Source organism: Trichomycterus rosablanca, chromosome 13 (assembly GCF_030014385.1).
Source record: "Trichomycterus rosablanca isolate fTriRos1 chromosome 13, fTriRos1.hap1, whole genome shotgun sequence".
NCBI classification, from domain to species: Eukaryota; Metazoa; Chordata; class Actinopteri; order Siluriformes; family Trichomycteridae; genus Trichomycterus; species Trichomycterus rosablanca.
Window position 1 is genome coordinate 21,918,109 of NC_086000.1, and position 540,278 is coordinate 22,458,386.

At 37.9% G+C, this 540,278-nt stretch overlaps 23 protein-coding genes and 1 long non-coding RNA gene across 57 annotated transcripts; 12 read left to right on the forward strand and 12 right to left on the reverse strand.

Annotated features, from left to right (window-relative positions):
- Positions 1–496: 496 nt before the first annotated feature.
- tulp4b (TUB like protein 4b) lies at positions 497–10,361 on the reverse strand. Of its 2 annotated transcripts, none has more exons than XM_063007357.1 (15): positions 10,229–10,361; positions 9,853–10,122; positions 9,128–9,256; positions 8,832–8,993; positions 8,561–8,741; positions 8,320–8,427; positions 7,703–7,863; positions 7,379–7,603; positions 7,051–7,285; positions 6,813–6,957; positions 6,087–6,228; positions 5,896–5,989; positions 5,623–5,766; positions 2,095–5,525; positions 497–1,991 (listed from the first exon to the last, which is right to left on the reverse strand). In XM_063007357.1, the coding sequence occupies exons 1-15, from the start codon at positions 10,247–10,249 to the stop codon at positions 1,875–1,877; spliced, it is 5,565 nt and encodes a 1,854-aa protein (XP_062863427.1). In that variant the 5' UTR covers positions 10,250–10,361; the 3' UTR covers positions 497–1,874. The 2 variants fall into 2 exon arrangements, with proteins under 2 accessions (XP_062863427.1, XP_062863428.1); XM_063007358.1 differs by lacking the exon at positions 497–1,991 and having other exon boundaries at positions 2,341–2,494; positions 2,571–5,525.
- Positions 10,362–15,460: 5,099 nt separating this feature from the next.
- On the reverse strand, positions 15,461–16,703 carry myct1b (myc target 1b). The gene is made up of 2 exons (XM_063007842.1): positions 16,624–16,703; positions 15,461–16,518 (listed from the first exon to the last, which is right to left on the reverse strand). Exons 1-2 carry the CDS (start codon positions 16,700–16,702, stop codon positions 16,016–16,018), a joined length of 582 nt encoding a protein of 193 aa, XP_062863912.1. The 5' UTR covers position 16,703; the 3' UTR covers positions 15,461–16,015.
- Positions 16,704–18,683: 1,980 nt separating this feature from the next.
- syne1b (spectrin repeat containing, nuclear envelope 1b) lies at positions 18,684–119,351 on the forward strand. 18 transcript variants are annotated; one of them, XM_063006904.1, is made up of 147 exons: positions 18,684–18,754; positions 22,870–23,178; positions 36,524–36,585; positions 41,499–41,594; positions 41,756–41,839; positions 43,341–43,433; positions 43,519–43,697; positions 43,786–43,982; positions 46,566–46,675; positions 47,122–47,154; positions 47,337–47,444; positions 48,680–48,817; positions 49,159–49,323; positions 50,298–50,410; positions 50,514–50,682; positions 50,772–50,868; positions 51,114–51,131; positions 52,308–52,510; positions 52,735–52,899; positions 53,032–53,184; positions 53,267–53,410; positions 53,497–53,664; positions 54,906–55,064; positions 55,216–55,380; positions 55,510–55,644; positions 55,769–55,927; positions 56,042–56,250; positions 57,746–57,854; positions 57,949–58,113; positions 58,233–58,400; positions 58,501–58,677; positions 59,498–59,638; positions 60,388–60,548; positions 61,714–61,864; positions 62,023–62,250; positions 62,361–62,459; positions 62,575–62,762; positions 63,254–63,377; positions 63,463–63,629; positions 64,203–64,356; positions 64,443–65,068; positions 66,258–66,437; positions 66,537–66,687; positions 66,798–66,956; positions 67,063–67,245; positions 67,656–67,757; positions 67,844–68,047; positions 68,626–68,833; positions 68,962–69,074; positions 69,245–69,450; positions 69,831–69,980; positions 70,108–70,399; positions 71,162–71,334; positions 71,498–71,807; positions 71,948–72,112; positions 73,642–73,998; positions 74,541–74,677; positions 74,860–75,037; positions 75,241–75,423; positions 75,562–75,705; positions 76,557–76,712; positions 77,098–77,262; positions 77,358–77,530; positions 77,675–77,828; positions 78,281–78,424; positions 78,506–78,670; positions 78,761–79,078; positions 79,650–79,805; positions 79,887–80,057; positions 80,164–80,490; positions 81,279–81,431; positions 81,536–81,703; positions 82,014–82,190; positions 82,905–83,051; positions 83,189–83,314; positions 83,425–83,601; positions 83,982–84,247; positions 84,332–86,492; positions 86,582–86,919; positions 87,590–87,734; positions 87,812–88,030; positions 88,701–88,969; positions 89,053–89,218; positions 89,323–89,478; positions 89,558–89,710; positions 89,804–89,986; positions 90,294–90,431; positions 90,730–90,945; positions 91,066–91,188; positions 91,291–91,473; positions 91,654–91,797; positions 91,883–92,074; positions 92,181–92,312; positions 92,537–92,656; positions 92,757–92,918; positions 93,852–94,046; positions 94,124–94,285; positions 94,901–95,092; positions 95,561–95,692; positions 96,178–96,278; positions 96,618–96,774; positions 96,859–96,987; positions 97,081–97,239; positions 97,341–97,550; positions 97,660–97,761; positions 97,849–97,968; positions 98,091–98,291; positions 98,380–98,553; positions 99,097–99,228; positions 100,159–100,355; positions 100,473–100,605; positions 100,706–100,888; positions 101,226–101,375; positions 101,690–101,866; positions 101,955–102,110; positions 102,265–102,420; positions 102,520–102,690; positions 102,837–102,970; positions 103,241–103,445; positions 103,647–103,829; positions 103,926–104,072; positions 104,183–104,337; positions 104,582–104,729; positions 104,861–104,955; positions 105,622–105,856; positions 106,387–106,581; positions 106,708–106,833; positions 107,469–107,624; positions 108,564–108,722; positions 108,847–109,013; positions 109,829–109,991; positions 110,117–110,304; positions 110,447–110,597; positions 110,702–110,884; positions 111,792–111,929; positions 112,029–112,220; positions 112,638–112,956; positions 113,202–113,270; positions 113,851–113,993; positions 114,187–114,313; positions 114,532–114,740; positions 115,110–115,310; positions 115,403–115,531; positions 115,675–115,887; positions 116,205–116,297; positions 116,970–117,028; positions 118,418–119,351. In XM_063006904.1, exons 2-147 carry the CDS (start codon positions 23,112–23,114, stop codon positions 118,665–118,667), a joined length of 26,406 nt encoding a protein of 8,801 aa, XP_062862974.1. In that variant the 5' UTR covers positions 18,684–18,754; positions 22,870–23,111; the 3' UTR covers positions 118,668–119,351. The 18 variants fall into 18 exon arrangements, with proteins under 18 accessions (XP_062862974.1, XP_062862975.1, XP_062862972.1 ...); XM_063006905.1 differs by lacking the exon at positions 18,684–18,754 and adding an exon at positions 22,542–22,565; XM_063006902.1 differs by lacking the exons at positions 18,684–18,754; positions 22,870–23,178 and adding an exon at positions 34,357–34,622.
- Positions 119,352–120,126: 775 nt separating this feature from the next.
- ccdc170 (coiled-coil domain containing 170) lies at positions 120,127–126,463 on the reverse strand. The gene is made up of 11 exons (XM_063006920.1): positions 126,386–126,463; positions 125,062–125,194; positions 124,705–124,961; positions 124,138–124,282; positions 123,874–124,059; positions 123,342–123,659; positions 122,228–122,407; positions 121,898–122,071; positions 121,250–121,492; positions 120,743–120,958; positions 120,127–120,459 (listed from the first exon to the last, which is right to left on the reverse strand). Exons 2-11 carry the CDS (start codon positions 125,170–125,172, stop codon positions 120,199–120,201), a joined length of 2,091 nt encoding a protein of 696 aa, XP_062862990.1. The 5' UTR covers positions 125,173–125,194; positions 126,386–126,463; the 3' UTR covers positions 120,127–120,198.
- LOC134324959 (uncharacterized) lies at positions 120,769–125,046 on the forward strand. The gene is made up of 3 exons (XR_010014245.1): positions 120,769–120,863; positions 124,054–124,090; positions 124,920–125,046. It is a non-coding gene; the product is annotated as an uncharacterized LOC134324959 (long non-coding RNA).
- Positions 126,464–127,668: 1,205 nt separating the features above from the next.
- rmnd1 (required for meiotic nuclear division 1 homolog) lies at positions 127,669–136,108 on the forward strand. The gene is made up of 12 exons (XM_063007594.1): positions 127,669–127,744; positions 130,976–131,398; positions 132,099–132,207; positions 132,851–132,926; positions 133,017–133,056; positions 133,415–133,515; positions 133,632–133,738; positions 133,835–133,899; positions 134,838–134,914; positions 135,017–135,137; positions 135,348–135,464; positions 135,830–136,108. The coding sequence occupies exons 2-12, from the start codon at positions 130,982–130,984 to the stop codon at positions 135,860–135,862; spliced, it is 1,263 nt and encodes a 420-aa protein (XP_062863664.1). The 5' UTR covers positions 127,669–127,744; positions 130,976–130,981; the 3' UTR covers positions 135,863–136,108.
- Positions 136,109–138,771: 2,663 nt separating this feature from the next.
- Positions 138,772–145,775, reverse strand: akap12a (A kinase (PRKA) anchor protein 12a). Its single transcript, XM_063007947.1, has 4 exons — positions 145,665–145,775; positions 143,954–144,050; positions 141,445–143,825; positions 138,772–141,259 (listed from the first exon to the last, which is right to left on the reverse strand). The coding sequence occupies exons 1-4, from the start codon at positions 145,773–145,775 to the stop codon at positions 138,851–138,853; spliced, it is 4,998 nt and encodes a 1,665-aa protein (XP_062864017.1). The 3' UTR covers positions 138,772–138,850.
- Positions 145,776–150,971: 5,196 nt separating this feature from the next.
- stx11a (syntaxin 11a) lies at positions 150,972–151,853 on the forward strand. The gene has a single exon (XM_063007968.1). The coding sequence runs from the start codon at positions 150,972–150,974 to the stop codon at positions 151,851–151,853; it is 882 nt and encodes a 293-aa protein (XP_062864038.1).
- Positions 151,854–159,736: 7,883 nt separating this feature from the next.
- Positions 159,737–165,748, reverse strand: fbxo30a (F-box protein 30a). 2 transcript variants are annotated; one of them, XM_063007134.1, is made up of 3 exons: positions 165,641–165,748; positions 161,386–163,446; positions 159,737–161,283 (listed from the first exon to the last, which is right to left on the reverse strand). In XM_063007134.1, exons 2-3 carry the CDS (start codon positions 163,387–163,389, stop codon positions 161,080–161,082), a joined length of 2,208 nt encoding a protein of 735 aa, XP_062863204.1. In that variant the 5' UTR covers positions 163,390–163,446; positions 165,641–165,748; the 3' UTR covers positions 159,737–161,079. The 2 variants fall into 2 exon arrangements, with proteins under 2 accessions (XP_062863204.1, XP_062863205.1); XM_063007135.1 differs by lacking the exon at positions 165,641–165,748 and having other exon boundaries at positions 161,386–163,645.
- Positions 165,749–167,419: 1,671 nt separating this feature from the next.
- Positions 167,420–174,928, reverse strand: si:dkeyp-110a12.4 (pancreatic secretory granule membrane major glycoprotein GP2). Its single transcript, XM_063007948.1, has 11 exons — positions 174,847–174,928; positions 174,280–174,368; positions 174,092–174,196; positions 172,866–172,924; positions 172,364–172,415; positions 172,139–172,299; positions 171,550–171,685; positions 170,886–170,980; positions 168,734–168,902; positions 167,716–167,836; positions 167,420–167,592 (listed from the first exon to the last, which is right to left on the reverse strand). The coding sequence occupies exons 1-11, from the start codon at positions 174,926–174,928 to the stop codon at positions 167,420–167,422; spliced, it is 1,242 nt and encodes a 413-aa protein (XP_062864018.1).
- A 1,155-nt stretch (positions 174,929–176,083) lies between these two features.
- shprh (SNF2 histone linker PHD RING helicase) lies at positions 176,084–192,917 on the reverse strand. The gene is made up of 30 exons (XM_063006899.1): positions 192,752–192,917; positions 192,245–192,640; positions 191,497–191,626; positions 191,174–191,389; positions 190,791–190,869; positions 189,604–189,754; positions 189,323–189,419; positions 188,972–189,222; positions 187,891–188,577; positions 186,984–187,235; positions 186,375–186,453; positions 186,115–186,278; positions 185,751–186,007; positions 185,260–185,381; positions 185,087–185,175; positions 184,870–184,962; positions 184,209–184,316; positions 183,987–184,129; positions 183,726–183,899; positions 183,261–183,323; positions 182,952–183,177; positions 182,488–182,625; positions 182,289–182,390; positions 181,937–182,008; positions 181,618–181,806; positions 181,435–181,527; positions 181,258–181,344; positions 180,917–181,095; positions 178,465–178,545; positions 176,084–177,129 (listed from the first exon to the last, which is right to left on the reverse strand). The coding sequence occupies exons 1-30, from the start codon at positions 192,884–192,886 to the stop codon at positions 177,036–177,038; spliced, it is 4,947 nt and encodes a 1,648-aa protein (XP_062862969.1). The 5' UTR covers positions 192,887–192,917; the 3' UTR covers positions 176,084–177,035.
- A 4,832-nt stretch (positions 192,918–197,749) lies between these two features.
- On the forward strand, positions 197,750–214,221 carry grm1b (glutamate receptor, metabotropic 1b). The gene is made up of 8 exons (XM_063007949.1): positions 197,750–198,512; positions 199,971–200,220; positions 203,302–203,537; positions 206,172–206,418; positions 206,567–206,735; positions 207,180–207,306; positions 209,283–210,213; positions 213,369–214,221. Exons 1-8 carry the CDS (start codon positions 197,750–197,752, stop codon positions 214,198–214,200), a joined length of 3,555 nt encoding a protein of 1,184 aa, XP_062864019.1. The 3' UTR covers positions 214,201–214,221.
- Positions 214,222–227,999: 13,778 nt separating this feature from the next.
- stxbp5b (syntaxin binding protein 5b (tomosyn)) lies at positions 228,000–277,455 on the forward strand. 7 transcript variants are annotated; one of them, XM_063008093.1, is made up of 29 exons: positions 228,000–228,243; positions 232,726–232,823; positions 245,508–245,589; positions 245,747–245,847; positions 249,613–249,747; positions 252,663–252,726; positions 252,828–252,911; positions 254,724–254,847; positions 255,050–255,128; positions 255,244–255,398; positions 256,984–257,056; positions 257,139–257,286; positions 257,363–257,430; positions 257,585–257,625; positions 257,732–257,952; positions 258,915–259,102; positions 259,224–259,349; positions 260,213–260,364; positions 261,101–261,184; positions 261,613–261,675; positions 261,870–261,932; positions 262,457–262,504; positions 263,338–263,385; positions 268,098–268,337; positions 270,230–270,587; positions 270,811–270,976; positions 272,026–272,137; positions 273,984–274,204; positions 274,486–277,455. In XM_063008093.1, exons 1-29 carry the CDS (start codon positions 228,097–228,099, stop codon positions 274,525–274,527), a joined length of 3,531 nt encoding a protein of 1,176 aa, XP_062864163.1. In that variant the 5' UTR covers positions 228,000–228,096; the 3' UTR covers positions 274,528–277,455. The 7 variants fall into 7 exon arrangements, with proteins under 7 accessions (XP_062864163.1, XP_062864161.1, XP_062864162.1 ...); XM_063008091.1 differs by lacking the exon at positions 261,101–261,184 and adding an exon at positions 263,594–263,710 and having other exon boundaries at positions 261,613–261,681; XM_063008092.1 differs by lacking the exon at positions 261,101–261,184 and having other exon boundaries at positions 261,613–261,697; positions 261,898–261,932.
- Positions 277,456–279,500: 2,045 nt separating this feature from the next.
- On the forward strand, positions 279,501–358,128 carry sash1b (SAM and SH3 domain containing 1b). 3 transcript variants are annotated; one of them, XM_063007566.1, is made up of 20 exons: positions 279,501–279,726; positions 337,445–337,573; positions 338,992–339,042; positions 339,137–339,186; positions 340,660–340,697; positions 341,147–341,233; positions 341,324–341,433; positions 342,170–342,268; positions 345,235–345,352; positions 346,248–346,642; positions 347,578–347,652; positions 347,810–347,953; positions 348,663–348,795; positions 348,878–349,047; positions 349,505–349,714; positions 350,449–350,599; positions 350,975–351,106; positions 355,431–356,200; positions 357,546–357,677; positions 357,815–358,128. In XM_063007566.1, the coding sequence occupies exons 1-20, from the start codon at positions 279,697–279,699 to the stop codon at positions 357,854–357,856; spliced, it is 3,066 nt and encodes a 1,021-aa protein (XP_062863636.1). In that variant the 5' UTR covers positions 279,501–279,696; the 3' UTR covers positions 357,857–358,128. The 3 variants fall into 3 exon arrangements, with proteins under 3 accessions (XP_062863636.1, XP_062863635.1, XP_062863637.1); XM_063007565.1 differs by lacking the exon at positions 279,501–279,726 and adding an exon at positions 280,062–280,508; XM_063007567.1 differs by lacking the exon at positions 279,501–279,726 and adding an exon at positions 329,176–329,304.
- Positions 358,129–363,256: 5,128 nt separating this feature from the next.
- LOC134325708 (uronyl 2-sulfotransferase) lies at positions 363,257–391,113 on the forward strand. Its single transcript, XM_063007950.1, has 8 exons — positions 363,257–363,458; positions 364,543–364,586; positions 385,057–385,212; positions 385,314–385,393; positions 385,484–385,637; positions 390,257–390,354; positions 390,552–390,709; positions 390,821–391,113. The coding sequence occupies exons 1-8, from the start codon at positions 363,257–363,259 to the stop codon at positions 390,982–390,984; spliced, it is 1,056 nt and encodes a 351-aa protein (XP_062864020.1). The 3' UTR covers positions 390,985–391,113.
- An 811-nt stretch (positions 391,114–391,924) lies between these two features.
- ddo (D-aspartate oxidase) lies at positions 391,925–421,397 on the reverse strand. 5 transcript variants are annotated; one of them, XM_063007831.1, is made up of 6 exons: positions 396,795–396,853; positions 396,319–396,481; positions 394,335–394,515; positions 394,109–394,217; positions 393,846–394,022; positions 391,925–393,002 (listed from the first exon to the last, which is right to left on the reverse strand). In XM_063007831.1, exons 3-6 carry the CDS (start codon positions 394,504–394,506, stop codon positions 392,444–392,446), a joined length of 1,017 nt encoding a protein of 338 aa, XP_062863901.1. In that variant the 5' UTR covers positions 394,507–394,515; positions 396,319–396,481; positions 396,795–396,853; the 3' UTR covers positions 391,925–392,443. The 5 variants fall into 5 exon arrangements, with proteins under 5 accessions (XP_062863901.1, XP_062863899.1, XP_062863903.1 ...); XM_063007829.1 differs by lacking the exon at positions 396,795–396,853 and adding an exon at positions 395,524–395,590 and having other exon boundaries at positions 396,220–396,329; XM_063007833.1 differs by lacking the exons at positions 396,319–396,481; positions 396,795–396,853 and adding an exon at positions 421,349–421,397.
- Positions 398,752–404,699, forward strand: zbtb24 (zinc finger and BTB domain containing 24). Its single transcript, XM_063007970.1, has 6 exons — positions 398,752–399,318; positions 399,382–399,634; positions 399,719–399,886; positions 399,974–400,141; positions 401,897–401,978; positions 403,788–404,699. The coding sequence occupies exons 1-6, from the start codon at positions 398,752–398,754 to the stop codon at positions 404,674–404,676; spliced, it is 2,127 nt and encodes a 708-aa protein (XP_062864040.1). The 3' UTR covers positions 404,677–404,699.
- On the reverse strand, positions 412,605–420,871 carry foxo3a (forkhead box O3A). Its single transcript, XM_063007224.1, has 2 exons — positions 420,153–420,871; positions 412,605–414,031 (listed from the first exon to the last, which is right to left on the reverse strand). The coding sequence occupies exons 1-2, from the start codon at positions 420,726–420,728 to the stop codon at positions 412,715–412,717; spliced, it is 1,893 nt and encodes a 630-aa protein (XP_062863294.1). The 5' UTR covers positions 420,729–420,871; the 3' UTR covers positions 412,605–412,714.
- Positions 421,398–422,942: 1,545 nt separating the features above from the next.
- afg1la (AFG1 like ATPase a) lies at positions 422,943–436,429 on the reverse strand. Its single transcript, XM_063007327.1, has 13 exons — positions 436,318–436,429; positions 434,047–434,264; positions 433,820–433,871; positions 433,625–433,726; positions 432,884–433,014; positions 432,646–432,745; positions 432,432–432,490; positions 429,808–429,890; positions 427,835–427,905; positions 427,441–427,541; positions 427,229–427,369; positions 427,030–427,137; positions 422,943–424,290 (listed from the first exon to the last, which is right to left on the reverse strand). Exons 1-13 carry the CDS (start codon positions 436,427–436,429, stop codon positions 424,162–424,164), a joined length of 1,407 nt encoding a protein of 468 aa, XP_062863397.1. The 3' UTR covers positions 422,943–424,161.
- A 6,601-nt stretch (positions 436,430–443,030) lies between these two features.
- vsnl1b (visinin-like 1b) lies at positions 443,031–451,830 on the forward strand. The gene is made up of 4 exons (XM_063008078.1): positions 443,031–443,273; positions 447,608–447,772; positions 450,466–450,681; positions 451,504–451,830. Exons 2-4 carry the CDS (start codon positions 447,611–447,613, stop codon positions 451,699–451,701), a joined length of 576 nt encoding a protein of 191 aa, XP_062864148.1. The 5' UTR covers positions 443,031–443,273; positions 447,608–447,610; the 3' UTR covers positions 451,702–451,830.
- Positions 451,831–453,964: 2,134 nt separating this feature from the next.
- On the reverse strand, positions 453,965–481,694 carry smc6 (structural maintenance of chromosomes 6). Its single transcript, XM_063008077.1, has 27 exons — positions 481,635–481,694; positions 478,259–478,417; positions 478,054–478,171; positions 475,918–476,023; positions 475,671–475,807; positions 475,529–475,590; positions 475,365–475,445; positions 474,679–474,780; positions 474,466–474,585; positions 474,288–474,383; positions 473,317–473,463; positions 473,104–473,192; positions 472,777–472,944; positions 470,905–471,083; positions 470,048–470,249; positions 469,255–469,369; positions 468,914–469,077; positions 467,499–467,634; positions 466,151–466,231; positions 465,887–466,057; positions 465,662–465,799; positions 457,067–457,212; positions 456,846–456,971; positions 455,847–455,952; positions 454,937–455,089; positions 454,667–454,764; positions 453,965–454,585 (listed from the first exon to the last, which is right to left on the reverse strand). The coding sequence occupies exons 2-27, from the start codon at positions 478,397–478,399 to the stop codon at positions 454,507–454,509; spliced, it is 3,261 nt and encodes a 1,086-aa protein (XP_062864147.1). The 5' UTR covers positions 478,400–478,417; positions 481,635–481,694; the 3' UTR covers positions 453,965–454,506.
- A 12,856-nt stretch (positions 481,695–494,550) lies between these two features.
- On the forward strand, positions 494,551–502,882 carry LOC134325450 (tudor domain-containing 6). The gene is given in 8 exon segments (XM_063007646.1): positions 494,551–494,756; positions 494,758–494,787; positions 494,789–494,965; positions 495,685–499,484; positions 499,740–501,191; positions 501,258–501,386; positions 501,561–501,637; positions 502,577–502,882. Coding segments are annotated over 8 exon segments (5,958 nt in total). The 3' UTR covers positions 502,664–502,882.
- A 17,377-nt stretch (positions 502,883–520,259) lies between these two features.
- On the reverse strand, positions 520,260–533,161 carry slc5a6b (solute carrier family 5 member 6). 2 transcript variants are annotated; one of them, XM_063007427.1, is made up of 17 exons: positions 533,058–533,161; positions 532,830–532,944; positions 530,479–530,915; positions 529,426–529,491; positions 529,237–529,288; positions 527,964–528,031; positions 527,728–527,882; positions 527,025–527,165; positions 526,796–526,925; positions 524,554–524,642; positions 522,374–522,486; positions 522,216–522,286; positions 521,975–522,061; positions 521,714–521,889; positions 521,095–521,201; positions 520,833–520,954; positions 520,260–520,729 (listed from the first exon to the last, which is right to left on the reverse strand). In XM_063007427.1, the coding sequence occupies exons 3-17, from the start codon at positions 530,824–530,826 to the stop codon at positions 520,598–520,600; spliced, it is 1,857 nt and encodes a 618-aa protein (XP_062863497.1). In that variant the 5' UTR covers positions 530,827–530,915; positions 532,830–532,944; positions 533,058–533,161; the 3' UTR covers positions 520,260–520,597. The 2 variants fall into 2 exon arrangements, with proteins under 2 accessions (XP_062863497.1, XP_062863496.1); XM_063007426.1 differs by having other exon boundaries at positions 532,830–533,155.
- A 633-nt stretch (positions 533,162–533,794) lies between these two features.
- cenpo (centromere protein O) lies at positions 533,795–538,414 on the forward strand. Of its 2 annotated transcripts, none has more exons than XM_063007785.1 (6): positions 533,795–533,872; positions 535,202–535,353; positions 536,167–536,302; positions 536,409–536,677; positions 537,430–537,592; positions 538,279–538,414. In XM_063007785.1, the coding sequence occupies exons 1-6, from the start codon at positions 533,851–533,853 to the stop codon at positions 538,386–538,388; spliced, it is 852 nt and encodes a 283-aa protein (XP_062863855.1). In that variant the 5' UTR covers positions 533,795–533,850; the 3' UTR covers positions 538,389–538,414. The 2 variants fall into 2 exon arrangements, with proteins under 2 accessions (XP_062863855.1, XP_062863856.1); XM_063007786.1 differs by having other exon boundaries at positions 536,412–536,677.
- Positions 538,415–540,278: the final 1,864 nt, after the last annotated feature.

A 540,278-nucleotide genomic window follows, 5' to 3' on the forward strand; every position in this document is an offset into this window, starting at 1 on the left:
AAGGAGGCAATACAGGGTATTAAGAACTAGGGTATGTAAACTTTTGAACAGGGTCATTTGGGTAGTTTCTGTTGTCATTAAGATTTAAAAAGGGCAAACACAATTGTTTGATAATAAATGTCTTCACCCAACCACTAACCATGAATAAAATAATTTCATTTGTATTATCATTCATATTCTCAGAGATATGGCCAAAAAAATCACAAATTCTGCCACGGTATGTAAATTTTTTGAGCACAACTGTGTGTGTGTGTGTATGTATGTATGTATGTATGTATATATATATATATATATATATATATATATATATATATATATATATATATATATATATATATAATGTAATGTATAAAGCAAGATGTGTCAGTTAAACGGTTGAATTTTACATTAAAATGTGTTCATTTAAACTACAGTAGTGTGACTTGTTAATTCACATGCTGCTGAACCATATATTACTGCACATACATTCTACAGTAAATCATTAGCAATGATGTCCTTAAGTTAATATGACAAGCTCATCATAGTTTATTTTTCATTACAATAGTAAAGCAATAGCACAGTTTAAACCTCACATTCCACACAATCCAAACTGGGACTGGATACTCCAGCATGACAGTATTTTTTTAAAATTGCAAATTATTAAAGCATACACACCAGGAACAGGAGAATGCGTATATCACCCATAATCCGTCAGCACAAATACATTCAGTTTATGCCAAAATATATTAAAAAAAACATTGGATGAGAAAACTTGTATTTCTACATATTGGCTTATAAGATTAATAAAAAGAGTTTACTTGTATTAATTAACATAACTATGTCCAATTGTCCAGACAATCATTTAACAAAATAACAGAAAAGCACATTAAAAGGATTTTATCCCTCATTAAACTTGATGTACTTTGACGCAGTCAGTGTAGCACTGGGGCCTTGCCATTTATATCCATGGGACAGAACCACTATCAAAACTATGCCGGATCTACTCCATTAAATAAATCACAAAGCCAAATGAATCTTACATTTTGAATGTAGTGCGAGAAGTCTTACAGTTTCACTGTGAACTTAAAAAACACATGTAGGTGAAAATTCATATATTCTTCATCTAATGCTGTGAAATATTCAATGACAGTGGGATTATATTAAAAATCTACAATCTACAGTGATTCAATTCATATACTTTTACATCATCTTCTTCATGACCTTTAACATCCATTTAGTGACAAACATTCTGCCATTACAATAATAATACAATGAGAACACTAAGTTATCTTGTGTGAAAAACACAAATCAATTAACAATGAATGCGGTAGCACTTAATGAAATGTCCTAATGTTATTAGTAATGCATGATTAATGCAATAAATAAAACAGTCAAAATAAGTTTTAAAGTATTTTCGCCCTCTTCATTCCTGCTTTATGCAATGGTACATCATTTTAAATTATTACAGTTTACACTTAAAAAACAAGGAAAACCTGCAGCCAAAATCCTCAACAGGGGAACCTCATCATCACACAGTAATTAATTGGCAGTCTTGCATGCAAATTGTTTAGCCTTTCAGATATCAATGTTATGAACCACATACATATACACTAAAGAAAAATAACTAGGAATAGATATGTACTAGCTCTTGTTTCACCAATCACCTTTTGCACTAATCCTGCATTCCTTCAACTTGATATTATTGTCTTATTCTCTTTGATTTAAACCATTTTATATTTTGTCTACTTTGTAACTAACTATCCAATTTAAATGATCTGGTATTTATTGGCACAACACAAGCAGTACCTTATTACAACAACACAGAGCATTGCCTGGTTTTAACCCCAATCCATATACACCAATCTCTGCTGTCTTGAAAATGGCCAGACGGTCTTTTATTTAAGCCTCTGAGTCACATTGGCTAAGGCGACAGCAAATGCTTGCACAGCTGTGAATGGATACTGAAAATCCAGGATGTACGCATTACCATCAATTCTGCCAAACTGCATTACCTGTAACAGGAGATCAAGGTTAGTGATAGCAAACACTGTTTTAATTAATTAATTAATGCATTGTATAAACCAAACAAAAAACAGTAAAACGGAAAAAAGCTACCTGTCGTCCATCCAACTCAATCTGAAAATTTTTGGCTGACTCTTGAGTTACTCTTCCACCAAAGTCAAGCTGGTACACTTGTGTGGCTTCATTCCACAAAGGCTGTTTGTTGGCCATAACATAAACAAAGCCCTGACTGCCAAGGCTCCGGTCCTCTCTCTCGTTCGCCTTGCGGCACTTAATCTCTTCCAGTTCATTTGCTGTCCGGAGGCTGTGTTTGCTTTTCCAGCCTTTCTTACTGCTCTGGCTTTGATTCATTAGCTCATCACCACTAATGAAAAGTTCAGGCTCACTTTCTGAGCTGTCTTGGAATTCATTTGTCCTGCTCAACTTTTTAGCCTTGTTTAGTTGCTCCTTCTGTCCTTTGGGTTTCTTTTTCTCTCTGCCACCAAGCCTTGGGCTAGCGATAAGAGAATTAAAGTCAGACAGCGCTCGTCCTTCCTTTTTCGATTTACTCTCAGAAACAGTGGACATACCTGCCTCCTCTGCCCTGCTGTCAAGTCTTTTGCGACTTTTTTTACTGAACCTGTCTGCCCCCTGTGGTACTGGACTTTCATTAAGTGAGGACTGTTCCTGAAAACTCTCACCAGAGTCAGCTAATACCTCTGAGGTGCTTTGGTGATTCATATGTTCAGCTGGAGGGGGTGGAGGGGGAAGCGGGGGAGGAGGGGGAGGGGGTGGAGGAGGTGGTGGTGGCGGTGTTGAAAGAATGGGTTTCTCCAGACTTTTATGCATTTTATTTGGTAATGTTGCTGAGTGATCCTGCATAGGTGGGCAAGTACTGTAAGTGTTCCAGGGATTTAGTGCCATGGGATGAAGCTGGAGATTAGCGCACGAGCTGGCCCCAGGGTACATGGGTGGAAGTGGGCAACAGGGCAGACTGGCCAGATTATTTGCATAACCAGGAGGTAGAACTAGAGATGGATCCTGCTGGCTAAATTGAATTGATGTAACCATGTCACTAGGACCACATGACTGTGCAGCACTTTGCAATGACTGGAACTGAGGTCCACTGTGGCCCACACCAGAAGGAAAGGGTGAAAGAGAAACCTGATAAGTTGATGGTAAGGTCAGAGCACCAGGACTAGATGGAGGTTTTGTTGAGATAACATAAGGTAGTCTGGTTATATCTAAATGCTGTGCTTGGCTAAGTAAAAGATGAGGTGGTTTCTGAGGTCCTGGTGGGCTAGTCACTATATTTTGATCCTGGGGCATCCATATTTGGTCTGAAGAAGGAGAGTCCCACTGGTAAGGTGGTGGCCGTTTGACTGTTAAACTGACACCCCCAAGTGTTAAATGACGCATGGATTTTTCCAAATGGCATTGCTGGTTTAGAATCTCATCCTCAGTAAAGGCAGCGTTGATATACACAGTCCTGTCTCTGCTATCATCAACTGGACTTAACAGGTTGTAAGATGACTGAGAGGCTAGTGTTGAATTACTTTTAGAGTGCACAATTATGGTACTATGTTGGGCCCCTTTGCCAGGTGGAAAATCCTGCCTCACTACAGTTCCACCTGCGATGCCACTGCTGTTGCTTCCACCACCACTGACACTTACACTTGTACTGCTGCTGTTACTACTGCACTGAGTGCAAGTGTACAAAGCTGTGGGGTTCCTGGGCTGGTAAGAAAGTGCAAGGGCGCTGTTAACTTTAGATTTGGTTGGTAAAGTTCTTGCTGTATCCACCATTTGAGAAATCTTTAGCGCAGCTTCTCTGCGATCTCGTCGCATAGTGGCATGAATAAGGCTGCTGTCAATCCTCTGAGTCTGACTTCTAATGACATTGATCTGATTAGCCGGGTCTGGATACGGTGGTGGATCTCCACTCGGTATTGAGTATCGAGGCACTGAAAGGCGACTGAGAGTCGCTGAGCTATAGGGAAGCTGGACCTTCTTGTTTTCAGATGAGGTGACTTTCAGTGTAGCTGAACTGCCCATTCCTTGTATGCCATAGGCATTTTGGTTCCTTATGAGTCGTCTTCGTGGGCGACACACCTCCTCCACATTTCCACTGCTGTCAAAAGTTGTGATTCTTTCATAACCCAAAGGAGTCGGATACTGTAGGGCCACAGGGTGGAGGGATAACTCGTCTTTAGTTAGGCACAGGTCTGTTGACAAAGTGTTAGAATTTTCACTGGTAACAAGTAGGCTTGGCTGTGCTGAAGGGGGTGTGACAACAGCTACTGCAGACACCACTGTGCCTGGGTATGGCGGAGGTGGGTTCATTTTACGCATCTGAATCTCAAGAGAAGTATCATTATCAATAAATGACTGTGACCTAGAAGGAACTTTTAAAGTGTGTGTTTGCTCTCTTCTCTCAGGTGGCTGGTCTGGATGATGAATCGATGGCATCATTTGGAGTTGATGCATAGAAATAGTAGCATACCCTGAAGGAGGAAGTGGTAAGGATATGTGCATCTTAAGCTGCTGCTGCATTTGTTGATGCTGTCTTTGCATCTGTTGATGTTGTTGCTGCATCTGCTGATGCTGTTGCTGAAGCTGTTGCTGCTGTTGTCTCATCTCCTGAATCTGTTGGCGAATTTGTTGTTGCTGCTGCTGCATTTGCTCATGCTGAATCTGCATCTGATGATGATGATGCTGCATCTGTTGATGATGATGTTGCACCTGTTGTTGGTGGTGTTGTACTTGTTGTTGCAGTTGCTGCTGCTGTATTTGCTGATGATGTTGCTGCAGCTGCTGCATTTGATGATGATGCTGTTGCATTTGCTGTTGGTGCTGCTGTTGTATTTGCTGCTGAATTTGTTGATGTTGCGTTTGTATTTGTGGTGGGTGTTGCATATGTTGTTGATGCTGCTGCAGTGTTTGTTGGTGCTGCTGCAGTGTTTGTTGATGCTGCTGCATTGGTTGGTGCTGCTGCAGTGTTTGTTGATGCTGCTGCAGTGTTTGTTGGTGCTGCTGCATTGGTTGTTGGTGCTGCTGCTGTGCTTGCTGATGCTGTTGCAACTTTAGATGTTGCTGTTGTGTTTGAACTTGTAGTTGATGTTTTGATGATTGATGATGATCTTCCTGTTGCTGCTGTTGCTGTCGTTGTTGCTGATGCGGCTGTGGTGGCAAATGATGTGGCGGTGGTGGAAGTGTTCCATTTAAACCGAGGTTGCCCATTTCTAGACCACTAAAGATGACCTGCCCAGGACTAGAGTATCTTGGCACAGTGTACTGTGCTGTCACATTGTCTGGACTATGATTGGGAACTGAAGCATTAGTGGCCGCTGCAGCAGCAGCTGCAGCTGCTGTGGCTGTAGGGTTGGTCAGGACATCAAGTTGAATGTTTTGATTGGCCAAGAGAGACTGCACAAGTCCTATGCTCTGTGTGGGTGACATGGCTTGAGCAGGGCTATGTATAGGAGCAATAGGAATATTGACAGTGCAGGGAGGATTATCACCTGACACGCCGGACGAGCCCATTACTGAATAAAAGAACATGGTGCCATAGAATTAGTACATCATACTATATCATTGTTAATACTTTTATCATTTTCGAAAGTTTGCTCTTTTAAAAAATACCTGGTAAATCATCTTCATCCTCACTGAACACGTTGGTGTTGAAGACTGGTAGACTCATATAATCTAGGGAAATTTTGCGGACCTCAGGGAGATAGATTGTCATCTGACGTGGTTGCAAGTGCAACAAACTGGTCTTGTAGATAACTAATTGGAAACATAATAACCAGAACAATACGTTATACCCTGGCAAAAATACACTGTACACTGAACTTTATACATCACAATTTACTATCAAAAGCTAAAAAGATTTCCATTGAAATAAAGCTTTAATACCTGCACCCAAATTTGCAGGCAAAAAGGAGGCAAGTCCTACGATCTTAAATTTTGTACCCCAAATGTTAGAAGTAACTTGAGCAAGATAACTATGCTGCAAAACAAACACAATAATAAAATTAGAAACAAAATAGATAAAAAGGACACAAATTCTTTTTTTTTATATATAAAAAATGGGGGCGGGGTACTACCTCATTTATTGCATCCACTGGAAACTCCCTGCGAGTAAGACTTGGAGAGCGAATTGTTGGTTTCTTTGGTAATCTTGGGGATCTGGACAGTTCTTGAGTTGTTTGCACAAGCTTGGGAGATTTTCTTGATTCCAAGTTGAGTCTAGAATACAAAATGAAATAAGAAAAGACAAGAAAAACAAAAAATAAGACAAGTTTCTAAAATCAGCAGAACACCTACAAAACAAAAACATATTGGAAAATAATAACATTAAAAGGAAAGCATATTAATATTATCTGCAATGTTCTTTTTTCAACTAGATGGCATTGTAACCTGAAACAGCTAGACAATATATTCATTCATTCACATTTTTAATAACCACTTCATCCTGACCAGTCACTGTAGGATCAAATCCTAACTTAAAAACACAACGCACAGCAGCAATACACTATGGATAATTTGCCATTGCCAATACATATGGCTAATGAAATAATGAAATGTACGCAACAGTGTAATATTACATGTGAAACCTCTGCATTCACTTAAAGTTACCAGTTTATACTGAACAGTGCCATAACACAGTACATAAAACAGCTATGCATCACCCACCAGCGCCCCTGAAGTAACCAGTCTATGTTCTTATGCAAATAACGATGCTCTAAATCATTCATCTTTGTATATTATGTAAAATTAGCATTGTTATTTAAAATATTCTGACCATCCCAGTGGGAACAGTAACACTTTACCTGGGAAGTTTGGGGGACCTGTTTCCTCTGGTAAGTTTTGGTGACTTTCTTTCAACCCACTCATCACTCAACTCAATGTCACTAGAGTCAGAGCAGTTGCAGCTGTCTGTCATAAAGGATATCATACCATTCACGCAGACCTCATCTGAAATTCAATACCAAAATTAACATCAGCTATGAAAACTCTAAAAACTATAATACAAACCGTTTACAAAATATTGTCTGATGTAAAATCAACCTGTTTTACTGTCCATTTTGGGGTCCATGATAACAAACTCTGGCCGCAGTTTGCTAATGCGACGGCCTTTAAGAATAGGCACCAGCCCTCCAAGGTGCTCCAAGTAGAGTGTGTAGCAAGGCCCACCAGCCTCTGGGTTGTCTTCTGCACGCTTCATTGTACAGTGCAACCTCTCATTTCCCGCTGTGGGGTAGCTAACAAAGTCACGAATGTTGTTTGGATCAGGAATAGGTGGCTGTAGATGACAGTACAGTAATGCATTAACTGTAACCTGCTGCTTCTTTAAATAGTTCATTTATTGTGGCATGCAGTAAACATTTTCATTTACCTTGATGGTTGGGATGAATGCACTGGTAACATAGGAACAGAGAAGTGAAGGCATGTTTAATTTGCTTACATCTCTCTCTTCTCTCAGGGCACTGGCTATGCCTTGCTGACACAGCAGCTGAAGGCTAGCCACCCTGTGCTCCACACGCACAACATACAGAGCTGGCCCACAGGCCAGAAACAACCTTGAGTCCCTATGGCCCCAGCAGATAGTGGTTATAGGCCTCTGAAATTAAAACAGTCCCACAGCATTTATTGTAGTCTACATCATTACATGCATATTCTAGGTTTTATGCATTTTAGTGATGAATTACTTTAAACTGACCTGAGCAGGTGTTTCCAAAGTATATATATGTTCTCCTTGGACATTATAGAACTTGACTAGGGCATTCCTCATAATGGAGGCACAGGCAGAATCAGAAGGATGTCTCTCCATTCCAGCTACAGCTAACAAGTCTCCCTGAGAGCACCACTGCACCTCCACATCTGTATAAAATCAGAATAAAAAAGATTTGTATATATTTGTATGCTGAAGTGTTATGGCAGTGGCTAAGTTTCACATTTGTTTATATTTTAAAGAAACTCATACACACAACTGTGGACCACAAACAAAAGAACAAAACAAAAGACTTTTTAACTGCAAAATATAAGTGTGTTGAAAGAAAAGAAAACTGCCAATCTGCAGTTTGGCAGAGTCCATAGTGTGAACTAAATGGGATGCCAAAATACTAACCTTATTATTATTATTATTATTATTGATTTTTAAATGAAAACAAAGACAGTGTAAAGGAAAACAGAATTTGAATGAGTTTAGGGTAACATAAAATTTCAGAAAAAATACAAGTGAAGTGACCCGATAGCTGATACATTAGCAGTCAGTAACCTAAAGTCAAGTCCAGAAATACATCATACATTCTATACCCAATGCCATTGTTCTTTTACCTTTTAATCCTGAGCGGATGATGTGGGGTGAAAGGTCATCATAGTTGTTCATTAGACTTATGTCTCCAGATATGAAGCTAACGGTGAGAAGTGGCTTCACATTACGAGCTTTAACAAAAACACAGTTTTACAGTGAGATAAAAAAACAAATTAAATCAGCCAGACATTCCTATTTTTTATAACTTGTGGTTAGAAATGGCACGCAATCCAGAGGACTTAGACATGCAAATGTGACTTGTACCTTGATTTGAAGCATTTTCATCAGAATCTGTATCACTCTCAGTGCTGTCTTCCACCAGAAAGTCAGGGCAGTTCCAGGACATGCTGACAATGCCATCTGACTCATGAAGCAGAACATGAGCAAGCATGCGACCATGGCAGTCCATCACAATCACCTGACCATCTGCTGTTCCAAACAACACCTATGTGCGTACAGAAAAGTTTTCTCGTCATTTTCATACACCAAGCAGATGCCAAACTGAGGTAAACATGTCGGCAATGATAATACTTACTTGTTGGTCATCAGGAGTCCAGATCCCACATGTAATTTGGCTCTCTAGGTTGATCTCAGATGACCAGTGTCTCTGGCCACTGACTGAGCCTACCAAGACAAAGCCATCTCTATAGGCAATTAGGGCCTGAGTGCCATCATGGGACCAGGTAAAATCACTGACCTACAAATGTCATAAATAAAATTTTAACATTTTTTAAATGTATGTCATTTTATTGTATTTTATACCTGTCATTATCATATGAGTGTGGTATTTTAAAATTCCGGATGAGCAACTGCATTCATGTGATACATTACCTGAGCTCCCCTATCATTAACCAGCTCCACAGACCATCGCCCCTCATACTGTATCCACACAAATATCCCCCCCTCCATGTCACAAGTAGCAAGCTTTTGAAACGGCTCATTCCACCTAACAAGGACAACCTGTAAAGAGAAAAAAGCTTGCATTATAATGACTAAGAAATATAATTAAACAGTAGTGTGCTGTTGCATATGTAGGAGTTTAACAAGTCTGTAGACCATGTCTGCACTTTGATATGGACCAAAATAATCAGTATGAGAAAACTTACAACAAAATGTTTTGGTTTTAAACTAACCCTGGTGTGATTTAGTAAAAAATCTATTTATCTCTGATTTGAGCTAAATGCACGAAGTGATTCAGCTATGTCCTGATTCACTTAATTTTTCATTGTATTTTTCTTTTAGTTGCTCCTGTATTTAAGGGTCACCAAAGCAAATCATCTGGTTGATGCTCCCCCCATAACCAATCATGTCTGTTTGTCATCTTAGTGGTAGAGGTCTAGCTTTTTATATCGCTGCACCTCCAGAAAGCCCTTATGATTCACTTTGTGCAATAACAAACAAAAACAATGATTAATTGTACTGTTTTAGAATAGACAATAGAAATATTTTAACAAAAATGTTGTAACATATGCATATGCAAGTCTACAGTACACTACACACAGCCAAAAATGACAGTTTAACAACATAAAAGAACATCTTAAATGGGAGATTCAAACCTCGCTGTTGTGCCCTCTTAAATTAAAATTAATCCTCTGTGGGGTATTTCTGTCCCTTCTGCAGTGACTGGAGGTGAAAGTCACACCAACAACGCCCCTCGCATTTCCAGTGGCCAGCCATCCTTCCTCGTAATAGCGCTTCCTGCACACTGGCTTTTCCTTCTCACTTTTGGGAACTCTTCCTTTCCATGAGAGGCAAAGGATGTTGGAGTCACTGCAGAGGACAGGACCATGTTCCACTGCTGCCAACATCCCTACTGAGTTACCAGGCTATATAGCAAAATAGAGAGAAAAAATGGCTTATTATAGATTATTTAATGTTTACACCCATTTACCATTGTCAGTAAGCTAAAAACACTGTGCAGAATACACTCACCTCTTCATAGTCCCTGGACATTATTAGTCCGAATTCCGTGTCCGAAAGTGTGTTCCATTTTGTTGCTCATGTAAGAAATGTGTAGCAATACCTGAGGAGTCTTTACTGTGTGTATCTACTGTGACGTATCTTTGATTAATATTATGGGATATCAGGCCATCATACTCTTCATCATAGACGGTGCAGTTTATTTTATTGAATTAAACATAAAACAGACAGTATTTAAAACCCAAAGGAAATCTTTTAAAATGCTGTTAAAAAGGTGTCAACAGTCCAGGTATTCTGCAAAAAAAAGAAAAAGAAAAAAAAGAAAAGTTAGAATAGAGACTTGCATGTAAGATACAGTGACAGTCTTCAGCATCACATGTCTTATTAGCATATTGGATGGAATTATTTTATAAACATTTATGAATGCTTTAGAAGGCTTCATTGTTCACTTGTTAAACAGGAACATAATTTTTGTGTTATGCCCACCCATTTGTTAACTGAATTGTGCCAAGACCAATTACTTAAAACAAAATCAATTCAAAAAATTCTTCTATTACTAATGTATTTCTTATAGAACATGTTCCAGGTAACTTTACACACTGACCCAGTTTCTTCAGTGTTGCTTTACACAGTAGTCAAAACTACATAACACAGCTTATATAAAACTACACAACAAAACGTTCCACCACATTTTGCTAGGCAAAATGACAACTATGTTGTTATTTTAAAAAAGTATTTCTATCAATAAGTAGTGTTCTATTGGCAAGATTGGGAAAATAATTCCAATAATGTACCAAACTTATGTTCTTTAAAAATAAACCTCTCTGCATTATGTATTTAAATTGATAAAATGTGATAATAGAATCAACCAAAAAAGGAATGTGTAGTAGAGCCATAATCCTTTATCACTGTATATGTAATTTTACATTATGCTTAAATTATTTTTTTTTGTATAGTGTTAAATACTTAAAATTTAACAAGACACTATTGTTTGTTTGTTAGATTTTTTTAAAAACCAACTCACACAACAGATTTATTGATTAATAAAATCTAAATATTTTCTTTTACATGAAATGTAAATGTAATACAGTAGTGTATTAAAGATCAGTGTAACTGTGTTGTAACAATTACATCTCTAGTTACCTATTCATACCATAAATGCTATTAAAAGATCATTAAGGTTAGACACTTCTATAAGACAGTGTATATTCTCACATTACCCAAGCCCTAGTTCAAGAGGTAGATTTTTGTTGTTTTTATACATATACTAATGTCTGATTGGCATTAACATTTACAATTGTTTAGAAAACGTCACATTTGCAAATAAATAAATAAATATAATTACAATTACAAATATTAAATCCAGTAATATAATCCAGTCTTTAGTGGTATACTGTAATTCATATTGCTTATTAAAGTCAGTATACAAAAACAGCCTGATCGAACAAGTATAGTCTGTATAGCCAAATCTCTGATATCTATTGTTAACAAATAACACACCTGTAGAGTTCTACTCGTATTAAAGATATCTTTACAACCCGGAAATATAGACCTGTGTTCTGTCCGTACCCTCTGTGAATAAACAGCTATGAAATAACAACTGTTTTAATCGATATAACGGTATTTTAGCGCTGATGTGGAGAAGGCCACAATGGTCGCTGTGAGCGCGTGTCTATATAAGAGCAGATGAAGGATGAGGGCAGTCTAGTTCAGCCGTCATGGCAACAGGGATGAGATGATCACTGAATTTTAATGACATCCCAGTGTGTCTATTCATTTTTAAATAAATCCTTACCCAACTGTTCGAGCTTGTATACAAAGCAGGCCTTTATAAGACGCTATTCGGGTGGCATTTGGTGTATTTATTTATAACAAGTCACGACAGAGCTACTTGTGGCCTAAATGTAATCTGTAGGATTTGAATGCAACGTTAGGCTATCGTAATGGTGCTATAGCATAGCCACCGTATTCATTGTGCTGGATAACGGTTATTAACGGACAACAGCAATTGCTTTTACATTTATTTACGGCCGACTACAGTTGCTTGGGGGCGGCTCAATCGAGACTCATTGCAAACATTGACTATTCATTGCTTTAATAACCTAGTAAAAGCATGCTTTTGAATAATGTGAGCAAAACGACCGTTTCGAATATGTACAACAGCATGTCATATTATTATTATCACCGATAATTTTACAAACTCACCTTTTCCAAATCGCTCTCAATGCGCCTAAATAGGTTGCCATGTACTCGTGTTCACATTAAAGATTAAGCACGGAAAGGACGCAAATAGTCGCTACGAGAAAAAGCAGGAGGGCTTAGAAAAACAACGCCTTAGAAATAGAGGTTTTTTCTTAGCAAAGGCAACCCACACGATGACGAACTGGGTCTAAGACCACGTGACGGGTAACCCCATCTAGAGGGAGCATTTAGGAATGGGCACTGCAGAGCAAAAGGAAACTCTACAGGCACAAACTGACCTTTTCCTGTTTTTATTACCACACTAATCAGAAATTCCAGTCAAGGAGAAGTAAAAATACATCAAACATGATGTCTATTTTATTTACATAGAAGCAGCTGCTAATGTTGATACAATTAAGTACTGCTGCTTGAAATTACTAGGACATAAGACAGTGAAAACAGTGGCAACCAACCTCAGTTATACCAACCTATCACTATTCCCTAAACCAACTGTCAGTTCTTTGTAAATCACCACCAAATAATTAAACAGTTGTATCAGGTGTAGCTCCAACCTGGTGGGTATGAAAACCTGCAGCCACGCTGGTCTCATGTCAATAAGGTTTTGACCTTGCCTTGGGTGTAGTGGCTTCCGTCTTGTACAGTCATGACTTGAAATGTTCATCTCTTCACCACTGCAAAAATGATTTCTACCATTTTGTTAATTCACTAGCATGAGTAATGAAAAGCTTGGCCTCATCCTCTGTATGTAGGACTGCCTGTCCTATAAAGAAGGACTTTGTGGCTCTATCTGTGTTGCAGTGGGTGGTGCAGGCGGCAAAGGAATTGCAATAGGAAGTGACAAATTTGGGGGAATTGCAATTGGACATGACAAATTTGGGGGAAGGCAATATGTAAAAATGTTATTTATAATATTTAACAAACACATTTCAAGGCAATGAAGCAGTAGTTAAATGACATCATAAAGCTTTCTACACTACCAAATTAATCAAGTTGTTCTATTTTTAATCTGGCATGTTTTAGAGTACTAAAAATGTATGAAAAAACGTGTTGTAATAATTTAGTCATGGAAAAAAGAATAGCTGCAAAAATATTAAAATCTCATTACATACTCCCCTACAAGTGCATGCAAATTACAGGTAAGGGTGGCATGGTGGTGCAGTGGGTAGCATTGTTGCCTCACAGCAAAAAGGGCCAGGTGGCCAGAGTCCATTCTGTGTGAAGTTTGCATGTTCTCCCTGTGACTGTCAAAATAAAAACTAAATGAGTAATTTCATGTCGGCAAGCTAGGGACAGAGATATTTTAGTGTTGGAGTTTAGGGACATTCAAAAGTGGCAAGTACTAAAGTGCTGTTCATTTAGTTTGAATCATTTTGTAGGAAAACTAACTGATTGGATTAACACCTGCCTGACAGTGGGAGCATTTTAATCATTTATTTATGCATAATCTCAGACATATAAAAGTTGTGTCACAGCTGACCTGTTCAGGAACTTGATGAGGTACAGTTGAATTGATTGTTATTTACCTTTTTTGTTACAATTTCTTTCATTTGGTGACCTCTCATTTTAAAGTGCTTATTAAAATGGTATGTCATGGTATGGGGTTGCATCAGTGTCCAGGGCATGGGTGAGTTGCATATTTGTGAAATTACCATCGACACAGATGGTATATAGTGATAGCTATGGGCCAGTGATAGCTCAGTGGTTAAGGTACTGGACTAGTAAACAGAAGGTTGCCGGTTCAAGCCCCACCACCACCAAGTTGCCACTGTTGGGTCCCTGAGCAAGGCCCTTAACCCTCAATTGCTCATCGTGTTCTGCTCACTGTGTAAGTCGCTTTGGATAAAAGCATCTGCTAAATGCTGAAAATGTAAAATATTGAAATTTTATAGAAAAATATGCTGCCATCAAGGCAACATTGTTTCTATTTCAGCAAGACAATGCCAGGCCTTATTCTGTATGCTCTACAACAGTGTGGCTTCATGAACCCAGAGTGTGTGTGCCTGACTGGCCTGCCTGCAGTCCAGATCTGTCTCCTACTGAAAATGCATGGTGCATCATAAGGTTTAGAATCAGACAACGGCAATCACAGACTGTTACCAAACCATTAAAAAGTCTCTCTAATAGGAAACAACCATGGACTTACTGGGAAAAGACATCGTCTAGCACAGTTCTCTCTAAAATTTAAATATACACCTTTGCATTAATGGAATCTTCACACATATGCAAGTCACTCATGCCATGCCACTGATGCACCTCCTATACAATGAAAGATGTTGGCTTTTGCAGCTGTCACTGATAACAGTCTAGATGGTCCTTTTCCTCTTTTTCACTGAGAACTCAATGTCCTTTTTTCAGAAAACAAGCTGAAAAATAGACTAATCTGACCAACAAATATGTTTCCACTGTCTTTTAGACTTTCTGAGATGAGGTTGGGGCCTGAGAACTTTGTGTAATAGAGTTTCGGGTTGCATTTCCTAATGCAGTTGTAGACTGTGTTAAGTGACAACAGTTTTCGAAAGTACTCTCGAGACCAAGTGGCTATATTTATCACAGTAGCATGATGGTTTCTCGCGCATTGTTGTCTGAGGGCTCAAAGGTCATGCATATTCAGTGGTTTCTGTCTTACCCTACAGGGACTGAATTTTCTCCAGATTCACTGAATCCTCTCACAATGTTATGTAAAGTAAATGGTGAAATACCTACACAATTAAATAAATAAAATGTTTTATTAACTAAGTGTTAATTCTTACATGAAGTTTGAAACACATTGTACATGATTCCCTCACCTGTTACTTTCATTACTTTCACCTACTTACAGTGAAATTTCTGAAAACACTGTACCTTCAACAGTATATTAAATTTTCACACTTATTTTGCCCAGTACCAATTTTTTTGTAACGTATTGCAGAAATCAAATTCTAAATTTGTTTATATTTACAAAATACAATTAAGTTGAGCAGTGAAACATTGGAAATCTTTTTTTCTACTTTTGTCAGTTCAATAACGATTCAAGAAAATTAATAAATCACAGATTATTGTTTTTATTGCTTTTTACTAACTGTACCAACTTTTTTAGAAATGGGATTTATACATGTTTACAATTGTATTTGCAACAGGTATGTACAACTTGGATCAGTCCTGCATTTGTCTCACTGGTTAGAACATCAAGAGCCACAACACAAACAAGAACGAACAAAAGAAAAAAAAACCTCATGCACAGTACACCCTCCTGCAAAATATGATACAGAGGGCTGGTTAAGATATGTATCATGTTTATACTTTTCTAGGTATGGTGGGTATAATCAGGTGTCAGTGTTTTTATAAACCCATTTTTAATCAATGAGCTAAAATCTATACCAGTATTTATTGCCTCTTTTCTTTTAATTGCATTCTTATAATTTTGGTTAATGTGCAAAGGAAAAATTTCAGTTTTTACAGTTTGTTCACATTTGTTCACAACATCTTAGCAGAAATAAATATAATGATACTTAATGTATTGCAGTATGGTATTAGAAAGTCTGTATTTCATAATATATTACATTCAACCATGATACACTAAATATATTAAATGTCTTTTTATTCCTTAGCTCCTTACAATTAGTTGTGAGCTTCTTGAAAAATATGAATAACACTGTTATATGCAGGTGGAGGATTCTGTTTAGGAAGAAATCCTCTTAAACTACCCTTTCCTAACCAGAAGGACTCAGATTGGCCCAAAGTATAAGGATCTGTCAAAGTGGAGTCAAGCAATGTCCTTTGTTTCTTGTCTTCAGCTTCATCCCTGCCCTTCTTTCGCAGTGGCCGAAATGTAGATACTTGAAAACTGAAGCTGTGTCCCAGCAGTTCGTTGGGGTCAAGTGATGTTTGTCTTTTAACCTTTAATGTAGCTCTGTCTGTGCTTTCACTGCTTAGGTTGAAGCCATCTCCCTTATCGAGAACTTGCTGACTATGTGATTCAACAGCGCTTGAGGATTGATCAGAATGGGTGCTAATCCTTACGGAGGCTCTGCGTCTGGAAATCCATGTCATGAAGATGAAAATCAAGATTCCAATTAGAAGACCAACCAGCATCGATAAGCAGAAAGCCAGGATCACTTCATCTAAATAAACAAAAATTATTGAAAATACTGCCGACAGCACTATATCCTATTTTATATTCACCATGTAAAATAAATAAAGATGTTACTTAAAGCTAACACACTTACCAACATCAAATGTGTTCTCCAAAATGCCATTGTTTTTATTTGCAGACATAGTGCAAATAAATAGAAAAGCCAAACGCATATGTCGATATTCCAGAGTAAGAGAGCACTCAGAGGTGCACTTTCTCATGGAGGACGGTCCATTTGTTGTCAGTAAAACGGAAACTTTGCCGTCATGTTTCCCGCCTCTCTACTTATAAAATTAGCAAACTCCTGGCTTATCTGTGTGGGACAGAAGTCCAAAGGAACAGAGCCTCTTCCTCTTGCATCATTTCCCTTGTTTCACTTAGTACAATACAATACATTACAATACAATGGCTCTATGCCTGCTTCATGCTATGGCTGAGATTTCATCTTTTCTACAGATGGTCATTTACTTAAAAACTATGGTACTAGTACCTCTGGTGTGTGATTTAAAAATAATTTAAAATCTTTTAAAAATATTTCATCTGTAATTTACAAATTCTTTTGAGGGTAGACTAAGATAGAGGTTCCTATCGTAGACAGAGGATTTTGTGTTTTGCTAATCTGGTTGAGTCTTCTACGGGTAATAAAAAGTATGGGTGGAATTTAAGGCTTTTGGTTTGATCAGGTTTAAGTCTCAAAGTCAGGTTCAAGTATTTAGAGCAGGGCTGCCCAATTTTGGGCCCGCGGGCCGTTTTTTTTTTTTGGCCCGCCTCACTAGATCAAAGTACCCAGCTAACACAGAACGTTCCCGTAACGTTAGATTTTGGTTCCCCTATGGTTATTTTTAGGGAACCATCCCATAACGTTATGGTAACGTTCTCTTTTCGTTAAAAAAATCAGCGCTGTTCCCGGAGCGTTCCGGGAACTATGAAACCTAACGTTCTCTCATGTTTTTATGAAAACTAATAGAGAACGTTATCTAAAAGTTGCCTTAAGGTTTTCTTTCTTATGTGTTTAAAGTAACGTTCCAGTAACGTTCCCGGAAGGTTTTCTTATTATCTTTAAAGTTTTTTAGTAGGAACTTACCAAAAAAGCAGCCTTTTGCTTGAGACGGTCCATGTGGATCAACCTTTACTTACAAGTACTAACTATAAAACTATGAAACCTAACATTCTCTCATGGTTTTATGAGAGCTAACAGAGAACGTTAGGTAAAGCTTGTATAAGGTTTTATTTCTTATGTGTATAAAGTATCGTTCCAGTAACGTTCCCGGAAGGTTTTCTCATGATCCAGTGAGAGAAATTAGCTCTATACGTATATAGCAAGCAGAACTCTCCATTAGCACAACTAGAAAGTGAGGTTTTCTTGTCTAAAGTTTCAATAATTTTAAGGTTACGGGAACGTTAGGGGAACGTTCCCAGAACTATAATGCACAACCAAACGGGAACGTTCTATTTCCGTAAAGAAAACTTTCCTGGGGAACCAAAGGGCAACCAAAATGATCCGTTCCCAGAACGTTCTGGGAACCAAAAACTAACGTTCCCAGAATGTTCTGGGAACCAAAAATTGTTAGCTGGGTAGGGCCTATTTTTGTCAGTAGCTGGGTATTTATTTCAACAGGTGTTTAACTGCCTATAACGCTAGCTGCAATCCATTAGCTGACCACAATTTTACATGAAACAGTGGAGAGGAGAGGGGGCGCTGTGGAGCTCCAGTCAGCGGAGATCAAGTAACCTATGATGACACGAGTGAGGTTGTTAATCATGGAGCGTATGAGGCCGTGGCATACGGATAAATGAACATTTTAAAACAGTTGGCAGCATGAATATGTTTTCACCATATTTAACAAAGTGGACCATCGAAGTGTTTTCACTTTTTAAAAAATTTAATACAATATTAAAATAACATAACCTTTTAGTTTTGGCCGTTGGCCCTTCTCTGAGATTAACTTTTGGGCCCTTACAAGGAATTATTTGGGCACCCCTGATTTAGAGTATTCATGCAGCTACTGCTCCCCTGTTTTACTGCTTTGTTCCGCCAGATGGCGATAACACGCCCTCAAACGCCATGGATGAGCCAACCGTTTCCATTGGCAACCGGACTAACAAGAGTTTCTCCACCTGCGCTATAGAGGAACCGAAAGAGACGCTCAGTTTCAACTAATTACTACCTAAACACTGTCCGCGGAAACCCAAACCCTCTATTACTGTTGCAAGTTGAGGAGAAGGTGACTATGTTACTTTTTACGTTTTAATGTATTCACAATATTTATGGTTAGGGTTATCTCAGAATAGTTCGCTGTACTGAGTGCTAGCTGTTCAGAGGCTAGTTTTCTGGTTGGTTGTTTACCTAAAGCCTCTGTACTGCCTGTTAAAGGTTTCATTTCAGTTTTTGCAGCATTAATTGTTATTTTTAATTCCACAACGATTAATATTTGCAATAATATAAAACAGACGGAATGCCATGGAAACTCAAATAATTTCGTGCAGTTTTAATGTTACAGTGGTATAACTAGCATGGTGAGGAGAATACGATTTTATAATGCACCACTCTAGCAATGCTGTGAGAGTTCGTTGTTGAAAGGCACAGCAGCTGTGACACGAAACTAAACTTTTTAAAAAATATGGGTATTACTAACGAATCATAATCAACCTATTTTCCCTAGAAGTAAATAAAATAACCGTGACCTGAAATTACTCATTAATAGTGTTGTCTATATTTCCTACTGCTGTTGCAAACGGTCCATCATTCTGTTTGTATAATTGAAATGGGTAATACAGTTTGCTTGTGTAATTTGAGTAATGACCGAGGAAACAGTAAAATATCAAACTTTGGTAAAGTGTGTTTTCAATCAAATATATTTTAAAAAGTTCAGCTTTATTATTCATACACGAGCTTCAAAGATGTTGAAAAACTAAGGGAGCGTCTAAAAAGTGCATGAAAGTACAACTGTTTAAAATGCATTAACGGTTGCAGTAGTTACCCCTTGACATTTATCACTTACTACACATATATGTACAGTATATGTGCAGTAATAAATCATATTATGTAAAAAATGACTAAAAATGGACATTAATTTAAATATAATACATTTTCATGACCTCACTATAATCAAATATATTACAAAATGTCCCTCTGTTAATGCTTAGCTAAGGATAAATGTGAGCTTCATCTGCACTGAGAAACTAAGGGAGCTTCTAAAAAGTGCATAAAGAAGACAGGTGTTTGAAAAGTATTAAAGGTTGTAGTGGCTATTTAGTGGCCATTTACTACACTTGTATTACAGGATAAAAGTCCTACAGTGCCGCTCAGGTGGCGCAGCGGTAAAGTACGCTAGCTCACCAGAGTTGGGGTTTCGAATACATCATATCGAACCTCAGCTCTGCCTTTCCGACTAGGCTGGGCGGCAGTATGGACAAAGATTGGCTGTTGTTCTTAGGGGTAAGAAAGTCGGATCATAGGTCCTCATAACTGGTGCGACTGTGGCCCCTGCTGGCTGACTGATGGCACCTGCACAGGGCCGAGGAATAATGCAGATGGGGGTATGGCCCTCCGTGCACAGTGCCTGTCAAATATATGAACTCGACTCGTGCAGGTGAAAAATGCACTATCTGTACTGACTGTGCGTACCGGAGGGGGCGCATGTCAGTTGAGAGGCGTCCTCAGTCAGCGGTGAAGGGTCGAATCAGTATAGAGCAGTGGTGGCCACATGCGGCCCGTTAGGCTGTTTAATCCGGCCGAGTATTTACAAAACTGTCCTAAAACCGCATTAATTTAAATCTTTTTCCTGCACTAAACTTGCGTTTTAATTGATTCCACTAGATGGCGCACACCAGGCGGTTATGTTATGAAATATATAACGTGTCTCACACCGTCATAGGAACATGGATTCTGCTGTTTACCATTTATTATTTTTATTCTTTATAATAATAAACCAGAACCATGTTTTAGGCAAACCAACATCCATAAAGAACATCATGTAATCATGTAACCATAGTGCAACAACATTTTTACATAATTCGAACCTAGGGCGGAAAAACATGAGCCACGCGCTCTGCCCACTGCGCTACTCAAACAGCGGTGTAATGAACAGGCTGTTATGCTGATATCCCTGCGCACACATGGCGTTACTGAGACTAAACGTGTACACTAAGAATAATAACCAAACGCTTTCTAATTCCCACGGTAGCAGCAGTTTCCTTCTGTTTCATACAGATCGCCCCGTCTCTGTCTCATCTGCTGAATTTCTCTACCATTGATAAAAAATACGGAATAAAGTGCGTCCCGTATCAGTTCAATACGGAACGCAGCCTTTAGTTTCCAAATAAGGAAGGATTCCGTATTTTATGGGACGGTTGGCAACCCTACTATCACCCCAGCATGATCAAACCACTTGACTGGTTTAAAATGTTACACATAAACCATTAACTTATGTTGAAAGTGCTGCTTTAAAGGCTGAATTGGTTTTGTTTAGACGGCGATACACCAAGTGGAAACAAAGATACAAATAATTTTAAAAAATGCATTAAAAAAAATCACATTCACGCATGTGTAAATGTGCACATAAAAGGATGAGTCTGGTGTTTCATTTATATTCAAAAATTTATGCTTTAATCACGAAAATAAAGGTTTAAACGTGAACTTATATTAGTTCCAAACCCCCGCACCCACCCGGCCCGTCTGTCAATTTTTAAAACCCAGTGTGGCCCTTGAGCCGAAAAGTTTGCCCACCCCTGGTATAGAGGATGCATTCAGGGTAATTGAACACGACTACACTGGGGGATAAAAATTGGGGGGGAAAAAAGAGGGGGGAAAAAAGTCCTACAGTAACAGTTATAAATCATAAAAAAAAAAAAACACTTACATTATCTATTCTTGGTCATTTTTACATGATAAAGTTTATTACAGTACATATACTGTAGAACTTTTATTTTGGAATGTGGGTGAAGTAAGTGGTGCATGTCACTACTACAACCTATATTTAATCAAAATGTACCTGTATTTTGGGGATTTTTTTTACATGATATAGTTTATTATTTTATTTATTATAATTTATTATTGTATTTGTATATGTATACAACACAATGCAGTAATAAATTGTTTTGCAAATAATTTATTATTTATCATGGATTACTGCTTGCAGAGATAAGTCCTTAGATACTCTGATCAATTTAAAAGAACTGAAACATAAATGAAAAAAGTTACATTTTGTGTCTTTGAATATTTAGGGGTGCCTGAACAATATTTTTTTCAGAATAATTTTACTTTTAAATAAACTTACAATTAAATGTTGTGCTTTTCTTTTACGAGATTAACAGAATTACCTGCCTGAACTGCTGACAAAAGGGAAAATTGAGTCCACATGTGGGCACATGTGGTTTATGCTAAATTCTGACCCAACGATTTGCATGTCACAGCAAAAATAACATTTTACCAAGAGGTCAGCAGTTTCTGAAATGCTTTAACAGGCAGTGGTATGTAAGTGTGTCATCTACTTTAAAGATAAATAAGAGAATTAGACATAGAAACCTGATATGTTTTATATAAATTATACAGTATTAGAAATATTTAGTACAGGCAGCAGATACATTTTATAGCTGCAACGTCAAATGTTGATAAGTAATAATGTAACTAATTGTAAAGTTTTACACAAATATGCATGTACAAATTATACTGAGATTTCACCAAGCTTAGTGTACAATTCATTTCATTTTCATGTGTTAGAATTGCTTTATCCTGGTCAGGATTGCGGTGGGTCTGGTTTGTGTGGAATCACTGGGTGCAATGCAGTTACACACCCTGGACAGCACACCAGTCCATCGTTGGGCATCAACAATTCCTACTCCTCAGACATAGCCAATCATGTCTGTATGTAGACGCTCGACTGGCTGATAACACCGCTGGGGATTTGAACCCTGAATCCCAGGGGTAATGGGCTAGCATAATTTACCACTGCACAACTATACAGTTGAAGCTAAAAGTTTACCAACATTTGCAGAGGGCATGTACAGCCCCCTCCACAGTCACTGACATCCCTGGTAAGGATGAGTAAAAAGTGTTAGAAGAAATTTACCAATTGGTTAATTAGCTTAGTCTTAAACACTACATCAAACACTGTATCAGAAAGATCAGTCTAATTATGTTAAATTATGTTAATTATAATTATGTCAAAAAGCTATGAAAGAAGTATAAACAAATTGTTTTCTGTGCATTTTCACGATGCATGCCAATGCAATTTTATTACAATTATTTAAAGATTTTATGAAACCATTTTCACACTCCTGAAACTCATATTCATCACCCATTTGTCTCACTGCCTTGCATTTTGAATGTCTTATGCAGATGAACAGTTAAAGGAAGAAGGCTTGTGATTGGTCAATAAGGAAGACACACAGCCAGAGCTCTAACAGAAACCTGCTCTCTCATTGGATGCTCTATGGCAGCAAACCAAGTTCCTGTGCTGTGCAAGAGAGAGAGGTAGAAAGCGCTGTGGAAATCTTCAGCAGGGATGTCCCCCTAAGAAAGTAGTGCAGTAGTTGCTCTGCGTACCAGACTGGGGCAAGGCACTACTGCAGACAGGTGCCATGGCCTCTCTCAGCCCTTTTGGACGGTCCGCAGCAAACATACAGAATGTGATGCAAAAACTGCAAGGTAGGAGATGCTTCCTTTCTGTTGTGTGTGTGTGTGTGTGTGTGTGTGTGTGTGTGTGTGTGTGTGTGTGTGTATGCTTAAATATATAATAGCACAGATATTTTGGGACCCATTTAGGGCATCCAGAATGCTAATCTGATTAATGATCTGTTTATACATTATTTGCCTAATGCACTGTCCATCCACTACCATACTGGCACAACCCATTTTAAAATCATTGAATAGTTATAATAAATCTTAACACAGTTAGTTTGCAGTCATTCTAGTTGTGTGTGTTTTTCTGTTTATTTGGTAGGCTGATTCAGTTTAGGATGACTTGACTATATATGATATGGATGCTCCTGATTTTATTCCAAATTCTTAACGTTTTATAAAATTAGATCACTATTACCATTGTCAGCTGAAATGAATCCTTCAAACTGGACTTTTATTTTACCCTTTTGCCAAAGCAGAAATGTGTCTAGACTAAGTGTTGCTGGTTAGCATTGCTGCAGTGATTAGAGGTAATGCCAGGCTTTTACTTAAAGAGTAAGATCACAACAGGCTGTGATACACATGTACTTGTTTGAAAGTACAGTTGTCTTATACTTGTCCTAATACAGTGCTTCTCAATTTCAGCTGGGCCACAACAGTGGGCATATGCTGTATTGACGCATTAGTCAGCTATTAATGTGAGGTATTAAAAGCGATATTTCATAGTTGGGTGGGCTGCAAGTACTCCACAGGCCACAGTTTTTTGAACAATTTTGCTGCTAGAACAGTAAATAATTTCATTATAGATGAGTAACACAAACACACAAATGACAGTTTTGTCAGTAAAGCAGTTTTATTAAAAAAAGTGATGTTTCATTACTAGACATGATTTTATTTGCCTAAATTTGTTTAAGTTTTGGTTTACTTATGCTTAGCGAGAAGTCTTATTTTTTGCTTTTAGAAGTACTGTGAGGAAGTGACAAAGTTTTCATGTGACACTGGTTACATAGAATAGAAAAACTTTATTCAACCTACATTGTGCAAGCTTCCTTTGATGACTGGCATTTAGATTCTCGGTGACAAACGTCTGAGTTAATAACATGACTCTGTTTGAAAGGGTCAAAACAAAGGACTGATTAAGGATTGGTATCAAATCATGATATGTCTAATATGGGTTTTGTACTGAAAATGTTTAAATGAAACTGACACACTTCTAATGTGTGTATGTAACATGATAATTAAGGTGATTTGTGCTGGGGTGGCTCTGTAGTTAAGATACGGTCTAGTAATCTGATATTGTTTGTCTCTTAAGCAAGGCATCCTTTTTGTCTCCTCTGAGCGCCTAGTCCTGGTACAGACTAGGCGTTCCTGAACAGAATGCCTCCCCATGGCAGGGCAGTACAGAAACACATTCACTTGTATGTAAATAAAATTGGATGAGTCAGATTTAGCAATAAATTGACAAAGTGCATGGAAACAGATATAACCTGATACGATTCCTGTCCTTGAGGAAGAAAAAAATCAATATTTGATGTCCGTTTTTATGCTTATGTTCTATTCGGCATGTTTGGGATGAAGGGAGAACAAAGACTAGCAGTGTTAGCCTTTACTGTAAAGGATTTTATTACTGCTCATTGTGTAGTGCTATAAATACACAATTTCTTTACATGCAGAATCAACAACTTTGGTAGTATCTTACAGACAAAAGTTTAGATAATTTTAAAAGTGCATGTTTTGTCAAACAAATTTTATGTGTTGCAGGAGTCGTTTACCTGCACAGTTCAATGTGTTTATTCTTGTTCAGCAGCAGTTTTCTGGCCCCTAAAAGGGTTGATAGGCATTTGAAAAGTTGCCTAAGACAGGCTTCCGGTGTAGTGTCAGAGTGAAGTGCGGTGGCTTGTGTTGTGTTGAAAATTGATGTGTGGCTGTAATCACCATGGAGATGCCCAAGTGCGTAGAATATTTACAGCAAAAATAGAACTGAGAGTAACCGGTACTTGGCATTTATACTATGAGGAAGGAAGTCATGCTTTTAAATATAATTTATTTGATATTTCACCTCCAAAAAAAATTATTTTAAAATTTTATCGGATGTTGCTTTCCATTACATTATGTTACTGTATTTTAAAAAAAGTATATTCTCTGAAACAGGAAATTGTTTCCCTGTAATGCAAGACTCTCTACTGTTGCCATGGTAGAGGGGTATTAAATAAGAAGATGTGTTGTTAGGGAGGGGCCATGGTCGGTGCAGCAGTTCTAGGTTTCAGAACGTGTGTAAACGTGTGGTTTCCTCATGGTAAGTGGTAACTGACATGCTTCACTTAAGAGTGTGGTAAAATAGCGTGCCATGCACATTGATCACTACCACACATCTGATGCCAGCTCACTGTTTCCTTGATTAAAAATGACTGTACTGTATGAATGTAATGTACTTCTGTACTTCAGAATTTCATTAATTTGCTTCTACAAGATTTCTTTATTTATGAAAGGTTTATAAAATACTTCAATAAAGGTATGAGGACCACAGGTATTTATTTGAATATTACTTTTAATATTAACTGTTATTTGTTATTTAACTGGCTATATGAACAACGATTGGCTTGTTGTTTATACAGGGCGGGAGGCCGTGTAAGGACCTAATAACAGATGTAATTACGACCTCTGCTGGCTGGTTGATGGCACCTGCACAGAGTCGAGGGATAATGTGGACAGGGTGTGGCTCTCCATACACAAAGCTGATCCGCATATGAACTCGCTTCGTGCAGGTGAAAAGATGCAGTCGGCTACTGCACACATATCGGGGGGCGTGTGACAGTCTCGTTCACCTCAATCAGAAGTAGGGATCAGCATCATTAGAGAGGAAGCGTAATGCAATCGGGTAATTGGATACGACTAGATTTGGAGGATAACTAGGAAAAATAAAATAAAAAAGTGCACTGGTGAGGTTAGGCACTGTTGTTGGGTGGGAAGTTGAATATGAAACTCCCATTTGTTCCCAATCTAGTCGTCTTCAGGTTGAATATTTCTCATTGCAACAGTAGCAAATGTACAGTAGTTACACTGTAGAGAGAAAAGGTGGCCCAGGGCAAGAGTGTCCAGCAGCTTTCTCTTACTGACAGGAGCAGCTGCCAATGAGGACAGATCTGACATGTTATCACATAATAAAGAGACCATCACACTGCCAACAACAAAACTGTTATGTTTACTCATTATCACAGAGATAATCTTAATATTTATAATCTTAATATTTAATAGTGATCAGTTTTTGTTGTGATTTTTCTCGTTTATAATTTCTGGACCCAGCGCACTATCCATTTTCGGTTGCTCGCACAATTGATATTATTGTTAGGAGCTTGAGCAAGTATTGGATTTATGGTTTCCAGAAAAAGTGCCAAGTTAATGTAATTAAAATAAGTAGTTTAACCATATGCAGCATTAAAACATATGAAATTGAAATTGCACACATACATTTTAAGGAATTTTTTTTTTTACACTGCTCTTATTTTACATTCTGAATATCATGTTATTGTGGGAGATAAGAGGTCAAACCTATGGTCTTAACTTTTTTATATAAGTTTGGGAATTATTCATTTCAGTTTGTAGGGGAATGTATTCCATGACACTTCTGGAATTTTTTTTCTGTCTGAATAATTAGAGCACATACAACAAATCTGAGTGATTTCATGACTAGTCAAATACAGCAAGTTCTGCTGGGTGCTTGGGTAGTGCGGCAGCCTTATGAACCTCATTGCAGGCCCGGTTTTGAGGCTCAGTGATGCCACCTGCCTGAGCGGGCACTCTATAGACATAATCGTATATGTGTATATGTATGTATATGTGTATATACAGTGCCTTGCAAAAGTATTCAGCCCCCTTGAACTTTTCAACCTTTTGCCACATTTCAGGCTTCAAACATAACGATATGAAATTGTAATTTTTTGTGAAGAATCAACAACAAGTGGGACACAATCGTGAAGTGGAACGAAATTTATTGGATATTTTAAACTTTTTTTAGAAATAAAAAACTAAAAAGTGGGGCGTGCAATATTATTCAGCCCCTTTACTTTCAGTGCAGCAAACTCACTCCAGAAGTTCAGTGAGGATCTCTGAAAGATCCAATGTTGACCTAAATGACTGATGGTGATAAATAGAATCCACCTGTGTGTAATCAAGTCTCCGTATAAATGCACCTGCTCTGTGACAGTCTCAGAGTTCTGTTTAAAGCGCAGAGAGCATCATGAAGACCAAGGAACACACCAGGCAGGTCCGAGATACTGTTGTGGAGAAGTTTAAAGCCGGATTTGGATACAAAAAGATTTCCCAAGCTTTAAACATCTCAAGGAGCACTGTGCAAGCGATCATATTGAAATGGAAGGAGTATCAGACCACTGCAAATCTACCAAGACCCGGCCGTCCCTCTAAACTTTCAGCTCAAACAAGGAGAAGACTGATCAGAGATGCAGCCAAGAGGCCCATGATCACTCTGAATGAACTGCAGAGATCTACAGCTGAGGTGGGAGACTCTGTCCATAGGACACAATCAGTCGTACACTGCACAAATCTGGCCTTTATGGAAGAGTGGCAAGAAGAAAGCCATTTCTCAAAGATATCCATAAAAAGTCACCTGGGAGACACACCAAACATGTGGAAGAAGGTGCTCTGGTCAGATGAAACCAAAATCGAACTTTTTGGCCACAATGCAAAACGTTATGTTTGGCGTAAAAGCAACACAGCTCATCACCCTGAACACACCATCCCCACTGTCAAACATGGTGGTGGCAGCATCATGGTTTGGGCCTGCTTTTCTTCAGCAGGGACAGGGAAGATGGTTAAAATTGATGGGAAGATGGATGGAGCCAAATACAGGACCATTCTGTAAGAAAACCTGTTGCAGTCTGCAAAAGACCTGAGACTGGAACGGAGATTTATCTTCCAACAAGACAATGATCCAAAACATAAAGCAAAATCTACAGTGGAATGGTTCACAAATAAACGTATCCAGGTGTTAGAATGGCCAAGTCAAAGTCCAGACCTGAATCCCATCGAGAATCTGTGGAAAGAGCTGAAAACTGCTGTTCACAAACGCTCTCCATCCAACCTCACTGAGCTCGAGCTGTTTTGCAAGGAAGAATGGGCAAAAATTTCTGTCTCTCGATGTGCAAAACTGATAGAGACATACCCCAAGCGACTTGCAGCTGTAATCGCAGCAAAAGGTGGCGCTACAAAGTATTAACGCAAGGGGGCTGAATAATATTGCACGCCCCACTTTTCAGTTTTTTATTTCTAAAAAAAGTTTAAAATATCCAATAAATTTCGTTCCACTTCACGATTGTGTCCCGCTTGTTGTTGATTCTTCACAAAAAATTACAATTTCATATCGTTATGTTTGAAGCCTGAAATGTGGCAAAAGGTTGAAAAGTTCAAGGGGGCTGAATACTTTTGCAAGGCACTGTATATATATGTGTATGTACAGTGTATCACAAAAGTGAGTACACCCCATACATTTCTGCAGATATTTAAGTATATCTTTTCATGGGACAACACTGACAAAATGACACTTTGACACAATGAAAAGTAGTCTGTGTGCAGCTTATATAACAGTGTTATTCTTCCCTCAAAATAACTCAATATACAGCCATTAATGTCTAAACCACCGGCAACAAAAGTGAGTACACCCCTTAGTGAAAGTTCCTGAAGTGTCAATATTTTGGGTGGCCACCATTATTTCCCAGAACTGCCTTAACTCTCCTGGGCATGGAGTTTACCAGAGCTTCACAGGTTGCCACTGGAATGCTTTTCCACTCCTCCATGACGACATCACGGAGCTGGCGGATATTCGAGACTTTGCGCTCCTCCACCTTCCGCTTGATGATGCCCCAAAGATGTTCTATTGGGTTTAGGTCTGGAGACATGCTTGGCCAGTCCATCACCTTTACCCTCAGCCTCTTCAATAAAGCAGTGGTCGTCTTAGAGGTGTGTTTGGGGTCATTATCATGCTGGAACACTGCCCTGCGACCCAGTTTACGGAGGGAGGGGATCATGCTCTGCTTCAGTATTTCACAGTACATATTGGAGTTCATGTGTCCCTCAATGAAATGTAACTCCCCAACACCTGCTGCACTCATGCAGCCCCAGACCATGGCATTCCCACCACCATGCTTGACTGTAGGCATGACACACTTATCTTTGTACTCCTCACCTGATTGCCGCCACACATGCTTGAGACCATCTGAACCAAACAAATTAATCTTGGTCTCATCAGACCATAGGACATGGTTCCAGTAATCCATGTCCTTTGTTGACATGTCTTCAGCAAACTGTTTGCGGGCTTTCTTGTGTAGAGACTTCAGAAGAGGCTTCCTTCTGGGGTGACAGCCATGCAGACCAATTTGATGTAGTGTGCGGCGTATGGTCTGAGCACTGACAGGCTGACCCCCCACCTTTTCAATCTCTGCAGCAATGCTGACAGCACTCCTGCGCCTATCTTTCAAAGACAGCAGTTGGATGTGACGCTGAGCACGTGCACTCAGTTTCTTTGGACGACCAACGCGAGGTCTGTTCTGAGTGGACCCTGCTCTTTTAAAACGCTGGATGATCTTGGCCACTGTGCTGCAGCTCAGTTTCAGGGTGTTGGCAATCTTCTTGTAGCCTTGGCCATCTTCATGTAGCACAACAATTCATCGTTTAAGATCCTCAGAGAGTTCTTTGCCATGAGGTGCCATGTTGGAACTTTCAGTGACCAGTATGAGAGAGTGTGAGAGCTGTACTACTAAATTGAACACACCTGCTCCCTATGCACACCTGAGACCTAGTAACACTAACGAGTCACATGACATTTTGGAGGGAAAATGACAAGCAGTGCTCAATTTGGACATTTAGGGGTGTAGTCTCTTAGGGGTGTACTCACTTTTGTTGCCGGTGGTTTAGACATTAATGGCTGTATATTGAGTTATTTTGAGGGAAGAATAAATTTACACTGTTATATAAGCTGCACACAGACTACTTTTCATTGTGTCAAAGTGTCATTTTGTCAGTGTTGTCCCATGAAAAGATATACTTAAATATCTGCAGAAATGTGAGGGGTGTACTCACTTTTGTGACACACTGTATATATATGTATATATCTAATTAGCTGTGTCTGAAGCATGAAAGGCCAGATTGGAAGTTCAGTACAGTCCACATACATATACATTTCACATTTACATTTGTGGCATTTAGCAGATGGTATTATCTGAAACACTAACAGTTGTATATCATTATAACACAATAGAGGGTTAGGAGCTTTGTTTAGGGGGCCAACAATGGCTTTGATGTGGTGGGGCCTAAACCAGTAACTTTCCAATTGCTAGTCCAGTACCTTAACCAGTGAGCTACCACAGCTCTGCCAGATAGTCTTGATTGGGGTGTGGTTAGGACTTTGGAAAGTGTTTCTTCACTATCACATTAATAATGTAGGTTAGATCTTTGGAAAGGTTTTATACACCATCACATTAATAATGTAAGTTGCTGTATGTATATTTCTAACCCAGCAAAATTTGTCATGTTTTCAGAAAACCCACAATACACTTATTCCAAAACAGCTTCATTTGTTCCTTTGTTATTATTTTGTTATTTTTGAACAGTAATGGTAGGAATTCAATTTACTACTTTTTGTAACATGACTGCATGGCTTGGCTTTGTTACAACATTAGATTGTACACATCCAGTAAACTAATTAATAAATGTACACAAATTCACCACAATCTTTACAATTTTTTTTTTTACTTGCAATGTACTTCCATTTTTTAAATTAATAATAAAAGTGTAAGTCAGTGGGAAATGCTTTTAATGTTATTGTATTACACTGCCAGTAAATATTTCAAAGTAGTTCCCCAACATTTTACCCACAAGTACAGTAAATTTGTCTGTGGAAAGATGCAAATTGTCTTATTCTCAGTGTGTTAATGTCCAGTGTTGTGACTGACTGTAGAGTCAGGAATCACAGTTCTTTACCCAGTATGCGCGGCCAACTATGCTGTTTTGGACTCTTGGCCACTGATGGCCATGACATTGGGTTTATTTATAATCACAACACATTAATTAAAAAAAAAAAACATTAATTCATTTAATCTTGGTAACCATTTTAGTCTGATTGGAAAGCTGTAAGGATTGGGTGCAAGGCATAGAATCAGGCCACCAATCCATGTTTACACTCATTTAGTATTTCACAGACAATTTATAGCAGCCAGTAGAACGTCTGCATATTTTGGGAGGTTTTCCTGGCAATTTTACAAAGTGATAAATATAATAAGAGATCCCAGCTTCTAAAGTAAGAGAAAATTACTTAGGAGGAGTAATGTAAGGTGGTTGGGTGGCACAGCAGTGCTCTAGCCCACCACAGCTGAGAACAGGGTTTAAGTCTCCTTGGGCAATGTAAATTGCCCTACAGACAAATTCAGCCATGCCTAAGGTATAGAAGGCCGGATGGGAAATCACCTCATTGCCTCTAAAATAACTCCTACTGTGTGCTCGAGGCAGTGGTACGAGTGACTGAGTAATACACAATGCATATGATCCATGTTAGTGCTATCTGTGAGACTCCTGAAAATACCTGGTTAGTGGCTGTTTTTTTTTTTTTTTTCCTTTTTCTCCCACTTTAGCACATCTAATATCTGCCTGTCAATCATCCTCTCACTAATGCTGGTCCCTGCTCCTGATTGGGGAGGACGAGGCTGCTCCACACCCCCTCCGACATGTGCACAGCAATCTAACATCTTATCACCTACACTTGACGAGTGCAGTGCAGTACAGCGCTGTGTACGGAGAGCCACACCCTCTACCGCACTCCTTTCCCATCTCCGTGCAGGCGCCACCAACCAGCCAGCAGAGGTCGTAATCGCACTAGTCTGAGAGAGAGTCCCCATACGGCTTAATCCCGCCCCTTATCTGAACAACAGGCCAATCGTTGTTCATGTGGCCACTAAGCCTCAGTCGACAAGGCAAAGCCGAGAGTCGATACAATGTATTTGAGATCTCAGCTCAGGTTAACAGCGTGTGTTTTACCGCTTCGCCACCTGAGTGGCATATTGTGCTGGTTTAATTTTAAACGTGCTATTAGCAAGCCATAAATAAAAGTATTGTGTATAATTACACACAATGTTAAATTACAATATTTTGTAAAAATGCAAACAATATAAAATTACAAAAGGTCTTGATAGTTATAAAATGTCATTAGTTTCCTTTGTTTGATTTTTGCCTGGTGGTTAAAAAGTATAAAATGGACATGGACACGTCTCATTGACCTTAATGCTTTAAATGTGCTAAATGCATAAGTAGACATTCCGGTTTTACAGTGGTCCCTGGTGGACAAAATAAACCACTAATCCTTATTGTGGGCAGCCCCTGTAAGCAAGCTATAGCTACCTAATGTGCATCTGACCTGTTGCCAAATGTATACTCTGTTTCTAATTTATGTTAAGTACAAACTTTCAAAGGATTTGGAGAGTATAATTTAATTTAGAGCTTGGTCCTCTGTAACACAGATGCGCACTCTGTTTTCTGCCTATTACAGTCACATTTAATGGACGTGTAATTGAGCCAGACACACATCTTGCTCTAAACACTTAAATTCTTCATACTTCAGCAAGGATGATAATGCCTTTCTAGACTGCCTCACTTACGAAAAATAAGCTTACCTGTGGATCAAAAGCAGGGGTGTCCCAATTTTAGATTGAGTATTGTTTTTTTCTGCATTACATATGAAAATGCAGCGCAAGAGTTATTTTGGCCAAATATGGTTTAGTTTTGTTAAAATTTAAGATGAAATTGGATTTATTTGCTAATACAAGATCAGCTCCTGCTGCCAATGTACCGAATGTACATTTAGCCCATGTGAACTTGCCCTTTATCTCTGGTGTTTTTCTGTACCTTATCATTGCACAAAAGACTGAAATATGTTATCTAAAATATGCATGTTGTCACAAGCGAAATACATTTTCTTGTGATCATGTGATTATTTGATCTGATTAAGTGTAATTGAATAGACTAGGGGAAAATGCAAAAAGCCCAGTGAAAATGAAATACTGACTTTAACTGTTGCAGATATAAAAAAAAGCATAGAAATACAGCACTTTTCTACTCTCTATAAAGCTCTATATGCTTACACACATAGTATAGGACATAAAATAACAGGGATTACCACAGCAACAGAAAATAAACTGATTTACAGACCATTAAGTACAGTGTCTGAATATGTAGTTAAAAAAAGGCTTTTGCATTTGTCTTATGGTTGCTGTAAGGTTGCTGATGACGTACTGTACATGAATTATAAAATGTCCACTTGGCTTGTCTGTATTTACAGGAGGCTTGATTTGTCAATATATGGATGGGAAAAAGCACAAAAGTCTGTAAATGGTAAAAAAAAATGCCACACTTCACCTTGGCTGTGGTGATATTCTATGTAGTTACTGTTATCTAAAGGAAAGTGTGACAGCACCAGTATTACCTGGACAGAGACTGTGGACTGCTCAAAGCTCACAGTGGACGTAACAGGCCAGTAGTGCTAAGAAGCAGGTGGTAGATGCTTAACACCATTTTGCACATAAATTATTTAGTACCCAGACATTTATTGGACATTTATGATACCCAGCTTTCCTTTGATTCTTCTGCTCCATTTTGCTCAGTTTTGTGCATCAGCTCCCTCATGTTGTTGTTGCACCCAGTACCTTATTGCCTTCTCAAAAATGCAGAACAAAAAGTATTTTAAGACATTCAACAGGAAGTTCTCATTACCTTGTAAGTCCTCATTTTATCAGCAACCCTTTATTATGATCTTGATGGTAACTCAGAAAAAAATTGCTGAGTCATTTTTGCATTCTGGTCCTGAATGGCTTGTTTTGGTGGCACATTAGAGGGAAAGCTGCATAAGAATGAACCCCACATCCTGCATACACCAGATTAAAACTGGCAACCCTGTGACATCATGGCTTTGTGCACACTGATTGGAGGTGCACTGCTAGAGATGATGAGATGCTGGGGATGGTGCGGGAGGCTGAGCAGATCGGCGGGGGTTGCACACATCCACAGTAGCTTGGCTTCTCTGCATTGCCGACAAGAGCAAGCTGCCTGACTAAAAAAACTGCCCTCCATTAGGGGCCTTTCACAGCTCAGGGGTGTGTGTGTGCATGAAAAAGAGAGTGAGAGGGGGAGAGAGAGGGAAAGAGAGAGAGGGAGGAGAAAACGGGATGTGTGCGCTGGGAAAACAGTGCGGCCGGCTCTGTTTTGTTTCCTGAGCGAATAAAGGATAGATAGAATTTGCCAGCCTTTCCTCTTTGGATGACATCTTCACACACACATACACACACACACACTGTGACTAACACTGAGAAAGAGTGGGAGTACAGAACATGGCAGAATGGCTCAGTTTAAGGACGTTGCTGTAAAAAAGACCACATCTCTGAACCTGGTGACTGGATTCTTTCAGTATCTTCGTGGTAAGTGCTCCTGTCATCCTCCAAAAGGCTGTATGAGTGAGACCAACAGCACAGTCTTGCACAGATTTATATGTAGTGTGTACTGTGCTGTATGTAGGTGAATCAGATGCATGAACAAGAAATGCAGTAACAGCAGAGGGCCTCACTAAACATGCTGATCAGCTGAGGTCCTCCTACACAGAGAGGTAATTACCGATCAGTTTCAAGGCTCTTCACTGCTGGTCCATTAGTGAGTTCGCACAGGTGTCTGCTGCATGTGTGAACTTATTTTAACTGCATATCAAGTGCGCATGTGAGATTTAGAGATGGCCATAGTCTTCTAAAGCTGCACTGGCATAAATGTTTACATGGAAATGGTGTCCTAGTTATTGCGCCTAATAAGAGCATGCAAGAAGAGAACAGAGTCTCTTGTGAATGCATTTAATGTGCACTCGCTGATCCCATCTCACATAAACGTGAATGATACTGGGGTGACCTATCATGACATGTCATCACAAGTGCCTAAAGCTTTGGCATGTTCTGTGCAAATTGTCTTTTTGGTTAACTTCTTAATGTATTGTAAAGGTCAGCAATTTACAGCCTGTCTTCAGTGTTAATAAATGTATCAACAAGTCATCTGTGCTCCTCATAATATATTTGTACAACATGTGAGTATTTATTTGTGCAAAGATAGTTTTTAGTTATTGGTGTGCTTGATCATGATTGTGCCAGTTGTGTTGTTCATACTTCATTTTAACTTTTTATTGTATATATTTTTATTATAACATTTTAAATTATATTGTTTACTTCTTAACAAGTAATGTACAAAACTTTTTTAGTCAGTTAAATCAGGGCTCAAATCAAATAACTAATTTGTCTGTCTTGATAAAAAATAAAGCACAGTCTTATCTACGATTGCTGCTAGCTTTGATTAAAGCTGAAGGTTACTTAAAGGTCAGTTTAAAATGGCTTGTAGTAATGTTCAGTCATCAGACATCAACAGACATCAGAATTGGGGGTAACTTAATCAGTACTCTGCTTGAGAATGATCACAGTGTCTTGTATGAAAAAGCTAATTTAAATGAATCTCTTTTTAACTCTATTTAAGCTATTTATCGATCTGTTATCAGTGGTTCTATAAGTGGGGTTAATAAGTTTTAATAAAATAAATCTATAAGTGTCCATGAAATGCATTTTGCACACAAAAAGGACTTTAGCTGATCTGCATTGCCTAATAAATAATCCTCTTATTGTGGCTGTACAACTGCTGTTACAACAATCTTTGAATCATTGCTAAGCAGTACCTCACCATTATTCTAAATTTTGTTCTGTTCTGGTGGCTAGTCTGTTCCCTGTTATGGGCAGTTTGCCAGTCAGTTCTATTTTTACCTAATGCTCACTCATATTTAACACTGATGGACAATACAGAGGTTACTAAAAGGGCAGAAAAGCAAAAACTACAAACACAAACTACATTTTCATCCTCACAGGTTTAAAAGTAAAAATTTCTTAAGTCATAACTATCTTTAAAAGTGCACTTTATTTAAAACATGAGATAAAGGTAAACATGGAGTGTAACTGCTCTATCCTGATGTGAGAAATGAAGCCTAGTAATATGTGGTGAGACTGTTGATTTCTCATTGTTCGCAAATACCTAGTAATTGCAATAATTGTAATAAACATATGTAATTTTCATTTTATTTACCTTCTGTTTGTTCTTTTGTTGATTGCTTTAAATATACAACTAACATATAACAACATTAGACGTACAATCACTGATTTAAACTAAATATGCAAAGGCCTTTTACATTTCCTGAAGAAGATTACACATGACAAACTTTTATTTTAATGTCTGGGGCATGTTTTTATCAATTGATTTCTCAATGAATTATGCTTATGTATTTTTCACTTGTTTTTTACAGATGAACAGGAGGCAGTCCAGAAAAGAACATTTACAAAGTGGATTAATTCACATTTGGCCAAGGTGAGATTTTTTATGTCTTGATTTTGTATGTCTTAATCTGCTGGTTAAGATTGACTCTTTTCTGACATCAATGAGTTATGTGGTGACTTGTTTGTAATTCTATTACTTATTTATGAACACAAAATAGCCCATGTGATTAGATCTGTGCCTGCCATCTTGAGCAAAGTCGAGCGAGTGTATAATCACTGTCACGATTATGACCATGACCATGATTGTTATTAAAGGTCATGCTTAGCACAGCTCAGTAAACAACAATAGCTCAGGGATCATGGCTACTGGTTGAATGCCATACTGTACAAAACTGTTCCGCTGTAAATAATATGAAGTGTGCTTGTTTATGTCCTGTGTGCACTGAATAAATGGTTCTTTGTAGTGGACTCCCACTTCTTTGATCAGATTGTGCTTGCTCTCTGATGTTGTGTCTGTTTCTCTGGAGAGCAGTTGGTTATGAAAGAGACAGAACACACGATTCAAACAATGGAACCTCAAGAGAGGCTGTTATTATTGTTAGATTCTTCATTTAGGGTTATTTTAGAAATATTGTGGAGATTTATTGAAGAATATTGTTTACAGAGCTGTGTCACATTGCCTGTTAAGATACACAATAATCTACATAAAATGTGCAACCTTGTTCACAAATGATACACATTGTAATATTGTAAGCTGTGATATGAGGAGTGTGACTGGGTTGAAAATGTCACTTTAAAATGACTGCATTATGTTTTTTTCTGTCATCAGATTAAAGCAGGAAATAATGATTATTATATTAATAGAATTGTGTTGTCTATTTCACATGAAAAAGTAAGAATAAGAAAACAAATAATTAAAATGTTAAATAGTAACTAATATAACTGCTTTAGGACTAAGCAAGTCTAATAGCTTAAGTGCTGTCACTTCCACCCACTCAGCATTTGTAGTGTGGTGAGTCACATGTCGCACTTTAATAATTGGCTTTAATTTATTTATTTATAACTCTGTTAAAATGAATAGCTAAATGGAAAGCAATGCTTAAAGAAAGGCTGGCTGTTGCTATTACAGTCCAAGGTGTGTGTGTGTTTGTGTGAAAAATTGAAAAAGAGAGAGAGAGTTTGGAAACTTTATATGTGCAGATGGTGCACAATAAGGCTTGGAACAATTCTCAGCAGGATAAAGTCTGCTCCTAAAGCCTTTGGCATTTTGCTTAGTGGTTTTGTACTCAGGTGAAAGGACGACATTGTGTTTATATATGTATAATATTAGGATGTAGCTGTATCATTCAAAAAGAAAACTTTTAAAAGTTCTGGGAGGGATTTACATGGTAAAAATCTGCCTGGCAGAAAGTTTTGCTGCAGCTTGATTTACTTTGCATTAATAAAAAATTTAGTAAATATAAGGACGAAGTGTGTTTGTGTTTTGCAATGCCAAGTTTCATATCACGTCAAAGCTTCAGTACTGCATTACTTTTGCACATACTATCAGTGCCGAGGTTAAGAACTGAGCAGTGTAGCTCTGTAGTGCATCACTGTCATGTCTATATTGTGCAGTGGGATCTCCAGTCCCGAAGTCAACCTAAGAAAAATAACTGTTAGTGTATGTTTTAACTGTGATTTAGTCACCTAAGTCAAACTCCTTTTTTATGCACAAACCCTATTTCAGAAAAAGTTTGGCATTTTGTAAATTGCAGTACAAACAAGAATTTTTGATTTGATGATTCTCTTAAAAAAGTACTGACTGACTGAAAAAAACTGACGAATTTAATTGTATTTTATAACTATAAACAAATGTAAGGCAAGCCGTAGCCTAGTGGTTAAGGTACTGGACTGGTAATCAGAGGGATGCTGGTTCAAGCCCCACCATTGCCAGGTTGCTGCTGTTGGGCCCTTGAGCAAGGCCCTTAACCCTCAATCGCTCAGACTGTATACTGTAACTGTACTGTAAGTCGCTTTGGATAAAAGCGTCTGCTAAATGCCAAAAATGTAAATGTAAATTATGTGTGCAAAATGAGGCCAGGCATCGTCTCGCTGAAATGACCAAGTACTTCTCGGGAAAAGACTTTGTCTGAATGGCAGTATGTGTCTAAAATCCCAGTATACACCTCTACATTAGTAGTACAAACAAGCAAGTCTTTGATGCATGCCCATACTATGACAGATGCTGGCTTTTGCAAATTATGTTGCTAATAGTCTGGATAGTCCTTTCTGTCTTAAGCACATAGTACTTAACGTTTGTTCTTTTCCAAAAATAATCTGAAACATGGACTCATCTGACCACAGCACCCATTTCCACTGTCTATTGCTCCTTACAAGTTTAGCTTGTGCCCTGAGAACTTGGTGGTGTTTCTACAGAGAATTGACTTATGGATTTTTCCTACCATAATAGAGTTTCAGGTTGCATTTCTTGATGCTGTGGTGGACTGTGTTAAGTGACAATGGATTTCTGAGGTATTCCTGGGCCAATTTGCTAAATTATCACAGTAGCAAACAGTTTCTCATGCAGTTCTGTCTGATGGCTTGAAGGGCCCGCACATTTAACAGTGGTCACAGACTAAGATTTTTCCATCTTTCCTAAATCTTTTCACAATATTACATACAACAAATGGATGCGACTAAAATGATTTGCAACCTTGTTCTCTTTAAACTGATTGACAGGTTACACACAAATCTCTATGCTGCGACCCATCTTTGCTTGCAAAAACTAAGCCTTCAGTGGATCTTCTTTTTATATCATGCTACCCTCACCTGTTACCAAATTCACCTGCTTATTGTGTAAATGTTTTAAAACAGTGGAAAAACTTTTTACTCTTTTTTATACATCCCAATCTTTATAAGTGTGTTGCAGGCTTCAGATTCGAAACCAGTTGGTCAGCCAAAACATTAAAAGTCAATTATTCGTACTTTTATAAGTTAAACAAATGAACGAGTAACATGTTATTGTTTTTATTGCATTTTACAAACTGTCCCTACTTTTCTGGGGCTTGTAGTATTTCAGGTATTTTGTCTATCACCTTTATACAGTATTAGTGGCATTTTTAGTCCATTTGTTGCAGAGTGGTTGCTTTATTTTACATGATTAGTTGTTTTGGTGACAAATCACTTTGGTGCCTTACAAAAAGGAATGTTTTGGCACAAATAGAGTGTTTTAAGTATTCAGTTCAATATCTGATTGGGTTTAGAGGCTTTGCACTCAACAGTTTAGAAACTACAATAAAAGGTATAATAGAATTCATAGCCAGCTACAGCTCTCTCAGATACTACTGTCAGACGTTACAGCTTAACTTGCCCAATATGTTTCTTGCCTTTTTTACTCCAATAGCATTTTTATTCTTGCATCCCTTGCTTATTCTGTAGAAACTGAATTTATATGCTCACTTCTTTTCTGGAACATGGAAAATGCTTGGTAAGCTCTGACTCAGCAGTTACCTTTTCTCATTGTTTCTATTTCCTCTGGCAAAAACTTTGTTTTGCAATATGGTGTAGCCAAAAATAATGTTTTTCAGTATCTACTAAAGTGAAGTTAATTTACGTGCTATGTTGCATCTAGTGGTGAGCACAGTATCAAGCAAACTACTCTGGAAAGAAAGAAAGAAAGAAAGAAAGAAAGAAAGAAAGAAAGAAAGAAAGAAAGAAAGAAAGAAAGAAAGAAAGAAAGAAAGAAAGAAAGAAAGAAAGAAAGAAAGAAAGAAAGAAAGAAAGAAAGAAAGAAAGAAAGAAAGAAAGAAAGAAAGAAAGAAAGAAAGAAAGAAAGAAAGAAAGAAAGAATATCTATATCAACAACAAGCAATGGTCCATTTTCTGCCTCTTTTATTGCATATTTGTTATGATTTCACGGTAAGCTAAGTGGCTAAGCTACTGTTATTGCTGCTAAAAGATGGTTGCTGGCTCAAGCCCAATCACTGCCAGATTGCCACTGTTGGGCCCTTAACCTTCAATAGTTTGGATAATATTTGGTCACAATTGTAAGTCGCTTTGTATAAAAGCATCCGCTAAATGCAGTAAATGTAATGAGCAGCTGCAGTTCTACTTATGCATGTTTATTCAAGCAAGGTTTTAGCAGATTTGTTTTCTAAATGGTTGCCTACTTGATGTTGTACTATAGTAGGTACATGTTTACTGAAGAATCTGCTAAATGCTTCAAATGTAAATGTAAAAAAAGTATTCATGTTACCAAATGAAATGCTCATCCACTTAAAAACCGGCTTTTTTGTCAAACTGTTTTAAATCAGACACTCAGATCAGATTTTTTGGGCATGAAGTGCTCGTTTCAGGATATTTCAGTGTCTCTACTAGGTTCAAATACAGACCCGACTGAGAAACGAGCAACTCAGATCGGAATGACTTGAAAACCAAATTTGAGATTAATAATGTAGAATAATTGCTGTTACAGGTTTCCTTAATTTGGAGAGAATCACTCTAGAGCTTCATTACTCTTTTCTGACTGATATACTTGAGGAGTTTCCAAATATTATTGCATAGTGTTTCTGTGGAAACATTAAGGTAACTGCCTAACTTTGTTGGTAAGGTTTGCAGTGCTAAATGGTTTTATTTCAAAGCTCTGGTTCTTTTTATTATGTTATAACCAATTAAATTTTCCCAACTGCATAATTCAGTAATGAGGTGGGCAGTTACTTTTTTTATACAAGTGATTTGCATGTGGAATCATTTTATTTGGAAAGGGAAAAGGACTTCTTTCTTGCAGGCATTGATGTAAAGGCTGCAGGCTAACATGCCATACGTTGCACACTTTGGCCAGTTCATTCTGTCACAGCATGAACAGCGGGGCTCTTGTAATTACTGGGTAGAACAAAAAAGCTGTTCGGCTTTTTCCTTCCCAACATAGGTGCAGAGATATTTTGATCTACAAGCTATGCTAATTAACAACAGTGACAAAGGTTTTATCATTTATAACTTCTTATTCTATTTGTGTCTTTACTGCAGCATAAACCTCCTTTCGAGATCAATGATCTTTTTGAGGACATCAAGGATGGGGTGAAACTGCTGGGTCTGCTGGAGGTGCTGTCTGGGCAGAGATTAGTAAGTGTTAATACCTCATGATAGTTAATCTCTGTCGTCTCTACAGTTCTACCGGTTATCTGTCTGGATCATTTTATTTAATGCTTTTTGAAAGCTGCTGGATTTAGTGAGGAATCAAATTTCCTTCTATGAATAGAAAACCTCAATCCTTCTCTCCACAGCCATGCGAACAGGGTCGGCAGCTAAAAAGAATCCATTGGGTGTCCAATATCGGCACTGCACTTAAGTTCTTGGAAGGCAGGAGGGTAAGAAAATGTTCACACTAAACCTTGTGTCTGTCCAAATATATTAACCCAATAGAATACATTTGTTCGTGTTGCAGTTCTTTTGCTATACATTGCTTTACATTCAGTTTAGTACCAAAATATCTTCATCCACAGATGTTATATTATATGTAGGGCACTACTAAATTCACGGGAAAATGTGCTTAATTTCACGAACCTTGTTTTTCAAAAATCACAGATTTCACGGATTTTAAAAGAAAAGTGCTACATTTCACGGCAGTCATAAATTGAACGATAGAATAAATGGAAGCTACAATACACAGTCCTGCCCACCTTAATAGTTGAATGTAAACCTAAACCTAAAACAGCTCGTCTCAAACACGAACTCAAACTCAGTTACCTGAGTAGTGTTGTTAGCTGCTTTAGACTTCGACATCTTGGACATTTTGACTAACCGATTGCTTAATTGCTATATGTGTTTACATATTGAGTGCATTTTGTCCCTTTGGGGATTCCATAATCAATGAAAAATTTTTAAATTGCTAAACACAAACCTTACATTTTGAATTTCACTGCATAATACATGTAAAAAAAGGCTCCTTTGAATTAGGTAGGTCCTTAATTATATGCTATTAACTTTTGCTGTTTTAGGTAAATATGGAAAAAATAATACACATATCTTTAATGAAAAAGTAAACCAGTTTAAATCATCAGTATAAAGACTAAAATAGTCCATTTCAAATGTTAGTCAGTTACAATGATTACTAAACAGTGGTTAATGAATAACAAGCAACTGTTTAAACAGGATAATGTTCTATTTTAAGTAACATATTTAAAAATAATAATAAATCAATTTATTCATTTATTCATTCATTCATTCATTTATTCATTCATCTTCATGTTTTACCACTTCTTTATTCTGGTCAGGGTTGCTGCAGGTCAGACAATGCAGTGCAATGACGTGCAAAAACAAACAAAATAACACTTAGTCAATATCCACATTGTCCAGTGTCCAGTAGTGTCTTAATTTGCCATTTCTCCTGCCATGCCTTCTCTCAGTCTGTGTACAGAGGATCTCCGGTCAGTACACCCTGGAGCTGCATCCTACTGTCTGCTTATGGTTGTTTGCTCATGCTTATCTGTTTTTTAGGAAATTTCGGTTGTCAAATGTACCTACACTGCACTTAAGTTTCATTGGTTTGCTGTTTAATTTTACTTTACAGAAATCAGACAGGCATAAAAATAAGAACATTATGAGGGAATTAGTTATTTTTTAATTTTGGAATTTGGTTAAAAAACAATGATGGTGCTTGTTTGGATGAGCAATGTTTGAATTTTGGATCTGGCTTAGTGATCTGGCTTAGTAAAGTAGAACGAATGGGCTATTTTTTTTTTTTCTGCCTGGCTTGCTTTTGCTGACAAAAATGACAGGGATTTTGACGGTTTGTACCTTAAGTTCCTTTATAAAAAGGGGTTTATGTTAAGTTTATATAACTAAAAAATTCTATATTTTTTTTCACAGATCAAACTAGTAAATATTAATGCAACTGACATTGCTGATGGAAGACCATCTATAGTGTTGGGCTTAATATGGACCATTATTCTCTATTTCCAGGTGATCTATAAGATACATGATAATTTTAAATAGTCAATTGTCTTTTCACTGGAAATGTGTTGATAATTTCTTGTACCTTTTGCAGATTGAAGAGTTGACCAGTAACCTTCCAGCCTTGCAGGCCCTGTCCAACAGCGCATCCTCTGTAGACAGCATGGCTAATTCTAAAACAGACAGTCCACCAATGAAACGAAAAGTCACAACTAAGTTCCAGGGTGGTGCCAAGAAAGCCCTACTACGATGGGTGCAGTCCACAGCCACCAGGTATGTCATGCTTTCTCCAGATTACATTGGCTTTGACTGTAAAAATGTACAGTAATAACATATTTTTTTTGTGTGTGTGTGTAAAAAGTCGCCTTGGGATTGAGGTGAAAGACTTTGGTCCTAGCTGGCGCAGTGGTGTGGCCTTCAACTCTGTCATATATGCAATTCGCCCAGACCTGGTGGATATGGAGCTTGTGAGGAGAAGAAGCAACCATGAGAATCTGGAGGAAGCCTTTACTTTGGCAGAACATGAGCTGGGAATCCCACGCCTTCTAGACCCTGAAGGTGCCATAGCTTTCTTTGTGCTCATTCCATTCCAAGATTTATAAGATTCATATATTTATATTTATATACATGTTGCCTCATTACAAGCAAATAACAATATTCAATATTTTATATAAGGTAATGGTACTTTAGGAGCAAAGACTAGTGCTAGTCTGATAAAATTACTGAATCTGTGAAAGGCTAAATATACTGTATGGCCAAATGTGGATGCCTGACCATTAGCTTGTTGGGCAACCCATCAGAAAACTATGGACATTAATATGGAACCTCAATGCATTTGGGAGAAATTTGAAAAATGTATGTTGGAATTTGTGGTCATGCCATCAAAAGAGCATTCGTGAGGTCAGGTACTGAAGGCCTGGAGCCTGAAGGCCTGAGTTGGTACTTTATGTCAAACTTATCACATCATGCCTTTGTGCTGGAACAGGTAAGGTCATTTATTAAACTGTTGTCACAATGTTGGAAGAATATGATTTTTTAAATAAGAAATATGTTTTATTTTTTATACTGGACATATATTATGTGTGTTAGCAATGGGTGTGGCTGAAACATCTAAACTCAGTAATTAGGAGATGTGTACATATAGGTACTGAAACATCTAAACTCAGTAATTAGGAGAGGTGTACATATAGGTACTGAAACACCTAAACTCAGTAATTAGGAGATGTGTACATATAGGTACTGAAACATCTAAACTCAGTAATTAGGAGATGTGTACATATAGGTACTGAAACATCTAAACTCAGTAATTAGGAGAGGTGTACATATAGGTACTGAAACACCTAAACTCAGTAATTAGGAGAGGTGTACATATAGGTACTGAAACATCTAAACTCAGTAATTAGGAGAGGTGTACATATAGGTACTGAAACATCTAAACTCAGTAATTAGGAGATGTGTACATATAGGTACTGAAACACCTAAACTCAGTAATTAGGAGAGGTGTACATATAGGTACTGAAACACCTAAACTCAGTAATTAGGAGATGTGTACATATAGGTACTGAAACATCTAAACTCAGTAATTAGGAGAGGTGTACATATAGGTACTGAAACACCTAAACTCAGTAATTAGGAGAGGTGTACATATAGGTACTGAAACATCTAAACTCAGTAATTAGGAGAGGTGTACATATAGGTACTGAAACATCTAAACTCAGTAATTAGGAGAGGTGTACATATAGGTACTGAAACATCTAAACTCAGTAATTAGGAGAGGTGTACATATAGGTACTGAAACATCTAAACTCAGTAATTAGGAGAGGTGTACATATAGGTACTGAAACATCTAAACTCAGTAATTAGGAGAGGTGTACATATAGGTACTGAAACATCTAAACTCAGTAATTAGGAGAGGTGTACATATAGGTACTGAAACATCTAAACTCAGTAATTAGGAGATGTGTACATATAGGTACTGAAACATCTAAACTCAGTAATTAGGAGATGTGTACATATAGGTACTGAAACATCTAAACTCAGTAATTAGGAGATGTGTACATATAGGTACTGAAACATCTAAACTCAGTAATTAGGAGATGTGTACATATAGGTACTGAAACATCTAAACTCAGTAATTAGGAGATGTGTACATATAGGTACTGAAACATCTAAACTCAGTAATTAGGAGATGTGTACATATAGGTACTGAAACATCTAAACTCAGTAATTAGGAGATGTGTACATATAGGTACTGAAACATCTAAACTCAGTAATTAGGAGATGTGTACATATAGGTACTGAAACATCTAAACTCAGTAATTAGGAGATGTGTACATATAGGTACTGAAACACCTAAACTCAGTAATTAGGAGAGGTGTACATATAGGTACTGAAACATCTAAACTCAGTAATTAGGAGATGTGTACATATAGGTACTGAAACATCTAAACTCAGTAATTAGGAGATGTGTACATATAGGTACTGAAACATCTAAACTCAGTAATTAGGAGATGTGTACATATAGGTACTGAAACACCTAAACTCAGTAATTAGGAGAGGTGTACATATAGGTACTGAAACATCTAAACTCAGTAATTAGGAGATGTGTACATATAGGTACTGAAACATCTAAACTCAGTAATTAGGAGAGGTGTACATATAGGTACTGAAACATCTAAACTCAGTAATTAGGAGATGTGTACATATAGGTACTGAAACATCTAAACTCAGTAATTAGGAGATGTGTACATATAGGTACTGAAACACCTAAACTCAGTAATTAGGAGATGTGTACATATAGGTACTGAAACATCTAAACTCAGTAATTAGGAGATGTGTACATATAGGTACTGAAACATCTAAACTCAGTAATTAGGAGATGTGTACATATAGGTACTGAAACACCTAAACTCAGTAATTAGGAGAGGTGTTCATATACCTATTTATTTTAATAACTCTTGCCTTTAAAACTGTTACATTTCCTGTTTTTATTTATTACATTGTTTGGCTTTATTTACATGACAGTATAATATTGATAGGTTTGGTATAGGAAATCTAATACGATTGGATTTAAGCCATTTTTGGGTAGTGTATTAGGTAAATATTATTAATATAATATGTCTTTAATTTCTGTTTTTGCAGATGTTGATGTGGATAAGCCTGATGAGAAGTCCATTATGACCTATGTGGCTCAGTTCCTTAAGCACTATCCTGACACCCACCAATCAGAGACGGATGGACAGCAGGACGAGGTTTGCTTTATTGCACCAAATGTCAACTACTTGCTTGCTCACTAGCTGAAATAATGCTACTGCTTGCTGTTATTTATTCGTCTCACTCTTATGCTTGTCCACTATATAGTCTAGCCAGTCACAGTGAACATTGCAGGCCTGATCCCACTCTTTATAATGCCATGCTTCATATGCTCACTCAGTTTCTTTGTCATGTGTCATGTGCATTTGTAGCGCCTTCCTCGTTCCATTCCAACTTTTGCCCTGTCTATGCCCACACTGCAGGTAAGTGCTGAGGTCACCCCATGTCTGCATGCACCTTACTTTTTTGTGTAGGCAGTGTTTGTAGTGGGCTCTATCTGCATTTTCTTTCTTCTCCCTTGCACTTACCCTCTCTCTCTCTCTTCCTGCTAACATCTTGATGTCTTGTGTTTGCATCTCTTTGTGTGTCTTGCCTCCCTGGACAGTATGAGCCTCATGATATTGAGCTAATTCTTGAGGTATGTGTGGGTTCCTGTTTCGGGCGCCTTTTTGGTTAGTGCTTTAGTAACTTTTCTCCAAGCAATTTTTCAACTAATCAGGGTAGTACACCATTGGTTAGTGTGATGTTGGTTGAGGTTGTCTTGTGGCTAATACAAAGACAATAAAGAAGATAAGTATATATGCTTGTGTGTATGTCCAGAGGGAGGAAAGAAAGATTCTGCGGGAGTGGAAGGCCTGGCTGGATCAGCTGGAGCGAGATATACTTCGTGCACAGGGAGCGGAAGGCAGCCTTCCCGAGAAATATCAGGTACCATAGCTAGGAGTACTTTTTTTTGTTTTGTTAGCGCGTCCAATTGCCCGATTGCGTCATGCTTCCTTTTCACTAATGCCGGCCCCACTCCGATTGAGGAAAACGAAGCTAACCCACACCCCCTCCAGCACGTGGGCTGCAGCCATATGCATTTGGTCACCTACCCCAGACGGGATCAGCTGCAGACCAGCTCTGTGTACGGAGAGACACACCCTGATCTCCCCATCAGTTAGCCAGCAGAGGTCGTAGTTGCATCAGTCATGAGAGAGTCCCTATCCGGCTCAATACCCTACCCCTATTTGAACAATGGGCCAATTGTTGTTCATGTGGTTGCTCAGCCCAGCTGGCAGGCAGAACTGAGACTCGATATGATGTATTCGAGATCCAAGCTCTGGTGTGCTAGCGTGTGTTTTTACCGCTGCGCCACCTGAGCGGCTGCTGGCTGGTATTTAATATATAATTTTTGCTCTCTGTTAAAAAAATGCTTCCAGCATGAAAAAAAATTACTGTAAAATCATGCTTGAAGAGAACATCAGCTAAGCTAACAGTTTTTAAACTGGAAAGTCTTAAAATTATTAATGTTATAGTAGTCATAATAACATAATATTAATAATAACTATTACTTTTAACTATAAAACTAAAATATTTGAGCGCCCAGGTGGCGCAGGGGGATATTTCGCTTGCACACCAGCGCCGAGAATCTGAACTCCTCGGATCGAAACTTGGCGTTGCCACCGGTCAGCAAGGCGTGAGCAGCAATGTACCCACCTCGACTGCAACCAGGGATCCCCCAACAGCGGAAGACAAATTGACTATGCTAAATTAGGAGAAAATGGGAGGAAATGCATAAATAAAATAGGAAAACCTAAAATATTTAAAAGAATATACGAAATAAAAAAAAACTTTGCTAGCCTATTTTACTAATCACTTAGCCATCTGTTAAATGTCCTGTCACTCAGTCAACAGCATGCATCTCACAACCTAACCTTTATTATCAGCGTGTAATAGTTGTACTTTTGAATCTGAATGGTTTGTGTATGAATGTGTATTTATAAATTAAGGAACAGAATTTCACAATTAGAACTTTAAGTGAATATTTAATGTTAAAATCTTTTTTCCTGCACATATGGTACAGATAAAGATTATGTTAAAAATGCTTTAAGTCTTTAGATTTAAACTCACATAAATTACAGAAAACATAATCTACTTAATAACTCTGTTTTGTTTCCTAGGCCTTTAAGAACTTCCGTGTGCAGTATGAGATGAGAAAGAAGCAAATCGAGACTTTGCTGCAGCCTGTGCATAAGGATGGTAAACTGTCTGTAGACCAGGCAGTGGTGAAGCAGTCCTGGGAGCAAGTATCAGTTCGGGTACACACTTCACATTATCTTATCACTGTTAATTTGTTTTAAGGATGCACAAGCACTACTTGATGCTGTACTGTTGCTTGAGGCTGAATGTGCGAGCTGTCAGTGGCTGTTGGAGTGTGAAGTGGAGCAAAGGCTTTTTTTATTTAGATGTGGTAAATGGTGAGGGAGCAGATACACAATGAGGGTTTTATTCAGATGAACACAGAGCCTTCCTGAATGCACCCTGCCCATCTGCCAGCAGAACAGACTCAGTTGAAGAACACTTGTAATCTGGCAGGGGTTATAGGATGCTGTAATAAAACCGTACTTGTCATTTTATGCTGTCACTCTTGTTTTTGTAGCTTCTCGACTGGCATATCCATCTGGATAAATCCTTGCCAGGTTCCTTGGGAGTGATTGGAGCCTGGCTGCATCGGGCTGAGATGGCTCTTAGAGAAGAGATTCCCATTCAGCAAGCCCATGAAGAAACGGCCAACATTATCCACAGGAAGTTGGAGCAGCAGAAGGTATGTTTGCTGAAAATGTTTAACCCCGTAGTTATCTATATATATCTGGGAATGCTTTCCAAGCTTTTTCTTTTACTGCTTTTAACTCAAGAACATTATACGATTAAGAAATGATTCACTCGACAATATATGTATAAAGAAGAAAAATGATATTGTTACTGTGCTTGCATACTACATAGTTCAATATTCTATGATTTAGAATGCAGCATCAATCTAGCAGTTTGAAGCAGGAGGATGTCGCACACTATAGTACCCACTATACCACTATAGTACCCACTATAAAGATCCCAAAGATTGGCAAGTTGGTTCATTATACCTGCTGACATCTTGCTGATATCTCAAAGATGCTGTTGACTGCCGGGTGTCTACACAGGCAAAGTTGGCTATGTTTGGAGGGGTCTGGGGTAGCCTAAGCCCTGCAAAGGATTGCCACTCTGTCCAGGGTATTCCACCCTTACGTCCAGTGTTTCCAAGTGAAACTGTACATTCCATAGCTATGAGGGGTGTTTGGGTGGTTCAGTGACCTGTTTTGCTAGCCCACCACTGCTGAGATCTGGGTTCAAATTTCAGAGGTGCTATTAGCCAGCCAGGCATCTACACAGACATGCATGGCTATGTTTGAAGCCCCACGATGGATTGGCATTCTGAAGGAACTTTCCATAACCCAGACCAGGATAAAGCGGGCAATAAAAATGTAATGAAAATAAATTGTACTTTTAACCAAAGATCAAGAAACAAATACCATGGGGGATTTTAGAATATATAACAATTATTATTTGTTAGTGGAGTTCTGTTAATGTTATAAAAACTGTTTAATTAATTATTACTTTTTAATTATAATACCACCTCGTTATTGAACAATTTCACTATACACAGAGACAACACTGAAAGATAACCTTGTGAATCATGCAGGTTTTCTGACATTACATTCCAATTACAATACAGAATACATGTTAGAATTTGTATTTTTTTAGGAGGTGCTGATGAATTTGGAAAGCCACAGACAGACATTTCAGCAGATTCACAGGGACAGATCAGTAAAAGGTGTCCCTGTTCCATCCGAACAGCTTCAAGACATGGCAGAAAGGTCAGATCTACTTTTCTGCAGCATACTTCAACTCTAAGCTCTATAAAACTGACAATGCAAGCTGTAGTTCAGTAGAAATGTATTAAACTTCTATTTCCCACAGATTTAATTACGTGTCCACCTCATCTCATGTCCACCTGATTAAAATGGAATTCTGGGAAATAAAGTATCGTCTTATGGCATTTCTCATCCTGGCTGAGTCCAAGCTTAAGTCTTGGATTATTAAATATGGTCGAAGAGACTCTGTGGAGCTACTTCTGCAGAACTACATTGTGAGTCCAACATTTTGCTGTTTCTGAATAGAAATAAGGGACCACTGATCAGTTGTGATGGATCATCACTAAACCTCTTCTCTCCACAGGCATTTATCGAGGGTCACAAGTTCTTCGAGCAGTATGAAACTACTTTTCAGACTCTTAAACACACTGCAGATATCTACATTAAATCTGATAGCTCAGGTAAAATACATTTCTTTGCTTCCAGATAAGTCTGTAGTCATTTGTTCATTTGTAGTAGTTTTTGTCATCCTCTAATCTTGGTTTCAGACACAGCAAGTGTTAAACAGTGAATTGACCACTCACAATTTCTAATAATTATGTTTATCATAGTACAGGTTTATTTAATTGTTTAGATACTTAATTAAATAGGAAGATCCCATTTAGGGTTTATGTATTAGAGGCTAATTGTCCATCTCACATTCTAGGAAGGATCTACGGGAGAGGTATGTTTAGAAACATTTAGACATTTGCTGCTAGATTTCTCTAGATTTCTAGACATTACAGTTACCTGTCTATGGTTGTACACTGTTATTTAATGGAAAAGTCCACCCTAAAACACACTTAAATTATGGGCATTTCTAGTTAATCTGTATTTACATAATTCATGTGAGAAGTTGAATGTTGTGTGTTCATGTTACATCACAGAAGGACATGGCCCATTTACAGATTTTTAATAAGAGAAAAATTCAAGCATAAATGATTAATGTCACATTTACTGTTACCTCTTAAAACAAAACGATCTTATTTTTTTTTACCATTTTCAGTGTGGGTAACATAGTGGCAAGCGAATGTTAGAGATTGCAATGCAGCTGTGCAATACAGCTGAGGTTAAATATTGGGGTGATTAATTTAGCTGGTTATTAAGCTAGAGTGTTGTTAATAGGTGGCATAGTAGTAAATTGCGTTAGCCCACTAGCACTGCGATCCAGGGTTTGAATCCCCAGCGCTGTAATCGGCTGGTGATTGGCTATATCTGGGGGGGGTTGGCCGAGGCCCTGCGATTGATCAGCATTGACCACAATAAAACAGTGGTAAAATATGAAAATAAAAGTAAATTAAAATATACATCTTCAGCAGACGCCTTTATCCAAAGCGACTTACAGTACAGTTATAGTCTGAGCAATTGAGGGTTAAGGGCCTTGCTCAAGGGCCCAACAGCAGCAACCTGGCAGTGGTGGGGCTTGAACCAGCGACCCTCCGATCACTGCTCCAGTACCTTAACCACTAGGCTACAGCTGACCATATACAAACATGTGAAAAAACATTTACACCAAAAATGAAATTATGTGTTTTATATTGAAATAAATCCTGAGTGCAATCAAATGTCACACATCACACAATCATTATTAAATAAAAATAGATCCAGGTGGATTTTTCCTTTCACACCTAAAACCCAATGCTACTAATACAGCTTCACTATATATATGAATTGTTTTCATGCTAACTACTACTGCCAACTCACCATGATGTAGCTCTAATTTCCCATTATTTTCTAATACATATTTTGCATGATGTCTTCTGAGATTTGTTTGTTGTTTTCACTCTTTCTTTATTTTTAGTGTTTATTTTGGAATTTTTTTATTGTGTAAAAATACTCATTAGGTGTTGTGTGGTTTCAGCGGAGGAATGTGAGGGAATGAATAAGTTTCTGAGTGACACAACGGCTCAGTGGAGGAACCTGTCAGTGGAGGTGCGCAGTGTACGGAGCATGCTAGAGGAGGTCATCTCCAACTGGGAGAAATACAGCAGCACAGTGGCCAGCCTGCAGGCCTGGCTGGAGGACGCAGAACAAATGCTCAGCCGATCAGAGAATGACAAGCGTGTAAGTGGAAAATGTGGGCTACATGTGGCTACACTTACTAAATAAACAGATTTGGCATTTTGCAAGTAAATAAGTTTAAATGGCAATTTAGAATTTCAGAAAAATTTTAAGCTTTATTTTAAGCTTTACTGTATACAGTTTTTTTTTTTTAAATAATAAGTGTTTTAGTAAAAATTTCACTGTATGAAACCTTTGATGAGTTTGGGTTGTCATGTGTTTTGCAGGAATTTTTTCGGAACCTTCCACACTGGATACAGCAGCACCTGGAAATGAACGATGCAGGGAACTTCTTAATTGAGACTTGTGATGAAACTGTGTCTAGAGACCTGAAACAGCAGGTGCTCCTTCTCAATGGCAGGTGGAGGGAGCTGTTTGTTCAAGTCAAACATGTATGTGCAATGTAACCTTTTATTTACCATTTAATTTGTGTAATTTAATGAGAAAATTCACTTTGGATCACAGTGCAGTTTGGATATCATTTTGCAAATGAGATTAAACCCAAAATTTGACTCCTTATGCAGTATGCAAGAGCAGATGAAGTCGACAAACTGAGAAAAGAATATGAAGACGGTCTCCTAGCTTTAAAGATTTTTGTTGATTCATCTAATGAGAGGATGAATATTCCAGTCCAAGTTTCCTTCTTGAATATGAGGACATTTCTTCAAGATGTTGAGGTAAGAGCAATTAAATATCAGTGCGTTCAGTAAAAGCTTCTTACAAACATTTAACTTGTCTTGTATTAAATCATGACCACAGGATATCAAAAACAAAATGCCTGTGATGGAGGCAGTTTTTAAGACAGCCACACGCAATGCCCAGCAGCTAACCAAAGACACTTCTCAGGAAGAGGTCACACACATGCTGGCCTCGATGGCAACCATCAAAGAGGAGCTTAGCAAGGTGCTTTTTTCTTCAGCCTTTAATGGTGTCACTTTAACATTTTTAATTCTCATTATTATGACTTAAATTGTCTTTCTGGTTTTTAGGTAAGGGAGCAGGTATTACCTTTGCTAAGGGATTCCCAGGTCTTGCTGCCTCCTTTAGAAGAGATGGAAAAGAACATCACTGGGTTCTACCAGTCTCTGGAAAAGGCCAGCCGCATCACCAGCGCTCGCGACTCTGAAACACCAGGAGATTTAAAACAGAAGTATCAGGTGAGTGAGGTCATAGGTCAGATCTGTTAAGAAAATTAATGACAAATTACTTGCAAAAGCTACTAAAGCAGTGCATGTGTAACAATGTAAAATGACTTGTGAATTTTGCAAGCTGATTGACTAACAGGGTCTTTGGAGGCTTGTGTCTTTCAAATAGGAAAAAGAACACATCTAGTCTTTTTTGCAAATACAATTTGGGGTGCACATAGGAGTGCACAATACAGCCTTGGGTTACTGCAAATTCATTTTATGCAACACATTCAGTATGATTTGCCATGTGTTGAAGTTATTAAATTAATATTTCTAAAGGGCAAGTACTAACCTGATGCGCAGATTTTACAATGCAGTTAGCGGCAAAAAGTTCAGGTGTTTCAGCCACACTATTGGGAAGGCCCTATCATGTTCTGGGATCATAGTGATGAAATGTCCAAGGACATGGTTTAATAACTTTGGTGTGAAGAAACTTGGTCATTCCAAACACCTTTGGAATGACTTGGAGCGTTGATCGCAAGACAGGCCTTCATCCTCCAACATAAGCGCCTGATCTCCCAAATGCTCTTTTTACTCTATAGGCTCAAATTCACACAGACTCATTCCATAATGACCTTTTTAGTGACGAGCTCAAAGACAGATTTAAACATACTTTTGGCCATATAGTGTATTTCAGATTTTGGATTAAGACATCAAGTATGGGTATTTCTTATTGTCAAAGTTTGTAATAGAATTTTGCATATCCCACATCCCTCTTGGATTTAATATGTTTTATCTTTAATCCAGTTTTTTTTTTTTAAGTATTTAGTATTTATTAAAAGCATATAACACAAGCACTGTTTGGTCTATTCTGTTCCCAGTATCGAAATAATATAATCATTTAATATATACTATACTATACTATACTATACTACACTACACTACACTACACTACACTACACTACACTACACTACACTACACTACACTACACTACACTACACTACACTACACTACACTACACTACACTACACTACAATATAATATAATATAATATAATATAATTTAAATAATTGTCCAATGTTTTTGCAGTGTTTTTGCTGGATTCTTATGGTTCTTGTTTCCTTTGATATCTAGCTCACCAGGCTTGTCAAAATTATTATTACTTGGAATTTAATTATTAAATAATTCAATACACCAGAGCCTGAGTTTTATGTTTTATTTGTACTGTTTCTCATTTTCTTTCTTTTGCTTTTTCTGGCTTTTTGTACAGGAGCTAACAACATACCAGCAAAGCTGTAGGAAATGTCTAACTGTAATAGATAAGAACTATCAGATCATAATAAACACCTTGGAAAGCAGTAAGACTTTAAAACATTTGGACAAATCTCTACTACAAAAGAGAATAGCAGAACTGCAGGCTTCCTTACAGGTGAGCACTGTCTTTTTTAAAATAAAGATTCAAAAATACAGAGTCAGTTTGAAAGTTATAATTTCTGAACTTTTAATATATAGATAAAATTTTCCCCTTACACATTATTTTTGTAACTCTGTATGCTTATAATGCATTTGTGTATCCATAGTCTATGATAAAGGAGACCACTGAGTGGAAGAAGCATGTGGAGGCTAACAGCAGCTTGATGAAACGGTTTGAGGAGTCTCAAGTGGAGCTAGAGAAGGTGCTTAAAATAGCCAGAGGTTGTATGACAGAGAGAGGAGACCCAGAGGACCTGCTTAAGAAACACACAGTAAGAAAAAAACACATCATTAGATAAACTAGGCCAAATACGGAAATAGTATCCCTTCACTTTTAATAGGAAAGTGGAAAAGTCTCTGAGTATTCACTGGAGGTCTTTTTTTTCTTTACATCCCTGCAGGAATTTTTTGGGCAGCTTGATGAGCGAGTCCTTAATTCATTTCTGAAGGCCTGCGATGAGCTCACTGACATTTTGCCTGAGCAAGAGCAGCAAAATCTACAGGAAACAGTCAGGAAACTCCACAAACAGTGGAAGGTTTGAGGATTCCCATTTGTTATTAATTTCTATGCAAATAGGCTGGTTTTTTGCTGTTAGATACCTTTGTGGGTGTCAGAAACAATAAGGTGTCTTAACTGTAGGCCTTTATTTCTATGCTTAGGATGTTCAGACAGAGATTCCTTACCACCTGCTCCACCTGAAATTAGAGGTTGAGCGCAGTCGCCTGACAGTGTCTGTGCAGGAGTGTCAAGCTGAGCTGGCCAGAGAGAATCGTAGCCTGCCAGGCATGGGCAGTGAGAGACTGGTGAAAGAGCACAGGGTAGGAATATTTCTGACTTAAAACTATTTAATATTATTCCAAGTAGGTTAATTTGATACAAAATATTATGATTACATTATGAATGAGAATATGATGCCAGGTATCTTTGTGTAGGCCTTTTTCAGGGAGAAAGGTCCTCAGATGCTGTGTGAGAAGAGGCTGCAGCACATGGAGGAGCTGTGTTTGAAGCAGCCGGACAGCGAACAGGCTCGTCATACACTACAAAATGCCAGAGCTGCCTTTTCTGATGTCAAAGATGAGATAGAGAGCACTCATCAGAAATTAATGCAGCACCCTGACAAATGGAAAGAATTTAACACCAGGCAAGTATTTTTCTTGTTTAGTGTTATTACATGTACACTGAAATTCACAATTTGATGTAAAAGCACAGTTTGTCATGCAGTGTCTTTGGGATTTGCTTTGATAAATACACTATATGGTTGAAAGTATTTTGGCACCTGACCAGGAGCTTGGACATCCTATTTAAAAAACAAATGGTATTAAAATAGAGTGACCCCTGTGTCATTTTTCCAGCTTTAACAACAGCTACTACTCTGAAAAGGCTTCTCACAAAACTTTAAAGTATGTCTGTGGGTACTTGTGCTTATTCAGTCAAAATAGCATTTGTATGGCTGGCCACTGATGTTGGTCCAGAAAATTTCAATTGATGTTCCAGTTTATTCCAAAGCTGTTCAGTGGGTCTGAGGTCAGGGCTCTGTGCAGGCCACTTGAGTTTCTTTTAACCAAGCTTTTATTCATGTCTTTATAGATGTTAGGGGGACTAAGTGTATGAAATACTGTGAGCTGTCAATGTTTAGCACCAACTGTGCAATTTGCCAAATCTGAGAGTTGCCAGGTGTTTTTTATGATGGAAATGTACCTGCTGATCACATATGCAATCTCTTATGCCTAGTTCACACTACACGATTTTTGCCCTGATTTTCGCTCGACGACTGGTCGGCGCTTGATTTTCCGGGTCGGGAGCAACTCAGCGTTCACTCGGTGATCAAAACTCGGCTCTCAGTCGCTAAGTGTGAACTATCCAACAACTCGACCCGACCGGCTCGCCGAGCGCTCGGCGACTGGATTGAGTTTTCTAGCAGGTCAGATATCTGATCTCAGATGTGCGACTGGAAATGAGTGACATGTCGAACAGCCAATGAGAACACAGGATACGGTGTGAGGGGAAACGCAGGAGGGAAGGGGCTTAATTAATATAGTTTATATCAGAATACACCGGCGCACACAAGTTTTACAGTATTTCTGATTTGATCGTCCTCTACAAAACATAACACCCACGCTGCATTACAAAATTATTAATTAACCTCAAACTTACTACAGAACAAGCCATATACTGTTCGTGTTGCCAAATCCACTCAGATTCATTTATTTTTCCTCTTTGATTTTACGCTGCACATCAGACCACAAACACTTTGATCTCTCGCTACTTGCTGACGTGCATTTTTGGACGTGGTATCATTAAACTTCTCGTCACTTCTCACGTGTGTTTTTGTAAAGAAAAAAAAAAGCGAGACCAGAGAAGCTCGCCAGTAATTCCAGTTGGTGATGGATCGTGTAGTGTGAAACCCCCTATCGCCGATCAGTCGTGTAGTGTGAAATATACATTGACTGAAAGACTCCCGAGTGCAAGAGATTCAGTCGTATAGTGTGAACTGTACAGCGACCTGACGACTTGGAAAGTCGTGTAGTGTGAACTTGGCATAAATAAGGCTTAAGCATAGCAGTTTTTTTGGATCTTATAGTCAGAGGCTATGTGTACACAATTTTTGTTACAATGTTTTGTCATTACGTCCACAGATTTTCAGAACTGTCTTCATGGGTAACTTCAAAAGAAAGCCAGCTCAGGGTTTTGCGAAATCAAGCTGGGGATCCCAGTAAATTTAGCCAGATCAAATCCACCATAGAGGTAAAATGAAAGAGAGCCAGATGTGAGAATATGGATGTACAGTACATTATATTAATACAGAAAAGTTTGCTAATCTTATTATATTGGTTTTCAGAGTTTAAGGAATGATGCAGAGCTACAGGAAGGAAATATGACCTGGTTAAAATCTCGCCTCTCTGTGCTCATTGAGATCAGCACAGTGAGCGATGCCCAAAGGCAAGCAGATGCCCTCAGCAAACTTTCCACTGACTTCAAGAGTCTTCTAACCTCCCTTTCTGAGGTAGGAACCAGTGTTAAAAAAGTAATTTAGGTTTTTAAATGATATATGATAGATTTGTTCTGTGAACTTCCATTTTTGACTCTGTTGTTATTAACATGCATGTGTGTGTGTTTCTGCAGTCTGAAAAGGTGGTATTAGCAGTTGGGGACTGTGTGCAGTTCCAGGAGGAGGTAAGAATTACTCTGGATGAACTATTGCAAGGCCAACAGGAGCTGCAAGCAGAGGTAATGAAGATTCTTAACTCTGAGTCTGCTAAAGATGCCCAGCAAATGTTGCTCATTTACCAGGTACCACATTTTATGTTTTATATGCTGATTTGCAGTCATAAGTGGTATAGCCCCATAAAGACATTTATTTTGTGTATGTTTACTTTCTGATGCCTATTAGCAACAATTAAAGCGTATGCGACTTAAAAGGAAGGACATGCAGCAGCAGATCAGTCGAGGTCAACAGCTCCAAATTGAAGAGGGCTTGGGGGAAAGCTATCAGGATGACCTGCACAGATTAGAGACCACCTTGAATGAGATGGAACAAAGCATGGATGCACAGGAGCAGAGTCTGGAGGTGAATTAACATGCCATGGCTTTATGTCATATTATTCCAATGCATCCAGCATAATTTAGATATTTAAGTGTTCCTTAATCAAGGAACAGAAAATGTATTTTTTTATTTCAGTCTTTTCCCTCTTTTACAACACCAAAGTACCCAGAGAGAACCCAAATGAATATTAGATGAACATAGGTAAACATTAAATTAAAATGTTAAATGCCACCAAAAATAAAGTATACAAAGCTAGTGATTAGTTGCAGCATATAGACACTTTCATTGGTAACTAAATGACTTAACAAAGTCTGGAAGAATTTTTACAAATATGGGATTACATGTGTGGGGCCAATAATCAATTAACTCCTTGTGTTAATAAGCTAATGGGCTGATTTAGGTGTGCTGAGGGTGAACCTATATCATTTTTTCTTGGAAATGTTCTCTTTTTGGAAACTAAAAATGTGACCTATTGGAAGTTTTAAACTGCCAAATTGTCTAGGATTTGGGATTTGCTTTTATTGACATCTACTTCTTACAGTTGAGTTGCATTGTGTTGATCTTTCCCTGAAGGTGTTGCCTTTCACATGCCACAATTGTTCAATCACAAACACAAATGTACATTCACAGTTGAATTGCAGAAATTGTAAAAACCATTACATTTTATTCAGACATGCTGAAAATCGCAAATGTGTTTGTTCATGTCTCTCATGATGTGAATTTATGGAGAGATTTCTTACTAATGGGCACAACAGAAAGGGCCTTGGTTCGATTTCTGTGTGGAGTTTGTTGGTAGAAATAAATAGAGGTTTATTATAGTGGCTTTGTCTTGTTGTGTTTACAGGCAACACTGGCTGCATGGCAGGACTTTGACAGCCATCAGGCCACAGTGGCAGAGTTTGTAAGCCGTGCACAATCAATCACAGAAAGAAAGATGACTTTCAGTAACCCTGAGAGCCTGTCTGCAGAGCTGGGGCAGGCAAAGGTACAGTCCCTTTAAAAACAAAATCCAAGTTATGTGACAATACTTTTGTTATTTTTTTAAGTGAAAAGAAGTAAACACAACTTCAGCAGCAAACTATTTAAAAACATTTTTTACCGTTATTTATTATTTAATGATCATAAAATAATACAAAAATAATTATGACATGCACCAAATGTTTGAACCCCACATGATCAGTACTTAGTAAAACCCTGGCTTTTTATAGTTAGGTAGGAGTTTTTTCTTATGCTTTAAAGAATTTCACCCACACATCCTTAAAGAATGCATTTAGATCTTTTAGGGCAGTTTTGCCTATACAGAAGGTTACAGCTCTGCTCACAGATTTGTCTATGTTCATAGTGGATTTTAAGGTATGTTCTGGATCATTGTTCTGTTGTAGTAGCCTGTCTTTTTTAGATTTACTTTCTAACTGATCATTTTCTGATCTTCTTGTTAAATGTGCTTATTTTTTGTGGAATTTATTCATCTACATATGCAATTTTAGCTGACAGTTTCTAATAAAACTTTCTGTTTTGGCCCAAAGAATCATTTAAGGCCAAATCAGTTAATTAGGTCAAGATTTTACATCCATACTGTGCACATGCCACAATTACTATTTTTGAAGTTTAATCAAATCTAAAATAGCTATGCAATAATCTTTGCAAAACAGTAAATGTAAGAATGTAAACTGGCCAGATATATTCAACCATTTGTGAGCAGCTTTATGTATATATTGTTAATAACTGTTTTAGGAGCTACTGACACAAAGTGAGGCCGAGGCAAAGTTGGTGGACACACTCATCAAGAAGGCGACAGAGATCCAACTTGGCCCCAAAAACAAGACTCTGCTACACAATCAAGCCTGCTTTCTCAGTGACCAGCTGCACAGAGCTGTGGCACGACTTAAGAAAGAGTAATTATACCCTTCTTTAAACCTACATTGGTGTTATGTGGAATTCCCAATACATGAGCCACACTTAACGTGAACACAGTAACTGTATGTCAGGTTCACACTGCTTCTGACTTACAGTGGATTCAGGAATTATTGTGACCCCTTGACTTTTTGCACACTTACTACTTTATTGTGTTAGGGATTTAATTTTGAATGGATAGAATTGCAATTAACATTTAATCACTCACATTGTGATTGTTACGATCTAAAACTGCAGTTTCTTATTTACAACAGTACTTAGACCCTTTGCTTTGGCATTCAAAGGTGTTGTCAGATGCATTGTGTTTGCTTTAATGATCCTTCAGATGTGTCTACAACACAATTGGAGTCCACCTGTTGTGATTTGAATTGATTAAACATAGTTTGAAATTGCACAGACGTGACACTTTAAGAGCCCACAATTTTGTCAGAATTAAAACAGGCCATAAAGTTTAATAAGCTGTCTGTGGATCTCCCTGATCAAATTGTAGCAGGGCAAAATCAGGGCAAGGATATAAAACAATATTTACGGCTTAAGTGTTCAGAGGACTACAGTAGCCTTAATAATTTTAATAAAATGGAAAAAGCTTGGCACAACCTTGTACCTTCCTAGAGTTGGCTTCGGCCACTGGGTCACTTTAAAAAAGCTTCAAAACTCCTGGTGAAACATGATGGTTGCAGTATAGGGGTTCCTTATCAGCATCAGGGACGGGGAGACTGGTAAAATGTAAATACAATAAAATTTCCTCCAGAGCTCATACAAACTCAGACTGGGGCAGGTCAACAGATCATCTTTTAAAACTGCAATGTTGCAAAGCAACCAAATCAACACTGTAGTGACTTTGGGGCAAGTCTCCTGTCCTTGAGTGCAGGGAATATGTGTATATTTAAGGAACATGACATTGTAGGGAACACTAAAAAAAAAATGGGCTTGTACATGAATGAAGTGTTGAAAATCATTTTGAAATCAGTATTGATTTTTTTACCATAAGGATGACAAACAGGTGTAATCTTAATACTACACTGATATTTCCATCAGATTTTTGTATGGAGAATTCATGGACATCAATATTTAGTTTATTACTCTGTTATATGTCTGTAAATAAGAAAGTATTTAACAAGATTTTGTATCACATTTCAATCTCAGTGTGGAGACTCTGGAGGGCATAAAGGTACAGTGGGACTCTTTTTGGTGTAAATTTGAGTCCCTCTCCACATGGATCTCTGAGAAGGAGAAAGATCTGGACACAGTGAAAATCTCAAATGCACCACTGGAGCAGCAGATTAGCACTGTGAAGGTATGTTTTATGGCTTTCAATATGTAGGAGTAAAAGTAATAAGTATTTGCAAGCAATAAGTATTTGCATTTTGTGTTGCATGTTTTTAGTAAATAAATTTACATTCAACTTATTTTTTCAGTATAACTTTAATATGATCTTTTCTCTTTGGATGCAAGGCTGTGAAAGCAGAGCTGAAGGAGCGAGCAGAGATCCTGTCCAATCTTGAAGAGCAGTCTCAGGGATTAGGCCAGTATGTGTCATCAGGGGAGTCTGCGCGGATCAAAGCTCGTCTGACACAGATCGGCAGGTACTGGGAAGAGCTCAGGGACAGCGCAGAGCATTTGAACGGACGGTTGGAGGAGAGCTCCTCTCACCAGCAAAAGTTTGATACAAACCTTCAACAGGTAAATACATATTTTGTTGTCGTTGTATATTACTTTATATTAAAAACGGCAGAAGTCTGAATACGGGTGCTGTGTTTGCTTCATCTCTGACTGGTGTTGGCTTTTCTAAGGTGCAATCAGAGATTGATGCTGTTCAGGAGAAACTGGACATGCCTCTGACATCCTGTGTATCCTCATCTGACGTCTACAAAGCTCTGCAAGACCACACGGTATTTCGCGCATAATTTAAACATCTTAGCCTGTTTGCATGTAATATTTTTTTAAATTAGCAGATATATTTATAAGCATTTGAGGTGTTTGGTGATATCTATGTTTTGTACTCAGGATGTGTTCCAGTCCCTGGAAAAGCTGAAGGCCACTCTGTTGACACTATGTGCCGGGGCACGCAGGTTGAGTGAGAGAGAGAAATCAGAGAAAGCAGTATCAGATCTACAGCACAGCTATGAACAGAGCCTAAAGCAAGCCAAAGACAAGCAGGGTCAATTGGAGAGCCTCCTGTCCCTGTGGCGAAAGTGTGTACATTTTTATTTGGGCTTAATTACTTACACCATTAATTACACCATTACTTTTAATCTATTTAAATAAGATTAGACATCTACCATATTGATTAAAGTAAATAAAGCGAGAGAACCCTTGTGAGAACCCTTCTCCCAAGAAAAAACATCTTTCGGACTGCAGACAGGCCAGTCCGGCACCTACACTCTCTATGCTACCATGATGTTGTTACATGTAGAATGTGAATTGATAATATTGTATTACTGTAAGTGTCAATGTCCTCTCAAGCATATGGGATCAACTGTGCATAGTATTCCAGAGCTAATGTGGTGACAGACAGAATTCTGTCAGTTTTTAATGCATTGCACACCCTATATTCATTTTGGTGTTTATAATAAGATTAATGTTTTATTTTTTCTTTGCAATTGCAAAAGCTTATTTTCTGTTAAGCTTATTTGATTCAGGTTTACTTTCAGTGATCTCAGATTTTGTTCATGTTTTCTTTCAGGTTTGAAAAAGACTGCTGTTCTTTGCAGTTATGCCTTGAGAGATGTGAGTCTGTGTCTTCCTCTACAACACAGTACCTCACAATTGACAAGACAAAGCTGGATGGAGAGCTGATGGAACTTCAAGTAAGTAAAAAAAACCTCATGTTTAACTAAAAAAAACCTGGACCATTAGCCAATATGTTAGAATAAATTCATGTATTATTTTTAGCATCTTCAGTCTGAGCTGGATTCTCTGGTCACTGTGTATGAGGGACTGCCGGCCCATGTCGATGCACTTTTTCCCACTGCATCAGATGAGCAAGTAAGGGTTCTTCAGGGGGACCATGAACAGCTGAAGAATAGATGGGACTCCCAAAGCAAAGCAATACCCCACAGGTTAGACATGTATAAATCATGTTGAATGTTTCGAAAAGCTGTAAATGTGTTGAAATGAGGCAAAATACCATTAGTACCATTTAGGTACTTAGAAACTTATTTTCACAAAACATGCTTCATGTAAGGGCACATTGTTGTAGCATATAGTGTTGGTGTTTTACGTTCTGCTAAGCCCTAGATTTTGTCTGTATGGGGCTTAGCATGTTCTCTTTGTGTATGCGTAACTTTCCTCATGGTAATAAATTTTTTCTATTTACCTTACTTGAACAGTTTGTTTTGGGTCCTAAAACATTAGGTTGTTGCTGTTAGGTGAAATGGCTAGTCTTTATTGCACTCTGTATAACTACAATATGGCTTGTGATGGACTTTGTTTAGTGTATGGCCTTGGCAAGATAATAAAGCATCAAATAAATACTAATGTGATTAGTGTATTAATGTAAAACTTGTGATTCTTCCAAAAAAATCATATCCCACATAATGTATTGTGATATTTATACTGAAAGTTCATATCGCCATTGTACTATAATATCTTACCGGGATGGGTATTTAGGTTTGGTTTCTTTGTTGTCATAGGATCCAAGAGCTTCGTGACCACATGTCCAAGGTGGCAGAGTATGACCAGTCTCTACAAAAGTTCTTCAAATGGGGAGAATCCTTTCTTTCATCTCTTCACTCATTCTCCCAAGTTAATATTACAGATTTACAGCCAATTACCATTGAAATAAAGGTGAGTCCCATTATTTTCATCCATGCAATGACATGGCAGGAAAAGTGTTAGCATTAATTAATCATTATTAATTTTGTCATTGGCAGAAGAATGCAGAGGCACTCAAGAGCAAAAACAGTGAGAGACAGTGTCTCCAGCAGCAGACGGAATCCTTCTGTGCCTCTTGTGAGCCTGTGGAGCAGCAGCTCTTACAGAGCCGACTGGAGAGCAGCCTGCAACCTTACTTGGAGTCCCAGCAGCTGGTGATGCAGCGTGATGAGAGTGTAGAAAAGTTGGAAGCCTTCCTGCAGACCCACAATGTGGCTGCAGGTGTCCTGCGGGGCCTCAGACACACAGTGGAAAGTGCCGGGAGCTGGGACAAGAGTCGAGTAGATGAACTGCAAAGAGACTTGGAGGCAATCATTCCTGACATTAGTCGGCTAGAGTCACTGGCTATCTGCCTGGATAGCAGTCTTTGCAAGGCCCATCTTCACCTGGTTGACGATAAGGAGGCTCGCACATTGTGCCGCTCATTGGCTGACTCTCTGAGCATGGAACTGGATGGGGTAAAGACCCTGCTGGGTTCTAAACAGAGTGAAGCCGAGGCATTGGGTGCACTGTGGAGCTCCTTTAGACAACGTAAGGAACAGCTTCTCAAAAGCGTGGAGGACATTGAAGAGAAGGCTGACCAGCAAAAACTTAAAGAGCCCAATCTGCTCACATTACAACAGAGGTACAGTGCAAATCAGTTTTCTTAGAAATAATTGTGTAAGTATTTTAGAAACTGAGCCAATAAAAACACCTTTGCATTAAGAACTCACAGTGTTGCTCATGAGTATATGATATAAGTACAACAATTACAAACCTTATTTCCAGAAAAGTTGGGAGATCTTGAGAAGAATCTGTGCCTTGATAATTCTCTTGAACTTTATTTAACTGACAACAGTACAAAAAAATTTCCAATGTTTTCACTGACCAGCTAAATTGTAATCTGTAGACACATAAAGAAATTCAAAATCTAATGCTTGAAACACCAAAAAATTAGTTATATACCACCAATTTGTTTAGGAACTGAGGGTACAGTGGGTAGCTTAGTGGTTAAAGCACTAGACTAGTGATCAGATGGTTACTGGTTCAAGCCCCACTGCCAACAAGTTGCCCTGGTGAGCCCCTGAAAAAGGCCCTTAACCATCACTTGCTTGCATTTTATTCACAATTGTATTTAGTCACAATTGTAAGTTGCAAAATGCCATAGATGTAAATGCAGTTTTGCTTCAGCTGCTCAACAGTCCATAGTTTGATGTTGCCTAAGTCTCTTCTTCATGATGCACTCTCCATTTTCATTAGGAGACAGATCTGGACTGCAGGCAGGCCAATCAAGCACATACACTATTTTTCTATTAAGCCACAATGCTTGCAGAATGCGTGCAGAAGGAGGCCTAGTATTGTTTTGCTGACATTACGCTGATGGCAGCATGCCTCATATTTTGCTTCGTCCAAACTTTTTTGTTGTGTGTTACAGACATCAAATTAAACATGTTTGTATAAAAAAAAAAAAAATTAAAAAAAAAGAAGTTTGTTCTGTCATAATGTTTTTCTTTTTTTAAATAAAGAGAGAAATTAAATCAAGAAAATTAACAAATCACAGATTTTTATTTTATTTTATTGCATTTCACAAATTTTTCTACCTTTTCTGAAAATGGGCTTTGTAGTTGGAGTTTGTTTTAATCTTCAGAAATCTAAGAACAACTGAAACAGACCCTATTTTAGGAAGATTTTCTCCAGTAACAAGGATAATAGTGGCCCAACTGTTTTGTATTATAGGGCATTTACAGTGTGGCAGTAAGGGACTTAAATTAGACACTTTGAGTGTTGATAAAAAACAGATTTTTTGAACTTTAAATCTATTTTTTTTCAAATAGGTTGAGGTTTTTTAATCAGTTGGAAGATGAACTGCAGTCACACCAGCATGAGGAGCAGTGGCTGAGGGATAAAGGCCAGCAGCTAGCACAGCGAGATGCAGAGCTAGCCGGAGAGGTTCTAAGAGAGATAAGTCTTCTTGATACCACCTGGGAGGACACAAAAAAACTTCTCACAGAAAGGTGGCATTTCAATTATTTTAATTATAATGTGTCATTTTTGTTTGTTTAGAAGAATGTTGGAAATGCTCAACAATGTATTTATAATTTGTTACATTCTAGGCAGGAGCAATGCACTGCTTTGATTGAGCTAATGAGGGACTATCAAGGTCTGAAATCCTCTATTATTACAAAAGTGGAGAATGCTGCAAATTTAGCTGACATTAAACTTGTTCTAAAGGACCAGGAGGACACCAAGAGGTCCCTGTCAAAGGTAAGTGTTGACCTAGTAAGATGATCTGTCCATTATATTGATATCAAGCAACATATCTTCTGAACCTGAATGAATCTAAACTAATACTGTATGGTTTCCTTATCACTTAGCATGAAACAGTTAAAATAGAGCTGGCAAATAATCAGGAGGAACTGGATCGCTTTTCCATTAAAGCAAAGCAACTGCTTAGTGAATTAAACAGAATACCAGACTGTCAAGCCCAGGTGATTAAGACAGAGATGGAAGCCATTGTTGACCAGTGGCTGGATGTAAGTGTGACCACATGAATTAAAGCTGTTTTATGATTCTTATTTAAAATGTGTTTTGGTTGGGTTCCAATTTAATTGAAGTCCATGTTTTGCTTCCTTCTTTTAGGTATCTGAAAGAATTGAGGATAACATTGAGAATCTTAGGAAAGGTTCCTTAATGTGGGAAGATGTTTACTATATCAATGAAGAAATTGAAAGCTGGTCTAATGGCTGTGTAATGGAACTCACAGGCAGCCTTAACAACTTCAATGACAGCCAGAAAACTGAAAATCGATTCAATGAAATAAAGGCATGCGATTATTTTTTATTTTTATTTGTTAATTTATTATTAACCAAAAAACATCTAATAAATATACACAGACTCTCCCATGGGTAGTTCTGTTATGAGGCAAAAAAACGCTGCAGCCCCGGGTGACTTTGCAAAAAAACAGAAGCACCAGAGGAGCAGCTCGGTATTACGCTTTCAGAGAAAAGCAGGTTTGCCAACATAGGAGCTGGCAAGTCTGGAAAGGAGAAACTGTGATATATGAAAATACTTCCACCTGGATCAAATTAACTCACTTTGTTTTTCTGTTGTCCTCATAATAAAACACTGCACAAAACACTCAGTCAAGCACGTTTAATATCACCTACATAAAAACATACAATGTGCTTATTTTCCTGCTGTGATTTAATTAGCATGTGGATGTCTCTTTACAGGCTGAAGTAGAACAGAAAGAGAAGAGGTTAGACACTCTACAAGGCAAAGTTTCAGACCTAAAACAGCTTTGTGATACCAAAGATATACCCACCTCACTACAAGTATGAATTTGTACTACAATTTCAGAAACAGTCAGATAATGTGTCTATGGTTATATGCTCACGTTTAACTTCAACATTTTTGTCAGGTCATGGAGGCTGACCTACAGAAGAAGATAAACAATGTTCAGGAGCTGTGGGCTCAAGCCAAGACCAACCTGAGTGATTTCCGCACTCAGAAAAAGCAACTGGAGGATTTCCTCTCCCAAATGACTGAATGGTTAAATAAAGTGGAGGGATCCTTGCTGGACACAACATGTGGCTCACACCCAGAGGAGATCTGCAGAGTAAAGGTACAAATAGAGCAAATGTTTGCGATAATGCTGTAGTGTGGCAGATTTTGTGATGACGATAATATAATTTATGACAAATGTGTTTTAAGAGGCTTGCATGTGCAAAACATAGGAACCAGCCAAAAAAGTTAATAGACTAACAAACTACTAAAGACTGTGTTCTTTTAAATGTGCAAAAAGCACTGTTAGTTTGCATTAGTTTGTCATTTTTATATTTTACCACGTCTTTATCCTGGTCAGAGTTGCAGTGGGTCCAGTTTTTCTGGAATCACTGGGCACACTGCAGTAACACACCCCCAGACAGAACCCAAGCCATCTCAGGGCCTCGGCCACCCACCCCAGTCCAACCAGTCAAATCTGATTTGAACTCTAGATCTCATCAGTAGTGGGCTAGCATAATCTACTGCTGCAGCACCCAATTGCATATGCACTAATAATTTGGAACAATTGTATCAAAGAGTGCAGGCATTTAATGTTTTCATTTGCACAACACACCAAACAACACTGTAAAGTTTGTTTACAAAAGCTAGTTCTCTTTATTTGGGATCTTTGTCAATCAGGGACTATGTGTCTTGTAGGAAATTCAAAAAGAGCTGCAAAACCAACAGACAAGCATAGACTCAGCACGAGAGAACCTGAACACGCTTTGCAGGAAGTACCCCTCAGAAGAGCTGACTGGCCTTGGGTCTGCTTTAACTGAGCTCATCAAGAAATATGAAACTGTCAATCAGCTCTGTGTTAAAAGGCTAGGGTCGATGCAACAAGAGCTACAGCAGCTTTTTAGTGGTAAGAGTTACTCTTTCTGTGGTAGAAATGAATGACTAGTTTCACTTTAATTAATCTACTGTATAACCATCTGTAAGTCCATTTTAGACACATTTAATTTACCCTCTCTTTCTCTCATGCCTCTTCAGATCTTGTAAAGCAGTTTCACACATGGCTTTCTGGACAGAAGGACATTGTGAGAGAATGTTCTGATTACTCTGGTGACACCAGTGTTATAGAGCGCAAACTGCAGAAGCTAAAGGTATAGCTGAATTATTGACCACTGTTCAGTTGACAAAAAACTGTTTAATAAAGTCTGCTGTGCTTCTGTGACTAGAAATGAACTTACTTTTTATTAAGAACCTTGATTAAAAGCTAGTCATTAATAAGTAATCAATGCAAGTTTGAGATTTCACTCATATTTTCTTTTAGGGGGCTCTGGAGAGAGTAGAGGATGGTGAAAGTCGTTTAATGCAGGTATGTCAAGAGGGAGAAAAGCTCCTACTCCATCTCCCCAAAGCCAGTGCTGGTCAGGTGCAGCAAAGCCTCTCATGCATTCAGCAGGACTGGGACAGTTACGTAGGACAGTGCAAGTTAAACCAGCAGAGTCTCGAAGAAAGTGCTAGTCTGCTCAGTGGGTGAGTACATGATTCTGATTATATCAGCCTGAATATTTCATGGCTCATTTCTCTGTATGCTGGATAAGTTGTACTTTTTAAAAGGTCATACTGTTATACTTGAAGACATCAAGACAATATTCATGATATTATATTATTTTGCTCAGGTTTTAATAACAAAGCAATGAAGCCATGTTAGAAAACTATGATTTAAGTAATTGGAAAACTTTAATAATGGTACAAATCATATGTCAATTATAACCATGCACTTATAAAAGCAAAAATATATTGTAATGTTAAAGTTTTATTATTAATATTACATTGTCAAAGCACCCAGCCCCAATGCTGTTTATGAAGGGACAATAAAGAGGTTTAGTTTCTAAGTCTAACTTTCTGTGCAGCTTTGAGAACAATCTACAGAGGCAGAGCCGCTGGCTGGAGCGTATGGAAGTAAGGCTGAGCACAGAGCTTCCTGAGGGCAAACACATCGAGCAAGAGAAAACAACACTGGAGCGTGTAGAGGCATTTTATGAAGAGGCTCTGAAAGAAAGGTCAGCCACTATGACAATCAATGCATTTCTGGTGTCTGTGTAGACTCTTAAAACACTTGTTGGATAGACAGATGATGCAGGAAAATCAAGACAAGCAGCTGTTAAAGACATTGATTTTCTCTTACAGGGATTCCTTTGAGAGTTTGTGCCAAGAGGCTCAGGCGTTAAGTGAGGGAGGTCATGGCAGTGGTGCTGAGCTGCGGGTAGCAACACAGCTACAGATGCAACAGCAGTCTCTGCTGAAAGCGGTGCGAGAGCGGCTGCGCACCTGCCAACAGAGCCTGCAGGAGCAACAGAGCTTTGAGGAGACGCTGCAGGGCACATGGGCCTGGCTCAGCAACATACAGGAGCGACTCACAGTGCTCAACAGCACCACTGGCAACAAAGAGACTCTGGAAAAGAGGCTGGTGCTTGTTCAGGTTAGTAATCCACATAATGTTCTTACATTTTAGCTGTAATTGTTGTTTATTAGAGGTTTTTTTTATAAATGCATTATTAACTACTGAGCTGATATTGACCTGTCTGTAATGGATCAGATTTGACATTTGATGTCTGACCACAGTGGTGTAAACATTGTAACAATAAATATGTTTATTGTAACAATAAATATATATGTTAATGGATCGCAGTTCAGCGAGAGAGCACACACCTACTGTGTCCATTAACATATTTATTGTTACAATGTTTGCATCACTGTGGTCAGACATGTCATTCTAAGTTCTAAGTGCAGTTACTATCAAACCTAACAACTAAAGCTTTTTATTTTTCTATTTTTGTTTTTTTTACTTTGTTGTGTCCCAAAATCATGTATTTCCACCCTCTTTCTGAAATGTTTTATCACATGCTAGTGAACTATTTAGGGTGGCCAAGTACTTGCTTTCTTTAATGTCTAAATATGTAGCCATGTCACTGTAATGTGACATGTAATGTCACTGAGCTTTGTGCTTTCCTTTCCACTCCTTTCCACATGAACTTACAAACTCCTGAGAGTGGCTGCCTTTATATATTTGCTAAAGAAGACAGGTATGCTGTACTGGCCATAGCTTGTGGCATAACTGAGACTAAATACTGAGTGGTTCTTGCTGTGCCATTCAGAGCCAAACTACTAAACTACTTGATTACTTGAGATCTGCTTGAAAACTTGGAAAAAATGTCAAAGTCTTTGTTTTGTGTTTCTGCAGGATATCCTATTACTGAAAGGTGAAGGAGAAGTCAAGCTAAATATGACAGTGGGGAAGGGGGAGCAGGTTGTGAAGAATTGCAGTAAGGACAAGCAGAAGGCCATTCGCTCTCAGCTTCAGAGTCTTAAAGATTCCTGGGCTAATATGCTCATGACTGCAATGAGCTGTCACAGGTACAATTATATTGGTTCACCCAGTGCAATAACCATTCGCTTGCAGTTCAGCAAGAGAGCACACACCTACTGTTGTATACTAAGTGTTTACATCTGATATGTAGTTACTGATAGTAAGTGATGATGTCTGTTTCTACTTCGCATCTTTGTGGACTTGACACAGCCGTCTGGAATGGACTGTGACCCAGTGGAACAGTTATCAGGAAGGCAAAGCACAGCTGCAGCAGTGGATGGAGACAGTAGAGCAAGAGATTGGGGTTTCTCTCCCTCAGCAGCCTGGTTTAAAAGAGAAAACCTCTCTGTTGGAGCGCCTACGTGCCATAGAGGCTGATGTGGAGGGCCACTCTGCAGCACTCAGCCGCTTAAATGAGAAAGCCACTGAACTGTTTGAGAAGACCAGAGACCAAGCCTTTGCAGAACAGCCTAGAGCAGATCTTAATGCCCAGTTCTCTAACATCACAACAGTCATAAAAGTAAGGGAGATGCTTTTAGCTTTAAATAATTAATGGCTTTAAATCCATATTTTTAGTATACATATATAAATACAGACAAGAACACAAGACTGCTTAGTAAAGCTGTGTTGATGGAACCCAATGTTATGTTATTACTGTAGAGTAAAGTACAGCAGATGGAAGAGACGGTGAAAGAGCACAAGCTGTATCTGAAATCTGTGCGGGAACTAAATGACTGGCTGACCTCTGCTAAAGAGGAGCTCCAGCGCTGGTCTGACATGTCTGGAGATGCTACGTCTGTTCAGAAGAAGCTCTCCAGGGTACAGGTAAGGATATCCAATGACCTTTTATTTATTTTTTTATGATTTTTTGTCAGTATTATGTACATTTTCTTGATCCAAAAACGTTTCTTACCGGTTCATGCCTAGAATTTAGTTGTCCAGTAAAGGTTTATTTCTTCTGTTTTACACAGTAGCCACAAGGCTTATTTAGATAATAAAGCAATAAGCCACGAGAGACCGTGCGTTACTGCGATTTTATCTTGGGGAAGGTTGTTTTGGCACAACGCGAAGCGGAGTGCCTAAAACGTCTTTCCCCGTGATAAAATCATAGCAGTAACGCACGGTCTTCAGTGGTTTATTGCTTTTATAAAACGGCGGTCAACATAAAATATAATAAAATACAACAATGTCAAATTTATAAATGTTTTTATTTACAAAAACACTTACAAAAAGCATTCTTCCGCGACCCCAGGTAGTTCGTTAACAGTGTTGCTAGGCAACATGAGGGCGAACATAACATTCACTTTTTCTTTTCAGTGGCGTATTAATATGGAATGATGTGAGGTGGTCATAGGTGTGCGAACGCGGCTCAGCCAATCAGATTTTAGGACCGGAACTATCCGTTTTATAACAAGCGTTTTAGCATTGAGTAAGCTTTCTGCCTAAATCATGGCAAAGTCTTATTTCAAAATGTGATTTTACTGAGTAATACCATTTCAACAATATTTTTTACTAAATGCTTCATTTCAATTAAGTCACAATTTAACCAGTTGGTACAGGGCAGGAACCTACTTTGCAGACCAGGCAATCGCAAACAAATCGAAATTCAAACATTATTCATACCAAGAGTTGTCAGTCTTCCTTTTGCAGATTTTTGGGAGATAGGGGAAAAATCTGATGACCTGGGTAAAAGTTTTACTAGTAAAGATTAAGGTACACAGTGTGCATAAACTGGTAGATATAAACCTTCTTGCTTGTTGCTATATTAATTCCGGTGAAGAATAAAAAATGAAAATATGTCTTGATTGACTACATTTGAAGTAAAGGTAATTTTTATTTTTATTTTATTTTTTTTCGTCGTGTCCAATTACCCTGAATGCATCCTCTATACTGATTCAACCCTTCACCGCTGACTGAGGACGCCTCTCAACTGACATACGCCCCCTCCGGGCACATACAATCAGTGCAGACTGCATTTTTCACCTGCACGAGTCGAGTTCATACACCGACAGGCACTGTGTACGGAGGGCCACTGTGTACGGAGGGCCATCAGCATTATTCCTCAGCCCTGTGCAGGCGCCATCAGTCAGCCAGCAGGGGCCGCAGTTGCACCAGTTATGAGGACCTATGATCTGACTTTTTACCCCTAACCCTGAACAACAGCCAATCGTTGTTCATGCAACCGCCCAGCCCAGTCGGAAGGCATGGCTGAGATTCGATACAATGTATTCGAAACCCCAACTCTGGTGCGCTAGCATACTTTACCGCTGCGCCACCTGAGCGGCAGAAGTAAAGGTAATTTTGTGTAGTAATTAATTGTATTTATTAATTCTGTTATTGTTATATCGTGGCAGGAGCTGCTTGACTCAAGGAAGCAGGGCAGGGAGCGACTGGAGCGAGTGCAGCAGTGTGGTGCTGCAGTTCGGGATCACACCTCCACCATGGGGTGTGAGGCTTTGGAGAGGGAGGAAGCAGGACTGCTCTCTGCTTGGGAGCAATGGGAGCGTGGGGCTAATCATGTACGCTCTAGCTTGGAGGCCATGCTGACACAAATGGCTAGCTCAGAGCAGGAATACAGTGGTCTGGCTGCACAGCTAGAGCAGGACCTGCAAGACTTTAGCAGCCGGCTTCAGGAGTGGCGCAACACACTGCAGCAGGTCGAGGCCATGAACACTAGTGAGGAAGCTGTACATGGCTGGCAGATTGCCAAGGTAATGTGTGGTTTACAATGTCTAAAAAGATTGTGTGAACATGTTGATTACATTTGATGCATGTATTGTCCTTCGTATTTTATTTATCAATTTCTTTTAAAAAATAACAAGTACTTGTGACAGTGAAAAGATTCCTATATGTAATCAGAAAGAAACCTCAGGTGGGCCTTGAATTAAATTGGACCCATTTTTGGACAGCTAATATTTTAATGATTTTAATTAATCTTGTCTGTGTAGACACCTGCCAGGAAGTAAACAAAAAAAGGCTAGTTTGGAGTTTCTAAAAAAATACATTCAGTGTGGACAGCACACACATTTAATCAATCACTTACATCTAGAAGCAAGGTAGGGTAGTCAGTTGACTGTATGTTCTAGTGGGTAGAAGGAAACCAGAGTAACCGTAAGTAAACTCACCCAGACAGATGGAAAAAACTCAAAAAGTCTTACAAAAAATGACCAGAGGCAAGACTAAATCTAGGTTCTAAGGTCCCCAGGTACCAGGTTTAAAAGCTAACTAAAACCATGTTGTTACTGTGAACTAGGACACAAAGGAAGCATTGCTCAATGCAGAACCCATGTCAGACAATCTAAAGTCACAGCTGAATGACCTTTGTCGTTTCTCTCGTGACCTGGGAACACAGTCTGCAAGAGTGTCTGCTCTCATCAAAGACTATAACAGGTAAATATTACAGCATCATTAAAGGTTTATTAACATTTTGGACAAATTATGAATGAAAGGAAGATGAAAATAAACATCGGACACATTGTATATTGTACAATTCTATACAATTTAATGTTTTTTTTGTAACTTTAACAAAACTGACCTTATATTGGCACTACATTTTTTTTCTTCTCCTGTAGCCTTAGTCTGCAGGTCTCTAAAGAATGTCAGGGAAAAGAGAAGCTGCTAGAGCAGAAGTTCCGTGCAGCTTTCAGAGACTTTCAACAGTGGCTTATCAACGCTAAAATTAACACAGCCAAGTGTTTTGATGCTCCTCAAAATCTCAGTGAGGCTTCGGCTAGTCTTCTAAAGATCCAGGTACTGTATATATCAGCAAAATGTATTTATGCTTGCATGCCTTTTTCTGACAGTTTGCTATATTCAATACCACGTAATAATATTGGAGGCTAACTGCTCTCAAAACAGCTTTAAACATTTGTGTCAATACATTTTCTTTTTACAAGTTTTAAGTTTTAAGTGATTCATGAATGTTAGGTTAACTGTGTTATTGTGATCGGCAGGAGTTCCTAAGCGATAGAGAGCAAGGACACAGCAAACTAAATGTGTTGGGTGCTAGTGGAGACCTGCTGATCAGCATAGCTGCTAAAGACAGAGCAGAAGCCGTTCGAGCAAAAGTGAGCAGCGCCAGGGAGGACTGGAAGACACTAATGACAAACCTGCACCAAAGAGAGACTGCCTTACAAGTAACTATTTCCTCCAAACTAATAATCTTTGTTTTAAAATGTAATGATGCATTTGTGGAAAGAATTTCAGTTTTTTACTTCATCAGTAATTAAGGTTTGAAACCCAAACAATAAAGCGCTGTGTGTATTTCATTATAGAATCTGCAAGCTCAAATGAGGGACTTTGAAGCCAATGTGGAGCCACTGCAGGACTGGCTAAATGAGAAAGAGGCAGCAGTGCAGATGAGCAGCAGTCGTCTACATGACTTTCCAGCCAAGAAACATGAGCTCCATAGACTCCAGGTACAACATACCATACCAGCTAATACAAGGTGGCTATGCTTGTTTACAAATACAAACACATCAGAACACCTTTTGTTGCAGAGCAAAATCATAGTCCTAGTCAATCATAGTCAGTTTTATTCATGTTTTTTTTTATTTTATTATTTATTTGTATTTTAACATTTACCAGACATTTTCCATCTTTACTACACGACATCAATCAAACCATTTTTGTTAATCTGTGGTTTCCTTTTTATTTAGCCTACATTTGCCTAGTTTTCAGGACTAGTTGTGCTTACTCTTATTTAATGAGCATAGCATAGCAAACAGTCATTCAAAACTTCAGTCAACACAGCCAAAATGCTGTGGCATCATTATCTTGTCCACACACACCCCAAGACATAGCCAATCTTGGGTGTATGTAGATGCCTGACCAGTTGACTGCACTGCTTGGGATTTGAAACCTTCATCCCAGTGGTAGTGGGCTAGTGCTACATAATATATAAAATGATGTAACCAAAATGTAATTTTTTAATTGCAGTTATTTATATGACAGTTGATCTCTGAGATTTCCTAGGTGTAACAGGTCTAATATGAAATAAATTCCCTTCATTTTTTCCTCTATAGTCACTTTTTCTCATGACATATTTTATCTCATCATAAAAAAATCATGCTTAGCTCCAGCTGCATTTGTGTCACGCTTTAAATCTATTGCAAGCTGCTTGTCATTTCGCTGCATTCTGTCACTAACAATAACCATTTAAAAACATCTTTTTGAGTCTGCTTTTACATAAACCCACATTAACACTAAAGTCTAGTGTGTGTTGTGTCCTAAGCTGCTTGCTTCTGCTTATGTGCCTGTGCATTCACAGTCAGTGCTTGAGGAGTTGGCCTCTCAGGAGTCTCAGCTGAGCAGGTTAAGAGAAAAGGCCCAGCTCCTGTGGGATGGACACATGGCCGGAAAGGGCTTTGTGCATCGTGTCTCTCAGCTCTCTGCTCAATATCTAGCTTTAAGCAACCTGACCAAGGTAACCTCTGCGTGCATGCTTTGGGGAGGGATAGACTATTATTGTGACCAAACCAAGATTTCAAGTTGACATGTTGTTGTAGATACTAACATATACAGAAAGATGCATATATGTTATATGCATTACATATTTTGTAAACAGTTGAATACATTTTTTTATTATATTTTTAACAGTCTCACCTGTCTTTTGTGCATGTCTGTGCCCAAACCTTGATTTGTTTAGTAGCTTAATGCTTAATTATGCAGACCGATACTTCAAGAAATTAACAAACCTTGTTCTTTAAACACATTTAACATAATAAGCAATCTTCACTGAATTCATTGTTTTAAGCAAAGCAAAAACCTACACTTGGTTTATTTTGCATTATTCTGTACCCATTCACTAGGAAAAAGCCTCTAGAATTGAGCGGATTGTATCCGAGCACCAGCTTTTCTCTCAGGGTCTGAAGGAGCTGCAGAACTGGGTCGCAGACACGAGTCATATGTTGCAGACATACTGCACTCCAACAGCAGATAAGAATGTTCTGGACAGCAGGATGATCAAACTTGAGGTACATTAGAAAAGGTTTCATATTTTATAGTTTCACAATTAAATGATTATGCTTGATTACTTGTGTAGTGACAAAGAGCTTGGGTGTTGTTTCAGGCCCTGCTTACAGCTCGCCAAGAAAAGGAGATACAGCTAAAAATGCTGGTCACTAGAGGAGAGTCTGTGCAAAGGAACACATCTGCCGAGGGGGTCCCTCTGGTCTGCAAACAGATACAAGACTTAAAGGATTCCTTTGATGGTCTACTCTCTTCATCCATTCAATGCAAAAGGTTATTTTACTCTTACTACATTCTCTTTTATTATTAAAGGCTCACGAGTAATATCAGACACGTCTGCACATAATGGCTTAATTGCATCAGTTTCACTTTAGGTCTTAACAAAGAAAGGTGAAATTGTGTGTTTTGACCTTACAGCCAGCTGGAGGCTGCTCTCTCACAATGGACCAGTTATCAGGAGGATGTGCGGCAGTTTGTAGGTTGGGTTGAGCATGTGGAAGAAAGCCTAAACTCCACAGACAAACAATGCTCAGAGATGAGAGATAAAACTGCCAATCTGGGCAAGGCAAAGGTATGTCATTATCTAAATGCTTTATCAGAAATAATTCAAACATTGAAACATATACTATATAAAGCTGGAATTACCATAGTTTACTGTACACTTTGCCAACAAATTATCAGCAAGAAACTTGTTGCCAGATTTTGCTATTGCTATTTGCTATTGCTATTCAGTTGTGTAGGTGCCCAAACATGAATAACTTTGTTGACCAAAATGATAACTAAAATATGATATTTTGAGTCTAAAGCTCACATTTGCACATTTTCCGCCTCATTATTTTAATTTCTGTGTGATGTTAATCATCAACACTAAATGAAGAAAGAAGTAACTAAGTAATATTTACATTGACTGCGTGTCAAACTGCCTGCTTGCCTTCTACATAGTATAGTAATAATGCATCTGGTGGTGTTTCTATTTAAAATTGCGTAAATGTTTTTAATCCATAATAAATGGACTTGTTTTAGTTGCTGTATGAGGATGTCATGAGCCATAACACTGTCCTGGACACCATTAACGTGAAGGGCTCCAACATGGCTGAGCACTATGTCACCCAGCTGGAGATTCAAGATTTGCAAGAGCGGTACAACACTGTTAAAGAGAGGGCCAAGGTACATTCCTAAATCTTAAAGTAAAACATATCAATGCATCTACGGTACTAATGAAACAGGTGCGATATCTATTTTTTTCAGTTGGTAGTGGCAAAAGCAGAGCAGTTGGTGCTAGCTCATCAGGAGTACCAGCGCAGTCTGCATGAGTTTAAGAACTGGCTGGAGCAGCAGCAGGAAATGCTTAATTGCTATACCCAGCTGGAGGAGGATGTTAACACCCTGGAAGAAACTCTACAAAAGCTGCAGGTCAAAACATAAAATATATAAAAACTACACAATTTTTTTTATTGTTTAATTCCTGTCTGTAAAATTGCTTTAATGTTTATCCATCTGAAGGAGCTGCAGGTGCACTGCACCCAGGGACAGGCTTTACTCAACACTGTGCTGGTAAACCGAGAGCAGGTTATCGCATGGGGAATGCCCCAACTGGAGGACCGCAAACTGGAAACACTGCAGCAGGAATGGGGCTCTTATCAGGCCCGGTTAGCTGAGACCAGATCTCAGTTAAACAGCGCCCTTGCCAAACTCCGTCAGATTGAGCAGAAGTTCCAGCGCCTTGATACCTGGTTAAAGGGGATGGAGAGTAAAGGCCAGCTGCGGAGCTGTAGGCGTTCTGACAGAGGTACCAAGGAGGCCCAGCTACAGCTGCTAAAGGTTTGTGAGAACTCAAGCTCTACTTTCATAAGCATTTGGCCAATGTAAAAATAAGAAAGATAAACACGCTTACATGTTTGAACATGGCAGACTAGTCTTGGTGGGCTAAAAAGGGATTGCATTAAAATGACTACATCATCAAGGGGTTTGGTATGCGGCTTTAACATTTAATGAAATCAGCTTCTTTATTCGTTGTAAAATCAAGTTGGTAGCTCAGGGTTCTAATCTAATCCCAAACATCTTTTAGATATTACTTTCACAGATAGCTTTGAAAAAAATGCTTATTTACATGGGCACACTAGAATTAGCTAGAAACCCCAGAGCATAAAAAATGCAAAAGAGGGGATATGTTTGCCTTTTTATTTAGATAAATCATGTTTTGCAGAGCTGGTGTTTATGAAGCTTTTGTTGGCACGAAGCATATCTGTTCCATTAGAATACTACAATATGCACAAAAAAGGATTTTGTGGGAATTGGGCATAATGAAGAAAATGGTACCGATTTTGCATAAAGCAGGTCCATCCCTGGTATTACATCTTGGCTATAAAGTTGCATTTATTGTGTTGTGCAGGGGTGGCATGAGGAGGTGCTAGTCTACCAGGAGGAAATTGAAGGTTTAAGTACTTTGGCCCAGCAGGTTCTGGAAGAAACTCACATAAGCAGTAGAGTCAGTACAAGGGCTACACAGCTTACCTCACGCTACCATGCCTTGCTACTGCACTTACTGGTAAATCAGCACACCACCCAGTTACGCATACAGTTTACCCAACACAGTACATCTAACCTTTTCTTTTTGACTGTGGTATAGGAGACTATAAAACATCTTAAGGAGGAGCTATCTGCCATTGATGAAGCCCAGAGCGTTTTCAGCACATTTTCTGACTGGCTAAGCACTGCAGAGAATAACTTTAGCAGTGTGGCCACCAGCATTAATGTTGTTGATTGTGTTGCAATGGAGAGAAAAATGAAAAAACTAGAGGTACAGAATACAAATATTGTTTTACTCCTTTTGCTTTTTGCTGTACACAACTCTTTAAAAATATGTGGATTTTAACTTATTTAACACATTCTATCTTGCGACTTAGGCTTTACAGCGGGACATGGAGCTGGGTCACTCTTTCCTAAAAACCATGCGAGAGAAGACAGAGCGAGTTATGGCCTTCCTGGAGGAGGCAGAGGCTGAGAAACTAAAAAAGGAAATCAGTGACCGTCTTTCCCAAATGGATGATCTAACGGGTGCACTGCGGACTGAGCTCAGCAGTCAGGAGAAATGTATTCAGCTCTCTAAAGACTTTTTGGACAAGTATAAGTCCCAGAACCAGTGGCTTACGGAAACCAAGTCATTTTTGTCTCTCCCTGTGGAACTTAAAGCTGAACTCTATCAAAAAAAGGCACAGCTAGCCAAGTACAAGGTTAGTCATATAAAATAAAGCTTTCTCTGGTATATACTGGTATGGGATATACACAGTACAAGTAATACTGTATATACATCATCCAGTCACTTCAAAGAAAGTGGTCCGCAAAGTAAAATGTCACAAAACATCCAAATTTATTGTTAATGTAGGTTACTGTTTAGAATCCACAATAAACATATGAAAGAACTGAAATTCATGCAAGTTATTTTTGGACAATGAAGTATGTGTTTCATTTACTCTCAAAAATCGAGAGGTCAGGTGTCAGGTGCTCAGGTGGTGCTAGAGTGACATAGGGAGGTTGAGAAGGTTGCTTGAGGTGCCTGCACAATTGGTGGATGATTCACAGAGTTCATGACTTGTATAATTGTATCTCCATACTCGATATGGATGGTTTCCTTGTTTTGAACAGGACTGCAGGACTGGTACAAGTGGTACAAAAATAGCAATCAGGAACTGGCTAAATTGGGAGAAAAGGGGAAATGAAAAAAGTAAAAGTTAATTGTTACAGAAAAAATTACTTTTTAGTTATAAGATTGTTTTGCAGAATCAAATGGCTTGAAACAAGTGTGAAAATGATCCGTGTCATAGTTTACAGTACTAGTGGAGGTAAAGAGGGTGTTCACTCTCCTGTTGCTCCTGTTCACTGTTATGTTGCAGCAGTAACATTACTGGTTGGTGGGTTTTGTTTTGGGATTGTGGTTAATATAGTACCTCAATAAAACTTAACTGTAGGCCCAAGATTGTTAAACACAGGCTACATAAACGTGTATATTGTTTTTCTACAGACAGTTCAACAAACTGTGCAGTCACATGAGCCAGCTGTGAATTCAACCATTGAGAAAGGAGAAGCTCTGCTTGAAATAGTTCACGATCCAAGTGTCAATGAAAATATGGCCAAGCTGAAAAATGGTTACCAAGAACTATGCAAAACAGCCAAGGTATTTAATCTGAGAAAGAAGTATTTTTATCAAAGCTGTATGTAACTCTCACACAACACATTTGGATTCCATGGTAAAAAAAAAAAAAATGTGTGTGTATTCAGGCTCACTTGCAGAAGCTGACGGAGGGGGTGAAAGAGCACGAAGATTATAACAGTGAACTCCAGGAGGTAGAGAAATGGCTGCTACAAATGTCTAGCAGACTGGTCACTTCTGATTCTATGCAATGTGGTAATCTAGAGCTGGCTACACAACAGCTTGCCCGACACAAGGTATGTGATACCATTTAGGGTGATTGATCACATGCTACTGTACAAAAAAATATTCCATATATGAACATTTTGAGCTGTAAGTAAACATTATATCACTGAGGGCAGACATTTTTGGATGTCATATGCTACACGATAAAGGGCCATGCACTGTTATTATACAGCAGCATTATCCTTGATAATAGATAGACAATAAATAGAAACGTATTCGAATTTTTATTTATTCTTTTTAAAAGAAACATTTTCTAGCAGAAATGTATGTTTATTTTTGACATGTTTACTCTCTAATTTAGTCCTTTACTCCTTTTTCCAGGCAATAAGGGAGGAGATAGGTAGCTTTAAAGAGCGCTTGACAAGTCTGAAAGAGAAAGGAGATAGTTTGGTTAGTCATTGTTCAGAGCAGGTTCAGTCCAAAATCAGCCAGCAAATTCAGGCTCACCAGCAAGGAACCAAAGACAGCTATACAGCTATTTGCAATACATCTCAAAGGGTGAGTATCTTAATTCATTCACATACCATATTAGCTTACCAATCACATTTTTTATTCAATACCATAGTAATTGTTCTAATATTGATCCTTTTCAATGTAATACTTGATGCCATGCCTGATGTACTTTCCATGGCTTTTTTGTTTGGATACCCTGAATTTACATGACCCTACTTTTGATAAACATGGATATAAAGTGCTAAATATTTTTGCAGCCTAAATTTTGTTAAACCCAGTTTTGAATCTTTGAACTTAATTTCTTTGGTCTGGCGCTTGGGTGGCGCAGCAGTAAATTACGTTACTCCACTACCAAAGGGATCCAGGGTTTGAATCCTCAGCGGTGCCATCAGCTGGTCAGACGTCTACATTCAGACATGACTGGCTCTGTCTGAGGAGGGTGTGTGTGGCTGAGACCCTGCAATGGATTGGCGTTCTGTCCAGGATGTTTTGCTGCACTGTGCACTGTGATTCTGGGAAAATCTGACCCACCTTGACCATGACAAGCATAAAGCAGTGGTAAAACATGAAAATGAAATACATTTCTGGTGATCAGTCAATTTTGATGTATTACAGTGAGAAAAACACAATGTTCTCTATTTCTTTAATATGTTCTTTGTATAGGACATGAAAATATGTAAAACCATATACATTACCTTATGTATTGAAATATGTCACTACAAGATTCTTTAGCTAAATACTAAACTTGTGTCTCAACAGGTCTATCAGAGTCTTGACCGGGAGCTACAGAAGCATGTTAGTCACCAGGACACTCTGCAGCAGTGTGAGACCTGGCTTTCCACTGTACAAGATGAAATACATTTACATTCACAGACCCCCTTTGGTCTGCAGGAAGCACTAAAACAGGTTAGTAAAATCAATCAAGTAACATTGTTGCTCTAGTCCCTTCATTTCCCCCTACCATGTGACATTAGTATACTACAATATGAAAAATACTAATATAACATAAAGTATCTCAAAGTAACATGTATTTTTTATTGCAGGTGAAACACTTTAGGGCATTGCAGGAGCAGGCCAGCACCTATCTTGATTTGGTTTGCTCAGGGTGTGATTTATCAGATGAAACTGTTAGAGCCACAGCTGCTAAGATCCAGGAGATCAAAACCATGGTGGGTTTGGTCATTTATATTTCATGTTATGTATCCTATTTTATTATTATTGTCCTGCCTCTAATGTGAGTGCTGCTGTCCTGACCATGTCACTTAATGCAATGCCACAGATTGAAGAAAGAATGACCAGAGCTCAACAGCTGTCAGAGAGCTGGAGGGAGATTAAGGATCAAAAGCAGGAGCTAGCTATACTCTTTCAGGATTTGGAACAGCAACTACAAAGCCTCTCTAGGAGACCGGCAGAACTGGATCCCAAGATTGCTTTGAACATGCTAGATCAGACCAAAGTAAGAATTACCATAAGTGCTTTGCATATATTTTTGTTCTTCTGGCTGTTCTGTTCATCTGCTCAGTATATCACCAGTAAATCATACTCAAGCAAGTGCATGCAAGTGGGAACCCACTGTCTATTAATATTATTCCAATGAAATGTGCAAATATATGCAAATTATTTTACAAATTACTGCCAGTATGTTTATCTGCAGTGGTTAGTGTTTGTGGTATTGCTTTGCTGTTATGATTTATTTTCATCGTTTCATGCCAAAACTGGCATTGTTCAGATGAGCCAGTTTTAAAAACTAAAGTGTTTAACAAATACAAGTGTTTTATGTAACAATATATAAACTGATCTTAAATCTTATATTTTTAAACTTTATTTTCCAATTAGGAATTTAGTGAGCAGTTGCAAAGCAGTCAAAGTACTTTAACAAAAATGACGGAGTATGTAAGTAAGCTTACAGAAGGCAAAGCTCCCCCAGAACATGCAGAGCTTGACCGCCTGAGTCATGCATGGCTTGAGCTGTGCCATCATGCCAACAAGCTTCAGGCCAAAAGGGAAGAGGACCTGCTGAGGACAAGGGAGTACCATGACTGTATAAGTGCATTGGAGGCTCTGTTTGAACAGGTTTCCAAAGAATGGGACAATCTAGCCAGGTATGGCTGTTTACAATCTATGTTGGCTAGTGATTCTTGGTAAAACTTTACGTTTCCTAACTGTGTCCAAATTTTATGATTTAGAACTGATGCTGAGAGTTCAACTAAGCATTTAGAGGCTCTTCGGAAACTTTCAGTTGTCCTAAAAGAGAAGAAGAGCACTCTTGAGGACCTTAGAGACCAGAAACAGAAAGTGATGCATCATTTAAATCTGGATGACAAAGAGCTAGTGAAAGAACAGACCAGCCACTTTGAGCAGCGATGGGCACATTTAGAGAGTCTGATAGAGAGAAAAATCCAGGACTCTATCCAGACCCTTAAGGACATGGCCCAAGTTGAAGCTCGTCTGAAAGAGGCAAGAGAGTGGGCTGAGGAACAACAGCCTGCTCTGTCTGAGGCTATGAAAATAAGCCCACCACCAGAGGTGGCCCAGAGCTTTCTGTTTGACCATCTCAGCATCTGCAGTGAGCTTGAAACAAAGCAGCTTCTCTTGGCACAAGCCATAAGTGATGCTGACAGGGTTTTAGCACATTTAGGCCTTAATGAAAGACAGCGATTGCAGAAACTTATCTCAGAGACCCAGGCTGAGGTAGAGTCATTAAGTATCAAAGTTGCTCAACGAAAGAAAAACCTCAGTAAGGCTTTCACAGAGAGGACACAGTTCCTACAAGCTGTCAGTCAGGCCATTACTTGGGTTCAACAAAATGAGAAAAAAGCCCATGCTGACGACTACATAGCTCTCCTGCCAGATGACCTAATAAAGCAAGTAAGGGCCTGCAGGAACATTCAAAGCAGCTTGAGGGCTTACCAGACTGAGCTAACTTCTTTATGGGCACAAGGCAGAGATCTTATGAAAGACGCCACAGAAGATGAGAAGGCTGAGATGCTTGCCAAGCTACAAGAGTTACAAAATACTTTTGAGGTAGCTTTGCAGAAGTGTATTCAAAGACTACAGAGTCTAGAAAAGGTATTGGTAACAAGAAAATACTTCAAAGCAGATTTAGACAAGACATGCCAGTGGTTAAAACAAGCAGATATTGTCACATTTCCTGAAATAAACCTAATGAATGGAGATGCAGAACTAATGGGACAACTTACAAAATACCAGCAAACACTGGAACAAGCAGCAGAATATGAAAATCTCCTGCTCACTGTCCAAAGAGCGGGTCAAGATATACTGCCAACTCTCAATGAGGTGGACCACTGCTACTTAGATGAGAAGCTTAATAGTCTTCCACAACAGTACAACAACGTCTTGGCACTAGCAAAAGAAAAACAGGAGAAGATTCAACAAGCAATTCTTGCACGCCAGGAGTATTCCTCCTTTATTGATGTGACATACAAGGCATTAAAAGAGCTTGAGGAACAATTCCATAATCTTGGAACTCACCCGGTTGGTCTACAGACAGAGCAAGTCATCAGTTTGCAGGATGATTATAAAGCACTGCTTGAGGAGTTGACAAATCTTGGCCATGCTGTTAGTGAGCTCAACCAGAAAAAAGAGGGCTTTCGCAGCACTGGTCAGCCCTGGCAGCCTGGAGAGATGACCCAATTAGTCAGCCTGTATAATGGTTTAAAGAGGTTAATAGAACAAAAAGTAGAACATCTCGATGACACATTGGAATCATTTGAAGACCACCAAGCCATGGCCATGCAGGTTGACTCTGAATTAAAAGCAACTAAAGAACAGCTAGTCAAAGTGAATGCGGAGACACAGTCGGCTGAAGAAAGGCTGAAGAATTATCACGCCCTGGCTGCAAGTCTTCAAGGAGCCAGCTGTCACCTCACCAGACTCATGGAGCAGATGGGCAACCTTGCCTCTCACATGGATCCGGCTGCCCATGAAGCCTCAAAGCAGAGGGTGTTGTGCTGGCAGGAAGAACTCCAGTCTTTACAGTCTGCAGTTGGGGAGTTGATAGTGGAATGTGAGAACAGATTTGTGCAGAGTAAGGACTTTGAGACTGAAGTAAAACGTACATTGACTTGGCTGCAGCAGATCAAAGATGAGCTGGGTTGTGCTGTCGTTGTTGATGTAAAGGTGGAGAAGGTTCAAGAAGAGATCAGGAAGCAGCAAATCATGCAGGAAGAGGTACAGTCTCGGCTTAGAATCGTGGCTGCTCTGAGCACTAGGGAAAAACAGAAGTACACCAGTGCTAACGAACTTGTCCCAGCTCATGTGGATTCTAGTCTACAAGAAATGGCAATGCTAGAGGCAGACGTTCAACAAGCTCTCAGTTCTAAGCAGGCAAGTGTTATATCTTTCTAGCTGCTGTGTTATAAGGATTGCAAATTTTGTTTTGCACTAGTTTTACAACCTCACCTTTTGATTTTTAGATCACACTAGAGCAAGCACTGGCTTTTTGTCAAAAATATCACTCTCGAATGCAAGCAGCATGCGAGTGGCTTGAAGATGCTGTAGGCTTTCTGCAGCAGGCCAGTCTCGGAGTGGATGTAGAGAACTATGAAGAGTGCCTTCGCCAGCAAGAGGATATAATGGCAACTGAACAGGACTTTCTGGGTGTGTTGCAAGAGCTTGAGGCGCTCCCACCCCAGTTGGAAAATATGGTAAATCCCACAGCCAAAGAACAACTACGATTAAGTGTGGAGTCTGCTCAGCAAAGAGGGGTAGAAGTCAGAGACAAGCTTCAGTGTCATCAGGATGTTTTAAACAGGTAAAATTTTTAAGATCTGAGTTCTAACTCACTGTCTGTCTTCTTATGATCACACATCAGTACCATTAACTTTCTTGCACCATAAAGTTACACAACTGCATGCTAATATATGGTTTACTGACTCTACAAACTTTTTAATTATAATTTATTAGACTCAATGCACCTCATAGCAAACTTTTTGTGGATTTTGCCCATTTATCTTCCAATCTAGTAATTTCCAATTTCTGATTTTAAATCCGCTGCTGCTTGTACAACCCCCAATCTGATAGGAAAGCTGAATCATCACACACCAGTATGTGGCCGCTTCTTATCATCTGCCAGTATTGGGTTCCCACACAGAGCGATATTGTTTACAGAGAACCACGCTAGGCTCCATGTGACTTCCCTGACAGGTCACAATTAATTTATGAAGCAGCTAATAATAATTAACAATATTACTAATATAGGGTTTAGTAGTATTGTTACTATGGGAGAGGGTTTTTTTTCTTGCCACTATAGCCCTTGGCTTGCTAAACATTTTTTTTTAAAGAAAATGTCTATTGTAAAAAGTATTATACAAATAAATTTGACTTAACTATTAATAAAAAGGTTACAGTACTCTTGGCCTACATCTTTCTGTGTAAGACAAGGTACGTTATTATTAAGTGCTAACTGGATGTGGTTTTGCCAGCTGTATAGCACAATGGATATCCTACCAAGATGACAGGCAGACAGTCATTGAGTTAATGAATGAGGCAGAAAAGAAACTGACAGAGTTCTCCACAGCCAAGGCTGCAACTATTCAGGAGGCAGAGGAAAAACTAAGGAGTCATAAGGTATGAAAACTTGTTGGACTAAATTAGTATTTTCAGTTGATATGTTATTTAAAAATTTCTTCTTTTCTGTCCTGCAGTCACTGGTGTGCATGGTGAATGGATTTCAGGACAAGCTGACAGGTCTGGAGGAACAAGCGTCTAAGCTAGAGCAGATTGGTAGTGATACCAGCAAAGCTACCATTAGCCGATCTATGACTACAGTATGGCAGCGATGGACAAGGCTGCGAAGTATAGCTAGAGGCCAGGAGAGAGTGCTGGAGGACACAGCTCATGAGTGGAGGACTTTCAGAGAGAAGGTAATCTGATATGAAAGAAAGGCTGTGAGTTAATACTTGGTAAGGCAGAGATTACAAGTACTTTATTGTCATTGTCAGAAAATATACTGATGTGCGTTGCTGGTTTGGTGCCAGTGTGTTTGTTGGTTGAGATAGATTTTCCTATGTCACTGGAAAGCTTGCATCTTAAACTGCATTTTTCATACCTAGTAGAACAATACCAACTCCAGAGATGGCACTACTTTATCATACACATATTATGTTTGTGATGGATATATGTATCTGGGCTTTGTTGATAAAAAAATTAAATACACTTATATTTCTAAGACTCCAGTGGATGGATGTTTATGTTATTTAGAACTAGATTTTTAGTACTAGTGCTTTTTATAGTGTGTACTAAATTTTGAGGTGACACAAAAATGTTTAGATATGTCTGAAGATACCTGTACACACAAAACAGATAACCATAGCAATTTGACTTCCCAGTACATTTTGTGTAAATTAAAAATGAGGGTAAAATGAGAGAGAGTACACTGTGTTTCATTTCAAAATGTAAACATCAAGAATTGATTTCCACTACTTACACACACAATCCCCTTGCATATCATGGCCCATCTATTTACTTCATTTTTAATAATTTGCATCATTTATTGAGCTTCAACCTTACTTTTGAATACTTTTACTGTTTCAGATGATGAAATTAAGGTCTGTGGCAGAGGAGCTAAAAAGCCGTGTTCCTGAATGTGCTGTAGAAAAAGCCTCTAAAGCCACACTTCAGTCTCTTTTGGAGCAGTATGAGCTGGTCACTCAGGACCTAGAGAGGGAACTGTCCTCGCACACACTTCTACGACAGTATGCCCTCAATCTGTTGCATGATGTTGAGGTGTCAGTGCCAACCACTGATCTTGACCAACTACCTAGTCTAAGGGAGATTAAAGCTGTGCAAGATCAGTTTGAAAGGTAAAGTCATGAAAAAAAATAGGTCTTTTCATCTTGGGTAGTTTTTTTTACCAGACCTTTCTAATCCTTTCTTTCTTTTGTAGTCTCTTGCAGAAGTCCAGGACAGGTAAAATATGTGTCCAGAAAGAACTAAAAGATAGAGAAGAGGTGGAAAGAGAGCTAAGCTTGGTGAAAAGTTGGATTCAGGATTCAAGAGAACTCCTACTCAACCCCACTGCTGATTTGGACATTCTTACACAAGAGCTGGAGGTGATAATCTGAGTTGTAGTTATAGTCATAATCTAACCCAAACATGAGCTGTTTTACTTTTCCTTTACAAAGTATGTGGATTAAATACTTCTGCCTTTGCTTAGGTAATGCATGGAGAACTGATCACCCACCGTCAAAATGTGGATAAGATTGCAGAACAACAGCAGACCAAGTATTTGGACTTGTACACTATTCTGCCATCAGAAATCTCCATGCAGTTGGCTGAGGTTGCTTTGGCTTTGGGTTCAATTGAAGATCAGGTATTTCTCCAACAACTTTTTACTAGTTTTACATAATTTACTATAATTTTATGTCTAAATTGTATATTTTGTGCTTAAGATCCAAGCCAAGGAAAGAGACATTCAAAAGACTACAGTTATCAAGCAGGAATTTAACTCCAGGATCCATGACATTTCAGAGAAATTAAAAACTATATCTACAACACTCAAAGAAAAAGCCACAGACACTGATCAAGCCAAAGAAGAAACTCAGGTAGGATACAAGTGGTTTTAACAATTTGTGCTCTGTGCCTGTGATACCCTTCTTGGTGAACACTGTTGAGCTTTTTATCATATCCATGCATAGGGTTTCTGTGATGAGCTGGAGAGCTGTGGCAGAACACTTGCTGAGCTGATTGCAGCGGTGCAGGACCTTGGTCGGCGTAATCCACTTTTGGCCAAGCAACTTAGTGATGCCATTTCAAAGTTAGGAGAGATCCACCACCGCACCATCCACCTGGCAGAATACAGAATGGTTTGGCTGAAAAAAGTAGGGATCACTGTGATATATAGTATAAATATTTATATTTAATTTTACATTTTCAGTCATCATTCATTCATTCATTCACATTTTATCTTCAGTTAATGCCTTTTCTTGATCAGGGGCATGGGGAGTCTAAAGCCTTGCTGGAAACACTGGGTGCTGGCACTTATTTGTTCACTCACTTACTTGAATCTAGAAGCACTTTAGAGCAAACAATGCACATTTTTCATGTACCTGAAAGCCCAAACAAAGGGGGAATTGAATTAATGAAATCATATGATGTTATAAATGTTTGTCCTGTCTTTCATTTCAGGCTGACACACATCTAGAAGAGTACAACGAGATGCTGGAGTTTATAGTAAAGTGGACAGAGCGAGCCAGAAGCTTGGTTAAGGCCAATGTCATTTGGAACTCCTCCTCTCACTTGCAGGAGCAGATCGTATTGTACCAGGTGGGCCACCTAACTCAAATATTGTGTAATTATACACAGGAAAACAGTCCTAGGCGTTTTTGTGACTATTTGATTGACTTAGAGCAGTGGTAGCTTAGTAGTTAAGGTACTGTATTGGTAATCAGATGTCTGCCAATTCAGTACCCTCTACCGTCAAGTTTCCACTGTTGGGCCCTTGAGCAAGGCTCTTAACTCTTAATTGCTAGAATTGTATTCTGTTGTAACTGTATGTCACTAATAAAAGCATCTCCCAAATACCGTAAATGTAAATGACTACATTATTTTAATAAAAAGACAGTTAATTTTTGTTTACTTCTTGTCTGTGCAGTCTGTGTTGCATGAATCATCCGAGCTTCATGGGGATCTGGAGGCCATGCAGGAGAAGGTGGACCTGTTGTCTGAGTCTCTGCACATGGAGGCCATGGGACAGCAGGTGGCTGAGCTGAGCCGCCACACAGAGGAGCTTGAACAGTCCATCAGATCTCGCCTGCAGAGTCTACAGGATGCCACTGAGGTAAATTTGTTGCTGGAATTTCAATTCACAATTACACATAAATGCTTTATATTTCACTATGAGTGCAATAATGATTATGAGAACAGCCCAATCATGTAACTGTTAAATTCCATTGATCAGGACCTGAAAAAGTTTGAGAATGAAGTAAAAGCTCTGCAAACAGCTCTGGAGCAGGTCCAGGCCACCCTCACATCTCCCGAACTGGCGCGCCTGAGTCTCAAAGAACAGCTTACTCAGAGACAGGTAATATTTTTCACCAACTTTAAAAAAGAACTGACACTGAACTGTATGGAGTAACATTGTGCATTATTCTTGTTCACTAATGGGTTTGGTGTTCTTTTGTAGCGTCTGTTGTCAGACATGGAGAATTTTAAGCAGCAGGTGCATGCAGTACAGACGAGTCAAAGTGCTCTTCGGGTTCCAGAGGAGGTGGTGATGAACCTGTCTATTTGCCGCACTGCTCTTAACTTACAACACGAGGCCAGCCAGCTGCAGCACACTGCCATCCAACAATGCAACATTCTTCAGGTAGAGAGCTATTTAGAGACATTGTTTAATACTTTAGGTTTGAGTTTAGGTTTAGGTTAAAAGTTTAGGTTTGAACACATTTAGTATGCATGTGTATTCAAATGCACTAGACTGCCTAGCATTGTATCATGTTATTTTAAAAGCATAATATGTCTTACTTGTCCGTGTATCCTGTGTCAGGAGGCAGTGGTACAACATGAGCAATATGAGCAGGAGGTACAACATTTGCAGGGACTTATTGAGGACGCTCATCGGGTCATCCAGGACCGTCCTATTCCCAGCAGCAATATCCAGCAGCTACAAACCCAGATACGTCACCATGAGGTGAGTATGCAGTATATATATAAGTTATACTTCTTAAAGTAGCTAATACTTCCATTACCTAATGTCATTGTAATTTGCCAAACAGGAGTTGGCCCATAAAATCAAAGGCTACCAGGATCAAATTGCATCTTTGAACTCAAAGTGTAAGATGCTAACTGTAAAAGCAAAGCATGCCACCATGCTTCTGACTATAAGAGATGCAGAGGGCCTGACTGAAGAAGCACAGGAATTAGACAGAGCTGCAGAAGTCAAGCAAACCCAAACAAAACCTACTACGGTAAGTAAGAGTCATTTTGTGTTGTTTGACTTCTCTGAGTAAATAAATGTAAAAAAATGAATATTTGCCTTTTTGTTTCATTCTTTTTGCGCCTTCATGGTGTCAGATGACACCACACACCTTTTTGTCTCCTGTTACTGAGGAGTCTGGGGAAGAAAGCACCAACAGCGAGATCTCCTCAGCTTCTTTCTATCGCCCCTCCTCTCCTTTGACTAACACTGAGGCTTCGCTTAGCATGGTACCATGTTGAAAGGAATTTTACTATTTACACTTGTTAAATGTTGACATGTTTAGTTTTCTTTTAAAAAATATGTCTTATCTATTTAATTTATCTAATTTGCCTCTGACCTTTACTGAAAACTAACTTTCAGCCTTAGCTTTATTGTATCTTTATTGTATCTTTTTTGCTATTTTGCAGTCATTAGTCCTGCATTGTATCTAATAAATATCTCATGTATTTAGTTGTCCATGGGCCAAGCTAATCTGGTCAGAGCTCCCATACAAGAGCTGTATGATCCAACCTTGGAGTCTGTATCTAAACTAGATGACCTTCAGCGTTCATGGGAGACCTTGAAAAATGTGGTATGTCATATGCATGCCGAAACAAAGAATTAGATTTAGATCCTCTGGTGCTTTTTAATATTTCATATGTAATTTATGTTTCACTTCCCCAATGTTACAGATTAGTGAAAAGCAAAAGACTCTGTATGAGGCTCTGGAGAAACAGCAGCGATACCAGGGCTCTTTGCAGTCCATTTCCATGAGGATGGAATCTGTTGAAGCTAGCCTAAATAAACCTCCTTTGCATGACCAAAGTCCAGACAGTCAAATGATTTTGCATCAGGTGAGTGAGTGTATTTTTTTTGTTATTATGCACCATGTCTAATTATTTTGAATGGAATTGATTTTCATACTTTATGATGTGTTTGGATGAAGCTGTTGTTCATTAATACTACTGTGTTAAAAATATGTGGTTATTAATAAGTTACTATGTTGTCATGGTTAGTAATGTAACTACATTATTATTATTATTATTATATTTAATTGTAGGGTACTACATTGAGTTTGCTGTGTTATAATAAATGTTGCTAATATATGTTAAACCATAACACTGCATTGCTCTAACTATGATGCTTTATGGTAAGTATTTTGTAATATATGAGGGATCTTCAAAAACTTTTGCACTTTTATATTTTTGTTGGAAGTGGTGAGGGCGGAAGGAGTAGTAGTTGGTGTTATAGTGTCTAAAAGACTGAGAGAGAACTTATAGTCCAGATTTAGCGGCATCTGAGTTCCACCTTTTTGGATGCTCAAAGAAGCTTTAAGGGGAAGAAGATTTTTATGTGATGATGATATGAAAGCAGTGGTGCATCAGTGGCTACATGCAACCAAAAACATTATTTGTTGATGGCATGGTTGGTACGACGCTGGGAAAAATGCACTGGAAGGTGACTATGTAGAAAAGTGATGTCATTTGTTTTTGAAATTCTTAAAAAAATAGAGTGCAGAAGTTTTTGAAGAACCCACGTATTGAACGATGAACTTATCATAGTGCCTTTTTACTATAATATGTTTACTATAATACATGTTGATATTTATGGCAATTATATTATTCACAATGATAGTAACATATTAATGCATTTATGTTAACCTATATGTACTGTTTGGGGTTTTGCAGCATAATTGGTTGTTGGCTTTGCAACATTTAGCTATAAATAAAATGATTACAGAAAAATGACTGGAAAGCAGTTTCCTAATCACTAATTATGATTTACAGAGTCTAATGAAAGACATTTTCAAGCTGCAGAATGACATAGATGAAATGCAGTCAACCTTTGCAGATGACCTGTTTTCCGACTCTTTGGATTCTGACACTGCTGACCACCTTGCTATGCAGTCCACCCTCACAGTGCTGTCTGATCGTATGGCCACCATTAATATGAAAGCCTCTGGCAAACGACAGCTTCTGGAGGTACACTCTCATGGCCATTATTCTATATTGGATTATATTTTTGAAGCTCAGTGTAAAGTAGGTGTTTTATGCCTCAGGAGCGTTTAAGCGATCGCCTGGAGGCACAGCAACAGGAACAGACCTTACAACGCTATCTTAGTCAGGTGGATGACTTAGAGCAGTGGCTGCTAAGTGCACAAAGCATGCTCAACTCCACCCTTCAGGATTCACAGATGAATGAGCAGCCCTCAGACTGTGAGGTTAGAGCACTTTTTTACTAGCCATGTGTATTTATGTAGTTATGTTTATATGTGAGTGAGAAATGTGCAATTAGCACTAAAATTTAGACATTTTTATTTACAAATTTTACAGCCATGTTGTAAATGATTGTGGTTCACTGTGTGATTAGATGAACTTTTTTTTTCAAATGTAATTAAAAAAAGAGTAATCAAACAAGTAAACACAAGTAATAGCAGACCTCAGTGCATTCAGATTTTTAGGTTGCTAAGCTTTAAGCAGATTATGCATATGTCTCAGTATTTTAGTCACTGGTGGCTGGAGTGGCTTTCAGGTGATTAGTGGATTCCAGTGCCTTGATTGGCACTGGCAGTCAAGTTGGCCCGCCCCTGCTTTATAATACACTACCAAACTGCCACTCATTGGTATAGTGAGAGATAAAAGAAACTCTACCTTGAGAGACGCGGATAAACAATTATCACCATTTAAAATGTGCATTGGAAGCTTATCATGTGAGGGATTAAAAATAATGTCCTGTTCTTAAGTATTGGCTAGAGCAGCAGGTCTCAGCTCTTGTGCTTGGAAGATTATAGGAAAGAAGCATGTTCGAGCTGGCCTCTCTCTTGTTATTGCTGCAGAACATGCTGCTGGAGATTGAGGAGAAGGTGCTAGCTCTGTCCGAGCTCTCCCTGCACAGTGAGGCCCTGCTACTAGAGGGACAACCAGAGACCAGGAACGAAGCTGAGCACCTAGCCAGGAAACTACGCACCTTAAAGAGCAGCCTTGTGGAGCTGCAGCGAATGCTACAGGACAAACAGCTGAGCATCCAGGTGAGGTCCCAGCATTGCAAGGCCTTGTTTATACATGGATGATTTATGTGTTGTATTTTTTAAGGATCTTAAAAGGGATCATGCTGTTTAGTGCTGTACGAATGTCTGTTAACATAAATGCTCTGACTAAATAGGTTAATCCACAAAACCTAAACTTTGTGCACATTTTGAAGCAGCAAAACATTTGAGCTAAAATTTTGCATAATCTGACTTTTGGAGAATTTAATAGTCAACAGAATTATGTAGTTTTGCTATCCTGGTCTGTAAATGAAAAATAAATGTATGTTTATTTAAAATGAGTTAAGCAAGATGTGTGAATGACTTAAATAAAGAAAAGACCACATGTTATGAGTTATTAATGCAGAAATCCAGGGAATTCACAAAAGCAGATAGGAGACCTGTGTGACTGCTAACTAAAAGTAATGTAATTACTGATTGGCTGCTATTTCTTCATTGCTATGTTTCCAGGGATTACTTCAGGAGCCGTCTGATAGTGAATCTGATTCCAGCCTTTCTCAGAGTCCTAATATGCAGGATTGGCTGGCCCAAGCCCGCAGTACACGAAGCCTGCAACACCAGGACACACTGCAGAGAAAAAAAGTACACACACATTAGCAAATGTTGCCAGTCAAACATTAAAATATTTCAAAACATCACTGAATTATGCAGAATTATCAACACTACAAAACAACGCTTTGGTGACCTAGTAGATTTAACAAAAAATAAGGGTAGTATAAATATATTGAAACAAAGCTTCGATGGCATAGATAATATACTGTATATAAAAGCCAGTTATGTTTTTTTCACAGCACAGTGGGACCACACACCTGGTCCTGTTACCTGTATTAGTTTCACAACAAACTCACACACAGACTGAAAAACTTAATTGTTAACATACATATTATTACACAGCATATAGGTAATGAATGATATGTTTTTTTAATCTAATAATAAGAAATCAGTGTTTAGCTTTACTGTGACTGTCTTCAAGCATAATGTCCATACAGATGCACATAGCTTTATTATTGTCAGTAGGTTAATTTGAGAATGTTTAATCACAGTACTTCATTCTCTTTGGAAAAAAGGAACTTGAGGAGCAGTTGGCTGAGCAGAAGATGCTGCTTAAATCTGTAGCTAGCCGAGGAGAAGAGATCCTCCACCAGCAGGCTTCACCCAGCAGTCCCAGGTGTTTATGTCTCCTAAGTTGTTTTTTTTCCCTCACAACAAGTCTTATTTCATGGAAAGTTAAAGCAGAATGTTTAACTTCAATCCTCAAATAATTATTAGGTGTATAGAAAGATGATGAGTCGTAAATAGCTTCTGTCCCAGTGTTTTGTGCAATGTAATGATGACATCAAAATTGTTTTTAATTCAATAAAAATCCATTTTAATTCAGCTTAGTAATTCTTTTTATTTTACCATTTATATATGTAGATGCAATTATATGTTTTAATTTGTTCCAAGCATCAACAAAATTAACTTAACATTTTACCACATTATGAACATAACCCTCTGTGTCTTTAAGGCTCTGCAGTGTGAGTGAGGTATTCACTCCAGAACTAGAGCAGGTGAGCCAGGTTGCTCAGGGACAGAGGAGACAGATATGGGAAAGCCTGAAAAAAGACCAGACCACCAAACTTAAGCTTCTTCAGCGCACCCTGGTGCAGGATATCAAACAGCCAGTATGTGATTCAATTATTAAAAGCAGAAGTGTTTTGCTACAATAGAGAACAGCTTATAGAAATTATAATTTTTTTTTTTTTCAGGTTTATTCTAGGACTGCTCGTGTGAACACTTCGGCTCCTGTCTATAAAGGAGAGGCTCAGGTCAACAAGTCCACATTGCAGTCATTATACAGTGAAGTTAGCCAGGCTGCAGAGGACGTCTCTGCACAGGTAACACGGCTTGTCACTGTAACCATGTTTACATACATATCCCTTAAATATTTTATGCAAAGTGTGACATTTCTTGCCCTGTTGTGTGAGCAGGGTGCAGGTTCAGTAGAAGAGCAAGGCATCCAAATGCAGCAACAGCTGTATACAGCAGTTACATCCACCTCATCTTGGCTGGATGATGTTGAGAACACTCTGTTCTCTAGGTCAGTGCTTTTGACGGAGAATGCAGAGACTCAGCTCTCCAACCATGAGGTCAGTGACTTTTCTTATGCCAAACTAACATTTTAATAAATTAGAACAGAAGTAGTCATCATGTTATAGTTAATACCTTACTTTATTTCCATGTCTTCTAGGCTTTATGGAAAGATGTGGCTGAGGTAACAGAAGAGGTGAAGCACAGTCGCATACTGTTAGAGAGTGTTGTGGGGTTGCCTAGAGAAGAGCAGGCTCTGATGGTGGATACTCTTGACTGCCTGTCTCAGCGACTTGGGGCCCTAGACTCGGCAGTGGAGCGTCGATGTGATAGAATGAGGAGCAGAATGCAGGATCTCACTGCCTTTCAGGTTAAAGTCGCACAAGTTTAAGCTGGTGGTGAACCTTAATATTTTCCTTCAGTAAAAGCATTACCTGGGTATCATCTCTTATGGTATTCTTTTTTTGTATTTTTTACAGGCTGAGCTGGAGCTACTTTCCTCTGCTCTTAGTGAGAGAAAGTTTCAAATTCTACAGAGGCTGGCAGGGATTCTCGATCAACCAGCAGAAAAACAACTGGAGGTACAAGAAAAAAACAGTTCTGATTATTTATTTACATTAATACACAAATGGTTGTTACAAGTTCGTTTCTGATCTTTGCCCTCACAGACTATTGCAGAGGCAGAAGAGTCCCTGAAAAAATTAGAGCAGAAAATTACAGACCTAAAATCCAGAGGAGCAGATCTCCAGCTAGATCAAATTTCCACTAATGAACTGCTGAAACTTCAGGTACACATTCAGTCTATACCTATGTGTATGAAAGCAATACTTAATTTTAGAAAAAAATTCCATATTGTTTAGAATGGTATTTTTGTGCGCTTAAAAATAATGATGTGTCTTTTTATGTTTAGGATGCCTATGAGGAGTTGGCGATAATGGTGGGCTCACGCCGGAGTGGCCTGAATCAAAACATGGCTTTAAAAAGCCAGTATGAGCGAGCACTACAAGACTTGGTGGATCTGGTAGATACTGCTCAGGATAAGATGGCTGCTGGACAGAAAATAATTGCTTGCTCAGTGGAAGAAATCCAGAGTCTGTTAGACAAACATAAGGTAAACTGTTTGTTAAAGCACATTCTTTGATCCTACATGTTTTATATAAACCATCATAAAGGGCTTGTATTAAATGTTGCTTTTCTAGGAATTCTTTCAAGGGTTGGAGTGGCACATGGTCCTGACTGAGACGTTTTATAAAAAAATCAGTGCCTTTGTTCTTCCTCAAGAGAGCCAAGCTCTAGAAGACACTCTGGCCCAGGCACAGGATGTTCTAAAGCAGGCTCACAAGAGAGGAGTTGAACTTGAACATATTCTGGAGGTTAGTTACATGGAGATAAGCTCAGTCATTAATGGTTAATAATGACTGTTATTCGTAATTAATCTTTACAAGTACTTTAGCATCCAATGGATTGTCATTTATTGCTCAGTTAGCTGGCTACGCTTAACTATAACTGTAGTTAGGAAGTTCACTAGAGTACAATACAGTAACATTTAGACCTAGCTGTCTGTGTATGTGTTCTTAAAAGAGACAGTTGCATTTATTACTAAGAATCTGTAAATAAATGCAAGTAATTAAGAGCAACCACAAAGCTAACACTTTAGTGTAGTGACAAAAGTCACTTGGCATTAAGACAGATAGCATTGATCTTATATGCTGAAAATTTAGAGTTTAATTGGTCTAAAACCTTACATATAAAATCTAAAGTGGTAAAATTATAAAGGTCAGATTGCATTGCTTATGATGTTGTAATTGTCATTGAAGGTAAATAGTTGTACATTTTTAAAACACAGCTATCGTTGCATGCATATTTTTACAGAATGTTTGTGTGATTATGTATATTTGTATGTGTTTACTTATTAGACATGGAGCTGCCTGGTACAAGACTATCAGTGTCTAAACAGACATTTGGAGACAGTTGAGAGCCGCATGCCTGCTGTTCCTCTCCTAGAAGAGACAGAGGAGAGGCTGACAGAAAGAATAGCGCTATATCAGGTATATTATTAAGCAATAGAACACGAGAGGGAGTGTGTTATCGCGAATAATCACGAACCGAAGGTGAGTGCCGTAGATCGTCACAGCCGTGATGTTATTCGCGATAACACACGACCTCAAGTGTTCTATTGCTTTCATACAACAGTTTTTACAAAATAAAGAAAGAAAATAAATCAAAGAAGCCCTGAATTTCATATTAAATATGCTTTAATATTGACAATACCTTCCGCCAAAAAGTAGTTCCACAACGAATATAAAGTTTAACACTACAAAGCAGACATCCCAAGTTGCAAAAACTCATTTCAGGGAGGTAAGAACAAGAAGAAGAAGAAAGCAAGAACCTCCGAAGGGAAAAAAAGAAATAAAAAAACCTCTCGCACACACCAAAGGCTATGGATGAAAACAGAACTACTAGGAGCTGCTAAAATGGCTTAACTAACTGTTCGCGTTACAAACACATTAATGTTCCCTACATAGTGCACTAGATTGTGTATCAGATCATGGATATATGTTCCCTACATAGTGCACTAGATAGTGAATTAGACAATTGGTTATGTTCCGTACACAGTGCGCTAGATTGTGTATCAGATAACGGAATTAAAACGCGACCGGGAAAAAAAGTCTGTGTCGCCTGCATGTGCGTTAGTGTGCATGAAGCTTGTCGTTAATGGCAACGCGTCAGCGGAGTAATACCATTGTGGTGTGAAAAGACCGTGCTGTTATCACGAATATCAGCACAGTTAGAACGCTTCTCAACCAATCAGATTGTAAGGTCGGAACTACCTGTTGTATAAATACTAAATATTGTTTACATCCCACCCTGTTTTGAGATCTTTTCTATGCTTATTTTTTGAGTGATGTAAGTAATGTAATGTCAGTAGGCTAATACTGTTTTATATTATTAAGGGGAATTTGATCTTATTTATTCAGGGCTTGAAGTCTATTTTAGCTGAGCACCAGCACAAGCTACATCAGGTGCTGGAGGAGGGAAAGGGCTTGCTGCAGTCTGTGGCCTGCCACAGTCTGGAGAATCAACTTGCTCTGCTGGGAGAACACTGGCTTAACCACACCAACATTGTCAACAAGGAGCTGCAGCATCTGGAATCTATTCTTACACACTGGACAAGGTCTGGGCCCAGCATGTGCATACTACCACTTAAATGTATAAGTTAGGAATCACTGATTCGTTTTTAAAATGCTGAGTACTTTTTAGTGGAAATTGATGTGATGGTTGTTTTGCTTAGGTATCAGAATGAATCTACTGAACTTAATCAGTGGCTACAAGAAGCTCTGGAACGTCTGGAGTTCTGGAGCACTCAGTCAGGAACTGTACCTGAAGAGATAGAGACTGTTAAAGACCACCTCTCAGCTTTCCTGGTTAGTGTCAATGAATGCTATCAAAAACTTTAAAAAGCTAGCCAGTATATGGATGAGCTTTCTAGGTGCAAAGTAAGGAACCTTCTTCTTCTCTGTGTAGGAATTCAGTAAGGAAGTCGAAGCTCGCTCCAGTTTGAAGGTGTCAGTATTGAATGAGGGAAACCAGCTGTTGAGGCAAAAGAAAGCAGATACAGGTGTTCTTCGGGCTGAGTTGGCTCGTGTTGAAGCCCAGTGGACAGAGCTGCTCACTCGTATCCCGGTAGTACAAGAGAAACTCCATCAGGTAATGTATTGTATGGCACTTTACTACAATTACCTAGGTTTTCTTAGCTGGCCAGGATTTATTCGAGGTTCAATGACATGTATGATTAAAAGGAAACATTTTGAAAGAAAAAACAGATGTGGACTACTAATCAGAACAAAGGCACCTCTTTAGCCTAAGCAGTGCACTTGTACATATTCTGGGGATACAGGCTTGCGATAAATTTGTTTGGATGTTGGGTTTAAAACAGAACACTGTCACTTCTTCAGAATCACTTATTCAACCTTGATTGTGACCCTTTTGTTGAATTTGAACCTGCTGTGTGGTAAAGTTGGACTTATGCTTCCTTTTTATCCAGTCCCAAATGGACAAGTTAGCTTCCTGCCATGCCATCACTGAACTTGTGAACTGGATCTCACTGATGCAAAATGTGATTGAGGAGGATGAAGAAAATCTTAAAGGAGCTGTTGGCTCTAAAGTCATTCAGGAGTTCCTACAGCGATACAAGGTAGGTCCAGCTTATGAGACTGTGTTTTAATTATTTTATTTAGTTCTATTGCCTGTCTTAGCCGTTATGTCTGAGTTGTTACTATATTTATATATATACTTAAATTCATAGGATTTGTTTTTAAATTATACTATGTTAAAAAACTAGTAGTGACTATAATGATCTAACAAGTGTTACATCGGGCTGTTTTCTTTTTCAGTGCTGACACAACCACCAAAACATACATCTTGCATACAATCACCTGACAGTAAATGCATGTCAACCCACACATGACAGTAGTAAAGTATATAACTTCTTTTTTAACTTCTTTGTAGGGATACCGTGTGGATGTAAACTGTAAACAGCTGACCGTGGACTTTGTGAACCAGTCAGTGCTGCAGATCAGTGGGCACGATATAGAGAGCAAGCGCAGTGACAAGACAGACTTTGCTGAAAAGCTAGGAGCCATGAATCGCTGCTGGCAAATACTGCAGGCTCGCGTTACAGAGAGGGTAAGACTTTCCAAAACTTTCCACCTTTTGCTGTGCTGTAAATTAGTAAATTAGTTCATTACCTTACTGTAAAGTGTGTTTTGTTTAGGTTCAGTACTTGGAGAGCTTGCTTCAGTCTTGGCTGGAATATGAGAGCAATGTGCAGACCCTTAAGACCTGGTTCTGCGCTCAGGAGGAGCGACTTAAAAGAAAACGGAGGATTGAGGATCTCTCCTCAGTGCAGAATGCTCTCAAAGACTGTCAGGTACAACTGGAATAAGTGCTTATTAACTGAAAATAGGTACCATGTTGGTCCCTTGACTACACATCTAAACTCTCAAAGGGCTTGTTTGTTAGTTTAAAACTGATTTTACCTTACACATCTCTCTCTTTTTCATACACATATTTCATGCACACAGGAAATGGAGGAGATGGTTAAAGAGAAGGAAAAGGAGGTGGAGAAAGTAGAGGAGCAGGCCTGTGCTCTTGTTCAGAACAAGACAGATGAAGCCTGTGCTGTTGTCATGGAAACACTCCAGGCACTGAATCACACTTGGGCCAATCTTGATCATTTAGTATGTTCACTTTTCCCATTTTTAACCGTCAGCTTAGTCTAAACCTGTTTATAGATTATTTGATTTTAGCTTTAGTAAACAATGCACTGTGCTTTACAGATTGGACAGTTGAAGATCAGTCTGAGGTCAGTGTCAGATCAGTGGAGTCAGTACAAGTGGGCAGCAGAGGAAATCAACAGCTATTTGACAGAAGGAAGATACTCTGTGTCTCGCTTCCGCCTGCTGACTGGTTCTCTGGAGGCTGTGCAACTTCAGGTGGACAGTCTGCAGGTAGGTCGGTTCTCAACTCCTAGCAGATGTCATCTTTGCTGTACAGAATGAACAATGTTAAATGTGCCGTGTTTATGAAAAGATCTAAATGCAAATAATTACCACTGGTAATAATTTCTACGTGGTCCCTTGTGTGCATGGGCCAGAATCTGCAAGAAGAGCTGGGAAAGCAGGAGACCAGTTTGAGAAAGTTTGGAGCAATCATACATCAGCTACTAAAGGAGTGTCATCCATCAGTGTCTGACTCTCTAAACAACACACTTAAAGATGTCAATGCCAGGTAGGTACAAAACCCTTTACATGGATACTATATATACAGATCACATTCACATGAGACAATCGAAATGTTGAGGGTTCTGCCATGCAGCCTCTGGCCCTTAACCCTTTCCACTCCAGGGGCGCCAAACAATAGGTGACTTTGTGCTCTTAGCGGAAAGAGCATTTCATTGTACTGTACATACTGTATGTACAGTATATGTACGTACATATGACAAAGGCGTACCATCCGCCCCTTAAATATTATTTCCATGTGTAAATGTTTGTAATTCAGGTGGAACAGCTTGTTAGAAGAGATTGTGGAGCGCCTAAAGAGCAGCAAAGCTTTGTTGCAACTGTGGCAGAGCTATAGGGACCTGTATGAGCAGAGTAAGCACAGCATTCAGAACCTGGAGGAGAAAGCAGAGCAGCTCCTAAAAACTGCTAGCAGAAAGGACATTTCTGAGGAAGAGGTGTCCATTTGGATTCCAGACTGCACTGTAAGTCAGAGACTATTTCTCTGCTTCTTTTTATCTCTACAGTATTTTTTATCAAGAACCGGATGTGATGTTAGTTTTTTTAAAAATACAAATTAGGTGGAAGATACAAGTTAATTCATGTTTGTTTGTGTTATGTATATATATTTTAGAAATATGACAAAGCTCATAATACACTTAAATAATGACTCATGCTTTCATTAGGAGTTGCTGCGTTCCCAGGCCCCAGTTCAGGCATCTTTGCAAGTCCTTTTGGAACTAGGCGAGCAGCTCAAACAGCAAGTCGACACCTCAGCTGCAGCCTCCATCCAGTCAGACCACCTTTCCCTTTTACAGCGTCTTAACTCCATGGATCAAGCCCTCCACCGACAGCAGGCTGCTCTGCAGGTATAATTTCTAATTATGGATATATGAAACATTACAAGCCATGTAGATGTGTACTGTTATGATAAACATGCCCTGTGTGTGTATCTTTACTTACAGGCTGGAATGCAGGACTATGAGACCTTCAGTGAGCAGCTAAACTCTCTGGGCCGGTGGTTAGTCGAGGCCGAGGAGACCCTTAAGGGTCAGGACCCCAATGGTTCCACTGATATGTCAGCCACTGAGGAACGCATGAAGGAGTTAAAGGTGAGACTAAGCGCTGACGTATAGCATATTATCTTAAGCTTTGTTTAGTCTACTGTGTAATGATAGCACAGCATTATAATAAATGTAAATTTTACCTTGTGCGTATACAGAAACAGATGCTAAAGTTCAGCAGCATGTCGCCAGACCTGGAGCGACTAAATGAGCTGGCCTACAGACTGCCTCTTAGTGACTCTGAGGTTAAACGCATGCAGAACTTGAACAGGAGCTGGGCTACCACATCAGCCCAAACTACTGAGAGATTCAGGTATGACTGGTATTCAGGTGTACCCTGGTATTAAAGTACACAGCATTACAGTTATTATTAAATAATGTAATATAACAAAGAAAAAACTAAAAAAAGCAGTAATTAATTAATTAGTTCCAAAATAAATTAAAGTAAAATGGAAATGTTTTTGTTTTACTGTGAAAATGTTGGCTGTTAAAAAGAGCATTACATTTTTTATGCTGTAAGCACATTTTCACACAACATCAATGTAATTTGTCCACAGTAAGCTGCAGGCCACCCTGCTGCAGCAGCAAACATTTCTGGAGAAGTGTGAGACTTGGATGGAGTTCCTGGAGCAGACAGAGGAAAAGCTGGCTGTGGAGATCTCTGGAAACTTCCAGAGCTTGATGGAGCAGCAGAGAGCTCATGAGGTTTACCATACATAGTATTAAAAAAATACATTTATCCAACTAAGCCTGTCATTTTACTGTTATCAAACAGATTACTAACTTTGCATCACACCCTGATTTGTATATTTTGTTTGTATATATTTGCAATGTAGCTGTTCCAGGCAGAGATGTTCAGTCGACAGCAGGTTCTTCACTCCATTATTAGCGATGGACAGCACATGCTTGAGCAAGGACAAGTGGATGACAGGTGAGGGAATTTAATCATATGAATTTTTAAAAACTTGGGTGGCGCGACAGTAAAACATGCTAGCCAACCACTGTTGAGATCTTGAGCTATTCAGGCCTAATGTCAGCTCTGCTATTGGCTGGCTGGTTGCTTACACAGACATGATTGGCTGTGTCTGGGGGGTGGGGGTGGGGTGCTGTTTGAAAGTGCCTTCATGGACAACATTTACATTTTCGGCATTTAGCAGACGCCTTTATCCAAAGCGACTTATATTACAATTACAGTATACAGTCTGGGCAATTGAGGGTTAAGGGCCTTGCTCAAGGGCCCAACTGCAGCAACCCGGCAGTGGTTTGAACCAGCAACTTTCTGATTACTAGTCCAGTACCTTAACCACTATGCTACAGCTTGCCTCTTCAAAGTGAAAAGAAGCGGTTGACAAGCTGCACATGTCGGAGGAGGCGTGTGTTACAAACTTCCTTTGTTAGGGTAGTCCTCTTCAGCACTAGAAGTGATACAACAGGTCAACTACATATGACTAGATTGTAAGAAAGAGAAAAGTGCATAAATATAATTTTTAAAAATCGCTTATTAAGAGCTGAATCACTTTTTAAGCACTGAATTACTCGTTCAGCTTTTGAATCAGTACCCATTGATTATGGTATCTGCTGCGTTCTTCTTCTGCAGAGATGAGTTTAAGCTGAAGTTGGCCCTGCTGAGTAACCAGTGGCAGGGTGTGGTGAGACGGGCACAGCAGCGCAGGGGTATCATAGACAGTTTGCTTCGCCAGTGGCAGCGCTACAGAGAGATGGCAGAGAAGCTGCGCAAATGGCTGGTTGAGGTCTCACAACATACTGATGCTCTACAGTCTGGAGCTCCAGTACCTTTACAACAAGCTCGAGCCATGCTGGGTGCGGTGCAGGTAACCAGAGCTGCTCGTATGATTTATGGTATTACAGCAGGTATTGGGCTTCATTCACTGTACATCATTATGGAATTCAATTGGGGAAAAACATTTTAAAAACCTTTTAACAATCCATTCAGTTTGAATTCACTAATGCTTAACAGGTAGTAATATCTGCAGTGAGGCCTTTAGAAGATTGTTTTTAGTTCTGATAAAATGGTGAAAGTAAGTAAAAAGGAAATAAACTGTTAGTTTGGGAATTTTTTGCTGTTGCCTCAGTTTCTGACAAACAAAAAATATGAGTTTGTGTTGTAAAATAGAACATTTCTAAAGCAATTCTAGGGTGCATTTAAAAATACAGTTTTTTGACTGTTAAACATGTTATTTTTAAAACTGATGCATTGATCTACTTTTATCATAATAATGTGAATGATATATAAGAATCGTTTTTGGGTGGAAGCTAAATAAACAAACAAAAATAATGAACTTTTTTCTAAATGTAGTAACCTAGCATAACACCTCCTGTTGACCCTGTGTTGTCTTTGTAGCTGAAGGAGAAGGTGCTGCAAAGACAGCAGGGCAGTTACATCCTGGCTGTGGAGGCTGGCAGGCAGCTGTTGCTATCTGCCGACAGCCGGGCTGAGGCATCACTGCAAGAGGAACTACTCAGCATCCAAGAGCGCTGGAGAAATGCCAGCATTTGCCTGGAAGAACAGAAGAGACAGTTGGCTGTACTACTCAGGGTACAGCCTTGTACATTATAATGAATTATGGCTACTTTGTTATGCTACTGCAGTGTATGAAAATAGTATGCAATTTTTTGAAAGACATTAGCAATAAAGGATATGGAAACTGTTATCTGTTTGCAGGATTGGGAGAGATGTGAGGAGGGCATTGGTGGGTCTCTGGAGAAACTGCGGGCTTTCAAGCGCCAGCTTTCTCAACCTCTACCAGATCACCATGAGGAGTTGCAGGCTGAGCAGATGCGATGCATGGTACTATACACTACTATACAACATGCTGCTATTCTGTATGACATAGTTGGGTTACAACATGATTAAACCATTTTAAACTCAATAATGACTGAATCCCCCTCCCCCTGACGACTGGGACAAATGTCTCAGTGGCTAACATTAAAATATTACTGCGCAACCAAGGACTTTATGGCTGGAATGCAGAAACTTCATTGGCCTGCACAGAGCTAAGTTGCAAAGAGAACAAATAAAAGCTAAAATAAATAAACAAAATATATAATACACATGACAACATAAACAAAAGTAAAATTACAAGGATTCTTCAACATTAGTCCAAGAATACCTACAAAATAATGTCTGTAGTGAGTTATGATAAAAAAAGATAAAATGGTCATTTGCAAGCCATCCAAATCCAAAATTAGTGACACACAATTAGGGCACAAATTTAGACATACATGCTCCAAAATCACGTGGAAAGCTTTCCCAGAAGAGTGGAGCCTGGTATAGCTTTGTGGTATTGGGGTATATTATACAGTATAATGCAGTGAAAGATACAATATTACAATGTTATGATCTATTTGTACAACACTGTTAATGCTGTTCTAATATAGACATTTGGAAACTGAAATAAGTATTTACCAATATGTTAAATGCAGGACTTGGAGACCATGTTTGATGGCTGGACAGAGGATTTAGCTCATCTGACTGTGCTGAGAGAGTCTCTCTCAAGCTACATCAGCAGTGAAGATCTTTGTGTGCTGCAGGAGCGCATAGAACTGCTTCAGCGCCAGTGGGAGGAGATTTGCCATCAGGTACATTAAATATGTGGATTTTATCAGTGAAGTGGGATGTTAGAGACAGCAAAATATTTTACCTTTCTTTGTTTGCCAAACAACAACGTTACCATTTATTGTCAAGTGGGGGCGCTGCTGCACTATATTTGAGCTCAGTTCATTTATTCATTTATTCAGCGTCTGTTTCATCACCACTTTATCCTGGTCATGAGTTGCAGTTCATTTCCCGAAAGACAGGAAACACCCAGACAGGTCCTCAGTCCATCAAAGGGCAGACACACACACACACACACACACACACACACACACACACTTAGGGCAATTCAGTAGCTCCAGTTGGAAACCAGAGCTCCTGGAAGAAACCCACACTGACAAATGGAGATCATGCAAAAAATTCCCTGGCCACCCAGTCAGGGAATCGAATCCAGGCCTCTCTTGCTGTGAGGTGACAGCACTACCCACTGCACCACTGTGGCACACCTTGATCTCAGTTTATAACTGAAATTTTGCTTGTTTCTCATACTAAAAGACAAATTAAAGCCAAGTGCCGATAATCTTTCTTCGAGTCATAGGATGTTTAAAAATGTAACTTTGGCTCTAAACATGTTTTTCAAACCTATCACTATAACTTTCAATATTTTTGCAATGTCAAGACTTTTTCAGGTTTGAAACTGAAACTTACATGTAAAACAGAGATAGTTTCCTGTCAGTTTGCTTACATCCGCTGCATAAGCATGTCGACCACAGGATGTGTGCAGGCTTGTCACATTATATTATCAGCTTTAGAAGCTGGTATTGATTTAATGACATGCAACCATATGTTTTTATTCTGTTCTACAGCTGTATAGGTGTGTATGTCGTACAGTAACAACTACTGAATAGGATTGTAGTTTCTTTTTTTAACTTGGGATTAATCAGAACCGTAAAGTATTTGACTTGACTGTTGTCTGTGTGCAGTTGTCTCTGCGCAGGCAGCAGGTGAGTGAAAAGCTGAACGAGTGGGCCATCTTTAATGAAAAGTACAAAGAACTATGTGAGTGGCTCACGCGTATGGAGAACAAGGTCTCCCAGAATGGTGACATCAGTATCGAGGAGATGATTGAGAAACTCAGAAAGGTAAACCTTTAAAACACTACCGGTACTTGTACTCACTTAAAGTAAACAAGCTACTGTTGTTAAATACTTACATCCTTTGCTGTAAGAACACAGTTATGTTATTAATGTCTGTGTGTGGTATCAGGACTATCAGGAGGAGCTGACATTGGCCCAAGAGAATAAGCAGCAGCTTCAGCAGATGGGAGAGCGTTTGATTAGAGCTAGCCATGAGACCAAAGCCTCAGAGATTGAACACAAGCTGGTCAAGGTCAACGAGCAATGGCAGCACCTACTCAATCTCATCAGTGCAAGGTAGGAGTTTAAACGGTACAGAAAGAATGTGAAAAGTTCTAACATCCATTCCATTTATATACATTTATTAGACAGGCTTTCGATTGCTAGGGTGGTTTAGCGGTAAAGTACGATAGCCCACTACCACTGAGAACCCAGGATTCAGGGTTCAAATCTTGGAAGTGCTATGGTTGGTTGAACGTCTGCACGGACATCAGTGCACTCGGAGTGTCAGACCTGTGCCTGGATAAAAATAGGAGGGTTGCCTCAGGAAGGGCATTCAGCATAAAAACTGTGACAGGTCTGTTATGTGGACCATGCTGGATAACATATGTCACAGCTGTTCTTTTATTCTTTTTTAAATGTCTGTTTGGTGAGGACCGGCTAGTAATATAAACTCTTGCAAAACTCTTACAAAAGATATTTTAACTGCTGTTATTATGTGCATAAAATCAATAAAAATATAAACAAACCTACCAGACTACCTGCTACACAAATATATTGCAAATAAAATACATCTAAAATCTAATCGGGCATGTTCAAACACATTTTCATTATGAACTTAAATGCTTGTTTGGCATGTCACATTCTGAACTGTATTATGGGTAACCTGCCTGATATGCTTATACAGTTTGGTCTTAGCCTTATGAGGTTTGTAGTATGGGTACATTAGAATTTAGCTTTAGCTTTACCATACTAAAACCTTATTATTTTAGTTGCGTAGCTTTAATCTATTTCATGTGTTTTTAAGTATTTGTACTAAGCAATGTGTATCTATGAATTAAAAGTGGTGTTGAGTGGTACATGTGTCTGACAATGGTGCTTTTATGTATCAGGACGAAAAAGTTGCGAGAGACTCTGGTGGCTGTGCAGCAGCTGGACAAAAACATGAGCAGTTTGCGTTCCTGGCTGGCCCACATTGAGACTGAGCTTTCCCGGCCTATGGTCTATGACACCTGTGACTTTCAGGAGATTCAGAGAAAACTGGACCTGCAGCAGGTACACTTACATACATGCTTACACTTTAGACATAGTTTCATACACACATTATCTCACTATCCTACAGCATAGAAACTCTATGACAACCTACAACAAACTCGTGTTCCTAATATGCACTTTTTTAGGAGCTGCAGAGGGACATCGAGAAGCACAGCACAGGTGTGGCCTCTGTGCTAAATCTGTGTGAGGTGCTTCTGCACGACTGTGATGCTTGTGCTACAGACGTAGAATGCGATTCTATACAGCAGGCCACACGTAGCCTGGATCGTCGCTGGAGAAGCATCTGTGCCATGTCGATGGAGAGGAGGCTTAAGTAAGGCTCCCTGATCTGAGAGCTTTTATTTTTTTTTTTTCTGTTTATATTTTTTTACAGATACTATTAAATTAAAAGTTGCACTTTGAGTAGTTGTTTTTTATTAATAGTGGGTTTTAACAAAATAGCATTTTTATTGTAGGATTGAGGAGACATGGCGGCTTTGGCAAAGGTTTCTGGAAGACTTCTCCAACTTTGAGGAATGGTTGTCAATGTCTGAGAAGACAGCAGCCTCAGCAAATTCATCAGGTGTGCTGTACACCACAGCAAAGGAAGAACTGAAAAAGTTTGAGGTAGGGTTCAGGGCTCAGACCATGAGCTTTTTAAAATGTTTCTGTATGGTGTATGGAACATGTGTAGAATTAAGTCTTACAATAACCCATTTGTTTATTTAAAGGCATTCCAACGGCAGGTGCAAGAGAGCCTGACCCAGCTTGAGCTGATCAACAAACAGTACAGACGTCTGGCAAGAGAGAACCGCACTGATGCAGCCTGCCGTCTGCGGGAGATGGCCCACGACGGAAACCAACGCTGGGATAACATACAGAGAAGAGTAGCCTCTATCCTGCGCCGCCTCAAGGTATACAAACATCTTTTTAGACAGGAGGTCAGGATCGGGATGCATCTGATTTTAATGGAAAACACTGGGTGCAAAGAAGGAATACCCCAGATAAAGCACCGATTCATTGCAGGGCTTCAGCTATCCCCTCCCCCGTTGACATAGCCAATCATGTCTCCGTAGATGCCAGGTTGGACGATAGCACCGCTGAGATCCCAGTGGTGGGCTGGCATAATGTCCCGCTACGCCACCCAAGCACCTACAAATATAAATTTTTAAGTTAAACATTTAAATTCTCCCTAGACTTTATTAATTATTTATTAAATGTTATGGCAAGTTGAATTAGGTGTGCATATTAATGCTGGACAAAGAATTAAAACTACCATGGATGCACTTTTGGTGCATTCTTACAGGAACCAGAAGGGTATATAATTTTTTAGAATTTTTTTCCTTATTCCCACTCACTAGCTGACATTTCCATACCTCAGAACAGCCAAGGACTAGCATGTGACTCCTCCAAGACATGTGAAGCCATACACTTCTTTTTTCTCATTTCTTTCTAACTATAGCTCATGCATCAGAACAAAGACAGGCTCTCCTGATGAATATACACTTACAAATGCCCAAAATGCATTAATCAGGCTGGTGTTACTGTGACTGGTAGGGGAAACAGGAATGTGATCCCTACCACCAAAACAGAGGAGTCATTTGTTCTGTATTAGATTACTGTGGTTCATTAGATTACAGTGATTAAACAAAGATTTCACTGTTGTGCAACACAGTAGCGATAGACTTAAATAACAGTTATAATATAACTGTAGGCATTTCTGTGTTTAATTGTTAATTCATTTTGATTAAACAAATCAAATGGCAATTTAAATATAACTCTACACAATGACAACTTGTTTGTATAAAACCTGCTTTGCAGCACTTCATTACTCAAAGGGAGGAATTCGAGACCACCAGAGACAGCGTATTGGTGTGGCTGACTGAGATGGACCTCCAACTTACTAACATAGAGCATTTCTCTGAGTGTGATGTCCAGGCCAAAATTAAACAACTTAGGGTAAGCATCTGTTAAGCTATTAGCATCATTTACTTAGCATGTTACTCTTTTGGGGGGAAAATAATTTTCTGATTTTGTGATGTCATTTTACCAATGCAGGCATTCCAACTGGAGATCTCAGTGAACTCCAACAAGATTGAGCACATTCTGCAGCAAGGGGAGACTCTGATAGAGAAGAGTGAGCCACTGGATGCTGCTGTCATTGAGGAGGAGCTCGAGGAATTGCAGCGCTACTGCCAGGAGGTGTTTGGTCGAGTGGAACGCTTCTACAAGAAACTCATTCATCTACCGGTATAGCTGCTTTGCTCGTCTTTATGAAATAATAACATAGACATCCATTTAAGGATTAGTTGAGTTTAAATTCAATTTGTGTATTAAAAGAACAGTCAAATTTGTACTTTTCAAATAGTTAAATGCTATACATACATTGCAAAAAATCACTTTATTTATCTTCAAAACCATTCCTGAGGAAAGAAATGGAGAAAACCAAACCAGCAATGCCATTGTGTCTACATTAAACAGGGAGAGAACAACTCTCAGGAATCAATCAAGACATAAACAAAGCAAAATAAATCCAAAATGCTGAAAGTAATAAATTGTATTTACATCTGTACAGCCTGGTCTATGTACAGCTACATACTCTCTTTTTTAGATAATTTAGATGATGGGCTTCATATACATTTTTAAAAAAATGTTTGTATTCAATAGGTCGCAGATGATGAGGCTGATACTTCCTACTCAGATCGGGAGTTTGATTTAGATGAGACGGCTGATCTCTCTAGCCTTCCATGGAGTGAGCGTCTGGGTGACGGTCTGCCCTCTCCGGTGCCTTCCTCCAGTCGATCGGCCCCTCTGCGAACTGAACGCTCAGGCAGAGACACTCCAGCCAGTGTTGAGTCCATCCCTCTGGAGTGGGACCATGACTATGACCTGTCCCGTGTACTGGAGAGTGCCACCAGGGCCACGGAGCAAGGAGAAGAGGGCAAAGATGGCTCATACCTACAAGGCCAAGAATCTGTCCTCTCAGGTCAGTCTGTAATTGTAATTAGTCTGTGACCAGGGGTTATAACAATAAACCAGGACTATAAACTGGCTCCTAAGCATCCAGAGCTAACATGTAACAAGGTGATGTGCAAGGTTATGTTTAATTTCAACTGTATGTTTGATGAATGAAAAACGAATAATTCCATGGTTTAGGGGAATATCTGAAATTAATCGTTTAAGATTTACTTCCAAAACTGTGCTGTATACATTGTATATGTTTCTTTTCAGATGTAGTGATCCCAGAGAGCCCAGAGGCATATGTAAAACTAACAGAGAAAACACTGAGGTCCATCTCTGGTAGGCAACCTCAGACATAAGCCACAGCATGATGAAGTGCTGGGGCACATAACTACCTTCTAGTGAAAGATTTACTTTCACAGCCTGCTGCTTGGAATTTTGATTTTTTTTGTGTTTCTACTCACAAAACAAATCACAGTACAAATTGCTGCAGCAGTTTCCTAACCCAATTTTTCCTTCTTTTCAAGGTTTAACCTTTCGCATGTAAAACTGCAGTTTGTTCTCAGGACAGATTGGTGCTTTTTGAGTTTGCTAAGGGTGTTTTACTTTTCTTCTGTGTAGTTGAGAACCACATGGGTATTATTCACAATGTCTTAGATATGCATTTTGATTTATGAATTGATAGCAATCGAGTTTGGCAAGACCCGAATTTGGGACATAACAGTGGAACAATTTTCAGTAAACTGAGTAAAAGCTACTGAGTAAAAGTCCTGTTTTGAATAATACCCATACACTTACTTTGCTTAAAGCACCAATATCTTTTGTATAATTTTGGTTTCAATTAGCTGTCTTACTATTGTCCGGGTACAGACTCAGATAATTTATCAATTGAATTGTTAACCTCTTATTAAATTTGCAGGAGAGGCAACCTCTGAGGAAACTAATTTCCGGCAGCTTGCAAAGGCACTAGACACCAGCTGCTTTCACCTGCAGCAGACTGAGAACATCATCCGTAGCCGGACACCTACTGGCCCTGAGCTGGATGCCTCTTACATGGGCTATGTAAGTTCCTCAGAGACCTGAATAATGCATTGTTTCTCTAGAAACTGTCTTAGAAATCAAATAGGTGTAGTTATTAATAATTCTGCACCATATTACTACCGTTAGCACTTAAGTAATCCAGATTGGTGTTGCTTGCTACTAATATAAAGTTGTTGCAGTTTTGTGGGATTACGTTTTGTGTCTTGCCTTGCAGATGCGTTTACTTGGGGAATGTCGTAACAGTATTGACACAGTCAAAAGGGTAGGATTTGAGCTAAAGGAGGAAGATGACAAGTTTGCAGGCTTTGTAAACCCTAACAGCTCAGAGGCACAGACCTCAGGTAATTATAATTCCTATACATTTGGTCACATTGCTGAAGTTCAAGAACCAAGTACCAAGAACTGTATTTCCCTTTAAAACTGATGAAAGAAGAAAATTTGGTCCCGGAGGCTGCCAGAAGACCTGAAGCAACAAAAAATTAGCTAAAAGATTTTATGGGGGGAAAGCATTTTTACTGCAATAGGCTATAAACCTTTTCTTTCTGCTTGTGGCCTGCAGGTGTAATTGAGCGCTGGGAACTACTACAGGCCCAGGCTCTTAGTAAAGAGCTGCGCATGAAGCAGAACATGCAGCAATGGCAACAATTTAACTCCGACCTTTCCAGCTTATGTACCTGGCTGGATCAGGCTGAAGAAGAGCTGGAGCAGCGGAGGCTGGACGTTCTTACTGATATCGACACCATTGAGCTACGCATCAAGAAGCTGAAGGTCAGCCACTTCAGACTGCATTAATTTGTAGCCTAGGCACCTGGGACAAGCTGTTTATGTGTATTCTATCACTGCCCACAAGGCCTGGCATGTATCTGAACTACCTTAAATAAAATTACACTTTTGTGGAGTGTTTTGAGCTCTTTTTAGTTTTTAGTGCAGAAAGTAAAAAGGCAATCAAATGCATTGGCTAAATGGTTGAATAATATCACAAATAATAAGCACATATCTTAGACATTTAACACTATTGTTGACTAATAAAATGTCTTGGTAAGCAAAATGTAGTCATAACTTACTAGCAAATTAATCCATGATTTTCAGGTCATAGCCAATATACCGTCAGTAATAGTGTTTCTCTTTACACTCCAGGAGCTGCAAAAGGGTGTGGATAAACGGAAAGCCATAGTGCTGTCCATAAATCTATGCAGTTCTGAGTTTGTGCATTCGGATAGTGAGGAATCTCAGAAGCTGCAGGGCCGGCTAAAGGAAATGAATAACCGATGGGAGCGACTAACCAGCTCTCTGGATGAATGGAGAAACTCTCTTCAAGATGCACTAATGCAGTGCCAGGCAAGTCTTTTATCTATTATAGGAAACATACAGACCAACTTAATATTGTAAAGTTAAAATGTTAACTGTACACCTTACGCTTTGTCCTGTAGGACTTCCATGAAATGAGTCATGGTCTGCTGCTGTGGCTAGAGAATATTGACCGCAGAAGAAATGAGATTGTCCCCATTGATCATAGTCAGGACAGTGACATTCTGCATGAACATCACAGAAACCTCTTGGTACAGAACTTCATATAGTACCTCTGATATTTTATGTTTATTAATATTTAAGTCTCTAATATGAAAATGTAAACTGAAACTATATGAAACTGTTTTGTTAATGAAACTGAAACTCTACTGTTTCTTGCCTGTTTTCTTCCCAGCAAATCCGTCGGGAGCTGTTGGACTCTCAGCTGAAGGTGGCTTCCCTGCAGGACATGTCCCTGCAGCTCCTGGTCCATTCAGAGGGTGGTAAATGCCTAGAGGCCAAAGAGAAGGTGCATATTATTGGCAATCGACTTAAGACTCTGCTGAAAGAGGTGACACGAGACATCAGGGAACTAGAGAAAACTCTGGACATCACCAGCAGTCAGCAGGTACTTCGATTTAAACTAGGGAGTTCAGTTATGGAATTATCACTAAATCATTTTTCAGAACCATCCTATAGAGCTGAACTGTAAATGCTCACCATTTTGGCTGGCTTGGTTCCAGAAATAATTTCCTGTTTAAAATCAAGCCAATCAGCTAAGCTAATTTACAAACATTATTAGATTTAATATAATTATTTATCTGCTTTTGTGTAGTGTTTTCACTGACACTGGACTGCATTGTGGCCCTGATTCAAGTTTAATGCTGGAGACAGTTACTAAAAAACTAAATTACTTTTGCTTCCGTTATTTTAAACTTTTGTCAGGATTTGACATCTTGGTCATCTGCTGATGAACTGGACACATCTGGTTCATTAAGTCCCGTATCTGGACGAAGCACTCCCAGTCGTCAGCGATCGGTAACGTATTGTAAAATTTTGTGGGGTTATGAAAAGATGGTTGCATTAAAGTGATTTTATTTGTGCCCTGATGTCCCTGGAACATGGTTTACAGAGACAAAAGAAAACTTATTATTGTGTAGTCAGGATTAATACTAGTTCATGTGTCCTCCTATTTTTAAATTCCAAACAATTCTGTACCTAGATTTGTTTTTTTACCAGGTGTTCTTTATCTTTGCATTCCTTTGATTTATTAAACTCCAATTAGACACCTCTCTTAAAATGGATCTGAGTACACCCCTATGTTCTGTCTTTAGTTCTTTTCACATGTTTTTCTTGGACTCATCATCCTTCTATATCCTCATTTAGTTTTGTCAAAAGAATACTGTTCAAAAGCTGTCCAAATGTAGTCATGTAGGATATATACAAACAAAAATTTTAAGAATGTAAAACTATAAATGAAAATATATTTATTTATTAAGTAAATAAATGTATTTTTTTGTATGTGCAGGTATTTAATATACCTCTTGCAGGATGCTTTAATGGAACAGTTTCTTTACCTTCATAGAATTCCTGTCATCTACTCATTTGATTTGTTTTTCTTTTGAGTTACTTTTCATTATTAGTTTTTTTTTTATTTGCCTGAACTGAAACATTCTTTCTTTCTTTTACCTCCCTGTTCATTGCAAACAGCATCGAAGCAAAAGTAGTCTGTCACAGCTTGGACCCTGTATAAGAAGTCCACAATACAGGTATTTTTCTCCTGGATTCTAGAACACCTAGAAGATAATGGAACTCAACTCATGGCCTGATTGCAGACATTGGTGTCTGCTGTGTTGATCCAAACTTTTACAAAATCCGGTGCCAGTACATAGGTCTAAAGGCTCATGTGAATGAATTCCATCATCTTCAGTGCTTCTAGATACTCCTCAGGCTAGGGATTTTAAACAGAATATATAAAAAAGAGGACATGCACCAGATAACTATAAGTTTATGCTTATATAAATGTAAAAGCTTTTTAAACCAGGATCAACCTGACTGTTTTTCTGCTTAAAATCTGTGGCTGAAAATATTAACTGGCTACTTGCTTTTGAGCGTTACCTATACCATCGCTTTAGCCATCAAGCGTCTGCAATGAACAAAGTCTTCGCCGCAATCTTGTTCTCTTTCCCTTTTCTCGTTTGTCTCATCGTTTTAATGACTAATCCACCATCTTCTTTTATGTGCTTTCTGTGGATCCTCAGGTATCCAGTTGTAAAGTGTAGGATGTCATATTTGGGGCATTATAAGTCATTACAATGCTAAAATGAGGCTCAAGGGTTTAAATGTATAAGAACACAATTTGAGTCAACCAATGCAATTTGAATTGATTGGACATTGTTTGGAAAGGCACAAACTTGAGTCTATATAGACCCACAATTTAAACTGCATTGTCATAATAAACCTCAAGCTATGATGAAGCGTGGCCATCCAGCCAAATTGAGTATCCGGGCAAGAAGAGCCTTGGGCATAAAGGTAAGAAAAAGTCCAACAGTTGCTCCAGAGATAGGAGAACCTGTTTGATAATCTCTGGCATGTTTACAGCCCCCAACGGCTTCTTCTTTTACCTGCTAGAGGAAGACTTCCATCCATCATTTCACCACTTTGACCAGCTAGCTAAGGGCCGTTATTGGGAGTCCAAGAGAGCTAGCACATTATGCACTGATCTCTGGGTGGAAGGGGTGCAATTTTTTAGTCTTCTATTAATTAAAGGGACACTAGCCAATCATAGGCATTTATCAGCTCTGGTTTTATGTGTCTTGTAGGAAGCATGTGCGGTGAGCTATTCAAAGATAAATTACATTACAACTTGCTTTAAGGAACAACTGCTGGCAGCAATCTCTTTTTGGCATGCTTGTAACAGCTTTTTAACAATATGGCAATACATTAAAAACACTCTGAAAGGGCTCTAACTCAATATAAGTAAAGGTTTGTATTTTGATCAGCTAAAAAGACTATAGTGAGATAGAAAGGGACCAAAGGGATTAGAAGGTATTGGCTATACATTTAAACAACAGTCCATACAAATATTTGTAAAAACAAGATGCTAATGTGCTAATTGTTAATTGTGTCTATGTGATCTAATGTGTCCCTTGTGTAAGCAGGCCTCTCAGCGTCGCTGGATCCGATTCCTCCCATTCTGAAGAGAAAGCACGGCGCTCCTGGTGTAGAACCTTTCTTCGGCGAGTGCTTTTGGTGTCAATGCCTGTGCAGCTACTCTTGCTGTTCCTAGTGGCCTTGGCCTGCTTGGTGCCTCTGGCTGAGGAGGACTACAGTTGCTCCCAGTCCAACAACTTTGCCAACTCTTTCAACCCTATGCTTAGTTACACCAATGGGCCTCCACCTATATAAGTTCAGTTTTAATAAGATCAAAGATTTTACTGTGACTGGTAAACTAACGTTGACCACTAGACTAGCAGCTGAGGCTAATCACTTTGTGTCAGTATAACTAAATACAGCTGCTAAGTCCCTTAGTGTAGATGTTAGGAAGAAGCTCATTGCACTGAAACTAAATACACTGTACAGGTGGGTGTTAGTGGTACAAATAGTTCTTCCAATTAAAAAAATCTATTTACAAGAAGTATTTTTAACTAAATAGTATAGTATTACATGTTTATTGAAGATAGTGTTGAAGATATTGTTGATATTGATCAGCTGTCATTTATTTCACGAGCTTGTATTTTTGGTTTTGTATTTTATCATTACAAAGTATTTGATTTATTGCAACAAATACATATAATTGCTTATATAACAAATGAGCTGTAAAATAAATTTTAAAGAACTATATACGGCATTACAACTATTTTTATATGTGTTTTTGGCATGTGTTAAACTTTTGCTTTTAAAATAGTTTATGAATTAATAAATTTAACCATGTCCAAAATTATTTTAATCCTAACTGACTGTAATAACCACATTATATATAATAAAGATACTGTGTTCTATAACAAAGAAATACTGATAATATCATAATTATCCCTGTACAGTTTGCTCAAGCTTAAGACACATTTGCATTAAAAATACAGACTGTATGAACATGATGTTGTTTTGGGTAGTTTTGTTTTTTAGCAATAGACAACCAAAGATAATCTTACATTGAAATGTTGAATTGCTGCCCGCACCATCCACACCATCCAGTGATGTATTCTCACAGAAAGTCTGTTGTATGTGTATCCTCCACTACTCACCCTGACTACATGACCAGACAGCAAAGGTTACTATTGAGGTAAAATTAAGAAGAAACCCTTTCTGACCCTCCCATAATAGTGTTATTTGAGTGCCTGCCAGGAGAGTAGAACTTTGACCAGACCTGGATTTAATGGTAAACTGAACAAAAAGTTTTTTTTAGCAGCAAACACTCAAAATGTTTTTGAAATACAATAAAAGAAAAAACAAAGAAACACTTTTTTACACGGGGCAATACATGGAGCCCTGGACTGTATTAAGTACCAGGCCATGTAAAAAATAAGGTAAAATTGGGTCTCAGTTGTTACATTTATACTAAACATTTGCAAATCCAAACAAAAGGTTAAAAGAACACAAAATCAAGCTTTTGCCATGGCCATTTCAGTCTCCTGACCTGACCCTTGTTCAAAAATCTGTGGGGTGAAAAGAAGAGTCCACAAAACGACTTTTAGCAAGGGTGCCATTAGTCCTGGAGCTAAATGTATTTGTATAGTGCTTTCTTATCAATAATACCTAAAGAAGCAGCCCTACAGAGAACCAGGTTCAATCCACTAAAATAAAGTAAAATAAAAACTCAAAAATGTATGATAAACAAACATAAGAAAAGACCAGGACTTAAAAGTAATCCCTTCCTATTGGGCAAATAATCATAAGCCATTAATTTAATCTGACATTGACATTCAGGGACCTTTGCTGCTCAGGGTGTAGTTGTAGTGGGTGGCTGAGAGAAGGTACATGCTTCTGTCCCTAGAGAGCCTCCTGTAAATGTGGAACAGTCACAGACATCTGAGATTAGATCCATGTGGTGCTGATGTGGCACTATACAGTGGCTGACCAGGGGGAGGTGATGGCCTGAGTGAAGAAGAACCTCCAGCCTTTTAATAACCTCACTACTGGGCATAGAGGCAGGCATGTGCACCCCCAGCATCTGAGATACAACAGTGAAGAAGTCCAGCAGCTGTAACACAAACAAGGTGAGAGGATGATGATAGAATTAGGTATTTTAAGATTATAAAGTGTATGAAAAAGTATTTATCCCTCTACCATTTTTCAATCAAGACATTTGTTTCCCTGGCCTTATTCTTTTGATGTCAGATGAATTTTTTTTAAGTACTATATTTAAAATGTGCAATCTGAGCCTAATGAATTCAAAGAAAGTGTGTGTGTGTGGGGGGGATGGGATGGGGCTGTATAAACAACATTCTCTTTGACGTGTGGGTGTGTAAGTAATTATTAATTACCTTTTTCTCCCTGTGGGTGAGCTCTGTTATGGCACTAGCCTGGCTGTGGAGCAGCCCCTGTGCTTGCTGTAGCTCATCCTTGGCTCTGAGTTCCTGATTATGGAGTTCTGTCTTTACTGTGGTGAGTCTGTTCTCCGCTTTCACCTTATTCTTCTTTAGTTTGTCCAGATTCTTACTCTGCTCTTCAATGGTTGTGTCTTGTTCCATCACCCTGATCTTATTGCACCAAACAAAGCAATGTCCATGCCATTATGAAATTTGAACCTTTATAGCAATTTTATTGTATATTGTGTCACAGTACTTGTGGTCCTTGTAACTTCATTAGCACACATCCCATTATATTTTATCTAGCAGTATCTGTACACGTAAGTATTGTAGCTACATAATTGTAAAACATAAATACATAATCAAGTGGTTTTATTAATAGTAAATGAGCACCATTTACTACAGTGTTTAAAACACTCTGCCATTTGTTGGTCTATGAGCTAAAGCTGTCTTCCCCTCTACCTTGAGCTCATTGGTGTGGGAGAGCTGTGCTTTAAGCTCAGTGGTTGAGAGCCGCATGACACTGAGCTCCGCCTGAAGCCGCTCCACTTTCTTCTGCAGCTTCTTGCTGGCCAGTGTGGCGTCATCCCGCTCCACAGCCAGAGCTGAGCGACTCCTTTTTTCTTCATCCAGCTGAGTCACCTTCCTCCTCAGCAGCTCTATGTGCAACTCCTTACTATCCAAACGCTGCTTCTGCTCCTTCAGCTGCACCAAACCAACAGAGATATGAGCATTTTTTTAGTCATTAGACACACACTCTTCAAAAAAGATACATAAATTATAAAATGGTACATTTAAGGGAATATTGTCTATGCTCTTAAAATCTAATTATACAGAAGCATCATTAAGTTACAGAGGACCTTTTTAGTGTAAATTTCCACTGTACCTTATTTATCCTTTAGCTGTATAAATATAAGATGATAATATTGTACATACATTTTTCTTCAGTATCCACATTATTCTAGCTTACAACAGAATGGGAATAAACAGTCATGCCCACACGCAGTATATTATTCTACACTTAATTTGAGGGTTCTTTGTTACTACTCTGCTAGGCAAAACAGAAACATCTAGTACAAAAACTCATGCTCAGAACAAACATTTCCAAACCTTTTTCTGAAGACTGTAGACCAAAGTTTTATTTTCAACTAAAGCAGTCCCCTCTTGTTGAGTCAGCTGTTCTGCACGTGCCAGTATTGCCTCAAGTCGCATGTCAAAGCCCAAATCAGTAGTTAAGTTTTCAATTTTCAGTTTCTCCGAAAGCTGCTCCAAAAACTTCAGATACTATATAAGAAATAAAACAGCCCAATTATATAAAATGCAGTGAAATTCAGAATCTGCACTAACATAACTCAATGTAGGTAATTGATTGTTTTAAACAGTGAGAAAACATCCAGCATAAAGAAATAATGTGACTAAATCACATTTAAGGGAACTCACTTGTTGTTTTTCATGATTCTGTCCATCTTGATTCACTCTTGCAGTGAGGAGCTCAGACTCCATGTCCTGCAGTTTGTATTGTAGTTGTTTCTCTTTTTGCTCTGCTACACTCTGAAGTTCTGACTGCTTTCCTTGCTCCTGCAATACCTCAGCCAGTCTGGCCTTCATCTCTGTCACAGACTGTTGCACATGGACAGTACATACAGTGATAACATAGTGAATTACACTTTGAAACGCACTATGCATAGCAAACACAGTGTTAATAATGTGAAGCACATTGCTTTTCTCTACTTACAGATTGTGTCAATGACATGTTTACATGTAAACAATACATTAAAGTCTCTATATAAATAGCTGTATTGACAGATGTCTAGTATTTTGGCCAGTAAGTGTTCAGAAATTAAAAACTTAGCAATCTGGTTTGTGGCTTTGTGGCTGTCCTTTAGTACTGTTGGATGGGTGGAGGAAGGGTAACCAACTGTCCAACCTTAGTCCATAGCAACAAATAAACTACACTCATTAATTCAATAAATGCATAGAGCATCTTTATAAATGTGGACATGCCAAAATAGCCAGTATGTGAAAGTTATAATATTCCACTAACAGCCAGCTTTTACTTAACCATAAGAAATAATAAACCATAAGTGTGCTTAGGTGGCGCAGTGGTAAAACACGCTAGCACACCAGAGCTGATATCTCGAACTTGTGAGTTCAAATCTCAGCTCTGCTACCAGCAGGCTGGGTGCCTACATGGACATTGATTGGCTTGTCCCTCATAACTGATGCAATTAAGACCTGCTGGCTGATTGATGGCACCTCCAGAGAGGGAGGGGATAATGAAAATCAGTGTGTGAGTCTCTGTATGCAGAACTGAGTCCCGTATGAACTCGCCGCATGCAGGTGAAAAGATCCAATCGGCTATTGCACATGTCGGAGGGGGCATGTGTTAGTCATGGCTCTCCTAGGTCAGAAGTGGAAGTTAGCAGAAGTAGAGGATATTGGATGTGACTAAATAGTGATAAAGAAATTGGATATAAAGTAATTGGATATAACTAGATAGTGATAAACTGGGACAAAAATTAACTGCTGTTTTTGTATGATGGTGAAGTACTACCATAACACTGGTCTTCTCTTTCCTGCAGACTTCTTTTATTCTTTCCAAAATGTGTTCATCTTCAGGCAGATCACTAGCAGGATCATACCCTAGCAGAACAACCGACTGTCTGAAAAAGGCTTCACTGTGACTCTTTAATTCCTGGGCATCTGTTTGGCTCCTGAGTAGCTTTTGCTCCAGATCTTGAAAGCGCTTCTCATAGCCGCCAGACTCCTCCCTAGCTGCATCCAGGGCAAGCTCACTTTCCTCAAGCTTTCTCCTAAGCCTTTTATTCTCTCCATCCAAACTCTGTTTCTTTTGCATAACACATTCAAGTTCCTAGAAGAAATAATGTACAGTGCAGATAAGGTTCTTTGTTTAATCCCAATAAACCTTTCCACATTTTAAAGAGAGGTCTGGTCTGCCAATTGAATCATGAAAGTAATTACTTTTGACAATTTGAATCCCAATTTTGACTTTTTATGATTAACTTTACTTTTTATGATTATATCAGCTAGATGTGTTCATGTCAGAGAGAGGAACATGATCATACCTGTCTGACTGAGTTTAGGTCACTAGCTCGAAGAGCTGAGACTTTTTGTTCATGGTCCACATCAGCAACTAGTCTCTTCACTGTTTCTCTGCTGGCCTTACACTCCACCTCATGAGATTTAACATTCTCCTCTAGAGCATTTATCTGAGTCCTCTGTCTCTCTCTCTCCCTGCTCCATAGTTCCACCTACAGATGTGAAAAAGTTGTGGTAATTTGGGTAAGTTTAAAAGTTTGTGTTAAAAACTTGCCTTATTATACACTTACCAAAGAGATGATTGTCTCCATGGGTTTTTCAATCTCAGTTAAATCAACAGAGAACTTGCTGGCTAGTCTGGACAAGAAATTCTCACACTTCCCCTTTATAGCTGTTGCCTCTTGCTTTGTCTTCTTCCAATCTTCAAAATACTCCCTTTTAAAAACAAACCATATTACCACTGTCTGTGTACTGTCTGAACTAAAGATACTGTACAATTTCATTACCCAAGGTGCAAAGAGGGTACAGTTTAAGTCAAACCTTTTGCCATTTAAAATTGCAAAACCAACTGGAGTTCATAATCATCATTAACAAGGAATGAGTAGATAATGCCACAAAGTTAAATGACATTTAGAGTACTTTCTACACCACCAAAGTAATCATCTAAAGATTTTCAGATAAAAACAGTAAATTAAAAAAAACTAAAAATTTATAACAATTGCTTTGGACAAATTAAGTATTTAAAATTATTTAGTCAAAGAAAAAAAAAAATCACTGAAATCCTAAAAAGTCTACTTAAAAAAATACTATATACAAATATAAAAATGGTATATAGAGGGTAAATTATCAAAGCTTACTTTGACTTAATTTCCATTTCCAATGTTTTCTCTTTTAACTCCATATTCTCCTTGGTTAGGGCCTGTAATTTCATATCTAAAATGTTTTTGAAGGACGTTATGGAGCTCATTTCTTGTTCTGTGTTGTTTGTACGCTCCCTAAGGGAACTAATAAGAGATGACTGTCTGGCCTCTGTTTCCTTGTGCCTCTCAATTGCATCTCTCATCCCTTGCAGCGTTGCCTCCTGAGAGGAAAGCTTGGACCGACAATCCAGGAGCTGTTGAAGTGACACACAAAAATAGTCTGAAAATACATTTATAATGAAAATACATTTATAATGTACCATCCTTTAATATCAGTATTAAAGAACTCATAACCTGTGTATGGAGACTTTGATTTTTGGCCTGTAGGGCTGCTAGCTCCTCACGTGCAGACTCAGTGGTCTGTTTGTAGTGAAGCAGGTGCTGCTGCATCACAGAATCATCCATTGCAATGGTAAATGGTGCTTACCTGTGTAAGTTAACACATGTATTAGTTACTCATATGACTTTATCATTTCAAAGTTATATATTATTATAATAATATCAGGATGGGTCACTGCCATCCTTATCGCAATAAAGCTGTTAGTAAAAATAAAGTAAAATGTAACCAATAAAAATGTGTTTTATATTTATGAAAAACATGGTCACAATGAGTTTATAGCCACCTGAAAATACTGGGCACATGGCATGAATACAGTGAGGGATAACAAGTATTTAACCACAAGTATTTAACTTTAATATACTCTAAATGCATATTCACTTTAAATATATACACACATAAATACACAAAGTTAATACAAATTTACAAATAATGTCTTTTGTCTTTGAACCTATAGTTTTGAACTCAAAAATATGTATTTATGAGCAAAAACAAAGATTTTACTTTATAAGACAAAGCAAGACTGATTATTGAAAATGTTGAATAAAAGCCAACAATTACTTTAAACTAGTGACAGGACCACTTAAAAGCAGCAGAAACAATTAATACACAAGGAACAATAAGCAATGCACTGCACAGAACAAAACTCATCTGATGCATGTCTACAATTTGCATACAATCATTTAGACAAATCAGAACACTTTGGAACAAAGTAATCTGGTGAGGCAAAACAAAAATAGGACTTTTCGGCAGTATTTCAGCTGTTCACATCTGGGGAAGGAAGGATTACTCTTATGACCACAAGAACACTATACCGACTATACACTATGGGGTTGATATTGATATGATGCTGTTTTTATATGGAAAGATAAAGGGAGCAATACTTCATCTCACAAATTTACAGTAAAATATGCATGTTATTAAGTTCTGTTGTCAAATACTAGGAAATATTTTTGCTATCATTTTATTTTTTGTGCAGGACACCACACACTTTTACTCATTTACTTACACCTTACTAATTTATGACCTTCACATTCAGTTTTTGAAAGATGGGAGGAAACTGGAGTACCTGGTTAAAACCCACACTAGTGAGAACACACAAAACTCTTCACATACAGTGAGGAGAGCTTCAAACTCATGTCCCAGAAGCCTCTAACTGCCAAAAGTTAATCTACAAACCATTTTAAGAGTTAAATCAAGTGTTAGTTTTGTTAGGTATGAACAGCAAAATACACAGTAATTATGTTTTACGTATTATAAACAGGGTTTGTCATTTCTTACCTCATGAACGTAGTTTTTTGTCTAAATAAGTTAAATGTTCTATAGTAAATGCCCAGGAGACGTGTTGCAATGTTTCTCTGTAGTTTGATGTTTCTAAGCAACATACCAACATTCAGGATATCACCGATAGGGGCGCTGCTGAGTGTCTTTCATTACTGAGTGCTCTTATTATAGCAAGCTGCTGTATTGCTTACGAATAAAGGATACAAAATAACGACACACTTAACAGTCATAAAATACAACAAGTGATTTAAAAGAGAAACAAAGTACCTAGATGATTTGTTAAATTTAACGCGACCCACTGTCATTACAATACTACAATGCAATAAATAAACACTGGTGAAAACACTGGTAAAACAATGAACCTTTGAACAGGTTTGAACCATGTTATGAAGGATAGCTGAGAATAACCTACTGATCTTGTAATACTGTGCTTATCTCTATTAAGCATCTATATGTCATTTATATATAAGCATTTAACACTTTTACTAGAATTTAGTATGTAGCATGTTTTACATACAACTAGTGTGTAAAAATGATTACACTGATAAACAGATTGTAACCTACTATTTTAATAAAATCGTACTGGTGTTCTTGAAAAATTTGGGAACAACAAATTTAAGTGATTTAAGACAGATTTACAGAACGTTTACATTATTGCAATTTATAGAGTGTTAAGTATATTGTTGCAAGACATGGTATATCTGACAAGTTTTTAATTGCATGTGCACTAAGAGGCGACCGAAAAACTCAAGAAACATTGATTACATTAAACCGGGCACCCCACAAGAATCCCTTAGACTTGTCTGGGAGTGATTTGTCTTAAAGTCTTTTATGATTAATTTTTTTTTATAAAAAAAACGAGACGTTTTTAATGTTGACTTTATTACATGAAAGTATAGATTCACTCCAAACTAGGGTACAATGCACTACTTGGTTTGACCACGGGAGGCCGCCACTGTGCAGCATTTTGAAAAGCTTCGGGTATTGAACCATTTTCATTGTTTCAGAACGCTTCGTTTTGCCATTACTACTAAAGACTTTAAGGCTGAAGCGTATAAAATGAACAGAAGTAACAAAACTTTTAAAAAGTTTAATGGCTTTAAATGAGCAAACAACCAAATCGAACGTGTTCTCTCCTCATTACTGTACTGTGCGGTTTAGGACGAAGCCTCGGAATGGGCGTGGCTTCAGGCTTGCCATGTGACTTAGACGTAATACGTCAAGAAAGGCGTTCTCCTTTCATCGCTTGAATATGGGATTAATGTAAAAAACCTGTGCATTAAATATCTTCACATAATTAAGGTGTAAGCTTAGCTATGACAATAGCGCATTGTGTGTTCTGCAAGAAAGCACTTGGTAAGTACTGAACTTAAACTCACTGGCGTGTGTGTTTTCATAATGTTGCATTAACGTTAGTGTTATACGCAGGTGTTGGTTTCGTCTCAAACTTGATATAACAGCACTACATAGTGGCTTTAAAACAATGACAACACCACAATCAAAGTACAAATTTGACTCACTAGCTAGTTGATATTAATACGGTTTGGGACACAGCCTTATCAGCTAGCTAGCCGCTCACTTGACCACGCTGAATTCGTATGTAGTGACTGACTAGGTACATCTTCACTACAACCCGACATTAAAACATGATAACTGACTGATCATGCAGCTCATACAGCTACCTGTTAAAACAATTAGATATATCGTTTAAACTTTAAACAGCGGTAAAGTTGAAGGTTAACCAGTTGTTGGCTAACTGTTTCTTTAGTCAAGGTCAATGGACTGAAATATTAAAGTATTTAAATAACAAATACTGCTACTGCTTAAATCCCTGTTAGTCTTAATGCACACTGTGGCGTAAATATCGCAATAAAATGATTAAGGTAATAATTATATAATGTAATTTATTTATTAGGTTTTCGAACAAGGTGGCAGAAAATAAAAATACAATGGTGACAAATTAAAAGTCTAAATTAAAAAGAAAAATGATGTAAAACAAATGAGCCAATGACGTTTTTTTTTTGTTTTGTTTTTTAATTAGGATTTTCACGTCATGTTTTACACTTTGGTTACATTCATGACAGGAACGGTAGTTACTCATTACACAAGATTCATCAGTTCACAAGGTTATATCAAACACAGTCATGGACAATTTTGTATTTCCAATTTACCTCACTTGCATGTCTTCGGACTGTGGGAGGAAACCGGAGCACCCGGAGGAAACCCACGCAGACACGGGGAGAACATGCAAATTCCACACAGAAAGGAGGATCGAACCCAGGACCTTCTTGCTGTGAGGCGACAGTGCTACCCACTTAGCCAATGACATGTAAGGGATATACAATGGAGAAAATAAGTATTTGATCCCCTGCTGATTTTGTAAGTTTACCCCCTTACAAAGACTTGAACAGTCTATAATTTTTATGGAAGGTTTATTTTAACAGAGAGAGACAGAATATCAACAAAAATTCCAGAAAAAAAACATTAAATAAAAGTTATAAATTAATTTGTATTTAATTAAGGGAAATAAGTATTTGATCCCCTACCAACCAGCAAGAATTCTGACCCCCACAGACAGGTTACGTGCCCATGAGGCACACAAATTAGTCCTGTCCCTGTATAAAAGACTCCTGTCACAGAATCAGTTTCTTCCGTTCAAATCTCTCGACCACCATGTGCAAGACCAAAGAGCTATCAAAGGACGTCAGGGACAAGATTGTAGACCTGCACAAGGCTGGAATGGGCTACAAGACCATCAGCAAGAAGCTTGGTGAGAAAGAGACCACTGTTGGTGCGATAATTCGAAAATGGAAGAAATACAAGATCACAGTCAATCACCCTCACTCTGGAGCTCCATGCAAGATCTCACCTGGTGGGGTAAGAATGATTCTGAGAAAGGTGAGGTCAGTCCAGAATTACACGGGAGGAGCTTGTCAATGATCTCAAGGGAGCTGGGAGCACAGTCATCAAGAAAACCATTAGTAACACACTTCGCCGTAACGGATTGAGATCCTTCAGTGCCCGCAAAGTCCCTTTGCTCAAGAAGGCTCATGTACAGGCTCGTCTGAAGTTTGCCAATGAACACCTGAATGATTCAGAGAAAGCTTGGGAGAATGTGATATGGTCAGATGAGACCAAAATTGAGCTCTTTGGCATCAACTCCACTCGCCGTGTTTGGAGGCAGAGAAATGCCCAGTGGGGATGGTGTTCTTGGGGTCATATCCAGCATTTCTCTGCTCCCAGCTCCCTTGAGATCATTGACAAGCTCCTCCCGTGTAATTCTGGACTGACCTCACCTTTCTCAGAATCATTCTTACTCCACCAGGTGAGATCTTGCATGGAGCTCCAGAGTGAGGGTGATTGACTGTGATCTTGTATTTCTTCCATTTTCGAATGATCGCACCAACAGTGGTCTCTTTCTCACCAAGCTTCTTGCTGATGGTCTTGTAGCCCATTCCAGCCTTGTGCAGGTCTACAATCTTGTCCCTGACATCCTTTGATAGCTCTTTGGTCTTGCACATGGTGGTCGAGAGATTTCAACGGAAGAAACTGATTCTGTGACAGGAGTCTTTTATACAGGGACAGGACTAATTTGTGTGCCTCATGGGCACATAACCGGTCTGTGGGGGTCAGAATTCTTGCTGGTTGGTAGGGGATCAAATACTTATTTCCCTTAATTAAATACAAATTAATTTATAACTTTTATTTAATGTTTTTTTTCTGCAATTTTTGTTGATATTCTGTCTCTCTCTGTTAAAATAAACCTTCCATAAAAATTATAGACTGTTCAAGTCTTTGTAAGGGGGTAAACTTACAAAATCAGCCGGGGATCAAATACTTATTTTCCCCACTGTAAGTTCTTAAGTGGCGCACAGCAACATGGTTTACCTGGGATCAGTGCTTGGTTAGCAGCTCTAACCATCCAAAAAGCGGATTGTCTTGTTCTTAATATCTTCTGTATTAAATGTGTTGCCCTTCATCTGGTGTTTCAGTGCAGTGGACCCATCACGACCCTGATCAGGAAAAATAAGTTAGAGAAGAGGTTTTAAAGTGGTAATCTAACCAAATATTTTCAATAAAAAGATACAAAATACATTTGTATAATAGAATTCCACTATGTGTTGGTAGCTGTTTATCTCTCCTTCTAGGCAGGCTAATTACTGCTCTGATACTTATTATTACAATACCAAGGGGAGTTAATTTTAAGACTGCAACTATTTATTATAATCACTGGTTTATAAAGATCAAAACACTTATGTCATGTGTGTATTTTAAAACGAATGTAACATACATTTAACCCCCCATTAAAACAGTTGTGAATGTAAATATTAACAAATATTTAATATAGTAAATACATTCATTTCTTTTTAGACAGTTGTGGGTCTAAGAGAACTACAGCAGAGACACATTTATTTACCTTTGTAAATTATCTTCACAAAGTGGCAGTGATTATTGAGCTTACCATATGTAACAATAAATATTCTGTAAAGAAGTCATTTATGTAAAGTTATATTTTGCTTTATGTACTTTTATGTACTCATATTTCTCTGAACATGTATTCCTAATGTTTCTTATTTACTTGTGCAGCTAGTTATGCTAGCTAGGTGGTTTACAGCTCTGGGGCGACTGCATCAGCCATTAAAAAGGAAAACCTACTGCAGAATTCTTTCTGGGACTGTAGAACAGTGGAAGAATGGCCTTGAATCTGGGATCAAGAGTTCATTATCACACAGCCTTTACACAGATTGCAAAAGCAGCCGAACCATCACACTTTGTAATACTTGGATGTATGGACTGCAGAGAGGAACCATGCAAGGACCGTTTACTTTTAATGTTGAAGTACCTTTTTTAAATACAATACCTAACTATAAAAATCTACAAAGGAGAATGAAGTCAACCACAATATCCACAAAATCTGTGTTGAAACAAGGGAACATGCCTGGTAAAAAAACGTTGAAGGGACCAAGAACAAAACAGCCTTCCAGAGCCAATCTGCCAGCACCAGAAGAGGTACGTTATTTTAAGCTGGTCATGAAAATCTGAGGTTAAAACTAAATATTTTAAGAGCTGTTCTCTCCAAATTACCCAAAGATTATGAAATTACCACACTTGGAGAATGTTTGCCTAACTTTTTTTTACTGTGTGGGAAATGAAGAAATCAGACATTAATAGCTGAACATGTTGGCTTTGTTAACCATATCTTTTTAAAATAATCATGTCGTTTTCCAGGTTAAGTAGAAAAATCTAATCACTTAGTGCTGAGGAGAAATTATACAGTTATTAACAAAAGCTAGCACAATTAATACTTCATAGTTCCTTCATAGGCTTTTATGACGGCTTGATTTTTTTTATTGAAAAACATTAAGCTGATTATTTTCACCAACACCTGACTAGGAACAACCAACATATTTTGCCACAATACATGTAGGTCTCCTTCTTAAAGAAGTTTTCATTGTTTCAATTGACGACTGTCTTGTCTGAGCCATGTTTTCTTTCAATTAGCCATTATTTAAAATCTAACAGCTCATTAAGGTCTGTAAACACATTCTAAATAATGGAAATAACATTAAAAAGATTGTATTTAATTTGTTTGATGTATGTTTCATTTTACTACAAAGTAGAATAGCTGGGTGAACTTCCATTGTATGGTGATAATTTTTTATGTTTGTAATATCTCAGATTGTCAAATTTTGCTGTGCCTTTTTTACAGAACATGATGCAATGTATTGCCTATGCAACTGCAGAACAGTACCACCTACCCACTCTCTGTCATGATCTAATGGCCAATGGGTTTTTTGAAATAAAAGATTTACCCAGGGGTAAGTTGTGTATTAACATGTGCTTATTTTATTAATATGTTTCCACTGCATTTTGTATTGCTATAGCTCAGTTTCTGTTCTGGTCATCTTGTAAACTTGCTTAGTGGTAATTATCTTTTTCTATAAGATACTAAGCTAAGTTTTCTGATGCACTTGCATAAATGCATACTTTACTTCCCAAATCCAGTCTTCTACCTTCCACCACAATCTCCAGTACTTCAGTTCTTCAGTTTTTGCTGCATTAATCAGTATAATATAACATATACTTTCACTGCCTTCTGAATATGATACACCAGCTCCTGTAGTTCTTCCGGTGATGTAACCAATTATACAAAGTTATCAACATACCTGAGATGGTCTTTCCACAAATACTAAATCCTCTGGCAAATCCTAGTAGCGCCTTTCTCGTCACTTGTTCTTCGAGAATGTTAAACAGACGTGGTGAGACGTTACATTCTTGTTGCAAAAAAAATGAGTTATATAAAAACACTGGTTGGCCAGCTTTGGCCTGCACAGAGCCCTGACCCTAACAGTTACTGTGAGCCCATCCTTATCATCCAACATCAAGGCAATTATTAAAATGATAAGAATAAAACAGGTTTTACAATTATATAATTGTAATATTTTATGTAATTTTTTTCAGATGCTTCTAATGTCTTGGTGATTGGAACAGAGATTACATCAAAACCAGATGATACTGCTATGATGTTTTTCTTTCGGTAAAATGAAACACTCATTATTTGATTAACATTATATAACAATTACCTGCTTATAATGAAATGTAAAAATGTTGTTTTTGTTCTTACTAGTGAAGGCTCTGTGGTTTTCTGGAATGTTGATGACAGCATGGTAAGTCAGAGTGTTTTGTGTTTCTTGCCTTAGTTTTTAAGTATCTGGTTAAGAATTAACTTTTCTAGCTTTTAGCTAAAATGTAAGGGGCTCACAAAAAGTATTTTACTCACAAAATATTGGAGATCTAAAGTGCAGTACAACCACGCAGCACAAGAGTTTGGGGACTTAGGTTCAATCTTCACCAGTCACTGTATGTTAGGGGCTTTAGTATGTTCTCCCTGTTGTTTCTGGGTGTTGGTTGGCCGAAATAAAAAAAATTGTTTAAAAAAAAATATTTGTTTAAAGACAGGAAAATGTTTGAAAGGTTTTTATAGGCCAACATACTTTTTCTGTAGTCTTACAATTGTATTTACAGATAAAAAAAGTGATGAGAATATTGGAGCAACATGAGATTCAGCCCTATGAAGTGGCCTTGGTCCACTGGGAAAATGAAGAGATTAATTACACAATAAATGAGTATGTAATAACTTGTGATTTTACGTACATAAATCTGAGTAATGTTGCATTTCATATCAGTTTTATTGTTTTGCAATTGTCTAATCAGAAATGTGTTGTATTTTCTTTTTGTTTAGAGGAAGTACAAAACTTTATCGTGGAGATTTTATATTTAATAGTGAGATGGACTATGAGCAAGAACTTCTGGAGAAATTTGCTTTTTCTAATGCTCTGTCTTTATCAGGTTGGTTGAAAATCTACTCTTTTGTAGACAAAGTAAATCAACATACTACTAACATTAGTTATTAATTCAGATATTTTAAATCTATTTTTGGTGCAGTTAAGCTGGCTATATGGGAGGTTTCATTGGACAACTTTGTTGAATCAATTCAGGCAATTCCAGAGGTAGCCCCACTTATTCCATATTTACATACTCGCACCTTTAACTCCACATGCAATTACACTGCTCACAAAATTAAAGGAACACTTAATCATCACAGTAAACCAGTTAAATATTAGGGATCAATCTGTCCAGTTAGGACGCATAAGCAATTGTGAATTAATTTAATCTGCTTTGGTGCATGTTGTGCTGCCTGCAATATCATCCAGGATGACCGGTTTAGCGGTGATGGTCTGAGGAGGCATGTCCTTGAAGGGTCACACAAAGCTCCATGTGACAGCCAATGGTAACTGCTGTTAGACATGGAGTTGAAATCCTCAGGGCCATTGTTGGACCTTGTGTTGGTGCAGTGGGCCCAGGGTTCCACCTGGTGCAGAACAACGCCCAGCATCATGTGAAGTGTGTAGGCAGTTCCTGGATAGCAAAGGCATTAATGCCATTGATGGTGCCCAGTAGCACCACAGACTGTCCAGAAGCTCACTGATGCCCTGATGCCCAGGTTAGTGAGGAGATCCCCCTGGACACCATTCACTGTCTCATCAGGAGCATGCCCAGACGTTTTTGGAAGTGCATACAGGCATGTGTTGGCCATCCATACACACTATACTGAGTCACATTATGAGTTGCCGTGATGAAATTCATGCAAATTGGATCAACCTGTGTAATTTTAATCTAGTCCTCAATTGGTTGATGATTTTGGTTTTCATTGATCATTGTTGCATAATTTTACGTCAAATTACACATTTTATATAAGTAAAGATTTTAACCCTTCAATTTTGTGAGCAGTATACATAATGTCCTTCACCTCTTGTGAAAGAATCGTACAGGAGTCTGTTGGAGTGTAATTTATTACCCACTTAATGTTGGTAGCTTGCTCTAAATAATCAGTTTAGTATAATTTATTTTATTATATTCTAAATGCAGTCATACTCTCGTTCAACAGACTTTGAAATCTGGAAAGTCAGTTAAACTGTCCAGGGCTGAGGTCTTACAGAAAATAGGAGAACTGTTTGCTCTGAGGTGAGAAAAAACATGTATATTAACAGAGCCCTAGTGTTGCTATAATAAAGTTACAGTATCACTCATGCTTAGCTTAGTTCATGTCTTAACTTAATTTTTCAGGCACTGTATAAATCTCAGTTCAGATCTTCTTATCACACCTGATTTCTACTGGGACAGAGAGGACCTGGAGCAGCTGTATGACAAAACCTGTCAGTTCCTCAGTATCAATCGTCGGGTCAAGGTAACATTAGTTTTCTAAAGCCTTTGGTTTGTGCCATAGTAAATTAAGAAGATTCTAGTCAGTCGTTCTAGTATTGTTACAGGACATTTATATTGCAGTGGAGTGAGAAAATGAAGTCCTGCTAGCTGGTTTTATTGTGCTGGGTTGTATATTAATAGTGACATTTTTGAAAATGTTGGTGTTTCTGTTGCACGTGCTGATATTGTGTAGGTTGTGAATGAAAAGCTACAGCACTGTACTGAACTGACAGACCTTATGAGGAATCATCTTAGTGAAAAGCACAGTCTTCGACTGGAGTGGATGATTGTGATCCTAATCACTATTGAGGTCAGTTAATGTCTTGCTTATGAATCCACTCAATTCTGCATATTTGATATCAGACTTAATTACTGATTGCATTTTTAACAGACAGAATTTAGTAGCTGTTTATTAAACTTATGTGCAAACTGTTTAAAATCAGACATTCGGATGTGAATTTTCTCTGTATTTTAAATAAGCAAATGTTATTTAATACCATTTTAATTAATTAAAGTTAGACTTTATTAATAAAATGCTGCTCTGATACATGACTTTCCAAAAAGACTAGTGTAATTTTTATTTAGTGCTTAATTGTTTTATTATGTTGCAAAAACATGAAGACTTGATGTAAAAATTCTTGTGAATGTACCCTGCTTCTCCTGTGTGATTTAAAGGTGATGTTTGAACTTGCCCGTGTGATCTTTTGAAAAGACGGGTGAAGATACAGAAGTCTTGATGAAGAAACTACCAGTGTGGAAACCGGTACAACAGGCTACAACAAAAAAAATTATTTGGGTGTCAAAACAGCTCGACATAATTTTTTATATTCCTGACAAGTCTTGTTTATTATTTATGTTTAATTCTCAGATTCCGTTTTTAAATTAGTTTGCAGTAGTTTAATAGATCTCGCTTTGAGTCTTCATTAGACAAATAAACTGCATCCTTTAAAAAGACCTGTTTCCTGCATTCTACAATTACAATGCATGTGGTATCCACAACTCTGTAATTCACATTTAATAAAACAAAAACTTTAATATTTTAACAGAAAGTCAAATAAAATGAAAAGTTTCCATATTATTGTTTTTTAACTGCAATAAAGAGCTCTCTGCAGCTCTGTATAAATTACTGCTAATTTTAACTTGATCGAACTCTGGAACAAACTTGAACAAACTCTTTATTCAGATTTTGTAAAATAAACTTTGTGTTAAATGTATTTTGAACAAAATTCATTTAAAAAAATTTATGGATGGCATTGTGGTACAGTAATTGGTGTCCAGGGTCCAAGAGATATGGTTTGATCCTTAAATCTGGTAGCAATGTTTGAGGTAGGTTTTCCATGTATATTTCTGTCCACACCCCTAAAACCTGCAGAAGAACGATCTACTCTTTTAGATTGATCCTAAGTGTCAGTATATGGTGTGCTTCTGCTTTGCATACAGTTTTCATTATATTTTAATAAAATCTTAAGTGAAATATGCAGTCATGTGATTTAAACTTTTGACAAACTGCAAACCAACCTTCAAACTAAATATGTTATTAAGATTACAAAAATGGCACATAGCTAAAGTAAAGCTATTCTTCAGAGAAATGTACCTGAAACTTTTCAGCAACAGTTTAGGAAAGGCCTCTGTGCATGAAGCAAGATCTATAAAGACATAAAGAAAAGTTTAAAGGTTTAAGGTTTAAAGAAGCTCCAGTGGCCTACACAGAGCCTTGACCTCAGCCCTACTGAACAGCTTTGGAATGAACTGGAACATCAAGTCAGGCTTTTTTGACCAACATCACTGCCCAGTTATACAAATGCTCTTGACTGAATAGGCAAAAATTCCCACACACAACTCAGTTTTCTAAGAACCTCTCTGAAGAAGCTGCTGTTGCTAAAATTCTATAGAGGTCACTATTTAATACCATTTGCTTTTGAAATGGGAACAACTAACTTATGGTCAGGTGTCCAAATATTTTTGGCCATATGGTGCCAGTGGGAAGATATTTCATAAGGCTGCTGACATGTCCGCTGTATTCATAGTGCAGAGTCATACATGATTGTAAACAAGAATAGAATGATGCTATGCGATAGAAAAGACATCAACAGCCCTTCTAGGTACTCAAACATCACTGTTCATTTCAGGTCTCAGCCATGCAAGCTCATAAAGCTGGAGAACATACATTTTTCAATTACTGTACCTTAGTAATCTGTCCTTAAATACTGCACCAATTAAGAAGAACTGGTTGATGGATTGTAATAGAATGTGTTTATGGTGATCAAACAATTTTGTTAACATATCATTTATTTATCATTAAAATAATGTAACTTTTAATAAAAAATATGCTGATGTACAAATATACAGAAGTTTGTTCAAGTATACCAGCCTAAATATTCAGATTTTTATTGTGATTTGATTAGATAACCAGATTCCATTGTTTGCTTTGTACTGAGCACGTTATCTTGTGAAAAACACTTGTTTTAATATACTGCTATTGCAATGACCATCTATAAACATACAGACTCTTGCTTCTTTAATGTTGTTTTTTAATTTAAATGAAATATACAGTTGTATATGAGTAATAATTCATACTTATTATCATTTATGACAGCAGATATGTATTTTATATTTAGTTTTTTGTTAATACTTTTTCTTATAAGAAAATATGCATTTTAACCTCTTGATTAAAATATTTAAAATATTTAGAAATAATGCACCACGGCTATTACCTCGAGGTTTTAAAAATTGCTCCAAAGCATGGTATCATGTATAATACAAAAACAATATTGGCAAAACTCTTTTACATAATAGAAAAATTTTAAACTTAAAAGAAAAGAATTACAGTTGTGTATAAATGAAAAGAGACATTTTATAATTTTATCACTTAGTAAATTAATGTGATAATTTAATGCACTGTCTATATTTTATACAGTTTATTGCTTAGTAAACCTTTGGTATTATGTAGGTTACATACGGTATTTACAGTAGTGAGTTATTTATAAGAGTATTTCAGGCAATGGTGCTTCAGACAACCATTCCCCCAAAGCCAGTAGCAAACCGTGACTCTTAAACTTCAGCCCTCAGTTCTCTTTTGTCTGTAAAAACCCAGCCTAGTTTACTGTGTCCACTCTTAAGTAGTACAAACATTAAGAAATAGAAATTAGGGTGACAGTTCAGCCTTAGAAATGCAACAAGCAAACAGCACAAAGAGTGTTAAGTTCTTAAGCAAAATGCAAATCACATCATCACACAAACTTCATGTGCAGTACACTTTGTCGTGTCCCCACAGTGGGTGGAACTTGTCATAAAGTTAGTGATAAAGTCCACCCATTTAGAGGGGAGATATGTAGGTTATTTTACTGTCATTTGATTGGTCTTTTATTAAGTTACTTTTGCTTGGCTGATAGGAAGACAAAGGGGCTTTTAATTCACCCCCTCACAAACTGAATAGGCAGAATTTTTGCATTATTTGTATTTGCTTAAATATTGATTGTCAAATTATACGTAGATAAAATTACATACATTCTATATATAGAATTACCTACTTTTACTATCTGATTCAAAAGTTTAGGAAGGTATTGCTGATTTATTAAAACATCCAACAGTTTAGAATTTCAATTAAGTATCACAATTAAATGTTTTCTGTGTAGCATAACCTCTTACATGCTTTTTTGTGGCCATGACACATGGCAGTATCTTGGAAGCCAGCTATTATTTTTTGGCTGAACACTCATTAATATTATCTATAGCATCCTCCCATACATCATCGTCTACTAATAGGGATTCTGATGCCTTTACCATGGAGATAAAATGCTGTTTAAATGCTTCACTTGTTGATTGAAAGTCATTAGTGTCCCCTTTGTAATTTGCAGTACTTTCTATCGTCTGAATTAGATCTTCAGTTGCTTCAGTTAATTTTACTTGTTGCTCCATCAGATATGTTTGTTTAATCTCAATGTTCTCTTTATCGGCTTCCTCCAAGGGCTTTTTCTTTACTTCTGGTTCTGCAAATGCTTTTTCTGCTTCATTTACAGCAACATTGACTGCCAGTGTTTGTACAGTGGGAACCACTGTTTGCTTTTGCACCTCTAAAGGCATTTCATCTGCTAGAATCATTATTGGTGTTTGCATCGTTGGGGTCACTGTTGGTGTTGATAGTTGTGTGAAAAAAGCTACTGTTGGTTTCTCACTTTTTCTGTTTGATGCATTAAGTATATCTGCATCTGGTATCTTATGTTTCATTTCCTTTATTTGTTGAACTTCAGCTGTCATTTGTGTTGCTGAGACCACTGTTGTTTGCTTAACTTGTGGTGTTTGTACCACTGTATTTATTGTGGTGGTAAAAACAGAGGATTTCAGTTCTATGTCTTCTTTAACCGAGATTCCAGCAGGGGTCTGTTCATCATTGCTCTCTTCCACACATATTTCCATTACATTGTTGGTTTTAAGTTCTGAAGTTTCTTGTAGTTCAGTAACACTGGCTGTTTGTGATGTTACCTCTCCTGGTTTTGGGATATCTAAACTTGATTCTGTTACCTCAGCCCCAACTGTTGTCACATTTGTGCCTTTCTCTTCTGATGCCTCAGTCAACACCATGGCTTCCTTGCAACTTGATTCACTAGCTTTACTCTCCACAATTTGTGAGGATATTATCTTCATCTGTAGTTGTTTTGTGTCATTTTGAGGTTCAGTCTGTAATGTCTGTAAACTTTCTTGTGTTTCTTTAGCAATTTCAGACTCAGACTTTGCTTCCTTTGTGTGTTCCATCATGTCCTCTAAAGGTGTGTCCAACGTCATGAATTTATCATCTACATACGGTCCTCCTACATCCTCTGTCTCTGCTGAGTCAGTTTTCATAGACTTGGTAGACTGTGTAACTGCATTTGATGCCTTAATATTGAGTTCTATCACCTTGACTGCTTCAGGTTGAGTGATTTGACCATCATCTATCATTTCTGATGTTTCTGACATGCTGTCCAACATTGCTTCTTCATCACTGTGTATTGCTGCCTCAGTATATTCCAGTTGGGGTACTTGAACTACATCCATGTTAACATCTCCACCTAAAGTGACTTGTACATCATCTGCCATATCTGGATCATTATTTAAAATGTTGCCTGGTACAGATACTACATCACTACAAACATCTTCAGTTTGAGGAACTTGAACAAAACCCTCTATAATATCTAATCCTTCATTTAAAGTACTATCAGTCACTGACAACACAACACTGTGTGCTAGTAAGTTAGCAGGTTCAGTTAGAGTGCCTTGAACATCTATAGTGTCTGATGCTTCATGTAACATTCTTTCAGGCACTGCTTTTCCATCATTGTGTATTACTGACCCAGTATATTCCACCTGAGGGATTTGAACTATATCCTCTGCAATATCTAATGCTTCTTTTAAAGTACTAATATCCACTAATTCTACAGCACTGTGTGCTAGCAACTCATCATGTTCAGCTAGAGTGACTTGAACATTATCTGTCATTTCTGAAGTACTGTCAGGATCTGTTACTACAACATTGTGTCCTTGCAACTCTACAGGTTTGGTAAGACTGACTTCATTTAAAGTGTCATCTGACACAGATGTTAGGGTATTGTGTGCTAGCAAATCAGTGTGTTCAGCTAAAATTAATTGTACAACATTATCTTTGATTTCTGATGCCTCATTTAAAGTACTTTTAGGCACTGCTGCTACATTATTATGTGCTACTGACTCAACATCCACAGCCTGAGTTTCTTGAACAGCATCCTTTGTGTTTTTGGATGCTTCATTTAAAGTATCAGGTACTGATGCTACAACATCTTGTTTCACCAATTCAACATCTTCGGAAAAAGCAACTTGAACATCACCTGTGATTTCTGATTCTTGATTTAAAGTAGTTTCAGGCACTAGAGCTACAATATTATTGGCTACCAGCTTGACATTCTCAGCTAAAGTGAGTTTAACAACATCCTCAGTCATTTTTGATGATTCATTTAAAGTACTATTAGGCAGTGGTGCTACAACATTATGTGCTACCAACTTAATATCCTCATCTATAGCAACTTCAGCAACATCCTCTGTGATTTCTAATGCTTTATTTAATGAACTATCAGGTGTTAATGCTTCAACATCCTGTGTCATAGCACCAGATCCAACATCCAGAAATATGTGCCTTTCTTTACCTTCATAAGTGTTGTGTGCTGGCTTTTCAGGCTTTTCATGTACAGTTCCTAGCAAAACTATCTCGTTACAACCTTGATTCTCAGACCTATTCATATCCTCTGTAACAACTTTTTGTTTTTTTGCTCTGACGTTACTGTTGTGTTTTGCTTCACTGAAAATGCTTCATAATATTTTATTTCAAGTTCTTTACTTTCAGCTTCATAGACTTCATCTGTTGCCATTTCTGGTGCCTTCGATTTTTTAGGAAAGTGCTCAGAGACCAAATCTGTTGGTACAGCTTCACTGATTTCCAATAATCCTTCCAGTGAGATCATAGGGATAACTTTTTGAACAACGCCAATTTCCTTAGAAGCAAGTCCTGTGCAGATGGATGTAGCTTCCTTTTTTTCATGGATAACAAAAACTTTGGTTTCAGTTCTTGTAATTAAGTCTGTAATACATGGTGAAACTGACATTGCCAGAGCTTCTGGGACTTTTTCATTTATAGCAATAGACTGAGAACTTGGAGTCGTGCAGATGGTTTCAAAGGTTTCCTGAAGAATTAAATCTGCTTCACTGACATAGTATTCACGTGATACTGGGGTTACATTTCCAGATGTTTTGGGGGACTCTGTTAGCTGGGAGACTGCTGATACCATTTCAGAAGTTTCATCCCCATTAAAATCTTCACTCGCATGTTCACGGGCAGTGACTGCATCGGCTGTCATATCTACTAATTCTTCAGCTAATGTGTCATCTTGAGTCATCCACTCAGTAAAGGATGCTGGTGTTACTAAACTTTCCTCAATAATCCCTTCCTCTGGAATATCACTAAGCTGCTGATGTTTGCTAATGAACTCGGTCAGGTCATCAGTAATATCTGAGAAAATGGGTACAATTGATGGCCCAGAAGAATATAAGGGTTTCACAAAAACCTTTGTTTGTCTTGTTTTTTCTTCTTCAGTCATGAAATGTATCTCTTTCTCTGTTACTACTGGAATTTTAAGTGTCTTCGTAACCATCACTTGCAAGCTTTCAGGTTCAACTATTTCATATTCAGAAAGCGGCACAATTACTGGTGTTTCATCTTCCTTATTGTCTGTTTCAGTGCCTTTACTCAGACCTTCAGATGATGTGATATCTTTTTGCACATCATACTTTAACTTTTTATGCCCTAAGATAAGTTTTTTTAAAGAACATGAAGATTCATCCATGAAAATCTCTGTGTCTGAGGGTATCTGCTCAGATGAACCACTTTCTTCCAACCTGCTCTTTCGTTTTGGGGTAACTAGCTTTTTAAGATTTTTCCATGTGGAACCTTCATCCTCTGCTGAACTTCCAGTTTGTTCATTCAATGATGTATGATAATTGTAATCACCTTCAGTAGAACTTTCAAGTGGTGATTCAGTTGTAGTTCTTGGCTTATCTTCTTTATCTTGTGATTCGTCTTCAGAGTCTGATGTTTTTCTGCTTCGTTTTTTAAAAGATCCACCACATTTTAGGGATTCCCAGGAAATAATTGAGTCTGACCTTTTTTTTTCTTCATGGCTTGTGATTAGCTCCTCGTCACTATGCTTTTGTTCTCTTCCATTTGTTTTTTCATTTGTGTCTTGAAGCTTGATTCCATCTGTCTGTGACTGAAGATTTTCATTAACATTCTCTCCTGACTCTCCTGTCAGGTCCGTTTCCACAGGTTTTGTTTCTTTATTTCTTCTTGTGGAAATTTTTCTTAAAAGCCTCTTGAATGGACTTGTTTGTACCACATCTTGTTCTAGATGATTAAATAGCTCTTTCTCAGCTAAAGGCTTAATGTCGTCTCTTTTAGTTATTTGTAAATCTTTACCTTCTTCAGATGTAATATGAGAGATGTCAAGACATACACAGGTATTGTCTTCCTGTACAGACCCACTCTGTGCCTCATTAGTCTCTTTATCAAATCTTTTAAGTTCATCTTCATTACTTTCTTTCAGTGCTGCCGCCTCCTCTTTTCTTCTTTTTCTTAAATTAGACCAAATTCCCTGAGTGAAAAATCGCTTAACTGGAGACAAGGCTACCTCAGGATCAGGATCTTGTGAGACATCCTCCATCAGTCCTTTAACAGAAGTGATTTCCTCAGTGTGTTCTGAAATCAAAAATTTACCAACCTTTACTTCATCATTTGCATCACCTCTTATTGAATCCTTTTGCATCTCTTCTGACTTCTGTTTATTTGTGTTAAGAGGACTTGCTTCTATGGAGATCGTGGAATCCTCAGTGGCACTTGGAACTTCTTTAATCTGCTCATTTGTGGTTGACTCCTCTGCATCAGTTCTGTCATTGTTATCTTTCATCAAAGTGAATTTAAACTCACCAAATTTAAAGATTTTTTTAAAACCAAATTCAGTGTCAATTACTATATTGTTGACCTCATTTTCCTCTTTTACTGTTGCATCGTCGTTGTTCAAGTCTTCATTGCTTTCTTGAAAAACATCTTGTTCTTGAGGACACTTATTTGTATCAGGAGCATCTTCTTTCCGTGTTACACACGCAGGTTCAACTGAAATGCAGGTGCAACTAAAATTAATTCAACTGTTAACTGTAGCAAAATAGAAAGACAAACTCAAAAAACACTTATATAAACAGTATATACATTATCAAGAAAAGCTCTGGTAATAAAATACTCACCATCTTTAGGAACCCTCTCCTCACATTGGTCATTTAACTTAACAGCCTGGTTATTAGGTTTTTGACATAGGCTTGAGATTTGTCCATTATTCTGTGGCTAAAAAGGGTAAATAAAAGTGAGGCAGATTTCCAAAATATGAATATAAGTATATTTTATAGAACAGAGTTGCTCTCTAATTTAAATAATATAATGTTAGATATAATCCAAAACCTCTTAGTCCTCTAAATAAACCTGATGATACATAATTTATACAGTAAGACTAAAACATTATGTTTACTGTTCCATCAAAAGTATTTATACAACAACTACCATAAAAAAATTTAAGATTAGAGAAACTACTGTAGAGATCTCTGTGTTTCGAATTTCCTTCTGCACTTGACACACTCACCAAAACAAGACACACAGCCATTTGCTGACTAAAGACAATGCAACACCCCTATGTGTATGTGCACTGCAGTTCATATGGGGCAAATTATGAATAAATAGTATATCTATCTATGCACAGAGCTACAGTAAAGGTGTACATACACTTTTATAGACTGCTGTAGGTCACGGCAGTCTTGAGATTTTATTGATTTTTGCACTAAATATTTGACTTCTAACAGAAGAAAGTATAAAGAAAACTTCTAGTTTTTTAAACTGAACTTTATTTCATGTTGACTATTTCAATTCTTGACAAAAACTGTTTTATCACTTTATCAATAATGTATTGTAACTGCTACCTTAACTATATACATAGATATTTTTTTGATGAGGTTATCCTGTTTTGCTGCCATTAAATTTAAGATGAATAATGTGGAAAATTATTGTGAATGGCATTTTAGCTTCAGCTGGAGGTAATTATTTTATCTCGTAAAGGGATAAGTGTAGAAACAGGGATAAGTTGGGTCACTTTCTAATAATGCAATAAAAACTAAAAACTATCATTTGTTAAATCGCTTGAACATTTAACAAGAAAAGTACAGAGTACTTAAGTGATTTAACAAATTACAGATTTCAGATTTTATTGCATTTTTGTGTCTCTCTGGAAACTGTTTGTGTTTCTTCATTAATCTGTACAATAGGAGTACATTATTAATACCTAGCTGTTTATTTTTAAAAAGGTTATATTATAAGGTATTACTTTAAATAGTCTGCTTGTAAGATAGTTTATTTTTTAAAAGACTACATTTAAAAAATAAACTATCCACAATGGTGTGACAAAGTACTGAATTCTGCAAGACTGTAAATTGTAGGAGTATTTTGTCATTAAATTTGAATTGTAATAAAATTAAATGCCAAATGATGTGTAAATGTGTAAAAAACCTTCCAGAACACATTTTAATCCTTTGATTCCCTAGACATTGTTTTAAGACAAGCAAAACGTTTTGTTATTCTCTGATTTATCCAATCATTTATTTAATGTAACGACAGCACACAGTACAGTGGTTTCAGCAATAATATAAATTGCATCTTTATATAATGTGAGCATTTGTATCAGATTTATTAGGTAGCTTGGCGCTTTTACAGCTCTGGCATAAATACAAGCTACATCAGGCGCTCGGCATATCGCTGTCCACTGCAGTGCAGCAAAACAAAGTTCTCCGCAGTTTTAAACACCAGCTATACTCCACTCCTCACATGTATAACATAAGGATTCCATCTAGTTTAAATCGCACTTTATGTTTGTAATCAAACCAATATTATGATTATAACTGGCCTATCATTTACCTCTTCTTGAGCGGTGTCCTGTTCTGTCTCTCTGTTCTGTCCTGCGTGCTGTTCTTCATCTCCTTCACTGGCGCTGTCCAGCTGAGCTGATGATGACGATGATGTTCCCATGTTCTTGTGCTACCTCTCTGACCTTACTGTTTCACGCAGGTGCAGTGGGTGTTCAGGGGTAAAAACGGTCCGTGGTCGATTGATGGTCTTGGTCTTGGCTGCTCCAGCTCAGTCGGACACAACTGATGCGGCAGAGTCACAGCAAGCGCTTTTTAAAAGCACAGCCTCCCCTCAGCATCACATGCACTGGCTGAACCATGAATAGTCTATATTTTTATATCCCATTTCCGGAAACGTATTTTGTATGCAGTAAAAAATGCAGTAAAAAGAACCTGTAATTTGTTTATTTCATTTACCCTTAAATCAACTGAAAAGCATTGAATAGATTTCCAATGTTTTTACTAACCAATTTAATTATATTGTTGCTGGGAAAAAGCTGGGACAGAGGCATGTTTACCACTGTGTTCCATCACCTTTCTCATTATTACACTTTTTAATTCTTTGGAAACTGAGAACAAAATCTTTCTCTTGATACAAGAGATCTGATCAACCGTACCTAGTTACCATTGTCTGATTCACTCCTTTCTAATGCACCATATACTTTCAACAAAAGACAGATCCAGAACTCGGACAGGCCTGACAAGCAAATGCACTCTGTGTCCATATGGCCACACTTTTGTAAGACATGCAAAATGAGGCCTGGTATTGTCTTGCTAAAATAAATGGACTTTCTAAAAATAAGATGTTTCAGGTTGCATTTCTTGATGCAGTGGTGGACTGTGATAAATCACAATGATTTTCCTTACTAGCCCATATTGCTTTGTTTATAATGTGATGGTTTTATGTCATACTACACTACTTTCCAAACTGTTGCCGCAAAGTTAGAAGAGAAGCATATAATATTTTTGACATATTAGATTTTTTTTTTTTTATATCTAATGGGTGCAATGGGTGAGGCTGAAACACATGAGTTAGGAGAGGTGTTCACATACACTATATGACTAAAAGTATTTGGACACCTAATCATTAGCTTGTTGGACATCCCATTTCAAAAACAAATTGTATTAAAACAAAATGACCACTATGTAACCTTTTCAAATATAACAGCAGCCACTTCTTACAAGATTCTAAAGTACGTCTGTGGGAATTTGTGCCATTTCAGTCAAAAGAACATTTGTATGGCTAGGCATCGATGTTTGTTAAGAATGCCTCAAAAATAATGTTTCAATTCATGCCAAAGCTGTTCAGTAGGGCTGAGATCAGAGCTCTGTGCAGGTCACTGAGGTTTCTTCAAAGCTTTTTGTTAATTTCTTTATAGACCTTGCTTTCTGTGCAGGGACACAGTCATACTGAAACAGGAAGGGGCCTTACTAAATTGTTTGACCTTGGTAAAAATTTTACTGGATATTTGCACTGTGTGCATAGTAACAAAAATGTTGTTTGCTTATAGGAGCAGAAGTATCTAGATGCAAATATTTTCAACTAGCTGTAAAGGTTTTTTATAAAAGATTTTTATTTCCAACACAGCTTTTAATACTGCTGTGGTGGAAAACAACTTTACAGCTTAATGTTCAGGAAAGAAAACAACTCTTGTAAACTAATAATGAAACAGGTTTGGGAGTAAACCCTGCTGATTTGCTTGAAAGCAGGATGACCATTAAATAAAAAAAATGAAATGGATCAAATGAATTAAGATCACCTGACTGGTCAAATTGCTGTTTTGGACAGAAACCATAATGATCATAATGAAATTTGGAGATTAAACAAGGCCATGTGAATCAAGGACCACATGTATAATAAACAACTTTCTTTTTGCCTTCATGTTTGTCATTCTTTATTTGTTGTTGTTTTTTTCCTAAAATGCCAATGTTTGTTTTTTTTCTTTGCATTTGCTTAATTGGTTAATTCAATAGGTCTTGAAACACTGGTGTTTCTGTGCATGTTCTCATGGTAAGCTAATAAAATCAGTTAATAGAATTACTCAAAGCTTGGCTAATCAAAAACAGCTGGTGTTTTGTACATACCCTATATTATATAATTGTGCTGTTCACAATACAGTATGGTTCACATGAAACCTTTATATATACATTGCAAAAAACTAAATGACAGATTTTAATGGCAGTCACTATGTTACTATGGTGTGTTTTGTTCACATCAAACTTGCTTACTATTGGTCCAGAATTGTAAAATGTGGCCAAAGTTCCTTCAAAGAAGTGTTTTCCAAATCCCAATAGTTTGAGTTATTCATCTTAAGTAATGCCGTGTTTTATTTTTATTGATTCATAGTGGGTCAAGTAAAGGAATACACCAGTCATCTGAAGCAAGACATGAACACATGTTTTTGGAGATCTTCTGAAAGTTTAAGAAACAGTCTATGGATTAAATCATGCCAAGGTAAAAATAACAATATCAGTATCTAAGGCTTTGAGTTTTCCCAGGACCACAACCTTGAACCAATCTAACCAAACTAAGCCTTCAGTCACGTTTGGCTATTTCCTAAAACATCTGACAACTCTGTGGAATGCCAGAATCATTAAAGAATTGCAATACTATGCAATAAAGATAAAAATGTTTGTAAGGGAAAGACTGACTGGGATATATAGTTAAGTCCATTGCTTGCATGCTACACATACAATAGCAGTTACTGGTAAATTTTGTCTTTTTAAGAGCTTAAAAGCTGACATTACAAAGCATTTTATGGTGTTAAAAATAGGTAAACGTGGCTATTTTCCTTTAATTTGAATAATGATAATTAAAGCAGTTTAAGCTGTTGCAAATAGTGGAGTTTGTTTAAAAGATATGGCAACCCAGTAGAACAGAAGCATGAAGTATTATAAAAGCAGTAAGTATTTCAAGCTTATTTACCTGCTCAGTGCATTTAACAAGCTAATCACTTTCTGCGTTTGTTGTTAATTTATATTAATCGCTTTTTATTATTTAAATGAGGGTGCAAAAAAGTGACACTTTAAGTACGGGCAGATCTGGCAACCCAGTAAAACAAGAATGAAGAAGCAGTAAGGATTTCAAGTTGATTTACCTGCTCAATGCATTTGCTAAGCTAATCACTGTCTGCATTTGTTGTTAATTTATTTGAATCGCTTTTTATTATTTTAATGAGGATGCAAAAGAGGGGTTTAATATAAGTAAGTAATTAATCATCAACTTGAATATTTCCTGTTTAAATGTGTTGCAATGCTGAGTAAACGCTACTCATGCAGATGAAGTGAACTGAATCGACCACTGCTACTTTCGGAAACTCCCACCACCACCCAGTCAGTCGCTTTCTGCAATTTCCTGCAACGATGCGAAAGTTAGCAAAGACGAGCAACAACAGAAAAAGCTGCCATTAACTATATATTTAAAACTATTTTGAACAAGTTTACAAAGGATGAAGTAAGGTAGGACATCCATATCTTTTTATCTCAGCATACAGATTGTTGAGTCTTGCTTTCACTGGAAGTGTTATTAGTTTAGATACGTTTATTTGATGTTTGAGTCGCTGGAATGTGAATTAAATTTGATATATGATTTCTGAGATTTTTTAAATTACAAACACTGCTCTTAGATTGGAATTTGGACTGATGTGCCTGCTTGGTTTGACTGATAGGACCTGTCTGATTGAGCACAAGTATAATCTTAAATGGTGTCAAGACTTATTAAACAATGAAGTGTACACCACCTACTCAAATTCTATACAAGTATATCTACACAAGTATTGCTTATCATGTCACCATAAACCCCCATTTTCAGTGTGCTTACACATATATCAGAATTATATTAAATATTTTGTTTAATTATTGTTAAATACCTAAATGTACATGTGCAAAATGGATCCATATGCAAATGGATTTGGAATATTTAGTTGTTAATAACTTAACTTATTGAAATTGTTTTTAAAAACTATGTGTACAAAATCCTTGATTTCAGAGTAAAGGGAAGTCCCAACCAGTTCTCTGTTTGGTTATATTTGTTCTTAAAGGAAGTAAGAATCATGGTTGAGTAATTTCCAAAATTCGGAAAGGGTGATGGCTACAAGACAATTTTTCCCCTACGCAGTACTTTCCAGAGAAGCTTGTATTCTGACCTAAAGACATTACAGTGACCGTTTTAGGTACACTTACCATATACCTGTATCAATCGGCAGTTTAGATGCTTTTTGTGGGTATGTGGTTATTGATAATTTCCTTTTATCTTGTACACACACAATATTAATTGGGTACTGGACCAGTTCTCAGCACTCCAGAGACATGAACTGGAAGTGACAATTGTGCATGTTGTGCTGACAGTACAACATTCTCGTGTATTGAATGGACCAGAATTATTACTTCTGGCTTAGGAATAATCGGAAACCACAATATATAGGTAACAGTTTCATGTGGTCAGAAAGTGACCACAGATAAAAGGCTAGATGAAGACAAGAACAAACTGCTAAAGTAAAACATAATTACTAGTTATAGTCTCTTTACTGTAAACCTGTTTGTGCCAACTGTGGATTTAAATAAGTGCCAAGTAGGAGTACATTGTATTTATGGACCCTTTTTCCTAGCAGTATACATGTTGCCAATTTCTAACCGCTGATTAAATCTTCTTCTAAGAGGGTGCAGCCTATGTGAAATCTTAGGGCATATAGACCTGGAGAAGAACGATATCTCATTCATTGCTCATCCATACACAAATACTTGATATTGGTTATCAGCTTTCATCTTCTATCCACAGCTGGTGCTGCAGCTTTGCTGCTTTTTCTTCTAAACTTGTAACTGTGATACACACCACCTTTTAAGTAATGTCCCTGTTGTGTGACAACAGACCACCACCCTGATACTGTCTGATAAGCGATGCTTCTGTGGTAGCAACTTTCAATGATGGCTAAAATGATTAACTTTTAACTCTTAAACTTGCTGTGTACATTTTAGCAGACTACCAAATTGTGCCACACAATGAGCCACAGTCAAACGTTGTACATAAATGATACATTTATATACCGGGTTAACTAATAAAATGAAAGATTTATGTATGTAAATTGTATGTGTAGCTAGGAAACTGGCAACCGTGTGTGTGCAATGTTTTTTTACAGCAGTGATTGTTTCTAGAGATCTACCATTTCACTTCAGTCCCAGTAGCTTCAGTCCTAATCCAAAAAGTCTAAGTTCGTAGACTAACTGAGTACACTTGTAGAACACTAAGAACACTTACGGGAATGGTTCTATTAGAACCTATTAATTGTGTTCTATTTCTTTTTCAGTTTTTTAAGGTAAAATGAAGGACAGATTGTGTAACCTGAATGATTTGGCATCTAAAATTCCTCAAGAGGAGTGTAGTTTTGAGAATGGAAATGCCGTAGACAATGGTGATTTGGAGCAGCATGCAGTGGTGTTTGAGGGTGAGGACATCATGGACAATGTCTTTAAAGAGGCCCAGGCAATGCACAAAAAGATAGCTCACCTCAGAATGGAGGTGAAGAGGCTGGGCAAGCAGAACACACGTTTTCTTGTCTCAGTCCGACGCTTTAGCAGCATCAAGCGTGACTCTAATGCCATAGCACGCAATATTAAAGCCGAGGGCGAGAAGCTCTATGCAAGGCTACAGCAGATGGAAGCTCAGTGCAAAGAACTGGAGGAGAAACAAGGGTCCCACTCTGCGTTGGTCCGCATGGTGCACTCCCAGTACACCTCTTTAACTCATACCTTCCATGAGGCTATGTCCGAGTACAATGAGGCAGAAATGGAACAGAGGGAAAACTGCAAGATACGCATTCAGCGACAGGCAGAGATCATGGGCAAGGATGTGACTAGTGATCAGATTGAACAAATGATTGAGACTGGTAAGTGGAACGTCTTCTCAGATGACCTGGTCACAGACGAGCGAGCTTACCGCTCAGCACTTCATGAGATCGAGGATCGCCACAAAGAGCTTCTGGAGCTGGAGAGTCGCATTCGGGACATTCATGATCTTTTTTTTCAACTGGCTCTGCTGGTGGAGCAGCAAGGGACTATGATAGACAACATTGAAGCCAACGTGTCTGCAACACAAGAATTTGTGGGCAGAGCTACAGTCGAGATTAAGAAGGCTGTGAAATATAAGAAGAAGAATCCATGCAGACAGCTCTTCTGTTGCTGCTTTCCATGTTGCAATAAGTGATTAGTAATGTGCTTTAATGTCTTAATATAATCACTCTCATTTCATAATAATAATTATATTACAGAAGTCAAAGTAGCGTTACAGCACAATAAACTAAATTGTGTAGTTGTTTTTTTCTTGGGTGGAGCAACATGTGGTTGTTGCACAAGGCTCAGGAGATTAACATGCTTAAACATTTTAGCAGCCTTTTTCTTTTTACAGTGGTTACTTCATGCTTGGTCTAAAGAATTTGGCTTAATTGTTGTGACAAAACCCAAGTGTCTGGTTCACCGCTAAACATGCACAAAAACAGCATTGCATGGTGTCTTAAAATTCTTGTTGTTGTTTTTTCTGTGTAAATTATCAGTGACTTAAAAAAACAGTTTTAAAAAACGATCTTCACAATTGTTCATTTTTGTTTAAAGGTACTTAATAAAAACTTACTTTTTAGTTTTCTCTCTGTCTACAGCATCAGTTATGTGCATACACTATATGGTCAAAAGTATTTGGAGACCTGACCATGAGCTTGTTTACAGCACATTTAAAAAATAAATGATATTAAAATAGTGACTTTAAATAAAGTGATCTTTTCAGCTATAAGAGCATCCACTCGTCTGACAAGCTTTCTCACAAGACTTTGAAGTATGTCTGTGGGAATTTGTGCTCATTCACTCAAAAGATCATTTGGTTGGGTTCTGAAGTTGGTCAAGTTTCAGTTCATTCCAGAGCAGTTCAGTGGGGCCTAGGTCAGGGCTCTGTGCAGGTCACTGGAGTTTCTTTAAACCTTTAAAGCTTTTCTTCATGTCTGTAGACCTTGCACACCTTTGTACACCTGTTAGTAATTATTGTGGCTGAAACACATGAATTAAAAAAATTAGAAGGGTGGTCCCAATACTTTTATCCATATATTGTATTTGTGATTTCCATGAGCAACAACTTTAACACTTTTTACTGTACTAAAAATTAACAGAAAAAATATTTACTCTAAAACATAGTCAATATTCAAACTGCAAGCAGGAGCTGCTGTTGAAGCATTTGGTAATGTTTAACAGATTTTTCTGTCTAAGGTATTTCTTAAAATATATGGTATTTGTTTATTCATTTGTCAGGCAAAGGGAAATTGTGCTGCCTGGTCACACAAAAACAGTGTAATAACCCAAACTACTTTTTATTTTGCTGCAATTATGAAAAAATTAATTCAAAAACTAAATAAGAACAGCTTTGAAGAGACATTTTCTAATGTCTTACCTATCCTAAACCACCAAGTGTAACAATTTAAATGCATTTTTAATGCTTATTAATGAAGTATAGCAATAAATATTAAATTTTGTCTGTGGTTAGTCTACACAAACTAAAGATGCTGTGAATTTATATTTGGTTGATTATCACCTGGGATTACTGTCAAAAAACCCTGAAAAACTTCAAATATTTTACCTGTAAACATTATGAACAATATTTTTTGTTTTAAGTGGAAATTATTAAAAAAATAGTTTTAATTTGGCATAATGTGTCATTACTTTGCACAGACATCTTTAAACTTTTGGATAGGTTGTCTATCACATTCCAATACTATAGATAAATGGACAGTGTGGACAGTTGATTTCAACACACATAACTGCACTTCTTTGATGGACTGTTTTCCTTATTACATAGTGTTGTGAGGTGTCTTCCTTAACGATTAGGTATAGACGAGGAATGAAGAAATGACTCCGTCGACACTGTTCTGGGTTTACAAGCAAATTATTTATTTCAAACCAAAACAGTATCGATCCGAACACTCAAGCTGATCGGGAGAGGAGTAAGCCAATTTGTGCTCTCTCAGCCGAAACTCCTCTCCTTATATACTCAGGATTTACATACAGGAGAACATCTGTTTTCAATAGCTTTCAAACACAAAGAATGGAAGCTGGACACGTGGTCTATAGAGGCCTTGGCTCCCAACTTCCAACTTCACCAGGAGATCCCTACAGCTCTTGAAAAGCTTTCCCCAAACAGAGCCTCACATAGATGCATTCCAGATGTGGGGACATACCTATATGGGCCTCTCATAAGACAGACTTTGTTCATAGTAGGGTCTCTCCTTTACATAAACCTACATAGACCCATCCGAGCCTAGTGACCCCAACACCATGAGACCCTTAAACACCAGACGAAGGCCATGATGAATGGCGCCTTCTACAGATTTGTGTTCTCTAACAATGGGGCCACAACACATGAATAAAATACACATATGAATAAATATCTTGTATATAAAATACACCTCAGTTGCTTAAACACAAATGGCTGAAATACAACTGTGGGTGTTGACGCAACAGCTTAAGAAAGGTAATACTCTCAGTCTCACCCCAAGGCACTAAATACAATGTGGTAAAATGTTATATTATGGCTGTCTTATTCTAGGGCCTGTAAGTTTGTTTTCATAATAAAGTTTTTAATGTGTTTTTACAGAGTGAGAACAGGGAGATGTGTCAGCATTGCACATTTGCAAAAACATGTAGAGGATAGCAATTATGTATTTCTTCAAAATGCACCATGTAAAAAAAAATATTGGCATAATCTGTAAATGAGTTTTAGTGAATAATGTATTTCTTTTTTGTGGTGCTTTATTGAGTACTTTGAAAAAAAAAAAGTTCTTTATATCAGTGTCCAAAGTAGTATATGCAGTCAATGCGAATTGTATTCTAACACACCTGGAGTCTAGTTATTTAGTCTGCTACTAATTTGTAGTGCAAACATACACTTAGTTACACCAGCTATTTATGGATAATGTTGGAGGCTACTGTTTTAAATAACTGCTGGTATAAGGCAGTGCAATACAGTTACAGGGTTGCAACACCACAGATAGCTGAAAAATAGTTGCAAGTGTTGATGAGAGCTTTTTTTCTGTTATTTGTGCTAAATGCAAAAGTTGCATAGAGTGTAAACAATCATATAAAGCAATTCATAAGGAATCCCAGAGCATTTTAGGAATCAAATCTTTGTTTCTTAAATCAGTACTTTTAGAAGATAAATTCCCTCTATAGCTGGCTGTGTCATGGTATTTGTATAAAATTCATTTTTCATTTATTTTTATCAGCTGCTTTATCTACATTTTTGTTTCTGTATTACATTTAATTGAAAATTTCCTTTAGCTTTATCAGTCAGCTTTAACCTCCAGCAAAAAGCATGGGCTAACAACATGTTTTTGGAACTTACATGCTGTACAAAGTAAGTTAACAGGTGGCTTTACTGTTTATAGGATTAAAAACATGAGGAACATAAGAAAACACATCAGCAGAAGGGCAAGCTATGGTGAAATTGTAAAATGGTCACTTTCAAATAGGAGCTTTCCAAAAAAGTATATACAGGGAATCACATTGTAGGATTTTTAAAGAATTTATTTGTAAATTATGGTGGAAAATAAGTATTTGGTCAATAACAAAAGTTCAACTCAATACTTTGTAACATAACCTTTGTTGGCAATGACAGAGGTCAAACGTTTCCTGTAAGTCTTCACCAGGTTTGCACACACTGTAGCTGGTATTTTGGCCCATTCCTCCATGCAGATCTCCTCTAGAGCAGTGATGTTTTGGGGCGGTCACTGGGCAACACGGACTTTCAACTCCCTCCACAAATTTTCTATGGGGTTGAGGTCTGGAGACTGGCTAGGCCACTCCAGGACCTTGAAATGCTTTTTACAGAGCCACTCCTTCGTTGCCCGAGCGGTGAGTTTGGGATCATTGTCATGCTGGAAGACCCAGCCACGCTCCATCTTCAATGCTCTCACTGATAGAAGGAGGTTTTGGCTTAAAATCTCACGATACATGGCCCCGTTCATTCTTCCCTTAACACGGATCAGTCGTCCTGTCCCCTTTGCAGAAAAACAGCCCCAAAGCATGATGTTTCCACCCCCATGCTTCACAATAGGTATGGTGTTCTTGGGTTCTTCTTCTTCCTCCAAACACGACGAGTTGAGTTTTTACCAAAAAGTTCCATTTTGGTTTCATCTGACAACACATGATATTCTCCCAATCCTCTTCTGGATCATCCATATGCTCTCTGGCAAACTTCAGACGGGCCTGGACATGTACTGGCTTAAGCAGGGGGACACGCCTGGATTTGAGGATTTGAGTCCCTCTCGGCGTAGTGTGTTACTGATGGTAGCCTTTGTTACTTTGGTCCCAGCTCTCTGCAGGTCATTCATCAGGTCCCTCCGTGTAGTTCTGGGATTTTTGCTCACCGTTCTCATGATCATTTTGACCCCACGGGATGAGATCTTGACCCCAAGGGAGATTATCAATGGTCTTGTATGTCTTCCATTTTCTTACAATTGCTCCCACAGTTGATTTATTCACACCAACCTGCTTGCCTATTGTAGATTCACTCTTCCCAGCCTGGTGCAGGTCTACGATTTTCTTCCTGGTGTCCTTCGACAGCTCTTTGGTCTTGGCCATGGTTGAGTTTGGAGTCTGACTGTTTGAGGCTGTGGACAGGTGTCTTTTATACAGATAACGAGGTCAAACAGGTGCCATTAATACAGGTAACGAGTGGAGGACAGAAGAGCTTCTTAAAGAAGAAGTTACAGGTCTGTGAGAGCCAGAAATCTTGCTTGTTTGTGGGTGACCAAATACTTATTTTCCACCATAATTTACAAATAAATTCTTTAAAAATCCTACAATGTGATTTCCTGGATTTTTTTTTTCTCATTTTGTCTCTCATAGTTGAAGTGTACCTATGATGAAAATTACAGACCTCTCTCATCTTTCTAAGTAGGAGAACTTGCACAATCAGTCGCTGACTAAATAAACCAAAAAGGCCCCACTGTATATATATATATATATATATATATATATTTATATATTTTCTACTAAATATATATGTATAAAGATTTACTACTAAAACAATGTGTGAGCAATACATAAATGCATACGTCTAAGCAAGCAACCAACCTGAAAAAATATGGTTCTGTTCTGTTCTCAGTAGGGTTGGTTTCTGGCTTGCCTTTGAAAAATATTCTTTTAAAATAGTATATAATATAAATACTTATATAAAATATTTTATTAACAATTTAACTGCAAAGCTCTCAATTTTTTTATTACAATCTGCTGTACAGGAAAGGAGAATGTGGCCAACCCAAGCTGTGATAAGTCAGGTTAAAAAAGCGTTAGGAGCACCTCCACTCTAGTGTAAAAGATCTCAGTGAATGTTAATTCCACCCCCAGACTTACAGCTGGCTTAGAACTCATGTTGGAAATTTGTTGGAAAAGTTACAGACCTGAATGAGCAAACTGAAATGTCTGAGTTCCATACCAGATATTGAATTGATTTACTATAATCATACAGTAATAAGACTGTGTGACACCTTGCATTGTTTGCAGTTAGTGTTTTCCTAATAATTGTCTTGCCTGATGATCTGTCTGGTGAATTTGGAGCCTTGACACTGACCTTCACTGTTAATCTGGCCTGCTAGGGGGCAGCAAACGTTTGTCTCCAAGTGTTCTCTCACACAGCAGTCTAAGGAAAATAAAGTTTTCGTTTGTATGTTAAGAAAAAAAAAATGTAACCACACTTGGATGTCCACATATTTCGTAATGGTGCTACAAAAAATCCTTAATAAACCTAGGGTAATACAAGCAAACTTCATAACCAATAACAATGTTTAATTTAAAATATAATGCCTAGTTTTAATATCTACTTGAAATCAAACTGCCAGGTGATGTGGCACACTCATTTTATGCCTACAAAGCATTGGTACAGAATGAGGCCCGGTATTGTCTTGCTTAAGCAACCATGTCCTTTCTCATAAAAGACATTACCTTCATGAGAGCATGTGCCTTTCTAAAATCCCACTGAATGCCCGTGCGTCAATGAGACCTGTACATATATGCAAGTCACCCATGCCAAGTCAACCATGGCCACTGATGCACCCTCATAACATGACATGTTGGCATTTACACCTTTTTCATTTTTTAAAGCTTTTGGCATGGAGAACATTCTGTTGCCTTGCTATGTATAACTTTTATGTGGCTTTCTTTTTAAATAACAGTAAGAATTTCTGCGTTTCATAAGGCAGTGGTTTCTTTTGCGGCCTATGTTTGTGATTAGATGACAGGACAAATATTATGTTTCCTTGGAGCTTGTGTCCCTGGACTTGGTGACCCCAAAATGTTTTTTTCTCCAACTGTCCAACAGTGATATTCTCTACACTGTTCATGGGCCAAAATAAACTAGGGTCCTCATCTATTCAAGGTGGTCACAGTTCCAGTTGATTAGAACTTTTATAGATGACTTTTGGCATTTTAGGCAGCTGCCTTTTATAACCATTCTTTTTTATATCCATGATTTTATATTCAGCCTTATAATTTTACATAAAGGGCTGTGCAGACAATTGTTATAAAATGCATGGCCAAAAATTTACTTCCAGGATACATTTGAATTGAGCACTGAATGTGTGCATGTAACAGTACTTTACGGTAGCAGATGCTAGTAGAATATGAGCCATTAAGCAAAGTTGGTCACAGAGCTGTCTTACAAACATGCAGAGGGCGGCACGGTGGCTTAGTGGGTAGCACTGTCGCCTCACAGCAAGAAGGTCCTGGGTTCGATCCCCAGGTGGGGCGGTCCGGGTCCTTTCTTTGTGGAGTTTGCATGTTCTCCCCGTGTCTGCGTGGGTTTCCTCTGGGTGCTCCGGTTTCCTCCCACAGTCCAAAGACAAGTGAGGTGAATTGGAGATACTAAATTGTCCAAGACTGTGTTTGATATAACCTTGAGAACTGATGAACCTTGTGTTATGAGTAACTACTGTTTCTGTCATGAATGTAACCAAAAGTGTGAAACATGATGTTAAAATCCTAACAATCAAACAAGCAGAATTTAGATTTGCTTTTCATAATTGCCCCCATTGACAGTTTCCAGGGTGTGTCCAGATGACATCATACCCACCGCGACTTTGAACAGGATGAAACAAATCCCAGTATTAAATGAATAAATTAATTTTATGCCATAAACGGAATTAATTAAAATTAATTAAATGTTTTTTCTCAAGCTAGCTATAAAGAGAGCCGCCTGTAATTTCAATTAAGGTTCCAACCAATCAGATTCACCGCTTGCTAGCCGGACGCTAAACCTGCAGCAGCTGTTGTTTCTGTAATCTCTACTTATGTCTCAGAAGCTGTTGTGGCGGGTCGTGTTTGCTTGTAGATAATGTGAGTAAAATGTTTTTAAAATGTCATTAGTAAAAAATGTAAAATGTTATTTATAGAGCTCGCCTCTTCGGTATATGTAAACAACAAAAATGCCCGGGTTATGTGCAATCTAAAAAAAAAAAAACCCTGTAACTTCCAAAACAGTCTAGAGTAGGTTAAGTTTAACTGCTAATTAACCTGTCATGAATATTGTGATAATATGTTTGTTTCAGGCGTATTTTGGTCCGTGCTTAAACATTCACTGTCTGTCTTAATTAAATATAGTTCAAATACAAGTATAACTGTAGACAAAACAGGTGGAACAAGCCGTGGCAATCATTCTGGAGGCTTCATTGTTGGGGCACTCATTGTAATTATTCTATTTGACATTTTAAAGGTAAAAAACAACACGCATATCGACCATAAATACGTTTCTTTCACAAACTGTCTTTGTATGAAGTAAAATATTTTTCTTTGTGATTTATCTTTATTATTTTATAAAGTATCTTCTGATTTAATAATCTTTATTTATTACTGCCACCTTGTGGTAAAAATAATTCCAGGCCTAGTGGTTTGCTTGTAATTTTATCACCTTAGCGAGGCTCTTCATATTTATAAACTAGTAATGTAGCTCACAGGAAGCGTTTAAAATGTTTCCATTCATTCATTGTCTGTTTTACCACCGCTTTATCTAAGTCAGGGTCGCCGTGGTGGGTACAATTCACGGGGCGAAAGTACATGTAGGCTTCACTTTCATTTATTGTATAAATGTAATCAAAACATGATACACACAGGACAAAACTTTTAAAGGTTAACCAAAATGAACATACTGAATCACATTTTCAGCTCTAAGCATCCCATGCAAAAAATCATTTTAAACAAGCATCTACCCACTGCAGTACAACCAGTCGGACATATATATAATATCACATTGATGGCATATTAAATAAAATATATAAAACACAAGTTGTTTTGTGCTTATCAAACTAATATAAGAACCTGTTGAATGACCAAGATAAACCATGCAAATTTATTCGCAAATACAGTAAACTTTTAAATCAAGTGCTAACAGAAAGTTGTTTGAACTCGCTGAATCAATAATTTTACATTTGTGCATATGTGAACCGTTATGAACAAGTCAGGACAGTTTTTTTTATATTAATGCAAACTACTATTCTGCAACAAATAACTGACCTTCACCACCATAGTATCAGCTCACAGAATTCCTTATAACCAAACACATTTTAGTCTCAGATGTTGGACAGGTTAATTCATCAAGTAGAATTTCAGGTCAACATACTTATGTGCATGTGTGTGTTTTTTTTTCTGCACGCAGATAAAATATTTTATTTTTAAAACCCTGAGAAGAAAACGTTTGGTAATATGTTGTACACAGCTGAAAAAAATGTTCTTTGCTGCCTAAATAGCAGGAGTTTTAGACCTGTCCAGCAGGTTTTCCTTTGTGGCTTACATTGTCCATACAAAACAGCTGAAAGAGTAAAGTTGTTATGCAGGGACCAAATGTATTTACATATGCAAATATGCTACTAATCTAGTTTAAAGTTACAATGAAAAATGTCACAGTGCTTGTTCAGCGCTAATACATTTTAGATTGAACTAAACCATCAAATTATTAAAAGTGAACTTTAATGGATGCTAATTAAGTGCTACACATAGAAAATCCAAAAACCTTATATTGATTCCTAAACTGTTTGCATTCACAAAATTCAAAAACAACTGTAGACAAATAGTACTTAACAGTTGCTCATAAAAAGGTCATCATGTGACTATGCAGTGTGTGTTTCTTTTAGGGTACACAAAAGTGATACTTTAAAGTAGCTCTCAGTACATATATGCTGTTTGTGCATGTAAATAAAACATTCTGGAAAACGAAATACAGCATGTTCTATTGTAAAAAAAACAAATGTCATTTAATTAAGGCTCCAGTTTACTTCTACAAAACACTTCTGCACAGTATTTTTGATAATGATGCACCCAAAATTTTTAAAAGTATTTAACACATCTGATGTACTGGTAAACACTTGTATACCCATGCCAGCACAGTCTTAGCTTTTTAAACACAGCTATAACAGGGGTCTGAGCACAGAGCACATTGAGCAGCCCTCTTTAGTCAGTTCTCTTGTGTGACTCATGCATGGAAGAGGCACAGCATCCTCTCGTCGAGCCACTGTATTGTACTTGCATGTCTTTAGGTGGTCAGCCATGCTGGAGATGTTGGCAAATTTCCACTCATTTACCGTTCCAAAAGCTGTGCTAAATCTCCATACCTGAAAAAATATAACCAGAATTTACTTAAGGTGTATGAACATGCAGGTATTTCTTTAAATAAATTAATATTTATTTGATTGCAAGAACTTAAGATTGCTTGCCTTGTCATAAATCTGCCAAGATGAGGATCCATCTGCATGTCTAATCTTTGCCCAGAGCAAGACCACCATACCACGAGATTTTAGCAGACTGGCACAAACATCCCTCATCCTACGAGACACCCGGGACAGCTGACACAGAGTAAAGCCATCCAAAAAGCTTGCAACATGCTGCAGTAGCTCAAAGGGCAAGCTACTAAGGTGGTCACAGTGGGATCCGTATTGGCAGAGTTTCTCACCTGGTCGTGTGGCTAAGCCAGACTGAACACCAAATGAGCCCAGGTAGCGGTCATGAATGATTCTTGAGCCTTGCACACTTGGACAAAATCTTCTCTGGGAGAAAGTACAGCCATAGAATGCCAAAGGGCACCTGTGTTCCATCCATCCATTCAGGCCAGCATGAATGTCACCATGAACATTTTTAAAATGAGACGAGAACTCATCCCGGCGAAACAGCTGCCCACAAACAAATGTGAACATGGAGCGCTGCTTGGTCTGGTAGCGAGCCACACACTCTAGCACAAGGTCCAGTCTGAGTGTGTGGAAAGGGCTGGGGTTGGACAGCTGTGGGCTGGCATGGTCACAGGCAGACGCAGAGGCAATGTCACCCACCATGGTGTTAGTGGCCAGTATAGCAGAGGGAAAGGAAAAAGTCTGTGTGCCAAAGTCAATTCGATATCCATCCACAAAGCGGCTGTCAGAAATGCCTCTGCCTCCCGGAGAGTCACCAAGACAGAAAAGTAATGCAGCAGTAATTAAGTCAATACCATGTAGGCCTATTGGATCGTCCAAAACCTCTAAGTCTGAAGTGTCCACTGCTTTATCCTCCATTTTAGCCCGAAGCAAATAGGGATTGGACAGAAGAGTTTTCCTTCCATTATATGTAAACATACTCATACCTCGAAGCACTTGTAGGTTCTGAAGTTTACGCTCCAGCCACCGGTCTTCAATTTCAACAGGCAGCTGCTGTAAAACATTGTTTTGTACTAAATCAGGCAGAGGCATGGGATGAGGAAGTGGTAGAGGTGGCGATGGGGGTATCTCTTGTTCCCGTGCCATGGAATGATGAGGCAACATTGGCCGAATGTCTGAAGAACCAATATTTATCTCTCTCTGCATTTCAAGTCTGACATGACCATGACCCCCTACATTAATAAATCCATTACACAGAGCTTGTTCACTGCCATTAATATTGACATTCATTTCCTCCTCCTCATCAGTGGACAGATCTGCCTTCCACTCCGTCCCATCATCTTCAAGATTTTCTACCCCACCTACAGCACCCAGCTCACACTCTGAGTCTGTGTCACTTTCTTTTATTTGCTCATTCATACAGAAATCCCCATTCCTCTGACAAGCTGCATTTGAATCAACATTTGCACCACTGAGGTTTTCCATAATCAAGTCAATACCTTTGTTTGCACTGCTGAGAATATCCAAAGCTGCTGCTAAATTTCTGCTTTTCTCTACTGAAGCCTTGTAAAGTTCATTAAATGCCTCCCCATGAATTTCAAGAAGTCCATTTCTTAATTCCACATCCTGGATGCTTGGGTTTATCCCTTCATTTTCCTCATCTACAGTTTTAGCCACTGTGGTTGTCACTTTAAGAGACTCAAGCAACATGCGTTGATCTTGTAATGCCAATGCCATATCTAATTGTTCCACATCATAGACCTCCTTACTCAAGTTCTCATAAGACTTGCGATCTGCGTAGCTCACAGGCCACCGGTTCCATTCCATTGTGCAGCACACAACACTTGCCGGACATATTTTCAGGTGCTGTGCCATTTTAATTCTTTTAATTGTAAAGGGGCATCCAAATCCACTATTAAGGCAAGGCACTCTTTCATAAGGGCACAGTAGGCGATGTTCCTCTACTTTACATAAGTGGAAAACTGCTCCACATACAAGAGAACAACCCACAAGGTCACATGAAACACCAGTTTCTGGTCTCGCCATACATCGTCTGTTTACACAATTCTGGCAATGAGCATGTAGTTCATCCATTATAAATTCAAAATAGAGGCAGGAGTTATTTCAGCAAAGCTTGGCCACAGGATCTACCTGCAAAGATAAGGAAACAACATTTACTACTAGTAACAAATTATGCAATTGGTTTATGTTCTTTGTCCATCCATGTAATGGATCAATCAGATTGTTTGCCCTGGAAAAAAGGTGAGCAGGAGGATGATATGAAAGTTCCCATTTTTTCCATTCCTTTAACAAAAAAACCCTGCTCTTTGATATTCTGACACCCTGTCTACATGAGGACCATGAAATCATGCTGTCCCAATTATTTAACCCCTGTTCTTAAACCGACTTTTGGTCTGTATGACAAAGTTGATTTACAACATTATTAAACCATTGAAAACTTAATAATGACCCATAATTTGCATCAGCTATGATATATAAATACCAACCATAGAGGTTGTGTTCAAGCAAACCTGCCTGGCTGTGGGAGAAAGCCCAAGATTTCATCCAGAGGCTTCAGCAATGTGGATGTGAATAAAAAAAAAAAAAAAAAAAAAAAAGAACCCTGCAAAAGACTTACAGGAGGACCTGTAACACATTTATTCCAGTATTTAAGATGATCACTTAACAACCAAGAACTTCATAGCTAGATTCTTAATGCATGCCACTCTTAACCAAGAACCACACAAATAGTCGGCTGGAATACGACAGATAGAATTTAGATAGGCCTACAGAGTTCTGGGACACAGTTCTATAGAGTGATTAATCAAAACTGGAACTATGCAATTTGTCTGGTGCAAGAGATTAAAAGACTTGAGTGACAGAGGGACTAAGCATGAAGAGAGAGTGATGTGAGAGTTAGGCAAAGATTTTACAAGAAAGGTGTCTGAAGCTTGTTAGCTCTTACTGAAATTCTTATTAGAGGTTATCAAGGCAAAATAATGTTCCACTGAGTACTTTGGGTTGAATAATAGTGCACATAGACATTTGTCTAGAGAACTTGCTTTTTTATTTAAACGTATTTATGTTAACATATGTCATCATAATTGCTTTATTGTATTAATAAATATTCTTTCTCTGTTTACTGAGACTTACTGTTGTGATTTTTCTTCTTTAATTCTATTAATAATAATAATAATAAATCTATTAACCATAATATCTCTAAGACGGTATCACTGAATTTTAATTTCCAACTGTGTATGTGCTGTGTGGTATAAAGATTGTGGCATGTTACACCGTGTGCCCATTACCTATGTCGTTGCTTCTGTTTTTTTAACAGTGCAAAAAATGCACATTGCCCTGGATTGTCTATACGTTACATCCCTATCACCAATGTAATTTGTGTGTCCACTCCTGCCCTAGAATTACATGAAGTAACATGAAAATACCATGGAAGTGTGTTTACTGGATGTCTGCGCATGTCATTTCACAACCACAAGACCTCTTGAGTTGCATGATCATGGTGCTTTTCATTATGTAGGGCAGCCAAGTTATTTAATTTCTGAACAGTGTTATAGAAAGGCAGTTTTTAGGCTTTAGTGACAGATTTTATAATAAAACTGGGTACACTTGAGCAGTAGCTATAGCGATAGCTATTTATTAGTGTTAATAATTCCACAGTAATCAACACAGTACAAGTCACTGTAGGAGTGCATCAGTAAACATTGCGAAAGTGAACCTGAGCCAAGAACATGTTGAAACACATGACTTGATTTCAAAAGCACAATAAAATTTCATAACCGTTGTGAAAAAGACACTTAATAAAAATAGAAGCGGTTCAGCTTAAAGTGCATTGGAAATATTAAGCAATAACTGTTTGACATTAATGTTACATGGTAAACAAAAAACGAAGCATGCGCGATAAATCACTGGCTGACTAAGCAGTTTAGCTACCTAGCTAAAAGTCTGTTTACATTTTAAAATTGTATTTATTAATTATTAGTCGAGTGTTAGTTCAGTTCCTTGCGTTACAATATTCACTTATCTGGCATACCAGAAATGTTTCCGATACTATTTTATCTTGTAGAAGAAAGTTGTAAGCCAACAAAAACAGTAAAGCTAACTATGCTAACGTTGGAGACAAGTCTTTATCTAGTAGCTAAGGCTGCGTCTCAAACCTGTCACTGAGGTTCTGATATAGTACGTCCAATTAGTAGCGACACCATATAGGTGTCGCTTTTAATTTGACGAACTATTTAGTACAGTAGTGTGCGATTTGAGAGGCAGCCCAGTCCTAAGTAGCATGCTAGCTAACAAGTTAGTTCACAAAAACAATAAATGTACTTGCCGTGGCAGTTTGTCAGGCACCACTTTAAATGTGCTGCTGCTGTTCATACACTTTTAATTGCTATACAAATCTAAAACATATAGTTTTTTAGACGTTTTTAATGTTCTAGCGTTTATCTGGCTATCTGTTATTGATTTATCCGGCCGGCTGATATTGACGCGCTGTTGCGGCAGAAATTAATATTCATGAGGCGAAAGACATTCTCCTCTGTAAGTGGCGCGTTTTGACTCCGCCCAGCCCCAAACCCCGCCCAGTACAAACTACGTGTCTAATAAAAGAAAACACCTGTCGCAGAACATCAAGACTCACTCGAGCGCCAGAAAAAACACGAAACTTTACTGATTTGGAGTTTTAATAAAGATGCGGCACGGTGTTGCAGCAACACTAGTTCTGAAGACTTGCAAGTTGGTCTCCTTGAACATTTTAAAACATTCGGAAAGTGGATTTGCACTTGTCCTTGTCTAAATTATTTATTAGACAATTAGTGCCTTGTCTAAATTATTTATTTTTACATATCTCCTCTTTGCCCTAACAATGTGTCTGACAGCAAACAATAATAAAATCACAGATTACAAAATTATCAAAAAAAAAAAAAAAAAAAACTGCACACAAAGACAAGCTTATTTTAACTTCTAAAAAAATTATTGTGTCTGGGAAGGGTGTTCATATGTACATTGGCATTAAAAAAATAATTGCCCCTTTCTGTTCTTTTTTTTTTTTTATACTTGTCACACCTAATAATTTCAGATCTTTAAACAAAATATAATTAACCACAAAAAAATTAAACAATCATTTTAGTAATTTAAGGCAACAAGCTATCCAACACCAACTGGACCATAGTTGGACCCCTAGTTACTTTTTCAATTAATTATTAAAATGTAAATAATTAATGTAATTATTGGGCTCAGGTTGTCTTGAAACACCCAGGCTTAATAACCGCTAGCCCTGCTGAATCAAAATCACTTAAATAAAACCTTTCCATCAATGTAAAGAATGCTAAAATTGTCTAAAAAAGCAGCACACTGTAAAACATATGAAAGAAATTTCAAAAGTAATTGAAACATAAAAAGTGTTATGGAAAGTGTTACAATGCCAAATCTGAGGCTCTGTAACTTCTGCGCAACACAGTAAGAGCCATTATTAACCCAGCACAATTACTATATGGGCGTATTGATGACTGATTCAGGAGGACACAAAGGTCCTGTTACTTCAGTCGTAAAGTTTACACAGCATACCACAATAAGAATATAATGCCAAAAGTCAAACATATTGGTGGTAGTTTGCTAGTGTAGGAGTGGTTTGCTGCTTTAGGGCCTGGGTTACTAAACATAATTGCTGTAACCACTCTGACAAATAATTTCAGTATATCAGATTGTGATCAAAAGGCTCAAGTGGGTTATGCAACAAGACAAAATCCTAAATGGAAAAAAAAGTGTTTTGACTAAAACCCTATTAAGATGATGTGGCAGGAATAAATGGGTAGTTCATACAAGAAAGCTATCTAATGTGTATAAACTAAAGTCAAGAATTTGAAAAATTCCAAAAATTCCAAAGCAATGTGAAAGACCAAACTCAAGTTATTGGAGCAGATTGTTGGCAGTATCAGCTATTGAGTTTAGTTTAAGTTTTTACTTTTTCACACAGGGCTAGTCAGTCTTTAATTAAAAAGAAAAGTGTTTCTTTTGACTTTTTGAATACTTTATGTAAATAAGTGTGACATAAAAAAGAAGAAATCAGGAAGTGGGCAAAAACTTTATGGCCTAGAATGTTCTTGTGGTCTTAGGTGGCCACATCTGAAATGTGGTGGATATTGGACAGGGTAAGCTGGGCCTCTTGGGGTGGATAGGATCGTCTGCTTAGTAGCCACAATCTCCCAAACACACCAGTAATAAGCAGCAGAACCACCAACATTCCTCCAAGTACAAAGGTTTCCACTGAGGGCACACTAACATCTAAAAAAGAAATGTGCACAGAACTATCAGTTGTTTGTCACTAGGTAAAAAAATGAACATACGGACAAAGATTTAATCAGGTGTAAAACATTCATTAGTTAAAAAGCATACAGAAAAACGTACCTGTAGGACTTTGGTCAGGGGTAACTTGAAGTTTTTTTATTGGTCCATAGGAAACAGTGTGAGACATAGTAACATCCCTGCGTGAACGTGATGATGAATTCTCAACAGAACAGTTCTGCAACTTGAAAGTAACGCAAAATTAGAAACAATTAGGAACATGAAATATTAAGTTAGATATACGTAGAAACATAAATACAGCTGAGAGAGTTTTTGCCTCATCAGATTTCTTCTATTTTTGATAATTTGTCACTTTTGTTACATTTCTATACATTTTTATATTTTCCAGCAAATTTTTATATAAGATGAAGACAATGCAAGTGAAAACAAAATGCAGCTTTTAAACGATTGTTCCATTTATTGAAGATAAAGATTTATTGAAAACCTGTATCACCCTGTGAAAAAGCCAGTTCTAACCCCGCAAAACTTATTAACTGGTTGTGCTATCCTTGGCAGTAAAAACTTTAGCTTTATGCTGGATGTAATGGCCCCCATTTCTTCCAAAAAGTTCCACCTTTGACTCATCAGTCCACAAAATATTATTCCAAGAGTCTTGGGGGTCATCATCTAGATGTTTTTGACTTGTAACTCTCCCATCGATACCAGTTTTGTTTCTTGGTTTTTGCCCAGTGTTGTAGCATCATGTACATTGACCTCAGTTGAGGCCTGCAGATGTTCATCTGGGTTCTTTTTTGTGACATCCTGGTTGAGCTGCCATTTTTGTTGAGTTGTGAAAACCTCCTGGAAAGGTTCACACTTAAGTTTTCTCCCTGTTTTCTCACTGTGCTTTGCTAGTGTCCCAGAGCTTAAGCAATGAGTTTGTAATATTTCCAAATTTCAATTATTTAGTTTCGCATCTGTAAATGAATCTGTTTAGAATGTACCATTATTTGCTGCTTTTTGAGAATGCCTAGCTTACTTTTTATTGCCAGATTTAACAGGTCTGGCTGTAATCATGTCTTGGAAGCACTGAAGCACTGAATGTTTTACTTAGAGAGTGGTACAGAGAGTGGAATCTTACAGCCTGACATGCTCTTGCACTGCTGTGGCAGATCTGGACGTTGCAGTGGAGGAAAATGTCAGTATACGAACTGCCCACAAACTTGAACATCTGGATCCTAAACAGAGCCTCTGGGCCTTGTCCATTCTTTATCACTTCTAATGTCTGGTCAGTTTCCAGCAATGGGCAACTAGTTAGAGAAAATATGTGCATGTTATTTGCTTTATATACAGTGTATCACAAAAGTGAGTACACCCCTCACATTTCTGCAGATATTTAAGTATATCTTTTCATGGGACAACACTGACAAAATGACACTTTGACACAATGAAAAGTAGTCTGTGTGCAGCTTATATAACAGTGTAAATTTATTCTTCCCTCAAAATAACTCAATATACAGCCATTAATGTCTAAACCACCGGCAACAAAAGTGAGTACACCCCTAAGAGACTACACCCCTAAATGTCCAAATTGAGCACTGCTTGTCATTTTCCCTCCAAAATGTCATGTGATTTGTTAGTGTTACTAGGTCTCAGGTGTGCATAGGGAGCAGGTGTGTTCAATGTAGTAGTACAGCTCTCACACTCTCTCATACTGGTCACTGAAAGTTCCAACATGGCACCTCATGGCAAAGAACTCTCTGAGGATCTTAAAAGACGAATTGTTGCGCTACATGAAGATGGCCAAGGCTACAAGAAGATTGCCAACACCCTGAAACTGAGCTGCAGCACAGTGGCCAAGATCATCCAGCGTTTTAAAAGAGCAGAGTCCACTCCTAACAGACCTCGCGTTGGTCGTCCAAAGAAGCTGAGTGCACGTGCTCAGCGTCATATCCAACTGCTGTCTTTGAAAGATAGGCGCAGGAGTGCTGTCAGCATTGCTGCAGAGATTGAAAAGGTGGGGGGTCAGCCTGTCAGTGCTCAGACCATACGCCGCACACTACATCAAATTGGTCTGCATGGCTGTCACCCCAGAAGGAAGCCTCTTCTGAAGTCTCTACACAAGAAAGCCCGCAAACAGTTTGCTGAAGACATGTCAACAAAGGACATGGAGTACTGGAACCATGTCCTATGGTCTGATGAGACCAAGATTAATTTGTTTGGTTCAGATGGTCTCAAGCATGTGTGGCGGCAATCAGGTGAGGAGTACAAAGATAAGTGTGTCATGCCTAAAGTCAAGCATGGTGGTGGGAATGCCATGGTCTGGGGCTGCATGAGTGCAGCAGGTGTTGGGGAGTTACATTTCATTGAGGGACACATGAACTCCAATATGTACTGTGAAATACTGAAGCAGATCATGATCCCCTCCCTCCGGAAACTGGGTCGCAGGGCAGTGTTCCAGCATGATAATGACCCCAAACACACCTCTAAGACGACCACTGCTTTATTGAAGAGGCTGAGGGTAAAGGTGATGGACTGGCCAAGCATGTCTCCAGACCTAAACCCAATAGAACATCTTTGGGGCATCCTCAAGCGGAAGGTGGACGAGCGCAAAGTCTCGAATATCCGCCAGCTCCGTGATGTCGTCATGGAGGAGTGGAAAAGCATTCCAGTGGCAACCTGTGAAGCTCTGGTAAACTCCATGCCCAGGAGAGTTAAGGCAGTTCTGGGAAATAATGGTGGCCACACAAAATATTGACACTTCAGGAACTTTCACTAAGGGGTGTACTCACTTTTGTTGCCGGTGGTTTAGACATTAATGGCTGTATATTGAGTTATTTTGAGGGAAGAATAAATTTACACTGTTATATAAGCTGCACACAGACTACTTTTCATTGTGTCAAAGTGTCATTTTGTCAGTGTTGTCCCATGAAAAGATATACTTAAATATCTGCAGAAATGTGAGGGGTGTACTCACTTTTGTGATACACTGTATATATATATATATATATATATATATATATATATGTATATAAACAAGCAAAAAGTACAATATAAGGCTTCTATATTAAATAATTAAATAGAATTAAATAACTGAAGATCTGCTGTGTGTTGCTGCCACTTCTGAAATACTTTAAACAATGTACGAACAATGTAAAAATACTCAGTGCCTTACTTACTTTTTCCAACTGCTATGCCATCTCTGTTTGTTCCAGTTTGGGGCTTTAATTAATTACATTAATAAATAACACATTTAAGATTTTTTCGAGAGAGATGGAAGCACATGCACAAACCTGTCTTTGATGAACGTATACTGGATATTGCTGTATGGATCATTGTTCGGTGTGGCCCAGCATCTCTCTGCTCTGAGAATCAAATTACCTGGTATCTGCATGACAGGAGTCCAAACAATATAGTCAGTAACTCATTAAGTAAACACTGTCAGCAGATGCTCAACAAAGCTGAGTTTGGAACTTCCAGACAGTATTCAGAGTGGTGTTTCTAGGAATGTTTTGAGTCTTGGAAATGTTCTTATACCCATTGCCTCTCTTAGCTTTTGTGACACTCACCTGGAACACTCACTGGGTCGTGTTTATATATACATTACAGCTAAAGCAAATGTAATTATTGAGTTCCCAATGTTTTAATCATGTTGTAACCCAACTTTAGGTCATACAGACTAGCAATAGGTTTTATGAGCAGCAGTATTATTATATATTATAATTGTGACATGGCATTATAAACAAAATGTTCTGCTACTCTAAAATACGACATTCATTTTCTTTGTTCAATTTCTGCATAATTTAACTGATAAAGATTCAAAGTCTAGCCCTGTAAGTTATAAATCTTTATTTTGTTTAGGGGTTGGATATTTCTGATTGGAACTGTGATTACAGGTCTACAGTAACCCAATTTTTGACACGTTTACCCTTTCAGCAATTTATAACATATACAAACCATGTAAATTTTCACATAGATGCTGTCTTCAAGCATCAAAGAGGGAACAGTGGTCCATTTATCTTCAAAGTCCTCATCTTTATAGAGCAGCATGGACACAGAGAAATTTCCATCTTCTGTGTTCAGTGTGATGGTCCTGCAGAGCACAGGTTGTTAAAAGGCGTTCTGAAGGATGCAAAAGGACACTTAATGAATAATGGAACACACCCTTCAAGTGTGTTCCTGAAAGTATACTTTAATTACCATTGGTTACCTCTTTTGTCTAACATGAAAAAAAACATAATTAGTTTGAGGTTTAGTGCCATTTTAGACAAGACATTTTAGTCACTGGATCAAGCCCCACCGCAGCCAGGTTGCTGCTGTTGGGTCCTTGAGCAAGGCCCTTAACCCTCAATTGCTCTGAATATACAGTATACTGTAACTGTAATGTAAGTCGCTTTGAATAAAGCCGTCTGCTAAATGCTGAAAATGTAAATGTATATATGAAGGTTCAGGTTTAAATACAATAAGCTTTATACTGAAAAGACAGCTTTATTTGCATAATTATATCCTTGATGAACTGATCATACAATGCACACCAGACTCTTACCTGACATTAACTTGGATCATGTTCTCCCCATTAGGTTGCTGGACCATATAGTTTAGAGGGTATCGACATCCAAATGTAATGTTGACATAGCTCCTTGTGATGATCTCTGTTTCATTATTGTGAATTGTATTGGTAAACATTATGTAATCATTGTCAGATGCCTAGGAGTACAAGAAGGAAAAAATTTACAAATCATATGTTGGGAACCCTTTTTTTAATGAATACTGATAGCTGGTAGGTAATTTGTATGACCATTTGATGGGCATTTAAAGGGTATCTGTAACACAATATACATTCATACAGATTACTTAAAGAATAAAAACTATTTATTTAAAGAAAAAATGTTAAAATATCATTTAGTCTCTTAGATACCCCTTTTCTGATTCCTATGTTACCAGTTTTTATGTAAAACCTTTATGCAAAAGTAGGCTTTAGGACAAAAGGGGGTGGGGGAGGTACCAAAATGTTCATTTGCAAACAAAATCAGTGACAAAAAGTGCTTGAATAAGATCATTTGTATGCGTGTGTTTTTGTCTAATCCAACAATATCTAATCCAGTGTAGGTCTACTTTTAACAAAAGAGCAAAGAAAAGCCTACAAGAGGGGAGCAGGAATATTTTTTATTCTGACAAAGCAGCATTAAACTTTTGCTGGCTTTACGAGAAATGCCTTTGCATTCTAAGTGAGCCTCTTAATGACACTTATGGTCTTAAGTACAGATTTATACCCTGCCAAAGTGAAACTCATCTTCTCTGCAATGGTACGGCTGCGAGATACTCTGCAGGGCTGAATAAAAGAGGGAGTACAAAGTGTGACACTGAATTATGGTTAGCCTATTCACTACTGTTGAAAAACTGTAATCATTTGCATATATATCTCAGTAATTTAAAGCTGTCTGACTACAGGCCCTCCCATGCAGATCCTAAAACCTCTCCAGCCGTCTAAACCTGAGAGAAAGAGGCAACACATGCTCATTTTCTTTCAGCCTTGCCCTCTATGCATTTTCTAAAATAATAATCCCATGGCAGGTCAAAATCCATTCAGTGGATTTGAGAAGACCCCTTTACTTTTTTGCATGATTTACTGTGCTGTGGATTTGATTTTAAAATGACCATAATTCTCATTTTCCCCAACAGTCTACATTTAATCACCCATAATGACAAAATGAAAAGTTTTTAGATCTTTGAGTTACCAGTTTTTTGCCAAATAACGCTTGCTGATCTGCCCAAAGACCGGATTTTTCATCTTATTAGACCAGAAAATCTTTTTCCTGTCCTGTACGTGCCATTTCGCAAAACACCATGTGGGCTGTCATATACCTTTTTCACAAGTGGCTTCCATCAAGGCTTAAATTATTGAGTGCTGCAGAGATGGTTGTCGGTCCGTCAGGTTATTCTATTCTACACAGGCCCAGTTTGCCAGATGGTCAACTATAGTAAGTTTCAAGGTTGTGCAATGCTTCTTACAATTAAAAAAGGGCAATGTTGTCCTGGAAACATTTAGTCTTAGATATTGTTTTATGTCCTTGCCCTGCTCTGTCTTGACACAACTGATCCACAGACAGTTCCATGGACTTCAAGGTTTGCTTTTTGTCCCAACAATGCAGTGTAAATTATAAACCCTTATTGACCCAGATGTGTGCCTTTTCAAACAATTTCCTACCAATTTAATTCTGGCTCCAGCACAGCATCAATTGGCTATGCCTTTAAGGGAGAAAAAAAGGTAAAAAATGCATTGCCTCAGTACAGAGCGACCTTCAATGTCTGGTCGAGACATCTGCACTAGCAATGGATGATTTGGAGAACCTGCAGTTCACCTCACACAATGCAGCTTTTAGTGAGTCCATTGTAGGCTGGTGAAAAGATGTGACTGGCGACAACACATGTGCCAAAGGGGGCATGTTATATACTAGAGACGACTACATTTGGAGCAAATGTGGGGGAAAAGACTTACTGTATTGGTGCCACAATCTGTAAAATTAGTCTTAATAGTGAAGACATAGTCCTCCTTAATCTGAGCTCCTCGACACTCTGGGTCATTTAGGTGCAAATCCCAAATCTGAGTTGGAAAAAATGAAGAAGAAAAAAATATGTCCACACATATGTGTAATATACAAAAACCTAACGAAATGACAAACATACATAAACTGGAGGATCCTTGCTGAGAAAGAAGGCACTTGGAATCAATACTTGTATGTGCTCATTGGTACAAATGACAGTTTCATTCAGTTCTGTTAGAAAAATGTAAAAATAAAGAAAACAAGGTTAGCTATGTAAGTCAGAACATAAACGACAAATATCGATGCAGTATAGCTGTAAATAATAAAACAACAACCTAACTATTGGTTGGAGTATAAGCATATGTTTATTATAAATTCAGTATACAGTATTTCATGTTTGATGATATTTTACCTGTTATACTTAGGATTGAAACCGCTCATTTTTAAATATGTATTTTATGATTGGTTAAATAACTGTTGGCCAAAGTGACCAAAAAACTTTTTTAGGACAGTTACAGATGCAATCACAAATTATCATTATTGTGGAAAAACCCATGGGATCAGTAGACATTGCTATATATTTTAAGACCACTTTTTTGTAAACAGTAGTTTTTCATTTGCCTGTCTGCAACAGTATCACTAGATAATGTCAACGTTCATGAATAAACATTTATGAATTCAGATTTATCTAGTTAAAAAGCAGACTTACCCTCTTCGTCAAGATATACAGCTGGTATAAGTGTCCAAAAAGTGAACAAACACCAAAATAGTGCCAATGAAGCAGGTGACATCTTTAAATACTTTAGCTGCTCTGCTTATTCACAACTTAGATGTCTTGATTCTGTTTGGCTGGTTCACTAAAATTTGTGTATGGTCTCACCTATTCACCCCAACTGCTAGCCAAAACAAGACGTTGTGTTTGTAGCCCTTGAAATACGTCTCTAATGAAGTAGGAGCCTCCCTCCGGCCTTAAAACCACCAGCTTGAATTGATGTCTGGACCAACAATGAGATTCCACACATGAGTAGAGCATGCTGAAGGGAGTCCAAGGTAACAAAGAGCAAAACAGATTTGGGGTCGTTAGAATGAAAATACTACTGCCAGTAGACACCTTACAACCATGTCTTAAACCACCGACCAATAAGGAGTCTGTTCATCATATAAAGGAAACAGAGAGCTGCAGGGTGGTATACTGTTTAGTCTGAATCTTTTGTCTGTAAGGGTTTTAAGAAGCAGGGATAAAGTTTTACTGTTTCAGGAATCCCAATCACTTGTGTGAAAAGAAGTCTGGCCATAAAGTCAAGGGCAGTTCACTGCTACAATGGTGAAGTAGCTGGTATCTGATTGTAAAATGATGTGAAAAGAGAAAAGGTTGAGCTGGTATTAATAGCATCAAAGTTAAAACAAACATGAACTATTAACAAAACTAAAAAGGCAGATGTGTTCTTTATCTTTTAATATCAAAGCAATGCTAACAGATAAGTAAGATTTTGCTGGTAGTGATCAAAAGGTCTGAATAAATGTTTTAGTAATTTGACATCCTTATTTATAAGACATTTAAACTAGTATTGTTTTTATTTATTTAACCATATATAAAAACTGAAGAACTGACTGAGATAATAATACTGTATACTATTTTTTAATGATGTCTTTTTCAGACCAAAAATATACACATATATACAAATATACAATAAGTTAAATGTTTTTCTTTCAATACAATCCCAAATATGGTTACTCTGATTAAAAAATTCCTAGGCAACCAGAAAGAATGAAAACACATTTAAGCATTACCCAGCATTTTATAGGACATTTAATAGACACAATAATGCTTCCTTTGTCTTGCAAATAGCTAAACTTGCATGAACTGTTTACAACTTGTATTCAAATAATGCACTAAAAGCAGTATAGAAAACAAACAAAAAAATCAGCAAGTGCCAATGCTATAACAGTGGTTTTAATATTTTACTTATTTTTAAAATAAAAAAAAATTACCAATTTAATAAATTGATACTTTTGTTCTAAACAGGAATTCATTGGTACTGCCCAATAACAGTAATAATAATAATAAAAAAACACCAGGTCATGCATCTTTGCTTAAAGTTTGTGAAAATCTTTTAGGAAGTCAGTGGGTCTATCCTAAAATAGAGTAATTATTTGCTGTTATGATTATAATGGGCAGATCTGACCAGATCTAATTAACTTATTTTCAGGCCAAACACTGTTCCAAAATTCATAACCTTTCCATAGAGGCAATTACTTATCTTACATGTGCCTACCATTGTGGTATATGCTCATTTATTTTTCCTTACATTATTATTTAAACTCTAGAAATGTTAAAAGCCTGGAGCCTCCAAGTGGGAAACAATTGCCACATTGCAGTGCAATCCCCAGGCAAGATTTAGCCATTCAAAGCCTAAAGTACAGTAAAGCATAACTGGTCCTGCACTCTGTTAGGGAGTATGGCAGTTTTGGAACAGATTATGTTACATTTCTGCCACAAACAACCTTGATTCTGTTTTGTCATAACAGAGAAATCTTGCAAGCTGTACTGGTATTTTCAAAGCTGAAAGCACATTGCTTATAACCCATGAAATATGTGCAATTTTTAACAAATTTAATGTTAAAAGCTGTGTCTTATTTATGTCAGGTTAAAAGATAGCAAGGTGTAAAACTGTTACAATATACATGATCAGTATAATACAGCTATCACATTACGCTAACATAAATTAACGTCATTACTGGATCTGTTATCAAATACACAAAGTGCAGAGTACAATAGCTCAGTAAGGGGAACTTTTGTACTGGTTGGTGTTGTACTGGTGCCTTTTCCTCTGTTGCTTTTGCTGGTTGTGGTGTTCACAGGGAACACTGTACATCTGAAGTCAGTTGGACGATTTTCTAGAGTGTGTCAGTGTCCTCAGTGAAGAGCTCAGCCAGGTCTGCTACTGTAAACACAGAGGCCTCAGCATGCTTCATGGCTGTGGCACTGTGACTGAAAAAAAAATAGGAAAACATCAATGGAATCATTAAACAAAATTATGCAGAACAAAATTATTATTTTATGCAGACTAGAATAAAATACATTAAGACTATGCCAGTTCCTAAGTTGATGTAACACATTACAAAAATTTTTTGCCAAATACTTATAAAGTTGTGAAGTAATAAACACTTCTTTTAAAACTTTCTATTGTCTATGCTACATTGTGTATAAAATGAACATTAACAAAAGGCTAAGTTGTTTACAAGGTAAAGGTTCGACACCACATACAATCTTATCAAACTGTCCAACAGTTTATAAATGTGTCTCAATCAATAAATAAAAATAACTTAGGAATTTTACAGGAATCTACAGTCCATAAAATGATTAAAATTGAAAAGATCTTAGATCTTTAGAAGAAATCTCTGTATGTAAATTGCAAGGGAAAACATTTATTTAATTGCCCGTGACCTTTGGCATTGCATTAAAAATGAAAACATCTTGATTAACACTGGTTATTAAATTTTAGTGACAATCATGGTATGGGGGATGTTTTTGTGCCAGTGGCATGGGTGACATCTGTGAAGGCAGTGTTAATGCTGAGTGGTACACACATTTTAAATGCTAGAAAACGTCTCATTTCTTTATTGCCCCTCCCTTTCCCCCACCCAATTCAGTAATGGCCAATTGGAGCTTATCTCTTTCTCTTTGCTGCTGCCACCTCCAGTTAAGGAGGGCTGAGGCGGTCACACATCCCCTCCAAAATGCGCACAGCTGCTGATCGTCTCTTTTTACGGAGTATTGCATGCTTAGAGCCACACACTATTCATGATCAGCTGCCCACCCCTTCCCGTGCAGGCACATCAACCAGTCAGCAGAGGCCGCAGTAGCCCCAGCGATAAGGAACTCTGTTTTAGCCATTGTCCAAAATCTCAGCACTAGTGGGCTAGCATGTTTTATCACTGTGCCACCTGGGTGCCCCTATGTCGTAAAATTGTGTGGCACGCCACTTTGGGAAAGATTTGTTTTTCCATAACAATTCAACTTGCAAATTATTAAACCAGTTGTACTGAAAGGGGTATTTGCAGCATTATTTATTCATCTGTATAAATAGTGTTTAAGAGTTTTGTCCCTTGGAACTTTACCTTCACCATGATTGCTACTTGTTAAATAAAATCTTCCAGACTATTTAGACACGTTTTTCATATGGTGTCAGTTTAAAATGCATACTTTTTGTATTTATTTTTAGGTAGATATGCACTGGAAGTATAAAAAGTGACAATAAAAAGTGTTTTTCTCTTTGTAACTGTACATGACAAATAATGAACACACAATCAGGCATTAACTTACCTTTTCTCTGCTGTTTTCAGCATGGCCTGCATGCGCTCCTCAATTGTAGACTTAATGAGAAACCGGTGCACAAATGTGGGTCTAGAGTACATAAAGAAAATAAGGAATTCATTGATTTTCATAAATTATTATTTAAGTCATCTTACAAATTGTACCATGGGTGGGATCTACAGCTGTGTCTCTGTACTCTGTACCAACTTTCAACTTGTGTCCGATTTACTTGTTGGGTTCTTTATAATATATATATACAGTATATACTGTGTATATATATATATATATATATATATATATATATATATATATATATATATATATATATATATATATATATATATATATATATATATACACAGTGTATCACAAAAGTGAGTACACCCCTCACATTTCTGCAAATATTTCATTATATATTTTCATGGGACAACACTAGAGACATGAAACTTGAATATACCTTAGAGTAGTCAGTGTACAGCTTGTATAGCAGTGTAGATTTACTGTCTTCTGAAAATAACTCAACACACAGCCATTAATGTCTAAATAGCTGGCAACATAAGTGAGTACACCCCACAGTGAACATGTCCAAATTGTGCCCAAATGTGTCGTTGTCCCTCCCTGGTGTCATGTGTCAAGGTTCCAGGTGTAAATGGGGAGCAGGGCTGTTAAATTTGGTGTTTTGGGTACAATTCTCTCATACTGGCCACTGGATATTCAACATGGCACCTCATGGCAAAGAACTCTCTGAGGATGTGAGAAATAGAATTGTTGCTCTCCACAAAGATGGCCTGGGCTATAAGAAGATTGCTAACACCCTGAAACTGAGCTACAGCATGGTGGCCAAGGTCATACAGCGGTTTTCCAGGACAGGTTCCACTCGGAACAGGCTTCGCCAGGGTCGACCAAAGAAGTTGAGTCCACGTGTTCGGCGTCATATCCAGAGGTTGGCTTTAAAAAATAGACACATGAGTGCTGCCAGCATTGCTGCAGAGGTTGAAGACGTGGGAGGTCAGCCTGTCAGTGCTCAGACCATACGCCGCACACTGCATCAACTCGGTCTGCATGGTCGTCATCCCAGAAGGAAGCTGACGCACAAGAAAGCCCGCAAACAGTTTGCTGAAGACAAGCAGTCCAAGAACATGGATTACTGGAATGCCCTGTGGTCTGATGAGACCAAGATAAACTTGTTTGGCTCAGATGGTGTCCAGCATGTGTGGCGGCGCCCTGGTGAGAAGTATCAAGACAACTGTATCTTGCCTACAGTCAAGCATGGTGGTGGTAGCATCATGGTCTTGGGCTGCATGAGTGTTGCTGGCACTGGGGAGCTGCAGTTCATTGAGGGAAACATGAATTCCAACATGTACTGTGACATTCTGAAACAGAGCATGATCCCCTCCCTTCGAAAACTGGGCCTCATGGCAGTTTTCCAACAGGATAACGACCCCAAACACAACCTCCAAGATGACAACTGCCTTGCTGAGGAAGCTGAAGGTAAAGGTGATGGACTAAACCCAATTGAGCACCTGTGGCACATCCTCAAGTGGAAGGTGGAGGAGTTCAAGGTGTCTAACATCCACCAGCTCCGTGATGTCATCATGGAGGAGTGGAAGAGGATTCCAGTAGCAACCTGTGCAGCTCTGGTGAATTCCATGCCCAGGAGGGTTAAGGCAGTGCTGGATAATAATGGTGGTCACACAAAATATTGACACTTTGGGCACAATTTGGACATGTTCACTGTGGGGTGTACTCACTTATGTTGCCAGCTATTTAGACATTAATGGCTGTGTGTTGAGTTATTTTCAGAAGACAGTAAATCTACACTGCTATACAAGTTGTACACTGACTACTCTAAGTTATATCCAAGTTTTATTTCTATAGTGTTGTCCCATGAAAAGATATAATAAAATATTTGCAGAAATGTGAGGGGTGTACTCACTTTTGTGATACACTGTATATATATATATATATGTATATATATATATATATATATATATATATATATATATATATATATATATATATATATATATATATATATATATATATAAATGACAACTTAAATCACACATAGAATCTTAGAACGGAAGTAAATAAAATAATTGTATTAATAGGTAGATTTTTTTTTTGTAATTATGTGCAAATTTAATATAAATAGGGACAATAAACTGACTATCATTTCTAAATTGTTTTATACTGGAGTTATAGTCTATCCTATGCAGTAAGAGATGAAGTCATTTGGACATTTGAGAAAATTATTTAATTTTAGTGCTTTTGATTCCATTCAGTTACCTATCTAAAATTTGCCGAGCTGCAGTTTAGTGTCTATTCTGTCCATGCACATAACAAAACTTGTATTAGATGCATTTTTATCATACAATATAGTAACTGTTTGTTTACTGCATGTATTGCATAGATTCTGACTCTTCATTCCAAAATCACAAGTTTTTATATTATGACTCACTTTGTCTGGCCAATGCGGTGCACTCTACCAATGGCCTGCAGTTCATGTGCTGGGTTAAGAATGGGCTCCACAAGCAGCACATGGGTAGCTTCTATGATATTCAGTCCATTTGAGCCTGTGTGCAATGGCAACAGCAGGATGTTGATCTTCTCCTCATATTTGAAAGAACTAAGGTTTTCCTAAAAATATATCATAAATAATAAAATCATAAACAAATTGAAAACAGAAGAATAGCAATAATAGACAAAGCTTTAGTCAATGCCCATATACAATCCTAAAACTGAATGTTCTAGTCTGAATGGTAATATTAGCATGATAGTCTGGTGGTGTAGTTTACAAACCTGAAACTTGTGAATGCCATTGATTTGTGAGAACTCCAGGTTGTTATCTAAGAGTGCTTTTGCAATGATGTCCAGCACTCCCTGCCACTGGAGGGGTATACAGGAAAGAATCAGTGTAAACAACATGTTAAAAATACAGTGTAAATGAGATATGAACTGCCTACAAACAAATGTCACCGTGGAAAACACGAGGGATTTAGCTCCTGGGTCAGTCATCTGGATTTTCTTGAGGGCTCTGACCACAGCCTCTACTTTAGTGGAGTGGCTTCCCTACAGTAAGAGAAAATTCCAGATAAATAACCATGCATTCTGAAAGTGGAGAATTTGCTTTACACATTTATTTAAAAAATTGGCACTGACTTTGACAGGAATCTCTTGTCCCTGATCTGCAGCTTGAGTGGTGAAGACGTAGGAAATTTCAGTGTGGGAAGTGGTTTGTCTGCAGATGGCACACTTGATAGCTTTCTTACGATTTCCAACACTGTATTGCTCCACAATGATGGAAATGCACTCATTGCAGAAACAGTGTCCACAGGTGAGCACGGCCCACTGCCAAACACAAGCACACAGACAGTGTTACTGCTTTCTTAATGCACCCATATTACAAAGTGTCAATGAATGTCCACAATTTAAAAATATGTTCAGTAATGTGTGTTATTGTTGAGGTGTTATCTCTCACTTCTTGACCCAGGGAGCGGGCACAGATGGGACATGGTTCCGGATTCAGACCTCCTGTGGATTTATCCTGGGACTGAAACAATGGTTATGGGTAAATATAAGTCAGCAGCACAATAAAAAGAGATAAAGTAGACAGAAAATGCTCTGGTCCATGTCTTAACACACTGCAAAAATGGCAATCTGACTAATAAGGAATGCAGAGCTGTAGTAGCAGCAGCACCCTCACATTTGCCTCATACAAGCTTAGCCATAGAAGAGTTAAAAACAGACAGGTCTCTGTGTCCTAACTGTTTCCTATGTGCTGTATATAGTTGATGCTTCAGCGATGTGTTTGCTGTGAATTGGCATATTACCTTCTCTAGATTGGTGAGATACAGAAACTGTCCAAGCTTTTTCTGTAGCTGAGATTTAGCCACAGCTCTGTCATTCAACAGCTTTACTCTGTTCTGCTCTACCTAAAGCTCGATAAAAATAAACAAAATAACATGTAATATGCACAAAGCTACAGTTTACAGTATGAGTGAAGTTATGGATGGGTAAAGTTCTACCCACCTCATGTGGTTCTATGATGTGCAGAACTTTAGGTTTGGGCTCATCAGGAAGACGCACACGCAGCCTTTCTGTAGCCATACCCAGCTCATCTATAGCTGATACACGATCTCTTAATGTCATCCAGTACTCGTGCAGCACCTGAAGAGCCACAAAGCATTTCTGTTATTGCAATTATTGCTGTTAATCAGTTATTAATGAGCAATCATGCTTAAAGTATTTATGGATCCAGAGTACCATTAGACTTACAATTAGTGCAATGCCGTTTTAGCAAAACCAAGTAGCAAACAAAATGGATTAAATTACAAATCACAAAAAAGAAAATAAAACCTGTCTTTTGCTTTAAACAGTACCTTAGTCTTGGAAAGACTTTTTACATGCCTGTCAGATTTCTAAGCTCTAAAAGTGGTTACTATATAAATCTTAACTCAGTAATCATTATAACTTGTAAGTGCATAAATACACACCTTGTACTCCTTTTTCCAGAACTCAAAGAGCTCCATAAATGTGTTACCCTCCTCTATAAGTTCAGAATCCAGGCGGCGGATTTTGGCAAAGGACAAAATGGCTTTCAGGGTCCGTTCTGTCTCACTGGCTGCCCTCAGGCCACGACTAGTGGTGGGAAGTCTGTCATCCATTAGCCCTTCCTCATCCTCAATCATGTCCTCGAAAATGGCTGTCTGGCCTTTAACTCTGCCATAAAAAAAATCTGTTTAACTGTCAGTTCTCTTGTGAGAATTGTTTTAACTCATAAAAAGTATTTTTGATTTGCTTACGTGTGAGAGAATAGCTTTGACTCATAATCCGTGAACAGTTCATCAGCTTTGCAAAACACACAGCTACAAAATGAAACAGAGTAAGCCAATTTAAAATACTTATACAATTCTATCAAAATATTTACTGTACTAGACCTACCAACTTAAAAAAAGTCAAGTGTAAATCATCACATACTTGCAACTGACTTAGGTCCCTAACTGTTGCTCATGCCCAGTTGTGTATTTAATTAAAACTTTAATAAATTGAATTTTAAATATATATAACATTAATGAAGACTGTTTACCTAAAACATGCAAAATGCATATACCCAAGTCTTGAAGTCAAATCTTTAATCAAAAAATATAAAAATTGTGACTTAAGTCAGAATTAAGTCTAGGTGTACTACAGTACAACAGCACTTACTTAGTCAAAATACCAACTGATAACACTATATAAACTCTAAAGTAAAACTAAAAGGACCTTACTTGTTAAGTGGGAGGCGGACAGGCCTTAAGTGACAAGCAGTTGACTCCTCAATGACTTCCTGTGAAGGCTGAGCTTCCAGCTTTTTCACAGCATCCTCAACAGTTTTCTGGGACTTCATCAGTTCATCCATCTGAGTGCTAAGTAAAAACTGAAGACCTCGAGCATCCCGAAATCTGAGAAGTAAAAGGTGCTCATGATAAATAATGCATAATAAAACACTAATCAGAATGTACAGAATGAGATGACATTAGTGGCATTACTTGTCTGCCATTGAGAGTTTATTGGCTTGCTGTTTGTAGCTGCAGGTAAGCTCGTTGTGGATCCGGGTGACCAGGTCATCATCCATAGAGTACTGAATGGACTGCTGGACGACGTCCAACCACCAGGGGGCGCGCAGGTTAACCTAAAACAGCTGTGTGAGTGGTGTGGTTTTTTTTGTTAAGCTTAAATTATATTTTAAGTTATGATCTCGTGTGGCATACTTTGCGCTTAAGCTCTTTGATGTTTTGAAGGACAGGCAGGAGATTCTGCTGCGCCTCAGACACTTCAGAGCTGACCTTCGTCATGTAGTGCTGTTTTAACTGCTCTGCCTAGTTAAAACACAGGGAAATGCAGTAGGTCATACTATTTCTTTACTCAAACTTAAATAGTAAATACCCCCTCTGCAAACAACAATCCACATTTTATTCACTTGTATCACAGAGTTTTTACCATAAAGACAAAGTAAGGAGTGCAGTAGAGTATTAATCAGTTTAATACCTGCTTCCTCCCACAAGATCCCATTGCTGGAGCTGCTTTTAGCTAGATATACTTTATCATTGTCTGTATGTTTTTTGCAGATGTCTTTCAGAATCATTTTTTACATTATGTAGAGTAAATTGAATAAAATGTGTAACACATACAATATTAATTACAAAACAATGCTAATAATGCTTTTACATAATATTTTACAATTAGGCTATTTTTTCCTGACCCTTTCTGTGATCCGTTGAATTTTTACTGTGTTACAGGCTTCAGCATTTGGATCGTTGACTTCAATAAGTCTCACTTGGTCCAGCGGTTTGGAAGGTAATTTTGTTGTATAAATAAATATCAGCGATTATTTTACAACCGTGAATATAAAGAATGATCTGCTGAACAAACCTCCTCTTTCAGCCGGTCATCTCGGAGAGTAGGGGGTATACCAGGATGCTTTGCATTAAGCAGCTCCATTAAGTTGTGGGTAGCATGAAGTCTCTATATTTAATAAAAACAAAATATATGCAATATTGTACAGATAAACAACAGTTAGCAGGAATACTTAAATTAATATTTTGTTCTCACTCGCTCTGAAGCACAGGGATAGTGTGTAGTGTTCTACCTGCAGAGAGTCTGTTTTAAGCTGATTTTTGTGTTCTTCTGATGATCGAAGCACTTCTCTGTACATCTCTGCTGCCTCAACAAACTCACCTATCAAAAACACATTGACTTGAAACAGACTCAAATGAATGGAGAAATCAGTGTTGGGAAGGTGTTTTAGCACTAGGTACGTACCTCTAATGATGTGGATTCCTGCCAAACCATTAAGAGCACACACCAGCTGCCTGTGAGCCTCCTCACACTCAACACGACATTTTTTCTGCAGTGACTTGAGAAGCTCTTCCATCGTCATTGTACTGCACCATAAAAATGAAAACATTTTAATGATATTCTTAACTACCTACAAATAGACTTGAGTTTATTTACTTAATTAAGTAATGATGGACACAAGAAGTCATGTAACTAATTAATTACTGAACTACCTCACTTATTCATAAAATACTACACAATGCAACAAAATACAAGCAGATCTCGTTTCTGTAGCAGTCAGTTGGACATGTAGTGCACTATGTAGGTGTTACATCATTAGGTAAAAATGTTTTAGTATGTTTTTCTATTTAAGATGAAACCTTTGGGGATTTGGCTTCAAAACTTAAAAATGGCAGGTGAATAGTAAGTACATTATTCTGTTGCCAGTATTAAGAGCTAGTTAGAACCTTTCTTACCTCTTCTGAAAAGGCAAAAACTCTCCCCTGACAGCCTGAGGGTGGCAACAGGCCTGTCGCAGACGCAGCAGTGGGTACAAAATGGTGTTCACTGTGCGTCTGTCCAGGCTGCCTAACTTCAGTGACCAGTCTGAAATCTTTCTCAGCTTGTGCAATGCATCCTGGGAGCAGACCTCATGCTGGCGGTGGTAAAAGTGACCCTCTACTGGAGAGAAGTTCAGCCAGTGAATCTCATCTGTCTGGGGAGGAATCTGGATCTGATAAAAGTACAAATAAAAGATTTTGTAAGTCTGATTAAATTTATACTTGTACACTATCTTGTCTGAATGACTGGGAAGAAAAAAAAACATGCACTATAACAAACCTGGTCAATAACATCTTTTTTGGCAGATCTCCAGATCTGCTGGCCAATGAGATTGTAGAGTGGGCCTGTGTTTCCACGACGATAAGGTCTATAGAGCAGCTGATCCCACCAGTACTTTACCCAGTATGGGTCAACTCCCAGAAAAAGGACAAGACCATACAAGTCTGCAGAGCCATAAATGTTACTGGTATGTTAAAAATATAAGATATAAGAATAAGAATGTTTGATTTCTTTATTTATTAATTTTTCAGCTAGCTCACCTTCAAGACCTCTTTGCACAGGAGTTCCACTTACACACCAGCGATTAATGGATGTGATTCGCAAAGCCATCTCTGCAGCCTACAAACAAACAGAAAGCATGCTTTAACTCTAGATCAAACTTTATTATGTTAAACAAGACTGCTGTTACATAAATCTTTAAAAGAAAAAAATCTGTTTTGTGGTGTTAGGCTACAAACCCCACTTACAAAAAACTTCTGTACCACAAATCTGTAATTTTAATGTAACTAACTTAATTGTATTTCGTAAATATAAAAAAACAGTATTCATTCATAACAATTGGAAAGGTGACCGTGGTAAACATGCCTCTCTTCCAACTTTTCTTTAAGTGAATTGCAAGCATGAAATGTTACATTTATTTATATTTACAAAAAAACCCTTATTTTCAGAAAAGTTGGGACATTTTGTAAAACGACTTGACAATGGTGACTGAAGACAAGCAGGCATGTGTGTTGCAGGCATCAAATTCAAAATGTGTCGGTCAGTCAAAATATTAAAAGTAATTTATTTGTACTTTAATCCGTTTAATAACGGTTGAAGAGAATTAAGAAATCACACTTAACTTATATATACATGTACAGTTAGGTTACCTTGGCTGTGGTGCACTCCACCATCTGAGCCTCATCCAGACAGACGCGCCACCACTCCACAGCTACAAGTGGGCTTGGAACAGCCATGTAGCGTTTCTGGTTGCGGAAGCGTCGTCCATCTTTGCTGTTACTGTGAGGAAGGTCTACATAGTTCAGCTCAGTACGTAGTACATCATAAGTAGTGATGACTACATCCTGTTCAGCCAGGACATGAGGCTGAATGAATCCATGCCTTTTCACACCCTGGTACACCTAACAGACAAAGATTGTTTTATTAAATTCACAATAAAAGTCATAACTGTTTAAAACTGTACATCTACAAAGTACAAGGTTAGCATACCATGAATATGAAAAGCTTAAGTAAAAGACACTGATATAGATGGGCTGTCTTGGGCTTTAACCATTCACATCATTGGTGGACAAGTTGCTAAATAAACTAATAGATGTCAGCTCTCATCCAAAAATGCACAATCCAGTTTAAAATCAAGTTTACCTATACAACCTATTCATTTAGAAACAAAATGATGTAAAAACTATTGGATAAAACAACATTTAATATATATTTTGAATATAAACACTAATGATCTATAACTTTAATTATTACTTAAAATTATTACACTCAAAGAATAGGTGGAAACATTACCAAGACAGGTTATATTCGGGGCCTTCCTGACTGCACAAAAATATATATAAATTAATAAACTTTACATAACGTGGCTGATTTTTATCAGAGTGAAACCAATGGTAGGGTTTAAACAAAATCTGTCGGGCTATAATATGGATGAGCATTAAAACCTGTTACTGTGGTTCAGTTTAAGTTGGGCATAGATAGAATGATCTCAGGCTATTAAAATTCAAAATTAGTAAATATAAGAACATATAATATATGTGTATAAATGTTACCCACCAGAACTCGAAGTGAGGCAGAGCGAATATGGTGGTTAATCTCCTCAACCCACTGATGGCAGATGGAACTAGGTGAAATGATGAGAGTGGCACCAGTAGGAACAGGTGTCATGGCCACCAGGCAATGTGGGCAGTAGAATGGCGTGGTCGACAAGTTCTCTTCCTTATAGTTTACACACTCCGCGTGCTGCCACAACAGGCAATTCATGCACTGCACCCGAGCTTTATAGTCTACTAGGCCCAGTTCTCCACATATACATTCAAAGCGGTAATCAGGGGTATTAAAGGGAACCACGGATGCTCGAGTTGGAGGTGAAGGCTCTATCTGAAGATCTTGGGTAATATCGGCTTGACTTTCTAACTGGATACTATCATCACACTGCGGTGGCTGTAGTTTAGCGTTGATCTCATTACATTCTGATGGCTCTTTCTTAGCTTCATCTGTTGGAATCTGAGGCTGGTAGTTGTCTGGATTAATGTCTATGCTTGGTTTGTTATTAAGCTCTTTCGGCTCTGCTAGCAGTTCATGGTCATGCTTTGATTCCACTGTGAGTACAGGAGGATCCATGGTGCTTAGTGTGTCTTCAGAGTCAGAGGATATGTTGGATGGGTTCATTATGGAGTCTCGCTCCTGGCCTGCACATCTGCGGGATGTTCTCCTGGGAGCAGCCTCTCCAGGTGACTTGTGCTTTAATAAATAAAAAAATAAAAAAAGACTTGTTATACTTAAATACATTTACGTATAACAATTTGTGGCTTGTTCCTCCTCTACTGTTGGTGAGTACTTAACACAGCTGCAGGTGAGAACCCCTTACTGTTTCTGAGATACTTCAATTCTAATTATTTGGCACTAATGATTCAGCTCTTATAAAAGTCACTCATTTACTTTATGCCTGATCACATCAGCTGCATTTAAAAAGTGTACCAGAAATAAATACAGTCAGCCCAACATTTAATGTATTCCTGACCATAACCTGCACAGTTGTTACAATATAGACACTGTCCTGTACATTTGTGGGTGACGGTCATAACGTATATGGCTCATCAGTGTATATTCAGTACAACAATATGTAAGTACATACAGGGCTAGGAGGTTTCTTCTTCTTTTCTTTGTAGTTCCGTCCCAGCTTGAATGATCCAGCTAAGCCACGGCCTTTAACTTGTTCCACCAAACCTTCGCCTATGAGCTTTGTTAGCATTTTCTTTATGTGGTTGCGGTTCTTCAGAGGGTCGTACTTATACATAGTCCGCAGGTATGTGAACATGGCATTGATTGACGCTCCTTTCCCAACCTTCATTTCACTAATGGCAGTCAGAAGCATCACACGGACAGCTATTCAAGATAAAGAAGACAAAGTTACACATGACATAGATTAGTAAACATCTGCAATAAATGCATGCCAACACTAGTAATAACAAACTTGGCTTCTGACCAGGATAGGAAATTTTCTCTCTTGGCTTTGGGTCACATTGCTTGGTCCTTTGCCTCTCTAATGGAGGAGGAGGAATGTAATAGTTTACTGATTGTCCCTGGGGGATACAAAAAGAAATATAGACACTTTTTCACCAATAAGCAACTGCACACAATGCAAATAAAATTATAGAAATAAGAAAACCTTTTCATTTATACAATTAAATAGAAAGCTTTGGAGTATATAATAAATTGTAAATATTTGATTTTTGTTACTTTTGCTGTTCATCATAGCTCACTTACCACAGGTAAAGTAAGAGCACTCTGCTTCAGGCCTTGGCGGGTATGGCATAAAATAAGGGCCAGCACCTCCACAGTTTTACCCAACCCCATTTCATCTGCAAGAATTCCTCCAGGCCAGTCAACTCCAGCCAGAGGAAACTCCCGAATTATACTACAAAGTCAAAAAGAATCAAACCCCATTTGTAATCAGTTCTTGCATTTCTGTACTTGATAGAAATACATACAAACTACATGGCCAAAAGTATGTGGATACCACTTCTAATTAGTGGATTAGTGTATGTTAGTTGAACCCTTGCTAACAGACTTAAGTATACAGCCATGTCATCTCTACAGACAAAAACCTAAAAGGATATTAAAATTCTACTGAAGGGCCTGAGGCACTTTTATAAGATGACACCTATCCAACAAGTTTGTTGTTAATGTCCCCCTCTGAAGCTGCCCTAATTGGCTGGATATGTTGTTATGGTAAAGCAGAAATGTCAATGAGCAACAATGGCAGACTAAGTGTGAAGACTTAAAGTTGAGGCATTCGCTAGAGTTTCACAGTTCCCCTGGAAGAAATATTAGCACTAGAAGTGTTAATCAACTATGCGAGAAAAATGGATAAAGCCAACTGTTTCATGGAGTGATGTCAAGACTGCAACTGGAGTTCGGCCAATGGTTGGTCTGCTGAGAGATGGTATGATATGTCAGAAAACCCTACCCTACCTGCCTAAATGGACAGTTGGAAGGTCTGATGGCCTGTGACTGTTGGCCTGTGACTGTTCAGCAGGTTTTTTTCCCCCTCAGTTTTAGTTTAAGCAAATAGTTCTGGTCAAATCTTTTTTTCAGTTCCAAAAATAAAATACGTTTAGTAAGAAAGAACTTGAATGGTCTGCGAAGAGCCCTGACCTCAACCCCTAATTAACAGTTTTAAGATGAACTGGAATGCAGAGTACCTGCAGGACTTTTCACTTAATATCATTGCTAAATGTTAATAATGCTACCCTTTGCCAAATTAAATCAAATCCCAAAAGTCATGTTCCAAAATCTAGTGGAAAGCCTTTGGCTGGAGAGTGAAGACTGAAATAAAGGGAGCACACTCATTATTATTGGTCTTGTTCTGAGATGATGGCGTGATGTCTGACAGTTCACATTTTTGGCTATGTACTTTGTTATGATAAAAAATGCTATTTTAAGTATCTTACCAGCCTGTGTAGGGGTTATAAAACAACTTCTTTCCACACATTGAAATCACCTCCCTCCAAAGAAAATGTAGTCTTTGATCTGCTTAAAAATATAATTAAAAATTTTAATTATTTAATTATAAACTTCAAAAAAACACACATCAGAGATGTAATACTAAACCGATAACTGACAAAGAAGTTGTGGTTCGATTAATGCTTTCAGATAAAAATATGATTTAAATTCATTTCCAACAGCTGATGTTTAATTTAAATTGAAAGCAATTTCACCAAATTTTAGACTCTGTGTGCATGTGGTACTTTTAGGCATGACCGTATTTGTGTGTGTAAATATGTGTGTAAGTGTGTATATATACAAAACAGACTGGCGGGCATGGCAACTGTACCTTGGGGAGCTTCATTCCTGTACCTCTCTTTCCTCAACATCCAGTTAACAGCTTGACTCTGGTAGAGTCGAAGCACTGGGATGAGGGCTGGATGCTGTACATCAAACATCTGTTCCTGTTCTTTTCTCTGATGGTGTCTGACGTAGTCATAGAGCTCCTCCACGTTTTGCCGTTCTAGATCAGTGTCACACTCTTCCTCTTCATTTTCCATGATCTCTACCATCAGAAAAAAACTGATTTGTCATACTTATAAACATTAATGTGCAGCATAAAGAATATATAGCATAAATCAGTTAGTTAATCAGTATGGGAAGAACAGATACCAGGAATTATGAAATCATAGAACAATTCCATCAATTTCTGCATCAGCTGATTAGTTCTTCTTATGCGTCCATTTCCTTCACTGAGAAATTCTGGTCGTCCCAACCCAGATTCTAAAAGAAAAAATTTCAACTGCACAAAAAAACAAAAATATATGAATATTTGAGTAAATTATATTTTAACATTAAAAGTCTATTGTAAAGGGAAATTATTGTATTTTTGCATGACAAAAAGCCATTATATGTGTCCGTAAGCCCAAAAAAGTCATTAATATAGATAGGTTGGGTCTCAAAAAACCCTGACTATTTGGTTTGCCATCCTCCTTTTAGTGTATCCTCCTTTTCACTATACATGTGAACTTTGTATTAGGGTAGGACAGCAATAAAATGAGCCGATTATCTTGATTCCCTAGATATTTTAACAAATATATACTACTGGAGTAAAACGTTGACTTGTAAGGTCATGTCAGTTTTAGAAGTTTAATGATTTCTGCTACTGTTTTTTTTCATGACCAAATGATTGGAACACACCTTTCTAAATGGCAGAATCTGAAATTTGACCAAATGTGTTGGTTTTTCAGTACAGCTAAGTAGAATCTATATATTCCAGTAGACCACGCAGGCACAATGGGAACCCAGGTTTACTCAGGAAAATGATTCATAAATGTATTCTGAATACAAAACTTTCCAAGATACATACACACATATATATATATATATGAGTTTATCTTTGGACAGTTTTTACTTTTACCTTTACTGCACCATCTCCTGACAAGTGACAGAGCTGTATGATCTTCCTCTTTTGCAGCCAGTCCAAGTCCTCCAGTGATAATCCACCTAACGAGCACTCAGTAGGATACTTTGTAGGTTGATCTGATGTTGTGGTGGCTGGAATTATTAACAGTGCATTCTGAGTCTGCTGCAGGCAAAAATTTACGTCTGTAAGCTCCATGGGGACCTTTGGATGGAGGTTAAACTCTCCAATCAGTGCCTTCCAGCTAAGCACCAAAGCACACACTGGCATCACAGTAAGCTCAATAATTTCTGGTGAGTCCAGCATAGAGCTTCCTGGCTCCTCAAAGGAATGGCCAGCCACAGTTCCACTTGTGACGTCCAGAACAGGGTCAGGTTGGCAGCTGATAGAAAGCTGGGGAAATGTCTCAGTGACCTCAAAGTTGGCTGTAATTTTGTTGTGCTCATGTAAGCAGGAATGGCCGGCACTGCTTATGCCAAAACCAGGGTCAGGCTGATTGCTCGCTGATGTCTCTAAGAAACTTTCATCAGCTTCAAACTCACCCTCAGTCCTTCGGTGATCATGCATGTTCCAGTCCAATTTCTTTTTGTCCTCGTCGTCCATGCGGACAGGTGCCACACGTTTCCTTCTGCTGCTCATGTTTTAGGATGTGCAGACAAAAAAGGAGAGGAATCCAACTGGTCCAGATAGGATCCAAGAATGATGAATTAGAGAAGAGCTACATGCTGTTGCATTTCAAATCGATGTCAAATCTGTAAACATAAAGTGTTCATAAATCGTCATTGAATTCTGCTCCTGAAATGTTAGAATCTCACTAAATAAAAAAGAAAATTCTGACTAACAACTGCTTCACTTTCTGAACAGTTAGGTGTGTGAATTAATTATTCAGACAGTAGTTGGTAAGTTGTGGACACATGGTGGTCCTTTTCTACTAATGAATTTGCTAACGGGTGAATGAGAAGTTATGCAAAGCAAGAGATAGACAACAGTCAGTAACTGTACACTTACAAAGTACACTTAATTGGTAGTAAACTGACAGCTTATTAAGGAACTATTGGTTTAAATTTCCATGATGTTAGAATAAACCTTACGATCCAAACATATTTCACATTTTCTAAAAATCCTAAAATAGGATTAGAAGCCAGGAACCTAACAAATACTGTAGTTCAGATATCTGACATGAGTTAATCTTCACATCCCAAGTAATAACAGAATTACAAAATGAAACATGCAACGAACAATAATTACCCAATCGACAGCCAAATGTCCTCCATGCACAAACCCAACAACTCTTAAAAGAGCTTCGTTTTAGCTGCAGCTTTACTAACGTGATGGAATTATCCCCAGCATTCCGCCATGTTTAAAATACCGGATGTGAGGTAGGTTTGGACCAAAACAAAGACAGCGTGAATTCACATGTTGACCGTTAGATGGCGCTGTAGTAATTCACGACTCAATAGTCTAATGCTAGTTGGCACGTTTAAATTGGTCAGGCTTTACATTCTGATAATTTAGTATTGTTATTATTTAGGATTGAATTTCGTATTCATTATATCCTGGTCACTAAAATATTTCCACTGCAAATAGTCTTTCTTTTTAATTGGTCTGAAAGACTCCGTTAATCCACACATTCGTTTTTGTAATGTAAACACAGATAAAACGTCTGGTAGCAGTAAAACCTGCAGATGTGTAGTATTTCAAACAGCAAGTCATGTTGATATTGGTTTTGTATTTTTTTATTTACTTGTCGAAATAATACAAATAAGGACTTGGTATTCAGGTAGAAATGTAGTATTTTTCTATTTATTATTTCAGTTTTATTTCAGTAACAAGAGTTTGTTCGTTGCAATAGACTTCAGTAACAAATGTACGGAATACTGTGACCTTATGCTAATAGCTACATCTAGCGGCCAAACAAGGTTTAATTTAATTCTGCACAAAAAACCTGTCGAGACAGTTTTTCCACCAGTTAAAAACAATCTTTTCCGTGCCTTCAGTGTTAATATTTTTCGTGATAGTTTTAAGCATAAAAATTAGACGATGATTTCCCTCAGGTAATTAGTTTTTAAGCTTACCGAGGCATCTGCGAAAATACAAATATAGGACTTTTATTGTTTTGGTTAACAAGCGAGTGAATTACTAATAGGTGAGGTTATCATGATGGGGTATAAATGGAGATTTACCAAAAGCTCAGTCTCGAATAAGAGTCTTGGCTTATCACTTTTGTGCCAAACTATGAGAGAAAATTATTAACATGTTATGTGCAAGACAAAGGGCAAGCCGTAGCCTAGTGGTTAAGGCACAGGACTAGTAATCCAAAGGTTGCTGGTTCAAGCCCCACCACTGCTAGGTTGCTGCTGTTGGGCCCTTGAGCAAGGCCCTTAACCCTCAGTTGCTCAGACTGTAATGTAAGTCGCTTTGGATGAAGGCGTCTGCTGAAAATGTAAATCCATTTTGGATTACATCATCTACCATACATAATCTTGTCAAAACATTCAGACAATTCAGAGAGATTTTAGTGCGGCAAAGGTGGAAACCACTAATAAATATGCGTGACCCTCGGACTCTGATGGCACTGCATGAGAAACCATCATGCTACTGGCATAATTATTGCCACATGGGCTTAGAAGTACTTCAGAAAACCATTGTCACTTAACACAGTCTACCTCTGCATTTAGAAAGATTAAAAGTCTTTCATGAATTTGATGTAGAAATGCTGCTGAGCTCATCTCAGATCGACCAAATGTCAGTGGAAATTTGATGTGCTCCACGTTTCAGCTTGTTTTTGAGAAAACAGTTCACTGTGCCAAAGACAAGAAGGACCATCCAGTAAAGGTGCAACACCTAACTTCTGCCTTGGCATGGGAGTGCAACGAAGTCCATAGTAATTTACGCAAGATAATGGCAGGCCTTATTCTGCATGTGCCACAGCGGTATATGACTTTGTAGACACAGAGTGCATGGGCTTAACTGGCCTGCCTACAGACCAGATCTGTCTCCTTCTGAAAATGTATGGTGCACAATAAAGAGGAGACTTAGCTAATGATACTCAAAGACTGGAAGTCTTGCATCATTAAAGAATGGGAAATTATTCTAATTGCAAAACTGCAACAATTAGTACCCTCAGTTCCCAAATGATAAAAAGTGTAATTAATAGGAAAGGTGACGTAACAAAGTGTTAAAATGCCTTTGATTTTTCTGATTGTGTTGCAGGCATCAAATTCAAATTTATATTTACAAAATATCTTTAAGCTGGTCAGTGAAAAACTTTTCTTTGAAATATTTTCTTTGTGTATTATGAATGAAAAGAAGAATGAACTTAATTCGTTGCATTTTACAAATGTTTTAACCTCTCTGAAAATGGGGTTTGAAAATGAACTTGCTGCTAATTATTTTCAGTAAGTTGCTGATGTTTTGACCATAAACATGTTACAGTGTAATTAGCCTGGTAAACAAAATCCAGTATAGATAAATTGGTTATTCATTGATTTCTTTTAATTTTATGCATATAAAACAATTATAAACAGATCACCACATAGTGGCATTTCCCAGCGAATCAGACTGGGATTGCGGTGGATGTGACCTGCTTTTGGGTGCGCTGAGGAGCTGAAGGAGGGGGATCCGCACTCAGGATAGAGAAGTAGAACCAGTCCGCTCAGGAGAAACTCACTGCAGTTTGGTACTAAATAGAACAGAACGGTACAAGAAAGAAGAGGAAATGATTTACTTCTGAATTTCAGGTAAACCTGTACTGCATTCATTATCTGACTACACGCATATTATCATAATAAGTATACAAACGCTGCATGGGTTTCAGTGTTGGTTGAGTGTTACTGGGTTGGATTGTTTTCAGATTTGGTTCTTGTTGTGTCTCATTCTCCTAACAATTGAGAAAATGTGTAAAAGTTTGAATTAGAACAACTGCCTATGTGTACAATATGTAAATGTAAAAGTACTGTTACTAGAATGGTTCGGTTAGGCTGTACAGAGAGGAATTAGGACTAAATGCTGTCTATGGTGCTGAAAGAGCAGTGGTCACAATACACTTGCTGTGTTTAGATCTATACTTATATACTTACTTACCTGTTTGTTTGTTTGTTTATTAGGATTTTAACGTCATGTTTTACACTTTTGGTTACATTCATGACAGGAACGCTAGTTATTTATACACAAGATTCATCAGTTCACAAGTTTATATCAAACACAGTCTTGGACAATTTAGTGTCTCCAGTTCACCTCACTTGCATGTGGGAGAAAACGGGAGCACCCGGAGGAAACCCAAGCAGACACGGGGAGAACATGCAAACTCCACACATAAAGGACCCGGACCGCCCCACCTGGGAATTACCTTTTTGCTGTAAGGCGACAGTGCTACCCACTTAGCTACCGTGCCGCTCACTTACTTCTTAAATATATATATATATTGCTTGAATTAAATTGTTTTAAAGAAACTCATTGTATCCTCATGGTGTTTAATAGTAAGAACAAAATACAGACCAGAGCATAACACTGACCTACATATATAATAGTTATTTTTAGGTCAGTATTATGCTCTTGTCTGTATTTTGTTCTTACTATTAAACACCATGAGGATACAATGAGTTTTTTTTAAAACAATTTAATTCAAGCAAGTGTATCATAAGACTAAGAAAACAACAGTTGTAAAACACATTCCTCCTGTTAGTCACATTGTAGACCCACCCCAGACTCTTAACTGCTTACAAGTACAACATGGCACACTCCCTTGAAAAATAGAAAGCATCATATAATACGGTTATGAAGAAAACATCTGTGTAACAGGACGAGGCATGCCTCACCAGTGAGACAGCAGGTGTAGTCCCATCACCACAAGCCCGGGGAGGATGTACCCAATATGCAGGATGCTTAACCATGGCAAAACAATAGTGTGCCTACAGAGCCACACACAGTAGGAAACTACAAAACAAATGGTGGGAAAATAACAGAAATAAATTAAAGAAACAAAAACTGGAGGCCAAATTGGAGAAGCCATTAAACAGATAGGCAAGCACATTAGTGGAGTAGAAAATACCACACTCTATACGCCTACCCAGAAAAGAAAAAGGAAAATTTGCTCTACAGAGACATAAACCAATGCTGTCCCTTGAAAAATCTCAGCTGACCATTACAGGGACACGCACCCAAATGACAACCACATAGAAGATTATTAAAAACCTACCAAGCACTTGGTCCACCACTGTGTGACAATTCATGTATTTGGAGAAAAAAAGATAAAAGAGAGTTTCTTTATTTTAAATGTATTAAATACTGCAGCTTACTCTGTGTATGTTTTAAAGAAGGCTTTATTAAATACATTTAGAATACTGTATTTGGTATTTAACCTTTAAAATTGAAAATGAATCTCCTCACTGTGATAATGCAATTGTGAAGTGTTACAGTGTTCCTTTCTCTTTGCAGGGTATCTGGTAATCCTGCTTTTATTTGAACTGGAAGCAGCAGATATGTTAAAAGTGAACCTGATAGATGTCAACATCCCATCATCCCTTCATCTACAAATATGATTCAGCAACAGAAGCATTTTGCACCAAGTGGAATATAATAAGAATGCATTTCATTTTGTTCTTCTTCCTTCTATTGGTCTGTGCAGCCAGAAACATATATGAGAGGTCAGTGGTACCCAGGGCTGGGTCCCGCTCTGTGGCCCGAATGGATGGTGATATCATCATTGGTGCCCTATTTTCTGTCCACCATCAGCCATCAGCTGAGAACGTGGCTGATAGAACATGTGGTGAGATCAGGGAGCAGTATGGCATTCAGCGGGTAGAAGCCATGTTCCACACTTTAGACAGAATCAATGCTGACCCCTATCTCCTACCCAACATAACACTGGGATGCGAGATTAGGGACTCATGCTGGCACTCATCAGTTGCATTGGAGCAGAGCATTGAGTTTATAAGAGACTCCCTTATTTCAATCCGTGATGATGCTGATGGGTCAAAGTGGTGTATTCATGGAACTCCATCTAATCAGCTTCCTGCTATTAAGAAGCCAATCGCAGGTGTAATTGGACCTGGGTCAAGTTCAGTGGCAATCCAGGTACAGAATCTACTGCAGCTTTTCAACATTCCTCAAATTGCCTACTCAGCCACTAGCATTGATCTGAGTGATAAAACCCTTTATAAGTACTTTCTCCGTGTTGTGCCATCTGACACACTTCAAGCAAGGGCCCTTTTGGACATTGTAAAGCGGTATAACTGGACTTATGTGTCAGCTGTCCACACTGAAGGTAAGTTTAAAAACGTAGGAATTTTCTGCTGATGTTAATAATATTTTGCTGAGGTTAAGTTTAATTATTTTTGCTTCAAAGGTCAACAAAATATAATATTGGCTAGAAGTGACTTTTGGACACAAATATAAACTGTTGTGAACTGTTTTACTTCTTGTAATAGTGACAGAAAATGAAACCTAACACAGTCAGTGCTCAGTTCTTGTATATAGTATTTCTTAATCTGTTTAATTTAACCTAGAAGATTTACTGCTGTTGCCACTGCATGATTTTCACTACTTGGAACTTGCTTATGAATGTAATGCTCTGGAGAATTACAGGATAATTACAGTATTATGTCCACCTGCCATGCTATCGGCAGTGTCTGTCTCTTTCTTGGTGAGAGCTTGAAGTGTGATGTCTCCTAGTTTGACTGATGAGCTTGTCTATCTGCCACCCAGTATTTTAGTTATTAGTTGATTATTATTTAATTAGTTTGTGGCTTTTTAGCCTCAGTCATGTTCAACCTTGATTAAGTATCCTGCAATTGCATTTATATCTTACAATCTTGCGGTCCTCTCCTCAAGGTGATACTTTTTAACTGTCTAGTTACCCTCAAGGGAACTAAGAAATAATAGTAATTTTTATAAATGTTACTTTGTTAGAATTGCCTTTGCAGGAAGCTGATGTAAGACACTTTGTGCTTGTCAATGCAAATGTGTCCTACATAACCCCATGAGCAGTTTGGACAAAAATGCATCAGCCTGTCAAAGCTGCCCAGAAAGTGGTCTTTTTGTAAATGACCACATTTAGGAGGTTATTAAAATGCACACCTTGCCGCTCAGGTGGCGCAGCGGTAAAACACATGCTCTTCACCAGAGTTGAGATCCCGGATACATGGTATCGAAACTCAGCTCTCCCTTCCCTGAAGGCTGGGCAGCTGCATGAACAATGATTGTTCAGATGAGGGGCGGGACTTAGCTGGATGAGGACTCTCTCTCAGACTAGTGCGATTACGCCCTCTGCTGGCTGGTTGGTGGCGCCTGCATGGAGATGGGAAGGAGTGCAGTGAAAGGTTGTGATCCTCCTCCCGTACGCAGTGCTTTGCCACGCTACACTCGTCAAGTGTAGGTGATAAGACGGTTGATTGCTGTGCGTGGAGCAGCTTCGTCAGTCCCAGTCAGGAGCAGGGACCAGCATTAGTGAGAGATTGACTGACAGGTAGAAATTGGATGCTCTAAAGTGGGAGAAAAAGAGGGGTAAAAAAAAAAAAAAAATCACAATCCTGGTGCAAATGTTTTCTTCTTCTCAGTAAAGGAATCTATAATTATATTTAATTTCCGTTTTTATGGCAATGATTGTCATGTAATAGATTAATGTACCTCAGTGATACACAAAAGTTATACCACAAGGTATCCAGATGCCTGCCTGTTTTGTTCAGCTTTGCCCAAAAAGTTACATTGCTGTGTTCATTAACAGGGAACTACGGTGAGAGTGGGATGGATGCTTTTAAGGAGCTGGCATCTCAGGAGGGTTTGTGCATTTCCCACTCTGACAAGATCTACAGCAATGCTGGCGAGAAACAGTTTGACAGGCTACTGAGAAAACTGAGGGAGCGGCTGCCCAAAGCCCGGGTAGTGGTGTGTTTCTGCGAGGGCATGACTGTGCGTGGACTTCTAATGGCCATGAGACGCCTGGGAGTGGCTGGTGAATTCCTGCTAATTGGAAGGTAATTAACATTTCAATTGTGTGAGCTAGATAGTATAAAGATAGTATAGTATAGTATAGTTCACTTGCAGCACATAACCTGAGGCCTTCTGACTTTGACAAGCAAAAATTCTGCTTGCTCAAGTTCCGAACATTGGTAATCTGGTGTAACAGGGCTGGCACAACACGTAATGCCACACATCTGCAATGATAAAAAAAAAACCTATATAACATCTGCAGTCTGCAGTGGAAAAGTGGAAAGAAAAAAAGCAGAATGCAAAAATGAGAACTGAATGTTACAATATGACAGGCTAGTCAGGCCACCTGTGGCATGACCAGCAAGGAGCTGTCTAAACCTGCAGAACCCCCATTCCACACCAATTCAGTTGATTTATAGGTGAATCCAGATTCAGAAAAGGGATGAAACTGCCTCTGGGGCAATCCGTCTCCTAGGGCGAATCTCTTGTGAGGCTCAAAACACAGCGTCACTGGTTTGAGTTCCCAGAAAACAAAAGAATGCTGACAACCCTCATCAGCAAAAAAACTGACCAGACCAAGCAAGTCGGCACCACAGCCTCAGAAAAATGCAAGTGTGCCAACAAAGAAGCTGGCAAAGAAGACAGAGAGTAGCTGAGATATATAGAAAATCTTCCATCTGAAGTGACTTAATGCTTAAAAGGGGCAGGTGACTGTCAATCAAAAGAGATTAATAGATCACAATCAACTGAGCCTCTGTACCTCATCAGTCATCCAAACTACACAGGCACAGGTGATTGCCAACTGAGAGAGGTTGTGCAGAGGGACACGACTCGTAACATGGATCAGCTCATGGATGGCTGCCACCACGTTACACCTGGCAGTAGTGGGGCTTGAGCCAGTGACCTTCCTATTACTAGTCCAGTGCCTTAACCACTAATCTGACTTTTTCCTAATTATTTTTTGTCATGAGGCATAACAAGCCATTTTTAAGTATTCTAGACTGAGCTGCGTACTATGTAAATCACAAAGAAGGCTGTCTGAAGTATCACACCAGCTTTCACATACACAAAAATATAATCTACTGTATGAATCATTTTCCTGTTTGTGCTGGCACATTATAAAAAACCACACGATTTAAAAATACGTTTAATGGATGTAAAACAGCTAGTTTTATATTCATTATGATAACCCATATAATTTGTGACTAAACAATTAATAACATTCTTCAACACATTACTTGCTGCCAGTAAGTCTCTGTGGACTGAAAAAGAGAACATCAACTGGCCAAGGCTGTTCTATTTTGGGTCAAGGACAGTGAGGGTGGCTAATTCAAAACTCTACCGAAAAACAGCAATACAGATCTATACAGAGAAAAAATATGTTCTGTTCTTTCTTGAATAAGTTGATAACATACTCATTCTAACTCAACTTGAAATACTCATTTGATGTTCCACAGTGCTTGACAAACAGTACTATGTTTAGGTTAGGTCTACTTTGCTGCCTCACCCTACAATGGATTGGCACCCTGTCCGGAGTGTTCCTGCTTTGCACACAGTGTTTTCCAGTATATCAGTCTTGCCTGTGACCCTGACCAAGATAAAGCAGTTGACAAAAATGAAAAGTTGTTACAATTTTATTTGGACCAAGTAAAAATCACTGAATATTAGATTGTAAGCCAACAGCCATTTTTATGCAAATAGTGATATAAAAATGTTAGAAAGATTTGTAACTTAATCTTCAGTAAGTTTTTTTTTACTGTGTATGCTTTCTTTGCCCACTTTGATATCATAACACAATCACTGCCTAGAGGTGAATAATTCCTACACCTAAGAATAGGCCATTCCTGGCACACATTATAGAAGGATGCTGTGAGGCAGATGGCTTTGGTAACACTGAGTAGCACCAGAATTATACTTTCTTTAAGCACAAAAACAAAATGATTACTACACTGAAGAGATGTATAAAAAAAGTGATGTTTAGTGATATAAAACTAATTGTCTGTTATTACTTTTGTTGACACTGAATAGTTTTAAATAATTTACATTTACAGCATTTAGCAGACACTGTTAATTCAAAGCAGCTAAAACCTGGGAACAAGTACACCTCAAGCAATTGAGGGCCTTGCACTTTGGTCCGACATTGGCAACTTGGCATTGGTGTGGCTTGAACAAGCAACCATCTGTTCACTAGTTCAGTATCTTAACCACTGATCTATCACCTATAAACAATATTTGATATTACACAATATTTTGTTTTATTTAGTAGACAGCTACCCATCATATCAACCTGACTCCTTTGTTACTTATTAACCAATTAACCAAACATTTTGATTATTTTCTTTTAATCCAGATTACCCAACTAAACACATCCAGGCTTTAAGTCAACAAGATTACCAGAATATGAAGCTTACTCATTTAGAACCTTAAAATGAAGGTACAGGAAACTATGCTACACTCCAGGAAAGTTCATAATTTTTTAAAAACTATATGAGGCTGGAAAGTTACAAAGCCATATTGTACAGTCATTATACTCAAATAAATGAGACTTGAATAGTGCTAAATATACACGTGAGTGGTCAGCTTGCTAAAAAATCTCCAGGGGCTTAGTACCAGCTCATAGTCACAAAAAAACCACAGATGCTCATTGCCTTAGCTAAAGTCAGTGTAGCTGTGATCTGAAAGTAAAAATTCCTCTCAAAGATAAGTTGGATAGTGTTAGGGTCAGGGGTTGAGATATGCAATTTAAGTTCTTCCACACCAAACACAGCTTTGTTAGTGCATTGTCTGTTTTGGTCAGCCAGAACATTGAAAGTCAATTCTTTTTCATACATAAAGGTTTAACTAAATAAACAAATCACAGATTCTACTTTTTGTTGCATTTTACAAAAATTCTGGAAATGGTATTGGTAGAAAGAAAGAATTATTAGCTAAAGCGTTTTAGCTTTACAGGGCAGAAATAAGTCTGTGCAATCATTCTTATTAAGCTTGTAATAAACTAGGCCAATTCACTTGAGGATATCTAGATGTTATGCTCATATTGCTTATGTGTTGCAGGTGTGAGTCTGAGAAAAAAGCTGGCAGTAATTAGTGAACTAATTAAACTCTGTGTGATCTGCCTACTTTAGTGATGGCTGGGCAGACAGAGACGAGGTGGTGGAGGGCTACGAACAGGAAGCTGTGGGGGGCATCACCATGAAGCTCCAGACTGAGGAAGTCACATCTTTTGATAATTACTTCTTGAAATTAAAGCTCAATTCGAACACCAGGAATCCGTGGTTTGCTGAGTTTTGGCAACACAGATTTCAATGTCGCATCCCTGGTCACCCACAGGAGAACAAAAACTACAGGAAAAACTGCTCAGGTGAGACCAGTTTTTATATATATCTGGATATAGTTTCAGGTAAAATAACTGTGCAAACAAATACCATAGGTACATCCTTTGTAATTACTGACTTTACTGAATTACTGAAAATATTACATATTTTCTTCTTTTCCGATGTACGTATAATTTCTCTGCTGACTCAAAAGATGATTTAGGTAATTAAGTTATACATTATTCATACACATTTGCTTAAATTTGATGTACAGATATCTTTTTACCATGTTTGATATACATTTTATTTTCCCATTTTAATTTTGCTGAAAGCTGAAAACAAACCAATCAAGTTACATTTAAAACAAATATAAATATGAACATATGAACATGCATGTTATTCACATATCACTTTTGTTACCTTTCAGTTTAGATCATTAAGTTTTCATTCTTTTTAGTTATTTTAATACTGTAAGTTCAGCTGCTATAAAGTTTGTAATCTTTTTTTGCATTATGCTATAATTATTGCTGATGTTTGGGTCTTTAGAAATGCCTAGTAGCCTGTTCATCTACATGCATCTCTACAGTGTTTCTTTGAAGGTCTCTTGAAATTTGCTTTCATTAAGGCAATGTTTAGATGAACTGGAGCAGACTCACGCTTGGTGTGCATTTCATAGAACAAAACACCTCTTTCACCCATGTATGAAATCTTGCTTACAGAAGGTTAAAAGCCTTTTAGTTCTACTGCATGTTAAATAAACATTACACGTCACACCTAAAATCATTGACACTAAAAGCACAGAAACAAATACAATTGTTGAATGTTTATAGTGACAGTCATAGTCTGCTGTTTTATTATTTTTCTGTTTAGAGCTACAACATGGTAAGTAAATGCTTCTAAATGAACAGCTTGAAGGCACTTTATTTACTTTATTTATATTCACTTTACAGTATAACAAGAGGTCAACTGATATCACTCAAACATGTACAGTGTAAACCACAAACTTTAAACTGTTGTATCATTATGGTAATGAGTATAGGTTTGCCATTACTGTTGACTGTTGCTGACTATCGTAGCAATAAGAATACAGTACAACTAAGAATAAAATATATCGGTAGACCTCTAATATATACAACGTTATTGGGAACTTCAGTAATAAACTGTGCACTTTGACATATATTATTTTAATCCCAATAACATTCACTTTAATTCTGACCCCCCCACTGGCTTTGCTGCATGTAAGGAAACTTCTGTGCAATCATGCACTTTTGGTTTGTGGCCACAATAAATCCTTAAAAGCGTAATTTGTCTATTACTTTTTTACTTTCCAAAAAAGAATCCTACATTTATAAATCCTGTTAGGATCATCATCGATAAGAGTCTGTATGACTATGACTCAGAATGACTTTACTCATATACAAAACACCAGTGCTGCCATTTACTCAATGTTATAGCCTGTTAATAAAACATTGTAATCATATTCTAATAATATTAGAATTTCTATTACTATTATACTGTTTAAGTTATGAGTTTTTTTTATTTATGACACTTTTTTTGTAAGATTAGTTTTTTTGGCCCTTATGAAGGCTATTTCCATACAGCATGTCTCACTTAAGGCTGCATTATTGCTTGCTGCAACTCAAATATGAACCAGTCTCTCCAGGAATTTGCAATGCAAGATTTAACCAAATTCATGCCGTACCCTCAATGTTTATTTAGTTTCTACAATTCATGTGTACGTCAGCTGGAATTGACATAACAATAGTTAAAGTAAGTGTGTAGGATAAGTCATGGATAATACAGACAAAAGATCAAGCCAATATAACTACATTTTATATTACTGCTAGGTGCACAAAGTTGTGATTTCTGAAATATAGGGTAAATACTATTCAACCGTGTCAGCCACTATCACACATGTTGTCCTTGCTTAAAAATAACTAAATAGAGCTGCAAATTTTGAGAAAGGCAAGATCAATGAACAAAAAAACAAACAAAAAAAAAAGACTGCAGGATCCTGGTGGGACTGATAAGCATAGGGTATGAAGGAGGTAGGTTATAAAATAAGGTGGAAGTTGTGTGATAACTTGTAGCCAACTTGCTTCAATATTTAGCGTTAGTATTTTTTTTCTGCCAGCCAACCATCAACAGCTTAAAATGCTTCATGCTAGCTTGGTACAGATCATTAGGCAGTATGCTAATAGGGTGTCCTTTGACACATCTCTGTTACGGGTACTGAAGAAAATCAGGAGAAATGGCAGGAACTGTAACCTATTTATTTTTTTGCTTAATTGCTATGATTAATTTTACTAATTTATGTTACTAATTCAATAACTAGTTTAATACTAAATGACAGTCTTTTATTCTGTTAACCAGCATGGTTTTATAGTTTTAGACATTTTTACTTTTTATTCTTCGTTGCCCATAGCTTTAAATGAATTCTGGGTCGTTGGACACTCTATTATTTATTTGACTCCACGCTACACTGTGCATAAGAGTGTAATGTGATTTGCCGTTTGCTGAATTGTGTGGCTACATGGATGCCTTTATGCACTGGTTTAATTGAGTAAAGTATGTAACTTATGAATGTTGGTGATTTTTCTGGATGATGCTGAATTTAAACAGAAACTGCCAAACCAAACCAAAAAACAATAACATTCTATCTGGCCTGATTGTATCTGCAGGTTATGAAAATCTAGAGGAAAATTACGTACAAGACAGTAAGATGGGTTTTGTCATCAATGCCATCTATGCCATGGCTCATGGCCTGCATGACATGCATCAGCACCTGTGTCATGGCTCTGAGGGTCTGTGTGAAGCCATGGACCCCATTGATGGCAGCAAACTGCTGGAATTCCTTCTCAAAACCTCTTTTTCTGGAGTATCTGGTGAGGATGTGTGGTTTGATGAGAATGGAGATTCACCAGGCAGGTCAGTCTTACTTATCCCAGACATTACTCAACTTGTGTATTTCAAATGTAAGATTAATTAGGTCCATTTATTATAATTATAATTACAGTTTAGAAAATGATCACTATGGTTTATACTGACTGAGTCCTGTTCTGTTATGCTCTCTTAGGTATGATATTATGAATCTGCAGTATGTGGAGCCTGGTGTATATGACTACATCAATGTGGGTTCATGGCATGAAGGTGTCCTGAGTATTGATGATTATATGATCCAGATGAACCGGAGTAAAATGGTTCGCTCAGTTTGCAGTGAGCCCTGTTCTAAGGGAGAAATAAAGGTGAATCTAATTCTTTATTAAAACTCATTGTAATAGACTGTCCAAAAGAACTGTATTAGAATTGTATGAGATTGTATTCTGTATTATTGATACATACTACTTTTTGGTTTCTGAACATGTGGGAATTTATAATATTATAAAAAAATAAAAAAAATAATTCAACTTTTATCAGTTAACATTTTCATTACCAATTTTATTGATGATACTGATGGCATATTGTACAGGGATGGTATATAGCCAGTGCCATCTCTTTAGCTCTGTCTCTGTCATAAATTAAATTTATGTGATATGAAATATATTTTGTACACATGTATGCATATACACATTGTCATAGGACAGTACAGTATCTGTGGGTGTGTTATTGCATGGAAATATTGAGACCATTGCTCTATTTTTTATTCAACCCAATGTCTTACAGCTGGTTCCTCCTCTTTATCTCTTCAGGTAATCAGGAAGGGAGAGGTGAGCTGCTGCTGGATCTGCACTGCCTGTAAGGATAATGAGTACGTACAGGATGAATTCACCTGCAGGGCCTGTGAGCTTGGCTGGTGGCCGGATAAGGAGCTGCAAGGTAGAGTAGTCTTCTGTCTTCTGTTTTAGCTTTTATCCTAAAAAGGAGGTGTTAAGTGCATCTGTACATTTATCTGTATATAAAAACAGGAATAGTCAGTTGTTTTGAAAATTAACATTTATTTTTACTAACCATTTTATCTGGGTCTTAATGGGTCAGGTGCCACTCAGAACACTGGGTGCTACACAGGAATACAGTCTGGATTTATTGCAATGCAACAGTTACACACCCTTTTATTTACTCACTCCTAAAATTGGGGGGGGGGGGACATGCCAGACTCCTTACACAGACATACCTTTCACTTCATAATTAAAGTAAAACATTCTGGGTTAGACTAAGCCTTGGCAGTTTTATACAGCTGATTTTTATTGTAAGGTCAACAATTAATAACCCTAAAATTAAATAAACCTATATAGTCTTTACTTTAAAATCCAAACAATATAAAGAATAACTGAGTAATACAGAGTCCTACATTCTGTTTTAGCTGTTTGAGAAGCGAGCTTTGTCCTATTTTCAAAAGGTTTCCCATGACACCTGAAGGCCATTTATCATTTTTACTCGCTCTCCTAGTGTACTTGTGACAGACCTACTTAATTCCCTACTTCTCTGACCTCTTTTCAAAGGCCCGGTGATGTTTAATGTCATAAAACACTAAGCTGTTCTTGCTATATTTTTGCATACTGGTCCAACACGTGATGACTACACATGTCTTGTTAGATGGCTCTTGCATTTTAAAAAACAGATAAAATGAGTACATCCTTTAATTTATTAAATTAATAAATACAGTACTATGAATGATACAATAATTGTGCCATATTAAAAATAAATATTCTATGGGGTTTCTTGTGAATAGTACATTTAATTTTAATCTTGATTACATTTCAATCACACAGAATAGCTGGTGGATGCTGTATCAGTTTACATGCCACAGACTTTTCTCTCCCATTTGGCTCGGTTCTGTCATACAGCCGGTCCCTAAGTGGAGAGTCTGTTTATTTTTAGTTGAACTGGAAACCTACTTTTGCACTTGGTGCATTAGAGAGCTGGTCACACTCAAATGGTCAGTTTTACAGCAGAAAAAGTCAGTCCAACTACTTTGCTTTTGTCCTTTCTCTATATATTTCTTTATAAATTCATGGTAACTGTGTATGTTCAGCTAATTTGTTTTTTAAGCGTAGTAATCTATTGGTATAAAATATTTATAGCTCTGCTCTATTCATGTTTCATTAGGTAGTGAAGAGTAACACATTATATTTTACTACTATTCTTATAAATAAAGAATGTTTTAGTAACATTTACACAGTACAACACTGAAAGATATCTGCACTTTGTCATTTTTTACTTGTCTAACATTTACTATTATTACAAAACAGTTTAAATTATAAAATTACAGTCTAATGTCACCTTATATTATTCAACAAATTAAAATGTACTTTTTGAACCACTTTTTTTTTTTTTTTACAAATCATGCATTGCATGATTGTGGGGGGCAATTGTATGTGGATGTAAATAAAAACATGTCTTTAAAACTATCTTGGACTTAGCATGGCACAGTGTGGTCTGGGGACCTGAGTTAAATTTTTAACATTGATTATTACCTGTAAGGAGTTATTTTGTATGTTATCCCCGTTTCTTGTGGGTTTCTCCTTGATACTTCTCTCAGTACAACAGAAGGTGTACTGGCTGCACTTAATTGCCTGTAGTTGTGAGGGAGTGAGTGAGTGTCCTGTGCTTTACGTTTCGTGGTTGTCAGACCCACTATTAGCCTGACAAGGAAAAGAATTTTGTAAAAAAAAAAAAGCAAAAAAAAAAAAAAAAAGAACCTATAGAGCTTTTGACATCCAAAAAGAACTTGTTAAGCACTTTGAGTTGTCTAGTCAACTTAACGGGCAATGACCTGCTTCCTTGCTTCAGTAACTAAAACAATTACTTTCATTTTCAAACAACATGTTTGTTGTTTATCCTTGTTTTCACAGGCTGTGAACCGCTTCCTCTGCATTATTTGGAGTGGAGTCATGCTGAGTCAATTGCAGCAGTGGTCTTCTCTTGTCTGGGTATCCTGGTAACCAGCTTCGTCACCTTCGTCTTTATCCTGTACAGAGACACACCTGTGGTCAAATCCTCCAGTCGAGAGCTGTGCTATATTATACTTGCTGGCATCTTTCTTGGCTATATCTGCCCTTTTACTCTTATAGCCAAGCCTACAGTGGCCTCTTGCTATCTTCAGCGTCTCTTGGTGGGACTTTCAGCCTCAATGTGCTATTCGGCGCTGGTCACCAAGACCAACCGAATTGCCCGCATCTTGGCTGGCAGCAAAAAGAAGATCTGCACACGCAAGCCGCGCTTTATGAGCGCCTGGGCTCAGGTGGTCATCGCCTTTGTCCTCATCAGTTTACAGCTTACACTGGAGATCACACTTATCATCTTGGAACCCCCAGCACCCATCAAGTTCTACCCGAGCATCAGGGAGGTCTATCTTATCTGTAACACCAGCAATACAGGCATGGTGGCACCACTGGGCTACAACGGCCTTCTCATTCTCAGCTGCACCTACTATGCTTTCAAAACCCGCAATGTGCCAGCCAACTTCAACGAAGCAAAGTACATCGCCTTCACCATGTACACCACCTGCATCATCTGGCTAGCTTTTGTGCCCATCTACTTTGGCTCCAACTACAAAATCATCACCACATCCTTCTCCGTGAGCTTAAGTGTAACTGTGGCTCTGGGCTGCATGTTTACACCAAAGATGTACATAATTATTGCTAAACCAGAGAGAAACGTGCGGAGTGCCTTTACCACCTCAGACGTTGTCCGCATGCACGTGGGTGATGGCAAAATCACCTGCAGGAGCAACAGCCTGCTCAACATGCTAAAACGCAAGAAGAACCCTTCAGGAAATGCAAAGTAAGTGAATACAGTTCAGCAGCAGAAGCCTAGCCTTTTTTAAGCCTGTTGCATGAGCACCCATGAGCCCAGTCTTTTAATTCATGTTTCACTCCAGACATTCAGGTCATGTCATTTCCAGGGCATCCTTCAATTAACAGCTTTCACAGACGTCTTAGATTTACAGTAGAACTGCAATTAAAAACTGGATACCCCTGGGTGTCTCAGCACAAGTGTCGATAAAGGCTTTGCTCTATAAATGACTGTTACAGTTTGTGAGCCCTTTGGATTTAGATGGATTTCTTAATTATTCATTCATAAAATGGGGTCTTATTTTAAACTAAGTCTTATTTAAAATAATGATTCACAGTGTAGCCTAAAAAACATTTTATAAAAAAAAATGTCAAGCTCATAATTTGACCAAAAATCAGGTGTTGTCATTTAAAGAGCTCTTACTGGAGGAACGGGCTTTACAATTACCTTTTACATATAAAAGAGACACATCAAAATGTAAGATGTTAGGCAAAGTAACTAACTCTGAAAGATAAAATTCCACAGTAAAAGCATGACAAAATGGGGAGTCTTCATAACTGCTGCGATTATGACGTCTGGTTGATGGCATCTGCACAGAGACAGGGGTTAATGAGGATTGGTGTTTTACTCTCTGTGCATGATACTGATCTCCATATAAACCCTCATTGTGCAGGAGTGGAGGTTAGTAGCATTAGAGGAAGTAAAATGGGTAATTGGGCTAAACTACACTGTGTTCCAAATTATTATGCAAAAAGTGTTTAGGAGTGATAAGGTAAGAATTTTTTTGTTTGTCAGTTAAACTCATTGATGGTGATGTGTGTCAGGGCTCTTTATATCACTGAAAGCAATTGCAGACACCTGTGCTAATTAGTTTGGCAGGTGTGTCCAATTAAAGGCAAGACTACTTAAGAAGGCTGTCCCACATTATTAAGCAGCCTACATTTTCAGCCAAAATGGGAAAGAAAAAGTATGTGTCGGCTGCTGAGAAACAACAAATTGTGGAGTGTTTAGGTCAAGGCATGACTACAATCAACATTGCCAAGACACTTCATCGTGATCATCGCACAATCAAGAAGTATGTAGCTGATTCAGAGCACACACGTGTGCGTGCTGATAAGGGAAAATTGAGGACTCTTTCCAACAGGCAATTACGTCAGGTTAAAAGAGCAGCTGCAAAAATGCCTTGTCATAGCAGCAGACAAGTTTTTGAAACTGCTGGTGCCTCCAACGTCCCCCGAACAACAAGATGCAGGGTCCTTCAGAGGTTTGCAGCTGTGCGTAAGCCATCCTGTCGACCTCCTCTATCCACTGCACACAAGCAGAAACGGCTCCAGTGGGCCAAACAATACATGAAGACTGACTTCAAAACTGTTTTGTTCACCGATGAGTGCCGTGCAACGCTCGATGGTCCAGATGGATGGAGTGGAGGATGGCTGGTTGATGGACACCCCATGCAAACAAGGCTACGGCGCCAACAAGGAGGAGGTGGAGTAATGTTTTGGGCTGGAATCATGGGGAGAGAGATTGTCGGCCCCTTTAGGATCCCTGAAGGGGTAAAGATGACCTCCATAATGTATGTGGAGTTTCTCAAACAGCACTTCCTGCCATGGTTCAAGAAGAAGAACCGTGCATTCCGCAGCAAGATCATTTTCATGCATGATAATGCACCGTCTCATGCTGCAAAGAACACATCTGCATCTCTGGCTGCTATGGGCATAAAAGGGGACAAACTTATGGTGTGGCCCCCATGCTCCCCTGACCTCAACCCCATTGAGAACCTCTGGAGCATCATCAAAAGGAGTGTCTATGATGGCGGGAGGCAGTTCACATCTAAGCAACAGCTCTGGGAGGGTATTCTGTCCTCATGCAAAACAATTGAAGCAGATACCATCCAAAACCTGACAAATTCAATGGACGAGAGAGTTCAGAAGCTCCTTTCGAACAAGGGGTCCTATGTGCAAATGTAACATCACCTAGAATAAACTTTTGACTTGAAAACTGTTTGATTTCAGTTTGTAATAACCTGCTAATGCTTATAATTTCACAAATGAAAATTTTTTTGTTCTTTATAAAAATGAAAAGGTTGAAAACTCTGCTGTGCATAATAATTTGGAACATGCATTTTGAGTGCATTTTGAGTGTTTTATTTTTTTAAAAATAAACTGTTATCATTGGCAGTTTGTTCAAAAACCTTTCAATTGTACTCTAATAGTTGATGACTGGAAAATTACAATGACTGCAATTCATATAGGTAATTTTGGAAAATCTGAGAAAATATTATTTGCATAATAATTTGGAACACAGTGTAGACTGGGAAGAAAATTGAGAAAAATGCAATTTTGGTCTATGGTCAGATGAATTGGTACTAGAACCATGATCTATGGTCAGATGAAATTAAAATGAAACATAAAACATATGTTTTGGGAACATTTTAAATGCAGAGGTTCCATTAATTGTACCACATGTGGTTTTGTTAAAAATATGTATTAATAAGTGATTTAGTTTTGTCTAAATCTGTTTGTTTAAGTTGATTTACCAAAATGTGACTACAAAAATATGTAACTACGTACACTTTTTTTTTTTTTTACAAGAAACTCAAACCATTTCCACTGCACTCTGAATCTATAATCAAAATCTTTAATTAAGGCATAAAAAGTACAATTGTCCTTTATTAAATTAAACACAATGTGTTTTTTCTATTATTATTTTATTATAAACTGTACATGTTCTAAATCATTTCAATTCTGCTTAACATCTTTATTGACCTTACTTTGTGCACAGATGCACAGTCACACTTGAACATCCTCTAATTTTTGACAAATTATTTCACCCTGTTAGAAATGGGTGTGACAGAAACAATTGAAGTTGGAGAGTGTCCACATACTTTTGTGTGAAAAATGTAGACCAAATCAAAATTCATATCATTTCAAAGGGTCAACAAACTTTTTCTTGTTACTGTATTTATGCTAGTATTAATGTGTGTAGTAATTAGTACCTGTTATATTAGAAATGTGATATTATAAGAAAATACAATTTCTGGTAAAATGAAGTGACAGTAATTTTTACATGAACCAGAAATGTTGTTCTTGTGCTCACTTTTCTTGGTTCCTGTGAAATAACTGCCGTCTTTATTTCATTCATAGTTCTAATGGCAAGTCTGTGTCATGGTCTGAACCAGGTTCAAGACATCCTCCGAAAGGAGAACACATGTGGCACAGACTGTCTGTTCATGTGAAGAAGCAGGAGCCCGGCTCCAATCAGATGGCTGTCATCAAACCTCTAACTAATACCTACCATGACACAGGCCTGGAGTTTTCAGACCTAAGTACCAAAACTCTATACAATGTAGCTGAGGAGGATGAGGGTGACCTGGTCCGATATAATCCCCCAGTCAGCCCTCATCTGACTGATCACATGCGGTCATCTGTTTTTGAGCCTGTGAAAGAGATAAATACAAAGCAGGAATTTTATACTCCAGAGCAGCACCTGCCACAGAAAAGTGTTTTTCCACAGCAAGTCATTGCAGACCACTTTCAGCGAGTGGTGGCCAAGTTAAACTCCAGCATGCCTGATCTGGATGATATTATTAGTTTATCTGAGCCAGAAAGTGCAGTGATGCTACCTTATCGGCCCCTTGTAATGCAAACCGAGAAGCCGAAGCTGAGCCATTATACAAAAAATCCAGCCTCCTTAGAGGAGGAGGAGTTGGACATGGACAGTGAACAGTTTGGACTCCTTCATGGCTACATGTATGACAATGCGCAAATTCATGATGATGAAGAGTTGGTGCAGACTAAGTTAGCAATGGAGGACACACTTGCTCTCATGCCACCCTCCCCCTTCAGGGACTCAGTTGGCTCAGTAAGCCAAATCCCAAACTCCCCGTTGTCTGAGTCTATCCTGTGCACCCCACCAAGTGTGATGTATGCGTCTGTTATCCTCGAAGACTACAAACAAAGCTTCTCTACTCTGTAAATAAGTTGGGGGTACTTGTTTAAGCCTGAATAGAATATATGTATTTATAAATTAGTATTTATAAAAAAAAGTATTTTCTCACCATCTGAGATATTCTGAAAGAAACTGGCTAAAAATATACCAGACATACAAACACCTTATTTTCCTCTTTTTTCTCATATTTATTTGTAATGAATTGAAATTGTAAAAAAACATTGTTTTAAAATTAGAAAATGTAATGTGCAATAATTAAGTGAACTGTAGTATCACATCATTAGATATTTTAGAATAATTTTATATGCAGTAATTGAAGTAAATATATATATTTGACAAGTACAGTCAAATATAAGAAGTACATCTTTATTTGTCAATATATGTTTGTAGTTGTATTTTGTACATTTGTATGTGTGAACTGCGAGTGCTTAAAAACCACAGATAAGCTTTTATGTTTATTCTATCATTAAGTTATTTATTATAAACATGAATGTAAGTTAAATAATCATAACCTCACAGTATACCTGTGGTACTCAGACACAAGATGCTTGTGGGCTGCAAGACTGCAAGATACAGTCTTGAAAGATTTGGGTCTATGGCTCTTGTACTTATCAGTAATTGTGAAGTGTTATTAATGTCCACGGTTTGAACCCTGCAAACTTAACACATTTGACTGCTGATATCTTTTCACTTAGAGTGGTTTACCATCAAATAAACCTCATGTTGTGCTCACAGTGGAATCAGAGAGCTATAGTTTTTGTCATTTTGCTAAGGGAAAGTGGGCATTTATCATAATTAATCTCTTATGAAGGTGAGCAGCACTGTTGCCTCACAGAAGGTCCTGGGTTCGATTCCCTGGTGGAGCAGTCCAGGTCCTTTCTGTGTGGAGTTTGCATGTTCTCCCCGTGTCTGCGTGGGTTTCCTCCAGAAGCTCCGGTTTCCTCCCACACTCCAAAGACGGGCAAGTGAGGTCGATTGGAAATACAAAATTGTCCATGACTGTGTTTGACATTAAAGACTTGAACTGATGAATCTTCTGTAACCAGTAATTACCTGTCCTGTCATGAATGTAACCAAAGCGTGTAAAACATGATGTTAAAATCCTAATGAATGCATAAATAAACCCTCTTATGCGATAATAGCGATAATAACTTTTTGACATAAATTACAATAAAATTGGTTTTGCTTTCCAAATCTACTACTATTTCATAGTTACATTCATTAGAGCCACATTTTAAAATTGAAGAGCCCCATGTGGCCCTCAAGCCATAGTCTGAGTACAACTGGATTAGACTAATATCCTGTAAATTCAAAACATTGCTTTGCATATCAGACATATTTACAAATATATTTTCTATAGAATTTAAAAAGCACTCCTGCCAGAGCCACCGACAGCATTTTTTAGAATGTAGCTTAAATCAAATCTAAATTGTAGATATTCAGCATTAAAACATGATCCTTAAAGTTATGCTTATACAGATATGTATCATGTCATATATTTAAGGAATATTGTCATTTTTTTTGGTCAGTTGTAGATATTAATTCTTACTTCTATTGTATAAGATTTTTATCCAATTTTCCAAGTCCAATTGTGTTTTGTTTGAAATCATATCTAAAGGTGCTTGATGCTTGTTTGTTTCTGTGCTCTCCTTTCACCCTTATCTTTTTTAGATGTATGCATATATTAGACAATAGTGCGTTGATGTACTACCAGGACACAATGTAATGGGATAGGTGCAAGTAGTTTAACATGATTTTAGATCAAAAAGCCTATATCTGCCTTCACTCATGATATTAGCTAGCGGTCTTACCGTGAGATTTATATGGAAGTCTGCATAGACAAAAACAGTTTGATGAGCATTTAATATTAGTGAGTCTCACAGCTGTAGACATTAATGTGCTTGTTTGTTATAAAAACCTGCAGCCACATTGTCTCTTTGTGAAATCACTGTTCTTTTGTACTGACTTATCTGCGCAAAGACATTTTCTGGCTACTTCAGCTAGACTGTGTTGACATATTTTATTTATTGTTTGTAGCCCAGTATTTTCTTTCAGGAATCTATTATAGTATTAGCTGTAAGGATGTTGACAATTAGTCAAAGTGTTCTTAAATATTAATTACAGCAGCTTTAAGGTTTAAAAAAAAGAATGTTTAATGACATACTATACTATAAGGATGGATTAGTGGGTTAGCAAAATCAGTCTTTATAGTACAGCTACTCTGTGCAATCACACTGTATGTAGATGTTGGACTATTATGTTTTATAATCTTTGTATTTCTTTAAATGACACATAAGTACTGTATAGTTAAGAGTTGTTTAAGCAAACGTACATGATTACTTAGTTCTGATATTTAATACTATATGTTATTTTGTAAAAAATGGTTTTATGTTTATAGTTATTTGCAAGGATTGCACAACTATGTTTTAAATATAATTTTACTGGTTAAGTATTGTATAGCAGTAGTAGAGAACTCTATGAATATGTGTTTATTCATTTTTTTCTTGGGCTGTGCTACACCTGCAAACTCAAGATGTGCAACAAGATGTGAAATATTGGGGACACTATGAATCATACTGACCCACTTTGCTCCCACTAATAGACTTTGTATCATTTAAATAATTTGCATCACCTACCACTATTCGACATCTTAGGCAACAGAAAAAGTGTGCTGCCTATAGATTCTATTCTACGACAACTATTGTATGTACAGTATATACAACATGTCAGACTATATATGGATGTATATTTTGGGACCAGGTCAAGGACTCTATCATATTAACTGGTATCTACCACTCTTTTTCACTGTTTTAGAGAAATCCTTATGTTAAGCATGCTTAGTGTTTAACACTTGATTTTCTAATATAAAATGTAGAGATGTGTGGCTACTTTGAAATCTTGGTTTATTTATTTTGCATTTGTGTTTTATTAGATGGGTTCAAGAATAAATATGATAGACATTTTGGTATGTGATGTCCCTTAATAACTTTCTAAACTCAAAAGCACAGCCTTGATTTAACTGCATTATTTTAATGTGTATATGTTGTGTAATGTACTGTAGCTCTGCAATCTATTCTGGTACGCACTTAATATATGTCTATATAACTAGTGATAGATAATATGGTTAATTAGATCAAGCTGTGTTCAGAGGTGGGCGGCATGGTGGCTCAGTGGGTAGCACTGTCGCCTCACAGCAAGAAGGTCCTGGGTTCGAACCACAGGTGGGGCGGTCCGGGTCCTTTCTGTGTGGAGTTTTCATGTTCTCCCCGTGTCTGCGTAGGTTTCCCCCGGGAAAAACATGCAGTCAGGTTAATTGAAGACACTGAATTGCCCTATAGGTGAATGGGTGTGTATGTGTGTGTGCCCTGCGATGAACTGGTGCCTCATCCAGGGTGTTACTTTGTGCCTTGCACTCGTGCGACCCTAATTGAATAAGCGGTTAAGAAAGTGAGTGAGTGAGTTCAGAAATGTATTCTAACACTTGTGTTGACAGGGAAAGTGGTAGCTGAGTGGGTAGAGTTGTGGGTTACTAACTAGAACGTTGCGGCCTTTAATCCAAGCTTTTCCATGCAGCCACTGTTGGGTCCCTGAGCAAGGCCCTTAATACCGTCAGCTACAATGGCGGCCCCTGCGCTCTGAGAAGCTAGGATATACGGATAATGAATTTCATTGCTCTGTACATGTATATATGATAAATAAAGGGATTTCATCAGCCCTTAGATTATTCTCTTATCCTTATCATTCTCTTATTATTGTTCTCTTATCCTTATCGTTATCGTATCCTTATCGTATGTTTCGCATGTTTCGTATGCTTATCCTTATCCTTATCCTTATCGTATGTTTCCTGCTGTCCTGAGGGAGGGTGTTAAGTCAAACCTGGCTTGTGGAATTGATCTGGGTTTGACAAGTGCGTTTAGGTTAGTAGTAGCTACTCAAAATACTTTCTGCTAGGGGGAGCATCATTTAAATATTGTTTGCCTAGCCATAGATTGTTTCAATATGCAGTCATAATTAAGCTTTGTACTGTAGCAATTTTATAGTGATTACTAGGACTTATGTAAAAAGCGTCAAAGTTCTTTCCTTACTGGTTTGATAAAACATTGTGTGGTTGTTAATGTGCTTAGTTACTAATTATTAATGCTTAGATTATACAGTCATGAGGCTTTGAGGATGTGGGACATGCTGTGTTTCTCATAAACACCTCCCTGGTAATTTATTTTATATCTCCTGGTTTATCTGGCAGCAGCTCCTAAACTAATTAACAGCATGGGGTAGGGGGACTCACTGGCACTTTCCTAATATGCCACTGCCTAAACTACTCTTACAGTCCCCTCCAAAATTATTGGCACCCCTGGACATTCACCTTCTGGTGAATTAGATTAAGCTAACTCACCAAAATAAAATAGTAATATATTACAGAAAAAATACTTTTAACAAAACCACAAGGATTGTTTTTAATTTCTTAGAAACAAAGGCATTGTTCATTTATATTTTCTTTTTTAAGTTGATAAGTGTGTCTTAGAACTTTTATGCAGTAATCTATGACTTTTGTTTTACTGGGGCATACATATGAGTTAAAACAATGGTCAAATTCTCTTAGTCATTTCTCAACATGGAATTGACAAGAGAACACACGAGTCAAAAAGGGAAAAGTGTACTGACCTTAAAGTAAGTTAATGGCTGCAAAATAGCTGCCTAACATCTATGGTTAGGGCAACAACAAAATCTTTGGATGAGGACCCATGTTTGTTATGCTCAAACATGGCATGAAGGATGGCAAGAGAGGCAAAAAATCCCCAAGGAGCCCCAAGAAAAAAAAATAGCCTCTTGTGGTTACCATCAGACATCATGGCCATCTTGGTTACCTGATATGAACTCCATAAAAAAACCTATGGATCAAGGAGGATCAAGTGTCAATAACTGTGGAGAGGACTGTGACATCTAAGAATTCATATTCTTTGAATATATTAAATATATAGGGAAGAAACTTTTCAGCACATAAGAAACCACAGGAACTTACTGATTTTATGCCACATGCTCTATTAGCTCATGTGTTTGTGGTGTATGTCTTTGACCCAGTTGTGAGATTTTTTTGGCAGAAGTGTTTTGAACTGCACTCTGTGTTGCAGTCCCTGGAGACCTGTGCTATACTGAGTAAACTACATTAGAGTGCAATATTATTCAAACCTGACCAACAGTGTAAAATGTACACTGCAGTTGAATTTGTTCCTTCCTTAGTTATTATTTCAGTAACTTTTTGGAATGTTGTTTGTTTATTAGGATTTTAACGTCATGTTTTACACTTTGGTTACATTCATGACAGGAATGGTAGTTACTCATTACACAAGATTCATCAGTTCACAAGGTTATATCGAACACAGTCCTGGACAATTCAGTGTCTCCAATACACCTCACTTGTATGTCTTTGGACCGTGGGAGGAAACTGGAGCACCCAGAGTAAACCCACGCGGACATGGGGAAAACATGCAAACTCCACACAAAAAGGACCTGGACCACCCCACCTGGGTATCGAACCCAAGATCTTCTTGCTGTGAGCTGACAGTGCTACTCACTTAGTCACCGTGCCGCCACATTTTGGAATGTGTTGCAGACATGAAATGCAGGAATGAATGTATATTAACAAAGAAAATGAAGTTGACTAAACAAAATGTGAAATATCTTGGGTTTGTGCTGTCTGCAGTGGAATAATGAAGTTGACTAGACAAAACACGAAATATCTTGGGTTCATACTGTCATACTGTGAGGTGACAGTGCTACTCACTTAGCCACCGTGCCGCCCCATTTTGGAATGTGTTGCAGACATGAAATGCAGGAATGAATGTATATTAACAAATAAAATAAAATTGACTAGACAAAACATGAAATATCTTGGGTTCGTACTGTCTGCAGTGAAATGAAAGTTTAAATAAATGTAAGCTGCATCTTTATTTAAATTGTATTTTCCACAACATTTTCTGATTTGGGGTTGTACTGTGTAGCAATTTGATGACACGTTTGTATTTCATATTGTTTAATAATATGTACACTATATTGGCTTTCATCAGAGCCTAAATAACAATTGTGTTACTTCTATAAATGAACAAATGAATTTAGATGACAACAAAATCAAAACAGATTTGAATATATGAAGATTTTTACCCAAAAATTAACCAACATTCAGAAATTGGTGGGAAAAAAAAGTACAACCTTCCTATTTTCACAGTCATTAGGAGAGTAATTAGCTGTCAGGTGTTACTAATCTAAAGCACAAGATTAGTTAATTATCAATAAGTGTGACTACCTCTGAAAAAGCAGAACATTTGGCAGTCGGGTATTCTGGAGCACTTAGGTTTGTACATCATGTCAGGAAGAAGTAGAGGTTGTAAATAGAAGTAAACCAAAAAATTATGTGAGAGACTGATAAACTTTTAAATGTTGCTAAATGTGGTGATATATGTTACTGAATCTTAGAGTGTACTTATATTAACATAACATTTACATTTACATTTTCAGCATTTAGCAGATGCTTTTATCCAAAGTGACTTACAGTGTATTGACTGAGCAATTGAGGGTTAAGGGCCTTGCTCAAGGGCCCAACAGTGGCAACCTGACAGTGGTGGGGCTACACTTGCCCTATAGTGAAATAAAATTATATTAACATAGTAAAAAAAAATTACATCCAAAATTCTGAGACCACCACTAAGTTTCTATTTTGGATTTTTCTCTTTCGCAGCAGTGTTAACTAGACAATCAGCTTAACAGTTTGAGTAAAAAGTTGTTTTTTAATTGACCTGAATTTTAAAATTTCTTATTATTTTTCTCTAGTGAAAGGTAAGTAAGCACATTTATGAAATCAACCATGTTAATTGCTTGAGTCATTTTCTTTTTCGACTTTAAAGCACATGCTTAGGTGAATTTAATTGGTTTAAGTTATTAAACAGCTCTGAGCTGTTTCTCAGCGTCAAATCATGGCTAAACTGAAGGTTTCTTAAAGGGCAGTGCATGGCATTCCAAAGGACTTTGTCCAAACTGGATAATTTGTATTTAAAACATGATTTACCAAACCAAGAGTGACCACAACATTGGAAAACCAATACATACAGCGTTTTTTTACTAAGAAACAGAAACAGCAGCATTTGCACAGATACAAAATCTCCTGAATAAAGTAGGAACAATTCCAGTCTGCTAAATACCAGTTAAAAGAAGGCTACTTAGTAGTGATCTCAAAGGACAAGTTGTAGCCTTTAAACTACTTCTCATGAGGGTAAACAAGACATAACAAACCCTTTTCTTTGTAACAACTACCTGAAGGCCAAAGGTAATGGATTGCAGACTGTCATTGATTTTCCTCCACAGTCACCTGACCAAAATCTTATTTAGCATTTGCATTAAATCTAGCCTAATATAATATGGGCATCTGTCTCGGGAGACTATGGAGTCGTGCACTGTTCAATTTTTGCAACATCGGTTGTGGCTTGTCAGGCCTATACGGGAATGACAGTCTCTTCATCTTGCGCAGATGAAGCTTGATGCTGGTCGCTCAGCTGCACTGAGATCTAGCCTAATGTGTATATACAGTGCCTTGCAAAAGTATTCAGCCCCCTTGAACTTTTCAACCTTTTGCCACATTTCAGGCTTTAAACATAAAGATATGAAATTGTAATTTTTTGTGAAGAATCAACAACAAGCGGGACACAATCGTGAAGTGGAACGAAATTTATTGGATATTTTAAACTTTTTTTAGAAATAAAAAACTGAAAAGTGGGGCGTGCAATATTATTCAGCCCCCTTGCGTTAATACTTTGTAGCGCCACCTTTTGCTGCGATTACAGCTGCAAGTCGCTTGGGGTATGTCTCTATTAGTTTTGCACATCGAGATACTGAAATTTTTGCCCATTCTTCCTTGCAAAACAGTTCGAGCTCAGTGAGGTTGGATGGAGAGCGTTTGTGAACAGCAGTTTTCAGCTCTTTCCACAGATTCTCGATGGGATTCAGGTCTGGACTTTGACTTGGCCATTTTAACACCTGGATACGTTTATTTGTGAACCATTCCATTGTAGATTTTGCTTTATGTTTTGGATCATTGTCTTGTTGGAAGATAAATCACCGTCCCAGTCTCAGGTCTTTTGCAGACTGCAACAGGTTTTCTTCCAGAATGGTCCTGTATTTGGCTCCATCCATCTTCCCATCAATTTTAACCATCTTCCCTGTCCCTGCTGAAGAAAAGCAGGCCCAAACCATGATGCTGCCACCACCATGTTTGACAGTGGAGATGGTGTGATCAGGGTGATGAGCTGTGTTGCTTTTATGCCAAACATAACGTTTTGCGTTGTGGCCAAAAAGTTCGATTTTGGTTTCATCTGACCAGAGCACCTTCTTCCACATGCTTGGTGTGTCTCCCAGGTGACTTTTTATAGATATCTTTGAGAAATGGCTTTCTTCTTGCCACTCTTCCATAAAGGCCAGATTTGTGCAGTGTACGACTGATTGTTGTCCTATGGACAGATTCTCCCACCTCAGCTGTAGATCTCTGCAGTTCATTCAGAGTGATCATGGGCCTCTTGGCTGCATCTCTGATCAGTCTTCTCCTTGTTTGAGCTGAAAGTTTAGAGGGACGGCCGGGTCTTGGTAGATTTGCAGTGGTCTGATACTCCCTTCATTTCAATATGATCGCTTGCACAGTGCTCCTTGAGATGTTTAAAGCTTGGGAAATCTTTTTGTATCCAAATTCGGCTTTAAACTTCTCCACAACAGTATCTCGGACCTGCCTGGTGTGTTCCTTGGTCTTCATGATGCTCTCTGCGCTTTAAACAGAACTCTGAGACTATCACAGAGCAGGTGCATTTATACGGAGACTTGATTACACACAGGTGGATTCTATTTATCACCATCAGTCATTTAGGTCAACATTGGATCATTCAGAGATCCTCACTGAACTTCTGGAGTGAGTTTGCTGCACTGAAAGTAAAGGGGCCGAATAATATTGCACGCCCCACTTTTCAGGTTTTTATTTCTAAAAAAAGTTTAAAATATCCAATAAATTTCGTTCCACTTCACAATTGTGTCGCACTTGTTATTGATTCTTCACAAAAAATTACAATTTCATATCTTTATGTTTAAAGCCTGAAATGTGGCAAAAGGTTGAAAAGTTCAAGGGGGCTGAATACTTTTGCAAGGCACTGTATAAAGTTCATTCATACATAACCAATTCATTGGAGCATGTTCTGGTAGCACTGGAAAGAGGGCACACCCAAAGTGCAGCACCAGTCCATTGCAGGAATTGGCACCACCTCCTGGAATATGTGTTAGAAAGGAACACTTAAAAATGCATGGGCACAGTGAGATGGATGCCTGGAATTCCATAAACAAATCGAAGTCTTTAAAATCAGACAGCATATAGAGGCAATTTCATTGTCAAATGTTTAATTGTCACTTTCCCCATAATTGCAAAGAAATTTTAAGTGATTTACAAAATTTTAAAAATGAGACACATGTTTTATGGGGTATTAAGTCACTTTGTAAGAGAGAGAAAAAAAAGTAAATAAAGGAAAAAACAATAATTAAAAGTGAAAAAATAAATACGTTATTAAGAAAATAATAAATGAATAAGAAAAGAAGTTAGTGATGTATGTATACATTTATAAGTATTTGTCCCACCATAAAAACACTACATTTTTAAAACTCTGCATCCTAGTACATAATGTGCAATTTATAGGGACTAATTTAAGATTTATACTAAATCAAATTTAAACTGACAGTTGCTAGAAGGTCCCAAAAAAGCAGCACATGTCACATTGTAAAGAGGTTCAGAAGCAATACAGTAACTGAAATTTACCTATCTGAAAAGGGTTTCAAAGCCTTTGCTAAGGCTCTGGGACTCCAGTGAACCACAGTAGGAGCCATTATCAACTAATAGAAATTTTTTTTTAGAACAGTGGTGAACCTTTTCAGTAGTAGGTAATACAATGGTGTCTGTTGCTCTGTTCAGTTGTTCACCCCTGTATTACATTTATCAAGCAATAGGGACCTCCTAATGACAATGTAGTTTGTGTTTTTCTAGTATGTGTGTCTTGTCTTTTATCACTGGACACTTTCTAATTTCAGATGCTGTTGATTTTATATTTTTGGATACGTATATAAAATGTACTATTGAATTGTTTCATGTGATTGCTGTGTAATGCAGATGGTTTGTTAAAGTGATGTTGTATGCTTTACATTAGTCTCCAGAAACTAATACATATGCAGGTATAATTTTCAATAAAAACATTTGATTTTAGACCAATCTGCAGATTTCAAGACCAACTCAGTACTTGTAGTATATTCCAGGATTTCTTAAAGCTAAGGTGTCATGCTTTGTGTGCTGCGTCTCTGTTTGACATGGCTGTAATGAAGGTTTGTGTAGGACTGTGAGTGGTCAAAGCTCTTCCATGCTTCCACTGTGAGAGCAGATGGCTATTATAAGGAAGCAGATGATGATTTTCTGGACATGGGGAGCCTGAGAAAGAAAAACTAGACAGAAAAATAGGGAGGGAAAACATAGAAAAACATAAAAAAACAAACTCAGTGAATTAATATTTGCTCTTTTAATAAAAAGAGACATTAATGACAATTTAATACATATATTTTTCTTAGCAAAACAAGTGAAACTTTATTTCTTGTATTTTATAAAAAAGTTCAATGTTTTTATTATATAATTCAGTAAAACTAAAGCCAGCTAGGTTAAGAAAATGTACATGGTACAGGTACAGGGAGTGACAAAATGTACAGAATAACAGATGGGTTACAGTCAATATTTGTATTTGTATACCCATAAATTGTATCTGTATTGTAGGTGCAGCTTGTAGAATAATAAAGAATATACAAACCAGACAGGTTTTAATGAAATTCTAATAAACTAACATAATAAAGTTCTCTTTAAGTGCATATGCCCAGCGGTTAAGCCAGCAGAATGACGTTGAAAGTTGAAATATTTTAACCTAACAGTTAAGTAAAGTCGTTTGCTTTAAGTACACGGCACTAAAATATCAGAAGAGAAATGTTGCCGCCTAGTGGTTGATGCAAATACATGCAGGTGTTACAAAACTGAACTTTGTTGTTTGTTTGTTTTAACTCTTTAACTGTCTCACAAGAACAAAGCAATTGTATAAATGTATTTATTTTTTTATTACATAGGGTAGCACTAACAACATTTATTACATAGGGTAGAACTACCAGTTTTTAACTAACCTCTTACGTTTTCATTATAAGCCTCTACCAAATGGTTGACATATTTATAGATAATAAAAGCCAATTTTAACAATTTGCAAAAAATAAAAAAAATCCTTCTTTCATGCATCTATTTTAATACCCATTTTATAAGTATCTCTCCTTTAAATATCTAAAACTTAAACTTAAAAAAAACATTCATTTTTATTATAATAAAATGAAAATTCTATTTTAAAAAATTGTCATTAGTTTAAAAAGAACATTTCTTAAAGTAAGATTGCAAATTAGATCTTTTACAATCTACCATGCATAAATTATAAAGAGACACTGGACATGTGAAAACTTAAGTTTAATCACATACAGTGTGAATTTGTCAATACTTAATTGTTTTTAAATTTTGAATTAATTCAAATAGTTGAATCTAAAAAGCACAGAATCAAGCAACAGTTCTTGGAATACACTAAAAGACCCATATATATCCTATACAGCCTGATAATAACTAGCACCAATCTTTCACTTAGAATGACTTACATACTTAGAATACATATTGCCTGGTACACATGAAAAAAAAATCTGGAAAATTGTCCAATTAAACTGCAATTTTTTTTTCATGTAACTCGATCTAAACATAGACTAACACAGAAACAGTAGAGAGAAAGCTGATGGTCATTTCTGTCTATGCAATAATTTGCACATAAAAATAAAAGGCTTATGTACATTATTGTAAATTATTTATTTATTTGTCTTGTAAGCACATTTCATCATGCTAATATTTATCTAAAAGAACAGATATAAATATTTATGTATACTGAAAGAGCTAGGGATTAATATTATGTCAGCTGAGATTTTCCTTTGAGACAAAATACATAGAGTGTGTTGCATGATAAATAATTTCTACAGTGACACAATTAAAAAAGACTCTGGAGACTGAAATGTTACTAAGCCTCCAGAATGACTGCTTACTCCACTGGGAATGAGTTCCATTCTAGGCAATTTAAACATCGTGTTATTATAATCACTCAGTAAAATAATGTTGTATTGAATGTTTAAGAATATCGGATACAATTTCATTTCATGTCAATTTCAATTATTTGATGGAAAGTAAAAAAGCAAACACATTTATCTTGTTATTCTTTATTTCATTTTTTATTATGATCAGTACAGCTAATATTATGCTGGACAATATTAATAACAGAATAACTGTAACAACAGCAAACATTTGCTAAATATCAAACAAATAAATAATTAAATTTTAAAAATTTGAACACTGAATATAATGAGAAAATTGAGAAAAACATGAGAAAATTATTGATATTTTTAAAAAGAATGTTTCTCAAAAAAAAGATTGGAAGAGATTTGCATTTTTTCAAATGCAGAGCCTAATATTATCAAATAATTTAAGAAATCTGAAGGGCAAGTTGAGGAAAGCCTAAACTGAACCTGTAATCTCTGATTCCACAGATGACACTGCATCAAGAACAGACATTCATCAACAGCTGATATGCCACTTAAAACTTTAATGTGCTAAAAAAGCCTTGTATTAACCATATCTAAAAGTTGCATTTAGTTCTCGGGGCCCTGGGCCCTGGGATGGACCATCACACACTGGAAATGTGTATTGTGGTCAGTCAAATCAGTATTCCAGATCTTTTTAAAAGAAATGGACACTGTGTCCTCTGGACCAAAGATGAAAGGTGTCATTCATTCTGTTTTCAAAAGTCAGTGTCTGTCATGGTATGAAGTTGTGTCAGTGCCCTTGATAAAGGTAATTTACATTTGCCCTTGATAAAGATAATTTAAATGTTATAGCTTGGAATACTTTGTACCAAAACATCAAGTGTTGTGAGAAGTAATGAGATCTTGTGGATCTAGTTGGAGCACTATTCTTCTCTCAGAAACGACTTCTGCAACACACTTGTATGTTATTACTATGTTAGTGTCATTGCAGCACTGGGAATGGTCCACTACCCAAACAACTGGTCAATAGTGGTCCTTTGAAAAGAAATCACATTTCTTTTTATTTAATTTTGTGTATATTATTTAACATTTTACTGTCAGGTTAAGCATATTCACCACAACAATATTTCCATCCACTTTATACACTTTTACCAAGGGTGCCAATTAATTCTGGAGCTGACTGTTCAAATGAACTTCGACATTAGCATCAACATGCTAGGTTCATTTGAAAAGACCCTTTAATGGAGGGAAGATCTTGATGTTGAATGTTGAATGAATAATGAAATGACTGAGTGAAGCGTGTTTGAATGAAAAGCTTTTTGTAACGTAGGATTATGAATATGGAGAGTGGGTGAGGTGCAGCGCCTCTGCCACACATCCGGGTGTCGCTCCGCTTCTTTCAGGCTGCGGCTCCAGTCCACACTAAACCACTGCCTATTTGCTGCCTGCGTTTCCGCGACCAGCAGCGAAGAGACACGGAGAGCTATCCTATTCTGACTGGATTAACCTACTGAAATAATATAGGGATGATATGTTCATTTAGAATTATATAACGCTTCATTGGGTAGAATGTGCGTCGCTGTGTATTAACTTTAGCATGGACGACATGGAGGACGGCTTAATAATAACACAGGCTGACATGCAAGACGCAGCTGAGACTGAACTGTAATAGGAGAGCTGCTTCTACACCTGCTTTTATTCATTCTGTAATTTTCCATTGATGTATTTATTTCAAATGTGCGTCTGACTGGAGGGAGCAGCATGAAGAAGTTTAATATCAGAAAGGTGTTGGACGGCTTGACTGCGGTTTCCTCCTCCTCTTCCTCATCCGCATCAACTCAGCCGACTAACCGGGAAAACGACATTATTCAGGAGACTCTGCAGTCCGAGCATTTTCAGCTCTGCAAGGTGGGCGCCCTCGCTCTGGTTTAATATAGACGTGGTGTCTGTGTCTACATGCTAATATTAGTAATATTAATCCGATTTGGGACCCGCATGCTAGCGCAATGTTAGCCAGCCCTGTCTCTGCTTCCGCCAAAACTGATCTGCAGATTAGATCTGGCTGTTATTTGCCCCTGCATGGGAAATAATAGCCTCGATTGTCAACACTAATCTCCATTATGGCAGCATCGCTTTGCTTGCCAGTTTGGTGCTGCTGTTACAATACTGAAAGTATTTGGATTGTTAACTAACTGCACATGATTAATAAAATCATATTGGTGGTTAGATATACTTGATAACATTTTACTTTGATTGAGGAGTTTGTTTTGCTAACCTGACAATAATGAACTGTATTTGAAGTGCAGCAATCCCAGCGACTGCTGTCATGTGATCAGGTGGCTAGCTTGGTATTTTACATTTGCAAGTTAATGTTATATGTATCATTTAACTATTCAAATGACAAAAACATGTTACAAACATTATTTCGCAATCCGTAATAGTAGACCGGCCTTGCGCTGCAAACTGTACACTGTAATCAATAATATTCGGTATTAATAGACCACCAATGATGTCGTTAGGGTTTAAATAAACTAGAAGGCACAGCAGGATGCAGTTTGAGACGCAGCTCTAGCTTTTCCCGATACCACTAGCCATTTAATCCGGCGTTAGCTAGCATTCTTAGCCACGGCACCTGCTAGCTGATATAAAACACAAAGCTACAGGGTGCATAAATACAATCAACTGATGTTATTTTAAAAAGTTGTGTCGTTTACTATGCTGATTTTATTAGAGTGGCTAACTATATTAGCTGTCAAAGCTAACCACAGTCACAGCTGCTTCACTTGACAGCTGTCAAAAACCAGTGTCACCCAGTCTTATTCTGGATTATTCAGATTGTTTTTTATTTTATATTTACTTTAGTTTGTTTTAGTGCATTAATGTTAGTTTATAATATTGCTTATCTGTTACAACAACAAATTATAAAACCTTATAGGGTTTTCCAGTACACTAGCCATAAATATCTACATAAAACAGACAGTTTTTCGAAAAAAATGCATACCGAGTATAAAATGAATAGCACTTAAGTAAAGCAAAAATACCTGAACTTAAATGCATAAATATATGATTTATAAACCTAATTTTTAAAACATGGGACATTTTGTAAAATTGCAAAATTGTGTTGTGTTTAATCTCTTGAATCTTTATTTAACTTTGAATTTTGTAAATATTAACACATTTAAAATTTGATGTCTGCAACACACTCAAAAAAGTTGAGACAAAGGCTTGTTTATTACTGTGTTCATCACTGTCTCCTATTAATAACACTTTTGTGGTTTTGGAACTGAGGACACTAATTGTTGCAGTTTTGCAAGTGGAATTTTTCTCCATTCTTGCTTTATATGAGGCCTCAGCTGTTCACCAGTGATTGTCGTTGTCTGATTCTACACCTTATGATGCCCCATTTTCAGTAGAACACATTTTCAGTAGAACACAGATCTGGACTGCAGGCAGGCCAGTCAAGCAAACACACACTGTCTATGAAGCCACGCTGTCGTAGTGTGTACAGAATGTGGCCTGGCTTGTTAAAATAACCATGGACTCCTTGGGAAATTTTTGCCTTGATAGCAGCACTTCTCTCTAAAATCAAAATATACACCTTTGCCCACGCTATGTAGTACCTTCACACTGATGCAAGTCACCCATATCGTGGGCATTAATGCACCCCATACCATGACAGGTTTTGGCTTTTATAGCTTTTGCTGATAACAGTCTGGATGGTACTTTTTGTCTTTGTCACAAAGAACTCAATGTCCTTTTCTTTAGAAAACAAACATGTCTCTCATCTGATCACCGAACTCATTTCCACTGTCTTTCAGCCCATCTGAGATGAGCTTGGGCCCATAGAACTCAGTATTATTTCTGCATAGTGTTGATGTCTGGCTTTCTCTTTGTGTAATAGAGTTTCAGGTTGCATTTCTTAATGCAGTGGCAGACTTTTTTTATGCATTTTTCCCAATTTTCCTTGCTGTGTAGCTTTATACAAGTACCTGATCGCATTTTCCTACCTCTACTAATTCTGACCTCCACTCCTGAGGTGACTAACACTCACCCCCTCTGAAACGTATGCAGTAGCCGGCTCATATGGAGATCCATACCGCGCACAGAGAGTCACACACCTAAATTCATTTTCCCCTGTGTTCGTGAAGGTACCATTGATTAGCCAACAGAGGTCATAACTGCAGCAGTCATGAGGAATCAGAAATTCCCTTTGGCATTCCCACTCTTGCGTGAGCCAGTCATTGGCCCTCAGTTTCCTGGTAGCACATATTTTTGTCAGTTAAACAAGAGAATTAATAAATTACAGATTAATATACACTGATGACTGAAACACTGCTGGTGTTAACAGGAATATTTATACTGGTCTGTCTTTCCTTAAAAATGGTCTTAAACTCTTTCCTGCTTGACGACTTGACAACTTTATTTGCACTTACTTAAATAACAAAAGCTAATGTCTGAGTTTTTTTGTTTGTGCAGTGGAGAACAAAAGAGAAAATAGGTCAGTCTGCACTTGTAATTGATGTGTTATTTGTTTTGACTGGACAAAAATATTATTTGGAAATGCAGCTACCAGGGTGCTCGGGTGGTGCAGCTTTCCAGAGCTGACTGTATGTAAGAGAGGAAAGGCTGGATTTAAAGTCACTTCATTCCCACTGCAGTCAAGATGCCTATGTCTGGGCAGGGCCAGTCACAAGTTGCAAAATAAATATAGAGGGCATTGTATGTTTCTCTATACATGTAAAGCTCTCTGAAGGAACCCATGAAGAAATCAGCTGCTGTCCAGTGAAAATTAAGTGATTGTCAGTTCTGCAGGCTTGTGCTATCCTCCAGGACTTCTCGATTGCATAGGTGGATTGTGATTTTCATTGAAAATTGAGAATGACAAATCTACATTATTACAGTAATATTGTGGTTTTAATTTTGAATTAATATGAAGGTTTTTTGATCATTAAAAAATCAAAATGTGAAATCTATTATTTACAGAAATGTTTAGATCTTTTGTTCATTATTTTGTAGAAGCCTTTGCAGCAGTTACAGCTTACAGCTATGTATTCCTGGATTTAGGCAATTTATCCCATTCTTCATGACAAAACATTTCAAACTTCATCAGATTAAATGTTGAGCATTTGTGAATTATCATTTTCAAGTCTTATTGAAATTACGTCTGGGCTTTGTTTGGGCCACTCAAAGACATTTAGAGACTTGCTTCAAAGCTACTCCAGTGTTGAAAGTACTCAACATACAAGTGAATCTATTTAATTACAATTACATTGTCCATCCAGCGGGTTCTCCCATCTTTGCACAGGACTTTTGAAGCTTTTTTAGAGTTACTGTTGAGTTTTTTCTACCTCACTTTTAAGCCCATCTGATTGTGTTCATCACAGTTGCATGACTGTTTTTCAAACAATACTGCCATTATGCACTGACATTTTCCTTTGACGTTCTAAATCTTTTCATGATATTATGAACTGTAGATGGTAAAAGACCTAGAGTCAGCTGACTAAAAAGACTATGCCTTCGGTGGATTTTCCTTTTATACTTTTATTAGGATTTTAACGTCATGTTTTTATACTTAGGTTACATTCGTGACAGAAACGGTAGTTACTCATTACACAAGATGAATCAGTTCACAAGCTTATATTGAACACAGTCATGGACAATGTAGTGTCTCCAATTCACCTCACTTGCATGTCTTTGGACTGTGGGAGGAAACTGGAGCACCCAGAGGAAACCCACGTGGACACGGGGAGAACATGCAAACTCCACACAGAAAGGACCCGGGCCACCCCACCTGGGGATCGAACCCAGGACCTTCTTGCTGTGAGGTGACAGTGCTACCCACTTAGCCACTGTGCCGCCCCTCCAGAATAGTGTTACTATATTAAAGTGTTATTATAAATAATAAATCTTATTTTGCCTCTGTTCCAACTTTTTTTTAGTTTGTTGCCGGCGTCTATTGTTTTTTATTTACAAAACACATTTAGGTTTGTCAGTTAAAACACTGAAAATGTTTTTTGTAATTACAGTTTTTCGTTTTAATTGCCTTTTTGTGTCCAATCTTTTCTGGACATGGGGTTTGAACATATACATGGAAAACCTTTTTTTTTTTTTTTACTAGAATAGTGTACACAATTACATGATTATTCTCTGTTTGTTTTGTCTTTTTCTGTATATAATTAACACAGTTACCAAGTACCAGTTTAAACATGTGAACTTGGTTTTTATTTTTTGCTTTATCGTTCCCCTTGATCTACAACCAACAATATGCTGTTTCTATTATGTTGTTTGTTACAACATGTGGTTAAATTTCAAATGATATAGCCTCATATTACCAAACCAGTTTAATTTGACTAAAAATAACATTTATTGAAACTTTTATTTGTTTTACAGACAGTACGTCATGGCTTTCCTCATCAACCCTCAGCGATGGCTTTTGACCCTGTGCAAAAAATATTGGCAATTGGGACACAGACTGGAGGCCTACGACTGTATCCTTTGTTTAGAAAAGACCACAATTCACAGCAGTAGGTTTAACATATACTATCTACTATCTGTACTACATGTATTTTCCCCAGCTATATTTTTCAGTGTAAACAATGGTTGTACAAATGTATTTATGGATGTTTGTTTTTATGTTCTCCATATTTTCAATGTTGCAAGGAAGTAACGTCTGACAGTTCTAAAGCAAACCTTGGTTTGTGCAGTGTCCTAACATATAGGCCTGCTTACAGTTACATGACTTAGTGAGTCATAGGTTTGAGTGATGGTAAATGAAGGATGACTCGTACAGCTTTCTTATTTTGAACATTCATGTCATGAACATTCATCCATGACTGAAGAAGTGACTTAAGGCTTTTGAAAAGAGGTAGTCCACTTGTGACAGACTTCTTGTATTTTTGCAGTTTAGTTTTAAGGCGGATATTTCATCAGCTGACCTTGTTTTCCTGGTAGAGCTTTTGGAAGCTTCTTAGCATAATGATATCTGCTGTGGCATGAACCATTCTGTTGCCATATGCTGTAGAGCTGGTCTCATCATCACTTCTGCTCATTTGGTGCCTGAATGCAACCACACATGCTGGAATCATCTTTGGTCCTGCTGGGCACGTCTGTTAGACCATGTGACACATACATAAATGCTGTCCTGGGATATTGCTCTATTTTAGACATGTGTTTTCAAATCAAATGGCCTTGCCATATCTATTTTAAGCCATGAATTCAAAACATCAAAGTTAAATACATTTTCAAACAGTCAAGTATCTATCTGACTGAGATTAATTTATTAATTGGAAGTTTTTGTTGTTTATTTGTGGATTTCAATGCACTTGTAAGCAACCCATTTATTTGTGCATCTTCAGTACCACTGTTTAGAAGCACTAAGCTCAGACACATTGCAATTGTCTGGGATTTTTAACATGCCCAGGGCTGTTGATGGACTTTCAACCTGCTGTCATTCAGCTGATGACCCATTTAAAAAAAAAGATAGGCTATATTGACTTTATGTAGTATTTTCAGGATGAAAGACCATTGTCTAGTTCACATAGTGCTATTGAATATAAGCATTTACTGAATTTAGTCCACTTGACATTTTGGGCACTTGACATTTTGTGTTTGATCACTTCAAAATTGGATTTTGAATTAATATAATTGCAATTTGTAGTTTGCTGAATAATTTAGCATGTTAAACACAATATGCAACTTGGATGGATTCTACCAGTTTTGGTTTGCTGACTAATTTTAGCACAGTACACAACTTAATGGACTTCTATTGATGGAATAGAAATGATTTCTGTTTGCAATTGATAAAACATGGTAAATGCATTGATTTAGTTTGAAGCAAAAGGAGTTGATGGTGCCTTCCAGCGCCAGAGTCACTGGCTTACTTCTTATTTGTTATAGAAAGGGAACACATAATGATATATTTAAACTATATGACTAACGTTCACAGAATATTCTGATTTTGCTCGTGCAATGTAGCACCATTGACCACCTTGGTTTACCAGAAGAGGAAGTGTTTTATGTGTTGAAAAAATTTTCCTGTTAGAATCTGCAGTCATTCTTACAATGCAGTGTATAAATCTTTCTGTTACTTTATGTGCCTAAAACATTCCAGATCTTTTTGAAACAAGATGAAACAACCTTTTATACAAGATGCTCATAAGTATACTGCATTCTTAGCAGATGGGTACTGCTATTTAGAACAGACCAAAAAGTAGCTGCATTTGTTTAGGTACGACTCCCAGTCCATTCCCTATGGCAAATGTTTTTTGTAGTATTGTTTTAAAAGTAGTTCTACCTCTATCTAATTTAGTTGTAACCACATAAACGATGTTTGTTTATACATGTTATTATTATACATTTATTTACTACAGAGACATTATAAAAAGTGTCACATTGAAACCAATCACCTAGTACTGACCAACAGCAGACCATTATTATTAAGTCCTGTTAAGCTAATTCTGACTTCTGGCGACCATCTAAGTAGCAGTTCTTCAGAAGATCCTGCCTTCGTTTTAGGTCTTCAGGCTTCTTAGTGGCTTGTTCATTGTTCCTTTAATTGTATCCATCCATCTTGTTGCTGGCCATCCTCTTCCTCTTTTTCTTCAACTATTCCAAGCAAAAATTTCTTTTCCATTAAATTGGTTTAACATGTCCAAAATAAATAAACTGTAGTTTGCTAATCTTGGCTTGATTTAGTTGAGAATCCATTTCTTTGTTTTCTTTGCCTTCCAATGTACTCTCAAAACTCCTCACCAGCTTCTTAAATTCAAAGGCATCAATATTATTCTGTCCTGCTTTTTTATTATCTAGCTTTAACATCTATAAAGAACCACAGAGAATACCACAGTCTGTGCAGTTGTGATCTTTGTTTGGATAAACACATAGTTACATCTGAAGATTTACAGTTTCTTAATTTTGGTTTTGCCAAATGCCAGTTTGTGTTGTATTTGCTGATTGCTGGATCTTTTGCTGTTTATAATTGTAAATCAAGTATGCAAAAGCTGATCACCTCTTTGACATCTTCTCTATCTGTGTTAAAGTCTTTCTTAAACTAAGCTAAATTTTCATTTTTTTTTTACTTTATTTTATGGCTTTCCTCATCAAGGCCTTCAGGTCTTCCTGATTTTCTCTTTTAAGTTTTGTGTCATCTGCATATCAAAGGTTGTTTATATTTTTCCATCAGTTTTGAATCCCTGATTATCTTCCTGTAGTACTGATTCTCAGGGTATATATCCAGTGTACATGTTAAACAGAAATTTTGACAGAATGCAGCTTTGTTTAATATCTTAGCCAATGTGGAACCAGTCTGTTTGTCCATTTTCTGTAGTGACTGTGGCTTGTTGATCAGTGTAGAGATTCTTCATTAGAATGATGAGATGTTATTCTCATTTTTCTAAGGGCATTTTTTAATTAAGTGTGGTCTACACAGTCAAAAGCTTTACTGGGTCAGTGAAGCACATACTGATTTCTAAAATTCTTTGAGGTTTTCTATAATTTAGCTTACATTCAGGATGGTGTCTCCTGTTTCTTTTCCTTTTCATCTTTGTTTATCATCTTGATCATTATGTAGTACATTTATTTTCTGTGAATTTACATTTTATATTGTTTTTGCAAGAATATCTAAAGAGTTTTGTACATTTTGGTAAATTTCCTTGTGCAATGATCTGCTTTTGATGAGTTTGTTTTAGGCATCTAGGCGTTGGTTGATTGGGTGGTCATGTTGTCTTGATTAGTATCTTTATTTTATTACTAAGGCAAGCACTAATGGGCCTGTGAGGACAGGGCAAGAGTGAGTAAGCGTTTTCTTACTCAATAGTTTGATTAAAGCTACTGTTCACTTATTACAAAAGCTTATTAGTCATGAGCTTGTTAATGCATGTGCAACAGGCTCTCATTTACACAGTCTGAATCTTGCAAGCTTTCATGCCTTTTGGCTCTGTAGATTGCCAATTATACTTTATCTCAGGATTTAGCTGGTATCGTTGAGATAACTACTACTGGGCATATGCTTGAACCTTTTGTGAAAATTTTTAAATGTGACAGTTTGGTGACTATTCTCACTCATTTAAGTCAGATGGCTTTTACTTTTTGTACTCTTTTGTAATCTTTTTTGTGCTGGTAATTGAATTATACTGTTATTTATATACTGTTATCTAATGTGGTTCAGGTTTCTTTATTTAGCAGACACAAAAATAAGTACCAAGAATCCACTTAAAGATCTGAAATCAGTTGTTTTGGCTGGACAAAAATTTGTGACCAAGCTAACCCATAGAGAATAAAAATGCACAAAGGCAATGAGTTATATCATCTGGTCCTTCTACTTAAGTGTGCCTGTAAGCCACTTTATGAAATAAATTGTAGTCAGATTGGATGTAATGCATTGTTTGTGTTTTGTCTTTTGCATATACAGTGCTGCAGTGCTAAAGACCTCCCATTTAGATGATAACATAGTTGTGCTATGACATGATATAGAAATGTTTGGATAGTTTTAATAATATCAACTCAATGTCATGATAGTAAATGCATAGCTATACCAACCACTTGTAAAGTCCATAACAAAGAGACAGATTTAGAAAGTAATATTTAAACTTTAATACAGTTTTAAAGCAGTGATAAAACTCATGGTTAAATAACAGCAATATAGCAAAGTTTCTAAGATGAACACAGTAAATATTTTTTGTGGGGATTTGTCATGTTACATTTTTCTGCTTTGTGTCAGAACTTTAAACACCAAACAATTGGTTTATTTGGAATTCTATTTGATTCAGATCTCTCACACTGAAATTCTTATTGTACGGCTATCTGTATGACATTCTGTATGGTTTTAGAATGGTATTTCCAACAAGGCTTTATATATCATCATATTGCTTAGGTTTTATCACAGTATATGTTTTATGTAGGCAGATGTACCAGACAGCCATATATAGGGGAGGTAACCTATTTTCTGTCAGAAGATTTTCTACGTAAGCTTGATAGTGAGCATATTTACATTTACATTTTTAGCATTTAGCAGACACCTTTATCCAAAGCAACTTACATTACAGCATACAGTCTGAGCAATTGATGGTTAAGGGCCTTACAGGGCCCAACGGCAGGAATCTGGCAGTGTTGGGGCTAGAACCAGCAACCTTCAAATTACTAGTCCAGTACCTTAACCACTTAGACTACAGCTTGCTCAGTATATCTTCTTATTTATTGTCATTCAGAAGTCTGATTGTTTTTGATAGTTTTGCATGGCAAGTCTAGTGTTTGCATGGTTTAAACAGAGATGCAGATATGATAAATTTTGCAGCTCTCTTTGTTTTACGTCGTGAAGCTGTTTATTGTTTTAAAAGTTCGTCAAGCAAGACTCTGACTCATACTATACGTCCCATCTGAGTTAGATCATGCTCCTTGTTGACAGTTACTTAGCACTTAACAAAGTTACTTAACAGATGTCAGCAGTAGTGGGTAAAGCTGACAGTACAGCTTATACATGATCGTGATATGGCGTTTAAGTGCAGTGTTTGACAGCACCCTTATCAGATTGCGAGGTCGTTTGTTTAGCACCGGAAGCCACTGCTGTATGACACGCGTCACCTGTCGGAGCAGCACAATAATGATGTGATCAGTGGCTTAAGCTTTGAGCACATATAGCACACTAGAGACATTGGTGAGAGTACATGAGTGGAGGGGGACTTGTGCAGCTTGGGCCTCAGTAGATATCTGTGACTAAGACTGTGTACGTATTTTATAAGCTCTTTGTTGGGTATTACTGTGTTTTGCCACCAACTTATACGTTATCTCAGTCAGTGAAAACTTTGTCAGTTAAATAAAGGTAAAAGAGAATGAACAAGTCACCGATTTTTGGTTTAATTGCATTTTATAAAACTGTCTTGAATTTTTCAGGGGAAAAAAGTTTGTTGTCAAACTGTATTTTGCAGTGTTTTACATTTGAGGCTAGCTAAGTATACTGGACCAGCCAAAGCCAGCCCATCTGACTGATACAGGTGCTGCATCCCAAACTGCAAAATACTAATCAGTACATAGTCATAATGTTTCATTGGATGAATTCAGGAAAAAAAAAACCTTGGATTGCAGTTGTCAAAATTGTCTGACTTACAACATGTCTGTTTTTACTTTGGGTAGCAATGTTTAGCCTTACAATTTAATAAATATTAGATTTCGAATAATAGAAATGTTTCTAAAACCTTCATTCCAAAGAGTTAGCTAATAACATTCTTTTATTTACAATTAATAAGTCACAGATTTTCATACTCATTCACAATCTTCTTTTAAACATGCACAGACTTCTTTGGTGGGTATTTAGAGTATGTGCATGTAATCTGTATTCACCTCAACCACTGGTTTTTGTAGACATTCTCCCGCTCTGGGAGACTATTGTTATAGCAGCAGGGTATTTAGGTTCCGTCAAGCAAAAAGAATGCACTTTTGAATGGTTGCATATTTTCAGAGGTCTGTAGTATCAAATGATAAAACCCACACGAGTACCTTGGTTACACATTACCACCAATTCTATTTTTTCTGAAAAAAGAAAATAGTTTTAAGCCTGTGGCAGGACAAATCATATAGATTTGGTGTTCATTTTTGAAATGTGATAGGCTAAAGAATTCATTGTAGATAAACATCAGTTGACTGCCCTTAGACTTTCATTTTACATTAGCTGTACAGTAAATAGAGCTTACCACAATAATAATCATGTTTAAGATCAAATCTTTCATTGTTTATAGCTAGACTGTGCTCACTGTCTTGCAGTGAAATGAAAGCGTGACACAGAAAGCCTCTTGTCTTCAGGGCCTGACCCTGCAAAACACAGCAAGCCATTCTAGAGAATCTAGTGGGCGCTGCATAAAAAAGGCTACCGCCTGATCATGCCATTGCCACTCTGTCAGATACATAGATTTATAAATAAACAATGCAATCACTGTTCACTGTTCTTTACTTAAAATGTGCTGATATTGTTTAATTATGAAGTGTATGGATACTAAGGCTGCTCTGTAGAAAAAGAACCCTTTCCTTTTTCCAGCATATTAGAGAGGTAATGCAGGGTGAAACAAGGGAGCAGGATGCTCCCCACCTGCCTGCCAGATTATGATTGCATGAATTTAATCAAGAAGAGCCCTTATCTACTGCGACGCAAAATATTTCCATAACCAAATGCGGACATCAGGCTCCAGGTCTGAATATAAATTAAAAAGCTATGAGAAGAGACATAAATATATGTTTAATAGTGTTCTTTTATATCCTTGTACTTACATACCCCTTCTTGTTTAAAAAGTGTTTACACACCTAATCTGGTGAGTGTTGCATGGGATGCATCAATTAGATTTTCTTTCGTCAATTAGATTTTCATCATTAGATTTTGCTTCAGATACCAAGGCTCTGAGTTTGGCTAATATTGAAACCTAGATTCTTACAATAAATAGGCCTCTTTTGTGCAAGTATGTGATTGAGGCATGTTTTACAACAACTCGTCAATTGTTTGTCATATGTTGCATCACATGTTGCATTGCACATTTATAGTTTTTATTTTGTTAGCTGATCCAGTGTCAGCCCCAATGTCAAATCTGTTTATTCCTAGCTCTGTAAGGACAGAATGTCTCCTCTTTGTCTCCTCTTTGTGTGCCTACTTTTTAGCCTTTATTTTTTTCTAATGTGTGTTCCAAATTCTGTTTGGTCAGTGGGGTCACTCTCATTACCTCTTTAGCATATGAAAAATGACCCACAGACAAGAACTTTAGAATACATCACAACTTTTACTAAAAAAAGAAATGTGTTTACCCCAAAACTGCTTTAATGGAAGTGTAGTTGTTGGTGCTTTTATGGGAAACACACATTTTGCAGGATGATTTTGTGAATGCATCACTGAAGACCATTGATAAATAAATCTGTATCATTTGTCATATTTTGCTGTTATACATCATCAGTGTAGGGTGACTGTCTGGCTTGTTTGGGGCTTATGCAGTAGGTGGCATGGGACAAAAAGTTAAGAAGGTGTATAACTTGATTGCCATGAATACAGTTACATATACAGGGGTTGGACAAAATAACTGAAACACCTGTCATTTTAGTGTGGTAGGTTTCATGGCTAAATTGGACCAGTCTGGTGGCCAATCTTCATTAATTGCACATTGCACCAGTAAGAGCAAAGTGTGAAGGTTCAATTAGCAGGGTAAGAGCACAGTTTTGCTCAAAATATTGCAATGCACACAACATTATGGGTGACATACCAGAGTTCAAAAGAGGACAAATTGTTGGTGCACGTCTTGCTGGCGCATCTGTGACCAAGACAGCAAGTCTTTGTGATGTATCAAGAGCCACGATATCCAGGGTAATGTCAGCATACCACCAAGAAGGACAAACCACATCCAACAGGATTAACTGTGGACGCAAGAGGAAGCTGTCTGAAACGGATGTTCGGGTGCTAACCCGGATTGTATCCAAAAAACATAAAACCACGGCTGCCCAAATCACGGCAGAATTAAATGTGCACCTCAACTCTCCTGTTTCTACCAGAACTGTCCGTCGGGAGCTCCACAGGGTCAATATACACGGCCGGGCTGCTATAGCCAAACCTTTGGTCACTCGTGCCAATGCCAAACGTCGGTTTCAATGGTGCAAGGAGCGCAAATCTTGGGCTGTGGACAATGTGAAACATGTATTGTTCTCTGATGAGTCCACCTTTACTGTTTTCCCCACATCCGGGAGAGTTACGGTGTGGAAAAGCCCCAAAGAAGCGTACCACCCAGACTGTTGCATGCCCAGAGTGAAGCATGGGGGTGGATCAGTGATGGTTTGGGCTGCCATATCATGGCATTCCCTTGGCCCAATACTTGTGCTAGATGGGCGCGTCACTGCCAAGGACTACCGAACCATTCTGGAGGACCATGTGCATCCAATGGCGTTGCCGTGTATCAGGATGACAATGCACCAATACACACAGCAAGACTGGTGAAAGATTGGTTTGATGAACATGAAAGTGAAGTTGAACATCTCCCATGGCCTGCACAGTCACCAGATCTAAATATTATTGAGCCACTTTGGGGTGTTTTGGAGAAGCGAGTCAGGAAACGTTTTCCTCTACCAGCATCACATAGTGACCTGGCCACTATCCTGCAAGAAGAATGGCTTAAAATCCCTCTGACCACTGTGCAGGACTTGTATATGTCATTTCCAAGACGAATTGACGCTGTATTGGCCGCAAAAGGAGGCCCTACACCATACTAATAAATTATTGTGGTCTAAAACCAGGTGTTTCAGTTATTTTGTCCAACCCCTGTATATATGAATACACCATATATACAGTTGCTGGTCATAAAATTAGAATATCATGAAAAAGTTGATTTATTTCAGTCAAAAAGTGAAACTTGTATATTGTATTCATTCATTACACACAGACTGATATATTTCAAATGTTTATTTCTTTTAATGTTGATGATTATAACTGACACTAATGAAAACCCCAAATTCAGTATCTCAGAAAATTAGAATATTGTGACAAGGTACAATATTGAAGACACCTGGTGCCACACTCTAATCAGCTAATTAACTCAAAACACCTGCAAAGGCCTTTAAATGGTCTCTCAGTCTAGTTCTGTAGGCTACACAATCATGGGGAAGACCGCTGACTTGACAGTTGTCCAAAAGACGACCATTGACACCTTGCACAAGGAGGGCAAGACACAAAAGGTCATTGCTAAAGAGGCTGGCTGTTCACAGAGCTCTGTGTCCAAGCACATTAATAGAGAGGCGAAGGGAAGGAAAGATGTGGTAGAAAAAAGTGTACAAGCAATAGGGATAACCGCACCCTGGAGAGGATTGTGAAACAAAACCCATTCAAAAATGTGGGGGAGATTCACAAAGAGTGGACTGCAGCTGGAGTCAGTGCTTCAAGAACCACCACGCACAGACGTATGCAAGACATGGGTTTCAGCTGTCGCATTCCTTGCGTCAAGCCACTCTTGAACAAGAGACAGCGTCAGAAGCGTCTCGTCTGGGCTAAAGACAAAAAGGACTGGACTGCTGCTGAGTGGTTCAAAGTTATGTTCTCTGATGAAAGTAAATTTTGCATTACCTTTGGAAATCAAGGTCCCAGAGTCTGGAGGAAGAGAGGAGAGGCACAGAATCCACGTTGCTTAAGGTCCAGTGTAAAGTTTCCACAGTCAGTGATGGTTTGGAGTGCCATGTCATCTGCTGGTGTTGGTCCACTGTGTTTTCTGAGGTCCAAGGTCAACGCAGCCGTCTACCAGGAAGTTTTAGAGCACTTCATGCTTCCTGCTGCTGACCAACTTTATGGAGATGCAGATTTCATTTTCCAACAGGACTTGGCACCTGCACACAGTGCCAAAGCTACCAGTACCTGGTTTAAAGACCATGGTATCCCTGTTCTTAATTGGCCAGCAAACTCGCCTGACCTTAACCCCATAGAAAATCTATGGGGTATTGTGAAGAGGAAGATGCGATACGCCAGACCCAACAATTCAGAAGAGCTGAAGGCCACTATCAGAGCAACCTGGGCTCTCATAACACCTGAGCAGTGCCACAGACTGATGGACTCCATGCCACGCCGCATTGCTGCAGTAATCCAGGCAAAAGGAGCCCCAACTAAGTATTGAGTGCTGTACATGCTCATACTTTTCATGTTCATACTTTTCAGTTGGCCAACATTTCTAAAAATCCTTTTTTTGTATTGGTCTTAAGTAATATTCTAATTTTCTGAGATACTGAATTTGGGGTTTTCATTAGTTGTCAGTTATAATCATCAACATTAAAAGAAATAAACATTTGAAATACTGTATATCAGTCTGTGTGTAATGAATGAATATAATATACAAGTTTCACTTTTTGAATGGAATTACTGAAATAAATCAACTTTTTCATGATATTCTAATTTTATGACCAGCACCTGTATGTATATACAGTGTATCACAAAAGTGAGTACACCCCTCACATTTCTGCAGATATTTAAGTATATCTTTTCATGGGACAACACTGACAAAATGACACTTTGACACAATGAAAAGTAGTCTGTGTGCAGCTTATATAACAGTGTAAATTTATTCTTCCCTCAAAATAACTCAATATACAGCCATTAATGTCTAAACCACCGGCAACAAAAGTGAGTACACCCCTAAGAGACTACACCCCTAAATGTCCAAATTGAGCACTGCTTGTCATTTTCCCTCCAAAATGTCATGTGATTTGTTAGTGTTACTAGGTCTCAGGTGTGCATAGGGAGCAGGTGTGTTCAATTTAGTAGTACAGCTCTCACACTCTCTCATACTGGTCACTGAAAGTTCCAACATGGCACCTCATGGCAAAGAACTCTCTGAGGATCTTAAAAGACGAATTGTTGCGCTACATGAAGATGGCCAAGGCTACAAGAAGATGGCCAACACCCTGAAACTGAGCTGCAGCACAGTGGCCAAGATCATCCAGCGTTTTAAAAGAGCAGGGTCCACTCAGAACAGACCTCGCGTTGGTCGTCCAAAGAAGCTGAGTGCACGTGCTCAGCGTCACATCCAACTGCTGTCTTTGAAAGATAGACGCAGGAGTGCTGTCAGCATTGCTGCAGAGATTGAAAAGGTGGGGGGTCAGCCTGTCAGTGCTCAGACCATACGCCGCACACTACATCAAATTGGTCTGCATGGCTGTCACCCCAGAAGGAAGCCTCTTCTGAAGTCTCTACACAAGAAAGCCCGCAAACAGTTTGCTGAAGACATGTCAACAAAGGACTTGGATTACTGGAACCATGTCCTATGGTCTGATGAGACCAAGATTAATTTGTTTGGTTCAGATGGTCTCAAGCATGTGTGGCGGCAATCAGGTGAGGAGTACAAAGATAAGTGTGTCATGCCTACAGTCAAGCATGGTGGTGGGAATGCCATGGTCTGGGGCTGCATGAGTGCAGCAGGTGTTGGGGAGTTACATTTCATTGAGGGACACATGAACTCCAATATGTACTGTGAAATACTGAAGCAGAGCATGATCCCCTCCCTCCGGAAACTGGGTCGCAGGGCAGTGTTCCAGCATGATAATGACCCCAAACACACCTCTAAGACGACCACTGCTTTATTGAAGAGGCTGAGGGTAAAGGTGATGGACTGGCCAAGCATGTCTCCAGACCTAAACCCAATAGAACATCTTTGGGGCATCCTCAAGCGGAAGGTGGAGGAGCGCAAAGTCTCGAATATCCGCCAGCTCCGTGATGTCGTCATGGAGGAGTGGAAAAGCATTCCAGTGGCAACCTGTGAAGCTCTGGTAAACTCCATGCCCAGGAGAGTTAAGGCAGTTCTGGGAAATAATGGTGGCCACACAAAATATTGACACTTCAGGAACTTTCACTAAGGGGTGTACTCACTTTTGTTGAGGGTGGTTTAGACATTAATGGCTGTATATTGAGTTATTTTGAGGGAAGAATAAATTTACACTGTTATATAAGCTGCACACAGACTACTTTTCATTGTGTCAAAGTGTCATTTTGTCAGTGTTGTCCCATGAAAAGATATACTTAAATATCTGCAGAAATGTGAGGGGTGTACTCACTTTTGTGATACACTGTATATATATATACATACATATATATACATATACATATACATATATATATATATATATATATATATATATATATATATATATGTATATCTCAGTGGTGTAATTCAATAGTTTTTATTGTTTTGAAACTACATTTCATCCCATTTAACGATGAGTTTAAAGAGTGATGAAACATATTACTGATTATTGTACAAATTTTCTAAAGAAGTTTGGACATTGGTAAAATGCAATAAAAAGAATCTGATTTGTTAATTCTGTTGAAGCTTTACTTAGCTGTGGTCCTTTCAGTAAAAGGGCAGTCTGTGGTTGCTGCTGCATTCAGTTTTTGAATATGGATGGCATTGTAGCTGTATGTGTGGGCAGTATGCCTGAAGAGTGGTACTGAATAAAGCATTTATAGCATAGTTTTGCAAATGGCTGCTGCACACTCTGACCTGACTTAGACCTGTACTTAGGACTGTAATCCTTTTAGCAAAGTCAATGGTCAAGACCCTCAAGTAAGTATTCTAAGGTCTATACGACTGAGATCGACCACTGATCATCCACTAAAATCTCATTTTAAAACGATGTATAATTCTCTATCATTGTCAAATGAACCTTGACTAAGTTGAACAAAGCTTTGGCCGTGCAGGTGTGGAGTGTTACTGCCAGCATGAGAGTGGCTCGGCTGTCATCCAGCTGCAGTTTCTCATCAATGAGGTAAGTGCTTGTCTGAGCACTGCAACTTTCACGCAATAGGCCTCTAGTAGGTTTATGTATTTTTTCCTTAGTGCTACATGTATTTATTATTATTGGTAGTGTATAGGGAGGGTTTATGAGAAGTCACAATCATTTAAAACCTGTGGTATCTCTACAGGGGGCGCTGGTGAGTGGTTTGGCTGATGACAGCATTCACCTATGGAATCTGAGACAAAAAATTCCAGCTATTCTGCACTCACTCAAATTCAGCAGAGAGAGGTAAGTTATTTAATAACACAACAAAACAGTAGATTGTATGTACATTGTAGTCACACTAATAGACTGGTTTCAGGATAATATAAGTAGTAAACTTATGTCTACGAATGTAACAAAGTTGTTTATGCTTCAGAATAAAAATTAGTTGCTGTCGATGCCAAACCGTAATTGGCACATATTACAACGGCTTGGCTATTCTGAAGTAAGAGAGTGCAAGTACTAAACTTGTCTCCTATTGTAAACATGTGGTGGAATATAAAAAAATAAAAAAAACAAAAATCTTTGTACCCTTGGACCTATATACAGAAAAATTTATATTTATTACTAATTATCTATATGATTTCATAATAATATGGCTGCTGTTCCAGTCCAATGTAAGTTAGTATAAAAAAATATATATATATTTTACACCTGGTACAAATTGAGCAATAATGGTTCAATTAGTTGCAAATATTCATACTGACAACGGTAATGTATGTGTTTAATGTACTGTACCTACAGTGATGTTGGGGTTACTTACTCATATACTGATATATGCTGATATTTGTATCAAGTATCAACAACACTAAACAAAAAAATCAATCACAATTGTGGAAACTGAGGCTTTGCTTTTAAAAAATGCACGGGAAGCTGACAGAATGTATATCTTTTTATATAACTAGGCTGTTCTCATTTAGGAAATGTTTTTTCTCAGTATATTCATTTAAGAAGTGCATTAATATGGAGAAATGTTTTCTGTGAACTGCCTTGTCAGTTAGATTGACCATATTTCAGTAATGCTTACATCCACAGAACTTGCTGAAGTTGCACTCTAAAGTGGGGGTGCCCATACTTTTGTGAATTGAGACATGCTTTTCTAGTGGATAGGTCATCATGATCTATTTTTAAAATAGATCATACTTTTTTAAAAGCTTTGAAACTTTTTGATGCACTTCAGTGGGCTGTATTGATATTATCAGCATTTCAGTGCAAATTACTGAAAGAACACACTAACCTTATTCCATCACGTTTCTGTATCCTGGACAGTAGCTGGTGATGGCAGTTCTCAGGAAAGTGTCGAATCATCAGTGAGGGTGGATCAATATTTAAAATTAAATGTTTTAATGTGGGAAAATGTGACCCAAAATGCTGTCTAATATGTGGCAGATTTTTGGCTGATTTACAGATGAATCCCTGTAAAACAAACATCAGCCTCAGCTGTACCAAATAAAAAGGACATGAATGTTGCAGTCAGCTCAAGCTAAATAATATCTTGAAAACACTGAATGTGCTCAATGTACCATGCAATATTCAGCTGCGTGCAAAATGCCCCATGCTTTTCCACCTCTGATTACATGCTTTGAAAGTTCGGGTGGGCTGTGGTATAGCTATGGTAACAAGTACTAAATCAAAGAGACAGTGGCCACATTTCACATCACTCAATGCCCGAAGCACTACAAAAGTAAAGTGTTGAAATTTGATAGCTTGTTTGAATGTAATATAAATTTAAATGAGACACGATCAACCAACCCTGTTCTAAAGGATGAGGCACAATATTTTTATACTTGTGATCCCAACCTCATAGTTCTGGGGTGTAAAACAGTAAGTTTTGCATGGAATCCAGCTGTGTGGAAATGACACCCTAAAAACACTGGCACTGTGATTTTACATGTAAAGTCCAGTAAAGTGTCATTTGACAGTGACATTTTTACGTTGTTGAAAAAATTGTTGTAGGGCAATTGTAGCCTAGCGGTTAAGGTACTGGATTAATAAGCAGAAGGTTCAAACCCCACCACTGCCAGGTTGCCACTGTTGGACCCTTGAGCAAGGCCCTTACCCCTCAATTGCTTGGACTGTATACTGTAAGTCGCTTTGGATAAAAGCATCTGCTGAATGCTAAAAATGTAAAAATGTAATAAGTCATAAATGGTAAAATACAGAGGCAGACTTCTGTATTAAAATCTAACATAATTACTGCAAACTCTGGACAGTTTTGGAATACAGCTAACATGTTAGCATACTAATGCTGATGTTAACAGTGCTTTGCAATTTTTTTGTTCCTTGTGTTATAACTTTTTTGTTCTTAAATTACATCTAAAGTGGCATTTAAGAAGGTTTAAAATGATTACACTTTATTTGGATACCTGTACACCACCTGATCATAAAATATAGTTAGCTACAACAGTGTGTGGCATATGTTTACACTATTAGCCTTTTCGGACAAAACGTCTTACTGTTATCTGTTGATGCATGCTCAATAATCCAGGTACACAAATCCATAAAGTTGAATCAGTTCATCTGGACACAAGTTTGTTTCTTACTGTTATATCCATAATACTCTTTTAAAACATGACATGGTCATGCAGCCCTCTTACTCTTATCAAGCTTTTTTATTAGATGGAATGTCACAAGGCATAAAACTATGCCCAGTCAGTTTGTGAGAAAGTTTTACCACACAGTCAAAACACAGGGGACAGAATCTGTCTAAATACAGATAAAGAAAACACTGCAAATCAACTATTTCGAAAAAGGAAAGTTAGGATAGTTAAAAACAAAGAAAAACAGACAACAATTACTTGCAAATGTTATTTCTACATGTATTTAATGAAATGTGTGCTTTAATAATCTTATTCTAAATTTGATAGATACAGCACATTACAAAAAAATAGAAAAGAGATGGGAATGTTTCTGCAAATGTTTTCTTTTAGCATCAGTCTAGTCTTTCACTGTTGTTCATAAATGGTTTCAACTTTTTAAAATATTCTTAACATGTATTTGCAGATAGAACTATAATTTATAGATCCAGCAACACACTGTGTTTACTGACAGCGCTTTTTCAAAGTGATTGACTCATTCGACCAGACAGTAAAAGTCACTGTTGCATTAACAAAGAGGTGAATTCCCACCCAGCCTTTTCTTGTCTCACAGCCAGTTGTGTCTGTTAGGTGCCAAGCCAGGATGGTAGCACCTCTATGACCTGAACTTGTGTCTCTCTGGTGGTAAGATTAGGCTTGTGCCTCCTAAACACTTTAATTGTGTGAGTTTTGATGGCAGCTGGTTGCATCAGAATTAATTTATGAGGTTCACTGCATTTAGGGTTGATGCACAATCACAATCTTTTAAGTTTTAATTTGTAAATAATTTTGCAAACTGTTTTCTTTTCCGAACTTTAATGCAAATAGCAGATAACATTATGTGCTATTTTGAGTAGTTTCATGATGCATACTTCCAACGAAAGTGCATTTCTAAAGTATATATTTTTTGGGTGTGTGCGAAACAATGGGTTTGGGATGGACTGAATACTTAAACATGATACTGTACATAAACGTTTGACCTGATTTTAAGTGTTGAAGTGTTGTGTGTCAGTGTTAAAAGAGTCAAAAGTTTGTATATGCACAATGTATTATAACGTCTTATAATCTGTAAAAAAGCTGTTGGCTGGTGGGAAAGAGAGGGATTTTGTGTGTCGTTAAGTGTCTGGTGACTTCTGCTTTGCCCCAACATTTCACATTACAGCATGGCAATTATGCAGCATCTGCTATGATATCATTTGATTTATGCAGCCTCATAGGGTCATGGCTGTCTGGAGAGGCAGATAAAGACTGCAGTTTCACTGTATTTCACTTCACAATCAGGATATTTGGTCCATTTGCCTTTTATGTCACACATGTCCTAACAATAGAGTGCATGGGGTCATTTGGGTTACAAAGAAATACAAATCACAAGCTCATATTAATGATGTAACACAGTTAATGATGTAAGTTCCTATTTGTGCTTCGTATCTGACAGGATTACATTTTGCCACCTGCCTTTCCAAAGCAAATGGCTTTATGTCGGCACAGAAAGAGGGAACATTCATATCGTCAATGTGGAGTCCTTCACTCTTTCAGGCTACGTCATCATGTGGAACAAAGCCATCGAACTGTAAGTCTGATTTAATTGTTATATTGATTAAAGCTAAGCTATGCTTTCTCATTAGCACATTTAAAGTGGTAGAAACAATTACAAATTACTGTACATGTCAGTGTAATAAAGAAGTAGAAATTCTCTGTAAAACAGTAGCAGGCAGGATCTTCCTGTTTTCAGTGGAAGGATGTAATCAGCAGGAGGAAGATCATTTGCTGAGGCCATCTTTGCCCATCTACTCTCATCTCAGTGTCAGATATCCAGTCCTCCAGATGAGTTGCTATAGAAACAACAAAGGAGTTAAAAGAATAAGGACAACCACATTTGGTTTTGTTCTTTCCCTGTAGCAGAGATGTCTGTGAACTAAGCTCTAAGCAAGAAAGTTAAAACTGCTAAGCAAAAGACAACATTAGCCCAATATTTTAAAGGGGCAGAAGGTTTTTTTTAAAGAATCCTCAAGTGTTTTAGGATCATATGTTCTACTTGTTACTCATATAAAGGTAAAGATTATAATTTTGCCTTGATTATAGAGATAAACATATTTGGACAGTAGTTACATGACATATGACATGGTTTTTCCACCAGCATGGTGCTTTTACTTGGACTATTGTCATTTTGCTGTTTCTGCTGTTGTTACTATGAAGATGTTACATTTCCCATTTCAAATGGACTAATTACATTTCTTTCCTGGCCCAAAGTGATAGGCAAATGTTCTCTTCATATAGATTCAAGTTTATGTTCAGTATATCTCCCTCTATCTTCTTAATAAACAGCAAAATAGGGATGTACAATTCACTAGCCTGAGAGGCCAGAACAAACAGATTTTGTGTCTGGGCTATTATTTTTATTAATTCATTTATTTATTTGATTTGAATGTTTTGGATTCTGCATTCATTTATAAAATGACTTATTACTTAAAATTCTTTGATTTGTGCAGTGATTTGGGCAGTGTTTCAAATGCTTTTTTCACCCTAGCAAATTAGCACATTATAGATCTACACAGGTCATAGATCTGCACAGTGTCACCAACTACACTGAGTGCGAGGGTGTATGGCTGTATTTGGAACAGCTTATTTATATAGGTAACAAAATAGGAAGATTTTATATTATATTTTAACTAATAGTTGTTTTCTCTGAACACAAATTATTTTGGCAGTTTAGTTTTGGGGCGGCACGGTGGCTCGGTGGGTAGCACTGTTGCCTCACAGCAAGAAGGTCCTGGGTTCGATCCCCAGGCGGGACGGTCCGGGTCCTTTCTGTGTGGAGTTTGCATGTTCTCCCTGTGCCGCATGGGTTTCCTCTGGGAGTTCCAGTTTCCTCCCACAGTCCAAAAACATGCAGTCAGGTTAATTGGAGACACTGAATTGCCCTATAGGTGAATGGGTGTGTATGTGTGTGTCTGCCCTGCGATGGACTGACGCCCTGTCCAGGGTGTTACTGTGTGCCTTGCGCCCATTGAAAAGCTGGGATAGGCTCCCGCACCTCCCCCCATCCCCCCCGACCCTAATTGTACAGGAGCAAAATAAGAGTTTGCACGGGGGCAAAATAAGAGTGAAAGGTTCATAGAATAATCAGCGTGATGCATTTCACAATAGGCAGGTGAATTGGTAACAGGTGAGGTAAGTATGATTGGGTATAAAGGGAGGATCCACAAGCAATGAAGGATCGTGGCTTACACTTTTGTTACAGTATTGTCAGTTCTAAAAGAACATTTCTTTATGCAAGATTGCAGATAATTTGGTGCTTTGCCAAATCTACTGTTTATCATATTGTGAAAAGATTCAGGGAATTTCTAGAGATCTCAGTTCATCTAGGTCCAAGACAGAAACCATTCTGAATGTGCGTGACCTTTGCATTGCATAAGAAACCATCATTCTACTCTGCTAAATATAGCCTTATAGGCTTGAGAGTATTTCAGAAAATCATTGTCATTTACCACAGTCCAACATTGCACCAAGAAATGCAACCTGAAACATCATTCAATTCTACATCAATTATAAATCAGCTGTACATCAGTTCTATGCAGAAATGTCTTTCAGTTCTTTAAGCCTAAGCTCTTCTCAGATTATCCAAAATAAAAAAATACAGTGAAACTGTTTGCTGTGGTCAGATAGGTCCACAGTTTTGCTTGTTGTTAGGAAAAATGGACGTCGAGTTCTCTGTGCAAGATGAAAAAGGACCATTCAGACTATTATTAGTAAAAGGTTCAGAAGCCAACATCTGTCATGATATGGGGGTGCATCTGTGCCAAGGCATGGGCAGCATTGATTTGAAGGCGTATATTGGGATTTTAGAGAGACACATGCTGCCATCAAGACAAGACTTTTCTCAAGAAGTCCATGATTATTTTAGAAAGATGATGCCAAACCGCATTCTGTATACATAGACACAAAATGCATGTGCTTAACTGTCCTGCCTGCAGTCCAGATCTGTCTCCTATTTAGAATGTATGGTGCAGCATAAAGAGTCGAATCAGACAATGGCACACACACACACACAGTTGCAGAGGTGCAGTGAGGGGAATAAATATTAAAACCCTATTTCACAATTTGAAGTTGCTTTGGATATAATCATCTGTTCCGTCATCAACTGTTGTAAATGTCATGTCATAAAATTATGTACATAAATGTATAAGTGGGGCGGCACGGTGGCTAAGTGGGTAGCACTGTCGCCTCACAGCAAGAAGGTCCTGGGTTCGATCCCCAGGTGGGGCAGTCCGGGTCCTTTCTGTGTGGAGTTTGCATGTTCTCCCCGTGTCCGCGTGGGTTTCCTCCGGGTGCTCCGGTTTCCTGTGTTTGATATAACCTTGTGAACTGATGAATCTTGCGTAATGAGTAACTACCGTTCCTGTCATGAATGTAGCCAAAGTGTAAAACATGTTGCTTTTTTTAATCAAAATAAATTATAGTGCTGAATGTTGTTTTGTGTTTTAGCTCTTCAAAAACCCATCCTGGACCTGTAGTACACATCAGTGATAACCCCATGGATGAGGGAAAGGTAAGAACCTCATGGCATTTCAGTGTATTTGGTGCTGGCCTTCATAATATTAGAGTTCCCTATTCTAAGTATTTTCCTGAATCTTTCTGTATGTTTTGTAGCTTTTGATTGGTTTTGAATGTGGAATTGTTGTGCTATGGGATTTAAAATCGAAGAAAGCAGACTACCGCTACAATTATGATGAGGTATAATTCATCTTACATATACACACACCTCGCACTTGCACATTTATTCTATTTGATATGTGTGGGCATGTTTGAAAGAAGTGTTAAAACCAGAGGGCTTGTTTCGATCTCGTCTGTCTGACAACGCTCTGTGTGTGAACAGAATGCATGCCCGAGACTGGAAATAATAAAATGTGATTGGTTGAACATGTCATGTTAATTTCTAATTCAAGTTTCGGCAGAGGAAAGAACACAACACTGATCATATTAACATTATCGTTGGTCTATCGTTGGATAAATAAGGATGATACATGTAGAGCAAAGAATAAATTAACTGCAAGTAACTACATTAATTTGTGTTCTTGTAATTGCCTGGCTTCGTCTAAAGCCAAATAAGCAAATAAACAAATAAAATGAATTAGTATTAGTTTGTTTCATCATCAATAATAAAAGTAATACATGGTTCTATGTTTTTTCAGTGTGTAAGTATTCCCTGCACATTAGACATGATGAGAGTTGTGCAATTAAATCTGGTTTAGATTTATACATGTGTCTCTGTGTGAAGATAATCTTGCAATTATGACACCCTTCTTTAAATCCTGGGTATGGAGAGTAGTCTAACCAAGCGTGTAAATGACATTCAGTTGGACCCGTGTTGAAGGGGGTGTGATGGTCCAACTCTTCTAGATCAGGTCGGGGGTTGTGCAAGCTGCAGAGGATTTACACAATCAGGGATTGGAAGAGACTATATTTGGAGATAAAGGGGGGAAATCTGAAAAAATTAAGAATGCATAGCAAGATTTGTAATAGCTCTCATGAATATAGTAAAACATGTCCAGGTCCACTCTTGTCAACTCACCTTTAACTTCAATTTTGTTTAGGCAAGGGGTCTAAAATGGCCATGGCAAAGGATTGGGTTTTTGCTCATTAAACAATTTTTTTTAACATATGGACTTATGTTTTGGATTCTTCTGCTGGGAGAAGTTGTGGCTTCTTGGCACAGGTTGGCAGAAGGTGGTGTCTAATTATAGATGTAGTTTGTTGACAGGAGGGGGCATCTAATTATAGATATGTTTACTTAGTGAACTTTAAATGCTACCAATTTCTGAAAATCCTCACCTGTGTATTTTAAGAAAAATGTTTCCTCTGGTCTTCTTTTTAATGCATTAGGGACAAAAACACTTTCCTCCAATCATTCCTCCAGGCAGATTTTTTTAAAAGAATTCTATTGTCTCATACGTCTTATTATCCTAATATGGGCATTTCAGGCATGTAGGTATTTTATAGCCATTTTTAAAAGGTTAACACGTTTTTGTCATGTAATTTGTGTATTCTGTTATCTTCCCCCTGACTAGGAGAATTTTGCCTCTGCAGTTCTGTATAATAAACCATTAGATGAACCTAAAAGTGTCATTGGTTTGATGTTTTTTTCATAAAATGAACTTACTTAAAGGTTAGATTTTCTCATAAATGTAGTGTGAGACTAAGGTTCTTGACTGCAGAGATGTTTAAGGACCCCCGCCCCCATCCTTACCAATAGTTCTTGAGCTAAGTGTATTCATGCATGCATTTCTAAGGCACAACAGTTATTCAGGTTTCACAATCTATTAGTCATGCTTGTGGTTATATGATGCAGTCACATTCATGTGTCTGTTTTGTAGCAATTTCCTTTTTAGGTCTTCCTTACACACAAAGCATGCTCACAAACTAATGTTTGGTTAAGGCTAATGGTTGAATCTATTTTTTATTTTAGCATTACTTTTAGTTCGACTGTGATTGCACTATTTTGGATGGTCTGTGTTTGATTTCTAATTCATTTTTCTGGGCCTGTAGGCGAGCCACTCTGTGGCCTGGCACCATGAAGGGAAACAGTTTGTGTGCAGTCACTCAGATGGTACACTTACAACATGGAATATACGCTCTCCCGCCAAGCCAGTACAGATCATTACACCTCATGGTAAAAGTACAATCCACGCATTGCATGTTCTCCCATTAGACCCAGTGCTTAAAGGTAGTGCCACATGTATAACCCAGTGTAAAGGTAGGCTGCTTAAGGTCATTACTTTAAAAATAACTGAATCAGGGTTCTAAAAAGATCACAATAAATTACATCCACACTGTTAATTTAAAGCTTCTGTGGTGTGTGTTTACTTTACTAGGCAAACAGCCTAAGGATGGAAAAAAGCCTGAGCCATGCAAACCGATTCTAAAAGTGGAATATAAAACAACCAGAGCAGGGTAAGGTTTGGCGTGAAAATCATTGGTAGATTTGTGTAATGCAAATTCAGAATTTGCTGATCTTCGGGTGAGTGGACATCTTGCACTTTCACCTATTTTTTGTTGTGTTGTGTAGGGATCCTTTTATGATACTGTCCGGAGGTCTTTCATATGATACAGTTGGGCGCAGGGCCTGTCTGACTGTAATGCATGGGAAGAGCACTGCCGTACTTGAGATGGACTATCCCATTGTGGATTTCTTAACTTTGTGTGAAACTCCATATCCGAACGGTAAGCTGCTGATTTGTCTGTCTTGTATCTAGTATCTGTGTGAGTATCTAGTATTTCGGCAATATTTTTATCTGTTTTCGACATTTTACTTATGATTTGGGTGTGCTGCTATTATTTATTAGTCATAAATTATTCTTATGTGCTTTTTTCCTTGAATTATAACCAATTCAATCATTAATTAATATTAAGTCCATCACCACTGTCTGACAGTTTGTGATATTCACAATATTAATGTCATGTTTCTGCTGAAATCAATTACACAAATATCTATAGAATATAATTTAAGGAAGCTATTAAATGTTCCATAACTTTTGTTTTATACATAACATTATTTTAGTCGATATATGTATTGTAAATACATTTTCATTTTCTTTTTCTTGCATAAACTTCTCCCCTTAGACACCCCCCCAAACACACACACACACGCACTCCACCCTATTTTTCTCTACTTCTACTTTCAGCTACTCTCATATTTAGGGGCTGCCACAGCAAATCTGTTGACATATCAGACTTGGCAAAGTTTTACGCCAGATGCCTTTCCTGATGCAATCCTCCTATTTTTATACAGCCCTGGGACTGGCAATGAGAGTGCACTGAAAAGTTCATCTCCCAGTGGCTAAGCTGCTTTGGCCATTTCCCCCTCAAACATTAGCCGATCGTGTTTTTGCAGACACCCAACTGGCCAATAGCATTGCTGAGATTCTAACCCTGGATCTCAGCAGTTAGTGAGCTAGCATATCTTACTGCTGCACTACCCAAGCACCAGCAACCCTCCCTTCAGTATATATGCACTATATGGCCAAAAGTATGCAGACACCTGACCGATAAGTTTGTTTTTCTCAAAGAGTATTTGTGATGTTGAATTTGTGATTTTGAAAGATGCACTAATCTCAAATATGTCTTTTTGGGCCTTGCTTTATAATGGTTGTGGCTAAAACACCTGTTCTTAATAATCATGAGCATCGTGATGTGAAAGTTAAATTATTTGTGTATATGTAAAGAAGTCAGTTTTACTGACCAAAAACCCCTCCAATATTTAAAACTGATGTCACAAAACTGGATTGTGGTTTGTCATAGTTGTTTGAGGTTGTTTGAGGTCATGATCTCATGATCTCAATGAATTGCAGTTAGCTCAAATAATTGCATATGGGCAGTGAAAATAATTTTAAATGAACATTTTAACCATCAGGGTAGATGGCATCCCTTAGACACAGAGTGAAATGCCAGCTGCGGAATTGTTACATTATTGGCGAATGTTAATACTGTAAAACTAAATACAACTAGATAAGCGATGCTCGGGTGGCACAGCAATAAATCGTGCTAGCCCACTACCACTGGGATCCAGGGTGTAAATCCACAACAGTACTATCGGTCGGTTGGGCATCTACATATAGACATGATTGGCTTTGACTAAGAGTGAAAGTGGCCTAATGCCCCACAATAGATTGGTGTCCTATCTAGAATGTGTTACTGCATTGTACCCAGTGATTTTGAGGAAACTCACTGCAACCCTGACCAGACATGAAAATTAACTTAAATAAAAAAATAACTAAGCAAACTTTTTTATGCGTCTTTTTTTCTCTAGATTACCAGGAGCCTTATGCTGTAGTTGCCCTGCTAGAGAAGGATTTAGTAGTTATTGATCTTGCACAAACTGGGTATGTATTTTTTTATATAAAATTTATAAAATATACGTACAATTAAATATATAATCAATTTTAACCATGCCTTTTTTTGCAGGTACCCTATTTTCGAGAATCCATATCCTCTGACTATTCATGAGTCTCCAGTGACATGTTGCGAATACTTTGCTGACTGTCCAGCTGAACTCATCCCTGCACTTTACTCAGTGGGCCTTAGGCAAAAGAGACAGGGCTACAGTAAAAAGGTAACAGCACATTCTTGTTATTAGTAACATTTGTTTTGTTAAGTGCTGAAACCTGAAAATCTGTATTAAATTCCAGGAATGGCCTATAAGTGGTGGAAACTGGGGACAGGGCTCACAAAGTTATCCTGAAATTATCATCACCGGGTGAGTTTTAGTCTCTTTTTTTTTCAGTTTGTTGTGAACATACACACTGTTGGCCATTTTTATTTTAAATGAAATAAAGGGATTTATAAATAATTAATATAGGATGTAATCATGTATGCATTTGTATCGTTTAAAAAAAAAAAATGAAATACAGACACGCTGATGGATCAGTGAAATTCTGGGATGCTTCTGCACGTGAGTGCATATTGTTTTAAACCTTGCATGTTCTACTTGTTAAACAAATACTGAACTTTTCTTTGTAAACTGAAACTGCCTGATGAAATTGTCGCTTGTCTTTCAGTAATGCTGCAGGTGCTGTACAAGCTTAAAACAGCCAAGGTTTTTGAGAAAGCACGCAGCAAGGAGGAGAAGCCCAGCACTGATATAGTGGAGGAAGACCCTTTTGCCATCCAGAGTTTGTCCTGGTGCCCAGAGAGCCGCATGCTTTGTGTGGCTGGAGTTTCTGCACATGTCATTGTTTATAGGTTTAGTAAACAGGAAGTTACCACAGAGGAGGTTCAGGTATGACACACACAACACATTGGCTTTTGTTTAGTAAGCAGTTCAAGAGTACCACTATTACAGTGTTCTGAATAGGCCTTCATCAATCTTTGCTGGTTCAGTTAACTGCACCTTTACTCACTTTCACTTATGTTTTCTTAAGATGCACATTTAAAAATGTTATGGGAATATTCCGCTAGCACATCAGCACTGAGATTCTGAACAGCCTGGTTCGGCTACCAGTCGTCTTGGCGTCACCTAGTGGGCAAAATTGGCAGTGCCTGCAGGCCTGACTAAGTGGGTGGGGTCTTTAAACGCTGTTCAAGGACCCTGGTTAGCAGATCGAGGCGCCTGTGCAGAAGTGGATGAGCAAAAAAGAAGGGGACTGCGCATGCATTGGAGGGGGAGTGGAGCAGACAAATATACCCTCCTCAAACGCAATCGGGATCCCCAGCAGCAGAAGTTTAACTGGCTATGCTAAATCAGGAGAAAAAGGGAGAAAGTGCATGAATAAATAGAAAAAAATATGGGTGTTGGTAAAGGAGATATGTCAGCTGAATTACACTGTATTAAATTTTAGGTCTGCGCCTAATGATTATTTTGATAATCGATTAAAAGCACAATGCTGTCTAACACCTTACCCATAAAGAAAATGATATATTATATATACATATAGTCCAGTGGAGTCCAGCCATGAAGTGTCTTTATTGTCCTGATGAGGCTGCCAAGGCCTCTGGTCTAAATTTTGGCATTCGCCCATGAACAAACAGGTTTGGTACTTCCGGAGAATACTCCCAATGGTGCCTATAGTAATTAAAATGTTCTTATACCCATTGCCCATTTGGTGCAATGTGTCTAAGATTTTTTGGCACATGTGGTTTTCTTAAAAATAATAATTGTTACTAAAATAATAATATGAACAAGAATTTGTTACAAACGGTCATTCTTAAACATAGGGTGTTATTGTCTTTCTGTGTGTGTAGCTGCTGGAGGTGCGTATGCAGTGTGAGATAAATGATGTGGACTCTCCGGATGGTGGAGGAGACCAAGCATCAGCTGTGTCCACGCCAGGAGCTTCATCTAGTCCTCAATCAATCACACCTCATACACACCTATCCACCAGCAGCAACAACTCCTCTGACGGTCTGCGGGACAATGTGCCCTGTCTTAAGTATGGCTCTTGTTTACTTTTATAATAGTCGTTTTGTTCTTTAAATGCTTTCTTTAACAAATCAACCATATTTATACTTTATGTTCTTGTCATCTTGTTTTTTCATTACCCTTTGTTTCAGGGTTAGAAGCACTCCACTCAAGCAGTCTCCAGGCTACCAGGTGGAACTGGTCATTCAGTTGGTATGGGTCAGTGGGGAGCCACCACAGCAGATTACCAGCTTGGCTGTTAACTCTGCTTATGGCCTGTAAGCCAGTTATTTATATATTTGTATTATGCATGTGGTGGAATGCTGTGATAAGAACATCTAAAAATAGTTACAAATTGCAACAACATTTTATACCAGGATTTACACCTATAGTTTGTTTTGATCTGGTCCAAATCAGTTGATGAGTTAGCTTTGAGCATTTTCCCCATGATTCTGTTTCTTTTTTACACAAAGAAAAATCTAAGTGCATCAAAATGCACGACAACAAACTGTGAGAATGTTCACTTTACTTATTGGTCAGAGGTGGCTGAGGTGGGAACAAGAAAGTAAATACAGGACAAAGGCCAAATGGCAAAAAATTTGTTTATAGCTGTGGTGAATATCTGGGCAATATACCAGGCTCAACTGCATCAGCAGAATGTCGAATTCACTTTGAGGATATGTCTTGAAAATGCTGTACTGCTTCAGACTGCGAAGATGATGTGCTGTCTCAGCCAACTGAGCAGAAAAAGGAAGCTGATATTGAGAATGTACAGTGACATGCTAGTTGGGTCAGATTAAGGTCAGACCATGTGCTCACCACAAACAAAAATCTCCAAAGTTTGTTTGGGACCGAACCAAGACCAGCTTCTCTTAAGGGTCTCAGTTCAGTTGTTTTGCTCCGGACCCAGGTTTGATTACTGTGTTCACACCTTCCAAAAGGAATCACACCAAGGAGGAAAATGAGCTCTGATTTAACTGGATTGAGTAGTGCAAGTGTTATAACACCCTCAGTATCGTCTGAAACACTTCCATGTACCTTTACAAATTTAAAACAAGCATATAGCTGTGATGTCCTGAAAGGCGTGGTATTGGGTTGTATGCTCATACAATGCATTTCTCCATTTCTCTTCCTGCAATAGAGTGGTTTTTGGTAGTGGGAATGGACTGGCTGTGGTGGATTACCTTCAGAAGACTCTGTTGCTTAATGTGAGCACAGCAGAGCTGTACGGCTCCTCTGATCCACACCAGAGACAACCACGCTCACCCCGAAAAGCCAGGCAACCCTCTGGAGGTAAGCATGGCGCTTTTTACACATTTTATAGCCAGAGTATTGTTTGTCATCTGTACATAACAGAAAATACAGTTAGCACAAATAGTGAGGTGATGTTAATGACTGTTTCATGTCTTTACATTGTCTTTTTTCTAAGCATTTGTTCTTGCTTTGCACTCTCCAAAGCCCTAGGAAACAAAAGCAGTCTACAACAAAGTCTCACATGAACCTACATAGGTCAAAATGAATTGATAAATGCCAGCAAAAGTGTTTTCTATGTTTTCCCCCATCCCAACTTTTTTAGAATGTGCAGGCTTTAATTTAGTAATTAATAAAAAAAAAGTAGGGCAGATAGAATGACACATTTACATATGAAATTGTACAGTACAATGAAATGCTCAAGGGCCCATCAGTGTCTGTGTGGCAGCTGGGTTTTGAACCCACAATCTTCAAGTTGATAACCCATAGCTCCACCCACTAGGCTATTACTGTCCCCCTAGCACATATGACCATATATTTACAAAATAGAATGCAGTGAATAAAGTAAAACATCTCTTTTTTGTGTTTTTGGAATGGGGGTTATACATAAAAGTAGCTAATAGATACAAATACATTCAGCTGGATATCTGTTTCTCTTATGTTCGCCCTGCAGGTTTTAAATAAAGTATTTTGACTGTAGGTTTCTCAAAGCTTTTGACCTGCCTGTAATGTTTTTCTCACCTTTGTGCTGTTGGTCTCTCTTTGTGGTTTTGTGAAGAAAATCTACATACAAAGTCTTGCATGCCTGGCTTTTCTTGCTTTTATTCTGAATCTGTGAAAACACTGCACTCTTCTTATCTCAGTAAGTCTTCTGGTACCATCGAGCATTTGTTTTTCTCTTTCCGTTCATTTGTTGTTGTTTTGTCTTTGTTTAGTCTCTGGTTGTGGCATTTATTATTGTTGATTGATTTCACCTTTCTTTTTTATTGTGATTGTATCTGAATGCACACAAATAATCTAAAAAATCTAATTTTACCCGTAATGCTGCTCATAAAAATAAACCATGAGAAACACAATCCAGTAACATTTTGGTATCTTGTGTATGGCTACTTTAGGCTTACTTCTTTATGAAGTATTTAATATTTAATAATTTAAAAGAATTAAAAAAGCCTCCTTGAATCAGATCATTTACTCCTAGTCCTAACAGAACTTGTACTTCACCACATAACCTGAAATTATTAGTGTGACATACACAAAGTTATTTTTCACACCACTGTATGTTCCCACTAGGTTTTTGTGATGGCCATGATGGGTCTGCTACCGCAGAAGACCGATGCAAGTCACCTACATCAGGTAATTGTCTTTTACATTGTGTGTTTTTTCAGCTTGTATATTGTTGTCATTCTCTTAACCCCAGTGCTTGTCATGTTTTGTAGCATATGTGTACCGTATATTGTAGGAATTAACAGCTGGTAAACATGACCAGGCACTGGATGATGGCACATGATTATAATACATGATTATATGAAATGTATGTCACTGCATAGGCTCTGACTCATCTTGCCAATGTGACAGCAATGATGACAGCAAACACAATTTTCTTGAAAAGGGTATGGCATTGGCCTTTTCACTCTTATCATAGGTTTGGTATTGTTTACACTATAGGTACCGTATTTTCCGCACTATAAGGCGCACCGGATTATAAGGCGCAGTCTCAATTACGGGGTCTATTTCTGTACTTAACACATACATAAGGCGCACCGTATTATAAGGCGCATGCTAAAACATACGGTCTACAAAAAAAAGGTAACGGAAGCAAAGGTGGCGTGGCGGAGGTAAGCGTACGTACTGTACGTATTACGTAATGTTCTCTGATTGGTTTATCGCTGCCAGCGTTTGTAGTGTACGTATTACGTCCCTGTGTCAGCGGGAAATGGTCCGATAGTCAATCAAGAGGAGCGCTTACCAAAGTCAACAACAACATTTTTACAGATTTTGGAACTCAGTGCACACATAAGGCGCACCGGATTATTAGGCGCACGGCAGATTTTTGAGAAAATTTAAGGCTTTTAGGTGCGCCTTATAGTGCGGAAAATACGGTACTTCATATTGACATGTTTTAATACATTTACAGTTAAGTGGAAAAGCAGACTGATATCAAAGAGTGTTGCCAATGACTTTGGTAGTGTATGAGCTTTTTATGCCTTAATATAACTTTCTTTCCACTAATACACTGGGATTAAACTGAGCAGCTCATCAAAATAACATTTGTGCTACCCAGTAAATTTAGTGCAAAAATAGTGATCATTGCAGAACAATATTACATGTAAAGATATTTCTAGAAAGTGGGTTAATTACAGACTTAAATGAATAATATTGTTTTGCATGTCAGTTTGGTGTCTGTAATTTAACTGGAAAGCCAAATGTTTCTCTGTTGTAGCTCATCAGATTTTTTTCTTGACAACTGGGTCCAAAATGTTCAATTTATTACTAACTTCCTTATTTAGTCCTTTTGCTTCTTGTTTTTTCTTGTAACTCACCCTGTTTAACATTACAGGCTATATTCACAGGATGGTGATGCATTGCAAGGGTAACACTTACTTGTACAGGCCTCTGTCACATCATAAAAATGCCCAATGCAATTTCTGTACTGGAATCTTGACACAAATATCTGATGCATTAAATCTCTCTCACAGTCTAATAAGCCATTTATGATTCTGCTTGGACGGTGCCGGTTCTCACTTTTAATTTCTCCATGCATGGCCTAATTACAATGTAACATACTTGATCCATTATGAGCAAAAGTGACTCTCTACAAAGCTACTGTACAGTTTATGACGAATGATTTGCTTCTTGATTCATCTGTTTCCTAACTTTAACACCTCCTTTCCTTGAAGCTAAAGGGAAGATACAGAATGAGTAGTTTGTTTTGTTTTCTTGATTTTTTCAGTCTGACCAGAAATTTATTTTTAAAACACCAACTTCTGTTGAGAATTATCATGTGTTTTTTTCCAGCTAAGATGTCATGGAAATTTAGCTTGGCTGCTGATCATAAACAAGATGGTAAGCCTGAACTTTTGCTGTGTTTGTGTGCATATATAAATATTTTAAGATATACTACGAAATAAAAATGGCATTTTAATGATATGTACTGAGTGGTTAAAATGTGCTGGGTAAAAAGGCATAGTGGGTTGTATGTGTGAGTGTGTTGGTTAATGAGATTGTCAGTGTCTCTACTTTGCTCCTTTTGTTTTTGTACACTGTGTAAAAGGAATGTTACGGCGGCAGTACTCTCTTCCTATTAAGAAACGTATGTGTGATGCGAAGAAAGAAGTGTTAAGAAGAAAAACAACATCTCTTCACAGGACTCACTTTTTACCTTATTTCAGTGAGTGGTCCTGATCTGGCCTTGCAGGGGCTGATCCAGACTGACTCTACTAACTAATTTCCTCCTCTGGTGTTTGCTGTGATGGCTTTAATTATCAATCTTACTAACTTGTGTTTGCTTCTGTAGCTACACAAATTGTACCAGCAATTGTACCACACTTCGTAATAATTTTGGATTTTTAACCTACAACCAAAGCCTGATGCAATTATGGATACAAACATAATCTATCAGCTAAATGTAGTCAGCTGGTCCACACAGTTCTGGTGTCAAAAATTACTTTTTTTCCTTGGAGCTAAAAGGATAATGTTATTTAAGTATGAAAAATCTGTGACTGCTATTAGATCTAGCTTCATAGCACACATGCAGATTTCAGACACCAAACGCATCTTGACTGACTGATTCATTTGGGTTAAATAACAAACTGTGTAGATTTGTTGTTCCTGCCAGACCTTTTCTGTAAGGACAGACTATTCATGTTTTAGTAATTAAAAGCTGATTACCTTTAATAACCAAACTGCTCTTCCATCTTTTTATTTTGTTAATGTCATCTGTTGACAGGAAAATAATAGGAAAAAAATAAGGTACAGAGAAATGACAAAATAACAGAAACCCATAATAATATTTTATCCTTAGGCAGCTACTAAGGATCAACATAAATCTTATTCTTTTTGAGAGGTAGTGTTTTATTTTTACCAGTTTGTTTATTCATTTAATTATTGACTAATAATTTATTGTTTATATTGACCATTGGTAAAAATCATGATAGTTATTATGTTTAGTGAAATTATGTTGTATAAAAAGATAAATATACACTGATCAACCATAACATTAAAACCACCTCCATTTTATCAGCTCCACTTACCATATAGAAGCACTTTGTAGTTCTATAATTACTGGCTGTAGTCCATCTGTTTCTCTGCATGCTTTGCTTTCACCCTGTTCTTCAATGGTCAGGAACCCCACAGGACCGCTACAGAATAGGTATTATTTAGGTGGTGGGTCATTCTCAGCACTGCAGTGACACTGACATGGTGGTGGTGTGTTAGTGTTTGTTGTGCTGGTATGAGTGGATCAGACACAGCAGCGCTGCTGTAGTTGTTTTTAGTACCGTGTCCACTCACTGTCCACTCACTGTCCACTCTATTAGACACTCCTACCTAGTTGGTTCACCTTGTAGAGGTAAAGTCAGAGACGATCGCTCATCTATTGCTGCTGTTTGAGTTGGTCATCTTCTAGACCTTTATCAGTGGTCACAGGACGCTGCCCACGGCATACTGTTGGCTGAATATATTTTTGGTTGGTGGACTATTCTCAGTCCAGCAGTGACAGTGAGGTGTTTAAAAACTCCATCAGCGCTGCTGTGTCTTATCCACTCATACCAGCACAACACACACTAACACACCACCACCATGTCAGTGTCACTGCAGTGCTGAGAATGATCCACCACCCAAATAATACCTACTCTGTAGTGGTCCTGGGAGAGTCCTGACCATTGAAGAACAGCATGAAAAGGTGCTAACAAAGCATGCAGAGAAACAGATGGACTACAGTCAGTAATTGTAGAACTACAAAGTGCTTCTATATGGTAAGTGGAGCTGATAGCATGGGACAGTGTGTGTAGAAACAAGGAGGTGGGGTTACTGTTATGGCTGATCGGTGTGTGTGTGTGTGTGCGTGTGTGTATATATACAGGGGTTGGACAAAATAACTGAAACACCTGTCATTTTAGTGTGGGAGGTTTCATGGCTAAATTGGACCAGTCTGGTGGCCAATCTTCATTAATTGTACATTGCACCAGTAAGAGCAGAGTGTGAAGGTTCAATTAGCAGGGTAAGAGCACAGTTTTGCTCAAAATATTGCAATGCACACAACATTATGGGTGACATACCAGAGTTCAAAAGAGGACAAATTGTTGGTGCACGTCTTGCTGGCGCATCTGTGACCAAGACAGCAAGTCTTTGTGATGTATCAAGAGCCACGGTATCCAGGGTAATATATATATACTGTATATATATATATATATATATATATATATATATATATATATATATATACAGTGTATCACAAAAGTGAGTACACCCCTCACATTTCTGCAGATATTTAAGTATATCTTTTCATGGGACAACACTGACAAAATGACACTTTGACACAATGAAAAGTAGTCTGTGTGCAGCTTATATAACAGTGTAAATTTATTCTTCCCTCAAAATAACTCAATATACAGCCATTAATGTCTAAACCACCGGCAACAAAAGTGAGTACACCCCTAAGAGACTACACCCCTAAATGTCCAAATTGAGCACTGCTTGTCATTTTCCCTCCAAAATGTCATGTGATTTGTTAGTGTTACTAGGTCTCAGGTGTGCATAGGGAGCAGGTGTGTTCAATTTAGTAGTACAGCTCTCACACTCTCTCATACTGGTCACTGAAAGTTCCAACATGGCACCTCATGGCAAAGAACTCTCTGAGGATCCTAAAAGACGAATTGTTGCGCTACATGAAGATGGCCAAAGCTACAAGAAGATTGCCAACACCCTGAAACTGAGCTGCAGCACAGTGGCCAAGATCATCCAGCGTTTTAAAAGAGCAGGGTCCACTCAGAACAGACCTCGAGTCGGTCGTCCAAAGAAGCTGAGTGCACGTGCTCAGCGTCACATCCAACTGCTGTCTTTGAAAGATAGGCGCAGGAGTGCTGTCAGCATTGCTGCAGAGATTGAAAAGGTGGGGGGTCAGCCTGTCAGTGCTCAGACCATACGCCGCACACTACATCAAATTGGTCTGCATGGCTGTCACCCCAGAAGGAAGCCTCTTCTGAAGTCTCTACACAAGAAAGCCCGCAAACAGTTTGCTGAAGACATGTCAACAAAGGACATGGATTACTGGAACCATGTCCTATGGTCTGATGAGACCAAGATTAATTTGTTTGGTTCAGATGGTCTCAAGCATGTGTGGCGGCAATCAGGTGAGAAGTACAAAGATAAGTGTGTCATGCCTACAGTCAAGCATGGTGGTGGGAATGCCATGGTCTGGGGCTGCATGAGTGCAGCAGGTGTTGGGGAGTTACATTTCATTGAGGGACACATGAACTCCAATATGTACTGTGAAATACTGAAGCAGAGCATGATCCCCTCCCTCCGGAAACTGGGTCGCAGGGCAGTGTTCCAGCATGATAATGACCCCAAACACACCTCTAAGACGACCACTGCTTTATTGAAGAGGCTGAGGGTAAAGGTGATGGACTGGCCAAGCATGTCTCCAGACCTAAACCCAATAGAACATCTTTGGGGCATCCTCAAGCGGAAGGTGGAGGAGCGCAAAGTCTCGAATATCCGCCAGCTCCGTGATGTCGTCATGGAGGAGTGGAAAAGCATTCCAGTGGCAACCTGTGAAGCTCTGGTAAACTCCATGCCCAGGAGAGTTAAGGCAGTTCTGGGAAATAATGGTGGCCACACAAAATATTGACACTTCAGGAACTTTCACTAAGGGGTGTACTCACTTTTGTTGCCGGTGGTTTAGACATTAATGGCTGTATATTGAGTTATTTTGAGGGAAGAATAAATTTACACTGTTATATAAGCTGCACACAGACTACTTTTCATTGTGTCAAAGTGTCATTTTGTCAGTGTTGTCCCATGAAAAGATATACTTAAATATCTGCAGAAATGTGAGGGGTGTACTTACTTTTGTGATACACTGTATATATATATATATATATATATATATATATATATATATATATACAGTATATATACTGTATACACACACACACACACACACACACACATATATATATATATATATATATATATATATATATATATATATATATATATATATATACACACACACACACATACACACACACACACATATATATATATATATATATATATATATATGTGGGTGTTTGTGTGTGTGTATAAAATGCCAAAGTGTTTTGTGTGTGTGTGCTACATGGCTTTCATGCCTAAAGACTAAAACACTAGATGTATCACTCTACAGGATCAGTTTACATTTTAGAAAGAAGCTGTAACTACATGAACTCTTGGTGAATCTTTACATTTCTTTTATTCTTGACTATTGTTAGTTTAATGTGTGTTGTTGAGTGTTGTTCTCTGATTTTAAAGAATAACATACTGACCATGTGGTGTGTGCTTGTGCATTTACATGCAAACGCATCTGTAATTGTCAGCAATTTTTATAACTAACTAATTATTCCCCAGCTATTATAAACAATAAATGAATGATGCCTTGTGTAACAGTAACCACACTTTTTCCCCCTTCAGCTTTAGATTTCACCTGAGGTTTTGAAATCACATTTTAATAGTAAAAAACTGTTATTCCCTTTGTCTCTCTATTTGTCTCTGATGGACTGCCATGCCTGTAGATGCCAAGGACAACTCATTCAGCCGTTCACGCAGCTCTAGCGTGACCAGCATTGACAAAGAGTCACGCGAGATCATCTCTTCTTTGCACTTCTGTGAGTCTCTGTCTAGGAAGAGTGATGTGGCCGCATCCCCCCATCTTTGGCTGGGCACTTCTCTGGGCACTATGCTAGGTCTCACCTTCAATGTGCCCTCTACTCCAGAACAGAGGCTGCAGCAAACTGTAGGCGTCTCCTTTTGTGGTACGTGTTGGGAACCCAGATTTTATTTATTTAATCTAAAACCTAATTATGTTGTTTATTAAACCTCAAAATGATTTTTGGTTACAAGTGAGCTTCAGGGCTACTGTTGCTAACAAAGAAAGCTGACAGCTGCCAGTTTAACATTGTGTAAACTGCATGTTTAAAACCTCACACACTTGCCAGGATATTGCATTACTATATATTTAAACCATTTGAAGAATTTGTACAATATACCTGTCTTAAAAACAAGGCAAATATAGTTTGTCAGACCACAATCTGCACTATGAAGTGCCTGTGACAAGCTTTTTTCAACACCAACAAAATAAATGAACGTGAATACCAAAGCACTCATACTTGCAACAATTTTCTGAGAAAAGTGGTGCAAGAAGTAAAATAAATAACAAGTATCAGTAACTAGAGACTATTTATTGATACATAAAAAGCAATTTTAATAAGTTTAAATGAGAAACATTAAGATCTCTTGACAAACATCTATATGCACTATTATTTAGCTCTCAGCCTCAGTACTTGATGAAATGTTCTTTTACCTTGGTAACTTCTAATAAGTGATTTTGCTAAGTGCTAACAAGATTCTGACACCTCTCTTGTAAAATCTTTGCCCATTCTTCTCATGCAAAATCTTCCAGCTCATCGAGGTTTTATGGCTTTCAGGCTGCAGCTATTTTCCATGGGTTTTAATTCTGGAAAATGATAAGTGCACACCAGGACGTTCCAGGACTAATTCCTTAACCAAGCTTTGGTTAACTTGTGTGTTTGGAATCATTGTCACCAATTCACCGTACAGGGTATAAAATTTATAATGCCACTCAAACAGTTAAGACTGACAGTTTCTGCAGCAGAAAAACAACCCAACATCATAGCTGACCCTCCTCCATGCTTGACTGCAGGTATAGTATTCTTCTGGTCATCAGCCTCGCCTCTCTTGCACCAGATAAACTGCTGATCCATATGGCCAAACAGTTCCAGTTCTGATTCATACACAGAAGAGTTTATAGGCAATTTATATGCAGAATTCTGCAGACCTATCCAAAATCCTTCTGATGTACTCCAATCGACCCCCCTGTGCTTCTTGGTCAGCAGTGGCATGCATTGTGGAGCTCAGCCATAAAGTCCTTGGTTGTTACGTTATCTTAGGTTGCCACTGACACATTATTTTAAACCTTCATCAGGTTATCCTGTAAGTCTTTTGCACTAACACAGGGGTTTTCTCTGTTGTCCTGATGAGATTGCTGAGACATCTGGATAATTTTTTTGGGTTTTTTCTTCATGGCCAGTCAATACTTACAGTGGTGTCTCTAGAAATGTTCAAGGCCTTGAAATCATCCTCTGGTACAGTGAAGTGGCCCCTTTTTCAGCTTTTGTTACAGCTTTTTAGTTCCACAATGATTTTAACACACATTAAACACTTGAATCTCTTGGTAGTGTTTATATAAAACATTACAGCTGAAGTAAATTAAGGTTGGTTATTGAGTCCCAATGGTTTAATCATGTTGTAACCCAACTTTAGTTCATACAGGCTGTAGTTTCTGAGATCATGTTTTAAGATCAGCAATATTATGTAAGGGTTGAGACATAATATATTGCTACTCTAAAATACTACTACTATCATTCATTTTCTTTGTTCATTTGCTACATTATACAACTGATAAAGGCTGAAAGAACTAATAAAGCTTAAAAGTCGTGTATATGTACCTCTTAAACAAAGGTTCTACAATCTGACCTGGGCGTTTTGGTTGAAAACAAGTTAGGGTGAAAGTAGAAGCTCTCACAAAAAACACTTTATATTGCAAATGACATTTGACTAATATGTTGTCTTATCAAGTATTTAAAAATCCTTGGAATGTGACTCAGCGCTCTGGTTTTCTCTGCAGGCTTGATAGTTCGGTTGAAAGGTGGCATTGTGCGCATGGCCCTGATGGATTCTAGTGGCTCTCTGCAGCCTCCCACTGCTGAGTGCTGGTATGACCCCAACGCCTCAGAGGAGGAGAGAGAGAGGACACGGCGGCGCCGACCTGGCTCACCCGCTTCCTCTCAGGAGAACCAGGACAGCCATTATGCTGTGGTGTGCTCTGAAAAACAGGCTAAAGTTGTGGCATTGCCTTCCCAGAATTGTATTTATGAACACAACATTACAGAGACCTCGTTTGTGCTGAGGGCTGATGTTGTGGTTATGTCTGCTGGCATCTGCATTGCCTGCTTCTGTGCCAACGGCCACATTATGACTCTGAGGTAAGCAGGTGAATTTATTGCTGCATGTTGAAACCTTTTTTTCTTTTTAATTACTGTTCTGCAGTTGTGTGTTTTTATTTTTTGTTTGTTTGTTGTTGGGTTTTTTTGGGGGTGGGGGTGGGGGGCCTTTGCTGTGCAGCACCAATGTTACCAATTGTGCCACTGTGCCTTTTGTAAACTGTATTACCATTTCAAATACTTCTTTCATTTTTGTCTGTGTCAGCTTACCCAGTCTGCGACCGCTTCTAGACGTGAACTACCTGCCCCTAACAGACATGCGGATAGCCAGAACGTTCTGCTTCTCCAACCTGGGCCAGGCTCTGTATCTTACCTCACCTACTGAAATCCAGAGAATCACCTACAGTCAGGAAACCTGTGATAACTTACAGGTCAGATCTCCTCACACGGTTTACATTACAGGACAGATATACTCACACTGTCTGCATTACAGGTCAGATATTCTCACACTGTATGCATTACAGAAGGGTTTTTTCAAGCGACGCACTTTTTGTCCATGATTTTATTTTTTTTGGCATTTTTCCCAATTTTCCTTCCCCAGTCTAGTCGTACCGAATTACCCGATTGCATTATGCTTCCTCTCTACCGATGCTGATCCCCACTTTTGATTGAAGTGAGTGAGAATGTCACACGCCCCCTCTGACACGTGTGCAGTAGCTGACTGCATCTTTTCACCTGCACGAGGCGAGTTCATATGCATATCAACTTTGTGTACGGAGAGCCACACCCTGTCCACATTATTCCTTGACTCTCTGCAGGCGCCATCAATCAGCCAGAAGAGGTCGAAATTGCATCAGTTAAGAGGTCCCTCTCCGGCGTCCCGCCCAGTATTAACAACAAGCCAATCAATGTTCATATAGCTGCCCAGCCAGATGGCAGAGCTGAGTTTCGAACCGACGAGTTCGAAATGTCAGCTCTGGTGCACTAGTGTGTTTTACCACTGCGCCACCTGAGCGGCATTATCCATTATTTTTTATGCGACCCAGGCATCACAATGCATCTGACTCTCTCTGTACAAGTTGTAACATAAATCCTCCACAAGGGGAGTTCATGTACAAGTTTATTTATTGGTTTTATGGTGGGCTATTTCCATGAGGTAGTAGGGTAAAACAGCATATGATGTTAAATGAACAATGTATGTTAATTGTGTCTTTAAGGTGTACCTAAAAAGTTGAAAACATAACCAGAAAATTTAGCCATAAGGTGCATACAGGTAACCAACCAAAATAATCGGCTGATATGGCCAGTTGCCTCATTATTTTCCTTCTGATAGTAGCTTAAGATGCTACTTACTGAGCTTCTTTGTATGAAAAGAAACATGTTATTTGATCTTGCATGACATTTAAATCAGATCAGAATATGTTTAATCCAGTGAATATGTTTTTATCCTAACAAATACCACTCATGTTGATGTTTACAGGAGATGTTGGGAGAGTTGTTCACTCCAGTAGAGACACCAGAGGCTCCAAACAGAGGATTCTTCAAGGGTCTTTTTGGAGGTGGAGCCCAGTCTCTTGACAGAGAAGATCTCTGTAAGTGTCAAAAGCATACACCGTGAAATTTATACTAAGAATCATACACTAAATCCTATACTGAGAGCTACTGTGGATCAGTGTGCAATTTGTAGGTGGTTTGTGTACTGAACTAAAGCATTAGTGTATAAATGTATATATGTAAGTGTAGATAGCTGTTGCATTTGTATTTTTCATCTTAGTGCCAATAAAGACATGTTTTATATCAATACATCTATGTGTTTTATATTAATGTTCTTTTTTTCTATTTCTGTAGTATTTTGTGCCATGGACTCAAATAATTCAGACCCCTTGACTGTTCTTTTTTAAAGCAAACACTAAAATCTTTTATATACAATGGTATTCAGACAATTTACTCAGTACTTTGTAGAAGCCCCTTTGGCAGCATATACAGCTGATCTCATTGTTCATGGTAGATCCTCTTAAGCTTTGTCAGATTGGATGGCGAGTGTGAACTGTCATCCTCTCCACAAATGTCTGAGTCTAGACTTTGTCTGACACTTTGCCCAAAGTCACCTCATTTTTGGCTGTATGCTTCTTGTCACTGTTATGTTGAAAGCTGATCTGCTGCCCCGTTTAAAGGTTTTCTTAAAGGATTTTCCTGTATTTGGATGCATTTATCCATCCCTCAGTGCTTACCTGTCTTCCAGTCCCTGCTTCTGAGAAGCACCCCATAACAGTTTTTCACCAGTGCTTGCTGAATTCAGAGAGTCTTTTTAGAGACATGCCATTTAGCAAACTCCAAGCTCAACAGTGGCCTCACAAAGCTTTAGAAATAGTTTTATATTCTTGTTCTGATCTATGTTTTGTCACAGTTTGATCACAGAGATCCACAGATAGTTCCTTGGATTTCATTGCTTGGTATTTCTTTTCCTGGGCCCGTATAGAGCCAGATGTGTGCCTTTATAAATTAAGTCCAATTAATTCAAATTGCAACTTCAACTGAGTTCTAGACACATCTCAATGATGGAAGGGAATTCTTTTAATCGTCATATATACATATACACGTGTATAGTACTATGAAATGTTTCTTCCACAAATCCCAGCTTGTTTAAAAGCTGGGATCAGAGCACAGCCATTGTACCAGTACCCCTGACACTGAGAGGGTTAAGGGTCTTGCTCAAGAGCCCAACAGTGGCTGCACAGAAGACTCAGGATTCAAACCCACAACCTCATAATTAAGGCAAACAGAATGCACCTGTCCACAATTTGGAGTGTCACAGCAAAGGGTCTAAATAAGCAATTTCAGGTTTTTATTTTGTTTATTTGTTATTGAAAACATTTTTCACTTCATTATCATCACTTTCACATCATTATAAAAAATTTTGTGAAGTGTACAAAAAGTCAAGAAAGGCTGAAAACATTCTGAATTTACTGTATATAAATATGTTTATAGAATACATGGGAGTCAGAGAGGGAGAAGTATTTCATATTTGCTCTTTTTAGCAAAAAATAAATCAATTTTGCTACAGAGGTAACTGTTTCTAAACCATCAAACACATCCTCCGAATCTATGCTCCAAATAGACATGCATTGTGCTTATAAAGATGTTGAATGTGATGCAACGATGATTACAAAGTAGGAAGAATTCTTCACTGAGTTCATTGTAAATATCTGCTCTTTTTGATCTTAGCCTTTCATAGTCTGGGCCAGTAACAAAAACATATATTTTGTTGTCAGAATGTGAAGGAAAAAAGCCTTTGGCTTGACTATTACACCCTTTTTTAATCAGTTGCTGCATTATAATTCAGGGGATTGAAAACTACAGTAGTATTATGTTGTATACTGGAGACCAGTTCTACATAGTCGTTGTTACCTTTGTTTGTCCTTGAACTTGCTTTCACAGTTGGCGAGTTGGCAGCAGGCAAGGCTTCTCGCAGCCTTGCGCAGCACATTCCAGGGCCAGGTGGCATGGAAGGCATGAAGGGGGCAGCATCAGGTGTAGTGGGGGAGCTGGCACGTGCCCGGATAGCTTTGGATGAGAGAGGGCAGAAGCTCGGTGAGCTGGAAGAGAGGACAGCAGCCATGATGGCTAGCGCAGACTCCTTTTCCAAGCACGCACATGATGTGAGTTCATTACAACGAGCACCATGTTTTAGCAGAGGATTATTATAAACATTCAAACATTAGAACAGAAGTGAATGAATGATTCTGAGCATGTTTGTATCAAACCCAAGCGTGTTATTCTTTGTGGGATTTGTTTAAGTCAATAAAAGTACAGTAATCACATTCTGGACCAAAATAAGCAATCCAAATGTACTTAGCTTTAATGCAGATGAATTAAATTATGTGTACTTGAAGGAATAATTAATTCATATTAATCATTCTTTCTTGCTTCTGTCTTTCAGGTGATGCTGAAGTACAAGGACAAGAAGTGGTATCAGCTTTGATGGCCATGCAGAGAGTCAGGGGCTCCACATCCATTCCCTCTCCTCCCCCTCTTCCTCCTCTTCCGTTCTTGCTTCAGAGTAAAGGAGGCGGGTCTGCCATTCTCACCCAGTACAATGTCACAATGTTTCCTTGGTTGTCTGGACCGAGGGGCAGAAAGGAGAGTGAGAATAGAAGAAGAGAGAAGGGGATAAAGAAAAGCCAGCAACAAACTTAATTTTTTTGGCGAAGGTTGAGCATCCTTTCCTGTCACAAAGATGTTCTTTGCTGTTACAGCAGAGAGGACTTAGCGTGTGCTGACCATGCAATTCACTATCATTATATGTGCTGTCATTTTCACTGCCATTCAACCCATACAAAAAAAGAAAAAACCTAGAAAACACAGAATGGTGGTGGCTATTTGTAAAAGTGAATAAGGCAAGAGTAATTGAGCAGTACATCAAATGCCAATAGCATTGCCTGGTGTGATGCTACTGGTGACTCTGGCCTGAATAAATAGCATGTCTTGTGACTTTAGAAATCCTTTTTGTATCTGATGTCACATGGACTGGCCAGAACTACTTACATGTGATAAATGAGGTGTCATTAATATCATGTCTAAAGGGCTGGTAATGTGCTTTTATTAGCATATAGCATGTGATCATTCTGCCATGAGCGAGTCACAGACCAGCGACAGCTTAGTATAATTGTGCTGATCTTTCATCTCAGTCCTTTGACATCAAGGACATGGTTTACATCAAATCTCAGACATCCACTGAAACCTTTGTTTGGCTAAGATGCTTGCCATATGTATCCAAACATATATTAGGGTAAATGAACTGAGCATGGTCTACTCATCTGCTGAATATTAGTAGTTTATGAGTGGTTGCATATCATACCCTGAAGATTTATATCTTGGAGCATGTGTACTATTTTCGTCCATGTGGAAAAACTTGATTAAGACTTCAAAAGTGTGAGGCATGACTTAACGGTATGTGCCTTGTGATGACTGTAGATATATTCACTATTAGCAGACTAAAGAATGTTGGATAGATGCTGAGTCTTGCTCTTTCTCACCTTCATTCAGCTCCTCTACTCTGCGATAAAGGGTCCCCATAAAGCAGCATGTCTCTGGCTAACTATAAAACAGAACAGCACTGCAGGTTAACTGTTGGAAAGGCCTGGTTCAGCCTGATGTTCACCTGTTCATCTGGAGAATGAAGGACACAAATATTTCTTTCGTCCCCCCCCCCCCCACAGATGCATGTGTGACAATTGACTATAGCCATCTTTGTGTTTGCTGCAGTGGAAATGACCAAGCACCACTAAACTCCCCCAATCAGTACATGAGAGGGGCATCTTATGCCTTGCTTATCATGTGAATATGCTAACCTTGACCTTTTGTGTGTATACTTGTGTGTCTTTGTGAACATACATATATGCAGAAATATGTGTATGCTCATGCGCGATTATAGAAATGCCATAGCACATGTTTATTTTAAAAGATATAATATGATTTTTGTTGTTGTCTTTTTCTTTATTCCTGTCTGTGGGGTGCAAGAAACTGCTGCTACTCATTTATTTAGAAGCTTTATTTTGTTGTTCTTTATTTACCAATGAAGGACAAGGCATTTCTGTTCTTTCCAAATGGCTGCCAAATGTTGTAAATAGTTGGACGTTTGAAGACAAATTTGAGAGTGCTTGGCTGGCACAAAGCACCTAAGGATGGTTGCCATGGTTTTGTTTAACACCAAAAGATTGCTTAGATTGATCTCATGTTAAAAATAATAAATTCAGACCTGCTGTAATACTGGTCATAATACATATGAGAGCTTGGTGTCAAAACCTTCCTGGAAATGCAGCAAAGCACTCCTTCGCTTGCCGTGATGTTTGTGTAAATATCTACCAAAATGGAGAATTTTTAGTGCTAACCGACCTAAAAATGAATTACGCTACTGTGCTTCATTTCTTTTTTGTATAAGCAATTGTGTGGTTTTGCACTATATGTTTTGTATTATAATGACATAAATGGTCATTTTATTAATATTTTTGTAGTTTGTATTGTAACTATTTTTTGGCATTAGTTTATTTCAGAAGGACCAAATCATGGAAGGGCAAACTGCAGAGTGGGTTAGTGGCAAGCTTTAAGGAGTCTTTTACTCTCAGATCTGTCTTCATTGTCGGTTTAATGATACTATAATATATTTATATATTTGGAAAGTATATATATATACTTTTAATTTCAAATAATTACAAAGTAATACTTTTAGTATATTATTTAAAATGAGAATGGTGCATTTTAAGATAATTGGATGTATACATTCTCCAGAATTCAAATATAAAATGTAAAACACGTGAAGGATATTTAACTGCTCATTAAAAGAGGAGCTGCTTTGGCTCTCCATTTAATAATAATAATAATAATAATAATAATAATGATGATAATAATAATAATAATTAACAATTTGGCCATTTCTGTATACTGTGTGTCCTACAAGTTTCCTTGCACAAAAGAGGCAGCATGATGCTTAGTGTTTACAATTAAAAATCATCCATTCTGTATATTCTTTGTAGTTGTCTGATTTCTTAATCTTCAGAATTCGTTTGACAAGAACAAATGATGTGTTTTGTTTTTAGTCAGGCATGAATAAACATACTTAACGTGTTATTATGTTCTGACTTATCTCTCACCGAGGGCAAACTCAGCCGATCCAATAATCCGTTAAGCCCATACTCTTCTGTTTTCTGGGGAGAGGGTCTGTTTTCTCAATTTACCATTGTCTCAAAGTTTCTGTGGGGTGCAGTTTTTCCTTGTCCTAGCCAAGTTATTGTACAGTTTTATTAAGCAAAGTTTCACATGGATGTTTGTCTTATTATGCTGCCACCTACAATCTAGGAAATATGTTGATAGACATGACGTGGATTGGAAAATAAATGTAAATTCAAACATTTTTGCTGGTTGTTTTGTCTTGGAGAATTACATCCATAATAACGCTAAAAATGCTGTTGCAGGTGTTGGCCACAAGGTGACATAGTTTTTCCACAATTCCCACAAGGTTTAATGGGTGAAAGCGATGCCCAGCACTGCATTGATGCTCTGATCAGGGGCTGTTCTGTTTTACCCCGTGTGTACGGGTTGAGCTTCTTATTTTAAATAAACAGTATATCAGTTATTTTTATTGTTTCACTATTAATAGTTCTTAGCCATGCCTTTAAGCTACCTTTGCCTTATACTAGTGACTACATCATTAAACAGTGTTTAGCAGTTAAAGTCAGTAAAAACAAGAATCTGTAAATTGCAGGCAGGCCAGTCAAGCATACACACTCTGTGACAACAAAGTTACACTGTTGTAGCATAGCACAATTGATGGCACCATATGTCTAATTTCTGCAATAAATCATTGTAGGGCTTTCTTTTTGCACAATATTGATTCGGGTTGCATTTTCGATGCAGCACCAAACTGTGTTAAGGTTTTCCAAAGTACTCACAAGCCCATGTGGTGATATTTATCACAGTAGCCTGACAGTATCTTACACAGTGCCATCTGAGGTCGTGAAGGTCACGCACTTCCACAGTGTTATTTTAATTTGTTAAATTTAACAAATAAATAAAAAACACCACAATTTGTTCACTTTAGATTTTGTATTAACTTGTATTAACTAAGCTGAGGAAACATTAACATGAAATTTTACCAAACTACTGTTTAGTGATTTTTTTTTTAACCAGTTTCAGTTTTGCAATGGTTTCATTAGGATTTACTTCTGAAAATGATCTTTTTATAAAAGATTAATAACCTACTTGGGGTCTCAGTTTTGAACCACTGACCATGTTCATTAACTGTAAATTGTTCAAAATGCATCAACAAAATTAATGCTCAATTTCTGAGGTAAAGTCCAGTAACGCAAAAATTGGTAGCAAATTATTTTTACCTTTAGGAAACAGTTTCCTAGTAAAAATCTTTAGTTATACATTGTTGTTAAAGCAACATGCATTAATTTAGTATTACTTGAACTAGCAGTCTGTGCAGCAAAAACAGGTGGATTGTTAACTTTGTGTTTTTTTAACATGTACACATACAGTACATTCTGATTGATTTTATTATGAAATATTATTCTGTAATACGAGTGCACACCTTTTAAACACTATGCATGATAATGCATATTTTTTATTTTATGCACATTTTGTTATTTGTAATTCTTGTTTTTGAAATTATGTGCATTTACTTTATGTTTCAAACCTTTGGATTTTTTGTTAATTTACTTAAGTTCACAAAATGAAAATGCCATTTTAGTTACAGATTATACCACTCAAGGCAGCATTTGTCGCTATAAGTTAATGCTTACATATATTTTCATATTGTTTGCTGTTTTTAAGAGCATCTGATAAAGGAATGTACGTATGTTAATAGTGTTCATGTAGAACAGCAGGAAAGCATCAAGTATTTTTCACCATATTTAAATAAAGCCAAACCTTTTCAAAAGGCCTGTGTTTAGGGCAGCACAGAAATGAGCAGGTGGCACACAAAGAACATAAATCCTGAATTCAATCCTCACCTCTGGTCACAGTCTGTGAGAAATTTGGTATGTTCCCCCTGTACTTGCGTAAATTGTCTCCCACAAACTCTAATTTGTCCCTTAAATGTGAATGGGTGAGTGTGTGCTGACTATGTGTGATACGCAGTCTCGGTTTATCTTTCATTTTGCGCCCGGAGTTTTACGTGGCACCGGACTCACTGTGATCCTGAACAGGATTAAAATGAATAAAGACAATGCGTTAAAAGAGCGGCTGAAGTCAAACTGAAGTACAAAGTGAAGTAAGTAATGTTGCTGCACGTCTTAGCGCAGGCGCAGTGTGGCGCCACTGAGCAAAGAACCGACACAGCAAACAGATCCACATTGGCTTCACACTGATAAGCAAGTTCAGTTCAACAAGATGCCTGCAAGAGCAGCGCTGTGTTTTATCGGGTAACGTTTAAAGTTGCTGGATTCACTCTCTCACAACACAGTGTTTGCAGAATTAAAAGCTTCAGCGACGGAGAGGAACATGTTAGAGAGAAAAGGCTGAAGAACCCAAGCTTTTAGATTTACTGACACTGGAAACGCCAGCTGACGGGACTGTGGATTTATTTGGGGGAAAAGTCGGACTTGTTTCTCAATTGTTTTATGAGTTAATACTGTTGGCAAAGACAAAAATGCTCAGTTTTCAACATGAAGTTCACCAGGTTAGTGGATATCTTACATGAATTAGTACACTTGATTTTAGCGTGATGGTGTTAGTTTGTGCTCTCTCCAGTGCATCTAATGTGTTTGCATCCTCAATATAACATGTAGAGAAACACCAGTCACTGTTATCACAACCAGTATCTGTTTGTGACCCAAAAAATGCAATACAGTAGCAGTTCTAATCTACTTGTTTTGGAAATATATTCTGTCTCCAAACAAGGACGCTTAGGTATTAACTTTGCGTTGCCAAGCTGTGTTCACAAACAATGAGAAGAAACACACTCACGCCAGCAAAGATACATGGACTTTTTGGAGTATTTTATCTCTAGTAACGATGACCACCGGGCCTGCGATCGTCTACGAGTGGTTAAAAGCCCTGCAGCTCAGCCAGTATGTCGAGTCTTTTATGGATAACGGCTACGACGATCTGGAAGTGTGTAAGCAAATTGGAGAACCAGATCTGGACGCCATCGGTGTGTTTCCACCTCATCACAGGCTTAAAGTTCTTCAAGCAGTGCAGAGACTCAAAGAGCAAGATAGGAAGTTTGCTCCAGCTCTTTACTTCACACTAGAACCTCTACCAGACGTCTCCAATGACTGCGAGATCAAATCAAGTATTAATCATTGGGATAAACCAGAAAATGGATTGGCCAATAACAATATGCTACATGGATGCTCGCCAGAACTAGTGTCCTACCCAAAACTTAAGCTGAAAATCCTGATCCGGGATAAATTGTTCAAGGATGGGACTGACCTGAGTAAGCCTCCTTACTCGTTTAAGGTGTGTACAAAGCTCACAGCACTGGTGATTTTTTTTTATTTGCTTCAGATTAGTTATGACCAGTGGCATAGCTGGAATTTAATGGACCCTAGAGCAAAAACATAAAATGGGAAAATAAACAATATTTTCTTTATATCTCAAATGGCTGAGAAATGCAAGGAAAAAACGTGGTTAAATTCCTCAGACAGCCTGATATTATATTTCTAATAATTTCTGAACATTTATGCACCTTGAGACAGTTTATGCTGTTCTTGAGGAATAAATAACCCAAAATTTTCATAAAACTCTGACATTACACATGCTTTACGTATTACTTAATACAGCATATCTAACAAAAAATCGAATTGGCTTATACAAACTTAGTTGCTTAATACAGATTATTAATGTGGCTCTGTATACTCCATGAGTGTAAATTTGTTTAACTGCTGGTATAGACGACCCAATAAAGATATTAGTTGGCCCTAATATCTCAGGTTTTCACATATTAGTACATTTGACCCTTTGCGCTATAGGTGCATTCCAGCCACATCCCAAAACATGAGGGTAGGGGGATTGGCAAGTATTGGGACTACACAGTTCAGTTCCAAAAAAAACTAAAACTGTGCTGTCATTAAAATTTAAATGTGTTTGGTTTTGCAGGTCCTCATTAATTAAAAAAAAAAAAAAGAAATTAATTTTAAGAAATGGTGGACTTGGTGATATCAGGTATGATTCCCTAATATCTTATTCACTGTTTGTGTGTTCTCTTGCTAGACAAAAGAACACAGATGTTGCATGTAAACATAAGACAAAAATCCTCTTAAATTCCTGGCAAAAAAGCTTGCAGAATGTTGGTTAGGTTGCTGTAAGCTTGTCCTGGCCAGCTTGTATAGGATATCATGTATAGGATAATATTCAAGGCTCTGATAATGGTACTAATATGGTACAGTGAGGTTGGTGCATTCTTACTCCTAAGACCTAACTGATCAGCTGAATAGTATATTACTAATGTATTTAATTCATATAGGTTTATGTAATGGTATGTACTCATAAAAAGGGGTTCTTCAGCTAGGTTTCTAAGTAGACCAATTGTTCCTTGCTGCTACAAATGTTTTACAATACTGAACTATTCATGTTTTAGGGTTTTGTTGACTACCCACAATTAAAAGTGGTAGTCCTCTCCTACACCTCTCTGATGTAGAGATCTGCTTAGAATGTTCCATCAGACCAAGCGCAAAATAGAGTCCTTCAAAGCTGATGTTGGCCTATAACCTTGCTTCATATTTGCATAGTTTTGTTATTTTTTAAGCAGTTTGTGATCGGTATAGAAATTACATGTTGCTAAAAAAGTGTGTTAATTCATTGTCTAGTCATAGGCCTCAGTCATTAGTTCAAGTTCAGCTTTAAATTCATTAGTGAAGTCTGATGCTTTAATAGGATGCATTTCTTTGTCTAAAATCAATAACCAAAAGGAAAGAAATCCATCCACATTTACTATAGACAGAACAAAGATTTACAGCACAGCTGCTGCTAGTACAATGTGGCTACTTATTGAAAACTGACTGCATTTTGGTATCAGGCATTGTTGATTTAGTTATAGCCTAAATAAAATACCTATCTTGGTTGGGTATTTTTAATGAATCTGTACAATTTGGTCTTTAAATAAGAAAATATAAAAAAACTAGTGTGACCATCAAGCCCTCAGGTGGTATTGTTTGAGAAACCATTATGCAATTCAGCTTGTATTTGGGAAAAACATACACTGGACTCAACGAAAGATGAAAAGGATTTTTTAGACTGTTACTGAAGTGCAAAAAATGGCATATGTGATGACATGCGTCAGAGCCCATACCTCCAGAACATTCATTTTTAATACATTTCATTAGCGCAGTCTTTTATTTTTATAAGAATTTATTTTGTTTTCTACTCCTATTTGATCTGATAACGATGCAGCATTTTAGCTGTTATCATTATTGATACTAGTTCATGCAGGTGGTTATTGGATACAAGAAATATTCAGTATTAATGATCAATGTAATAGATAAGTGTGTTAAATAAAATAGTTTTTAGAGCATAATATGCTGCTTTATTGTAATTGTATCATATTGTAATACTATCACTGGAATCACATTATAAGCCAAAATTTGGTAACACTGTGATTTCCACTGGATATGAACCTGTTGCAGCATCTACCCTGTAAATGCTTGTCCTGCTACAGAGATAAATGGTCAATGGACCTGGCCGTGCCTTTGTTTCCAGGCCTGGCTGTGTTTCTACTCTGCTTCTTATCAGTACATTTATCAGAGTGGTAAGTCTCCAGTGACAGATGGTTGTAAATGGCTTTATTTAAAGCAGAATTCAGGGTCCAAATGTTTTTGTACTTGTATTTTTACCTGCATTTGTTTAGTTGTTTTTATGGTTAAAGGCTTCGTATAAGTAAATTGTTGGTAAAGTTTGCAAAAGACAGTAAAATAAAAACTTTCTTGGTGCAGGAAAATGGGATTGAGATGGGCTTAACCTACTGTAATGTGGAGCAGATGGAAGTTGTTAATAGTTGTGTGATGATATGCAGAGCTTCACAGCTATGTATCTTCCTCTGTTTTCTGTATCAGATCTAAAGTACGTGTCTCAATGGCAGCATTAGCAGCTTCTACTGTTTATCTAGTACCTGCGGAACCAGCATGCAGCTACAGGAGGAAGATTTTTTAGATTAGGCTGTATAAAGACCGTATTATTTAAATTAAAAAGTTATTAATTAAACTATTTTAATGGCAGCAGTGGAATCACACTGATTAAAACATAATTTTGTTAACCTACGTTACATATTCTTTAATACATTGTGTTACTTGCTCTTGAATAAAAGCACACTTCTCTTGGGGTTACTAGATTTCGTCTTGAGCCCACTCCAATGTATTTATTGTTTAAGTAGTATTTTTTCACAGTGAGTATCTAACTGCACCACAAGTGTAATAATGTACAAAAATACATTTAAACAGTGCAAGTTCTTTTTTAGTTTAATTTGGGTTAAACATCTAATCCAGTTTTAAGTGCATTGATGTTTAAAATATCTGGTTGTCTATCCTCAGAAGTCCCAAAAATTTGTTTTGTGAATCTGTAAGCTGTGGGTTTCTGTTTAATGTTCACAGTCATTTTGCAGCCACATTGACTGTCAGTGTAGAGGTTTCTGGCAAGTGTACAAAATCAAAGTGAGTTACTGGTTTACAGCTGGAAAGGAATCTCAAATGTAGTGCTTTGGTTATGGTCTTCTAATTTCAGTTGACCCCTGAGCCAAACACCTTATGCTTTCATAGTTTAAACACTGTTCTATGTAGTATGTCCTGATGGTTGAAGTGATGGGGAAGGAGCATTTGCAGAATCATATAAGGACATATGAGATGTGTTTCTTGTGCACAGTCACTGCTGTGTTAGTTTCATTAAAGATTTAGAAGTTAAAAACTGCTAAGTGCAGGGAAGGAAGCACTTTGTGACTCACATCTGACCTTCTATTTCATTTAAACTAAGAGTTCATATGTATAAGTCTGGGATATTTCACTATCAGGGTAATGCCACCAAAGCTAAACTACTAAACTTTTGACCTGTGTGGTGTCATTATTTTCCTTAAATCTAAATATTCTGTTCCTCTGTTAGTTTGCGGCATCAGCCTTGCAACAGTAAGGTGGAGCAATTAAGGCACCAAGATATCATAGCACAGATATTTGGTTTAATTTGTCCTTTGTTATATGGACATGCCATTTGACAAGATTTGAATATCCATTCCCATTTTATTTAGGTGTATCCATATAAATGGCCCACCCTGGTTGGTGATATTAACTTCCTGTTTGTGGCACATTAGTATATGGGAGGGGGAAAACTTTTCAAGATGGGTGGTGACCATGGTGGCCATTTTGAAGTCGGCCATTTTGGATCCAACTTTAGTTTTTTCAATGGGAAGAGGGTCATGTGACTTATCAAACTTATTGAGAATTTCACAAGAAAAACAATGGTGTGCTTGGTTTTAACGTAACTTTATTCTTTCATGAGTTATTTACAAGTTTCTGACCACTTATAAAATGTGTTCAAAGTGCTGCCCATTGTGTTTGATTGTCAATGCAACCCTCTTCTCCCACTCTTCACACACTGATAGCAACACCGCAGAAGAAATGCTAGCACAGGCTTCCAGTATCCATAGTTTCAGGTGCTGCACATCTCGTATCTTCACAGCATAGACAATTGCCTTCAGATGACCCCAAAGATAAAAGTCTAAGGGGGTCAGATCGGGAGACCTTGGGGGCCACTTTCCAGGAAACTGTTCATCTAGGAATGCTCGGACCTGACACCCATAATGTGGTGGTGCACCATCTTGCTGGAAAAACTCAGGGAACGTGCCAGCTTTAGTGCATAAAGAGGGAAACACATCATCATGTAGCAATTTCAAATATCCAGTGGCCTTGAGGTTTCCATTGATGAAGAATGGCCCCACTATCTTTGTACCCCATATACCACACCATACCATCAATTTTTGTGTTCCAACAGTCTTGGAGGGATCTATCCAATGTGGGTTAGTGTCAGACCAATAGCGGTGGTTTTGTTTGTTAACTTCACCATTCACATAAAAGTTTGCCTCATCACTGAACAAAATGTTCTGTGTAAACTGAGGGTCCTGTTCCAATTTTTGTTTTGCCCATTCTGCAAATTCAGTGCGCCGATCTGGGTCATCCTCGTTGAGATGCTGCAGCAGCTGGAGTTTGTAAGGGTGCCATTTGTGAGTAGCTAATATCCGCCGAAGGGATGTTCGACTGATGCCACTCTCCAGTGACATGCGGCGAGTGCTACGCTGTGGGCTCTTGCTGAATGAAGCTAGGACAGCCACTGATGTTTCTTCATTAGTGACAGTTTTCATGCGTCCACATTTTGGCAAATCCAACACTGAACCAGTTTCACGAAACTTGGCAAGCAGTTTGCTAACTGTAGCATGGGAGATGGGTGGTCTCGTAGGGTGTCTTGCATTGAAATCTGCTGCAATGACCCGGGTACTGCGTTCACCAGACATCAACACAATTTCTATCCGCTCCTCACGTGTTAACCTCTGCAACATGTCAATGGCTGTAAACAAAGAGAAGCTTGTAAATAACTCATGAAAGAATAAAGTTACGTTAAAACCAAGCACACCATTGTTTTTCTTGTGAAATTCTCAATAAGTTTGATGTCACATGACCCTCTTCCCATTGAAAAAACTAAAGTTGGATCCAAAATGGCCGACTTCAAAATGGCCGCCATGGTCACCACCCATCTTGAAAAGTTTCCCCTCTCCCATATACTAATGTGCCACAAACAGGAAATTAATATCACCAACCATTCCCATTTTATTTAGGTGTATCCATATAAATGGCCCACCCTGTAGTTTAAATGCGTTAAAAGCTGCTTCATTATTAAAATCTGACAGACTATAAAAGAATTATGATTGGCTTCCAACATAAATGTGTGTAGAGGACAATCATTTGTGACCTTAGGTCATGCTATGACTATTAATGGACCATAAGAGTTAATATCTAGATAAATGTGAGCTTTGCCCTGGCTTTACAAGCATGGACCAGCAGATGAATAAATTGGACTACACTGAAAAACCATACTAGGTTAACTTCTCCTGGGCTAATCTGCTTAAAAGTTGAATCGTAGGTCAGTTAGCACAGCTGCTCCTTTTCTTCAACTTTTCAAATTGTGAAATAAGTATAAGCTGCAGCAGAAACTGTTACATGATTTTTATCATCAGTTAATACCACCAACTTAAACAAAACAATAATGTTTGCCCTGAGCTTATATGTCTTCTGTTTTTTGGTCTATTTGCGATGAGCTCGGGTGCAGAGGACTTTGTAGCATTTCTGCATAAGATTGATTTACGGCTTTAGGTTACATATCCTAATGCAGTGGTAGCCTGTGTTAAGTAACAACGGTTTTCTGAAGTAGTCCTGAGCCCAGTGGCTCAAACTGCACTGAACAACAGTTTCTCCTTTAGTGCAGTTTGAGGGCTCGAATGTTACATAAATTTAGCAGTACTTTCCAGCCTTGACCTTCACGGACAGAATTTTTTATAACCGTATGTATGGTAGATGGTGAAAGACCCAAATTATTACATGCAGCGGAGTAATCTGTTAATAGTCCAACTGAAAGGTAAATAAAAATAGAATATGTCCATGTGTACACCTTAATCAGAATAAACATATATGCTAATGGCCATTATGAACACCATTTATATCTAATTAAATAAGATGGGTAATCCTTTAAATAATCTGATAAATAGAAGAATGAAAGCCATGTAAACTCGAGTATCCGATTACATTCCCAGTCAGAAAGTTTAGATCCGTTCTGCGCATGTGCATTTGCGTCATAGCGTTTATAAAGTTCAGCATGGCCGGAGTAAGAAACTGGTCTGCAGAGATGACGTTTATACTGCAGACGTTAAACGGCTTGTAAATATTTTGCAAGGTGGATGGCCGTAAAGCACACAGTAATGAGTTGTTTCGAATGAGTATTTAAGCCAATAAAGGGCAGGATGTTTACACAATTTATAGGGCAAATTTAAAACATATGGAAGTTTTTAAAACCAAAGTATTACAAAGCTAAGAGCCAGAATCCAAAAGTTCGTTTTTTGAGTCTGCCATAATTTTTTTTAATGCATTTTCTCCCCATTTTCCTCGTGATTTAGCACACTCAATTTTGTCTTCCACTGCTGAGAGATACCAGATTGCATCCAAGGAGAGCACGTCGCTGTACACGCTTCTTCCAACACGTGCACAGCCCTCATCTTCTCGCCCCAGCATTCTGCACAGGCGTCTCTTCTACCAATCAGGGTCCTTTCACAGCGTTTGAAGATCCACCCACCCACACATAGTCCGGCCCCCACCCTGCAGATACGGTGGCCAATTAGTATCTGCTGCAGGCACTGCCAATTATGCCCGCCAGATGGCACCCAGCCGATCCAACCGAGGAGTTCAGAAACTCTGTGCTGGTGTGCTAGCGGAGTATCCCACTGCGCCACCTGGGCACCATAATTTTAAACAGACACACACACACCCACACACCATGTACTTCGTGAAATTCAATTGGATTGGAGAAGATATATATATATATTCAAAGTGATTGACAGTACTTGTATTTAGTCATTCCCTGATACCATTTGACCTGCTAATATGTTTCAAGTGGTGTAACTCAGTTTGGTCGGCCAAGACATTCTTGTTATGTTTAGTACAGTATGTTTTTCAATTCTTTTTATGTTTAGTACAGCATTATACTGTATTATGAGACAGGTAACATGTGTAGTTTGATTAGTGAAGAATTAAAACTAATTAACACAAATGCTTTTGATGAGTGAACATCTGTCAAGACAACTGCCGCTACCCTTCGAGTGCCAATGAGTGTGAGTGTTCTTAAACAATGCTTAAATACTATGCCTGACTATTCTGCACAACCCAGGCTTGAAATAATCTCCTGATTTACTGACAAACAACATATTTAAATTCCAGATTTTTTAAGAAATGCAGTCAGATGTGCCATTTAAGCATAAATTCAACAGCACGGCATGCATTCGGTTTGCTTTTTCAGATTGATTTGGTTTTGACCTTTGAAAAACGATCTGCTGTTTGTGGGCTGCGGTTATGCTGTTATTTGTGGAATAGTACAGTTTTCCGTACGGACAGAGTGTCTGGGGAAATATGAGAGAAGAGTGTGAACACTGGTAATTATCTACTTAGTGCTGACTGGCCCCTCTATCATAAAGTGAGCGCTGAATCCCAGTTGGCAGACTGCCAGACAGGCCAGTGCCACAACGTGGCTCAGATCTTCGTCTCTTGAGGAATGTACTGTAAAGCCCAGCTCATGCCAAATCCAGAAATAATGCCAGGGTTTGCCATGTACTGCAGATAGAAACTGGTATACTACCCAGTACTTATAGTCAGCCTCCTCTTTTACACAGCTTGCTATGATCTGACACCACAAATATAGCCAGCTATTCCTCTTGGCTCGTGTTGCTAACCCAACCTGATCATTCTGATTTTTTTCTCAACAGCATCAGAAAGATTTGCCCATACCACTCTGTCACTCTCTTGTGATTTAAACTACTTTTTATCTACCCTACTCTTAAGTGCTACCACATAACCCCACTCCCTCTGTCCTTCTGCCTATATATACACCTACACTATATGACAAGTATTGAGACACACCTTTTAATCACTTAATGCAGGTGTTTTGTTCAGTCCCACTGTCAGGTGTAAAAAATCAAGATAGATCTAAAGAGCTCCGTGAATTTGAGTGTGGTACTGTAATAGAATGCCAACATTGCAACAAGTCAGTTCATGATATTCTTCTCTCCTGGATATTCCATGATCAGCTGTGAGTGGTATTACTGAAAAGTGGAAGCCTTTAGGAACCACAACAACTCAGTCGTGATGTGACAGACCATGTAATGTTACAGAGAAGGGTTGCCAAGTGCTGAGGTGCATAGTACATAAAAGTTACCAGTGCTCTGCTGACTCAATAACTGCAGTTCCAAACCTCCTCGGGCATTAACATCAGCACAAAAACTGTGCACAGGGAGCTTTATGGCATGTGTTTTCATGACCAAGCAGCTGCATCTAAGCACAATGCCAAGTACTGGCTGCAGTGGTATAAAGTATGCCACAATTGGCCTCTGGAGCAGTGGACACACTCTGTGGAGTGATAAATTATGCATCTATAGAAAGCATCTTCTATTGCTTCAGTGTCCTTTCCCATGCTAGTGTGCTCATTGTAGGTTTTTTCACTGGTGGACAGGAGTTAGCATGGGCACTTTATCTGACCTGCGACTGTGCAGCTCAATACACAACGTTTTAATGCAAATTAAACTCATCACCAGTAGTAAAATTATGTGCTAGTTGAGCCACAACTGCCCTTCTTTTGGTCTGGACCAGATGCCATAGCCTGTATGTTCTGTGTCATCAATGAGTCTTGACCATACAACAACCTGATTTGTGTTCATATACTGTTGGATATTTGTACTAGAGCAAGGAAATGTTTACTGAGGAATCACATTTGTTAGTCGCTCTGCTAACACTGAAAACATATAAATCATATTCAACAACCAATTCTAATTCTAAAAAAATGCTTAACCTTGATTAGTTTGAAATTTGTATGTGTACCTTCTCATCTTACAACTCTTTGATCACACATGCTTTTTAATTGCAGCTCATGCAGCATTACAGGACATCTGAATGACCCTAAAAGGGGGTGCTAGCATCTTCTGTATATGTTAGCTCGCAGATGCTTGAGCTTTATGAGTGTCTCTTTGCTTGTTAGAGGGTGACTGGACTAAAAGCATGTTTTCTTGGACTCCTGGCCTTGCATTTATAGCTTGGGTTTTATTAAGATTTAAAACTAGTGACCGCTTAATGCCTTGGTAAGTGCTTTGGTCTTTCCACTAACCATTAGGTTTAATGAAACTTAAACTGTGTTGCTCATTAAGTGCCAAAATTTTCAGATTAGGTTTAATGTTTTTAGGTTTAGCACCAGCAGAACCTGCTTTATGTATGTTGGTTCTATACAAGCTTGTATATCCATTTGTTATACAATCAGTTATACAAACAGATTTCTTTATTTAAAACTAAATAGAATTTTTTTATCAAGAGATGATGAAATAGAAATAGTTATTCTTATACTGTGGGAGGAGGTAAGAGCAGAATTTTTATCTTTAAAAAGCTACATTTTATTAAATTATTAGTAAAACCCATAAAATTTCTCTTTTCATGTGTATTAATGTTCAAAAAGAAACATTAATTAGTAATATAAGATTCATTTGAGGCATGTTTTTTTTTTTTTTTTAGTATAAAATAGTTAGCATGTTGCGTTGTTTACCATTTCTGAAACTTTTACATTGTGGTTTTCCCCTTCATGATGTTTAGCTTTTCCACAGAGTTTGTTGTTTTCTGTCTGAATAAGTTCTTTGTTCTTAAATGTGCAGTGAAAAATCAACATTAATCATCTGCCATATTGAGAAACTGATTTGGGAAAGGAACTCAGAATCAGTAGATAAGTATGATAGATATAGAATAGCTTTTGTTTATACAAGAAAACATAACATGGAATGAGAATTTGAAGTACTTTATTTTTCCTACTTTTGTAGACTTTGTAACTTTAATCTACAGAATTGTATTTAAATGTCTGTCTAATCAATAACTGTATGCTCAGCCTTCTGTTTTGAACATTTTACAATGTCTTTTGACATGGCAAATGTGCCAGTGTTTGTTTTTCATCGGTCTAATTGCGGGAATATTGTAGTAAGCTTAGCCCAGATTTGAAAACTTCACTATGCAGTTTTTTCAAGGTAATCCATGAAGGCCACCTGGTAAAATGTTTGCATTTGACAATGAGACATTTAAAACCTGCTCAGTTGTTTAGGATGAAGGCAAGCAAACACAATTCTTAAAATAGGCTTTTCCACTGAATTCACATGTAAATCTTTTTTATCGCTTCTAGTCGAGGCTCTTTGGGGAAGCGTCTTATCGTACAAAAGCTCTAATGTGACAAATTCCTACTGCTGCCTTCAAAACAATAAGCCAATCTGTCATCTGCACAGTACTGTGTGATTTTCTGGAGATCCCTAACCTGCTCTGCTATCAGCATAATACTGCTTAAGGCAGAGTGGGGTGTAAATCTCAAAAAACTGCACAATCCTAGTTCCTCGATACAGACTGTTACCTTTGTGAGATATATAGCACCTCTCAAGGCTTGTAGTAAGTTAGATTTTGTTGCAGTAAAGAAAAACTTGTGCGACTCACTGTGAAGAATAGTGGCACTTTCATGTAAAACATAAAGCAAGCCCTTGTGATGGGTTGGCACCCTGTTCAGGGTGTTTCTTGCCTTGTGCGCTCTGTATAGTGGTGAAACTGGACTCTGTGATGTTTCATATTTCGATTGAATGCTTGATGGTTATTAGTCAAATAATGATGCTCGGTTATTGATTAAAAGAAATTGGCTAACTTTATCCCTAATTCCCTCATTATTGAAAGGTGTGGGCAGCACAGTGGCTCAGTGGGTAGCACTGTCGCCTCACAGCGAGAAGGTCCTGGGTTCGATTCCCAGGTGGAGCGGTCCAGGTACTTTCTGTGTGAAGTTTGCTTCCTGTGTCTGTGTGGGTTTCCTCCGGGAGCTCCGGTTTCCTCCAACAGTCCAAAGACATGCAAGTGAGGTGAACTGGAGATGTCCACGACTGTGTTTGACATGAAACTTGTGAACTGATGAATCTTGTGTAACCAGTAACTACCTGTTCTGTCATGAATGTAACCAAAGTGTGTAATAAAATAAATAAATAAATTGAAATTACATAATTTACATGCATTTGATAAAAAAGCATGCATAGATTTACAAAATACCCATAAATAAGTAGCTAAGTAGTAATCAACAAGAAAAATCACTCAGCTACACAACTAATCATGAGGTTGATTAGGTTTAGTTGAACAGACAAGGAAAGACTGGAAATTGCTGTCATTAGCTAAGGTGAAATTGTGCCACTTCAGTGTTGAATCAATTTACGATGGCAGCCACCTCTGATGAACACAATCATTAGGCTGCTTATTTATGTGACTTTTTAACACCGATTGATCTTGAGGAAGCCCTGTAATGTATCAGTAAGGCCATAGTAAGAGTTCTTTTTATTACATTAACCTTGGCTCTGGTGTGAAGGACGTGGCTGAAGTTGAGGTTCTAACACATTTGCCGCTGGTTCATTCTCACTGATGTGGCAGAGGCGAGAAGGATAGATTGGATTCACTCTGTCCGACACTTCTCGCTCACCTTTTTGAACCTTGCAGACGATATGTGTTTGTGTGTCTGTTCTTAACAGGGTTCAGGGAGGGAGTGTTGTCTCACTCATCTTAGCCACATCATGCACTCTAATTCTGCTAGGGTAACCATGACAACACGAATGCCTGGATCTTTTAATGATTTAGCTTTTAGCCGGCCAGACACATTGTTGCAGTCACTTCCAATAGAGATGCTGGCAGTTGGATTGAAACTGAGGTTTTTAGAGTTAGGGAAGTCCAGGGGAGTCTAGATTTGATCAAATCTTTATAGGAACACGTGGTTTATTTTTTACCAGAGGTATTACATGATTGTCAACACCACATAGATATTTGTGATAGACATAGATGTCATATACAGCTACTCCAATCATTTTCCCCTCTGGAAGCTCCAGCTGAATAAATTTAGTCCTTCTGGAAGGCAGACGGTCCTGTCTGGCACCTCCACTTCATAGGAGCCCTTCACCAGCCACCTGGCATCTTTAACAATCTCCAGCACACAATAATGTTCACACCTCTTCACTTCTCCCACTAAAGGGAAACCCTAGTCCTCACATCAAAAAAAAAAAAACAATTTAATTAGTTAAATGTCACTCATTTGTATGTCCAGTTGTATATTTACTGGCAAACTATTTGGGTTACCTCAATATATAATATATAACAATATTATTTAACATATATTATGTATATGCATTTTTGGCCCCGTCTGTTATTTGATTAGTGTGGCTCAAAGGTCATGCACATTCTACAAATCTACTTAGTAAAACCCATCCTGTAGACCTTGATAACTTAAATTTTGGAACATTTAGTTAAAAACTATTCCTATTTTTAAAGATGAACCCAATAAGCATTTCTATTTTCCTCAACCATAACCTTTAAAATGAGCACACTGCCTATGAAAATTACTTGAATGATTTTACTGTACAGATAAGCTTGCCTTTTCTTTCCCTTAGTCACACTCTTAAGTATAGCCTAGATGCATGTTTTATGGTAGCTGGAATGTACGCCAGACTATTTGCTAGTTGTCACTGTTTCTGTACTTAAATACACTCTGAACTTTGTATTTTGGGCAGTACTGATTGTTCCAGTCATCTACTTTTTCCTCTTTTCCCCTGGATACTCTAAAAGCAAGCACATCCTGAGCCTTTGTGTCAGAACAATGCTCCAACAAGTCTTTGGAGTTTAGATGCTGTGAGATGAATTTCAATCAGGACAGAAGAATGGCTGTGCTTGCTGCCCCATCACAGCTACATGCTAGACGCGGGGCACTTAATTGAGCATGAAAGACCTCAAAGGAAGCCGTTCCTGGGCTTTGCTCTTTAACGGCTTGAGAACAATATAGAGGGGTGCTGGAGTGTGAGTGGGGTAACGCTTGTGCTGTAAATATGCTGAGGGGAAACACTTATGTGTACCAGTAAGGGGACATGAATGGGGTTTGAGTGAAAGTGTTTGCTTGTTGGTTTGTAATGTGGGTTAATGTTGTTTCGCCAAGTGCATGCATCAGATCTTTGTCTTCAACACCCAAGCCAAGCCCTCACCACCTGTCAGGCTGAACATGGCCTCTTATTCCCACCAGCTAAATTCTTTAGACTAGGCTGCTGTTGGGTCATGGCACAAGAACATGTGTCATGTTATTTAGCTCATTTTCTTGACAAAGTTATTTTTGTATTTGTGGTAGATGGGCCAAATGAACAGAAGAGCAAAAGTGCTGTTGGGCCGTCATTGTACTGGTGGCTATATACAATTACTCAGTTTAAAATGCTCACAAGTATTGTTGTCATCTGTTTATGCCCAAATGCTAAATTTAGCTTGGGTTTTTAGACCAGATGTATTTTCTGTGTTCTGTGTGTAGTGTTTGTCATGGTGCATTATTTTAACTGTTCCTAATTCTATTTTTCACACTAATGGTTGATCAGGGAGAATGTTTATCCTATCTAAAAGTGACCAGACCAAATGTGTATATTTTAAATTCATGGTGTATTGTTAAGATAGCTTATGCATAATGCAAAAGATTTATCATGTTGTTTTCTTTTTTTTCCCGTTTGGAACACATTTACTGTTATCAGAGCTACTGCATTGAAAACTAGTACTTGTGCCACTGATGTGCATTGCAAGCCAAATTATCACTGAAGTGATCAATGGTCATTACATTCAAAACTGCCTTGAATAAAAAGTCACTTGCTAAAAATGCCACATAAATGTAATTTTGGATTGGATTTGTCGAATAACAAGGCCAGCCAAATATCGATTGTAATCTTTTAGCACACAATATTTATTGGAAACAACTCACAAGCCCTTTATTAGCTAACCTTTTTTTCTTCAACAGAATAGAAGGAACAATGGGTCTCACATTAAGATTAAGTTGGATTTATGCCTATAAGAGTACTGATTAAAAGACAGATTAGGAGTAAGAATAAGATTATAAAAAATGATGCCACTTCTGTAAAGGTCAGTATCAGTACATCATGTTTTATTGGTTCTAAACAGATTTTTAGGTTTATCATTTGTAGATTTTAAGAGCATCAAGGGTTTAAATAATTGTAACATGGCAGTATTAACAAAATAACATCTGCATATTTATTTGTTGAGCATTCAACTCAAGACCTCATTTAAAGCAAATTGTAGCTCTGCTGAAACGTTTGTAAAGGGTTATACATTCTTATTTTTTGTAGGGTTAAATATTTACATTCGCAGCTGTGACTTTTTGGGCATTTCAGATAAGTCATTTTCCAATACAGGTGTGTGGTTGGACAGTAAAAAATTGTCAACAGTTGTGGGTGGAACTTCATCTCTGCTTCTTATCTGAAATGGAATGGGTAAGGATGAGAGTGAGTGGTGGTGTTACTATTATAAAGTAATCTTCAACAGTACCGTAGATTTACATTTATTTTCTGGTAGTAAGGTGGTCATGTCATTTAACTTTTTTTTATCTTTTCAGTAGTTTAACTATTTTATTGTCAGAAGAAAGTCTATTTCTTTATTACTGATTCTTAACTTTCTGAACATTTTAATCCTAATCTTTAATTCATAATAGTAATTCCAATCAGAGTGACATTTCAGTTGGTGTTAGAGTTCATTGTTTTGTACTGTTAGTTGAAGGAACATTGCTGTGTATTTTTTACTAATAACACAGACATTGTTAAACATAATAAGCCTTTTAATTTTTAAGCACCTTAGATTACATTTTGTTTAAACAGTTGAAACAGTACATTTTAAGATATTTTTTGACAGCATATAATGTACATATAAATAATTCATTGATGAGCCAAAACATTAGGACCACCCCCAAAAAATGTATTCTGTGTATGAGGCTGGTTGGTCATATGTTAGTCAGAATGCCCATGCCCATTCACATTGAAAGCAGTTGGGCACCCAGGCATCAGACTTGGACATCAGAGCAATGGAAGGTCAGTCTTTTTCGGTTGGATACCCACAGAAGAGATGGTACCAGAATTTACTGTAGAATGATACACCTTGCAACATACAAATGTTGAAGGACCTCCTGGTAAGGTCTTGACACCAGATGCCACAGGACTCTTTAACATGTCTTGTGGAGTCCATGGCTCATCATGTCAGAGCTATTTTGACAGCAGATTAGAAGGGTGGGCATATTGTTGGTGCCAATTCACAGAATATTACTAAAGCCAAGTCTCTCTTCTTGCGTTCTGCCAAGATGATTTTCTCATACTCTCCAGTTCCACTGCTTTTCCTATGTTACTTGGAAGAGCTGTGAATGATTTAGATGTGAATTTATGTGAGATAATGAGACACAACATGGTACATTTATAATTAGCATTTGTTGTAATAACCTGGACTTGTGGTGTCTGCAAAGCAGCTGTAGGGTAGGACATGTATGTATGGTGCTTCAGTGAATATTTATACAAGAACCTTTCAATTAAGAAAGTAATTTTACAACCTATTCCCACTTATTTGCATTTTCCTCCCATTCATATCCAATCTGATGTACCCCAACACACATGATTTGTTTGGAAAAAGCAATGTAACTAATCAGACTTTAGAAGTTGACACATTCAGATTATCTAGGTATTAATTCCTAATCAAGGAAATTGCATGTGAAGTTGCACTTCTATAAATGGTACACTGTAATAACAGTTTTGCTACTACAAATATGAAATGTGTGAAATACACACAGTAAAAACTAATCCCTCCAATGCTAATAATACAATTGATTACTTTTAATCAGTCCTGTAGTTTTGAGTAGAAACTATATCATTGATTCTGTTTGTTTCATTGATTCGGGAAGATTTTACACAAGAAATGGGGCGGCACGGTGGCTCAGTGGGTAGCGCTGTCAGCTCACAGCAAGAAGTTCCTGTGTTCGATTCCCAGGTGGAGTGCACCGGGTCCTTTCTGTGTAGAGTTTGCATGTTCTCCCTGTTTTTGCGTTAATTGCCACTGGGAGCTCCGGTTTCCTCCCACAGTCCAAAGATATGCAAGTGAGGTGAAATACAAAATTGTCCATGACTGTGTTTGACATTAAACTTGTGAACTGATGAATCTTGTGAAATGAGTAACTACCTGCCCTGTCATGAATGTAACCAAAGTGTGTAAAATATTATGTTAAAATCCTAATAAAGAAATAAATACACAAGAAATGAATGTAAGAGATCATGAATAGGGTGCACAAGACAATCAGTTGAAAACAGTATATACATGACTGCCAAAATACTGTATGAGTTTCTTGCAGTTGTTATGAAAAATGGTTAAATGGGAAACAGAACATACTAAACATTTAGGATTATGGTTTAAAAGAAAGTAAAAACTAAAGATCTATAAAAAGAAAATATAACATGAGGCCAAGTAAAGAGTCTTGTTTTGTCATATATTATTTGTGTGGCAAGCGTCATCTTTGCTTGAACCCTGTGAGGAGAAATGTTTTTCTTAAATTGTACGGGGTGAGTTACAGATGCTTATCGTGCAGTGCTAATGTGGGATGACAGTTGGGAGGAAGAGCCTGTCTTGGATGTAACAGGACACTGGGACTGGAGCATCTAAAACCATCTGTTTAAGATGCTCTGACTGTTGTTGAGTGCTGGGCTCCAGGCCAGTGATTAACTTTTTTAATGCCTCTGTTGAATGTGACAGGGACCTGTCATGTCAGGACTGGTCACATTCCTCTTTATTTTTATCTTTATATTCCCTATGCTCTTATGGCTTGCTAAAGGGGATTGTAAAGAATGCATTATGTGTAGTTTATATACAGATGCATACATCTTTTTGCAATGATTGAGTAAATGTAACAAATGGTCAATACAGACATTGAGTTTTAGAAACCTCTCTATATGAGCAAACAGCGTTTTCACTAAATGCTTATAATGTTTTAATGCTTTTAATAGTAATAATAATGAGCTGTAAGGGCTGTCTTTGTTGCTGGGCATACTGCCAGTGTGTGGTGATTATGGGCTGCAAAGTTACAGACAACACATCTTATTTTTGATGACAGACATATGGTATACTGCTATCATATCTAAGATGTTTTGTATAACTTTACAATTGGGCAGTACAGTTGGCTGCTGTAGGCGTCACTCTGTTGTTGGATAATACTTTTTTAACTTTATTTTTACGATATCAGTATCAATGAATGGGGGAAATGTGGGATTATTGTATCACTGCTTTAATATTATTGTAATATGTACTTGACATGTTTTTCCAAATCACTTTATGGATAGTGTCATACATTTGCTTGTTGATAGTGTGCAAACTACATACAATTCTGAATGAGATTGTCAGAGAAGATTTTGACATTTTGTTTATTTATGTCTAGTCCATGGCCCAGTTGTTGGAGCCTGTTGGGGTAATTACTCAGCCCTTATCATATTCAACACTCTCTAGAATAAGAAGCATTTACATTACTGGCCAGTTTAAATGTGCTGGGAAAACAGTACAATGGAGTTCAGTCCACTTCCTCCATGTCATGTTACGTTTATTTATTATTAAGTATGAATCGTTTTATTCATATTTGTATGAAAACAAGAATTAGGTAAGTAGTATAATAATGGAAAGCCTCAACATGAGAGAATTCAATTACTGACTATCTGTGGAACAGCCTGTGCTCTAACTATTTACTTTCTAGTAGGGTCTAATATGTAACCTTTGATATTTTGTTTACTCCTAACCAGGCCATGTGTTTTGTTTCTGCTACACCCTTTATTGAAAATACCAGGCATGTCACTTGTGGTTAAGTTTCACTTCAGTTTTGACTCATTCGTTTTGATGTCAGCTTGTCACTACATATCCATTATGCTTCCACTCAGACTGGGAATTTGACAGCCGGATGTACATCTTGTGCAGCACCATAGTCTGACACCTTCTGTCACTACTGTTACAGATTGTGATGCTTTTACATTTAAAGGTATAGATAAATCATCAGGTGTTTTTACAGTCTAATGGACACCTTCTGTTCTCTGCATTCTTAGCCCTGACGTTCAGGGTGCAGGGAAGCATGCACATATGGTTATCTAGATTGACTAAATCTGACTTGACGGGGCATTCAAATATAAAAAAGCCCTCAAAAAATATTCAGCATTCACAATTCCTGATATTTAATATGTTTTTAATTTTGGATTTATGATATTTAATGCTTTTTAGCAACACGCTCAGAAAAAGGTAGCCGATGTGTTACTAAGAGTGATACCAGTTACTTGGTTGTCAGGCATCTGTTAAACATCTAATTTGAATTTAATTTTATATCCAATGCTAAATGGCCAAAGGTATATAGGCACTCATCTAATTATTGAGTTCAGTCATTTTAGCAACACTTATTGTGAACAGGTGTATAAAATCAACCAAATACAATACAAAAGCACTAGTTACATTTACCACTATTGTTTAAAATAAATAAATGAATGACTTGACATAAGCTAGAGTGTGATTTAGAATAGAGGCTCTTACTTTGTGGACTAACCAAATAAGTTAACTTTTATGTTGAATTGAAGCAACATTATGTAGTGTAACATATTCGATAGTATGTAACTCGGCATTGTCTAATTTAAATACCCTAGTCATTTGTGCAAAGGTTCAATCTGCTACATCTATTGACTGTTTATCCAGCATGTTGAGAATACTCTCAATCTGTATCTGGCCAAAACTGCTAGCTGTAAGAATCATGTACTGTTGATCTCCTAGTAATGTTTAGAACTGTGATGAAATGTTTGTTTATAAATGAACTTTTAGAGAAGAGTTGCTTTAGCAGGCATTGTTTTTTATAGATTTCCTGTGCTTTTGGTGATTTTTGCGCTAGCAGTCTTAATTCTACTTTCAGTCACCTTTGCAAAAATACAATTCAAATATACTTAGGTAGAACAATAAACCAGGCAGTTTAAATATCCATAACGGACGGCATGGTGGCTTGGTGGGTAGCACTGTCACCTCACCTGACAGCAAGAAGGTCCTGGGTTCAATTTCCAGGTAAAGCAGTCTGGGTCCTTTCTGTGTGGATTTTGCATGTTCTCCCCGTGTCCGCGTGTGTTTCCTCCTGGAGCTCTGGTTTTCTCCCACAGTCCAAAGACATGCAAGTGAGGTTAATTGGAGATACAAAATTGTCCATGACTGTGTTTGACATTAAACTTCTGTCATGAGTGTAACCAAAGTGTGTAAAATATGATGTTAAAATCCTAATAAATAAATATCCATAACATTACTTTTTTTAGCTAGTGGCATTAATCACAAAAACTCTCTATTTCCCAATAAGGTGTGGATTTTCAGGTTGTTGTGATGTGCAAGGTTGTCCTGAATAGGCTTAAAACTCAGCAGCTTCTTAAACTACTAGTTAATACAAGATTTTTTAACTCCTGATATTGCAAACAAAACAATGTGGGAAAACTGCTGTTTATAGCTGTATAAACATTTGGGTTATAAATGAATCTTGTAATTCTGAGTTTGTGGCTAAAGATCAAGCATCACTCACCCTAATAGTATAAAAATTAAGATTTTTTTTGTACAGATTGGTATGATTGAACATTGTTCTTTATTTTATTTAAAACCAATATTATTATGCATTCCAAATCATCATGGAAAACACACACCTTTTTATGAGGATTTTAGCCACATCATTTAACACTAACCAAAGACTAAAAAAGTTAACAAGCATATTAATAGATGAACAACCTTTGTAGACATCTATAAGTAAAACAGTTGGAAAATTTTAAATAATTGTTGTAATAGATAAAAATCCATTAGGCAGAAATTTCCCCAAAAGCCTCTCTGCTTTACCACAGTTTAGATTGCACTGATACAGACCTTGAGGCTATGAAACTATAATGTTTGGAATAGGTTATTTTACTTTGAATACCTTAATTGTTATGGTCATGCAGCCATGTCTTGTAGCTGTGCCATCTGGGGGCAATTAATATAAGCGTCTGGAGACTCAGCTGTTTCTTCATTAAGTATTTTGAAAAACCTTTGGGGTGTCCTTTGTCAAAGTGTTGCTGTTTTGATAAAGGAAAGGCATGCTTTTAAAACCCAAGCATGCATGAAACACTCCGCATCATTTAGAGTAGCACTTAAAAGATCTTCCCAACCAAATCAGAGCTCAATCAGCCTTAGGTTAGCATTTTATTTTAATCATCTTCTCCAACAGCACAGCCTCATGTCTATTTCAATTCCAGGCATTCTAATTAAGCTATAATGATTCTTATGCTCCAGATGTCATCCTGCAGTTCTAACACAATTATGGATGTAGATGAGATGCATGACCTACTGCTTGATTTTTTCTCGTCTTATGACAGTACTGGGATTTCTTGTCTGCTTCTACATGCCCTCTCCCCTCTGGATGGTGGCTTTGAGAATTTGAGACCATTTAGCCAGCAGCTGAATAATGGATGGACTTCCGTCCTCATGCATGCTGCTGACTGATTTGCTGATGGGTGCTGTTAGGCTCAAATGGACCTGAGTCTTATTCACTGATGAAATGAAAAACAGCCATATAGACACTGTTAGTGCTGTAAGGACTGTCTCTACAGAACAGACACAATTTACATAATACTGTATTTCTGCAAACCTTATATTGGACCAGGTACAAAATAAAAAGAAGTGCATTATTAGCTGAAGAATGATTTTGAGTAACAGTGCAACCCTGTGCATTTAGAGTGCATCCCTAAACGCATATTTCATTGTGTGACAGAATGCTAAGATAGAAATTTGAGAATATGAATATTTTCATTGAAACAAATAGAATTCACTGTTTAATGGTAAAATAAAAAAGTGAGCTAGTGTATTGTGTAGCATTAGCTAGCTGGCTTGCCTTTGGGTATAGCAAGAGAACAAATGATTATTTTTAGTTTTTGTGTTTATAACAATGCTAATTATAATTCTTACAAGTCTAATATATCTGACTGTTAACTGGTGTAGTGGTGATCATTGTCCCTGTTTAATTGCAGGTTTGTATAAATATCTGTACATCTAATTAAATTCTATTGATCAAACATTCAGGATTGAACAATTACAGATTGTAAAGGACAAAGAATCTGAAACGGCAAAAAAAAAAAAATCTCATTTATAGCTTATTTTTATAGATTATATAATATATGTATAGGAAATTGTTTGTTGTATTGAAATACACAGCCTAATCCTAATCCAAATCCTATAGTAAAATAAATAAATAAAAACAAGAAACTTTACCTTATTGTAATTTCTCTGACCTAATCAGGAGTTTGAGGTGTCAGTCATTTTAGAAAGATTGACAGTTTATTTATTACAACTTTTTTTAATTACCTTAGTTCAAGTACCCCCATCTGATGCATGCATATTTAATTTGTCTTGCTTATATCAGCTTTCATTTGCATACTGATTGCACAGTTGTTGGTACATCACTAGTCAGGAAGGTAAACAAATGGAAATAAGGGTGCACAGAGCCACAAATCCTGGTGTGGAAACAGCAGCTGCTGAAGCAGAGAGGAACAGAGAGGTGTTAGAGGATGTGTAACTCTCCCCTTTACATCCAGATGCAGAATTGAAAAACACAAATATCTTTTCACATATTTGTGAGGGTGTGTGAATGTGTGCATGTCCAGTTTACATTACATTTTTATAAAACTGTCATTACATTTTTTGTGCCATAAAATGACTTTAGATTGTACGCAAATTATATTGTGCCACTCGAGTTAAAAAACAACAAACTTCAGAAGCATAATTTCACTTATTTCAGAAAAAATTATCCAACACCCACATCACTCCTGTAAACAAGTAACTGCTTTATTTGTTACTCAATTCACCAGTTCAACCAATTTAATTGTTAAACCAGTCTGGTTAATAAACCCATTCAGGCTTGATTTCATACAGCCATGTAGAACTTAATTCTCTATCTTAACTTTTTTATTAGGGTGAAGCAGATACAGTTTGCAGCTAAACACTGTGCTATTGTTTATGGAAATCCCACAATATGAAAGAGATTATGTATTCATTTGTGGGTAGTAAAGGGGAAACCACTGAAAATCAAGAGAAAATCAGTGGTTTTTTACATTTGCAAAAAAGCACCTGGATGTCAAACAATACTGTATGTTACAATACCACTACCAATAATACCAATGTTTTAATTGTCTGAATAAAAGCAAAAACAGCCATTCATAATTAAAATATAATACTAACAGTCAAATGCAAGAGTGACAATGGGATCAGGATTTGGTGCAACAGGATATGGATGATTTGGGGAAAAAACATTTTCCTCAGTTATACAAAGTCCTTGATGATATTTGAAGCTGCTGGTTCATGCCTGACAACCTGATTAAAACCAGTTTGGGCTAAAATTCACAGTCATGTGCAAGACTAATATCAATTTATAGAAAACAAATGTTGTAATCATAGCTGATAATTCTGGTGCATCCTGGTATTTAGTGTGATATAATTGTTTGTTATAAATAAGACAATTTATTTCAGTTATATTTAAGTTTTTCTTTGTGTAATATACTTTAAAGTCAGCATTCAACCATATGTTAACTTACAAAGGAATATAATTACTTACAAAGCAAAGTATAGTTTTGTTTCTGTTTTGTATTGTGGTGTTTTTTGGCAGTGTTGGATGATGTAGTGACGTCTAGGAAAGGATTAGAGAGGGCCACTCAAACAGAGGTAACCAGAGGGGTTAATCTCCATTGTCCAGCTGGCCGACTGCCCAGCCCAGACACATCTCAGATTCTGACCATCATTTATTTCCAACACACCCCAACCTGCATGTTTAAGATAGCTTTTCTGCCTGCTGTCAATGTTGAGATGGATGGGCCCTTGGCAGTCACTTTCTGAACTATAAGCAGCTACATTCCTGACCTTTGCTGCTCGGTGCATAGACATGCAAAATATTCTGTTAGGATGGATAGATGGAAGGATAGATACATATACATATGCATGGATGGATAGATGAACGGACAGAAGGACAGTCAGACGTACTAATAAACGTACTGATTGTTACTCTAGCACCCATATTTATTCCCAAGGGGAAATTAAGTCAAACATCAATGACAATATGTACTAATATTAAATAAACCCACTTAAACATACTATACATGAGCCCACTTATAAATCCACTTGTACATAAGCCACTGAGCTCTGCTGTATGACTTTTCCTGCTGCTTTTGTCTGTGTTTTGAGATTGCCCTGCTTGATTTAAAGCACCATTCAGCAGGTGTGGAAGAAACAGCTAAACACACTAGATTTAAATTATTTGTAATATAAGAATGATTTCTTTGTTAGTCAGGGTGTCGGGAATTAATGCAAATATTGTACAACTTATTGTTAATTGTTAGTTTTTCTTAAATCTGGGCATAGAATTCAGTTCATAAAAAGTGGATTAGAAAATAAGTTATTTAGGCATATATGAATTGTCCTTTGTTTTATTAAATGTATTAGAATAAGATCAGGCTTTTAAGGTAATGGATAATCCAGGGGTCTTAAATGTAAAATCTGAATGCAGACGTGTCAAGGTTTAAAAGATTATTTTGGGATTCCTCTAAAAAAAAATAATCGGTCATGCTAGTAAATTGAAATTTGATATATGTTACACGATGCACTGCAGCTTGTGACATTGGCACATTGCTAAACAGATGCAATATCAAATAATATTTCTGTTATTAGTTTCCTTTTATTTGTTTTCAGTAGCGTCACTGTCCTCAGTCCTGGGTGCATGTAAATATTAGAGATGTATGTCTACATATCCTTTTAATCCAGACTGTGTGGAAGTCCCAGCCTTAGCATGGCAGATGGGAGGCTGGCTGCAGTGTCAGCCACAGACAGAACGACCCACTTTTGACTGATTTCAAGAGAGCATCAGTACAGAAAAGAGCATTTTAATTGCTGTGTGTGTTCAGTATTTAAAGTGTTAAGTTCAATGGTTTGGCATCTATTCAACTTACTTGTATGTTTGTGTGGTGGATTGGACAGAGGGGGCGACAAAGGGAACAGAGCAACAAATAGGCTACAGTCAGTAATTGTATACCCACAAAGTGTAGTTATATGTTAGGGGTAGCTCATAAAATGACAAGTACATGAATGTTCAAGATAGGTTAGTACCTGGTAAACTATATACTCTAATATAGAATGTTATACTATAATAGTACAATAGTTTAATATTCATTTACCACTTTTGGTGGCTCCAGTTTCCCAGAATCTCAAGCATTGGTGGACTAGCATAATAGATCACTGCATCAACCACTAGTACATCAGTGTAGGATAATATACTGTTTTAAACTTACCCACACATATAGAACAAACACAGTATAATAGTGTTGCAGTCTGTTTTAATTGGTAATATGTTGACTGTGATGATCTGTCACAGACTTTGCTAAGGGGGGGATTTATGCTAATCTTGGTGCAAAAATCCAAGCAGCTCAGCTTTGTACGATGGCTTGTTACCATCCATCATCATCTTGATCACTTACCAGAGTCTTTCAATGGGATTCTGGTCTGGATTTGGTCTGGCCATGACCGATTTTAACCTTCTTTTATTCACCCAGAACTACTTAGAACTCTGCTTGTTATGTCATAATTGTATATAATACTAATGTCAAGAAAAGCATTTAGTTATAAACATATGGCATTAGTCCAGTGGTTCCTAAACATTTTCTGCAGTGCTCCCCTTTTGCAGCGCCCCCCCACTCTGTCTTTTACTTCCAGACTTCACTGGAAATTATTTTGAACATTTTAATTCATTGAACAAAATGAAATAAAGTGACAAATCACCTTTACAGTGAAATTATTACAGGTGATATGCATTAATCATAAATATATACTTTGTAACCATTCACATGCACAATTGTTATGAAATAGGCACAGCTATTTTATTATTACAGTTTTATTTTTATTTACATACTGTAGAATGTTAAGTCAAAATTGCCACAATTTTCTATGAACTCTTTAACCACAGTACCTTTAGATAGTACAGTTTTGTTTTGGGCTTGAGTTCTCCACTTGCTGTGTATTAGGGGGTGTGTTCCAGCACTACATGACATGGGTGAGAGTGCCTGCAAGGATCATTACCTATTCATAGAAATACATCCCAGCTAATGGGACCTACAACTATTTTAATTATTGATGCTCTAATTGACAGTGCCAGTTCTTTCTCCCGAAGGGATTGGCTGAATTTACATGTATGACATTGTCCGTTGTTCCCATCCAGCTGCCATCTGTCTGCACTTTGATTTATTCAGAATTAAACATCGAAGATCATCTATTACATGGTCTTTATGAATATTCAATATTTTCTCTTCTGCATTTCTTTGCTGGATAGTGATGAGCGACTGCTGTGACAGTTGTGATTTGTGATATACCAGGCATGGGGGTGTTTGCACATTAGTGCTTTAATTGGTGATATATGAGAGCTTATCAGCAGTTTAGACACCACTCGGTCTCTGAGGGAACTTATCTCACATCAGCACAAATTAAATGGTGATTAGAGCGAGTCGCCAACCTAGCTTAGCTGTAAACTGTGATCTGGTATGTCAGATAACGTTACATCAAAGTCATAATGAGTGAGCTTTGCAGATTATCTGTGGCTTCTCTTTTATTAATATGTATATTTGTATATAAAAGCCATTAATTAATTATTCAGTTTCTAATCACTAATGTGTGTAGTTGTAGCCTGTGTTCTGTGCACAAAACAGGTTAAAAAAAGACATGGTTTAGCTAGTTTGTTGTGCAAAAACTTAAATGACCAGCAAGGTACTGACCTTAACTTCATTAAACACCTTTAGGATAAACTGGGACATTAATTTTGAGCCAGATTTTTTTATCCAACAATAGTGTCTGAATTTACAAATGCTCTTTAGACTAAATAGACCCAATTCAATCAGAAATACACCACAAAATCTTTTAAAATGCTTTATTAGAACCTAATGTCTTTGGGGGAAAATGGTCTTGACTTTCTGTAGCTCTGTAAACTGGAGGGGGGAAACAGAGGTACCTGAATGCTCAGTTAGGGAAGTGAGTTTCATAGTTGACTTTCAAAACGATTGACTTTAGCTTAAAGTCCTTTAATATTTGGCAAATCAGTTGCAGTGGGTCCAGTTCACCTGAGAAACACTGACTATAAGGCAGAAATGCCCTGGACAGGGCACCAATCCATTACAGGGTTTCAACAATTACCCTCCACCCCCCAAGACAAAGCCAGTCATCTCTGTTTAGATGCCTACCCAGCTAAAAGCACTGCTAAAATTCAAACCAAAATCTCAGCGGTGATGGGACTGTTGCATCACCTGAGCGCCTGCATATTTAGGTGACGACAAAGATGATTTTTCAAATAATGGTTTTAATTTATTATTCATTCAATAGTTCAACTATTATTTATTATTTAGAGGCAATGCTTTAAATCATTTTCCCTCACAAAATCTTTCCTATGTGTTGAATTTCTGAATTTTCATATTAAATTCCATTTAAATCTGTTCTAACTTTAAATTTAACTTATTGAGCACTAAATTAAGATATTTATGTTCATGTAAAACGGGCTTTATCACTAGGGCAAATCCAAGGTTTTGGTGAAGGCTTTGACATTTACTGGACTGTGCCCACTACACTGAATACCTTGTTTAACATGACTAAATGTATGATAATTCATTTTTCCATCTGAATCAATGCTTTTTGCCTGCAGTGATTAGCTGATGCATTGCGAGCACTCATTAGGTCAGTGACAGCACGGTTGCAGGGGGGAGGGGAACCCGATTGGCATAAATGTGCCCACTAGTGCCAGGGGCACACATGCAGCCAGACGGTGACCCGTTGTTGCTCCTGCCAGCTGAATGTGTGCTCTTGGAGCAGCATGCATGCTTGTGACAGCTGCAGGGTTGCAGTGGCCTGAGGGCTCTTGTACACCTTATATCTGAGAGGATGGCGGGTGACCTGTGTGACGAGCAGCTCAGGGCACAGCATGTAATCACTGTAGATGAGTTCAGAAAAAGCATACGTGGTTCAGGTCTGAGGACAAGGCAATGAAATTAGTCCGGCTTTGGCTCTGCTGCTGTCTGCAGGGCTTGGTGAGTCATCTGTAAAAACCTTTCAAGCTGCTCTCTCACCTGTTACACCAACAGCAGAATATGACTATTTTAGGATAGCTTGTGAATTAGTGAGTTTGCACTGGAAAGCATGGCGCAAAAGAAAAGCATAACATTTCCATTGACAATATGTTGTAAATTAAGTATTTTTGTAAAATATCTATTAACAACAGCTGCATTTCTTTGTGCCTTTTTTAAACTTACTATTGCACCCAGCAACCATTCTTTAGCCCAAGACCCAAGGCTGCTTATTTCCCTTTCAAAATGGTAAAAATGAGTCAACTCACTGTGGTTTATCTAATGGCTAACCCAAAAATAAATCACACACTTGCATATTAAGGTATCTGCAATTATAAACCCATAATAAGGACACTTAACATATAAAAGCTTGTTTTAAAATCGGCAAGCTTGAAAGAGGCAGCTGACTGTACACATGAACCCACAGCTACCCTGAATTGCTTAGCATCACTGATTTATGGGTGAGGGGGGCAGGAACACAATTCCTTTATTCCATGAAAGCAGGGCCAATTACATCTTCCCAAATCAATACTGGTCATGGACAAGTCATGGCCACTTTCTGGTAGTTATATCAAATTAAGCATCTGAACTGAGCTGTATCATCATCATTATTATTAAGTCTAAATTCACGTTTTTATATGAATCACATACTAATTAAACCAATGTTTTAACTACATTACAAAAGCAATTGTAGAAATAAATGAAGCTGAAAAATACTAAAGCATTTTTAATGGAGACTTTACACCTGTTGCTGGAAATGCATAATTCCCGACCACTTTTTTGAGTAAATATTGTAGAAATCGAATTGATTCCAATGTTTACAAACTGTCTCTTACCATCTTTTGAACATTTGGTCAGTGTCTGAGGAAAACCTAAATAATGATTGGCCACCGATGCCGCTTTTTAAATCCAGATTAGCAGTAGGTTTGAAGATCTGCAGGATTATGTAGGGGTTGTATAACTGTGACATGGCAGTATTAACAAAACATGCTGCTACTTTAAAATGCTCTATCATTGGTTTTGTCTTTTTCTGTATCAACTGAGAGATTTCATTTTAAATAAAATCTACCACTGCAGAAAAGATAGAAAAAGCTGTGTAATGTGAGCTACAAATCCATTTTTGTATTTTTTTTTTCAACTCCATCAACAAGAAAAACGAAACCAGTGACACAACCGTGTCTGTATTAATGGGTAAGGGTAAAACTTTTCTATATTTCCTACTGTAAAAAGAAGTCAGCCTGGTGCTCAGTGATTTTAGTTTGACTTGACCAAAGAGTACTTGAAGTTTACATATAAAGATTCTCACTGACGAAAAGCCACAGGTCCTTTATAGTTTCTGTGCACTTCAATTGAGGGGCAAAGTCAGATCCAATCAGCGATTGTGACAATTAAAAATAATTGCAATTTGAAGACGTGTTAGGCCCCAGAATAGTTTGCAGATAAGCAGCCCTATATCACTGTGCTACCACTTTAATACATCTCTTACAATCATGTTTGCAACCTTTCTTTCTCCAGTTTATGGTATGGTTATGGTTTTTCATCTGACAAGGAATTGGAGGACTGAAGTGCAATTCGTTGTCTTTTAAAAGGTCTGCTGGCCTTTTTTTTTTACCTTCCTTATAATTGGTCTGACATCATGTTGTGAAATCTTCTATGGTTATCCTGTCTGGGTCAATCTGTGGTTCCTTGAACTTTCCATTTGCAGATTATCATTTTATTTGGACTCAGCAGAATGGTGTGGTTTTTTTTTAGTCTAGAACCTGCATTCATATAGTTATTAAGCTTACGGTATGGAGGTCCAGGCTCAACCTCCCATGTGTCGTGGGTCCCAAATGATTCACAGGCTACAGGTTGAGACCCCTTTCTTCGGTAAAAATGTTTTTTTTTTTTAATGAAGAATAAATTACATTTGGTTGATATTTTGATGACTGTAACAGGTGTATAAAGGACTGCGTGTTCAGGATGGCAAATTTGTCACTGATACATAATTTGGTAAATCTTTGACTGATTCAAAATGTTGGATGCTATTTTCTTTTATTATTTCCAATCAATGGGAATATAACACAATGAAAAATGTATGCTGTTTATTGTTCCCTATCATACCACCAAGACCAAAACATTGTTCCAGTGTGTATTTTTAGTGGCCAATACTATGAAATATTAATGATGCTGTTTCTTCTCTGCCTGATTAGAATAGTATAGATCTTGATTCCAGTGGCTGAAGTCTGCTGTTTATTAATCCGAAAATGTCTTGCTCATTTCTGTGTTAATTATATTTAACATAATGCTACAATAATATGAATAAAACATAGACATTTTTTTCTGTAAGAGAAATCTCAGTTTATGGTTTAAACCTAATCTTTTCTTCTTGAAAAGCCCAGCATTAATGTTTTGGACTGCACATTGAGCCCACTCAGAGTAATTGGTGTATTTTAAGTTCAGTCACACTCTTTTCCCTCTAAAGCCTCTGGTGTGTCTTTGCTTTCTGATGCCTTTATCACAGTTTGTCTCTCTAATTTAAGCTGGAGCACATAATGGTCATGCCCTCATTCTGTCCCACTTGCTGATGCCGTCTTGTGCTAGTGTGTAGCCAATTACTTCTCTGTGGTAAGAAAACAAACATGCTATAGCCTGGAGACACCACATTTATTAATGAAAATGTGCAGCCTTGTAGCAATAAAATGAGAACCAGTTAATACTGCTGTTAATATAATCCCTTTAAATCAGGATTAGGAACTTTACATAAAAAAACTGCTGGGCAAGCTGTAAAATTTGAGACTCTTGAGTTCTGCTATTGCATGTTTTGCAAAATTGTCTTTCTGTCTTGGTTTCTTGGTTTATATGCTTACATTTTTTGGCAACCACTGCACTGTATTTCCAGGAATCATTCTAAATTGTTTTCCTCTCCACTTAAAGATCATCTAATGAACTTGACTTCCTTTCAGACTTCAGTTTATTGGTAAATACTGAAAATAGAGGCCATTCTAGCTGGGTAACATGTTTATTGTATTAAGATATTAGGATCTTGATCGTTAAGTTTGGAGAATAAATTAGGAAAATTTGTTTTAAAGCTGAGACGGGTCATGAAGACAGAGGGAGAGCATGCAGTACTTACAGACAGTGGTAGCTTAGTGGTTAAAGCCCCTAAATTGCCCGCTGCCGGCTCTAAAACAAGACCCCCATCCCTGAGTTGCTTGGATTGTATTTGTTCACAGTAGTATGGAGCTTTGGATAAAAGGTTTTGCTAAATACTGTAAATGTAAGGTGTAAACTCTAATGTTGGTCTCTGGAGCTTGCATGTCTGTATGCTGGATTTTATGCACCTTTCACCAATAGGTGGTGACTAGAATAGCTAAATCGACTTATTATCAGAGTTGTGCATTACCATAGTACATTTTCTTTCTCTCCAAAAATGTAATGGGATAAAATAATGGGCTAATATGTGCTCCTTTTTAGCAGTAGTGGCATCAGTGGGCCACTAAAGTTCTTGATCTTTCTCTGCTGAACGGTTCCAATACACCCTAGGGAACACTTATCAGGCAGAGTAGTGATGCAGGAATCCTAAAGGCACGGTATTGGCATTAACAATCAAGGTCAAATGACTCCCCTGGGCCTATTAACTGTGGGCTATAATCTGCCATAAGAACAGCCTCACGTTTATTATTCATTGGGCATTTAATCCTTTATTGCAGCAGCTATGTATGTTCACAGGGTAAGGAAGAATATTTAAAATTTAATTTGCTTGAGTCGAAGTGCTTTGCTTAGCTGAACATTCACATGTGGGTCTTTTTAGGCATAGGGGTGTTATATTTGTTCCAGCTCCTGATACAAGCAAATATGTGTTGTAGATAATAACAGTAGTTTGAAAATCAAGCCTTCTTCTCCTTTTAAGTTATTAAGTTTAGGGAAAAATGCATTATATGACAATGGTTACTATAAATTTATAATAAAGTAATATTATAGAGAAGTATTTAGAGCTCAGAAAAGCACAAGAATGCCGGCTAGACTACATTGTTTGCAATGCAGTCTTCATAGACAAATGCTTACAGTACATTGGGCTGTACGCAAATGATCAGTGTCTACACTATCAAAATTTGTATAACGATGTTTAATCAGGAATAGCAATGATAATATTTCAGCCACATATATGTCAGCCAGTGGTCCAGGTTGGCTGGTCTGAACCTTCAAGTGCACACTATTGTCAAAAGTATGTGGACCCATCCTTTGATTTTGAAGTTTTGGTGTTTCCATCACACCAATTACAAGGGCATCTAGTGGGTAGAGCTGTGGGTTACCAACTTGAAGCTTATAGCCACTGTTGGGCCACTGAGCAAGGCCCTTAACCCTCTTGGCTCCAGGGAAGAGAACAATGGCTGCCTCTTTGCTCTGACCCTAGCTTCCAAAGAACATGTATATGTATATTTGACAAATAAAGGCATCCATCTGCTTAGATTATCATTATTATCCTAATCTGTGTATAAAGTAATTAATATGGCTCCAAATTTGGGACAGCAGTTTAGGAAAGACCCTTTCTTGTTCCAGCATGACTGTGCCTTTGTGAATAAAGCAAGGTCTCTTAAAACATGGTTTGATGAGCTGGCAAAAGCCTGACCTCAACGCTGCTGCACGCCTTTGAAATGATTTCAGACTTCGATAACAAGCCATGTCTCATAAATTAGGCTATAAAATGTAGAACGTAAAAAGAACAATTGAGTCCTAAACTACCTCTGGCAGAACTTTTTATTGCAAACGTAACAGATTGAGTTTCTGTGGTCAAGCAGCCACACACAAGTCTAAAAAAAACAGGTGTTAGTAGTAATATAAAGTTTACCAAAAAGAAATGGTTTGCGTCGTTTGGTGTGGAAGTGGTTTGCATGAATTGTGAAGCTGACTGCTAGCAGATGTTAATACTCAACATTAATGCCTATTCTTAATAAATGTGATGATAGTCTAAAATAGTAGTGGATCGCTGCAAACGTTCCAAAATCTGGTGGATTTATTGTGCTGCTTAGTTTCAGTAAGATTATTAGCGTAGTAATTTTGGCACAATGAGGGTTGTAGCTTTTTATTTGATTAATTTTATCACTCACTTATGTAAAGGTTATGTAAGTAATATGGTAGATTTGAGTGAATACAGTTTTAATTACAAAATTATTTATCATTTTATATGAGTCATTCAAAAAACACACTGACGCGTATTTTTTTTAAATAATGTTCTTGTTGACATCACTTGTTCAGGTTAATTGCTGCTGGCTTGTATGTGTTAACTTATCAGACTAAATGTCAGAACAAACCCACTCTTGTGGTTTATCTGGATCAATTTGTGCTACTTCAAGAGTGTCTGAGTTCTCACCATAGCAGTGGTGACAGAATGATGAATTGCCACTCGAAAACCCTCCAGTTCTGCCTTGTTTTTTTTTTTCTTACATTGTTTTTGTTTCTGTTTTCGAATGCTTGTGTGCACTTTTTTTATCTGATTGCTAATCAGCAGGAGCATCCTCGTGGAAAAGTTATAATTGCACAGCTGTGGTCCCACAGTTCTCCCACTGCCGTGATCATGGAGTTCGAGCTCGATTTCATTCTAACCATTCTGGTACTAGTACATTGTGCTCTTTTTTTCCCTGAAAGCTATACTTCTCCCAGGGTTCTCTGAGTCTGTTGTCCTAAATCTTTGAGGAGGTGTATCTGAAGGTCTGTCACCGGGCTTTTGCAATCAGCCTGATGGGTGCCTTTTGAGCAGCTTTACATGAAGATGTGATGAATATAGATACTGTGCTTACAGACAAAAGGCCAGGAAAAACAGTGGAAAAGCTTGCTCAGACATACTGCACTTTTAATTTAGAGAACATGTAAAATGTAAAAGGTGTAGATACAAGATTGCTTTCTGCTTCTGCTTACTTGTTTTATGGCTGTTTTGTTTTGCTGCTGTCATGCCCTTGTTCCATGTTTTCACTTTCTCAAAATGCAAAAGTGTCTGTTTCAGCAACCTTCATTCATCCTTTTTAGAAAGTACAAAATCTATTTACTGTCTCATATTAACTCATCTGTTAATGCTTCTCATTTGAATTTTGAGATTTCAGCATTAAAAGTGAATTAATTTCTCAGCATTATTTAATCAGCATTAGAATTTTCATTTTCATGTAGTTCCCCATATTTCACGTAACAAATAAATACCCAATACTGATGCTGTGGCATAAATCAAGACTACTCTCTGCAAGCAAGCAGTGTATACCAGATATACTGGTGTGCTTTCATTTATAAGTAGCATTAAACATGTACACAATATAACACATGACATCAGTAATACACCGTTAGAATACTGGACTAGTAATCAAAAGGTGGCTGGTTAAAGCCCCACCACTGCCAGGTTGCCACTGTTGGGCACTTGAGCAAATGCCCTTAACTCTCAATTGCTTAGACAATATACTGTCACAGTACTGTTAGTCGGAAAATGTAACTGTACTGTAAATGTTTCCTAGATACTTGGTGTTGGATTAGGACATCTTCACTTCTAAGGGTACCCTGGATTAAAAGTCCTTCCAGGAATCTCACTGATTTAGGATTACTTTAAAAATGATTGTCATGCGAGCTCTAGAGATGCGGCTTAAAGTTGAAGAAACTGCAGAATGAGCATTTCTATCATAAGAAGTGGAAGGAAACTGGCTGACAGGAATGTTATTAAGCGCTCTCTGCAGGGCGCCTGTCTGGCAACCCGTGAGAGAATGAGAATTCACTCATCTGTGGTCTGGCATGATTCTGTAACCATGATGATCTAATAGAGCTACAGACTAATTTACTATCCCTGCACAGTTGGGTGTTTTATTTTAAGTGGCAGGGTTATCTAAGCCTCACTTTAAATTAACACCCACACCCTATCTCATTTAAAAATCTTCATGGATTACTTTGGAACATATTTGTCTGGAGTCAGAATAAATAAATTTGTATAGGTGTTTTTTTTTTTTTTTTATCTCAAGCGTGCTTGAACTAGATTGGAAAATATGAATGGGATGTAGCTCATTGGGAGTAGTGGGGGTGCAGTAATGGAAGTGAGTGATGTAGGAGAGAGGGGACAGGGTAGATAAATGGCCTTGGGCAGGGTAATTGCAATATCAATCTGCCACAACTCTGTTGCTCTCCTCCTGCTCTTGCCACTGGAGGCATGAGGTTTAGAGATGGAGAGAGTCATTATAAAAAGATAAACTGTGGTAGGAGGCCAGCAGAGTGCTCTGAAGCGACAGGCTTGATGTTTCATGGCAGATAAAAACATTTGTCAACACTGTAAATTCAGCATGGGTTTTGATGCTCACTCTTGCTTTAAATGGTTTTTCAGGTGTCTAATATCAGAATGCTACATTAGCTTAGAGACATTTTTCCACTATAAAAGTACATTCCAGTACAGTACAACATTAAAATACAATTTCTGCTTTTTTAATACAAGGTGATATCTGTTTTTTGGAGTTGATGTTATTCCTGACATACTATTTTACAGTATTTAAATCAAACATATTAAACAGACATGACTTTGGAACAAGTCATTTATTATAACACAATGTGACTCAATTGCTTATGGTTTGCCATTTTGAGATTAAAAGGTAGCACTACATGAGTAAAACGTATACAGAAAGAGAGGAGATATGCTGCTTCAGCCAGTAAGTTGTGTCTTAAACAGCACCGTAGATAGAATACAGGCGAGAGCAGGAAGATTTAGTCGATTTGGTAGAGGGTGCCACCAACTGAATGTAAACTAGTGAAGCAATGCTATTTAAATTGTGTGCACACACCAACAATAACTAAAACAAACAGCATAAACAAGCACTACCTGTGGCAGCAATGGAACCAACACAATTACTAACTTTATCTTTTATGTTAAGGATGCTGAATAATAAAACTAGCCATGTTTTACTTGACATTTTCGTTTATGCTGTGATGCTGTTAAAGCTTTGAAAAAGTGCCAATACATTCCATTAGTTTGCATTTACTTTTAATGTGCATGTAAATTACAGGTAGGTGTGACAGCTTTTGGGTCATACATATATTATTTGTTAATGGAACATTGCATTGCTGCTGATAAACGAAATGAAAAAAAATCCATAAAAATGATGGTTTAAATGTTTCTGCTAAACTTAAAGAAATGAATCACTACTGTTTAGTTCTCCACAAATTCATTACTCTATTTTTGATTTCTTTAGTGTGTTAAATATACATATTATCATGCATTATTCAGCACTGCAATATCTCTAAATCAAATATAATTGGGATAATTTTGTGTGTGAGTCATTGGCTTTGTTGGTTCACAAAGACAATCAGTTGATGTTGACTGTTCTGTAATATTTGGTTCTGCAAGGAATATCTCACAGACCTGTGCTACTGCTCTTGATTGTTAATGTAATGCTGCTGCAGTGGGTGCATTTGTCAAAAAACTGTGAGCTGGGTGTTAACTGTCTGTTTGTACTCGAAACTTGGACATCCAACTATAAATTGCTCACATGGGAGGGAATGGGTGACCTTTTACTGATGAAAAAGCAGTCCAATTCATGATTCATGGTGCATATTCAGTCAGAGCAGGGTAGTGCTGTCTCATTACAACACATCACGGTGCATTTGTCTTTGCATCCTTATTAAATACAAAAAATTGTGAACAACAGCCTTATAACAGTATAGTTTTACTTTTATGAATTGATTGTACTTTATGGTGTTTATTTTTAACTTTTCATACTTTCCCTCCGATTTTCCTTTCAAACAAGCTGTTTCCAGTTACCTATTGGCCACAATTTCTCTTGTTGCTTGCACCACCTCTTAGCTGGCCAGGGAGTGCCACAGAAGACCGCCCCCCCCCCCCCCCCCCCCCCAATCATCACACTTGCAGTTGTATTGTGTATTGTGCTCCATGTAAATCCCCCACCACTGATGTGACTTTTGCATCTGACTGAGGCGCCAACATTATGCATTGGCAATTAGTAAACCCTGTTTCCCTTTCTCAGACATGGCCAAAATTGTCTGCTGAATGCCCCAGCCAGGTCGGAAGTACTGCTTTGCATTGGCTAGCTAGCGTATCCTTGGCCAGCTAGCATATCGCTGTGCCACCCATGCACCTTTTATTTTCTTTAAACATATATACTCTAAGCCGCTCAGGTGGCGCAGTGGTAAAAAGAAACGCGCTGCAACCAGGGCTGGATTCTGAGAGCGTGGTATCGAATCCAGCCTTGCTTTACCAGTTCGAAGCTGAGTGGCTATATGAGCAACGATTGGCCGGTTGCTCATGTGGGGGGTGGGACAAAGAACCGGATGTGGGTCTCTCTCTGTCAGAATGCGATTGCGTTCTCTGCCGGCTGATTGGAGGCGCTTACACAGAGATGGGAGAGGGTGCCCTTAGGGTGTGTCTCTCCGCATGCAACGCTAGGTGGCGCCAAACTCGTCAATGTGTGAATGGCAAAGATGCATCTGGCTGCTGCTCGTGTTTCGGAGGGGATACGGGTTAGCTTCAATCACCTCCGTCAGGGCAGGGTTCGGCATAGACAGAGAGGAAGCACGATGCTAATTGAACAATTGGATGCGCTAAAAGGGGAGAAAAAGGGGTAAAAATAAAAAAAATATAAAAAATAAAATAAAAAAAACATATATACTCTAAGTCAAAATATATTGTGTGTGTAAACTGAATATGCACTGATGGTATATTAAATAACAAAACCAGTAATTGAACGCTTGTTCCTCCACTGTATTTAATCAAACAGAGCCTAACAGTAAAGTATCCTTAACACAATACTTACAGACAACCATAATGCCATGCTTTAAATGTATAGTTGTTGCTAACATTACATTACTGACATTTGTGTTAGGCTTACTCGAACAATACTACAAACCTTTATTGTGCACAGCTTGAGTTGCTTAGGTATGCCTAGAATAATTTTTAAACACATTAATATTTTTCATATTCATACTTTATAAATCATAAAAATAAAACATTTTTTCCCACAAAAATCTTTGGCAGACCAGTTTTAATCCAGCCTGAATGTGTTGGAAACTGTGAAAGGAGATCTAGAGACACTAAAGTCAGGCTGTTTGAGGGAAAGCAGTGGGGTTACGGTAGTTTATGGAGCAGTGAAAGATTAAGAGTGGGCCCCACTAGGCCCCATCCAACAAAAAAAAGAGTGGTCTGTTTTTTAGAGTATGGTGCATTCACCTGGCTCAACAATAGGCAAGAGCTTTGCAGTAAGGCAGAGGAGCAGCAGGCAGAATTTAAAAATAAGGATATCTGAATACATCGTATTGAATCTCAGCTCTGCCACCCGGCTGGGCTGGGCTGGGCTGGGGGGCCACATAAACAACGATTGTTGTTCACAGGGTGGGTAAGCCGGACCAGGGTTCCTTATCACTGGTTCAATTACGACCTCTGCTGGCTGATTGATGACGTCTGCGCAGGGTTGGGGAATAATGCTGATCAGGGTGTGGTTCTCGGTGCACAGGCCTGATCTGCATATGAACTCAACTCAGGCAGGTGAAAAGAGGCAGTCAGCAGTGGAGGGTTTTATTGGTGGAGGTGAAATGTAACACAATCGGGGTAATTGGATACGACTAGATTAGGGGGGGGAAATTCTGAGGGGGGATTCTGAGAAAAAAGAGGGGATAAAAATAAGGATATCTGAGATTTGATGGTGCATGATGAAATAAAAATCAGGTCAGTGGTACCTAAAGTATTTGTAATACAAAATGATAAGCTTTTGTGCTTCTATATTTTCATAGCCTGTTGATTCTATTTGATGTTTAATGTCAACACCTGTGATGGACTTCTTTGTCATTTTATCTTGTCTGATTTTTAAATTTAGGCTAAGGGGTATTATACAGCCTTTATAAATTATGTTAAAACTTTGCCCTGCAGGATACAAGACAGGATACAGCACTGCAAATTACAGTCCGACTGCACCATGACAGATTTTTTATTGTTTCGGATAATAGGGCTCCATCACTATAATTATGTCGAGAGGTATTCATTTTCACACATTTTGTAATTTGTCAAAGGAAGACACTGATTAAGTGCTTATTATTCAGTTGGGATTAACATAAAAAATGACTAGTTTTACCCCAGGATCTGTATTAATTTGACCTCAGTCAGTGTTTTATTTGAAGAAGGACGTACATGTAATCATCATGTCACAGCTCATAGCATGGAATATCTAATCTGACACAATGTTCCCCAGTTTATTCTTCTTTCTGAACTGTTGGGTGGTTTAAAATATTTAAGTTCCTTATTAAGCGTTTGTCAGAAGGGGTACATTCTTATGTCCCATTTAATGTGGAACTTTTTCATGCAGTCACATATTAACCTTATTTATGATACCATACTACATTATACTGAAAAGCATTTTATTCTTACTACAACACACATGCTTCTAAATATTTTAATTAAAAAAATATCCTACATTTGTAAGGGACTTGAAGAGTGAGAGGAAAAACAAGTTTTCAGCCACTTTTGTTATTGTTCAATGTCCATCAATATAATATCCTTTCTTAGAATGTGGTGAAAGGTAGGGTTTTCTCCTCAACCTAAGCAAAGATACCAGATGCTTAGAATTGGCTGCGGCTTGTGAAAATGTGGATTAACATTGAGGTTTTTTAACGTTTTCCTAATGTAGGTTTAATGTACGCACTTAAACTCTGCACTTAAACCACAGCAGATCTGGTCCCACCAATTCCCCTATAAAACAAATTATGGAAGAAATTGGTTTTGTGAACTTTTGTTTTAATTAAAAATCTTGCTGTCATGACATACAACCCTTTACAAGTGTATTTTAATTTTACATTTAAAGTAATGTTTATCACTATAATTTTACTGCCCTAATAAAAGTAGAAACAGTATTCTTTATTTTTGATGTTGACTTTTGTCAACATTAGTAACATGTTTCATGCACGTCTACTGGGTGCTATGAAATTTTGAATTGATCAGGTATGAAGGCAAACATCCATGCTTTGATATACATCGATGCCTAGAGATGTTTAGAGGTACAGGACAATGATGAATAATGTTTTTATAGATTTTATTCCTGATACAAATTTAACTGCACTTATAATAGTACACACTAATATTGTGTCTGCTCTAACATTTTATTCATTTATTCACCTTTGGTAATTGCTTTATACTGATCAGGGTCTTGATGATATGAGTGTACTCTAAGTCTCATGTTTAACAGTAGTCCAACACTACAAAATACACTGTCATAAACACAAATTTATGTTCAGTTAGTGGGTGGCACCCCAAAGGCCGGTCAGTGACCACCCAGCTAGCTCACCTTGTTAACAAGCCTGTATTCCATGTACAAAAAAGTGTGATCTCAGTGCAAAATTCTTGGTTCGTATCCTTTAATTTCTTTCTATTTTGTCACCGTTTTAAATGGAAAAAAGACTTTTGTTCTGTAACAATTGGTTTGACCTGAAGCCATTCTATACTATAGAATCAATCATCCAATAAATTTTAAATTCCTATTCCAGGGGCCTTTCCAACGGAAAATGTAAAGATTTGTAGGATGTATCTACATGTTTAAGATTGGTGTGATCTGATTGTGAGACAGGCTTGAATTGATGCTAGCCTCAGGCAATACATGCTTGCCTACTTGTTAAAAAGGTCAGCTAGCTGAGTGGTCACCAACCTGCCTTTGGGGTGCCATCAACTAATTGAACATAAATTTAAGCCTACTGACTTAAGTGACAGCAGCTCATTGGCCATCAGCAGGGCAAAGCCAATCTGTGGTGGATCACTGGTATTCTCTTTAGGCATAATTGTTTACTCAGTCACGCATAATTATACCAGCAGTGGCTGCCAATGTGATCCCTGCATTTCTTTAAGCTTCTTTTATTTTTAAAGAGAAATTGTTTATTTTTGTATTGTTAGGTTGTCTTTGGATAAAAGGATTGTCTGCATTGTCAGAATGCACACAGTCTGGCTCATAAGTTGAAGCTGTGGACTATTTAAAATTTAGTAAGCACTGGTTTTGTGATTGGGGTTGGGGGGGATAACACATCATAAATTGACTGTGCTGTGAGGTCTCTTGTTGTTTATAGCCTATTGTGTTTGTTTAAAAAGCTGCGTGCCACAGACGATGACTTAACATCTGGCTTCGGCTAATGTATGCACGAGGGTTTTATATTTTACAGCCTTATCACACCATGCATCTTTGTTTATAATGCACCAATGTCTCACATGGTTTTAATTTAGGGCATATTTGGGCATTGTCTCTACAGAGCAGTGCTGCTGTTCCAAGATAAAGACAAAATGGAAAATAGCTAAGGCAGCATGCCAAAATGTGTTGGTGTGTGTGTGTTTGAGTGACAGTTTCCCCAAAAAGTCTCCTTATACGAAGTTCACACTGCACGACTTTCTGATTTGCTGGGTTGCTGTAGTTCACACTACACGACTGAATCTTTTGCACTCGGGAGTCTTTCAGTCGGTGTGTATTTTACACTACACGACTAATCGGGAATAAAATGCATGTCAACAAGTAGCGAGTGATCAAAGTTTGTGCACTGATGTGCAGCGTAAAATCAAGGAAGAAAAATAAATAAATCTGAGTGGATTTGGCAACACGAACAGTATGGATTGTTCTATAGTAAGTTAAGGAGGTTAATTAATATTTTTGCAATGCAGTGTTGGTGTTATGTTTTGTAGAGAACGATCAAGTCAGAAATACTGTATAAAACGTGTGTGTATGCCGATGTATTCTGATATAAACTATATTATCCCCCTGTCCCACCTTTTTACACTCCCACCTTTTTCCCCCTCACACCGTATCTTGCGTTCTCATTGGCTGTTCGACATAGCACTCATTGCCAGTTGTGCAACTCAGATCAGATATCTGACATGCTAGAAATCTCGATCCGGTCGTCGAGCACTCGGCGACTGCTTGGCGAGCCGGTCGGATAGAGTTGTTGGGTAGTTCACACACAGCGATTGAGAGCCGAGTTTTGATCGCCGAGCAAATGCCGAGTTGCTCCCGAGCTGGCAAGTCTAGCGCCGACCAGTCGTCGAGCGAAAATCAGGGCAAAAATCGTGTAGTGTGAACTAGGCATTAGTGTAATCTGTTCTCTTCAGGGAGCTTCACCTAGCTGTCTAGTTGGGCTTCTGTATGCACATAAAGATACAATCAGTCAAGGTGATGGTGAACTCTTCACGCTCCACTGGAGTCTATCACACAGCTTTTTACCGGAGTTGTAAAGGTTTCTAATGTGAATGTATTGTAGTGTATGATGTAGATTTTTAACAATAAAAAACTATTATTTTAATTACTGCTGGGCGGTATGGCGGTACATTCGGTATACCATCTTTGATTCCTCATACCTTATGGATTTTTCAAATACCACCATACCGTAGCATAGTTAATACAACAGCTGTAGGCTTTAGTAGGCAGCAAATCATATAATATTGTTCGCAGCTAAAAGCGCTATGGAGCGCCATGCAGATTAGATTAGCTCACAAGTTAGCCAGGTACCATTAGGATAACAGTGTTAACAGATGAGAGAAGTTTCCGTGATGTGGTGGGGGAAAAAACAGATGGAGGATGAAGAGAGGAAGATCAAATATGCACTGGAAGAACCTGCCAAAGAGCTTATAGTACTCAAAACCTTCATTATATACATGATGAAATTAAATTTTTTTATGTTCTATGTACTTATGACAGTATTTATGCCACAGACATATAAAAAGTCCCAGTCTTCCAGTGCCATCTTTCCAGAGTCAGCAAGGATGTGTGTGGATGTATATATGTTATTTAGCTCAGTTATTCTGTGTCTATCTTGTAGCGTTTGCAGAATGAGGCCTGGTATTGTCTTACTAAAATACCCATGGACTTCCTGGAAAAAGCCTTAATGGCAGCATGTGTCTTCCCTAAAATGGCTTTTGCTGATAACAGTCTGCAGACAACACACATACACACTATATTATCTATATGCTACACCTGGCATATACATAGAAACTGTACTCTGTGCTGGTATACAATTACTTTGTCACTCGACTACCATGTTAATATTTTGTTAGTATCATTGCAGTGCTGAAACAGATGGGGTAGAGTGGGTAGTGTGTTTTGTATTGATATGAGTGTATTAGACGTGGATTTTAAAACCAAAATTATAACACCCAGAACGAGTGCCAACAGGGTGTGTTAACAGGTATGTGTTCCCAATTAAAAGGCCAGTTGGATTAAACAATATTTTAAAAAAATCACAGCACCTGATACACTCATGCCAGAACAACACAATCTACCATATTATTGCCCTGTGTTCTGGCAATGCTAAAAAATAATCTATCACCCAAATAATAAATGCCCAGTGGGTGTCCTATGGGGGGTCCTCTCTTTTTCAGTTCATGGATGGAATAGAGAATGTTGACCAGGTGTAGAGAGCAGCAGATGACTACAGTAAATCCTTTTAAACTCACAGCACATCTCCATAATATATGTAGCTCATAAAATGAGTGTACATGCGTTTCTAATAAGATACTCAGTATATATACTTTATTAGAAACAGAAATTGAGGTTGTGTTAAACTTTCTGTAAAGCAAAAATAACTGCTAATTTGCTTATTTAAGTATATTGTACTACATACTTGAAATATCTGCTTTAAAATAACAAAATTTTAGCCATTGTGTTAATTCACCCCAGTTCTTTAGCAGGTATATTTCAGAAAAAGCTTTTATCCAAAGTGCTTAACAGATGTACTTAAATACAGTGCAGGTAATCATGGGTTAAGGGTTTTGCTTAAGTCTCACTACCAGCTTGACGTTGCTAAGGCTTGAACCTGCGACCTTCAGATCACATGAAAATGTTCTTAACCACCGAGCTCCAACTGCCCAAATTTGTAGGCCTACAAAACGTTTAATATTTAGCTTGTGTTTTTCTGTTCTCACTCCTGATATACTGTGTAATGAGCCAAAGTAAGGTTAGAGTTGGACAGCATGCTGAGGTAGTTGAAGAAAAGTAATGCTGATGTAGTTTGTTTTGAAAAGAAATGCAATTCTGGCACTGGTTTACCCCCTGGTGTGTGCCCACAGCATAATTTTGTCCTTAATCTACCTTCTTACAGCTGTTCTAATCTGCACTATGGATTAAATAACTTTAGTAATACCCAACAAGAAAAGAATTTAGGAAGAGACAATGATTGTCTTCTAATCTCATGGTGCCAAACTAGGGGAAAATATGTAGGTCAGTTAATTGGGAGGTTGTAGCCTAGTGGTTAAGGTACTGGACTAGTAATCAGAAGGTTGCTGGTTCAAGCCTCACCTTCCAGGTTGCCATTGTTGGCCCTTGAGCAAGGCCCTTAACCCTCAATTGCTTAGACTGTATACTGTCCCAGTACTGTAAGTTGCTTTGGGTTAAAGCGTCTGCTAAATGCTGAAAATGTAAATTGTTATATAGCAAACAAACTTGTTACCAGTGAAGGATTTGGGTTTGCTCTGAGACCATGGCAGTTAACAATAAAGCAAACTTTAGTCAATTAATTATTTATCTGATACTCGTAATACATGTTGTTAATTTCTAGCTGGCAATAAGTATAAAATGCGTTTGACTTAAATGTTTGTAGTTTTATTTATTGATTATAATCCAAATCACTGACAATTTAGGCATTTTTAGACTTGTTATATAAAAGTGCTGCCATCTAGTGACAGACTGATAAAACAAGTTTTAACTCTGCTGTATTTAAAGTATATAAAATAGTGTGTGTACATAAAACGCAAAATGTATATAACTTAAATAGTATGTGACTACATACTTATCTTGGGTTTCTATCAACAAAACTGTAAAGAATTGATTTCCACAAACTGAAACATTTGAACAATGAATGGTACAATACCCTTAATACATTTTCCTTTTACTAGATATTCAAAAAGACACTGGTTGCCATGAACATGATCTTTAATTGCATTACACAGTTTTGATTGTTGGGTAATTTTAATTTACAAAAAAATCAATTTGGTGTCAAATGTTAGTGTGACTTGACAGCACTTGACAACAATATTAGATATAACAACTTTTACAAATTGCTAAGATTTTCTTGTATACCAGCAGCTGTTAGTAAACTACCTACAGTATTAAGATGTGTTTGCAGCTATAGACATGCGTAAATCTGTTGACAAATTGATTAGTTTGAATATGAGTTGCATTTTCATCTATTTCCCCTGATTCATCATAGAATGCACATTGCTAAAATCCAGTATATTGCTAAATTCCACTAAATTATCTTGGTGCCAAACAAACAAAAGTGTATGCATGGTCACTATCACAGACCACTGCCTAATTGTTATGGGCAATTCACACATTCCTTTTTGAAAGTGTTTTATCACCTTCCTTACAGAGCAGATCTGTTTTCAATGCAACAGACTTTTCAATCAACATTTTCTCTATTATTTGTGCAGCTTGAGTTAAACATGTCTGAACAGCTCAGATTATTAGATTTATTTGAAATTGAACTGTTTATATGGTCAAAAGTCTGTGGCACCCTGTGTGAACAGAAAGTTCTAATAACGTTATCTGTGCTTGTCCTGCAAAAAAAAAAGAAATATATATATATAGCGGGGGAAATAAGTATTGAACGCATCAACATTTTTCTCAGTAAATATATTTCTGATGGGACTATTGACATGAAATTTTCAACAGATGTTGGTAACAACCCAAGTAATCCACACATATAAAGCAGTCAAAACAAATAAGTCCAAAAATTAAGTTATGTGTAATAAAGTGAAATGACACAGGGAAAAAGTATTGAACACGCTTACTGAAATTTATTTAATATTTAGTAGAAAAGGCTTTGTTGGTAATGACCGAAGACGCCTTCTGTATGGAGAAACTAGTCGCATACATTGTTCAGGTGTGATTTTGGCCCATTCTTTCACACAAACTGTCTTCAGATCATGAAGGTTCCAGGGGCCTCTTCTATGAACTCTGATTTTCAGTTCTTTCCATAGATTTTCAATTGGATTCAAGTCAGGTGATTGACTGGGCCATTCTAGCAGCTTTATTTTCTTTCTTTGAAACCATTTGAGAGTTTCCTTGGCTGTGTGTTTGGGATCATTGTCTTGCTGAAATGTCCACCCTCGTTTCATCTTCAGCATCCTGGTAGATGGAATCAGATTCTTATCAAGAATGTCTGTACATTTCTCCATTCATCCTTTCTTCAATTACATGAAGTCTACCAGTACCATATGCTGAGAAACAGCCCCACACCATGATGTTCCCACCTCCAAACTTCACTGTTGGTATGGTGTTTTTGGGGTGATGTGCAGTGACTTTTCTCCTCCAAACATGGTGTGTGCTATGACATCCAAAGAGTTCAATTTTGGTCTCATCTGACCAGACTATATTCTCCCAGTATTTTATAGGCTTGTCCAAATGTTGTGCAGCAAACTTTAAACGAGCTTTAACATGCTTTTTCTTCAGAAATGGAGTCTTGCGCGGTGAGCGTGCATAAAGGCCATGGCGGTTGAGTGCATTACTTATACTTTTCTTTGAAACAACTGTACCTGCTAATTCCAGGTCTTTCTGAAGCTCTCCGCGAGTGGTCCTTGGCTCTTGGACAACTCTTCTGATTATTCTTTTGACTCCTCTGTCAGAAATCTTGCGAGGAGCACCTGGCCGTGGCCGGTTTATGGTGAAATTATGTACTTTCCACTTCCGGATAATGGCCCCAACGGTGCTCACTGGAACATTCAGAAGTTTAGAAATACGTCTGTAACCAATACCATCAGTATGTTTTGCAACAATAAGGTTGTGAAGGTCTTGAGAGAGCTTTTTGCTTTTACCCATCATGAGATGCTTCTTGTGTGACACCTTGGTAATAAGAAACCTTTTTGTAGGCCATCAATTAGGACTAAACCAGCTGATATTAATTTGCACTGATAGGGGCAGGTTTGCTTTCTAAATACTGACAGATTTCACCTGGTGTTTTGGCTTTCCATGCCTTTTTGCACCTCCTTTTCTTCATGTGTTCAATACTTTTTCCCTGTGTCATTTCACTTTATTACACATAACTTAATTTTTGGACTTATTTGTTTTGACTGCTTTATATGTGTGGATTACTTGGGTTGTTACCAACATCTGGTGAAAATTTCATGCCAATAGTCCCATTATAAATACATTTACTGAGAAAAATGTTGATGTGTTCAATACTTATTTCCCCCGCTGTATATATATATACAGTATGTATATACAGTATATACACACACACACACACACACACACACACACACACACACATATATATACACAGTGTATCACAAAAGTGAGTACACCCCTCACATTTCTGCAAATATTTTATTATATCTTTTCATGGGACAACACTATAGAAATAAAACTTGGATATAACTTAGAGTAGTCAGTGTACAACTTGTATAGCAGTGTAGATTTACTGTCTTCTGAAAATAACTCAACACACAGCCATTCATGTCTAAATGGCTGGCAACATAAGTGAGTACACCCCACAGTGAACATGTCCAAATTGTGCCCAAAGTGTCAATATTTTGTGTGACCACCATTATTATCCAGCACTGCCTTAACCCTCCTGGGCATGGAATTCACCAGAGCTGCACAGGTTGCTACTGGAATCCTCTTCCACTCCTCCATGATGACATCACGGAGCTGGTGGATGTTAGACACCTTGAACTCCTCCACCTTCCACTTGAGGATGCGCCACAGGTGCTCAATTGGGTTTAGTCCATCACCTTTACCTTCAGCTTCCTCAGCAAGGCAGTTGTCATCTTGGAGGTTGTGTTTGGGGTCGTTATCCTGATGGAAAACTGCCATGAGGCCCAGTTTTCGAAGGGAGGGGATCATGCTCTGATTCAGAATGTCACAGTACATGTTGGAATTCATGTTTCCCTCAATGAACTGCAGCTCCCCAGTGCCAGCAACACTCATGCAGCCCAAGACCATGATGCTACCACCACCATGCTTGACTGTAGGCAAGATACAGTTGTCTTGGTACTTCTCACCAGGGCGCCGCCACACATGCTGGACACCATCTGAGCCAAACAAGTTTATCTTGGTCTCGTCAGACCACAGGGCATTCCAGTAATCCATGTTCTTGGACTGCTTGTCTTCAGCAAACTGTTTTCAGCGGGCTTTCTTGTGCGTCAGCTTCCTTCTGGGATGACAACCATGCAGACCGAGTTGATGCAGTGTGCGGCGTATGGTCTGAGCACTGACAGGCTGACCTCCCACGTCTTCAACCTCTGCAGCAATGCTAGCAGCACTCGTGTCTATTTTTTAAAGCCAACCTCTGGATATGACGCCGAACACGTGGACTCAACTTCTTTGGTCGACCCTGGCGAAGCCTGTTCCGAGTGGAACCTGTCCTGGAAAACCGCTGTATGACCTTGGCCACCATGCTGTAGCTCAGTTTCAGGGTGTTAGCAATCTTCTTATAGCCCAGGCCATCTTTGTGGAGAGCAACAATTCTATTTCTCACATCCTCAGAGAGTTCTTTGCCATGAGGTGCCATGTTGAATATCCAGTGGCCAGTATGAGAGAATTGTACCCAAAACACCAAATTTAACAGCCCTGCTCCCCATTTACACCTGGGACCTTGACACATGACACCAGGGAGGGACAACGACACATTTGGGCACAATTTGGACATGTTCACTGTGGGGTGTACTCACTTATGTTGCCAGCCATTTAGACATTAATGGCTGTGTGTTGAGTTATTTTCAGAAGACAGTAAATCTACACTGCTATACAAGCTGTACACTGACTACTCTAAGTTATATCCAAGTTTCATGTCTATAGTGTTGTCCCATGAAAAGATATAATGAAATATTTGCAGAAATGTGAGGGGTGTACTCACTTTTGTGATACACTGTATATGTATAACAGTTACAGTGTAAAGATATATTAATATATACTTGCTTTAGTTGCTCTTGGTCTGGGTCGTTACGTCAAACTAGCTGAAGTATTGGACCTGTAACCTTTGTTACTGGATTGCTAGCCAGTGTAAAAGCTGTTCCATATTTACCAAAAGTTCTGAGACTTACAAAGTAAGAGCCTTTTGTTTGTTCCTGCAAGTACATATCTGTTTTAGTTTTGTAGTTTAAGGCTGTTACGGTAATCTTATCTAGTTTTCTTCTCACGTGTAATTATGCTTTCCCTAGATGAGCATTTGGAATAAAAGTCAGGGGAAGTTTATAAAAGTGTGGTCATGTCATTTGGCCCAGTCAGCTAAACCGAGCTGAGCTGTGTTCCGCAGGTAGTCAGAATGTCTGTGTGTGGGTGCACGTGCTCCACCCCGCCTAGCTCTATTCGGCGTCACCAGCTCCCTGTGACTGGTCAGTGGTCTGAGTGATGAATGCGTGAGACACTCCCCCTCTCCCCGGTCTCCCAGCATTCTGCTCTGTTCTGTTCCTCTCCAGCCCTACATGCATTGTTCTCCCAGAGTCACTGAGGAAAAGTTTTAAATCCAACTCAATCTGAGATCACACAGGATCAGGTTTAGTCATGGACTCGAGCAGTGGTGAGTGTTCTTCTGTGAAGGACTTTCTTTTAAACTTCTGTTAAGTGTCATGGTTAATACCAAACAATCCATACACTGTTTAAGAACTTTAGTAAGACGTTGATGGAAGAGTGAGTTGTTGTCAGCTCTTGTTTTCAGTGCTGAAATGTGGACCTTGAAACAGTTTTCATTTTGTCTAGAGTACTACTTTTAAATTAGAGAAACATCCTCTTAACTAGTGAAAGGTCTTGCTTCCTTACTACCTAATGTTTATTATGTTTTTCTTGTTCTTAGTTTAAATTTTTTATTGATTGTTCAATTTCAATTCACAAAAAGCAAAAAAGTGTAAGGATTTATCAGATTACCTGTGGGTCATTTATAAACTGGTTATGCAAGTAGGCAGCAAATTAAATTTGTTTAGTTATTTATTGAGAAAAGGTAATTAACAGTTTATTTAACAAATGTATTGGTTTTATTTATGAAATTATTGTTTTGTGTTGATGAAATAATTTAATTATTTTATCAATGTTAAGCAAAGCTTAACACTGGACTCAATTTTAGCAGCACAAAGCCAAAATGCTTTTAGCATTTAGTTGTTTAAAAAGATTTGAATTAATAATATTCATAATATTTAAATATTTAACTCTTAATTACATTTGTTCATATGGTTTAACCAAGAACCCAGAAGACGATTTTTGTATGCTGGCTAAAAAAGGTAAAAACAAAGTTTGTCCATCCAACATAGAAACAAACTTCTGCACATTTTAATGCACAATTACTGTTCATTTGCTGAATTTAACATTTTTAGTAAAAAATACATCCCGAAGGGACATGTGCAGAAGTTTTGGTTTTTGAATTATGTTTATATTTAATTATTTTGTGTTAAATTGTATTTCTTTTAAGCAAAACCTTTCTGGATTTAGTAGCCTATATTAGTTAATGCATTGTGCATAATTACCACTCAGTCGATTATAATATCATTAAGGTTATATGTAATTCCTTAAACAGTTTCTTTTGTCTGGTAACACTGGATTTTCTGAACAATTCCCCATGTTTTTAATAACCCACCAAATTCGAGCTAGACGAATTCAAAGAAAGGCGTTGTTCAATAAATGAAACATGGGTTTTAACGTGTGATTGATCACTAATTTGGATGAAATGTTTTAAGATATTTTGCTGGCCATTACAAGACAATTATTGATTTTCTCTTGCAGTGTAAATATGAAGGTCATTACTTTAGAATGTGTGTGTACCGATGCTTCTTATTCATTAAGATAAAGGCGTCAGAGTGGCTGGAATGCAGCATTTTTATCATTTCTTGGATGTTTGATAGAAAAAGTATCTTTTCAGTCTAGAGCTTGGAAGCCTGATTTGTAAGCTCTCCAGTTGAATGATGTGCTATGTCACACCAAAGGTGTGTGTGAGAGGATGACGTGGGTGTAAACCAGTATTCACCCCTAATGTCTTCCGCATGCTCTTCAGTAATGAAGCCCAGCTGTATGAGGACTTTTCTGACTTTCCACATGCTGATTCACACTCAGCAGGGATTTTGAGAATGTGAGACAGGCCTGTATACACCGAAAGCTGATAGTCTTATTGTGTGCGTCTCCCCTCTGCTTCCTTTTAAACAAAAGGAAATCCATTATGTTCTAGATGTTGCATAGATAATCCTGTATGCTCAAACCGGAAAACTCCGCTTCTCTGAAGTGTTGCCATTTTTACATACAGTATTCTCAACATACTGATCATTCACAAAGCATCTAACAGATTTATATAAGTATTATCACACCAATGTGGTAATACACATGATAAAAAATCCAATTTGTATAGTAGAATTCAACTACTTATCCAAAAGAAATGTAAAGTTTTAGTTTATGTTATTAACTTTGAATGTGTAGTAATTTGTACCATTGAGGTCAATAGTTTATTAAGCAAATAGCCACGTAAAGCCTTTTTGGCTGTGGACAATGTTTTCCTGTAGCTTACTTTTACTTACAGACCATCCCGTCCAGCATTTTAATAGTGTATGTTTTCTTCTTGGCCTTTCCAACAAGGCCACGGTTTCATGTAATTTGTTACTTCTGGACAATTGTTTGAATTGATGATTTTGGAACCTGAAGTTGCTTGGTGGCTCCATAATTGCTCTATATAATATTTCTTAGTTTTTCTGTCTTTCTTATTGTAGTGCGGTCAAATGAGCCCTGTTTACATGGGTACAGATAATTCGCCCTCTGCAGTCATTTATAATCAGTAACAAGTTAAATGTACTGTAGAGCTTTTGAAACCAACTAGTTTGAGAAATAAACGTACACCATATTATTTGAGGTGTCATTAACCTCATTTGTCATCATAACATTAGCTAAAATTCAGAATCTTTCACTCATAATGTGTTGTTAGCAAGTAAAAGTCTTACTGATGACTCAAATAATGTAGGGCATTTTTTCAGTACATAAAGAAAACAAGAACTGGTCCGAACAAGACCTTACAGATCTTTGTATAACGACATTGTTAAGTCCAGTTCACACCAAAAGCATCTGTTAAGTGGTCTTAGTTCTTACTTCATTTTACAAAGCAGAGACATTAACATTTAATCCACAAGACTCCTTTAATGAGCTTGAGTTCTTTGTTCCTTTGTCTGACTTGCCATTTGGTTAACCAGACCATGACAAAACAATGCAATCTTAATGGCATAATTAATAATAATTGATTATTGATAATTAATAACAATTGATTGGTTAATGTAAGAAAAATAACATGTGGTCAATAAAACTTTAAAGAAGTAGACATAATGTGTTTGCTCATGCTGGACCTGTGTTCTAAAACACTGTGCTGGTCAGTTTTTTTCTCTTTTGTGTTTTTAAATTTGACTATTCACTCAGTAATAAACAGTGAGGTGCCAAACCTGAGTAGTTGCCTAGGATATGGGACCAGTGGCCACTAAAAAGGTTTCTAGACCCAGAAGTTGTAGTATGATGGCTGTCTGTTTAAAGAGGTATGAGAGACTGACGTGTAATGCCACTATCCAGGCTGGCAAAGTTTCTTTTACTTCATCAGGTTCAGCTCCTGGATTTGGCTTTTCTCTTGTGAGTCTTAAATGTCAGCTGAGTTCTGATAGATGAGAGGGTGAGAGGTCTTGCGGCTCCACAGTAGGATAAGATATATAAGATGCTCTCTCAGGCGTGACCGTGGCCCCCAGACATGCAAGGTCTCTCGTGCCTCTGACATGCTCAATTAGTTACTCATTGTCCAGAATAATGTGATGAGGGTTTCCTTATTTCATCTGCCTCATATGCAGCAGGTCACACATCTCACTGTTCTTGATGGATTAATGTTAAATGTCAAGTGTCCAAGACAGATTTACACAAAATTACGTTGTTTTGATTTTTAATCATTATAGGCATATCTAGTAGTGCTTTATTTTTACAATTCATGTGAATGGATATGCCCAATCATATGTCTGATTGTCAGCAGTGGTTGCTCATTGGTTAAAATACTGGTCTAGTGATCAGTTTTCACTTCAAAATTCTGTGATTGCCCTGCACTAGTTGAATGTGTAGTTTTTACCCGCTATTTCCCATTGCAACCTTGTTTAAAATAAAACTATAGAACACTAAAATACATTGTGGTACCATAAAGCATGTTTTCTTTAGACTTTTATTTAAATTCAGAAAAACAATTTGCATTTGATTTGGCAATTTTTTTGGGGGGGAGCCATATAAAGTATAAGAATTAGGTGATGCCATTAGTGTTACCAGCACTGTGAGTCACAGGACATTCATGACAGGTCGCTGGGCCAAATTTATTTGAGATGGGAAAATGGTCATTGTCATTGTGGGTTAATGACACATCAACATACTTCCTGTGCCTCACTGTGCGAACCAATTGAAATCATCACTAAAGACACTTCGGTTCTCGTAATATCACAATTACATAATATCACATTAGATTAAGTGTGAATCCAGAAGTATATTTGCATTACAGAAGTGGGGAAGGTCCCACCTTTACATTTTACATTTTCATCAGTTAGCAGATGCTTTTATATAAAACGACATACATTTTTTTACTGAATACAGACAGAACAATTGAGGGTTAAGGGCCTTGCTCAAGGGCCCAACCATGGCAACCTGGCAGTAGTAGGACTAGAGCCCACTGAGCTACAACTGGCCCTTTCTGGGACCAAGGATTAAGGGACATCTAGATTAAGGGTATGCTCGTTGAAGCATTAGTCTCATTTCTATTACATGGGATCCTACAGTTATGGCATTCTTTACAATGCCCTGAGAGGTAGTACTGTAAATAATAGCAGTAGCAATAATTCACCAATGCTTTTCTTGTGTTTTTGATAATTCTGTTGCTCTGTATGAATTTTAGAAGTTGTATTTAGAATGTTAGACTTAAGGTATTATTGCACCTCTTATTCTGCCCACACACTGAGAGCCTACATCTTCTCAACGGAACAAAAAGCAGTTCTCAAACTTTTCTATTTTTCTAGTTCATAACAGTAAAATTCTTGAAAGCTGTGTCAGTTCATTAAACTCTGTTGCAGCTGGCTTTTAAATATAGCAATCATATTGCCTCACTCCAGTGATAATTCTGTGGTGTGCTTTTGGCCAATCAACTGCCCAGTTTCTTGCTCCTACCATCCAGGTACACTTGGTCCCTGACTAAGAAAGATTTAAGAACCAGATTAAGCCCAGGAACATAAGTACTGTATGGGTCACTTGGCAATGAAAATAACTGCTATATGTGGGATCGTGGATATAAAATCGTACTGTACCACCCAGTGAAAAAGGGGAATTAGATTAATGTAAACAAACTGTTTACAACACTTAATGTAAACAACTGTTAGTAGAAAAGAATAGAGGAATTAAAATGTGCTCACATTTACAGTGCATTACATTAATTCTTCTAGAATAATACTAGGTGTACCATTGTTTTTTTTTTCTTAGTTTTTTAACATTAAAAATTCATGAATAATCTTGTTAATGTTTTGATACTGTTGTCAATATAAATTACTTTACAACACATATTAGTAGTGTTGGTATTGTATCTATTTGCTTACCTTTGTTCAGCTTTAACATCTGCAAAACCGAAAAATGTGATCCATATATTTTATCAGGAAAAACATTAATATTTTGAAATAATAGTGTTTTTGCATAGTAACCACATCTGCTGCACACAAAATGTATTATTCAGCAGATAGTGATGCAGATGTTTTTATTCCCTCCCTAAGTCAGTGTTTACATGCAAAGAACTGGAGACAGTAAATTGATTGTGAAATCAGGCTATAATGGAGTGTTTATCAGAGGACGTCCGTGTTTTGAAGCATGGCCAGGCACAGTACAATGCTTTTTATTTGGCCAGTGCTGCCTCTCTCACCACATAAAAGACAGTCAGATTTCATGCTGCTTTGACTTAAGGGCATGTCACTTAACAAATGAAAGGCTTTCTTTTATAAGACAGTTGAGCTAGTTATAGATCGCTGCACCACGAGACCCCTGAGCCTCTCGCAGCAGAGGAATGCGCACGCTTTCAGGGTGAAGAATGAAGGAAACATCTTTGAGGGCTTTAGCAGTACGAATGACTGCTACTTTCTAGTAAATCCTTTTGTTGTTTTCTCATATAAGATTGAAGCATTTCCTTTAAAAATATAGCCTGTTTAAGCAGGACATATTAGTAAGCTTATGCTTGGATTGATGATATATTGTCTGCATTGTTCTTTTTTTTGTTTTTACATCTGTCACATATTTGCACTGTTATTGATGGATTTGTATAAAAAAAATGGTATCAGCACTGTAGTACAAGTTTGGGTATTGCAGTTTGAAGGGGCAATATATACACTGGGGTTACCCTAACCCTAAATCTTTTTCCGTGCCTAAGTATCAGTTTCTGTATATGTTAAATTGAATGTCTGAGAGCTCGGGTGGCGCAGCGGTAAAACAAGCTAGCCCACCAGTGCTGACATCTCAATGCAGGGAGGGTCATAGGGATTCCTCAAACCTGCTGCAATTATGGCGTCTGCTGGCTGATTGATGGGGCCTGCACAATGAGACGGGTGGTAATGAGATCGATGAGTGACTTTCTGTGCCTGATACCGATCCCCATATGAACATGTCTTGTGCAAGTAATAATAAACCGTCAGCTAGTGCATGTGTCTGAGGGTAGCTGTGTTAGTTACAGCACTCCTCAGTCAGGAGTGGAGGTCTGTAGCAGTAGAGGCAGAAATACAAATCAGGTAATAGATTCGACTAGATTGGGATGAAAATGTAAAAAATGTGAAGCTCAACAGGGTCGATATATATGTTGTCTTTGTGTAAACTTGGACCAAATTGGCATGGTCTTTATTTGTGAACTCCTGTAAAGAGTTAAAGCTATGCTTGCTCATACATGTGTAATAATTGGTCAGTGTCTAATACAGGATGTGCAGTCACATTGATATTTTGGATAGTGAAAAAATTGATTTACTTAATTTATTTATTGCAGGGTTTAAAATCTTTTTAAGGCTTGCTCTCAGGAGGGACACGTATCATTCAGCCCTTCCTGACGCAAATACTTCATTCAGATCTGTCTCTCCTTAACTCAGCACCCACAACAGTTTTAATGAGCTGTAAATCTTTATTAGAAAATCTCATCATACATCAAAATGCTGAACATAATGTAACCACTGTAAGTCATTGGAAAAAACATCCAAGTATTAGTAGTGGCCAGCCCAACTGTAATTATGCTGCCAAGAATGGAGCCGGTGGGTTGTCATGTGACCTGCTGATTTTACATAAATTTCCTCTTTATTATGTCAGAAGTAATAATCAGATCATTGTTGTGTACTATTTTTTATGCAGCACTTTCCAGTTCAGTGAAGCTGGGAGGCACTGTGAAACAGCTGGTAGAGTGGTAGCTTTAATAGGGGTACATACAGATACATTATGAACAACCCTTTAGGAAAATGAACTATGAGGCAATATAGTACTTGCTTTGGTAATCACAGCACCCCTCTTTGCATGTGTCTGGTAATGTGGGATTGGTGTTTAGATGGCACCTTTGGTGACTGTCTGTGAGTTTGGGATGTTTTCAAAATATACTCTGGTTTCCTCCCTTTACCCTAAAACATGCTTATAGTTAATTAAGCTATTCTACATTTTTGCCAGTTATAGGTGAATAAGCCTATTTCCTGAGATGAACAAGCATCCTGTCTATTGTATTCCTTCCTTGTACCCAATGTCTTCGGGTAAGCTGTTGAACTGTATAATCCTTTTAAAAAAAAAATAAAAAAAATCTAAAATTAGCGAATGACAGACTCATAGTCATAAATTCTGACTTATATTCATCTCTGTCTTGTGCCATCATCCACTTCCTCTCTACATTTAGAAACAGTTTGATTTATAAAAATTTGATTATATGGCTATATTTTAATATAATAATATATTTTAGTTATGATAAGGATTTTGTTGTAAAGGTTTCTTGAAAATGCTTGTAGAAAGGGCTGATATATCATAAACTGGAAAAACATTTTGAATAAAAACTTTGTTAATAAACTTAGATGGTTGGGAGGTGTGACTGGAACCTTTAGGGTAAAACAGTGTCGCACAACAGTTTATGAAGAGACACATGATTGCTTTATTAATAGTTTTCCTGTATGATGCATCCAGGGCAATATAGCATGCAAACAGGATATACAGAGTGCATTTTTCGGCAATTAGCATCTTTCAAACAATGCATTTTATCTTTCTTAGTTTTGCATCTTCAGGACATGTGGGGAATGTGTTTGCGAAATGCTAAGATGATACAGGACTATTTTATCTTCTTTGACCACAGAACACATTGCTTTGGTGACCTACCTGTGACTAAAACAATTCCTGGAACCCCTGTGTCTGTCAGTAGGAACAAAGGGCTTTGCTGTCTCTTGCACTTTTTGCTGACCTCTGATTCCTCCTCTCTCAGTTTTGCGTGGGTTCGTTTAGTTGAAGCTGCGTCATACAAAAGCTCTTCATATCCTGCTCAAGTAGAACTTAAAAAAAGAATCCTAGACATTACTAGGAGGTTTTTACAATATGTTTAGTTTAAACACTACAAATTTTTGCTGTATTTTTACTTCACATTAAAGCCTGAGAGGGATGTACCAACTTTTCCTCGAAAGCTCATGGTATCTGCTCGTGTTTTATAGGATGGCTCTCTTGGAAACATTAAGGACCTGGTTAAGGAGTTTGCCGAGTATTACAGTACCTCGTACAGTGATGTAAATGAGAGAATGGAGGAGCTACGCAAGCGCAAAGTGGCTCAGGAATCAGAAACTGTAAGAGCATTTTCTTAATTCAGGATCTCCCAAAGCATAGCCCGGTATTTACGGCCAAGGCCTATGCGCTACAACACCAAAAGCACACAGCGACATAGAAATTAACATGGACAGACTCCAAATCTTGCTTACAGGTCTTAGGAACATCCAGCCGTTATTACTGTTGTACAACCAGTACACCAACTCAAAAGTATGAACTGATGCTAAACCAGCACTGTTTTTATACATCATAAGCAAATGGCAAGCCGATTGAAACACACAAATTAACAAACAAACTGCATGAGACCAACCCTAGAATTAGTGGCAGAATTACAACCCTCCCTGATGCTTGATGCTGCATTGGACATACAAAGCTGAGGCAACTAAAAGCATGCATCTTCCCCTTTCACATGACCAATGGCCTATGAGTCATCCTTGATGTTAAAATTTCCACTAACTACTAGTCTGAATTTAGGACATACTGCTGTTAGTAAAGTGATGTATGTAGCATGCTTTAAAAATTGTTGTGCCTCTGACTGGGGATATACTTTAGCTTTTTTTTTTTTTTTTTTTTTTTTTTTATTATCTGTTTTTTCCCCACTTTTTTCCCCACTTTTTTCCCCCAACGTTTATCCCCATTCTAGTCGTGTCCAATTACCCTGAATGCGTTCCCTATACTGATTCGACCCTTTGCCGCTGACTGAGAACGCCACTCAACTGACTTGCGCCCCCTCCGGCACGCAATCAGTACAGCCTGCATTTTTCACCTGCACGAGCCGAGTTCATACACCAAGAGACACTGCGCACGGAGGGTCACACCCCCTCAATGTTATTTTTTAGGCACCGTCAGTCAATCAGCAGGGGCCGCAGTTGTACCAGTTATGAGGACCTATGCTCCGACTCTACCCCTAAGCCCCTGAACAACAGCCAAACGTTGTTCATACTGCCGCCCAACCCAGTCGGAAAGGTAGAGCTGAGTTTCGATACGATGCATCTAGAAACCCAACTCTGGTGAGCTAGCGTACTTTACCGCTGCGCCACCTGAGCGGCTTACTTTAGCTTTGTTTAACTTCAACCTAAAAGATAGACTGTTAGCTTAGCCATGACAGAAGCATGGTAACATATAGTTGGCTTAATGGGGCCAGTTTATATAATAACAAAGCAGACAGACCGTAATCAAAATTAATGAGGAAATGTGGGATGCAATGATGCCTTCCTGGTAAATTGTGGACAGGCTGCTATTGGTTTAGGTATTGAATGTAGCAGACACCTGATAAACTGGATACCATAAATATTTTGGCTTGTGATTATCTATTAATGCTGTATGTGTAGAACAAAGGAAAGCAACTAGCAACTGTTGGTGGCCAGCCACAAAGTAATTTCAGATTATGATTTACTGAGTCAGATTAATTTTACCACCTCATCACACTTGTTCGTAGGTGAATACTGAGTTGATGACCACATCACTCCAGCTACGCTCAGAAATCCAGGTAAGGCACCAGTAGGTCCTAAAACTTTCATTGAATTCTGTTGTTCTGTAAGGCTTAACTAAGACTTTAACTATGAATTTGTATTTCTTCAAAGGAGTCACTAGGCCTGAGCAGTACTGTATCCACTCCTGAGGTCGAGCGAAGGTAGATAACAAAATATCCATATTATCTTCATGTACATATACCTGAAGTACCAGAAAAACTGGTACATCAGTCTAATATGGGGACTCCACAAGCTTGCAGAAATATTCTGTGGGCAATGAACACCATACTTCCTGCAGAACAGTCCACAATTCTGTTGTGTTCTGAGGTACAGGATTTCTGTGGTCCATAGCACATTGCATAGCATCACAGATGTGTTCAATAACATTGAGATCTGGTGACTTAGGTGGGAATAGCAAAACCCCAAACTCAGAGGAGTGTACCTCTAACCATAATTTGGCGTCTCTAGACGTGTGGTGTGGCGGCACATTGTCCTGTTAGAAAAGGCCAAACCCATCAAAATGATTGCAGATCATGAACGGGTGTGACTCATTAGAAAGGAGGCACACATAGCATTAACCTGTCAGGGGTCCCATGGAATGCCAGCCAAACAAACCCCATACCTTAATGGAGCCGCCACCCAGCCACTACAGTCCCCTTTTCTGGCACTTCAGTGTATGTGTATGCCTGCTAAGTAATTAAAGCTGTTTGACTTATTTTCTATATTATTGCTGATTTCAAAATGAAGCATAATTATCTAATTCTAGTTAGTATTTTAATTCTAGTTGGCCCCCATACCCATTACCAATCCCACGAAACAGTATAGCCCATCTCAAGAACTTTGTTTGGCCAAGACAAATACTGTTATTACCTAGTATTGTTTGCAACTCAGCAGGTAGATGTTTTCCTTCTACAGCCCATTCAGATTACAAAAGGAGTGCGAACTCTATTGGTGAGAAGAAGATACAAAGCCTGTTAGCCAGTAAAATACACATACTTAAAATGGCCTGTTTATGGTGCTTTGGTCTTTTACATGAACAAACATGTTTTGAAATTTACAGTGATTTACATAATTTATTTGTATTTCAATAATAATTAAAGCTTGTTTACTGACTTTGTCTTAAATACGATTAATTGAATGTTCAGTTTTTTTAAATGAGACATATTCAGAATTTTTAGATGTATAGTTTTATATTGAACACTTTATTAGTAGTAATTCATCTAATTAATCTAGTTGACATGTAGCATAGCATTACTGCTGGATTGCTGATACCTCACATCAGCAACAAGTGTCAGCTGAGTGAGAGGAATGCACAGGCCTTGTGAGAACTAGTGAGAACAGTAAAAGCTTAACTGTGACAAGCCTCCTTTGTTACTGTGAGCTCGGGTGAGGTGTATTTAGCTTAGTGGCCAGCAGCTTGTCTTTCTTTTAATTGTATGCATTTGATAAGTAACACACGGGCCTGTAGGCATTATGGGTATCTCAACCTGCTGATTTGTTAAAGGAAAAATATGTTTAAAATAATAATTTATTTATAAAATATTAAGAAAATAAAGTGGGAGGACAGGCGAGATAATGACGCTCACTGTGTGCTGGTTGTGTAACTGAGAGATTTACTAAACTTTTTATTCCAGGCTGATGAACAGGTCGAGCTCAGAAGATGGATGTGGAGGTATGTTCTTTAAAGTGGACAGTTTAACTGCCTTTTTATTAAATGTATTAATATGAAATCACTGTAATTATCATTGTGATTGTGAGGCCTTTTAGTTGTTTTACCTCTGTATTTACTACATGTTTTAGGTATGTAAAATATTCTAGATAAATGTAGGTGCATTTTCACATTACAATATTATTACAGTGTAGAAAATTAAAGTGGTATAATATTTACATAAATGCCAATTGTATCATTTTTTGCAATTATTTGCATATAACTGTATTTGTATATAACTTGCATACTCTCCAGCTAAAAGTTCATACCCATAGTGTTCTAGCATTGTCAAATACTCTTATCGACTTTTGTTTAGTGTCATTTTATCAGATTTTCTAGTTTTGTGTAACTTTGAGTTACATTAATTTGAAAGTTAGATCAGTGTTGCATGTTTCTTTTCTTTTGTAATGCAGGAAGATGGGATACAAGAAAGAAAAATAAATCCTTCTGGCAGAATTTCCGCAAGTCACAGAAAGGTGATGTGCGCCAGACAACAAAAGGTTCCACTTTTATCTTATTCCATGATCTGATGCTCATTTGCAGATTTTTTTTGTCCCTAAATGTAACATTGTTATAAATCTTGTCTACAGGTGATGTGGGTTTTGTGGCCAGTGAGATCACAATGAGTGATGAAGAGCGTATTCAGTTAATGATGATGGTGAAGGAGAAGATGATCACTGTAGAAGAGGCCTTGGCTCGGGTATGCCACCACAATGTTTCTTATTGGATCGTAGTGTTGTATGAGAATTTGTATAGTGCATAAATTCTGTTATTTAGAGCCAAGATATTGATCACAGCAACTGTTGTACAGACAGGTTTGAGACTTGATTTCATTGGTAATATTTGATCATTAATGAAGGGCTGGCATTTTTTCCCCTTATAAATTTTCTTGACTGTTAAAACAATAGTAAAAGCAGTTGGCTACAGAATAAAGAATATAATAATACTGACAACAAACACTAACCCAAAAAGTTGTGTTACTTTTGCTAAAATTCTCAGGAAAGTAAAGCCCAAATTAATAAAAGAACTTCTTGGGTGGCATTGTTGAGTACACCATATTAAAATAAATATAAGCTTATGCTTGTCACTTTGATCAGTTTTATATTTATTATAGAATTAATCTTGCCATTAGTGGTAGCACTAACAGGACACAAGTACACTGTTTGATGCAGTTACAGTGGTTAATAGAAATACAAACGATGGCAAAAGTCATTTATTATTTTACAGTACCAAGACGTTGTTTCTGTTTTTGGTGGTACACCTCATCAAAACCATGTGTCCATCAGAAACATTTCTTTGTGTTTAAATGTCTCACATACGTTACCCCAAACCGGATATCTCTACCAAATGAAAGTGCTTTTGGAATGTGTTTAGGACTATAAGATGCCATTTTACTGATTATTTTACAGATCTTTGAAAACCTTTCTTTTTTCTAGTTAAAGGAGTATGAGAATCAGAACAGACAGTTATGCAATACAGACGCAACCGAATGGAGTGAGGCTACCAGTCCCACTATGAATGAGTCCTACTGCTATGTAAGTACCACTATGCTTCCCTTCATCTTGTTACCTAAATGAATAAATTGCTACACTGGCATGCAGAGATGGCAAAACTATATCCTTTATCTAGACACCATCCTCAATGTAATAAGCTACAGGCTGGACAGTTAGTAGCAATTATATGTTATTAGCTGTGCCACAGTCATATTGTAATGAGCTCTAGTCTCAAGCATGTTTCCAGCAGGAATGTCACCACTTTGCCAGCATTTGTTGATCCCCTCCCCCAGACATGGCCTGGATGTGAACTGCTGCTGTCCCCATTCTACACTCATCAGTCCACCACAGGGTCATGTACCAACCCCCTTTAAACTCTATTCATCACCCTAAATGCTTTGACTCCCCATTGTGCCACTTTGACTGGCTGAATGCAGCACTAGGCTAAGTTTTGCAGATCACAGCTCTTTCGGGCAGGGCGGGTGTGATTAGGGAGTTCAGTTAAATAATCTATTCCAGCAATCTTACTGTTTTTCTTTCCTCTTTTCATTTACACATTTTGCAAAAGTATTAAGACAACAGGCTGTTTTTTTTTAGCTTATTAAACAAAAAAAATTGTTACACCATCTTTTTCTCTGCATACATTTGGAAGCAAAACTGTTTAAATTTGCATGGAATTTTAGGTGCAATCAATGATTCCACATTACAGACTTTTAAGTGCAAAAAATCACAACAAACAATTTCTTACATTTGTTAAAGGAATTAAATTAGTCCTTATCCTTGAAGTTATCTATTTGCAGAATCAAAAGTCATTGCTAAATGACTAACTGCACCACAGAGGAGAGCCATTTCCATCTCGAATCTTGCATTTTTGGGTTGACATCACCCATTTCACAAGCATACACTTGCTTTACACCCTTACAGTACAGTTACAGATCACAAACATCCATGCCCCCCTAAAATAAGTATATTAAAGTAAAATTAAGCATGTTACTAGCCACCACTTGTAATGTGTGATTTATATGTCTTTATGGTAATTAACATCAAGTAACATCAACAAGTAGTAGTCAGCTGCAGTCCAGAAAGAACTAGCATGATTTTTAAATCATTTGTATTTCATTGTGGTAGTTCAGTATTAAAAAACAACGTACTCCTCATTCTGTTACAAAGGTATCAGTATTACAAGCAAGATAACACAGTCTTCCTTTCTTTTTCAAAGCTTCTAAGAGGTGTTGCATGGTTACATTTAACCCACTTAAATATGTAGCAAGTCAAACTTAAACTGACACCAACAATATTCCTAGACATGGGTTTAGACATAAATGAGGGTGTGAAACAAAACAGGTGCTATTTCCGACTCCGAACCTAAAACTGTGCATGAAACACACATGCTCCGCCCCTGAGGTTGAAGAATTGATGGGCTAAAGTTGTGGTTTTGTCTGCCTGTCTAAGCTTATATAGGTTTTAACAGGAAGCCCACAGCAAGCAGCTACTAAAACTATTAATAAAACACACACACACAGCTGGAAACGTTCTCTGAGAAGCTTGTGTTTTAAATCCAGTGTAGTAAATGCAGTGTTTTCTTTGGTTAATAACTACAGTGCTGTAGTCTGAACAGTAAAAACATGCAAGTCATTTTATACTCCTGAAGAATTAGAGTAATTATCATGCATTTGTTGGTAAAACAATGCAGATTGGCAAGAGTTTTTTTTTACATAATGTCATTTATTCTTTTATTTGTAATTATTTATATACACTGATGAGCTTTAACAATAGGTCCACCTGCCCAGTGTGCTGTCCAAACAGCTCCGACATCTGAATGAGTCCTGTGTATCCGGTACCAGGACTTTTTCAGTAGTTTTTTTTTTATCTTTGTATGATGCAAGGTGGATTATCCTACAGTGCATCCCTACGCAGGTCAATTATGCGCATGTGCTTGGCCATCCATATCAATAGGATTTGTCAAACCACTTGACATTCCATTGTTTAGATGTCCTTTTCCTATGCCCGTGTGCCCATTATAGGTGCTTTGACTGAGTGAATGACTGGCTAAGTTAGCATGGGCACTTTGACTGGCCTGTGACTATACACATGATTTACCCATGTAACATCATTATTAAAATTATCTGTTGTTTGAGCTACAGTGGCTCTTATGTTGGTCTGTACACAACATCATAGTCTTCATGTCCTCTGGCACCAATGAGTCTTGGTCGCCCGACAACCTGAGGGCTGGTTGTGGCTTGTTCTTTTTGAGAATAATGTCAGTGGGCACTCGCCGCAGCCATAACAATTGGGCATTGTCAAAGTCACAGAGGTCTCAATACCTGAACATGTCTGCTGTATTCAACACATGTATTAATACTAACTACAATCATCTCAACTTTTAATATATTCCTGCCTGTTATGCCTACTAGTTATGAAATAAGCTTTGTCAGGCAGCTTTGGGGAGTGGTTTTAATGTTTTGGCTGTATGGTGTGTATGTGTTTATTGTTACAATGATAAAACAATGAGTACCTTGTTTCGGGTTTTTTCTGTTGGGTACATTTACCTACCTGCATTACCTGTCTATTTTAGAAATTGATTAGTTTTGTTCAATAAGGAAGTCAGTGTATATCTCAGTGAATATGCTTTCTTAGGTCTTAGACATAGATGGCTTTTTTGTTTTTTAGTATATGCAGTTTAGACTTTTGACAGACACCTTTGTTCAAAATGGATCCAGGAAACTAAAGGTTAAAAGCCTTGCTTAAGGGCTCTGTAGTGGTTGGGCTTCTCAACCTTCTGATAAATAGTCCAGTATTGTAACCACTGACCCAAAACTGCCCTTTCAAAGTATTTCAAAACTGCTTTTATTTCATTATTTTAAAACATTTGTAATTATAAAAAAAAGTGAGGCATACCTTGCCAAAATGACCAAACATCTGTTTTTTAAAACTTGTTTAAAAAGAGGGGTTAATGACTTTAACTTATGCTGTTTGTTCTCCCAAATGGCCATCTATCATGGGAACAGTCAGAAGATGAGGAGGACTCGATGGCTTTTCAAAGACTTCACAAACTGGTCAATTCCACTCGCCGTGTAAAGAAGAAGCTCATCAGAATGGATGAAAACAAAAAAAACACATCAAAAGGTAAGAGATTCAAAATGAATGTAGTAAAACACATCCGATTATTATAGGTTTATCATAGCTGTAGAAATTCCAAAAGGAAAAAAAAGCCTTAAGTATTAGTAATTTTGAACAGTAGAGTTTGTTAATGTATAATAGCAATGTAATGTTTAAAGCTTACACAGAGGGCATAACATAAACTACTAGATTGTCAAATTAAAAAAATAAATATTTTGATATAAATATATTGATCCATGTTAGACCAATTTCAGCTTATTAAATATTTACAACTCCAAACATAAAACCTACCAGCGACCTCACTGTGACCACAAAAATAAAACTAAATAGTAAGCACCTACTAATCCTTTAGCTTACGAACTCTCCATTGAATACAGGAAAGCCCAGAATTTGCCATTTGTAAAAAATAAAAAAAACTGCACGAGATCAAAAAAGGACAAAAAACATATCTAATTGTCCTGTTAAATGTGATGTACTATTTATTTTAAAAATAAACCATAAAGGTGCAGATTGCTGTTTGCATGTTTGACTGCTGTTGTGTTTTTGCCAAGAAAACCACGTATATGCCTGTTTATCCCCTAATGCAGCACAAATAGAAACAGCCTATTAATGAGGTAATAATTTTCTGCATGGGTTTACTAGTTTTATTTATGTATATGTTTGGTGTTTTACTTTTGTTTCTCAGTGATTACAATGATTTTAATTCATTCATTGTGTAAATTTTGTTTAAATCATTAGTGTTGTGTGTGTTGGTACTTTATCCTGTCTCAAAGGGAAACTAAATTCAGCATAGGTACTTGGGTAGGAAAAAACAGCAACAAATGTAACCATATGTACCGAAAGTGCAGTGGAACTGCAGTGGAAAAGCAGCAATTACAAATTGTTGTGTTTGTTCTTTTAGACTCATTGAGTTCAGAGCTCTCTCCCTCATGTGAGAAAACGGCCTCCTTCTACTCAGGAGTTCAGAAGCACCTTGCTGTGTCACCGGGTGATGGGCTTGTGTCAGTTCTGCAAGAGCAGCTATGCGTGGACGGAGACTCAGAAAGCCTGACCACATCTCCATCCTCCAGTAGCCTGAATGCATACAGTGACCCTAAAGTCTTTAAGAATTTTACCAGTAGCCAGGGGCTGTTCCACCCCCCCTCAGGACCTATAATTGGCACCTCTGTCATGGACCCAGGCAGTGTCTCATCATTCTCTGAAGCTGAGGGCTACTGTGAGGAGGAGCATAGACTGAGTCGTTCTGTAACAGAAGGAGAAATGAGATGGGTCCAGAGTCCTTTGAAATACCATGGGGTGAGTAAAGGCACTTTGTAGACTCAAATGCTTTGTGATCCTTATTTACAGTGACTACAAATGTAGTTAGGGCATCAAGACATGTTTGGTGTAAAGTTTGCTTTTATAAGTTCATATTAACCAGAGAAATTACAAACACCATTTCCCAAAAAGTTGGGATATTTTGTAAAATGCAATAACAAGAATCTGTGAATTGTTAATTATCTTGAACTGACAAGTAGAAAAAAAGATTTCCAATGTTTTCACTGATCAGTGTAATTGTATTGTGTAAATATAGACAAGTTTAGAATTTGATGCTAAATCCTTTCTTCAAAGCACGCCTAATTTTTTTTTCAGTTTTTGGATGTTTATATATCTGGAATTTTAAATTAGAAACAGTTCATGGTTGCTTCCACATTTCCCAGATGGGAGATCCAGCTAACACTTTCTAGCTATAACGTTAATGTTAATTAGGGCTTAAAGCAATTCATGTGAAATGAAGAGCATGGTAGGAATAGGAAAGAAACTCCCAGTAGGAACCATCCTACAGAAACTATATTTACAGTTGTACTAAATGTGTATAGCAAAGGGTAAGGGTCATTATTTTAATATTTTAACACTGAAAAGTGTAAGAACACATGGTAAACACACGTGTAGGAGATCTCAAACACATTTTTATTACACCTGACAATTTATACAGTGAGATATAACAAGTGTAAGCCATTAAACACAAAAGTCTAGTCTAGTCTTTCTCTAGAAAGAAATACAGAAAAACTAGCCACTCTTTTACACTTTTTTACAAATAAGCAGAAATACAAAAAAAGGCAACCACCAACTTACCTAGTATAGACAGCCAAAATCACTTGTGTAGCAAGTATATAGAGTACTACACACTAGTGTATATAGTAATTTTTATTTCTTCCTTTATGTACTTATTAAAATACATCTCTCTGCAGAGGGCTTGCAGCTTTGGAGGATTTGATCTCCGAAACCAGTCTGTATACTCAGGAGACAACAACTGTAGCCCCAATGTAAGTACCAAAGTGCTACTGGTGTTGCACTGTCTGTTACAAAAAATATGATAAATAGAGTTGTGCCATGTTTACCCATTATCTAAACACTTTTATTAGATTGTGCCTGGGGTTTGAGATCTTAAAGGTGTTTCAATGTTGTGTGATTGAATTGCAGAGTGAAAACGGAGACAGAAGCAGCAGGAGAGTTGTGGTGAGATCACCTATTTCATCTCGTATTTTTCTTGGGAAGGTAAAATCAGTGAAAGAGACCATGAGGAAACACATATCCAAGAAAAGCAGCTCTGCCTTGTTTGAGCAGGTATTACACCACAACATGTGGACAATGTTTATAATGTTATTCTGTGAAATAGAACTGATCACTTTTGTTACAATGTTTTTCACTTTAAAATTATTGTAAATGTGGAGGCTTATGAATATCAGCGTCTTATTGGATAGATGTTTTCTGCAGTGTTCAAAATTATTGTCTTCCTTGGTCCACCCTAAAACATAAGGACTGTACATGTTTATTTGCGGTCTGGATGGTGAGGCGAGCATGCCAAATCATCAGCATATGTTCATGTCGAAATGTACAGCTAAATGCACAGATTATTAGGAATCGTCTTGAGTATTTCTTTCCTTCTTTTTGTACGATTATGCCATGAAAGACAACAGATCTTAACAGCAAAGACCATGAAGGAACTGTACAACAACACAAAAGCACAGACACTCAAATGTTTTGTCAATAACAAAACTAAACTAACACAGAATGGACATACATATGGACAACAGCCATAATTTCACTAAATACAACAGAATAGCGAGTAAAACATATCACAACCTTTACTACCATGAACATGGCCCAAGGGCAGACATGGCATTAAAAATAAAAACTCGTACACTCGTACAATTATGTGCTTTGTCATGCAAAACTCTTATCTTTTCGGAGGTGTTGAGTGCCCTCTACTGGTGGCATTTTAAAGTACCAAATTGAATAAGGCTTTGCCTTTTCCGTTTTCTGTTTCATTCAGTCAAGTCCATCCAGAGTGCCTGACTCTCCGCAGTCCCCCCATACAGACACCGACTCCCTGGAAAAACCCAAACTCAAATCTGGAGGATCTGTTGAGAGTCTGAGAAGTTCACTAAGTCAACAGAGCTCAATGAGTAAGTCTGAACGCGTGATCAGTGCATCTTCCATGTGTGATCATATTTAAAAATGTAACTTAATGTAATATCTGATTACTAGGTGGGCAGACTGTCAGCACGACAGACTCATCAGCAAGTAACAGAGAAAGTGTGAAGTCAGAGGATGGTGATGAAGATGAGCTGCCTTACAGAGGACCTTTCTGTGGCCGAGCCCTCGTACACACAGATTTTATTCCCAGTCCATATGATACAGATTCCCTTAAACTCAAGGTAAGATTTTATAGGAAACTGTTCAGAATTTGTACGTATTCTGTAAGGTTTTAAGCTACGTTTACAGCATTTAACATATATTTTTTATCAAACAGGGCCAAACAGTGGCAAATTGGCTGTTGTGGGGCTTGAACTAGCAACTGCCCTAACCACTGAGCTAATACTGTGCCATGTGGTATGCCACACTAAAATACATTGACATTTTTGGCATGTAGCAATTGCTTTTTATCCAAAGTAACCTACAATTGTGGTTGAATACAATCCAAGCGAATAAGGGTTAAGGGCCTTGCTTAAGGTCCAACTATGGCATTCTGGCTGTAGTGTGGCTTGAACCAGCAATCTTCCAATTACTAGTCAATTCTCCTAACCACTGAGCTACCCCTGCCATGTTATTTTAAATATTATGTTAAATATAAACTGTAGTCTAATTCCATACTGTTTAACATTCTTGTTTCAGAAAGGGGATGTAATAGACATCATCAGTAAGCCACCCATGGGTACATGGATGGGCCTTCTAAATAACAAGGTGGGCACATTTAAATTCATCTACGTAGATGTGCTGAGTGAAGAAGGTGAAAAGCCGAAACGCAGCATTAGAAGAAGAAGGAAGAATCAGCCTCCCAAACCCTCCTCCGTGGAGGAGCTTCTAGAGCGGATCAACCTCAAAGTAATGACCTTTAATAACACCACGTAGTAAAAGATTATAGATTTTAAGTACACATTTACATCTGGCCTGTCATGCACAAAAGTCTAGCCTGAACATCCATACTATAGGGCTATTAATAGTTTCTATATTGCATATATGTGACCCACAGGGTTTGTTTTTGGCTACATTTGTGGCTTAGTTGATAAAAGGATAGAGAAACACTGATGTAGATTCTGCATAGTTTACTTGCTAGCTGCAATCTTAATTTCAACATTTTGTTTTCTTTTTGCTTTATTTGCATTGTGAGTAAAACAAAGACAATTTTCAATTCATCTGTGATACTTGACAGACTTGTATGTCCTGTCAGTGAATATTGATAGCTAGACAGACACTATTGATCCCAAAGGAAATTTAGGAATCAGAACAATTCAAACAAATGGGCAAGGGCAGATATGCATTAACACATACACATATCTGCCCAACACCCTAAGTGCTACCTGTGATTTTATTTATGCACCACCATTTCTACTTGTTTTAATTTACATATATAAAGTTGTTAGATTTGTCCATTCATCTGTTTTAATGCATACAATTAAAGAATTTAAGACATTCCTCACAGTTAACATCGGAGTTCATCTCCACTTGGATCTAAGCTAGATGTATAGCTAGACCAGGGTCTGTGGCTCTGTTGGAATAGAAGATTCCTGTGGAAGTACAGACTATTAATTATCTTCTTGTGCCATCTGTTGCTGTAGGAGCACATGCCCACGTTTCTTTTTAATGGCTATGAGGATCTGGAAACATTTAAGCTACTGGAGGAGGAGGACCTGAATGAGTTGAATATCAGAGACCCACAGCATAGAGCAGTGCTGCTGACTGCAGTGGAGCTGCTACAGGAATATGACAGTAAGTGGAACAGCAGCGACACACACAGACACACACACAATAGATCAAGTCAAGTTTTTTTTTATAGTTTCTTCATTTTTTCAATAAATTTTAATCCATTTTAAATGAACTGTGGTACAATTTAGGAAGCTTGAATTATTTACTGGCAGTTCATTTAATGGTTTGTGTTGCTGACCAAGATTAATTATTTAAAATGCTGTAGCCTAATTATAATTGTGTTCAATTTCAGTTGCTGAGTGTATGCTTTTAAGTAGAATACTAGTTGAAAGAGCTATTTTTTTTACAATTATATATTTATACTTTACAGTATTTTAGGTGGAATTTATATTAAGCATTATTTGGCAGATACAGTACTGTACTTTGCATGTTTTATAGGTAACACTGACCCTGAGCATTCTGGATCCTCTGAAGACTCTGAGGAAAAGGTTCAGTCCGAAATCTTGGCCCCATCCAGTGACTCCCCTCGTGACTCGGGCTGTTATGAGAGCAGTGAGAATTTGGAGAATGGTAATAACAGCCTAACTCGTCTGTGACTCTCTTCAGCTGCAATGCTCCTCTGCTCTGTGGGCTGCCAGGGTCTGCATGTTTCATATTCCAGCCAAAACAAACTTGTGTGTGCATTTTGTGTTTGATGAGCACGCTGTAGCATTCATCTCAGCACCATCTCGCCCTTACTCTGCGCGCTTCTTTTCTCTGCTGTGAGGGCAGGACTGTTTATCTCATTCCTCTTCTAGTGCTTGTCTGTGTACTGTTTACTCTCAGACATGTCAATCACATTCACCATCAAAAACTGAAAGGACCAGAAACATGCTCGCATACTCATCTTGTTTAAGTGCTGACTTTGCATTCCACATTCCAGTTTGTCTATTCTACTCATGACCAAGTTGTAGCTGTTTAACCAGCAGTATTTACTGGTAGATTAAACGTATGATTCTGCACATTTTTGCTTTGATTTAGTCATGTAAAAAAATAGTGCTTATGACATCCTTTTGTAAATGTCACTAGCTCGTGTGAAGAATATTTTTCATGCTTGTATTTTTGAGAGCTGCTTGTTTTTCTGTGTATATTTTTTTAGTCAAATAATATAATGTTGAACAATATATGCCTAAAACCTCTTTTACATACAAAGTGCAAAAGCATTACGTACATTTACAGCTATTGTACCACTGTGCTTTTCTTGTTCTGTCAGGAAGTTTATAATCAGAATCAGAAAAAAAATTAAAAGATGTATCTTTATATGGCTTTTTTTGTAGTGTATGAGCAGTTATAAAATACCATTATCTGAGATTTTCTTAAAGACAGAACATCTTTATTCATGAGAACAGATTTTTACATGTCTATTAAAGCTGAAAGCTGGAAGGAAGCCGGCAAGAAAATGTTTTGATTTTGTTTGTTAAAATGCTAGTGTTTTGAGGCTGTTCGGGATTTTAGTGGGAGTAAACTGTATTTAAAGCATTGATTTGCCCGAAGTTACATTACCAAAACAGAATTAATTGTAGCCAATACGTACATTAGAAGAAGAAGAAGATATACTTTATTTGTCATATATACATATACAGATGCACAGTACAATGAAATTCTTTCTTTGCATATCTCAGCTTGTATGGAAGCTGGGGTCAGAGCACAGGGTCAGCCATCGTACGGCGCCCCTGGAGCAGACAGGGTTAAGGGCCTTGCTCAAGGATCCAACAGTGGCTGCTTAGCAGAGCCTGGATTTGCAAAATTAGGTAATCTGTTGAAATTGTGGTATCTGGTTAATTTAGTATACTAATTAGTATGGAAGTATAGGGTTTGAAATACTACTTCTGCTTTAAACACTTAACACACTTATCCATACAATAGAGACAAATTACCATACTTGTTCACAGGGTTGTCACTACAGAGCTAAGTCAAGAGTTTGAACTCTTTGATTTCATAAAAAAAAAAAAAATGAAAACTGCCTCACAGCTTATCACTTGCACATATCTAACCAAATGAAAACTAGGATAGCTTCTTTAGGATAAAACAATGCTTTACTAACTAATAATGGATTCACACTGTGACTATAAAAATGCTAGGATGCAATAGACATTAGTAAAATGTCTTACTAAATCTGCTCTTAGTAGTTGTAACTATCTTTCGAATACTGAAGCAATGCAGGTATTCCAGATACTTGAGATTTTACCAAAGTTGTCTTGATGCATCCATTACACCTGCAATATGAACCATATGGCTACACTAGTTTGCTAAATTCTCCTTTAATTCTTATTAGGTTTTATCATTAGTAATATGTTGCACAATACTGTAAAATAGTAAATAAATAGCCCCTGCTTTGTTTTTGTCCCGCTCTCATGCTTTTCACCATAATTACTAAGCATTTTTACAAGTAATTACTAAAACACAATGTTCCATCACAAATAGTAAATAAAATTGAATTTTTCCTTTTATGTTTGAACACATAGATAGATAGATAGATAGATAGATAGATAGATAGATAGATAGATAGATAGTACATGACACACGTTTTTTAATTTTGCGTGCAAAAATGCAAATCTATTTGACTGATAGGTGCTCATGGGGAAATCTGGGACACCAGCGGTGTCAGTTTGTCTTTAACCGGTTATAATAGAGGCCAAGAATAAAATGCTTTGTAATCTACCAGTCTGGACTTGTCTGCATTGTTCTGCATCTATGCATTTGCTTTCCATTTCTTTTTTTGTTGGACAGCCTGACTTTGTTCAGGGATGTACACTTACCAAGCACTTTAATAGATACACATATCAGGTAATACATTCATTTTTTAAATTATTGTTTAAATTATACCATATAGATGAACATTTTGGGTATACAGTTATTGAGTGAAGACATTTACTGCTCACTGTACACATTGTTACCCTCCTGGGTGGTAAATCATTCTCATCACTATAATGGTAATGCCATGATATTGTTGTATAAGTAAATCAGGTCCAGCAGTGCTGTTGGGACATCTCTATTTTAATGCTGGGAAGAGGATAACCCCCCAATGAAAGATATACACCGATCAGCCATAACATTAAAACCACCTCCTTGTTTGAATACTCACTATCCATTTTATCAGCTCCACATATCATATAGAAGCACTTTGAAGTTCTACAATTACTGACTGTAGTCCATCTATTTCTCTACATACTTTTTAGCCTGCGTTCACCCTATTCTTCAATGGTCAGGACCACTACAGAGTAAGTATTATTTAGGTGGTGGATCATTCTCAGCACTGCAGTGACACTGACATGGTGATGGTGTGTTAGTGTGTGTTGTGCTGGTATGAGTGGATCAGACACAGCAGCGCTGCTGGAATTGTTTTTAATACCGTGTCCACTCACTGTCCACTCTTATTAGACACTCCTACCTAGTTGGTCCACCTTGTAGATGTAAAGTCGAAGACGATCGCTCATCTATTGCTGCTGTTTGAGTTGGTCATCTTCTAGACCTTCATCGGTGGTCACAGGACGCTGCGCATGGGGCGCTGTTGGCTGGATATTTTTGGTTGGTAGACTATTCTCAGTCCAGCAGTGAAAGTGAGGTGTTTAAAAACTCCAGCAGCATTGCTGTGTCTGATCCACTCATACCAGCACAACACACACTAACACACCACCACCATGTCAGTGTCACTGCAGTGCTGAGAATGTGCAGTGCAGTGGTGCACCTAAAAATATGCTCAGTAGTGGTCCTGTGGGGGTCCTGACCATTGAAGAACAGCATGAAAGGTGGTTAACAAAGCATGCAGAGTAACAGATGGACTATAGTCAGTAATTGTAGAACTACAAAGTGTTTCTATATGGTAAGTGGAGCTGATAAAATGGACAGTGAGTGTAGAAACCAGGAGGTGTGGCTGATTGGTGTAAAGTCAACAGCATCCTGTAATCAGAAAGTCAAAGACTGGATGTGTACATTGAGTGCAAAGAGGAAATATGTTCCTAATCACGAGGCCAGTAAATTTAAACAGTATTTAAACATTCCAACATCACTGCTGCACCTAATATTCTCATACCTGAACAAGACACACTTCCATGTCATTACCATGTTAGTGTCATTGCAATGCTGGAAATCCACCACCACCCAAATATCATATGGTTAATGGGGGTCCTATAGCAGTCCCTTTTAAGTGATAAATTAGGAACAAGTTTATTACAGTGATAGCACAGGTAGAATGTTTTGGAGACAAAATCTGGGCATGTGCAGAGCAGAAATGAGAGTTATACCGAGAGAAAGGTGCTAAGTATGGAGCTGCCAGGCAGGAGGAGGAGAGGAAGACCCAAAAGGAGGTTTATGGAATATGCAAGTGGTTGGTTTAACAGAGGAGAGCGTTCAGAAGAGGGCTCTGGCGACCTCTAACGGGAGCAGCCGAAACACAAAGGGAGGACTGTGTGCAGAGCAATAAATGGGTTATAGTCAGTAACTGTATACACACAAAGTTCACCTGACAAGTGTAGCTTTGAGAACAAACACTGAATGTTTGAACCAGATAGGCGTAACTTATAAAGTGTGTGTGTGTGTGTGAGTGTGTTTCATACAAAACCTGCAATTACACTGCTGTGCCAACAGATGTCAGCACAATTAAGTGTTATACTTCACATGAAAACTGAGTCTTCTCAAAATACAGTATATATTTATATATTATTACATATTTCATAGGCTGTGAATCTAAATCTTATGCCTAGCTTGCACCTTTGCAAATTCTTCTTTGACATGAATTGCTTTGTGCTTGATATTCTTTGTATATTAGACACCTGTTGTTTACGTTGTGTTTTGAACGGACATCTTGTCTTTTTTCCCTTTTTTTTTTTCTTTTCTTTTGTTCTTTTTTATTTAGGAAAAGACATCAGGACATCCCATTTAAGCAGGTCCTCATCAGGCTTTGAGTCCACTCACCTTCCATCTCCTGAGTATCCACCTGAATCCTGTAGCCAGTCTGGACATAGTCCAGAGTCTCTCCTTTGTCCTTTGCAAATAAAATTAATCGAAGATCCAAAGTTTGGAACAAGGCACTACTTGAAAAGAGCAAAGAGCTACGATGTCCTGTTTTGTCAAACCGCACCCCAATTTCTTCAGAAGCATAGTATTTCATTGGATGATCTTCTGCCGAAACTCTACCAAAAGGAGCCCAAATCAACCGATTTTACTCCCACTTCTTTTATGCTGTTTGATAGTGTGCTGCAAAATCATACCCCTGCAAACCCAGAGGAGCTAACTGCACAGCTAGCTACAACAGATAAGCTACCTGCTGTTGACTCTATAGAAGCTGAGGTTAAGAAAATACCCATAGATAAAGCTGAATCAGCTCCAACGGACCTTTTTTTATCCACACAACGCATAAAGCCACCAGTTCCTCCGAAACCTCTTCAATCTCCTTTTGTAAGGGGCAAAAAGACAACCAGCTTTGACAACAAACATGTTTCCTCGAATACCCATCTGCCAAAAAATTCAGACCATGCCTCAGGTATTGGTTTGACTAGCAAACCGTTCATGCCCAGACTAGGAAAGAAAGTGCAGCACAACAAAACATCTAATCTGGAGTCACTAGTGAAGGATAAACTAAGCTTGGATGGTATAGATCTTACACTGGAACCATATTCTGATAAGGTAAGTTATTTCAAAGGCAGTATTTATGTGTGGTTTCTTGAATAATTTTTTTGTAAACATCACCAATTGCTTCTTTTACTATGAGTACACTTCTGAGCCAGAACATTAGGACCACCTACCTGATATGCTGACAGAACAACTCTGGCCTTATGAGACATGGACTCCACAAGACACCTGAAGAAGTCATTTGGTATCTGGTACCAGAACATTACCAGCAGGTCTTTCACCTTTAGTCTGTTGCGAGGAAGATCATTCTACAGTGTATCATAGAGCTATATCTTCTAAAGGCAAACACTGGACAGTCGACCTTCTTCTAATGCTCCAATTTCTAGTTCTGACACCTTGCCCACTGTTGGTGCTTTTGATGGACAGGAGTTAGCATGGGCAGTGGGCACTTCGACTGGCCTGCAACTACGCAACCCCATACAGAGAAGGGTTTGATAAGTGTTGTGACACTTTAACACAGCATTAAAATTATCTGCAATTTGAGCAACAGTAGTTCTTTTGTTGGTCTGTGCCAGATATCATAGCCTCCATGTCCTCTGGCATTAATGAGTCTTGAGCACCCCTTTGCTTTTGAGATTTTTCAGTCCAGTCGTCTGGCCATTCTGATTTAGCCCTTATTAAAGTCACTCTTGTCTTTATGCCTTCCTTGCACTACCAGCAGCACAACATTTAATATATTGCAAAGTAGGCATTGCCATGCTCTTTGTGTGGGTGGTCCTTATGTTTTGACTCATAAGTGTAACCACGCACTCTCACTCTGCACTTTGTTAGGTTAACCTATCTGACATGTCTATTTATTTATTAGTTCTACCGCTACACCCAGCATATAGATGAACATTGTGGACATCCATTTACTGACTGTAGCCCATCTGTTACATTGTACAATTTTCAACCCCATTTATTGAGTCAGTGGGGGGTTCAATGATGGTCCCTTCTGAATTATGAATGGGGTACTGGGGGATGAAAATAGTCAGGAGTCTCTATTGACAATTTTCTAATGTTTAAGGCTTTAAAAACTTCCTTTTAATTCTAATACAAATACTGTCCCCACTATAATTTTTATCCAATATGTTCTAAAAAGCCATATTATGTTTGGCACCATGCTTAGCCTACTTAAATTATGAGAAATAGACACGTGTCATTAGCCAAGTCACTTTAAATGGGTTAAACCACTATATGTCTACATAGAGAGGGGTATGAGGTTGACCAGCTAGTAGTCAAATCTAGTTTTAATATTACGGCCTTGTTTAATATTAATACCTAAATTATAATGGATGATAAAATAAATGAAAAAACAGGTTTTTTGTACCAAACATAAATGCGATCTCTTTCTTTACAGCATGGACGTTACAGGGTGCCATTATCCCTCATTCAGAGATACTCTGAAGATTTGGACAAGCCTTTAGGTGATATTGCCACAGTCATGGATCAGACAAGAGTCAAGCTACTTCGCCAACAGCACCGCATGGCGGTGAGTGCTATAACTATTCTTTTTTACATCACTGCTTAAGAAGCACAGTGGTGCAGCAGTCTGGATGAGTAATTATGCAATAAATGGATGTACTGTTGTGTTCATTTTATTAAATATATATTTTATTTTTTCCTCAGATCCCACTGAGAGGTTTGTCAGAGATTTGCATCGAGATATAATCTGCTTGAACAATGCCAACGTCTTACTGCTGTGACCAGTCACGCTCGGACATGGATTGTCTCTGGCATGGATCTGCCTGGTTGTCATTGACTATTTGTTTGATAAAGTGTGTCCTTATCTTAAAGTCAATCACTGACCCTACCTCTAAACTACAATAACGGTTTTAGTAATGCAGGATATAAATACAAAAGGACCAGTGGCAGAAATTTTTAAGGGAATGGACTGTCATAAACTGCCTTGAGATCATAATGCTTATTACTAAAGCCAGTTAACAGTATAGTAGAACTTATTCAAAACTGTTTTATGGTAATTTAAATATCATGTTCATGTTCACTAGTTTTTTAAAACAAATGAGCAAATATAAAAAAATAAAACCTTATACAAACAGATGACAAGTTATATGGAAAAAAAAACAATAAATAATGGAGTCTTTTCAGGGTGTCAATGCCCCCTGTTCACATTGTACTGAATAATTTAATGAAGTCACAAATGACAGTTATATAATATGGCCTCTTCAGTCTTGATCCAGTTGAATTTATGGGAATATTTTGGACAAATGTGTCAATCTTTTGAAGCAATGGTGTTTCACCCTTTCTGTCCCATTCTAGAAACAACTTCTAAAATCCCTACCAAGCAAACTGAAGCTATTCTGATGGCTTGTGGTAGCCTAGCACCTTACTAAGAAACATTGTTTTTATTCTTTAATTTGTCATCCACCTGGTGTGGTGGTCCTGGGGTTTTTCATGTTTTTGAAGTATACAGTACATTTAGTGAAGCAAAGGTTTAGGCAGGTTTAGCTGTCTTAAATCTAAAGTACTGCTAATTGTGATTTTAACTGTGATGAATATAATAGTTTGAGTGTTCCTGCAAATTTGCACTTGTTTTAAAATTTTATTTTCTATTATCTTTTATTTTTTAAGAAGTTTGTTAACTAATGAATATTGTTAGTAAGATCATTAGGAGATAATTAGGCCATGCTAGTGGGTCTTAACCCCTGAATGAATGATTTAATATTTCCTGGCTCAGATGAATATTCAAATCCACATTAGTTTAGACCCCTAAGAACCCTGGAGACAAAGCAGGTTGTGTTGGTGCTGCACAGTGTCAGTCCTGGGTTCTATTCTGAGCTTTAGTTACTGTCTGTGTAGAGCTTGACATGTTTATGCCATGTCTGTGTTGGTTTCCTTTTATGCCCTGAACTGTGAGTGTGAAGGCACTGCACCCACATAGAAGATGTATTCCTGTCTTACACCCCGTGTTTCTGCAATCAGTCCTACTGCACCCCCGATTAAGTGGCTATTAAAGCTAAATAAATAAATGAAAATATACATTAATTACTAATGTAATTAATTAATTCTTTTGAGCCTCCAGGACTGAGGACCACTATGTTGTTAGCTACTGAAATGTAGGGACATACTTTCTTGCTTGAAGTAGTTAATAAATTCTGTTGAATTTTAAAAAATCTGTTGGCTTAGATGGTTTTTTTTATGAAAAGCATGTTTTCTGTTGTTTATCTTGCCTTTATATTTGACCTACCTTTACTGTGACCTCATAGCATGTAGGGGCTGGGTTCGATTACCTCCTGTGTGAAGTTTGCATGTTCTTCCTGTCAGGTATTCCAGTTTCCTCCCAAATCCAAAGACATGCAGTCAGACTAATTGGAGCTACTAATCGCTTTGAGTGAGTGAGTGAGTGAGTGAGTGAGTGAGTGAGTGAGTGAGTGAGTGAGTGAGTGAGTGAGTGAGTGAGTGAGTGAGTGAGTGAGTGAGTGAGTGAGTGAGTGAGTGAGTGAGTGAGTGAGTGAGTGAGTGAGTGAGTGAGTGAATTAATAAATATTGTGAGAATTATTTTCTCACTATTGTACAGTTGAAAATGTTCTTCTTCTACAAATGGTGAAGTCTGCACAAATGTTTATTTGAAGCAAACATGACAACAATTTTTTCAGGTGGATCATAAATTGGTTTCTATCATACTATCTTGCTTAAAAAGAATAGGATCTAACATAAAAATGAGGACACTATTTGTTACCCAAAATTTGTGACTAATATTTGATACATAAATTGAAGATAAATACTAAAAATACCCACCCACTTCCCCACAGTAAACTGGAGTAGTAATTTGTGCACTAAAACAAGATTGGTGCATACATTGTATTAAACAAAAGCACTTCCCTGGTACATATTCTATACTTATTACTAAGCTACATGGTCTTGGGGACCTGGGATCAGTCTGTGCTTTGGTTTCACAAGGTGTCCTTGTGATTTTGTGGGGTTTTTTATGGGTACTTCAGATTCCACCCAAAAACATGGAAGTAGTGAATAGGTGAGGATGTAATACATGACAACGAAGTAGCATCCTTTCTAGGGTGTTATCCTGCCTTATGCTATTTTTTCCAGGATAGGATCCAGACCCACCACAGCCCTATTTAGGAAGAAGTGGTTACTGGAGGTTTAATAGAAGTTTAATAAATTCATAATTAAAGGGATCCATTATAAATTTAAGTTAACATACCAATTAATTAATCTGTTCTTAGAAACCCGTATGATGTCAATTAGCCCATGTCCTGGGGCCCATGGCAGGGAGGGGGCATCCACGACATGAACTCAACTACCCACCTCACTGACACCCCCCCCCCCCCCATATATATATATATATATATATATATATATATATATATATATACAGTATATATATATATATATATATATATATACAGTGCCTTGCAAAAGTATTCAGCCCCCTTGAACTTTTCAACCTTTTGCCACATTTCAGGCTTCAAACATAACGATATGAAATTGTAATTTTTTGTGAAGAATCAACAACAAGTGGGACACAATCGTGAAGTGGAACGAAATTTATTGGATATTTTAAACTTTTTTTAGAAATAAAAAACTAAAAAGTGGGGCGTGCAATATTATTCAGCCCCTTTACTTTCAGTGCAGCAAACTCACTCCAGAAGTTCAGTGAGGATCTCTGAATGATCCAATGTTGACCTAAATGACTGATGGTGATAAATAGAATCCACCTGTGTGTAATCAAGTCTCCGTATAAATGCACCTGCTCTGTGACAGTCTCAGAGTTCTGTTTAAAGCGCAGAGAGCATCATGAAGACCAAGGAACACACCAGGCAGGTCCGAGATACTGTTGTGGAGAAGTTTAAAGCCGGATTTGGATACAAAAAGATTTCCCAAGCTTTAAACATCTCAAGGAGCACTGTGCAAGCGATCATATTGAAATGGAAGGAGTATCAGACCACTGCAAATCTACCAAGACCCGGCCGTCCCTCTAAACTTTCAGCTCAAACAAGGAGAAGACTGATCAGAGATGCAGCCAAGAGGCCCATGATCACTCTGAATGAACTGCAGAGATCTACAGCTGAGGTGGGAGACTCTGTCCATAGGACACAATCAGTCGTACACTGCACAAATCTGGCCTTTATGGAAGAGTGGCAAGAAGAAAGCCATTTCTCAAAGATATCTATAAAAAGTCACCTGGGAGACACACCAAACATGTGGAAGAAGGTGCTCTGGTCAGATGAAACCAAAATCGAACTTTTTGGCCACAATGCAAAACGTTATGTTTGGCGTAAAAGCAACACAGCTCATCACCCTGAACACACCATCCCCACTGTCAAACATGGTGGTGGCAGCATCATGGTTTGGGCCTGCTTTTCTTCAGCAGGGACAGGGAAGATGGTTAAAATTGATGGGAAGATGGATGGAGCCAAATACAGGACCATTCTGGAAGAAAACCTGTTGCAGTCTGCAAAAGACCTGAGACTGGGACGGAGATTTATCTTCCAACAAGACAATGATCCAAAACATAAAGCAAAATCTACAATGGAATGGTTCACAAATAAAGGTATCCAGGTGTTAGAATGGCCAAGTCAAAGTCCAGACCTGAATCCCATCGAGAATCTGTGGAAAGAGCTGAAAACTGCTGTTCACAAACGCTCTCCATCCAACCTCACTGAGCTCGAGCTGTTTTGCAAGGAAGAATGGGCAAAAATTTCTGTCTCTCGATGTGCAAAACTGATAGAGACATACCCCAAGCGACTTGCAGCTGTAATCGCAGCAAAAGGTGGCGCTACAAAGTATTAACGCAAGGGGGCTGAATAATATTGCACGCCCCACTTTTCAGTTTTTTATTTCTAAAAAAAATTTAAAATATCCAATAAATTTCGTTCCACTTCACGATTGTGTCCCACTTGTTGTTGATTCTTCACAAAAAATTACAATTTCATATCGTTATGTTTGAAGCCTGAAATGTGGCAAAAGGTTGAAAAGTTCAAGGGGGCTGAATACTTTTGCAAGGCACTGTATATATATATACAGTACAGGCCAAAAGTTTGGACACACCTTCTCATTCCTGTGGATTTTCTTAATTTTTTTTTAATTTTCTACATTGTAGATTAATACTAAAGACGTCCAAACTATGAAGGAACACATATGGAATTATGTAGTAAACAAAAAAGTGTTAAACAAACCAGAATATGTTTTATATTTTAGATTCTTCAAAGTAGCCATCTTTTGCTTTAATGACAGATTTGCACACTCTTTGAAATTTTCTCAACCAGCTTTATTAGGTTTCCACCTGGAATGGTTTTCAATGAATGTTTGTGCCTTGTCTAGAGTGAATTTTTGGAATTTGTTGCTTTTTTAATGTGTTTGAGACCATCAGTTGGGTTGTGCAGAGGTAGAGTTGGTAAAATATAAAACATATTCTGGTTTGTTTAACACTTTTTGGTTCACTACATAATTCTTCATAGTTTGGATGTCTTCAGTATTAATCTACAATGTAGAAAATTAAAATAATCAAGAAAAAACATTGAAGAGAAGGTGTGTCCAAACTTTTGGCTGGTGTGTCCAAACTTTTGGCCTGTACTATATATATATATATATATATATATATGTATATATATATATGTATATATATATGTATGTGTGTGACATTTGTTGAGGGAGCCCCAAATTATTTTTGCACTGGGGCCCATGACAATTTTCAGAGAGTTATTTTTTGTCCTACTCTACACTACAGAGCAATTGGCAATGAGTGGCCAATCCACATTTTGCATGTTTTAGTTAAAGTACAGTGACCTGAGGTGGGTATCAAACCCAAGTACCCAGGATTCATATGAATGTACAGTACTAGCAGCATCGCCACTGTGACTACTCCACAAACACATACTACACCTTTAAGGCGGAAAGTCAACGGTTTTAAACTGGGTGATTAATTAGGTAATTGGGAAAATTCTTCTGTAGTCATTTGACACTTTGTATATTAAAGCGGCTCTGAGGAGAAGAGTGTAAGGAGTGTAAGGTGGTGCTTACTGAGGTTTCCACACTGAACGGTCAGAAATCCACGGCCGCCTCGACTCGCCTCCTCATTCAGCTGTAATGATGAGAGTAGTGAAAGCTTCTAGCTCACATAAAACTTCTATCCGAGTGAAGAAGAGAAGGGGGGATTGGTTGGTAGTGCAGTTGTTTAGAGGGTCTCGGTGGGATTTTACAGCGGGATTAAACATGCTGCTTTTGTTCTGTTTGGGCTCCGTCCTGTGGCAGATACACGGTGCAGCGCCGAGAATAATCCACAACTACTACGGTAAGAATCACATCACTACATTATTTATCTGTGGTCTGTGTAGGGTAAGATATTGTTGAAATAGCTTAATTAAAATGCATCTTATTTGTACTATATATAATACATGTTATATTGTATTTACTCATTAATTTGAACTTGTGTAATTATTAAGTTGTTTTTGGTAAGATTTGTAATTATTTTGATTGCATTATGTAAGAAATAAAATTAACCCTAACACACACACACACAAACACACACAAACACACAAACGCATTTAATTACCTTCAGTAACTGCTTCATACTGAAATGGGTTGCAGTGGGTCCAGCCGGGGGCAATTAAAAAGTCCACTTTCTGCACAGGTTGTGAAGGTAGGGCAGACCCACACCCATCTCTCTTACACACACGACATACAATCCAATTCTTTTGGAAACTGTTAAAATATTTAATGAAAATAATGTTACATTGTAACTAACACTGGAATAATTTCTGTCATTAAAAATACATTCTCCCAAGAGTTGGGTTTACCATTTAGGTACACTATATGGAAGTATAGTATATCTACATACACTGATAAAAACCACCTCCTTGTTTTAACACTCACTGTCCATTTTATCAGCTCCACTTACCATATAACAGCACTTTGTCATTCTGCAATTACTGACTGTAGTCCATCTGTTTCTCTGCATGTTCTTTTTGCCCCCTTTCATGCTGTTTTTCAATGGTCAGGACTCAAAATAATACCTACTCTGTGGTGGTCCTGACCATTGAAGAACAGGGTAAAAGCAGGTTAAAAAGGTATGTAGAGAAACAGATGGACTACAGTCAGTAATTGTAGAACTTCAAAGTGCTTCTATATGGTAAGTGGAGCTGATAAAATGGACAGTGAGTGTGGTGTGTATTCAAGCCTTGTGCTTAGTTTTGTTTCCTTTGCAACCTAGACCAGGATGAAGCAGTTAGAAAAAATGAATACATAAATTTTATTTTATTTATCCATTTTACATGTTTATAGGCTTTTACTTTAATTTCAATTAAACAATTTAATATATGGTTTCACATTTAAAAGTCATGACCACTTTGGTTAAGTTAATTTTGGTATCTTTTTAGGGAAGTCCACATTTGTTGATGACAGTGGGCTCTTACCTCGCAGAGTAAGTAGAAAATGTTACCCAAAAAAATTCATCATCTGGACAGTATGGCATTTTAAGTGACACAAAGAAACAAATGATGTACCGCTCAGCTAGCACAAATGCAACAAGAATCCTACTTTCTGGTGGAGGCCAATAGACTCTGGCTGTAGATGTCATCTGTGGTGAAGGCACCAGCACAAATGGTACATATATAGATAGTACATAGCAGAATCATCTGTTTGTGTTAGAGGTCTTTGTAAGAAACCGCGACTGGCTGATTTAGGTAAGCTGTCCGCTCTTGTGTGTTTATATCACTACAATTTTTTTTATGAAAAATACTTAAATACCTTGCTTCACATACTGTAGGTATAAAATTAAACCGTATTTTAAATGGTTATATATGTATATATACGCACAAACATACATTTACACACACACACACACACTGGATACAAGTCTACACACCCTTTACAATGAATGTCAGGTTTTTCTGATGTGGAAAATGAGACAGATGATTTATTTCCAGATTTAATGTGACATATCCATACAATTCAATTAAAAAACAAACTGAAATTATTTAGGGGGAAAATACAATTTTAAATAATGTGGTTGCATAAATATGCACACCCTTGAATTAATACATTATTAAAGCACCTTCAGATTTTATAAAAGCATTTATTCTTTCTGGGTAGGAGTCTTATCAGCAAGGTACATCTTGACTTTCAGTGTTTGCCTACTCTTTTCTGCAAAAGTGCTCCAAATCTCCAGTGCACAGGCCCATTCTGGTCACCCCACAGATTTTCAATAAAAAAATTTCGGTTGTGAATCATCTACTGTATTGACAATCTGGACATCACCACACATCCACTACATGAGTCTGTAGGAGACCTAACAAGCTCCTTCAGTACCAGACTCCTCCACCCCCTGTGTAAGAAGGAGCGCTACCGCAGGTCCTTCATTCCAGCAGCCATCAGAGCTTACAACAATAATAATATATAATAATATCACTCATTCCTAATCTTTCATGTTGGGTGTAATAACAAGTGCAATATGTAATTTATTTACAATAAGTGCAATAACCTAATGTATTTTGCGCATGTGTGCAATATTTTTTACTTAGTTGTATTTCTTTCTGTTTTTCCTGTCTTCATACTGCTGTAACAAGTTAATTTCCCTAAGGGGATCAATAAAGTCTTATCTTATATTATCATTTATCTTATCTTATCTTATCTTATCTTATATAACAAATAGGCAAAACCAGTAGGTTTAAATCGGGCATCCTTTTAGCAGAACCATTAGAGAGAAAAACAATAATTTGATGATAATTATATTACATTAAGATACGTTTCCGGAGAAAATTAATCGTAGGTCGGAGAGATCCAGATCATTGATCTAATTGTTTTTTAATTATTGGATTATTTGTGCTAATCACAGGGCCAGGACATGAACTGGTATTTGGAACCTCACTTTGTTGCACTGCACTGTTTAATGGAAAAGTGTCCACAATCGTAATCACATCCCAACAAACTGAACAATTCAAAACAGCATTCCAGGTTATTAGTGTTAAAAAGTACTAATTATTTATAAAAGTGTAGTGTTTTTTGGTATGCTTTTTAGCCCTTCATTGCTGCCTCGTAATGCTAATGCTCATTTTCAGTGCTGTTGAATTCAAGAGGACTTTTTGCTCAAGTGCTGTTGATTCTGCATTAAAAAGCTCTTCAAACTGAAGTATTCTTGGTGAATAATATTTCCATGATGTCATTTTGAATCATGACTGGTTTTAATTGCAGTCAAGAGCAAAGCTGGCATATTTTTTAATAACCTTTAATAACCTGCGCTTGCTGTTTGTCATGTCGGTCAGCTGTATTAATGTGAGTTTATGTCTGAGTAGAGTGTTTTGTTTGGACAAGGTCATTATTCTAGTGTGTTTTCAATTACCCCTCTTAAACTTATTGGCAGCTGATATGTTTTATTGTGGGTTTATTTTCCTCTTTTGATGCGAGTTAAAGTACACAACGTTATCGCTGACATATTGTTTGTCCATCCATCACAGTCAGACAGTGTGCCAGGTGTGCTTTTAAAGACCAGACCAGATGGGGAGGGGGGGAATAAAGCTTCGGTTTCCTAGCACCCAGTGCTCCATGTCTCCATAGCGATGCCAGTCTCTTGGGCGGGCGGGAGAAAAGTGCCAAACAGCGAGCTGAACACAACAATCGGTCTTGAAGAACATTAAAGAGCAATGGCACGTGTTATTGATTGTTCAGTTTTTCAAATTAGAATTAGAAGTTAGGATGTGCAAAGGTGGCTTAATATTTTGGCCATTCAAGGTGCCACTAAACACTAAATTCGCTCTTCGGGTGTTTGTTAGGCCTGACCATTTCCATTTAGATTTTCACCACTTTGCAGATGCTTTTATCCAAAAAGACCTACAGTACTGTGACAGTATAGTGTCTAAGCAATTAAGGGTGAAGGGTGAAGGGCCTTGCTCAAGGGCCCAACAGTGACAACCTGGAATTGGTGGGGCTCAAACCAGTGAACTTTTGATTACTAGTCCAGCACCTTAACTGCTAGGGTACTGCCCTAACATGACCTTATTTATCTTTTTTATCATGTTTTTCTACTGCTTTATCCCGGTTAGCGCCGCAGTGGATCCAGCTTCTCTGGAATCACTGGGCACAATGCAGTGAAACGCAGGGCTCCAGTCCATCAATCTATCGTGGGTCTCTATCCATCCATCCATCCATCCATCTATCCAACCATCCATCCACAGTTTGTGTGTGTAAATATATACATATATATACACACCAATTAGGCATAACATTAAGCATTATGACCACCAAGTTCACTGTGAAAACCCAAACTAGTCCTTAATACATGTGAGGTGGAGTAGCCAATCAGATTGTTCCTATGTTTAAATAAGTTTGCTCCTGTTTAAGAAAGTATGACTGACATATCTTATTACATCCACTTTGTTCCACATACCCTTGATCCACCAATCAGAACCTGAGAAAGACACACATCAAGACTCTTATCTGTACTATCACCAGGTGGTGGATTTAACTTCCTCTGTCTGTTCAAACAGCCGAGTCGCTCGCCGTCTTTAAAAGACGACTAAAGATTGTCAATTTGTGCTTCTGAGGAGAACCAGAGTTCATGTGGTGTTTGATATTAAATGTCTGTGACATGTGAAGCGGCTGATTGAGTGCTGGCAGTATTGTGACTGGCTGTTTTTCTGTGCTGTGACAAAACCATGTGTTGCTTGTCACTGTGGTTTTCGGGTGACAAGCTCAGTCTTTTATTATGTGATCTATTACAGTTAAACTGTTCAGGTAGGATTTTATTTTCTACCGCTGAGCTACAGTATATGTATATATATATATACTGTATATATATATATTAGGCTTGTCAAACGATAAAAAAATTTAATCGCGATTAATCTCAGAATTTCATATAGTTAATCGCGATTAATCGCATAAAAAAAAATCTGTGTAAATGTTATAGAAAACAAGGTTTTTAAAGTGAAATGTTACAATTAAAATGGTGAACACATTTCATGCTAAATGTACTTATGTTAAAAACTGCTGGGACAAGAGAAAACTGTAAGGGACTTTTATTCATTCACATACTAGGCAGTAATACTATCCAGCAGAGACCCCTGACTTCATATATATATATATGTCAGATTGTAGGTTAAAATTTCTCCATCAGCAAACATTGTAGATCAGCGGTGCTTTAGGTGGGATAAGGCGTAGTTATTGTAACAGACTTTTCTGTGGTTGTATTGTGACAATGGTTTGATGGACGTTTCTACACGACGTGAGTGAGTTTTGACCCTTTGGGGCTTCCATAGTTCATGTAATAGCATGCTTGGCTAACGCGATGACTCTCGGTACCGTAACAGAAGAAGTTAATAAAAGTGTTCTGCTTCCGACAACTTGTGAATATAGCGTGTATTTATTTCTTTATTAAGCGAGTGCATCACTACGACGCTCGGTTACATTATGATAACAAACCGCAAATGAAACAAACGGTGGCAAGTCCGACGTTAAAACGTTGGTTCTACCAGACGCGCGCGGCCCACACTTAGAGAAACGCTGTCTTAATGAGAGATGCCGTGCATGGTCAAGTCTCAACATGAACTACGGATGACTCGCAGGGCCAAATAGAATTTGCGTTAACGGCACTATTTTTTAAAATCGCGTTAAATTGAGATTGCGTTAATGCGTTATTATCGCGTTAACTTCGACAGCCCTATCATCCGTAATTAATTTGCGGTTTGTTAACATAATGTAACCGAGCATTGTAGTGATGCACTCGCTTAATAAAGAAATAAATACACGGTATATTCATAAGTTGTCGGGAGCAGAACACTTTATTACTTCTTCTGTTACGGTACCGAATAGCAAACAGCTAGAGTCATACCGTTAGCCAAGCATGCTGTTCCATGCACTATGGAAGCCCCAAAGGGTCAAAACACACTCACAATGTTTGCTGATGGAGAAATTTTAACCTACAATCTGACATTTATACAAAGTCAAGGGTCTCTGCTGGATAGTATTACTGCCTAGTATGTGAGTGAATAAAAGTCCCTTACAGTTTTCTCTTGTCCCAGCAGTTTTTAACATACGTACATTTAGCATAAAATGTGTTCACCATTTTAATTGTAACATTTCACTTAAAAATCCTTGTTTTCTATAACATTTACACCGAATTTTTTTAAATGCGATTAATCGCGATTAACTATATGAAATTCAGAGATTAATCGCGATAAAAATTTTAATCGTTTGACAGCCCTAATATATATACAGTGTATCACGAAAGTGAGTACACCCCTCACATTTCTGCAAATATTTTATTATATCTTTTCATGGGACAACACTATAGACATGAAACTTGGATATAACTTAGAGTAGTCAGTGTACAGCTTGTATAGCAGTGTAGATTTACTGTCTTCTGAAAATAACTCAACACACAGCCATTAATGTCTAAATAGCTGGCAACATAAGTGAGTACACCCCACAGTGAACATGTCCAAATTGTGCCCAAATGTGTCGTTGTCCCTCCCTGGTGTCATGTGTCAAGGTCCCAGGTGTAAATAGGAAGCAGGGCTGTTAAATTTGGTGTTTTGGGTACAATTCTCTCATACTGGCCACTGGATATTCAACATGGCACCTCATGGCAAAGAACTCTCTGAGGATGTGAGAAATAGAATTGTTGCTCTCCACAAAGATGGCCTGGGCTATAAGAAGATTGCTAACACCCTGAAACTGAGCTACAGCATGGTGGCCAAGGTCATACAGCGGTTTTCCAGGACAGGTTCCACTCGGAACAGGCTTCGCCAGGGTCGACCAAAGAAGTTGAGTCCACGTGTTCGGCGTCATATCCAGAGGTTGGCTTTAAAAAATAGACACATGAGTGCTGCCAGCATTGCTGCAGAGGTTGAAGACGTGGGAGGTCAGCCTGTCAGTGCTCAGACCATACGCCGCACACTGCATCAACTCGGTCTGCATGGTCGTCATCCCAGAAGGAAGCTGACGCACAAGAAAGCCCGCAAACAGTTTGCTGAAGACAAGCAGTCCAAGAACATGGATTACTGGAATGCCCTGTGGTCTGACGAGACCAAGATATACTTGTTTGGCTCAGATGGTGTCCAGCATGTGTGGCGGCGCCCTGGTGAGAAGTACCAAGACAACTGTATCTTGCCTACAGTCAAGCATGGTGGTGGTAGCATCATGGTCTTGGGCTGCATGAGTGTTGCTGGCACTGGGGAGCTGCAGTTCATTGAGGGAAACATGAATTCCAACATGTACTGTGACATTCTGAAACAGAGCATGATCCCCTCCCTTCGAAAACTGGGCCTCATGGCAGTTTTCCAACAGGATAACGACCCCAAACACAACCTCCAAGATGACAACTGCCTTGCTGAGGAAGCTGAAGGTAAAGGTGATGGACTAAACCCAATTGAGCACCTGTGGCGCATCCTCATGTGGAAGGTGGAGGAGTTCAAGGTGTCTAACATCCACCAGCTCCATGATGTCATCATGGAGGAGTGGAAGAGGATTCCAGTAGCAACCTGTGCAGCTCTGGTGAATTCCATGCCCAGGAGGGTTAAGGCAGTGCTGGATAATAATGGTGGTCACACAAAATATTGACACTTTGGGCACAATTTGGACATGTTCACTGTGGGGTGTACTCACTTATGTTGCCAGCTATTTAGACATTAATGGCTGTGTGTTGAGTTATTTTCAGAAGACAGTAAATCTACACTGCTATACAAGTTGTACACTGACTACTCTAAGTTATATCCAAGTTTTATTTCTATAGTGTTGTCCCATGAAAAGATATAATAAAATATTTGCAGAAATGTGAGGGGTGTACTCACTTTTGTGATACACTGTATATATATATATAAAACGCTTTGCCATTGTGTTGGACCTTCCTGTTAGATATCATTAGCTGGACGTTGGGTTTCTATACTAATCCTCATATCAGCAGAGAATCTTTCTTTTATATTTGCACCCTCGAGAACAAAACCTCGTGACCTTCAAGACGGTTCAGTCACCGCTGATTGAAACCCATTGTGCTCATGTTTGTTTTGGCTTTCTCTCTGAATATGGTAATGAGTTTATAGAGTTGAAACCCAGCGTGCTGACACTCTTTCCTGACTTGAAGGACATAAGATGGTCCACGCTGTTCGTCTCAGTCTCTTTAAAGAGGCCTCTTGCTAGGCCCACATTCTTTAAAAGCGGTTTGGAGCTACCGAGCCAGCTCGTTACACAGGCTGTTGGCAGAAAAGCAACACTCAGCGAATTATTTTTTTTCTCTCTACGTTCTTGGAAAGCAAACGATCTGATGATTTGTTTTGAATCTAATAGGCCTGCCTTGTATTACTGACGGCTTTTTGCTTTTGAATTGTTTTGATTCGTAGGTTTTAACACGGTTATGTAGCTAGTGATGAGCGAGCTCGCAGCAACAATGGGAGGCTTTGTTGCCTAGTGAGCAAACCCAGTTGGCTGAGAGGGACACGAGCTTGTATTTCATCATATTCTTTTTGAATGCGTAATCTAGCTCATATGGTTTTTTTTTAACCATTTAAAGCTACAGTACGTAGACTTCAGTGTTCATTTTTCTACAAAATGTATCTCCATCCAAGTCATAATAATGGATGAATACTTTCTGCTTAAACTAATCACACACACATTATTCAATGCATTGCATGGACTTTTTCAGCAGTGATACAGTAGTAATGATCAACTGATAACCAACAAAGAAGTCATTGTTCGATTAACACAGTCTAGTTAAATGCTATTTAAATTCATTTTTAGCAGCTGACAATTGATTTTTATGAGATTTAAGGCTTACCAATACAAAGTAGGTGTACAAACTCATTTAGAAAAAGCCGCTTTTTTTATTTTGAAGTTTTTTAAAATACATTATTATTAATTATATCATGAATGACGGAACTATTGAACATAAAACCACATACAATTGCTGTTTTTTGTACATGTGGATCCATCTGCTTGTTGCATTATAATTATTATTTTACAAAACATGGCGGCATTGTGGCTCGGTGGGTAGCACTGTCGCCTCACAGCAAGAAGGTCCTGGGTTTGATTTCCATGTAAAGGGGTTTGTGTCCTTTCTGTGTTTGCATGTTTTTCCCATGACTGCGTGGGTTTCCTCCGGGAGCTCCGGTTTCCTCTCACAGTCCAAAGACGTGCAAGTGAGGTGAATTGGAGACACATAATTGTCTATGACCGTGTTTGACATTAAACTGACTTAAACTGACTTAAATTGATGAGTCTTGTGTAAAAAGTGGCTCTCTGTCCTGTCATCAATGTAACCAAAGTGTGTAAAACATGACATTAAAATCCTAATAAATGAATAAATAAATACTTCGTAGCTCATCTTTATGCTGGTAAACTTCTCTACTGGCAAACGTTTCCATTGCTATCCGGTATGTACCAGCATGCCTCTGAACGTTGAGGGAACGTTGAGGGAGAACGTTGAGGGAACCTTCGTGGGGAAACGTTGGGGGAACGTTCGGGGGGGAACGTTGAGGGAACGTTCGTGTGGAAACGTTGGAGAAACGTTCGGGGGAAATGTTGAGGGGACGTTCAGGGGGAACATTTGGGGGGACATTGAGGGAACGTTCGTGGGGAAACGTTGGGGGAACGTTCGTGAAGTAACGTTGAGGGAACGTTCGTGGGGGAACATTGAGGGAACGTTCGTGAAGCAACGTTCGTGAAGGAACATTGAGGGAACGTTGGGGGAACGTTCGTGGAGGAACGTTGGGGGAACGTTCAGGGGGAACATTGGGGGAACGTTCGTGAAGGAACGTTGAGGGAATGTTCGGGGGGGAACGTTAAGGGAACGTTCGTGGGGGGAATATTTGGGGAACATTTGTGGGGGAACGTTGGGACGTTCAGGGGGAACGTTGGGGGAACGTTCGTGGGGGAACATTGAAAGAACGTTCCTGAAGGAACGTTGAGGGAATGTTCGGGGGGAACGTTGGGGGAACGTTCGTGAAGGAACGTTGAGGGAACGTTCGTGGGGGAACGTTGGGGGAACGTTCGTGAAGGAACGTTGAGGGAACGTTCGTGGGGGAACGTTCGTGAAGTAACGTTGGGGGAACGTTCGTGGGGGAACGTTGGGGGAACGTTCGTGAAGGAACGTTGAGGGAACGTTCGTGGGGGAACGTTGGGGGAACGTTCGTGAAGTAACGTTGGTGGAACGTTCGTGAAGTAACGTTGAGGGAACGTTCGTGAAGGAATGTTGGGGGAACGTTCGGAGGGGAACGTTGGGGGAACGTTCAGGGGGAAACGTTGAGGGAACGTTCGGGGAGAACGTTGGGGGAACGTTCAGGGGGAATGTTGAGGGAACGTTTGTGGGGGAACGTTGGGAGAACGTTCGTGGGGGAACGTTTGGGGAACGTTCGTGAAGTAACGTTGAGGGAACGTTCGTGAAGGAATGTTGGGGGAACGTTCGGAGGGGAATGTTGGGGGAACGTTCGGAGGGGAACGTTGGGAGAACGTTCAGGGGGGAACGTTGAATTGGGGGAACGTTGAGGGAACGTTCGTGGGGAAACGTTCGTGGGGAAACGTTGGGGGAACGTTCGTGGGGGAACATTGAGGGAACATTCGTGAAGGAACGTTCGTGGGGGAACGTTTGTGAAGGAACGTTGAGGAAACGTTCGTGGGGGAACGTATGGGGAACGTTTGTGGGGGGAACGTTGGGGGAACATTCGGGGGAAACATTGGGGAAACGTTCGTGTAGGAAACATTGGAGGAACGTTCGGGGGGAACGTTAGGGGAACATTCGTGTGGAAACGTTGGGGGAACGTTCGTGTGGAAACGTTGGAGGAACGTTGGGGGAACGTTCGTGTGGAAACGTTGGAGGAACGTTCGGGGGGAACGTTGAGGGGACGTTTGGGGGGATTGTTGGGGGAACGTTGGTGTGAAAATGTTGAGGGAACGTTCGTGAAGGAATGTTGAGGGAACGTTGGGGCAACGTTCATGTGGAAATGTTGGGGGAACGTTCGGGGGTAACGTTGGGGGAACGTTCGTGGGGGAACATTGGGGGAATGTTCGGGGCGAACATTGAGGGAACGTTCGTGGGGAAACGTTGGGGGAACGTTCGTGAAGTAACATTGGAGGAATGTACAGAGGGGAACGTTGAAGGGACGTTCGGGGGACGTCCCTCAACAATCTACCCAAACGTTTTCTCAACAATCCACCCAAACGTTCCCTCAACGATCCACCCAAACGTTTTCTCAACAATCCACCCAAACGTTCCCAACAATCTACCTAAAAATTCCCTTAACAATCCACCCAAATGTTCCCTCAACAATTCACCCAAACATTCCCTCAACAATTCACCCAAACATTTCCTCAACAATCGTCGACCCAAATGTTCCCTCAACAATCCACCCAACCATTTTCTTAACAATCCACCCAAACTTTTTCTCAACAATCCACCCAAACGTTCCCTCAACAATCCACCCAAACGTTCCCTCAACAATCCACCCAACCATTCCCTCAACAATCCACCCAACCATTCCCTCAACAATCCACCCAACCATTCCCTCAACAATTCACCCAAACATTCCCAACAATCTACCTAAAAATTCCCTCAAGTCCACCCAACCATTCCCTCAACAATCCACCTAACCATTCCCTCAACAATCCACCCAACAATCTACCCAAAAATTCCCTCAACAATCTACCCAAACATTTTCTCAACAATTCACCCAAATTTTCTCTCAACTATTCACCCAAATGTTCCCTCAACAATTCACCCAAATGTTCCCTCAACAATCCACCCAAACGTTTTCACAAAAATCCACCCAAACGTTTTCTCAACAACACACCCAAACGTTTTCTCAACAGTCCACCCAACCATTCCCTCAACAATACACCCAAACGTTTTCTCAACAATTCACCCAAACATTCCCTCAACAATACACCCAAACGTTTTCTCAACAATTCACCCAAACATTCCCTCAACAATACACCCAAACGTTTTCTCAACAATCCACCCAAACGTTTTCTCAACAATCCACCCAAACGTTTTCTCAACAATCCACCCAAACGTTTTCTCAACAATCCACCCAAACGTTTTCTCATCAATCCACCCAAACGTTTTCTCAACAATCCACCCAAACGTTTTCTCAACAATCCACCGAAACGTTTTCTCAAAAATCCACCGAAACGTTTTCTCAAAAATTCACCCAACCATTCCCTCAACAATCCACCCAACCATTCCCTCAACAATCCACCCAACCATTCCCTCAACAATCCACCCAACCATTCCCTCAACAATCCACCCAACCATTCCCTCAACAATCCACCCAACCATTCCCTCAACAATCCACCCAACCATTCCCTCAACAATCCACCCAAACAGTACCTCAACAATTCACCCAAACATTCCCTCAACAATCCACCCAAACAGTCCCTCAACAATCCACCCAAACAATTCACCCAACCATTCCCTCAACAATCCACCCAAACATTCCCTCAACAATTCACCCAACCATTCCCTCAACAATCCACCCAAACAGTCCCTCAACAATTCACCCAAACATTCCCTCAACAATTCACTCAACCATTCCCTCAACAATTCACCCAACCATTCCCTCAACAATTCACCCAAAAATTCCCTCAACAATCCACCCAACCATTCCCCCAACAATTCACCCAATTATTCCAACAACCCACCCAACCATTCCCTCAACAATTCACCCAAACATTCCCTCAACAATTTATCTAACCAATGACCTAATTAACAATAACCAACCCAGCAATCACATCAATGCTGATCAACCAATAACACTACTAGAAATAGACAACCAACCAGTCATGTCACTCAAAACCTTTTAAAATAATTACAGCATTAATAATTTAATAATTGCATCACAACCAACCAATCACATCACTTAACAACACCTATTCAACTAATCAGATCAATCTGATATCACTCAACAATAATCCACCATCACATCCCTAAAAATGTTAAACTAATCACTGTACCCAGCAATATCTCCTTTCCAGTAACACTAAATCACCTTACACATCCTATCACATCACATTAACAGCTATTACAAATATAAACAATTCGTTCTTACATCAGGATCGAGTTCTTCAAGCTCATCCTCTAATCTCCTTAGTTCTTCCTCACTGAGTTTCTGCAGAAGCTCATCCTCATCCACGTCCTGATACTTTTCCATCTCCTTACGGAAAGACGTGATGAACAAGAGGTGGTGGAGTCAGGAACAGAAAAAAACAAGAGAGAAAGAAAAGAATGCCCCCCCAAAATCCTCGACACCTGGAGAAAAAGAAAAACATGATGTTATTAATATCAAAAAGATCTTACAAAAAGCCTTAGTACACACATAGGAACATGATATTTTCTCCATATTCCTCACTGTTGCAGCAGTAAAGAGGTGAATTCCAATCCAGCACGTTAGACCCAAGCACCTGAACATTATGCTTTTAAGGCTTTTATAAATCATATTTACATTTACATTTTCAGCATTTAGCAGACGCTTTTATCCAAAGCGACTTACACAATGATCTGAACACATCATAAATCATATGATGTGCCATTACAAACCAAGTGAGCTGCACTGGTTTATTCTGAGTGTAGGTCTACAATCCACTAGAAGGACCACAGTTGCTTACATCCACCTGCCCAGTGATTGAGAACCCCTGCAGTACTGGACTGATAATGAAAGATTCATTGTTTAAAAATTTTTTTTGACACAAAGGCTTTGTGTCTCCAGTCTGTTTCTCATAACCTACAAGCACCCCCCCCTCCACACACACACACACACACAGACACAGCTGTTGAATTGCAGTAGCAAGCAATAACAGGTGTGAGGAGTCACTGTCAAACACACACACACACACACACACATACAAACACACTTGATCAGAGTATTTATATCCATGTACATCCCTCCAACTATAACTATAGTTCAAACTAGGGCTGGGCGATATATCGAGAATTAATAAAATATCGATATATTTACATACGCGATATAAGATAAGACAATATCGCTTATATAATAATGTATTCTTTAAATGCCGAAAACAAGTCCAGACAAAAGGTTCCAGCTCCGTGTACCTTTGGTCATTCGTTTTTCACTTCAAATCCCAAAGTTGAAAAACAAGAAAACGAGTCGTTATTCGTTTAAAAAACCAATATAAATATACAAGCGCATGCACGTGCTGACACGCATTTATTTACTTCATATACAGTGTAAATCATGCAAGTGTTGAGAAAGTAATAATAACGTAACGGTGCGTCTCCTGTTGTTCTGACTTGTGTGTTTGTATATGTGATGTGCATATATCTGTAAAAAACAAACATTATGGGGAGTGATTTCTGTACTGGATGTTGTACGTGGTCATGTTAGTTTATACTGGATGATCGCCCGACGTCATCATTTATTTATTTATCTTCTTTTTATAGTATTTCTTGTTGTCGGCCAATAAAAAAACAAAAATTAATAAAATTGCATGAACTAACTCTGCAGTAAACAAGGAGCAAACAGCAATTAAACAACAAATAAAGCTGTTAAATAATAATAAAGTGCATGAAGCAGAACGCTGATTAAAATGCATTAAATGTTGTAATAGTTACACAGTAACATACCTGTATTACAGAACTGAGTTCTAAACAGTAAAAGAAAATATTAATGTAAATGTTGTGGCGACGGTGATGTAAAATAATTCAAAGTCCAAACATGTGATGGGGTTTAACGAGAACGCTACTTTTAATACCACACAAGCTCAGTGCAGAACAAGCCGGAAACGATAAATTCTGATACCTTTCCTACATACTCCACAAAGTTGAATCAGTTCATCTGGACACAGGTTTGTTGTAGAGATACGTTTCGTCACTCAATCCGAATGACTTCTTCAGTCTGAGCTGGTGTTGAATACCCCAACCTTATATGCAGTTGATTTGCATAACGACCGATCACTGCCCATTGCATAACAATGGAACCGGTGATCAGGTCTATATGAAATTCACAATGACCATTAATTACAATGGCCATGTGTGTCTTTCACACATGATTGGGATAAAGCTCCTATTATTGCGTTGTAAGATGGTGAGAGATGTACTCTCAGGCCCCCTCCCTGGTTCAGGGATGGTCGTTCCCTCTTCACGTAAATGGCCTCTTTGACTCCACGTTCAAACCAGCGTTCCTCCTTGTCAAGGATCTGCACATCTTCATCATTAAATGAGTGGCCGCTGGCTTGCAGGTGGGTGTAAACTGCGGAGTCCTGGCCAGAAGAGGTTGATCTTCTATGTTGGGCCATCCGTTTCGCCAGTGGCTGTTTAGTTTCCCCGATGTACAGTTCCCGACAATCCTCCTGGCACCTAACAGCATACACTACGTTACTCTGTTTGTGTCGAGGAACCCGGTCCTTAGGGTGAACTAATTTCTTGTGAAATTCATTGTGAATTACATATGGACCTGATCACCGGTTCCATTGTTATGCAATGGGCAGTGATCGGTCGTTATGCAAATCAACTGCATATAAGGTTGGGGTATTCAACACCAGCTCAGACTGAAGAAGTCATTCGGATTGAGTGACGAAACGTATCTCTACAACAAACTTGTGTCCAGATGAACTGATTCAACTTTGTGGATTTGTGTACCTGGATTATTGAGCATGCATCAACAGATTCCCTACACACTCGCTCACTGCGCCCTATAGGAAGATTGGCGGTTCAAATCCTGGCTCTGCTATGTAGCCACTGTTGGGTCCTTGAGCAAGGCCCTTAACCCTGTCTGCTCCAGGGGCGCCGTAAGTTGGCTGACCCTGCGCTCTGACCCCAGCTTCCAACACCAGCTGGGATATGCGAAGAAAGAATTTCATTGTACTGTACATCTGTATATGTATATATGACAAATAAAGGATATCTTTATCTTTTTTTAGTGCACTTAACATTCTTAAAGGGCCAGACAATATATTTGTAATTCACATTACACGACAGGAGATACAGTGTATCACAAAAGTGAGTACACCCCTCACATTTCTGCAGATATTTAAGTATATCTTTTCATGGGACAACACTGACAAAATGACACTTTGACACAATGAAAAGTAGTCTGTGTGCAGCTTATATAACAGTGTACATTTATTCTTCCCTCAAAATAACTCAATATACAGCCATTAATGTCTAAACCACCGGCAACAAAAGTGAGTACACCCCTAAGAGACTACACCCCTAAATGTCCAAATTGAGCACTGCTTGTCATTTTCCCTCCAAAATGTCATGTGATTTGTTAGTGTTACTAGGTCTCAGGTGTTCATAGGGAGCAGGTGTGTTCAATTTAGTAGTACAGCTCTCACACTCTCTCATACTGGTCACTGAAAGTTCCAACATGGCACCTCATGGCAAAGAACTCTCTGAGGATCTTAAAAGACGAATTGTTGCGCTACATGAAGATGGCCAAGTCTACAAGAAGATTGCCAACACCCTGAAACTGAGCTGCAGCACAGTGGCCAAGATCATCCAGCGTTTTAAAAGAGCAGGGTCCACTCAGAACAGACCTCGCGTTGGTCGTCCAAAGAAGCTGAGTGCACGTGCTCAGCGTCACATCCAACTGCTGTCTTTGAAAGATAGGCGCAGGAGTGCTGTCAGCATTGCTGCAGAGATTGAAAAGGCGGGGGGTCAGCCTGTCAGTGCTCAGACCATACGCCGCACACTACATCAAATTGGTCTGCATGGCTGTCACCCCAGAAGGAAGCCTCTTCTGAAGTCTCTACACAAGAAAGCCCGCAAACAGTTTGCTGAAGACATGTCAACAAAGGACATGGATTACTGGAACCATGTCCTATGGTCTGATGAGACCAAGATTAATTTGTTTGGTTCAGATGGTCTCAAGCATGTGTGGCGGCAATCAGGTGAGGAGTACAAAGATAAGTGTGTCATGCCTACAGTCAAGCATGGTGGTGGGAATGCCATGGTCTGGGGCTTCATGAGTGCAGCAGGTGTTGGGGAGTTACATTTCATTGAGGGACACATGAACTCCAATATGTTCTGTGAAATACTGAAGCAGAGCATGATCCCCTCCCTCCGGAAACTGGGTCGCAGGGCAGTGTTCCAGCATGATAATGACCCCAAACACACCTCTAAGACGACCACTGCTTTATTGAAGAGGCTGAGGGTAAAGGTGATGGACTGGCCAAGCATGTCTCCAGACCTAAACCCAATAGAACATCTTTGGGGCATCCTCAAGCGGAAGGTGGAGGAGTGCAAAGTCTCGAATATCCGCCAGCTCCGTGATGTCGTCATGGAGGAGTGGAAAAGCATTCCAGTGGCAACCTGTGAAGCTCTGGTAAACTCCATGCCCAGGAGAGTTAAGGCAGTTCTGGGAAATAATGGTGGCCACACAAAATATTGACACTTCAGGAACTTTCACTAAGGGGTGTACTCACTTTTGTTGCCGGTGGTTTAGACATTAATGGCTGTATATTGAGTTATTTTGAGGGAAGAATAAATTTACACTGTTATTTAAGCTGCACACAGACTACTTTTCATTGTGTCAAAGTGTCATTTTGTCAGTGTTGTCCCATGAAAAGATATACTTAAATATCTGCAGAAATGTGAGGGGTGTACTCACTTCTGTGATACACTGTACCTTAGAAACAACTTTCTTTTTCTTAGAATAGCTCTTTTTTTTTTTTTTTAAGTAAAAATAGTTCTTGTGTGAAGCTTCCCCAGCATGAATTTTAATAAAACTGCCTGTAAAAAAATTTGGAACATGTAGCTTTGTCTCAGAAGTGTCTTTTTGTTATTACCTTATCGGATAATAAAATATCGAGATATATATCGTATATCGCCGTTCAGCGAAAAAATCTCGAGATATTATTTTTGATCCATATCGCCCAGCCCTAGTCCAGACCAACAACCTGGTGGCAGTTCATCATGGCTTGTCCCTCCTCAGACCACTGTTGATGGGTGCTGTTTTAGAGATACTTAAACTAAGAAACTGGTTGATATGGGGTCTGTCTAAAAACCCAGTGAGCTCCCTTGCTGCCTACTGCCTTCCTAGGCAGCTCCCTAAATAGAGTGGATTCTATTAAGACATTGAACTTATAAGACAGATTATTTAGACCCACTTCTTAGACAGTGATTATGGCGATTAAGTCACCACAGTTGTTTAAGCTTACTCTGACTGAGGAGAGCCGTGACTAACACACACCCCCTTTGACACGTGCAGTAGCCGACTGCATCTATTTTTATTGAGCTATATTATTTTAAAAGTGTGTGGGGTGTGCTAGTAAATAAGCTAGAAAATAAAGTAAGCAGCTATGTCCCCCCCCCATCCTTCCCAAATGAAACCCAATGGAAACGTATGCCCTAATTCATGTGATAGTCGTACACTGGCTAAATAAATGCTGTTTTATTAAGGTGACCTGATCAAACTCGAGATTGCGCGCTGAATTCTAAAGCCTCTGACTTTAGATCCGGACCTTATCCCGAATCAGGTTATCGTGAACAAAGCGCACTTCAGGAGGCACTGAGTGCTTGTGCAATTCTCAATCCAAACTGCACTTCCTAAACAAAGGAGTCTTTATGAGTGGGGGGGGAATCTCCACCTCTCTTTAAGGTAGCTTGTTTTCCTGAGTACTACGAGACTTTAGGTAGTTGAGAAATGATCAGAAAGGGCTGCTTCCTGTTTTGAAACAGGAATGACAGACGTTACATTATGAGGTAAAACTCAGCTCTCAGGCAGAGCGGTCACTGTTGGAAAATAAACAAACAGGTACATTTTAGCAGGTTGGTATAGGGATTTACATGGGTAACAGTGTTGGCCCACGTGTTTGTGTTTGCTCTTGGGTAATATTGAGTAATGTCAGTTTCTGACATTTAAATAAAACCACGGCAGCATGATTAATGCCTGTTTTGCATTATTCAAGCCCAGTGGATACATATGCATCTATGTCATGTAAATGTTCTATATTTTCAATATTTTTGTCTTGTTTTATGTTGTACCTAGTTATTTATGAGAGCTGAGTTTGGCTGTTACTACAATGATGAAAAGTCATTATTAAATTAGTCATTATTTAAAAAGTCACTTATTTAACTTTAAATGACCAATAGTAGGCAACTAAGTTCCACTGTATTGCTAACAAATTGTATTGCCTCCAACTTTTATTTGGGAAGTATCTTCGGGGAAGGCACTTCCTGCTCCAGCATGACTGCACTACTGTGTCACTTATTTAACTTTAAATGACCAATAGTAGGCAACTAAGTTCCACTGTATTGCTAACAAATTGTATTGCCTCCAACTTTTATTTGGGAAGTATCTTCGGGGAAGGCACTTCCTGCTCCAGCATGACTGCACTACTGTGCACAAAGCAAAGTCTTGTAGAGGAACTGCATCGGCTTACATAAAGCCCTGACCTCAGCTCTATTCAACATTTTTGAGATTATTTGGAATGTCTATTCCAATGACAGTATAAATTGCAGGGCACTTTTCTCATCTCAGATGGTCTAAAAGAGTATAAACTTATCTGACTGTTGTTGTTTTTAAGAAAAGCAAACGTTAAGTTCTCTGTGCTAAAGACAAACAGGACCATCCAGACCAAACGTTGGGGTTTATCAGTGTCCTGGAATGGTTGACTAGAGGTTCCATTAACGCAGAGGCAGATATCTGTATTTTAGAGAGGTACATGCTGCCATCATGTCTAGGGTCAGGCTGTAACATAAAAAAAAACTAACAGATGAAACTGAAACGTAACAAGTGCAGTGACGTCTTTATATACGTTAATAAAGAGAGGTGCTGTACAGTGGACGGGAATAGACGGGGTATTTACAATAGAAAAAGAGTTTGAACAGAAATATACAGGGAATAACACACAATTTCTATTTACAATTATGTAAATACACCCTTCATGGACCCAGAGTGTGTGTGCTTGACTTGCCTACCTGCAGTCCAGATCTGTCTTCTGTTGAACATTGAAAAACAAGAGAATCAGACAAGGACGACCAGTAGGCAGTTAGGCAGCTCACTAGGTTTTTAGACAGACCCATAGGGTATAGCGTGACCCTCTGTATGTGATAGAGCTCTCTGTAATAGACAACTAGAAATGACTACATTGAGAGATAATAATTCCACAGACTAAGAGAATAATTCCACTTGTAAAACCAATAAAAGGTCCCAAACCAATGAAGATGTCATTTATAGGAAACGATCAACATCCCTGTCTGAACGCACATCAGTAAGCAAGTCCTTGCAGCAATGAATTTCATACATTTACCAACATAAAATATAACTGTTCTGTATCTTTCTTTTGACTTTCTAAGGTTGTTCTCTTGAGTCATCTACAGCTGCCTGTTATTTTTAGTGGTACATAAAAGTTGGCCCGCTGTTCCCGCTGAATTTATGACTCACCTTAATGTATTACGGAATGTATAAGCCAAACTGTCAGGCAGTGATGTGCAGTTACATTCTTTTTAATTAACACATGTCAGACTAAGCACCACTGCCATTAACACATTCATTGTGTTTCCCTTATAATTAAACCTAATTTATGGTTATATAATCTTTTATTTAGATTTAGTAGTTGGGGTAAATGTGGAGGCAAAACTGACAGTATTGTCAGTTAAATTGTCTTGAGTGCCCAAGCCAATATTTATCTGTCCATTACATAAAGTCCAAACAGTTAGAAACAGTGTATAACAGAACTGTAATTCCTATGCCCACATCTGGAAATTACCTGAGATAGGAATCTATAATTAAACAAACTAATTTATTTATTAGCCCAAGTTATCCCATGTATTTGGGCAACATGCTTCTCTAAATGACATTAACACCCTCATGCCTGGGCTAGACATCTCATCAGTAAGCGAGATATATCAATGCAAACTAGGGTTGGGCGGTATTGCCGATTTTCATACCGTCATACCGTCTTCAGAACGTACCGCGGTATACGGTATTACCGCGGGGCGGGGGGGGGGGGAGGTTGTAAATGCGTCAAACACTTTTAATATCGCGGAGAGCGCGCGACACACACACACACACACACACACACACACAGAGAGAGAGAGAGCCGTAACCGAGCTACAGAGAGAACATACAGAAAACGAGCACAAATAACTAAGAAATAAACTTATGTAATTATGTTAAATCTGATCATTTCATGGTGCGTATGTTTTAAAGCAGAAATAAACACAGGCACAAAAGAGGATTGTTCTGAAACTTAATGCGATGCAACCACAGTATGTCTCTTCTCTGTAGTTTTTTCTCTTCTTTTAAAATAAATATTTTTTTCTCATTTAAGTGTTGTTTGAATTAGGCCTACATTTAAGGCAAGGTAGCAAAATGTTCATGATTGTTCATCATTGATATTAATATCGGGGCTGTCTTATAGTTTACCCAGTAGTGCTTCCCGAGGAACGAAGAGTCATTTTTTTTAACGGCTCTTTAAAAGGAACCGAGCCAAAAGATCCGGCTCCCTTCAAGGAGCCATAATTCCCATCACTACAACCAATCAGTGAGCTCCAAACGCCTACCCCTCCCACCCCTCTTACTGTGGATGCGCGAATGTCTTAAAGTCTCAGTTTTCAAGGTAAACCTGAAGCAGAAATTTGGCGCTTCACATTTTTTAAAATACCGTCACCATTTTTAAATACAGCGGTATACCGTAATACCGTCATACCGCACAACCCTATTGACAACTACAGATGTTTAACGAAGACATACATTTTTGGCAAATCATTGCCTGAAGAAAGACAAAATATAAATATTTTTATATGTTTTTTTAAACCAGTTTTGCCACCCAGTCCAGATAATGATCAGTTATACAGTATATTGCTATGTGTAAAAACACACAGACCCAAAGCTGATTCATGTTGGCTGGTCATGTGATGTGTTAAGTTAAAGAAAAAAAATGTTTAATATGTGGGTACCAAATTGCTTACCAAGCTGAATCTCATAGTCATAGCATTTGTTTTGGTACAGGTTTTGCCTTTTCCAAGTCAGGTTATATACAATCGAGTGGGGAAGTGTGGGAGTCGTACGATAGTCCTGTTGCTTCGTATTCTGGCAGAGAGACATCACTTCACCCTCATATCATCAGATGTTCACAAGAAGATCAGACTTACCAAGCGTGAACAGGTCTGGCCCCAATGTATGTTGTTGAACAGGTAAAACACTTTTGCCTATTTTATTTTTAAAAAGCTTTTGCTCATTTTATTTCTCTCCTATATGACATGTAGATGGATCTGATAAACAACCTCAGCAGATTTCCTCAGCCATTTCTGTACACCCAGCATGTGCATTTTCTCAATTTTACTAGGTAACTTCATGCCTCAAACAAAACACATTTTGTTTTAATTAATAATAATGAGGTTTCATTAAATAACAATGCTTTTGACTCTTCTGATAGATTTGGAATAGCAGAGCCTGTGTACATCAACATCATTCGAGATCCAGTGAATCGTTTTTTGTCCAATTACTTTTTTCGGCGCTTTGGTGACTGGAGAGGTGTAGAAAACGATGTTATTCGCAACCCTGAAATGAAGAATGATGAGAGATATCTAGTAAGACTTTTAAATAAGTTGAATTATTAAATTTAGATCAGTGGTTCTCAAACTTTCAAAACCAACAATCAAATCAAACCAAAACCCCCAAGTACCACTTACCACAAGAGCACATTCATAGAGCCACTATATATGTGTACCTAATAAAGTGCTTAGTGAATGTTTACACAGTGGTTGTGCAGCACTGAGTATTTAATCCAGGGGATAATCCTGCTTAGCCTTGTGATCTTATTTTTTTCTTTGTTCTGGTATTGGTGAATCCTAAACTTAAGTACATTACATACTGTCTTACAGATGTTTTTCAATGTTTAGAGCTGTCACTGTTGAGATTTGGGCCAACAGTATATGTATAACTTATCTATCCGAGCTAGCATTATCTTCCTGGGATCTGTTTTCTTTAGCCATGACTTAACACTCTATATTAACAAGATACGTCTTGATTGGGTAATGACAAGCATGATGTATGGCCTAGGCTACATACAAAAAAAGTATTGATTAAAATATTTAGGTCATTTAAGATTCTACCTGTGGGAGCTTTCTGTGCTACTAGTTGTACTAGTACTGCAGTTTGAGAATCACCGAGTTAGATCATTAAAAGATGTATGAGCACAATTTTGGTCATATATTGTAGAAGAAGTACAATAAATAATAAAAAAAATACAGACTTTCTTACATTTACTTTGACTTTTATTTGATTGCAGACAGGATGAACCTGAGATATTTCATGTTAATGTTTCATTTCATTTATTAATAAACATCTATTCCTGCATTTCAGGCCTGCAACACATTCCAAAAAAAGTTGGGACAGTAAAGCATTTACCACTTTGTAATGTTGCCATTCCTTTTCGCCACACTTTTTGACAAATGACGTTTTGGCACAGAGGAGACCAAGTGATTAATGCTGCCATCGCCGAAGTGTAAATGACCTTTGCCAAGGACACATCCCCATGCAATGACAGACCCTGGCTTTTGGACTTGTTGCTGATAACAGTCTGGATGGTCCTTTTCGTCTTTGGTCCGGAGCACACGGTGTCCATTTTTTTCCAAAAAAGACCTGGAATGCTGATTCATCTGATTTCCACTGTCTAATGGTCCGCTTTTGGACATGGTTAACATAAGGCTTCTTTTTTTGCACAGTAAAGTTTTAAGTGGCATTTGTGCATGTAACTCCATATTGTAGTGCTTGACAAAGGTTGCCAAAGTAATCCCTCACCCATGTGGTTATATCAGCTATTGTTGAGTACCGGTTCTTGATGCAGTGCCGTCTGGGGTTCGAAGATTACTGGCATTCAGCTTAAGCTTGCACCCTTGGCTTTTACACACTGAAATTCCAACAGATTCCTTGAATCGTTTAATGATATTATGCACTGTAGAGGGAGAAATATGCAAATCCCTTCCAATCTTTCTTTGAGGTACATTGTTTTTAAACATTTTAATAATTTTCTCACACATTTGTTGAAAAACTGGAGATCTTCTGTTCATCTTTGCTCATCAGAGACTCCTTTCCTGGATGCTGCTTTTGTACCAAACCATGATTACAATCACCTGTTGACATCACCTGTTTGGAATCACATCATTTATCATCGTTTTTTTTTAATTCTCATTACTAGCCCTAAATTGCCCCCGTCCCAACTTTTTTTGGAATGTGTTGCAGGCCTGAAATGCAGGAATGGATGTTTATTAATAAATTTAATTATGTTGAGCAGATAAAACATGAAATATCTCAGGTTCATCCTGTCTGCAGTCAAATAAAAGTCAAAGTAAATGTAAGGAACACTGCATTTTTATTTTATTTGCATTTTCCATACTGTCCCAACTTTTTCTGATTTGAGGTTGTAGAAGCCAGTAGTAGCCATGGATTACCAAATCAAAACATGTAAATGACATCAACACCCTATTAGGTTCCTGATTAAAATCTTTGCATATGTTTTTGAGTCAAATTTGAAGTAAATGAAATTGGTCAACTGATTTTTGATAATTAATAGACACAAATTATTTTAATTTAATCCTAAACTTTCCTGATGTTATTACATGTTTTATTCTTTATTTAGTAGTGTATTTCTGATTTAGATATAATTAAAATATTAAATTTTTAATGTAGCATGTAAGTAATTATTCTATGATACATTATTTCATTTAGGTTTGAGATCCAGGACACTCGTTGTTACAGTGTGTTTATCAACATGCAGTGGGCACTGGCAGTAGAACACCATCCTGTTTGTTTTAGTTTCTCATGAATGCCTCTTTCACAACTCACTGAGCATACTGACTTCATTCAGCTTTAGCCTTTGCATAAGCAACTACAGTGCAGCCTCAAGATTTCTGACACAAATGCTTTATACTGGGATTTATTTAGTTTTATTCACCAGTGGAAAACACTCTGTATTATAACACAGATTAACGCTCTTTGCATGTTGAAATACAGTGATGCCCAGCAGTATTATCAGCCGTCCAGGTATCTACATACAAACATGATTGGCTATGTCTGGGGGAAGGGGTGCAGTGTGGTGGTGGCCAAACCAAGAACCTGCGATGGACTGATGTCCTGTCCAGGGTGTGTTACTGCAGTGTGCTTAGTAATTCTGGGGAAACCCGACTTAGCATGACCCTGACCAGGATAAAGTGGTGGTAAACATGAAATGGATGTTGGTCTTTGACAACTTTGTCACAAAAATGACGAAAAAAAATCTATTTGTGTTATATTATAGGACCATTTGTTATGTATATACACAACTGAGCAATTTCATACAAAGTTATCCTTGAAGAAAACTTGCTTCCTTCTGCTCTGACAAAGTTTCCCAATTTAGATGATTGTTTTTTTACAGCAGGGCAATAAGATAAGATGCCTTTACTGTCATTGCACAGTATACAACGAAATTGAGCAGCAATCCAACGGCACTTGCACATACAATAAGTAAACATATGAACTAACAATGTAAAGTGCAGAATTAAGAAAAAAAAGTATATATACACAAATGTATGCATGCCTAAAAAAATTTATTTTAAAAATAAAGACCAAAAGTATTTATATGAAAAAGACAATAAACAATGGGCGATGCCCCATGCCACACAGCCAGGCCAATCGAGGTGTAGATGGAGGACCACCAGATCAAAGACCTTGTCAGGGTCAGTGGAATCTCCAGACTCCATGGAACAGCAATGTGAAAGAATGGTGCCAAGACACATAAAGAGTGTGATAGAAAATTGTGGTTATTCCACCAAATTTTGTGTTTCTCTGTTAAACATTAGAATTGTGTTTTTTAAGAATGTATATGAACTTATTTTTTGGCATTGTTCAAGATCTGAAAACTACAGGGGTTGGACAAAATAACTGAAACACCTGTCATTTTAGTGTGGTAGGTTTCATGGCTAAATTGGACCAGTCTGGTGGCCAATCTTCATTAATTGCACATTGCACCAGTAAGAGCAGAGTGTGAAGGTTCAATTAGCAGGGTAAGAGCACAGTTTTGCTCAAAATATTGCAATGCACACAACATTATGGGTGACATACCAGAGTTTAAAAGAGGACAAATTGTTGGTGCACGTCTTGCTGGCGCATCTGTGACCAAGACAGCAAGTCTTTGTGATGTATCAAGAGCCACGGTATCCAGGATAATGTCAGCATACCACCAAGAAGGACAAACCACATCCAACAGGATTAACTGTGGACGCAAGAGGAAGCTGTCTGAAAGGGATGTTCGGGTGCTAACCCGGATTGTATCCAAAAAACATAAAACCACGGCTGCCCAAATCACGGCAGAATTAAATGTGCACCTCAACTCTCCTGTTTCCACCAGAACTGTCCGTCGGGAGCTCCACAGGGTCAATATACACGGCCGGGCTGCTATAGCCAAACCTTTGGTCACTCGTGCCAATGCCAAACGTCGGTTTCAATGGTGCAAGGAGCGCAAATCTTGGGCTGTGGACAATGTGAAACATGTATTGTTCTCTAATGAGTCCACCTTTACTGTTTTCCCCACATCCGGGAGAGTTACGGTGTGGAGAAGCCCCAAAGAAGCGTACCACCCAGACTGTTGCATGCCCAGAGTGAAGCATGGGGGTGGATCAGTGATGGTTTGGGCTGCCATATCATGGCATTCCCTTGGCCCAATACTTGTGCTAGATGGGCGCGTCACTGCCAAGGACTACCGAACCATTCTGGAGGACCATGTGCATCCAATGGCGGTGCCGTGTATCAGGATGACAATGCACCAATACACACAGCAGACTGGTGAAAGATTGGTTTGATGAACATGAAAGTGAAGTTGAACATCTCCCATGGCCTGCACAGTCACCAGATCTAAATATTATTGAGCCACTTTGGGGTGTTTTGGAGAAGCGAGTCAGGAAACTTTTTCCTCCACCAGCATCACGTAGTGACCTGGCCACTATCCTGCAAGAAGAATGGCTTAAAATCCCTCTGACCACTGTGCAGGACTTGTATATGTCATTTCCAAGACGAATTGACGCTGTATTGGCCGCAAAAGGAGGCCCTACACCATACTAATAAATTATTGTGGTCTAAAACCAGGTGTTTCAGTTATTTTGTCCAACCCCTGTATATATACATAGAGTATATATACAGTTTTGACTTTATCTTGTGCATTTGCTTTTCTCAGGACATTAATACTTGCATTTTGGAAAGCTACCCTGAGTGCACCAACCCCAGACTGTTCTATATCATTCCTTATTTTTGTGGCCAGTCTTATCTCTGCAGGTGAGGCACATTTTCAAGTTCTGCATTTTATTGTAAGACATAATGCAACACTGCATGTAATATATTTTCTACATTCACCTAGCCAAGTTTTCTAATAAAGTACTAGAGTATTGTAAAAGATACTTTTCTTCATGAAGATCATGAAAATGGGTACTGTAGCCAAAAAGCTTAACAATTATTGCTGTATATGTTGTTAGGAAACCCAGTTTGTGGGCACTTCGGAAGGCTAAGGAGAATGTTTTAAAGCATTATCTCTTAGTTGGAGTGCTGGAAGAGCTAGAGGATGTGCTACGCCTGCTGGAAAGACTCCTGCCTCACTTCTTCTCTGATGCCCCTAAAATCTACAAAAGTCCAGGTAACAGTTCTCAGCAACATTTAGAGACTGTACTGTACATACTGGCAACCCAAACATGTCCCACTAGTACTGTCAACTAAAAATAGTTATTTTCTGTGTTGGCTCTTTTAGAATACAAGAAGCTGGGGAACATGACAGTTACTGTACACAAGAACACACCCAGCCCAGAAGCTCTGCAGGTGCTGTACCGGCATATGGAGTACGAGTATGACTTCTACCGCTTTGTTAAAGCACAGTTTCATCTCACGAAGAGAAAGTTTGGTCTAAGAACATAACCTTTCCCATTACTCAACCTTGCCAGTCTGGAGCAGGGTAACCAAGAGAATTATCTAGCACATTGAGTCAGTCCAGTCAGTTAGTACAGCCATTATAAATTAAATAACAAAATAAGCTGATCAACCCATGGGTTAGCTGAAAATAAAGCAATGTAAATTATTCTCAATGTATTTTAAAGTGCCCATGTCCTGAATATGCATTTGACCAGGCTGTCCACTATATAGTAAATTAGTAAAAATTTGAAAATGTTAATAAAATCTGACATTTAAGTTAATTTAGTTTGTACTCATAAACAATACAGTATACTAGAAGTTAGCTAATTGGGTTTCTGGTGACAGGCCCTGGGCTTCTAGATGCTGGGTGCTGCCCTGCAAGTATTTGCTTGTGTGCAAAACTTACCAACATATATTATTTGTATATTTTGATATGTTGGTCACTTTAAAATAATTCTTTTTAAAGTTCTTTTTTACTGGACTGCAACAGATTTTAAGAAAGGGCTTCATCATATGGGGTAATTTCCCATGCATTCTTACATCACTTGTTTGTTGAATGCATGGGCAGGCCAGTGGCATGCTTCATCACTTGAACTACCCAAATCTGGTTCATTGATTTGAAAGGCCTGAATTATTTATTTAACACATGTAATATGTAAATGTATTAACATCATGTTTTATGCTTTGTTTACATTCATTATTTCAATGTGAAACATCATCACAGGCAATTTTGTTTCTCCAATCTCCTGGGGTCGATTCCCTTGCCAGGCAGCCAGTAGGTGACCTTACATCTCTTTGTATTGTGGGAGGAGACCGGAGCTCATGACAAGGGGAGAACATGTAAACTCCACACAAAAAGGACCCTGGCTGCCTGGCAAGGGAATCGACCCCAGGGCAAATAAGCAGCAGACAAATAAAGACATAAACAAATAAAGACAAATAAAAATGATGTGACAAAGATATTTATTCAAGCAACTCAATTTACTGTGACAGTGCACAACCAAACTTGCTAACTTCACTGGTGATTTTTCAGTTAGTAGATCACTCTGAATAAACATTACAACTCTAAAAGACAACAATGTTTATTCCATTCTAATCAAAGGAAAATAATTATATAGCATCACATCTTTGCTTTACTGCATTTGCAGTATATATGCAGTAATGTAGGCTACAATAAACACACGTTTTCAATTATGATTTATGTTGGATTCTTGTGTATTCTGTCATTACTGAATCTACAGTGATAATGGAATTAGATTACTTTGGTAAATGTGTATGGAATTGTTATTAATTGGCTTACTAATATATTTGTATTTTGTGTTTACGTTTAATTTTTACACACCTACAAGTGCTATTTAGAATATGTGTGGTTTGCCATTGTGTAAGGAAATTTCATTGTAATTTCAGTGGCATTTGTAATTTTTATCAGTGGCATTAGTAATTAAGGACTTGTATGGATCTGCATTTACAGTCTGGCCCAGGGTGGTTTCTCATACAGACCCTGCCTCACCAGGTCCAATGCCTCTAGTGCAGTGCCCCAACTCAAAGAGATGCCCCAGGAAGCGTGACCGTAGTTGTGCACCAGCAGCACCTGGCGATCCTGAATTATTAGCCACTCTCTTTCCAGACGGATGATCCTCCTGCCAGGCCTTAGACCCACACACTCTTCCAGGACCACACTGCTCCTCAGTGCTGGTACCATATCACTGCAGCGCTTAAGGATGCCCTCACTATCTTGCTTATCCACCTCAAGACTCCAGTCGTTGATCTGCTGCGTCGCCCCCAGAGTCACAGAGTCAATGCCTGGGTAGATGTAGGTATTTCCATCGTTGTCTCGGAAAAAGTTCTTCAGCCATGGAGCGCTAACTTTAAGTATCTGGCCTCGCACTGGATAGACCTGTTCATCCCCCACTAAGAAACGGGAGCCTAGGCCTGAGCAGTTCACCATGACATCATAGGTCTGGGCAAGCTGCTGAAGGTCTGTCACCTCCTGTTGTTGGATTTGTCCACCAGCTTTTAGAAATCTTTTTAGAGAACAGATCAAAATCTGGTGTAATCACTACACCACAGACAAAATCAAAAGGATAAATAAAGGAGCAACCAACACTTTAAAAACTTTGAGGCAACAGATGGATTTCTCTTTCCTGTTTTAGCATAACTGTGCCCCTGTGCACAAAGCAGGGTTCATTAAATCATGGTTTTGCAAATTTGTTACCTCAACCCTGTTGAACACCTTTGGGATGAACTGTAATGTCAAATACAAGCCATATCATTAAAAGCCTCTCCAGGAGAGCAGAAGCCATTGTAAAATGGGATGTCCAACAAGATCATAGTCAGGTGTCCACATACTTCTGGTCATATAGTGTGTGTGTGTATGTGTATTATATGCTTTCAAATTGTGGAAGCAGTTTAGGGAAGGCTTTCTCCTGTTTCAGCATGATTGTGACACTATGCACAGAGCAAAGTCAAACTCTAAAGTTCTTTATGGTGCCCTAACCTCATATCATCCCAAAGATGGTCATTCGGACCGACGGGCAGTCAGTCAGAAAAAAATCCACTTCAGTATTTACTTTTTAATAACAACAACACTGAAAAACTTTTGGACAAAGCAACTAGCATATTTTGTCACAAAAAGCCAAATCAGGTATGCGAACCGGAATGATCCACTGTGGCAACCCCTAATACAGGAGCGGCCAAAATGAAAGAATAATAATAAAACTGATGTTACATAATTGATTTTAGATAAAAGTACTTGCACACAGATGTGTTTATATACATGAATGAAATTTACAGAGAATGTAAAGTTCAAAATGGACAGAGAAAAGTGTAAAAAAACAGCTTTAAAGACATGAGGATAAAATACTTACCTTTGCTTTAGCCATGGCAGGTATGTGAGGGATTCACACTTAATAGTAGTTATAGCTTGACCAAACTTATGATTTGGGAATTGCTTCATTTCACTATCTGTCATGGTGCGTAATCCAAACAAAGAATCAGACCAGTAGGGTTTTTTGTTACTAGGGACCTCCTTAAATAATTGGTATCTGAAAGAAAACAAAACTTGTAAATACAGTATTTAACACACAGCATAAAATAACTGATCTGTGATGACAGAACAATTCCACAGTACCCTGAACTTAGCAACACTCCTGCTTCTGAAGCCTGTGGTGATTGAACAATGCCTAGCAGGTGATCAAACGTGCCTTTAAACCAACGCCGCTGATGTTCCACAGGGATATCTGGATATCAGAGGGACAGTAATCTATCACAGCATTTTGGAATGCTAGTTTCAATTTTAAAATATAAACGTATCTTTTTTTTTAATTTAAAACCTGATTTAACTCAAGGCTTCCTACCTGGATTCTGTTGGGGCAGAAGAATTCCAGCAGCTAGGTCACTGGTAGTGTCTGGAGAGAAGTTCTTAGCCAATATGGTGACGGAGCAGTAAGGGAGAGCCTCAGCTATACACACTGCTGAAGACATGCCAACCACACCTGCACCTATGACGACAGCTTTCAGCCCCTTCATGTTGAAATTCTGATTGCCAAAAAGATACAATATGTAGGTAATTCAAATATGTAAATGTGGTAAAGTAAGTAAGCAATACCTTATAAAAAAACCGTTATGACTTATAATTTACCATTCCAATTTTAATTTGTATTATTTATTAAGTATATTAATTTTATTGAATATACAGCTCCAAATCAGAAAAGGTTGGGGCAGTATGGAAGATAACAGTTTAAATGGATTATAATTGAATTTTGCAGACAGTATACATTTACATTTTCAGCATTTAGCAGACACTTTTATTCAAAGCGACTTACAGTACCATGACAGTATATTGTCTAAGCAATTGAGGGTTAAGAGCCTTGCTTAAGGGCCCAACAGTGACAACCTGGCAGTGGTGTGGCTTGAACCAGCAACCTTCTGATTACTAGTCCAGTACCTTAACCGCTAGGCTACAACTGCCCAAGATATTTAATGTTTTGTTTGGTCAACTTAATTTCATATGTTAATATATCTCAGTTCCTGCATTTTAGGCCTGCAACACATTCTACAAATTGGGACTGTAAAGCATTTACCACTTTGTTATGTTGCCATTCCTTCTCAGAAGCACACAAAATGTTTTGGCACAGATGATAACATGTCTTAAGGTATGCAACAGAATGAGGTCATCACATTTTTCATTTCAAAATTTTCAACACATTCTTTATAGGGACAGGTCAGGACTCCGCGGGCAGGTCAGTCCAGTACCCATACAATCTTCTTCTACAGCCGTGCATTTGTAATGTGTGCAACGTTTGGCTTTGTCTTGTTAAAAAATGCATATTATATTATTTTTAATAAGCTAATAAAGAGTGGGGCAATTTTTGAGTCCAGAACAGCTTTAATCATATGAATAATATCACACAAGTTCTACATGGTATATAGTGCTGAATAATGTTGACCTGTTCGTAAAAAATAAAAAGCATTTTTACAAAGGCTTAACAGTATTGAAATTTGATGATTGCAGAGAAATGTAAGCACTATATTATATCCATTGACCGAGGAAAATGGTCTCAATCCATTGCCGGGCTTCAGCCATTCCCCTTCCTCTCAGTTAGGGTTGCATCTATAAAAAATATAACGGGTCTTACACCATCATAGGAACATTATCAAAATGTTTTATTTAGGCTGTTTAACATATATTATTTTCATTCTTTATAATAATAAATCAGAACCATATTTTAGGCAAAACAACATAAAGAACATCATGTAAAAAATTTTCTCAATAGTGCAAACAACATTTTTACATAATCCATTTTCACACTGACATGCAGCCTGGGTTCTGGACTGCGTTGCCTAAGCCGGATTCGAACCTACGATGGAAAAACATGCACGATGCACTCTGCCCACTGAGCTACTCAAACAGCTGAGTAATAAACAGGTTGTTATGCTGATATGCCTGCGCACACACGGCGTTATTAACACTAAAAGTGAACACTACTTAAAATAATAACCAAACGCGTTCTAATTCCCACGGTAGCGGCAGTTTCCTTCTGTTTCATACATATCGGCCTGTCTCAGTCTAATCTGCAGCATTTCTCTCCCATTGATAAGGTACAGAACAAAGCGCGTCCCGTCTCAGTTCAATACAGAACACGACGTTTAGTTTCCAAATAAGGAACGATTCCGTATTTTACGGGACGGTTGGCAGCCCACTCTAAATAGTGTGCCTGTGTATTCATTAAGACTGGTTACCTTGTCTGTAAAATTACTCTGACTTATTCTGGAACAGCTTGGTAGGGTGAGCGTTGTAGGAAAATCAAAACTAGCAATAGAACTTCAATACGCACTTACGAACGGTTGCGTTGTAAAGACTCCCTGCCGTTAGAGGGCACCAGTGTCAGCTACGTATGGTACAATTTCAAGTCTCGTGATAGTTCCACAGTTCTGGCTGTCTGTGTACGGTAAGGTCCTGAAAGCTTTATATAACAGGTTACTGTAGTGTCTCGGCCGGGTGCTAAAATAAATGTACACAAATAATAGAAAGAGGTATCAAACTCTCCGCCTGCTTAAACATGTTTTTTTAGGTGTGTCAGTTTAAAGAAAAGGCTCCACAGTTTCTTTTTCTGTTAGTATCGCCCTAGCGCGCATTCAAGGGCTGCGTTCTAAACCACTCAATACGCACTAAATAGTAAGCAAAAACAATGACAACATTATTGGTAGTATCCCTTATTAAGAAATACAGTATGCGGTTTGGAACGAAACCATGTTTACGAGATGGGAAATCCATCCACCCGTCAGCTTTACATAGAAATAATTGAGATGCTTACCTAGATATGTGTTAAAGCAAATAGTATAATGGCTGCTTTAGAACGCTTTTAGAATGCACGTTAATGTGACTTAAAAGTTTTAATTAAACAAAGATATGACTAAAGTCTCCCATAAACCGTCTTCTGATTTTTCTTTGGACTTCCAGGACATGCTCATTATAGGCATTAAGTGCTTACCCTGCAGATCAGAGTGCAAAGTGCACTTGGGCAAAGGGTCACTTGTATAAAAACCATCATATTACTAAATAATTGGTATTTAGAAAATGAATCTTCCATGTTATCATTTATGCAATGTAAAGCATGTGCAGTTTTAGCTCCTGAATGCATGTTTTTAATGTGATAAGGACAAATGATAACCAGCCAGTGTCTCATGATAATCTTGCTTTAACCAAATTGTTTTAATAATTCTGTTAAAATGTGTTCTTAATTTTTTTACCTTAACAACCAGCGTTTCTTTAAAATAATGGAGACTTCTGCTGACATTAAGAAAATCCAAATTATGTCTGTCTATCTATCTATCTATCTATCTATCTATCTATCTATCTATCTATCTATCTATCTATATTCATTACATTAACTTGTTATATTGGAGGTAATAAACTTATATTTTGCCATCTTTTTTATTCTTAGGTTTGACCCAGGGTACAGGTATAATACTATAATATACATATTGGAAAATGTATGTTATGGTATTCTTTGAATTTGAAATTGAAAGACTTTAATAAATTAGATTTTTTTCAAGGTTTTCTTAAAATACTGCATACACATACAACAGCTTATAATGTTAAATAATTAGGTTGTGTAGAAAGTTTTGTCATGCCATTTATCTTTTTTTTGGCAAAGCCATCTTATTCCTTGTTAGTGATTTTGATTTACTGAATCTAATGGCTTCTCTGCCTGCAAAAATGAGCTAGTTTGATTTTGTTCATTACAAAGTACATAAAAGAAGGATCTCTCACCAAGGTCTGAAAGAAAACCCAAACTCTAACCTATTGCAGAGGGGAGATTTACCTGGCTGGTCAGGCATAATCCAACAGGTCATGAATTAGAAGCTGCTGAAACATGAAACATTTCTACAACATGGGCTTCAGATGCTGTTGCATAAGACAGAAGTTCTGGCATCAGTACCAGCTCAAGTAGTTTGTTCCTGATTGCAAAAACATAAAGAAGGTCCTGGGTTCAATCCCCAGGTGGGGCGGTCCAGGTCCTTTCTGTGTGGAGTTTGCATGTTCTCCCTGTGTCCGTGTGGGTTTACTCCGGGTGCTCCGGTTTCCTCCCACAGTCCAAAGACATGCAAGTGAGGTGAATTGGAGACACTAAATTGTCCATGACTGTGTTCGATATAACCTTGAGAACTGAAAGACCTTGTGTAATGAGTAACTACCTGTTCTGTCATGAATGTAACCAAAGTGTAAAACGTGACATTAAAATCCTAATAAACAAACAAACAAACATAAACATAAAAAGACAGACAGATTAGCTACTATTTACAAGGACAAAGAAAAGTAGCAGTTAGAGTACATAATAATCACAAAACGAGAAAATATAAGGCTATTTCAGTTGCAGAAAATTTAAATCCAAGACTGCTCCAACATACTTGTCCCTTACAAGTGTATGTAAACTTTGACTTTAACTGTTACTGATTGTAACAAGCAAACATGTGTCTCATATGTCACTTCAATTAGATTGCTGTGCTGAGAATGGTAATTACTTAAATATTTATGGTCGGTAGTTGTTCTATAATGGCTGCTTTCCACTGTTTGCATAACATTTTCATTGCATGCAGACAAACACTCAATAGTTTTACAGTGATTGTATTAATATCTGTGTTGTATGAACCTATATTTCTTAAGCATCTGGTTAACTAGCACCTTATCATATCTTATATTATGAAAAATCTCATTTCTGTTCCTGTTTTTCTGTTGTGAACTTGTAGGCTTGTTGCTCAAAAAGCAGAATGTGTGAGCAATCCCAAATTCATCCTCAAAACCTTTTAAACTTTTTTTCAAAAACCCACAAGAATACAATCCTCAGTAAATTTGACTCATTAAGAAAAAGAGAAATACTGTGCGACATAACACTTATCGTGGAAGATGTGCACTTCAAAGCACATAAGGCTCTGTTGGCTGTGAGCAGTGAATATTTCACCTTACTGTTTACTGATGAGGACCAGCTTGGCCAGAGTATCTACAGGCTGGATGGCATGGCTGCAAAGGCTTTTGCATCTGTACTGGAATTTATCTACAGTGGCAACATATCAGTAGAGGCGAGCAGCACAGAGCAGCTGTTGGACGTGGCCCGTTCTCTAGAGATAAACGAATTGGTCAAAGCTCATGCAGACTTTCAAGTCAGCCGTTCTGTCACAGCACTGAGTGAAGGCTCGATGGTGGGAGATAATAACACTAGCACAGCTGCAACTCCTTCCAAGCGCAAAAGAGGACGGCCAAGAAAATATGTAAACACGATTGTATTGCCAGACTCAGGTCGGCTGCCTCAGGACTCAGTTGAAAAAGAAAACTCCAATGCTGAACCTGCAATACCTACAGATGATACATCTGTTGCTTTCCCTGAAACCACTGAACTTCAGAATTCCCTTCCCAGAGACTCTGATGATTCTGACTATGACCCAGAAAAGAACAAACCTCGGCATGGCAAACGGGAAATAAGGCAGCCAGTAAAACTGAAAAGCTATAGGCTGGGAGATGAGATTAGTGAGTTGAGAGTGCTGGCAAAGAAAAACAGAAGGAGAAAATACTCACTAACAGAGCCACACTGTGACGACTGTGGCAAAGTGTTTAAAAACCATTTGTTTTTAAAAATACATCAACGAACGCATACAGGTAAATCTATAGACAGAGCTCAGTGGTATCAGTTATTGTTGTATAGTAGATGGCACGGTTATATAAATTGTCATCTTTGTGCAGGGGAAAAACCATTCAGTTGCCATGTTTGTGGGAAATGCTTCACCCAGAAACACACACTTTTGGCTCATGAGCGCATACACACTGGAGAGAAGCCATTTGTCTGCAACATTTGCTCCAAAGCTTTGTCTACAAAGCACTCTCTGCAGGAACACATGAACCTTCATGCAGGTACAGCAAGTTGAGTGAATATTAAAATCCCCTTTTCCTTTTGGTGTGACTGTGTAAACCAACTGGCTATTTTTTATGGTTTTGTAGAAACTAAATCTTTTAGCTGTGACCAATGTGAGAAAACCTTTAGCCAGAAAAGGCAGCTAAGAAGCCATTACAGGGTTCATACAGGAAAAGCATTACCCGAATGCACACATTGTCAGCACAAGTTTTTGGACGCAGCACAACTGAAGAAGCATCTAAGAACACACACAGGTAACAGTGACAAGAGCACCTGCATATGCTTTATTAAATCTGCTTTATTTAAATCAGGCATAGTTTCAGTTACAGTCACATGTTACAGTGTATCACAAAAGTGAGTACACCCCTCACATTTCTGCAGATATTTAGGTATATCTTTTCATGGGACAACACTGACAAAATGACACTTTGACACAATGAAAAGTAGTCTGTGTGCAGCTTATATAACAGTGTAAATTTATTCTTCCCTCAAAATAACTCAATATACAGCCATTAATGTCTAAACCACCGGCAACAAAAGTGAGTACACCCCTAAGAGACTACACCCCTAAATGTCCAAACTGAGCACTGCTTGTCATTTTCCCTCCAAAATGTCATGTGATTTGTTAGTGTTACTAGGTCTCAGGTGTGCATAGGGAGCAGGTGTGTTCAATTTAGTAGTACAGCTCTCACACTCTCTCATACTGGTCACTGAAAGTTCCAACATGGCACCTCATGGCAAAGAACTCTCTGAGGATCTTAAAAGACAAATTGTCGCGCTACATGAAGATGGCCAAGGCTACAAGAAGATTGCCAACACCCTGAAACTGAGCTGCAGCACAGTGGCCAAGATCATCCAGCGTTTTAAAAGAGCAGGGTCCACTCAGAACAGACCTCGCGTCGGTCGTCCAAAGAAGCTGAGTGCACGTGCTCAGCGTCACATCCAACTGCTGTCTTTGAAAGCTAGGCGCAGGAGTGCTGTCAGCATTGCTGCAGAGATTGAAAAGGTGGGGGGTCAGCCTGTCAGTGCTCAGACCATACGCCGCACACTACATCAAATTGGTCTGCATGGCTGTCACCCCAGAAGGAAGCCTCTTCTGAAGTCTCTACACAAGAAAGCCCGCAAACAGTTTGCTGAAGACATGTCAACAAAGGACATGGATTACTGGAACCATGTCCTATGGTCTGATGAGACCAAGATTAATTTGTTTGGTTCAGATGGTCTCAAGCATGTGTGGCAGCAATCAGGTGAGGAGTACAAAGATAAGTGTGTCATGCCTACAGTCAAGCATGGTGGTGGGAATGCCATGGTCTGGGGCTGCATGAGTGCAGCAGGTGTTGGGGAGTTACATTTCATTGAGGGACGCATGAACTCCAATATGTACTGTGAAATACTGAAGCAGAGCATGATCCCCTCCCTCCGGAAACTGGGTCGCAGGGCAGTGTTCCAGCATGATAATTACCCCAAACACACCTCTAAGACGACCACTGCTTTATTGAAGAGGCTGAGGGTAAAGGTGATGGACTGGCCAAGCATGTCTCCAGACCTAAACCCAATAGAACATCTTTGGGACATCCTCAAGCGGAAGGTGGAGGAGCGCAAAGTCTCGAATATCCGCCAGCTCCGTGATGTCGTCATGGAGGAGTGGAAAAGCATTCCAGTGGCAACCTGTGAAGCTCTGGTAAACTCCATGCCCAGGAGAGTTAAGGCAGTTCTGGGAAATAATGGTGGCCACACAAAATATTGACACTTCAGGAACTTTCACTAAGGGGTGTACTCACTTTTGTTGCCGGTGGTTTAGACATTAATGGCTGTATATTGAGTTATTTTGAGGGAAGAATAAATTTACACTGTTATATAAGCTGCACACAGACTACTTTTCATTGTGTCAAAGTGTCATTTTGTCAGTGTTGTCCCATGAAAAGATATACTTAAATATCTGCAGAAATGTGAGGGGTGTACTCACTTTTGTGATACACTGTATATTTACATGAGCTTTTTTGATGTAGGGGAGAAGCCCTTCACCTGTGAGATTTGTGGAAAGTGTTTTGCCGCCAAGAGCACCTTGCAGACACACATCAGAATACACAGGTAGATGAAGTTCACTACATTATGTCATGAGTAGTAATTTTATGCCTTTTTACAGGGTATAAATAATTTTTTACATAATAATCATGATTCATAGTCCATGTTAGAAATACCATTTCCTGAAAAGTTAAAAAGACTATGGGATTTGTTAATTCTTTAAAATATTTACTTAGCTGACAAAAGTAGAAAGAAAAGATTTCACTGATCGACTTCATTGCAGTTTGCGTTGTAAACACATTTAGAATTTAATGCCTGCAACACATTCCAAAAGTTGTGACCGAGGCAAAATGAGTGTGACAACTTAATAGAATATTGAAGTTGCCGTGTTTTAAAACATTCCACAATAAGCAGGTGAACTGGTAACAAGTGAGGGAATCACGATTGGGTATAAAAAAATGCAACCTGAAACCCTATTACACAAAGAGAAAGCAAGACATCAATTCTACACAGAAACACCATTAAGTTCTCTGGGCCCGAGCTCATCTCAGACTGAAAGACAGTGGAAATGTGTTTGTGGTCAGATGTGAGTCTATGGTTCAGCTTGTGTTCTGGAAACAAAATGACATTGAGTTCTCCATGAAAGACAAAAAGAACCATCCAGATGGTAAAAGCCAACAACTGTCAGGGTATATGGGTGCATCAGTGCCCACAGCATGGGTGTCTGGCATATGTGTAAAGGTAACATTGATGTAAAGGTGTATATTTCAATTTCAGAGAGACATCTGCTATTAAGTGATGTCCCAGGCCTTATTCTGTACATAAAGAACAGTGTAACTTTATTAATACAGAGCGTGTGAGCTTAACTGGCCTGCCTGCTGTCCAGATCTGTCTGTATGGTGCATTAGGAAGAGGAGAATCATACAACGGTGACCACGGACTGTTCAGCAGCTGAAGTCTTGTATCAAGCAAGAATTAAGAAAAATTTAAAATACAATGAAGTTAATCAGTGAAAACATTGGAAACCTTTTCTTTCTACTTTTGCTTTGATTTTTCAGTACAGCTAACACCCTCTTAATCTCTTTGAAAATGCCATTAAAAACTCTAATTTTAGCATGATTACTCTATTTAAAAACCAGTTTTGACTTGTGTATTGGATCAGTCCTGCTGGTAGGTTTTGGTTTTGATGAGATTTTTGCAGTGCACAGGTTTTACTGACAGCACTTGACAGCAGGTACAGTGTGGTTGGGTTTGAATGCTTCACTTTTTTCATCGAAATATACTTCTGTTCATTGTGGTTAAATACCTCAACCTCTCCTCTAGAAGGCATTTTACCAATTTAAATAACAAGCTTTATGTGTGCTTTACTGTACCAGTTTTGCAACAGCCTCTCAGCTCATGGCAGTGTATAGGTCACAATTTATGGCAAACCTGTTGCTTGTTCTTGGTTAACATCTTAATTTACAGGGCTCTTTTTACCCATCAACAAGTTTCTGGCATAACACTGGGTAAAGCTTTGACCATTCTACTTAGATTATATTTTAATTACAGTGGTAATGCAGTGGTTACGGTACTGAACTAGTAAGCTGACCAGTAAGAAAAATAATGAACGGACACAAACAAGAACTTAATATCATTGACCTTTCTACAAATCACTTATGTCAGTGACTTCAATTAGGAAAAAGCATTTTACTTTGTATTTAACAATAAGCTATCTATTTTGTGGCATTAAAAACTTATTCTACTTATTAAGTGTAAGTGAAATAAAATAGGGACTCAAATAGAGAGACTCAAATAGTGCCTAGAATAGTTTGATTTAGCATTTATTGTACACCCATTCCAACTGCACCCTATTTTTAATCTGTTTTTGTTTAGAGGAGAAAAGCCGTATATGTGCAACATCTGCAACAAGTCCTTTTCTGATCCCAGTGCCAGACGACGCCATGTTGCCTCTCACACAGGAAAAAAGCCTTTCACCTGCTCTGTGTGCAATCTATCTTTTGCTCGACAGGACAATCTAAAAGCTCACATGAAAATTCACAACAAGGAGCAGCCAAGAGAGGAAAATACCCAATCAACCTCAGATGAGAGCACAACAGGAGCTGAGAAAATGCACAACATCCTGCAGCCACAACAATACCAGCTACCCACTCACACCGAGCAGGAGATCCAACTGGTCGTCACCAGTGAGGTGGACAGTATAAACCTGATGCCAGTTCAAAAGCCAGGCATTAACATCCTCACCACAGAGGGTAACCCTGAAGAGTTGGCATCACCAGGACATGCCCATTCAGGCCTCACACTCTTTACTCAGCCCTCAAGCCAGGTCCAAAACCTAGCACTGGTCACTCAAGATGGACTAGACCCCAGTGCCCACATCCAAACCATGACTGTGGTCGAAGGACAGGTGAGCAGCGAGCGCTCAGAGCAAATGCATGTCATCACGCTGACAAAAGAGGCCATGGAGCAGCTCCAAGTTCAGCCTGGAACACCACACAAGGTGCAAATAAGCCCACGACCCTTTCAGCAGCTTCAGGTGATCCAGCAGAGCATCCCTCAGCTTTCTGCAACACAGGAGCCACCTAAAAAGCACAACCAGAGTCACTCTGGTGCCATTCACATCAGCAACCAAGCTGGCCAGCCAATATCCATCAGCCAGACCAGCGAGCAGATCCCCAGTACTCAGATTCAAGGACAGACTTTTCAGATCCAAGCAGGTACAGTCTCGTACCTTTATACCACCAACATGGCACCACAGAACTAAATAAAGAGGAATCCGGTTTACAGTGTTGATGCTCTTTGCAACCTGAAGGGTTTCATTTGTTTAGTATTTTCGGTAAACACTTTATCCTGAAAATATTTATACACAAGACAGTGTAGACATCTTGGACAAAATTGCATCTGAGGCAGAATTTTGCTTCAAAATTATCCAAAATATGTCAAATGATGCAAATTAAATAAACTTGCATAAAGGGAACTGAAGTAAATAGTCCAAACAAACAAAAAAGGAAGTTATGTTCAATTTGTGCAGAATGTTTATAAGGTTTCCAATATCTTTGTTTTTCATTGAGCTTAATTTCCAAACCTGTTAAAAAAAACGAAGACAGTTAAATATATGTAATTTAGTCTAGTGTGCATTAAATCACATAGATCACATAGTTTAAATAATTCTTTAGGTTCATACTGTTTACCCTGTGTTACATTTATGAACTTACAGACACTAGCACAAAGCCTATGGTTGGACATTTAAATGTCTCACTACATGTTCCTGGAATTAAACCCGCAGAGTTCAGAAAGCTGCTTGCTGTAAAAGCTGGGCTTGGTGCCCAGCATCCCACAGTGTACTCAGCAGAAGATTTTGTGGCATACCTGTGGGGAGTGTTGTATCATGCCAGGTTTGCTTGGACAATACCAGCAGCTCACCCTGTTAATGCTTCTCTTTAATGCTCTGATCTTGTCACATATGTCTTGTGTTTTCCAACTGCATGAGCAGCTGTTCCACTGACACACACAGAGAAAAAGACTTCACATACAGGTCAAAGACTTGGATTATTAATTTTGTGTTAGGTAAATCGTTCTCTTTCTTACTTAAAGGGAATGTGTGTGATGTAAGGAAGTTAAAGCTAAAATCACCAATCAGAGAAATTAAGTTAAATTAATTTCTAACAAATTCATGTCCTAAACATACATCAGTGAGTGTGCTGATGCAAAAACAATGCCTATCTACACTGTTCGCCACCCTGATCTTCAATTCCCATAACCTGGGGCAGGACAGACCTAAACACTTTTTTATTGTCAAATATTAGTAAATATTTTTTTAATAATAAAAATCCTTTCCCCCTTCTTTATGTCACACAGGGACACACATACATACCCCCAACTTACCCCTATAAATTATTTCCATGATTTAACCATTTTCTGCTTAAAATCACCTTAACAAATCCTAAGACTTTATTATTGACTTTTTTGCTGTTGAGAGAACGCTGTTCAACTTGCTTTTTAATAAGTGCAGTCAGCATAATACAGTATAGAACTTTATTCAACATGTCAAAGAATTATTTTGCAATAAAATATGCATTTTTTTCTGTAGAGATGCGTTGACTGTTTTTAGAACATCAACCCTAAGATTTGACCACGTGTTTCTCTGTATAAACTGTATATGCCTATATGTGACACATATCTTAATACAACTTTTAACTTATTTAACTTTATCCATATTTTAAAATAAGAGAAAGTTGGCGGTTAGAGATGCTTTGCAGTAATGTTTATAACCTGTAGAGGGCGATGAAAACCTTTTTATAACAGTTTTATTATTCAAGCTTCTGTTGTGGCTGCAGCCTTTCTTACTCAGTTTCGCTTTTTTATTATTAAATAACTTCACAGACCTTGACAGCGACATCTGTTCACCAAGACTTGAGAACCTAGGGGTAATTTAGACTAGCCAGATCACCTATTGCTATTGGTAGTGGAGTTCCTTTAGGAAAATCAAAGAGACCCAGCTAAAGCTGTGCATCACCAACTCAGTCTTTATAATGAGTTCAATATTTTTTCGTTTCTATTTTTTATATTACATTATATTTATATTATGTCTATTAAATAAAAAAGGCATTTACTTGGCATGCAGTTTATTATTGGGTTTTTTTTGTGTTGTGTGCATTTAACTCAATCTGACAATTTCGCCCTCCACGGATTTAGCTTAGAAATAGCTCCACATCACCTATCACTTAGATACAGGCTAACTGACTCACAGCAAAGCCAGCTCATATCCAATCAGAACTGAGCACAGATCACCAATCCCTGAGGAGCGCCAACCAATCAGCGCACAAGGACAGTTTCTGTCACTGGGGATGGAGACAGAATTTTTCTCTGCAAAATGACGTTTAAAAATCACACTTGCTTACAAATAGCCTTTTAAAGAAATTAATACTGATTTCATGATTTTATATGAATAATAATAATAATATTGTGCAGCTTACAATAGAACATGAGAACTGTAGAAGTAGAATATTACCATTCAATAGGCATGCCAGCTTTATGACCTCTGTCCCAGTTGATGCATGCTGCCCTCAAAGACTCAAGAGCTGTAATGTTTAAACGTTTTTAGGGATGGTCTAACTACCTTGTTAAAATAATAAAAAACTGGTTAACCTTTGCCAAAACAATATTTAATAATTAATCAAAACCATAAAAAAATTCCCAATATATGTACATTTTAATATGAACTATTATTTTTGCAGTATCCTAGATTCCAGTAAAACAATTGTGAGTGAATATAAAGGGTTTTTGGTAATGTAAAACATTAGGTAATGAACTTTTACAAATATTTTAGATTTTTAGAAGTTTAAAACTGGTTGCTAAATATTTTCTGTATATTTAAAAACGTAATCACAATTATTAAACTTTAAAGCATATTATCATTTAATTATTTTGAGGGAATTGCAATTTGGTAGACAACTAACTAACCAAATTACAACCACCAGTACTAGAAGCACTTGTATTTAGATTAAAAAGATCATCCAACCTAATAAAGACACAAATCATATCCAGGTAAGAAATACTGTGATAATTCCAGATACATTTATTAAGATCAGGGTCATGGTGGGTCTAGACCCTATCCTATAAACACTAGGTGCAAAATAGAAATACAACCTGGACAGGGCACTAATCGACTTCAGGGCATAAACACACTCTCAACAGTCCAGTATATTTTGCTGCATAATGCCACACATTTTCAATGGAAGACAGGTCTGATCTGCATCTAGCACCAGCAGTCTGTTACTACAAAGCCATGGCTGCTGTAACGTTCATTGTCTTACTGAAACGAGCATGGACGTCCATGGAAAATATGTCCTTTAGATGGGAACATATATTGCTTAAAACTTTAAAGGTACCTTCACAGATGTGCAAGTTACCCATGCCACTAATACATCCCCAGATACTGGCTTTCACATTAAAACAATTGAAATGGACAATTTGAAAGGTAGACTTAAGACCACACAATTCCACTTTGCATAAAATTCATATGAGCTTCAGCCAAAAGAAGTCAGAAGCATTTCTGGATTATGTTGAACAATGGGTTTTGCTTTTCATTGTGGAGTCTTAAATTTTTAGTTATTTGTAGATGCACTTACAAACTTACTTACTAAGGCTGTATGGTTATATTAATTAGAGAAGCATGTTGGTTTAATTTAGTGTCAATGGAGGAAACAAGGGTCACAGGCTTTCAATATTTTTTGGTTTTGCTTTTAACACACAGTTTTCTCACAATTTCTCTCAAAATTATTTGCAATCAGGCATTAAGAAATTTTTTTTCTTAATTCTAGCTGAACTAATGCAACCTGAATGGGGGGGGGGGGGGGGGACTTTATTATGTATTTGTATTACTTAAACCACTTAAAATCACAGATAGAAAATGTTTGTCAGTATGGATAAATTTAAGCTGACAATGCTGACAAAAATTTATTATTTTTCTGGATATTATGTTTCATGCTCCTGTATAAAGGCAGTACTGATAATATGAAAGCTTTAAGATAGCAACCGCTCCTCTGTTCTTTTGATGAGAATGTATAGTTAACCCTTTTATAGTATCTATATTCAGAACAATAAACTGGTTCTCTATGTACGTATTTGTCCATCCTACTGCCACGATAATTACTCCTCGCTCTTGTTTTAAACAGTAAAGCAAAAAGATATGTTGATATAAAACTCTGTTGTGTTTTATATTTGGATGGGATGCTCATCAGTAAACCATCAACTTTACACAACAATCAGATATCAGTTCATAAATCCCTGCTTTTTGTTTTAATTTGCATTGTACTTACTGTGCAGGTTTGGGGATGTATTTATACACATATAATTCAAATGGCTGTTTTAAATGATGAGTACAATTCTGCTAACTCAGATTCATGTTTATTTAGTCATTTCTATTGTTAGTTACATATTAAAATATTGAATTTTAGCTACTTACTTTAAGCAGAGCATTTACTGTTTAAAATTGTGCTTTTTAAATATTAATAAAAATTAAAGATAAAAAATCCATATTAAAAATCAACAACGATATCATGTACACATAGTACTGTGCCAAGCTTTATTTACACAAACCATACCATTCACTACCTAAATTATCCAATGCACAAGGAAATTCCAGCAAACAAGTTATCTATGGGTAAATAGTTCAGTGGCATACAGAGTATGTGATACAGAAAATGCTTTCTTTTCTAAGTAGCATTCAGCTTAGTTTCCTTATAATGCACTAAAAAATGAAACCAGAATACTTTTCAGATTAAAATATTTGAAATAAATATTCTGATTTCTCGACAGCTAGTTACAATACTCTTCGTTTAATTACCACAATAAAATGATGTAAACAGTGAAGTCCACTAACTCAACATTGCTTTTAAAAAGATTGTAAATCAGTGCTCTCTCAGTTCTTGGTGCAAAATGAATGAATCAATGATTCAACGATAATAAAGCAACTACTCTAGGATTGTTGTAAATAATGACAAGGGTTTCTGACTGAGACTACTACTATGTAAAACAGTTCATATAAGCAGCATTACCTATGTCAGTTGCAGCTACAGTGGTGTTCAAAAAAATAGCAGTCCAACACCATTGACCTGATAAATCACTGTTTTTAGTAGAAGTGATATTTCTACATAGCAAAAATTTTACTTGAAAGTGAAGTAGAGTAATGAAAACAAAACAAACCCAACAATTAGGACATGCATGCGGCTCATTCTGAGTAATCGAAGCATTGATTGAAAGGGGCTTGTTCAAAATAATAGCAGTGAGGAGTTCAATTGGTGAAGCCATTCATTCTGCAGAAGAACGGGTGTCAATTTTGGCCCTTATTTAAGGTAGGAGGGTGGCAAATGTTGCACAGGTTGGTCATAGCACATTTCCTTCTGAAATACTGGGTAAAATGGGTTGTTCCAGACATTGTTCTGATGAACAGTGTACTTTGATTAAAAAGTTGATAGTAGAGGGAAAAAACATACAGAGAAGTGCAGCAAACTATAGGCTGCTCAGCTAAAATGATCTCCAATGTCTTGAAGTGACAACTAAAACCTGAAAGACGCGGAAGGAAGCGTGGAACTACTGTTCGATTGGATCGAAGAATAGCCAAAATGGCAAAGGTTCAGCCAATGATCACCTCCAGAAAGATCAAGGAACATCTGAAGTTACCAGTGAGTACAGAAGATGATTAAGTGAAGCCAATTTACCAGCAAGAACTCCTTGCAAAGTCCCGTTGTTAAGAAAAAGACATGTCCTGAATGGGTTCAAATTTGCCAAGGAACACATTAACTGGTCCAAAGAGAAATGGCTTAACATTTGTGGACTGGTGAAAGAAAAATTGTTCTTTTTGGGTCTAGTGGACGTAGACAGTATGTCTGACGCCCCTTGAGCACTGAATTCAAGCCACAGTACACTGTGAAGACAGTAAAGCATGGTGGTACAAAATGATGATATGAGGATGTTTCTCATACCATGGTGTTATGCCTATTTATCACATACGAGGGATCATGGATCAATTTAAATATATCAGAATACTTGAGATCATGTTGCCCTATGTCGAAGAAGAAATGTCCTTAAAATGGGTGTTTCAACATGACAATGACCCAAAACATCTTGGTTACAGACAAACAAGATTGAGGTAATAGAGTGACCAGCCCAATCCCCTGACTTCAGTCCCAGAGAGAACTTGTGTTCTGATATCTGAAATGTGTTCTTTTGAGGCAAAACCCAAAATTGCAGAAGAACTGTGGAATGTAGTCTAATCATCCTGGACTGGAATACCTGTTCAGAGGTGCCAGAAAGTGGTGGACTCCATGCAACACAGATCTCGGAAACAATTGTTATGCCACTAAATATTAGTTCAGTAATTTAAAGTAAAACCTCAAACATTTTTATAGATAAATTTTTTGAGAAAAATGCTGGCACTGCTATTTTTTTTGAACAGCCTAATATTCATTTTTCTTAATTTTCTGTAAATGATGAACACAAACTGGCTAAATTTTGTTAATGTTTTGATTTAGAATTGAAAGTGTAGTATTTTCAGTGCATTTGCATTCATGGAAATAAAAGTTATTAGAATGATTTTGTGCTTTATTCACTTTTTTAAAATCACTGCTATTTTTTTGAACACTACTGTATAATACTATGATTGTTCTGCTTCTCACATGCAAAGTGAAGAGCTTAATGGCATGTTGCCATTTGAGCAAACACTGCTCCTAAAAGCACAGTGAAATGTGCAAATATGTACAAGAACTTAATGTGTTGTTGCAGTCTTAAAAGCTTATAAATGGTGATTCTCCAAATGTGCACAATGTAGTGTCAAACAACCTCACCAGAATGAGCAGTTAAATGCTTGAATATGCTAAGCATTTAAATATACACAAATATTACAAACTATTTAATAATTTTTTAACTATTCTAATCAGAAGAGGTCACAAAAGAGGTGAAACATTATATGATCAAGTACTGAATAAAATTCACCTTTGACATTTTTAAAAGACTATTAGAAAAAGAACTGATTTCTTACATTACATACTACTTCATTACCTGGTATTTTTTTACGACTCTGTAAGAGGTAAAGGGTACATCACCTTTTGTTTTCTTCCCTTTTTATGGTTTACAAAATGACTATGAAGAATGGACAAAAACATTTTAAATAAGAACAAGAATATATTTTTTCTCTAGAGTTGATGTAAACAGGCCAACAATCTACTAAATGATGACCAACTTGGCAAAAGTGTTTTAACAATGAGACCATCTTTAAACACTTAGCTTACACTTGATCTACAACTATTTTTTTGTCTACACCTAGTTCTTTTCAGTAAACTAAGGGAGGAGAAGTGTATTTTAATGTTTTTACAAGAATACATGAAAGAATTTTCCAGCTCTTTAGTTCATTCAGTTCAGACCTTGTCCTGAATCATAAAGTCAAACTGCAAGCACTCTTAGATCAGTCATAAAACCCTTCAGATTATTTAACATACACAAGCTTACGTATATTAAAAATCATAATTTATAACCACAAAACTATTGCCTTATTAACAATATAGGGCCCCAGTTACACCTGGCTTTAGTTAATGACAGCTATAAATGTCATTATATTTAAGTGGGTATCTGAGTATATGAGTGCTCAACTACTGTAACCAAATCTTATAAGGCTTCATACTACCTATATGTTTGTCTTTTTTAACACCCTGTATAGTGCACATAGCTATTTCAGTTTAACCACAATAAAAAGCTTAAAATTCAGCAGTGCCATCAACCTGGTAGAGTGCTCTACAGACACTGTTAGCAAAGCTGCTGTCTGCTCAAGGCATCTGCATGAGCACAATTGTTAGAAATAAAACTTTAATCTAGTGTTTAATCTAGGAACAGACTGGTTTTGTGGTGGGTAGCTCTGTTCTGGTGATTAAGAATGTGTGTACAGTGTGACTGGTGTGTGCACTCTCCTGTAATTGTCATGTAGTGTACACTATATACTACATTGTATGGTATTGAGCTATGCACTGATAATGGGAAGCTTTGGTTAAGATATTGCAATCCTGGTGGTCACAAGTAGCCATTAAAGACACTTTGGAGGCACATGCAAATCTCTGCAATAAATGTAAATGGGTATTTTTCTTACTGAAAAGCCAGGTGAAAATGGAGCCCAAGTTACACATTTCTGTTGCAGTCAGATAGCATTTTATGGAATATTGTACACTTGGAAGGTACGTACAATTTTATTTAAACGGTCAGAAAAAAGTTTCATTTTCTGCCCAGTCACTACTTTCCATTGGCTGAGGTGATCAGCCTGGTACCCAGCTGTGAGTTGAGGCTTGTTTGGTGCTTGACAGACTCCCTGAATTCAGGTTTGCATTCTGATTAAAAATGAGCTGAGAATCAAAGTTGAACTCCAGATCATCTGCATCCATCAACTCATTTCGCATGATGGAATCCATATCACAATCAAGATTACGGGTGAAATCTTCAATATCAAGATCAGTAGAGAATCGGTCCTGAGATAGTGACTGACCACAGGCCATGATACTATTAAGACCTGACAATAAGGAATCAGAGGAGCTGAGCTGCATAGAAGTGCTCCTGGATGGAGACTGTTGAAGATGCTGTTTGATGAAGCTTTGGTAGTCTGACTCACTTGTTGACCCCACTACACCATTCACTTGCCATCCTGACAGTGAGGACTTGCTAGGTCCTGCTTGCCCTCCAGTCCTAGCTTGCAGCGCAATACGACGGGAACTCTGACAGGAGATGGAGGCACTAGCCTGGGATATCAATGGGTCAGACTGAGTAAGTAGGACATCACTGTGGCTATGAGGCTCAGAGTCAAGTAGATCTTGTAAATTCTGCTTCCCAAAGGGGGAGCCACAGGTAAAAATAGCCTGTTTGTTCTCCTGGATAGTTTGCATTGGAGACTGACGCAGGCTGGTAACAGACAATGGGCTAAACATGGGGTTGACACTGTAGCTGCCTGAGGGAACCCCAAGACTGCTGCCAGAAGAGCTAAAAGTAAAAACAGGACTTTCCTGTTTGCAGACACTATTCTCATCCTGGTCTGGAGACTGTGACACAGTTAAACTGATGTTATCAAGTAGGTCATCCATTAGGTTGTCCTTAAGGCCATCGTTAAGATTCATGGTACCTGCAAGGTCAGCTAGACGTGGCAGCTCAGTCAGGCCAGTGGAAGGAGACATGCTGCTGGGACTTGTGTACAACATGGGCGAGAGGGGAGAGTCATCTTCAGGAGGGTCATCCACTTCCAAGTTGGCTAAGATGGGAGATAGACGGCCACTTATGGTGCTGGCATTGGAGTTAGTGCGAGAGCGGAAATCTGTCCAGGCATCAAGCTCGTCACTGCTGCGAGATGTGGGACTCCCTGAGCTCCCATCCTGAGCAGCCTGAAAAGCAGCTTTTTTCTTGGCAGCACGACCACGTGCACTTTTGATCAGTTTGCTATTATTGTCCATAGAAACGGCACGTCTACGTGGCACTTTGCCACCCTTACCACCATCTGGGTTGACCATCCACCATGAGCTCTTTCCTGTTCCTTCATTTTGCACCCTGACAAACCGACTATGGAGTGACAAGTTGTGTCGAATGGAGTTCTGTAAAGAAAAAAAAGTACAACTGTTTATCTCTACATTAAATCTCAAACATATGGCAAATTCATGAATAAAGTCCTCCTGGTTACTCAACCAGTTTACACATTTTAAGTAAGTATTTGTGCTAATTAAACACAGTCAGACTTTATTTGATTATTTTAGACTTTATCAATCTAGAGAAAATAACTCGCATTGTGGTCAGCCGAGTCCCTGGGCCTTGAAAATGTTATTATAATGTTTCCAGTCAGCTATATTTTAATTTCTTTCTCACCTCCTCCAGTATTTCATGGCGTACTGTACAGCATTTATGCACATTTAGCTTATTTTACATTGCTTGAAAGGTTTATACATTATTTTCACATTCAGCAGGGCTGACAGTAATCAAGGATGGATATGTCTAGTCTCATTAAACCCATTTCTCTATCAAATTTTGTTAATTTTTTTTCACAGGGCTAGTTGAATGATGGACAGTCTGTGTGGGCATAGCAAAATGTAATAATCCCCCACAACATTTTAAGTTAGTATTAATAAGTAGTTATAATGTATTATGGGAACACAAGTATTTATGTTCACTGGGGTCGCATCAACCATATCTAAAACATCTGTTAAAATATAGGCCAACATATAACACAAACTAGATCTTACCAGACCCCATTTCCTGTGAAAAAACACTGTGATATGTTTAATTGACATTATGACTACAACGAGAAAGTATTTGTGATTTTGTAATACAAACGGCTGGTAACAATGAATAATTTGTCATGATATGAGCTCTGTTAAATCGAAAGATACAAAATTTTAATAGGGTTATAACCTGTTTTAAAAGCTGAAGTAAATAGAACATGGTCATGACTACAGATAAAGGAGTTCCCTAGAGAACTTTTTAAATCTGCACAAGAGATTAGCAATATTATTTTGATTATTAATTAATCATTAAAGTTTTGATCTCTGGCCTGAGCTTTCTTAAAAGCCTCTAGAAGTAAATTAAACTGGTCTGGTGAGGAAACTTACACTAAAAATGTCTGTTCTCAAAAAAATGCATCTTACATTATATAGTCATGGGTATAAGCAGTTTTCCTTTTTTTATTACTCTCTAACCGAGTGATATGGAATTGTCAACTTGTCAAATTGTTTATGTAGGTTGTTCATGTAGCTACCATACACACACAGCGTGGTTACTGCAAAGCACCAGGGGCCTGGTGACCTGGGTTAAAAATGACTCTGCTCTTTGTTAGATGTTTGGCATGTTCTTCACATGTCTGCATGGGTTTCGCCTGGTTTCCCCCATAATCCTCAAAAACCTGCAAAAGGTAGCTTGGCTGCTCTAAATCACCACGTCCAGTCCAGGTGTATTTCTGTCAAGTGTTTCCAAGTGGTGCTGGACCCACCTTGACCCTGGCCACACTAAGCACAATATCCAACAAAACTACATAAATTACATAAGCCCTTATGAAATCACACATTTATTATCATTAACTTATTAATGATATCCAAGATTAAACTATGCCTATTTATTTGTGTATTTCATTTTGCATTTGAATCGGTCACTCTATTGAAATGTACAGTTAAAAGCCAGTTTTGGGTTCCCCTCAGTATTTTCATGGAAGCTCATTGATTACACGTGGAACAGCTCTAACACTGAAATAAAATCTTAAGTGCTATCCTCTCCATCCTAATGCCATGCTGTCACGCTATTGTCTTTATTTAAACATCCTGACTCTTTACCAATCTATTGTGATGCAGAAAAGGGCCTGGCCTAGCTGAACAAATATGGGTGTAACACAGGAACATGGGTCCTTGGGTCATTTTTTTACTGTAGTATTTCAGTTATAAAGCCAGAGAAGCTGATAATGGAGTGTCTTCTCCCCCACCCTGCAGAGGCCATACTGCTGGCTCCAGGCAGCAAGCATTGGAGCTTTTCCAGGCTACACAAAGCTAACTGTCAAACCCCCTGCTCCTCATATTCTGCTACACACTGACCTACATACTTTCCATCAGCTGATTGATTGTGGTGCTCCAGCCACCAGCCAATAGAAATTGGAGGTGGGGACACAACAGCCAATCAGAATGCTGCCACTGATTAAACCCTCATGCTTTTTCCTTTTTTAGTCCTCCCTAATTCAGATGCAGGTAGATGCAAAGCTCTAAAGTGCTTCTATTTCCAGTACTGAGACCAGAAATTGTTATATCATTAGTTAGACATGTTTAAATCTGTTGAGCTTTACAACTTTATGATGAAACACAAACACTGGAAAAATATGAAGGTATCTTAGAAGTCACAGACGTGACCAAAAGCAGATTTAAACCCAGGTGTCGTCTGCGGGGCCCACACTACCTAGTGCTTCAGAAAACATTTGATTATTAGTGAGTAATTATATTTTATGGAACTTTAGTGTTTTTCCTAAATTTTGATATGGCTTAGGTGTTGGGTTACTTGCCAGTGAGGATCAGATGGACTACAATAGCCTTAAATTTATAATCACTCGAAAAACACTTCACTGTTTTATTTTCTCACAGTCTTTAATTAGGTAAAAAGAGTAGAAATAAATGTCCAAAAATACAGGCCGCTCAGGTGGCGCAGCGGTAAAAACACACCAGAGCTGAGATCTCTAATACATCGTATCGAATCTCGGCTCTGCCTTCCGGCTGAGCGGCCACATGAACAACGATTGGCCTGTTGTTCAGATAGGGGGCGGGATTAAGCCGGATGAGGACTCTCTCTCAGACTAGTGCGATTACGACCTCTGCTGGATGGTTGGTGGCGCCTGCACGGAGATGGGAAAGGAGTGCGGTAGAGGGTGTGGCTCACTGTACACAGCGCTGTACTGCACTGCACTCGTCAAGTGTAGGCGATAAGATGTTAGATTGCTGTGCACGTGTCGGAGGGGGCGTGGAGCAGCCTCGTCCTCTCAATCAGGAGCAGGGACCAGCATTAGTGAGAGGATGATTGACGGGCAGAAATTGGATGCGCTAAAGTGGGAGAGGAAAAAAAAAATGTCATGGTTGCACAAATCCAGTTAGGCCAGGAGAATTCATTAGACTGGTTTCAGCACATGATAAATTGCTATTCCAGGCAAGGATAATTCCTAAACTCAAACAAGTAACAAAGAAGCAGATTTATTGGAACCATTTTGTGTGTGCGTGACAGGAATACAGCACTCAGCAGAATTTAAGATTGTATAAATAATTGGATAAAAGTAAAAAGCAATATTTGACTTAACCATATTAATTCCTACAGCGTATAGGATACAATTCACTTACGTCTTTATGTCATTAATAACCACTGTTGTGCTGTACTGCCAAAATCCTCCAAAAATGCGTAAACTGTGGTGAAAGTTTGGCTTTGCTTTTCAGCCAAGTTTAATTATACGTTTTTGCCCATAACTACTGCTTACATGGGTTTCCCTAGTACTAGTAATGTTGTTGTTTTTGTTCAAGTCTCAGTTACGCAAATTTGTCCTCTTTACAATACCATTATTCATTCAATTTTTCCTAACCACTTTTTTATTCTGATCAGGTTCATGTTAAGTCTGGTGCCACCTGGAAACACTGGGTGCAAGAACGCAATACATTATGGACAGGGCATCTATCAAACAAAGGGCAAAACACACTTTTACATACTTAGTGGAAATTTAAAGCAGTCAATTTAATTTTTGCATTCTTTTTTATGGTGAACTACTTCAGCATATTTTACATTGCTTGAAAGGTTTTTTACATTATATTCACATTCAGCAAGGTTTTAAAAATCACAACTTAAGGCAATGTTTTATTAATTTTATTAAAACATATCCATTACAAGAGAGAAAAGTGTATGTGTATTTTTGGCACATTAAATGTTTATGTATTCTAATATGTTTAACAAATCAATACACTACATGGAACAACACTTCTAATTTTTGAATTCATGTGTTTAATCCATACAACTAACAGGTGATATAAATTATAAAAAGGAAATTATATGCCTCCAGCTTTGCAGCAACAGTTTGGGAAAGGGCCTTTCCTGTTTCAGAACGACTGTGCCTCTGTCTATAAAGGTCTATAAAGACACAAGCTTGGTTTAAAGAAACTCCTGTGACCTGCACAGAGCCCTGACCTCAGCCCCACTGAAAAGCTTTGGAATGAACTGGAAAATCAATTAAGATTTTCCTGACCAGCATCAGTGCCCAGCCATACAAATGCTCATTTAACAAACTGGAAACAAATCCCCACAGAAATACTTCTCGTGAGAAGCCATTTCAAAAGGGTGGCTGCTGTTATAGTTAAAAATATAAAATTACTTTATTTTAATACCATATGTTCTTGAAATGGGATGTCCAACAAGCTCATGGTCAAGTGTCCATATACGTTTGGCCATATAGTGTATTAAGAAATGAGCACCAACATTTGAAAAACAAAGGCAATTTTAAGTTTGTTCCCTGTAGGAGACTGTAATTTTTACTTTAAAATTAACAAAACATGACATTTGAACTGGGGTATTTAAATCTTTGCATGAGACTTGTTTTATTTTCTTATTATTGTGTTACTTTTACAAACTTCTGTTTCTAATTATGAAGAATAAGAAAAAACACTCACAATGCTAGTAATTTCTCATCACAAATGCTATGATATTGTGAGCTGATGGAATATGCGGAATTTACAATGAATAATTTTGATATAGAGCAGGTTTCCTAGGTTTAGTTAGTACTGAATCAGGTGTATTGAGAGCTTTGCAGGTTAGGAGGCCTCCAGTATTAAATGTTCTTGCAATTAAAGGTTATAAGGGGTTAAACTTATGAGATACAAACTTGGTCTGATTAAAAGAAATGGGCTGAACAGCGTTTATCATTCGCAACCTTGTGGCATTTATCAGGTTACTAAAACGCCCTTTTGGTGAATCCCTGGCATCACCCATTTAATCACTAGTACACACTGGTGATGAACAAAAACCCAGAAACACTGGGGGCAAATTGGGGCCAATTTCCCAGACCAAGAATAGTCATAATAACTAGACTAGAAAACACTTTTTATTTCAGTTTTGTCCAAAGCTATTTTTAATCAATGTCCAGAAAACTAACTGCCATAAAGTGTCTAATGCCCCTTTCCAATGGACAGTAACCTTTGGTGTGTATGTTTTAAATCAATGATCCCACAATTAGTGGTTGTTTTCATTGACCTGTACTGTACTTAAGTACCCAAACTAAGTTTGGTTACCCTTACTGACCATGGAGCAAGTGTACCAAAAGGGTGAATGGTTGGAGTAAGAAACAATACATGCAGTTGACTTGTCAAACAGAATTGTCACTAGAGACGATACAAGCTCCATATTTAAAACCCAACAGCAGCATATGTTTTAAATGCAATAAAATGTACTGTTGTTAATATGACTGTTGTTTACAGGCTTCAACTGAGAGACAGGCTCTCTGCTTCTGGTAGGAAATGCCGTGACTGCTCTACATCTAGTAAACCCATAGTCCACCAACTGACCACAATATCAGAAGTAACTACTGTATAACTACTATTTCGTTTCTTCCTAAACTTCTGCTTAAAACACTTGGACTGTTCAGTGGCACAGCTAGAAGTTTGGGAGCGGGGGAGCAAAGTCAACACTGGGGACCAGGGTTTGATGCTCTTTATTATTTAATATCTTTGACAAGTCTTGCATGTTTATAATAACTTATATAATGACTCGCAACCCTGCTTACACTGGTCTTTCACATTCATTTCATTTCTTATTTATATATAGTATATATCTATAGTTTTTATACTGCACAGAACTCTGCACCTTTAACCCATAATGTGAATTACACATGCTAATTGTTTACAGGTATGAATGTGTGAAGTGTGTGTTAGAGAGAGAGAGTATATGTGTGTGTGTGTGCGTGTGTGTGTTTAAGACTGTTCTTATTGTATTTATCGTGCACTACCAGCATCTGTATAACCAGTCAAATTCCTTGTATGTGTGAGCATACTTGGCCAATAAAGTCTGATTCTGATGTTGTGTGCCCTGTATAGGGTGCACATAGTGTTTATGGGTGGCCAGACCCACCACAACACTAACCATGGTGAAATGATTGAACAGACAAACTAATTTCATTAATGCACTAAGGTATATTATAGTACTGTACATAAAACACTGCACACCTACCTTCCAGCCTGCAGAGCTATTGTTGTCACCTTTGTCCTTGAAGTATGGCACAGATCTGACCATCCAGTCATAAATCTGAGCCAGAGTCAGTCTTTTCTCGGGTGAACTCTCAATGGCTTGTGTAATTAGATCTGCATATGAGTAATTTCCCCATGCATTTCTGCGGGCAGATGATTTTCTGGGCTGTGCTGGTGCCAGGGTGGTAATGCTAGAGTCACTGGCTGCAGCAGGCAACGGTTTTGAGCTGCTGGGAGAATGGGAACTCTCCCCGTCTTTGCCATTGGAAGCAGTATCGAGTGCTGGATCATGGGCATCACGTTTTCGGCCCTGTTTAGCCCTAGTGTAGGTCGTCTCCTGACCTGTGTGTGTAATTGGGCTGGGATCATCGGGGCAGTTCTGGTCATCATCCTCTTCAGGAATGATCTCGGACTCGGTCGGTTCTGGCTTGGCAGTGCTGCAGTCCGGACTAGGCAGAGGCCATGTGCAGGATCTGGGCCTTTTCTGGGGCTCGAAGTCCGGATCTAAGTCCAGGTCTGATGTTGGAGGTTTGTCCTCGTCGCCACACGCCTGTGCCATGTCTCTGGTGCGCGCTTATGGTCTTGAATCGATTAGTTGATCGGAGGGTGTTCTTGCATTCCATCAAGGGAGCATTTCACTGCAGGACAGAGCCAACTTTACTGCTACTCTGTTCTAAAGTTCTACATTTTGCAAGGGAATCTAGGAACTTCTGCAAGTTGTGCATATTTTCGTGTAGATAGTGCAAAGTGCATGAAATTGTATCTTTATTCTTGCGCACGTTAGGTGCACATTTTTGGCATTCCACCTTTAAATTTGTACGAATTTTCACGAACCAAGTGCTTCACATTTACTAAACGCATTTAGTGAACGCACAGCGAGATTAGAGCTAACGAGGACGATCTAGATAAGGTTGACTCACTGTGGCTGCTACACTGTCAATGCAACATTACAAAGACGTCACCGACAACAAGAAAAACGTTGTTTGTAACATTGTTTTTAAATTAAGCAGGTATCCTAATGTTTCCAAGCCCTCTCACTACCCCAGCAGAATGAAAGAAGACCGCTACCCTGTGCCCAAAAGCGGGGGCGATTCATCTACCGTGCAGCGTTATGACACTGATCAAGCCATAAGCCATAATCCATAATCTACTGTCCCACGCTGCGAATAAAAACAATACCTTCTGAACAGATCGTTTTCTTCAAACACATTTGCATCTGCATAATTTCGATCACATCCTGCGCGCCACATCCTGTGCAATCCAGCTAAAGAGGTCTCCTAATGTGCTGCAACACCGTCCGACAGACCGACCCGAGTCCCTCTGCAACAAGGAACCGTTCAACATTAAAACACGCCCCCTGCATTCCGCTATTTGATTCAGCTCTTTAAAAAGCCGCTCCATAAAACTACAGCAGGATTGCTAAAATCTACCTACTTTAGCGCACAGCCATTCAGTCCATACAGTAAAAACGCCGCCTAGTTGTTTTAGCACAAAGTTGGTTCACCTCAGCTTGTGCTTGTTGTTAGGGGGTAGTAATGTTTAGTTCGCAAATGAGTCGACTCTATGAATCGGCTCTTTTGGGTGAACGTTAGGAAAACTATTTCAGTCTATGTCACCAATACGCTTAATATTTGAGGTTCTCTAGGTTTCTTGTTGCATCGGTTGAAATGCCACTTTAGTAGATAAAGATCTATGAATAAACAAATAAACGAAAAAATATATAAATATATACACACACGTTATCCTTTAAGGAATCCTTTAAGGATTCAAATAGTTGATGCTGGTTGTTGTGATAGGTTATTGTTGTAGTGTTATTTATAAAAACAAACCAGTTTAGTTTTTTTTATTAATTATGAGGTTAAGTAAGACCTTGTCTAGCTGTACGAGTTATAAGTAAAACAATCGATTTACTCCTCAAAGATAAGTCGTTTTGAAGTCATTGGCTAAAAGAGTAAGCCACATCAGTTAATTAGACTCAATAACAAAATTACTGACTGAGTCGAATTAACTAATTTGACTCACTCAAGAGTCGGAATGCTCATCATACGCTTGGAGCCTTACTTGCCCCGCCCTTAACTCCACTGACGTCACAAAAACCTGATTGGCTTAAACACGTGTTGTCAAGCAGGACACAGGTTTGTTAACTTAAGAAAGCATAGGCGCCATTTTTAAAATATTCATTCCTTTCAGTCCCTTTTGTTAGTGAAGAACACCAAATTAACTTATGGTCATCTTCATTCACAGGTAAAATTCCGTTTATTTTCATGGAATACACAACAACAAATATATTAAAGGTGCCTCTAAAATAAACAAATTTAGACAAGACTGTGTTGAATACCTATCCAGGCCACCGGCACCTTGGACATTTGAGTTTAAGTCTTTGCAGTACCCCTGGCCTAACCTAATTTTTAGAGAAACTGTTTTTGTATTCCTGTTGTATTGTAACTGTGTTGGAATGGAAACAATATGACCTACAATGTGTCCTACCAAATCTGCTTTAATATAGTATAGAATAACTTTGCTGGTATCCGTAAATGATTAGACCTACAATACATTAATTAATGTCTGCAGTATTTATTAAAATGGCTTGTCAAAGTACTGAAGCATGCTGTGCAAAGAACTAAGTAGTAATTTATGGCCTTTCCTTTTTACACACTGATGCCTCTGGATTCCTAAAATCTTTGATATTATGTACTGTAGAAAGTAAAGTGTATAAAATTTTACATATCACTTGCTGAAAAGCTTTTAAAGGACTATGCCTTTCTTTACTGTATAACCAATCATGATGCTAGTCTGCTACAAGTACAATATAAGGTTACTCACTAAACTAAAGCAGGTCTAGTATTTCTGCCTGTGAAAGAAACCCCTGTACATGACACAAATGTAATATATCTGATATTTAAAATGTAGGCACAATACTGTTTTATTCAGCAAATTATACAAGTTTGAGAAACCATCCACAAAATCACATTGTGATTTATGTATTTGTACAAAGTAAAAAAGCAGCATGGAATATAATGTGCACCTTTATGTATGTAAATTCTGAGCTATAGGTACTTTTCAAACCAGAAACTTTCTATTTCCCCAAGACATATACTTTCCATACCTGTAAACTGAATGGCAAATTAGCTGCATGCATTTGGTTGAAGCATTTCCAAAGTTGACATGACCTCACATTCAAGAGGCTGTGCACACACCTGATTCATAGTCAGGTAGCTCAACTAAATACACAATATTCTTATTTGCTAATAAGTAAGAAAATAGGGTCAGATACTACTATCTAAATTTTAAAAACATCTTTATAACAATTTATAAATTGCGATATTGACAATGCATAAAACACAATTTAAGCATTTAAAGCATATATATATATATAATATATATATATATATAAATAAAAGTTAACCATAAAACACAACTCCTTTACAGAATAAAATCAGTTATTTTTTAAATACTTAATTAATAGATGTTACTGGTTATTGCTCTGTCAAAACTTGCACCACATGCCACCTGTTCCTGCTCAAAAAACCTCACCGTTGTTTAACAAGACAACCAACAATAAATAAATCTAACCATTACTGAGCTTGATAATTGTGCGCAATATGCTCAATGTTCTCATTCAGTGCAATGTTCTTTTACTTACCACTAATAACTTTTACAATCATAAAGTTGCATGGACATTAACACACCATGTTATATGTAATATTTGCTGATTACACTGTTTTGTTGTGTATGCAATTAGATATGTTGTATTTGTATTAATTTTATATGTATATTGATTATTCGATTAAGCTGATTTGATTTGTCTTGTGCTAATTGTAATTTTGGCAAATAAATACATTCCAAAAATATGTACTCTACTTTCTATATGTCATGTCCACAGTATAAAGTGCAGCAGTTATAAATAAAATGTTGTTTATAAAAATGATCCCAGGATCTATTAAAAGGAGGTTAATGATGTTCATTAATGTGTGAGTTAGTAATGATGAGTGCTATGTAGAGCTTCGATCGCCTTGCACCCAGTATTCCTCTGTCTGCATCTCTGTGAGGCGTGAAACTGTCCTCTGGAAGGCAAATACCTCTTCTTCACCAGTAAATATTGACAGCGAACTGGCTGCATCCTGTACAGTAAGACAGCCAAAGAGATTACAGTAGGGAAAGAATTAGCAATGTTATTTTTTTTACTTTATCCACAGTGAACAGGTACACAAAATCAAGCATATGGCCACTCAACCTTCATAAATAAATATTTTCATACTGAAGACCTCAGCAGTATAACATGGCAGTGTTACAGGATATCAGGTTATTTAATCACATTTTTGCCAAGCATAAGCTGCTTTGTTCAATTATAAGTGCAGTAATTGTGACGTAAAGAAATCTAAGTCAAACAGCAGGTTTGCTACACCATAATAGACCAAAAAGAAGGTTTTCATGTTTATGTTTTAATGCTTAAAATGTTCCAATCTTTTAATACAATTGTAACAAACTAGCTTTTTTTTTGGGGGGGGGGGGTATAGGGCCTTTCGTAGCAGTTAAGGGAAATCTTGATGCTATGGATGGCATCCAAGAAAAGAGGATTGGGCACTTTCCTGTTTTACCATAAGAATACCCACATACACAAATCAAGTTTAGTTTGGGAAAACTAGATTTGCCTGCACAGAGCTGCAACCACAACCCCACTAAACACAATTGGGATGACACACTCAGAGCTATGCCTTATAGCACACCATCTGATAATTATACCTAATGCAAAGGCTTATCGATTACCAGGTAATACCCATACTAAGGAGAGTTATTTATAATGTTAGTACAATAAAAAGACACCAGGGGAAATTAAGGTCCACTGTTCAGTTGGGTACATTTTTGAACATATAACATTGTGCCTAATTAGGTGTCATAATCATTAGGCTACATGCATATAGGCTACAACTTACCTATGTACTAACAAATCACAAGTCTAGATAAATATAATCTAATTGTGTTTTTTATGGAATGTTAATATGTTGATACATCAAGTAAGAATTTTATTGAGATTGGAGTGTGTGTAAGAATTAGTGGTCAGCTTCCTCAAACGATGTGGTTAGAAACAAGACGATGGGAGTGAGCACACCTTTGGTGTTATGTACAGTGGGGCCAAAAAGTATTTAGTCAGCCACTGATTGTGCAAGTTCTCCTACTAAGAAAGATGAGAGAGGTCTGTAATTTTCAAAATAAGTACACTTCAACTATGAGAGACAAAATGAGAAAAAAAAATCCAGGAAATCACATTGTAGGATTTTTTAAGAATTTATTTGTAAATTATGGTGGAAAATAAGTATTTGGTCAATAACAAACAAGCAAGATTTCTGGCTCTCACAGACCTGTAACTTCTTCATTAAGAAGCTCTTCTGTCCTCCACTCATTACCTGTATTAATGGCACCGGTTTGACATCGTTATCTGTATAAAAGACACCTGTCCACAGCCTCAAACAGTCAACCATGGCCAAGACCAAAGAGCTGTCGAAGGACACCGGGAAGAAAATTGTAGACCTGCACCAGGCTGGGAAGAGTGAATCTACAATAGGCGAGCAGGTTGGTGTGAACAAATCAACTGTGGGAGCAATTGTAAGAAAATGGAAGACATACAAGACCATTGATAATCTCCCTCGATCCCGTGGGGTTAAAATGATCATGAGAATGGTGAGCAAAATATCCCAGAACTACACGGAGGGACCTGATGAATGACCTGCAGAGAGCTGGGGCCAAAGTAACAAGGCTACCATCAGTAACACTACGCAGAGAGGGACTCAAATCCTGCAGTGCCAGGCGTGTCCCCCTGCTTAAGCCAGTACATGTCCAGGCCCGTCTGAAGTTTGCCAGAGAGCATATGGATGATCCAGAAGAGGATTGGGAGAATATCATGTGGTCAGATGAAACCAAAATTGAACTTTTTGGTAAAAACTCAACTCGTCGTGTTTGGAGGAAGAAGAAAAACCCAAGAACACCATACCTACTGTGAAGCATGGGGGTGGAAACATCATGCTTTGGGGCTGTTTTTCTGTAAAGGAGACAGGACGACTGATCCGTGTTAAGGGAAGAATGAACAGGGCCATGTATCGTGAGATTTTAAGCCAAAACCTCCTTCCATCAGTGAGAGCATTGAAGATGGAACGTGGCTGGGTCTTCCAGCATGACAATGATCCCAAACACACCGCTCGGGCAACGAAGGAGTGGCTCCGTAAAAAGCATTTCAAGGTCCTGGAGTGGCCTAGCCAGTCTCCAGACCTCAACCCCAGAGAAAATTTGTCCGTGTTGCCCAGCGACAGCCCCAAAACATCACTGCTCTAGAGGAGATCTGCATGGAGGAATGGGCCAAAATACCAGCTACAGTGTGTGCAAACCTGGTGAAGACTTACAGGAAACGTTTGACCTCTGTCATTGCCAACAAAGGTTATGTTACAAAGTATTGAGTTGAACTTTTGTTATTGACCAAATACTTATTTTCCACCATAATTTACAAATAAATTATTTAAAAATCCTACAATGTGATTTCCTGGATTTTTTTTTCTCATTTTGTCTCTCATAGTTGAAGTGTACCTATGATGAAAATTACAGACCTCTCTCATCTTTCTAAGTAGGAGAACTTGCACAATCAGTGGCTGACTAAATACTTTTTGGCCCCACTGTATGCACATAAATTCTTGGTTTACAAAGTGGTGAATTGCTGTATAAATCCAGCATGTGTAAAAGGCATAACGCCTGGCAAATGTGAAAGGTAACCTGGTTTGTGTGTTTATGTGTCCACATTCTATTGGCCATGTAGTGTACATATAATTACCGACATCTATATTGTTTCTTAATAGTAAAGACATTAATAATACCCTTTTCAGTCCTAGGTCATCTATTAAAATGTGGCTCTCATCATCATGGTGTCCTTCATTGACAAACAGCTCTTCTAGTGGCGCCTCAGCTTGTAACACCACTCGTACCTGTAAATTATTTGACTTAACTGTATAAAGTGTGTCCAGGCTTTTAACTTACAAATATGTGGCATGTACAGAAACCATCTCAGTTATTTACCTTGTGCTCATACAAAGAATCAATAAGAGTTATAAAGCGCCTGGCCTGGGTCTTCTTATTCAAAGTTAGCAGAGGAATACTCCGAATGAACACTGTATCAAACACTGTGGAGATTTCAATGTAGTCACTTGCTCCTAAAGGCTAACACAAAAAAACATTAGTACTATTTGTAGTGCCAATAAACTGATTATTAATAAGAAAAGTAAGCTTACCCTATCACAGAGCTCATCGAATGTGCAGTCTGCAATGGTCCCACAAGCTTTGTTTAGTGTTAGCGTCCTGCCCAGGACCCTCAGAGACCTGGGCCTCATAACTAAAAGGAGGAAAAATATTTACATTTTAAATTAAATTCAGCATATCTTGAATTAACATATATGGTGTAAATGAGCATTCATACTATTTAGTTTCAAACATTTTGTTGAGCACTTACTCCACTTTTTTCTTTAATTAAACCAGTTAACAAAACACATCTTGAATTTTTTATTACATATACATTTAAAAAGTTAACCAGTTAGTAAAAAAAAAACAAAAAAAAAAAACATGTTAAGTAGTTGCAGTAGTTTAAAAGAAATTGTTACATTACAAATCTCAACATTTGAAACTTACTGTCATTTTGTTTAAATGCCATTTCATCAAAGAGCTGGTCCAAGGTTGCTTCTACATTGTCTTCACTGATGCTAGTTCAAACAAAGATTGTTTACATTTTTCAAAAATTAACAATGCATTTGACAATTATAAATGACAAAACTACATTTAAGTCAAAACATTACAGTTTTAATAACTTGTGAGGGAAATGTTTTTGATGTCAGTGCTGGGATTTCTGCAACTGTTCCATTAATTAATAATTACAGTGGGGTCAAAAAGTATTTAGTCAGCCACTGATTGTGCAAGTTCTCCTACTTAGAAAGATGAGAGAGGTCTGTAATTTTCATCATAGGTACACTTCAACTATGAGAGACAAAATGAGAAAAAAAAATCCAGGAAATCACATTGTAGGATTTTTTAAGAATTTATTTGTAAATTATGGTGGAAAATAAGTATTTGGTCAATAACAAACAAGCAAGATTTCTGGCTCTCACAGACCTGTAACTTCTTCTTTAAGAAGCTCTTCTGTCCTCCACTCGTTACCTGTATTAATGGCACCTGTTTGACCTCGTTATCTGTATAAAAGACACCTGTCCACAGCCTCAAACAGTCAGACTCCAAACTCAACCATGGCCAAGACCAAAGAGCTGTCGAAGGACACCAGGAAGAAAAATGTAGACCTGCACCAGGCTGGGAAGAGTGAATCTACAATAGGCAAGCAGGTTGGTGTGAATAAATCAACTGTGGGAACAATTGTAAGAAAATAAAAGACATACAAGACCATTGATAATCTCCCTTGGGTCAAGATCTCATCCCGTGTTAAGGGAAGAATGAACGGGGCCATGTATCGTGAGATTTTAAGCCAAAACCTCCTTCCATCAGTGAGAGCATTGAAGATGGAACGTGGCTGGGTCTTCCAGCACGACAATGATCCCAAACACACCGCTCGGGCAACGAAGGAGTGGCTCCGTAAAAAGCATTTCAAGGTCCTGGAGTGGCCTAGCCAGTCTCCAGACCTCAACCCCATAGAAAATTTGTGGAGTCCGTGTTGCCCAGCGACAGCCCCAAAACATCACTGCTCTAGAGGAGATCTGCATGGAGGAATGGGCCAAAATACCAGCTACAGTGTGTGCAAACCTGGTGAAGACTTACAGGAAACGTTTGACCTCTGTCATTGCCAACAAAGGTTATGTTACAAAGTATTGAGTTGAACTTTTGTTATTGACCAAATACTTATTTTCCACCATAATATTACAAATAAATTCTTTAAAAATCCTACAATGTGATTTCCTGGATTTTTTTTCTCATTTTGTCTCTCATAGTTGAAGTGTACCTATGATGAAAATTACAGACCTCTCTCATCTTTCTAAGTAGGAGAACCTGCACAATCAGTGGCTGACTAAATACTTTTTGGCCCCACTGTAAATGCATATACTTCTGCTCTGGTGGTGGTTTAGCCCACCACTGCTGAGATCAGAGTTGGAATATCAGCCCTGCTATTGACCAGCCCTGCTATTGCAGCACAATTAGCTGCATCAGGTGGTGGAGGGAGAGGCTGTGGGTAATCAAATGTGATGTTCATTGCTGCTACATCTGCTGGATGGTCAAGACACCTACATAAGGGATGGGAAATATCACGGATAGTAGTAATCTCTGTGTGACCCCATTTTTGGCAAGCATTAATTTATGGTTCTTCTTGTTCAAGATGGGGGTCAGCAGTGGCAAAGGAAAGTACATCAGTGGAATTAAATATGACTAGATTGGAAGGAAAAGGGGAAAACATAAAATAAATGGTGTATGGTCGAACATTACAAAAAATTACGTTAAATTAAATACTGTATGAATATTATTGACCCAGGACATTTTCACGAAATAGTAATTATTCAAAGATTGCCTTGATATACCTGTCTCTTTGAAGTGTGTGTAGTTTTTGCGTTCAGTTGAAAAAACTTCAAGTCAATAAATTGATTTCAGATTGTGGTTTGTTTTCTTACAGATAGAAGAGTTTTCCAGCTGCAGGTCGATTTCTTTTGCGATAATCGATTCCGGAGTCTAGACGAAGTACTTTGCAATAATCCTGTTTAAAAACAAGACAGATAATTATATAACCAAAGTGTTTACAATAATAAGATTTCCCATAAGAAGAAAGAATCTCAACTAATATATGTATAATTTTCTAGCCAACCCAGCAACTCATGCATGATCACACGCAAAAAAACGTCCAAATTTATTTGTGCTTATGCATGGTATACACAGCCAACTTTAGTTATGTTAGTGTAAGATAGGTGTGTATGACTGAATAATTAATTAACATTGCTTGTGGAAAAATGACAAAAACACCACAGCCTTTAAAAGTGACATATGCTAGAGTAGGGGTCACCAACACGGTGCCCGCGGGCACCTGGTCGCCCGCAGGGCATGTTCGAAAATAGCACTAGTGACTATGGAGCTCCACCTAAAAATTATATTTGTGTTGCTGTTCTTTTTGAATCAATAACACTTGCATTGATGTAGATTTGATTAATGACAATCTTGAATATAAAACAAAAATGTCTGATGTTTATATGAGCTCTGATCTTGTCTGGGTGCGGAGTTTTAAAACGTGCGCATAACGCTGAGACAAGCGAGCTACGCATGCGCAGCTACGATACGGAGCGAGATGCGGGTTTTACCATGAAAAAATAATAATAATAAAAAACAAGAAAAGCGAAAAAAAACTTAATATTTTCACAATGATTGGGAGGAATGTGGAGAGACACATCAGTACATGTTACAAAAACTTCCCTGTACATAACTGATAATAAACATGATTTGTTCTAAAATGTTGTAAAGGTGATAAGTACAAACAGGACAGTATCTGACTGCGGTAAAGTTTAATATTCAACATTCGTTTGACATTCGATCATTTCGATCTATATAAATGGTTGAAAAAACACCTAACACTCACTTTATTTTTGATTTCTTACACAGATAAAAGTAGGCAACATACTACAAAAACTATATTATGGTAATTTTAGGATTACATTGTATTTATTTACAGAAAGGTTATAATGAGACCGTTTATCAAGCTCCCACTTCATCTAACGAGTTAGGGATCGTCATCAAACTAACAGAGAAACATAGGAGACGTTTACTCTGCACTTATTACAGAGAAATAAATCCATTAAAGTCTTGTAATGATTTGATGAATTAATGTCAAACTATTTTTATACAAACACATTAAATACTACAAACCATATTTTTTCAAAATAACGTTTGTATTTATTTTCCATTAATTTTAAAGTATCAATAAAGTATGAAAAAATTTGTCAAAAATTTTATAATGGAGATGAATAAATCTATAAAGATCTCAAGAATTTTTTTTAGCATTTTTATATACAATCAATCTTCCTCACCTACTACAAAGCTTGTTTTAAAATTAATTTTTATATTTATTTTATAATAATTGTATTGTGCAAATAAAAAAATCTATTAAAATCTTGTATAATTTCATGAATTCATGTCTAACTATTTTTTATATACAAAATTAACGTCCCTTACCTCCTACAAACCTTGTTTTTAAAAAAATCCTTTTATATTTATTTTATATTAAAATATAATAAAGTAAATCAGTAAATCCATAATAAGTTGGATTATCATTTGTAAAAAAAAAAAAAAAAAAAAGTGTGATTTTGATCAAAATGCTACATATGTGCTCATTCATAAAAAACTGTCAAGACAGATATTTACAAAAATATCAAAGATGTGATAGCTCTGACAGATTTAGATTATTAGAGATAAATAATGTTACATGTTGAAATATATGTATGTTTCCTACCATGGTAAATCGTTGTTAATAATTATTCTGAGGAATCATTAACATTAACATATGATCAGACAGTCTCTTCATATATATGAACATTAATAATAATAATAATAATAATAATAATAATAATAATAATAATATTATCATTAAAGGTGAACCGTGCAACTTTATGTTATTTAGGAAGTTTGTATCACCAAGCAGCCCTTCGCATTATTCAGTAGCCTTGAAGTAGCTCTCGGTCTCGAAAAGGTTGGTGATCCCTGTGCTAGAGCAAGAACAATGTGGAAACTTGAAGTAATAAACAAAGAGGTTGTGCCGAGCATTAACTTCCTCATAAATAAATAGGTAAACAAACTAAATGAATACAATGATCAGGTAATAACTGTGGGGCTATATGCATTTTCCTAGATCAGTTAGACTGGTGATGAATGACATGTGTTTTCATGCATCACTCATGGATACATAGAAATATATCCTTTCCTTCTTTCCTCAAACCATCTATTGTCTCAGAGGACAAATTATTACCAGTAATCAATGTGTATGTGTGTGTGTATATATACACACATTAAAATATGTATATAAGGATATCTTGGAGCATCTGGATGGAGTGAATGTGCTCGTTAACATGAGCATGATTTTATGACGACTTGTAATAGCGACCAACCACAGTTCAGCAAGGGTTAGGATTTATTTTATACCCACAAAGATTCAACACATGCACATCTAACATTATTCTACACATATCTTTATGAATGAGACTTTCATTTTTTAAAAATGAATAAACTGAAATTTAATGAGGAAAAAAAACCTTACCTTAAGCACAGCTATGAATGGCACAAAGTTCACCCTCTGTAATCCATTCTTGTACAAATCTGGAAAACAGAACTTTGTACTTTGAAAGATTTTAATTGATTTTAAATTGTATAGTCAGATTTTCCTGGTATGTGCAAATAATGATTATTATAGATGTACAATGAAGTCACTATACACATATTTATTATTCACTAATCATTGCTTTGCTTCTTACCCTCTGGAGGTCTGTTGGATGTGGCAACAACTACAACCCCATGGAGAAAGAGGTTTTCAAAGAGCTGTTTGAGAATCATGGCATCTGCAATGTCTGTGACCTATTTGATTTTTTAAGAAAAAAAAACAATTTATACCCAGTAAAACATAAAACTGATGCAGATTTATTTAAGCACATTTAGCTGATACCAGTCACTTATACATACAGTATGTGAACCTGTAAGAAGAACTGCGTTTACCTGAAACTCATCAAAGCACAGCAGTGCTGCCTCCTCACTGATTTCCTCTGCAACTGGTGCAATCGGATCATATGCCTTTGCCATTTTACCTGCCTTTCTTTTAGGCATACTCTGTTTAAGCCTATGGATCCCTATAAAAATAATTACAGTATGTAAAATAAAAAGCTAGCTAGACAGACAGACACAAATAGATAGGTACACTTTATTTATGCTCATGGTAAAATTCAGGAATGATGCCAGACTGAATGTGCCATTATTGTTGACACATGCTCAATATCAAATTTCCAAATTTATTTTACATAAGCCACATAAAGTATTCGAATCTGCCAATGTTTGGCTCCTGAGCAAGTCCCAATTGCTTGCATAGTATTCAGTCACAACTAAACCAACACAACCTTGGACAAAAAGAGTCTGATAAATGCCGTAAATGTACTATGTAAAAGGCTTAATTAAAACCTCTACTTGTGGTAATGTAAATGTTTTGGTCTTGCAATAAAAAAAGAAGAAAAAAAGAAAAGAAAGAGGACAGGCTGGTTAGTTGCTTGTGCTAGAGAAATGGAACCTGAAGCAATCATAAAAAATATACCATGACTTTACAGGTATATTTTTCTCCAACTTTTTTTTATGAAACAGCGTTAGGCATAAAACAATTTTTTTTTTTTTATAGAACCCACATTACAAAATATTTTTCCCTCTCAAAATAGCCACACTGGACTGTTCCACTTCAAAGAAATGACTTACTTTGGTGCACATCCAACATAAATCCATGAAAGTGAACCCTCTTTTTGTTTGTTATGTCTACATGATGGTAAAACATGTCCATGACCATGGTTTTACCAGTGCCTGCAATACAGACAAAGATTACTTCTTGAACATGATATTAAATTAAAGGAAATGATAATATACAGAGCAGTAAAAATATAGCATCCAGCTTACCTACATCCCCATATATGTAGCAACCTTTTGGTGGTTTCTGACTAAGAAAAAACTGTAAGAAATAAACATATTACAAATGTAAATGACTGAAGATAACAAAATGTGTCGATAAAAAAGTACATCCTAATTTCACTAATCCTTACAACAATAGCTGGTTTTCTGTGACCAGTTCTACAGATTTATAGTATCTTAATAAGAAAAGGAATAAAAATTACATATCACATTACTTTTGAAAATATGGATGCCGGCTGGTTGCTATAGCCTTTAAGCTTCTTCTGCATGGAGTCAAGATCTTGCAGAACAGCTTTTTGCTGTGGGTCCTCTTGTAATACGCCATTCTGAACAAGATAGCTGTAATGTTCTAGAGGTCCACTGAAGCCACTAGTTGGAGTGTTTGTCAAAATGGTTTCTTCAACTGACTGAGAGAGTACACCTGATGTAAATGCTGTGGTAAAGAAGAAATGCAGTTAATAGTGGGGCTGTCTATTTCAGTTCTGCTACTGAAGACACATCTTAGACTGTTTTTTAAATTGATATGGAACTAGGTATGTATATTGTACCACTAAAACTGTTACAGTGGCCGCAGCAGTCTAATATACTCGCCCATCACCAAAGAGAGCTCAAGCTCTTTAACTCAAATTGCATCAGAGCTACTGGCATGGCAAAGTACTTAACAGACACAACTGAGCCGTGTCTGCAGAAGCAAAGGTCACATGAGTGATAGCATCTGTATATGGTATGGCTATAGTACAAGAGTCCACCACTGACTGGTCTAAAGAAGAGACAGTTGAGAGCATATGGCAAAGAAATTGTAGTTTGGATTTTTAAATGACTAGATTCTAAAGAGAGGGGTAAGGAAGAAACCCACAAGAAAAAGTTACAGTGATAGATAATTTAATGGGTAAAAAATAAGGGGTTCAGTTCTTGAGAGTGGGAGAAACATGAACATACTGTACTGTAGAGCAAGTCTATGATGTTGCTACAAAACCAGATACACAAATATGACAAATACAGAAGCTTCTTAAAACACCAAAAGTCAATACAGATAAAAGCAATCCATGAGCTCATTACACCACCAGACACTTTAATACAGATATGATGAATCCAGGGTGCTTGAGTGGCACAGCAGTAAATTGTACTAGCCTACTACCACTGGTATCCAGGGTTCGAATCTATCCGTTAGTGCTATCGGCCGTCTACACACAGACATGATATGTCCGACAGGGAAATGACTGAAGCCCCTCGACCCAGTACAACTCTGACCAGGATAAAGAGGTGGTAAAACATGTAATACTGATGAAATAAGAGGCCGGATACACCATCAGATACACTTTAATACAGGTATTATGAATCCAAAAGCTGGACACACCTCCAGATACACTTTAATACATATATTATTAATCCAGAAGCTAGCTACACAACCAGATATACTTTAATACATATATTATGAATCCAGAAGCTAGCTACAATAACCAGATATACTTTACTATATATATTATGAATCCAGAAGCTGGACAGACAGCCAGATATACTTTTATAGATATATTATGAATCCAGAAGCTGGACAGACAGCCAGATATATTTTTATAGATATATTATGAATCCAGAAGCTGGCTACACAACCAGATATACTTTCATACATATATTATGAATCCAGAAGCTAGCTACAATAACCAGATATACTTTACTATATATATTATGAATCCAGAAGCTGGCTACACAACCAGATATACTTTCATATATATATTATGAATCCAGAAGCTGGCTACACAACCAGATATACTTTAATACATATATTATGAATCCAGAAGCTAGCTACAATAACCAGATATACTTTACTATATATATTATGAATCCAGAAGCTGGCTACAATAACCACCATATACACTTTAATACAGACATGATGAATCCAAAAGATGGACACACCTCCAGATACACTTTAATACAGATATTATGAATCCAGAAGCTGGACACACCTCCAGATACACTTTAATATAGATATTATGAATCCAGAAGCTGGACAGACAGCCAGATATATTTTTATAGATATATTATGAATCCAGAAGCTGGCTACACAACCAGATATACTTTTATAGATATATTATGAATCCAGAAGCTGGCTACACAACCAGATATATTTTTATAGATATATTATGAATCCAGAAGCTGGCTACACAACCAGATATACTTTTATAGATATATTATGAATCCAGAAGCTGGCTACACAACCAGATATACTTTCATACATATATTATGAATCCAGAAGCTAGCTACACAACCAGATATACTTTCATACATATATTATGAATCCAGAAGCTAGCTACACAACCAGATATACTTTCATACATAAATAAAGAAAAGTTTGAATCCTAACATGCCTGAGTAAATAGTGAACTAGACCCGGCTAGCTAGCTAACAAGCCAACCAAGTCGTTACTAAATATTTGTTACGTTCTAACACGATTAAACAAAAATAGACTGCGTTATATAATAGCTTACCTCGCTTTTTAACGTTGCTGATATTTGGATGAAAAAGTGCTCTCGGTAAGAGTTTATTAATCAAAACAAAACGAACATTGACAGCCACCAAGGACGCTTTGCCGGCTGCCATCTTGGCATTCAGGATTGAAAACTTTATTGACAAGTAACACGTGACCGTGTGTTTTTGAAGCGAGTAATCATGAGGACGGGCTTCAAATGAATAGAATAGAATAGAATAGAATAGAATAGAATAGAATAGAATAGAATAGAATAGAATTTAGTTTACAAGTTAAAAATACAACAGTTACTTACAATAATCTTTTAATTCAAGAATCACATTATGAATATGTGTTCACCTTAGAACACACATACATACATACATACATGCATACACACTGATCCGCCACAACATTAAAACCACCTCCTTGTTTCTACACTCACTGTCCATTTTAAAAGCTCCACTTACCATATAGAAGCACTTTGTAGTTCTACAATTACTGACTGTAGTCCATCTGTTTCTCTACATACTTTTTAGCCTGCTTTCACCCTGTTCTTCAATGGTCAGGACCCCCAAAGGACCACCACAGAGCAGGTATTATTTAGGTGGTGGATCATTCTCAGCACTGCAGTGACACTGACATGGTGGTGGTGTGTTAGTGTGTGTTGTGCTGGTTTGAGTGGATCAGACACAGCTGCACTGCTGGAGTTTTTAAATACCGTGTCCACTCACTGTCCACTCTATTAGACACTCCTACCTAGTTGGTTCACCTTGTAGATGTAAAGTCAGAGACGATCGCTTGGTCATCTTCTAGACCTTCATCAGTGGTCACAGGATGCTGCCCATGATTATTCTCAGTCCAGCAGTGACAGTAAGGTGTCCAAAACTCCAGCAGCGTAGCTGTGTCTTATCCACTCATACCAGCACAACACACACTAACACACCATCACCATGTCAGTGTTACTGCAGTGCTGAGAATAATCCACCACCCAAATAATACCTACTCTGTAGTGGTCCTGGGAGAGTCCTGACTATTGAACAACAGCATAAAAGGGGGGTAACAAAGCATGCAGAGAAACAGATGGACAACAGGCAGTAATCGTAGAACTACAAAGTGCTTCTTTATGGTAAGTGGAGCTGATAAAATGATCACAAAGAGGTGGTTTTAATGTTATAGCTGATCAGTGTACATACTTACATATAATATATATAGCCAATAAAGTCAATTTTATGTGCAAGAAGCCTCAAAAAGCACAATTGTTAACATGTATTGTAATATTTGACATGACAAACTACACAAAGATAACAGATAACAGTAATGATGTGCTTTTAGCATTTCATATTATTTAAATGTTGTTTATTTAATTATGAATGGACAGCTTGAAAGAATTAGTTCAGCAAACAAAATTCTGCATACAGCCAGCTGGCCTGTTACTATAAAAAGGCTGAAGGACATGGATGGACAGTTAAAACATATAATTTCACAACATTTTACCCCTCCCCCTTTTCATAAACTGAGCAATTCCCCAATGCATCCTCAACCTCTATCACGTATAACACCCACACTGGCTGAGGAGGACAGCAGGCTAGCATAGGTTATTTTTCACTGACCAAAAGGTTGTCACATTTTCACATGCACAGAGGAACATCAGGCCCTCTGTGTTCTTCTGCTCTGTGTTGGTGCCTTAACCAGGCAGTAAAAGTCTGTTGCAGAAGCAGGAGGGTGACCTCCCTTTCATCTTTTCATCTCTTAGACATGGCCAATTGTGTGTTAACTTTTTGTCTGTGGCCTGTATTGGATAGCTGAAGGACATGAAGGACAACTGCATATTCATGAACACTCGAATATGGGTTTGTTTAAATTTGGCAAAATATGGGGCACTTGGGTGGTGCAGCGGTAAAACACACTAGCACATCAAAGTTGAAATGTCAAAAACTCAAAAGTTAGATATCAGCTTTGCTACCGGCAGGCCGGGCCCCTAAACATACAATAATTGGCTCATCCTATGGTAAAGGAAGTAGAGGAAGCAAAATGCAATTGGGAAGAAAATTGAGGAAAACTCGTTGTACTTTTATTATATTTCTTAGGTGTTGACAACAATCAACAATAGATTATTTTAGATTATTTCATTTGTTACCTGTTAAGGAACCACCAACTTCCCCAAGCATACTGCTATTTTGATGATATTTAATTAGGGATGTCCCTGCTTATTTCAGCAAATCACTGCGGCTTTGTTGTAAGAAAGTGTAGGTGCTAGCTCTGTTTCCCACTTCTAAGCACAATAGTTAGCACAACAATACATGTAGTTTGGGAACTGATTACACTAATTGTTGCAGTTTTGTAAGTGATATTTCTGCCCATTCTTGCTTGATACAAGACCTCAGCTGCTCAACAGTATGTGGTCGCATTTGTCTGATTCTCCTCTTCATGATGCTCCATACTTTTTCAATAAGAAAACAGATCTGGACTGCAGGCAGGCCAATCAAGCACACACATTCTGTGTCTAGGAAGCTACACTGCTGTAGTTTGTGCAGAATGAGGCCTGGCAATGTTTTACTGAAAGATAAGTGCACTTACCGAGAAAAGACATCGACCTGGTCGCAGCATATCTCTCTCTAAAATAGCAATATATGCCTTCCTGTAAATGGTACCTTTACACATAAGCAAATCCCCCATGCTGTGGATTCTGATGCACCCACATATATGATTATGTTGGCTTTAGCATCTTTCACTGATCTGTTTCCATTGTTTTTTAATCCAAGCTCAGGCTCAGATAACTTTTTTGCATAGTACTGATGTATGGCTTTGTGTTTGCATAATAGAGTTGTAGGGCTCAAAGATCACACACATTCAAGACATTCCGGCCAGGCCCTACACTGACTTTCTCCAGATTCCCTTTTTTCTCTCCAATGTTATGTATGGTACATGTTTAAAAATCACAATTATTTGCAATCTTGCATTGACAAAAATTCTCTTTGAACAGTTTGACAATTCTCTAACAACGAAGTATTCAACAACTCATCTTTGTTTAAAAAGCTTGAGTCTTTGATGGATCCTCAGCAAATCACTGCTTTTTATTTACATTTTAAAATTGGTACACATTATTTACCAATTCACTATACATTATATGAATAGGACAATTTAAACACAGCCTGGTCAAGTACATGTGTGTGTGTGTGTGTGTGTGTGTGTGTGTGTAGACATAGATTGTCCAAACCCAATACCTAATACACTGTAGTGTGTAGCCTGGGTCACATTACTGACTGCCTTACTGAAGGTGATATTGACTCAGTGTCAGTGTTAAAATGTAATAGGCTCTAGATGCCATGACAACAGTGGGTCTGTTGCCATGGCAACAGTGGTGCCTAAAGGCAAGTATGCACATTGTAACACACCAACTCACATATAGGCGCTACCCACACACAGTCATTGAATGTTTGCGGTGACACTGTGGAACATGCATCGACCGGAGATTCAACATTACACAAAAGTCGTGTTTGGGCTGAAGTCATGTGACGTCTCAGCTGAGGACTGATTATACTCGGTTTATTTTTTACTATACTCCATGCATAGTAGAGTAAAATGATGCATGTTGTTTTTGATGCCGCTGCTCGCCGCACCTTAAATGACTACCATGTATCTAGTATCACACTGAAACGTCATAAACCTTTACCCTGTGGCACTTTGGAAATTCTTCTTCATTAGGCTCCCAGATTTCCAACATTGAAGGAGTCGGGGTGGTAACTGTTTAATGCAGAATTAGGCTATAATCTCTGAGCCAAAGATATAATTCATCTGTGTCTGTCGATTTTTCTCCATCCTACTGCCAAATACATTAATCTAATGAGATGCTATGCTGCAGAGGACTTCAAGTGACCAATAGACATTACAAAGAAATGTAAAAAAGTAAAATACAAATGGAGTGGCTTCTGTTCAAATACTTCTACACAACACAAAGTAATTTTATCGTCTACAAAGGGTAAACAATTCATCACACCCAACACACAAATGGACACTAGGGTTAAAATGAAATATCACACATGATGAGTTAAAGTACATTATACAGCCAAAAGTATTTAGACACCTTATCATTAGCCTATGGGAACAGCATCCTTTGCAGTAATAACCTCCAATCTTTTGGATGATCTTTTGAAAATGTGTGAATTTTGTGATAATTTGATCAAAAAAGCATTTGTAAAGTCAGGCAATAGTGATGGACACGAAGGCCTGGCAATTATCATTTCAGTTTATTCTAAAGGTGGTTTTTGGGGTTGAAGTCAGGGCTCTTTACAGGCCAACAATCTTTACGGACCTTGCTTCGTGCACAGTCATGCTGGAACAGAACTGAGCCTTCCCCAATGAAAGCATTAAATGTATGCTCTACAATTAATTTAATACACTTGCAATGAGTGTGGATAAAACACACCCAATATGTAGCCTTTAATCACTTATTTTGCAAAACATTTGCACAGTTAGACACTGCATGGCCAACAGTATATGTATCCGTCTTGTAGTGGATCTGGCTATTATATAAAATTAAGCTACAGTCATGCAATCCCCATAGACAAATAGTGGCAGTAGAACTGGTTGTTCCGCAAAGTTCAGTGACTTTAAATGTGGAACTTTAATACAAAAGTTAGTTGATCAAATTTTTGCCGTTAGAGTACTGGCCAACTGTTGTTTGTGAACAATGTAATTGCTATAAGTAATTACACTACCAAGAGTGCAAACTTTAAAATGAATCAGTCTAAAGATGATGGATAACCTATCTTTATCTTGTATGATGTCATGCATTGGCTGGAGTGTAAAGCACATCACCATTAGACTTTGGACCAGTGGACAGACAGTTGCAATGAATATCACTTTACTTTGTGCTTGTGTATGTGATGTTAAATTGTTTTCATATAAGAAATTAAAATGCTCTCTAATTCTGAAACCTTTTTTGTAATGCTGTATTTTTAAAACAATGACTGTCTTTACAATTAATGCATTAGGAGTATGAACCTTTTTTTTTTTGGCCTTTCTAGGTTAAAAAATTATTAATTTGGCATCAGTACAAAAGTGGAACTGATGCATACTAGAAATGTCAAGAGTCTAGGCCTTTTCCAGTGTAAATTAGTAAATCAAATTAATAACTGGTTTATATGGGTTATCTTTGGTGCAAATGGTAGACGGTTAATGGTTCGTACATGAAGTGATACACTAAAAGCTTAAAATCAATACATTTAGAGCAGAGCTCATAGTTAACTCTTTATCCTTAGTGGTTCATAACTCCATACATCTTGCCCTATTTGATGCCAGAGTAGGTATCTGGTTTCCTCTTTTAAAAATCAAAGACATTATCATTACCATCTCCTGTCAGGTTTTTATAACATATGCATTAAAATGCAAAGTTGAGTTAGATAACATTTTAATTCATTACAATGTTTAAACAGTATCAGCAAATTAACTTTCAGTAACGTTCATTTAGTACCTCAATTACTTTTGAAAACAATGGTTTCTGCCTCTTTTACTGTAACCTAAGTGTAATTCAGTGCTAGTCTGTGGACACCAGTAACTCAGCAGTAATAATTTACCATATAAAGCCAAATCTTCTAGTGTTTTTTTTTCATGGCATGAGTTACAAGTCAAATTGGTAAGAATAAAACATAATTCTTAAAAATAATATGTACCCGGATGAAACTCACTGATAAAATATAAAGACTAAATGTAAGTACAGAAAATTACCATATAGTAACAGCAGACACAAAAATTGTTAACAGTAAAAAAGTATGAACATAAAATCAGTTAAAATTGTTTTTAAGCTTTGTGGCAACAGTTTTGGACCCTAAATAAGGTCCATGAAGATATGCCTTGAGAAGTTTGGTGTGGAAAACCTCCACTGGCCTGCACAGTGTCCTGATATCAACCCCTCTAAACACTTTAGGGAAGTACTGCTTCACTGATAACGAGCTAGGCCATTTTGTCATCAGTGTCTAAACACACTAAGTCTGTTTTGACAGAACAGAACCAATTCCAATAGACACAGTCCAAAAAAGAAGTACCCACAGTAGCTAGATAAGTAAAATATCCCAGCCTACTGGGTCCCCACCCAAACTCATTGGTGCTTGAGTGAAACACTGGTTTAGTTCATACTGAACCCAGGGCAGTATTACAAAATGTATGCAAATTGGATTATTGTGTTTGGACTATTGTGTTTTGGACTAAATTGGACTAAGTGTTTAAATGACGAGTGACTTTATACGGTGGTTGGTGGGTGTATTTTGCCTTTAAAGCCCTGAGACATACCTGTTGTGTGACTGAAACACACAACCACTTACCCAAGCCCAACAAAACTAATTTCTAATGCATAGCATGTATGTTGACGTAATCTGTAATCACAAACAGAACCCGACCTCAACCCATCATTCCATTAAACAGTCGCCTCGTTTGAGAAAGATGCTGAATCAGACCAAACGCGTTATGTTTTATAACAGAGAATTCGGTCACATGCCAGTGATGATATGAAGCAGTAGGTTCAGAACATACAGAACAGGTTCAGGTTCAGGTTCAGAACTCTACAGAACATACCTCAGCATTGCATGGTAAAAAAAAGAGTTGTTGAAACGTTTGCATGCTGCCCTGAGAACAGGAACAGTAGAGTTTGCGCAAACTCGGATTGCACACTGAAGCATAAAGGCTGAAGCAGCAGCATCAGCACCATCACCATCAATATCAGTAGGTGTTATTGCGTGATGCTCGGTGCGTGGCGTGTGCGTGGCGTCGCGTAGCCCAGCATAGACTGTGTGCACAGGATCCGAATAAACCGCATTCACACAGCGCATTCACACATCTCACTGAGAAAGGTTCACTTAAAGAAGCCGGATCTGAGGAATCTGGGTGCGCAGTCACGCACAGCGTCGAGGCTCGATCCCGGCCGTTCTGTTGAGCAACACCAACTCACTCCTGTTAAGCTATATCCATATTTACTGGAAGGTAAGATGCTGTAGTGTGTATAAAGTGGGATGGAAATCTGATTGCTGCTCGTTTGTGTGGGATGTGTGGTTTTATTGTTTTGGTGATCGTTTAGGTTTGGGCTGCATCCCGTCTTTGCGAGCGCAGAAAATAAATCGGTGAATAAATGAATTGGTTAGTGAATAAACAAGGGAGTGTAAATTATTTTTAAAAATGAATTAGACTAAAGTATTCATACATTTTAACTATGGATTGGAGATGTCGCTGGGTACAGCTGATAAACACAGACATGGTGCAGGGTTTCACTGGCATCACACAGGGTACAAATAGCCTCAGGTAGAACTGGTTGCAGTAGTGTTTATGTCTTGTAAACAGCCTTGTTTAAGCTTTTTATTCATTTTTAATTAAACGCTAGTGGTATGGGGGTCTTGAACGAGGATTTTTCATGATGCTGCATCCAGAGAACCGTCATACATGGGCAACCGCCACTGCGTCTTTTCCTTTCGCATGATGTGTTACAAAGCTCCTAAATCAAACATGTTAAAAAGGAATCACAAATATAATTACAGATAGTGTGTCAGTTTGCATATACTAAATTCTGGCGTTAAATAGGCTAAATGACATCATGAAAACCGAATTTGGATATTATATGTGAATTCGAGTATTTTAAAGCATCATCACACCACATTTTCATTCCTTAGGTTAATTAGCCAAATCTGTACGTATATTTGTGTTTGCTGTGTGATTGAATGCAGCACTGTTCTACTGCTAGATCTCTTAATGGTTTCCCTTCTCAAGGTCATTCAGTGAGCGACTGGAGCTTGAAGGAGCTCTCAGCTCTCTTACATAACGATCTGGAGCTTTAGTTAAGGGCACAGCCTAATTAATCTACCATTTTCTGCACATTTATAATTAGTCATCTTTTTATTATTAAAGATTTTCTGTTTATTCCAGTGCGTGCACAAGGCTACAGCTCCACTTGTTACATAATGTTGCGTGTAGGCTCTCCTACAACAGAACAGCACTAAAAAGTACTAACAGAAAAATATGAGGCCCATTTTACAGCTTAGGTGCATATGTGTATAGGACGTAAAGTATTATATCTTACGAAAAATGCAATGCAGAGTGTAAAATAACAAAGATTCATTGTAATGCAAAAAAAGGCCAACAATTTGTCATGCAAGTATGTTGAACACTGGGCTATTACAACAAAAAGCAAAAAATACTACTACCATCACTGCTACTGCTACTACTGTTTGGGTTAGTGCAACACAGAAACATGGATCCTTAATTGGGATCTGAGTTAGATTCTCACCATTCTTCCCTAGAGTTTGGCATTTTCTTTATGGCTCTCAATCCTAATTGTCTCGATGTGTGAGTAATTGAACTGTGTTAATGTAATGCACTGTGATGGACTGGTGTGTTTAGGAGTGGCATCAAGTCACACCACAACCTAGACCATAATGGTTTGTAAAAGTGAATAAATAAATAACAATAAGAAATACAATAAAATTGGAATAATCATGATCATTTAAAGGACAACATAATAATTTAGTATCTCGATAAAGGTGGGTCCGGACTTTAACTGGAAACACTGCACAGGACAGGAATACACACTGAACAGGGCATCAATCTACATTAATGCACCACATAATGTAGTGACAATTTAGAGTAATAAATCCACTTACTGGCACAGTTATAAAAGGAAGAAGACCACTGGAGTTTTATTAAATAAAAACTAGAAGGACCTGAGGAGAACAGACATCATTAATCCTGATTACTGTGGGATCTGAAACATAGTAGTTCCCCACTCCAGTGTGGCTTTGGAAGCATGTCATTGTCTTGTTGATAAACATTTTTCCATTTTAAGGTTTTTGTTCAAGGGGAGCAAGTTTTTATCCAGAACTGCTACGTACTATGAACAATTAATTTTTCAATCAGTCCAAACCAGACTTGTCAGTCCCTGCAAGTTCAAACACATCTCTATAGAACAGCATTACCACCACCGTGTTTTTTTAAAAAACTAATAGGGTTGGTGCAGTAGCAACATGCATTTTGAGGACCTGAGATTTGATCTGGTCATTTGTCACTGTTTGTGAGCAATTTGGCATGTTCTTTTCATGTCTTTGTGAGTGTTCTGTGGGTACTCTAATTTCCTCCTTCAAATGTCATTTTGCAAATTCTTTTAGTAAATACTTTTTTATGTAAATACCCTTTTGGTGTGACACCATGGATATTAATGGTTTATGAAAATAGCTTTAATTGCTGTCTGAGATCAATTTTTTCTTAAGTTTATTAACTAAGTTTAGAGATATGGCCTGATCTAGCAATGTGGCATCATATTTTCCACTTCTTTATTATGACTGATCTGAAGTCACTGAAATTGTCCTTTGGTGTGTCTGGGTGATTGGGCAAGTGTGTAGTGGCCTCTGATGGATTGGAGCCCTGTGCCAGGTGTTTTTATTGTGGCATTGAACCCACTGTAACTTTTACCAGGAAAAAGCATTCAGTGAAAAATAATGTCATGTGTGAACAATAACAATCTTAATATTTTGTTTTTTATTTTAGGTAAAGGTCTAAATTCATGTACCATTATAAAAATACACTTTTTTAAAAAGAACACTCAGTAAGTTGGTCCCTGAGGCAGATGGGCTACTACGGCTAAAGACCAAATCCAGTTCAGCTCTCTGTAGCCAAAAACAGGATTCTGATGCTAGAGTGGACACGGGCTCACAGAAACAATGGCTGGTCTGCTGAATCTTGATTTCTGCCATGATTATGGGAATGGTCATGAATCCGAGGACCCAACCTGCTTTGTGTTCCTAGAGACACCACTGGGAATGGGTTTTGGAAATCCCAAATATTTTGGCCATGGGAGAAAGCCCAACATTCCAGAGGCCTTGGCAATCATATTGGGACAACAAAGAAAAATCCCCATGTTACTGCAAAAGACTTACAGGATGACCTAATGAGGGCTGGGACTTCTTTACTTCTCGACACATGCCAGTCTTTACCAAGAAGCACAGTAGGGTCAACTGAAATATGACAGGAGGAATTCGGATAAGCCTGCAGCTCTGTTTGGCCATATGGATTAGCGGTTGGTTGCAAGAAGGACATAGCTTATGACCAGACGAATACTATCCCATCGTAGAAATATCAAGGCATTACGAGTAAGAATGTTTTGCAGTCTGTGGTAAAATTAATGCTTGGTGATAATTGGACTTTCCAGTAAGACAAACAATTCTAAGTCAACCAAAAGAAATCAGCCCTGCAATATTCTGGAGTGGCTTTTTCAGTCTTCAGATTTAAATTCCACAGAAATTCTTTGGTGCGATATAAAGAAAGCAGTTGCAGCTCAAAAGTCATCAAACCTCACTGAGCTGAAAGCTTTTGCACGAGAAGAATGGATGAAGATTCCACAAGAGAGGTGTCAGAAGCTTTAAGGCAGAAGAATGTTCCACCAAGTACTGAAGCTGAGAGTTTAATAATAGTGCACATAGACATTTGTCAAGACAACAAGATGGTTTTTATTTAAACTCAATGTGTTAACTTTTGGTATTCGAATTGCTTGTATCAGTACATTTTAAATATAACCATTTTCACTAAATTTTATTAATCTATTAAGGCGAGGGGTTGAATATTTTATGTATGAAAGAGAAATGGCCTGTCAGTTCCTGACCACTGCCCTGACCAGTGCAAAGACATAAGCTTGGAGCTTCATGGTTGTGGGTTGGCACATTACACTACTGCACCTCCCAAGCGCCAATACACAACCACAAGGCATAATATGAATTTAGGCAAGAACTTAGCTATTTTTTTCTGACAATGAAAGTGTTAAAACACTAAAAAACTAAGAAAAACATTTTCTCTTAAAGTTGTATCCTGAACATGGTCAAGTGGGTCTGGCACCACCTGGGCATCATATAGAAATATACCCTTCATAAGGACATAGTCAGTGGAGGGCAAGCCCACCACACATGTTCACTCACCTGGGACATAAATTAAATATTAGCTAATGTTTTATTAATTGTGCAGTAAGCAATTGGTCAGTAGGCCCATGCAACCATATTATAACACAACAGGAGGCTAATTGTTTTGTGGTAGACCAAACTGAAAGACGTAATTCCTTTGTGTTCCATCAATATGTTGGTGCCAATAATATGTTTAATAATTAATTTAATTTGAACAAAATATGTTATTTGTTCCATTTATAGCAGGTTTCCAGACACCAGCCAAAAACAAACCTAAATAATTTTGGGTAGTGTTTAAAAAGGCCAATTTTTGTTGTTTGGTCATCCAAAATCTATAAACAGCTAGTACTCACGTAAGTAAATGTATTTCTGTTTTGTGTTCAGATCATGGGGAAACAGAACAGCAAGCTGACCCCTGAGGTAATGGAGGACTTGGTGAAAAACACAGAGTTCAATGAACATGAGCTCAAGCAATGGTATAAGGGTTTTCTTAAAGATTGTCCCAGTGGCAAACTAAATCTGGATGAGTTTCAGCAACTGTATGTCAAGGTGAGTGGGTTTGATGTTACAGTGTTTTAGTAAGTATTTTTAATGCCTTATGACCAGCAGCTAGTCTATACTATAGTTAAACAAAAATGTTAATGTAACAGTCTTTACGTCAATTTCAATTACCCCCAAGATAAAAGGCTAAACCACTTGGCCAAAAATAATTATATGTTACCCTAACCAGTGTTGAAATACAACATGAGACTCAGTACAACGCTAAATAAATGTATGTAATTTTCCAAAAGAGGAATCACTTTCTTACTAGAACAAGCCTAGTTTATTCAGGAATGCACTTTGTCTACACACTGTTCTCACTTGCCTCAATGCAGCATATTTGCAGTAAATCCTTATTATCCTTGGCCAGTCGTGCATTCAATTCAATGTTGGTATACATTTTGATTAAAATGCAGTAACTAAGAAATAAACAGAGGTTAAAGGAGGAAGAAATAACAGCTCTCCCACTAAACAACATGCTTCAGGGCCTTAATTATTGTGTATCATCATCAGTTCATGTCACACAATTTACCCCCACTCTTCTATAGAATTAAGTAACAGAGCTTTTCATGAACATCAGTCACAACATTATTGTGGCTTTTAAATAAGTGTTTTGCACTTCACTTACCAAATGGCTGGGTACATGTTGCTGCTTCATGCCTGTGCAAAGTATTATGTATGTGAAAAAGTATGTATTTGTTACAAACAAGTAGGCTCTTTAAATTGATTATTGTATATGAACATATGGGGTCATGATTTACATTTACATTTTCAGCACTTAGTAGACGCTCTTATCCAGAGCGACTTACAGAAGTGCTTCCAAAGTTAACATTTAATTTCTCAAGTTTAGGTAAACAACAGTTGAAGAACACAAATCTGCTAAAACCTGTTAGAACCAAAGTTTTTTTTTTTTTGGAAATGGAAAAGGATGGAACAAGATGTTAGTAAATAAGTACAAGTCAGCTTAAGTGCTTCATAAAAAGGTGGGTTTTTAATCATTTTTTAAAGACAGCAAGAGACTCAGATGTTCGGACAGACAGAGGAAGTTCATTCCACCGCTAGAACAGAGAAGAGCCTTGATGCTTGTCTTCCTTTAGTCCTGGATGGAGGCTCAAGTCGAGCGAGACTGGTGGCTCGGAGGTTGCGTGGTACAGAGCAGGGTTTGATTAGGCCACGAAGGTAGCTTGGGGCTGGTCCATTTTTGGCTTTGTAGGCGAGCGTCAGTGTTTTAAACTGAATGCGTGCAGCTACAGGAAGCCAGTGAAGAGAACGCAGCAGTGAGGTGATGTGGCAGTGTTTGGGCTGGTTAAAAACCAGACGGGCAGCTGCATTTTGAATGAGCTGCAAGGGTTTAATAGTGGACATGGGCCATGATAAAAACAAAAAGTTATATGCTGAGGCTTTTGCATAAAAAATTGAATATAGATTGCAGTTTTTGTCTTAAAAGGATTACTAAAAATAGGTCAGTCATTAAGGAGATTAGTCCACATTTAAATTGCAAATTAATGCATAATGTTACATATTGTGTACAGAGTTTGGGTTGTGGGTACACACAAACAAACAATTCTGCTGCATTTGTTTAATTCTTAGCATGTCCACGGCATTACACTCTATTTATCAATACTATAATTTGATAATGTAGCAATCAATATCCAACAATAATAAGCTTGTTGATCTGAAACTTTGTAATGTGCTTTTTATCTTGGTACATTATGAGCTTGTCAGTTATCTGGTATCATTCAGTTATTGGTTAAAAAAATTGCATCCCTAGTCTGGACCCAATATATATATAAGACAGAGGCAACAGTGACAACAAAAACAGGCTCAGAAAGAAAATCTGGCCTGCTCTAGAGTCTACACAGTGCCAGAAAGTAAGAATAAATTCTTGAAAAGCCTTCGAATACAAGTCTTGAGAAGACCTTAAAACAACAGTTAATTGCAACAGTTGTAGCAGTTTTTGGGAAATGGCTCAGGTCAAGTCAGTTACATAGATAATAAACATGACTTTATGGGACCTTTCCTGTATGATTTTTAGTAGTTAGTCTCATTAAATTTAGGTGGTGGCAGGTCCAGTTTTATAGCAAAATGCTGGGCACCTGGCAGGAATACCCTGGATAATGCATTAGTTCATCGCAGCGCTTTGGTCAAACACATAGCCAATTATGTCTGTATAGATGTATAGAGCTTCAAACTTAGATCTCAGTGGTGGTGAGCTAGCGTAATAAGCCACTGTGCCACAAATAACATACCCACTTAGTTAGCTACAGTGCTCATGAAAAGTATTACAATTATTGCTTTTGTATATTTAGAACTGTGCAGCCTTTTTTTTGCCAACATAAATGAGTCTTCTTATATAATGTATGATGATTCTTGGATATAAACAGTTGATATAAACCTTTCAGTCATATAGCTATTTTAATAATCATTGCCTCATTTTTTTATTCTTAATATTTGGTCAGTGTTGTCACCTTATATTTATAATGTAAATTTATTAAGTGAGCTTTAAAGTACAATATAAATGGGAACATGCTTTGTTTACATTTTGTTCATAAATATTTCTATACACGCCAAACATTTGTGCTTTAAACATATTACAATCATTTTTCTACTATACTTTTACTTTATTTAAAAATGATCACTTTACTGACTCGAAATAAATGTAACTTGACAGGTTTAAATTTGTCTTAACTGTTTTTTTGCAGTTCTTTCCGTATGGTGATGCATCCAAGTTTGCCCAGCATGCCTTCAGAACCTTTGATAAAAACGGAGATGGCACTATTGACTTCAGAGAGTTTATTTGTGCCCTGTCCATTACATCACGAGGAAGTTTTGAACAGAAGCTAAACTGGGCATTTAACATGTATGACCTAGATGGAGATGGCAAAATCACACGAGTGGAAATGCTGGAAATTATAGAGGTATGTGGTTTTACTACACTTGGTAAACCCTAGTTTTAACTGGCATACTACATGATGTCTCTGTAGAGTTTCTATAGGTATTCTCAAGTTAAATGTAATAACACAGTTCCTGTCTTCACAGCAAGACAAAATGCATTCTGTTTACATTATATCATATAATGGTGTTTATTAAAAAAACAAAATCCCATTAGAAATAAATAAATATCAAATAAAGCCTGCAGTAAATTGTTAATAAAATAATGTACAATAAAGTTAATTTAGAATTTCCCTGAATTGGCAAAGTATCTTTGAAAAAAAAAGTTTTTATTGAATCTTACAAAATGACCCAACTTTTCTGGAAATGGGGTTTGTTCATACAAACTATATTTGATATGTGCTATTACTGACAAAATATTCAGCAGTGTAAGGGGCTAACATCACACAGGCATTATTAATAACAATCATTATGTATTAATATTTGTGTGTAATAGTTATGATTATTTTTATCTCCATGGCTGATTATAGCGAGATTCAGTGTAATTTAAACATCCTTAATGCATTTTCATGTCCATACTTGAAGCCAGACAGTATTTATGAATATTGTAGAAGCTAGTTTGTTACACACCCATATTTTTGCATTTAGCACACCCAACTTCTGTCACCAACACAAATTATGAAAAAAATAAACTGAATTTTAAGCCACTCTTCTGTTATTCTGTACTAGATATACATGCATTTTTTAAACTACAAACTATAAATAAAAGTTATATACCGGGTGTGCTGAGTAAAATAAAACATACAAAAAGATAAAATAATCCAACGTGTGTTTCTCTGCTTTAAAAGGCTATTTACAAAATGGTTGGCACTGTGATCATGATGAAGATGAACGAGGATGGGCTGACACCAGAGCAGAGGGTGGATCGAATCTTTAGCAAGATGGATAAGAACAACGACGACCAAATCAGCCTAGATGAGTTTAAAGAAGCAGCAAAGAGCGACCCGTCTATTGTACTGCTTTTGCAGTGCGACATGCAGAAGTAAGGGTATGCATGCCAGCATGCTCCAGACTGAATATGTTGTAACATTTGATTCATGTTCAGCCATTTCCACAAGATTATAAAACAATTATATATTTGGACTTTTCAGATGAACTTGCTTCTTGCTGTCGAAAAAACTAGTATGCATGAGAATGTCAAATGCTAAAAGTTAATATACATTTAATTTTGAAACTGCAACAATGTAAGGTGTGCAAAATATACGAGTCACATTATTTTCACTCTCACATTCATTGTTAGTCAGTGAAGTGATCCACAGTAGGCATCTCATGTCTAGCTATACTGCTTACAAACCATATTTACCACAATAGCTGCTGTATGTCCTCTATGTTGGTTTGGGTATTACAAACAAAATATCACACTAAATGTATCAAGTTCTATTAAAACAGTATGTTCAGCTTTAATCCTAAAAGCAAGGAGGGGACAGGGGTTAAATTAGCCTCCCAAATGTGCTTGTACTTGATTATAAACGTAAGTTATTTGCATGCATGTATTATGTGTAAAGTCTAATCTCTATCTTTTTGGCAACCTTGAGAAATAATATAAGGAGGCCTTATAAACGAGCAGTAATGATATTAATGAAAAGTGAGTTTTACATGCGTGATTCATCAGCCCATTAAAAATACTTCTTTGGATGCATGTGTTTCCCAAAAACCAACTGTGTATTTGTATAAGCTATCTGTAAGGGCAATGATATGCGTTGCATCTTGTCTTGGACCAGTTTAGCTTTTATTTACCTTTAGCAGTTCTAAGTTTTGTACTTAAACATAAACAGACAACTCCGTATATATTTTAATACATATATACAATGAGTTGCTAGTAAATATGGTACTAACTGGCCATACCAAATAATTTATATTTTAGTGTATTACTCTTGTTACATAAATGACAAAACTGCCTTTTCAAGTTACCTTACATTTCCTTTTATTTATTTATACATCAGTTTGCATGCACGAATGCTTGTAGATCTGGGTGAAATTTTTGGGTTGATCACATGTCTGTTCTTCTTCATGAGAGATTTTCTACTGCCCCTCCATCCTGTGAGCTAGATGCAATCCACTACAAATAGGTTTAGCATAAGAAATTAGACTAAATGTGGTAAGTTTCTATTGAACTGTTTTTAAAATCTTTCTACGTATGACATTTAAATAACCATTTTATATAGTAATTTAATGCATATTTTAAATAGAAATTAAAAGATATTTGTGCCACAATTTTGTTTAGCCACTTAAAACATTGTTACTCATACCTTACTTTTAGAAGAAGGTTCTATAAGGCAGTAATTCCTAATTCAGCAGCATCCTGAATTTTAGTGATGTCCAATCATTAGTACCACAAACTTTCCATCAGTTATTTTCATATAAAATACAGTTTACAGTACAGTTTTACAGTTATTATGTGTGTTTTTTTATTATTATTATTATTATTATACATTGTTGTTGGTAAAATATATATATATTCCTAATGGTCATTCACAGAATACTAATTGAATGGTTCACTCTATATTAAGCAAAAGGGTTTCCATGTCTAGTTTAAAAATCCCTGAAGCTTTCTTCTTTTTAAAAGTTACATTTCTCACCAATATTGTATAATTTATCTTGTTTTTGCTTTGCTTTCAACAAAATTGGAAGCATTAAGCCAGTGCATGCGCTATAAGGCTTAGAATGCTGCACAGTTTTGTCCCTAAGCCCTCCTTATAGAAAAGAAGGGCTATATATTAGTGTTTGTAAGAATCTAAAGTTAAAGCTGTATATCTCTGCCATGTAAATATTTGTATCTAACATAGAATGAAATACCAAATTTAAAAATGATTTAATTGTGTAATACGTTGTTTGTGTTTTATTTGTGGCATGTCTTCAATTCACTTATGTAATGGTTGCGCTGCCAACATTGTGATTCCAATCAATAAACTGTCTATGGGCTGTTTTCAGAACATACAAAGTGTACTTGATTTCGTATAAAAATATATGACTGCAAAATGAAATCTGCTTTTAACAAAAGCACACTGATGTTTCTTTTTCATTAAACATTATTTTACTTATTTTGCAAACAAGTAGGGATTAACCCATACAATGGTCTTTAAGAACAAGCCATAAAAACAGACACACATTATGAATAAATAATTTACATATTACTGTACTTTTTGTATCTTTTTATATTTACAGTCCATGTCATGAAAATGTGAACAGTTAAGCTCCCAGGCTCAGTTTTTTTAAAAACATATAAGACATCCTTATAAGGCAGGAAAATTGTACATAAAGATTGTGGTGTTTATTAGTCAATAATAAGTGTGACACCCACACAGCCAGCAGTGCCACTGTGCTGCTTTAAAAAAAAAAATAAACTGAAAACTGTATCAGAAAATTTTACAGGATAATTTTAGGGAAATAATTTGTTAGATGAAGCTTAATGAACCAAGACACGTGACTAATTAAAAAAACAGTTAATATACATTTCCATAAAATTTATTCTTGCCACTTTGCAAGACTGATGAGCTAAAGGACACATTATTCTTAAGGAGGTTCTAGCAGTTACTTAATTGGATGGCTCACTTTCAGCTTGGACTGTGAATATTTAATGTGTTTAATAAAGACATAAAAACTATTGTTGTTCTGATAGTAGTTACAGTGAAAAGTTTGACTATTATTAGGATCTAAATAAAGTGTGAAATAATGAGTGATAAATGCATAAAATTCAGGCAAAACATGCTTTGAGAAGTAAACATATAAAAACATATAAAACATAACCTTCTTAAGAACAACACACTGTAGTCCATTCATTAGACAGGGAACTATGACGCCTCCCTATCTGTTTCTCTCTCTGGATCTTGAAGCTGGTGGATTTTAATATGACTACTTTTGGGCAGATTGCTGCAAGAAAACATAGCTTATTTTAGCAAGGTTAGCTCTAGCATTACATGATAAAACTTTAAAGTGCTGATGGGTTTCTACCTGGTGCTCTGCGGGGTGATAAAGATAAACTGGCGGTGACGTTGACGCTCAGTGAGTCGAATAAGCAGGTCCAGTGAAATCTGACGATTGTGCATGTCCTAGGACAAAACAATGGATATATATTTTTTACCTCCTGCTTTTCTGTTTACTAATACTTTAATGTCAATACATTCTACACATAATTACAATAATACCTATTAAGGTGAATGAGGCTGAATACTTATTTGATTTGTTGACACAACACTTGTTAGGTAACAACTTTATACTTACCATGTACACATCAAACTCATCCAGACACCGAAATGGGGATTCTGTAATCTCCCACAGGGACAGAATGAAGCAAACCGTGGAAAAAGAGCGCTCTCCACCAGACAGAGTGCGCATGTCACTGACGCTATCATTCTCCTGACCTGGTGGCTTCACCTTAATCAGACAAATTACGTAAATGAAAAAATGACACTGTTCAAAGCATGCTATTCAGCATATTTAGCAAGGAGAGTCATTCTGATTTCTAAAGTATTTTCAAACAATCAACAACTTAAATCTGGTTGAAATACTGCTAACATAACTTGTATATGTATTCCAGATCAAACATCTCAATTTATGTCTATACATACATCTTCTGTGTTATTTATGTGTAAATGTTCTCATACTAACAATTGTCTTACAAATAAACAATAAAATAAAATTCCAAAACAGTTAAGGAACACAACTAACACATTTACTGCATTTTGCAAGCAACTGAGGTTTAAGGGTCTTGCTCAGAGCCCCAACCATGGAAACCGAATGTGGGTTTGGCTGTTAGGTATAAAGGTGGAAACATACAGTGGGATTGTAGAAAGACATATGCAGCCCTCAAGGCGGCCATGGTTTTTTCAGCAAGACAATGTCAGTGTGGCTTTATAGACACATAAAACATGTGCTTGACTGGCCTGCCTGTAGTCCAGATCTATACATCCTTATAATTATTCTTAACAATTACTAGTACTACAGTGTTAGTCTCACAAGGTTGCAGCACTAGTGTTCTTTTCCATTTACCATACCAGATTCAACAAATGAGCAAAGAAACATCACACCCTTCAAAGTGAAGAAAGTCACTGAACCTACAATACATACCCTCCAAGATTTGATTTTAAAAAAGGATTGGGAATTGGGATGGGGAAGAAAAATAAATACCTACCGAAATGGAGAGAGATTCACTGCTGTGATCAAACATCATTGATCCACAGCAGTGAAGACTGATAAGAAAACTGTTGAAGTATAGCTTGCATCTCACAGAGAGAGATCTGCAACACAGCACCAGAGAAATTAAATAGTTTATTGCATATTCAGTGACTGAATCAGATAAACAAATCCATTTCTTTTCCAAACATATCTGAGAAAGTGAAATGTCAAGCTTGTTTTAATGGAACTATATTTCTATACAACCATATTCCATACACATGCTAATTGTGTCATTGCAATATTTCACAGTACCCTTTTTAATCCACCCTTAAATCAAGAATGAGACTTAAAATATTTATTTGTTCTAGGAAGGTGATTCTGATATTTCAGATGCTGTTTTAAAGTTACTCAATACTGTGCAGAGTATTGAGTAACCTGAATATTTTTAGAAAAAAATATACAGCAAAGCCTGATATTTTTAGCTTAGTATGACTGCATTCATTAAGCCACACACGTTTTAGGCAATCACATCTGACATTCACATTATTAGAGGTTCCCGGATAGTTATACGTCAGGTTTTCCAATTTGTAAGCAAGACTGTTAGCTAAGCTTCACCATTACATACATACATCTGATAATGATTTATAATGATACATAATGATTTTGAGAAGTTAGAATTTGCAGTTAACACCTCCATCTCTCAGAAGAAAGCTAAATACAGCTAATAAAAATACAGTATATTAGAACAGGTTTAGAAATAAAGAAATAGAAAATCAAAAGATAATAAAATACTATGTTTTCCTGAGCTAATATAGCTTCCAAACTAACAGAATTGCTATTGTAGAATGGCAGAATTGTTGCAAAATGTCATACCTATAAATACTAGGTGTAGTAATGTTCCAAGGCCATTTATTTATTTTTAGAGCTTTCTAAACAGTGTATAAAAGTTTATTTTAATGGTTCAGAACTTTAGGTTTAGGAATACTTTCAAAATTTCTAACAACACTCAGACTACCTTCTTAATGTTTTATATCGTGCCTGTCGGTCAGTCATAATGTTGTCCAGACGATCAATGAATTTCTTTAGATCTCTCAGTTGGCTGGATTTGTTTTTGTAATTTTTGTGAGCCTCAGCGTACTCCCTGAAGATAAATGATCAAAGATCAATGATATTATCTTAAATGTAAAAAAGAAAAGAAAAATCTGCCCAGGGATAAAAAGTAAGAAGTATGTGTACCTGATTACTTGCTCATGATTACCATAGATGCTCTCCTGTGAGCTGATCTTCTGGCGAAGACTCGTAATCTCTGTGTCAATGCTCTTGGCACTTCGATCTGGGCATTGTGGCTCAGGACAGATTTCTTTTGCTTTTTCTTCAATGTCCTAATAAACAAGAAAAAAAAACACTAAGGTCATATTATATGAACTGATTATGTATTTGGGCTGGTTAGTCATTTGTCAGCTAGTCTCAGTTGAATTCTGTAAGTCGCAATGAAATAAATAAAAATAGGTATCATTGGCCAAATCATGCATATAATGGATTACTATTGGCTTTATTAAGCTCATTTAAGGTTCAGTACTTTAGACACGTTTACTCTCAGACACATTGGTGGCATGCAATAGTGGAGTAGCACACTGAACCAGAAAAATAATACCTGATTTAATATATATATATATATATATATATATATATATATATATATATATATATATATATATATATATATACAGTCATGTGAAAAAGTTAGGACACCCCATGAAAACCTTTGCCTTTTTGAACATATTTAAACATATGGACATTAGAGCTTCATTTAAACAGTACTGAGAGATGGAGCTTATATAACTAAACTAATACACCTGAAAAAATTACTTTTAAACACAAGTTGTAAAATGTAATGAACAAAAATGGAAATTTATTGTGAGGAAAAAGTTAGGACACCCTATGTCGTAATAGCTGGTGTTTCCCCCTTTGGCTGAAATAACCTCAATTAGACATTTCCTATAACCATCTACCGTCTCTGACATCGACTGGGAGAAAGTTTTCCCCACTCCTCCATGCAGAATTTCTTCAGCTGTGTGAGGTTTGATGGGTTTCTTGCATGCACAGCCCGTTTCAAATCACCCAACAGCATCTCAATAGGATTACGATCCGGGCTTTGACTTGGCCATTCCAGAATTCTCCATTTCTTTCTTTTGAGCCATTCCTTGGTAAATTTACTGGGATGTTTTGGGTCGTTGTCATGCTGCATGGTTCACCTCCGCTTCAGTTTTTGGACAGATGGTCTTACATTTTCCTCAAGCACCCTCTGATACAGTGAAGAATTCATTGTGGATTCTATAATGGAGAGCTTGCTAGGCCCTGCTGCAGCCCCAAACCATGACATTTCCACCTCCATGCTTCACAGTTGGTATGAGGTTCTTGTGCCCAAATGCTGTGTTTGGTTTGTGCCAAACATGTCTTCTGTTACTGCGCCCAAATAATTCAGCTTTGGATTCATCTGTCCAAAGCACATTGTTCCAGAAGTCCTGGTCTTTGTCTAGGTGTTCTCTGGTAAACTTTAGTCTTGCCCTGATGTTTTCTTTGACAGCAAGGGTTTCCTCCTTGCTCACTTCCCATGAAAATCAAACCTGCTATCAATACCCTGCTATCAACTGTGGCAAAAGCTAGCTGTAGGTCCCGTGATGTCATTGTAGGATTATTGGAGATTTCTTTATGCATCTTGCGGTCTGCTCTTGGGCTGAACTTGCTAGGACAGCCTGACCTGGCCATGTTGGCAGTTGTTTTAAATGTTCACACTTGTAAATTATTTTCCGTACAGTGGAATGGCTGATTTCTAATTGTTTTGAGATCTTTTTAAATTCCTTCACAGACTCATATGAAATCCCGTCCCAGACACATATGCATCTACAACCTTCTTTCTGAAGGCCTCAGAGAGCTCTTTAGATCTCACCATGGTGATACCACTCACTTCAAAAATCAAGAGCAAACCAAACTAATGCCTGAGGTTTAAATAAAACTCCAATGTCCTCTTAACGATGGTCTAATCATTGCAGCTGATGTGGTTCACTGGATTCTAATTTTAGACGTTTTAAGTAGTAATAAATGTGGGGGTGTCCTAACTTTTTCCTCACAATAAATTTCCATTTTTGTTTATTACATTTTACAACTTGAGTTTAAAAGTAATTTTTAACATTTTTTTTTGTTTAGTAATAAAAGCTCCATCTCTCAGTACTGTTCAAATAAAGCTCAAATGTCCATATGTTTAAATATGTTCAAAAAGACAAAGGTTTTCATGGGGTGTCCTAACTTTTACACATGACTGTATATATATATATATATATACAGTGTATCACAAAAGTGAGTACACCCCTCACATTTCTGCAAATATTTTATTATATCTTTTCATGGGACAACACTATAGACATGAAACTTGGATATAACTTACAGTAGTCAGTGTACAGCTTGTATAGCAGTGTAGATTTACTGTCTTCTGAAAATAACTCAACACACAGCCATTAATGTCTAAATGGCTGGCAACATAAGTGAGTACACCCCACAGTGAACATGTCCAAATTGTGCCCAAAGTGTCAATATTTTGTGTGACCACCATTATTATCCAGCACTGCCTTAACCCTCCTGGGCATGGAATTCACCAGAGCTGCACAGGTTGCTACTGGAATCCTCTTCCACTCCTCCATGATGACATCACGGAGCTGGTGGATGTTAGACACCTTGAACTCCTCCACCTTCCACTTGAGGATGCGCCACAGGTGCTCAATTGGGTTTAGTCCATCACCTTTACCTTCAGCTTCCTCAGCAAGGCAGTTGTCATCTTGGAGGTTGTGTTTGGGGTCGTTATCCTGTTGGAAAACTGCCATGAGGCCCAGTTTTCGAAGGGAGGGGATCATGCTCTGTTTCAGAATGTCACAGTACATGTTGGAATTCATGTTTCCCTCAATGAACTGCAGCTCCCCAGTGCCAGCAACACTCATGCAGCCCAAGACCATGATGCTACCACCACCATGCTTGACTGTAGGCAAGATACAGTTGTCTTGGTACTTCTCACCAGGGCGCCGCCACACATGCTGGACACCATCTGAGCCAAACAAGTTTATCTTGGTCTTGTCAGACCACAGGGCATTCCAGTAATCCATGTTCTTGGACTGCTTGTCTTCAGCAAACAGTTTGCGGGCTTTCTTGTGCGTCAGCTTCCTTCTGGGATGACGACCATGCAGACCGAGTTGATGCAGTGTGCGGCGTATGGTCTGAGCACTGACAGGCTGACCTCCCACGTCTTCAACCTCTGCAGCAATGCTGGCAGCACTCGTGTGTCTATTTTTTAAAGCCAACCTCTGGATATGACGCCGAACACGTGGACTCAACTTCTTTGGTCGACTCTGGCGAAGCCTGTTCCGAGTGGAACCTGTCCTGGAAAACCGCTGTATGACCTTGGCCACCATGCTGTAGCTCAGTTTCAGGGTGTTAGCAATCTTCTTATAGCCCAGGCCATCTTTGTGGAGAGCAACAATTCTATTTCTCACATCCTCAGAGAGTTCTTTGCCATGAGGTGCCATGTTGAATATCCAGTGGCCAGTATGAGAGAATTGTACCCAAAACACCAAATTTAACAGCCCTGCTCCCCATTTACACCTGGGACCTTGACACATGACACCAGGGAGGGACAACGACACATTTGGGCACAATTTGGACATGTTCACTGTGGGGTGTACTCACTTATGTTGCCAGCTATTTAGACATTAATGGCTGTGTGTTGAGTTATTTTCAGAAGACAGTAAATCTACACTGCTATACAAGCTGTACACTGACTACTCTATGTTATATCCAAGTTTCATGTCTATAGTGTTGTCCCATGAAAAGATATAATGAAATATTTGCAGAAATGTGAGGGGTGTACTCACTTTTGTGATACACTGTATATATATATATACAGTGTATCACAAAAGTGAGTACACCCCTCACATTTCTGCAGATATTTAAGTATATCTTTTCATGGGACAACACTGACAAAATGAAAATTTGACACAATGAAAAGTAGTCTGTGTGCAGCTTATATAACAGTGTAAATTTATTCTTCCCTCAAAATAACTCAAAATACAGCCATTAATGTCTAAACCACCGGCAACAAAAGTGAGTACACCCCTAAGAGACTACACCCCTAAATGTCCAAATTGAGCACTGCTTGTCATTTTCCCTCCAAAATGTCATGTGATTTGTTAGTGTTACTAGGTCTCAGGTATGCATAGGGAGCAGGTGTGTTCAATTTAGTAGTACAGCTCTCACACTCTCTCATACTGGTCACTGAAAGTTCCAACATGGCACCTCATGGCAAAGAACTCTCTGAGGATCTTAAAAGACGAATTGTTGCGCTACATGAAGATGGCCAAGGCTACAAGAAGATTGCCAACACCCTGAAACTGAGCTGCAGCACAGTGGCCAAGATCATCCAGCGTTTTAAAAGAGCAGGGTCCACTCAGAACAGACCTCGCGTTGGTCGTCCAAAGAAGCTGAGTGCACGTGCTCAGCGTCACATCCAACTGCTGTCTTTGAAAGATAGGTGCAGGAGTGCTGTCAGCATTGCTGCAGAGATTGAAAAGGTGGGGGGTCAGCCTGTCAGTGCTCAGACCATACGCCGCACACTACATCAAATTGGTCTGCATGGCTGTCACCCCAGAAGGAAGCCTCTTCTGAAGTCTTTACACAAGAAAGCCCGCAAACAGTTTGCTGAAGACATGTCAACAAAGGACATGGATTACTGGAACCATGTCCTATGGTCTGATGAGACCAAGATTAATTTGTTTGGTTCAGATGGTCTCAAGCATGTGTGGTGGCAATCAGGTGAGACGTACAAAGATAAGTGTGTCATGCCTACAGTCAAGCATGGTGGTGGGAATGCCATGGTCTGGGGCTGCATGAGTGCAGCAGGTGTTAAGGGAGTTACATTTCATTGAGGGACACATGAACTCCAATATGTACTGTGAAATACTGAAGCAGAGCATGATCCCCTCCCTCCGGAAACTGGGTCGCAGGGCAGTGTTCCAGCATGATAATGACCCCAAACACACCTATAAGACGACCACTGCTTTATTGAAGAGGCTGAGGGTAAAGGTGATGGACTGGCCAAGCATGTCCCCAGACCTAAACCCAATAGAACATCTTTGGGGCATCCTCAAGCGGAAGGTGGAGGAGCGCAAAGTCTCGAATATCCGCCAGCTCCGTGATGTCGTCATGGAGGAGTGGAAAAGCATTCCAGTGGCAACCTGTGAAGCTCTGGTAAACTCCATGCCCAGGAGAGTTAAGGCAGTTCTGGGAAATAATGGTGGCCACACAAAATATTGACACTTCAGGAACTTTCACTAAGGGGTGTACTCACTTTTGTTGCCGGTGGTTTAGACATTAATGGCTGTATATTGAGTTATTTTGAGGGAAGAATAAATTTACACTGTTATATAAGCTGCACACAGACTACTTTTCATTGTGTCAAAGTGACATTTTGCCAGTGTTGTCCCATGAAAAGATATACTTAAATATCTGCAGAAATGTGAGGGGTGTACTCACTTTTGTGATACACTGTATATATATACAGGGGTTGGACAAAATAACTGAAACACCTGGTTTTAGAACACAATAATTTATTAGTATGGTGTAGGGCCTCCTTTTGCGGCCAATACAGCGTCAATTCGTCTTGGAAATGACATATACAAGTCCTGCACAGTGGTCAGAGGGATTTTAAGCCATTCTTCTTGCAGGATAGTGGCCAGGTCACTACGTGATGCTGGTGGAGGAAAACGTTTCCTGACTCGCTTCTCCAAAACACCCCAAAGTGGCTCAATAATATTTAGATCTGGTGACTGTGCAGGCCATGGGAGATGTTCAACTTCACTTTCATGTTCATCAAACCAATCTTTCACCAGTCTTGCTGTGTGTATTGGTGCATTGTCATCCTGATACACGGCACCGCCATTGGATGCACATGGTCCTCCAGAATGGTTCGGTAGTCCTTGGCAGTGACGCGCCCATCTAGCACAAGTATTGGGCCAAGGGAATGCCATGATATGGCAGCCCAAACCATCACTGATCCACCCTCATGCTTCACTCTGGGCATGCAACAGTCTGGGTGGTACGCTTCTTTGGGGCTTCTTCACACCGTAACTCTCCCGGATGTGGGGAAAACAGTAAAGGTGGACTCATCAGAGAACAATACATGTTTCACATTGTCCACAGCCCAAGATTTGCGCTCCTTGCACCATTGAAACCGACGTTTGGCATTGGCACGAGTGACCAAAGGTTTGGCTATAGCAGCCCGGCCGTGTATATTGACCCTGTGGAGCTCCCGACGGACAGTTCTGGTGGAAACAGGAGAGTTGAGGTGCACATTTAATTCTGCCGTGATTTGGGCAGCCGTGGTTTTATGTTTTTTGGATACAATCCGGGTTAGCACCCGAACATCCCTTTCAGACAGCTTCCTCTTGCGTCCACAGTTAATCCTGTTGGATGTGGTTTGTCCTTCTTGGTGGTATGCTGACATTACCCTGGATACCGTGGCTCTTGATAGATCACAAAGACTTGCTGTCTCGGTCACAGATGCGCCAGCAAGACGTGCACCAACAATTTGTCCTCTTTTGAACTCTGGTATTTCACCCATAATGTTGTGTGCATTGCAATATTTTGAGCAAAACTGTGCTCTTACCCTGCTACTTGAACCTTCACACTCTGCTCTTACTGGTGCAATGTGCAATTAATGAAGATTGGCCACCAGACTGGTCCAATTTAGCCATGAAACCTACCACACTAAAATGACAGGTGTTTCAGTTATTTTGTCCAACCCCTGTATATATATATATATAGGGTGGGCCATTTATATGGATACACCTAAATAAAATGGGAATGGTTGGTGATATTAACTTCCTGTTTGTGGCACATTAGTATATGGGAGGGGGAAAACTTTTCAAGATGGGTGGTGACCATGGCGGCCATTTTGAAGTCGGCCATTTTGGATCCAACTTTAGTTTTTTCAATGGGAAGAGGGTCATGTGACACATCAAACTTATTGAGAATTTCACAAGAAAAACAATGGTGTGCTTGATTTTAACGTAACTTTATTCTTTCATGAGTTATTTACAACTGAAAATAACTGGTTCAGTGTTGGTTTTGCCAAAATGCCGCAAAATGCCGCATGTCACTCGCCGCATGTCACTGGAGAGTGGCAGAATGGGCAAAACAAAAATTGGAACAGGACCCTCAGTTTACACAGAACATTTTGTTCAGTGATGAGGCAAACTTTTATGTGAATGATGAAGTTAACAAACAAAACCACCGCTATTGGTCTGATACTAACCCACATTGGATAGATCCCTCCAAGACTGTTGGAACACAAAAATTGATGGTATGGTGTGGTATATGGGGTACAAAGATAGTGGGGCCATTCTTCATCAATAGAAACCTCAAGGCCACTGGATATTTGAAATTGCTACATGATGATGTGTTTCCCTCTTTATGCACTGAAGCTGGCACGTTCCCTGAGTTTTTCCAGCAAGATGGTGCACCACCACATTATGGGTGTCAGGTCCGAGCATTCCTAGATGAACAGTTTCCTGGAAAGTGGATTGGTCGTCGTGGGCCAGTTGAATGGCCCCCAAGGTCTCCCGATCTGACCCCCTTAGACTTTTATCTTTGGGGTCATCTGAAGGCAATTGTCTATGCTGTGAAGATACGAGATGTGCAGCACCTGAAACTACGGATACTGGAAGCCTGTGCTAGCATTTCTTCTGCGGTGTTGCTATCAGTGTGTGAAGAGTGGGAGAAGAGGGTTGCATTGACAATCCAACACAATGGGCAGCACTTTGAACACATTTTATAAGTGGTCAGAAACTTGTAAATAACTCATGAAAGAATAAAGTTACGTTAAAATCAAGCACACCATTGTTTTTCTTGTGAAATTCTCAATAAGTTTGATGTGTCACATGACCCTCTTCCCATTGAAAAAACTAAAGTTGGATCCAAAATGGCCGACTTCAAAATGGCCGCCCTGGTCACCACCCATCTTGAAAAGTTTCCCCCCTCACATATACTAATGTGCCACAAACAGGAAGTTAATATCACCAACCATTCCCATTTTATTTAGGTGTATCCATATAAATGGCCCACCCTGTATATATCAGGTATGGCTGTACAAGCTGTTTACATTTTTACCATTACTTATTTTACCATTATTTATTTATTCAGCCATTTATTCATCTTCAGTAACAATTTAATTCTGATCAGGGCCTGAAGCTCACCTGGAAACCAGGCCCAAATCTTTGCTTTCTCACTTACTTACTCAGTAACTTACACCTAGGGGCAATTAACATTATTAAATTGAATTAATATTATGTTTTAGGAGATGGAAGGAGTCACGAATACCTGGAGAAGAGGTTTCAATTTAGGTCCCCAAGACTCTGGATCTGTGTGGCACCCACACTACCTGCTGTGCCATTGTGAGGTCTATTTTAGTATAAAGCCACCAACTTTAGTCAATCATAAACGCTAACAAGGATAAAAAAAAAATTAAAAAAAATCATATGCCACAGCTCTGCATACTCTTAAATTAATAATCAAATTAATGATCTATGTTGCTGTGTGTATGTATATTTTTGACCTAGCAGGATGTCCTTTTTTAGACAACAGAAACATTAAAATAAGACACAGAAGCAGATAGATTAATACAAAGTTGGTTATAACTTCATAATTCTGCAATCAGCCTGCAGAACTGAGCTTTTTTATTTTTAAGTGCATTATCAAGTACTTTTAAATGTTAGGATTGCTTGCCAATACCTTTTTCTCCTCTTCTCTGTCAGCCACTTCCTCTTTCATAGCTTGGATATTGTCCTGGTGATCCTTGAGTTTTCTTTCCAAAATCTTCAGCGCGTTATTAAGTTTACTGCACTCAGCTTCAGCTTTCACCTGCTCCTCCTGTTCACAACACAACAAACCACTCTGAGCTGGTTGTCTTGATTTAACTTTGCATTTTCACCCCAAACTTGAGTTATGACCACCCACCTTCAGCTGTTCTGCTTCATCTGTGAGTTGTTCTCTCTTGTTTTTCACATCTTTGTGTTTTTGATCCATTTCCAAAAAAGCCTTATTGTGTTTTTCCAGTTCATCCTGTGCCTCTTTTACAGTTTTTTTCTCCAACTTAATTTTCTGCTCATTCTCTTGAGCTTCTTCTTCCTAAGAGTTTCATTACATGAATTACTAAAGTTAATACTGTGATGTCAACAATGAATTTGGTTTAAAGTAATAAATAATTTACAGAATACAAACCAGGGAGCTTATATCTTCGGTCTGTGTCTCCTCAATGTTCTCAAGTTCAACTATGTTGGCTTTAACCCGATTCATAGTTTCCTGTGCAGGAACATGACGTATTTTGTATTATTCGTTCAATCATAGTCTGTTTTACAATATAGAAAAAAAATCACATAGTGCTTGGGTTGCATGGCGGTAAACCATGTAAGCACACATCACTTGCAAGTTCGAATCTCAGCACCGTTACCGGGAGGCGGGTACCTATGCAGACAATGATTGGCTCGTCCGATGGGTAGGAATCCCAGAGAGAATTCCTCATAGCTGCTGCAGGTACGACCTGTGCTGGTTGGTAAATGGCGTGGAATAATGGAGATCAGTGCGTGACTTTCCGTGCATGATACGGATCTCCTAATGAGCCTGCCTTGTGCAGGTAATAAAGAAGCAGCCAACATATCAAGCAAAAATAGGCAAAGATTGTACTTGTAAAATTGTAAAAATTAGTATTCTCAGTTTTAGAATGATTAAAAAGTGTAAATTAATAGGAAAGGTGATTTAACATAGTGGTAAACATAAGTCTGTTCCAAGTTTTTATAAGTGTATTTCAGGCATTAAATTCAAAATGCACTAATATTTACAAACAACAAGGTAGTCAGTAAGAAGATTGGAAATTACTTAGCTAAGTATTTAAAACAGATAATAAAAGGGCTTTTAGATTTTTTTTAACACAGTTGTGCTGCATGAAACTGAATCACAAGAAGACAAGGCAACTAAAGTATCTATTTTACTCTGAGTTGGACTAGCCAAATGGATTGATGTGTAAAAGCTTACCTATTTTTTAAAGCTAATATTCTACACTCTCATAACCAAATCATTTCAGAGTATAATTTAGTTTTTTATTATAATGCATTTTCTCCCCTTTTTCTCTCTTTTAGCGCGTCCAATTGCCCAATTGCGTCACGCTTCTTTTCCACCAATGCCGATCCCCGCTCTGATTGGCGAGAACAAAGCTAACCCACGCCCCCTCCAACACAGCAGCCGTATGCATTTTGTCACCTACACTTTGACGAGTGCAATGCGGATCAGCTCTGTGTACGGAGAGACACACCGTGACAGCACTCTTTTTCCCGTCTCTGTGCAGGCGGCATCAATCAGCCAGCAGAGGTCGTAGATGCATTAGTTACGAGAGAATCCATATCCAGCTTAATATCCCACCCCTGTCTGAACAACAAGCCAATCGTTGTTTATGTGGCTGCTCAGCCCAGCCAGCAGGCAGAGCTGAGACTCGATACGATGTATTCAAGATCCCAGCTCTGGTGCTCCAGCATGGGTTTTTCAGAGTATCATTTGAGTAAACCTGAGCATTTACCTGATTTTTCTTGCTTGCTATTTTAGCACTGAGCAGCTTCTCCTCCATGGACTTAACGTCTTGCTTTACTGAGCTTAAGTGATTTCGAAACCTGGCGAGCTGTGCTTGATGATTTTCCACTTCTGATTGCACTAGACTGCACATTTAGAAAAGAAAAGAAAATCAAAACATGTTTGTGATTTCATTCAAACAAAAGGTTATTAAATGCAGATACTGGGATAAAGATAAACGTATTGGTTCCCTTTCATATATGTGGAACTGGAAGGAGGTTTATGTAGTTCTAAAAGACATTTTTACACTAATAGCTTGGTCTACTTTACTTGAAATTGCTTCTTTTATTAGATTTAGATCAAGATTCTTTTCAGGCTACTTTAGTATGGTCCAGTGTCGACAAGGCTGAGATTACAAGCACTTGAGTTTGATTCTCAGCTGTGCTATCAACCTGGACAAGCAACAAACAGGCACAACTGGCTGTGCCTTATGGGAAAAGTGCAAATGGGTTACTTATTGCTGGTGCACTTGCTGCCTTTGCTGGCTGGTCGAGGCATCTGCATGAGGGATATGTGATGTAGTTTTCAGTTGCCACATTTACCAACCTCCTTTCTCATATTAAACAGGAAAAGCACTTTTGGGCACTTTTGCGGTAGTTCGTGCAATATTGTTGTAGCTCACAAACGAAAGTCAATAGCTAACTTCCAATTTTTTCATCAGAACCATTTATGAAGAATGTCACTGGCCTGATCAGTGCCCTTGGAAGAGGTGCTAACTGCCTGCATTTAAACACATCAGCTTCCAGCTCCTGGCCATGAATGACTTAATGGAGAGTCTGAGTAATTGGAAAAATACTTTTTAATTTGACAGCTGTATAATGTATAAAATTTACCTCATGAAAAAAGTAGTATGGTAAGTATGGTAAGACTGGTGATAATGGTGAAAAACGCACAATAACTTGAATGATTATCTTTTTTTTTAATATATATATTTTTCTTTATGCATTTTCTCCCCTTTTTTCTCCCTTTTTGCCTGATTGCATCATGCTTCCTCTCCACCAATGCAGATTCCTGCTCTGATTGAGGAGAACGAAGCTAACCCGACCTGTGGGCAGTATGCCGTATGCATCTTATCACCTACACTTTGACGAGTGCAGTGCAGCTCAGTGGAGAGACACACCCTGAGAGCACTCTTTTCTCATCTCTGTGCAGGCGCCATGAATCAGCCAGAAGAGGTTGTAATTGCACCAGTCATGAGAGAGAGAGAGAGACCCCATCCGGCTTAGTCTCGCCCATCTGAACAACAGGCCAATTGATACGATGTATTCGAGATCCCAGCTCTGGTTCCAGCATGTGTTTTTACCGCTGCGCCACCTGAGCGGCCAGGAATGATTATCTTAAATTAAAATTAAAAATGGTACTTGCCGAACTTCTGCCTCCGGATCCCCACTGAGGTATTTAACTATGACTTCACTTGCAGGGGTGTAATTGCGATTGGTATAGATCTGATCACCCTCTATTGTAAAAGCTTCACGGCAATTTCTGGGTGCCCTTCCTGCTTGCATGACTCTTCTGGCAATGGCAGCCTCCTATATTTAACAGTTTCAAAACAAAATTCACTAAAATGAACACAGTAAAAAAATTAAGCAATCAAATGACAAGTTATTTTCAAAATGTACAGAAACAAACACAGTCCACAATCCACAGTTCTCACAACAACCTGAAAGCGTTGATTAATGGAAACTCAAAATACTTGATAAACTTACCCTGATGATAAGAATGCATTCAATGCTTCTCATATCTATCAAACAATTTGTTATCACAGGGTTGTCGATGATGAGAGTGTCTAAAACAGATGGAAAGTCTGGATGGTGCACACCTCTAATAACATGGAAAGATAACATAAAAATGAGCAATTACTTCTATTAAACAGCATGACAAAAGTAGGAAAGTGCTATTCAGTGAACAGCAAAAGTCACTTATTACTTTATGCACCTCAACAACAAACTGTTTCAAACTGTACTGACGGCTCTACATCCCTATAGCCTTTGTGGTGCAAAGGATATAGAAAGAAACATTTTTTCAACGACAAGCTCAAAGCCAATAGTACCAATGGTGTAGTTCTGTGTGAAGCTGTGAGGACTTTAAACTATATATTATTACATTTTTAAAATCACAGTTTACATTTAAATTGAATAAGCAAACAGCGCTGTACTACTTGGAAAAAAACATTGAACATTGAACAGTTTGTGGTTGATATGACATTTAGACATTTTAACATTTTCTACCATCATTTGTTTCATTTAAACTAAATAAAATCAGACCAATAATGTATTGAACCACAATTTATAGTATTAAACTCATCTTTCAGTTAAGAAAGCGCACCACCCATAACACAAGAAATGGGTTGTAACTGCAAGTTTCACATGCTAAAATGTTCACCACCTTAAAAGTATAAAATATCTAATATGGTTCCTTTTTTCTATCACCAAATTATTAAAAAAAAAAACAATATCCATATAATTAAGGATCCTATTAATCATGAAACAAGATGCTTACCTATTCTGAACACTGTAAATGCGATCTGTAAATGAACACACCATAATCTGGGGCCTGTTGCCTTTAGAAAAGTATGGAGACATCAGCTCTTGTAGAACTTTTTCATCTTTGTAATTGTCACAGCAAAACGTTTTCATGAAACTCCGTAAGCAACTTTCCACAGCCACTGCTAAACTTGGGTCTTTCAGACTGATACATGCACCTGAAAAAGAAATAAAAATCACTGGTCAGAGTCGTGGTGTGTCCGGTTTCCCAAAAATGACTGGGTGCAACACAGTTACACACCCTGGACAGAACATCAATCCCTTCCAGACATACCAATCAGGTCTGTATGTAGACAGAGATCCCAGCGGTTGGGACAATTTACCGCTGAACCACCTGACTGACTAGTTTGAACATGTATGTATTCATTTTCCTGCTTGGACAGAATCTCTTAACTGTTATCTTTGTATGGGTCATTTAATCTATTAATGCCAAAATATTAGATCCTGCTGGATAAACAAATGTTTTTTGTTAATTAACCTTTGGTTGTTTCCATATGTAATAAATAACTGCAAATGTATATAGCTAATAGTACCTAAAATTATTATAATTTTTTTTTTCTATAATCAAATTTTAAGACAAGACTTTCATCGCAAATAAAGAAAAATAAACAAAATACTTATTTTCAGGTGAGCTTAAATGTTTTTGTTTCAGTTAATGCTTTAAAATAATACCAAAACACTGACAAACAGACACATTTGTTAAATAAATGGTAAAAAATAAAATTAATAAAATGTAATAAAATAAATATATAATAAATATAAAATAAAACGAATGAATCTGCTATAAAAACTTATTGAAATTAGAGAAGTTACCGATTGGTCCAACCGGCTTCTTAATAAAGCGTCCTTGAGCGTAGGCTTTATCAATCGATTCCAAAAGTTCTGGCATATGATCACCAAATCGTCTTAGTCTGTTGGATCTGCTTGCAGTCAGCTGTTTTATTCTTTTCAGTTTGGACTCCAGAGAAACCTGTATGTTTTTCTCCTCCATGCTAAAATGAAAGTCAGTCATTATTAAAATTTATGAACGTACATTATTCTGAACTAGTAGTGGTTATAGTAGATAAATGGTGGTATACTACCCTTACCAGGTTATAAGTACAGGGGTTGGACAAAATAACTGAAACACCTGTCATTTTAGTGTGGGAGGTTTCATGGCTAAATTGGACCAGTCTGGTGGCCAATCTTCATTAATTGCACATTGCACCAGTAAGAGCAGAGTGTGAAGGTTCAAGTAGCAGGGTAAGAGCACAGTTTTGCTCAAAATATTGCAATGCACACAACATTATGGGTGAAATACCAGAGTTTAAAAGAGGACAAATTGTTGGTGCACGTCTTGCTGGCGCATCTGTGACCAAGACAGCAAGTCTTTGTGATGTATCAAGAGCCACGGTATCCAGGGTAATGTCAGCATACCACCAAGAAGGACAAACCACATCCAACAGGATTAACTGTGGACGCAAGAGGAAGCTGTCTGAAAGGGATGTTCGGGTGCTAACCCGGATTGTATCCAAAAAACATAAAACCACGGCTGCCCAAATCACGGCAGAATTAAATGTGCACCTCAACTCTCCTGTTTCCACCAGAACTGTCCGTCGGGAGCTCCACAGGGTCAATATACACGGCCGGGCTGCTATAGCCAAACCTTTGGTCACTCGTGCCAATGCCAAACGTCGGTTTCAATGGTGCAAGGAGCGCAAATCTTGGGCTGTGGACAATGTGAAACATGTATTGTTCTCTGATGAGTCCACCTTTACTGTTTTCCCCACATCCGGGAGAGTTACGGTGTGGAGAAGCCCCAAAGAAGCGTACCACCCAGACTGTTGCATGCCCAGAGTGAAGCATGGGGGTGGATCAGTGATGGTTTGGGCTGCCATATCATGGCATTCCCTTGGCCCAATTCTTGTGCTAGATGGGCGCGTCACTGCCAAGGACTACCGAACCATTCTGGAGGACCATGTGCATCCAATGGCGGTGCCGTGTATCAGGATGACAATGCACCAATACACACAGCAAGACTGGTGAAAGATTGGTTTGATGAACATGAAAGTGAAGTTGAACATCTCCCATGGCCTGCACAGTCACCAGATCTAAATATTATTGAGCCACTTTGGGGTGTTTTGGAGAAGCGAGTCAGGAAACGTTTTCCTCCACCAGCATCACGTAGTGACCTGGCCACTATCCTGCAAGAAGAATGGCTTAAAATCCCTCTGACCACTGTGCAGGACTTGTATATGTCATTTCCAAGACGAATTGACGCTGTATTGGCCGCAAAAGGAGGCCCTACACCATACTAATAAATTATTGTGGTCTAAAACCAGGTGTTTCAGTTATTTTGTCCAACCCCTGTATATACAGTTAGTACTGTATAAAATTTTTTTTAAACTTTGGTTTTAAAAGGGTTTTAGCAGATGTTTTCTTGAACTGTCTACTTAAACTAGAGTACGGTAATGTTTACTATGGAAGCACTTCTGTAAGTCACTGTGGATAAGAGCGTCTGCTAAATGAAAATGTAAATGTAGTACCACTGTTGTTAACAATTTTGTCCATAATTGTTTTTTAATGTACGTATTTATGTGGTATTAGAATTCATTTTCAAATACTGATTGCTCACAGAAACCAAAAAGTATCAGGGTAATTAAAACAAAACACAAACGTTAAGTTGATGATTGTGTTTAGGTTTACCTTAGTTTGTCATACTCTTCCCTTCCTTTCAAAAGAGCCTGCTGTTTGTCTTCGATTTCCTGATTAAAATTTGCAGACTCAGCCTCAAGTTTTTCGAGCTGCTTTTTCAGAATGGATATTTTCCTTATTCGCTGTGTCTGCTCTGCCTCATGATTCCTTTTCTCATTACTGCCAAAAGTAATAATAATTAAAATTTCACTGTTACACCACAACACAGTTGCCTGTGTTGTAATAAAGTATACCACAAAAAGACAACATATGCATTTTTGTTTGTGTACCAAATAGAAATGGTCACATTATAAGACTGTCCTAGACAATACAACTCACCTATTATTTATTTTATGAATTCTCTCCCTAAGAAGGCATTGCTCCTTTTCTAATTGTTTTAGTTTGTTCTCAGCACGGAAGTACACCACCTGAAAAATTAGGACAACACACATAAGCCAACCATACCAGGGTATGAACACACACCAAACTTAAACAACTACAAAGTGACCCACTAAATATTACTTAGTACAACAAAATTAAGAACTGCCTTACTTCCTGGCTCTTCTGAACTTTGCTTTTAAGCCTGGCCTCTTCTTTCATTTTTCGATTTTCCTCCACTAGACATTCCTCCTCCTCTTTAACTTTCCGGAGCGTCATCTGAATGTCCCGCAGTCTCTTTTCAGCATGGGTGACTTTGTTCTAGAAGAGAAAGGACAAAGTTGTAAACTATTTGGCCAAAATCATGTGAATACCTGACCATGAAATTGTTAAACATCCTATTTTAAAAACATGGACATTAATATGGTGTGGCTAAAACACCTTAACTGAGTAAATATGAGACATAGTTTAGGCCCTACAGTGTACATAATAACAAAGTAGCCATGAGTCTTTTTTCTGAATATAACCTATGCTAAATGGTGTGATCAGGATTCTATTTTTTAAGACTTTACAATTAGGTTTCCAAACTTTTGCACATGCCACAATAACAGATCATTTTTGGCAGTTCGTTGCAGAGGTTGTGTTTACTTCTTTTGACAAAATTAGTCATCTGGTCATAAGTACAACATTTACTTCATACAACTAAACATCTAAGTAGTTTGTCAAAATAGTGCACCATGAACCATGTAGTTAACAAATTTTATGTGATTTGAGGCAATTTGCTAATATTTAAAACTGCATTAGTCCCAGGTAAAAAAATGGTTAAGTGTTAATTGTTATAAGCATTACTATACTATTTTATATTATAATTATATTCTATTATATATTCTAGTTATGTTTTACACATAACCGTACACAACCAGAGATTTAATTATGTTAGCATTGTTAGTTAACATTAGCACACAGTGGGCAACCTATACCTGTTCTATAAAAACAACTCAAAGTATCATATGGACCTTACCATACAGCAAAAATGTCATCATTTCTTGCATCAGTAAGCTTTGAAAAGTTCCGTTTGTGCTATAATAACAAATTTAACTCAAAAAACATAAAGGAGAATCCTATATGAATAGCAATAAAAGTACCTGACACAGAAGGAGTTTTTGTTCATGTACATTGTTACTCTGTTCTTTGTCGATTTGTTCCATCAGCTGTTGTACATGCCACTCCTTCTCTCTCACCTGGTTAAATTACAAGTGCTGTTATTTGGAACCCAGTGTAACACACACCACACACATCAAAATCCCAACACCAAATACCTACCAAACACCATGCCATCGTCTTCTGCAAATCTTCCAGAGTCTGCCTCATTTTCTCAAGCGATGATAAACGATCATAGTTTTCTTTCTTTTGAAAATACAACTGTCTGAGATCTTTCAAACACTGAAAATAGACAAAATGAAAATATGAACTGAACTGATGTGTATAAATATATTTGTTACACCTTTCATACAAAGCCTTATTATTATTTCACACCTCCTCCTGTCTCTCCACTTGGTTGCGTGTAACTTCTTCGGTCTGCTTGATGTGGATGTAGTCTCTTTTCATCTGCTCTAGCAGAGTGGCTTTCATAAAAAACTTTAGAAACACAAGAGACAAAAATCTTACAACAAAGAACACCATCATTTATGTTATCCTAGCAAAATATTAAAAAAACATATAGTGTCAGACTGTGACAATGCTCCTTGATATTCCTTGGTTTTCAAGTATTTAAAGACTTCAAAGATTTGAAAAAAAGCAAAATATGAACATTTTCTTTAGTGACCTTAGACTTCAGGCCCTCACTGAAAAAAACACAACTTTTTTTGCAAATAGTAATGCACAGCTAATTCATATTAAATAAAAGAAATGTCATTTGTGAAATTAACATGTTTAAACCACCCTTAAGAGAATTAAGTTATTGCGGCTTTACTTGACTCATTATGGACTGTTAAAAAATTTAAGCTGAGAGCACAATAAATTCTCTGGACAACTGACCAAAGTAATAATTTTGGTAAACTGTCCAATAATAATAAAAACATTAATGGCAATAAAGCAGGAACTATAAAAATAAGGCAGAAAAAAATCGAAGCTTCGCCACACTAACATAAAAATAGTTACAAACTAATATTGTAACTTTTTATCATGATGGCAATGTATGAGAGCTCTTGCTAAATTATCACCTTGTACTTGTCTGCTTCACTTTTTGAATGCAGAAACTGTTTACTCATTTCCTGGTTAAGAATTGTAACAGGATTGTCAACCTGTAATTAAAAAATAACAAAACATACATGTAAGGCATTTGCAGCAAAAAAAAATAACTATGGCAAATAAAAAATCGATTTACTTGTATATTAAAATGGTCCAATATTGCTGTTAACTCTTCTTTTTTTGTAGAGACAACACGTCCTGAAACAGAAAAAGTTAAGTTTGGGCAGGTTTATTATTAATGAAATGATCACGATACTAGTGTATGGACAGTGTATTACCACTTTTGTTTTTGATTTTGCATGTCCTGCAGCCATCACTTGTAATCCTCTGTTCAACAGAGATGCAGTCTCCATATATATTACCTTTATAAGCATCACTGCCTCTGTTTCTCAGTTTTACTGTGACTTCAGCAGAACTGGGTGTAAAATGTTAGAAAAGCAGACCATAAGCCAGTAATATCTGTTTCACCTCATTACTAGCCCTAAAATGATATCTATTTTTATATACTATATAAAAATAACTTACCTTTCTCCGTATTTTACGAAACTCTTCAAAGATGCCCCTCTATTAGTGGTAGTTGCTTTTCCACCCAGGCCAACAATAAGAGCAGTAAGGATAGCACTCTTCCCACCTAGCATTGGTGGAAATAAAATCCAATAGCATTATGAACAGTCTTTGAACCATGCAAAGATTCTTTCTTTTATTAATGACAATTGCTGTACAGCACCCACTACACAAGCTGTGCTATCACCATCACTGACAGCTCACTGACAAGTGAACCTCCTAATGGCCAAACAGCCTAGCCTAGGGCTGGGCGATATGGATCAAAAATTATATCTCGATATTTTTTTCTGAATGGCGATATACGATATATATCTCGATATTTTTATCCCATAAGGTAATAACAAAAAGACACTTCTGAGACAAAGCTACATTTTCCAATTTTTTTACAGGTACTTTTATTAATATTTATGCTGGGGAAGCTTCACACAAGAATTATTTTTCCTTAAAAAAAAAAAAAAAAAAAAAAAAAAAAAAGAGCTATTCTAAGAAAAAAAAAAAGTAGTTTTCTAAGGCATCTCCTGTTGTGTAATGTGAATCACAAATATATTGTCTGGTCCTTTAAGAATGTTAAGTGTTCTATAGGGCGCAGGGAGCGAGTGTGTAGGGAAGATGTTGGAATGACACGGTTTCCGGCTGAGCTTGTGCGACATTAAAAGTAAAACCCCGTTAAAGTAAACCCCTCTTTAACCCCCCACCCCCACATGTTTGGACTTTATACATTATTTTATGTATATGTCGCCACAACATTAACATTTACATTAATATTTTCTTTTACTGTATAGAACTCAGTTCTGTAATACAGGCAGAGCTAATAGTTCATGTTACTGTGTAACTATTACAACATTTAATGCATTTTAATCAGCGTTATGCTTCATGCACTTTATTATTATTTAACAGCTTTATTTGTTGTTTAATTGCTGTTTGCTCCTTGTTTACTGCAGAGTTAGTTCGTGCAATTTTATTAATTTTTGGTTGTTTATTGGCCGACAACAAGAAATACTATAATAGAAGATAAATAAATAAATGACGTGTCGGACGTCGGGCGATCGTCCAGTATAAACTAACATGATCACGTACAACATCCAGTACAGAAATCACTCCCCATAATGTTTGTTTTTTACAGATAGAGCAAATATATGCACATCACATATACAAACACAAGTTAGAACAACAGGAGACGCACCGCTACGTTATTATTACTTTCTCAACACTTGCATGATTTATACTGTTTATATATGAAGTAAATACGTGCATGTCAGCGCGTGCATGCGCTTGTATTGGTTTTTGAAACGAATAACGACTCGTTTTCTTGTTTTTTAACTTTGGGATTTGAAGTGAAAAACGAATGAAGGTACACGGAGCTGGAACCTTTTGTCTGGACTTGTTTTCGGCGTTCTCTACAGAATACTGCTGCTCATCTGACACTTTGAATTCGAACCATCTCCAAATAATTCCAAAAAGAGTCATTATTTTTCTTTTTAGTAAGCAGCTCCTCTTCGATAGCTTCTGTCATGTCTTTATCCGTCTCCATGCTACCGCTGCCTGCAGGACTTACTGGTGAAGCGGTGGGGAGGGGTGAGTTGTGTTCAGTGAGGGAGAGGGGCGAGTTGTGTTCAGTGAGGGAGAGGGGCGGGGCAGGTGAACATGTGCAGAGACAAACTGGGAGAAGAGAAAGACGAACTGTCGGATCTAACTGGAACGCAACATTTATATCGATATACGCGATATTGTCTTATCTTATATCGCGTATGAAAATATATCGATATTTTTAAAATATCGATATATCGCCCAGCCATAGCCTAGCCATTGGGAGGTTCACTCAAACAAAAATTATAACAATGTATGCATTTATACAGTTATTAGCACAGCTGTGTGGCACCAGGAACTCTGCGACCCTGATCAGGATTAATCGGATATTAAAGATAGAGATAAAGTCACAGGTTTCAAAATATTATGCATGTTCTTTTCTTTAAAAAAAAAAACCCGTTAATAGCACATTTTAAAGCACAAATGTGGCACAAATAAAAAAGCATGCTTGAGTGTATGAGTGCTGGTTTACACTGAGAATCAAAATGCATCAAATTCTGAATCACTTACTTCCATTGTTTCCGACAATAAAGTTTACATTTGGTCCAAATTCAAATTGCTCAAGCAAGTGATGACTCATAAAGTTCTTTAGGGAGATGCTCTCAATGACACCAATATCCCCAGCACTCTAAAAACAGAAAGATAAATTGAGTTTAACAACATTATTTTATGAAAATTATGTTAATTTATAGGATGTATAATGTAGTTGACAGACCGAGGTTAAGAATGGAAGGTCCTGATTAAAGCATATCTCTTCATCAATGTCCTCATCCTCTTGTACATGAGTTGCTTCATCTGTCCTTCGAAACTTACTGGGCTTTACAGCATTCAAGACACTGGGCTTTCTCTTATTCATTGTATAAATACGCTACATCTAGGAGGAGAAAAAGCAGCTTGTGAGGAGCTGGGTTTGGCCGAAAAATTACCAGTTTACTTGAACAGCTTTATTATATATATTTCTACTTAAAATTCTCATACAAATCAAGGTAGCAAAACTTCCCATAAGGCTTTAAAATACAAATAGCCCTTGTAACGGACTGTTGGCTACCAGCTTTGATTAAAATCTGAATTTAGAATAATGAACTAGTTCTGCTTAAGGTGTTTAAATTAATCTTACTGTTCTATATTACTGCCACATTCACTGTTGCACTTTTTATATCAATAAAACATGAATCATGGGGATTTAATTAGAAACAAATAAAGACCAAAAAAGGCGTTCCGGGTCCTTTCTGTGCGGAGTTTGCATGTTCTCCCTGTGTCTGTGTGGGTTTCCTCCAAGAGCTCCGGTTTCCTCCCACAGTCCAGGGTGTTACTGTGTGCCTTGCGCCCACTGAAAAGCAGGGATAGGCTCCAGCGCTCCAGTGAGTGAGTAAAGACCAAAAAATAAGAAATCATATAAGCTATTCTTTTGATCAAAAAGAAGATTAATATTGAATTAAAAGAGGAGCTAAGAGTGCAGATATCACACACATCAGCACCATGGAGAGAAATTTGGTGTTGTGTTGAGATTCTGCACCCCTGCTGTAATATGCAAACACATTTAGAGGAGCGTGCTATTTAAATCACATAGTCACTAGTCAAACAGCTAATATTAAATATGTAAAATGATAATAAATTTAGCGTTTATGGATAAATGTGTTAAATTACTGACTATTTAAAATCTATTGTCATCTATTTTCATGTTACAGTTTTAAATTACTGCTACATTTGCAAAGTTAAGCAGTTTTTTTTAAAAAGGTCTTAACAAGCTTGCTGATTAACATTTAACTAATAAAATTTCTTTTTGTCTATATAAATTAGGCAAAATGTACATCCTTCATTTTAAATAGAATATCATTCGCGACTCTAGCCTAAAGACTCGACTCGGACTCTAGCCTGAAGACTCTGACTCGACTCGGACTCTAGCCTAAAGACTCGTGACTTAACTCGAACTCTAGCCAAAAGACTCGTGACTTAACTTGGACTCTAGCCTAAAGACTCGCGACTTGACTCGGACTCTAGCCTAAAGACTCGCGACTCGACTCGGACTCTAGCCTAAAGACTCGCGACTCGACTCGGACTCTAGCCTAAAGACTCGACTCGAACTCTAGCCTAAAGACTCGCGACTCGACTCGGACTCTAGCCTAAAGACTCGCTACTCGTCTCGGTCTCTAGCCTAAAGACTCGCGACTCGACTCGGACTCTAGCCTAAAGACTCGACTCGGACTCTAGCCTAAAGACTTGTGACTCGACTCGGACTCTAGCCTAAAGACTCGTGACTTAACTCGGACTCTAGCCAAAAGACTTGTGACTTAACTTGGACTCTAGCCTAAAGACTCGCGACTTGATTCGGACTCTAGCCTAAAGACTCGCGACTCGACTCGGACTCTAGCCTAAAGACTCGCGACTCGACTCGGACTCTAGCCTAAAGACTCGACTCGAACTCCAGCCTAAAGACTCGCGACTCGACTCGGACTCTAGCCTTAAGACTCGCGACTCGTCTCGGACTCTAGCCTAAAGACTCGCGACTCGACTCGGACTCTAGCATAAAGACTCGACTCGACTCTAGCCTAAAGACTCGTGACTCGACTCGGACTCTAGCCTAAAGACTCGTGACTTAACTCGGACTCTAGCCAAAAGACTCGTGACTTAACTCGGACTCTAGCCTAAAGACTCGTGACTTAACTTGGACTCTAGCCTAAAGACTCGTGACTTAACTCGGACTCTAGCCTAAAGACTCGCGACTCGACTCGGACTCTAGCCTAAAGACTCGCAACTTGACTCGGACTCTAGCCTAAAGACTCGCGACTCGACTCAGACTCTAGCCTAAAGACTCGCGACTCCACTCGGACTCTAGTCTAAAGACTTGCGACTCGACTCGGACTCTAGCCTAAAGACTCGCAACTGGACTCGGACTCTAGCCTAAAGACTCGCGACTCGACTCAGACTCTAGCCTAAAGACTCGCGACTCCACTCGGACTCTAGTCTAAAGACTTGCGACTCGACTCAGACTCTAGCCTAAAGACTTGCGACTCGACTCAGACTCTAGCCTAAAGACTCGCGACTCGACTCGACTCTAGCCTAAAGACTCGTGACTTAACTCGGACTCTAGTCTAAAGACTTGCGACTCGACTCAGACTCTAGCCTAAAGACTTGCAACTCGACTCAGACTCTAGCCTAAAGACTCGTGACTTAACTCGGACTCTAGCCTAAAGACTCGTGACTCGACTCGGATTCTAGCCTAAAGACTCGCGACTCGACTCGGACTCTAGCCTAAAGACTCGCGACTCGACTCGGACTCTAGCCTAAAGACTCGCGACTCGACTCAGACTCTAGCCTAAAGACTCGCGACTCGACTCAGACTCTAGCCTAAAGACTCGCGGCTCGACTCGGACTCTAGCCTAAAGACTCGCGACTCGACTCAGACTCTAGCCTAAAGACTCGCGACTCGACTCAGACTCTAGCCTAAAGACTCGTGACTCGACTCGGACTCTAGCCTAAAGACTCGCGACTCGACTCAGACTCTAGCCTAAAGACTCGCGACTCGACTCAGACTCTAGCCTAAAGACTCGCGACTCGACTCAGACTCTAGCCTAAAGACTCGCGACTCGACTCAGACTCTAGCCTAAAGACTCGTGACTCGACTCGGACTCTAGCCTAAAGACTCGTGACTCGACTCGGACTTGTGAACATCACTGCCCAGCGCCAGACAAAAGTTCAGCAGTATGGAACACTGACTTGAATGGACGTGCTTTCATGCCTTTGTTTACATTTTCAATTAGCAAAAACGTAATAATATGTCTTAAATGTTGTTGTGTCGTGAATGTTCTCCCAATGTTGCAGCTACATACAGCAATTAATCTATGTCATTAAATCAGTCTGATAAATAAAGAAACGTCAGATTGCTAATAGCGCTTTAGAAAAGTAAACAAGTGGTCGTACTGTCATGGCTGAAAGCAGATCCACAGAGCGGGAGTGCCGCTATAATCACTCATAACGCTGCACTTATTCACTCACTGATTACAGCTCATTATTACCAACTGTAAAACATTCAGGACATTAATAACAGCTCACAATATTAATCTATTATTAAAAGATTAAATCGCACTTACTCCATCCATCTGCATAGAAGCGATTTATGACATTTTTCTTTAACGCTGTTTTTGCTTCCTAGTTGGTGAATGTAGGAACTGTGGGCGTGGCTACAGACAGTTCCTCCTCTGTACTGCACTACACTGCTGTGAGCTTACCATCAACTCTGTTCTCCTGCTTACACAGGTACATCTCATATAGAGCTTATAACGCATTATAAACAACCCAGGCTCTAGCAAGGAAGCTTAAAACAAGATTTGTTGAACCCCCAAGTCCTCACTAAGTTAAAACTATTCATTTGCTGCAAAATATTTTTAGTATACAGTACTAAATAAAAAAAATTAGTAATATGAAAATATTATTCATATTCAAAAAGTTTAATATTGCGTATGTGTAAAGGTTCCTCTGATCCGGTGGGTAGCACTGTTGCCTCACAGCAAAAAGGTCTTGGGTTCTATTCCCAGGTGGAGCAGTCCAGGTTTTTTTCTGTGTGGAGTTTGCATATTCTTCCTGTGTCTGTGTGGGTTTCCTCCGGGTCCTTCGGTTTCCCTCCACAGTCCAAAGACATGCAGTCAGGTTAACTGGAGATACTACAGTCCCTCTAGGTATGAGTGTGTGTGTGTGTATGTGTGTTTGCCCTGTGATGGATTTTCAGCCAGCAGACAACGAATGAATGAGTTCTCAAATGATCAAAAAGTGTTGTTGATAGGAAAAGTGTTGTATTTGTCACAACTTTTGAGGGTGTTGCAGTCAATAAATAAGGGCAGTTGTAGCCTAGTGGTTAAGGTACTAGACTAGTGAGCAGAAGGTCACTGGTTCAAACCCCACCACTGCCAGGTTGCCACTGTTGGGCCCTTGAGCAAGGCCCTTACCTCTATTGCTCAGACTGTATACTGTAAATCGCTTTGGATAAAAGCATCTGCTAAATGCTTATTGCATTTTACAAAACTTTTTTGGCAGTAAGGTTTGTATAATAAATAATGGGTATAAATTATAATGCATGAAAGAAGACTTAGCTTGTAAAAAGACGCTGTTGGTTGAGGGCAAGAAATAAAATGGCCTATAACCAGGGGCGGCTGGTTCCTTGGGGCGATCGGGCGACGCACCACCAAAGGGTGATAGGGAAGAAATTTTTCTATCACAGCTGTGACTGTTCTGGACAGTCTGTCTTGCCTCTGAATATCGTAGTCCAATCAGCGTCGAGTTGTGTTCCGTACAGCACCCCCAGATTGCTCTCATAGACTCTCATGTTAAGGCTCTTTTCTTCGAACTGCAGGCGCTGCAATTCAATCTGAATGGGTTCCGGGAGGGCTCGCCTTACGTGCTTGCGTCACACATAACCTGGTGTCGCGATCTCGTCACCATGACTACCATTACCTCAGTTCGGAGGAACTCCATCGTGTCATTAAGGGAAATGCCATTCAGTCATCGTAGTAATCAGGATAAATTAGCAAATTAAGAATTAGGGCCACCCAGACCAAATTTAAACATCAAGCAAGTATCTACAAAGGGGGGGGGGGGGGATCATATAAGTTACAAGTAAATTACGAGTAAGTAATATCATTTTTAAATTGTGATTGCACTTATTGTATCTCACCAATCGTTAAATTGTACTTCTTTATTCATTGCACATAAGCCCCGATGCCGATCTTTATTCTGGATCTGCTGCACCTAAAATAAAATGCTATCTGATGAAGACTGAATTAAATTGTTAGTATGGAGGCTTTACTTAATTTTATGATTAATGGTAAAGCTGGTCTCTCTCCATGTTCAAAGTTATTTGTGAGGGCAAACTGACAGATGACTTAAGAAGTTAATTATTTAAGCTTTAATTTACCCATTGAATGGGTCACCTTGGCCATCATCGCAACAATTGCCCCCTCTGAGAGATTTGGCAGGAGCCGCCACTGCATATAACACTATAACATGAATATACTGTACATGCTGCAGCTTGTTGTCACAAACAAAAAATCCTGAACGAGCTTCCGTAGCAGTGTGTAATTTCCCGCGCAGTGATCACGTGACTACTTTTAACGTATGGTGGACCTGTGGAGATAAAGCGTTTGTTGTAGATGAGATGTAGGAGCTTGAATACGCCGGTAAGGCTGATTTTCTGTTTCTCACATACAATAAAATACTTCTTAAACGTTTTAAAATGAATAAACGACTTACACACGTTAAACAAAAAATACAATTCTCATTAATAAAAAAGTTCACCTTGTATGAAATACTATATTATTACTATGTTTACTAGCCTTCACACGCTTTAGCCATATGTTTAATACAAGACATTTGCTGTCTGAGTTGTAAATGCAAACGTGTGAGTTCCTTCTTAAATACTAGCAGTGTCACGTATTAAAAGGTAATTGTTTTGTTCGGTAGCCGACAATATTCTTAATCAATCAAAACGACCAGTTCAGTCCAGAAATGTAGTTTAATAGTTTTTAGCATATTAAATGACTCACCACTGCACTTGCAGCTGAAATATCTTTATTAACCCTTTGATGCACAAGCTAAGCAAACCCCTTCTAATGCACAACATGGGTGGAAAATGACCCATATTCATCCATTCAAGAATATTTTTATATGCACATTTGTCAGTTATTCATGTATTTACTGTCTTAGCTAATAAAAGCTATCTATACTAGAATATGTAAACAGCTAGCAAGCAAATAGTATTGGACATATTCAAGATTCAAGAGCCTAATCTTTGGTTGTCTTTCAAAAGATCAGTAAATATGTTTTTGACTACAAACACTTACAAATGTCAGTAGTTCCTGTCAAATTCCATAGTAAATACATAAGGGTCATTTTTGACCCATGTTGTGCATTAGAAGGGTAGTGATACAAAAATTAAAAAAGTAAAAAATATAAAACTGAAATAAGGATTTGTGTTGATCAAAAACAAGTTAATTGAGGAATTCATGGAAGCTTGAATGACAAAATTAATTTATTGCAAAGATATAGAAAATAAAAACTCAGTTGGGTCACTTTTGACCCAGGTTGTGCATCAAAGGGTTAAGGCTTTTACAGACCATAAACATTACAGAACGAGCAGGGTTGCCAGGTCCAGCAATAAATATCCACTCTAAAGTCTGTCTAAACCCCCCATGGAGTTAAATCAGTGTCTGGTTCTGGTGACACTGATTTACCTCTATACATACCCGTCCTTCAGAAGCTGAAACTTAAATCCAAGATGTCACAGACTTTTAAAGAATTGCCGGTTAACTACTCTTCAACCTTCTGTTATTCTTCTCGTTTCATTATTTATTTAGACTTGGACAAACTTTATTGCCATTCATTATACACAAGTGTACGCAGAATGAAATTTCATTTCAATTAGCTCGCATGGAATTTAAAAAGTAGGTGAAGAAAGCATTGATACAAGGTAGTGCAGAATTTAGGATATAAAAGTATATGAAATAAAATGTACAGCAGCACAAATTTAAACTAAGTGCAATAGTGAAAAAGTGGCCTGTGTTCATATATATTTATCGTGATAGATAAATGAGTGCACAGAAGGGCATGGTGTCCAGTATTGAACCTAGAAATTGTTCAAGCAGCATATAGCCGTTCAAAAGTGTTATGAGTTCAGCAGTCTGATGGCCTTTCTAATTTATACTTTTGTAAAGATGTGTTTAAAATTGTGTTAATTGTAGTATTGTTTTGTCATTATATTGTTGAGAATATATCATTATCTTTTAGAATAATTTTAGATCCCAGTTAAAAACATTTCATAGTAACACATTTAATACTAATATACAGTAGACCCTTGAGTTACAAACGGTTTACCATACGAACATTTTGGGTTACGAACTATCTGTTTCAACTTAACGTACAAACGAATTTCGAATTACGAACCGAAATTTGCGAATCACGTGACATCACGAACAAGTTGCCTCTGAGCGTCTCTCTCTCTCTCTCTCTCTCTCTCTGTCTATATATTTTGTAAAATTCAATATTAAAATGGCCCCAAAGAAGGTGCAGAGAAAGCTTAGAGGTGAGAAAATGAACAAATCTATTACATTTGTTGTTGTATAATTACTCCTGCCAGTAGCTGTCACTGTGTATCAGACAGCGGGGACAGTGAGGGAGTGAGAGAGAAGAAGGAAGTCCGCTGAGTAAAGTATTCTTTCTTTCGTGCAATTACACCTACAAAATACAATAGTATTGAAATAAAGAAGAAAATAATAAAGAAATATGAGAGTTATTGTTGTTTCTGGTAGATACATTTTATAAAAAAAGAAGGAAATGTATTATGTTTTTATTATATTGTATCGTACAGCACACGTACGGTACTGAGATGTGTTTTTTATGTACAGTACTACTGTGTATTGTTTATTTATTACAGTAATCTTTTCTATAATTTAAGATTTAAGGGAAAATATACTTGTATTTATAACAAAAAAGACCATTTAAGACATTAGAAAGGTTAGGTAAGGGGGTGGTTTGGTAGGTCTGGCACAGATTAATTCTATTTACATTTACATAATTATTGTCCTAACTGTAGATATGGGCATTTTCAGGTGAGTAGCTATTTTTATAGCCATTCCCTGACTGATGAAGGTCATCATATTATTTCCTCTTTTGAATTGTGTGACCTCTTGCCTTTCCCAAAAATAGCTGGGAAAATTTGACCTATCATCTCAAATTACAAATGTACAATATAAATAGAAAAATGACATATACAGTGCCTTGCAAAAGTATTCAGCCCCCTTGAACTTTTCAACCACATTTCAGGCTTCAAACATAATGATATGAAATTGTAATTTTTTGTGAAGAATCAACAACAAGTGGGACACAATCGTGAAGTAGAACGAAATTTATTGGATATTTTAAACTTTTTTTAGAAATAAAAAACTAAAAAGTGGGGCGTGCAATATTATTCAGCCCCTTTACTTTCAGTGCAGCAAACTCACTCCAGAAGTTCAGTGAGGATCTCTGAATGATCCAATGTTGACCTAAATGACTGATGGTGATAAATAGAATCCACCTGTGTGTAATCAAGTCTCCGTATAAATGCACCTGCTCTGTGATAGTCTCAGAGTTCTGTTTAAAGCGCAGAGAGCATCATGAAGACCAAGGAACACGCCAGGCAGGTCCGAGATACTGTTGTGGAGAAGTTTAAAGCCGGATTTGGATACAAAAAGATTTCCCAAGCTTTAAACATCTCAAGGAGCACTGTGCAAGCGATCATATTGAAATGGAAGGAGTATCAGACCACTGCAAATCTACCAAGACCTGGCCGTCCCTCTAAACTTTCAGCTCAAACAAGGAGAAGACTGATCAGAGATGCAGCCAAGAGGCCCATGATCACTCTGAATGAACTGCAGAGATCTACAGCTGAGGTGGGAGACTCTGTCCATAGGACACAATCAGTCGTACACTGCACAAATCTGGCCTTTATGGAAGAGTGGCAAGAAGAAAGCCATTTCTCAAAGATATCTATAAAAAGTCACCTGGGAGACACACCAAACATGTGGAAGAAGGTGCTCTGGTCAGATGAAACCAAAATCGAACTTTTTGGCCACAATGCAAAACGTTATGTTTGGCGTAAAAGCAACACAGCTCATCACCCTGAACACACCATCCCCACTGTCAAACATGGTGGTGGCAGCATCATGGTTTGGGCCTGCTTTTCTTCAGCAGGGACAGGGAAGATGGTTAGAATTGATGGGAAGATGGATGGAGCCAAATACAGGACCATTCTGGAAGAAAACCTGTTGCAGTCTGCAAAAGACCTGAGACTGGGACGGAGATTTATCTTCCAACAAGACAATGATCCAAAACATAAAGCAAAATCTACAATGGAATGGTTCACAAATAAACGTATCCAGGTGTTAGAATGGCCAAGTCAAAGTCCAGACCTGAATCCCATCGAGAATCTGTGGAAAGAGCTGAAAACTGCTGTTCACAAACGCTCTCCATCCAACCTCACTGAGCTCGAGCTGTTTTGCAAGGAAGAATTGGCAAAAATTTCTGTCTCTCGATGTGCAAAACTGATAGAGACATACCCCAAGCGACTTGCAGCTGTAATCGCAGCAAAAGGTGGCGCTACAAAGTATTAACGCAAGGGGGCTGAATAATATTGCACGCCCCACTTTTCAGTTTTTTATTTCTAAAAAAAGTTTTAAATATCCAATAAATTTCGTTCCACTTCACGATTGTGTCCCACTTGTTGTTGATTCTTCACAAAAAATTACAATTTCATATCGTTATGTTTGAAGCCTGAAATGTGGCAAAAGGTTGAAAAGTTCAAGGGGGCTGAATACTTTTGCAAGGCACTGTATATACAGTCATGTGAAAAAGTTAGAACACCCCATGAGAACCTTTGTCTTTTTGAACATATTTAAACAAATGAACATTTGAGCTTCATTTGAACAGTATTGAGAGATGGAGCTTATATAACTAAACAAATGAAACTGAAAAAATTACTTTTAAACACAAGTTGTAAAATGTAATAAACAAAAAAGAAAATTTATTGTGAGGAAAAAGTTAGGACACCCTATGTCGTAATAGCTGGTGTTTCCCCCTTTGGCTGAAATAACCTCAATTAGACATTTCCTATAACCATCTACCGTCTCTGACATCGACTGGAAGAAAGTTTTCCCCACTCCTCCATACAGAATTTCTTCAGCTGTGTGAGATTTGATGGGTTTCTTGCATGCACAGCCCGTTTCAAATCACCCAACAGCATCTCAATAGGATTAAGATCCGGGCTTTGACTTGGCCATTCCAGAATTCTCCATTTCTTTCTTTTGAGCCATTCCTTGGTAAATTTACTGGGATGTTTTGGGTTGTTGGCATGTTGCATGATCCACCTCCGCTTCAGCTTTAGTTTTTGGACAGATGGTCTTACATTTTTCTCAAGCACCCTCTGATACAGTGAAGAATTCATTGTGGATTCTATAATGGAGAGCTTGCCAGGCCCTGCTGCAGCCCCAAACCATGACATTTCCACCTCCATGCTTCACAGTTGGTATGAGGTTCTTGTTCCCAAATGCTGTGTTGGGTTTGCGCCAAACATGTCTTCTGTTACTGCGCCCAAATAATTCAGCTTTGGATTCATCTGTCCAAAGCACATTGTTCCAGAAGTGCTGGTCTTTGTCTAGGTGTTCTCTGGTAAACTTTAGTCTTGCCCTGATGTTTTTTTCACAGCAAGGGTTTCCTCCTTGCTCACTTCCCATAAAAAATCAAACTTGTGCAGTCTCTTTCTGATAGTAGATGCATGTACCCTGACATCAACTGTGGCAAAAGCTAGCTGTAGGTCCCGCGATGTCATTGTAGGATTATTGGAGATTTCTTTACGCATCTTGCGGTCTGCTCTTGGGCTGAACTTGCTAGGACAGGCTGACCTGGCCATGTTGGCAGTTGTTTTAAATGTTCACACTTGTAAATTATTTTCCGTACAGTGGAATGGCTGATTTCTAATTGTTTTGTGATCTTTTTAAATCCCTTCCCAGACTCATATGCATTTACAACCTTCTTTCTGAAGGCCTCAGAAAGCTCTTTAGATCTCACCATGGTGATAGCACTTACTTCAACAATCAAGAGCAAACCAAACTAATGTCTGAGGTTTAAATAAAACTCCAATGTCCTCTTAACGATGGTCTAATCATTGCAGCTGATGTGTTGCACCGGATTCTAATTTTAGACGTTTTAAGTAGTAATAAATGTGGGGGTGTCCTAACTTTTTCCTCACAATAAATTTCCATTTTTGTTCATTACATTTTACAGCTTGTGTTTAAAAGTAATTTTTTAACATTTTATTTGTTTAGTTATATAAGCTCCATCTCTCAGTACTGTTCAAATGAAGCTCAAATGTTTAAATATGTTCAAAAAGACAAAGGATTTCATGGGGTGTCCTAACTTTTTCACATAACTGTATATATACAGGGGTTGGACAAAATAACTGAAACACCTGTCATTTTAGTGTGGGAGGTTTCATGGCTAAATTGGACCAGTCTGGTGGCCAATGTTCATTAATTGCACATTGCACCAGTAAGAGCAGAGTGTGAAGGTTCAATTAGCAGGGTAAGAGCACAGTTTTGCTCAAAATATTGCAATGCACACAACATTATGGGTGACATACCAGAGTTCAAAAGAGGACAAATTGTTGGTGCACGTCTTGCTGGCGCATCTGTGACCAAGACAGCAAGTCTTTGTGATGTATCAAGAGCCACGGTATCCAGGGTAATGTCAGCATACCACCAAGAAGGACAGACCACATCCAACAGGATTAACTGTGGACGCAAGAGGAAGCTGTCTGAAAGGGATGTTCGGGTGCTAACCCGGATTGTATCCAAAAAACATAAAACCACGGCTGCCCAAATCACGGCAGAATTAAATGTGCACCTCAACTCTCCTGTTTCCACCAGAACTGTCCGTCGGGAGCTCCACAGGGTCAATATACACGGCCGGGCTGCTATAGCCAAACCTTTGGTCACTCGTGCCAATGCCAAACGTCGGTTTCAATGGTGCAAGGAGCGCAAATCTTGGGCTGTGGACAATGTGAAACATGTATTGTTCTCTGATGAGTCCACCTTTACTGTTTTCCCCACATCCGGGAGAGTTACGGTGTGGAGAAGCCCCAAAGAAGCGTACCACCCAGACTGTTGCATGCCCAGAGTGAAGCATGGGGGTGGATCAGTGATGGTTTGGGCTGCCATATCATGGCATTCCCTTGGCCCAATACTTGTGCTAGATGGGCGCGTCACTGCCAAGGACTACCGAACCATTCTGGAGGACCATGTGCATCCAATGGCGGTGCCGTGTATCAGGATGACAATGCACCAATACACACAGCAAGACTGGTGAAAGATTGGTTTGATGAACATGAAAGTGAAGTTGAACATCTCCCATGTCACCAGATCTAAATATTATTGAGCCACTTTGGGGTGTTTTGGAGAAGCGAGTCAGGAAACGTTTTCCTCCACCAGCATCAAGTAGTGACCTGGCCACTATCCTGCAAGAAGAATGGCTTAAAATCCCTCTGACCACTGTGCAGGACTTGTATATGTCATTTCCAAGACGAATTGACGCTGTATTGGCCGCAAAAGGAGGCCCTACACCATACTAATAAATTATTGTGGTCTAAAACCAGGTGTTTCAGTTATTTTGTCCAACCCCTGTATATATACAGTGTATCACAAAAATGAGTACACCCCTCACATTTCTGCAAATATTTCATTATATCTTTTCATGGGACAACACTATAGACATGAAACTTGGATATAACTTAGAGTAGTCAGTGTACAGCTTGTATAGCAGTGTAGATTTACTGTCTTCTGAAAATAACTCAACACACAGCCATTAATGTCTAAATAGCTGGCAACATAAGTGAGTACACCCCACAGTGAACATGTCCAAATTGTGCCCAAATGTGTCGTTGTCCCTCCCTGGTGTCATGTGTCAAGGTCCCAGGTGTAAATGGGGAGCAGGGCTGTTAAATTTGGTGTTTTGGGTACAATTCTCTTATACTGGCCACTGGATATTCAACATGGCACCTCATGGCAAAGAACTCTCTGAGGATGTGAGAAATAGAATTGTTGCTCTCCACAAAGATGGCCTGGGCTATTAGAAGATTGCTAACACCCTGAAACTGAGCTACAGCATGGTGGCCAAGGTCATACAGCGGTTTTCCAGGACAGGTTCCACTCGGAACAGGCTTCGCCAGGGTCGACCAAAGAAGTTGAGTCCACGTGTTCGGCGTCATATCCAGAGGTTGGCTTTAAAAAATAGACACATGAGTGCTGCCAGCATTGCTGCAGAGGTTGAAGACGTGAGAGGTCAGCCTGTCAGTGCTCAGACCATACGCCGCACACTGCATCAACTTGGTCTGCATGGTCGTCATCCCAGAAGGAAGCTGACGCACAAGAAAGCCCGCAAACAGTTTGCTGAAGACAAGCAGTCCAAGAACATGGATTACTGGAATGCCCTGTGGTCTGACGAGACCAAGATAAACTTGTTTGGCTCAGATGGTGTCCAGCATGTGTGGCGGCGCCCTGGTGAGAAGTACCAAGACAACTGTATCTTGCCTACAGTCAAGCATAGTGGTGGCAGCATCATGGTCTTGGGCTGCATGAGTGTTGCTGGCACTGGGGAGCTGCAGTTCGTTGAGTGAAACATGAATTCCAACATTTACTGTGACATTCTGAAACAGAGCATGATCCCTTCCCTTCGAAAACTGGGCCTCATGGCAGTTTTCCAACAGGATAACGACCCCAAACACAACCTCCAAGATGACAACTGCCTTGCTGAGGAAGCTGAAGGTAAAGGTGATGGACTAAACCCAATTGAGCACCTGTGGCGCATCCTCAAGTGGAAGGTGGAGGAGTTCAAGGTGTCTAACATCCACCAGCTCCGTGATGTCATCATGGAGGAGTGGAAGAGGATTCCAGTAGCAACCTGTGCAGCTCTGGTGAATTCCATGCCCAGGAGGGTTAAGGCAGTGCTGGATAATAATGGTGGTCACACAAAATATTGACACTTTGGGCACAATTTGGACACAATTTGGACATGTTCACTGTGGGGTGTACTCACTTATGTTGCCAGCCATTTAGACATTAATGGCTGTGTGTAGAGTTATTTTCAGAAGACAGTAAATCTACACTGCTATACAAGCTGTACACTGACTACTCTAAGTTATATCCAAGTTTCATGTCTATAGTGTTGTCCCATGAAAAGATATAATGAAATATTTGCAGAAATGTGAGGGGTGTACTCACTTTTGTGATACACTGTATATATACAGTGTATCACAAAAGTGAGTACACCCCTCACATTTCTGCAGATATTTAAGTATATCTTTTCATGGGACAACACTGACAAAATGACACTTTGACACAATGAAAAGTAGTCTGTGTGCAGCTTATATAACAGTGTAAATTTATTCTTCCCTCAAAATAACCCAATATACAGCCATTAATGTCTAAACCACCGGCAACAAAAGTGAGTACACCCCTAAGAGACTACACCCCTAAATGTCCAAATTGAGCACTGCTTGTCATTTTCCCTCCAAAATGTCATGTGATTTGTTAGTGTTACTAGGTCTCAGGTGTGCATAGGGAGCAGGTGTGTTCAATTTAGTAGTACAGCTCTCACACTCTCTCATACTGGTCACTGAAAGTTCCAACATGGCACCTCATGGCAAAGAACTCTCTGAGGATCTTAAAAGACGAATTGTTGCGCTACATGAAGATGGCCAAGGCTACAAGAAGATTGCCAACACCCTGAAACTGAGCTGCAGCACAGTGGCCAAGATCATCCAGCGTTTTAAAAGAGCAGGGTCCACTCAGAACAGACCTCGCGTTGGTCGTCCAAAGAAGCCGAGTGCACGTGCTCAGCGTCACATCCAACTGCTGTCTTTGAAAGATAGGCGCAGGAGTGCTGTCAGCATTGCTGCAGAGATTGAAAAGGTGGGGGGTCAGCCTGTCAGTGCTCAGACCATACGCCGCACACTACATCAAATTGGTCTGCATGGCTGTCACCCCAGAAGGAAGCCTCTTCTGAAGTCTCTACACAAGAAAGCCCGCAAACAGTTTGCTGAAGACATGTCAACAAAGGACATGGATTACTGGAACCATGTCCTATGGTCTGATGAGACCAAGATTAATTTGTTTGGTTTAGATGGTCTCAAGCATGTGTGGCGGCAATCAGGTGAGGAGTACAAAGATAAGTGTGTCATGCCTACAGTCAAGCATGGTGGTGGGAATGCCATGGTCTGGGGCTGCATGAGTGCAGCAGGTGTTGGGGAGTTACATTTCATTGAGGGACACATGAACTCCAATATGTACTGTGAAATACTGAAGCAGAGCATGATCCCCTCCCTCCGGAAACTGGGTCGCAGGGCAGTGTTCCAGCATGATAATGACCCCAAACACACCTCTAAGACGACCACTGCTTTATTGAAGAGGCTAAGGGTAAAGGTGATGGACTGGCCAAGCATGTCTCCAGACCTAAACCCAATAGAACATCTTTGGGGCATCCTCAAGTGGAAGGTGGAGGAGCGCAAAGTCTCGAATATCCGCCAGCTCCGTGATGTCGTCATGGAGGAGTGGAAAAGCATTCCAGTGGCAACCTGTGAAGCTCTGGTAAACTCCATGCCCAGGAAAGTTAAGGCAGTTCTGGGAAATAATGGTGGCCACACAAAATATTGACACTTCAGGAACTTTCACTAAGGGGTGTACTCACTTTTGTTGCCGGTGGTTTAGACATTAATGGCTGTATATTGAGTTATTTTGAGGGAAGAATAAATTTACACTGTTATATAAGCTGCACACAGACTACTTTTCATTGTGTCAAAGTGTCATTTTGTCAGTGTTGTCCCATGAAAAGATATACTTAAATATCTGCAGAAATGTGAGGGGTGTACTCACTTTTGTGATACACTGTATATATATGTATGTATATGAATGACTACAACTTCTGACTACCTTTTCAGTACAGCAGTAAAATATATTATATATGTTACTGTTGTGTTTTTGAAAGATGTATTGAAAAATTAGACAGTTTGTGAAATATCCAACAGCTTGTGGTTTTGAAAATTAGGCAGAATATGCTGGGAAACTGTTGTGGGTATGGAATGTGTTGTAATATGAATGAAGAATTCATTAAAAAAAAATGATGTGGGGAAGAATTGCATTTTTTTTATGCAGTTACGTGATACAGTGGTAGTCTAGTGAATAGAGCTTTAGATTGTGTGTTTAAATCCAGACTCTGCCGGGAGGTGCCCTGAATCCTCTCAGCTAATGTATACCATACAATGGCTGAGCCTGAGTTCTTACCCCAGCTTACACAATACATGTATATGTATATAAAACAAATTAAGGCATTCCATGTGCCATAGATAATTATTACCATACAAATATAACAAGTGTGTCATTTATTTGTCTTTTTGTCAGATCTTGCCCATATATGATGTCTGGTTTTCTCAAGATGGGTTCATTGCATGTACTCCCATCAGTAGCATCAAATGTGACCATTTGCATCACAAGGGTAAATCTTCAACATGACTGTTCTTTTGTGGAACTTGGAGGAAGTTTTAATCATGTACAACTTGCAAAAGAAATATCTGACCAAATGAAACAAGACATTCAAATTCCTAAAGAGAGAGATTGTGATTTTGAAGGGAATCCTGGTGATTTGTCTTGTTGAAGAAGACCAGACTTGGCAATCTTTTCCTAATTGATGATGGAAGAACACTCTGGGTAACAAGCACTGTTTTGGCAAGGGGTCAGAGTAGCTTTTTTAATCTGCTGCCCATGATGGAGCTTTTTATTCTGGCCAGTGCATCACCACTTTCTCTTGAAAACAGGTGGTCTCCAACTGCTTCGGAGTTTCTCAAGTCTTTGTGTGGTACAGTCGACCCTTGACTTACGAACTTAATTGGTTCCGGGCTGTTCTTAAGTCAAAATGTTTGTATGTTAAACCTATTTTTCCCATAAGAAATAATGTAAATAGAATGAATCCATGCCAGAACCCCCAAACCACCCCCTTACCTAACCCTTCTAATGTCTTAAATGGACTTTTTTGTTTTAAATACAAGTGTATTCTCCCTTAATCTTAAATTATAGAATAGACAATACTGTAATAAACAATTATAAATAACAATACACAGTAGTACTGTACACCATCACATTTTATAAAATGTACTGTATCTACCAGAAACAACAATAACTCTCATATTTCTCTATTTCCTTGTTTATTTCAATAGTGTTGTATTTTGTAGGTATAATTGCATGAAAGAAAGACTGAGCCGAATTACTTCTTCTCTCTCACTCAATGTCCCTGCTGTCTAATACACAGTGACAGCTACTGGCAGGAGTAATTACACAACAAATAGTGATTTTTTTTCATTTTCTCAGCTCTGCACTCTCTCTGCTCCTTATTTGGGGACATTTTAATATTGAAAACACCGGAAAAACACCATCCGCTGTCGGAGTCAACTTGTTCATGACGTCACGTGTTTCGCGAATTTCGGTTCGTAATCTGAAATTTGTTCGTACGTTAAGTTGAAACAGATCGTTCGTAACCCGAAATGTTCATATGGTAAACCGTTCGTAACTCAAGGGTCGACTGTAAATCTGTCTCTGGATGTGTGCAGCATGTCATGATGCCAAATAGAATTATTCTTCTTGATATTTCAGGTATATTCAAGGAAATGCAGGAACTGGGATTTGCTAGAATGATGCCATTTGAGAATTTTAAACAACTTGCTGGAGATTATTTGCTTGCACCACAGGATATTGTTTCCCTTCCAACAAGTTATACTCCGTCAGATGTTCAAACAAAGGAAGATGGCAACATTCCAAATTTTTATCAGTATTTGTACCCAGAATTGCTGCCTGGAATCATTGAAACTGTGGAAGTCATGCAAGTAGTTCATCCATTAAAGATTTTTTGCAAACTGCATGTCTTTTCCTATGAACTAAACAAGTTAAGTGAGCAGATTCATGAATTCTATGAAGGCACTGCTGCTGCATTAATGGAAAGGCCACTATGCGATGGGTCTCCTTGTGCTACAAAAGGAAGTGATGGCAAGTGGTATAGATCTCTTCTAAAGCAAAACATTCTGTCAGATATTGTGAAGGTGTTTCATGTTGATTATGGAATGGGGGATTTTGTAAAAGTTGGAGATATCAGACCTTTATCTTCAAAGTTCTTCAGACTTCCAGTTGTTACGTATCCATGTTCCATGTATGGTATAATGGATGATGGCAATGGCTGGACAACAGGTCAGATTGATAAACTGAAAACAATTTTACAGAATCAAATCTTCATTGGAAAATTTGAGAAACAAAGTTCATCAGAAGGAATTTACTGTGTTACACTCTATGGAAATGATAATGTGAACATTAACAACAATTTTGCTGTCCAAGAGAAATGTCTGTATATAACTGAAAAAGCTGCTTTTTACTGCCCTTTTGGGATTCAAAGCCAAGAAAGTTTTAAAGGTTGCCATAAGCATGCATATTCAGTACCAACTCACTTGCTGGACTCTCACAATCTTTCACAAGTACATCATCAGAAGGCCATGTCATCTGGGCCTGCTGAAAGTGAGACAAGTATAAGACAAGTGTGTCCTAGAGAAAAAGTACATGGAATTCAACCTGAGCAGCTTTCTTATTACAATAAAGGTGGATTTGTCCTTCCTGAACAGTTATTTACTATCGGAAGTGTTGTGGATGTTAATGTATCATACATGGAAAATGATCAGATATTTTGGTGCCAGTTGGTAAATTGTTTGGCAAGTCTTAGAACTCTAATGCATGATATCCAAAGTCACTATTCATGCAGTCAGTTTCAACCCCCCACAGGTTCTGTTTGTATTGTACGTCATCCAGATAATGGACTATGGTACCGGGCACAGATTGTAACTCGCCATCTGACCCATCATGTTGATGTGAAGCTGCTTGACTATGGGCAAAAGCTTAAAGTGCCTTTGCAAGATTTGCGACCTATTGATCCCAAATTTCTAACGTTGATATGCCAAGCTTTTCAGTGCAGCCTTTTTAACAAAACAAGCTCTGGAAATTTAACTTTGAGCAATGATGCCATGTTAGACGTCTTCGGACCTATAGACCAAGCACCATTCTGCAATATCCCTTTGAAATTTACTATATGTGCAGTTATGTATGACTCCCAAGGCAAAGTGCTCAATATGGTAGATTTTATATCTCCATCTCCTAGTTCTTCTATTTCAGACCCTTTGCTGTTTCAGAATAAATTTGATAACTCTTCAGGACAATTGTTGGAAACAGCCTTTGATCAGAATGACAAACTTACTACATTAACACATGATCTCAACATGGGTGCCAAAGAGAAGGTTAGGATAACATGTGTTATAGGTGTGAAGCATTTCTATGGTCAGTTGAACCGAAATGGTCCCATAATTGAAAACCTGACAAAAGACATCCAGCAATTTTGTGGTATGGCCGAGAAGGCCAGACATCAGTTTTCACCTCAAATGATGTGTCTTGCAAGATATGGTGACCAGTGGCACAGAGGACAAATCAAATCCATAAATTCCAAAATCATTGTGCATTTTGTTGATTATGGTGATGTCTTGACTTTGGATACGTCTGACGTTTTACCAGTTCCAGCTCAGCTCAGTGCAGCTATGTCTATCCCATTCCAGGCTGTGTGTTTTCAACTCTTCAATGTACATTTAGAAGAATCCCATGAACTGAATAACTGGTTCAGAAATCACATCACTGACTGTACATTCACTGTTACTATAATGGAGAGAAATCCTGCTGGAAAACTATCAGTGAGACTACATGATGGAAAAACCAACGTAAATCTAATGATAGAGGAGAAATTTAATGAAAGTAACAAAAACGAAAATGTCAGCAAAAGAGCAGTAAGCAAATTACTGTCCAACGACATGGAGCCTTTTAAGGGAAAAGGATGTTTTGATGACAAACTCCAAGCTAACTCGAACATACATCAGAATGACCTGAAACAGTCTGAGCAAAGCCGCTCTGACATTGAGAAAAATGTTCAAAGTTTGAATGTAAACATTTGTAAAAGTGGACTCGCAACTGGTAAAACTACCCCTAGAAAAGTGGACAATGACCAACATTTAACATCTCATTCAAAGCTCATAGAACTTCCTTCAAGATTCTTAAAAGCAGGATTAGTCTCAGAAGTGTACATTTCACATTGCAACAGCCCATCAAGTTTTTTCATTCAGCTTGCAAGTGAAGAGTGTGATATCTTTGCCCTTGTTGACAAACTGAATTGTTCTCACATATGTAAGTTACCAGTTGATTTTAGCCAGTCCCATCCGGGTGACATAGTGAACGCAGAGTATCCCACAGATGGTGCTTGGTATAGAGCAGTTGTTCAAAACAAGCATAAAGATGGCACAATTCAAGTGGAATTTATTGACTTTGGAAATGAGGCAACATTACCTGTTTCAAAAGTGTGGAGGTTGGACTCAGAATTTCTTCAATTTCCCAGATACAGCATTCACTGTTGTCTTTCCACAGATGATGGTAAAATACAAACACAATGGACACAGGAACAGATAACTGATTTTAAAAATGTGGTTTGTGAAAAGAAATTGTTTTGTCACTTTATCAAACAGAATTCATCTTTTTGGGAGGTTAACATAAGGGACCAGGATGTTATGTTGGCAGAATCATTCATAGAAAAGAAAACCACAGTAAACTTAAATTGCAATACGCCACAAACTTTCTGCTTTCAAGATGTCTGTTCAGGACAATATAAGAAACCAGTGTTGTCCTTGGGTCAGACAATAGAAGTATATGCCTCATCGATTGTAGGACCAGATTTTTTCTGGTGCCAGTACACAGACTCTACAAAGCTTGACAATATCTCCTTGGAAGTTCAAGAATTTGGTAATTCTGCCCAAACAGATTTGGTTTCAGTTGATCATTTGAGCCCTGGAGACCCATGCGTAGCTTTATACCCAGATGACAATATGTGGTACCGTGCACAAGTTATTAGTAAATCTGCAAGCTCAGTCTCTGTACTTTTTGTAGATTATGGCAATGAAAATGAGATTCCCTACACTTCGGTAAAGGCAGTACCAACCAGCCAACTGGAAACCCCACCTCAGGCATTTCTTTGTCAGTTGGAAGGATTCAAAGTTACACATGGCTGCTGGAATGATTCTGCAGCTGCTCGATTTTTTGATCTTATTGTAGATAGTCCTCTGAAGGTTAAAATTCAAAATATGGAGGAGACTATCAACTATTCAACTATTTTCAAGTACCATGTCCAGGTCGAGTGCAAAATGCTCCTTATCAATGACATCATGAAGGATTACTGGAATCACTCTATCACTCAAGTTTGTGAACAAAGTAGTAATGATGGTTGTCTGAAACCTACAGAAGTAGAATGTCAACAAATTGCAAATCCTGAACCATCCAGGAAAAATCTAACATGTGTGTTAAATTCACAAGAACCCTTTGAAACAAACACCTCACCTCAAGTCACTCATTCGTTACCTCATGGACTTCACTGGAGAGAGCCATCACTGGCTAATGGGGAGATTGAGTCAAGGGGTGTTGTAGACTTTCCCAGACAATCTGAAGTGAAAAAGTTATTTGATGATAGTAGTTTAAATCTGAGGAAAAACAGTAATACTGAAGAAGGGTCTGATGCATCTCAATGTTTACCTAACGTCACAGATCTCCACCCTGTAACCATCAAACAGGATTTTACTTCAGAGGTTTATATTTCACACATTAATAGCTTATCAAGTTTCTTTGTGCAGTTGGCAAAAGATGAAAACTCTCTATTTTTACTCACAGAACAACTAAATTCTAATAGTTCATTGGTGAATGATCTAGTCCAATTAAACTCTATTAAGTGTGGAAGTTTGGTCAAGGCTGTTTTTCCTGATGATGAGTCTTGGTATCGTGCAGTCATCAAGGATAATAATGGAAATGATGGAATACATGTAGAATTCATAGATTTTGGAAATGAGGCCACTCTTACCTCTACGAATGTGTGCAAGCTTGATGAGCAATTCCTGCATTTCCCAAGGTTTAGCATTCACTGCTGTCTTCAAGAAAATACTGCTGGAATACAAAATGGAATGGAAGAAGAGGCAAGTTTACTGAGCAGTGTACTTGCAAAGGGTTGTGAAAAGAAACTGTTTTGCAAGTTCATCAAAGAGACCAACTCTACTTGGGAAGTTCAAATCACAGATCAGAGAAGCTCTGTGGAAGAGATTTCCCTTGAAAAATGGGATGATTTTAATGAACTTCAGACTGCCCCTCCACATCAAGAATGCTCTGAAGTAGTGATGTTGACAGATATGTTTTCATTCAAGAAACCAGAAATGTCCACTGACCAAACAGTAGAGGTGTATGCCTCATCCATCGTTGGACCAAATGATTTTTGGTGTCAATATGCAAATTCTGAAAAACTTGACAAAATATCTCTGATTGCCCAAGAAATTGGAAACAATGCAGAGACAGGTTGCATTAGGATTGGTCAATTGTGCCCAGGAGGCCCATGCATAGCTCTTTACTCTGACACAATGTGGTACCGTGCACAGATTAAACAAAAATCATCAAATACTGTGTCTGTAATTTTTGTTGATTATGGAAACGAGGCTGAAACAGAACCTGATTCCATCAAGCCATTGCCTGTCAGTCTGATGGAGTACCCACTTCAAGCATTTCCATGTCAGCTAGAAGGATTCAATCCCTCTGAAGGATACTGGAATGATAATGCACATGCAAAATTCTTTGAGCTTCTATCCGATAAGCCTCTGGAAGTGACAATTCAGAAGATTACAAATAATTTGGGGAGTCTTACTTCACCATATTATGTCAGAGTCCAGTCCAATGAGTATGATATAAATGACCAGATGAAACATTATTGGAACTTGTCTGTAAATCCTCTTAGCCCTAACGTGGATTCTGTACCATTCCATAAAGTCAGTTCTCATGAAAAAGAAGTCAATGAATTACCTAATGACAATTCTGCAGAAACAGGGGCACCTGACCTCAGCCCTGTGTTGGCTTCAGATCTTGGGCATGAAGAACATGAAGTATTTATCGGAAATGGGCACTCAAATGAAGAACCTGCCAATTGTAAGTTTTACAGAGTTAAGGTATGTGATGAAGTGGCATAGAGCTAATTTTACAGATCTGTTTCAGACAACAACAATAAAATCAGTGGATCTGTTGGAGTGCAGTCAATTCAGGAAAAAGGACATCTAGAACAAGTTTCACCTAAATGGACCACACGGCACAATGTAGATGTGCTGAATGCACAAGCTGAATTAGGTGGGTGATTGCCTATTTAAAATTTGGTTAGTCTTTTGTGAGTGTGTGAGACAGAACCATGCCTTTAAGCAGTTGACTTGTTTGGATTAAAACTGTTTAAACTGGTTAATCTTACTCTAGAATGTGTCTGTGTGTACAGACCATAACCTTTCTTTCTTATTCATTTCCATCTAGACAACTCTGTGACCAACCAAATCAAAAGTGAGCTGTATAATTCTGATCATCAGCTGTTGCCCATGTTGGAGGAAATGGTAGTATAACATACTAAATGTTTACCTAGCTCTGCTATAAGACATCAGTGTCCTGTTCTTTTATTGCTACTATATTTTTTAAGGTAGTACCATATGGTCAAAATTATGTGGACACTCCTCTTAATTATTGAGTTCAGGTGTAACACAGCATATACTGTATGTTATCCCTTGAACTGCAGAATGTACCGCATCTTTGGAACACCTTCTGCATTTCTTAAGTTTTCAGGAAAGAGTGGTTAACCTTCTGAACCTGAGGCACTCAAGTCAGTTTTTACTCACCTCACAGTGTAATAGATTGTGGACTATTTACCTAACCGGCTCCAAAACTGTGAGAAAGATGGTGGCCAGCAGCACTGGTGCACCCCAGGGAGCTGCACTGTCCCCTTCTCTCGTTTCCCTTTATATGTCTGCCTTCCAATACAACCGCCTGCTGTGTATGTTGTACCAGAATGTTGTGGCCTGTACCTTTTCTGTGCGGTTTTATGTAAGGGGAGCACCGGCACTGCAGGAGATGCTTTGTGCCTCTTTTAAACTTTTCACAATGGACAGTGCCATCATAGAACTGACACTGGACTCTTTGGAGACAGTGGGACTTAGTAAAGTCTGTCTGTCTGTCTACAAGCCACTAACACAACAATTATTGTCCATTAACCAAAAGTGTCAGTTTTGCAGTTGACCATATATAATGCCAAACTTATTTGTGTGACACAACATTCTCATCAGAAAACATTTTGACATGATCAGTTTAACTTTAAACATTAAAACGTGAATTTTGGACTGGTTATATGTATAAATTTTATGTGCGTCTACTTTGATAAAGTCTGTATGTACAGTGTATTGCATCAATTTAAATCCAGTGGGCTTGATCAAACATATTTTGCTATTTAAGAACAGAAATATTTATAGTGCTTTCTTAAATTTGTATTTTTGTTAATACAGATACCTCATGGGAATATGACTGAAGAGATTTTATATCAGCCTGAGCAAGATGAACTTAAGGACATTAATGGTCATGATGACTTTTAAACATGTTGACTTTAATGATGGATTGTGATGCACTTTAGCCCTTGGGGTAAACTGTGCAGTGTTTACCTGTAAAAACCTTTTGAAATTTAAATGCCTATTTAAAAAGAAAAACTACCAGCTATTTTTCTAATGTGATGTGTTTAATATTTGGTTGTATAATGTATTATGATATCACTATTTACATGTATTTTGTGTCGCGACTTAAATAAAGAACAACTTCAAAGCAGTTAGACAGTATAGTATAGTATAGTATTACTTGTTCTGGGCTTTAAATAACATTAAAATTGACATGCCATTTACACTTCTGTTTAATAGGGCTTATAAGTACGTTAAAAAGTGCTGGCTTCCAAGATGTTTTTACATTTATTAGGTTTTTTTTCTTTGACTTTTCAGCTTTTTAAATTTTAGTAAGTCTTGTAATTTAGTTCAATCACTAAATTTTCCCCTTCTGAACACTCAAGTGAGTTGGAAATGCATTACAACTGTTGTAGATCTGCAGCTAAGTAATGATTAATGCATGGAAAACACACATTCATCAACAAAGATCCAGACTAGTCCCAGCAGGAAGAAGAGGGAAAAGTGTTTTGTACACCTTGCAGTAATGCTTTGAGCTAAAGACAAGAATTGACACTCCTAACCTCAAAGCATTAAAGAGCATTATTTTTCATATTATTTGGCAGATCAGCGAGGTGCACAATAATCTTTTACACGTTGCTGTTGGTGTTTCTGCCTTGATGATTCACATAATTCGGGTAATTTGTTAAAATATATTTAATTGGGGGAAAATGTCTGTGAGTCGAAGATGCCAACAGCCATAAACCATGCTATTACCACTAAGTCATGCTATTACCATTAATCATTTTATGAATTGAAGTGAATACTAACCACTTTTTTTTTTTTTGGTTCTCTTATTACTCACAGGACATCAAATGGTGCAGCTGCTTCAAGGCTGGGCCTGACCATACATTAGACCAATAACTAAAATGAGGAAACTGGTCAGAGTAGTCCTGCAGTTTAATTTTCTCTCAAAATCCAGCACACAAGCAAAAACAAAACACAAATGACATGCTTGACAATAGATAAATGGTTTAATTAAATTACTAGAATTTATTAAACATGAAGCAGAATAGGAACACAACAAAAATTAAAATTTTTCATTAAAAACTTATACAAATATACATCATAACAATTCACATGTAAAGTTGAATATTTGGAGAAAGAATGAAGAGCAGGTGAACACATTTATTAAATTGACCATATCACTTCCTTTGTACATAAGGGTAGCTCTGACAATGTTAAATGATCTAATGAGTGGATCAAATTCACACGATTAAGTTGATATATTTGCAGCCAATTACAGCAGGAAATTTAGGACATTTTGTAAAATGCAATAAACAAATCTGATTTGTTAATTGTCTTGAACCTTTATTTAACTAAAAAGAGTATGGGAAGAAGAAATGACTGTTTTGGCTGACTAACTTGATTATATTTTTAAATATATACAGATGTTGAACTAGATGCCTGTAACACACTAAAGAAGTTGAGATAAGGCAAAATAAAAGTAAAATGTATAGAAACAAGTTCTACCATTTTGAAACATTGCACAATAAGCAGGTGACCTGGTTATACGTGAGGGTATTATGATGAAATATAGGATTTTTATTCCTACAATTAAAACTTCCTATAATTAGTATAAACATTTGTGTATCACAGATTTTAGATTATATTTATTTATACATATATAGATGTGGATTCTTCAAAAAGTTTCCACTTTTTTTTTTAACTCTTTTAAAAACAAATGACATCACTTTTCTACAGTCACCTTCCGATACAATTTTCCCAGCGTTGTACCAACTTGTCATCAGCAAAAAAAATTTTTGGTTGAGCACTTAGGCACTGATGCACCACTGCTTTCACATCATCACATAAAAATCTTCTTCCCGTTAAAACTTTTTTGAGCATCCAAAATGGTGGAAATCAGATGGCACTAAATCTGGATAAGCTCTCTGTCTCTCAGACATGACGAATCACTACTCTTTCCACCCTCACTGTTTCCAACGAAAATATACAAGTGCAGAAACTTTTTGAAGTGCTTGTATATGTGTGTGTATACACAAGTCATGACATTCATTTGGGCTTATGTCTTTGTGGCGGCCTTTAAGCCACAGCCTTTCAATGTGTGTCATCTGAGTTCCAGCAGCTTTTCCAGCATCTTTTAAATAATGACCTGACAGATGTAGTTGTGTGCAGCCGACAGCCAAATTGCACATATCTTGAACAAATGCTCAAGAATCTCAACAGATTAACAGTTATAAAACAACATCTAGATAAGCTAAAAATATGAAAAGGAAACGCTAGAAACTAAAAAAAAAACGTGTTTGGACACAATCACCAGATGAATCACCCTGCCAACTGTTAAGCATGGGGTGAACATGTTCTGCTTTGTGGTTGTTGGTAGCCAGTGGCAAAATTCAGAAGTAGAATTAAATATGGATTCCACTAAACATCAAACATTGAAAGCGATAATGACGGTCAAGTAAAGAAAAAAACAGTTTCAACAACAGGATCTTTATAGAAAACATTTTTTTCAAAATAAACAAAGTTTATTTTGTACTACTGTAAGAAATAAATGCTAATGGTTTTGAAATGTCCTCTCAGTTACATGACTTAAATATCTGTGGGTATATCTAAAACATGCTGTGCATTCATGACAGATACCTAAGAACTAATTATTTACAAAGTAAGAGTTGGTGAACATTTCTAAAACAAGTAGAAAGACTCTTTTAGCTGCTCACTGCAATGCTAGAAAGGAAAGATGGGAGTAACTTAGTATTGTCTTAGTGTCCAAAATTTAGCTTCTTAGGTTAAGCATAAAGCTGAGTAAAATGAATATTTTAAATACATTTTTAACTATTAACAAATATACTAGTACTAAAGGAAAAACAAACAAAAACATTTGAAGTTAAACATAAAATCCCAAGTAACTAGCAAAGCCTAGCATAATGAATGACTAGACAAATATATACTTTAAATTATTGGTTACATAATTAGATACATTGATTTACTTTACAGGAGCAAAAAAATGAAAAAAGGTCACACTGCTTTGAATATTTGGTGTTCATATAGGTAAGCAAGTCAGGTTCTTCTCTTTCCCACCTGGTTGTATTAAACAGATTATAGAATGGAGAGATTTATTTTATTATAATCATAAATAAAAGGATAAACAGTTTGAAAGTGTGCACAGTGTTGTCAGTTAAAACAAAGTTTCTTACCTTTACAAAGCCAGACGGTTATTTCTTTTTAATTGCAGCCGTCATTGTTGTTGAGATCTCACCTCTATTTATTGCTACATGCTAAAAATAGAATTGTCAATTTATCAGTTAACTTATTTATAATGATCAGAACATTTAAACAATCAAAACTTTTTAAAAAATAAATGTACCTTTTGCCTTAAATGTGTGAGCAGTGCGTTTCGAACCTTCAAAAAAAGTTTGTTATTGTAATTTGGTCACAGACATACAAAACATGCTGTGCTATCAAATCACCCAAAATCTTTGACAGTCCACTTTAAATTTGATGTCAATCAGCATTTGAAAAACACAAAAGTACTTTGTAAAACCCACTTTGCAACAGTTACAAATCTTAAGCAACTTGCCTTTTTATCTGCACAAAATCCTGTAAGTAGTATGAAGAAACCCTGCATGCAAAATAAGAGATTTAGTCATTTGTATAAAGCTAGAACACATAGATAAGTAATAAATGTATAATGAATTATTTTATACCTGCAATGAGTTGAAAAAGGTGAAAGCATAATTGACAATCTCGGCAAAAGGTTTAAATGTGAGGTCTAATATCAGCACGAAAAACCCAAGGATCCAAGTTGTTCCGAGAATAGGGGTTAGGAGGACGATGGTTTTGATAATGCCTCTTACAATTTCCTTTTCATCCTGTGTGGATCCCTCTGACATAGTAGGTTTTAAGAGCTTGCTGATAACCACAACCATGGTAAACATATTCACAAGGACAATCATACCAACTGGAACAATGAAGAAATGGATTGAGCCATGTAACGGACTTTCATATCTCAACCAACAGGTCTCATTGTCGTAGTATGAGTCCAGAGCTCCGTTGTTGTAAGTTATGACTGTAACAATGACAATTAATAAAGGACAGGCATAACCAAAAGAAAAGCATAACCACAAGTAGACCTTTTTTCTCAGCTGGACAAAATAAAATGTCAGTTGGTGTAAGAGCCCCATACTAAAGCACATCATCCAGAAAAACATAGCCAAAAAGAAAAAATGTTTTAGGACTGTTAGAGCCAAACACCATTGCTTAAGGGCTGCAATTGTAGGGGCACTAGCTAGAAAACAACAATGTGCTAATAACAAACAAAGAATAATATTCACCAAGACTGTGTGTTTGAAGTGGGATATGTTTGATTTTACCACAGTATTCCACACTACCAACTCAATCAATAAACACAAAGCAAGTGAACAAATTGAAAATGCTAAACCAATGTAAGTTAACTCCTCCATATATGGTAACTGCACAGGGGATTTAGACATCAAAATGGTAAATGCACTTAAGTGTGTACAATTACAGAGATTCTGGTTATAGTCCCATTTACATGAGTTGAAAGACCACTGTTTAATTTCTGTATCAAAATATACACAGTAGATCTCATGGTTTCGAAGTCTGTTAGTTTCCCATTTTATCAAAATCTCTTTCTGGCCTGTGTTGTTAGCAACGACTGAAAATATAATTCCATTAGAGCTCATATTATCGTTTAATGGTAACAACTGATCCAAATTCCTAATCACAGTCTGAAATAAAATGTTGGAACCACTGCTTTTGATACTGATGTTATGCTTAGTCGTGCATTGTGGGCCCGGTTGTGCCGAAGAGTTAATTGCTATTATTTGTACATTATTTTGTTGACAGGTGGAGTGCTCTAATGTTACATTTGTTACATTTGTTTGTTGTAGAAGGTTTTCTAAAGACATCAAATATTTAACAGCCAAACTTGTTGTATTACGTTCCTTCCATTTAGCTAATAAACTGTCATTCAGAAGATTGCTTGAAGAATCCAAAATGGCCTGAAATTCACAAAAGACTTTTGTTATAGGTTTAGTGTAGTTGTTCCTATTCATTTCTTGACTTAAATGCAAAAGCATGCCTGTACTTACAGGTAGCACTGATTCATTCCATAAAGTATTCTGTATTTGAGAGGCACTTTGCATAAGGTCCATGATATCCACAGATGTATTAATACATGCGAATGCATCAATATTGGAAAATGGCTGTAGTTTTTCAGTTGACTGCTTTAAATTACTGAACACATTAATAGCCTCCAAACTAACATTTCCAATTCCTCTATGGATGTCCTGTAATTTGTTGTAGAAGACAAAATCACACATGCTTAGTGGGTCACTCAAAGATGTTTGATTGGCTGAGAGATTTGTTACTCTCTAACAAAAGCCCTTTAAAAGTCTTCATACCTTTGCATTGTTCCACAGCTTATACAGTCCTTGATCAACACATTCAGAGATTACTGTGTCATATGTTCCATTTTCAAAGCACTTTCTCTCCATTTTATTTAAACTAGATTGTGGACATAACAGCTTGGCAGTGCAGTCAGCTTTTGCCTCTGGCCATGTTGTATCTGCTGTGCAAAACTTATCACCTGGTTCTAAATAAAATAAAATTAATTAATCAATCAAAAAAATAATCAGTTTCAAAAAAGAAAAAAGCTGATGTTTTATAGTAAAAGTAACAACTTTGTTAATACACCATATTCTCATCGGGTCAAATCTGTGATCATTTGTTTTAATGTTGACAGATGTTTTATAAATACTTACGAATGATAGAAATCTCTAGAGTGGCGTTTTTTGACTGGTTTCCTCTGTTTTTAAATTCACATGTAGTAGTCACTGTTGATTTATCTCCACACACAAAATCTATTTCATACTTGTAATACATTTTATCCTTGTTTACTGGGGTTTAAAACAAAATAAATAAGGTTTCTATTTACAAAAGATATTGTAATAAATAATGTTTACTAAACTGTAAACTAAACATCTCATGTGTGTTTGCATGTGCAAACCCATCTGCACAAACACAGTGTGAAAAGAATAACATCATACTTACTTTCAGTAAAAAATGGTTTGTGAGAACAGGGTGTAAAGTTGTAGATTTCTGAGCTGTTTTGAATAATACATGAAATTGTTATCTTCATTTTTTCACGTGTATATTTACAATGTGGAAACTGGGGTTCACTGGTGATAAAAATTTCAGGCAATATGGCTATGTCCAAATCGATACTTGCTCTGTGTATTATGGAATTTGATGTGTTGGACATGTAGTCACATATAAATGTTCCTGTGTTTAATAAAACAAAAGAACTTTTACAGTTGATACAGCTAATAAAATTAGAAGACACTTAATGGTCATTAATCCATTTTTCATTCAATTCATTTTACCTTTCCAGAATTCAGAAGTCTTATTAATTATAACTTCGCTGTGAGACACTGTAGACTCTGTGCCATTAGTGACTTCTTTTTTTTCAACACCCTTTTGAATGAACCACTTGGCATCTCCTAAACTCTTGTGAGGTTCACATGTTATGTTGACAACAGCAGCAGAATTAATTATGCCTAATGGACTTCTTGTGATTTTTATAAGTCCTGTAAAATAGAAATATGAATTAGGTAAATAAAATACATTTGTTGTGGGAACAAAGTTTACCATGTGCCAGACCCTTTTTTAGCTTTTGAGGTAAATCTGCTTTCATCTGTATTTTTTAAAACATCAGTTCCAAGCAGCCATATTATAACCCCTTTAAGACATCAACATTGTGTGTGCCCACAATGGTCTTAACCCCAACATCATAACCATGCATCACACAATGTCATGGAATTAGAAAATTACATTAATCACTGTTTATAAATTAAACACTAAGTTTGCCAACTCTCCTGTTACAGCCAGGACAGGCTGGTTTTCTTGTCCGATTTTACCAAACACCAGATAATAAAACATACTGTTGGTTGAGAATATATGCATATGGTTATCAACTTGTTTTAATCAACTTGTAAAAAAACTGGATGAACAAAGCATCTCATGTGAATTATGAAGTTACAAAGTTTGGAATAAAAATAAAATTAAAAATGTTAAATGCATGAATACATGTATGAATTAATCAATCAATATAGTATTAAGTTTATTAATCATCCATTCATTCAGGTATCTATCTACAGTGCTGTAGAATAGTATTTACTCTCCTATTTCCACATCTTTTTCATATTTCATTGTTTTAGATCTTTGAACAAAAAATGGGTAAAAACAAAGTCCTAAAAACTTTCATTGATTAAATGAAAAAACTTTATATAATCTTGTGGAAAAAAATAACCTTAACCTAATCATCTTAATTAACCAAATTTGACTAATAATTGGGTTTAATTACATTTAATTGTGTTTAATTGCGTTTGCTTACTTTTTTATATTATATGAAACAAACTACCACAATAGCAGGCACTGTCTCTAAATAAATAGAAATGAAAACTATAGTGAATCTTTCCAGAAGTAGCTAGTCATAGTAGCTAGAAATATTTACTATTTATTTTTTTATTTTTTGCATTTTTTCCAATTTTCCTCCCAATCTAGTCGTATCCAATTACCCAATTGCATTATGTATTCTCTTTACCGATGCTGATCTTTAGTTCTGATTGAGGAGAGTGAGACTGACACATGCCCCATCTGACACGAGTGCAGTAGCCGACTGCATCTTTTCACCTGCACGGGGTGAGTTCATATGCAGATCAGCTTTGTGTACGGAGAGCCACACCCTGATCACCACATTATTCCTCAGCCAATTGTTGCTCATGTAGCCACCCAGCCTAGCCAGATGGCAGAACTGATTTTCGAACCGACGAGTTTGAAATGTCAGCTCTGGTGTGCTAGCGTGTTTTATCATTGCACAACCTAAGCGGCATATTTATTAAAATCTTAATAACCTAAAACCTTTTAAGCTAATTTTCTATGGACTAATGAGTAAAAAGTGAAACTTTTGGAGGTCATAGGTCTAGTTTCATCTGGTATAAATTACCACTGCATACCACAGAAAGAACTTTATACCAAGAGCCAAATGGCTTGGAATGATTTCCTGGGGGATTTGCTACAAATGCTGAAACAATTAATTTTGCTCCCTACTAGAAAGTTCCGAAAGAATATTTCTGAGTATGTCTGTAAAACCAACAAAAAAGACAAATATCCAAAGACAAAAATTCTAAAGGGGCTTCCATGGAATCAGTGGACACAAGACAGGATAACATCTGAAATAGGAAGGAATAGAAAGGAATACTATACTGGCAATTCTGAGTTGTCAATATTGTGTTTATAATTACAGGTATGAAATAAAAGTATTCAAAAAAAAAAAAAAAACACACACACACACAGAGAGCTAAACTATCTGCTGCACCAGTGTGCCAAGCAGATTTTGAAATTTAAATTGTAACCATTTAAAGTTACCTTTAGTAACAAGGTTGAATGTGGCGTTCATATTTTTTACCAGATCTTCTTCTGTCTTTGTTTCAAGCTTACTTACATCGAATTCGTCATCAAACTGCATCACAAAGTCTCCGATGATACTACCCTTTCTTTTTTAACAAAGGTAAAGAAAAAAAGGTTTTGCTTACTAGGGCTTTATTATACATTTAGAAAAACACTTGACTAGATATTTAGGTAATTTAACAGAACTTTCAATATTGAGAATATTTTTCTTTATGTCTTGTGTACCTGAGTGAAGTGACGTTTAGTGAATTAAACCACAACATAGTGCTGTAAACCGATGCCAGCTAGAAAAGACAGAGGTTGAAGTATCTTCATCAGATTTGCTTTTGCAACTTCCACAAGCATGTCTAATACTGTAATAGATTATGAAATAGCGTGACAGAATAGCATGACATTAACTTTGACTCAAACCTTTTATAAAACTATTTTTAAGTTCCTAAGTTCACTTTTTGACTGCATTGGCTATGCTTGCTATACAATTACAATACAGTTTGATTGTTTTTCAGTTCTTTTTTTTTTTCAAGCCAGAGAAAAAAAGAGTAATATAATACATAAAAATATTTGGACTAAAACATAGGAAGACTGTATCGTTTCATCACTCCACAATTATTTGGGGACTGGTGTAAAACATGACAATCCCAAAGATAAACAAAACTATGCAGTTCTGAAACTGTGATTTTTTTTACTTGTATTTCAATAAAATCATTCTCTCTAAGTCCCACTTATGAGCAATATTAAAGAAGTGTAATTACCTTCTGTTTATTTTTGTAGGCAGATATAGTACCTTGAGATAACCCACACAGATACAGGAACATATTGCCATGCAGCTTCTACCCTGCCAGCTGTTTTTGTCATTATATATAGATGCATTTAAACAGCAGGGACTGACAGTCTTTTCAATGTTCATTTTTTATGATTATGATTATGATTCATGATTTAATGTTTCACAGTACAAAAGAACTGTGCCACCCTGTTGGCTAATTTCTATTAGGTCCCTGATAATTCTGAACTGTTTTCAGTGACTTATGAAAATTTATATTTATGACCTAACTTGTGCAGCACAACAACCAACACCTATTTGTATTTGATACTAAACCATAGTTGGTTTAGATATTTTTACAATACTTAAACCTCAATTCAGACTATTAATATGTTGTGTTTTTCATGCCAAGATGACAGGGAAGCAGTTGGTTATGGTGCTGCACAGCACCAAGGCTCAGGGTTTAATCCTTGTCTTTAGTCAATGTCTGTGAAGAGTTTGTCTCCCTGTCAGCATGGGTTTCCTGCAGGCACACCCACAATTTCAACAAATTAATTATTTAGGTAAAAGAAAAACTAATAAACTAACATCATTATTTATAATATTTGCTTAATAGAATCTTTTTGCCAATTCTCCTTTTTAAAAGTTAGAGATGAAGAAAATAATATAATAAAAGCATAATTTCGGCAAGACTGTTTAGTGTGATCGCCCCACAATTATTTGTGGAATAGTTTAATACTTGGCAACCCCAAAGAAACAAAACTATGCAGTTCTGGAACTCACTCACTCACTTACTTTCTTAACAGCTTATCCAATCAGGATCGCAGGGGTGCTGGAGCCTATCCCAGCTTTTCAATGGGCACAAGGCACACAGTAACACCCTGAACAGGGCGCCAGTCCAACGCAGGACAGACACACATACACACACCCATTCAGGGCAATTCAGTGTCTCCAATTAACCTGACTGCATGTTTTTGGACTGTGGAAGGAACCCACGCAGACACGGGGAGATCATGCAAACTCTACACAAAAAGGACCCGGACCGCCTGGCCTGGGGATTGAACCCAGGACCTTCTTGCTGTGAGGCGATCAGTTCTGGAACTGTTATATTTTTTTTGTACTGCTTACAATACAATCTTTTTGTCAAATGTCCTGGAGCTGCCCGTGTTTTTGATTTGACTGTTTCCACAAAAAGTTTAAACTAAAAACTTAAAATAAATACTTACAATTATTACAGGATTACTTCACAAGTATGGTTTTCCTTTCTTGTATTGTAGTACATACCTCATCAGTAAAAAATGCAGCTCTAAGTTCATCAAAACTTTTGCCTTTATAAAATAATGACTGAATGGTGAACGATCCATTAACAATCACTGGAGAAACAAAAGATTAAATTAAAATGTAAATTTGTTTATGCATGCATGAGATATAGAATATTTCTATATATGCTATACAATTTAATTTTTCAATTTAATAAATTCAATTTTTTTTTTTCAACCTTTTCATTCACCTCTTAAATGGATGCAATCAAATAAGCTTTATGTAAAGGGCACAGAGAAGTCACCAGCTGTGATCTATCAAAATTACTAACTTACTAACTAAGGAATTAGAAAGCCATGCCACACGTTTTCTACACCACCAAATAATTAAACCCACAACAAATGTATTAAAAGACAAAAAGTATGTATTCCAATCATTGTACTCTTCAAGTGTATGCAAACTTTACAGTATTTATTTTAACTGTATTTAATTGTATAAAATGTTCTTCTATTACAACAAAATCATGCATATCCTGACAAAGTTTTACCTCTTCGTTTAGGAATACACACAGAATAGGAATCTAAACCGAAAATTAGACAACTGTTTGTTCGGCAACAGTCCGGATGCTTCGTACACACTTCATTACTCCAGTTGTAGTTTCCTTTGCATGTACAGTTGTTGGAATCACACTCTAGTTTTAGATTGGATAGAAAAGTAACAGAAATTAACACTGTGTAGGATGAAATCAGTTACTGTACAAAGTATTTAACTACATACATTATAATCACATCAGTACATGGCCAAAAGTATGTAAACGCCCTTTTTACTCATTTTTACGTTTCAGCCAAGTCAAGCATTAGTTATGCGTCTTCCCTGCAAGAGCTTCCCAGTGATCTGTATCTGTTAGTATAAAGTAGAAACATCTAGTAGGAACAAAAGAGCTTTGTGGCAAAACACCAATTTGCAAAACTAAATTATTTAAAGCTGCTACATCATGTACAATGAAGCATCAGCTGAACTGGTATACAGCACAATTATTGCTCTCTGGAGTAACTGATCATACTCCATCATATTCTGACAGGTGAATCAAGTTTAGGTAAAAGCCAGGAACATTCTACCTTTTACTACTATATTCATTTAATCATTTTCAACCACAGCTTTTCAGAGTTGTTTTGGGTCTAACACCAACAGTGATGGCACAGTGATGGTAACTTAGTTACTTTATTGATTACTTGATTTTTAAAAGTAACTAAGTTAGATTACAAGTTACTTTATTAGTTACATTCAGCAGCTGCCGTAATGCAACTGGAGCTGCGTAGGCGAATGAAGCGGAATAAGAAACAAGAAAGATAGCGGAAAACTGAGTCCTCTGTTCACAAGTGTAAGTAAGATAAATAAAATAGATTTTTTAAAGACAAATAAATAACAAAAAGACGATAAATATTGGCGAGTGGGGTTTGTAATGAGTCTGTAACTATGGTGATATTACGTCATCACGTCCCCACGTGCATACTGCACACTTCTGTACTGAAAGTATGTACTTCTTTACCGGCCGAGTAGTGCATACTTCCTCCAATCTAGTGCATACTCTGTAAGTATGCGATTTCGGACGCAGCTCGTGACTTAATTGTCGCATAGGCCAAACGTCACTCCCCGAGTTGCAAAAATAGTAACGCACAGTAAGTAACGCGTTACTGACATCAGTGAACACCAACCACAAACACTTAGCACTACAGCCACAAAAACACCCAGGACATGGTGGTAATCTCACACAAAGTGCGGCCAATCCACCTTCTGCATGGTTTCGGAGGCAAGAATGGCCTTATGCACAAATAAAAATCTATAACAAATGTTTTCTATGTTTGTAGGTAAATGACAGGGCCCTCTCCACAACCCTATTCTAAAAATGTGGGCTGATTGGAATGCTGGAGTCAAGACTAGCACACTTATGGCTGAATGGAAGTCTGCAATCATGTTCCAAAATCTAGAAAAAAGAAAGCTTTTTCATAATGACGAGGCCCATATGGCACTAGAGGATTGACTTCCTATATTGACTCTATACATTTTCCACTTCTGAATGTGAGTTTGAGTGTCAGACGTCAAGTAACCTTTGGCCATATAGTTTAGAATAATTCAAAATCAGTATTTATTTTTGAACATATAATATTTGGAAGTGTTTACCTGTTGTTATAGCAATATTAGTTACTGATGCATTGTGACCTTCAACATTTACTTCGAGATTGTTGAACAGTGTGGTAAAATTACTTAGTGCTGTTTCCTCGATTTCAAGCTCAACATAGTAAACTAATGTTGAATTGTCTGGTAAAGACAGCATACAAAACAATGTAAAGCTATGTTCTTATAGTTTATAATTATTTATAGACGCAATGATGAAATAAGAATAAGAATAAGAGAAAAGAAGAAATGTTTACCTGTAGATGAAGCCTAAAAGTTAACAAAAACCACATTAACTACATAGTATGTGCAGAATGCAACATTATGTACCACACACACACACACACACACACACACACACACACACACGAACACACAAATACACACACACACACAACATACCATTAGATTAATGTCCAATCAGTAGATTAATGTCAATTGAAGTAACTTCAATGTAGACCATTGAAGCCACATCAGCAGGTGTAGTATTTCTTTTCAAACTGCTAAAATGCAACATTACTGGACAGCCTAACATAATTTGAGGACTGCGCTAACTGCCACCTTCTGGATAGAGAAAAATCTAGTGTTTGCTAGTGTCAAAAAAATGTTTTTTACTTGCACCCAGATAACAGGATCAGTTATGCTCTCCCAGTCTTCTTAAACATAAAAGTCTGTTGGGACTTAAATCAGGATTCTGCCTTGCTATTTCATAAAAACGGCTAACTGATGCAGAAATGTGGGTGTTTTAAAGTTGTGGTTCTTGGGTTCATTACGGTGCTAACAACTGCTCTTCATTCATTCACCGATGTTAATCTGTCATCAGTAAATGTTTTCCTTGTAAATGTTACCTTTCTTACCCTGTGAATAGATGCTCTTGTAATCTTAAAACCTCTCTCAGAATTTATAGTGTTCCAAGAAGACAAACATAAACAAAAAAACTGAGGACAAAAAGGTTTTCTTCACAATTTCACTCAAGGTGACTTTAAAAATGATGAGAAAATGCAGGTATGTTATTACTTGTGAATAAAGAAACATTGTGCCTATTGAAGCATTTATTTTAAAAATAAATACATTAGAATAAGAAAAAGGTCAAATTAGAATGTCAACTTGTAAGCATGCCAAAGTAGCACCTTACTTACAGTATATTGCTTTTTTTTGTACCATATAGTATGGTATATATGGTACTATAGAGGATGACGCCACAAAAACCTCTTGTTGTAACCACTGCCTTACCCTGGTCAGGGTTAAGTTGGATCTGGTTTCCCCAAAATCACTGGGCACAATGCAGAAACACACCCCAGACAGGACACCAATCCATCACAGGGCGTTGGCCACCCAGACATAGTCAGTTATGTCTGTATTTAGATGCCTGACCAACCAATAGCACCGCTGTGGATTTAAACCCTGTATCTCAGCAGTAGAGGGCTAGCATAATTTACTGCTACGCCACATAACCGCCATATGCCATGTTTAGTGTAGTATTCTCAAATATACACATAAGTATAATATACTAATTTGTTTGAGATGTTTATTATGAAAAACTGAGCTTCACAGAAACAAAAATCTTTCCTACAAGTCCAAAATTGCTATTATAAAACGGATAGTTCCGGTCCTAAAATCTGATTGGCTGAGCCGCGTTCGAAGCCGTTGTAAAATCCCCGATAAACGCACACCTAGGACCACCTCACATCATTCCATATCAATACGCCACTGAATAGAAAAAATTAATGTTATTTTCGCCCTCATGTTGCCTAGCAACACTGTTAATCGAACTATTTTGCGTCGCGGAAGAATGCTTTATTGTAAGTTTATACACAATAAATACATTTATGAATTAAACATTGTTGTATTTATTATATTTTATGTTGACCGCCATTTTATAAAAGCAATAAGCCACTCGAGACCGTGCATTACTGTTATGATTTTAGCACGGGGAAAGAAGTTTTAGGCACTCTGCTTCACGTCGTGCCAAAAACGTCATCCCCGTGCTAAAATCACAGTAATGCACAGCCTCTCGTGGCTTATTGCTTTAATAAATGACGTTTGCAGCATTTATTTTTGCTGTGGTAATTCCTGTTTTACTGTGCTATGTGTTTAAAGTACAATGTTTTGTAAAGTATAATTTGTTCTCTGATGTAGTTAACACAGGAACCAGGCTGGTTGTAAAGTCCTGTTAAATTGAATTAAATCCATGTACTTATTTTCATTTTTAAATAATATTTTCCTCCAACAGGATTATCAACATAAATTCTTAGCCATTTTTAAGCAGTTCTTCAACTTTTTTAATCCAACAAACAATTCTTAAAAAGCTGGACCAACCTTAAGAAACATGAGTATAATGAGAACCAACCAGGTGGTGGATTTCATTTTGAGGCTAGATCTCAGAGACAGACAGAAGCAAAATAATCGATGTAAGAGGAAACCCTGCAAGATAAAAATGAATCTTAAGAATAATATGGAGCTGTACAGCACAAACACTAACTACAGCAACAATGTGGTTACCACAGATGTTTGGTTAATCATTTATTTCTTCATAAATATGAACATTTGCATTTTGTGAAATAAAATAAAATAAATGAATGCAGATTTGTGAAAATAATTAAAAGTCTAAATAATGTCATGAGAAAAAAGTTTTTAGCAAGCAAAAGATACCATGCTATTTATTCCTCTAGTGGTTAACAGTTAGAATAAAAGAAAATTAATTTCTTACCTCTTCTGAAGTATCTTTGTCTTGTACTAAAAACTGAACTATTTTGCATTCCAAAAGAAAAATTTAAGTCATGTTGAAATTATGAAATTTATTTCACAGCTTTGCTAAGCACCTGTTAGGTGCTTCCATTATTGAGCTCACAATGTTTCATATAACTAAACTAAAATAACTGTCACGTCTTTGCTCTGTGTACCTGTAGTGGAATGTGTTCGGCTCTGAAAGGCTAATGTATTCCACACAATGTGTGTTTCTATGATCAGGTCAGCTACCACAAACTTTACAACACACGTCATAAAATATTCAGGCCCTGTCTGCTTATAACAGGACCTTTGATTTGACTTATATGGACTTCCAAAAATACTGCACAATTTATTTGCAATGCAAATAAACTCCAAACCTCCAGCAGCTATATTTTAACAACATTTCATTATTCAATTTTATTCACCATAAAACTCTTTCTAATTCTTTCTCAGTAACTGCTTAAAGGCAAGGATCCAACTCAGTTCTTCAAGGCACATTTTGATGTGCAGCATCCACTCACTTATTGTGGAGGGTAAATTAAGTACTGAGGTTCATTTTTATATTTTACTTATAGCTATTCCTCTACTGGTGGGATCCAGGGTTTGAATCCCCAGTGGTACTGTTGGCCAGTGGGACATCTACCTTCAGAAATGATGAGCTATATAGGGGGGAGGACCTGCGATGAATTGGTGTTCTGACTCTGTGTAGTATAATCTAAAGCATAGAACAATCAATCAAATCAATTCCAAAATTTCTTTAACAAAATTGTATTTACATTTAGTTTTAAGTATCTACCTTCATTCAATAATAGAAATCTGTTCAGAAAATTTGTTCAGAAAGATCCTTGCAGAAGTACCCAAACATGTTGCACTTGTAGTTTGATGGAAGTATGTTTTAGATAATATTAGATTTTGGATAATCAACAAAGTAGACATAGGCCAAAGGGTATTGCATAATGCTGCCGAATTCTGGAAACCACTTTGGGTCAGGATTCTAATCACCCCATTGTGCAAGTCATTTCAGTGTGGAAGTCACCAACTTGAGAGCCAGCAAAAGAGCCCCAGACAATTATGCTTCCTCCTTCATATTTGACAGTTGGTGTCCTTTTGTTTACCAGAAACACAGAAAAATGCTGCATGATCAAAGAAGATTAAAAATAGTGATAAAACATGGTAGTTTACTGCTTACCATATTCAGGTTATTCTGTCTAACTGTTTAAATACAAACAGGAGTAAGTTAATCACTTTAAAAACACTACCTGTCATTACTGCTTATTTTTAAAGTTAGTCTATAAGAAAACCCTCAAGCCAACATGATGGATTTTATACCATTTAACCACTATGGACCAATCAAACTTTTGACTCAAGCCTTGGTGGTGGATTTAAAACAATATTTGGTGTTAAAACAATGTTAGTAGTATGTGGATTGTGGGTTATGCTTTAAAACAAGGTGAGGTGTTAAACAATACCAGATTACAATACCTTTATCCAAAGCTGCTTAAAATTGATCAATTAAAGTTTAAATGTCTTGCTCAAAAACCCAACAGTGACAACTTGGCAGTGGTTGGATCTGAACCAATGACCTTCAAAACACTAGTTCAGTACTTCACCAACATACTGTTATGATTTTATGTAACTAGCCAAACACTGCTAGCCAATTTGCTTTTTAACTGATTTGTAACATTTTCTTAAACTCACTTCTATGACTTCTATTTTCATTGCACACATGAAATCTCATTTACAAATACAAATAAGTGAATGAAAGGACTTATTGACACATACAAATGAGCTGCCATGTTAAAGATAGTATGTTTGAATATCATTGTATAAAAAAGATAACAGCGCCAGTATATGTAACATATTTGCATAGGTTTTCTTCCTGATATTTTTTTCTAATAATCGTATGTGTCCTCATAACAGACATACACAAGAGCAACTGTTTCTACACAGTTTAGGTCCAAAATTATATGGTTCAAGTAGAAAAGGTACAAATCCAATACATTGAATTACCTGGTGAAAAAAAAGTATATTTTAGTCCACAATTTCAATTTCTTTATATTAAACAAAAAAAAATACAACAAAAATTATGACCTTGTGCATGACCTATTTTTATTTCATGCTACATTCAGCCAATAAACAATAATTGCACAATAAAATGTGCAGAGGTTTGTTCCCTATAAAGAATGTTAACTTATTTCCACATAAAAACTTATTTACACTTGTCACGTCATGAATTTTTATTTGACTTGATTTTACAATGAGTTAATATTTGTAAGGTACTTTACATTGACTTTTCATATAGTGAACTTTACTCCTTTTTCATTATTAGCTCACATCTGTAGTTGACATGAATATTTTTTCAAAACAAAGCAACAAAGCAAATAATAATAGCAAATGATAATACTCCAGAACAGTTCTGCACATCAGTATCTGATGGCTGTTCACACTGAGGTTTCCTGCTCCAAATAAGATCTTTGGCTCAATGGTAGAAAGGTTTTTCTTTCTTCTTCTGTACCTGTGTTTCTCTCTGGCTTGCCATAACCATTTATTTGTTCATGATGGGTAGTAATTTGCTGTAAACACAGAAACAAATTATGCATTCAGCACTTACAATATAAAACAAATCATGCTAATGTGTGAGGTGTTGCATTTCATGTTGGAATTTACTAAAATTACCTCTGCGTCTAAAGTGGGATCACAAAACAGCTTGGGTTTTAGCAGCATTTGCAGGACTGATTGCATTCTATCCACCAGGGGATAAACAGTGTCTGCGTTTAAGTTGTCTTTTTTTGTTGGACCTGATTGGGAAAAGACATGAAAATATTAAAATAATATTTATGTAGCTGACACAAACATCTATACAAGGGATAGAGAATATGCATCTAATAGCATCATATGTCAGTAAATCATTGTTTTGAGTCCAAAATGATTCTCCCACCTGTAATTAGACTGACAAGGAGTCCAACAAGAACCACGATGGAGGAGTTGAAGGCACTGTACCACATGTATGAAAGAGAATAGAACCCATGCAGCCCAACAGATTTACTAAAGGAAAAATGAATACGAGTATTGAAAACAGGCAGAAGACACCAACAATTATGGTAAAAAAACAACAACAACTACAGGACAGAAATGGACATGAAATAAAAATGGAATTGGATTAAATCTATAATGTAAACTATATTCCTAGGGCCTGATTTTGCTAATTAAGTAATTGCCATTTGCAGTCTCTATGAAACAACAAGCTGGAAATGTAAAGCAAGGGTACAGAAAAAAAAGGTACATTATTGGTCAAACTAATGTGATTTTTAGCCAAACTACTGCGAGATGCCTTCAACTTCACGAAGTGCACAAACATTTTTTGTTACGACTAGATCAGCAAGATGCTAATCCAATTCTCTGGCTTTCTTTGTGGCACTTAGAATTTATTGTGACAAGTGACTGACTGTCCCTGTCAGTAACTTTTGACCAAGGTGTGGCTCACAATGTTCCAATTTATCTCAAAGGTGCAAATAATTTCTTTTAATAATTAATGTAATTTTAGCAATAAATGTTACCTTGGTTCATCAGTGATTGAAGTTAATATTGTTACAGAAGCCACAGTTCTATTTGCTGTTGCTCCTGAATCGGTGAAGTTCTCTGGATGTATGGTACTTGACATTTGTGCTACAAATCCACCAATGCCAACCCAGAAAGCCATGACCAGACCAGCAGCCAGCCCTGTCACAGCACCCTGCAAGAGGAAAGTCAACCAAAAAAGCTTAGCTCTGTGACTCTGCTCAGTATTTATTGCAAACGTCTTCACTACAGATACTTACAGTGCTATTGGCCCAACGGAAAAATATCCCAAGACAGAAAAGACCCAGCAAGGGACCTCCTACCATCCCAAAGATACTGAGAGCAACCTTTAAATGAGAAATGTGGTAGGAATGTTCAGCATGAAGTATGAATAACTATGTTTCAGAATGTTTCTGTTGGGTTTCATTATTACTTTATATTTAGACTATTTAGTTTATTTAGAGAAGAAACACAGTAGTGACCATAACACAAATTGCTTACCTGTAAAACAGAACTTTTCAACATATGAATGGCATAAGCCATAACAAGGCAGACAAGGCCATATAAAAAAGCTACATAAAGAAATAAAAGTACATGTTTACATGAATACTGGATAAGCTAAATGTTTCTGTGCAAAAGAAATAACAATTATTTCTTACCAAGAGCTTTGGACAGCAATGTGGCTCTAGCGTCTGTCATAGAGGGATAATATGGCTTGATTAAATCCTCCATTGTTACTGTGGCCAGTGAATTGAAAGCCGAGGAGATTGTGCTTTGGAGAACAGAATAACATTCAAATATTAATACAAATTTAAATTAATCTGGTCCTGATTTAAAACTTAAGTATTCAATGCTATGCAAAAATTGGACACATGATTTCATAATTTATTTATTTTTTCTTCCTTAGGCCTAGGCTAGTTTCTATGAATTTGCTAAACTGAATAAAAAATTTTTTTTTTACATTAAACAAACAAAAAAAATGTGGCATAACTTTTGCTCATGCCACATTATATGATTTATTATACAAATTAAATAAATATTATATATAAATTCATCAATATGTTAATTTAACAAAAAGCAGAAATTGTACATTAAAACTTACAAATGTTCTTTCTTATAAAGGAGGTGGTAATGTTTTTTTTTTCTTAATTTTTCTTTATTTTTACTGAAATTTAAGCACAGGTGTCCAGTTTTGCAGAAGGCTGAAACCTGAATTACACACAAAGACTAATCAAACAGTATTTACCTTTATAAGTATTTAAGACTAAGTTAAAGTAAGGCTTTTCTTTATCAAGTAAAGGTATAAACTTACATGCTTATGAACACACGTCAAGAGAAAATGATGTTATTTCTCAAATTTTCTTCTATATTAGTTCAAATGGGTGATTTTTATTCAGCATGAATATAATGATCATGAACAAATAAAGAGATTCTGCACCTCAGATCCACAGATCATTTAAACAACATTACTCTGACAGATCTATAACAGACAGACCAGGGTTTTTCAACTTCAGCTGTGGAGGTCCAAAGAATTCTCCATCTCTAAGCCACCTGCTTAAGCATAAAACTGAGTTGCAAATGCAAGTCCACAGTCAAGCTAACTTTAGATTAAAATCATCAGCCTAAAGCTTGATTGTAGTTTCCGTCTAGTCACGTGGATAAATAAAAGCAGGAGCAGAGTTTCTCCTCACACAGGGTCTTTGAAACCCTTTACAATGTAAGCCAGTATTTAAAAATATTTTAATACCATTTGTTTTCGAAATTGGATGTCCAACAAGCTTATGGACAGGTGTCCAAATAGAGTGACCTTTATTTAATCTTTTCATCTAGAACAACAGCCAATCTTCTGAGAAGGCAAGAAGCTTTAATGTCTTTCTTGTAAGAAACAAGTAATGTCTTGTAATGTCTTGTAATGTAATGTCTTGTAATGTCTTTCTTGTAAGAAACAAGACATTAAAGTATTTCTGTGAGAATTTGTGCTCATAGTCAAAAGAACATTTGTATGGCTGAGCACTAGGTCCAGTTCAGGTGTTCCTGAAGACCACTGGACCAAACTTTTCTTCATGTAGTTATGAATCTTGCTTTGTGAACAGGGGAACAGTCAAGCTGGAACAGGAAAGAGCCTTCCTTAAACTGTTGCTGCAAAGTTGAAAGCATATAATTTTCTTTATATAATTGTTTTATTATAACTGTTAGCATTTGCTGTGGTTGAAACACATGAATTCAGCAATTAGAAATGGTGTCCCAATACTTTTGTCCATACAGTGTACGCACCTGATTACACACAACACATGTAATCCAATGCCAAAGTAACTGACCCTTCTACTAACTGTCTCTATGCTAATACACCACTGCGGAATGTTCAAACTCACAAGTTCAACTCTCAGCAGAGCCGCAGACCTGGCCAAGCGTCCAAACGAGCACAATCTGCTGTGTAGGTAAGACAGTGTGTCTTCCTGCTGCCATTGCAATATGTGATCTACGGGACTGGTTTGGGTACCTGTGTGCGTGTGTGTGTGTGTGTGGTGGAGGATGGGCACATGGAGCCTCCAGGGGTACCGCACAATTGCTGACCCTGCGCTCTGACCCCAGCTTTCAAACGAGCTGGGCTACGCAGGAAAATAATTTCATTGTACTGTACATGTGTATGTGCTCATGATAAATATAAATATCTGTTCTGGGATTATCTATCATCAATTAATATATTTTTGCAGCTACTCAGTCACTGAGGTCAATGCAAAGTATGCAAATCTGGTCCTAACCAACAATGTTAGCATTCATTTGGCTGTAAAAGCTCGGGATGTTTTATAGCTTTTGAATGCAGTAATTTTTTCCTTACCTGAGAGACGCACTAAATAAGCATGCAACGAATAATCCAGGAAGTCCAGGAAGGTCCTGCAGCATGTCCATGACAAAGTACAGCACCATCTGATGTGAAACATCAAGTGTAGAAAAGGTAAACATTAAGATAGAAATACAAATACAAATGATCATATTGAAGTACTCCATTGAAGTACTATTTCAGCATCAATATTCTTTTTAGCTGACAGTGTAAAGATACATTTTGTATGATGTATTGTGTCTGTCTGAATATAACTGAAAAAAATTTTACACAAATATGGCATCAAATTCGAGACCCAATGGCATATTGCTATACCATCTAAGCGCCCCTCAATTTTTAATATTCTAGGGTGGAGACGCTCTATAATAAAAAGCAGCCAATTTGCCTCTGCTGTGTCATGAATTGGTGTGGCTAAATCTGATTCTTGTAGAGAAAGCCCTAAATCAGAATTTCACCTTTAAAATACTCTACAAATACAGTTACAAACGGTTTACCATACGAACATTTCGAGTTACGAACTATCTTTTTCAACTTAACGTACGAACAAATTTCGGATTACAAACAGAAATTCGCGAAACACGTGACATCACGAACAACTTCACTCCAACCGTATCTCTATATATAGACTGTGAGCGAACATTCGGACAGCAGACGGTGTTTTTTCGGTGTTTTCTTTATATTTTGTAAAATTCAATATTAGAATGTCCCCAAAGACTGTGCATAGGAAGCGTAGTGCTGAAAAAAAAAAAAATCTATTACATTTGTTGTGTTGTATAATTATTCCTGCCAGTAGCTGTCACTGTGTATCAGACAGAAGGGTGAGTGAGAGAGAAGAAGGAAATCGCTGAGTAAAGTATTCTTTCTTTCGTGCAGTTACACCTACAAAATACAACACTACTGAAATAAAAAAGAAAATAATAAAGAAATATGAGAGTTATTGTTGTTTCTGGTAGATACATTTTATATAAAAAGAAGAAAATGTACTATGGTGTTTTTTATGTACAGTACTACTGTGAATTGTTGTTTATTATTATTTATTACAGGAATGTCTATTCTATAATTTAAGATTAGGGGAAAACATACAAAAAAGCATTTAAGACATTAGAGAGATTAGGTAAGAGGGTGGTTGGGAGGTCTGGCACGGATTAATTCTGTTTACATTATTTCTTATGGGAAAAATAGGTTTGACTAACGAACATTTTGACTTAAGAACAGCCCTTCGGAACCAATTAAATTTGTAAGTCAAGTGTCCACTGTACTTTAAATACTTGTATTACCACAATCCTGCAATAGTCGTTTCCCATGTAATATGCAATTCGCCAGGGCCGGCGCTGGCATTGCCCCCCCAAATTGTGTCTGTGTCCCCCCAAGCAGGGGCGTAGCACCAAATTCTGGGCCTTATGCACAAGAAGTGACCGTGAGCCCCCTTCGAACCGAGTCCGACACGCCCCCCTCCCCTTAATTGGCCTGCGCTCGGTCCCGTATTCCTCCGACACGCCCCCCTCCCCTCGGTGAACCTGCGCTCAGTCCCGTATTCCTCCTACACGCTCCCCTCCCCTTGGTGAACCTGCGCTCGGTTACGTGTGACCCTATCCACTTTGGCCCCCCCCCCCCCCCCTGCAACGCACCGAGTTCCACTGCCCCCCCAACCGCAGCGGTCCAGAACCGGGGCTGCAATTCGCTGTGAAATTCAAAAGTTAATGTTCATGTTTAGCAATTTTTCATTTTTCATTTGAGTAGCGTTTAAGTGCCTCACGTATACTGGTTAACTGGCAATATAAGGCAGTCCTAGCAATCCTAACCGATTGCTAACTTACGCCAATTAAGTTAGCAATCGGTTAGTCAAAATGTCCAAGATGTTGAAGTGTAAAGCAGCTAAAAACACTACTCAGGTAAGTGAGTTTGGAAAATTCTGTTGACGCAGAGGGGTGAGGGGGTGTCAAAACACGGATGAGCCTTGCACCGTCGCTGAATGTTCTAGGTTTACATTCAACTATTAAGGTAGGCTGTGTAATGTAGCTTCTATTTTTTCTATCGTTCAATATATTGGTGTTATTTAATAACTGCAGTGAAATGTGGCACTTTTGTTGATTTTTGAAACAGTATGTCTGTAAAATTAAGCATATTTTCCCGTGGATTTAGTAGGGCCATATGTGTTACATATATATTCTAAATTAATGAAGACCTAAATGGCACTCTTTAATGTTGACCGTTATGCTTATATTTTAGATATGCTGACCTGATCTTTAGAGTAGACATACTGTTTTTGTATAGGGTTGTTATGACCATAACATGCAAACATCACAAGTCCCATCAGACAGCTTAGAGCCAAAGCAACCTGAAGACAGGGAAACACCATGTAGCATGACCTACAAGAGATTGTAAATGACGTCAGAACAAGCTTTACAGGGGAGAAACTAGGCTAAACATCAGCATTCAAAGAAAACCCACTTTAACCAAGTACTTACATCACAGCCTCTTTTTCTGTCCGAGAACTAAGGTACCTCTGCACTTGTGCTTGGTTCACCCCATACAAAGACAGCAACAGAAACACACCACCAAACGCCAATGTCCAGAATGTGTGTCTCACTGTAGGGTCTGGATTTAGGCTAAAAGAACACGAGAAAGAAATAATGGAACATTCACAAAAACATAATTTAAAATTTTAAATACATATATACATTTTGTTTAATTATTATTTATCCATTACTATTTAATGATTGGTTGATAAGCTGTTTGATTGACTGACTGATCTTTTACTCTTGCTTTTTCCCCATTCAGGCACCATACTTGCTTTCTAAGTCCCACATCATACACAACAGCTACAATATAGAAATAGTATAGACCAGCACATCATTTCTCCAAAAAACTTGTAGCTAACCAACTGCTTGGTTACTAGTTGCAGCTAACGGTCTCATCAGATAGGTCATGTTCGAAAGAGGGTGCTGGGTGATGCATAGTTAACAGCAGAAAAAGAAACAAAAGAAAAAGAAGCTTCAGGTCCAGACTATACTGGTTTACTTTTTTTTTTTTTTTTTTTTTTTACAAATTATGTCAAAACCTTTTTAAAGCAGTAAACATTAATAGAAGACAATTTGGATACAGATATTTCATACATATTTAGCATAAAAAGATCCTACAATTTTTTTTGAACAAAGAACAATTTCTCACTCTATGCCCGAGATGCGATCTCCCTCTGTCACTTTCCTCCAAACCTCAGAGAGACCTCCAGCCTTCTGCACACCCACTATGATGACTGCCAGCTGACCTGCAAACATCACCACTGTCTGAAACACGTCAGTCCATATAACTGCCTTCAGGCCCCCCTGCAAAGCAGCAAAAAATGAGTCATAAGAAACTATTCAACAAGATAACCATGATTTTTAAGTAGCAGAAAATTTGTTTACCAGTGCTGTGTATACTGTACAAACGAGTCCGGTTGCTAATACTGCTCCCCATAAGTGAAAACCAGTAACTGAATTTAAAATAAAAAAGCAAGTTATGAGTTTACAATCTGAACTTATGCTTAAAAAACTATTTAGTACAATGCATTTTGGGATATAATAATGTGGCTCTTTTGTCATATGGCTCCTCTTGTTGTTAAGTACAATTACGTTTGTGGCAGATACAATGGATGGATTGCAATAGATTGATGCCCTGTCCAGGGTCCTTACGCCCAATGTATCATTGTGTGCCTGTACCTGACGTGGTTGAATTTTTTTTTATCCAATACATGCACAACAGATTGCCAGGAAATCAAGCTCTCTGTAATTCTTAATATATCTCAGTCCTGCGTAAGGTTTCATAGTAGACCTTTTACTGATTCTGAACACTTGTAAATCAAGTAAGAAATCTGAGAGCAGAGTTATTTTCATATTTTTACCATTGTTAGAGATTTCAAATATAAAGGCAAATAGAAATACTATTATTGGCACTAAAACCTATGTGAATTTGCTTGTAAATACGCATTGATGTTGGATTTAAATAGTTCTTTCATGAATGATGCCAAGATTGTGTTGCATTCCCCCTACGCTTCAGAGTGTGGTATGTAATGAACAATACTTATGACTTGACTTGGCTGGGTAGATCAGATTAGTTAAGGTTAAATTATACTGACCAACTGGATTGTCTGATCACTTATGACCAAAAAAAAATATCGAAACACTTGTTGCAATTGTCAGGGGGTCAATGCGGCTAATTATTCTGTTCTGTGTGCCAAGCATTACAGCCATTGATGAACCTAATTACTGGACTAAAATCCAGCTGGTTTGAGTTGAGTTCTTGAAGTCTGGGAATTGCCACACTACGATTTGAGTTATAGGTCTATGTCGACTGCGTACTTTAATGTGTAATTTCCACTTGGTCAGTCACAGGTTTTTGAGGATTATGATGTTTCAACACAGTGGTGCTTGCATCAAATTATGAACAAGAAAAATAATTATTTTAGATATTTAAATCAGCAGACTGTTTTAAATAAAAAGGACACAACTCCTTAATAAAAAGTCTGATTATACATTGACTTGGCTTAAATGAAAACCTGCAGCCACTGCAGCCCTTTGTGCTAAGCTTAAAATACCTATGGTTGAGAAAGTTAAAATGATCTCACATGGTAAACATAATGTATATATATTTTGTATTTCTATATTCGTTGCATTTCAAACTAAATTCAAAGACATTCACCTGCATTTAGTGCAAGGGCTGGAGTATATACACCAACACCCATGTAAATGACCTGCGTGTACAACAACAATTAACAAAGATGTGCAGTTAAAACTAGATTTGCATTAAAGATTTAAAGACTTGTTAAAGATTTGCATTAAATCATTTATCATATTTAGGTATTTTATACTTGTTTGGATTAATACTTACCATCTGAAAAATGAAGGTGACTGTTCCACATATTCGGACCACTTTAGAGAAACGCAGCTCTAGATACTGAGATGACAGACAAATAAAAAGGAATAGTTCTTCAACAATGACGGTACGTGTCTACACAAAATCTATACTTCTATAATATACTATATGTCCAAATTTATGTGGACACTCTCAAATTAGTTGTTCTGGCTAACATGCAGTCATGCAATTTCCTTAAGACAAATGTTGTAAAGTAGCCACACAAGCTTACAAAAAGTGATTGCTAAGTGTATAGGCATGTAACACAAGAACAACTGTTGTTCCTAAAACAGACTGGAAGCAACACACAATTATTTATGGGAAGCTTTAATGATTGCCGTGACAGCTTCACATACATCCAAAATCACCCTCTGCAATACCAAAAATAATTTGGAAAGGTATAAACCATAAACCAGTAAAAAAAGCTTCTTTGTGTGATTCATCATACTTTACCAATTGGCAGTCTGTCTAATAAATCTGGGTTTGTCAGATGCCAGGAAATTATTACTTACCTAAATGCCCAGTGACAGATAAAATTTCTGGGGGAGGAGGACTAATAAACTGGAACTTTTTTGCTGGCTAAGCCCCCTGTACTGTACATATTTGAGAAATTGTGGCAAATGTTTGTGGGTTATTTCTACTTTAACATGAAAATGCCCTGGAGGTCTAAACAGAAATGGCATGTCAAGAACTGAACTGGCCTTCTACCCTGATCCTAAACTTGAACATGTTGGAGCATTAGAATGCTGACAGCAAGCCAGGCCACATTGCCTAACATCATTTCACAACTTAACTAATGCTAATGTCTGAATAAGAATGCACTCATATTCAAAAACAAAGTGTTAGTAAATAATGTATGTGCAGCACAACTCCATGTTATTGCCCATTGTTTTGGACTAAGTGGTTTTACATGTGATGTTTGAGTGTCCACCTACCTTTGGCCATGTACTATAACATTGCATTATTTGACAAAAAATTATGAATTAATAAATATATCATAAGTATTGGGAGCAGTCAGCAGGACTAAACCTGGTATGCACTATTGAGATGAAGTCTGTAGAACACAGGAATAAAGATGTGGGCTGGAATCAGGAGGCCAAGGATGTAAGAACAGCCAATGAACCAGTACTGTGTACCGTTGGTGTAGACTTCCGCTGGTGTACCCACTACAGCAACAGCAGACTGGAATGTAGCCATGAGAGAGAGAGAAAGGGGAAGGCACTTCATAGATCTGTCAGCAAGCAAAAACTCCTGCGTGGTCTTCTGGCGTCCTCCAGAGAGTGCATGGTACAAACCGATAGCAATGGAGGCCACCAGAAGCAATGCAAATAACACAAAGTCAATAGGAGTAAAGTACTTCTGTCCATTGTTGTCCATACTGATGCGTCACAACATTAGATTTGCTGTTTCTGGGAACAGAAGGATTTTGTTGCAGTCATCCATCATGGACTGAGGAGAACCAGCAACTATAAGAAGAGTTAAATAAAGGTTATTCACCACAGTAATGTGTGTAGCAGTTAGCAAAATCTCAAGACCATGTTGTGGAAAAAACAAAGTTATAGTGTGTTCGAACAGTTAGCTTACTATTCATTTTTTTAATGCATTCCCCCAATTTTTCCTAAACTAGTAGTATTCAGTTGGCGTTCGTATTTCGGTGGTTTCTTGACTGTATGCACCTGTTAGAACGGGTACAACTACAATAACTAAATCCACATAGTTCTGGCCATATACACTGCCTGGCCAAAAAAAAGGTGCTACATGGGTGATTATGTTTCAGCTGGCAACAAGTTATTTAACCCTAACTAATGCAGTGAGTAGCTTCTCATTTGTTAAACAACCATGTCGAAAGACACATCCTGTGGTCGTGGAAAAGATGTTAATCTGTTTCAGAAGGGTCAAATTATTGGCATGCATCAAGCAGAGAAAACATCTAAGGAGATTGCTGAAAGTACTAAAATCGGGTTAAGAACTGTCCAACGCATTATTTAAAAGTGGAAGGACAGTGTGGAAACATCATCTTCCAGGAAGGAATGTGGTCGGAAAAAAATCTTGAATGATCGTGATCGGCGATCACTTAAACGTTTGGTGAAATCAGATCGTAGAAAAACTACAGTAGAACTCAGGGATATGTTTAATAGTGAAAGTAAGAGCATTTCCACACGCACAATGCGAAGGGAACTCAAGGGATTGGGACTAAACAGCTGTGTAGCCTTAAGAAAACCACTTGTCAGTGAGGCTAAAACCGGTAAAAACGGCTTTAATTTGCTAGGGAGCATAAAGATTGGACTCTGGAGCAATAGAAGAAGGTCATGTGGTCTGATGAGTCCAGATTTACCCTGTTCCAGAGTGATTGGCACATCAGGGTAAGAAGAGAGGCGGCTGAAGTGATGCACCCATCATGCCTAGTGCCTACCGTACAAGCCTGTGGGGGCAGTGCTATGATCTGGGGTTGCTGCAGTTGGTCAGGTCTAGGTTCAGCAACGTTATGTGCCCAAAGAATGAGGTCAGCTGACTACCTGAATATACTGAACGACCAGGTTATTCCATCAATGGATTTTTTTATTCCCTGATGGCACGGGCATATTCCAAGATGACAATGCCAGGATTCATCGGGCTCAAATTGTGAAAGAGTGGTTCAGGGAGACATCATTTTCACACATGGATTGGCCACCACAGAGTCCAGACCTGAACCCCATTGAAAATCTTTGGGATGTGCTGGAGAAGACTTTGCGCAGTGGTCCAAATCTCCCATCATCAATACAAGATCTTGGGGAAAAATTAATGCAACTCTGGACAGAAATAAATGTTGTGACATTGCAGAAGCTTGTGGAAACGATGCCACAGCGAATGCGTGCCATAATCAAAGCTAAAGGCGGTCCAATGAAATATTACAGTGTGTGACCTTTTATTTGGCCAGGCAGTGTATAAGCTCTTATAGGTGTTCAAATGAGTTGACCATAGTGACCCCTAGTGCCATGTGGATAGAAAAGTTGCCATCTTGGGATGCCACTCATGTCATATAAAACAGGTGATCATTTAGAATAGGTAGGTAATACTGTTAAATGGCTTTTAAATTGAAAACTAGACCCCAAAAGAGCCAACAGAGCCCATCAACGTAGAGATCAAGCATTAACACACATACTGTTTTCTTGGTGTATGCAACACATGCACTCACCTACCTAGATTTAGTGTGTGATTAAGCTTTAGCCCACTGAGCCCCAATAACAAACCATATTCTAAAGTCACCTAGATCTTTTGCCATCTTGACCCAAAATTAAGAAGAACTGAGCCTGCTGATTATGTTATAAATGCTACAGGTCGTGGTTTGATCTGACTTGTTTATTAGGCAGATTTAACCAGGTAACACAGTGCAAACTTACCTCTGCATCTAGTGTCCACACCACAACATATAAACCACTTCCTCATTCACATTACATCTCCTAAAGTTTTGGTTACTTCCCACGTGCGCTCCTCGGAGCTCTGATTTCTCTACGACTGAACACACGTAAAACCAGTTCAGTGTTCAGCTGGAATAAAAAATCAGTTCTGGTCCACTGTGGTGCAGCAGATCTAGTTGATATGCGGTGTATTAGTTACAACATGCTTACCCAAAGCAGAACTCACTAGCAGGTGAGAGGTCATGGCTTTGGTACAGTAGCGCGTCTCTTTTAGACTGCGTAAGTGCGCCATATACTGACGCTCCACAGCCTATTGTTTACAACAACCGCCATCTCCCAGTGTGAACAAAAGCAGCCTTCACACGCTCCTTTAATAGATGTGATTCCTAGCTTAACAGAATTTGTTTTGGAAAAACCTGCGTAGTAAATTGAATGCAAATTTTAAATGTAAATATTCATCATTATTTACTTACTTAGGTATTATATATATATATACGCAAAACGAAATTTTGTAAAACAAGTCACGCTTCTTATATTCAATGCTGCAAAAATGTTGCAATGTGTTTTTATAATAATAATAATAATATAAAAATAAAAAGTGTTAGAAATGTGTTTTTTGTACCACAAGAAAAATGATTGTGAAGTGTACCTACTGTAACCAAAACAGATTCCCTCGCATGTATGAGCATTCTCATTGTGAATCTGTTTTTTTTTAATCAAACATTTTCTACATCAAACAATTGTTTTCCATTGAATGCACACGCACCACCTTCATTTAATTAAATCGCGATAATCGAATATCTGTTACGACATGAATTTACAATTAATGTTTAGAAACTAGAAAACCCACATTTAAGGTAATTCTAAAAGCAAGTGAATGTAGCATTGATTCTTCCTGAGTCGACGTTTGACAGCGTCAGTATTTTTTTGTTACTTTGGGTTGGACTCACAGAAAGCGCCACATTTAAAGACTGAAAATTACTTTCTGAAGAAACTAAGTAAAATGGATATCGTAAACCATAAAGGTACATTTACGTCCGTTTTTACACTGGTTACTTATGCTAGTTAGAGTATTGATCATTCAGAACCCGGAGTTTTCTCAATTTTAGATACGAGCTAGTCAGCCATTTAGTGTAATTTCTTAGTCGGACAGTTAGTATTTTCAAGAGTTCATACGAATTACATTATAGTGTACAGCATTACAATGTAGACTATACTTGAAGTGAAGCTATATTTTTGAACAATTTACACAAGCTAGCGAGTTTTATTTCTTTCTCAACCGTTTTCGGCAAACCCCGCCTCCTGCTAGCTGGGCAGGTAGTAAATTCTCCAATCAGCGGACTGCTTGTGTTGAGTAGGTCAGGCAAACAGCCAATTGTAGCGAAGAAACAGGATTTGTCGGAATACAGGTGGGAAAATGTAATGCACGATAGATGTGTATTTACATTTACATTTTCGGCATTGTCAATGCATTGTTTTTCCAAAAAAAAAAACCCGACATAATTACAAGAGCACATTAATGTAAGCTTTGAGCTTTACGAAGCTGGAATTTATGGCAGGGCCACCATTCAAACACCTTTCGTGTCAAACACTAATCCAAAAAGTTATCTAGATGTAAGAAAGTCAAAACCTCAACTCAAACAGAAAAAGTCATGTAGTCTGGTGAATCAACTTTTTTTTTTAACATCTGGATAGATGGAATGATTGGAGTAAGTCAAACACATTTTAATCCACTATGTCAAGTGACAACTGTGAAGTATGATAAAGGATCTGTAATGGTATGTGTAGCCATCTGGTGGAAATCATTAGGTCCGCAGGCTAGCACTCGCCTCATCTGACACGTGAAGATCTCTTCCCAAAATCTAACACCGAATGTCACTCTAGGCTTACCAAAGTATTGGGGTAAATCCCCATCCAGACTTACCACCCTCATACACAGCATAAAAAGAAATTGTTATTACCTTAATTACCATTTTAAAGTATGTTAAATTAATTTATTGTTAGGGCGGCACGGTGGCTAAGGGGGTAGCACTGTCGCCTCACAGCAAGAGTTTGCATGTTCTCCCCGCATCCAGATGGGTTTCCTCCGGGAGCTCCGGTTTCCTTCCACAGTCCAAAGACATGCAAGTGAGGTGAATTGGAGATACAAAATTGTCCATGACTGTGTTCGATATAACCTTGTGAACTGATGAACCTTGTGTAATGAGTAACTGCCATTCCTGTCATGAATGTAACCAAATTGTAAAACATGATGTTAAAATCCTAATAAACAAACAATTTATTGTTAACCTTCACATGTAACAGACTGACTTACTGAAAACTGTGTCTTTGTCTTAAAATGAAATACATTTTAGGTGTGTTTGATCACTTGTTAATGTTGGAAAGAGCAGAAAATGCAGGACTGCAGAAAAAGCAACAGCAGGAGCGTCTGCAAGAACTTGCTGCTACAGTAGAAATGCTCTGTGCAAGAAGAGATGAAATTCAGGCTGAAACTTCAGCATTAAAGGTATTTAACCAAGTAAAATGTGTATTTCGTTATCTGTTTTATCTCTGTGCTATTTTTATTTATGAATATTTGAACTCATATTGTACCACTGTACAATATACAACTGTATAACAAAAGAAAGGATTGGAAGTTTATTGGAAAGTGGAATTGGAATGGTTTATTATTATAACAATAACAGGTCTAATGCTTTATGTTCACAAATGTTACAGTATAATGAATCTTTTAGTTTTGCTGAGATAAATCAATGAGCACATTTAATCCAAATTTGACTACAGTTTTTAATGCAAGAACACAACAACAATCCTGAACTTCCTGGCAGAAACAAAAATAAAAATGAACAAATAGAAACAAGAAAAATGACTTAAAACACTGGTCATGCCATAAATAACACACACAAGTGTATAAAGTCACGTAAAAAAATCAAATAAATAAATATGACTACAGTTTTTAATGACATTTTTGCACTGTGAATGTTTATATAACATTTCTGGAAAAGCTGAGACATTTTTAAAAATGCAGTAACAGCAATAACTTTATTTAACTGGCAAAACTACAGAGAAAAGATTCCCAGTGTTTTCACTGACCTACTTCATTGTATTGTCGTGATGCAAAGACTCCAATCTCCCACGCCAGACTATTAAACTAACACAAAACTCTCAAGGAAACACTTCAGATGCTGAGTTCAGTTAAATGATTTAAAAATATCTCTTTAATAACCCATCCCAACACATTTCAGTTTGCATGTAACTGTCCATGAATATAATAAACAGTAGTTATAAAAGTATTACCCATTATTCTATTATTTCACCTCAGACTTTAAAAGATAAGATTGGCCAAGGACTGCCGATAGAAGAAAATAAAATTGAGGAATTTGTTGAACACAAGCAATCTCTGCTAACTTCACGGCATATGCAGCTCAAGGACCTTCAAACTGCTTATCACCTGATTGGTAAAAAATAATGTCTACATATGTACTGTACATTACAATTACTGTACTTTATCAATTCTCTGCTTGCTTTATGTTGTTTTACTCAAATGTAAATTCTTTCTGTTAGCAGGGTTTGACTTTGTAGAAAGTAAAGAAGGCAAAAGTGTTTGTGTGACATTTCACACTGCGTATGAGGGTGTCTACTTGGAAACATATAACATGGAGCTGGACCTTACACGCACAGTGCAGATCAGTCGTCATAACATTCCTCCATGTATACCACTGGAAAAAATCACCAAGGAGAATCTACAGTCCGATTTTAAAGCCTTTCTTCAGAACCTAAGCCTTTACCTAAATGCTTTAACTGCACGCAAACAGCAGATTTCTCTCATTAAGGTAACAGGAATTCAATTATCTCCTAAAGATTCTATAAGTTTAAGAAGTTAACTATATTTTGCATATATGCACACTATATGGCCAATCATATATGGACAACACTGGTAATTGGTTTGTTTGGCTTTTTTGGTCACATTTGTTGCTAACATGCATAAAATCAAGACTAGCAACAAGGTGAATATTGTATGATAGGGATACCAATGGTAAGTGCTATTATTGTGTAAATTAGGCATGTATAGAATAACAATGATCTTTTTCTATGAGTTTCAAATTACCTCTAATAGTTATGACATCAGATTGTTGGGAGCTTCATTAACAGCATGACCATGGCTGAGCCGTCGCATCCAAGACTAAGATCACCAAGCATGACGCCAAGCATCACCAAACAACTTGACTGGCTTTTACAGAACTGACCTTAACCACATCAAATGGCCTCATAAGCTAATGCCTGACCACTTCAATGTTCTTTAGCTAAATAAAACAATATCTCAGTGTTTTAAAATGTGGTGGAACGCTGCATTCTATTCTATTCTGTTCTGTTCTATTTCATTACATTCTGTAAAAGTAGGGGGTTTTACAAAAGCAAATGTGTAACCAACATCGTATTGATGCTCATGGTTTTGTAATTAAATGTTCAACAATCACGCATTGATGTGCATAAGTCATCATTTTGGCAATGTAGTATATGTTTAACAAGTGTTAATGTATCACCGTAATACTTTATTTGTCTGTTTGAATGTATTGGGCTACAGGAACTTGTTGGGACAGTAGAGGTGCTTGAGAGAAATCAGCTGTGCAGTTTTCTTGCGCTCGTGTGTAAAGCACCATTGGAGAGTGATGAAGCTGTGTTGTGTACACTGGAATATGCTGACCTCACTCGATCTCTTCCAACCCACGTTACTATCAATAGTGAAAGTAAGACTAAGTAAAATAATGTTTTACCCAAGCAACACAACTGCAAAGTTTGCATGAAATAAATAACATGTCTGGGGTGTTTCATTCATCAATTAACCAGATGAAGAACTGCTCCTTTTTACATTTTATGCTAATTATCTTAATTTAAAAATATTTTATTAATTAAACAAATAGAAAGGGTATTGGCTTTCCTAAATTTCCCCAGTTATGATTGAGTGAGTATGTGAATATGTGTCCTGTGATTAATTGGGCAGTGGTGACAAGGTCAAGTTCAAAGGGTGCATTAAGGCCTACTGTGTGCTTAAACAACTTAATTGTAGCAAATAAGTAGGATATTTTATTTAATTTGTAATAGCATATCCTATATTTAGTTTAGAAAATGCTTCTTTAAAAAAAGAACTTTCGAACAGAATTTTATTGGCATGGCACTATCAACAATAAAAGTTTTCTTAAAGCATCTTAGTATTAGTGCATTAAACTCTAATGACCAACTGAATGGTCCATTTACAAGAATTTGCAACTTTATTAGCAACTTTACTCAGTTTTATTATTGAAACTGAGTGGCAGCATTAAGTTTATCACATACCTGGGCAAGCAAAAGTAAAACTGAGGAAGCACATTAAAGTGAATTTATTTGACCATTTTTTTTATTAAATTATTCTTGAATTCTCTTTTTCTGTTTACAGACAAAGCACTTCTAGAATCTCCACAGTGGAAGAAAAACCAAGCGTTATTCATGGAGTCTCCAGTTCACAGTGCTCTTTTGACCATGAGGAAAATGGGAAGCATTTCATGAACAAAGCAGTAAAACAGTTTTCAGGACTTTGCATTCCTATCAGTTCTTAAATGCAGACAGTGGTGCCAGCAATGCTGGACAGAACCTTTATCTCTATGTAAAGCATTGGTACCCGTAGCGAAAGCGTTTATATTGACTTAGCTGTTATCACCAGGTTATTTGGTTGGCTCAGTTTTCTTGGTTAGCTACACCAACTTATTTAACAGAACCACCACTATTAGGAAATATTTTTTCTTTTTTTAGTAAGTTAATAAGCTAAAGCTTGGTTCTATGTTAAATAAACCAAACCTTTTATTTGTAACATAACATCTAAAGCCCTGTGATAAAGTTATTGTTGAGTGATAACAACAGTAGAATGTCTGTCTAGCACAATAAGAAAGGGAACAATAACATTACATTTGGTAGTATTTAATTATACATGCCTTGTCCGTAGTTAACTTCAGTGCCCGGACATACAAATGCACTTTTCAGTGCATGGGCACAAATCCCCAAAAACATACTTCAAAGTTTTGTGAGAAACCTTGTCAGAAGAGTTGCAGAAAAGATCACATAATGGTCACTCTATTTTAATACCAGCTAATGGTCAGGTGTCCAAATACTTTTGTCCATATAGTGTATTATAGTGCCCTGTGTTTCTGAAAAAAAAAAACAACGACATGGACCCACCTTGATCCTGACCAACGTGAATATTTGAATTAGTGGGAGAAAAAAAAAAGGGTGAGGCTCCCACTCACAGTATTGCTGTTTACGTCATCAACACGCTTTAAAAAGCGCCTCCGAACCCGCCTATGTACGTAAACCTAGCTCTTACCTTGCGTTTCCGTAGTATTGAGTTTTTGTTTACCTCCTAGCTGTCTCGCGGTTTGCATTTGTACATATTTATATATATTCTGATATTTTTAGTTGACATTGTACTACTACAAAACCACGGCCTTGTATTTACACGGGTAACGATAGCGTCTATTTACCATAAAGTTAGCTTTAGCGTGTTAGCATAGCACCTAGCTGCACACTATGCTGGGGGGGGGGGGTCTAGTGTGTCTATACGATATTACAGATAATGTAACTATTTATTTTTTTAAATAGTCAAATAAAATTATAGTGCTCTTCCAGATGGTTACTGTATGTAAAAATCAGGCTCAGTGAACTGTTAACTTGGCTTATATAAGTGCGACTTTGGAACAGTAGAACATTCACAATTCAGTTCAAATGGCTGGAAGCCGGGTAGCATTGGAGTTCTAAGAGAGGAGGTTGTAGCCTTACAAAAGGTGTATAGTACAGACATGGACACTTTAGAACAGACAGCTGCAAACAGACCAGCAGGAAGCAGTTTATATATGCAATTAAATTGTATCTAAGGTCCTGAGAAAAATCTGCATTTTCTGTTGAAAGGTTTCTCGATAGAGCTGTTTCAAGCGTTCCTTTTTCTTTCTCTTCTGCTCCTCCTGGTTTGCCAGCTCTTTTTCTGAAATGCTGTCGATTAGAGCAATGTCTTTGAGTTGCATGATGGATAACTCACTTGCTTTAGATGAACTGATTCTATAGGTTGCAGAGCTTTTTGGCAAAGCAGATTTTGTGAACCTTGTGTCCGTAACCTTACTATTATTGCTTTTATTTAAAAGGGATTCAGCTGAAAACATCCTACTGCCAGCTGGTGCTGATCCTAAATGGTGCATATTTTGCATATTTGTCTCTAATATTTCTCTCATTGTGTTGTTTACAGTTGCATAAGGCTCACAGACTCTCAAATGCAGTAACTTTTTGTGTTCTTTCAGTAGAAATTCTTTGTCTTGATGGAGCAATTTAAGACTTAGTCTGTATTTTCTGTGAATTTGTTCCATTTTCCATTGAAGATGAGTGTCTTCTTTATGATTCTTTAGCCTCACATCC

Excerpts from the sequence above, each read along its gene's own strand:
- tulp4b (XM_063007357.1), bottom strand. The coding sequence starts at position 10,249 with ATGTCCAGGGACTATGAAGAG. Across the intron at positions 8,742-8,831 it reads GGACTCCTGATGACCAACAA|GTGTTGTTTGGAACAGCAGA; the intron begins GTAAGTATTATC and ends GTACGCACATAG. Across the intron at positions 5,767-5,895 it reads GCCTGCAAATTTGGGTGCAG|TTATCTACAAGACCAGTTTG; the intron begins GTATTAAAGCTT and ends GTTTCCAATTAG.
- myct1b (XM_063007842.1), bottom strand. The coding sequence starts at position 16,702 with ATGCGTTTGGCTTTTCTATTTATTTGCACTATGTCTGCAAATAAAAAC. Across the intron at positions 16,519-16,623 it reads GGAGAACACATTTGATGTTG|ATGAAGTGATCCTGGCTTTC; the intron begins GTAAGTGTGTTA and ends TTGTTTATTTAG.
- syne1b (XM_063006902.1), top strand. The coding sequence starts at position 34,544 with ATGGCTCAGTTTAAGGACGTTGCTGTAAAAAAGACCACATCTCTGAAC. Across the intron at positions 89,987-90,293 it reads GAATGGTTTGGCTGAAAAAA|GCTGACACACATCTAGAAGA; the intron begins GTAGGGATCACT and ends CTTTCATTTCAG. Across the intron at positions 101,376-101,689 it reads AGTTCCTACAGCGATACAAG|GGATACCGTGTGGATGTAAA; the intron begins GTAGGTCCAGCT and ends ACTTCTTTGTAG.
- ccdc170 (XM_063006920.1), bottom strand. The coding sequence starts at position 125,172 with ATGGATGATTCTGTGATGCAGCAGCACCTGCTTCACTACAAACAGACC. Across the intron at positions 122,072-122,227 it reads AGAATCATGAAAAACAACAA|TATCTGAAGTTTTTGGAGCA; the intron begins GTGAGTTCCCTT and ends TTTCTTATATAG. Across the intron at positions 121,493-121,897 it reads TCTACAGTCTTCAGAAAAAG|CTGAAGGAGCAGAAGCAGCG; the intron begins GTTTGGAAATGT and ends GGTTTGGTGCAG.
- rmnd1 (XM_063007594.1), top strand. The coding sequence starts at position 130,982 with ATGCTAGCTAGGTGGTTTACAGCTCTGGGGCGACTGCATCAGCCATTA. Across the intron at positions 131,399-132,098 it reads ATCTGCCAGCACCAGAAGAG|AACATGATGCAATGTATTGC; the intron begins GTACGTTATTTT and ends CCTTTTTTACAG. Across the intron at positions 133,516-133,631 it reads ATTAATTACACAATAAATGA|AGGAAGTACAAAACTTTATC; the intron begins GTATGTAATAAC and ends CTTTTTGTTTAG.
- akap12a (XM_063007947.1), bottom strand. The coding sequence starts at position 145,775 with ATGGGAACATCATCGTCATCATCAGCTCAGCTGGACAGCGCCAGTGAA. Across the intron at positions 144,051-145,664 it reads AGGACACCGCTCAAGAAGAG|CCACAGAATAATGGACAAAT; the intron begins GTAAATGATAGG and ends TACCCTTTTTAG. Across the intron at positions 143,826-143,953 it reads GGAGAGGGTTCCTAAAGATG|TTGAACCTGCGTGTGTAACA; the intron begins GTGAGTATTTTA and ends CCTGCATTTCAG.
- stx11a (XM_063007968.1), top strand. The coding sequence starts at position 150,972 with ATGAAGGACAGATTGTGTAACCTGAATGATTTGGCATCTAAAATTCCT.
- fbxo30a (XM_063007134.1), bottom strand. The coding sequence starts at position 163,389 with ATGGATGAACTACATGCTCATTGCCAGAATTGTGTAAACAGACGATGT. Across the intron at positions 161,284-161,385 it reads CTTGGCAGATTTATGACAAG|GTATGGAGATTTAGCACAGC; the intron begins GCAAGCAATCTT and ends ATATTTTTTCAG.
- si:dkeyp-110a12.4 (XM_063007948.1), bottom strand. The coding sequence starts at position 174,928 with ATGTCACCTGCTTCATTGGCACTATTTTGGTGTTTGTTCACTTTTTGG. Across the intron at positions 172,300-172,363 it reads AAATTACCTACCAGCTATCA|GCATCTGACAATGATTACAT; the intron begins GTATTCATTAAA and ends TTGTACTCCTAG. Across the intron at positions 167,593-167,715 it reads CCCTGACCAAAGTCCTACAG|ATGTTAGTGTGCCCTCAGTG; the intron begins GTACGTTTTTCT and ends TTTCTTTTTTAG.
- shprh (XM_063006899.1), bottom strand. The coding sequence starts at position 192,886 with ATGAGCAGCAGAAGGAAACGTGTGGCACCTGTCCGCATGGACGACGAG. Across the intron at positions 184,130-184,208 it reads TCAAAGAGCTTAAGCGCAAA|GTTAACCTGCGCGCCCCCTG; the intron begins GTATGCCACACG and ends CAGCTGTTTTAG. Across the intron at positions 178,546-180,916 it reads CACCGCATTGGCCAGACAAA|ACCCACATTTGTGCACCGGT; the intron begins GTGAGTCATAAT and ends TATGTACTCTAG.
- grm1b (XM_063007949.1), top strand. The coding sequence starts at position 197,750 with ATGTCAACATCCCATCATCCCTTCATCTACAAATATGATTCAGCAACA. Across the intron at positions 206,419-206,566 it reads AATGGAGATTCACCAGGCAG|GTATGATATTATGAATCTGC; the intron begins GTCAGTCTTACT and ends ATGCTCTCTTAG. Across the intron at positions 206,736-207,179 it reads GTTCTAAGGGAGAAATAAAG|GTAATCAGGAAGGGAGAGGT; the intron begins GTGAATCTAATT and ends TTATCTCTTCAG.
- stxbp5b (XM_063008091.1), top strand. The coding sequence starts at position 228,097 with ATGAAGAAGTTTAATATCAGAAAGGTGTTGGACGGCTTGACTGCGGTT. Across the intron at positions 232,824-245,507 it reads CAGACTGGAGGCCTACGACT|CTTTGGCCGTGCAGGTGTGG; the intron begins GTATCCTTTGTT and ends AGTTGAACAAAG. Across the intron at positions 259,103-259,223 it reads GACAATGTGCCCTGTCTTAA|GGTTAGAAGCACTCCACTCA; the intron begins GTATGGCTCTTG and ends CCTTTGTTTCAG.
- sash1b (XM_063007565.1), top strand. The coding sequence starts at position 280,062 with ATGACCACCGGGCCTGCGATCGTCTACGAGTGGTTAAAAGCCCTGCAG. Across the intron at positions 341,234-341,323 it reads TGTGCGCCAGACAACAAAAG|GTGATGTGGGTTTTGTGGCC; the intron begins GTTCCACTTTTA and ends TCTTGTCTACAG. Across the intron at positions 351,107-355,430 it reads CAGTGAGAATTTGGAGAATG|GAAAAGACATCAGGACATCC; the intron begins GTAATAACAGCC and ends TTTTTTATTTAG.
- LOC134325708 (XM_063007950.1), top strand. The coding sequence starts at position 363,257 with ATGAGAGTAGTGAAAGCTTCTAGCTCACATAAAACTTCTATCCGAGTG. Across the intron at positions 364,587-385,056 it reads GTGGGCTCTTACCTCGCAGA|GTTTTGCCTTTTCCAAGTCA; the intron begins GTAAGTAGAAAA and ends GTTTTGGTACAG. Across the intron at positions 385,638-390,256 it reads AGAATGATGAGAGATATCTA|GACATTAATACTTGCATTTT; the intron begins GTAAGACTTTTA and ends TGCTTTTCTCAG.
- ddo (XM_063007833.1), bottom strand. The coding sequence starts at position 394,506 with ATGAAGGGGCTGAAAGCTGTCGTCATAGGTGCAGGTGTGGTTGGCATG. Across the intron at positions 394,218-394,334 it reads TCTGCCCCAACAGAATCCAG|ATATCCCTGTGGAACATCAG; the intron begins GTAGGAAGCCTT and ends TCTGATATCCAG. Across the intron at positions 394,023-394,108 it reads GGAGTGTTGCTAAGTTCAGG|ATACCAATTATTTAAGGAGG; the intron begins GTACTGTGGAAT and ends GTTTTCTTTCAG.
- zbtb24 (XM_063007970.1), top strand. The coding sequence starts at position 398,752 with ATGTGTGAGCAATCCCAAATTCATCCTCAAAACCTTTTAAACTTTTTT. Across the intron at positions 399,635-399,718 it reads ACATCAACGAACGCATACAG|GGGAAAAACCATTCAGTTGC; the intron begins GTAAATCTATAG and ends ATCTTTGTGCAG. Across the intron at positions 400,142-401,896 it reads GCATCTAAGAACACACACAG|GGGAGAAGCCCTTCACCTGT; the intron begins GTAACAGTGACA and ends TTTTTGATGTAG.
- foxo3a (XM_063007224.1), bottom strand. The coding sequence starts at position 420,728 with ATGGCACAGGCGTGTGGCGACGAGGACAAACCTCCAACATCAGACCTG. Across the intron at positions 414,032-420,152 it reads ATAGCTCTGCAGGCTGGAAG|AACTCCATTCGACACAACTT; the intron begins GTAGGTGTGCAG and ends TTTTCTTTACAG.
- afg1la (XM_063007327.1), bottom strand. The coding sequence starts at position 436,429 with ATGGCAGCCGGCAAAGCGTCCTTGGTGGCTGTCAATGTTCGTTTTGTT. Across the intron at positions 432,491-432,645 it reads ATCCAACAGACCTCCAGAGG|ATTTGTACAAGAATGGATTA; the intron begins GTAAGAAGCAAA and ends TCTGTTTTCCAG. Across the intron at positions 424,291-427,029 it reads ATGACCTAGGACTGAAAAGG|GATGCAGCCAGTTCGCTGTC; the intron begins GTATTATTAATG and ends CTTACTGTACAG.
- vsnl1b (XM_063008078.1), top strand. The coding sequence starts at position 447,611 with ATGGGGAAACAGAACAGCAAGCTGACCCCTGAGGTAATGGAGGACTTG. Across the intron at positions 447,773-450,465 it reads TTCAGCAACTGTATGTCAAG|TTCTTTCCGTATGGTGATGC; the intron begins GTGAGTGGGTTT and ends GTTTTTTTGCAG. Across the intron at positions 450,682-451,503 it reads AAATGCTGGAAATTATAGAG|GCTATTTACAAAATGGTTGG; the intron begins GTATGTGGTTTT and ends CTGCTTTAAAAG.
- smc6 (XM_063008077.1), bottom strand. The coding sequence starts at position 478,399 with ATGAATAAGAGAAAGCCCAGTGTCTTGAATGCTGTAAAGCCCAGTAAG. Across the intron at positions 472,945-473,103 it reads ATTCATAAAATAAATAATAG|TAATGAGAAAAGGAATCATG; the intron begins GTGAGTTGTATT and ends TACTTTTGGCAG. Across the intron at positions 454,765-454,936 it reads ATGAGTTTGATGTGTACATG|GACATGCACAATCGTCAGAT; the intron begins GTAAGTATAAAG and ends GTTTTGTCCTAG.
- slc5a6b (XM_063007427.1), bottom strand. The coding sequence starts at position 530,826 with ATGGACAACAATGGACAGAAGTACTTTACTCCTATTGACTTTGTGTTA. Across the intron at positions 522,062-522,215 it reads TGAAAAGTTCTGTTTTACAG|GTTGCTCTCAGTATCTTTGG; the intron begins GTAAGCAATTTG and ends TCTCATTTAAAG. Across the intron at positions 521,890-521,974 it reads TCCGTTGGGCCAATAGCACT|GGTGCTGTGACAGGGCTGGC; the intron begins GTAAGTATCTGT and ends TTCCTCTTGCAG.
- cenpo (XM_063007785.1), top strand. The coding sequence starts at position 533,851 with ATGGATATCGTAAACCATAAAG. Across the intron at positions 533,873-535,201 it reads GGATATCGTAAACCATAAAG|GTGTGTTTGATCACTTGTTA; the intron begins GTACATTTACGT and ends AATACATTTTAG. Across the intron at positions 535,354-536,166 it reads CTGAAACTTCAGCATTAAAG|ACTTTAAAAGATAAGATTGG; the intron begins GTATTTAACCAA and ends ATTTCACCTCAG.